Source organism: Peromyscus californicus, unplaced genomic scaffold (genome assembly GCF_007827085.1).
Source record: "Peromyscus californicus insignis strain IS unplaced genomic scaffold, ASM782708v3 Scaffold_11__1_contigs__length_118956290, whole genome shotgun sequence".
Classification (NCBI taxonomy): Eukaryota; Metazoa; Chordata; class Mammalia; order Rodentia; family Cricetidae; genus Peromyscus; species Peromyscus californicus.
Window position 1 is genome coordinate 27276444 of NW_026294402.1, and position 576716 is coordinate 27853159.

At 43.2% G+C, this 576716-nt stretch overlaps 4 protein-coding genes across 9 annotated transcripts; 2 read left to right on the forward strand and 2 right to left on the reverse strand.

Moving 5' to 3' along the window:
* Window positions 1-27966: 27966 nt before the first annotated feature.
* On the reverse strand, window positions 27967-97947 carry Barx2 (BARX homeobox 2). Its single transcript, XM_052727489.1, has 4 exons — window positions 96876-97947; window positions 41158-41467; window positions 36461-36545; window positions 27967-28962 (listed from the first exon to the last, which is right to left on the reverse strand). Exons 1-4 carry the CDS (start codon window positions 97060-97062, stop codon window positions 28696-28698), a joined length of 849 nt encoding a protein of 282 aa, XP_052583449.1. The 5' UTR covers window positions 97063-97947; the 3' UTR covers window positions 27967-28695.
* Window positions 97948-188992: 91045 nt separating this feature from the next.
* On the forward strand, window positions 188993-440427 carry Arhgap32 (Rho GTPase activating protein 32). 6 transcript variants are annotated; one of them, XM_052755933.1, is made up of 23 exons: window positions 188993-189214; window positions 297835-297943; window positions 317995-318086; window positions 318578-318619; window positions 318951-319035; window positions 339546-339632; window positions 351687-351824; window positions 356525-356617; window positions 358049-358171; window positions 361416-361493; window positions 379515-379596; window positions 413041-413190; window positions 421778-421880; window positions 422573-422717; window positions 423128-423210; window positions 423921-424028; window positions 424305-424450; window positions 425189-425384; window positions 427411-427556; window positions 429595-429666; window positions 430751-431629; window positions 432301-433289; window positions 434568-440427. In XM_052755933.1, the coding sequence occupies exons 1-23, from the start codon at window positions 189165-189167 to the stop codon at window positions 436815-436817; spliced, it is 6246 nt and encodes a 2081-aa protein (XP_052611893.1). In that variant the 5' UTR covers window positions 188993-189164; the 3' UTR covers window positions 436818-440427. The 6 variants fall into 6 exon arrangements, with proteins under 6 accessions (XP_052611893.1, XP_052611912.1, XP_052611884.1 ...); XM_052755924.1 differs by having other exon boundaries at window positions 188994-189214; window positions 434565-440427; XM_052755961.1 differs by lacking the exon at window positions 188993-189214 and adding an exon at window positions 202474-202574 and having other exon boundaries at window positions 434565-440427.
* Window positions 440428-489525: 49098 nt separating this feature from the next.
* On the reverse strand, window positions 489526-518454 carry Kcnj5 (potassium inwardly rectifying channel subfamily J member 5). The gene is given in 5 exon segments (XM_052755983.1): window positions 489526-492470; window positions 496671-496791; window positions 496793-497368; window positions 497370-497611; window positions 518222-518454. Coding segments are annotated over 4 exon segments (1260 nt in total). The 5' UTR covers window positions 497610-497611; window positions 518222-518454; the 3' UTR covers window positions 489526-492147.
* Window positions 518455-563672: 45218 nt separating this feature from the next.
* Kcnj1 (potassium inwardly rectifying channel subfamily J member 1) lies at window positions 563673-566929 on the forward strand. Its single transcript, XM_052727501.1, has 2 exons — window positions 563673-563708; window positions 565790-566929. Exons 1-2 carry the CDS (start codon window positions 563673-563675, stop codon window positions 566927-566929), a joined length of 1176 nt encoding a protein of 391 aa, XP_052583461.1.
* Window positions 566930-576716: the final 9787 nt, after the last annotated feature.

The following is a 576716-nucleotide window of genomic DNA, read 5'->3' on the forward strand; positions in this document are numbered from 1 at the left end:
ATGTTATCCTTGGACTTTTTTTTCTGGAATCTAGATGCAATCTTCAATAGCCATGTAAGTCTTGTATGTCTGCAAAACCAGCACTACATGGGCAATGCCTAGTTCTGCTCACAGATTGAGAAGTTGCCTAGCATCTTTGGGCCATGGAGGCAACAGCCTTTGAGTGTCTATGTGGACGAACCAGAAGTCATTTCCATAAGTGGATGTTCAAATGAGGTCTTGTACTGTACTGTAGGAAAGCTGCCAGTACCAAATGGAGCTGCCTTGAGAGACTACTCATGCTGCAGGGAACACAGGTGTATGGGTGTATGCACACATGTGTTCATGTGCATGTACATGAGAAGGCCTAAAGACAATGGTAGGTGCCTTTGTCACTCACTTTCTCCATTATTCTCTGAGGCAGGGTCCCTCAGGTGAACCCAGAGCTCACAGATATGACTAGTTTAGGTAGCCAGCTTGGTTCAGGGATTCCCTTACCTCTGCCTTCTGAGTGCTGACACTACAGATAACCTGCTTTACCAACCTGGCATTTACATGGTCCTCAGCTCCTCACACTTGTATGGCAAGCACTTTAACCTTGAGTCACCTCCCTGCTCATATATTCAAAGAGCTTAAAATAGCACCCCCAAAACTGTAAAAAGAACAAAAGGGGTAATGCTACCTTTGTTCAATACTTATTATAAAACTATAGAAATTAAGACAGTGAGGTGCTATTACAATGACAGAAAACAGATCAGAGAAACAGAATAGACAGTCTAGACATATAGACAGCAGACTTTTGACAAAAATCCAAAGGCACATAGTGGTCATAGGATAAATTTTATAGCAAACAGTTATTGGATAACTAAATATCAATATTCAAAAAGAGAAATACTAGATACCAAAAACTGAGATCACCTTTGTACCTTATACAAAATCTAATTCATGGGCAGATAGAAGGCAAAGTGACCTTATGATTCCTAGAAGAAAACAGAAAAATATCCTTCTGACCTTGAGTAAGACCAAAGTGGCTTAGATTTAATACGAAAGGCACAACCCATAAAATAATGAAGCTACAGTTTATCAAAAGACACTGGTGAAGAAATGAAAAAGACAAACCACATATCTGATCTCTAGTACAGGGAGAATGAGAAAACCTCTAAAATCTAAATGATAAGAAAACAGCTCAGGTGAAATGGACCAAGGGTTTGAATAAATGTTTCACAAAGTAAGATATACAGATAGCAGATAACCATCTGAAAAGAAGTTCAACACAACTCTTCATTAAGGAAATGCATATTAAAATCACGGTAGGAGTCCTCCAAAGACTCCAAATGTAGAGAGACACATTGTCCAGTTGGAGAACTCTGTCAATTCCCATCTACTTCAAGAAGAAGCTTCTCTGATGAGAGTTGAGCAATGGCTCTGATTTATAGGTATAACAGAATGTCATTAGGAGTCATTTTATTACTGTGTTCCTGTAACTGAATAACAGTATTAGGTTTCACCATAGGCCAATGACCTATCAGTTCTCAATTTCTTGGCCCTTTTAGTAGTAACAGATATGGCTTCCATCTCATGAAGTGGGCCTTAAATCTATAAAAACAAAAGAGTAGTTACTCCCATAACATGTGTGCCACTGATATACCAATATAGCTTGCAGACAGGTCACTGTTATAAGTCTCAGGGTTTGTATCTGGGTGATATTGATAATTACCTTCCTCCTCCAATAGCATGCAGAGTACCCTCGAGCACCATGAATGCTAATAATAAGGAAGGAAGCATCTAGGTAGGCACTAGTTCAGCTTCTCCTTGTTAGACGACATAAGTGTGGTCCTCAGCAATAGGGTCTTATCCATCATGTTGTAGAGAGTAACCAATAACCATGGCAATAATCTGTTTATTTGGAGTATTCTGTGGGACCCCTTTGGCTACTGACTCAATAAAATGCAATTCACTCTTGGCACTTAAGGTTTCACTTGCCTATTTGAGGCATTGTCTCCCTATTATTTAATGACTCTACTTAGATTCCTTTCACATATGTATGTATTTTAGAATGTTTCTAAAGTAGTAGGTTTCCATGTGGTTTTTCAAATGTCCATTAGCATTAGTTGCTCCTCCCCAAATTCCCTCATTTCTCTTTTCTCTCACCTCTTCCCATTTAACCCCCATATTCCAGTTTCCCCTTTATCTCTCCATAACACTATCTTCTATTTTCACTTCTTGAGAGACCCCCTTCTTTTCCCTAGTCCTTTACTAGATACCTAATCTTTGTAGTTATTCAGATTGTAGCATACATATCAAAAACATAAAAGCTAGCATATACATGTAAGAGAAAACATGCAATATTTGTCTTTTGGGGTATGGGTTACTGCTGTTGGATATCTTTCTGTACGTTGTGAATATGTGTTGCTCTCATTGGTTGATAAATAAAGCTGTTTGGCTAATGGTGAGGCAGAATAAGGTTAGGTGGTACATTCAAACTGAAGACAGAGATAAAGAAGGGTGGAGTCAGGGCAGATGGCAGCCCCCCACCCAAGGAACAACATGCTAACAGACCAGTAATGCCATGGCCATGTGGCAATACATAGATCAATAGAAGTGGGTTAATTTAAGATGAAAGAGCTAACTAGCAAGAAGCCTGAGCCATAGGTCATACAGTTTGTAATTAATATAAGCCTCTGTGTGTTTACTCAGGACCAAGCAGCTGTGAGACCGAGTGGCACACAAGAAAACTTACCACTACATCTGGCACTCAACATGGGGTAAGAATTTCCACCTAAAACCTGAGAAAGCTTTAAAAAAGAGTTCTAAAATGGAGCCAAGAGCAGCTTTCTAGTTCATGTCTCTAATGAAGGCTGAGGGACAGAGATACTGTGGCATTTGAACTTGACCTACAGCATGGTGGATTCCTGCCACAGTACACAGAGGCATCTCCAAGCTGAGCAGCACACAAAAGCAGATTTAGCTTTTGCTAATACACACAAAAAATAAATAAATAAAAGGTCTCTGGGGTACACACGGCTTGATGGAGCCATAGACCCACTGCTTCCTGGAGTTGGTGGTGAGCATGGCTTCCAGAGCTGGCAGTAAACATACCTCTGCCATGTTGGGAGCCCAAACAGTGTGGAGACAGCACATAGGGCTGCTGCTGCTTTCCTCCTAGTCACACTGCAGTTTAAAGCAATGGTCAGAAAATGATTAGATACACAATAAAACAGATTCAGATGGGAAAAGCTCTAAATGGGTTACACTGTGTTTAAAAATATATGTGGGCTTGGAACAGAGGAAAAAGAATATAGGCAGTTATATAAATAAATAGATGTTTTAAAAAATAAGGTCTTTAAAGAGACAATAAAAGTAATATAAAAGAAATGGCCACATGAAGATGGAAAATACACGAGAGCTTAAATTATGTATATTGTGTTTTTTTAAATTTTTTGACTGTTAATGAGCTAATTGCAAAAAGATATTTGATTGTAAAGGCTGATAAGTTAAACCAATATATATATTTTAAAGATATCTTGACTTCAAAATTTGGATCTAAGGATATGTTGCTTTGGAAAGGAGGCTCTATTTTTGTTTCCACAGGAAGCAAGAGGCCATGGATTTGTTCCAGGTTAAAATGGATCAGATTTGATCAAGTGAGACCTCTTGAACCCTGACAGATAATATCTAACTACAAAAGTTATAACCAGTCCTTTCAGGAGTTGACCATTATCTCAAATTTTCTCAAGATCCCCATAAGATTGCCAGCACCCCCAATCAGCAGGAAGTAATATAAAAAGCTATGCCCAAGTTCCCAAAATATTGTTAATAAATGTTTATTTTTACTTAAAGGGGGTTGATTATAAATGCAATCTCTTTCTAAAGAAGAAAAAGGGATATAGATATGATAGGATAAAAGGGTAGGTAATTGAATCTACTTTTAAAGAGCAACAACTTGTTTAAAATGTTTCACATTGCTATGGATTTTGGGTTATTGATACAAATTTAATTTTGTTATACTGTATATATATTTCTACTCTTGTTTAGGGTATTGTGTTTGTGCAACTCATTTAAAATTATAATGTATAACTAAGAAATACAGATTAATAATTAGTCACCTATGATAATCAAACTTGTAGTCATACTAGTTAAGTTTTCTAGATATACATAGATATATTTCACTTAGGTAGGTAATTTTCAGACACTTTAAAGACCTATAGAATATGGCATTTAAAATGTTTTAAAAACTTAGACTTTTCTGGACAGTGAGACATGTCTGTTCCTGGCAGCACCAATTTACTTCAAAGAGGAAGATGGGCATCAAAGACATTGCATATGGAGTTTATCTTCTTGGCAAAATTGGCCATTTGGGCAAGAAACTGTTCTTGTCTAGACTGCTTGACAGTATGTTGTATAAACTGGATATACAGAACCCATAGGAAAATGACCACTAAACTTTGCCTAAACAGAGCAAGATGGTCCTTCAGGTTCCTTCTCCACAGAAGATACTGCCAGACACTCTGCAGGACACAGAGAAAAGTGACTGATAAACTTTGCCAATAGGTGAGACAATCCTACAAATTTCCTGCTTCACAAAAAAATCTGTCAGAGACTCTAGGCTTGTAGGCTGAAGGTGGATACCCCAACATTGCAAAGGAACTTTGGGTGACTGTCCAGGCAGCCAGATGTCTCTGTCATTTCTAGAATTTTGGAAGTGCTTAGAATGCACTTCCTGTTGACTTAGGTAATATTATATCCTTCTGGGGTCTTTGATGGAGTTGAAGACTAGATAGTTATAATTGTAATTTTCCCTAATTATGATAAAAGGTAAATTAGATATGAAACTTTGGACTCACAAAAATAGGATAGATGATAGAGTATTTTCTTTAATTGTTACCAAATACAAATAGGCTAGATATTGTAATTGTAATTCTTGCTTGATAAATGTTTTTTTATATATAATTTTACTATGTTAAAGTTAAAACCTTCCATTTTGATTAGACAGAAAAGAGGAAGTGCTGTGGGATGTCTTTCTGTGCACTGTGAATATGTGCTGCTCTCATTGGTTGATAAATAAATAAGGCAGAATAAGGTTAGATGGTACAGTCAAACTGAAGATGGAGATGAAGAAGGGTGGAGTCAGAGCAGATGCCTGCCTGCCACCCAAGGAGCAACATGCCAGCAGACCGGTAACGCTGTGGCCATGTGGCAATACATAGATTAATAGAAATGGGTCAATTTAAGATGAAAGAGCTAGCTAGCAAGAAGCCTGAGCCATAGGTCATACATTTTGTAATTAATATAAGCCTCTGTGTGTTTACAAGTGGCTGTGGGACTAGGTGGGAGACAGGAAATTTCAGTGCCTCACTGAAAATGATTTTTTTATAGCTTTGTTCATTTACCTGTACATTTCATAATTTCATTATTCTTAACAGCTGGGTAATATTCCATTGTGTAAATGTAGCACATTTTCATTATTCATTCGTCATTTGATGAACATCTAGATTGTTTCCAATCCCTCAGATTGGAAGAAAAGAAGGCAGAAAGATTGAAAGGAACAGTGTCTTCTATAGACAATAGGACATATGAACTCACATTAACTATGGCACCATGTACAGCTTCAATCCAAATGGGATCCCAGCACTGAAAGTGAGAAGTGAGTATTTGGTGCCCCTATAACTAGAAAGCTGTGTTGTAACTGATACCTGCTGGCAAAGGGAAAAATCAGTTTTCTCTGATGGAGTGTCACTGGATATATCAGCCACACTGCAGGGCAGACCCTGTGCCTGGGAATAGTTAGCTGGTCAACACATTCATGCATTTGGGGGGACTTTTTGTTTTGTTTTGCCTGGGTATTTCTTGTCTTGTTTTTTGCTTGTTTGTTTTGATTTTCATTTTTGTGTTTTTGTGGGATTCTGTTTTATTTTTATTTCTTTGAAAGAAAGAGAGAAAAACAAAGTTCGATGAATAGTGAGGTAGAGAGGATCTGGAAGGAGCTGGGAGAAGGAAAAATGATCAAAATGCATTGTATGAAAAAATTTAATTAAAGAACAATAAAATAAAAATATTTATAAAGCAAGCTCACACTAAGTGGGCCAAGTGTGGTGTCATGTGCCTTTCTTTAATCCAAGCACTCTAAAGGCAGGCAGGTTGCTGCTACTTCAAAGCCTGCTTGGTGGACACAGAAAGTTCCAGGCTGGTCATGCTACACAGTGAGACCCTGTCTCAAAAGTAAAAGAGAATTAAAACCATGCTGAAGAAACAGTACAGACCTAAACATTCCAGGTAGAAAGAGTGAGCACCCTGTGTCAGTGAGGATACAGAGAGCAGGAACTCTCTGACACTGTTGGTGGGAATCAAAGCTAATGCGACCCCTTTGGAAAACAGCTTGGCAGTTTTGTAAGAAGTTAAACATAAAGTTACACAATTCCCAGCCATTTTTTTAGGAACTTACCTATGAGAAAAGAATGCAGGTAGTACACTAATATCCACATAAGCTTAGTTTATAATGGCATGAAAATGGGAACACCCCCAGTGTCCATCAACTGATAAATGGATAAATTAATTTGTTTTTTATATACTTTAGAATGTTACTTAGCAATAAAAATGATTTATATACACAACATGAATCTCAAAATAATTACACTGACTGAAAGAAGCCAGACAAAAAGTACATAGAGCATGATTCATTTCTATAAATCTTTAGAAAACCAACTAATCTATAATGACAGAAGGCAGATCCGTGGTTATTTGGGGATGACAGGCAGGGAGGAGTCAGAGGAGAGGATTAAAAAGGGGCATGAAGAAACCTTTTGGGGTGTTGGATATATTCACCATCTTGACTGTGGGGATGGCTTTTACATGTATATACATATATCAAAGCCTGTCAAATTATACACCTGCAATATTTAAAGTCTATTATATGTCAATTGTCTGTCAGTAAAGCTATTTAGAAATAATACTTCTGAAGTAGGCACAGAGATTAAAGAGGAGGGAATATATGTAAATTTCCTGAAGCTTAGATGAGAAAGGGGCATCCACTGCATGGGTGGAAGAAGTAGTTTTACAGAGAGGAAGAGCATCTTCTAGTAACAGGAGGGAAGAGAAAAAGGAGGCAGGCAGAGATAATGGCTTGTAGGTTTTGTAACAGGAAACTGAAGGAGTCCCGTCTATGTCTCTGTTCTTTTTTTTTTTTTAATGAAGAATTAGAAGCAATGTAACCTGCTGATCATGAGGTGAAGGATGAACTAGTCACTGCAGACAGAATGCCAAGTTTTCTCAAGCAGAAAAACAGTTTCCAGGAAGTGTCAGGGCGTGGCAGAGGAGGCTCACCACCAAGAGGTAACAGTGTCTGCTGCTCTTCATGGTGTTTCCTCCAGAGCAACCAGACTCCCTCTGTAGACAGTGACGGCAAAAAATATGAAAAGGGAAGACAGATCGGATACCAGCGGGGTGTAGAATCGAAGGTGAATTTGTAGCAAAAAGGACGAGGCTAATATTGTCTGATGATGTTTGGGGATGATTATAGAGTAAGTTAAATTTAAAATGGAGAGAATTAAAAGTTGTTATGAGACTGTCTGTTGCTGCTCTGTCCCTAACAACCAGAAAATGAAAGCAACCTAGACGTCCCTCAACAGAAGAACGGATAAAAAAGAAATGTGGTACCTTTATACAATGGAGTATTACTCAGCCACTTTAAAAAAAAAATGGCAACATAAAATTTGCAGGTAAATGGACAGAACTGAAAGAAGTCACTTTGAGTGAGATACCTCAGACCCAGAAAGACAAATATGGTATGTATTCACTTGTATGTGATAGCAGCTGTTAAGTCCAGGATGACCACGCTACAATCTGCAGAACCACAGAGGGTAGGTGTAGAGAAGAGACTAGAGGGAACAGATAGACGCTGCTAGGCAAGAGAAATAGAACAGATAGTTTTGGATGGATGGAGGACTAAAATGGGGGGATCCAATGGGGAGAGGGGAGAAAGAGAGAATATGGGGAGAGACAGACAGCTAACATTAAGGGCTATTTGTATGGAAACCTAATACAGTAGAGACTTCCTAACACACACACACACACACACACACACACACACACACACACACACACACGAAGGTGATCTTAATGAAATTGCCAAATAATGAGGGAGACAGAGTACCAGATAGCCATCTCTTGTCACCAAATGAAACTTCCAGTTTTGGATTATATCTAAATGAGTTTTTCCTAAAGGGGCCCCATGAGAATCCCCAAATAACCCAGGTTGTTGCCAAGATAGGAGGCTCCATTTTGCTGAAGACAACACCTACACAACTCCTTTACCACAGTGAAGTCGAGCTTGTGCCTACAAAGAGCCCTCACCTCTACATTCTAGCATCTTTGGTACAGGAAGGTATTCAGCACACTGCAAAGGAGAAATGTAAACACCGACCTAGCCACAAACCCTTTGATCTACAATGGTGTCCTGCCTGCATGTTATGCTAGGGCAGTGGTGGCACCAAGCTTGTGTGAGTAATTGATCAATATTTGATTTGGCTTAAGGCCCAGTCCATGAGATGGAACCCATACCCAATGCTGTTTGGGTGACCAAGAACCTAAGACTATATAGCCTTGGAATCTAGGGTAAAACCAAATACTACTGTTCTAAAAAAGAAAATGTAGAGATAAAATGACTCCTAATGACATTCTGCTGTACTCATAGATCCGGGCCTTGCTCAGCCATCATCAGAGAAGCTTTCTCACACAGCAGATGGGAATAAATACGGAGAAGCACAGCCAGACATTATGCAGAGAGTGAGAGAACTTGGAACACTCGACCCTACAGGGGATGTCTCCATCAAGTCCTTCCCCTCAGGGCTCAGGGTATCCCATGGAAGAGACAGCAGAAAGGATATAAGAGCCAGAGGGGATGGAGGACACCAACAAAACACAGCCCTCTAAATCAACATGATCAAAGCTCATTTGAACTTGCAGAAACAGGGGCAGCATGCACAGGACCTGCATGGGTCTGTACAAGGTCCTCTGCATATATATTATGGCTTCCAGTTGGAAATTCAGTCCCCAAATTTGGTGGTATGGAAGTGATAAAAAAACAAAAACACAAAAATCCTTTAAGGGGACAATCCATTATTAGGCCATTATGCTAACTGATCTGAAGCCTATGGATTTGGACCTCTGATTACTCTCTGGCTTCTTGTCTGGTTATCTTTCATTCCCTGCCACCCTCCAGGAGGTGACACAGCCAGAAGAGGCCTTTAAATGAGCCTGATATTTGTATTTCAGCTCCCAAAGCTGTAAACTTAAATTGCATTTCTTCATAAAAAAGAGCATGCAGTATTTTGTTACAGTAACAGAAAAGAAACAAGGACCGATGTCAAGGGTCACTTGCTCTGAGAGAGTGAAGTTATGAAAGTCCACATAAAATGCGTCATTAGAATGTGTGGATACTGCAGACTATCTCCGGAGCATGTTTTAACACATTCCTCAGTCTTTTGTAATATATATGTATATATATACATATATATATATATGGACAGACATTTTGATCTAGAAGTTTGATCAGAGTCTAGTTTGATTTCTGTTTTGCAGTTCTTCCTAAGTAGTGCTGTACACTTTTATTGGGACAGAGTTTGTCTGACTATCTCCCTGTGGCTCTAATATTCATGGGTGATTATCACTCACATCATTTCTCACTCAGCTTCCAGGGAACAGCTTTCTGCCACCAGTTATTTAGACACCCAGAAGCATCTTTCGTAGAAGATAAATGTCTCATGTTTTCTCTTTATTAGTTTTCAAAAGCATGAGTTGGTTTCCCATTATCCTTCTACAGGGGATGAATTCATTTTACATTTTAAATTCTGAACACATGGATTTGTGCATCTCTGATGGTACTTCAACTCATGGTTATAATTCTTACTGGTTCCACCTCACACCAGCCACTTTAGCAGATGAAAACATCTTGGATCCAGCTCCTGTGTCCCCCATTCCTTTGGTGTGACCTGGTAGTGTTCTACAACCCCACTGCTTTCTGGTCTAACAAGACATTCCAAACCAAACTTGCAGAAGTCCCGCCCTAGATCTGGGAGGAGTCACTTCTCTAAGACTCCTGGTTATTATTTGGAGGGAAGAGGATCATCTGAGCACGACTGGGTTAACCATTGGTGCTTGCATTTTTCAACAGGCAAAGCAATTGTTTGCAGAGATGAATGAATTCACACTGATACCAGCAGTCAATGGTTGAAGTTCATACATTCTTGGAAACAATGAATCTGATTCACAACTAAATTACAAAAGGGCTGGCAAGACGGTATGGAGGAGTCCATAGACAAAAAGAAACACAGGAGACATACTTTCTCTTAAGCTCAAGTGGATCCTTTATCCCAGGCCAATAGCAGCTACATTTCCCAAATCCATCTTCTGAAAATAGAGCTAGCTCCTTCTGAAAGCTGACTGTTCTGGCAAAATAAATGAAGAATGTCTGTGTCAGATTTACTAACTTTTACTCATTACTGTTATCAATACAAATATGATTCAAATATAAAAAGTGAGGCAGAGGAAAGAAGGCAACAACCAGAAACTCCTCTCAGGATGGGGGTGGGAGGGTGAGAATGGGGGGTAGGAAGGACCCAAAGCCACAACCACAAAGTAAGCCAGTCAGCCCAGCAGCACACTGGAAGTCCTGGCCAACAGGAGAAACCTTAAATCTAGGGGGAACAGTTGGTATGATCATGACTTCTTTTGCATGGCAGGCTAACATTAGACAAGAATGTCATTGCAGCCAGGCAGTGGTGGCACAAGCTTTAATCCCAGCACTCAGGAGGCAGAAGCAGGCAGCTCTCTGTGAGTTCGAGGCCAGCTTGGGCTACAGAGTGAGTTCCAGGAAAGGCTCCAAAACTACACAGAGAAACCCTGTCTCAAAAAACCAAACCAAAACAAAACAAAACAAACAACAACAACAAAAAGAATGACATTGCATTGTTCCCTATATTTCAGAGTGTCATCTTGAGAAGGGGCTTATTGTTTGAGACTGAGCTACCATGGGGACTTAAAAACAAGAAACAATTGGAAGTCAGAGAGCCTGGGGACACCTTGCCACAGTATATGGGTGAGGAATGTTAGGAGACACAGTTATGGAGTGAGGGAAGAGTTGAACCTGGATCTGCTGAGAAGCAGAAAGCTTGTGCTGGGGGGACCAGTGGCTCCATTCTCAGGGCTCCTCAGTGAGTCTATTGCCTGTAGATTCCTGAGAGGTTGAGAGCTAGGAGCTCTTAACTGCTGGGCTGCTCCAGAGCTGCCTCTGTCTTTGTGGTTTGCCTCTGGGCAGGACTTAGAGCTCTAAGACTGGGTATAAGGGATCACTAAGATTACTCCAGTCTCGTTGATGGGAGAAGGTACAGAGACTGGAAGACAGAGAGAAATTCAGCAAAGATTCTAGAGGAAAAGCAAAATGAAATCCTGGAAATATAAAGCTCAGTGACGGGGCTGGAGAGATAGCTCAGTGGTCAAGAGCACTGGATACTCTCCCTGAGGTCCTGGGTTCAATTCCCAGAACCCACATGGCAGCTCACAACTGTCTGTAACTCCAATTCCAGAGGATCTGACACCCTCACACAGACATACATGCAGGCAAAACACCAATGCGCATAAAATAATAATAATAATCATAATAAAGATTAAATTAAAAATAGCTTTTTTAAAAAGCTCAATTAATCAAATTTCAAAAATGGCTAAATCAGGCCAGATAGAAGAAAGAATACCAGAGACACAAAAGAAGGCTGAGGAGGAGTTATTGCTTTCAGATGACAATAAAGCAAGCAGGGAGAAAGGCCATCGTTATCACAACATTCAAGATGCTAGGACACGATTAACAGATCAAAGGTGTAAATCTGTAGTATAGGAGAGGGAGCCAAAACACAGGACAAAGGCCTAGAAAAGTGGAACTGTATCCAATGGAACTGTAGCAGAAATTTTTTGCAGACCTTGGTGAAGATTTGGACCTTTAAGTACAGGAAGCATTTAGGGTTCCCACAAAGAAATGATCATGTTATACTGTAGGTAAAACGACCACCCAAACATGAGCTGAACTCAGATGGCACTGAGGAACCCGCCAAACTGAACAGGGAAAAGCCCACGAAGCCGCAGCACTACACAAAGAACTACAGGCAGCTGAGGAAAGCAGGCAGTGTGAGAGGTGGTCCTCCCCACGGAAGAACACCCCAACTGACTGTCCAGTGCTAAATGGTCAACCCCGAAAACGTATACATATGTAAAATGATAGGGACTCAACCAATTGTATTTGGAATACGTATATGTGTTGCATAGTTTTATGTCAACTTGACACAAACTAAAGGCATTTGAGAGGAGGGAACCTCAGTTAAGAAAATGCTGTCATAAGATCAGGCTGTCCTTAATCATCAGAGAAATGCAAATCAAAATGACTCTGAGATACCACCTTACACCTGTCAGAATGGCTATGATCAAAAACACTAATGACAGTCAATGTTGGAGAGGATGCGGAGTAAAGGGAACACTCCTCTACTGTTGGTGGGAGTGCAAACTTGTACAACCACTGTGGAAATCAGTATGGAGGTTTCTCAGAAAATTGGGAGTCGATCTACCTAAAGACCCAGCCATACCACTCTTGGGCATATACCCAAGGAATGTTCAATCACACCACAAAGATACATGCTCAACTATGTTCTTAGCAGCACTATTTGTAATAGCCAGAACCTGGAAACAACCTAGATGCCCGTCAATTGAAGAATGGATAAAGAAAATGTGGTACATATACACAATGGAGTACTACTCAGCAGAGAAAAACAATGACAGCATGAAATTTGCAGGCAAATGGATGGAACTAGAAAAGATCATCCTGAGTGAGGTAACCCAAACCCAGAATGACAAACATGGTATGTACTCTCTCATAAGTGGATTCTAGATATAAAGCAAAGAACAATCAGACTGCAACCCATAGAACCAGGGAGGCTATATAGCAAGGGGGACCCTAGGATGACTGTGGCTTATAATAAGTTTTGGGTTTACTCAATTACTGGGCAAGCCTCAATGAAACATTTCACTATTAGGATAAGAATTTATACTGTATCAAGCTGATAATAGAAAAATAAATAAATAGATTAATTTTTTTTAAAAAGGAAGAACTCTGCCCCTTTCTCTCTCTCCCTCCCACTCCCACGAGGTGTGCACCCCTCGACCCCTCCCCTCTCTCTTTCTCTCTTCTTTCCTATCTTTGTCTCTCTATTATAACAAACTCTCCACGTGGATGCATCCAAAAAGAAAAAAAAAAAAGATCAGGCTGTAGGCAAGCTTGTAGGAAATTTTCTTAATTAGTGATAATGTGGTGATATTTTGTTTTACTCATTAATAAATAAAATTTTCCTGAAGATCAGAGGACAGAATAAGCCACTAGATTAAACCTAGAGGCCAGGCAGTGATGGCACACACCTTTAACCCTAGCACTCAGGAGGCAGAGATCTGGCTGAATCTCTGTGAGTTCAAAGCCACCTGGACTACATAAGATTGATTCAGTCTAGTTGAGAAACAGAGCCAGGCCCTGGTGGCACACACCTTTAGCTCCAGTACTTGGGAGTCACATGCCTTTGATCTCAACACATGAGATTTCATGCCTTTGCTACCAGTATTTGGGAAGTACACATGCCTTTAATCCCAGCACTAGGAAGGAAGTGAAATGGCTGGGCAGAGAAAGGCATATAAGGCGTGAGGAGACAGGAACTCGAGCTTATTCAATTGAGGACTAGGGGGCGTTCAGTCAGAAGATGCGATTCATGGAGTTGTTGAGGTGAGAAGTGACTATGGCTTGTTCCTTTGTTTCTCTGATCTTTCAGGATTTACCCCAATATCTGGCTCCAGTTTTTTATTATAAGACCATTTAGGGGGGCTGGAGAGATGGCTCAGTGGTTAATAGCACTACTGGCTGCTCTTCTAGGGGTCTTGAGTTCAATTCCCAGCAACCACATGGTGGCTTACAACCATCTATAGTGAGATCTGATGACCTCTTCTGGCATAAAGATGCACATGCAGATAGAGCACTCATACACATAAAATAAATAAATTAATCTTAAAAAAAAAAAGACCATTTAGGATTTATGCAACGGTGATTGATGGAGGAAAGTCCAGCCCATTGTGGGTGATGCTATCCCTGTGCTGGTGGTCCTTTCTATAAGAAAATTGACTGAGCAAGCCAGTAAACAGCACCCCTTCATGGCCTCTGTATCAGCTCCTGCCTCCAGGTTCCTGCTCTGCTTGAGTTCCTGTCCTGACTTCCTTTCATGATGAACAGCAATGTGGAAGTGAAAGTCAAATAAACCCTTTCCTCCCCAACTTGCTTTTGGTCATAGTGTTTCATCACAGCAATAGTAACCCTAACTAAGACATTATACAAATACATATATGTATGTAATAATAATTAATTAAAAAAGAGGTCATGAATCTGAAGGAGAGTGGGAGGGAAGGGTATATGGGAAGGTTTGGACTCTAAACTTTAGAGGGAAGAAAGAGAAAGGAGAAATGTTGTACTTCAATTTCAATCTCAAAAATAAAGAAAAATTAGTAAATAAATGCAATCTAAAAAATAAATGCTGTGGGGACACAACAGATAAAAACTGTGAGAGAGAAGGTCCAAGTCAAGGAAAATATATGAATAACAAAAGACCTCTTGGCAGAAACCCCAAAGGCAAGGAGACCATGAAATGATGAATTTTAAGCTCTAAAACTGAAATATTTCAAGCCCGTGGCAACCCAGATTATTATATTTAGAAAAGTTATCTTTCAGTGCCAAAGGAGAAATAATTTCCGTAATAAGAATAAACTAAAGCAATTTAGGAACAGTGACTAAGTGTTACAGGCGAAACTTAAAGACATATGCATATAGAAGAGGAAGAAAGATATATACAAATAAGAGCACTCAGAAAATAAGAACACTTACTAATTGTGTAGATAAGCAAACGAGAATGAGCAAATAGCCAGAATCTTTTCATTAAGGAATCTAGAAACATCCAAGATGAAGAGAGGAGAAATTAATACATGTTTTTTAAAAAATAAATAAATGTGAATGGCATTAACTATCCAATTAAAATATGCAGACTAGCTGGATGGATGGAAAAACAAGATCCAAATGTTCGTTGTCTTGAAGAAACTCATCCTCCCTGACAAAGGAGAAAAGACAGACACTGAAAAGATAGATGATATTCTAAATGAAATTCAGAGGTGAGCAAAGAAGCCATAGTAATACCTGAACAAACAGAAAGCAAACCAAAAGTAATTGAGGGGGCAAAGGTCATCACATATTAATAAGGAAGGTGTAAGTATTATGCATACATTGAATGTAGAGCCGGGCATGGTAGTCCACGATTTTAATCCCAGCAGGAGGCAGAGACATGCAGATCTCTGAGTTCCAGAATAGCCAGGGCTACACAGAGAAACCCAGTCTCAATGAACCAGATAAATAAATAAATAAATAAATAAATAAATAAATAAATAAATTCAATGAATATTGAGTAATGAAAGAAATATACCAATGAATATTGGTATACTAACTTCAGAAGACAAACACTGTTGAACATAATGGACAAAGAAGTCCAGAGATTAAAAAAAAACAAATAGCTTTATCAATAATAGATAGATCATTCAGATAAAAAAAAAGTTCAACAAGAAACTTCAAAGTTAAACTTATTCCACAGATTGGATAGACTTAACAAATATCTACAGATTATTTCACCCTACAGCGATGGTCCATGCTCTTTTCAGTAGCTCATGACACTTTGTCCAGTATAAATTGCATTTTATGTGATAATAAAATTCATTTAAAAAATGAAATAATCTCTTAAGAAATCATACAGACTAGAAATGGCAAAAGAAACAACATCAACACGTGAAAACTGAACAGTATGCTTTTTGATGAGTTGTACTGAAGAAGGCAAGAGAGGAATTGGAAAGTTTTTAGAATCAGGCTGGAGAAATGACTCAGTAAGTAAAAGCACTTGTCATACAAGCCTGACAACTGAGTTCAGATCCCCAGAACCCTTGTGAAAGCCATATGTGGTAGTTGTGTACATGTAATCCCAGCACTCCCTACTAGGAGTCGGGAGGTAGAGACCCGAGAACCTCAGGGAAAGCATTATTACCACGGTCCATGCCTTTCATAGGACTCAAAAAATTCTGAAATAACAGAATTGACTAATGATGGTATCTGATTAAAAAGTTTCTGCCTGGCAAAAGAAACAATAATCGGAAGGAAAAGACAGCCTATAGAAAGGGAGAAACACCGTCAGCAGCTGTCATACAGTAGAGTAATATCTAGAATATATAAACACAGAAAGCTAAGCACTAAAAACAATCTAATCAATGGATGGATAAAGGCACTTAAGGGCTTTTTAATTGTATTTATTTATTTTACATCCCAACCAGTTTCCCTTCCCCCTTCTCCTAGTCTGGCCCCTCTAGTTCCCCTCTACCCTCACCGTCCACTCCTCCCCCATGACTATTCAGAGAAGGGCAGGCCTCCCGTGGATATCAACAAAACACAGTATACCAAGTGAGTTGTTATCAGGAGAACAAGAGATTCCCAAAACACTGTAGCCTATTGTCATTGCCCTTGGTTGCTTCCCAGAACTTGAAGGTAAGACCTTATCATTGAAGACATCAAACACTTCAAACACAGGACTTGGAGTACTTGAACTAGACATGATCTGAAAGCCTCCTCCCTGAAGAATAGCTCTCACAGTATCAGAAGATCCTGTGCAAGCTGCCAAAAAAGAAAGCAATCCACAGACCTGACCAGCTGTAAAGCCCACAAACCACAGCAATGACTGGCCCAACAATATAGCCCCAATGGTGCAATAGTGCTACTATTATCCCAGGGGTTATCTATATTGTCTAATTAGATTTAAAGCCTGCTCAATAAGAGGAACTCCTGCCTGCTACTGTAAACCTAGCCAATGACCCATAGCTGGAGAGGTCACAAACCCTATAGGGGAACCTACTATTCCCATTTTCCTAAGCCAAGATCATTTCTAACTATATTCTAAATACCTATCCTTATACCCACAGATAAATGTAGCTCTCACGCCTCATCAAAGCAGCTTCTTTTTCAGCAGATAGAGGCTACTACAGAGATCTACAACCATTCAAATACAGAGAACACATAATGGCCATGGGGAACCTATACCCAATCAGCACTTCTACAACACACCCCCCTGCATTTAAAGCTCAGAGTACAACATAAAATAAGGGGCAGAGAGAATGTGAGGGCCAGAGGACCAGGATGACTGCTGCTAAACTGTGTCTTCTAGACACAGCAACACTATCATCGCCTAAACATGGCCTGCATAATGGAACACTAGGTGACATGTCAGTGCAGACATGTGCCTAGATGAAAGCCTACAGGCAATGGCTGCTGAGAAAGGAGGAAACAGTCTTCCATAGGGATGAGTATCCTGATATATTATCCAGTCCCAAATGGTCAGTCCTAAGCATATACACATGACAGCAATGATAAATGGGGGTCAGTAGAGTGTGTGTGTGTGTGTGTGTGTGTGTGTGTGTGTGTGTGTGTGTGTGCACGCATTTTTATGTAAATACGGTACTCATGTATGAAATTCTAAAAGAATAAAAAAAATCTGTTTTTTAAGAAAAGTAAATGAAAAAGAGGCTAAGGATGCAGCTCAGTTGGTAGAGTGCTCGTCTAGGATGCACAGAGAGCCTAGTTCAGTTCTCAGCATCACATAAACTGGGATGCTGGTCCATGTCTGTAATCCTAGAACTTGGGATGTGGAAACAAAAGCATTAGAAGTTCAAGTTATTTTCAGCCACATGGTAAATTCTAGACCAGCTTGGAAAGCATGAGACCCCTACTGAAAAACAGTAACAAGAAAAAATGAAGATGGTAGAGCAGTAGTTCATCAGTTAAGGACATTTGTTCTTGCAAAGGACAGTGCTTTGATTCCCAGCATCCACATGGCGGCTCACAGCCACGCATAATTGCAAATCCAGGGGATCTGATGCTCTCTTCTGACCTCTTCAGAGTGCACAGACATACCTGCAATCAAAACACTCATACACATGAAATAAATATCTATAAAAACTTCTAAAGAAGAAAAAACAGCCGGGCGGTGGTGGCGCACGCCTTTGATCCCAGCACTCGGGAGGCAGAGCCAGGCGGATCTCTGTGAGTTCAAGGCCAGCCTGGTCTACAGAGTGAGCTCCAGGAAAGGCCTAAGCTACACAGAGAAACCCTGTCTCGAAAAACCAAAAAAAGGAAAGAAAGAAAGGAAGGAAGGAAGGAAGGAAGGAAGGAAGGAAGGAAGGAAGGAAGGAAGGAAGGAAGGAAAGAAAGAAAGAAAGAAAGAAAGAAAGAAAGAAAGAAAGAAAGAAAGAAAGAGAAAGAAAGAAGAGAAGGAGGAGGAGGAGGAGGAGGAGGAGGAGGAGGAGGAGGAAAAACAGCAAATCAAAGATGCTGTGAACCGGACCCGTTATATACTGCTGATAAATGTAAACTGGTACAGTCACTGTGGAAATCAGTGTGGCGTTTCCTCAAAAGCTAAGCATAGGAGCTGGAGAGATGGCTCTGTGGTTAAGAGCCGTTCCTGCCAGTGTCCCAGTTTGCTGTCTGTTGCTATGGTAAACACCCAAACCAAAGCGACTTAGAGAGGAAAGGGCTTGCTTGGCTTATACATCCTGACCACAATCCATCAGTGAGGGAGTCAAGGTGTGAATTCAAGCAGAAGCGGAGGCAGGAACCATGAAGGAAGGCTGCATACTGGCTTGCTCTTTATGGCTTGCCCAGTTTGCTTTCTCACACAGTTCAGTACTCAGGATTAGCACTGTCCACAGTGGTGAGGCTAGAGTCTCCCACATCAGTCATTAATCTGGAAAATGCCCCCACAGGCCAGTCTGATGGAGGCAGTTCCCCAACTGAGATTCTCTCTGCCCAACTGACTCTAGTTTGTGTCAAATTGACCAATATCTAACCAACACATTGGACTAAGTTTGGTTCCCAGCTCACAATCACCTGTAACTCCAGTTCCAAGGGATCTGATGCCCTCTGGCTTCAAAGGGCACCTGCACACACAAGGTACACACAAACTGAGGCAGATATACATTCACATATATGTACTTACACATGCATTTTAGAAATAAATCTTTAAAGCTACTACTATACAGTCTCCAGCTGTAATACTCCTTGGTATACCCACAAAGGAATCAGTCAACATACAAGACCAGTAACACACACACACACACACACACACACACACACACACACACACACACACCACCACCACCACTGCCACCGTCATACCATACCTGCCACTGTAGCAATATTAACAATGCCAGAGCTGTGGAAGCAGCCTAGGTGTCCATTAACGGGTGAATGGGTAGATAAAATGTAATACATACATAATTAATTCAATATTATCCAGTGATAAAGAATAAAGTTCTGCCCTTTATGGGAAAATGGAAAGAACCAGAAGTCCCCAGAGTAAACCAAATAAACCAACTCAGAAAGACAATATTTTATGTTTTCTCGCATATACAGAGTCTAGATTTTTAAGGTTAAAAACCTGAAAATAGCCAGGCGGTGGTGGCGCACGCCTTTAATCCCAGCACTCGGGAGGCAGAGGCAGGCGGATCTCTGTGAGTTCGAGGCCAGCCTGGTCTACAGTGCGAGATCCAGGAAAGGCGCAAAGCTACACAGAGAAACCCTGTCTCGAAAAACCAAAAAAAAAAAAAAAAAAAAACCTGAAAATAAAAAAGTGAAGTGTTTGGGAAGAGAAGGGGGGCAGTGGAATAGGGAAAAGGGACAAGAGAGGATGGTGGGGAATGAACACTCTCTAAGGGCATCGTATTCATAGATGAGGCCACCATAATAAAATCCCCACATTGTGCCATTAATGTTCACTAATAAAAAGGACTAAAACCATTTTTTTCTAACTCACCTGAATTTAGCTCACAGAACCCTCATTACACTGTGAACATTATTTAGTACTCCTGATACCAAAATCAGGCTGCCTTTGGAGCACCATGCATTAGCTGTTGTTTTCCTTGGTGCTTGATGCTAAGTCTAAAACTGACCTGATTCTGGAAAGTCCCTTTGGCCACAGCTGCCTTCGTGTGCAGATGCCTTTCTAAAGAAACTCACACTCACCGAAGTCTTAGGCTCCTGTGACCACACAGCCGGGTTCCAGGGTCCAGACACACACAACTAACCTTGATAACCAAAGCCAGCATTTGCCATCCCAGAAAGTGGTCAGAACAGCCACCTCAAGCCTGAGAGGTGTCCTTGAGCATTCTCTGGGTTTGCATTAGGAGCAGCTGTTTTCATTGGATCTTACAGAGTGAGGAGTGAGGAGTCTGTACTGTATTTGCCTTGAAAACAACGTGCACGTGAAAAGAAAGCAGTGGCTGAAACAGAAACCAAAACGATGAAGAAGTGGACAGTCAGGGCAATGAAAAGGTGCCCTGGTGTGATTGGCGGTCAGAAACCAGGTGACCCTGGCAATGAAACAGGACATGGAGGCTGCTGGGACCTCAGAGGTCACTTCAAGGACATCCGGGGAAGAGTGGCCTCTGCATCTGTAGCTGTAACAAGGAACTCCATATTTTAGTGGTCCACAGGGACTACATCTTCCTCGTGTGTCCCGCCCTGGGGTAAATGGCCACATCCTTGAACACTGGAAGCAAGAAGTCCTGTTTCTTTGCTTCAGCTACGACTCCCCCTTCCGAGTTCATCCAGATGTCAGCACCTGCTTCCAAGGTTACTGCAAATGACAACCCACTTCAGTCCTCTTTAATTCTCTTGAGCCTCTGGACATATAACAGAAGAGGTGAGCAAGGACCCCGACTTGCCATGTTTATGGTGGGGCGGACAGACTGCACCCCAACCTATGAGGAATGGTGCCTTTATTTCAGCTGTGTGGGAACAGAGTCAAAGGATGCTTGCAGGCAGAGTGAGGGTTCACAAGGCCTGCTAGCTCCACGCTCCTTTGTCCTGGAATCAGTCATCTTATAAGCAAGCTGCCAAAGCCTCGTGCAGGGAAACAACAGAGCTCCAGCAATGTCAAGTAGCTGTACAAACTACCTAACCATATTGGGCCTCAGTTTTCTCATCTCTAAAATGGACATGGCAGTAATGCCTACATCCTTGGTCTGCTAAGGGAATTACGCTGACAAGGTAAACAAAGTCCCCATTGCAGAATCTAGTGTGTTGTCAGGATGCGTTAAAATGGACAGCCGATCTGGACATTGCCACTTTCCATCAAGCAAGTTATATGACTGAGGATCCAAGCGCTTGGGAAGAAAGGCCACCTGAAGGAGAGAAACCCTGAAGGAACCCAGGGAATCTGAATGAAAGGAGCTGGTTTCTAATCCCACAGGGATGAGGATTCGGCCTGGCATGTCTTGAGGTTCTTGGCAGGCATTTTTGAGCAGGTGCACAACCCGCCACTCATCCTGCCTCCAATTGTGTGTTCTCTAGCAGGCAAAACAAAGGAGTGAACTCTAGACCCCAGCATCCTGAGGGAACGATGACATGTCTTGATGAACAGGGTAAATCCAGACACCTCTGAGGGCCCTTGTTACATTCTTGAGCTGTAGGAGAGGCCTCTGCTTGGGTTTCGGGTGTTCTTGGCCTCCTCACTGACCTGGGGCACTATTTCCTCCTCCTCTCCCCCCGAGCCTCCCCCACCTTCTTAAAAAAAAATGTTTAAAGGGTTTTGTCGGTGAATGAACTTATTCATGAAGCAGGCATGATGACAGTTCGCAGAGTTAAATGGGCACTTTAACTGTGTGTCTAATAAATCCGCAACAAAAATAAACAGAAGGGAGGAGGGTTGGGGAAAGAAAGAAGTCAGGCAGGCTGGCAGGCATGAAAGGAGCCTGTCACACTGATTTACACAGACCCTTAGAGAGCAAGGTGTCCAGCCCCTCCGAGGCCCAGTGGACCTGCAGGCCAGTCCCAAGCAGCCAGGTAGAAGCCGACTCCAGAGCACACCTGGGTGGGGTGTGAATGGTGGGCAAGAAATAATGCATCCGTTGCCCATCTGAGAGACAAGAGCGAAATGCAAGGAGGCAAAACCAGACTAGTGCTGAACCACCTCGGGATCCACACCCAGATTACGAATGGTATTACCAGGCTCTTTCTGCCTACCCCAAATCATCCTCCACCCAGGATTTGAGAGACAAACCGGGATTAGAGACATTCGGGTGAATTTAACAAACACCTGTTGCTCCAGTGTTAATCAGCACTCCAGGTGTACAAGGGGCCTGCATAAGACCTTTACCCTTTCTCAGCCAGCCCAGCATGGTAAGGACATGCTTTGCGGTGTATCTGCCGTGAATCATCTTCCTTGCCCAGGAAGAACGCCATCACACAAGGAAAGAGAAAAATGTCTGTATAGTGAAAACATACCTGAGATTATAGATTTCTCTAGGATTTGAATCCATTTGAGGGCAAATCCACCCTTCTTTTTTTTCTTTGCCCATCACTTGCCCCCACTTAGTGTTATTTTAAGACTAGGCTCAAAAAAATGGATGTTAAAATGCTTGCTGGGTTGTGCCTATGGCTGCTAATGGCTCTCCGGAGCCCCAGGTGCCCGGGCTTCAGGTTCTGCAAGCTCTGGGATCCCTCTCAGATCACTGCCGTCTCCATCGGCCTTCACTCTGCGAAATGGAAAGTATGCCTCTGACTGTTGCTCATCCTGTGCTTTGGAACTCGGCTCCATCCTAAAGTCAAGGCTGTAGGCATGGCTCAGACAGTCTTCACCTTCTACCCAATTCTAGGGCTCATCTTCCCACTCCTCATCTTGTCTTCGTAGGCCAAACAGCCTCCTGACTCTCCACCAGCTCCCCAGTATCATTTTGTTCTAGACAGATTTTAATTTCTGTTTTAGATAAATACTCAGCAGGCATTGACTTTCCCCAAGCCACACACCACCCACACTGCACGGGTCTCTTGATCGAAAGCACTTTAAGGACATCTTCAAAGCCCTGACCAGACTCTTTCCAGAAGGAGATGGCACCAGCAGTGACCTTTGCCCTTTCCCATGAGGACCTTCAGCATGGATTCGTTGTCACCCTTCTTTCTGCATGGCTCACCCAGGGGAAGGTGGCCCAGCATTATTATCTTGGGTTCTGGGAGAATTTTAGCAGGCAGTGAAGCTCTTTTCTTTGACCTTCTTGACTCTGAAAACTACAGACAACCCCAAACTCCATGAACAGAGCTGCTATTCTGAGGATGAACAGGGACCAGGAGAAGTACTTTATGATGAGGGGCCTCGGACTTCATGACAGTAAGCAGTGCAAATTTCTGTAGAGATAATAATAATAATAACAACAACAATGATAACAATAACCATAGCTTAGCAGGAAGCCAGGAGAACACAGACAGCTGCAGGCCTTTGGAGACCTCAGCAGAGAAAGAGGAAGTGCCAGCACATAAACTGAGAAACAGCCTCAGGGGATTTATGCTCTAAAGAGGGGAGCAAAAAAGAATCCCTGTCCTCCCTGGGAAAATGGCAGGATGCAGCAGCACTTACAAAAGGCGCATTAAGAAGAAGAGGCCAAGGAGGAGTGAACAGGTCAGACTGGCGAGAAGGCGGGGTTAGTTACAGAGTACTCGTAGGAGATGACTTCACACTGAGGTGTGAGAAAAAGGAGTGGAGAAAGGACACTGTCTCTTGGGCACAGGGCACGCTGGGGTCCAGTGGCTCAGAGACAGAGTCATATGACTCCAGGAAGCAGGATGCCTCTGTGCCTGGAAAGAGTGCAGCAGGCACCGAACACAACCACGGAGAAAGCAGTGAGGATCTCGGGAGGGGTCAAGAAGGACCAGCCAGTGCAAGCTTTAGTCAGTGCGGGCAAGGAAACGCATAGAAACCCTGAGAGAGGAGTTCCTGTACACAGTGCGTTTCAGCTCTGCCCCTAACATCCATCTCTGGTTCCTTTCAAACACAGTAAGGAAGGACCTACAGACAATTTTGAGAGGATTAGGTCTTGACCTAGCCACAGATTTAGGCAGGAGCTAGATGAGTTTGGGGGTTTATGGCTCATCCTGTGGGACCCAATGCATTACTGAATCCTGCATGGTTTGGGTACCTCTTAGCAAATCTTTAAAGATAGCATGGGAGCCATCCGGCACACACAGTGACCCAGAGCACAGTCATGTGGTTAGACCAGCTCACTGACGGCCTACAGTGGGCTTTACAGCGGGTGTCTCTTTTCCACCAGAATGAATGCACCCGGTGGGAGCCGAGCCAGAGAAATCTCCTCAGGAACCTTCAGTGGGACAACAGCATGCCCATCACAGGCCCTTGTCTGGGAGGAAAGAAGCCAGGCTTATGACGAAGACTCTTCAGGGCCTGGGACCCTGGCTTGGTCCTCAGTATGGCTTGCAAGCCACTGCAGGACCCGGAAAATGGCATTGGTCTGTCTCTGACTAATGGGCTTGTGTGAAACTGAAAGAATCAGCCCATTTCACAGCCTATTGTGGGATAGTGTACACCGTGTGAAGGTCTGTTGCTGTGATTGGTGTAATAGAAAGCTGAATGGCCAGTAGCTAGGCAGGAGAGGATAGGGGGAGTTTCTGGGGAGAGAGAGGAAGAGGAGGAAGAATCTAGGTAGACAGATTTCGACAGCAGGCTCAGAGTAAGCTGGGTGTGATGTACTGAGGAGAGGTAACTAAGCCACATGGCAGAATGTAGATTAAAAATGTGGGTTAACTAAGTTATAAGAGTGAGTTGGAAATAAGCCTAAGCTAAAGATCTAGCTTTCATAATTAGAGATAGCTTTCATAAGAGACCCACCTGCCTCTGCCTTCTGAGGGCTGGGATTAAAGACGTGCGCCACCATTGCCCAGATCAAAATCAAAATCTCTTGGGTCAGTTGCTCCAAGCAGATTCTGAAAGTGCCTAAGCTCTTTCTCTTCCTCTGGAAAACTTCAAAAATTGGCCAGAAACTACCCTTACATTAAAATCTGAACCCTTGGTGACCATCGTCCTTATTTCAGAGAAGAGGGAGAATGCATTCACTTAGCAAGGCCTGTAAAAGGAGAAAGGAAGTTAAGAGGCACTAAGAAATGCTGGGGGAGTCACTCAGTAATTTGTTCCAGAATTGCTTAGAACAACCTACCTACTAGGACATTCCAGAGAGACTTGTGAAGCTGGTACCTGGATGTCTATCACAGGCCCTGAAAGAATCAGGGAAAAGGGAAAGACAGAGCTGGAAGAAGGGAAGGGCTTGGCTTACAAATGAGGCCTAAGCCCTTTCCTTTCCACTGCTGGGGAAAGAGACATCATGCCCGTGTTCATGTCAGTACTACTCACAATAGCGGAGGGAGATGGCCGTCAGTCCCAGGGTCCAACTGACAGATGGATAAAAAAACCTGGTACATAACTACCATGGAATACTTACTATTTAGCATGAAAATGAGGGACACAATAACTGGGTCTGAAGGTCATCATATTAGTGGAAAACAGCTATAGAAGACAACCCTGACATGTCCTTACTTGGTATATAGATGCTCAGGCAGTTGAGGGTATGATAGAAGTAGAGCGTAACCATGGTAATGACCAGATGCTAGGGATGGGGGACTAGGTCTGGAGAGATGCAGAGTAAAGGATACAAGATTTCATGGGGCTGAGGAGATGGCTCAGTGGTTAAGAGCACTGGCTGCTCTTCCAGGGGACCTGGGTTCAATTCCCAGCACCCACATGGCAGCTCACAACTGTCTTTAACTCCAGTTCTAGAAAATCCAACAAACTCACATAGAAATAAATGCAGGTCAAACACCAATGCACATAAAATAAAAATAATCATTTTTTGAAAGATTTCAGTTAGGATGAAAAGGTTCAAGAATTTATTGTTCAACATGGTGATTACGGGTTTTAGAGTATTAAGTAATTTAAAAGTTGCTGCCAGTAGATTTTCATATTCTAGTCACAAAATTATGGTATATGAGATGATGCAAATGCCAATTTGCCTAATGTAGCCATTTTACATTGTGTGCAGATTTTAAAGTATCAGGTACGCCTTAAGTATGTATAATCTATATCTGTCAATTAAAAAAATAATAATAAAGGCCCCGCCTGGCACATCTTTGATTCATCAGAAAAAGAGAAAAAGAAGCATTGCTCATCTGAGCTGGAGGATAAGCTAAGAGCTTGTAAGTGGAGGTACCCTTGGGCTGGGCCTTACCAAACACAAGGAACGATAATCCCAGGTCTTAAATTCACCAGTGAAATGTCTTCAACCCCTCCAGGCAAGAAACAAACCGAAGAGGATGGGCCAAGGCATAAGCTGGAATGAGAAGCACCTGGAACCCAGCATGTGAGAAAAGCAGCATGTATGTGCACCAACAGGTCGTAGTCAGAGCACAGTAGGGACATAGTAAGCCCCCGGGGCAAGAGACCGAAAGCCCTCATCCACATGCTTACTCTGGCCACTGTTCGTATTCTTTGGCTTGTTGTGACATCACCTGGTCGGCAGATTGTAAAATTGTACTGCGGGGTGGGTAGAGGTGAGGGAGACAGCTTTCCGCACACTTGCTACAAGCCACCTCACACAGGCAGCTGGGTGTGGTCTGCACAAACTGGTTCTCAGAGGCCAAGTCCTTGACTCCTTTGTCTGTTCACAGGAGTAAAAAGAAAGATGACCTTCTCTGCTCTGCTCAGTAGCAGCGGGGTAAGGTCCGCCGCGGCTGCATCAAAGCTGCTGCCATCTCACTGCTTGTCAATGGAGAGAAGCAGGCAGCCCAATGAGTGCACACAGGCAGGGTTTTCCCTGTTTGCCTCTGCAGTGTGTTATAGGACCAGTTCAGAAGTAGTAATCAGCTCTGCCTCCTAGTTGAGGCCTTGTTAACAGCTGGCTGGTATTCATTCTCCAAGCCTACTTGGCAGAGTTGACAGTAACCGATGACTGACTAGCCACTAGCTAGGTGGCGTTGAGTCCTGAAGGGCATCACAGGGAAACAACCCTAAAAGGGACCCTGAGAAATCAAGTTTCCCAGCCAGAGTGCCTGAGAGTCAGACAAACCCTCCTCGTGACATTTGGTGCCTGGCACTTCCCTGGTCTTACTTAAAGTGGGGCATCATTACTGCCTCTCGTTTGTTTTCCTCTGATGCTGGGAGTGGAGCCCCAGCCCCTGAGCATGGAAGAAAGTGCTTAACCGTTGGGCACCAGCCCCAGTCTGGGACATCGCTTTTAGATTCGACGTGACTTCACACGGCTGGGCAGTCTGTTCTTAAGTCTTCTTTTCTGAAAAGTTGAATACTCCGTACAGAAAAGCTGGGAGGACCAGCGAGAAACCAATACAAATGATTGTGTTTAATGGTTGGGGGTAGAAGCAAAGCTCATTTTTATAGTTCTGACCTTTTAAAGCATATCAGTTAGTTAGTTATTCAAAAGATAAAACAGGGCCAGCCTGCAAGACAGCCGAGCAGGTAAAGCCACTCGCCTCCAAGCCTATAACCTGTGTTCAGTCACCAGAATCCACATGGTAAGATAGAACTGATTCCCACAATTTGTCCTCTGGCTCCCACACATACTGTGGCATGAGCACCCCCCCACACACACACACAGAAAGAGAGAGAGAGAGAGAGAGAGAGAGAGAGAGAGAGAGAGAGAGAGAGAGAGAGAGAGAGATCTATTCAGGCATTCACACACACATGCAAATAAAATAAATATATTTTTAAAAGGCCACAACAACTTTTTTTTCTCACAACTTTTAAAGTTGAAGCCCCAGATGTACAGCTGCTGGCCATGGGGTTTCTTCGTGAGGGCAGCCCAGCTTCCCAGCTCCCTCACCTCGTGACCACAGCATCACTTCTGGGGCTCCTGTTCTTAGGCATTAGTAGTCTGGCCCAACCTTTTGCTTTGTAGATGGGGAAAGGAAGGTCCAGGGAACCTGGCTACCTCTCTTTCCATAGGACACTTCCCAAAATAAAAAGAAAGAAAGAAAACAGAACAAGACAATCCTCTTGAAAGATTTATTTTTAATTAAAAAATAAAAGTTATCTTAACGTATCTGCACTTGCAGCTCCAGGGATGGCAACTTAATGAAGCGGAAAAGCCAAGGCTCCTAAATTCTTTGTCATCTGACCATCTTATAAAGGTACAAAGGCACACATCTCCAAACCGACAAGCAGAGAGGTCCCTAGTAACTCGCAACTCCCTCCAACTCCTTTTTTGCCTGTCTTCAACAGTTTTCCCCACCCCACCCTCCAAAAAGAACCCCCAAAACATTCAATTCTCTTAAAACTACAGAAATAAGCGCTGGGTCAGCAAGGAGCCTGGGCAGGCTTCTCAAGCCCGCCCACCTACCTCTCCCCGCTTTGCTGACTGGCTGCCCGGAGGGAAGCAGGGAGAAGAGCAGCCCTCCCTGCAGGCCCCCCCAGCTAGCTTGTCACACTGACAGGCTGCTGTATCCAACCCCACAGCCATCACCCAGCCTGGGTAAACAGCTCCAAGGCGCTATCTCCCTTACTCAAGGGTATCTGTGGCTAACACAGCCTTGCAAGAAGGGCAAGTCCCAAGGCAAACAAGTCTTCATCAAATGCTCAAGATGAAAGTGGCGCTGGGAGGAGGGAGAGGGGTGGTGCTCCACCCACGTGACTAGGCTTTAGCGGTCTTCTCTCCTGAGTCTCCTTGCCTTCTCTCTCTTCCCTTATTCCCAGTCTCCCCCTCCCCCCAACGAACTTTAGTTTAGCTTAACGGTGGGGGTTCAGAAGAAGCTTCTGGCAACTCCTGGGGCTGGTGAGGTGGTTCTGCCACCTCCAGGGGGACATGGCATGCTTTGGGTTCCTGGGTATCACAGGGCTCCTCGTGTCCCTGCAAGGACTCCAGGTGCTCTTGGCTCTGGGCCTGGCTGTTCATCTTCTCTTCGGCTTCAATCTCCTCTGATGTGGGAATAGAGTTCTTCTTGGGACGCCCCTTAGGTTTTGTGGGTGCTTCCTGTCCACCTTTAAGAACCTATGTGGGAGAGAGAGAGAGAGAGAGAGAGAGAGAGAGAGAGAGAGAGAGAGAGAGAGAGAGAGAGCAAAGTTATTGAATCCAAGAAATCCCTCCATCCTGCACCCTCCTGGTCCTGGTCCACCCTCACACAGCATTGTGTAGTTTCCTTCCCAAGAGCAAAGCCAAAGGGTTTGGCCACATGTATTTTAAGGCCATCCCCTGAAGTCAGCTTCTTCCGTGTCCAGTGGACTTTGAGTCGGCATCATATACTTTGGCATTTAATACCCTGATCATAAACACAGAAAAAAAGTCACCTCCTTTGGAAAGGAAAGAAATTAAACCTCAAATGCCAATGTGATAACTATCAAAGTGATAGATTAAAAGGACGAAATCTGTAGCTAGCAAGCAAGAGAAGAAACACATTGTGTGAAAATGGAGCCTGATCATCTTTTTAAGACAACCTCACAATTCAACTTAAAAGCTCTAAAACATGAACCCCTTAAAAAAAAAAAAGAAATTCCTCAGAATAAATTCTCGACACTCACTCATGTCTTAAAAAAGGTTGATCTGCAACATAGTCAACCCAACATTGGTTATAAGAGCAAAAGTTAGAGTGGGTACCTTAAAAGTCAGATAATTACAGTAAATTCCAAAGAGAGATTCTTGATAACCAAAACAATTGTTACAGAGGAGAGTGTTTGCTTGGGAAAGATTAGGAATATATTTTTATAAAGAAACAAGTTACAATACAGCATAGTCTAACTTTGAGGTTAGAGGGCTGTATGCTACCTTGTTTGCAAGATCAAGATCATGGATAATGTTTCATCTTTTATATTATGTTATTTTCTAAGTTTTCACCAAGGACCATTTATAAGAATTTCTGTTATCAGTAGAAAAGGTGCTAAAAATAAATACATTCTACTGTCTTGTTAAAGAGGTAGTTGGCCATCACACAAAGAGTTGTAACCACAAAGGCTAAATTCCAACTCTGCCACTTCCCAGCTTTGTCTGTGGGAAGCTCTTTAAAGAACCCAAGCCTCTGTTTCCTAGTCTGTAAAATGGGACTCGAGAGTACCTTCTACCACAGGGTGACTGGGAACAACCCATTGTGTACATGAGAAGCCAGGATGGCTGCTGAATGGCAGCTCTCTTCTGCTCATAGCAGCCTCTCCTTGGCTGATGTCTTTTGGAAGCCTACCTGCCCTGATCTCCTGAGTCAATCAAATTCTCTCCCCGTGTGCCCTATGAGAACTTTCATAAGAACACCAGCTCTACATGCATATTTGCCAGCCCATCCCACTAGCTCCCTGTGCGCAGCAGGCATGTGACAACTATTATGGACAGAACCTTTCTCAATAAACACTTCAGAAAGTTGAAGAAAGATCAAAAAGCTCATCATGGTGACATATGCCTGTAATCCCAGAAGTTGGAAGGTGGAGGCAAGTTGGGAGGATTAGAGTTCAAGGTCATCTTTGATTATAATAAAGTTCAAGGCCAGCTGAGCTACATAAGACCCTATCTCAAAAAAAAAAAATAGAATTTAGGGGAATGGGAAGGTATATATGTACTGTATACATGTTGGTATAAAAGATTTATATACTTATCCCATTTTGTCATCCACTTTGTGATCTACCCAAGAACCTCCATGAGACCGATAGAAATCACTTTTTCAATGTTCATAGTTTGCTTTGGAAGGTAATAGGCAGCCCTCTCTCCACTATCTCCAATCCCCGATTCTTTGTAATTAATGTTCTGGGCAGCTAGTGTGAAGAGCTTTGCAAGGGCTTGAATTAAACGGAGAAAGAGTAGGAGATATTTTTTTGCTACTTTCTATATTAATTAGATTCATATCTCTGGGGCATACGACCTGAGATGAGCAAACCTGTCTGAAGGGAAGGTTTCTTTTCACTCAGTTTTAGTGGTTTTACTTCATGGTTGGCTGACTACTTTTGGACGTATGTTGAAGGCCGGCGACGACGACCATGTGAGGGCGTGTGGTCAAGCAGGCTGTTAATTTCATGTGATCAGGAAGCTAAGAGAAGGAGCTGGGGTCCCTGTGCCCACTCAAGAGCACTTCCCGGTGGCCTAACTCCCTTCCACTAGGCTCCACGTCTTAAAGCGTCCATCATTTCTCTGCCCCCAACAGCATTACAGGGTAGAGATCTACAGATGGAGCCTTCTACACACGGGGCTTTGGGGCCATGCTAGATCGGAACTACAGAACATCTCCAACGTATCACTGTCTTCTCATCATTTGCACAGAAGCTCCTTAGGGGCAAATCTCTCCTGACACTTCCGCTGTCAGGACCTTTCTATGTAGTCACTGGGCATTTATCAACCCTGTCTCTCTCTTCGAGGACAGAAGAGGACCTTCTTAGGCTGAACTTCAAGAATGAGTATAGCAACTCACCAAACTTTAACTTCTTATTAAAACAGCTTTGAGATATAATCTGCATGCATGCTTCATGTATTTAAACTGCCCAGTTCAACCATGTTTAGTTGTAATTGTCAACTTGGGCAACTATCATTGCAATACAGTTTTAGAGCATTTTTCCTCATCCCCAATAGAAACCTTATATCCATTAGCACCAAATCCCCATTCCCCACAACCTTTTTGCCCTGTGCCTTGGCAATCAGTAATCTTCCCTTTCTCCTTATAGATGAATCCATTCTGGACAGTTTGTATAAACCAGAATCCTAACATGTGGGCTTTGCTTACTTCGTTTGGCATAGTGTTTTTACGATCCACCTAGGTTGTAGCATGTACTAGAAAATAATATCCACTGTATGTCTGTATCGAAGTTTGATGACTCACTCATCAGCTGATGGACAACTGGGTTACTTCCACCTTTGGCTCTGTGAATAACGCTGTCATGAACATGGGTGAACAAATACCTCTGCAAGTTTCTGCTTTGACCTCTCTTTGGTCCATACCCAGAAGTGTAATTGCTGCATCGTATGGCAACTCTATGATTAATGTTCTGAGAACTTTTTCTAAAGTAGCTGCACCACTGTGCATCCCGACCAACAATGTGTGTGGATTTCAGTTTTCCACTTCCTCTCCAACGTTTGTCATTATGCCTCCCTGATCACAGCCGTCCTCGCCAGTGAGAAGTGGGGTCTCATTGTGCTTTTGATTTGCACTTCCCTAGTGGTTAACAAGGTTGAGCAGCTTTTGGTGTGCTTATTGGCTATTTTACATCTTTTCATAAAATCCAACTCAGTTTTTCTGTTCTTGATACTTTTTTTGTGTCATATATCGGAAGGCCTTGTTTAGTCCTAAATAAAGATATTTACTTATGTTTTCTTCTAAGGCTTTTATGGCTTACCTCTTATGTAGATTTGTGATCTGTTTTGAGTTAATTTTTGTGTATGAAGGCCAGGAAAACTATGTATTCTCAACAAACACCCCTTTTCCAATGCAATCCTTCTTGACTTACTTGAACCCAACTAGATAGCTCACACGAGACAGGAAGGAACCTTTAACAAGGGCTAGACATGAACAGAAATCACCTCTGGAGAGACGACACCCCGTCTTCCTTTTTGGGTAAGTCAGTATCTGATTTTGATGTCAGTGCTTTTGAAAGTGCCTGGCTGTGCCAAGACAGAATCTACATGTTGAAAGCAGCTCCATCGGGTATGAAAGAGGTTATACAAAACGCAGTTGCCCCATGCAGTAATCAAGTTAGAAAAGGGCAGGTCTAAGGAAGCCACCTAATTGGCAAAGGAAAGCCCAGCAATTAGAGAACACCACCCACACGGCTTGGATTTACCCCACCTGGCTGTTTTCCTACAGCATGAAAAAAAAAAGTCAAAACAATCAAACCATTTTCTAAATGGAATAAAACATTCCAGTGCAAGCAATAATTAGAAGACAGCTACCCTCCTGGCTGTTTTCCGAATCGACCTCTGGCCCCTGCCTCCCAGCACACCTGAGACATGCAATTATCCCACACCCAATCTGCACCAGGACTGCACACTCCCACGAACTCTGCAGCCTTCTCTGGGGGCTTGCTCCCTCACTAATTCCTAGAGACAGTTTGTTCCTTAGTTCAGAGAGGCCAGGCAACCCGCTGGACATGAGGTCACATGCTTCTCTGTCTCTCACAAATACATCTAGAACAGTGTGCTTTATTAGCTGTGTCTGTTGGCAGTCCCCCTCTGAACTCTAAATTGAAAAAGGAGAATGTCCTGTAGCTGAGGACGTCAAGATGGATCTTTTTGCTTTCTTGCTGAGGTACTAAGAAGGGGTTCAGGCAGTCACCTCAGAGAGAACAGGATGGCAGTGTAGAAGGGTAAATCTGCCTTCCTTCCTCTTCCAGACAAGAAATGGTTGACAGAAAGGGCTTTCAGGGGTCCTGAAAGTGAGCCAAGGGCAGAGCTACGCTTAAACAGAAGACCCCTAACCACTCAAATCTACCATTCTTACCAGCAATTTATTCTGCTTAATGTGCAGTGGACATGTGGGACATGCCACTGTTTTTTCTGTTTCCTAGTCATCTGCACTTACCCAACAAAATGCCAGGTTTATAGAGTTTTTGTTTCTCTCTCTCCTCTTCCCTCCAGCACAGTGGGACCACAGAATTGATGATGGTTTCAGTGATGCCAGAGGAAAAATGTCTGGGTTCTCGTGCATGAATCTCTCTCAGAGCATTACTGCTCACATTAGTTATTTGTCCCAGGCTGAAGACCCAGTGTCATACAAGGTCTCAAACTGTATCCCAGTGCCAAAGATCTGACCAGGAGACCAACAACCCAGGACTCCTCTCAACCAAAAGAGCAGCTTGAGGGGTCCTGGAAGCCTGTAGAATTCACTTTGACTTTACCTATTGTAGCCTCCAAAGGTTCAGATTATCTGGAAACATGGATTTTGTAGATAACAAACAATAATAATAATGCAGCTAATATCCCTTATCTGTATCTTGTGTGGCAAGTGCTGCCCTAGATATTTTATAGATGTTACCTCAGTTAATAGCACAACTCTGTGAAGTAGAGTGGGGTTTTATCAAGGAGACACATAGTAACCTGCCCAGGGTCATACAAGTGACTGTTGACTCTCTAGAGACAAAGCAAAAATTAGGAAAAAAAAAAAAAGCATGACAGTATAGAACACCCACATTCTGGCCTGAGATTAGATCCTCTTTCAGAAGAAAATTGAGTTTTAACACTGCAGACACTGATTAATGAGATGTTTTCAGCCTGATACAAATGCTGTGGATCCACAGAAAAGCGATGTAGGATAAGCACCCCATCTAATGTGCAAGATTAAATTTACTCAACCCGCTATAGGTTACAGATGCTGACCAGTCAAAACTCGTCAGAGATCCTATCTTGCTCTTGGCAGCCTCAGGAGTGAGTCTGAGAATCAAACACTAATCTTTTTCCAGTTCCAATTAGGTTACTAGCCTTGAGACATCTTTATTACCCAATTATCTTTTTCTTTCCTTCTCAGTACCTGAAGAGATAGCCTTGAAAGAGTTTTTAGCAGGAAAATAAGTGAAGCAATCCGGAGCTCAACAATGCCTGGCTGTTCTGAAGGAGTCGGGACTCAACACTCAGAGCTGAACGCCAAGCCCTTGTGGCTCCCGCCATTTTGAAGTTCCTAAGCACCCCAAAGCATTCTGCCTGCTGTCAGTTCCCCGACATCACGGACACATTTCCATTCATCCACTGAAAACAGCTTCACGGGGCCTCTTCCGCAAAGCCCCCCTTCTCTTCTGCTTCTGAAGCCTGTCAAACCTTCCCGTCACCTTGGCTACTTTGTGTAGCTTAGTTTTCAGGTCTGTGTCCCCGACGTGACTGAAAATATTTTTATAGTTTGTGTGTTTTGATTACTATTTCTAATTAGCACGCCAAGCATTAGATTTCACTAAGTATTTTCAAATATCATTTGCTTGTTATGACCTTCCCTCTTTCTTCCCCTTCTCGGCCTCCCCTCGTACTCCCCGCCTCTTCTTTCCTGTCCCTTCAACACCTTTTCCTCCCCTCACAGCCCTTTGAGTTTCCTGACTTTCACACTCACAGCCACCACATGGAAACACAAAGAATCGCAAAAACGGTTTTAAGAGGACAGATTCCGCTTGTCACTTTGTCTCTATTACCTGTTATAAATTACTTGCTCCATATGTTATCATTGCTAACATGAACTAACAGCTTTGTTCTCTTCTCTCCAGAAGGGACCTGAGTTTGGTTTGCCTAGAATGTTCTCCGAGGCTCAATCTGCAGTTACTTCCATTTTGATGTGTATGGTTGATAATCACCACCAACTACCCCACAACTGCGCCAGCAGCAGAGTGGTTCATGAAAAACAAGTGACGTCAGGGCCCAGGGCGCACGCGTTGTCCCACGGGGGACTGGGTGGTGCTGGCCCAGAGGACTGGTTGTCAGTTCGTTATTCAAATGACTCATGAGAAGATTGCTGATAACCAATTTAAACAATACTCTGCTACTCGGGAGACATTGATTTCCATGATGATGATTGATGAGGAAAGAGGTAGGTGGTGGAACTCAAAAGGAAAAGAACCAAAGGGACGGGCCCAAAACGGGCAGGGAGGGGCACGCAATGGGAATGCAGTCCAGCACCTCTCACTCCTAAACTCGGTTCCTTCAAAGAACGACACCCCCCCCCACCCCAGTTTCCACCCTAAGTTTCATGTGTGTAGAGCCTTATAGAACTTTTAAAATGACTCTACTTAATCTGAATTTCATTGTCCTTCAGTTTCAACATCTGTCTGCAGCTGTCTTCACTACCTCATCTGAACTCTTTGGGGGCTCATCAACTCAAATGAAATAATCCCCACTGAGTCTTTCTGCGCCCCCTTGCTGCTTCCTGGGCCTTCTTCCTCCAGCTCCACCACAAATTCCACTGGAAGCAAAGGTTACATTTTCTTTTCTTTCCCATGGTGCCTAGGACAGGTGAGGAACAGCAACGTTTGGATGTGAAGGGTGTCGCAGCATGGTCCCAGAGGTGGGACTTCAAGGAAGTGACCACATTATGAGGGCTCTGGCCCCTGGGAGGTGGGAACTGGTTGAAGGGAGCAAGCTTTGAAACAACCTGGCCTGTCCCTAGCTCTGACATGGGTCTCTGAAATCCGAATCCCTAGGAGACGGGCTTATCCTGCTACACAGGTGACTTTGACACCCACCAATTTTAAAGATCCCTGCATTCAGGGACATAGGCACAGAAATGTGTCTTTTTAATGATTTTTGCTACTGCTTAGAGGGGAACAGAGTTCTTTGGAAGCATTAGCAGGTGGGATTCAGAATAGCAGCTGGGAAGCTTGTAGGCTTCCTTCTTTGATTTCTAAGGAAACTGAAGAAGAAGAAAAAAAAGACTATCTCTCTGGTTAAGAGATGAGGTCAAGTTCAAACAGCCTCCCTCCCAGCCAGCACCTTGGAAGACTTTCCTGTCTTGATGCCCAAACTACCAATGGTCCTTCCTGCCTCCCCACAGCCCCACGGTGGGAATTCCTCCCATAAGGATGGGTGCAGGGTTACACTCCTTGCCCTTTCTTACCATCTTCTTCCATTTCATCCTGCGGTTCTGATACCAAGTCTTCACTTGCAGCTGAGTAAGTCCCAGAGACTGGGCCAAGTCCAACCTAGAAGGCATGAGACACAAAGGAAGCGTGAGGAAGAGAGGAGAGAGCAAGAGAGGTAAGGTCATGCTGGCACCGGGCACTTGCTTCTAAATCTCAGACTGTCACCATTAGACCAGTCCATCCCCAAGAGGAAGAACGTCTCCCTTCTAAGAACACTGTGCAGGAAACTGGAATGCTTAAAAATAGTGACCACACTTGAGAACACAGGCGAAAGTCCTTCTCCTGCATACATTCTCTGTCTGAAATGAACCTGGACATCTGAGCCTTCAATCTTCACCCTGATCCCCAAACACTGGAAATTAAAAAGTAAAGGTATAATTCACAAGAATTCCACTCATCAGTCCAGATCCACCGCCAGCAAGTCCCCCAGTTCCCATGGCCTCTCTTACTCAGCAGTCCCCCATTGGAGCATGTTGTCAGCTATCTTCAGAGCACATGTTACTTCAGCATCCCCCAGCTCAAGACCAAGTCTTTCACTTAATTCATGTTCACAAAAGTACCTACTATTGCATGCTAAATCCAGAAGCAGGGTTCATGCACAGCCATTTATATGTGGTTAGGTGCATGCATGTTGGTGTACGATGTGTGGACACCCAAAATTGATGTCTGGTATCCTCTTCCATCACACTCCACTTTATTTATTGAGACAGGATACCTTGCTGAACCCAGAGTTCTCTCATTGCCCCGGGTATCTCCTGTTTCTGCCTAAATGCTGGGATTACAGGGAGCAGCCACACCTGTCCAGCTTTCATGTGGGTTCTGGAGGTCTGAACTTCAGTCCTTATACTTGTGAAGCAAGTGACTCATCCACTAAGCCATCTCTTCAGTCCCAGGAATTGACTGTAGCTGCCCTAAATTATTATAATGATTGGAATGTAAAACCATAGCGAGTCCAATGAAGCATTAAATCCATCGTCCCTCCTACTTTCTGTGCTCATCATGTTTCTACTTTTCTCTATGGTCTTCTGAAAAGCCCTTAAGTCAAAGCCATTGTCATAAAGTGTACAATGGGAGGTGATTCCGACAACACAGCAACCATTTCCAGAGTGTGACAGCATCCCAGACACAGGTAAGCCCCGGTCCGGTGCTATCTTTTCATCATGCTGGTATAATTATTCCCATTTTACAGGTAGAAGATTTAAAGCTTAGAGAGAGATTAGAATTTCTCAACCATATAGCCGAATTCTTCCTGACACTTGATTTTCTCTTAAATAAAGTTTATTGGAACACAGACAAGTTTGTTTGCTTTCGTATTGCTCATGGCTACCTCTGTGACACATCAGCAGACTCCGGTAGCTGTGACCGACCACGTGTCCCCAAAGCCTGAACTGAACAGTCTTCTGTCTCTATTTTTGCTGAACCCTGGATCCTGGACTGAGAGTGAAATCCACCCATGGCTGACCTGCATGCCCCCTTCTGTGTGAGGACCACCTTTTGGGTGATGGCCCACCTCACAACACTTCTCTACAAAGCAGAACTGTCAAAGGGACACAGATGCCACAGCCTGAGGGTACAGCCATCACTCCAAATGGAGCACATGGGGGAAGGGGCAATTCGTCAGGTTTCTACCCTTAGTCCTAAAGGCTGCAGCCAGGGACCCGTGTGGTTACCTGGACCCCATGTGGAGGGACACGAGACCTGAGAAAACATGAGCTGACTGCCTGCAACCTCCCTGAAGCACCAAGCCTGCGGAGTGAGGCAGCGATGACTCGTCCATCAGCTTGAGCGACGACCACCACTACTCGAAGCTTCCCGGGTTTCTGAGAATTGCCACTTGCCGATCTAGGGCCCGCTATTTCTTGCAAGCCTGCAGAGGCTCAAACCTAAGCCACAGGGCAGTTCAGGTGCAATGCCTCAGCTGCAGCTTTCTCTACCTGAGGAGACCTGGCATTGGCAGGAACATTGAGCTCTGACCCTGGTATCAGCCAACTCTTAATGCTCACAGGCACAGTTGCCCAGGATTCCTAATCAGGGTATATTAATTAAGCCTCTAATAATAATTTTGAAAATAGAATCTGCCTTCAAAGGAATGTTGAGCCTGTCTCAAAGCTCCATTCACATGTACCTGGTCATCCCTGCAGAGGGACTACTGGCAGCTGAGCATTTTATAACCGACCAAAGCATTAAACTTCCAGTGCCAATAGCACTTAGCTCTTCCCATTAATGAAGCACTGTGCCCTAAGCAGTCATTCATATGACCCAGGGGGATCCCATGGTTCTGGTCCCAGGGTCATTCTAGGCTCTGGTGGACCTAAGGGTCCGCTCAGGCCCCTGCAGGGTTTCCCTGAGCCTGGTTCACCTGAGGCCATCAGGTGCATTAGTCAGTGGAAGGCTCGTGGTTCTGCCACAGCATTAGCAAATGCTGTTAGCTCACTTGGGAAAAATGCATCCTTGACTCACACTGGCTGCAGAAACGTCTCACTGTCATCAGCTTTCTCTCATTACCTGCCACCGTTACAAATTCTCACTTCCCTGCACATCCACTCAAATGGAGTCACCTAGGAAACCGGGGAAACAAACACGAAGGAGGCGGGCAGGCACTGTGGGAGGAGGGAGTGCTCATGGCTCTGGTCACGTAGGGAGGTAGGGAACATGGGGAGGGCGGGTTGAGGCGTCAGCCTCAATGCCAGCCAGATGGTGTCCTCCTCCCTAGGCAAGTGAATCAGTTCTGTGTGGGTCACCTGAGAGATGCCTGGGCAAGTATCAGGAGGCCCCAACAGATTTTTTTTTTAAGAACTAACATTTCTAATTTTTTAGAAGTCCTCTAGCGTCTGAGAAATAAGCCTAACTTTTATCTGTACTTTCTGAACGAAGCCTCTTAGATACCACAACCTTACAACTAACCATGATGGCTGCTCCACCTGGTTACACGATTCCATGAAGCTTAGTTACCTGCTTTCAGGGCATCACGTGTATTAATTCCCAATTCACAGACCTGTCTGCCCAAATGTGACCCCCACTGTGAAAGTTCAAAGCAAAGCTCACTTCTCCCCACCGATCCCAGCCTATTCCCGCCTTTCGGCTTCCGTGAATAGCATCCTTGTTTCCTAGTGGCCTGCCTCATTCAGGGACCACAGGACACTCAACTCCCACCCTTCTCCCTCATCCAGCATCAGTGCTGCCCATTCCATTTTCAAACATCCCCCCCTTCTCCTCTCACCTCTCTATTCCCAGTGTAACATCCTGCAGCTATCCCTTGATTCCCTCCTAACTGGCTTCTCTGCCCCATCACCTGCCAGCTGTGGTGCTACCAAAGCTCTGATTCTAAAATGTAAATCTGGCTCTTATGGGTCAGTGACTGCCTCAACAGCAAGACCTTGTTCTTCAGCCAGGCATCTGAGGTCTTTCTTACCCATTCACACGCTAAGTGGAAAGACTCGTGCTTGCGGTTCCTTCAACCTGCCCAGGGAGACAAGAGTCCATGCCTTTTGAGGGCATCCCCTCTATGTAGGATGCTCTGTCTCTTCTGGATCCAAAGCTCTTCTTAATGGCTTCCCTGCCACACTTAGCAATACCTTTGGGTTTCTATGGCAACATAAGGCACCGGTTCTGGCTCACTATGCTACAGTGATGGCAGTCATTCTGCCCCATGAAGTCCTTCAAAGCAGGGCTCCATTCACTGCTTTCTGGACCCCTGCCACCCTGCTCTGCCAGCACCCAAGAGACCCTCAGCAAGCAGCCGACTTGCGGAACCAGCAGACAAATTCTCCCTGAAGGAGTGATTTGCAGATTGCTCTTTCACTTCCATTTTGTTTTCTAAACAACTACTAAATAGCTTGAGGCATTCATTTGCATTTACCCCCCATTCTCTTTCATAGGACTGGGGTCAACCAAATATGGACAAAGCAATCAGCAAAAGAAAAAAAAGGATTTTTTTAAAAAGACCTGGAAAAGTCCCCCCAATAAACAGTCTCATCCCTGAACTCAGCCATCTTGGGTGAGATAAGGCAACACACCTCAGCATATTTTGTAGTTAAGATACTGAAGACAGAGGGTGGGGCATTAGGGCTCTACAGAAAGCAAGGGTTACAATATCCCCACATGAGTTGCAAAGGGGTCTAAAGAGGAGACTTCCCTCCCGTTCTGCAGGGATCTCGGCCAAGCGGCTCTGCTTCAATCCTGATCAGACACACTATAGTGTCAGAAACCTCCTCACCTGAATCAGTTCAGGCCTTTCCAAACCAAAGCCAGGCCAGCAAACTGAGTCTGCTAGGTGTTCAGGGTGGAAAGGAAGGGCTGAAATCACAGCTCCGGTGTCCAGGACTAGACCCACTGCATGAAATGTTGGGGACTTAACAAACCCAGCTAGCTTCCTGGCAGAGAGCCTGGGCAACTATTTGCCAGATGTTTCCCTGCTTGTTACACTGAAGAGGTTTATCTAACACATAGAGGAGACAGAGGAGAGCATACACTCAGGCTCTGGGCTGATGCATGAGATTCAGGTGGGCTGCCTCATCTAACCCAGCGTTGACAGGACTTGAGCAAAGGAATGGAATCTGAACCGAGAGTGTAACCCAACACTGAATGTGCCCTCCGTGAATCCACACCCCACAGAGAGCAAAACTCTTCTTCAGGGTGGTACCTACAGAAAGTGCCTTCCTTATGCCCTCACCTGTCTGGCGTAGACAGGTACTTCTGCTTCTGGAATTTCTTTTCCAGGCCCATGAGCTGCAGCTCCGTGAAGATGGTGCGACTCCGGCGTGGTTTCTTCTGCCGCTGCGTGGGTTGTTCTGTCTCAGACTCACTGCTGGCTAACGCCTCAGCGCCAGGGGTCTCGGCGGCGGCAGCGGCAGCAGCCTCGGTGACTGGATGGCGGGGTAACACTGGGGTGATTCCCGGGCCGGTGGGAACCAGGTGGGAGATGACTGTGGGCTGTCGGGTGATCACAGAGAGGAGAGGATATGCCCGTAAGGAAGGAGAGCCTGGAAAACAAAGAATCAAGTCACCACAGAGTGCAGGAGAGACCAGGGACGAGGAGTCCGAAGACAACCCCTTGCTAAGACCTGCGTGAATGCTGGGCCTCTTGCTGGTCAGAAGATTCAGGTGAGGCAAGCAAAATGAAGAGAAAAGCAACTCAAGACCCTGAGCCTCAGGGTGGGCCAACTATTTGGAACTTGCTCTGGCTTGGTGTGTAAGGCCATCTGTGCCCCACTTAACCAAGAAAGGTTCTTAGACGTCCTCTCTTTTAAATAACTCCCCTTCCCTCTGTGAATGCCTAAATTCTGGGTTCAGGGATATAGGTCAATGGAATCATGCAAATAAAAAGCAGTAGCTAAGAGGCTAAAAACATGAACATCTGAATTCCAATAACAGATCTGTAATATGCAAATTTCCTAAACAAGTAAACAAACTCCTATGGTCTTCACCAAAGGCCTGCTTATAAAAATCACAGACTCAAAAACCTCTGTGCCTTGAATCATAATGACGTTCAGAGCAGGAGGATGCTTAATGATTATCCCACTCAACTCCCTCATTTCAGGGCAAACTAGTCTAGAGAAGTTAAGTGACTTGCCTAAGACAACATAACCAGGAAAAGCAGATCGAGGGGTCAAACCACAATCTTCTGGCTCCAAGTCCAGGGCTCTTAGCATCAGGGTCATGAGTCACACGTTTATAAGGGGGAACCAACAGATGTTTGGTTCACATAAAAACTTGGCTCAATTATGACTGGTTACCAGTGGCACTGTTTAAGGAGGGTTCTCGGGCTGGGTTAGAACTTTCTGGGGTTGATTAACAATGTCTGCCATGGGCAGGTGGTGGGTGCAAGGGTTTAGGGACATATGTACTGGTTTTTCACTGCTTCTTAGGAATTTCAAAGCAAAACTGCTTTTGCAGCTTACAATCTAAGTCTATGCAGTGCACATAAAAGTGAACACTTTCCTTTCACTGTTTAATAGTATGAGGTTTAAAGTGTCCAGACTATCACCTTTGTATCTCACTCTGTCTCTCTGGTCTTAGTATTGACATCGAGACAATAAGAGTAGCGAGTTTCAGAGAACTCTTCAAATTCTGATATACTGATGCCACCAAAGTATCTCTCATCCTACATTTGACAGCTGATGAAAACAGAGAAGACTGGGGGCTGTCCTTTGAACCTCGGTGCATCCCTGCCAGTGGCCACAAGGCAGAACAAGTGAGAGTCAACCAACATTCACACTAGTCCTGGGCTGAAACCAACTACATCATAGCAGCCCCCAGGTGCTGCCGTGAACTGGCTCTCCTCTAGCTTGGCATCGCTCTTGTATTCATCCCTGTGTCTGTGTTCTGGACGCCAGGCCTAGTCATGAAAACAGATAACCACCCTTGTCCTTTGAGCATGCTCTAGTGAGGCCCAGCAGAAACCACAAAGTTGTTAAGTAACAATAAATCACCAAGTGCAACAACTTCCAGGAACCCTAAAGCCAACTCTAACACTTGAGGTTTTGTGTTGTGGATTCATTTTAAGAAACAATAAAAATCAGGGCTGGAGCAATGGCTCAGTGGTTAAGAATTCTGTTCTTCCCAAGGACCGAAGTTTGGTTCCCAGAACCTGTGATAGGCAGAACACATCTGTATGTAATTCTAGTTCCAGGGGATCCTAGGCCTCTGGTCTCCAAGGACACTGCAATCACTTACACACATCCGCATACTGACACATAAAGATAACAAAAGTTAATTTAAGGAAAAAAATTCATCTAGAAGTAGTACTTTATAGGCTGAAAACCAAGATCCTGGATGTGGACTTTTGATCTCTCAGCACACATGAGAATTGACACTACATAAGAAAGTCTACAAGCTTCTATGAAGACAAATGTTTCTCATCTCAAATCACTTTCTATACTTTCTTACAAACTTCATTCTTTGTGAAACGAGTTTCTGACCTAGGAATTTAAGAGTTTACCAGGTAGGAAATGGAAAAAATCTACTTATAAGTCTAGGTTTTTATTACTGCTCTCATTTGTAAAGGAGTTGAACCTTTTTCTTTCTTTCTTTTCTTTTTTTTTTTTTTTTTTTGCTAAAAGTGGTATAATATGTTGTATTGATAAAGATGTGGAGTAATAGGCATTCATATACTGTTGCTGGGAATATAAAAGAGGAAAAAGCATTTCACAGGCTCATCATCAACATCTACCAAGTCACTAGCAGAAAACTTCAGATGAGCTCTACTGTCCTTGTATACAGGGTTGTGCCTGCCAGCATATCCACTACAGTCCTGTTGACAGTAGTGGAAAGGGGGACATAATCCATAGACCTATTAAAGAGGACAATGAACTGGGTTTTATTTGTAGTATGAGCTATCTGTATAATCTGATAAACACATAGATGAATGGATAAACTAATTATCCAAATATATATTATTCAGTGAGAAAAATACAGTATAAGATTTGCGTCGTCAGAAAAGCTGTATGACCACTGTTACAAATGCATTCTTTTTTAGAAAACCATTACCTCATGAATAACAATAACAACCTCCAGGGGGAAGGGAAAGTAAAATAGAATAGAAAGGAATCTACTGGTATTGATCTCATCGAGGATGTAATCCTCCCAGAATATTCACTGAGCGTGGACTATGGGCCATAGCCGCTCTGGAAGCCAGGGTTACAGCTATGAATCAAGTGAAGTTTCACCTACATGGTGTTTGCATTTTGGTAGAGAAGGTAACAGAGTCACAGGTGGTGGCGAACTCTATGAAGAAAGATAGGGCAAAGCGAGAAGAAACAGAACAGGCGAGGGAAGGAGGTGCTTAGAAACGGAGTCAGGGAAGGCCTCTGAGGAAAGGTGGCCTTGCAGAGGACAAGTGCACCTCAGTGTGCTGGAGTCTGCAGAAGACACAGGGTTGAGCACCAAGGCACAGAACCAGCATGTGCAAACCCATTCAGTGGGACAAGCTTTGAGTCAAAGACTACTAAGTGGGCAGAAGTGAGAAGAACAGAAAAGTTCAGAGAGACCTGATGGTGTCAGGTCACATAGACTCCGAAGGATGAAAAGTCATCCGTGAGAGTCCAGCTGGGCAAGGAATCTGACCTATTCATTAATCTGGCCTAGTCATTAATGAGCTTTCTGGAGACTGTGGAGAGCAGGCTACAGAAGCTGCTAGGGAAGCTACAAAACCAGTGAGAAGTCCAGGCCAAATCCCAGGCCCTAGAGCAGCAGTTCTTAACCTGTGGGTCATGACCCCCTTGAGGGATTGAACGACCCTTTCACACGGGTCAAATATCAGATATCCTGCATATCAGATATTTACAGTATGATTCCTAACAGTAGCAAATTTACAGTTATGAAGTAGCAATGAAAATAATGTTATGGTTGGGGGCGGTCGTCACAATTTGAGGAACTGTATTAAAGGGTCGCAGTGTTAGGAAGGCTGAGAACCACCGCCCTAGAGGCATTTGTGGCCATGGTGCAGTCCGATTCTGCGTTTATTTCACAGATACTATGACAGGGTCTGGTGGACAGTTTTGGGTGACAGCCAGGTTTTCTGTCTCAGCAAATGGAGAAATAGCACAGAACTTCACCACAACGAAAAGCCTGCTCAAAGAGCAAGGACTGCCATGGTAGACAAGGAGCTGTTAGACATCTCTGAGATGTTGAGGAGGCAGGTGGGTAAACCAGTCTGGAGTTGAGGGAAGCACGAAGCTGGAGGAGTTTTGACTCACGAAGTGTATGAGGCATTTTGAGCCATGAACTGAATGAGATCACCCGGGGAGTAAGTAGAAGAAAGGAACAGAGATCCACGGACCGAGCCTGGGGCATACCAATGTCTGCGTTCACAAGGAGGCAGAGATGCCAGCCCCAGACAGCGAGGAAAGGACAGAGGAATGGAAAGGCAGCATCTCCTCGTGTTCCAACACCCAGATGACACGTCTGCTGCATGGACCCTCTGTCACGCTTGTGTTACTTCTGTCAATGTTAAAAAGGCAGAATTCAGTTAAATGAGCCTTAAGTTCCATTCTCATTCTAAAGTTTTGATTAATTTTCAGTCTTTCTTGAGCTTCTAAGGAGCTGGGCAAAGAGAATCAATGTTTTGTGACACTCTGGGAAAGCAAACCGGGAGTTCTGTTAGGCAAAAGGGACTCTCTCTTCATCACATCAAGGGTCTGCAGAAGTTTTTCTTTATGCTGGAAGATGTTTGAGTTCATATGCTAGGTTGAATCATGTTCTTTCCTTTAGAATAAATTTCACTAAATGTAGAAAAATAAGAGATTTTTCTATATGTGAAAAAGAAAACAGGCTTGGGTGGGAAAAAAAAAAACCCTATGCTTCCTAAATTATTTAAAAGTTTACTCAAAATAGATCATTGATCCCAAACACACAGAGAAAAATCTCATAGCTTTGGAGGAGTAGGCTGAGAATTCTTAGTAGTGGCACCAAAAATACAATGCATTTTTTAAACGGAAAAAAGAAAGACGATCTTCATCAAAATTAAATCTTTAATATACAGCATGTTTTTTCATATGTGGAATCTAGATTTAAATGTGTGTGTGTGTGTGTGTGTGTGTGTGTGTGTGTGTGTGTGTGTGTGTGTTGCAAGGGGGAGGGAGGGAAAGAGAAAGGAAAAAGTAGAGGCAAAAGAGGTCTTAAGAGATTTTGAGATGGGTAATGGAACATATTGAGACAAAAGTGGAGACTGGGGGGAGAGAAAGAGGACCACGAAGAGGGGCAGCAAGGGGGATAGAGGAGTGCAGTGGAGGAGCGAGATGACTAAAAATAAACTATAGTGACAGACATCTCACTACTGACATTTGCATTACTTTGTGTTCTAACTTTGGCCATGCGAAAGGTAATATTAAGGAAAGGAAAAGGCACGCCAGATTGGTGAGTGTGTGTGTGTGTGTGTGTGTGTGTGTGTGTGTGTGTGTGTGTGTGTGTCAGAGGGATATGTATCACAATTCATAAATGATTTGTATAGAGAGTATATTAAAGATTTCAATTTGATAAAAATGAGCAAAAGTAGGCAAGGTGTGGTGGTCCATATCTGTAATCCCAACACTAGGGAAGTTGAGGCAAGAGGACCGCAAATTAGAGGCCAGCCTGGGCTATATAGTGACAACTAGTCATACGTATTTTAAATATATTTTTAATGACACAGATTTGAAGTTTTATGTAAAAACACATCATCAAAGGTGATTAGGATGATTAGTCACTGTGAAATCAAACCTGAAATTCCACCATACAGGGTTAGAAATGTCCACAACTTTTTTTTTTCTTTTTTTTTTTTTTTTTTTCGAGACAGGGTTTCTCTGTGTAGCTTTGCGCCTTTCCTGGAACTCACTTGGTAGCCCAGGCTGGCCTCGAACTCACAGAGATCCGCCTGGCTCTGCCTCCCGAGTGCTGGGATTAAAGGCGTGCGCCACCACTGCCCGGCCCACAACTTTTTATAAGTTGATAGAATCAAGTGCTGACAAGGAAGAGTAGCAACTGGAATTCTTATGCCCCACTGAATGTCCAGTCTTCTTTGGAAATAAGGCTGGCAGTTTCTTACAAAGTTAAACACACAGATACTATATGACCCAACAAAGCAAGTTCCTAGGTGTTGATCCAAGTGAGAAGAGCGCACAAAACCTACAAGCTGATGCTTACGACAGCTTATTAGCAATTGCCAAACACTGGAAACAATCCAAGTGCTCCTCTGCTAGAGGGGGATAAATAAACCAGCATTCTCAATGAACACTCTATACTACCCAGAGAGGAAAAGAGAAAACTTGGGATGCACAGAGCACAGGGAAATCTCAAATGCATTGTTCTAAGTAAAGCACTAAATGCTGCATGATTTCATTTGCCTGATGTTCTGGACACAGCATAACTGTGTTAGGATCTGAAAAGTGCTGAAACTATTTTGTATCTTGATTCCAGCAGTAGTTATACAGCTTTTTGTTTTCATCAAAACTCATATCCATATAATACTGAAATTTTACTGGATGCAAACTAAAAGAAATGGAAAACAGCTCAGATTTTTTAAAGGCAACTTTAATTTTCACACATTTGTGTTCTCAGATGTCATGGATCTGTATGTAGGGTCCCCCCACCCTGGGTTCTGGAGATTGAGCCTGGGGCCTCACTTATGCTAGGCAAGCATACTGTCACTAATTAAATGTCTATCTTTTGATAAGTTTTTGTTTGGGCTAAAGAAATAGCTTGGCTGTTAAAGGCTAGGCTCACAACCAAAACTATAAATTTTTGTTTATTTGGTTGTTGTTGTTGCTATTGCTCTTGTTTTTTAAGATAGGGTCTCATATATCACAGGCAAGTTGTAAACTTTCTATGTAGCTGAAGATGACCTTGAACTCATCATCCTCTGCCTCCATCTCCCAAGTGTTCGGATTATGGGAGTACATCACCATACCTGGCTGTTATATCTATCTTAATCATTTTGTTTTTTATCACCAAATGAACACACATCATTTTTTAAAAAAAGGAATACAAAGCAATTCAGAGTGTATAAGGTAAAAGACACACCCTCACTGTTGTTAACGCCAAGTTTCTAAGATAAATGCAGAAATGCTGCTGTGTGCGTGCAAACACATGTGTACCAAATCTAGTGATATGTATGAACTCTGAAATGCATAGCTGTGAGATGTCAGTTCAGTGTAAACAATTCTAACACCATAATATTGGGCTATTCAATCGCTTAAAATGCCAGCTTTAAGATTTTGTAAACTGCCCCCCCCCAAAAAAAAAAGAAGCTGGGAATTTTTGTTCATCAGAATTCTGGGAGCCTGCAGGGGAATTCCTATAACCAGAATCCTGAGACTCTTGCTTCCTAGACAAGCTGCCAGACCGGGGAAGGAACTGCCCTTCCCAAGGAGACCTCTACACAGGAGTCACACAGAGAATACAAGACAGGAGATGAAAGAAGGAGGCTATGACAGGACAAGAGTGGGGGGACATGTTTTAGAGGGTGTTGGGAATCTGCAACTTTGATAAAAGTGGAGGTTATAAAGAGAATGATTCTGGAAAGGGTATTAACTAAGAGGTGTACTACCATAACATCCATGGAAAGCTTAGAAGGGTTTCCTACCCAAGGCTTTTTTTTTTCAAGACAGGGTCTCTTGCTATGTAGCCCAGGCTAGCTATAAACCCAAGGCCCTCCTGCTTTTTATCTCCCAAGTGCTGGGACTGAAAGTATGTAGCATGTATGGCTCCATGCAAAAAACAGATTTCTATTGTCTTCAAATGTAATTTTACACATACAGTGTACCACTTAGGGCCCTAGAGGTGGTTGGTTGATATTTTATATAAATACAGTCTGATTCTGAAGTCTGTTCTGCTGTATTAATTTCACTTTGACTACTGCTAGACATGGGAGCACACTCTTGACACTCTGGAAGCAGAGGCAGGTGGATCTCTGTGAGTTTAAGGCCAGCCCAGTGTACATAACAAGTCCTAAGCTAGCCAAGGCTACATAGAGAGGGCATGTCTCAAATAACAACAAATTCACTTTATTCCTAGGTTCCTTAAGATATTTTTTATAGATAGACCAAGTTCCCCTTTATTCTTTTCATAAATCTTGACTGTTGTCATTCATTACTTGTCTAATTGAACTCTTTTAAGAAACAACACACATGCACCCAAAAAAAATGAAGAAGCAAATACCAATAATACCTTAGTAAAATTTTGCTAACCTCAAGATTAATTTTGGAAAGGAGAACCTTTGATGATCTTACCCTCTAATGTAGATTTGTACAGTTTGCTCAATAAAAACTAAAACCAATGAAAACCTCTAAAATCCTCTCTCTCTCTCTCTCTCTCTCTCTCTCTCTCTCTCTCTCTCTCTCTCTCTCTCCTCATCTTCTGGTGGGGCGTAGTAACTTAGGGCACATCAGAATCACCAAAATCTATAATATCAAGTATCTTAACTGAATATGCTAATGCAAATTCAGTGACAAAAATTACATCCAGCTACCACCACCTAAGAGCACTTCTAAGGTTGAGAACATACACAGAGGGAGGACCACCATCATGAGAAATAGAGTTGCAGTGAGACTCAGGCTTCTGTGTATTTGCTATTTACCTCTAAAGTGTAGAAGCGCCTAGCATGACTGGGCATCAAAGTCCCGAGTCTCCTGAAGGGTAAATCCATACACACAGAAAAGTGAGGCAAAATATGCTCAAGTCAGATGCTCCTGTCTTTTCTTGTATGACCTGATTTTCATCAAAAACAGCTCTGCTCAGAGTTTCAGTTTGGCAAACCAGTTGCATCACCATTTCATATTCCCATCAAAGTGCCGAGATGGTCTAGTCACATGCCTACATTTTTACCTAAAAGTGTGTGTGGGGGGGAATTTACAAATGAATGCATAATTCTTAGAAATTATCACTAAGAATGTTGACTGAAGACAGCTGCCAGGCTAGCCTGGACCATTCACATGCACTTGTGAAACCCAGGCAGTTATCTGCCTGAGAGGGAGTGATGACTGTAATAAACTGGACACTCTATTTAAACAAACATATTTTTCGTTGACAGAAGGAGTGTAAACATGACCGCACTGGATACATTTTCTAATAGCTGTTTTTCTTCAGCTTAAATAGTGTTTTCCCATAGGAAGAATAGAGCATAACTGTGTGTATGCTATATCTAGAAATACTTCCCTTGCTGAATGTTTGACCTTTCTGAGACTCTGCCTTTGGATTTTAAAACCTACATATATTAGTGGTTGACTGATGCCTAAGAACATCCCAAGGGTTTGAAGAGATAGGCTAAATAGAGTAGTCACAACTCTGTATTCATGGATTCTGCACCCATGAGTTTAGCCAACCTCAGGTTGAAAATATTTTTTAAACAATTGAGTCTGTACTAAACATGCACACCTTTTTTTCATTATTCCCTAAACAATTAAGTATAACAACCATTTCCATAGTGTTTTCATTGTGTTGAGTATTAAAGTCATCAGGATAAGGCTTACTTTATTTGGAGAACATGTGCCCTTTTATACAAGGAATCTGTCCATCCATGTGTTTGCATATCCACAGAGGCAGGGTGACCTAGAATCAATGTCCGTAATTACTGAAGGATGACAGTACTTCCAGATTCCATACACTGTATGTGAGCTCACATGTATGTACATGCCAGAGCAGGCATGGACACCATCCAGAGATGCCAAGTCCTATTATATCTCACTTTTAGTCATGGCTGTACTTGAACCGTAGGGCAGAGACCCCAGACGATAATACCGTCTCCTACAAATCTCCTGTGGTCTTCTCTTCCATTTCTTCAACATACTAGTTCCCAAACTGCCTCTCCACACCCACATTTCTGGCTGACACAGCAAGGGTCAAAGGTCAGAATGAATAAGAATCTCTAAGCTGCTGATTGACTCATTTATGTTCCAGGAATGTGTGACCTATATATGTGTAGAATGCCTCAGAGCAACCCAAGCCACACACACAAAGAGGTAGATGCACTCAGTCAGCCTGAAAGAGACTTGGTGGAACAACTGGGTGGTAATAGCTGAGTTCCCTGGGGGATAGGAGGATCACATGATCACTCACATTGAATAATTCCAATAGGGCTTCATTTCTCACAACTGGGTGGTATATTTGAAGGAGTCTGGGGGAAAGGATCTCTGCTTCTGACTCTCAGAGTGATCTGGGGCAGATAGATGTCAAACATTCCTTTGTTTTAATGTCATCGTCTGTAAAGTCAAACACATGCCAGTTCTTCCCATGTGTGACTGTGAGAATTAAATGAATTAAAATATGGGAAGTGCTCAGTGGGCACCAGATTCCTCTTAGTCCCCTGTGTGTCGTCTTTGATTCACTTACTTGTGATTGAACCACAAAGGGAGTAGGCTTGACTTTCTTATCAAGAGAGCAGGCTTAAATTTGGCTTGGTGGTACAGGCCTGTAATCCCAGCTAGTCAGGAGACTGAGATGGGGGATTGCAGGTTCAAGGCCTGACTAGTCTGGGAAGTAGTCAGACAGCTGCTAACTGCCTCCGGTAGAGCACTTGCCTAGTACACATGAGATTCTGGATTCAAACCTCAGTGTCAAAAACAAGGAAAGAAAAGGCAAACCTACTTACGGACCACCGGCATAGCCCCTTGCCCTCTGTGTATTCAGATGCAATACAAAAACCAACAACCCAGAGTCAGCCAGTTTCTCTTTGTCCAGTGAAAGGCTTCAAAGGCCCTGGCAGCCATGTGCTGGTACTGACCACAACCAAAGAGCAAAGACATCAATGTAAGCTGGCCAGAAATTCTCCTAAAACCACCAGAAGTCCAGAAACAGTTGATTTTATAAATCTAAAAGGAAAAAAATAACAGAGTTTGAGATGTAGCTCAATGGCAAAACACCTGCTTAGCATTCAAGAAGCCCTGGATTCACCCAGCATCATACACACACACACACACACACACACACACACACACACACACCCCACATACATACTCACACACATACATACACACACAGTCACACACAGCATACACACATACTTACAAACACACACACACACACACACACACACACACCACATACATACTCACACACACACACACACACACACACACACACACACACACCCCACATACATACTCACACACATACATACACACACAGTCACACACAGCATACACACATACTTACAAACACACACACACACACACACACACACACACACACACACACACACACTTCATTGAACAGCCTGAGCATCCCCAGACATAGCCTTATCAAGGAAATGAGGAAGGAAAGATGGATTTCAGGACACAACAGACAAAATGAAAGTCCGTGTCTATGAAGTGCAGGAAAACAAGTACACAGTTGTTCAAATGACGAGTTTTGACGAGTGAGCTGAGGGTAAACCAGAACTGGGCATGAAGTTCAGTGGCTGTGCGTGTTGAATGAGGGGATATAAGGTGGGAAGAAAACACAAGGGGGTGCTGGATGGCCCTTTAACTCTGTGAGACGCTAGGTTTCCAGTCTAGCACAGTAAGTGAAGCAGGCTGTGCTCCCGGGTCACAGTGTGGCTGAAGAAAAGAGAAGCTTTTTTTGAGACGCCAACTCAAAAGCCAACAAAATGTCTTAGCTGTTAGCTCCCTCATTAAAAGGGGGTGTTGGCAATTTAATGAGGTAAGTGTAGATGAATTTGAAACATGGAAGAAATTTATTTAAAAATCCACATGAAATGGCCATGATGTCGAGTCTAGAATAACCATCTCTGTGGTTATAAAGCAAGCAATCAAGCAAGCAAACAAACCCTGAAGAAGATTCAGAAAGGTTCAAAACAAAAGGCAAGAGGAGAAGTCAAGGCAATGTGTAAAAATGAAGGGAGACCGGGAGGAAAGCAGAGACCAGAAAAACCCTGGGAGGCTGGTTGCATCACCCTCCTGATTCGTTATGCATACAAGCTCAGTCTTGTCACATTCGACCTGCAATTTTATCAGATCTGTAGATAGCCACAAAAGAGTAGGCTATGCTGGAAGCTGAGATCAATCAAGATGGCCAAGAGGATGGATTCCTGGACCTTTGTGTACTGCTAAAACACAGATTGCCTCACCCCACCAGCACTGCCAGTCTTCAGCAGTCCTCAGCTCCCTCTGCTAAGGACACATGGGCGATGGCCTGGCCTTCCTTCTCCCTTCAAGAGTCTCTGTACAGCCACACCTGCTCTCATCCACTCCTCACAAGCCAGCGCTGACAGAGCGCTGCCCAGAACAGCTGTTGTTTATTGCAGAGACCGAATTAATCACTCCTACCTTCATGTACCCACACCTTTTGTTTATGTCCTTGTTCACCCTTACTTAATTCAAACCTTAAGTTACAAGATAATTTATTACCCATCTGCTTCTCATCAACTTACAGATTTCTCTATCAGAAGACAAAATCAGAAAGATTATCTTCATAGAATTTGGACCCCCATTGAACCGATTTTTACCAGAGCCAAGAGATTAAGGTCAGGGAAAGTAGTTCTGACCCACTGGGCTCTGCGGCTTTGGTCAAATCATGTTTCACAGCTTCTATTTTCTCCTTTTAAAATGTCAATAGCACTTTTCTCCAAGCATATCATAGGGCAACATTGGATAATAAGTATGAGAATCAATGAATAATTATTCCAAAAATGGCTCTCTCTCTCTCTCTCTCTCTTTTTTTAAACACTCATTTATCAGGCCCAGCTGAAGCCTCCTATTTTACAGATGCCCATATTCCCTAGGAAATAACAACTCCACTTTCTTGTCCTTCAGCACCCCCCCATGCCTCCTGTTCAGTGGTTTCTAGTTAGGGTCTGGGGTTCGTGGGGGACAGCACCTGTACAGTAAGTAGAAGGAAGCCCTTAATTCAGCCAGCAACGGAGTATGCAGCAGGTGGACCCAAGCAAACACAAGGTGTGTGTATTGGGGTGGGGGGAGATTCTCCTGCAAGAGCAGATCTAATTGAGACTTGAAGGGTACAATTGGCGGAGATGCCAACACAGATAGCAAAACATCTAAGAAGGAAGAAGTCGAAATGTAAGACAAGCTCACACGAAAGCATACGAATCTGCCAACCAGCATTAAAAACTACAAAGGAGGAAGCACACAGGCACAGGTAGAGGAAACAGCAGAAAATGCACCTGTGCCTTATTCCAACACCCTCCGAAGAAGTTCTTGTGTTGAAACCGGTTCCACAGAGCGAAGGTGAGCGAGAAGTGCTTTGGAACATGAAGGCAAGTCACTAAGCCAACACACCCTCAAACAAACCCTTGTCTGGTAAGGGTCCAAAAAGAGAGTTGGGGATCAGAACAGTGCCCATGGTTGTGATGAAAGACACTGTGATATTTTGATGTCATACACCCAGTCCTATGATCTCTGTGGGTAGGTTTCCTCCTAAGTGTCTCATTGAAAGTTAGGCAGCTTGTGGTCAGGAGACAAAACAGTTGCAAAAACTTCTCCAGTGTGAGGTGAGGGAGAAAGGGAAGCCCTATGGAATGGTGGGGTCTTTTAAAAATTTTATTTTTATTTATATGTAGGCACATATATGCGGGTGACAACGGCAGCCAGAAGAGGGTGTAGGATCCCCTGGAGCTGGAGCTACAGAGAAGTTGTGAGCTGTCCAATGTACGTGCTGGGAACTGAACTTGGGTCCTCTGTGAGAGCCACAAGCATTCTTAACCACTGAGCCATCTCTCCAGATCCCACTGACAGGATCTCAGTGAAAAGAATGAAAGTATTCCTCTCTCTTTCTTTCTTACTCAAGCAAGGGTACCCCAATTGTGAAAACTGTGTGTCACATATAAATACTTACTCATGCTTGAGGCCTACTCTTGAAGGTGCATATCAAGCTGAGATAACAGCAATAAGATGTTACAACACCATAAAAAGCACATGCAGACCATGGTATCCAGACAGAACCAAAGACAGTTTCTCCCTTCAGCAAAATGGCTTTGGGCTTACCTACACTGAAGCAAACCTTATAGATTAAGATTCACTCTACTTGCAGCAAATCCATTCAGCTTGTTCAGCCTTCCAACCACAGTTAGGTCTCTCTGAAATTCCCTCATCTGTAAATAGGGAGGTAGATGATTTTATGGCCTTTTTGGTACCAAAATGCAGTGGTTTTATCTGTATGTCATTCTGAGAAACAAGAGTCTTTCTATATTTCTCAAACTGATTTGAAGTCTTTGCTTTATAATTCTACTTACTCTTATTATATTTCTCATAGGATATCAACTAAACAAACACTAGCTGACTTAAACAAGCATTCAAAGAGCATGAATATTAATACATGCAGATAAACGTCTCCAGTTCTACTTGGTTCACAGGAAGTGGGGTGATAGCTATTTACTTATCTGATATCCCCATAGGTGATCCTGATTAACTAGGAGGCAAATGACTCCATCTGCATAATTCTCAACTTGCACAATTAAGACTTTGAGGCTCTGTGATTTATAACTAATGACACACTGAAAACAAAACGTGAGGTTATTGTTTTCTAAGCCGGCCTTTGATGGATGAGGCAGCAAGCATTGAACACAGCCACACAGATAGTCCATGTCTGACTCAGGGACCAGAGCTCAGACCTTTGGAGGAGAGGACTGTTCATCTCACTAGATTGCCTTTGTAGACAGGGGCCACCAACTGCTGAGTACTGCTGCCCCTTATTCTGCTTCATGTAGTCTATGTATCAGAAGCTTGTGTGCTAGAGTATCAGAGCTAATAGTTGCATATATCGCCAGCCAGTATATAATGTTCTGCTTAGAAAGTTTCCCTTAAGATCAATACATATGTAGGAAGAGACTCGGAAAGAAAGGGTAAGCTTCTGATTGGCTGACAACACAGCAGTACTGAGTTGGCATTGCCTTGTTCGCTAAAAAATAACGGTGATAATCACAGTCTCTTGAAGACTCAATCTCTCTAAAAGAAAGGAAGCTCATTAAGCCATTCAACCAACTTGACATTTCTTAAATAAGACCCCTAATCTAAAGGCAATGGATATAGAACAAAAAGAAGGAAGAAAAGTTCACTGGGTCCCACCATGTGTATTTCATCTCCTCCTCCTCCTCACAACACCACCCAGTGACTAAGGCATGTGTCTGGGATTTGAACACAGCCTTTTCAAATTAGTAGACACTCTCTTCTAATTATATAATACCACCTTACAAAATTCCAGAACACAGCTCACCAGGCGCTCGCCTTTCTCACACTTACATTCCCTAAACACTCAGTGTGCCTTCAGACACTGTTAAGATCTCCTGCTTCTTCCAAAGTGTGCTCAGTAGCTATGCCAGATGTTAGCTTACATTGCTAAGAATGATCAGACCTTGTCTGAAGGCCTTCACTATTTTTCTGACATGGTACCCAATTCCCAAAAAAGAGAGACAGTTAAAGGATGCATTTTGTTTCTTCTAGATGACAGTTGTTCCACAATAGGCAATAATAGATTTCAGTGTAGAGAAACACAGAAATATGTGTCCCCTAAAACAGACGTGTGTATTCCCACATACAGAAAAGCTACCAAAAGTCCATGGGTTTCTAAAAGATAAAGGGGGCCCAATGTGGAGAGGTTCTTCTCTGAGGAGAACGATGGCACTCAGGTTCCAGTTCAGGTAAGAAAAGGACAAACAGTTGTGTTTCCCAGGGAACAGCTTGGGCTGAAATAATATAACATTCTAAAAATCCATCTAACACAGAAATAATGACCCCATTACCAAATCCAGAGAACTGAGCCAATACACACATGGGTGATGAACTCAGATTTGCAGCCAGATGCTCAGGTATTTCCTCATTTTTCCATGAGCTGTTTGCCCACTGACCATGTGAGAATGTATATTGCTTGAGGGTTCCTTTAAAAAGTCAAGTTTACTTCTTAAGCTGGTGAGGATATAATAAGTGCTTCAGGAACACAAGTACAAAAACTAACGTTAAAAGGGGTGTAACCCCTCCAAAGATTGGCCCTGGATTATAGGCTCAAAATTGTTCCCCCAACCGAAAAGGGTTAAGATTAATACACAGCAGTGGCTGGAGAGACGGCTCAGCAGTGTAGAGCACTGACTGCTCTTCCAGAGGACCTGGGTTCGATTCCCAACACCCACATGGTGGTCACAACCATCTGGAACTCTAGTTCCAGGGCATCGGACACCCTCTTCTAGCCTCTTTGGGCATCAAGCACACATGTGGTACACAAACACACATACAGGCAAAACACCCATACACATACAATAAAAATAAATAAATTTTTAAAAGGAAATAGATAAATAAATGACAGTGAAATTTTTTTACCATGACAAGTTCAAAGCATGCCTTTTAGGTAGGCATGCATATATACCTATAATATACCTATAATCCTGGCCCTCGGGCATTTAAGGCAGAAATACCACAAATTTAAGTCCAGACTGTCTATACAAGAGCCTGTCTTTTTTTTTTTTTCCCCCCCTTCGGAGCTGAGGACGAAACCCAGGGCCTTGCGCTTGCTGGTCAAGCGCTCTACCACCAAGCTAAATCCCCAATCCCAAGAGCCTGTCTTAATATAAATTTTGGATCTCTGTCTTCCTAGTAAGATGGATGTTAGAATAATTCTGAAATTCTGTTATAAAAGAGAAAATTATTAAAATGATAATTTGGTGAACGTACTTCAGAGGCATTATTGTACCTGTGGTACAGTTAAGGGGGTAAGTTTGATTAAGAAAAACCTAAAAAGGAAAGAGCAGCACAAATGTAAATCATTACTATCATCTGTCAGGGACCTGTTCCTGAGCACAGTCCTCCCCAGAATATCGCTCTTCTTGCTGTTGGCATCAGAGAACAAATTCCCTTCAAAAATGAAGATATATATTCTGAAATATATCCACAGGTCTCCAAAAATTACAGCATCTATTCATTTCTGCAATTTCATCCAGCATAGAAAAGAGGATTTTTGAAGGAAAAAAACCTCTTCACTGAGCCCCAAAAGGAGAGTTTAAGCACACGGCTGGCACTGTAGGGGTACGTGCCCTGAACTGAGCCGCCGTCCTGATTTAGGGACTAAATTCATAGGTGTTCCAGCTAGTGCTCCTGGCCTTGAGGACAGAGCCCACCTTCTCTCTCTCACTGTACATCTGAGAGCAGGGATGGAGAGTTAGTCCAAGGGGTGTCTTTCTCTGTCCTGGGGAGCAGATCTGAGAGGAAGTTGGGGCAGAGCGGGGTTTTCTTTTCACTGGACTTTGCCCATGTTTATATCCTGTGACTCAGCGAAGGACCAGTAGAGGCAGGAGTGCTGTACCATCCCTTAAAATGAAACAGACACTGGATAGATGCACTCCTAGAATACCCAACAAGTCTCCAACAAACAGCCTCAAATAGCAGCTGGGTTATATCACGCCGAAATCCAGACAGATACTGCCCATCCCTGAGGAGAGGAAGAACCAGTTGGTCTCTTACATTTTTATGCCTATAATGAAGTTAGTGAAGCCAGGTCCCAGTTGCCAACGTGTTAATTAAGCAGAAACTGCCACTGTCAACTTGTCAGCCCACTCACTCACCCGTTAGGGCTTCTATCTGGTCAGAGTTCAAAGCAGCCTCCACATATCAGCCCCAAGTGTTTTAGATAGACCACACAATTTCTTAATAGTATGAACTGATGAGGCACCATACAATTCTTGGTTTGAAAATCCTTGGGGCATTGCAGATGAAGGGAAGCGGCCAGAGATGCTAAGCTAAGTCACTTCTGAGAACTCTTGAGAAAGTTTCTGTAGGAAGAGCCGTCTTGTTAACTTCTCCATAGTCAGGCCTGGTCCTCCTCCTTCTCAGCATGGGAGTATCGGCTAGCCTTTCTTAACCATCCCACCTCCATCCCTAACCACACCCTCCTCTCTTGATAACCAGCCCCCACCCCCAAATGTCATCTGTGGGTAATAAAAAACCCAGGCTCAGAAATGTCAAAACCCTATAAGATGCAATGATGGGTCTCGATGGCCAGAGTAGAGAGACTGAAAAAGTCCATTCAGATGTATTCTGAGTCCCAGCCCCATCTAGGAAACGAACTGCAGGTTAGACATGAAGGTGCGGTATTTCCAGAGCTCATGTGAGAACAGCCCCACCCACCCAATCAATCTTTCCTGTAAGGGACAAAGACAAACAGGCAACCCGAGATTTATAAAGAAATCCTCACCTCTGAAACTAGATGAGTCTTTCTAGGGATGGACATGTGGAGACTAACAAAGAACGTAAAAGCCCAGCCCGTGTCAGACCCAATACAGAGACATGGAAACATTGCCATTTCTGAGACTTAAGCCACAACTAACTGAAGAAATGTCTAGGCTCATCCATGACTGCAGGATAAGACTTATCAAAGGATTTTAACATTTTTTTTCTTCTGGAGGAGAGGCACAAGGAAAAATCGGAGGGAAGGGAAGAGATTATTATGAAAAGAATCTTTTAAAATTAATTTAACAGACACATAAAATCATATGTATTTATGAGTGGACCATTTTATGTTTCCTTGCATATATATATATATATATGCATTACATATACATTGTATAATACTCAAATTAGAGTAAACCTGTCTATCTCCTCAAATAGTTATTATTTCCTTATGGTAAAAATATTCAAAATCCTTTCTTTCAGCCTCTTGAAATATATAAACCCCATCACTGCCTTTTGTCACCCTTTTGTACAAGGGCACAGCAGTTTTTACTCCTGTCTTAGTACTACTGCTAATCAACTTCTCCTCATTGCCCCCGCCCCCCACTCTCCCAGCCTTGGCTAAACACCATTCTATTCTCAATATTGTATAATCCACATATAAACAAAAGAACTGAAGTCCACTTGTCATCGAGGTCTGTACGGCAAGAGCAGGCAGATATCTGTATGTTCAAAGCCAGCCTCATCTACCCAGACTTCTGGGACATCTAGGGCTACATAGAGAGACCGTGTCTCAAAATACCAAAAATAAAGGAGGTGTGTGGGGGGGCATTTGTACTCTGTATTCACTGTAATTCTCTTCATGATATCTGGTAAATGGAAAGTGTCCATCAACTAGCTGGTGATTGGATAAAGAAAATGTAGACCATGTATATAATAGACTATTACTCAGCCATAAAAAGAGGGAAGAGCTGGGTAGTAGTGGCATAAGCCTTTAATCCCAGCATTTGGGAGGCAGAGGCAGGCGGATTTCTGAGTTCAAGGACAGGCTGGTCTACAGATCGAGTTCCAGGACAGCCAGGGATACACAGAGAAACCTTGTCTCAGGGAGGTGGGGCGGGGGAGGGATAGGTGGACAGAGGAACTAAGGTTATAGCTCAGTGGTAAAGTGTTTGCCTAACATGCATAAGGCTCAGGGTTTGATCCCCAGCAGCACAAAAAAAAAAAAAAAAAAAAAAAAAAAAGGAATACAACCCTGTTATTTGCAACAGGACAGATATAAAATAAAACAATTTGGTAAGTGTCTTGTCTAAATACATTGTATACACTAAAGGATGTGTTCATCTTCCGCTCACTAACAATTCAGGCCTGAAAAAGAACCACAAGTTTCCAGAACTCAGTGCTTTGGTAGTGTGAACAGGGTACCGAGCTTTGCCTGGGGATAAAGGAAAGAGATTGAAAATAGACAGGACAGACACTCTTGCTTCTCTTAGGTGTCAGGCCAGCTACAGGGGAAGCAAGCTTACTGCCTGAGACAGTTCAGAGGGCTTTTTCCCATGATTCCCTGCAGGCTTTGCTGGGGAGGGGGGAGGTGAAAGGGGGAGGAGGGGGAATCACCAAGAAGAGAGCAGCTGGCAGAGCCCACACAACAAAGTCAGAGAAGACGACATCAAAGAGGCTGGCCTATTAGGCAATAGGCATACACTTAAAACTCATCATTATCATCAATAGCACCATCAAACCGTCTATTAAGAACCTAATTATGGGGCCTATCTCAGGGAGTGAGCTGAGGAAGTTCCACAGCAGGGAAGCCACGGTTACTCATAAAGCTTCTAATGGGGAGGGGGACTTAGGGGTCATCTTCTGTTTAAAAAACTGACAACTAAGTAGAAACCAACGAAAGTTAAACAGATCAAAATTAAAAGAGTAGTAGGAAGTAAAGGTGTAAGTGAGCACCAGTTATCATGGGAGATGCTTGCTGCCTGGAGCCAAAAAGGACAATGAGCTCACTCATTGAATAATTGCTATCTCATTATTTGGGAGTGTTGTTGACAGGACTATTGTTCACTTTAATTATTTTTGGCCTAAACTCTTTAGCCCTTATGAAAATCATTAGTAAGAATGCATTTGAATTTCTCACACCTAGTTCAGGTAGCAGCTCCACATACCTTTGATAGGAGTAATCAAGGCCCAGGGTCTTTCTCAAGCTAACACATGACTACAATCACAAGAGAGGTATAAACACACCCTGATTCACTGCCTGGTTCTCCCCACTGAGGTCATTTGCATGCCATGCTAACACATTTAAAGGCACTGGTGAGATACAGAAATAGAGCACCATGGGAGCCCAGGAAAGGATGTGCAGATGTTTCTTTCCCTAGACTCCGAGAAGATGATGTTTGGTAGACAATGGTTTGGAGTTCCTCAAGAAAGAGGTGTATTTAACTTGTTAGCTATAATTAACAAAAAAAAAAAAAAAAAAGAAAACAAGGAAATAAGAAAACAATTTACTGTCCTGTTGAGAAATATTGTCAGAGTCCGGCATCAGAATCTGATTGTATTTAATTAACATAATCCCTTTATCTCAGAACTTCTTAGATAAGGCATATAAAATAGCTTAGTCACAGAGGCCAAAATTCAATTATACACAACACTGAGCTGAATCAAAGGTCATGTAGTCCTGATAAGCCTAGAACTAAGACAGAATTTACACCAGCTAGGAAAAGCTGTTTACCTTTTTCTTAAAAGTCTGTGAAGAATATCTAGTCTCAACTCTAAGACCTCCCTGCTTACTACAGTGTAGGAAGACACAGGAGTGTCAGCCTCACACGTGCTGTCTGAACCTTTTCTGCTCTTTCCTGCCCTTCCATTCCCACCTGCTCAGGTCTCTCCGCCTTCACGCTTTGACTACGGAGATCTCCTTTTAACTGACCTTTTTAACTGTCTCTGGGATTTCCTTTATTGTCTTTCAAAACAATGCTTTCCATCTCTTCCTACCCGCCTCAAAAACCTTCAAGTATTCCACAGTATCCAAAACATAAAACTGAGTTCTGGGGAATGGCAGTGGAAGCTCTTGACAAACTGTCAGCGTGGGAAATGGCTCAGTGGATAGAGTGCTCGCCACACAAGCGCGAGGATCTGAGTTCAGATCCCCAGCATCCACGGAAAAAGCCAGGCGTGGCGCATATCTGCAACTCCTGCACGGGGGGAGCTTAGCCAACTCCAGGTTCAGTGAGAGATCCGTCTCAAAAGCTAAGATGGAGGTATTTATTGGCACTAACGGGTCATCAAGTCATGGTTCAGAAAGCACATGATCCACACTGGCCTCTCCTCTGCCTACTCTGGTTCTGCCAATGGTGCTGACAGGCCCAGAATGAGAGCCACACAGCCCCACTTCAGAGTAAAACTCCAACTGATAAGCCTTGGCTTCTCCACCTGCAAAACAGAGATAATAACAATAACGCATGTCTCCTGGAAAGTAAGAGACGCCCTGTGTAAATGTTTAGAGCAGTGCTCACTGGGAAACGGAAATGCTCGTTGGTCCCTGCTTAAGTTACTAAGCTATTCTCTGGAGTTCTTTATGACAAAACTCAAATTAGATGTGCAACTAGGAACTTTTTCCAAACATAGCCGAACTATCTTCAAATTCTTTTTGCATTCAAATTCGCAAACATAATTTAGCATCAACTATCTCCATTTCTTCGAGCTTGTTATTCTTACTGTCCTCAATCTAAAATAGAAATTTCTTCAGAATATGGACTGTTGTCTCTGCTTCAGAACATATTTCAGACCAGGCACAAAACTAGCCCTCCGTTAGGAGGCATTATCCAACCATCCCAACTATAAAGACAGCTAGCTCCCTCTTCCAAGCTCATCCACATGAGTATATTTTTTTTCACTTTTAGAAGAATTTCTTTCCGTTTATTTCTTCTTGTGTATGAAGGAGTGTGTGCCACAGTGCGTGCGTGGAAGCCGGAGGATGACTTGCAGAGTCAGCTCTCCCTTTCCACCACGTGGGTCCCAGGGATCAAACCCAGGTCCTCAGGCTGGATGAGCAAGAACATCTACTAGCCAAGCCATCTTGTCAACTCCTATATTACATTTCATAAGCTGCCTATTTGTGATTTACAGACATCTCATACTATAACTTAGATCCTGAGTGTTAAGTTACGAGCTCCGACGGATCACTTCTTATCTTATTCTTTTCCGTAAGACTCTGCCTCTCCTACGGGTTTCATTATAGTTCTAAATCAAAATGACCCAAAGAACTTTTAACAAACAGTAATCCCCAGGCCTCACACCCAGGACTTCTGATTAACTGGCATGTGGTGGGTCCTATTGATTGCACTGTGCAGCTAGAGCTGAGAAGTGATTTCCCATCAAGCTCAAATCATACAATTCTTGTGGAGAGACTAATGCTAAGCTTGCGGACTGCAGTGAAGCTTCTTGGTCCCTGTCTTCATGTTAGTGAGCTTCCTCTCTCCAAACATACCTTTGTGTGGACTTCATCTCAGCTTTTTCTGTTCTCCCTGGTTCCATCGAACACACGGGCCCACACCTCAGTTACAGACTTGCTAACCAAGCAAGCTCCCCGAAAACTTCAGTGCTATATGCTGCCCATGACTCCTCATCCGTTTTATCCTCAGCTGCATCCCCTGCGCATGTCTCTAATACCCCCTCTCCATTCAGCATGCTATTGCTGTACTGAGAGCCTAGATCTGTCTAGCACAGATCGACTTCAAGCCTGTCCAAGAACTTACTTGGAAAGAATCTTGTAATAATTCAGACACGTTAGAATGCAGCCACACAGCTTATGTTGTGAAGATATTGTTGTTTCAACGTTCCAGGATCCATAAGGACTCTAGACTCCACAAAGCAAGGTGGAGCATAGAGCAGGCAGGTTCGCTGGGTGTCTGTGTGCAGAGCCTTAATATGAACCCTGCTGGGGTTCTGCTCTCCTGACCCATTAGACACATCTCAGGCCACCTTCCAACAGAAATCTATGGGAGCCTTCTCGGGGGGCGGGGGGGGGGACAGCCTTGGCAAAAGATCTACTAGCCCTGATAATTCTGTGTGTCCCCCAGTTGGACTGCCTTCCCCGTGCCTGGACACCCCACAGGGGAGCACACCTGGTGAGGGGGTGTGCACACAGCCATTCTTGTACACACAGCCTTCCCACTCAGTGGCTTCGAGTTCCATTCTGGTATAAAAAGACACAGCCCAAGTGATTAAACATTGAAGCAAGCCTTGAACATGAAAGTCAAAAATAAAATAGGGAGAAAAGGGAGATTGGTGCAATTAAAGACAATTCGGGGAAGTAGAAGAAAAACTGAAAACTCATTAACATCCTCAGAGAAATGAGAAGTTTCTCATATTCATGAAATAGAATGCTATTTTATTTATAGAAGGAACTATTAGAGGATAAGGACAAACTTTTAGAACACAAAAATATGATAGCTGGGGCCAGTGAGATGTCTCAGCAGGAAAAAGACACTTGCTGCCAAGCCTAACGCCCTAAGTTCACTCTCCAAACCCATACAGTAGAAGGAAAGAACCAATTCCCACAAATAAACCTCTGACCTTTTCTCATGTGCCATGGCTTATGCACATCTCCACATACACAACAGATAGAAGATAGATGATAGATAGATAGATAGATAGATAGATAGATAGATAGATAGATAGATGACAGTTAATGTTTTAATTTATGTCTAACAAACAACAACAACAACAAAACCCCAGTGTTTCCAAAGGTAGAGTTGAAAAAATAAAAATAACATAGGCAGTAAACTGGGCATGCTGGGTCATGCCTCTAACCCAAGCACTCAGGAGAAGGAAGCAGGAGGATCACAAGTTCAGGACCAGCCTAGACTAGCCAGCAGGACTCCATCTTAAGAATAAATGAATAGACAAATAAATAAGAAGTAAATTAAAAGCATATAACTATCAAATACACTAAGAAGAGTAAAGCAAAAAGCAAACACTGGAAAATCTCAACAGCAGTGTTGGGCACCATCTAAATATGTCATAGTCATCTGTAAACATGCTGCAGATCCATGTGTTGGGGCCTGGTCACCAGCTTGTGGCACTACTGAGACATGATGGAATCTTGAGGAAATGGGGTACTAGTGGAAGCTTTTGCATTCCAAGTTCTAGCCAATATACCAGACCCAGAAATGCTTCTCTGGCCCTCTTCCACTGTAAGTGAGAAATAAGGGTTTTCCTCTGTAGTCAGGGAAAAACCCATGTTGTGTGCATTTTCATCATAGCATTCAACACGATATTTTGGTTATTTCTGTTTGTCTTCCCTATTGGACTCAACTAGAACCTAGAAACATACTTTAGTCCATGGGTTATATCTTAGAATAACAGTACATAGGAAAAAGCTTAATAGTTCATAGATACCCATGGCTTGTCACATAAATGTATCTAATAAATAAATGCAACATGGAAAATGCCTTAGCGGCTGCCTGTAAAGTAAAGCTGAATGAAAGGTAAGATTTGGGATGATTATAGTCCAAGAAAGCCGTAAAATAGATGAGGCTTAGTCTCATCAAATGTGTCCTGTGAAGGTGCCTGGTGACTACACAGACAGAGAAGCTGGAGTCCTCCACACCAGCTGCACACAAGCAGAGGCTGCCATCCAGCATGGTGACCTGAGAATAAAGGCCCTACAGTATATAGAATACTAAATCAAGTGACATCTTGGTCTATATACTAACAGGCTCTAGGACTCAGAGAGTCTACAACAGAGAACATGTGAAAAACACGTTTGTGCAGAGAAAATCCAAGAACATACTTCCTGTAGATACTGTCAGATTTTTCATTAGATGCTCCCTCAGTGCTTTCCTGGTTTTTCTCTACAGAGTGTTATAATAAACACAACATGGAAAATGCCATAGCAGGTGCCTGTGGAGTATAGACGAATGGAGGGTAGAGTGTGGCTATAGTTCAAGACAGCCAAAACAAGCTGAGTCTTCATTAACAGCAGGGAAAACTCATGGCTACATTTTCAACCCAATTTTAATTAGAATATAATCTATTTATTCTTCAGCAATTTCATACTTAACCTATTTTTTAATGTCTATGAGTGTTTTGCCTGCAGGTACATATGTACACCACATGTGTGCCTAGTGCCCACAGAGCCCAGAAATGGGGGCCAGGTCCCCCTGGAACTGAAGTTACAGAGAGTGGTGAGCTTCCATGTGGGTGCTGAGAACCAAATTCAGGTCCTCTACAAGAGCAGCAAATGCTCTTAACCACTGAGCCATCTCTCCAGCCCCTTGACCTAATTTTTTTTTTCTTATTTACAAAATCTATAGCCCTAGTTCTTTAGCCTTTCATGTGCTCTCTTGGCCTATCATCATTTTTATCTCCATCCTTACCACCACGCCCTCTATTTTATACGGGTGCCAAAACTGAAGGTCAGTGTCCCAGCTGACTGTGAAAACAGGTTTTCCTCTGCTAAGACCATGAAAAGGGATAGTTCCAGGGGGATCAATGGTGAGGATGGTCAGCACAGCGTGAGAAGAACTGTGAGTCGGTCCTACACAGCCCCTCTCCTCTCACTGGTGAAATGTCTTGCAATGTCCTCACTCCTCGGCTTCCCTGGGGACGCTCACAGCAGGTGCCTCTCCCACAGTGGCTGTCACTGCAATGGAACTTGCAGACCCATCTCCCCCACTAGCCTGGCTAGGCTTTGTCTTCTATTCCAGAGGAAAGCGCAGTTCACCAGTTCAAACATGGTTTTGGAGTCAGACAGACCTGAATTTGAGCTCAGACTCAGGCACCAACAAGTTGGATAGCTCAGAAGGAATTGATGTCTTTGAGGCCTGATTTTCTAAAATGAAATGAGGAAAAAAGTTAAAGAAAGAAAAAACCTATTCCATGAGATTATCATGAGGATTAAATATTTATATGAGTCTTATTAATGAAGATCTCTTTGCATCTTCATTTAAGATTTATGGACACAGGTGATATTAGATGAATATGTGGTTGTCAGAGGTTAATACCATCCATTTACTTTTTTGGTTATTTTTCTGAGACAATGAGTTACTCTGTAGCCCAGGATTGACTGGATCTAACTATGTAGCACAGGCTGGCCTTCAGTTCATGACAGTTCCCTGCTTCAGGCTCTCGAATTCTGGGATTAAGTCAAGCAAGCAGAATCAGTAATGTTAAGTGTTCTAGATATTCATTAGAAAGAGTGAAACCACCCAGCAGTGGTGGCGCACGCCTTTCATCCCAGCACTTGGGAGGCAGAGACAGGTGGATCTCTGCGAGTTCAAGGCCAGCCTGATCTACAGAGCGAGATCCAGGACAGGCATCAAAACTACACAGAGAAACACTGTCTCGAAAAAACAAACAAACAAACAAACAAAAAAGAAAGAGTGAAGCCATCTGCCTGGAGTGTCCTGATAGAAGATGGCAAATAAGCTGGACTCTGAAAAGATTTTTGACCAGCAGACAAGGCATGAAAGCATTCCAGGCAGAAGGGGACCTCAGGGTGGAGGCTAAAATACAAAAATGTCCATAATAGGTTAGAGAGGAAAAGTCATGGAAGGTAAGTGGAGACTTGTGTTGAGATACAAAATCTAATTTCTAAGTTTTCAAATTGTGTGACCTTTTCCAAGTCACAGCTTCTTCTATGATCTCCCGAGGTCCCACAGGGAACGCCTGAACTTGTCATCCTATCATAAACATTATCCCAAATTTTTTTTCTTTTTTTTGGTTTTTCGAGACAGGGTTTCTCCATGTAGTTTTGGTGCCTAACCTGGATCTCGCTCTGTAGACCAGGCTGGCCTCGAACTCACAGAGATCCGCCTGGTTCTGCTTCCCGAGTGCTGGGATTAAAGGCGTGCGCCACCGCCGCCTAGTGCATTATCCCAAAATTTAATCCTTTCTATCATCATTCAGTGTGAGGGTGGATCACCCATTAGGATGCCAGATCTGGGAATAATGGCCTGGGCTAAATGTATTAGTGAAGAAGCAGATCACAAAAGAGAAAGAAAGTCGGCATGGCCTCTGGAGACTGGTGGGAGAGAAGAGAGAGGTTTCTCCAGAGCCTGGAGAAGGCTCTGTGTAAGGAAGCAAGTGGCAATCCCATTAAGTCAAAAGAAAGAGACTCTTGAGAGAGAGGGAAGAAGGGAGGGAGGGAAGGAGGGAGGGAGGGAGGGAGGGAGGGAGGGAGAAGGGAAAGGAAAGGAAAGTTTGGGCTCAGCTTTGCAAATTCCAACATCCAAGTTTATACTCACCACACCCAGAAAAGCACCTCATGCTTCTGCCCTGAGTGTTGGAAGCCTTTTGGCATATTAAAGAGGATCTCAATTTAGGGTATTCTGTCCCAACAAAACCAATATGAGTTGTAATAATGCAGGTAAAAAATGCAGTTAATACACATAACCTGGCTCTACTGTGCTCAGAGTGCATACAACTAGCTTACAGTTGTGCAAAACCATCTAAAGCCTATTTGTGATAAAAAGGTCAATTAAAGAAATCCTAAGTAGAACCCACTGGCAATCCTAGGCCTTATGTAGTTGTGACATCTCAGAAATGATCCACGGCCAAGAGAAATGGCCCAATGTTCTGAGACCTTAAACCCCTCAGATCATAAAAGGGCCTGGATTTCCCTGCATTAGAAAGAAATCTCCCCTAGATCAAGCTATGATCCCAGGGATGCAAAAGACAGACGGGGATGGAGAGCATCCATGCACAAATGTGTATACAACCCGCATACTCTCTGCATACTTCCAAACTGCACTGTTTATGCAGCTGTCCGCAAACCCAGCTTGTCTGTTTATTTTCGTCCTTAGAGGAAAGAGAGAAGAGAGTTCTGCCTGTTAAGCACAGGCACATCAAAGAGTCCCTAACCAGCTTGGGAGAGTGCTCCACTCCAGCCTTGCACATAAGCAAAGATCAAAATGAGGCTGCTTCGGCCCTGGCCTGGCTCCCCAGCAGCAGGCTTGTGGCGGCACCTGTTGGGACCCTCCTTTCACTGCTCACACCAGATGGACATACTTCCGCTCCCCTGGGAGTGAACCATGGAATAACATTGAAACTCTCAAAAGAAACAGCATTTCACACCAGGTTTGTCGAGGCCATATTCCTATCTCAGAGCACATAGCACCACACTGCTTTATGAACCCAAAGGGGTGGGGTTAAAAAGAAAAGGCCTGCAAAGGTCAACCGGCAAACTAAAGGTTATCCAGCCAGCCGTTTGTAGGCAGACTCGGGAAGGTGGCAAGCACTCGCTTTCTCTCTTGGGCCCAAAGGAAAGAGCTGGCACCTTCTGGGGCATTTTGCTCCCCCTTTCTACAATGTCATCCTCTTAATTGGTTCTAATCACCTCAAGCAAAACTGTAGGGTGACATTTATATCCATCACCATTTTGGTTGGCTCCGGAGACAAGCATGCCCTTGTGAGCTATGAATGGTGCATTGTTCATCTCATCAGCCTGTGCCATACCTACTGCCTTCTTCAAGCTGCCTAGGGTTTGCTTGGAGTTATGGAAATAGCCATAACAATCAACACCATAACCAAAAAAAAAGGCGGGGGGGCTTTGTGGCAGGTGTGACTTTGGGTCTCAATAGTTCTTTTCCTTTGGAAAATTTCAGGATGAGATACATAAGAATTGTGTCTTCCATCCAATCGCTATGTAGAACAGGTTAGGGCCCTGACCCTTGTTTCAAATTTGTCCTTACATCTGCTGACCTTTCCATGTAGGAAAAAGACAAGTTGAATTTTGACACAGACTTCATAGCCATGGAAATGACCAAGGACTCCATCAGCAAGAAGCAGGGTGACTGCTAGGCCACTGCTTTCTCAACCAGGTTCTGGTGATTCCACCTGCCATCTACAGCAGGAGACACCAGTTGGCAGCATGGTAACCGTAAAACGGCTGTGCAGTATGGAAGCAGGGTACAACACACTTAGTACAATCAGACTAGCAGGGAAACTCTCCTGGAGGGCTAATTGGGGACTGTGGCCAAAGGTGGTAGGACATACGTCCTATGCATATGAAATGGTCCAAGAGTATAGGCTGAGAAACCAGCGCTTCCTGTTGAGTAAACCTGAAATGACATCCACGGCAGATCCACCTTTCACACGAAACTTTCAAGGCGATCCAGCACAGGAACCCGCAATTTCCACCAGGAAAGCAAGCTTGCCACGCTGCCCTCCTGTACCCACCCATGTTCCACCCACCACTTCTTCTGTAGGGAAGAGGTAGAAGCCACTTCTAAGTAAATGATGATGACAGTTCCAACTAGGAAACCTAGAGGCCGAGCAAAGCAGGTCTGTATGACGGCAGAGCAGAGGGAAGGTGGCCTCCAGCTCCAGAACTACCTGGGGCATCTCCTTCCAAGGGTTTTTGAAGGCGAGGGCTGGTTTCTCCTCCAAAGATGCATTTGCACATCTTTGTGTTCACAGCAGTGCTCCTCTTCCTCTGAGCAGCTCCCTCGCAGCACTGCTGGGCCCTCAGCCTAATTCTCCTTCCCAGCATCTCGTCCCTTTGGTAGACCTTCTGCCCTCCGCTGTTTATTCTGGTTCTTCCTGATGAATTATGGTGACTTATATGTGCTAGGGATTTAATTAGCAATCTGTTGGCTGACAGGCCTATTTCTCATGTAGAGAACCTACTAGGAACCTGAGGGGGGTGGGAAGAGTTAAACATCCAGTTGACCATCTCACCACCAACATCTACTCAGTACGTACAAACTCAGTGAATTATTCCTTCAGCTTCCAAAACATTTCATTTCATAAAAGTGCTTTTCATAAATAGCTCATTTTTTTTTCATCATGAAATCTTATAAACAGAAGAATGCTTCCCTGAACTCTTTTTTTGGGGGGTGGAGGGAGCTGGGGAAGTTGTGACATTCCAATATAAGTGGCTGCCTAGTCATCCAGTGATTCTTGCATTCACTCACACATCATTCAAACAGCTGTTGGGCATCGTGTCTGCGGGTACTCATGTGGCACACCTGACAGTCTGCATACACACTTGCCCATTTGGTCACCATGGCAACCCTGTAGAGTGGGTATTAGCATGCCTTTTTTAGAAATGAAGAAACAAACGCTCAAAGTGGCTAAGTCATTTGACCACTTTATCACACTGAGAGCCACATGAGGGCTGTCCCTCTCGAACAACAAGCTGTTCTTAATGTACACCGACATTTCTCAATGCAACACAAGACAGAGCCAGGCCTCACCCCTGGGTAGCAGCAGTTACTTCATGTCAGCCCACACTACAGTGATTCATACTTGCTCACACACTTCTGTGTAAAGTCACCGGTCTTCTGCATGTTTGGTAATGTTTCATCAATAAACAATAACTTATATATTTTATTAAATGCTGATGATGCTCATTACAAACCTTTACATACAAGGAGTCCTGGGTAATTTGGGTCAAATACATCAAGCTTGCATTACTTACTATATATAAACTTCTGGCTAGAGTTAGTTGCTATTTCTTGTTCTGTCTCCACCTCCTGTATGCCAATCTATAATCAATACAACCACTTTTTCTTAACTACAGAAAGCCCATGGTCAAACTACTGAAGCCTGCAATAGTTTTAATATAAATAAAGGCATTTTTATTATCATCTTGAACTTGATCCCTTGGACATCCATCTTCCAAGTTCTTCATAAGGCCCAAACTCTCTATTTTCCTATGGACTAAGGAGGTTGCTCTGCTGTCATAATAAAAATGTGTTTCTTAACTTACATCCATCTCTAACGACTGCCCCTTTCTCCTGCTGTCACGGAGTTTCTTAAGACTCTATTGTCTCTACTTTCTCATTCCTAGTAAATTTTCAGTAATGCTTCTTTGTCCCAACCATTCCAATTAAATGGTATGTCAAGGTCATCAACAACTAGTTCTAGATTCCAGTAACACCTCCAAGCACGGAGGGTGAGTTTGCAGTCCCTACAAGCTGCTGGTGCTGCTCAACCCTGACCTGTAGTTTGGTAGTAGCCCCATCCGTCTTTATCCAGTGGGGCCCTGATATTTGACTGGTTTTCTTTTTATCCTCCAGTTGGGTTTGCTCAGGCTCCCAGCCTCTCCTTCCTGGTAAGTGCTAGAACTCAACCTGCCTCCTCGTCTCTTGCCTGCGTGTTGGTAGGAGCCTCCAAACGCCTCCAAATGGATTCTCCCATCATCACTCTTATCCTTGTCAAGGTCATCTTTCAAAAACATTTTTCTTAAATACAACTCCAGTCATATTTTTCCCTTTCTTAAGTCATTTTCATGTTTCTCCAGAGCCTTACAACATGGCTTGGGCCCCTCCTTTCCAATCGCACCCCTCAATATTTTCTCCTTATAAAACTTCAAATTCCATGGACTTACCTGGACTCCTAAATGTATGTGCTGCTTCAAGCCACTTCCCCTTTGGTGACATTTTCTCTTTTCTCAGAAGGTTTATTTCCTGCTTCACCTCATCATCTCATTCGCTTTGCTAATTCTTATCCATCCTTCAGTCATGTCTGGGTTGCTCATCCACAAAGCGTTCTAAAGCCTTTTCCTGCTCCCTTCTGGGCACTCTGGGCCAATCCACTTCCTCTGCACTTCGAGCATGCCTCCCTGCTTATTGCCTCCCAGGCAGAGCTTTCCTGGGTATCCGAGCTGACTTCTTACTTGCTTGTACCCCTCCCTCTATTAGTCAGAAAGCTCTGTAGGGGGTAATTCATCCTTCTAACTGCTTCTCCAACCCTGTGAAAAGGAAGCTCTTGATGAATGTTTCTGGAACTGACCTCACTTCTATTTCACCTCCACCAAATCAAAATGTTTATGAGAGGAATCCTAAGTATCTTTCTGGTGTAAGGTCTGTGGTTCTAACCAAAGAACCAGCTCTCTGTCTTCAAAGGAAAAGTAGCCAGCTGAGTCAAATTTGTCCTGTCAGCTCTCCCAGCTATTAGCCAGTGTGAGCTCTGATCAACCTGAATGTCTTCCTATGAGGAAAGTTCTCCAAATGATAACAAATCATGAAGTACACCTCCGGAAAGCCTACAGATCTGGGGAAAGATGCAGATGCAACACTGGTTGGCTACTGTGGACAGACATGAGCTGATGGACAAGGTTGTCGAGATGTTCTTTTAAACTACAGAGTAATGGTCATGCTTCTCTCTTTGACAATAACTCTGGGGCTGAATTACAAACCCACAATGGTAGCTTAGGTAGATAAAGTAGCGCACAGTGTTTTCTCTGAGCCACTGTGTTATGGAAGAACAAGTTCACAGCTCAACAGACCCCTGCTCTCACCTCATCACAGCCAGGTAGTTCCCTGTGCAAACAGTATAGTGTGATTATCCAAAGACAGCTACAGTGTCATTAGGAAACACAGTCTTATGGCATCACAACTGTATATGGAGTCAGTCATTAGCAGAAATGTCATTATGTAGCCCATTATTGTAGAGAATGGAACTTACACTCAGCTTTTACCAATGACTCTAAACTCTACTCTACACAAGGTGAACTAATACATATTCAAATGATGTGTGACTCAAAATAAAAATTACTCAAACACGAAACTCTCAAATTCCAATGGGAACAGCAATAATACAGAATTTTTTATTCATCAGCTGCAACAAGGATTCTGTTTTGTTTTGTTACATTTTTTGAAACAGTGTTTCTCTGTGTGGTCCTAGCTCTCCTGAAACTCACTTTGTAGACTTGGGTGGCCTCAAACTCAGAGATCTGCCTGCCTCTGCCTCCCGAGTGCTGGCCTTTAAGGCTTGTGCTACTACATCTAGCTTGCAACTACGATTCTAATGCTTTGTTATAAGCTGTGGATTTTTAAACTCTGAAATTTAAATCACAGAACATTTATTGAGACTGTTTGGAGCACCTAAAAACTCTTCTTTTGGATTTTCTGTTTCTTAGTTGATGTGTACATCAAGGACTTCTGCAATGAGGTTGATATCTCTGTACAAGAGGGGGGAAGAGTTCAAAGGAGAAACAACCTAGCCATGTCACTCTAGGGACTCATTACAATGTTATGAGTAAATGTCACAGGTCAAGTGAGCCCCTCTGTTCCTGGTAAAGAACAAAGCCAAAGTTTCATCGAAACATATAGATACTATTGTGACCCTTCAAGGCATCTATGGTCAAAAAGAAAAATAAATTGAAATTCATGAAGTAGCAGTAAGTAAGGATTTGAACATATGACTCACTGTGTCATCTTGTACCCACAAACATCAATACAAGTTTACAAACATACCATGGAAATACACATTTGCAACTATATTATCACTCAGACTCCACTTATATTTTTTATATGGGACATTTATGACACCGTGTAAGGACTAGTGATAAAAAATAAAAAGTTAATAGCCTAAAAGCTTTGAGATCCTCAACCACCACAGTGTTGGTTTATATTCGCTATCCCACTCAGGAAAAAGGGCACGCAGTTAGAAAGCTTCTGCCTCTCGTGGGGCACTCATTCTAACCAGTCGATTGTCCTGTAGGCTCAACTTCAAGCTAGCTACATTCCCTCACTGTTCCAAGTCCCAGTGGGATTTCAATGCCCCCTCAGCACATCCACCTCCCAACATGGGATCTGTCAGAAGGTGTTGACATGGTCTCTTCAGACCCACTCACCTGCATCTCCTGTGAGAGAACAGCGGGATTTAGATGCTGATGTTCCATTTTCACTTCTTGCACAGTGGGAGTCAGGAGCAAGGACATTTTTGTAAGCTTTAGTTGAATTAATAAAGGCCATTAGCTTTTCATTGTTTTAGTCAAGAAGTAAGATCACTCTATCTTTTTGGAGTTGGATTCAATTCAATGAGGTTTTTTTCATGTAGATATGGGTTGAGTGTCCCTTATCCAGAATGCTTGGGACCAGAGGTATTTCAGATTTAATATTTTCGTAGAATTTACCAATTGAGCATCTCTAACCCAAAAATCTAAAACATTTACAACCTATTACTATTATTATCATCATTACTGTTGTTATTATTATTATTATTAATGTGTATATTTGTGGTCTATGTGCCCGCATTACATGATGTGGGTGCTGTGGAGGCCAGAAGAGGGCCCTGGAGCTGGTGCAGCTGATGATACCCTGAGCTGAAGGCACCTGATGTGGGTGCTGGGAACTAAACCCAGGTCCTCCAGAAGAACAGTGTTCTTAACCTCCAAGCTATTCTCCAGCCCCATCACCACTCTACAATCTCAAAGCTCTTGGGTGTTTTGTTACTTCTTAAAACTTTGAGGTTTTGTGCCTTTTGGACTCAAGGTTTTCTGAGCAGAGAAGCCGCTCTGCACTGTAACTTCTTTATTAATGTCTTTGAAACTTGATTTTGAATAAATGTTTTTTAAAACCCTGCAATGCTTAGACAATTTCCTGCACGTTAAAAGAGGCAAATGAGCTCACTAATAATTTCATTTCCAAGTGGGTTAGCGCTCTTAAATGCTATGATTTTCCCAGGGAATTTTCCACTATCTGCCAAGCAAAGGCCAGACTCTCTCGTAAAAACGTGTTTAATTGCAGTTACGCACATTAGGTGCTGAGGGTTTTATGTTCCCTGTTTCTTGGTATATCATCTTATCTCTGAAGGCTTTAAAGGGTTCCATGATTATTCTTTATAGGACGCTAAGTAAGGTGACACCAACTATGCTGTCCTTCTCCCAGAAGTTTCATTGAAGAAGGAAAGAGTAGACTAGGGGCAGAGGCAGGAGATACAGTTCCAGGAGTAAGTGCCCCTGATGCGGATGCCACCAGCCTTTCTCCTAGGACATCCTGGGGCAAAGGTTCAAGAGTTCCGGTCTGAGACAGTCCTTGTCTACCGCCTTCAGTGTCCCCATCAAATTCCAGCATATTCTATTACTCTGATTTCTTTTTCATGTTTAAGCTGTTGTGAAGAGTTGCTATGCACGCTTAACAGCTGCCGCTTCACAGCTATCCCCCCACATCCACCCAAAGAGGCTACCCTTTAGTCTTGTAGATTAACTTGAAATGAACTATTATCCCTCAGGATGAAATACAATCAAAATGAACTTAGAGAATTTAAATACACACACACACACACACACACACACACACACACACACACACACAGCCAGCAGACACTTTAATGTCTATAAATAAGGCCTTAAATATTAAGGATTTTAAATTTGAAGCAGAACATTCCAGACAACAACTCCAGCTGCATATTTTAAGTACTTAGTCCAAAAGGAGAAAAAAAAAAGTTGGGAGCAGCAACATATGAAAAGTGCACATGTAGAGTCGGAGGACCCCAAGCCTGGCAAGGGTTCACGTGGACAGAAGAATCAGGGAAAGGTCAAGGAAGAGAAATTATGAATTGTTCATAGTAAGAAAGGAAAGGCCAAGAACCATCAGGCAAAGATAATTCTCAGCAGTTTACCAAAGCTCAAATCCACAGTAAGGACTGGGGACAGAGCCCTGAGAGAGGGTACCTGTCCAGCCAAGGCCAGCTCTTTCCTTGATCTCCAGTAAGATAAAACAAACAACAGCAAGAAAAGCAGAGTTTTTAATGTCTAGGTGCCAAAATACACCCTATGTGCTAGAGACAAAAGATTAAGAAGGTAGGCCTTTGCCCAAAGAAAGCTTAGCTTTCCTAGCAGGGAGGAGCCAATGAAAGCCATTAACATAGTGGACTGAGAAGCTGGTGACCCCAGAGCTCAAGCTGCAGAAGTATGCATCTAAAGTCAGTAGGGTCTCTGGGCTCTTGCCCACTCTGTTCTCTGGCTTTCTCATGCAAAATCTAAAGAAGTACATGTTGATTTTTTTAAAGTTATCTCAGAAGTGAAATGTTTTGTCCACAGCCGAGTCCGAGGTAGCCAGCTCCAAGCCTGGTTGCGTTCCTCTAACGTTCTCAATTAAATAGATTTTAAGCATGTGGAGACTTCTCCTCAAAGAGTAGAAAGGCAAAGCCCACCCCACTGGCAAATGTAGCATGCACCAGCTCCTGAGGGATTAAGGGACTACATTTCTTCCATGCTGAACCATGGCTATTTCAGGATGAGGACACAGGCAGAGGGTGGGGGGGTGGCCCCAGGGGTGTGACAGGGAGGGCTAGGGGATGTCAAGACTATGAAAAGCTTCACACCCAGCCCTAAATGGAGGCCCTCACTTCCCACTAACCCAGGCTAATCCAAATGTCCTCCTGAAGAGCTCCCTTGCAAAGCTGCTGTTTCCTTAAGAAGAAAAGCCTCAACCACACCCACCCCATCCCCTCACCCACCCCACTCCACCCCACCCGGCACAACACAGAGGATGGACAAACTGTCTGGAGAGGCCTGCGCCTCTGTTGACATAACAGTGCTCAGCGCTCGCCTGGAATACCATTGGTAGAGAGCAAGTTGTAAGACAATGGAACTATGGTCACCACCAGAAAGCAGAGAACCCTGCAGCTCAGCGCAGAGAAAACTTGGTGTGATATTCACACCTCTAAGACTCGGAGACTGTATTAGAGGCTTGGTGTCTTCAAATAATATTCAATATTCGGATGAAGTTGCATGGAGGCAAATACTTATATATGAAGAAGCCTGTGGCTTTCAAACTGAGAAAAAATGACAAACTGAGAAAAAATGACAAATTCCCAGAACTATTTTCAGGCACCACATTTAAAGGACACACAGCAGGACTCCCGGGGATCTTGATTAAATGACTTCATTACTCTGGACATTTCTTTTCTTCTCCAGTTAAAGCAGACTCATGGATAGGTCCTCTGCTCCAACTCGGTGCTTCTGCATAACTCTAGATTATTCCAGAATGGTTTTAGGGTCTACTTTTTTAACTGGAAAAAAATGTGGAAAAGTTAAATTTCTTTTCCAGTCTATTAATAAATGTGTGGTACAGAGATCATCTTTTGGATATTATATAGTAATATTGTTTGTTGTTCTGCATGGAAAAGCTTACTTAATGTTTAGTTTTCAGAAGAAAGTATTTCACATTCTATCACGATTTAATTTTTTTTTCTTTTTTTTTTTTTTTTTTTTGGAGCTGAGTATCGAACCCAGGGCCTTGCGCTTGCTAGGCACTCTGCCACTGAGCTAAATCCCCAACCCCCGACTATTTAATATTTTAAGTTTATTCATTTTATGAAATATAAACATCTTAACTATTAAATACACACCTTTTGGTGTTTTTTTTAATCAATGCTTTGATTTACTTTATAAAATTAAACAAGGCCGGGCGGTGGTGGCGCACGCCTTTAATCCCAGCACTCGGGAGGCAGAGCCAGGCGGATCTCTGTGAGTTCGAGGCCAGCCTGGACTACCAAGTGAGTTCCAGGAAAGGCGCAAAGCTACACAGAAAAACCCTGTCTCGAAAAACCAAAAAAAAAAAAAAAAAAAAAAAATTAAACAAGTCATTGTTCAATTCTAGAAAAAAATTAATCCATAAACCAACTAAAAATAAACTTATGTAACTGGTAAATCTGTGCCCCAAGTTAAAACTGTATCTTAGAGTATTCAGAATGAATATAATTGCCATTGGCAATTATAAACTGTAGAAAAAATTATTTTATTTAAATGACTCTTCAAGTTAACGAGCTGGGGGAGAATTTAACAAGAAGTTTCAAGTAACAATATGTACAATAACAAGAACAGGAGGGGCTGGGGATTTAGCTGAGTGGTAGAGCACTTGCCTAGCAAGCGCAAGGCCCTGGGTTCGGTCCTCAGCTCCGGAAAAAGAAAAAAAAAAAAGAACAGGAAACAGCCAGGAGGTGGCAGCGCACTTCTTTAATCCCAGCACTGGGGAGACAGAGGCAGGCAGATCTCTGTGATTTCGAGGCCAGCCTGGTCTACAGAGCAAGATCCAGGACAGGCACCAAAACTGCACAGAGAAACCCTGTCTCAAAAAACCAATTAAAAAAAAAAAAAAAAAGAACAGAAAATATTCCAAAAGTCCATCAATAAGATGAGGAAACAGAGTATGGTATTTTTGTGCTCTATACAGTGTAATGAAAATTCGTGAATTACTGCCACACACAAGAGCAAGGTGGAACCTTGGAAATACAACACTAGGTGAAAAGGTGAGTCACATAAAATATGCTCAGTTACACTGATGTGACACCCAAAAGTGAACGAAGCAAAGCAGCACATGACAGGAACACAAGTATGTCAAAACTACAGAGCAAAGCAGTCCTAGCAGAGAGCTGAGACATGGGTGGCCTCTAATGAGACCGGCATCAGGCCAAGATGCTCTTCTCCAAAGAGGCTGATGGTGTATTATTGCTCCTTTTATTGCCATTCTTGATGTTCTATCTGTATTTTATCAATAATTTTATATGCTTGTGCGTGCGTGCGTGTGTGTGTGTGTGTGTGTGTGTGTGTGTGTGTGTGTGCATGCATTCAGACTTGGGATTGATCCCAAGGCCTCGTGCATGGTAAGCACACACTCTACCACTGAACAACATGCTCAACCAAACTTTAAAGCAGAGCCACAGTGATTGAAAAGTGATATCTGCATCCCTGAACAGCACCTAACCGGCAAGGTCTAATGGGCAAGAGTGGAGCGGCATCTCTGTCACTCACTGGCTTTGCAAATTTGGCATAAAGCACCTTCCTAGAACTTCGGCCACGTGAGATGTGAATGGCTCTAGAACGAAAAGAGAAATAAAAAGATATCCTTTTTAGGGATAATTTGGTATATTCTAAATTTTACAAATCAAACCAGTAACAATTAAATTAAGAGCAGGAGGACCTCCAAAATAGCCCAGCAGGAGAGTGTGCCTGACAACCTGAGCTCAATTCCCAGCATCCACATGATAGGAGAAAACAAGCAAGCTATCCTCCGACCTTCACACCTTCACACACACACACACACACACACACACACACACACACACACACACACAATAAACAAATAAACAAACAAACAAACAAACAAATAAATAAATAAATAAATAAATAAATAAATAAATAAAAATTTTCCTCTCAAAAACAGAAAATTTTTAAATATATGTACTGCTGAGGATCCACTATTCTCTACACAGCATATACTTTTAGAAGTAATTTTTTCAGATAACCAAGATCTAAGTTGGGCAGCAGTACCCTCAGTGTGTTAAGGTTTGGATTTGTCTTCTGACCCTTTATCCATTCTGTTTGGCGGTGTGACTTGGCAGAAACCCGAGATTGACCTCAATGCAAGCAACCTCACCCCACCAGGAGAGTTATTTCATCTTCTCCATCCTGTTCCTTCCAGGTGAGGGAGATCTTGGGTGATCCCTTCTCTGTCAAATGAGATAAATTACCCTGTGTCCATGGTATGAATTACATAAATGAGCTCATGTAAAACATTTAGGGTGCCAAAGGTAGCATATGCAAGTGTTTGCTATGATGTTTGTTTGTCAACATTATTGTCTTATGAACTTCACCTAAGACTGAATAAGAAAATTTGTACTTAGTGGAATTCTACCCACCAAAATCAATAACTTATTCCTCTGAGATTAATTGACCTTATGGCACTCCAACTCCAGCTCCTGCTTAGCGGTAAGGGCTAAATCTAGAAGCTCCTCAGCCTAGAGTCTGGGTTAACCCTATAGTGCAGAAGCAGCTGTAGAGTCTGGGTTAACCCTGTAATGCAGATGCAGCTGTAGAGTCTGGGTTAACCCTATAGTGCAGAGGCAGCTGTAGGGTCTGAGTTAACCCTATAATGCAGAGGCAGCTGTAGGGTCTGGGTTAACACTATAATGCAGAGGCAGCTGTAGGGTCTGGGTTAAACCTATAGTGCAGAGGCAGCTGTAGAGTCTGGGTTAACACTATAGTGCAGAGGCAGCTGTAGGGTCTGGGTTAACCCTATAGTGCAGAGGCAGCTGTAGAGTCTGGGTTAACCCTATAGTGCAGAGGCAGTTGTAGAGTCTGGGTTAACCCTATAGTGCAGAGGCAGCTGTAGAGTCTGGGTTAACCCTATAGTGCAGAGGCAGCTGTAGAGTCTGGGTTAACCCTATAGTGCAGAGGCAGCTGTAGAGTCTGGGTTAACCCTATAGTGCAGAGGCAGCTGTAGGGTCTGGGTTAAACCTATAGTGCAGAGGCAGCTGTAGGGTCTGGGTTAACCCTATAGTGCAGAGGCAGCTGTAGAGTCTGGGTTAACCCTATAGTGCAGAGGCAGCTGTAGAGTCTGGGTTAACCCTATAGTGCAGAGGCAGCTGTAGGGTCTGAGTTAACACTATAGTGCAGAGGCAGCTGTAGGGTCTGGGTTAAACCTATAGTGCAGAGGCAGCTGTAGGGTCTGGGTTAACCCTATAGTGCAGAGGCAGCTGTAGGGTCTGGGTTAACACTATAGTGCAGAGGCAGCTGTAGGGTCTGGGTTAACCCTATAGTGCAGAGGCAGCTGTAGAGTCTGGGTTAACCCTATAGTGCAGAGGCAGCTGTAGAGTCTGGGTTAACCCTATAGTGCAGAGGCAGCTGAGGAAAACCAGCTTACTGTAACACACCCTGTTCCCTAAAGGGTTTTGCTCAAAGGCTGCCTCACCAGGTGTAAACATTCTAAATGGAAGCACGGGAGCCACAGAGGAGCTAGAGGATCACACTTTGTCCTTCCTGGAAGGATTTGTGAGCTCCTGACCCAGGCATCTGGGAACTCATAGGCATAGAGAGACATCCACTCCACAGCAGGACAGACAACCACAGTGAACTGCCTCATCCTGTGCTGTATTCTCCTTCCAGCCAGGGCTGTGGTAAATGACTACATAACTTTTTTTTGTACTTAATATTATATCTAGGGATGGGTGACATGTAAAACCCAATTAAGAAGCCTATGAACTGTCACCAAATCTCAGGCAGAAACTACCAGTCAAGTTGATACTCCAGACTGCCCTCACTTCGCACCCTCAGATTCCCTCCAGGAAAAACAGTGTAGGTTGAAACAGCAAAAAGGGAATCCTAAAATTATTTTGTTGAATTCCCACCACTCTCTTGTGGCTGAAACTCACTTTATTGGGAGTATTTTTGACCACTCTCTCCACACAGAATTATTTTGAGAAAAATTTGGGAAGTTATCCTCAGAGCCCGAGCCTGATCTCAATTTTGCGAGTCCTTGCAAAGATCCCCACTGCACACTCACCTTCAGCCCTTCACACGTCAAAGCATGACAGAAGCACCCGGGGCCTTGGTGGATGAAGAGAGTTATTTGTGCGGCTTGGGATGACATCAGATGCTGTGGATCAGTAACCGCCTTATTTCACAGCTAGGAACTCACCTTCTAACAGCCTCTGTCAAGGGTTGGCAACATTTTCTGGAAAATAAACACTTAAGGCTTTTGTGAGCCACACTGTCTCTGTCACATCTCCCTTCCTCTACGGATCATCGTAAGAGATGCACAATATAGAAACTGGAGTGCACGGTTAAGTTCCAGTGAAATTTTTATGTATGGGCACCAGTTGAATTTCATAAAATTTTCACAGATCATGAAATATTCTACTGATGTCTCTGTGAGCATTTATAGATATGAAAACTATTCTTAGCTCACAGTATCAAAAAATAGATAGTGGGCCAGATTTAGCCAGCCCCTACACCCACTTATCTACAGAACACAGTAATGTATATAATTACAAAGACCATTTAGCTTCCCATATGCTTATCGTGTTTTTATCCTTTCAGAACTAAGTTAATATTCCTTAATCAGTCATTCCTCCCTAACACAATGGGGAGGTGGGGGCTTGTTTTATCAATAATAGAATGTAAAACATTCAAACATTATAGTCAGGGAAGGTCCACAGTAATCAGGCATGGGAAGGGGGCTGGTTTATTTTGGTTTGGTTTGTGTGCAGTGCCACAGGGGGATCCCAGGGCTTCACAAATGCTAGCCAAGCACTCTGCCTCTGTGCTACATCCCCAGCCCAGGAAGAAAGGTGGTTTGGGCAGGATTTCCACCTTGATCCCTGCTTGGCCACTGTCTGTGTTCACCGAGTACACAGTTTTCTTGTGTGGCACTGCATGAATAACCGTGGCTGTGTTAAAACACAGTCTTAAGGATCTTTCATGATCCAGGATGATGACACTCTTTAACGCATCATTAATGTGTGTGATAATTAGGCTACATGTGTGGCTGGGCAGGCTATTGCCCCATCAGAAATCAGTGGCTGCTGCAAGTTAGCAGGAACGCCTCTGAGAGGAGCACGTATGCACAGGGCTGTCTCCAAATACAGTATTCCGGTCTTGTTTTGAACATTTGTTTTCCGCCTGAGGCCAGCAGGTGCTGAGCAAGCATCTCGGTCGGGACCCTGCTGCAGTCCACTGGCTCCTGTCCTCATGCCTGACTTTTCATTCCCCATTTAGTAGCATTCCTCTTTCACCCCCCACCCCATTCCTGTCTACTGTCCCCCCATGAGAACACCGCACACGCACACGCACACGCACACGCACACACTTTGTCTGAATACACAAGTCTCACAGAATATTTTCAACAAGCTGCTGAAGATCCGTAGGTTCAAGTGAATCCTGTCCTAGCTAGTCAAAACTCAAGACTATGGCTGAAGGTCCTCCAGAGACTTGACCACCCTCCTCACAAACACCACCCTACTTTGCCATGGTGGCACATCCACGTTCTCTTACCCTCTCACTTCCTCCTGCCTGGCCCCCACCACCATGAATGTGGAAGAGGACACTGGATCTTGTTTACAGGACTCAATATTTGAGCAGTTGGACAGATGCACTGCCCTGTGCATAGTGTTTCCTTTGTGCCACTGGATCCAGTCAGAACAGCTTGTCAGGGGACTTTTCTCACACTATAGGGAATCACCAAATGAAGTATCACCAGCAGATACTAAACTTTTTAAGATACTCGTGATCCTCTGAGACACAATTCCAGAAAGATCCATGTAGAACTCTTATTTAGGCAATCCCTCCACACAATGGCCATCCCCCATTACCACTCAGAAGATCACCAAAACATTCACCACCAATTCAAAATTATAAAATAGGGGCTTTGTGTAGAATGCACCCCAAATCACAGACTCAGAAATAAACCAGCAAAGAAAGACACCCTCAAATTGCTATTTTCTTCCATCCTATCCAATTAGCAAAAAATATCTCTGTCAAGTTCTTTCCTCCTCATTCAGTATTCTGAAATAAAAGAACATGAGCTCCTATTCTCCTCTAAAAGCCAATCCCTAAACTCTACTCTTATGGAAGAAAAGAAACCAAACTCCTTGAGGAGTTCTTCTCTTTCTCTAATACTGCTCTGGAGTCTCTAACACCCAGTGACGAAACATTTCCTATGGGTAATTAATCCTAAGCAACTCCCATTGAAAAGAAAGCAACAAAGCTCATTTTGTGAGGCTACAGTGTTGACCTGTTTGTGCCACTCATTTAAATTTATAAAACTCTGAGCTCCCATTGTAAAACAGAATGGTGGGAGGAATGAAACATACCTATTCAGGAAGACCTGAACTCAGACGCCTCACACAGACCACCCACGTTGCCCTGAAAGGCAGTCAGTGCAGTGACGCAATCCAGAAGGGTGCCTAGAGGAAAGTGGGTTTATTTTTGAGAGAGAGTTAATTTTGCTTGAGTTTAATTCATAAATAATGGTAATCTCTCCCTAAAGGGCTGCGCCTCAATCAACTGAGAAGACATTCTTATTATAAGATAATTATTTTTAATACAAGCTATCAATTACTGAGTGCTTTGTCTCCAGGAACATGCTTAATAGCTTTATAAACACTTACCTTATTTAACTTAAACAACGAGCCCTATTGTGTGGTCATTATTATCTTCATTTTATAGATGAGGAAATCAAGTGTCAGAGAGGTTAAGTGGCTTGCCTAAGGTCACACAGACAATAAAATACAAACCCAGGACTGTCTAACTAAAAGCCTGTACACAGTATGCCTCCACTAAATAGCTTCATGTATCTGTAAACACGGGACACCAATTACATCAATTTTATCCTTACGTAGTTAGCCACGATCCAGTGATTCCTAATGTGTGGTGCCAAGAAATATTTTAAAGACAAAGATTGTGCCAGGCGGTGGTGGCGCATGCCTTTAATCCCAGCACTTGGAAGGCAGAGGCAGGAGGATCTCTGTGAGTCTGAGGTCAGACTGGTCTACAGAGTGAGTTCCAGGACAGCCAGGGCTACACAGGGAAACCCGGTCTCGAAAAACAAAGATTGTGACCATTTTTTAATGATATCTTGTCATTTACAGCAAAATTAATGAAACCAGATAGCAGTATATTGAGTGAAGTAAGCCAGGCAAAGAAAGACAAATTATGCCTGCTGATTATAAACTAAAAATGTTGATCTCTGAGGAGCTAAAATGGGGTAGAAGATAGAGAGAAAACGGACAATGGGGATCAAAAAAATGGTTAGATGGAAGAGGAAGCATCTTTATTCTATAGCACAGTGGAGGGCAGCAGTTTATAACCATCTATGACATATGCTGTGGGTATTCTATAGCACAGTGAGGGCTGCAGTTTATAACCATCTATGACATATGCTGTGGGTAACTAGATGGAGCTCAAAACACAGAGAAGTGAGAAACGTTCAAGGACATGGAAATTACAGGTTTTCATCACTATATAGTGCATGATGTATTGAATTATCATACTATTCTCCACATGCGTGTGTCAATTAAAATGGAACTAAGTGGCGGCTGGATCTGAGTTGCTAAGTGTTCTCTATCCAGTTCATGACAATGAAGGACTGTAGATTCAACCTTTGATTCTTCTGTGAAAAGAAGTGAATCATAGCTCAGTGATGCCCAAGAGAGACTCAGCGAATGTCACCCAGGAACAGGTGAGTCACAGAAGCAGATGACAGCAGATCTGAAATGCCAGATAACTTCATTTCCCACCCAAAATCCCACTGCCTCATGGAACTTTTCTGGAATCACTGAAAACCTCGGCCACAGGGAAAATTTTGGACTTTGTTGTGTATATTATAAACACACACATACACTTATATATATATATATATATATATATATATATATATATATATATATATATATATATATATATATAAAATGAAGCCTGCATAAAAGGGGACAGATTTGAATTCTAGTTTGCATGCCTAATAATCACATGAAGTATGTAACTTTACATTGAAAGAGACGTGTGGCCTAATCTTAACTCGGCCATTTGCCCATCATTTTCCATAAACAGTGGTAATGGGGACTACTTCATACAGGGTCTCCATTTAGTTCAACTGCCCTTATGTCTACAAGCTCTTAGCACAGACCCTGGCACAAAACTGCCTCCCATAACATCCTAAAAAGCAAAACACCTTCTGTTTAGGCTCATTGTTCCGAGCATCAAAGGCAGAATATTCCAGTAGAAAAACACATAGCTAGCCCTCGGACAAGGTGATCTGTCACCCTATGATCTGAAAAGGCAATTCGGAAAATAAGCTTTCAGTAGACTCAGCTGTCTAATGCTCAGAGAGCACTAGTGAGTTACCATGATATCCAGGAAAAACAAAAGTAATGACACCCTCAAATAAAATCTCCTCAGGGGTGACATACTAATTTTTTCAATTAAAAAAATTTAATCATGAAAAAGAAGTAACTTAGATAAAATGGCTTTTCTCCCCTCAGTTTGCTAATGCATGCCCCATTCCCTGAATATCCTGAATATCCTACATCTTAACTCTCCTTGTCTCAAGTAGCTTACTTTTTTTGTTTGTTTGTTTGATAATTTGTTCTTTGAGACAGAGTAGCCTTGAGTAGGCTGCATCTTGTTGTGTAGACTGAGTTAGCCTAAAACTCATAGAGATCCACCTGCCTATGCTTCCTGAGTGCTAGGATTAAGGGCATTCACCACCATGCCTAGCTTAAGTAGTACCTTCTTAAAGATTTATTTTATTTTTATTTATATGTATTATGCGGGGTGGAGTGCCTAAGGAGGCCAGAAGAGGGCATTGGATCCCCTGGAGCTGGAGTTACAAGAAGTTATGAGCGGCTAGATGTGGGTACTGAACAAAACTACGATCCTCTGAAAGAGCAACGAACGAGTACTCTTAACCACTGAGCCACCTCTTCAGCCCCTGTCCCAGGTAATTTCAACATGAAGGTTTAAAAGCAGATCTCAGATGTGATGCCAATGAGCAGACTTTCATAGCTTGCAGAATGATGTCCCTAGCATTTTTCTCATAGCCATACACATGGCTGCCTGGAAGCTCTTTGGAATTCAGTCATCCTTACCCTTATCCAAAGATGACACGTTTCTGCACCCTCCATGGCTATATGAAAGTGCAGCTGGTACCAATCCCTGTGTATTCTGCTGATTTCCTTCCATACATACATATCTATCATAAAGCTTAATTTATTAACTACAGTAGGTAAGTAACAATAATAAAATAGAACAACTGTATTCATTAAAAATTCACTAATTTTATACATACTATATTTATGTAAGAGCAATGCCTCTACCAACAACTTATTGAACTGTTCTTACCCTTCTTGCCATCTTGTCGGATATTAACTGTATCTCTGCTCATACATTTATTTGGACATAAAGGCATAGTCTGGGGAATGGGGGGATGCTTTGGCAAATTCAACTGTACCAACGACTTCACATAAAGGAGGGCAAAGCTCACAAAGGGCTCTATTTTTGCCAAAATATCTAAAAACAGTGTTTCTAAATTAGACCTGCCATGCAATGATAATTAAAATGTCTGGACTGCTAAGAGAGCTAAATAAAGCATCTGCCACTAGAGTTGCCATTACAGAATAATGTAGTTGAGATTAGCACCTCCAAACAACAAGATGACCATTTATTACTGGTAACAGACATCTCTCTGGAGATCACCATGGTAACATTCATCCCTTCCAACAATCCCTAACACCACACACTGAACGGTTTTAAATTAAATCATGGTTACAAAACATAAAGAAAACTTAAGATGACATACCAATAGTCTTATCTCCATTGCCAAAGAAACTACAATTTAAGATTACATTTTTTGATATTTAATCACAACTATCATAGACAATTTTTGTAAATTAAAATACCAATACCAATGAGCTACTGGCCAAAAGCCAAGGGTAGCATATTACCATATCAGCAAATATTTATAAAAGTAGGATGTAAAGCAGAGGCAGTTTGTTATGACTTTAAGTGTTGTTAACAATAAGAAATCCCAATAACTCAGACTTACATAATTATCAATACATATTAGCAGGCAACAACATTTAAGAGCTAAGAGTTCTAATAATTTCTTCAGAATTTCAGAGTTTCTTTACTTGCATGCCAAAGCATTGATGGGGTATAACAGCTACCCTGGAGAGAAATAACATTTTCAACCAGGCTGGGAAGGTGGGCAAGACCCCAAATCCAGCTTCAGAAGCCGCAGTGGCTGTTTAGTATGAGCTGTTCATGTATCTAATTATAAAGCGACCTTTGCGTCCCCACTGTGAAACTGTCGACAAGCTCTGTATTTAAGAGCTTTTGTCTCAGGATGGAAAGCTATTGAGAAAGCCATCAAAGGTTCCACAAGATTAAGAGTTTCATGGATATGTGTGGTCCCATATCCTATCACTTTTCAATGTTTACATTATGAAAAGTTTCAACTATACACTGAAGTGCAAATATCATGGACATCTGTGTACCCACAACCAAGTGACAGATTTGTAATGCTTAGACTGAGTCACAGAAGGCCCTTTTAAATGGTAAACAATTACCTAGGAAAATAAAAATCTGTGGGTAGCTCTCTCCACGGCCACCCTCCCGCCGGCTAATATCCTGTGCTACCCTGAATGTTTTCAGTCACTCTATAAACAGTACTGGACTATACACACCAATCTACAGCTTGTTCATCCCCAGCATTTTTATTTCTAAAAATGATCCATGTTGACACAAGCACATTTAGTTCATTTATTTTAATTACTACATAAAGTTTATTGCATGATTACAGCACATGTTATTTTATTCCCTGAAAGGCCAGTTAGGTTGTTTGTTTGTTTTTAATTTTCCTTAATCTAAAAAACACAGAAATGAATATTCGCATCCATGTCCTAGTGCACATCTACCATGACTCCTCAAGGCACAACCTCTCAAGGCACTGTACTGCAGGGTACATATATCCGTGGCATTACCAGGAGCTGCCAACTGTTGTTGTTGTTGTTGTTGCTTTGCAGTAATCTAACCAAGACTGGCGTCCTGACTCAGCCCACACAAAGCCCCAGGTTTGATACCACCACCACCACAAAAAAAAAAAAAAAAAAAAAAAAATCTGATAATCCCCCCCAAAGTAATCAGACTAAATAACACCCTAATCATCAGCATCTGGGGTTTGAGAAGGTCCACTTCTTTAATCTCCATCCTCAACTGAGACTGCCAGATCCTCTGATTTGCCTACACGGTGGCTATAAGACAGCATCTCATTACATTTTCCTGACTACAGTGAGGCTGAGTATCCCTGCATTTTACTGGCCATCTAGACCATCAATGTGACTTAACTTCTCCAGGTCCTCACTAGCAAATGGGGATAATAGTGCCCCTTCTCAGGGATGTTTTAGAACTGATTACAAAGCATTTATTCCAGTGCTATAACATGTCAGTAGATTTAAAAAAAAAATCACTGGACCAGCTAGATGGCCTAGTAAGCAAAGGAGCTTGCCGCCAACTCTGACAACATTGAGTTCGATCGCTTGGATCGCTTGGATCCCCACAGTGGAAAGAGAACACTGACATACTCATGCTGTTATGGTTATGCATGTGAATAAGGAGGTTTGAAACATAAAATGCTTCTGCCATTTCTCCCAAGTTTGTAGTCCCCTCTGGATGATTACTGCAAGGCTCAGAAAGCAGACTCCTTGCAACCCCTCTTGCTCAATCAAGATAGCTCCCCAAGATAAGAAGCCCGTACTGTCTGTTTCTAGTGTCCATTCAGGAAAAGTGCAGCCAGCCACACAAGGTGTTATGTAAACTAGACCTCAGTCAATACACATGTGACTGGCACCTTGTTTGTGACAGGATCATTATCTTGAATCTCAGCAATTGTTTTGCCACAGAGTAAAGGGAACTCTGAAAAACCGGGTGGTAGAGGTTGACAGAAACTTGCCAAGCCCAAGTATTTCCTGGAGTGGAAATACAGCCAGGCCTTCATAAACTCCACTATTCCCAAGGCCGTTCCATGTCCCCCACAGGGTCACAATGATCTTGCATATGCAAAGAGAAAGGGCAATCATGCATTTATTGAAAAACTAAGTCATGTGTTATAAAAGCAATAATCAAAAGTGTATTGACTCTGTGCATGGTGGTGCACACCTTTAATCCCAGCACTCTGAGAGCAGAGGCAGGCAGATCTCTGTGAGTTTAAGGTCAGCCAGGTCTACAAACGGAGTTCTAGGCTAGCCAGGGCTACACAGTGAGACCCTGTCTCAAACAAACAGAGTATATTGAGCAGGCAGAGTGGCACCTATCTGTCTTCCCTCACTCAGGGGGGCTGAGACAGTAGCATTTCAGATTTGATGTGGGTTTGGACAGTGAATTAAAATCTGATATAGAATACATAGTGAAATCTAATGTTTAAAAAAAATAAATAAAAGGTGTGCTCTGCCTGGACTCATGACATATTTAATGCCCTATGATCAATTGCCTCTGGACTCACTTCACTTGCTTCTGACCTTTCCTTTGTGAACGGCTGTGCTTGTCTTTGCAACCTTAGCTGGCGGAGTCAGGAAACATACACAGCTGCATGCTAGCCCTACCGCGTAGTCCTGACATCAGCACCCGCTGGTGACTGGCAGGGCCTCCTCGGATGTGCTTTCATATCATCTAAAGTTCACGATTACTATCCCCTGCAATCAATTTCACCTGGCACGCAGACACCAGAAACTCCTCAGTAACTATGCTCAGAGGTTCTCTCTCCTCTCCAGAGCTGACTCGAGACTCAACTGTAGCCCAAATATAATTAGACCGCCCTCTGAAACTATCTAGGTGCAAGGCTTTCTTCCTCACAGGAGTGCCAAGTTTCCACTTTCCAGAACTTAAACTGCCATATAAAATGCTCTAGCAAGGATGAGTAATTAGACACTGGAATGGAAAATTAACTGTGTTTTTATTTAGAGCACTTATTTTAACAAGACTTTTTTTCTAACTATTATTAAATTGCAATAAAAATAAATTAAATTCTGAGAATTTACAAAGACATTCTGTTTTGAAAAAAAAATTGAACACTCTCCTGGAGAGTATTTATTTTATTAATGCCATGAAGTTTGTGTAAAGTTCAGATCAGAATCTCATTATTAATGAGTCCTAATGCTGTGGAGAGACACATTCGCAGCTCTCTGGCAGCTAACACAGCGGGCACTGATGTGTAGGCCCCCTGTAACTCCCTCAGCCCTCAGTCCTCTTTTTTTCCCTGTCCTGCTGCTTGTGGTAGACATGCATCCTTGCAGCAGAATGCTTTGTGAGCAGTCTATGAGCACCCGTGGCTTTTGCAAGTTCCTGGGTAGGAAGGAGGATGCTGGCTCATCCAGATGTGACCCCATCTCAAGAGACACACTGGAAACAGTTCTTCTACCCAACAGAAATGCCAAGCAAATACTTCCTAAGAGAAGATGCGCAAATCTCCTCTCACCCAAATCCTTGCAGCCCTTCAATCGTATCCCAGTTAAGTGCTGATAAACTAGTTCAACCATGAGCCACAAAATTTACTCCAGGACAGGACAAATGGCAGAAATGGGAGAGCTGTCTCCCCCGCTCCCCACAAGGTGACAAGCATGGGCCATCGGAGCTGCTCACTTGTCATTTGCTCCTCCTGCAGCCCTCCCAAGCTCAGAAGCTCCAAGCCATCCTCCGAAAGAGAAATAAACCCTCAAAATGCTTTGGATATGACATTTCATCCGCCGCTTATCCACCCCCCATGAATGATAAATGATGGGCAGTTCCAGGATCCAGGGAACTCCACTTAAGGTGCCTAGCATGAATCAGTGTTACCTGTTTATTGTCTGTGGACAGTGATTTCAGAAGCCACCTTTATTTGGTCTGTACAACAAAATGCTCTAAAATATGCTGTGGTAGAAGATGGAACCTGAGCAGCCTCAAGATTTCACAGAAATCCACTCTTTCTCTTTGTCTCTATTACCTTATTTTTTTTCCTTTCTAGTCTCGCTTTACGATTTAAACAACCATTTCAATCCTTACTGCTTCTCACATAGACTGCTGGAAAACCTACAGTGTGCTAAATTTAACGTTGCACTGTCTATTTGCATTATAAATTCAGTCTTCCATCTCAAAGAATAAATAGCCTCCATGCCCATATGTAACTGGCCTTATAAGTGAGTATATCTGTGTCTGTGTGTGTATTCCACGCAAATATAAATATTCATTTAATTAAATTATTGAATTCAATGATATAAAGGATTGTAGCAATGGAAGAGGCATTTTAACTCTGCACAAACTTTCCTTTCTTTTTCCCACCTGCCATTAGAAAGATCAGCGGCAGCCCAGACTCTGCTAGTAAACAGTTCATAAGCTCTTAAAGCCAGTTCCTAAGGAACCCCTCAGTGTCTCAATTGAATTTCTTTCAAGAGAAATTATAAAATTTAAGAGGGGGTAAATCAACAGCTCCTTTCCGAATCTATCCTGACCCTGAGCTAGTCCCCGTCACTGTATGTCCCTTAGTGTGTTCCCCCTTCAAATGGCAATAGGAGAAACCACTGTGAGTAATTGTTACTAAAGCCTGTTTGCCTCTGGCAGCATTGATAACGATCATTTTCCCAGACCCTGCTTTACGTGTCTCCATTAACATTCCAGGGCCCAATTCTCAAGTTCCCAATATGCTACAGGATTTGGTCTCCAACTAAAAGAGCTGAGGTTTGGGGAATCAGTGGAAGGAGCTTCATGAAGCAATTGCTGGTTCTCTAACACGGCCACAGAGTCCTGCACGTCTGGGCCTCAGTTAACTTTTCACCGGTGTGACAACCCAGTCTTTGTGATAAATGTGCCCAAGGACACCACCCCAAAGAACTTGTTTCTCATGGACCCACCAGAGGATAAAATGTTCTCAATGCCACCTCCTAAGATAATCACCCTGTCCCAAACGCCCCTTTTAATTGGTTGACTGTCCCCTGGGTGCGACCGCATGAGTTTATCCAGGGTGTGTAACCAAGATACAGAAATCTTCCTGATTTCTGAGAATCCTGACGAGGGCAATGGTGTAAAAAGTGGATTGGATATGTTGAAACACCAGTGTGATGCTGGTACTCTGAAAAAAAAAAAAAAAGATAGATAAATCTATCTTCTGCTTGGGGAGATTGACCTCTTGACCCATGCCAGCTCCAAAGTCATGGTCAGGCCTAAAGGATTGACTCTGAAGGTCACGAATAGATTCAGCAGAACCATCCTACCCAAGAAGTGGAAAGGAAGTAGACTAAAGATTGCACTAGGGTAACTGAAAGCCACAGGTTGTCGTGTCCAAATATCTGTGTTTTCCTCCCCAAGATGAGCAAGCGGAAATGTAAACTCCTTCTAAATAGCGACAATAAATTACAAGTAATTAATACTGTAGGTGTGTTTCTCTATAACCTCACAGGAAAACCCTTAGGGTGAGCTGTTACATGTTTGTGTTTGTGGAACTAGTTACCTGTTTTCCCTGAACGTTCCTCAAATTTAGAAACTCCAACCATCTCTAAAGATTTAAACACAGAGGCAAGGTTTTCAAAACTTCCAGTGCCAATGGCTTTACAATCTATCCACTGTGAGGGGCCAGTTTTATTCAAATGACTTTCTATCAAAAAGAGTTAATGACAATCCAAAACAGACAAATCATAAAGTGTACCTCTTTTGGGTAAACTTTGAATCACTGCCTCCACCCTAATATTTGAGAGATGATTACTGACTTCCCATTGACAATATATTTGACTCTGTATGAGGATTGCTGTTATCAGTTTTAAAGATAAGATGTACAGGTCACACACACACAATTAAGTCAAAAGTATTCTGACGGTGAGAACAACAAACTTCGTTTAAATTGAGTCTTTCTTTAGATTTTTTTTTCTTTTGTAATTTAATGATAAACTTTCTTTAGTTTGGCTTAAAGAGAAAAATTGTCCTCAGCATCTATTAAGGTAATTTAGGGGGAACTACTGGGAAACAAGATTTAGAGACCACTCTCAAAGAGTAAAATTATTGTGTTTTCAGTAAGGGGCCTGTTAAACAATACTTTTTGATGATTAGTATTCCATCAAGGGGAAAATGTTTAGTAATAAATTACTTCCAGGTGATTATCTGCCTAGTGAAAAAGATTTCCATTCCTCTGTTTACATAAATACACAATCATCTGCCTGAGGAGATTTGATATCATGCATTGCCACTTGGATTACTAAATCTAGCAACACGGACTGCTTAATTAGATAGAAGTCTTTTAAATGTGGCTTTTGTTCCGCCCCTGTACTGTGTGATTATTGTACATGCTGGTAAGTCAATTGTGAAGAATTTCTAGTCTTAGTTTTCAGTCTTTCGCATGACAAAGTTCTCTTCTGCTGCAGTTATGTAAGCTGGTGGACATGGGCAAACTAAAAGATGAGAAAATTCGGTGACTTTAATTCCAGTTAATATAAATTTCCACTTCCTCTGAATTTCTTGTACACTGCTCCTGCCACACATGCTAAAAATCTGTCTCTATACAGAAAAGTAAGTTGCTGTTTTGTTATAGATACCAGCAACTTATGGTTTCTATTTTTAATTGATTTTTAAAAGATCATACTTATTCTAGCTAAGATTTTTGAACCTGCATTTGATAGTTAAAAAGTGCAAAAGGGCTCTGAAAACATGAAGCCCCAGAGAAGTCACTAATGGACTTCCCATGATCTTACATGTAAGGCTTCCAGTGAAATCGTAAACCCATGGAAGGCTTAAGATCCGAAAGTATGAACTGCTGTAGCCAGTTTTTATGAGTTTAATTCCACTAGCAAATCCTACTTTCTATATTTTAAGTCTCAACTACAGCAAAATCAAGACGCATTTTGAAAGGAACAATCCAGAGGAAGAATGGGGAAATAGGCAGGAAAAGCACAGCCAAGAAGCCCTTCTGCTGCAGACAATCAAGGAACTTCTGGGAGCACAGGACTAGCCTGCGACAAGGACATCTGTCAACTCACTTTCAGCACTCACAAAACTGCCTTTGAATCATTACATTTTCTCTGTTTTATTTCCCACACAAGGTTCAATAAATCATGGAACTTACTCAGCCTAGACTAACTGCATGACGATTTTCTGGGCCTTTTTCTCCCTCTCTTTTTCCAGCAGGTTTTTTTTTTCTTTCATGACCCAATTCTGTGACTCCCACAAGCCATGAAAAGCTGCCTTAGAATTATGGCAGAGCCCCTGAAAGTCAGCAGGTACTAAACCACCCCTCGGTCCTCAGGAACTGTATTTTCCTCCCAGGAGTCTCTCTCCTGGGCAGTGACTGAACAGGGTGCACAGGGGTTTGCCACATACACAAATCTTCAATGGGATTTGCATTATTGTAGCAAATAGATGTTCTCAAAAGAAGATTCAGCCTACTTCTCCCAGTCCAGCCTATTCACAGACTACTCATCATGTGAGGCACCACATATAGCCGACACACAAAAGTAAAAATGTCAACATGATGGATAGCTCTTGTGTTGTTTCTAAAATCTCTTTTGTGTATCTTATTTATTTCCTTGTTTGTAAAATTCAGTATTACAAGGTTTGTTGTAGGATAACAGATCCAATTCTATCTTGCTGACAAGATGTGTAATCTTAATTTTATAGCCAAACAAATGTAGGAATATCTTGCTTTTGGAAGGTCCTTGCTGTATTTATAATAGACTTAGTGACAGGTTTAGCAGGGACTGTCATTCGAAGAAAGGGAGAAATAAGATTCCAAGTGTTATATATATTTAGCAGCTTTTCATCCCAACAGTTCCCATAAGAAGTCTTTGAGAACCACTGTTAGCATACACTTCAATTTTTCAAAATATGATTTCATGAACTTACTTCACGGCAGTCATACAACAAGCATAATGCCGAAGACCCCTCTCGTTTGGAAGCAATAAATGTTTGCTTTTAATGGAAAGCATGGTGAAGAATTTCTTTGAAAAAAAAATTGCCTCAACTTTTTTTTTTTTCTAGCTACTCCCACGGTTTTTGGAGCCTGAATCCCCACCCCGCCAAGAACGTTGAAAGCCGGGGCTTCTCTCCCTGCACTCAAAGTGTTTTAAAGTCTTTGGATTGGTTTCCTACATATCTACGTTTTCAATATTATTACTAAATTCTGTCTCTTTCCTATTGGTCTAGCTTTTGTGAAGAGGGGACACCAGGTCTGAGAGATAGTTTTACTGTTACTAGTGTTGGTTTTAGTCACTTAAAAGAAACAAGGGGTTGATCCTCTGCTTGTGTTGAAACGCAGCATAGTCCAAAACTACTTCCCCAGAGAGAGATCAATTTAAGTCAAGTTCGGTGAATTCAGGAGTTTGTTTTGAAGCCCAGGAAACCGATTTACTTGTAAAATTACAAAGAAGACATAAGAAGTTGGGCAATAAGGGGAAGACCACCAAACTCAAGTTGAAGCCGACAAACGCACTGCGTGAAACCACCTAGGCACTGAATCCGGTCAAGTGTTTTGAAGTTTCTCATTGGAACTCCATAGCGCCAGAAAGGAGGGAGTTTTCTCCAAGAAGCAGGACCGGGCGCTACGGAGGTGTCCCACTCCAAGGGCCGTTTGGTCTTAACCTATCTCCCATTAAGGGAGCAGTACCTGCCCAGGCCGGGTTGCAAACGCTTCGCTTTTGAAGGTCCGCCGCTCGCGAGTCTGTTCTACTTACAAGGACGCAGGAAAAGAATCCCTTGGTCCCTCTCGCTCTCGGTTTGAAAAGCAGGGGCGACCGCACAAGGGCGAAAGTACCACAGCCCACTATCTCCCAACGATTGTCTTACCGGTACAAGAGTGCAGGGGTTTGGGTCGCACCACCAACGACGGGCACACAGAGTAGAGGGAAAGTTTCTCAAAGTAGTCGCAGGTCTCCTTGGAGAGGATCTCATCGATCATGAAAGTCTTGTAGCGCCGCCTGGCTGCTTTGAGCTGGCCGGGTGAGCTCAACCTCAGTTCCGCGTGGCAGTGCATGGTGAGCCCGGACTGGAGCCTGACGACCTGAGTGCTGCGAGCGCCGGGTCGTGCGGGACCGCGGGGGCTGGTGCGCGCGGGCTGGGGCCTGAGCCCCGCTCTTCCGCAGCCAGAGGGGCGGCGGGGCCCAGGGAGGCACGCGGACCAGAGAGGGCACGGGCGCGCCTGCCTGCAGTGTCTACACCCACCCGCCGAGCAGCATCTTTGACTACAGCCTTTTTGGGACACCGCAGCTGTCAATCAGCGCGCACTTCCTGCAGGGCCAGGTGCGGAGCGCGAGCCGAGGGGCGTCGGCTGCTACCCCGCCCCTGCGTGTCCGTGCTGTCCGGGCGCTGACCTGCGCACCCAGGGTCTGGCTGCTCGTGCTCGCCGCCTCCCGCCGGTCCGAGTCGAGCGCTCCGCACGCCGGCTCTCTATTTTAAGACACTCGCTTCGGCTCTCCTCTCCCCCCTCCCCCAGGCTCCAGGTGTGTGTACTGGGGTGCGCGCGCGCGCGCGTGTGTGTGTGTGTGTGCACGCGCAGTACGGCCGGCGCGCGCCGTCTCCTCCTACGGCCCAGGCGTCCCGCCGCCGCTCTTCCGAGCTGCATCTTCCTCTGTCCCCGCTTAAAGCCTGTCCTGCCAGAGGGGGCACGGCTCCCAGTCCCCTGCGGGTAGCTATGAACGCGTCTCTTGCCACATAGCAGTGGAGTCCTCGTCCAGGCTCCCGAGGCTCCCGGCCCCAGAGCACTCGCTTCCCGATGACCACTGTGCCTAACTTGTCCCCGCCTGGGCGGTTTCCCAGGACCACGGCGTCCCCTTCTCAGCCCGCAGCTCCCAAGCCGGCACTGCACCGGTGCGCTCCCGGCGTGGGGCGTTTGCGCCGAGGTTGTAAACTTGATTGCCTCCGGATCCCAAACGACAAATGACCTTAGCGCAGTCCGTTACCCCAATAATAAACCGAGGGAATAATGTGTATTTGTGTGTGTTTAAATTCTGTTCATAAAACGGTTTTCTTTGCGGGAAAGGGCTAAAACAGCGGGATCGCGGCGTGTCCGAGGCCCCTCTACAGTCAGCCCAAATTCTGACTTTTCCTTGTGCCCAGTCCCGGTTTTCATTCCCAGGCATGACGGACTTCAGGTGTTTGGGGATGGTTTGCCTCTTTTTTTTTTTTCTTAGCGTCCTAATCACAGAGTCTGTCCTAATCAATGTCTGGACGAACTTTTGTTTTCAACCACAGTCCTTGGGTGAAAGAGACCGGGCCGGCACCTACGCGCCCGGGACAGCTCCTGCTGTCGGCGACGCGCCCTGCAGTGGAAAGCGACCTCCCGGTGCACTCCCGGCCCCAAGCTGTGTCCCTGAAGCGGTATACGCGAGCTGGGAGGGAAACCGACAGTGGGACACAGAATTTTGGACACGGACAACGGGTGATGCTTCCTCGATGCTCGCACCCTGAGGGTGACCACGAGAGTCTTCTGGGTGTTCTCAGGGGCTGCGCGCTCCGAGCATGGCTAGCTGCGGAAGCAAGTCAGGACGCGCACCCCGGCCGGTGGTTAAACTCGCGAAGGGACAAACTTGTTCAACTAATAATGAAGTACTTAGGGAAAATAGTCATGAATAGATCAAATCACAGCCAAGCGTTTGCTATGGCCCGCAGCCGGTACTGACGATCTTTATTTCCCACGAGTCTGCGTCTGCCCGATTTCCTCCTCGCCATTTGGAATTGCTTCTATTTCTTCTCCAGACAGAGGCAACCCGCCAGGACTGCAGCTAGGTACCCCTGTGGCAGCGCGTTCCTTGCTTTCATCCCTGGACCTGTGGCCTATCTGCTGTGAGGGATCGAGGACCTAGGACCTGTCCCTGATCAGCCTGAGCGCTGCCACCCTTCGCCGCGACCAGCTGCGCAAGGAGACGAGGCCAGAGACCGGGGCGCAACGCTCGCTACCAGGGCAATCCTGGGAAGCTCTCTTCGTCCCCCGGACAGTGCCACACTGTAGGCGGCCTCAGAGAAGCTTAATGCTTGGTGGGATCTGCGTCTAACCGAGGCAACAGAGAGGCGGGCTTACGGGGTTCGGAGCACCGCACCGGAGTGGCCGCAGGGCCGGAGCATGAGAGTGCGGCAGTGCTTAAGCCGGCAGGTTCCCCCGTGGGCGCACGGAAGGCGGGCGCTCTGGGTCACTCTGCCGGAACCAGTCTATGCACTGCGCTCCTTTCCTTCAACCTTTTGCTCGGCACTTTTCACTTCTCCCGCTAACTCTTCTTTCCCCCTCTCATTTCTCCTTTCCCCTAATTTGTGGTCGCATTTGGGGCCTCTCTTTTTAGTTCCCCTCTCCTTTTTCCTTGCTTCTGTTCTGTTCTCCCTCATAGCGCGTCCCTGTTTCTTTTTTATTTTTCCTTCCTTTCTCTCTTTTTTTTCTCCACCTTCTCTCTTCCCAAACTCGGGTCGGGGGTGGCATTTGTGTACCCCGTACCAGCGGAAGCTCATCAGAAGACACAGAGTTTCGAACCCTTATCCCAGATGGCAGGAATCAACCCTTGGACTGGCCTACGCCCCCCTGACAAGTCTCCCCTAGGCAGCCATCTTTCAGTCCTCTTATTCTCTGCTTCCACAGAGCTGCGGGCACAAAATTCACTTAGACCCTGCTGTAGATTTGGTTTGAAATCTAGTGAATTTTGGTAGCCAAAGAAGTAGAGCATCCCCCATCAATGCCTTCGATTTTTCTCTTTTTTCCCCACTTTTTACTAGGAAGGCCAGAAATCTCAGAGGGGTCTGTAGGAGCAAATCCCCGCTGGAGGGAGAAGTGAGTGGTTCTGGATCTTGGAATCTGGAGTCTTTGGAGCTCTGGTATTCATTTCCCAAACTGACCTTGGCTTTTCTTTTGCAAATGCTAATCCTGGTTTCTACTCCACGAGGTTGGCCTTTTATGAGCCTTGCCTTTGATTGGAATGCCCTGCCACCTCTCCCCTCCACCCTTCTCTAGCAGAAAACAGGAGACCCATCTCAAACATAACCTCCTTCTAAGAAGCCCTTTCTTGTCCCCAGGCCTGTCCTTTGCTGTTCCTGCCTCTATCCCCCCCCCCCCCCATTTCCTTCACTGTGTTGTCCTTTCCATGTCCATTCCACCCTCTGAACAATGAATTCCTGGTGGCCAATGCTTGTTCAACATTATTCATCTCCTACCATCAATGTCCACATACTTTACTCCCTGACACATGGTCCCTTCTCAGTAAAAGTGTCCTGAATAAAACGATTGTATGAGGCCTGGCGGTGGTGGCGCACGCCTTTAATCCCAGCACTCGGGAGGCAGAGCCAGGCGGATCTCTGTGAGTTCGAGGCCAGCCTGGACTACCAAGTGAGTTCCAGAAAAGGCGCAAAGCTACACAGAGAAAACCCTGTCTCGAAAAAAAAAAAAAAAAAAAAAAAAAAAAACGATTGTATGAAAGCTCTGGAAACAAAATTATATAATGTGTTTGATGGGACATCAACTCTTAATTAGTTGTACTAAATTTGTCTTTCTCGTTAAATGAATCTCTCCCCTTTCCTTGTTAATTTTGAGCTTTGAGCAAATGGCATGCAGCCCAATTTCTTTCTTTCTTTCTTTTTTTCTTCTTTCAAGCTCCTTCTTTCCAGTCCCTCTCTGCCACTCTTAGACTGTAAAGCATTTCCATGGGAGGAAGCACACCCCAGCTGTCAATCACAAAGTGGAACTTTGTTCAGAATAGTCAGGGGTTTTGTTTCCAAAGTTAATGAAGTGGCTGGAACAACAAACATCTGCCAGAGGGGCTCAAACCTTTTCCAGCTGCTGGAGACTGGCAGACACTCTTCGGAGTCTCCATCGCCATACCCAGGCAGTGTCTGCCTTTGCAGCCACAGAGGAACACACACAGAGAGGGACAGACTGTTTACACTGAGTGGTGAGCATACAAGGTGAGAAAAATTCACACCCTGGTTTCAGAGGATCACCCACACCCCTCCCCACTTTGGCCCCTAATTCCTGAGACAGCCCAGCCAGCATGAGAGAAGAGTACAAGGGTGAAAGTTGGACCGGATGATCTAAAAACCAAAGATTCCATTCCCCTTTAGATCTTACACCCAATATCTCTACTCATCAAGAACTCTCGAAATTTAATGAACTAATTCTTCTAATTCCAAATGTGACACTTAAATTACATGTAGGACCTAGCTTGGGTGTTATCACCTTAACTCTTAGTTAACCACCCCTTTACAATCTTGATTATAATGCAATCAGGTATAGTTATGACAAATACACCAGTTCATTCCCCAGCCATCATTTCTTCAAAGGGAACCGAGGGAGCAGAAAGCATTTCTTATAGTCTGGTCACGTGTATTTAATAATTTGTATTACAGCCACTAAGTTTTGAAATAGTCTCAGACATGTAAAAGCAAAATAGGGAAAGTCTTGTAAGTTAATATTCCCCTGGGCCCCAGATCCATGCCAAAACCTCTGGCTGTCTGTGCAGCCCGGCCCAGCAGCCTCAAATAACAAGTTAAAGGAGGTGTACGAGGAGGCCAGCTTATTTTTAATGATGATATTAATTTACAAAACTGCTCTGGTACACTGTAAGGCACCTTTTTAAGAGAGGCCACAAATGCAATCCACTTGACCAATGAGCTTAGAAAGGATGAACTAGAGCCATCGAGCCTTGCCAAAAAGCCAAATTCAAACCGGGGGCGAAAAAGTAAGACAATAGCTATGTCTATAAAGCCTTGAGCATTAATACAAAGATGAAAAGGTTCAGGAAATGATATCGGTAGTTCCAAATTTGAGAAGCTTAGTATACAGATGAAGATTCATAGATTCTCACACATACAGACATACATACACACACACACACACACACACACACACACACACACACGCGCGCGCGCGCGCGCGCACGAGCGTGCATGCACGCTTGAATGCTTTGTTTGTTTTTTTGAGATACTATTTTATGTATCCAGGCTTCCCTTGTACTTACTTTGCAGCCAAGGCTGGCCTTAAACTCCAGATCCTCCCATGTCCATCTCCCAAGTGCTGAGATTATAGGGCTACCTGGCTGTGTTTCTCCTTGTTAGCTGTACTATGCCGATATCATTTAGACATGTTTCAGCAAATGGCCTGTGTGCCTCAGTTATTCCAACTGGTGTAGCCAGGGAACTAAAACTTGTCATTGTGAAGTTTATCATAATATTGTGCGAAACACATGGGAAACCTGGAGCATCACTGACAATGCTGACCCCCCACCTCCCCGTTATCCCTTCGCTAAGGAGAAAGCTTCAACAAGAAAGCAGCAGCAGTTCAAGGCACACAGTGGAACTGCGTCTGGGGTAAGAAAAATAAACCTTTGAGTCAGGCCAATCTGGGTTCCGTCCCTAGCTCAACACTGAGCTTTTCTCTGTCCTCTGGTCTCCAACCACCTGTGTATACGGAGAGCAGATGCAAGGTTCAAGGAAGATCCGTGGGGCTCCACGTACCCAACCCTGACTCAAGAATTGCTAGTCTCCATAACACCTTCACGGTTTCAATAAAATAAATGGTTTTCACCACACAAAACTGTTCCTTGAAAGGCGTGAGGGACTGCCTTTCCTGCTTCATATGCCTACGGTTGGATTTTCTCAACGTTCTCAGCCCAGAATCGACCAAGATATTAAGAGTGGGAGGGCAGAAACAGAATGTAGCACAGCTTGTAAAATGCTTGCCTGGGTTCGATTCTCAGTACCACATTAAACCAGATATGACAGCATGTGCCTGTGATGCCTGCACTGAGGAGACAGAGACAGGAGAATCAGGGGTTTAAGCTCATTCTTGGTTACAAAGCAAGTTTAAGGTCAGCTTGCAATACATGAAGCCCTGTCTCTGTCTCATGCATATATATATATATAAATTTATATATATATATAAATATAAATATATATATAAATGAATTTGAGGGCAGGACTAAAGTAAAGAAACAGCCTTGGCTACCTGGGACCCCTAAAAGCATCTGGCCCTACCACAACAGACTAGGCACATCTGCAGGTTTACCCAGGACTTTACAGTTTCCTAACCAGTTTACCCAGCACTTTACAGGAGTCTGGATCACTTATGATTCTTACGTTTGATCATGCATCCACTAGGAGACATCTCATCCAAATCATTTCATAAAATATGTTTTTCTCTTCTTGCTCTCAAGTAGTTTTGAACTGGATTGTGTGTGTATTCTCTGTAGGCTTCCCCAACCCAGGGCAAGTAGCCAACCAAGAGAGATGGGTTTCTAAGAGAGCCAGCAGTCCCTGGGTCATTAGCATCGGCTGTTATGCTAATGAGTACAGAAGGCTCCGGGTCAGGCAGCCCAGGAAAAAAGACTTGTGGAGCCAGACTGCCTTCCGAGCACACGAAGAAAAACAACACTCATGGAGAGCATTGGGTGATTAAGGGAATCTGCTGGCAAGGTTGTTACTCTGCTATTACAGAACAATATTTACCAAGAACACTGGGTGCAATATGCCAATCAAAGAGTGTAATGGTCTCTGCACTCCAGGCCCTTAAGAAAGAGGAAGTTTGTACAGAGTCCTGGACACAGGTGCTAATCACCTACTTAGGTCTAAGTGCAGAGGGTGTGTGTGAGTAAGTGTGTGAGGCTGTGTGTGTGTGTGTGTGAGGCTCTGTATGCCCATATGGTCTTGTTCCATAAATTTTCTCTCTCACTCTCTCTCTCTCATCATTGTGGCTTTGTTTTTGTTTTAGTTTTTCTTCAATGAAGAGAGGAAAAAGAGGGGAAAAAAGACATTTTTAAATTGTATTTATTAACCAAATTCAAGAGAACTAGCCTCATACTACAGGAGGCAACACAAAAGCTAAGCATGCTCAGCAGCCCCAAGTTTCACACTGAAAGCACAGTTCTGTCCTATTCTCAAGCGGTCTTTGCCGCATGCAAAGAGATGTAAACTGTTTCTTTTTCTAAGATCTATTTATAAGGAATATTCTTTATCATATGTGGAGATGATAAAATAGCAAATGTACTCAAGGAAAAACAGAGAAACAAAAAGTATGAAAAATTCTGGCATAAAACAATATCATATGAAATAATCTAAAACTAAAAATGCTAAAATATCTTTCCTAGAAAATCAGTCAAAGGAATCTCTGTTGTTTTCTTTTCTTTTTTTAATCAGGGTTTTTTCCCTGTGGAGAAACATTTTACTTAACTTCCAACAGACAACCTCAGGACAATTTTTCCATTTCTCTGATGTTATGGATTTTCTTTCATTTCTTTCAATAGTTATAGATATGTACAGACCTAACACAGGCTGTAAATTACCGAAGTAAATGAATGAGATGGTGCCAATCTCTGTTCATTTCAATTATGTGAGCAGACCAACTTTTTTTTTTTTTAATTCAAAGTCATCATGGAACAGAGAATCAATCCCTGACCCCACTGCCAGCCCACATTCTGATACGTTTACTTAAATCAATTATTGAGTTACTTAGGTTATGTCTCCAGGAGCTGCCAAAACATCTGGTGGTTTCAATCAGGTCAATGAGAGATTGTGCCAAGTCAGGGGGAAAAAATTAGTCCGATTACTCATTTGTATAGGCAGAACAAGGGCTTGTTTTCCTTGCATACACAGTAAGTGGCTATAGCTCCATGGGCTTAGGTTTTCTCTTCGGAAACCAGAATACAATCCATAATTCCTGAAAGGGGTTGTGATTTTTATCAGTTAATGCTTGCAAAGTATTCTGACAGATCTTCAGTCCACGACGTAATGGGTGTGAAGCTGACTTAATCATTCTGTGAGACAATTCTGTGTTCATTTGAATTCTGTGTTCTGGAAGTTGGAACCAAGCCAACGGACCGAAGCTGTTTGGTATTCCCTGAATGCTGAAAAATAAAAGTAGCCGTGCTAGCAATCACAGAATGGTGTCCTCACTGTAACAGAACCCAATCGTGATTTTCATTGCCTAAAGCATGTCTAGCCACAGCTTTTCACGGGAACCTTCGTGCACAGAATGCTTCTCTATAAAATCTAGTATAACCTGGGATCAACAGAGAACTTTGATTTCTTCAGCCTCTCATATGACATCCTCAACTGATACCAGGAATTTCAAATCATTATCTTTATGAATCATAGGGCCACAGCCCCAAGAGAACAAGAGGGAAAGCCCCGAGAGCCTGGCATTCTGAGGACGTTGTCCTGATTTCCCTTCCCCATATGTTACTTGGGGAGGAAATACCCTACGATTTATAACATTCTGTTGAGTGATTTGGTTCAGAAATCTGCACGAGACTACAGATTCTCCCTTGAGGAAAAAAAACACACTAGAAAAAGAAAACATTTTCCTATTGATTTGCGACATTGGGGACAGATTACCTAGCTATGTCTAGTTTATAGCTTTCTTATCTGCATATAGTTTTAAACTGAAAAGGAAAGCCAGAGACGATTAGAAACGATTATTGTCATACCATACAATATAAACTTTGTGTGAAGGTCGGGGGTGACTCACTTTCCTACTGAATATTCCAGAGCACGTAATCATTTATGCTGGTGTGTGTGTAGAACTTGTTAGATGTCTATAGCTTAATGGTTCAGAGTTGATTGTTAATGAACTAGTTTTTTGTTTTGTTTTGTTTAAAATCTTCTAAAGGGGAGAATGTAGTTCTTTGCTTCAGGGACAATGAAATTTAAAAGAATTCATTTTCTCAGTAGGAGAAAGATTTTTTTATGGGAACAATATTTAGAATCTCAGTATGAGTAGAATCTTGCTTCATTTAAAAAATAATAAGGTTTGAAGAGATGACTCAGTAATTAGTAGCTCTGGGTGCTCTTCCAGAGGACCTGGGTTCCATACCCAGCACCCATGTGGTGACTCATAACCACCCATAACTCTCATTCAAGGGGATCCATCACTGTCTTCTTGCCTCTAAGGTCACTAGGCAAGCATATGGTGCACATCCATGCAAGTATAGCACCCATATACATAAAACAAATTTAAATAAATAAGTAAAAACAAATTTTACTCATTACTCAGACTAATGATGAAAGTCTGGAGTTCACACTACTTGAGCAGAGTGGGTGCTGGGATGGAGCCCGGCCAGCCCCGTGTGTGTATTCTACACTGAGTTATACAACCAGCTCCTGTGCTGTTTGTACCTTATGGGGAAAGTGAGCCCTGAAGAGAGTGGCTTGGAGAACAAAGGGGGAGCAGGGCATGAAAGAACACTGGATAGCTGAGAGCACATCCTTGGACACACTGCGACAACCAACTCCTAAAACCTCCGAGTTACTGACAAGCAAGAAGAAAATGCCAGACCTGCAGTTCCAACTCTAGAATGGCATACCTGCCTTCAGACACATGGCGGCTAGCAGCCTACAAGTGAGCTACTGCCCGAATGACAAGCTGAGAAGTCATTTACAAGGTCATAGTCTGGAGCACAGTTAGACACACATAAAAGAGGATAAGTGACTCACACGCTGTTTGTGGGCATGTGGCCTGGTATGACACTTCTGGAGGGCTGCTTGGCATCATGTCTAATTCAAAAGCGATCTAGCAATCCCAATCTAGCAACTGAAACCACAGCTGTGGTTCTCCAGTGTGATATGCACATAATGCTCTGGGTCCTGGAGTCCTCAACTTCTCCTAGAGTTTAGGAGAACCTGCCTGAGAACTGTCAACAAAGAAAGGTGTGAGAATTGACCTTTCTTTGTTTTTTGAGTTTTTTGGTTTGTTGTTGTTTGGGCTGTTTTTGCTTTGCTTTGGTTTTTTTTGGGGGGGGGGGGGGGGTGGGGGGGGGTGGGGAGGGGGTTTGTTTCTTGAGACAGGGTCTGTCTATGTCCTTTGAGCTTTGGCTGTCCCAGAACTCACTCTATAGACCAGACTGGCCTCAAACACATAGAGATCTGCCTGCCTCTGCGCTGGGATTAAAAGAAAGTGCGACCAAGCCAGGCAAGAATCGACATTTTTAAATAAACAGTCTGCTCTTGGTTTTACAATAAAAGTGGGAAGGTCGTGAGCAGGAAGATATATGTTAATTGTAAGATTCATTTAAATTGCAAAAATTAGAGACAATTCTGAGCCTCAGTATTCTTGTGTTTGATATATATATATATATATACACATATATATGCATATGTATATATACATACACACACAGATCTCTTGAAGCTCTTATGGGACTTAGAAAAGATACACATTTAAACAATGCCTGACATAAAGATGAACAACTCTTAATTATTAATACTGAATTTAAAAGTTCATTTTTTAAAAAAAGAAAAAGTCCATTTAAATAATATAATGTAAAGTACAATTTAATTTTTGAAATATTGTTCATGGACATGTATGTACATTCAGACATGTCCCAAAACATGTTCAAATAGAATTTCTTGCTGGTGGATATTTACAGGGTTTATCTGAAATTTCAAACAAATATTTCCACTAATTTACTTTATATTATCTACATAAAGTAAATATATATATTAAAATGTGCAATTGTCCCCAAAACTATAATAGGTTCAAAAAGTGTATACTTAATAGCTGGACATAGTAACACACACCTTTAATCCCAGCACTCTGGAGGCAGAGGTAGGTAGATCAATGTGAACTTGGGGCCAGCTTGGTCCACATAGTGAGTTCTAGGCCAGTCAGAACTACACAGTGAGACTTTGTCTAAAACATTAAAATAAATAAATAAATAAATAAATAAATAAATAAATAAATAAGCAAAAGTTATATACTGAAGTCTAACAATGTAAAGTGTACGTTAATAATATATTTGAATAACACATTTACAGAAGTATTTTGTGTGCATTGCTTCCTGGAAGCCTCGAGCAATCCTATGTATGGAAACCAATGTGTGTACTACTCCTGGTTCACACTGAGGAAAAGGAAGTCACATGCTTCCCTTAGGCTTTCCAACGACAGCTCAATTTTTAGAGCTGAATGCCAAATCTAGGTTGTTTGGTTTTGTTTGTTTGTTTGTTTGTTTGTTTGTTTGTTTGTTTTTGTCCAAGTTCAGAATACCATCTATTGGACAATGTTTTCTTATTGATCCCAGTTATGTTTACAAAAAAAATCAAATTTCCACTGTTCATTTGTCTGCCCCATGGTTTTGTTGTCTTTTTATGTCAAGCCATTGATAACACTGAAATTATTTGAATATTAAGAAGACTGACAGCAAAACATATTTATAGAAACTTAATCATCTCATGGGCCACGAAGCTTCAGTTATGAAGTAATCTAAATATAAATAGTTCCAATTGCCTTTTGGAATTAACAGAAATTTCATGAGCAAGGAAAATTAGTTGACTAAGTATGTGAAGTAAAAGCTGCCAACTGGATGGCTGTGAGCTCTCCTAAGCATTCTTGGGCCAGCAGTCCAGTGAGGAGCCTGGCGGAGATTCATCAGCAAGCAAATTTAGCTGTTGACTCTGCCTGGAACCCTCAGGAGCCTGAGGCAGAGACGACATCTCAGAGCTGCAGTTTGGTGGTTACTGCCCTCTATCAGAGGACAGGGATGGCCTCTGTGCGGTGGAATCACGGCTCCCTCTATTGGCAGGATATGGGAATGTCCCTGAAGACAGGGCCCCTGGGGGTACCAAGTCAGCTCTAAATTGTGTTCTCTAGGGACCCTTAGGGGGCTAACTTCAACACTCTGTAGAAAGCATCACTAACTACTATTCTTCCCCGATCCGGAAACAGCTTTAGATGTGACAAGGAAGACTCTTTGCTGATCTTATATTCATTTAGGTTATGGTAATCCCCACCATCAAGGACTTGAATATGCATCTAAAATAATTTACTTTGTAACAAAGGTATTGAAAGAAAGATATGGGAGCAGATCAGAACACAAGAAGAATGTCTACAGTACCCTACCCAATGACCTGGGCTGTGTCCTGATGCTACTGTGTGAGCCCAAGTCCAAGCTCCATTTGTGGACCTCAAGCAATACTAAAAGCCCACTCTGGCCTGAGGGAGTTAGCCTCAGAGACCTCATTAGTGCACTCAGCAAATCTCCAATGTGATCTACACTATGTACTTACGGTGTGTTTTAGTGTATGTGTGCCAACTCCAGGCCATATTTTAACACAACCAGCTTCTGAGGATTGCATTTAACATCACCCCGAACTTACAGATACACCTGGTCTCCTTTAACTAAGGCTGTAAACCTTCTGGGAAAAGGAGTAGAGAACATGGCTGAAATACAAAAATATAAGGCACAAAATGTTAATAACGAGATGCACATAAAAGAAAATAAACTGTAAACATCTCATCTGTCCTGCCATGGAGATGGCCCTAGAAATGACTGGCCTTAGAAATGACTAGGTCACTGTTGACTTGGCAGCAGTGACATTGGTGTTTTCACATGAAATGCCTATCTCCTTATTCTCCCCTTCTCTGCAATAGGGCATACCAAGCTAACCAGTCTGGCAAGGCGTGAATAGCAAGTTTGTATGTCTCTACAACCCTCAGCCCTGTGGAACCTTTCAGAGCAGAGCTCCAATTCATGTGGCTGGCTGAAACCAGCACAAACTACAAAGCACTGTGGATAATCATTAAGAAGCTGGCTTCGGTACTGCATTCCCGGTGACCGTTTAGCCAATCAGATATCAGAGCTTGGGAACAGGACATTGTTGCTTCTTGATAGTTAATACCACATTGTTCAATAGCAGCATGTTTCCTTTGCACTGCATTGCCTTCTCACAATCATGGCTATGTATTATAATTCTGTGTGGTAGAGAAAGTGCACATAAATTAAATATAGAGATAATTTATCTAATTATCTGTGGAGTGTCAGTTCTGTCTCAGAAGCCCTGGGGTGGCGGGCATTGTCAGAGGAACATGGGTAAAAAGCAGACAGTCCTTCCTCAGAGTAGCAGACAAATGAGTCAACAGGCAGCTACCTATGCCCAAAGGGTGTGTTTGGAACTAGCCCAGTCATAGCCCAGTCTTAGAAGAGATCACGGAAGAATTTCAGAAACAGAAAAGAAAACTTCCATCTAAGTTAAGGTCTCAAAGAAGATGATAAGTTTGCAAGAAGTAAAGGGGATGTGAAAATCATTCAAGGTCAACAGGAGAAGCATCCAAAGTCCAGAGGCAAGTGAAAGCGTCTGGTGGCCTGGAGGTGGCAAGTGTGGCTGGAATGTAGTTATAGAGAGGGCAAGGTCAGCAGAGGGCAGGGTGAGAGGATGGGCAAGACCATAACGCATCTTCTAACTGTCACTGATTTAACCTTATCCTGAAGACTTACAGGTGCCCTGTCACCTCCACGACAAGAGAGTGATGTAAACAGACATGTGTGGATGTGAGAAAAGCAAAGAGAGACGGGAAACCACTTACGAAGTTACAGTATGGAGGTCAGTGAGTAATAGCTATTTCCTGAAGTGATGGAGAGGAAGTGAAAGGAAAGATGGAAGCAGTTTGGGGACATTTGAACCTGTGAGACTTGAGGACTACTCTGGTGTGAGAAAAACCAAGTCTGGAATGGTTGCATTTGGCCATGCACAGTGACCCTTCCTGTGATCCTTCCTATAATCCCAGCCTTGGGAGGCTGTGGAATGATACTAAGGAGTTCAAGCCTAACTTAGACTCCGTAGCAACCTCAGGCAAGCCTAGGCCATTATATAGAAAGACATTTCCTCAAAATGAGAATGAGAGCAGGGTGTGGTGGTGCATGACTTTAATCCTAGCACTCCGGAGGCAGAAACAGGCAGATCTCTCTGAGTTAGAAGTCAGCACACTCTGCACAGGGACTTCCAGGCCAGCCAGGGCTACACAGGAAGACTCAGTCTCAGAAAGGAAAGAAGAGGAAAGGAGAGGAGAGGAGAGGAGAGGAGAGGAGGGGGAGGGGAGGGGAGGGGAGGGGAGGGGAGGGGAGGGGAGGGGAGAGGGGAGGGGAGGGGAGGGGAGGGGAGGGGGGGAGGGGAGGGGAGGGGAGGGGAGGGGAGGGAAAGATACATTCTACATGGATGAGTTAAGTGTTGTACTGACTGAAATAAGCCAGATACAAGTATATAAGTATTGTGTAATTAAATGTATAGGCCTGTCATTCATAGAGGCACATGTCTATAAATCTAGCATTTTTTTTTTTTTTTTTTGAGACAGGGTTTCTCTGTGTAGCTTTGTGCCTTTTCCTGGATCTCACTTGGTAGCCCAGGCTGGCCTCGAACTCACAGAGATCCACCGGTGGTGGCGCACGCCTTTAATCCCAGCACTCGGGAGGCAGAGCCAGGTGGAAATCTAGCATTTTTGAGGCTGAGGTTGGAGGACATGGCTTGAGGTCAGCCTGGGCTAATATCGTGACCCAGTTTCAAAGAAAGAAAAGGAGGAGGAGGAAGGGGAATGTTGGAGCCTACCGAGGTTTCCTAGTGGCTTTACCCAGCAGGACTGCATAAGAGGATGATTGGGCCACGGGCCTGAGTGCAGGTGTTTGGAAGGGTCTACACTTGGCTGTATCTAGCAAGGGGGGGTACTGTGGGATGGTCTGTATGTCAAATGTGTTGCTGATTGGTCAATAAATAAATCACTGATTGGCCATTGGCTAGGCAGGAAGTATAGGCGGGACAAGGAGTAGAATAGAGCTGGGAAGTGGAAGGCTGAGGAAGAGACACTGCCAGCCGCCATCAGGATAAGGAAGATGTAAAGTACCGGTAAGCCACAAGCCACAAGCCACGTGGCAAGGTATAGATTAATAGAAATGGATTAATTTAAGCTGTAAGAACAGTTAGCAAGAAGCCTGCCACGGCCATACAGTTTGTAACCAATATAAGTCTCTGTGTTTACTTGATCGGGTTTGAGCGGCTTGGGACTGGCGGGTGAGAGAGATTTGCCCTGACTGTGGGCCAGGCAGGAAAACTCTAGCAACAGGGGGGGGGGTCTTTTGCCCCTCCCCTTGGCGTTGTAATAAAAAGCCCTTTTGAATAAAGTTCAGACAGTGGATAAGGATCTAGGTCCATTCGAGGCTATCCTGTGTTTCTGTTCCCCCCGCCCCCATACTTCTAAGTCTCTTATCCCTCACTCCTCAAGAGTACTCTGGGGTAAGTAAATGTGGAAGTTGGTTTCCCACAGGGAAAGAGAGAAAGAAAGGAAGGAAAGAAGGAAAGAAAAAAAAGAATTTTATACCAAATACCAGAATAGATAAATTTATAAAGACATTAGGTAGAGTACCAGTTAATAAGACTTTTGGGGGAAATGTAAACAAACATGTGTTAACTCCAGGTAAGGTACCAACAACAGATGAACGAAATGATTCCCCCCACACACAACCCACCCATTAACACCTGTGGCAGGTGGGGGAGACGGTCCTGCCCACCACCAGCTGCAACATTTGGGAGAGCAGGCCCTGCACATCACCTGGGCAGCACAATAGAGCCAATCCTGTTGGTGGAGATGTGGGTGAGCCAGCCCCAAAGTTGTGAGCATGGGAAAGCTGTCCCTATTACTCATCTGTCATGTGGTGGCATGGGTGGGGGAGAGAGGAGAGATGCCCCCTATCCCCCTCCCATCCCCTTCACCCATCAACGCCTGAGGCAGGTGGGAGAGCTGCCCATCATCTGCTGCAGCACTCAGGAGAGTGGCCTCTACGCCATGCCTGGGCAACAGAGTAGAGCTGGTCCTGGAGGTGTGGGTGTGGGAGATCCGACTCTGAGGACAAGAAAGCTGGAGAACTGGCCCCACCCCTCTTTGCTCACTGCTGCTGCAAACAGTGAACTCCTCTGACAAGGCAATGCAGGAGATCTCTCTTTGGTGGGGTGAACAAGGGAGAGCTGGCAGGCTGACCAACCCTGCAACTACCCAGTCCCAGAACCAGGGTTATGGGTTGGCCAACGCCAGCCAAAGTAACAGAACCCATCTGTGTTCTGCTAGAGCACGTGAGCAAGGGATCGGTCCTGCAAACCCAAAGCTTCAAGATTCCCATAACACAGGGCAACAGCAGGGTAACCAAGAGGAGTTCTAATGAGGGCCCCAGCATCGAGAGTGTAGCGGAAACCAGAGCCCTCAAACCAGATCAACAACTCTTTGCAATGAACACTTGCAAGTAAAGATATATGGATAAAAGGGTATATACTGTGTGACTCACTGTGTCACACTACAGCTTCCATGACAAGATTCTTTTCCCTTTTTTTTTTCCTTTTTCCTCTTAAATTTTATCGGGGCGGGGGGCCTGCAAGGGCATAGGGTGACACACAGGGAGGGAAATTGAATGTGATCGAGATGCATGATGTGAAAGACATAAAGAAAAAGAAAATTAAGAAAGAAAAAAATTATTTCATGCAAGTCTAGGTGAGCCAATGAGTTTATTATAGTTACATATGGGGACATGAGAAACTGGTGACCCAAAGGCACTCCCGTCACTGAAAAGCCCAATCAGCATGGATGAGGACTCAGAAGTCTGCATCCCTGACAAACTTCCCAGCAGCTTCTCAGCAGAGGAGTCTCCTCTGAGTCTTGCAAGTTTTGTGAGCTTCTAGACATTGTGTCTGTGTTGGGGAGGTGGTGAATTTATTATTCATGTGTGTGCACCTGATGTTAACATTGTCGATTTGACAGGATCTGGAATCACCTGGGAGACAAGTCTCCAGGCATGCCTGTGAGGAAATATTTAGATTTCATTAGCCTCTGTGCATGCCTGTGAGGGCATATTTAGATTGTATCAACCTCTATGCATACCTGTGAGGGATTGTCTTGATTAGGTTAATTCAGGTAGGAAGACCCACCTTAAAGGTGAGAGCACCACTCCATGGCTTGGACTATATAAAGAGAAATCGCGCTGCACACAAACCTTCATTCTTCTCTGCATCCCAACTACAGATGCCATGTGACCAACCCCCCCCCCAAGTCCTGCTACCAGGACTTCCCCGCCAAAATAGATTGTAGCCTTTGAACCATGAGCCCAAATAAATCCTCTCTTAAGTGGTTTTTGTTGGGTGTTTTACCACAGCAACAGAAAAAGTAACTACCAACTCTCTGCTCAGTCACCTTCACTTGGGCCTTGTTCTAGCTGGATTTATATATTTCAGCTGTGTTCTTTCAGTGTTTACTCTTTTGTTTTTTTATTGAAAATAATGTTTTTAGACAATATACACTGAGTCAACTAAGTGTTGACAACTCTCGGAGGGAAGTTGAGGTGTTTTTCCTCCCGGGGCAGGGAACTGTGTTCTACTGTTAAACCCTCAGCCCATGAGCTCAGGGTGCTAGGTGAGAAGCCCAACTGAATATCAACTAAAAATTCAGCCACAGTCATCTCTAACTTCAATAACGACTCTGGAATAAAGTGACAAGGACAGCATGGCGTGGACTGAGGACATTAGTGTCTAAGGTTAGTGACAGAACGGATTAGACTAAGGGTAGGTGTGAGTCAGTCGGTCTCCTTCTCTCCCTCCCAATATCTCAGTCCAGGTTGTCTTCAAGCCCATTAATTATCTCATCTTGAGTTCATGATTCCCCTTTTCTCTACCTCCCAAGTGCTAGAATTACAGGCATACACTGCCACACCCAGGCCAGGGATTACTATTAGCCCAACTGAGAAAAAAATCCAGGAGGGAAAGTAGGAAGAGGAGGTTGGGATGCTGTTAAGACTCACAGAGTTTAAAGATAATCAAAGCCAGCCAGCAGTGGTGGTGCTGCTGCATGGCTTTAATCCCAGTGCTTGGGGAGGCAGAGGCAGGCAGATCTCTGAGTTTGAGGCCAGCCTGGTCTACAGAGGGAGTACCAGGACAGCCAGGGCTACACAGAGAATCCCTGCTGAGAGAGAGAGAGAGAGAGAGAGAGAGAGAGAGAGAGAGAGAGAGAGAGAGAGGTAGGAATGAGAGGGTAGTGGAATGGGTGTAGAAACATACAGAAGAAGCATAAACAATAATGAACAATATAAACTAATGCAAAGCCATGAAGAGGAATCAAATTTTTAAATAAACATAAAATAGATTTTGAAAATTATTAATAGTGGGCAGATAAGATGGCCAAGCAGGCAAAAGAGCCTGCTGAGTAAGCCTGGAACCTGCATAAAGGTAGGAAGAGAGAACAGGTTCCCCAAAGTTGTACACACACACACACACACACACACACACACACACACACACACACGACAGAGTAATAAATACATTTTAAGGTTTCTACCTTTTAAATTATAGCATTGCTCCCTTTGTGGAATGGGTTTTGAGTTATGCAGAAGCAGCAGGTGCAGTTGACTGCTCCAGTTCAAACCTGTAAAGCATTTGCTGGTGTACCAACTGCCGAGTCCCTTAAGTGTCCCAGTGGAGTGCAAACACCTTTTGAGTTGCGCTTCTGCCCAGTCACCAGTAGGTGTCAGCCCACCCCTTGTTTTTCTCCCGAGCCCTCAGCGTGAACTGTTGTGGGACATCTCCACCAGTTACTGGGGCACTCGCATTGGGTGTCTAAGTTTGGTTCTGATGTGGCCCCTCTGTTGGTCATATTTAGAGCTGGAAATGTTTGCCAGTGCTCCACTGTGTCTCTTGGTGTCTACTCTAGAGTTCTCCCAAGTTTCAAATCAAGCCCATTCACATGCGATGAATTCATGGCTCTGTCGCACATTTCTTCAGCACATTTCTCAGTCCCCATGTTCTCGGCTTACCCAGGCAGTGGACCATCAACGACAGGTTCATGTGTCACACGTCAGCTACCATCTCCCGTCACTTTGCTGGGTGTATCCAACCAGTTTCTTTTTCTTTCCTTTTTTAAAAACACTTTATTTGTGTGTGTGTGTGTGTGTGTGTGTGTGTGTGTGTGTGTGTGTGTGTGTGTATGTGTGTGTGTGTGTGTGTGTGCGCGCGCGCGCATATGTGTGTTTTGCCTGCAAGTGTGCCTGTGCACCACATTCATGTAGTGCCCCCAGAGGTCAGAAGAGGGTTTGGATCCTCTGGGCCTGGAGTCGCAGATGGTTGTGAACTGTCATATTGGTCCTGGGGATGGAAATCCGGTTCTCTGGAGGAGCAGCCGGTGCTCTCAACCAGCGATCTCGTTCCAGGCTCAACCGCAGTTTATTACCAGCCATGTCTTTACAAATACTGTCTCCCATTCTGTGGGTTGATTTTTTTTTCACTTTTTAAATTTTCTTTGAAGCACAAATACTTGCATTTTGTTGGGGCCTTTTTATTTTTTAGTTTTCTTTTCTAGATTACACTTATAGTGTGGTATTTAACAAGGCTTTGCCAAACATAAAATCAAAAGGACTAACTCCTAAAGTGTACTAGAAAGAGTCTTATCATTTTAGCTCTTAAATTTTTCCAAACGGCATGAGGAGAGAGTCCCTTTATCCTCTTCCCTATGGACACCCAGCTGTCCTAGAAGCATTGGATAAAAAGATGATTGTCTCAACCATGCTATCTTGGCACTGTTAGGATTTTTTTAAAAAAAAAAAAAAACCCTCACTCCAAAGGGATAAAAGATAGTTTATTGTAAGCCAAATTTGAGAGCACATGACCTGGGAACATGATTCAGGTTGCATCAAATGACATGCTGCACCTGGAAATGGTTCCGTGAACTTTTATAGTTACAGAACAAAACAGTCACCAATCAATACATTTATACAACACACTGGGAGGGGTGGTCAGGAAGGCCCTGAGGACAGAGCAGACTCCGGCGGTGGGCAGCCAGCAGGTGGCTATTCGGGGACTTCAGATGTTCCAAGATAATTTGGGCTCTGGATTCCAGCACATTCTCTTCACAACTAACTCTACACAGTCATGAAATTCTACTCAGTCCTCAGACTCTTCAATATAGGTGAGATTTTTTTTTTTCAGGGAACCTCAGTTCATAACAGCATTTTAAAAACAAATCAGCTGGCTTTCTGTGCGGATGTCGGTCCCACGAACGCGGTGAACGTTCGTTCCTAAGACCCGCCGGACATTCTGCAAGAAAATCCACAAGCACCAGTCGCACAAAGTGACACAGTACAAGACGGGCAAGAATTCTTCGTATGCCCAGGGGAAGCGGCCTTAGGACAGGAAACAGGGGCTAGGGTGGGCAGACTAAGCCTATTCTCCACAAAAAGGCTAAAACTACAGAGAAGATTGTGCTGAACTTGAGTGCGTTGGGCCTAACTGCAGGTCTAAGAATGCTGTTAGGAGATGCAAGCATTTTGAACGGGGAGGCGGTGAGAAGAGAAAAGGCGGCTGGTCGCCCTGAGCCAGGGCCCACCGAAGACAGCCACAGGCCCCAGCAGGCACCACTCTGATGAACAGGTATGCGGTGGAGAAATGGGAGAGAAGGAGAAGCAGCGTGGTTCCTGCACTGTGGAGAGAAGTGGAACTGAAGACACAAAGGAGGTGAAGAACAGGCCGGTCTGGATGGCCTGTGCTGCCGCTAGGGGCCATGATGACATCTGGGCCCTGCTGCAGCTGAGGGCCATGTGTGGGGACCGTAGTCCTACCGAAGCAAGGTCTGTGATGAAGTCCGTGGGTTGTGTTACCATGGCCATGGGACCATGGGAGAATTGGTCCTGTCCCTCATGACCTTTGCCTGATGGGTGGGGTTGGGTTGGGGGGTGTGGGGGGAAGGAGGGTTGAGGGGTGTTCCTGGTGTTGGTTCAGACTCAGCTACCACCCAGGCCCTCATCCAGGGCCACTCCAACACCTACCCCATCTATGACCTGCTAGAGCGTGTGAAGGCACCAGTCCTACGGAACCACAGCTGCAGGATCTCCATGACTTAGGGCAACCGCAGGATATCTGAGAGGAGTTTCGATTAGGATCCAGTATTGAGGGTGTACCAGAAGCCAGAGGCCTTAAACCAGACCAGCAACTCATTGCAATGAACATTTGCAAGTAAAGCTGTTTGGGCAAAAGGGTACACTGCATGACACGCCACAGCCCCCAGTGCCACTAAGACAAATGACGATGTGATGGAGAAGCAGGAAAGACAGGGGAGCTAAATGGTTTTTTTTTGTTTGTTTGTTTTTATTTTGCAGGGGTGGCGGTGGTGGGTGCAGGGAGGCTACAATGGTGGGGGGCGGGCATGGAAGGACTAGGGAATGAACGGGATTGGGGTGAAGATGTGAAATTCCCAAAGAATCAGTTTAAAAAAAATTATTTAAAAAAAAAAAGAAGAGAAAATGCCAAGTGATCCAGTTCTAAGCTGATTTTGTTATGAAGACAACAAAATGAATGAGCTATTTTACTCAAAAAAAGTCACCTGACCAAAAAGCTGAAGGTTTCATTCAGAACACCCAGATTATTATAATTGAGCCATATGTCTCTCTTTATGCCTGTATCCAACCTTTTTTTTTTTTTAGTTCCTGTAGGTTTGTAGTAAGCTTTAAGTCAGGTGGAGCCTCTCCCCCAATGGAGTGAGACACAGTAACTGCTCTGCATTAGGATTAAAAACTAAGAGAATGTCCTGCCCCAGGATGCTAGCTTGTCCAGTTTGGGTTGCCATGTACATCTCTGTAAAACTAAAAATTGCCTCGCTTGGTTACTTTCACTTTGTTCCCTTATATCTTCAACAATATAAGACGTATAAATAATAGATAAATAATAGCGTTTGTGTTATGAGATATTAAGAAGAGTAAATATTGTAAAGATTTTGATCTTCTAGAGAAATATTTAGTGCATTTTTGGTTGTGTGCAGGAGAAATGTATCACATTACATGGAAATATGTACTTTTAAATGTTATTATTATTTTTTTTTTAGTTTAAAGATGTGCAGGGGTACCAAGTTGACTTCAGGCAACCTGTGATAGTTAGTTTTATGAATCAACTTGGTTAGACAATTGTATTCGTTACTTTTGTTGCTATGATAAAATAGCACAATCAAAACAGCAACTTATGGAGGAAAGGGTGTGTTTTGGTTTAAGGTGGCCCTACAGCAGTCAGTCAGGGCCTGTGTTTATATCCATGACTCCTGTTACCACCGAAGGCTGTGTGGATGCCTGGGGTCTGGGCCGCCACCTGGGACCATATTGGCATCTGAGGGCCATGCTACCTCTGAGGCCATGCTGATCTGAGTGGCCTGTGCTGCCACCTGGGTCCACAGTGATGCCCAGACCCCAGTTGCTGCCAAGGGCCATGTCTGGATCCATGTTGTTGGATCTGTGTTGATCTCTGTGGATCATGTTACCACAGGGGGCCATAGGAACCATGCATGTTGAAATTTGAGGGCCGTGTTGAGCCAGCACTGCCCTTTGCTGTCCCTGGCTCTGCCCCTCTCTGGACACCACAGCTGAAGAGCTGACCCCACATGGGAGAGATTGCCCCATCCCTCACCATGGGCATGGAAGAGCTGGCCCTGATGGTATGGACATAGAAAAGCTGGCTCCGCTCCTGGCCTGAGAGGGAGTGGTCCCAGCAGTCCAGACTGACCAAATTAGCTACCATCCAGAGCCATATCCAGGGCTTTGAATTGGCACACCCTAACATTTACCCCATTTATGATCTTTAGGACTGCATGAAGGGACTGGCCCTGCAGAAACATAGCTTCAGGATCTCCATGACTCGGGGCAGCAGCAGGATGTCGGAGAGGAGTCTCGATAAAGGTCCAGAAGCTAGAGACCCTGAACTTGACCAACAATACATTATACAGCAAACATTTGCATGTAAAGCTGAGCAGACAAAAAGGGTATACTGCATGACACATTGCAGCTCCCAATGCCACTAAGATGAATGCAGAGGCAATGGAGAGATAGGAAAGACGGAGGAGTGAAGTGGGTTTTTTTCTTTGTTTTGTTTTTAATTGATATTTTATTTTCTTTAGGGGGGACACTCTTGAGGGGGGAGGGATGGATATCGAGGGACTGAGAAATGAGCAGGATGGGGTGCATGATGTGAAATTCTCAAAGAATCAATAAAACATTATGGTAAAAAAAATCTGTATTTTGCTGAACTAGAAAACCTAAAAGAAATGGATGATCAGATAAACTATTTAAACAGCCCTATAACCCCTAGTAAAATAGAAGAAGTAATTAAATGTCTTCCAACCAAAAAAAAAAAAGCCCAGGGCCAGAGAGTTTTATCTCAGAATTCTATCGGATTTTCAAAGAAGAATTAATCCCAATATTCCACAAATTATTCCACAAAATAGAAACAGAAAGAACATTGTCCAATTCTTTCACAAGACCACGGTTGCTCTGCTAATACCTAAACCACATAAAGATCCAACAAAAAAAGGGAATTATAGACCAATTTCCCTTATAAACATAAATGCAAAAATTGTCAATAAAATACTTGAAAACCAAATCCAAGAACACACCAAAAAGATCATCCACCGTGATCAAGTAGGCTTCATCTCAGAAATGTGGGAATGGTTCAACATCTATAAATCAATAAATGTAATTAATCCATTATATAAATAAACTGAAGGACAAAACTGTGTGATCATCTCATTAGATGCAGAAAAGACCTTTGACAAAATCCAACACCCTTCATAATAAAGGTCCTGTAGAGATTAGGGATACAAGAGACACACCTCAATATAATAAAGGCAATTTACGGCAAGCTCATAGCCAACATAAACTTAAAGAAACTCAAAGCATTTCTACTAAAATCAGGAACAAGAGAAGACTGTTCATTCTCTCCATACCTATCGAATATAGTACTTGAAATATTAACTAGAGCAATAAGACAAAGGAAGGAGATCAAGGGGATACAAATAGGAAGGAAGAAGTCAAAGTATCTTTACTTGCAGATATGATAGTATACATAAGTGACTCTAAAAATTCCATCAAGAAACTCCTACAAGAGATAAATACTTTCAGCAAAGTAGCAAAATACAAAATTATCACACAAAATGTATATATAAATGACAGACTGAGGAAAAAATCAGGAAAGTAATACCTTTCATAATAGCCTCAAAAATATAAAATATCTTGGGGTAGTTCTAAGTGAAAGTGAAAGACTTATCTGATAAAAACTTTAAGACATTGAAGAAAGAAATTGAAGAAGATATCAGAAGATGGAAAAGGGAAGAGGGATGGATCTTCCTAGGAAGGGGAAACGGAATAGATAGTTATGGATGGACAGGGGTGAGGACTGGAGTGGGGGAATCAAACAGGGAGGGAAGAAGAGGATGAAGAGGGTAATGTGAGAGAGACAGCTAAAACTAAGGGCCATTAGAGGAGTCACGTGGAAACCAATACAGTAGAAGCTTCGTATAATATATACATATATGAAGGCATCTAAATGAAATCACCAAAGAACAGCAAAGACAGCCTCAACTGGACATCTCATCACTAAATGAAGCTTCCAGTACTGGTAATGGGTTACATTTAATCTAGTTGTTGGCCAAAGGTGTCCTATGGAACTCCCCAGAAACCCAGGCTTCTCCACAAACAGATGCCAAGGCCCTACTGCTAAATGCTGTTGCAACAGCGGCACAAAGCTTGTGGGAATAACCAACCAACATCTGATTTGAGTTCAGGCAACTCCATGAGGTGGAACCCACACCCAACGTTGCTTGGGTGGCCCAGAACCTGAGACTGGATAGCCCAAGGACCTAGGGGAAAACCAAATATTACTGTTCTGCTAAAGGAATGTAGCAATAAGATGACTCCTACTGCCAACCTGCTATGTTCATAGATTCATGCACTGCTTAACCATTGTAAGAGACAATTCCTCCTGCAGCCGACAGGAACAAATACAGAGAGCCACAGCCAGATGATAGGCAGAGAATGAGAGACTTTGGAACACGCAGCCCTAAATGGGATGTCTCCATCAACTCTCTCCCCACAAGGCTCGGGGAATTCTGTGGAAGAGGAGGCAGAAAGAGTGTAAAAGCCTGAGGGGATGGAGACACCAAGGAAACAGTGTCTTCCAGACACAACAGAACTGGCACACATATAAACTCAGAATTGAGGCAGCGTGCACAGGACCTGCACAGGTCTTCGCCAAACGGGGTCTTAGAGCTAAAGGAAGCAGACATACACCCCCATCCCTAACCCAGAAGCTATCTCCCATTGATAACTACTTTCTAATGAAAAATTAATTTTCACCAAGGGAATTTCACTGTCCCAGCAGTAGACAGCCAACACAAAACAAACTCAACGGCATCTTTTGAGGTTCTTTGTCTCATAATGTTAAGTCATAAGTCTCAATGTTTGTTTGCTTTATTTTTTCCTACCTTACAGGTCCTTTGTGTCTATATTAACTGTTGCTACATGATTGCACATGTGCTGTCCAGTAGCCAAGCAAGAGGCTTAGTCATCCCTTATGTCCTACGTAATGTGCATGCAGTGTGATCACATAATCTATGCTCATGTGTGGCATACCTATGTGAGCCCATACGTGCATGTGTGGGGAAATCCATAAAAAGCAGGTCACAGACTCCTCCCTCCTCTTCCTCTCCTTCCTCTTCTCCCTCCTCTCTCTCCCAACACCATCTTCCACAGGCCTAAGCACATTCTCCTATGGTCCTTCTCTTAATAAACTCTTTTTTTTTGCTTTTTCCGAGACAGAGTTTCTTCATGTAGTTTTGGTGCCTGTCCTGGATCTTGCTTTGTAGACCAGTCTGGCCTCAAATGCACAGAGATCGGTCTGGCTCTGCCTCCCAAGTGCTGGGATTAAAGGTGTGCACCACCACCGCCCAGCTTCTTAATAAACTCTTATAGTGGGTTTTGTTGTACCTCGTGACTTTTCTCGCACAGTAAACAGTGCCATTTAATGAATAACATTGCACCGCATAAAACTAACATTAAGGCTTCCAGTTCAGGGTTTTAATGGGATTCCTGAGTGTGTGTGTGTGTGTGTGTGTGTGTGTGTGTGTGTGTGTGTGTGTATGTGTGTGTATGTGTATCTGCATCTGTTGGTTTTATGTGGTGCTTTTACCCTGCAAGAAAAGTCACGAGGCCTGACAAAACCCACTAAAAGACTTTTATTACAAGAAGGGAGGGACAGAGGAGAATGTGATCAGGCCTCTGGAAGACATGTGCAGGGGGTGAGGAGGAGAGGAAGAAGGGGGAGGGGTCTGTGATCAGCTTTTTATGAACTACCCCACACATGTGCATATGGGCCCACCACACATGTGCATAGATTACATGATCACACTGCACACAAAATACATGACCAAGTAGTACACAGATTACATAGGACGTACAGCCTGGAAATGACTAAGTGTCTCACCAGGGCATGCATGATCATGGAGGCATGACTAGAATTCTTATCATCCCATACTCTTTATTCTTAGAAAAGATGGCAGATGAGTGGGTATGGGGGCATTGTGTCTCCTGAAAACTGCTTCCAGCTAACTTGGTGGGTGTTGGTTGAGTCTTGGGAGGTAGGGAAGGAGGCTTCTGAGGTGGCCAGACATCCTGGGATGGTGGATTGTCATCTGCTGCTCTGGAGCCGTCCATCATCTTTCTTGGGTTGGGACTCTGGCTGCTTGTGTCTGAGAGGGTGCTGGTGAGACAGAGAAAAGCTTAGAAAAAAAAGAATTATATATATATTATATATATATAATTATATATATATATTTTCCTTTAGGGGGTCCCAGGGTGAGGAAGGGGGTCCAGGGACTAGGAAAGTTTGGGTTATACTTATGTGAAGCAGGTCCGACCTGTCCAGATGGATTCAAGTTAGTCTTTGGAGCTCAGAAGGATTTTTAAACATACTAAGAAGCAGCCATGGGAAATTTAAAATCTTGGGCTGGTGACCATAATATTGTAGTGTTTAGTACTCTGCTATATTGGTTAGTGTGTGTGTGTGTGTGTGTGAGAGAGAGAGAGAGAGAGAGAGAGAGAGAGAGAGAGAGAGAGAGAGAGAGAGAGAGAGAGAGAGAAGGAGATTTGGATCGTGCTCCTCAGGGCAGCTCGAGAATGAGTGAGAGGAATAGGAAGGTGGGAGCCAGAGTTGAGTTGGGCAGGAGCAGCCCGCCCTGTACTGGAGAGCAGAGTGGAGGTCAGATAAGCAGAGATTCTTTGGAGTCAGAGATTCCTCAGGTTCAGGAATGCACGTGGGCAGGAGAGAGAGAATCAGAAAGGGAGGGCTCAGAGCTTAGGTAAAAAGCTTGGGGATAAGGTAACTGTTCATTTGCCCTTTTGCTGACAGAAGTCAGATAATTACCGTGAAATATCGGGGTCCAAGCAGCCATTACCTGGCTATTTTTATTGGTATCCCAGGGACGTTTCAGGTATTTTTCAGAAGAGGAGTGGGGCTAAGAGGAGGAAGCTTATGTCCCATGACTGCAGCTGAAGAGAAGGAAAAAAAAAAAAAAAACGGGATCCAAGACCCCAGTCTTAGACATCCCTGAGGTTAGGGAAGGATCTGTGAATCGGCACAAGTTACCCCACCCTTCATCAAGACAGCGGTAAGGGCCGGGGGCACAGGCAGCCCGAGGACCCCTTTCCCTGGGGATCCGACAGTAAGAAATATATATCAGGCTACAGTCATGGGAAATGGCGCGGGACTGGAAAGGAAAAATTCACCAATCTGAGCAGCCGGTGTTGAGGGGAGTGGTCTGGCGGCTGGGCAAATGAAAAAAGCCGGTAGCCGGCAGAGGGAGCAAAACCTCAGCACAGGTTCCCGGGCACCGAGTACTGGGAGAGCCTGCTTCGTCTCGGCACCACGGTTGGTTTTATGTGGTGCTGTTACCCTGCAAGAAAAGTCACGAGGCCCGACAAAACCCGCTATAAGAGTTTTATTACGAGAAGGGAGGGACAGAGGAGAATGTGATCAGGCCTCTGGAAGACATGTGCCGGGAGGCAGGGGGAGGAGAGGAAGAAGGGGGAGGAGTCTGTGATCAGCTTTTTATGGACTACCCCACACATGTGCATATGGGCCCACCACACATGTGCATAGATTACATGATCACGCTGCGAGCAAATTACGTGACCAAGTAGTACACAGATTACATAGGACATACAATCTGGAAACGACTGGGCAAAAATGACTAAGTGTCTCGCCAGGGCATCTGCTATCATGGGGGCCTGGCTAAAATTTCTATCAGCATCTATATGTGTTTCTTGTGCTTTTTTCTTTGGCTCATTTGTTTGGTTGTTTTCTCATATTCCAATTATTTGTATTATTGATCTATCTTATTATTTTATAATTATTCCTTAGATTACATGTATTTATTTATTTATGGTTTTTGAGACAGGGTTTCTCTGTGTAGCCCTGGCTGTCCTGGATCTCGCTCTGCAGATCAGGCTACCCTCGAACTCACAGAGATCCACCTGTCTCTGCCTCCTGAGTGCTGGGATTAAAGGCATGCTCCACCACCGCCAGGCAGCTTTCGTTTTCTAAGGAGAGACAGAAAGGGGTGGATACAGATGGGGAGGGAGGTGAGAGACTCTAACAGGACCGAGAACAATACACGGTGCACGTTAGCAGGAGACCCAGACAGGAACAAGGCACCGTGAAAGTTCAGGGTTCTGTTTGCAGTTAAGACAGTGAAGAGTAAGTTTCTGTCTATCCTGTTTGGCTGACCCATCTGCACCGGATGTGCTCGATCACATGTAGACAGGAGGTACTCGGGCAGACAGTACATCAGGATTGGATGTAGTGGGGGAGGTACATAGGCAGGAAATAGGTCAGGATATATGCTTGCCCCTGATTGGACCTGATGGAAAATGTTGTGAATTATGGGTTTTGCCTTTTTAAGCCCTTGCAAAATGTGGGAATCCGGGTAAGGACCTAGCCAGAGTCCATCCATTTGGCCAATATTTGATTAAAGCTTGCTTCAAATTTGGCTTAAGATTGTGGTAGTGGTCTTATTCTTGACCAATGGGATTAACTGTGGGAGGGAGGAACTGGGAGGAGTGGGGGCAGGGGAAATCGTAATTAGAATATATTGTGTGAAAAAACTACTTTCGATATAAGAAAAAAAAACCATGATTGGGCAGGCAGCGATACACGAAGGAGGCCAACAGTGAGGAGCACTTGGAAGGAAGCGTGAAGCAAAGAAAGTATTAGCTCTGAGTTTGGGCCCCATGGATGTATTTCATCACAGGTCATGAGGAGCAGCCCTGCCCAGCTCTCCTTTGAAACTCATGCAAACTATTATTAGAGAAAGAACTCTTTTAAGTTTCCTAGAAATAGTCCTAAGGGCAAATGGCAAATGAAGAAACAGCAAATCAAGAGAATCTCTGCCAAAGCAAGAGTCTGTGGTTTAAACACAACCTGTTCCTCGTAATCACCCTAAGAGGAGCGGGGATCATTCTAAAGCCCCTCCTTTTGGTTATCAGAAGCGCGAAACAATGGATTGGAAGAAACTGGAATTTCCCCAGGAATTTCCTGGGAGAAGCAAAAGGCAGATGCAGCCAGAAGAGTAATTTGTCTCCCTGAAAGAGAGTTCACAGTTCTGTCAGTGCGTCAGACTGCCTGTAGGAGAGACTGGACCCAAGACAACGATGAATCAGTGGTGGGCAGAGCTAGGCCTTGACCAAGTCTGCTTAGCTATGCATAACATATCTAGTGCCCTCTACTTAAACCTGAGCCTTATGTTAGGACTCCAAAGATGGATGGGGGGGGGCAGGGGGCGGTGGACCCCTTTTTCTCTTCTCAATGTGGCCACAGTGAATAAGTCTCCTCTCTCTGCTTCTCACCATTATTTGTTTCTTTAATTGGCCTATTGAGAATGGGAAGACAAGCCTAGCTTGTTAGCTGCCAGGGCCCATGCTCTGACTGCTCTGACGCTAACAACCCTGGCAACAAGCCCTCTCTCATCACACCATAACAACTCCACCACAGCTACACAGCTAGTGTACAAGAGTCCCTCCTTCTCCACCCCCAGTAGGAAGACTTTCTTCTCTGGAGGATCAGGATATCAGAGTCTCCCATCCTGTGTCCATGACTTCTTCCTTTCTTTTTTTTTTTCTTGCCACCACGTGCACTTTATTCACTCCACTGTGGACAGATGTATGTAGATAACATGTGTAGAGTAATATGTAGAGTAAATATGTAGATAGATATGTAGAGATAATATATAGAGATAATATGTAGAGTAAAAGCTCAAAGCTTCAGTCTAGGGGGAGGGCCAACTGTGGACTGTGGAGCACAGGGCAGGACTAGAATCCAGGATGTGGCATTCTCTGTAAAAAGGCTTGAAAGGCTGCCACAGAGGTGGTGGGAACAATAATGATGCAGACAATGACCACTGGATTTGGAAGATGAGGGAGCTGATATTCAGGCGTTTGACAGTGGAGGCGTAGGCCTGGGCTCCAATCCCATCACCCACTGTCTTCCTGTCCCTGGACTTCACAGAGTGGGCATAAATAATGAAGCTCCAGCAGCAGCAGGTGTTCAAGAAGAGTGCACTGAACCAGACTACATGATCAGGCACAGAGACCTCTCTAGGCATGTTGATCATGGTGGTTCTCACAACAGCTGAGTTGTGGGGTTCCCCCAGTTCAATCACTGCATACTCCTCTTTGATTGTCTCCTAGTTTGGGGGAAGTCTGGCATTGGTGGCCAACAAGGCTTGGGAATTATGGCTCGTGGTATTGACTCAGAAACAATCATCCCATCTCCATGACTTCTTGTTAGGGCCAAGTCCTGTGGAAACACACCAAAGAGATGGCTCCCTTCTGCTGCTCAGTCTACTTACAAAAGGGAGGTCCAACCTTGGGCTTGGCATGTGGAAAAGACTGGAGCCCTGTCGCTTTCGAAATGGCCAATGCAGTAGTGGATCTGTGCCAGAAGAGGCACAATGGGTGGGCCCTTGGAAGCTGCCCTTCCCCCTCCACTGAGCACTCTAGGGCATCTGTGTCCTTTACAGTGAAGCTTGCTGTCCTTATTCTCACCCAGAAGCACCAGACTGGCTGAGAGGATTCGCCTGGAAGGAAAAAAAAAAAAAGAGCTTGGGGAAGTAGGTGCTAAATAGGAGCCGTGGATGACAGGCGCAGGAGATCAAGGTCCAAGCTAAGCTGCACACTGGCTGCTTTGTGGGACAGGAGCTCAGACTACAACAGCATTTTTTCTTGGGAAAATGCCGAGTGCTGACCTCAGAAACCATTTCTATAGAGGAGGCATGATTTTATTACACTTGTCGGTAGAGCGATTTATGTACCCGGAAATTCTTGAAAACAGATAAGCAATCACCTGGTATTTGTGGTCAGAAGGAAGAAAGCCCTGCAGAACCACAGACTACCCAGGATGACTGTTTGTTAGGCAACAGAAGCTGGGCCTCCCGGAGGAGCAACATCAGATTCTTACTACTGTGAGGTGAAGAGGGGGAGATGTTATCATTGATCCAGAGTTCCCAAACAGGAAAGTTGCTGAGGAAAGAGGAGGGGAAGGAAGGTAAAAGCTTTGAGACATTAGATATTTTTAATATTTATTTTTATTTTTAATTATATATTGGGATGGTATGGACAAGAGTGCAGGTGCCCCTGGAACTAGAGTTATAGGTGGTCATAAACCACCCGATGTGGATGCTTAGACTTGAACTTGGGTCCTTGGCAAGAGCAGTGTGGGAAAAGAAAATTCTTAGTGTCCTATAAAGAAGCACAGGAATAGAGTCAAAGTAATTCTACATAATGAGCTACATAGTGAGACCTTGTCTCAAAATAATGATGATGATGATGATGATGATGATGATGATGATGATGATGAAAAAAAACAGCTTAATGTATCATTTTCTCTGGTGCTTAATTGTCATGTCCCTTAAGTGTCCAAAATCCACTATTAACACTGGCAGTAAAAGGCCACATTGAGCGACTGACTTGGAAACGAAATTTAGAACGGTTAAGGGCTCTGAAAGTAGAAGATCAGTCGGTGACGGCTGTTGTCCATCAGTCAGGCTTGCCCATTCCACAACAGCTCTGGTCTTGAAGATCAAGAAGGAATTGGTAGCAGTCATTAAGAGATTGGCTTTATTAAAGACATCAAGACTAACAAAACCTTGAGAATATCCTGTGTCCAAAACAGAGAATTTTGTAATGACAAGTGTAAATTCATGTCGATAATAGCCTTAAAGATGAGTAAGTTAAACAATCCAAAAAAAAAAATAAATAAAAAAATAAAAAATAAAAAAAAAAAAAAAAAAAAAAAAAAAAAAAAACCAGGCCGGGCGGTGGTGGCGCACGCCTTTAATCCCAGCACTCGGGAGGCAGAGCCAGGTGGATCTCTGTGAGTTCGAGGCCAGCCTGGGCTACCAAGTGAGTCCCAGGAAAGGCGCAAAGCTACACAGAGAAACCCTGTCTCAAAAAAAAAAAAAAAAAAAAAAAAAAAAAAAAAAAAAAAAAAACAATCCAATGAAGAGACAGAGATTCTAATTACTGAGATTCTAATACTATTCAGATTGACCTATAGGTCACTGTAATCCCCATTTGAGAATCCACTGATTTTTCTGTGAAACTTAATAAGCTTCTTTTAAAACTCTTATGGAACTGTAAGGCACCCAAAATTAAGAAAGTCATTCTTGAAAAGGAAGAACAAAGTGATAGGACTCAAGTTTCCCAACTTCAAATCTTACAGCAAGAGACTGAGGATGACTTAGTCAGCGAAATGCCATGTGAGTGGAAAGACTTGAGCTCCAACCCCCTGCACCCACTTTTAAAAGACAAGTTTAGTCTCCTGTGTCTGACACACGAGCAATGTGGGTGTAGAGACAGGCAAATCCCTGGAACTAGAAGGCCAACCAGTCTAGAAAATCGGTGAATTCCAGGAGGAAAATGCTGTCTCAATAAACATAAGGTAGAAAATGATAGAAGAGGAGATACCTGACATTGACCTCTGATCTACACACAGGTGCGTGCACACGCATGTACATACACACACACACACACACACACACACACACACACACACACACACACACACACACACACACGAAATGTTGTGAGGTATCAATAAAGATTTTATCAGCCAGATGGTGACTGCACTTGTTCCGGACACAAGTGCAGTTCCCAGCCTTTCTCAGGGTGGACTTTTAACCACATCTTGGGTTGACAACCCTCCATTAGCAAGAACAGCCAGAAGCAGAACTACAGAAGCCAAAAAGCAAGATCACTACATTTGGGACTCTGATAGATTAGGTCTTTCATCTCCTCTTGGCAGGTGTTGCTGCCTATGTGCTGGGTTCCAAGGCGTGAGTGGTATTTCCAACATGGCATCAACTGTGCTAAGGTCTGGGGGCCTGTTACAAAATAAAAATAAATACAGTACTAAGAACTATAATACCATTCAAGTTATTTATTGATTATTTATTTATTTTTGGCTTCTTGAGATAGAGTCCCCATTGGCTTACCTGGAATTTTCTTTGTAGCCCATGCTGGCCTTGAACTCATGATCCTTCTGCCTCAGTCTGTGGGGTGCTGGAATTGTAGGCATATACCACTAGGCTCAGCTGAAAATTGTTTTTTAAAGTATTAAAATTGTATTGGCCTTAGTATAAAGACTTATTTCTTCCACTTAAAATTTGGGGTGTGTGTGTGTTTACTTTAAAATAAGTGAAATAATTCCAAGAGCTTCTGGAAACGTGGTGAGATCCAAGTGCTGGGCCTTTTGAGTCCAACTTATTAAGTTGGCCCTGGTCTTTCTACCTTTGTTTCCCTAGTCCCCAGTCTGTCCACAACGGATACTCAAATGCTTCTTTTTGATGAAATTAAAGTTCTAGACCTACCTATTCAAAAAACAAAGTAGTTTAAGAATCAAATGAGAAGCCAGGAAGTGGTGGCCCACACCATAATCCTAGTACTTGGGAAGCAGAGGCAGGCAGTTCTCTGAGTTGAAGGCCAGCCTGACCTACAGAATGAGTTCCAAGACAGCCATGGCTACACAGAGAAACCCTGTCTCAAAAAGAAAAAAAAAAGAAAGAAAGAAAAGAAAAAGAAAAAGAATCAAATATCAAATGAAAAAGGAGTTTCAGAAGCAATTTATAAACTGAGAGTTCTAACTGGGTATGGTGGTATAGAGGCAGGTGGATTTTTGTAAGTTCAAGGCCAGCCTGGTCCACATAACAAGTTCCAGGACAGCCAGTGTGACAGAGAGAACTTGTCTCAAAAAGAACAACAACAACAACAACAGAAATACCTGAGCGTCTAGACAAATAAAAGGAATCTGGGGGTAAGGAAAGAATGTTCACTGGGGGGCTGGAACTAGCATTTCTTCCACAGAAGGAAGGGCAACCCGCTGAGGATATCATTAAATGGGGAAGCAGAGAAAAACTTTGTCTTCCTCAGCATTTGACAGAGGCTCAAGCCTGTGGAGTGCTCACCCGTTAGAGCTGGACAGCTGTCAGGAGACTCAGCAGGGAGGACAGACAAACCTATGTGAAGACATGGGGCAGCATCAGACTGCAGAAGCTGATCCACAGGCCCAGCTCCACCAGATGGCAGTGTGTCGACGGGGAGCCTGACGGGAGGACTGGGAGCCCGATTCTATGACCCTCGGCTGGTGCTGGAACAGAGGATTGTCTCTTAGATTGCTGCTGACAGTGTTTCTTCTCATTGTCTAATGAGGATTTTTTTTTCTTAACAAGTGAGTCCATTACTATATTCTTTTCTCACAGTAAAAACTGTGATTGGACCTGGGAGTTATGACATAGGAACAAATTTGTAACAGGGACAGGCACTGTGCACCCATTAAGTCATCAGCACTGTTAGTGTCAACTACAAACATCGCTGGATTGACCTTCCAAATTGTCTGAGTGATGCTGTAAATTGTACAGACAGCCTAGGCTAATAGTCATTCCAAGAATATTCTCTCTGAGGATGAGAGCCTTGTTATGCCAAAGGTCATACTCACCAGGCGGGCAGTTTCCATCCTTCCCCGCCGCAGCCAAGGACATGCAGAGAACTTCTGCACAGCCCCATCATGCTTGCTGATGTAAGCTGCCAAACAGCTCCTGGAGCATGAGTCTTGCTGTTAGGACACTGGTCTCACTGTGTTAGGGCTGCCATAGCAACCTGCAGCAGACTGAGTGACTTACACAGCTCAAACTGATTCCTCACAGTTCGGAAGGCTGCAAGTCCAAGTTGGTAGGACTGGCTTCTGAGATCTCTCTTTGGCATATGGAGGCCGTGTTCTCCCTTGGTTTTCAGACAGCCTGCCTTCTGTGCTTATCAGTTCTGCCATTTCTTCTTCATGTGTGGCCATCAGGCTAGGTTAGAAGCTACTCTAATACCTCATGCCTCCAAATCTGGTTGGATCCCACGGTGCCAGGGCTTAGGGCTTCAGCACACAACCCTTGGAGGGTCACAGCTGAGCCTGTAACAGTAATGCTCAAATTCTTACTCTAACGCTGCCACTGACCGAGTGGGCAATGCGCTGATGTTAATTAACTAAACAAGTCACTCTCAAGGCCGCAGAATGCCTGGCTATAAAACTGAGGTAGCTACCTGTAATTCCTATGGTCTCGGTCTGTGGTTACTTCAGTCTGAATTGTAAGTCTGAAGTTTGCAAAATGAAGAGCAGCTACAAAGGACAATTGTCTACTTGCATGGACATCAGTGTGTGTCTGCACACCCGCGCCTTCATGGACTCACATCTGTAAAAATGCCTTCATTAGTTCAGCAAGGCCACACTCCGAGCAAAACATAGTAAGAATGTATGTTGGGTAATTTTTCAATATTTGAAGGAAACAAATACACTTAAGGGTCCCAGAAGTAATCAGTCTTCTGTAAGTTTTCCAGTTGCCCCATCCTCTTTATTTTCTTAGACTTAATTTCTGTGTGTTTTATTTACATGTATGTATGCACACTACATGCATACCTGGTGCCTGAAAAGGTCAGAAGGAATTCAGTCACCTGGAACTGGAGTTACAGAAGGTTGTGAGCCACCACATGGGTGCTGGAGATCAAACCAAGATCCTCTACAAGAGCAACAAGTACTCTTAACCACTGAGCCATCTCTCCAGCCCCCATCTCATTTTCTGTCATGAGTCCTTGCTCCTGTATCCACCCCTTCTGTAGTTCTGCAGGGTGATCACAGCCACCAGTGCTCAACTGTAATGTTACCTCCTCCTTTAAAACCGTCTTCACATTCCCAGAGAATATGTCTGCTTTCCATTCTATCCATAAAACCCGATATATATTTCTGTAGTAACAAATATAGAGTATCCTTCATCTGAAATGCTTGTGACAAGAATTGTTTCAGAGCTTTTCTTTATTTTAGAGAAGATGCATAGATGTAATGGGAAATCTCAGGCATGAGACTCACATCTAAACCCCAAATCCATCCATCCATGCTTCTTACACACTGTTATAGTTTGAACAAGGAATGTTCCAGAGTCATACATTAAAGGTTTGCTCTCTAATGCATCCATGTTCAGAGGTGAGGCTTTGGAGAAGTGATGGCTCATGAGGGTTCTGATTTTTTTTATTTGTGTTTATTTCTTCACAACTTCATACATATATAATATATTTTTATCATAATTCCCCAACTCTCTCATTTTTTCCCCTTCCTCCTTGCAATAGACTCCATTTCTGCTTTCATGACTTTTTATATATATGTGTAGCCCACTACATTTAAGTAAGATTGCCTGCATGAGCATGAGTGAAGGGTTGTTTGAACAAGGACAACTTACCAGTGGACTAAGGAATACTGTAGAATAATCCTTTTGTACACTGTGAAGATTTGTCGATGTGATTGATTTAATAAAGAAGCTGACTGGCCAATAGCTGAACAAGATAAAGTTAGAAAGGAGAGCCAAGCTAAGAGAATGATGGGGAAAAATGGGTGGAGTCTGGAGTCACAAGCAGGTGTATGTGTGGGGGAGAGAGGGAGAGAGGGGAGGGGAAGTAAGATGAGCATGTCATACTGAGAAAAGGCACTAACCCATGTGGCAAAGCACAGATAAGAAATATGTGTTAATTTAAATATCAGAGTTAGCTAGTAACAAGCCTGAGCTTTGGCCAAGCATTTATAATTAATATAAGCCCCAGTGTGTTTATTTGAGAGCAGTTGTATGACAGGAAAACTCCACCTAAAGAGGAATAGGACTCCCTCTCTTTCATCAACTGTTAGTTATTTTTCTATTGCTGTGAAGAGACACCATTATCAAGGCAACTTATAAAAAAAGCATTTAATCCAGAGGGTTAGTCCATGATCCTCGTAGTGGGAAGGCTGGTAGCAGGCATGGCACTGGAGCAGTAGCTAAGAGCTTACATCTGATCCACAAGTGAGGGAGAGAGGGATGAATGGACAGAAAGACAGACAGACAGAGACAGAAGGGAGAGGGCTAATTTGAAATGGCATGGGCTTTTGAAACCTCAAAGTCCACTCCCAGTAAGACACCTCCCCCAACAAGGCCACACCTCCCAATCCTTGCCACACAGTTCCACTAACTGGGAGCCAAGTGTTCAAACATATGAGCCTCTGTGGACCACTCTCATTCAAACCACCACAGCAACCTTTATGTGCCTATATCTTCTCAGCAAAGGGTGGGACCTCTGAGCTCCTCTCCCATCCGTGATGGAATGTCAATGAACCCAGTCTTGTGCAGGTAGCCAATGCCTCTCTGGGTTTGTAGGTGAAACAGTCATGTCATGTCCAGAAGGCAGCATTTCACAGGACTTCTTCCCAACCTACCTCTAGCTCTTATAGTCTTGCCACCCCACTTTCTACAACATTCCCTGAGCCTCTGAAGGAGTAATATAAATATCCTGTGTCTTAGTTAGGTTTTCTATTGCTGGGACAAAACACCACGACCAAAAAGCAAATTGGGGAGGAAAGGATTTATTAGGCTTACACATCTATATTGTAGTTCATTATTGAAGGAAGCCAGGACAGGAACTCAAACAGGGCAGGAACCTGGAGGCAGGAGCTGATGCAGAGGGCTGCTGCTTACTAGCTTGCTCATCATGGCTTCCCCACAGAACCTAGTATATAAACTAAGAGTTTTGGCACCATATGCATATAGTGAGGACATGACTACCTCAAGGTATTGTTGAGGGGAAGGTTTTTTTTACAGATGTAAGAGAGAGTCCAGAGTGGAGATAGAAAGTAGTAAACTGAACATGGTCAACAGACTGGATTTGGCTATGAGAGGAGTGGCAGGGAGCAAGAGAGGAAGACAAAGGAGTATGAGCAAAAGAGACCAAGAGAGAGAAGCAAGAGAGGGGACCAAAAGAAGAAGACACAGAGTGTACATGGTCAAAATGGTAGGGTTAAATAGAAATGAGAAGCTGGGGGGAGGGAAGCCCATAAGCTGGAGAAATTTAGGATAGGAGGTGGGGTGAGCAGAGCTGAGAAGAGCCTCAGGTACTGATTGAGTCTGGAGGCTAGCATGGTATGCTAATAGGCACCACAGACAGCCATTTGTCTGGAATTTCTTTCCAACCAGACACCTAGGACCCCCAGCCCAGGGATGGCACCACCCACAATGGGCTGAGCCCTCCCCCATCAATCACTAATTAAGAAAATGCTCTACAGCTGTATCTTACGGAGGCATTTTCTCAGTTGAGATTCCCTCCTTTCAGATGACTCTACCTTGTGTCAAGCTGACATAAAACTAGCCAGTACAGCCTGTTTAGAGCTGAGTACTCAGCAATTTCTTATTCTTAGCAGAGGATTCTGAATTTGTCCATGAATTAACCTATGAAGGGAGGGTTCCTAATTTGATGGGCTATTAGGAGGTGATGGAGACTGAGGAAGCAAGCCCAAGTCATCCCTTGGGCTACATCTTGCCCTTGCTCTACCACATGGGACCTTCATGCCCCATCCGTGTTCTGCCTCACCACAGGCTCAGAAGCAAAGAGTGCTGAAACTATGAACCAGAAGAAACCTCTCCTCCGTCGGGTTTTTTGTTACAGTCCTAAAAAGCTGACTAACACACATGTATACCTTATCCCCACAGGTGGGAAGTAATTTTGTGCAGTCTTTTTAGTTTACCTGTGTTTTAACTATAACCTATCAAATGAAGTCGGGTGGAATTTCCCCACTGTGGTATCAACTTAATAGTACAAAACTTTCAGGTATTGGACTTTTTTTTTTTTTAGGTTTCAGACTAAAGTATTCAACATTCAGTCCCAGTCAGTGACATTAACTACCTTGGTCTCTGCAGTTGTTCTTCTGAAATGTCCCGTGTTTGTTCCTTAGCAGGACTCTGGTAGCCTCTATCCTCAAAGTTGAGGCCAGTTCAGTGTATCCAATCCAGACCTGGCTTCAATAATGATGGACTATCGGTTTTCCTGGAGGCCTGAATGCTCTCTGTCTGTTCCAGTGCTAGCCTGCTGTTATTTAGAATACGCAAAGAACACCAGGCATAGTGGCACAGGCCTTTAGTCCCAGAACTAAGGAGGCAGAGGCAGGTGGCTCTAGTGAGCTCGAGACCAGCCTGGTCTACATAGAGAGCTCCAGGATATCCAAGGCTACATAGAGAGACCCTGTCATTAAAAAAACAAAAACCAAATAAACAAAATCTATACAAAGGAAGTTACTATAAAGGTAGGGCAATACTCACAAAGACCCCTTCTCCAGAGACTGCCAGGAGGTAGATGACTGGCCCTGTATTTATCAGCAGCCATTCAGTATCTCAAACGAAAACCACAACAGCCTCCTTCTGTCCTCTGCCTGTACTCCCCTGTCCTGGGCATATATCAGATAGATTGACCTGGTTGGCTAGAGATCTGAGTCATGCCTACATCCAAAGCAGGCTACCAAACAGTCACATTATCTTTTCCTAGAGCATCTTCCAAGCCAGCACTCCCCACCTGATGGATGACATGTCAAAAAGAGAGAAAGAGAGGCAGTGTGGACACCCATTCTAGATAACTACATCTGCACTACTTAGGAAAGCCAGCCTGGGAGTTCCGAAAGAGACACAGAGGACTGCCTTTTGGCGTCGAGGACAGTTTGCCCAAACTTCAGTGACCAAAGTCCAGGAACTGGAAGTAGAGCATTCTGTTAGGAATTAATAGCTGGCCAGCAGCTAACTAGCTGTATGACTACAAGAAAATCAGTTAAGTAGTTCTTTCCGGTAATAAACAAACGTTAAACTCTACCACCTCCAAGATGCCCCTTAGCCATAGAAACCCAGTTCTACCAATCCACTCCAAGCAAGTGTGGAGTTTCCGGGCAAATTATTTCTGGAAAAGAGGGTGGAAAGAGACAGAGAGACAGAGACAGAGACTTTTCAGGGGAAAAGTATTAGGTAAAGAATTGAAATCTTTTCAAACTGGCTGAAAAGAAAGCAGATTCACAATCCATCATCCCACCAACTGACCGAGGGAAGAGACACAGATGTGAAAACATGTATTTATTTCTACATCAGCTTTTTTTGCTAGTGAAACTTTTCATCTATTTCAATTAAATAAAGAAATGAATCTGCTCCATAGGCTGCCAGAATAATGATATGACTGGAACTATCATTTTGTTCCACTTTAATCAGACATTTTGCAGAAGAGCAAGGATAGAACATTTTAATGCAAAACTCATAGAATAGGAGCACATTGATATGAAATTTAAATGGGATAAATTTTCTTTGATGGCTAAACTTAGTAACTTGAGTCTTATGGCTGGGGGAGTCACATATGTAAATTAACTTGAGCCTGAGACTAGTTTAGATGCTGTCAAATTTCAGGCTGTTTAACCGTTGGGCTTTGGGTTAGTTGAGGGCATGTTGTGAGCTGGGAAGGTCTTCTGCACTCTTTCTGCTTCTCAACTTTGCCCATGCCTTTCTTCCCAACCCCGTCTTTAGTGACAGCTCTCCTGATTGTATCCCTTGACTTCCCGAGTTCCCATTTTCCCACCTGTCATAATTCTCAAATTAGTTTCCTTTTCCCCAAAACATGTCATTTTCTAGCTAACATTTCTCTACATTGTTTTCATGAAAGCAGGGCTGCCATGGCCTCCACTTACTCAGATCCTGAGAATCAGCCTTCCATGACAGTGTCCTCCTAAATAATCGAAGTGTCGTTAGATTGACGCGTGCAGCGAAGGGGCCACCAGTCCTGGGCTGACTGCACTGAAACTTGTAGGGCAGTCCCTAGAGCTTACCTGTAAGTGATTGTTAATAAATACGAGTGGCTTCTGGGGAAAACACCGGCATAATTATAAATAAGTGTTGGGAAGGTTGTTGCTGTATGCAGTGAGATAAGCCTGTAGTCCAGGCATGTTTGAATTTGAGTCCAGGTCTGGGCAATAGGATGAGATCCAGTAACCAAAATGATAGCAACAATGATACTGAGGAAGAGGAAGAGAAGGAGGAGGAGAAGATGACTGAAGAAAGGTCAACTGGGTAGTCAGCACTATGAAAATTTGGGGAGGCATTAGAGGATTTGGTTTAGTAATAGAGCACTTGTCTAGCATGTGCAAGGCCCTGGGTTCAAGTCATAAAGCCATTAAAGATGGTTTATAAATGAAACTTTTGTTAAAAGAAAGAGAAAACAGAAAAGTTAGAGAAAATGGAGTATAGAAGATGGATAGAATGTAAACAAAGCCAACCACGTTCTGAGAGATGGGGGAATAGCTTTGGCAAGCTGTGCTGTGCAGCAAGGTGGCCACAGTCCATCCAGATGCGTCGAGTCTGGACATCGAGTCTCAAATCGCTCCAGGAGTAGATTTCAAAAGTATGTCAAGTACAGGAACCCAATTTTCTTGATATAAACATTCCATAATGCATACATCTATTAGACCATCTCATCTGTGCCTCATTAGCATATACTGTTATTATTTGTTAGTTTTAATGTTTTGATTGAAAAAGGAAAACTCATTATTTCAGAAAAAGTTCAAGCCATTTGTGATGTTTAGTACAGAAGAAAGCGGAAACCAGGTATCCCACGGGAATACATGGCTGTCTTATTGTTTTACCCCAGGAGGTGATGGAAGAGGAATCACGACAGGTTACAGAAAGGCAGATTTCAACTCCACGCATTGTGGTTTGGTGAAGCGTCCCCTGCAAAAGCTCACATACTGAAGGTTTCATCTCCAGCTGTGGTACTATTGAGAAGTGGTTAGATCCTGAGACTCTGACCTAATCCATGAGTCAGTCTACTGAGCCTTCATAATTCAATGACATTATTGGAGGCATAAAAACTTAAGGGGGTAGAGCCTACCTGGAGGAAGCAGATGGCTGGATGCCTTTAAAAGTGTGTCCCCAGCTCCTTCCTCTGTGTCTTTCTGCTTCCTGATTGCATTGAAGTGAGCAGCTCTGTAGTAGAATATTTTAAGGGGTGTTATTTTTGTTTGTGTGGCATTTGTTTAACTCTGTGAAGCTGTGTTACTGTGCCTGTGTAAAACACCTGATGGTCTAATAAAGAACTGGCCAGTAGCAAGGCAGGAGAAAGAATAGGCAGGGCTGGCAGGCAGAGGGGATATATAGAAGGAGAAAACTGGAAGGAAAGATCTAAGCTTGAGGAGCCAGAGAAGGAGGAGGATTCCAGGGGCCAGCCACCCAGCTGCACAGCAAGCCACGGAGTAAGAATAAGATTTACAGAAGTAAGAGAATGGGAAAAACCCAGAGGAAAAGGGTAGTCAGGATAATTTAAGTTAAGGAAAGCTGGCTAGAAACTAAGCCAAGCTAAGGCTAGGCATTGATAATTAAAAATAAGCTTCTGTGTGTGATTTATTTGGGAGCTGGGTGGCAGCCCCCCTACCCTTACCCCCTACCCCCGCCAAAAGAGTAAAAAACCAGTAACAACACAGCTCTGCCTCACCATGCCCTCACCACCATGATGCCTGACCTCACCACAAATCTGAAACAATAGAACCAGTCGACCACATGCAACCTTTGAAACCGTGAGACAAACTAAATCATTTTCTCCTTTAAAAATTGTTTGTGGCCTCCTGCCTCGCAAGGTGCGTGACGGAAGCCAGCCAGGCTGCGTCACTATGATGAACAAATATGTGCTGGAGATGTGGGAAAGATAGAAAAACGGAGACGTAGGACTACTGTGGTCTGTGGTGCCACCAGAGGCCATGTTGGTATCTCTGGTCCATGCTGCTGCTCCATGCTGTAATGAAGCCTGAGATCCATGTGGACATACTCAGTTTGTGCTTGAAGACTTGGTGATGTCCTTGGGCTTTGCTGCCTTGGGGAGAGCATGTTGATGTGAGTAGTCTATGCAGTCACCTGAGGCCATGTTGAGGCCTATGGTCCATGCTGCCAGTGAGGCCCATGAGTGGGTCTGTGGTCCTGATACAACCAGGGACCATGTTGATGTCTTTAGCCCATGTCACCACCCAAGGCCATGCAGATATTTGTGGTTGGTGCTGCCACCTGAAGCCATGTTGATAAAGTGAGTGGCCCATGCAGCTACCTGGGGCCATGCTGATGTCCCTAGTCTGTGCTGCTGCTGGGAGCCATGTGTGAGTCAGTGGTCCTGGATGTCCCCAGTGGTTAGGTTGATGTCCGTGGTCCACGTTACCACCTAAGACCATGCAGATGTCTGTGGTCTATGCTGTGGCCTGAATCCATGTTGATGTCCATGAGTCATGCTGCTGTAGAGGGCCAGGTTGAGTGAGTGGCCAGTGCAGCCATCTGGGGCCATGTTGATACTGAAGTCTGTGCTGCCATTGAGGGTCATGTCTGAGTTGGCAATGCAGTTGGGTTGATATGACCAGGTTGATGTCTGTGACCCACATTACCATGGAGGGCCATGAGGATTTCCATGGTCTGTGTTGCAGCCTGAATCCATGTTGATGTCCATAGGCCCCACTGCCTCTGGGGGTCATAGAGATGTGACTGACCTGTACTGCCACCTGAGGGTATGATGATCTCCATGATCGGGGCGGCCTCTGAGGACCTTGTCTGCGTCTTTGGTCCTGCTGTAGTCAGGGACCATGTTCACGGTCTGTGCTGTGGAAGCCCTTGGTCCATGTTCCTGCTGACTACGAAGAGCAAGGAAGCTACTTTGGCAGTGGTATCAATGACCGCAAACAGACAGTTGAGAAAGAGGGACACAGAAGGCTTCTGTGACAACTCCTATCTCCACTCCAAACATCTCCCCCCAAAAAAAAAAATTTAAAAAAGCAACAACCTAAACAGGAAACCATCAAGGAGAACTCTTTAAAGTGCCATAAGGTTGCTGAAGTGTGGCCCCCCACAAGTGATGGCTTCTGGCAGGGGTGCAGGAAGGGAAGGAATTAGTTCTATTTAAGGGACAGGGCCACTGAGAGTTTGACCTTGCTCCAGTGAGTATATAGATAACACAAAGTGAACTGCTTGCTTTTTAAAAAAATGGTTTGTGTCAGCTGGTTGTCTCAGCAATGAAAAGCTGTCTAGCAGAGCAAAGAAAAAGATTCTAAAATACAGAAGTTTCTGTTCATGAGATGGACTAGTCCATGAGTCAAGAGCCTGCATTTGACTAAACATGATCAAATAGAAACATGATCAAATTGGTGACATGGGCTAAAGACATCAACATGGTCCCTGGTTGTATCAGGACCACAGACCCACTCAAATGTCATCTGAAGAAAGCATTTTTCAAGGGGGAGATTTGTCAACAATCATTCATTGAACACTATTCTTCTTCCTCTTCTTCCTCCTCCTCTGTTGTGGACTATTATTTGAAGATGTGTTACATTTGTTTATGCTGTGGAGCATTTGTTTAATGATGCAAAGATGTGTTGCATTCTTTTATCTTGCATTTGTTTAGCTCTGTGAAGGTGTGTTACTTTACCCTTCTAAAACACCTGATTGGGTCTAATAAAGAGCTGAACAGCCAATAGCAACGCAGGGGAAAGGATAGGTGGGGCTGGCAGGCAGAGAGAATAAATAGGGGGAGAGATCTGGGAAGAAGAGATGGAGGAGCGAAAGAAGGCGAAGAGGAGGAACTGAGGGGCCAGCCACCCAGCTACACAGCCAGCCATGCAGTAAGAAGTAAAGGAAGGGATACGGAAATAGAGAAATATAAAAGCCATGAGGCGCCGGGCGGTGGTGGCGCACGCCTTTAATCCCAGCACTCGGGAGGCAGAGCCAGGCGGATCTCTGTGAGTTCGAGGCCAGCCTGGGCTACCAAGTGAGTCCCAGGAAAGGCGCAAAGCTACACAGAGAAACCCTGTCTCAAAAAACCAAAAAAAAAAAAAAAAAAAAGCCATGAGGCAAGAGGTAGACAGGATAATTTAAGAAAAGCTAGCAAGAAACAAGCCAAGAATAAGAAAGAACAAGCCTCCCTGTGATTTATTTGGGAGCTGGGGGGGCGGGCCCCCAAAGAGCAAAGAGCCAAAAGAGTAAAAGATTAAAAAAAGAAAAACAACCAACCACACTCCTCCTTCTTTGTTTTTTGGGGAAAAAAGATTTATTTATTTCTATTTTATGTGTGTGAGTGGTTTGCCTGCCTCTGTGTGTGTGTGTGTGTGTGTGTGTGTGTGTGTGTGTGTGTGTGTGTGTGTGTGTGTTTAACATAATTTCTTTATTGATTCGTTGGGAATTTCACATCAAGCACCCCAATTCTGCTCACCTCCCAGTCCCCCCATATCTTCCCCTCACCCCTGTAGTACCTCCCAAAAGAAAAATTAAAAAAAAAATCAAACCAAACTAAAACAAGCTAGCAAACAAACAAACAAAAACAAAACAAACAAAAAACCTCTTCACTGCTCCCTCCATCTTTCCCACCTCTCCAACACCTGTCATTGATCCTGATGGCATTGGGAGCTTCAGTGTGACACACAATATACCCTTTTGTCCCATCAGCTTTACTAGCAAATGTTCATTGCAATGAGTCACTGGTCTGGTTCAAGGCCTCTGGTTTCTGGTACACCGTCATCACTGAATCCTCACTGAAACTTCTCTCAGACACCCTGCAGCCACCCTGAGTCCCGGAGATCCTGCGGGTATCGTTCCACAGGACCAGTCCCTTTACGAGCTCCAGCAGGTCCTAGATGGGGTAGATGTTAGGGTGGGCCAACCCAAGGCCTTGCTGTAGGCCTGGCTGGTAGCTGAGCTGGTCAGTCAGGACCACTGGAGCTGCCCCCCCCCCCACAAAGGTAAGGGGGAAGAACCAACTCCCTTACGTCTATGTCATCGTGGTCAGTCCTCTCCCGCTGTGGTGAGGGATAGAGCCATCCCTCCAGAGTTCAGGGGCCAGCTCTCTTGATGCTATATCCAGTGAGGGACAGGGACAGTGAAGGGCAGAGCTGGCTCAGCATGGCCCTCTGATTTCATCTTGAATGGTTCCTCTGGGCCCCTGAGGTGACACAGGCCACAGACATCAACACAGATCCCAACTGCAGCAGTACCACAGACCCAGACATGGCCCTCGGCAGTAGCTCAGGCCCGGATGACATCCTGGCTCTGTGGAGAAGCACCAGTCACTCAGATCAAAATAGCTCTGGCAGTGGTACAGTCCCTGAATATCAACAAGGTCACCAGTTGTGGCCCCAACCTCAGACTTCCAAGTGACCTTTGGTGGCAGCATGGGCCTCAGACTTCAACACAGACCCTAGCTGCAGTAGGACTACAAACCCAGATGTGGTCCTCAGCAGCAGCTGGATCTGGATGTCACCATTACCCCAGGTGGTGGTACAAGCCACACAGATCAGCACAGCCCCAGCAGCAATATGGCCCTTGGACACTAACACAGCCCCAGACCTCAGGCATCTGTATGGCCTTCGATGGTAACAGGAACCTCAGACATCAGCACAGACCCTGGCTGCAGTAGGACCACAGACCCAGACTTCTCTCAGACACCCTGCAGCCACCCTGAGTCCCGGAGATCCTGCGGGTATCGTTCCACAGGACCAGTCCCTGTGGGTGCAGGGTGCAGCTCTGGCTCCGAGGTCACTATGGCAACGAGTAGCAGCGCAGGCCACTAAGATCTGTATGGCCCTGGCTACAGCATGGCCCTTGGACACCACCATGGATTCAGGTGACTAATCTAACCCCAGGCATTCACACAGCCTTTGGTGGAAACAGGAGCCTCGGACATCAACCCAGACCCTGGCTGCTATAGGGCCAGGGACCCAGACATGGCCCTCAACAACAGCCCAGACCCGGGTGACACCATGACCCGGGGTGGCAGCACAGGCCACTCAGATCTGTATGTCCCCAGCTGCCTGCATGTAAATTATCATGTATGTGAATTGAACATTTTCTTTTTTTTAAAAAAAAAAAAAAAGTATGTGTGTTTGGGTGAATGTGTATAGCATATGTGTATGGGCATGTGAATGCATCGAGGCCATAACAGTATGTCAGGTATCGGGCTTTATCATTTTCTACCTTATTCCCTTGAGGTAGGGCCCCTCCTGAACCTGCAGCTAGGCTAGCAAGCAAGTCCCAGTGATCCTCCTGTCTCTGCCCACCACAGCACTGGGGTTATAGGCACGAGTCCAGCCACAGCTGGCTAAGGCTGGAGGATTTGCGTTCAGCCCTTCGTACTGACTCAGCAAGTGCTCTTAACTCGAGCCATGTTCCCAGCCCCACCAGGGAACAGTTTCTGCAGTTGATCTCCAGCCTGGGTTCCAGAGACCTAAAGATGATATGGGGTGCTCTTAGTCAAATAGGAAACAACAGGTAATGATAGCATAGGGAGATTCTTTCACTAGCTCACCACTCAACAAAACTGACCAAACTTGGTTTTTATTTGTGTGTGTGTGGGAGGGGGGGGGCATGAGTGTGCCGCATAGTGCATGTGTCAGAGGACTTTCAAGAGTGACTTCTCTCTTTCCACCTTGGGATTCCAGGGATCCAACACTGGCCATCAGACTTATGCGACAAGCACTTTTACCAGCTGAGCTACTTCACTGGCCCCAAACTTGCTTTATAGGTACTCAAAATTTTCAGCACCAACCTCATCAGTCTAAATTTCCAAATTTAGGTCTCTGTCTCCCGGGGAAGAGCCGCCTTCTTATCTAACCAAGAACTGGAGGTTGTGTTTGTTTGTCCTGAGGCAGTCTTTTAATTTAGCCCACTGACTGAGGTCAGTGTTCAGTGTCTCAGTGCTGGGAATATAGGCGTGCATCATCACACCTGGCTTGAAAGGAGGAGCTTAAGTTAGAAGATAATGGCAGCCTCTTAGCAGAGTCAGATTTGAGTGACCCGACAGACTGTTTTTAAAAACCTTGGTGCTGCCATGGGAGTCCTCTAGATGGAGAAACAGACCTATGTGCACTAAGCTAGTATTAGACCATATCCAAAGCAAGTACGGTCACTTCTCCCTGTGTGTGACTCCAAGGCGCCTCTCCTTTCCGAACCTGTGTCAGGTAGCTGAGCAAAGAGGCACTAATGGCCCCGTTCTGCTAAGGCAGGCCGTAGGAGAAGATAGTGAACAGGCCATGTTTGAAAGGTCCAAGACTAAGGCATCTGACCATAGCGGAGCCAAAGCCAAGCCCTGATGTTGCTGCTGTGTGCTCAGTCACTTGGGGCTCCTCAGTGACACGAGGTAAGAGAAGTAGGGTTTCAGAGGGCTCCTTAGTGATTTTGCTTATACAACCAAGTGTCTTGATAAGACTCAAAGAATTAGGACAACTTGTGCTATGTACTATGGGTTCATGTCACTCAATGGTTAACACTGGTCCATTGCTTCTGGCTCTGTGTGCACTGCTCTTATTGGCATTTACTCACAGTGACAACTCAAACACGAGCCTAGAAGGTCAACACTGCTTCTGCTTCCCTTTTCATCCCAGCCCTGTCTCTTGGGGCCAGGATGCTGATCCAGTACAGATGGGATTCCTTTGGCAGAAGTGACCCTGAGGCTCTGAGAGTGTCCTAAGGGGGAAATTTCATTTTGCTGTTTGCAGCGCAAACAGGATGCCACATCCTTCAAGCACAACAGAATAATGAACCTCCCGGAAATGCCAAGAAGTCCTTGAGGAGCTGAAACAGCCTTGATTCCGGAAAAAGGGAAAAAAACTATAATAATGATATTACCCCAAAGAAACTACTTAGAGAACTCAGTTTTTTTTGTTTGTTTTGTTTTTTTGCTTGTATTTTTTTTTAACCTGAAAGTAAAGCACTGTGAAAGAGACACAACCAAAAAGGAGGTCCCTTGAAAGAGTGGATGTTGCAACATTGTATCCAGATGGCTCTTTCTAGCATAGGCTAACCTACTAGGGAAGGAAATGGGTAGGAGGTAACATTCACACCAGGCAAACAAAGGGAAATGTGCATTTAATTTTAAACAGTGTTCTTGGGCTCCCTATGGTTGGAAGCACCAGACAAGAGAGGGGAGAAAAATAACAAAATTGTTTGGTGTTTGCCACTGTGAGAGAATTCTCTCGGCAGTCGCCACAGACAGTTCCCGTGTGTTTACCTGAGGTCAGTAGATTCCAAAGGGGGTCCAAGCCAGCACTGATTCTCAGAGGAGTCGTCTGTATTACAGATGCAAGGCAGAGATGTCATTTGATCAAACGATTACAGAAATACCTGGCTTATCATAATTTTCAATGCTGCTATACTGCAGGGTATCTAGGTACACTGTAACATTCCAAAAAGGGGGCAGTATGGGGTAGCTCCCAAATTTAGATGAAAAGGTATTTTTCATAGAATGCTCCATGGACCTAGCCTTCTAGCAGCGCTGTCTAGGAGCTTTCTTTAACTCTGTGTCTAATTTATCATCGATCAGGCAATCTTACTTGAGTTGATGTTTCCCCACTCAGCTGACCTCCGGCACTAGTCTCAAGCTCAAACAGTTCAACCATATTCCTTGTAATACTCAGTTGACTTTCCCAAGCTTATCTTTTCTGCTGACTCTGAGATACCACAACATCTGGGCCAATCTTCCTCCACTCTTTCTTGGAATAAAGACAAGTAGTTGTTGAGTGCCAGCCAAAGGCAAGACTATCCTGAGCACTTACTCAGGAGTCCCTCAGCATCCATGGAGAGTTGGTTCCAGAGCCTTGGGGGCACCAAAATCCCCAGATGTTTAAGTCCTATGCATAAGATGCCTTAGGATTTGCATATAACCCTCGTATAACCTCCTGTGTAGTTTAAATTCTCTCTGGGTTATATATAACTTGGCTGCTATAAATCAAGTTGCTTTATGGTATTATTTAGGGAATAATGACAAGGAGAAACAAACTCAGTACAGATGCAGTGTTTCATTTACTTATTCAGTTATTCATTCATTTATTTAAGACAGAGTCTATAACCCGGAAGAGCCTTGAACTCTCTATGTAGCCAAAGATGACATTGAACTTCAGATCCTCCTGCCTCTGCCTGTCAGCTGCTAAGATGATAGTCGTGTTCTACTACAACTGCTCTATGTGACGACACCGGGAATTAAATCAGGGCCTCATACATGTTCAGCAAACATTCTACCAGCTCAGCTACATATAGCCCAGGCTGGCCTACATTTGTAGTGCATCTGGGATAGCCTTGAACTCCTGATCCTTCTGTTTCCTTTATCCAAGTTCTCAGACAAGCAGAGTATGTCACCAGAACTAAAAAAAATATATATATATATATTTTAACCATGGTTGCTTGAGTCTATGGCTGTGGAAGCTGTGGATTTGAAGGGCCAGTTTATTTGTTCATTCAACTTCCCCCAAAACTTCACCAAATAGATGCATTCTTTTACTCTTTTTAAATGTACATGGATACTTTGCCCCCATGTATGTGTGTGCACCACCTGTATATCTGCTGCCCATGAGGCTTAAAAAGGGTACGTTAGATCCCCCAGAACTGGAGCTACAGACTCTTGAGAGCTGCCATGTGGGTTCTGAGACTGGAACCCATGTCCTCCGGAAGAGCAGCCAGTGCACTTAACCACTGAGCCGTCTGTCCAGACTCTCTTTTAAGTGTTTACAAATAGAAAAACAGACAGAGTTTGGTGACTTGCCCAAGGACCCATGGCTTATTAGCAGCAGCATCACAGAATGGACACAGACATTGAGCTATGGAGCTGTAACCCATTCCCGACGCTACAGATGGCCCACGAGTTCCCTATTTTTGTTTCCACTCCCCAGGCTTTGCTCATGACACATCTGCAACCTCCTCTTGGGCATCTCCATTCTTCTGAAAATAGGCAGTGAGCCTTGATCCAAGGAGAACCTCAGTGAGTCCCGATAGAAAGCTTGGTCCTGAAGGCATAGGGAGCCACTGGTGCCGTTAGGAAGATGTCTGACAGGTGTGTGTTGTGCAGTTGAAATCTCTCGCCTAGAGAGAATACAGAACTGGTTGGTCAAAGTCTGACAGTCAAGAGTAGGAAATAATTATGAAGACTAACTAAGAATTCATTTAATTCCTACAAAAGCCCAGAAGGTTGATGTACTGCTGTCCTACCAATGAAAAAACCTAAGGCTCTGACCCAAAGTTACCCAGCTAGAAAGTAGGTCAGGCCAGGTTTGGGGTCGAAATTTGTTTATTGTTGAAATGATGCCATATTATTTCCAAAGTTCTCCTGAGTGTTTTTATACTCTCTGTAAACTTTCTTGAGAAGTAGTCCGTAACTGTTTTCAACAGAAAGGAGACAGGCTGGATGCTGTGAACCATGAGCAGGGTGCTGCCCTTCTCACACACCTTTGAGCCCTTCTGGTGAGTCCTCATGGGGTCTTGAACTTGGGCAGAAGTAAAGAGATGCTGGCAGCAAGTCAGCTTGAGAACGACTCAGGCAGGAGACTCCTCAGGCTGGTGCAGAATGAGATGTGAGAGGCAAAGTTGAAAGAGAAGCCAGAGTAAATCCTAGGGTTCCGTCTGGAAACTGGGGTGTCTCCCCCAGCTTCTGTTGCCTCCTGTAACCTCTTCTCTGGGTTGCCGGTTCCCAGTTCTGCAGCTTAATCTCTAGGTCTCAAAGTGACACTGTCCTCAGAGACACCATCCCTTGGGCTGGTAATCTACTTGGGAAACAGTCTTCAGGCCTCTTTCAACTGTCCCTCCCTTCCTGCTGGGAATGGAACATAGGGCTTCCAGCATGCTAGGCAAGCTCTCTACACTGAACAATATCCCTGGCACCATTAAACAAAACAAAACAAAACAAAAAACCCTTATAGGTCTTATACACACACTCAGGGCTCTGCACTGCCTTTGCCAGGACAGATGGGTTCCACGTCACTGTATCAAACATCTTTAGCCACATCAAATCCCACTTATATTATCCCTCACTTCATAGATAAAGGCCTGAGTCTCAGAGTGATGACCATCCTGCCCCAAAGTCATACAGAGAATAATTAGAACGGTCATTCAAGGTTATTACTTAGTGGAATCCTGGTGGTTTAGAGTGTCAGCAATCACAAATACAGTGACATTCTCAGAATCCAAAACTAGGGCATTTAGTCTGACAACCCCTAGTGCATTCCCAGAGACAGAGAGAGGGTGATCTGAATTGGTACTGCCCCAGAAAAAAAAAAGGATTTGTGGTCCTGACGGCAAGAAATCACTCAGTCCAATCTGCTCATTCATAGTTGAGGCCCCTGAAGCCAGGAGAGACTCAGTGACTTGACAGAGGAGGAGGAGGTGGTGGGCAGAAATGTTTTCTGTTTTCTCAAGTCTCAAGGTTGAGTCAACAGGCGTGGGTGGGCAGAGGACAAAAAGGGACCATTGTTCGAGGAGCACTCTCTCGGATGGACTGGGCTGACCCACAGTGCCTGCTGTAATCCAGAATGGGTGCGGCTCTCCCCTACACACCAGAGAGCACATCGGAAGCCCGATGAAGCTGAGGGTCTCAGTTCTTGCAGATCGAGGCAGAGGCAGTTAGGCAAAGAAGGCCTTTGGACAACCACATGGAATTTGGGGATTTTTTTTGTTTTTGTTTTTTGGTTTGGTTTGGTTTTTCAGAGTGTGTCATTCCATGCGAAGTAGCTGATATTTCCTAAGGTTTTCTTCTTTTCTCTCCAGAAACAGGATATTAAACTGACAAGATGCAAAGCTAATAACCTCTCTGGCATATCAAATCCTAGTATAAGTCGGGGCAAGCAGTCAAACTGACAGGAATTTAACAAAGATCTACATAAGCCCTGCGACGAGCTAGGCAGTATAAATATTTATTAGTGAATCCTCAATTTGCTTCTAACCCCTACTGCATGTACCGTTTGACCTCACTCTATATTTAGTAAGAAAAGACACTAGGAAGAGTCAGCTCAAGGGCTCCTGGTAGGTGGGGTCCACTCTCAGCTAGCTGCCTTTGCCTGCAGACTATTAATCTCCAAATCAACACGATTCCACATTAAAAAAGTGCATCTCATAGGATCCTTTTAACAGGGCTGCTATCTGAATTGGGGCTCTGGGTAGCAGATGGAATCCTTCCAACGGTCAGCCTAACCTCTCCTCTATGCAAATGCACAACCTCGATGCTGATAGAGAAATTGCTTCCTGGGAAACCAATTTCCTCCCTATTGTCCTATGTGCTGCTAGGCGACACGGCTGTGTGGGGTGGGCTCCTGGCTTGCCTGTTCCACTAAGGGGCGGATGCTGCACAGGCAGTGTTGCTGAGCCCGAGGTTTGGAAGATAGGTCTGAATGGGTGTTGTGTTCCTCTTCCCTGGTTTAGACATTTTTTCCCTGCTGCTTATTTTCCATTTGTGGAGCTGTTATGCAGCCTGCAAGGGCCTGGAGCTAGTGTTCTCAAAGCCTTGCACTGCCCACATTACACCCACTATTAACCAGGGCTCAACAATTATTTCATTCATTACTTCGTTCATTCATTTCCTTTAAGTTTGTTTCCAAAGCAGCGTAACACGCCAGTCGAGCTCATTCTCTATTCCACTGGCGGAGAGTCTGGGTAGAAGGTGAATGGCCCGACTGCAATGTGCTCCCAACACACTGTTCAAGTGTGAGCACTTTTCTCTGTTCACTGTCTGCCTCAACCTTCAATCCAGCCTTGAATGAGAGCGACTGACAGTGAACTCGAGAAGAGCTAATAAAAACCTGATCTCCCCGATAGCATCTTCTTTAATTATTTAGAGAGAGGGACAGGCTGTTTAAAAACACTTCCTGTTCTAGTTCTTGGGTTGAAACTCTCAGACCAGTGACAGGTTGTAGAGTGGGGAGTAGCAAGGGGTTGACACTGTGGAGAAGGTGCAACCGAAAAGATGCTTTAGAGTCGTGGTTCTCCATCTTCCTCATGCGGCGACCCTTTAATACAATTCCTCGTGTTGTGGTGACCCCCCCCAACCACGAAATTACTTCTTTGCTACTGTAATTTTGCCTCTGTTATTAAGAGTAACATAAATAATATCTGTGTTTTTTCATTGGTCTTAGGTGACCCCTGTGAAAGGGTCATTCAACTCCAGAGGCAAGAACCCCTGCTTTAGACGTAGAAAGGAAGGTGGGGCTGAAGACCTATCATTTGGAGAAATGCTATATTTACATTCCTTCGGCCACCAAAAATATTAGCAAATATTCTACATGCTACAGAGCAGAAAAGAGAGGACTGAGGAACAGTCATGTCTAACTCCTGTGGGACGAGGTGGAGCCTGGGAATACAGAGTGAGTGTGAGAGTGTGTCGGGTCAAAGGCCTGTCACTAGTTGTGTGACCTAAGACACGTCTTCAATTTATCTAATCCTGGGCATCTTCATCCACATAATATCAACTACCTGATAGAGGTGATTTGAAGATGAAATGGGGGAATACAGGGAAACCTGAAAGAGCTTGCCAAAGTCTTGATCCATGGTGAAATATACCAGGAGAGAATCAGACCACTGCCATAATTTTGAATCAAATTTGAAGCAAGCTTTAATTAAAATCTGGTCAAGATGATGGACTCTGACCACGTCCATTCCCTGAAAAAGGCCCCAAGTTACATTTTACAAAGGCTTAAACAGGCAAACCCATAAGGCCACTGTATCAGGGGTAAACTTACATCCTGACAAATTTCCTTCCTACATACCTCCCACCTACATGTGATCAAGCACATCCAGCACAGATGGTCAAACAAATTTGTTTAGGGGAGTGAAAACACAAACAATAGCCTCCAGCATTTCGGGAAATATCTGTCCGTGGGCAAGGGGCTTATAGGTTAGAGGCATTTTTGTTTCATGGATCTCCTAGGCACAGTAATTAAAACATAAAACAAACTTTGGCGTAGTTGGTTTCGTTTTGGCTTTTTTTTTTTAAAACTCTTTGTGGACCTGCCACCCAGCTCCCAAATAAATACATGGAGACTTATTCTCACTTATGAATGCCCGGCCTTAGCTTGGCTTGTTTCTAGCCAGCTTTTCTTAAATTAAATTAACCAGTTTCTCTTCTTCTATGTTTGCCTCTGGGCTTTTACCTTTCTCTGTTCCATACACCTTTCTTTCCTTTTTACTCTGTGGCTGCATGTGTGGCCCCTGATGTCTTTCTCTCCTTCTCTTTTTTTTCACTCCTCCTGCTTCTCTCGTCTCTTATTTATTCTCTCTGCCTTCCAGCCCCACCTATTCTCCCTTCTGCCTAGCTATTATTGACTGTTCAGCTCATTATTAGACTAATCAAGTTTTTTTTTTTTTTTTGGTTTTTCGAGACAGGGTTTCTCTGTGTAGCTTTGCGCCTCTCCTGGAACTCACTTGGTAGCCCAGGCTGGCCTCGAACTCACAGAGATCCGCCTGGCTCTGCCTCCCGAGTGCTGGGATTAAAGGCGTGCGCCACCACCGCCCGGCCTTTAATCAAGTATTTTAAACAGGCAAAGTAACACATCTTTACAGAGTTAAACAAAAGCAACATAAGAGAATGCAATACATCTTTGCATCATTAAACAAATATTCCACAGCATAAACAAATGTGACACATCTTCAACTAATATTTCCCAACACTTAGGCTCTCACAATTGTGTGTGTGTGTGTGTGTGTGTGTGTGTGTGTAAATTTACAAATGAATAGTGCAATCAATTAACAGAAGAAAGGCAACCAAACATCTGACATTGTTTCTGGTAGATTTCTTGCTTTTTTAGGCTTTATACCCCAGAACATACTCTTGCATCCCTCATACAAGTTTAATAACCATGTACTTAATTAGGACTAGATACAATATTCAGGGAAATTCCAGGCATTTTAATGAAAAGTCACAGAAAGAAACCCCAGAAGTAGGGCAGCAGGCAGGAGACATGGAAGGTAGAAGCTGCACTATGATGTCTGCTCACAGGTTTCCCTGGTCTGTGTGGGATTGGCCAACCAGCTCCTTTCCTGGAAGAGAAAACACTCAGCAGAGAGACGAGAGGGCTGATGAAGAGGAGCCTGCCTCAGTCTGCCGATGATGCTAACAAACTATCAACAGTTGGGCAGTTTATGGACAGTGGAAATACATTCTCCCAGGTGGAGGCTGGGAACTTTGCGACCAATGAGCCAGCGGGGTCAGGTGTTCGGTTAGGGGCAGTGTCTGCTTTTAAGATGGAGCCTTGTTACTCCACCCTCCAGAGGGGACCAAAGCTGTCTTCCTATGACAAGAGGGAAGGAAGGACACAGGGAGCTTAAGCTAGTTCCCTCTAGCCCTTTCATTCAGTATTAATCCTGTCTAGAAGGTCACAGCACCTGTGATCTAATTTCCTCAAAAAGGCCCCACCTCTTTTAATGCTGCTCCACTGGGGAACAAGTTTCAACATGACTTTGGGAAGGGACACAGGCATTGAAACTGTAGCAAGGTACAACCTGCCACATTAACAAGGGAGGGAAACAATAGAAACAATAGCCACCTCTGGAGAAACCACCCTGAACTCTTTCATAGTCCTGGTGAATGCATTAAAACTTACTTCGACAATTGAATGGAAAAAAAAAAAAGAAATAAAAAGGAAAGGAAAGGACATGACTGTTCCTAGGTATGGCGGAGGGGAAAGTTTATTACAGATAAAAGGGAGAGTGTAGGCAGAGGCAGGGGCATCTGGGAGAATTCAGAGCAGACATGACCAGACTGAGCTGGGCCATGTGGAGAGACAGGGAGAGGAAGAGAGAGGGGAGAGAGGGGAACCAGGTGCAGCAGCCAAGAGACTAAAAGTATAAAAGGGGTGGGTAACCAAAATGTCTGGATTATATAGGGAAGAGCCTGTTGGGGAAGGGCAGCCCAGGCCCTGGACTGGAGAGTTCAGGGAAGAAGGCAGGAATGCCAGCTATACCCTGAAACACGGAGGGACTGAGGGATGCTGGGAGAACCTGGAGGCCAAATCCACTTTGATGTGTTAAATAGGCACCTCAGCTGTTTGTCCCGGGTTTGAAACTTAACAACAATATTTATGAAGAACCTACCTGGGCAAAGCCCTGGAAAATACTGGGATGAATACTTTTCTTAATATTCATACAGAGTTTGCTGTGTCCTAGGCACCTTCCTAAGGCCCTTATAAATAGCAGCTTGGTTAGACTTCAAAACAACTCAAGGAAATGGATATTTTATTAGCCCCATTTTTTTTAACCAGGAGGAAACTGAGGCATGATGGTAAGAACCACATTTTACGAAGAGTCTATGATGTGGGCAGGGTTTTGGTAGTTCTTAATGTAGTCCTTAGTACCCTGTAAAATAAGATTCTTGTGATTATTATTTGTACTTTATAGAGAAAGAAGCTAAGTCCAGAGAATCCAGAGAACTCAAGTAGCCTACTTCCAGTTACATGTGCACTACGTGGCTGAATTCCGCTATACCAAACCATCTCCAGGGTTTCCAGGGCTCTCCCTCAGGGAGTTTTGATGAACATGTGATAATGTAACTGGTCCATCAGGAATGGATACATTCTAAAGAGACACTCAGTGTGCCCCTCTTGAACTATCAGACTGTTGAATTATAATTTCCCCAGTAATCTAACCTGGAGACATCAAGACATGGAACTTACCTCAAGGAAAAAGATTTATAATTTTCTAGATGACCTTGCAGGACAGACCTGCAGCTGAGACAATGGTGGGCAGGGACCACACCTTGCCCCACTGTTTAGTTATACCTGTCTCTTGCTTTCTAGTTAAACATTACCTGTACCCTTGTAGGCAAACTTGTAGGAGTTGCTGGGTCTCATTGTCCCACTTCTCCATATGGCCATATTGAATAAATCTCTTTTTTTCTGCCTTTTACTATTAGTTTAACTCCTTTGATTGGCTTATTGAGGAGGACTGGGACCTGGCTTCTTGGGGGGAGATGCTGTGACCCAGAAGTGCAAGGATTTTCTCTATCCTGTTCCTCCTCTTTCCCTACCCTGTCACCTTGTAAGATTAAGTGCCCATCTTGGTAGGGGTGAAGTAGAAAAAACAAAACAAAACAAACAAACTCCTGGTCAAGAGAATAGACTTTCTGGCCTGGCTGGAGACCCACCATTCCAACTGGGCTGGTTCAATCTCTTTGCTAAGATACTACTAGGCAAGTGGGATCACTTTAAGCCATGCTAAAGAGATAGGAATAGTTTTTTCAAAACAAAACAAAAAACACATTTTATTTATCAGATTTATTCATTTTACTTTTTGTGTGAGTGTTTAGCCTGAATGCTGGTGCAGGCAATGCATGTTTGAATGTGCACCATATATATGTTTGGTAATCACAGAGGTCAAAAGAGGGCACTGGATCTCCGGAACTAGAGTTATGGATGGTTGGGAACCACCATGCGGGTGCTAGGAACTGAGCCCAGGTCCTCTATAAAAGCAACAAGTGTTCTGAACCTCTAAGCCATCTCTCTAGCCTCAGAATAATTAGTTCTTTAATGAGATAGCATGCTTTTCCTTCCCAGCATCCTCACCCTAGTACAAGAGCTTATGGGCAGCAGCCATGTAAGGGTTGCAAATCTTCTGCATGCTCTTTCTTTTCCTTCTCTCTCTTTTCTAAGCAAGCTTTCCCTGACACTTTTGGCTCCCCCCTCCCCAACATTCTGGACTGCTGGTCCACCATGTGTGTGACCTCCATGTAGCTAGAGTTTTCCTGCCTGGCCCACAGTCAGGACAAATCTCTGACACCCGCCAGTCCCACAGCCATTCAGACCCGACCAAGTAAACACAGAGACTTATATTGGTTACAAACTGTATGGCCGTGGCAGGCTTCTTGCTAACTGTTCTTACAGCTTAAATTAATCCATTTCCATTAATCTATACCTTGCCACATGGCTCGTGGCTTACCGGTACTTTACATCTTCCTTGTCCTGATGGCGGCTGGCAGTGTCTCTCTCACCCAGCTTCCTGTTCTCTCAATTCTCCTCTCTGTTAGTCCCGCCTATACTTCCTGCCTGGCCACTGACCAATCAGTGATTTATTCATTGACCAATCAGCAACACACTTGACATACAGACCATCCCACAGCACCTCCATGCCAACTTCAATGGTCAGACCTTCCCTTCCCTCCTCCAGGAAGTGATGAAGTTCACACTTTGCTTGCCTTGGTTTTTGTTTACTTGGTTTTGTTTTGGTTTTTTGAGACAGGGTTTCTCTGTATAGCTCTGGCTGTCCTGGAACTCACTCTGTAGACCAGGGTGGCCTAGAACTCATAGAGATCTGTCTGCCTCTGGGTGCTGACATTAAAGGCATGCACCACCATGCCTGACTAAAAATTGTTTCATTTTTAATTATGTGCCTGTGTGTGGATCTGTGCATGTGAATGGTGGTGTCAATGGAGAACAGTGGTGTCAGACCCCCTGGAGTCTGGTTGTGAGCCCCCCGAACTCAGGTCACCTGAAAGAATGCTCTTAACCACTGAACCATCTCTTCAGTCCCTTCTTTTAATAAAATTGTCCTTGAACTTCTGTTTGAGTCTATTCTTAAGTCATTTTATTTATTTATTTTAAATTAACATTTATGTTACAAACTGACCACAGTTTCCCCTTTCTCCTCTCTTCCCATTTCCCCCCCCCCCCCCCGACACTCCCATCTACCACCTTCCCCATCCACCCACTCCTCCTCAGTCTCCATTTAGAAAGGGGCATGCCTCCCATGGGTTTGAACATAGCATGGCACATCAAGTTGAGTTAGGACCGAGCTCCTCCCCCTGTATTAAGGCTGGTGATCCAGCATGAGGCATAGGTCCCAGCATGAGGCAAGGTATTCCAGCATGGGGAACAGGTTCCCATAAGCCAGCTAAGCACCAGGGACACGTCCTGATCTCACTGCTAAAAGCCTTATGAACAGACCAAGTTACACAACTGTCACACACATGAAGAGGGCCTAGGTCGGTCTAATGCAGGCTCCCTGACTGTTGGTCCAGAGTCCATGTGCTCCCACGAGCTCTGGTCAGTTGTCTCTGTGGGTTCCTCCATCGTGACCTTGAGCCCTCCTAGCTCGTACAATCCCTCCTCCCTTTCTTCAGGAGGACTCCCAGAGCTCGGCCCAGTGCTTGGCTGTGGATCTCTGCATCTGCTTCCATCAGTTACTGGATAAAGGCTCTGTAATGCCAATTAGGATAGTCACCAATCTGATTACAATAGGTGGCCAGTTCAGGCACCCTCTCCACTATTGCTAGGGGTCTTAGCTGGGGTCCTCCTTGTGGATTCCTGGGGTTTCCCTGGCACCAGGTTTCTCCCTAACTCCCAAATGAGCCCCCCATCAAGATATCTCTTTCATTACTCTCCCTCTCCGTCCTGCCCACATCTGCTCAACTGGATCCCTCAAGTTCCCTTCCCCCAACTTCCTCATCCCATCCCCAGTTTCCCCAAGCGATCTCTTCTATTTCCCCTTCCCAGGGAAATCCGTGCAAGTCATTTTATTAACGAGGCTAAGAACCCCAAAAGGGGACGTCAATTTCCCCTGTATCAGTTAAGGGTGCAACAGAAGAATCAGATTTATAGGGAAACTGTAGCCACTCTTGCTCCCTGCCTCAGCAAGGCTGTGGGTCCTAGAGGTTTAAGGATAGATATTTCATTCCACTGTTCTGAACTCTGCTCCCATCCTTACTCCCTAGCCTACCCCCACCACATCTAGTCTGCCCTATTGGACTGAAAAGTTTAAATGCCCCTATAGTGAGTAACTCTGCTGACGATCACAATGATGACATAGTAAGTCAGATCACACTGAATTAGTAAGCCCAGGTTTAATCTGAGCAGAGCATTCCTGGGTGGTCCCAGGGGAAGAGGAGAAGCCATGAGGGGAAACCACCCAAGCGGAAGTCTTGGACCAGACCTTAAATACCCTCTGGGGTGCAGCTGCTGTGTGGCAGGCTTTCTCAGGGGCAGAGTTTGGAGAGGGCAGCTCCAGGAGATAGCCCCAACACTGTATATCTCTCCCAGTCTCTGGGAGAGGATCTCAGTGGGCCAAGAGAGATAAGAAGGAGGTGGCCTACAGAGTGGGGAGCCAGAGGACCCCAAGAAGATGCCTAGAGGTCATTCCCTGGGAAGAATTACCAAGACAGAGAAAGACCAGGGCTCGTACAAAAGCCTGACTATCAGTGGGGATTTTAGAGTTTGAGTCAGGGAAATCTCCAAAGTTCCGGGACAGAAGAAATGGACTTAAAGAACACCTTTAGTGGCTACTTCTGCCTCCCCCAACCCCTTCCACCTCTGTGCCGCAACCAGAAGTTCTGGGTTTGGGAATTTAGAGTCTTTGAAGTCATCTTGCTCTTTGTCCTCTACTTCCTGAATGGGTCAGCCTTCCTAGGGCAGGGCCTGCATTCCTCACACCACCCTTTCAAAAGGGACCAGAGAAACCTGGTCTAGCCAGTTGGTGCTGGCAAGGAACCCGGGCAGCCAGCACTGACACAGTGTGTTGGTTAGCTGTAAAAGCTAAGAGCCAATGAGAGAATGCCTACAGATCACATCAGACCTCCTGTTTGCTCTCTCTTCCCCACCCGAGACCCTTGCGTTGTTCGGGAAGGAGCTGAGGAGCACCCCCTCTCAGGCAGTGTGTGGTAAGGACTAACTCAGCCACTGGGAGAACAGACAGCATGGAGAGGCAGGTGCATAGGAAGCAGGGAGTAACCACTCTGGGACAATTGCCTGGAATAAATACAATTGTCTGTCACAGGCTTTTCTGTGCCAGCCAAGCCTGCTGAGCTGACCGTGTTTAAAGGGCCAATTGTGGACTTAGAGGCAAGCTGATATCATTACTGCAGTAACTGATCGCAGCAAGGAACCTAAGGTTCCTCATGAGCTACAAAGACAGAAGGCCGGGGGAGATGGGACAAGAAAGACCCAGGCTGCAGACTGGACCGACCGGTGCTAGGCGATGGTTTGTTACTGTCAGGGGCTAACTGCCTAACTACCAGGGTCGTATCCAGTGGTTCATTTTAAAAACAAACCAACAAAATTGACCAGAGACATTACAGCATCTTCCCAGATGTCTGGGGCCAACCACAACGTGCACCTGCCCGCCTTTGCCGCTCATCTATGATACGTGTGACCTGAAGAGAGCAGACACCTCTGCCTGGCTTGTCCCTCTGACCCCACTAATGTTTATCCTCTCTCAAAGGCTGGCTTTTCTGTACCGCAGGAAACTCACATCCGTCTATTATCTTCACTACTCTGAAATCCCAAACTGTGAAGACAGAAAGATTTAGTTGTATTAGCTGCCACATCACCCTCATTTCACCTAGTGACGTAATCTTCCTCCTACTTCTTGGGGGACGATTTACAATCTCTTTCTCCCCCTCTCCTTTTAGATACTGTTAGGAAACTCTCATTGAATTAGAGGTCTATGGAAGAGGGTACTCGTACGCCTGCCCTAGAGAGAGCCCATCCAGAGCAGAACAGGACAAACAGATGAGTCTCCTAGGAAACTCCCCCGCCTTACTCGCGTGAGACTTTTGTTTGCTTGAGACAGATCTTGAACACTCTCTCTGTGTAGCCAAGGGTGACTTCCAACCTCTGACCCTTCAGCCTCTACTCCGCAAGTGCAGTGATTGCAGAAGGATACAAAGTTATGGCAGTGCTGGGGACTGAACCTCTGTCCCCTGCGTATTAGGTGAATACTCTCCCAGCTGTGCTACATCTAAAGCCTCCCTCCCTCCCTCTCTAATAATCCCTCAGGGCCAATCAAGGCGATCTTCCCCCACACCTTGGTGCTGGAGGTCACACCCAGGAAACTTGGTAGGTAAGAGTTCTATCGGGTGATCTGTGGCCCAGTGTAAGGGTCGATTTTTACTTCTTACAACAAGAAGGGAGGTGTTAGATCTGAAACAATGGAGGTAATTTGGAAATAAGAGAAAGTAGACAGACATCCCCAGAAGCAGAAAGGCTCCATTCTCTCTGAGGAAGTAAAACTGTCTGTACATGATATGGGGGGTCTTAGAGTTTTCTAGGAGGGAAAGAAAAGGGGAAACTTTGGGGGATGGACGAGTCCATTGGCAGGTCAGTTCTCCTGCAGTCTCAGAGGTTCGATACCAGAGGGTTTGGGGTGTGGAGCTGCTAATAAGAAGCCTCCACAGTGTCACCAGACAAATCAGACTCCTTGTCCAGAGCTTCTCAGTCCACCCGAGGCTTGTAAGTCATTAACCCTTCCGAGGGGGGCGGGGCAGAAAGGGAGGTGGAGACGGAAGGAGAAATGGAAGGAAAGGGGACTTAGGTTTTGGCTTCAACCCCCCACCAAAGCCCCTGACTCTAATGGGTCAGCCTTGTCGGTACCAGCTGAGTTCCTACTTCATATTTCTGCAGCTCACGGCAAGGATTGGCAAGTCATTGGTTGTACCACCTCACTACCCTGGTGAATGAAAAAAAAAAAAGGAATGAAAAGGAAAGGAAAGGACATGACTGCTCCTAGGTATAGTGGAGGAGAAAGTTTATTACAGATAAAAGGGAGAGCATAGGCAGAGGCAGGGGTATCTGGGAGAGCCCAGAGTGGACATGACCAGACTGAGCTGAGCCATGTGGAGAGAGGAGGGGGAGGGGAAGGAGAAGAGAGAGGGACCAGGATTAGCAGACAAGAGACCAAAAGTACAAAAGGGGCAGGTAACCAAAATGTCTGGATTATGTAGGGAAGAGCCTGTGAGGTAAGGGCAGCCCAGTGCCTGGGCTGGAGAGTTCAGGGTAGAGGTTGGGGTAACCACCAGCCATACCCTGAAACAGGAAGGGACTGAGGGATGCTGGGAGAACCTGGGGGCCAGGTCCACATTGATATATTAAATACGCACCTCTTGGGTTTGAAAGTTAACAGCCTGCTAATTTTAGCCTTTCTTCCTTTTGTTTTTCTTTTTGGGGACAATACCTGACCTATCCCAGGCTGGCCTTGAACTCTCTACGTAGCCCACCTTGAGCTTCAGCTCCTCCTGCCACCACCCTGCTGAGTTTACAGGTAAGCACCACACCTTACAAATAAGAATGGATTTTTTTTTTCTTTCTGCTTTTAGATTTTGTCTTACTTTTAAAAAATGTGTCTGTGTGTGGTGCCCAAGGAGGTCAGGAAGAGGGCATGAGATGTCCCGAAGCTGGAATTACAGGCCATGGTGAACTGCCCAGCATGGTTGCAGGAAACTGAACTCAGGGCCTCTGGAAGACCAGCAACCCTTCTTAGCTGCTGAGTCGTCTCTCCAGGCCCTGACTTTTCCTTTTTAAACTGAGAATTGAACCTAGACTGTGCAAGTGCTACATCGCTGACTCTGACTGTATCTCTCAACAAAGCCTAGTTACATATTAGCCAGAAACAGGAATTAAGTAAGCCAAAGAAAAGAAAGGGAAGGATCCTGCTGCTGCCCCAGTAGAGCCGGACGTCCCTGTCCCAACTTCCCAGGGAAAACAGACTTCTTTTTGCTTGTATATTTATTGGGAAGTGTGTAGAACTGGCCATGTTCTCTGTACACAGTGTCCATAGCACAGAGTCAAGACCAATCTGTTTCTGATTTATTTGTGCACAGGGTCCACCTGCCCAGCTTAACACATAAGAAAATTAACAAACATCTCAAACTTGAAGGCTTCCTGCTACTCCCTGGGTTCCTGTAATTCGGTTTTACCCTTCTCTGCTGTGACATTCCTTGGCTGTGCTTCAAAGTCAGGTTAGCTCTGTCTAACCTGAAAGCCAGCGGCACCAGGAGGAAGTAAGCGTCTTCATTTTCTTGTGTCCCTGCTTACCAAATCAGGGACTGCCAGACCATATGCGCTGAGATGCTCCAGAAAAAGCGGACTCTGACCTTTTGAGGGATTCTGACAGAAACAGCCTCCAGGGGAAGGCACATGCTCGTTATTATTATGGTGAACGTATTGGGGAAAAAAAAGCCAAACCAAATACGATGTCTGATACCTAAAAAGGGTTCTTGGAAAAATTTGGGCTGCCAGCAGAATACTCAGCCAACCAGAGTTTTTCTGATGACATCAAACTCCACAAACGAGTTTTATTGGTAGGAAAGCCCTTAGGTATTGTGGAGTTTCCACTGTAGCACAAGGAAAATTGTCTGTGGCTTCGTTTAAGGTTCTACTGAATTCTACTGTGCCAGTATTTTCAACCAAGCTGAGCTGTTTGGGGCACTTGTTAAAAGCTGACGAATTATGGAACTTTCTTTTCTCCGGCTCTCCAAAGCGGTCGATTCCAAGTCTACAGTTTTGTTGTCCTGGAGCTGAGTGTTTCTTGCGCTGAGGCCCTAGGACCCTTGCATCAGGTCACCACAGAGGTAGGAAGCGAGGCCACCGCGGGTCAGGAATCTTTGGTGGGGAAGGAAGCGAAGCCGGCTACACGCCTGCCTTTCCATCCGATGCATTCAGTTTGCAGGCACGTTCTAAGTCCGCTATGCCCTGAGATGCTGCGCTAAAAATAGTTCCAAGCTTACTTCCCTCCTTTCCAGCCTGTAGTCCCCCAGACAGAGGCCCTGCTGTCTGCCAGTCTGCGCTGGAATTAGCACATGGTGTCAGGGCTCTGCTGCATCCCTGCTGGTGGAGGCTGCGGCCTTTGCCGATCGACTGTCTCCACTCCTGTGTCCTTTGGTTACCTGTGTCCAGGAGGCCGACCACACCCATCCTTAACTACCGATGTAAAGGATGTCATGGGCTGACTCACTCTCTCTGTGTTATTTCAGACAGCAGGCTGTTCCTGCCCCCAGCACCTCTCCACAGAGCAGCTTTTCCTTCTCTGGAATCTGCCCCACCCTCCCGTGGATCCAGGAAACCTCAGCTCCGAAACTCTCATCCCTGCAGTCAATTCCGTTCTCTCAGCGGCTGTCTTTGCCACCCTCTACCCAGCTATGGACTCTCTCGAGCTGTGTTCATGATTCTTGGACAGGTTTATGTATTTCCGAGTTTCTGAATGTATATGTTCCCCTCCCCCTCATCTAGACATACTAGACACATCACTCCCTGAACCTAAAATCAACCAACCCCGGGAATCAAAGTGGGTTAATATATTTATGGTGTAGAAATTTTGTGGGATTAATGACAGAGAGGAATTTGGGAAAGATTGGTTAAACCTAAATCCTAGAATGTAAATGTTTAAATGTTTTATATATACACACACGTATATAAGTATATACAGTCTCCCACCCCCATTTTTCTTAGTACCTAATTCCTAGGAAGATGGGAACATATACCGTTTTCTGATCAGAAGTCTGCAGGTGAGGTAGGTTGGTTTGTTTTTCAGACAAGCTCTCCTGGTGTTGCCCAGGCTGGCCCTAAATCCCAGGCTCAGGTAATACTCCTAGTTTAATCCCCAGAGTAGCTGAGACTACCAAATGTACCTGGCTCCAAATAGGCAGTTTGGGCATAAATTACAGTGTGTCTTAGGGTTACTATTGCTGTGATGAAACACCATGACTAAAGCAACTTGGGGAGGAGAGGGTTTATTTGCCTCACACTTCCCTATCACTGTCCACCATCGAAGGAAATCAGGACCGGAATTCCAACAGGGCAGGAACCTGGAGGCAGGAGCTGATGCAGAGGCCGTGGAGGGATACTGCTTACTGGCTTGTTCATGGCTTCCTCAACCTGCTTTCTTATAGAACCCAGGACCACCAGCCCAGGGGTGGCACCACTCTCAATGGGCTGGGCCCTCCCCCATCAATCACTAATTAAGAAAATGCCCTACAGCAGGATCCTATGGAAGCATTTCCTTAGTTGAGATTCCCTCCTTTCAGATAACTTTAGCTTGTGGCAAGTTGACATAAAACCAGCCAAGACACAGTGTAATAAGATAAAACCATTTAACAATCCGGCACTGGCTTCCTAAGGGCCTCCGAGCAGGAAGAGGGTTGGAATGTGCACTATTCTCAATGGCACACTCAGGTTCAAGGCACAAGAATTTTCAAGGGACATACTGAGATGTTCTCACTTGCCGTGACAAAGGGCCTTTCTTCACTTACTTCAGGGCCTGTTCTTGCTTTCAGGGGACATTCCACCACTTGGTTCCTATGGAGGTGTTAACAATTAAGGTACATCATAAGGAGGGAACTAATAAGAACACAAGGGTCAGCTTGACTTGTTTTACTGAAAACAGCCTCCCAAAGGTAGGAACGTCTCTGCAGGCCCCAAGAAGCTTTAGATGGAGGAACAGAAAGGAATGGGAGGACTGTGGTGTAAATTCAGTGATAAGGCATTTGCTTAGTATGCACAAGACCCAACACTATAAATTAGTGAAAGAAAAAAGAGAGGAAAGGAAAGGAGGGAAGGAGGAGAGAGAGATAGAGAAAGGAAGGAACATAAGAAGGAAGGAAGGAAGGAAAGAAGGAAGGAAGGCAGGAAGGAAGAGAGCAAAGGGGTAGGCAAGACCTGCCTCATGGCCCCTTCCCTTCGGGCCCTTACTAGCATCATCTTTTAATGCACCCCCGAGGCCAAAACACTGTCTGAAGGACTCAGGTTTTTAAAGTAGGGGTTGTATCCCCATATAAAGCCATACATCCAGATACGGGGGGGTGTGTGAAAAAATTGCCAATGGCAAAATGTTTCTGAACATGCAACAGTAAAGATTTATTTAAAATCAAGCAAAATAAAATAAAGTCAAGCATGTAACAAATCTGAGTTGTTTCTGGCAGTGTTCACCCATTTGGCATAGAGTAAGCTCACTGAAGCCTTGCTGTGCACGTACAACATGCATGCTTCTGTACTGTGTACACTGTCACACCGTGAACCAGTGAACACTCCTGAAACACCTTGGTGTAGCTTGAGTTTTCCTGCCTGGCCCACAGTCAGGACAAATCTCTCTCACCTGCCAGTCCCACAGCCACTCAGACCCAACCAAGCAAACACAGAGACTTATATTGGTTACAAACTGTATGGCCGTGGCAGGCTTCTTGCTAACTGTTCTTACAGCTTAAATTAATCCATTTCCATTAATCTATACCTTGCCACATGGCTCATGGCTTACCGGCATCTTCACATGCTGTTTGTCATCGTGGTGGCTGGCAGTGTCTCTCTGACTCAGCCTTCCACTTCCCAGCTCTATTCTCCTCCTTGTCCCGCCTATACTTCCTGCCTGGCCACGGGCCAATCAGTGATTTATTTATTGACCAATCAGAGCAACACATTTGCCATACAGAACATCCCACAGCACCTTGGCTCAGATTACAGGCAACTGCAACAATTTTGAAGTGTTTTCACTGCACATACATGGTTTTCTACTCTTATGGAAATGTCATTCCTTCTCCTGGTCAGCTTTTGTTATGTCTCAGTCTTCAGACTATGGTATCTTGTGCAGACAGGTCCCCTCACTTAGACAGCTAAAATGGAGAATGAGACACCTTCAATGCTGACTCGTCTTTGCTCAGTCTCCTTACCCTTTCTTACAGCAAAGTCCGTTGTTGGCTGACGATTGGTATTTGTTTGGTTTTGCTGGTGGGAATTCGGCTCAAGGCCTTATGGATGAGCTGTATGTCCCTCCCACTGTTGACTATTCTAAAGTCTGTAGCAAGCACCCAATCATATATTCTGTTACATATGTACACTCTATAAAAATTAATCCGAAAGCCTGGTGTGGTGGCACACACCTTTAATCCCAGTACTCAGGAGGCAGAGACAGACAGATCTCTGAGTTTGAGGTCACTATGGTCTATAAAGTGAGTTCCAGGACATCCAGGGCTGCACAGAGAAACCCTGTCTCCAAAACCAAAAACAATCAAACAGATAAAGAACTCTAAATTGAATTAGGTACCTCTTATGCTGAACTTTGTGATTTGGGGTTGAGAAAACATAATCACCACAAGTATGTATGGTACAGACAGTCCTCACTAAATTTCCCATGTGCTCCCTTCTAAATTAGGCGAGGAGTGCAAGCTAGTTCTGCCTAGTAAACTATGAAGAGAATCATCTCCGTCTTTCTTCCATGGCAGAACTGGTTTTTTGTTTGTTCTGAGATAGGGTCTATTTCAGAGGTTCTCCACCTGTGGGTCACAACCCCCTTGGGGGTCAAACGACCCTTTCACAGGAGTCCCATATCAGATATCCTGCAAATCAGATATTTACATTATGGTTCATAACAATAGCAAAGTTACAGTTATAAAGTAGCAACAAAAATAATTTTATGGTTGGGAGTCATCACAACACAAGGGACTGTATTAAATAAAGGGTTGAAGCATTAAGAATGTTGAGAACCACTGCTTTATATTGTAGCCCTGGCTGTCCTAGAACTTACTATGTAGACCAGGCTGACTTCAAACTCACAGAGATTTGCCTTCCTCTACCTCATGATTGCTGGGGTTAAAGATGTGCACCATATCACCGGGCTGGTAGTCTTGACAACTCTCAAGATGGAATCATGAGCTACTATATGAAAGGACATCCTGGCTTAGTGGAATGTTAATAGGACAGCTGGAGTTAAGGTAGGCCCTTTAAGTGAATAAGAAAATACTTTTCATATTTGTCTTAGTTAAGGTTTTTCTTCTTCTTCTTCTTCTTCTTCTTCTTCTTCTTCTTCTTCTTCTTCTTCTTCTTCTTCTTCTTCTTCCTCTTCCTCTTCCTCCTCTTCCTCCTCCTCCTCCTCCTCCTCCTCTTCTTTTTCTTCTTCTTCAAGACAGGGTTTCTCTGTGTAGTTTTGGTGCCTGTCCTGGATCTCGCTCTGTAGATCAGGCTGGCCTCGAACTCACAGAGATCTGTCTGCCTCTGCCTCCCGAGTGCTGGGATTAAAGGCGTGCACCACCACTGCCTGGTTTCTTTTTCTTTTCTTTTTCTTTTTTGAATGTCTGTAAAACAACGCTATGTCATGTTTATTTTTCCATTTATTTATTTATTTATTTATTTATTTATTTATTTAATGCCGAATGCCATTTATTGAAGGAGGGAGGAGGTCTTAAATACAGGCTTACAGCACAATGGGAGAACCCCAGAGGGCAGAAGTTCACTACCAATGTTTTACAATCTTTCATCTAAGCTGTTAATGCCCATTATGCAGGATACACAGACAAGGAACTCTGCTTAAGCATTCAGGAGGGTGGAACTCGGCGGGGAATTAGCATAGGGAGGACATCAAGTTAGGGTTTCTATTGCTGTGATAAAACACCATGACCAAAAGCAACCTGGGAAGGAGAGTTAATTTAGCTTAGACTTCCACAGCACAGTCCATTCCCGAGGGAAGACATGGCAGGAACTCAAACAGGACAGGAACCTGGAGGCAAGAGCTGATGTGGAGGCCAAGGAGGAGTGCTACCTCCTTGCTTGCTCCCCCTGGCTTGCTCAGCTTGCGTTCTTATAGCATTCAGGACCACAGTCTCAGTGGTGCCCCCACCCACAGTGAGCTGGGTCCTCCCATACAATCATCAACCAAGAAAATGCACTACAGTCCCATCTGGTGGGGGCATTTCCTCAACTGAGGCTCTCCTCCCAAATGATTCTGGCTTGTGTCAAGTTGTCATAAATTTAGCCAGCACAATATTTTCCCCTGTGGTATTAAGGCTTGTTATATCTGCATAATTCGACACTGTTCTCTCTGATCAATACCACATAGAAACATTAATCAAGTATGGAGTTTATTCCTATTTCTACCACTGCCCAAGAATTGCTTTCTAAAAAGCACGGACTTGGGCTAGGGCAATAACTCAGTCAGTAAAGTGTGCTGTGCAAGCATGAAGACCTGATTTCAATACCCCAGAATCCACATGAAAAGCAATGCATGGTGCCATGGATTTCTATTTCCAAGACTGGGTAGGTAGAGACATGGCTCCCTGTGTTTGCTGGCCAGCCAGCCAAGCCTACTTGGTTAGCTCCAGGCCACTTAGAGACCAGTGAGTTTGAGGTCAGCCTGGTCTACAGAGCAAGTTCCATGACAGCCAAGGTTACACAGAGAAACCCTGTCTTGAAACCTCTCCCCTGCCAAAAAAAAAAAAAAAAAAAAACAAGGTGAATGTCCTCTGGGAAAAAATACCTAAGGTTGTTTTCTGGTCTCTGCACACACAAGCACTTGCATACACATGTGTATACATATACATTCATGCACATGCACACCCACATAATCCTCAAAATTTATACAAATTATATACATTTGTTATAGAAAATCATGAATACCTGTTGCGTGCAACTCTGTTTTATTTGCATGTGAACTCAGGGGGGGCCTAGCGTCTATAGTATGTGTGGATGGGGGTGGCTAGGGGAGAAAACCTCCACCTATGTGGTCACAGGAAATCCCCCATCCCTTCTGGATATGGCCTCTTGGTGGCTGGGGTTGGGGGGAGAGTTGGAGCACCCACACCCCTGCAAAGAACCCCTCATCTATACTCCGTAAAGAAGCTCAATAAACTCATTGGTTCCCCCAGGGTACACTTTGGCAGTATTGTGCTTTGGTTTGCCCTTGGGACCTTAGGAGAAAGGGTAGATGTTGCTTATATCTCCCCCTGGAAAGTAATTTTAACAATAAATCCACATAAAAACACATTCATATTTACGTATTGTTTTGGAAGCTACTTGACAAGATATCCTGTTTTTTTTCCCCAAAGCAGTAGAAATTATTCTTGAACACAATTCTCCATCATTGCATAACACTGCGTTATAATTGTCCCATAATTTATCTGCTGCCGGACAATCTCCTATCTCCTTCCACCTAAATTCCTTCCATAACATTTCGGCTCCTTTTGTACATATTTTATCACTTACTTCCTCTCCCACTCAAAGAATGACTCTTAGCCGTGTACATTCACAGAATGCAAATGAGACAGTTCAAAAATAATAGAAGCAGATATGAAATTCACAATGTGGGATATTTTGGGGTGAGGAAGGAAGAAGCAAAGTTTATGCAACGTATCCACTGTTATAATTATTATTGTCATCATTACCCTTATTTGTCACCATGTTTTGATTTTTATTCTCAGAGTTGTAGACCTGATGGGAGGAACGAAGTGAGATGGCAGGATATGGAAAGAACCAAAAAGCTATTCTGGTTTGTATAGGTGTGTTGCCAAGAAACAAAGCAACATCAAGCTCAAATGAGTAATGGTTTAAGTAAGAAAGAAACTCATTTTACTTTTGCATCAAAGTCTGATGTAGGCACCTATGCTATCCATGGCATTATAGTTTGAATCTGAAATGTCCCCGCAGCCTTGTGTTTTGAATGCTTGCTCCCTACCTGGGACCTAGCTGGTGGAAGTAGGTCACTAGGGGTGGGCCTTTGAAAGATAGAGCCTAAACCCTGGTCTGGCCTTGCCTCTTCCTCTTGGTCTGCCATGGTGTAAGGAGCTGCCATGAGCTCCACCAAGCCTTCCTAACCATAATAGTCTGAATCCTCTGGAACTCTGGGTCCTTACGTTGTTTCTCATGGAGGCAATGACTCAAAAGTAACTAAGGCACATCAGAGATCCACTCTTCTACTTAACTCCTTGAGAAATTTCCCATTCTTGGAGTTATCTGCTGTGGGATGTCTTTCTGCATGCTGTGAATATGTGTTGCTCTGATTGGTTGATAAATAAAGCTGCATTGGCCTATGGCAGGGCAGGATGGAGCCAGGCTGGAAAATCCAAGAGAGATAGTGGGAGAAGAAAGGACAGTGGGGCAGATGTTAGCGTGCTAGCCGCTGCCAGGAGAAGCAAGATGTAAAACTACCAGTAAGCCACAAGCCACATGGCAAAATATAGATCTCTAGAAATGGGTAAATGTAAGATGTAAGAGCTAGTTAGCGAGAAGCCTGACCCATTAGGCCATAAGTTTTATAAGTAATATAAGCCTCTGTGTGTTTACATGGGACTAAGCAGCTTCAGAATGCAAGTGGGAGAGATTTGTCCACAGGCCAGGCAGGCAAGACACAGGAAAACTTCTGGCTACAGTTGTCTTGCAAGATCTAAAAGGTTACTTCAATATCAACATCCCATCGAGAGGTGAGGCTGTAAGTAAAACATTACCCCTTCCCAATTCATTTTTGGGGTTAGTTGAACACCCCATGTCTACTTATCACCTGGCCTTGTATTGAAGCAAGTGAGAAAAATGTTTATTCTGAGTGCCCCTGTGCCGCTATGCCCCTGTGCCCAGACAAAAACCTAGGATGCAGTTGCCATAGAAGCAAGCAAGGATGGATATCAATGGGCACTAACTATCTGCCCTAAGAACCACCAGGTTTTTAACTGAAATGTTTTATCATTTTCAGAAGTAAATACTCCAGTCACGCTCCTGATGGCAGAGACCCAGCAGTAGAAACAGCAGCGGTGAGGCATCATCAAACTCTGGCAAGGGATAGACAGGCTAAGTAAATATATGTTCAGTGTCTTAATTCCTGTTGTGTTTCTGAAATCGGCCAACTCCTGTGGAATGGACATGTGCTAGAGGAGAGGAGAACTGATAACTCCCAGAGCATCTTAATGAGCACTTGGCTTCATCAGAAGGCTGCTACCTGATACGTGGGAAGCTGAGCTTGGCAGATTCCCGGGGTATCGAGGTACAATCCCTAAGTGAGAAGAATGGCTGCATGTGTAGGTGAAGCCAGTCTCCTTGGTGCTCCTGAGGCTTTGCTCTGGTTGCTCCACCCATCTAGAACCCATGGTCCCTGCTCTTTGTGAAAAAATGCTGCTTCTCTCTCATCCCTTAAGGTGCTGCTTAAATCATTGCTTCTCAGGGTGTCTGTTTCTGTTCCTTTAGTTCCGTGATCCGTTTGTTTACTCATCAAATATTGGTAGAGTCTACCATGTACCAGACACCACAGTGGGCATTGCCGAGGAGGAAATTGGGTAGATAAGGAGAAACTAGACATGTCTGTACACTTAAATAGAACTGGTTGGTGGAGCATTCTCCTAGCGTGCTGGGGTGTCTGACTAAACAAAGGGCAGAGAGCGTCCAGAGGGCAAATGGCTGATGTTTCAGTTAGCAAGTGTGTATAGAGTTCGTACTGTGTACACTGAGTCTAAATGGCTCTTCTAAGTTTTATGACAATCCTCTGAACACATACTTATCATCACCCTATGTTACAGAAGATGAGATTGAAGCTGTAGGAAGTCACGTGGCCAAGGTCACAGAGCTAGTAAGTAGTGACGATAAGTGGAATCCGGGAAGACTGGCTCTAACTAGTGTGCACATTGTATAACTGTCTGTGCCACTGTGTACTCCCAGTGTTTAATAGGGTTCCTGGAATGTAGTTGGTGTTCTATAGATGTATGTTCAGAGGCAGGCTAGCTGCTATGCAGGGTCAGCTCTTCTCTCTAAGCCACACTCTAAAAAGATGAAAAGAGGTTGGCCTGACAGATTTCTAAAAGTCTTTAAAACTCTGAACTATAGAATCTAAACTTTCCATCTATTCACACAGTAATATTCTAGCTTAGGTCTGGGGGAGATCTGGAAGGACCATCTGGTAGGAGTCTAGACTTCAGACAGACTCTATCTGCAGTAGATGAATGAGAATTGCTTTGGTTTATCAAATCCTCAGTGCTGTCTCACCTTTGTGAACCCTGGGAGTAGCTGGTTCAGATGCTGCCAATCTGTAGCAGGAGTGATAGGCTATCAGAAGGTGGGACAGTAAAGGGCTTCCCTCTTGGATAGAAATGGTTTTGTAGCAAAGAATGTTTGGATCACTCTTCCCTTTCATTTTAAGAGGCCGCAGATCAGTCTTAACTGACCATGCCCTTACAATAGAAAGACAGTACGATATCTTCCAGACCACCATTCTTTGTAAATTGGGCTGCAAACAATACCCCATTCCTGATAGCTTTCTCTAAATGACTCTTTCAGATTATACTGGGACATGACGCTGTTGCTCAAGGCCTGACAGTACAAAGCACCAGACCTTTGATCAGAGGCCAGCACAGTCCCCAGGATCTGACTGAATGCCAGTTCAGGTTATTACACTTTGGCTGGTCTTCCCTTCCCTACCGCGTCAGTTGGCTCCACTGGTGTTCTCCCAGCACATGCTGCTTGGTAATCTGTGAATTGGCAGGACTGGTTTCTCTGGCAAGTGATGGTCAGGAAAGGGCATGCATTGAGTTTGGCTAGCACTGACCATAAAGGTAATCAGCTTCCTAAACTGTAACCAGCACATGGATAATTTTCTGTGCAGAGCTGAAGTCAACAGGAGAGGAGCATGTACCCCTGCATTTGAGGATTAAATGTACCATGGAAGTTTTTAACTGTTTTTTTTTTAACTCTGAAAGTCCACGATTTTGATTTTTCTTTCATTTTGCCATGACAGCAACTGAACGCAAAGACTGTGAGAGAATGAACTTTATGGTGTGAGGGGGTCATTGTACCAGCTACAGAGTATTGTTAACCATCCAACATCTGAATATATGCTAGTTGGATATTTAGTTATAATCTATAATGATTTGAATGAGAACTGCCCCCCAGAGACACAGGCATTTGAACACCCCATCCCCAGCTGGTGGCACTGTATGGGTAGGCCTAGGTGGTGCAATCTTGCTGAAGGAAGTATATTGATGGGGAAGGATTTGAGAGCATAGAGCCTCCCTTGCTTCTAGTTCGAGTTCATTGCTTCATGTTTATGATCCAGGATGTGAGTTTCCAGCGTCCTCCAGCCACCATGCCTGCTCCTTGCTGCCATGCCTCCATCATGATGGGTTTTCCATCCTTCTGGAACAATAAGCCAAGATAAACTCTTCTATAAGTTACCTTGGCCAAAGTGTTTTATCACTGCAACTGAAGAGCACTCCAAATCTTGTTTAACTTTCTTGAAATCCCAGTGAGATTTTTATTATGGTAACTGTAGTTGTACTTTCTCATTAGGACTCCTGGCCCACAAATAACAACACGGAGACTTACTATTAAATATAAAAATAAAGCTTGGCTTCAGCTTAGGCTTATTCTCAACTAGCTCTTATAACTTAAATTAATCCATTTATATTAATCTATGTTTGGCCATGTGGCATTACTTCATCTCCATACTGCCTATCCTGCTTCCTCTGTGTGTGGCTGGCAAATTCCTGTGCACCTAGATTTTTTTTCCTCTACCTTTCTTTTCTCGGAAATCCCACCTACCCTCTCCTGCCTAGCTATTGGACATTCAGCTTTTTATTACACCAATCACATCAACGTATCTTCACACAATGTATAAATATTCCACAACATCTCCCCCTTTTTGTCTAAATGAAAAGGGAAGGTTTTAACACTAACACAGTAAAACTATATACAATAAGAACAATCACTGGGTAAGAACTACATTCACAATTTGTATTTGGCAAATACAAATTTGTATTTGCATTTGGCAAATTCAGAGAAAATACTGTATTATCTATCCTATCTTGGTGAGTCCAAAGTTTTGTACCTAATTCACTTTTTATCCTAACTAAAGAAAACTGTAACTATAACTATGTCTTTAACCTTATCAAAGAACTGAGAAGGATATATTACCTGAGTAAACAGGAAATGCAGAATAAGAAACTTCCAAAACTATAGAAATAACAGAAACAGGTGGCTGCTTGGACAGTCACCCAAGGTTCTGCTGCAGCGTTGGAGCCTCCATCATCCACCTACATATCTGTAGGCTACATACATAGCCTAGAATATCTGACAGATTTTTCTGTGAACCTGGAATTTTGAAGGACTGTCCTTCCTTGTCTTGGCAAACTTTTGCAGTCATCTTGTTTTATGTCCTGCTTGTCCAGTTGGATAGCATACTGTCAGCAGTTGAGGCAAAGGCAATTTCTTGCCTAAATAGCTAGCTTTGCCACATTGAAAGCAAACTCCATATTTTGATTCTCATCATCCTTTTTTGAAGTAAACTGATACTACCAGGAACAGATGTATCTTGCTGTCATGAAAAGCCTAATGTTATTAAAACATCTTACATGCCATATTCCATAGGTCTCTGAAGTGTTTGAAGACCATCTGACTATCTAAAATAGATCTCGCCGGGCGGTGGTGGCGCATGCCTTTAATCCCAGCACTCGGGAGGCAGAGGCAGGTGGATATTTGTGAGTTCGAGGCCAGCCTGGTCTACAGAGCGAGATCCAGGAAAAGGCGCAAAGCTACACAGAGAAACCCTGTCTCAAAAAACCAAAAAAAAAAAAAAAATAATAAAATAAATAAAAAATAAAAAAAATAAAATAGATCTCTGTTTGACCTTGAAAACATACCTACATGACTACAAATTTGATTGCTATAAATGACTAACTACTATCCTAATTTCTTATTATCCTAAACAGTTTGTTAATAATACTCTTTAAGAACTAGAACTTTACATTTAAAACGAGCTGCATAGGTATGAGTAGGAACATATATGCAGTATGTTAAAACAAAAATAGCCTTAAATTTATATCAATATACAAGAATCCATACCAATGTAAAACATTTATGTAAGTAAATGCAAAAACTCTGGGTTTGGTGTCCCAGGTTTCAGCACCAAAATGTTAGTAAATTGATGGCTGAAACTGCAAGGAGACAGTTCAGCCCTAGAGGGTGAGGTATCCTGGACACCTGGAGCTACTCAGAACAAGAGCTCTGCCCTGAAGGTGTCCCGGACACCTAGAGCTGTTTAGGACAGCTGTGATGGCTGAACTGTCTGATGGCTGAACTGGAGACAGTTCAGCCTAGAGGGCGAGGTATCCTGGACACCTCCAGCTACTTAGAACAAGAGCTCTGCCCTGAAGGTGTCCTGGACACCTGGAGCTGTTTACCTCAGCTCTGATGGCTGGGACTGCAAAGAAACAGCCCAAACTTAGAAAGGAAATTTTTCTGACTTCTCGGGAGAGTCGGGCCTGGAACTGCTTCAGCAAGGAAGGGTATCCTGACTCTTTGGGAAAGTCAGGATATACCTGGTGTGATGGGGGATGGTCTCCCCACAGGACACAGCAATCCTGCTCTTCTTCTGGAGAGCCACAATCTCCGGCTCAGTGTTATCAGCTCTCTCTTGCCCAGTCCACTATGGGACATCTTAGCAAGGTTCTTCTTTTCAGCACCCCCTTGCTCAGTCCACTATGGGACGTCTTAGCAAGGTTCTTCTGTGCACCAGTGGATGAAGGTCTTCACCCAAAACTCTTTTGAGAAAGAGGTTTATTTGGGAAGGAGGAGTCCAGGAGAGTACCTGCCTCTACCAGGGTGGAGAGAACAGCTCTCAACTGACTGGGCAGGGTGGTTTATATAGGATGTCTAGGGGGCGGAGTCAACTGTGATTGGTTAGGTTTTTTTCTGCCCAGGGATTGGCCAGTTTTGTGGGCAAGGGGCAGAGATGGCCCTGATTTCAGGGCCAAACTGTGTTTCTTTCACTGGCCTTTTTTGGCTTTTTGACACTGCCCCAAAAGCCAGGGCACATTTCTTTCACTGACTTTGATTCTAGGGGCCAAGAGTGTTATTTTGGTACTAGTTTTAGAGTCAGGGCATATTTCCTGGGTTCTGGGTTTGGGGATAAAGTGTTCATTTTTCTGGCTCAGGTCCCAAACACAGGGTGTGTTTCTTTCCCTGGTCCTGGGACCTAGGGCCAGGATTCTGCTGTCCTGCTCTGTTATGGGTTGATTTCACAAGTCAGTTGGACAGGGGCAGAGATGGCTCTGATATGAGCTAAACTGTGTTTCTCTCACTGGCCTTATCTGGGCCATCCTTCCCTAATTCTGGGCTCCAGGGTCAGGGTGGGTTTCTTTAGTCAGCCCCTTTTCCCTACAATTTAAGGTTAATAGTTGTTTTTAGTTTAAAAGTAGATTCAATAATCTACCCTCTTATCCTACCATTTATATATCTCCCTTTTCTTTTCAGAAAGAGATCCTTGAATCCAACCTCCTTTGTTTAGTTTTTTCCTTTTTTTTTTGACCATGACCAGTAACAACTTGCAACTAACCCCCTCTAAACAATGACAAACATTCATAACCCTTCAAATGACCAGAAACCATCCACCCCACCTCTTGAGAATGTAGGTATCATTCTCTCTAGATTGCTTCCTGTTGTCTGGGGGCAATGGAATCTTTTAGGGGACATTGAGAAAATTGGGATAATGGTGAAGTCCTGGGAGAGCTAGCTGTATTATATTTCATTGAGTCTCTGTGTGATGGGAAAGTGGACTGTTTATATGAAGTCCTGGCTGGAGTAGTCTGTGAGGCTGGACCATCTCAGCTAGCAGCTTTAAAGGATGTAGAATTTTGAGGAAACTGCAACAGAGGCATTCTGAGAGGCTACATGACCTGGACTACTTGTCTTCATTGGTGTTTGGTCCTTTTTTCCTTCTGAAAACACACAAACTTTTAAAGGTAACATACATATCTGCATTAACACAAGTATAGAATGTGTGGTATGCACAAGTCAGCTAAAGATGATTTTCTGTTCTACGTTTGAGCAGGTAAAAGGCATCTGTCAACTTTATAAGTCCATTTGGATGATATAATCAAACTTCTATCCATGCCATGTCAAAGGATGGCATGTAATAATAAATCATGAGGACTCTGTGGCCAACAAGATTTATTATGTCTTATCCAGTTTCAGAGCTGTTCCCATGTTGAGGGATCAGCATACATGTCACTTGTCTTGTAGTTTTCTTGATTTCTTTCTTTATGTTTGTAGCCAAGATTTTCAGGAGGCCTTCCCTAATTAAATCTGATCTTTATTAATTTTGAAGAAATCCATAACTTTTTGTTTTCTGTGGAAACAAAGGCATAACCTCTCCCCCAATGCAACATATTTTCTGACTTCCATTTAAAGTTAAGACATCCTTAAAATATATATGATGGTTAAATTCAGTAGTTTTTCCCACAATCCAATCTCTCAGCTGCTGCCATTTTTTGTTGTTGTTGTTGTTCATTGGCATTTAAAAAATTTGAAGTCAACAAAGTACCATAAAGGATTCTGAAGCCCCATGTGTTTCTCATCTTTACGTGGCCTATTCTTTTTACTTTATTTTTTTCTTTAAAGACTTTACTATTTTAAAACTATTTAATTTTTTTCTATGACTGTCTATACTCATTTTCTTTTTTTTCCTTCAGCACCTAAGCATACCCAAACATATTATATCTGTTTAGAGGGTTTCTCGGTCTGGACCTGACTTTTTTTGCGTGTCAGCAGCCTCCTCTGACCATGTGAGCCAAACCTGAAATGGCTTGGCTACCACTGCATGGCTCTGGAGGCTAGCTCTGCCCCTCTTGGTTCCCTGAGAACCTAGCCTCATACTGGTGGTAGCAGCTTTGGGAAGTTGCTGAGTCTGAGATGCGGCAGGCATTTTTTACCTAGCATACTGGCTGCTCTGCTGTACAGAAGGGCCTTTTAAAGGAGCCGTGTGTTTCTGTACTCTACAAACAGCAAACAGCAAGCCTACCTGGGAGACCTCGGCCACCAGAAAGTTACGTCTGACTCTGTGTTCAGAAATTCTTTTTTTTTTTTTCTTTTTTTCTTTTTCAGGGCCTACCTATGTGGATTTACATGCTGGATGTTGGGCACCAAATGTAGCAGTACTTTCTTGTCAAGATGACCAGCCCACAAATAATGACACAGAAACTTATTATTAATTATAAAAGCTTGGCCTTAGCTTAAGTGTAGTTGGAATTTCTTTTCTGCCTCCAGCTCCAAATAATGACACAGAGACTTCTTATTAACTATGAAAGCTCAGCCTTAGCCTTAGTTTAGGTTTGTCCCACTAACTCTTATAACTTCAATTAACCCTCTGGGAGCCCAGCTGGGAGAACAGTTCCAACATTTTACCTCAGGGTACTCTTGAGGAGTAAAGGAAAAGAGATTTAAATAGAAAGATAGAGAGGAAAGAAATAGAAACACAGGATAGCCTCAGGAGGGCCTGGATCCTTCCTTATCCATCGGCCCCTCCTGTCTCTTCTAAAGGGCTATTTACAGGAATGCCAAGGGGTGGAGCAAAAGACCTCCCCCTAGCTCAGCCAAGTGTAGACCCTTCCAATCACCTAGAAACCATGCCCATGGTCAAGCAATCCTCTAATGTAGCTCTGCTGGGTAAAGCAAGCTCAGATCTCACTAGGAAACCTTTGTGGGCCTCGACATAACCCATATTTTTACTAATCTATGTTCTACCACATGAGTTTTACCTCTCTCCCATTTTGTGTGTCTGACTCATTCTGTGTTTCTAAGGTGTCTCCTCCTTGCCTTGATGATCTCATCTTCCTCTCTCTGCCCAGAAGTCCCACCTATCTCTCCTGCCTACCAATTGGCTGTATAGCTTTTTATTACACCAATCACAGCAACACATCTTCACACAGTGTACGGATATTCCATAACAGATAAACATATGTTCAAGTGCTGGTCATACACTTAAAGATGTAAGAGAACTAAGGGTGCATCTTTTCCCAGTGACTCTCTTTTGGGGGAGGGGAGTAAGGCTAGGGGCAATCTAAGCACAAAGAATGAATTTACAGTACATTAATCATTAGAATAGGAAGACCTCTTTCTTGCCTAATGAGTCAGTTTCTTCCTGTATCCAAAACCCAACATCATTCATTCCTTCACAGAATTTTTTTTTTATTTTTTTTATGTTTTTTGAAGCATGGCTTTACGTGTTTCAGGCTGGCTCAAACTAAAATGTAGCTGAGGATGAGCTTGAACTTCTGGTCCTTTGTTTGTATTACAGGTGTGTGCACCATTCCTGGTTACGCTGTGCTGAGGAGGGCTTCATCCAGGGTGGGCTCTACCAACTGAGCTACAGTCTTAGCCCTCTTCACTGAACTTTTATGAATTTATTTTATGACTATATGTTCTTAATTTACATAAATTGTTCTCTATCTTTCTCTATCTCTGTTTTTTTCTGTCTGTCTCTGTCTATCTATCTGTCTGTCTGTCTCTCTCTCCCTCTAGACTTAATCTAAGGCCTTTTGAATGCTAGGCACAGAAAGCACTTTGCCACTGAACCACCTATCCCTACTTTTCTCCTCCTCCTCCTCCTCCTCCTCCTCCTCCACTTTTTTGGAGATAGGGTCTTGCTGCCACACATATACGTATGTGTGTGTGTCTTTATACATATATGTATGTGTGTATGTTATTATTGTGTGTTCAAATGCCGTCCATATGCCCTATCTATATATTTGGGAGTGCTGAGTCAGAGTGCTGGCTGAGTTCTGACAGATATCTTGCCAAGTGGTTGTACTTGTTTACACTGTACCAGCAATACCCTTCATATTCTTGATATTATTTATCTAAATCTTAGTTGATTTGATTTACTGACTTTAAAATATGTTTGTATAGTTGGACAGTCAATTAATTTACAAAGCAAAAGGTAGGTACCCTCTAGAACACCTCTTCCCTTCCCTGTTCCATGTGCCGTGGTCCCTTCAGATTAGTCCATACTGGAGGACATTTTTATCTGAACCTTCTCCCGGAACTACTTCCTTCCTTCCACATTAAGTTTGCCTCACACCTCAACAGGATATTGTTCCCCTTGTCTCCTCTTAGCCCAAATGCTTCCCATTTTGTGATGTCTAATTTAAGTTTTGTGCCCTCCATCAATCCCTGTCTAAATACACTAGCTTATGCCAATCTCTTCTCATTCTTACTATCTATCTCACATCTGGGGAACTTCTTTACACTTGATTAACTCTCCTTGACGAGCATGTTTCTCTGAAAGAGAGATCAGGCAAATGGAAGTTGTGAGCTGGGTCAGCCTCATACTTCCAGGAGGTCAGTACTTTGGATCACAGCCTTTGTTTGACTCCTAGTCTCTTAGCTTCTGTGGGGGAATTAGATCCGGGGACTAGGCAGGCTCACCTATGAACTGAAGCCAGTCTTCCACAGGGTTACAGAAGATGTTGCTAGAAGAAATGTACACCGAGTATTACAACTGCAAAGTATCTCTCGGGCATGCACATTCTCTCTCTCACTAGTTAGGTGTCTTCGTTGACTGAGAGTTTGAGGAGCTAACCAGTAGGAACCAGATCCCAGGAGGATCTCTGGAACTCTCTGCTGAGCTTTGCCTGTTCCCTGTAGGGCTGTCATTATTGATCTTGCAGTAACCACCTGCTCAGTTACTGAACAACATCGAACCCAATGTACCTCCTTCCATCTCTTTCCCATCTACTCAAATTAAATTAATTCAGACAAATACCCATTTCCATCCCTGTTACACAGTATTATTTTGATATTGTGAATTTTCACATAAAAATCCTACATTGTATCAGAAATCAAAACTCTGTTTTTCTTCATTTTTTGGGGGGGGGGGTTGGTGAGGGTTTTTTGTTTGTTTGTTTGTTTTTTTGTTTGTTTGTTTTTTTGAGACAGGGTTTCTTTGTGTAACAGCCTTGGCTGTCCTGGAATTCACAAAGATCTGCCTGTCTCTGCCTTTTATGTGCTGGGATTAAAGGTGTGCACCACCATGCCTGGCCTCAAAATTCATTTAAAAAAATTAATTATTTTATGTGAATGGGTGTTCTGCCTGCATGTATGTCTGTGTACCTCATGCATGCCTGATGCCTTAGGAGATCAGAAGAAAGCATTGGATTCCCTGGACTAGAGTTACAGATGGTTGTGAGCCTTCATGTGGGTGCTGGAAACTAAACCTAGGTCCTCCGGAAAAGCAGCCAGTACTCTTAACTGCTGAACCATCTTTCCAGCCCCAACATTAATTTTTTAAAGCCAAGTCTCATGTAACTCATGCTGACCTTAAACTTGCTGAACAGCAAAGGATGGCTTTGAATTCCCCAGTCTCTTTCCTCCGACCTCCAAAGTGCAGGGATTACAGGCGTGTGCCACCACACCTGATCTTTGTGTTATAATTGGAGCACTGATATACTTTGGGATGGCAGAGCCTAGCTATAAAACTGTATTTCTCAACATGTTTGGAAGTTGGCGATTGATATGACAGTTATAGCCATTAAAACCAAAGACGTGGCTTCTGTGTAAGACTTTCCGGAATGTTCTTTAAGGGCAGATGAATAACGCTTTTGTTCTTTCTACTCCTTCCTCCCTAGAATGTGAGCACACTATGCAAGAGTGGGAGTGAAATAGATACTGTTTTGATATCTTAAGGATGCAGAGATGGTGCACTCTATGGATCGCTGAATGGAGACATAAAACAGAGTCAGATAAGCACATGGAACGACCTTCGCTACCCTGGACTATCTTCTTCTAGATGCTTTGTAATGAATGAGGGGGAGGGGACCCTATAAATTAGTTTAAGCACTCTTTTTTTTCTTTTCTTTCTTTCTTTCTTTCTTTTTGTCTGTTTGTTTTGAGTCAGGGTTTCTCTGTATAGTCCTGGCTATCTCGGAACTCACTCTGTTGACCAGGTTGGCCTCGAACTCAGAGATCTGCCTGCCTCTGTCTTGGGAATGCTGTGATTAAAGGCATGTGCCACCACCGCCCGACAGTGCAAGCACTCTTCTTGCACGTTGTCCATTGCACATAGGCAAACTTAAATTTTGCTTGATGATTGCTTTACTGCACTTCTCTAGGAATCTTGTCCTGGTTCAGAAGCAAGTTGATAGGAAAATCAGCTGACTGGGAGAGTCAAACAGTTTACAAGGTCAGAGTTCTGGTCAACCACGGAGCCTGGGCCCCCTGCCTGTCTTCTACCTGGTGAATTTATCGTTTAGAGGTATGTTGTAAACAGACCTTTCCTTGCCTGTTTAGATCGTCTCATGATAAAGCCAGAAAGTGCCACACACACACTTTCCTCATCTCCTGTGCGGCAAGAGATTGACCATGGGACCTGAGGGGCAGTGGAAAGACAAAGAAAAAGGGACACATGGAAACAAGTGCTGAGTCATCTTGGGCCCGGGATGCGGAAGACCATGTCAGAACTGAGGCGGGCAGCTCCTAGCCTTGGCATACTTCTGAGTCACGTCACCAGTCTGGATTCTAGCTGCCTTTGAACACGTCCTATTGTTTATGACACTTCTTTTAAAGTTAATTAACCCCCAAACATTTACATTTTTTTTACATGAAGACATTAGAAAAAAATCCTTTCTTCTGGCTTGTTTATAGACTATGAGTGAAATTCTGTTCTTGACACAAGGGTGTCAGAAGAAGGCTGGTCTCCCACTTTAGCTTCCTAAGTCTCTCTCTCTCTCTCTTTCTTTTTTTCCAAACTCTTAGTTCCTTACCCAAGGAGAACTCTGGGCAGCCTGCTTGGCCAGTTGTTCAGGCATGCCCAGACGGGTCTGAGGCTGTGAGCCGGCTCACAGCCTCAGACTTTACACTGAGATGCCTGCTCTACCGGCCTCAGGCCATCCTCCTTGAGTGTTGCGAATGTCAGTACAGTAGCCAAGTGTGGTGTGCTGCCATTTTCAGGATGTAAAATAGTTTTCATGCTCAGTGAAAAGTACTAGTGAGGAAAAAAAAAGTTCTTTGTTTAAAACGAAAGCAATTAACATTGGGCTGGGAGTATACCTCGTGGGACAATACTTGCCTAGCATGTGCAAGCCTCTGGAATGAATCCTCAGAATAGGGTGAGGGATTACTTTTATGTTTAAAAAATCCACAAAAATGCATGAAGTAGAACATGGATCTAAACTTCCATCAGCAATTAAAGTGCTTCTCAATAGTTTAGGAGCTTATTTAGGAACATTTAAGAGGAGATACCAAAGGAAATATTGACTTGCTGCAAATAAGCATTCTATTTAAGCTTATACCTTAGTGCATTCCAGGTGAGATACAGTCAGCTCTCTGGGCCTGCAGGACTTGCATCCACATACAGTCAACTGCAGGCTGAAAACATTTGGGAAGGAAGACGTTATACTGAATGCCTACAAGTCATTTTCCTCATTCCTTAAGTAGAACAGAGTAACAGCTATCTGCAAAGCAGTGATCTTATATTAGGTATTATAAGTAATCTAGAGATGATTTAGCACACTTAGGGGGAGATGTTTAGGTTATATGAACTTGAATGTCCATGGATTTGGGGATGAGCATACCTAAAGCCAATCTCCCACACACTCTGAAAGATGACTGTATTTAGCTCTAGTTCATTTGAAATTCATTTGTGTGGTAGATCAAGTGTGGACCACAGGACAAATAAGATTAAATACCTGATATTACAGCCCAAACCTTCCAGGTGCATGTATGTTTTAATTGTGTTCTAACCTCACTCACTGCATGGCAGAAATACTGGTCAATTCAAAGCAGCTTAGGGTCTATCTGGCTTGCACAAAGCATTTGCAGGAGGAGGGAAAATTTTCAATCCTGTTCTGGTGGTCTCAGATTAAAAACCACAGCTTAAGAAAGACTCAGTATTTTCTCTTTCACAGAGATTTGGGGACGATAAAGATACATGACTGGGGTTTGTTTTTGTTGTTGTGTCCTGAAAAAGTTACAAAATGCCCCAGAGGAAATCTCTGTCTTGTTATGATGAAGGAAAATAAACCTATACATTTGAGTGTCGCAACCACACCTTGTTACCAAGGATGTTAAACTTCCCTAACGAAGTGGCATTCCAAGGGAAAAGACTGCTGAACAGAATATGGGTGTTTTGTTTTGTTGTGTTTTTTTTTTGTTTTTTTAGTAGAGATTAGCTAATCTAGTCAGGAAATTTAGTTAGGGTAGAAACAAGCCCTGCTCTTAATAAGAAGTCTTTGTACAGCTGTTGCTAGAGACCTTTGACCCTGTTTGGACCTTGTTTTGTCTTTTGTCTTTGTGGTACTAGAGGCTAAAACCAAGGCACTATGCTTGCTAGGTGAGGACTCCACTCCACCTCCTACCTTTTGATTCTATGCTGTTAGCAAGAACTCTATAGAGGCGGGGGTGGGGTAAGTACTGTTAATCCCACCGGTGGAGAATAAGACCACTACCCCAATTTAAAGCCAAATTTGAAGCAAGCTTTAATTAAATACTAGCCAGGTAGATGGGCTCTGGCCACGTCCACCCCGGATTTCCAGAAAATGGCCCCGAGTCATGGTTTGCAGGGGCTTAAAAAGGCAAACCCCACAGTTCATTGCACGTCCTATCAGGTCCAATCAGGGGCAAGCATACATCCTGATACATTTCCTGCCCATGTACCTCCCGCTCACATGTGATCAAGCACATCAGGGACAGAGGGGTCAACCAAACTTGTTTAGGGGAGTGAGAACACGTGGCTTGCTATCTCTCATAAATAATAGCTTCCAGCATTTTAGAACTATATGTCCTTGGGCTTATAGATCAGAGACATTTTTGTTTCGTGGATCTCTTAGGTATAGTAATTAAAACTTAAAACATAACTTTGGCTCTCACAATAGCTAGTACCCTTGACTTGACCTGACCAACCGGGCACTTCCATTACTAAACAAAATCAGGCTGGGGCTATAGCTCAGTCATAGAACATTTGCCTACTTGTGTTGGAGTTCACACCCCAGCACTTGAAAACAAAACCCCAGGACTATGGGAGAAAGAAGAGCTAAAACATCATTTACCTTGTGTGGTGGCGCTCAGAGGGTAGGGGCGCTCAGAGGGAGGGTTGCTCAGAGGGTAGGGGCACTCAGAGGGTAGAGGCGCTCAGAGGGAGGGGTGCTCAGAGGGTAACATATCATATTTATTGAAGAACAACAGTCATAGAAACAGAACAGAAATCTGATCATCCAAACCATCTTTCTCCCCCTTTTCAAAGAGGGTCCCAATATGTGGCCCTGAACTCAAGATCCCCCTGCCTCAGTCTCCTAAGTGATGCAGTTACAGGTGTGTACCAGTATACCTGGCTAGTAATATCAATTTTTTAAAGTTTTCTTTTATGTGTATGCATGTTTTAACTGAATAACTATATTGCACCATGTGTATCCTTGCCCATGTGTGGACAGAAGAGGACATCAGATCCTCTTGGGATGGTTATGGATGGTTGCAAACCACTGTGTGGAGGATGGGAACCAAATCTACAACCTCTGAAAGAGTAGCAAGTGTCCTTAACTCTTGAGTTGTCTCTCCAGCCTCTAGTGATTCCATCTTATTTTTTTTAAATACATTTTAATTTTTATTGTATTTTATGTGTATGGGTGCTTTGCCTGGATGTATGTCTGTGCACCATGTGCCTGTCTGGTGCTCATAGAAGCCAGAAAAGGGTATTGGATGCCCTGGAACAGAATTACCGGTGGTTAGTTGTGATCCGCCAAATGGGTGCTGGGAATTGAGCTCACGTGTCAGCCCCCACTATCTTACCTTTTGCACAGGAGGAAACACATCCAAAGCAATACATTTTTGTTATTGTTTGGTTTTGGTAGATTCTGGATGAAACTGTCTTTCTTTCTAAATGTTCAGCTTTGCTTTTATCAGTATAGCATTTGACCAAAAGACTATGATGTGTATGAGTTTACTCACCGTCTTAGTTACTGTTCTAGCTGTGAAGAGACACGATGGCCAAGGCAACTCATAAAAGAAAGCATTTAGTTGCAGGCTTGCTTACGGTTTCAGAGTGTGGGTCCATGACCATTATGGTGAGTGCAAGGCAGGCAGGCTTGGTGTTGGAACAGTAGGGGTGACCTCACATCTGATCCACAAGTTGCAGGCAGAGAGACAGACTGGGCCTGACAGAAGCTTTTGAAACCTCAAAGCCCACCCCCTCCCCCAGTGACACACCTCCTCCAACAAGGCCACACCTCCCGATCCTTCAAAAACAGTCCTACAAACTACAGACCAACCATTCAAATATATGAGCTTATGGGGGCCATTCTCATCCGAACCATCAGACTTACCCAAAATGTTATATATTTCCCAAAATAGAAGTGTCACTTAAGTGACAAAAGGCATTAGCAACATCTTGGTGGTGGTAAGAAATGTCCTTCGCTCACTACTTTTTGCTCAGGGTTCAGACCAGTAGTGCCGAATGACGAAGGACTAGGCTCAGAATGACAGAGGACCGGGCACAGTAGTGGCTAAGGTTCTTGATGATTAGAATTATTAGAAATGGTGGGACTGAGTGCAGGGGAAGGGAAAAGAAGAGAGAGAGAGTTAGTTCTTGGGCAAGCACACATTGCCCAAGTTGAAAAAGGACAGCCAATAAGAATGAGTATTCTGAAGTCACTGAGCATGCCTCCTGCTGTTTGTTATAGGCCTTGCTTAGATAGGTAAGGCAAATTGCCTTTTCTCTGTTCTTATTTCATTTAGTTACCCTCATGTTTGTTTTTTTTTTTTCCTAATAAAATTTAGAATTTTGGGGAAAATTATTTAAATCCTAGAAAAACACAAAAGTGGATAATACTTCTTATCCATGTCATATGGGAACAAAGGGTGCCTTGGGATGGTAGGGACATGTATTGCTGTTTACTGTTGGTTAAAGATATGGACACTGAAGCTACTTGCTGTGTTGGCTACTTTTCTTGTTGCTCTGACAACAGCAACGTCAAGAAGGGAAGCTTTATTTTAGGCCACAGCTTGAGTGTACACTTTGTCTTTGTCATGGATGTTGGGATGGTGTGGCGGTCAGAGCAGGAGGCAGCGGGTCGCATTGTGTCATAGTCAGGGACAGAGAGGTGAATGCTGGTTCTCAGCCAGCTTTTTCTTTTCAATCAGTCTGCAGCCATAGCCCATGGATAGTGCTGACTCTTCTGACTCAGTTAAACACCTCTGGAAAAACCCTCACCAACTTTGGTTGGGATGTGGACTGTCCCCCATAGGCTCGTATATGTGAACCCTTGGTCATCAACTGGTGGTACTGTTTCCAAAGGTTGTGGAACTGTTAGGAGGTGGAGACTCACTGAAGGAAGTGGGTCATTGGGGGCGGGCCTTGAGACTTCAATAGCCTGGTCCCACTTCCTGTTTGTTCTCTGCTTCCTGAGTGTGGATGCACCGTGACCAGCCCGCACCCTGCTCCTACCACCAAACCTTCCCTACCTGATGCCATATTGTCCTTGCCGTGGACTCCATCCTTCCAGAGCTATAAGCCAAAATAAACTCTCCCTAAGTTGCTTTTGTCAGAGTATTTTGTCCCAGCAATGAGAAAGTTGACAAGGCAGCAGCACACTCAGAGACTTGTGTCCTATTTGATTCTAAATGGTACCAAGTTGACAACCAAGATTAACTGTCACACTTGTCAAGTTGTAGATTTTTGTATGGTAAAGGTGCAAATAATTTTGGTCCCATAAAACAGATCATCTCAAAGATTTATAACGTGTTGGATGTTAACCAGTTTTGATAAACTCAAACTTGGTAACCTTAACATTTCTTTGAGATTATGTGTAGCAATGATTCTTTTTAAATGCCCTGTCCAAATCTGTCATGATATCGCACTGATTTCCTCTTTAGTTAATGACAGAAATCAAATTATGTGACATGTGCTTATTCAGTATCTGCTGGATATATGATATTATCTCACTGAAAATTATTCTTTTATAAACCATTATCATTTTATACATCATTCTAATATTATTAGAATTTTTAGAAATTTGTGATATTTATGTAATTGTTGAGAGAATTCTTCTGGAATTACTAGCCAGATTTAGATTCTGTGCTTCTTTCCTTAGAAGTTTAGGATTCCCTTCATCTAGATGTTATATATTTTCTGTCCATCTTATTCTTTGGTAGTTTATGTTTTAGCTATTGATAATGAGAATTGTTTTAATTTTTATTTTCTAGATTTTTTTGTTTTTAGAATATAAGATTAATTAAGATTTACTGATTCTACTTTTATGTGCCTGTATGCATGTCAGTGCACGACATGTGTGCCTGGTGCCCACAGAGCTAAGAAGAGGGGGTTGGGCTGGGCACGGTGGTGCACACCTTTAATCCCAGCACTTGAGAGGCAGAGGCAGGTGGATCTCCGAGTTCAGGGCAGCCTGGTCTACAGAGGGAGTTCCAGGACAGCCAAAGCTACACAGAGAGACCCTGTCTTGAAAAACAGAAACAAAAACAAAAAAAGAAGTAGAGGAGGAGGAAAAGGAAGAAGGAAGAAGAGGAGGAGAAAAGGAGAGGAGAGGAAAAGGAAGAAGGAAGAAGAGGAGGAGGAGAAGAAGATGAGGAAAAGGAAGAAGGAAGAAGAGGAGGAGAAGAAGGAGAGGAGGAGATGGGATCTCCTTGACCTAAAGTTGTGGGTGGTTGTGAGGCATCATATGGGTACTGGGAACTGAGCCCAGGCCCTCTGCAAGAGCAACAAGAGCTTTTAATCACTGAGCCATCTCCCCAACTTTGATGTTTTTAGTGTTGTGTTTATCTTTTAACTGATCAAATTAGTGAGTTCTCATACTTTTTAAATTTGTTTTTTTATTTGTTTTTATTTTATATGTTTGAATGTTTTTCCCTGCGTACATATGCATGCCTGTTGGATCCCCTGGAACTCTAGTTACTGATGGTTGTGAACCACTGTGTGGAGATGGGGACTTGAACCCTAGTCCTCAGCAAGAGTAAAAAGTACTCTTAACGGCTGAGCCATCTCCCTAGTCCCCTCGTATTATTTCTTATGGTTAATTTTTCCCTCAGATATGTAGTAATATTATAATTAAGTGATGATAATCTTGTAGCCCCTTTGCCAATATGAATAATTCTCATTCTCATAAGGCCCTCTCAGAATAGTGTTGAATACTAGTGTGAGCACCTTTGCATTGTATAATATCCCCATACTTAATGTGAAGGAAGAGCTGGGAGTATACACCCTTGGCCAGCCTAACACCTTCAAAAGGGTGCCTAGAAAAAGTATATTTTAGTAAATTAGATACATAGGAAAAATATCCTTGGACTGCTCAACCTTCATTTCCAAACTGGCATCCTTTTCCTGCTAGTATATCTGAGGCCTCCATTCTCTTGTGTTGAAGACAGGAAGTGTGCTCCATTTGCTACTAACGTTCCCATTCAGGTACCATTATACTAATGGTTTCCATATATAGTGACTGTAATGTTCTTTGAATTCACCCAGCATTTCAAAATAAAAATAAAAATAAAACTTGCTGTTTGGATAGATAAAGGATGTTTTTAAAGCTAGAAGTGATCTTGGGAAAAGTGCTTGGGACAGGATGCCCAGTTCCTGCTCTTTGGACCACACTGCCCTGTGCAGGTGACAGGAGGGGCCAGACTCATAGCATTCCTATTTCTGCCAAATGGCCCTGGTCACTGTGCTAGCTTTGCCAAGGGCAGGCCCCACGATAGGCTGTGTGGACTGAACGCTGAATACAGAATCCTTCTCTGTGCTTCTTGCCTGGGCAGCAGGCTTGTCTGCCCCAGATCACACTTGAATAGATGAAAAGAATCCGTGTTTTTTTTTTTTTTTTTTGCCTTGGCCTGAGGCCTGCAGTGGAGGCCACAAAGGCGCTTACAGACAAACTTAAGTGGAAAGGCAGCAGAGAAAGCAGAGAGAAGACTCAGGGAGCTGGGAGAGGGCACAAACGTGAGCGTTTCCCAGCTGATGAAGATTATCGGTGGGTGGCACCGTGACCTGCTCATTCTCATTTGGAGAAATGACAGTTGCAAAGCAACCTGTTCTAGCCTCCTGTGGCTTCCCTGAAGAGACATCTCACAATCTCTTTAAGGAAACCTGTCAGCTCTAAAGAGAGGCACCTTTGGAAAGGAAAAGACCTCATAAGCAAGATGGAGTTCTCCCCTGAAGCTGGAGCCATGCATTCAAGAGTTTATCAAAAGTAAGAGAAATATGCATTATGTGTGCCAGTGATGTTGGGGACCAAACGTGATTTCTATCATTGGGCTTTGTCCAGTGGGTAATTGTGAGGACTGGCCCTGTCTTTGGGAATATTGAAAGGGCAAGTCCTTATTGTCTTGCTCAGGCGATAGCCAATAAGATGGGAATCTCTTGTCTGAGCATTGATCATGTCTACTGCAGGTTACCTGAGTCCTAGCAACAATAAGGAAGGTCTGTCTGTAGCCCTGAGTTGGGGCTGAGCAGTGAGTGGGATCTGTGAGGCTTATGCTGATGAGGAAGCGTGATTCTGTTAGGCACTGGATGAGTTAACTTTTGGCTGGTTCTGAATGACAGGAAACATGTTTGGGGAGGAAAATAAATAGATTATCAGGATAATCAAAAGCTATCAAGTCTATGATTTTGATGGTGAATCTTCTTCTAGTCTTATTTCTAGTTTCCTTTCCACTTGTTGCCAATCTTTGCTGATGAGCAGAGTAGTGTTTTGAAGTGCCTGGCTTGGGTACCTGAGAACTATGTCAATACCAGCTGTGATGGATGTTAACGTGCAGAGCCCTGGTCACCCCAGAGTGACTAAATCAGAAGACCTGGAGGAAGGAGGAATGTACATATCTAATTCTGCCAAATTTGAGAAGGTCTGGCCTCTGATGGCCTAGAGACCTGAGTTTAAAGCAGAGTGCTGATGGTTGTGTGTGATGTTAGGGAAATCATCCAACCTTTGTCTCATGTCTCTAGGCTACAAAGCAGGTATAATTGTACTTAATTGAATCTATTGTTGGAAATGCTAAGTGACATACTTATAATTAATGTGAATAGCTTAGCATGGAGCAAAGTAAGGGTTTCACATATGGGAGTGCTTATCTGAACAAATACATGAACCATTTTTTATGCCCCATGCCCAGCTCTTTGCATTAATGCTCTGCTCTGCTCTGCTCTGTGTCTATCTCTGTGCTTAGGACTCCCGGTAGCTGCATATCAAGTTGGTTTACATTTTATCTACATCCTGCCATACAAGTAAAAAGCTATGTGCCTTGAGCCCTTTTCCCAAGTACTTGTCTGGGACAACTCTCCCTGTTGATCTTGTCCCTGATGCTCCTTGTCTTGTTCTTCTTGTCACTCTGCCTGCTGGCTCTGTTTTCTGGCTTCCATTTCTGCTGCCTAGCTCAATGCGGTGGCTTCCAGGCTCCCTGTGCTGGCTCATGGTCCCTGTCTCTCTTTAAACTGTGTGTTATCTTTATTTTGGCGTTATTTACCATGTTCTGCAAAATACTGCCCTCCATCCTCCCTTTTCCTGTGGACCTCCCAGGGGTACAATGAGGTCCCTCCATCCTTTGTCAGGAAGAGGTTCCAAACTCTCTGTGAACAGACCCAGCTGGAGTAATGGAAAACAAGTGAATATTTGTTCAAAGTCACTACCCTGTTGGTTAAAGCTTTTGGTCCGTATTCCATTTTACAAACATCTTCATGTTTGCTTTTAAAATCATTTTCATTCATTAGCCTTTGAAGATTGGAAAGTAGGTTTTTGTGATTTTTTTTTTTAAAGAAAGCATGCTCAGAAAGGTTTGCAAGAGCAATTAAAGTAGCATGATGTGCATACATGTGGTACAGAGTCATACATCCAGGCAAAACATCATACACATTAAATAAATAAATAAATAAATAAATAAATAAATAAATAAATAAATAAATAAATAAGGGATCATGATAGACATGACAGCTTCCAAGTCAAGGAGCTGGCTATGAATTGCTAAGCTTGAAATTCTAACTATGTGTGAGTGGGTGGTGCCTCCCCCCATTCTCATGCTTACTTTGAACAAATGAGTCCTCTCCCCAAGAAAGCAGTACAGAAGGGAAGCATCCTTGGCACAGTTGCTTCTCCTTAAGGGTTGAGTGAACATATAGGCTATAGAAAAAGGTAGCCTGAAGTAATAATGTAAAGGAATTCATCCTTATGTCTTTGCAATGGAAGGAGTCAGAATATATTATCATCCTTGGTATTCAGGTATGCGGTGGAGGAATGGAAGTTGTTTATCACTTTCCCAAAGCAGCTACCTGGATCTCTGGTGGAAACCAAACTTGCGCTTGCTACATGTCTGGTAGCCCTCGACATTGCAGACTCCTTTCCCTGGAGTTAGAAGAAGTCATTCATATTCTCTCTCTCTTAATCGCCCCCTTCTGTCTCCCTCCCTCTCTCTCAGTTGCACTGAAACAGAAACTTCATGTCTCCTGGACTCAGCTTTTCACAGACAGCTAGTACACTGTGATAACACAGCTCAGACACACATTTCCATGGGTTGAAGAAGGTCCTGGATTGACAGCTTAGAAGAACTCTGTGCCTCTTCGTGGGTTACAATGCACCAGCCCTGAATTCTAGGACCCCTTCTTACAGTTACATTGCTTAGAAGCTATAAAAAAAAATTACGTGCATGCAAGTATGTGGTGGGGTATGTGCATATGAGTGGTCGTTGTGGGCCAGAGGAGTTGGATCCCCCCGGAGCTGGAGTTGTGAGCCACCTGATATGGGTGCTGAGAATCAAACCCAGGTCATGTGGAAGTACAGTTAAATGCTCTTAACAATTGAGTCATCTCTCCAGTCCAGAGAATTTTTTTAAACTGATGTCTCCATAAGGCTAATTCAATGACCCTGCAGTAAATAACTATGAACTAAATAGATTTATGTTTTAGAAATCCAAACAAAAACATGAATGAAATATATGAAACTCAAGAATAAAATTAATAACTATGTAGACCAGGTCTTGAGAGAATATGCTAAGGACTGAATTTGTTTCTTATAATAAACTAGATCTAGTGAGTAATTAGTTTCAGGCAGCATTAACTCTGTTCCCAGCTGCTTGAGGATTTTATTCAGTTACAAAACTATAGCATTTCTACTGGAGCATGCATGAACTTCGGGGCTTCTCTTACTGGATCAGGCAAGGCCTGAGCATAAAATCCATTTTAAAACTCATCTTAGGACTTGCCATGTGAAAGTGGGAAGTGTCAGAGAGGCAGAGACGGTTTTAAGAAACAGGCTTCCCAGCTCAAGCTTAATGGCGTAACGGTATTTGCAATCCCAACACTCAAGAGGCTGAAGTGGAGGAGTTTGACTTCGGGGCCAGCCTGGGCTACATACTGAGACTGTTAAAAAAAAAAAAAAAGGAGAAAGAAAGAGAAGAAAAAAGTCTTTTCTGGGATGTTTTGCTTTTACTCTTTTTTTTTTTTTTTCAAGATAGGGTTTCTCTGTGTAGTTTTGGTGCCTGTCCTGGAACTCACTCTGTAGCCCAGGCTGTTCTCAAACTCACAGAGATCTGCCTGGCTCTGATTTGTGTTTACACACATACTTGCCATGGCATGAATATAGAGGACAGCTCTACTGTGTCCATTCTCTGGATGTGGGTGTCCATTCTCCCTCTACCATGTGGGCACAGGGAATTAAACTCAGGCCATCTGTCTTGAAGGAAGTCCCCTAACCTACTGTATATTATTGGCCCTTGCAAAATTTTTTAATATGTCTATTTATCCAAAGTTGCATACTAAAATATTAACAGTGAGTATGTCTAAATTATGGTTCTGGATTTTTCCATGTTACTATCATTTCTAATTTTATATCAATAAGCTTGTATTGTTTTATTTCTTTTAAAATCTTTACTGTTTTTGCAAACATAGACTACTAGATATAATGTCTCTGGACAAACATTTCTTTTCACTTAAACACAAAAGGCCTTCCTCATTTTCAGCATCTAAAGTAAGATTCAGGAGCAGCTTAGTAAGTCATCAATCATTCATGTGTCCCCTGCACCAGGTGTCGACTCCAGGCATCTGGTCTGATTAAAGCTGTGTCTCTTCATTAAGAAGACCGAGGAAATTTCCACAATGCCAGGCTACCAGGCCGGGTCTCCGACGGCGACGGCAGTGGGCTACTGTAGTTCACTTGATGGCCCCGGATGCATGTAGAAAATCAAGCTGTCCTTTGAGGTAGGACAGTTCTGGTGGCCGCTCTCGGGCCTCTTCATTGGTTTCCTGCTGTTGCTGGCCACTGGGGCCATCTCTAGCACTTTAAAATTAGTTACTGACACAGATTCCTAAAAGCATGGTCTGACATAGAAGAGCTACTTCTGAGAAACAATCTCAGTGCATTCCGAAGACCAAGGTTTAGAGGTTATGCACCAGCGGACGAGGGTTTATGTAATAGTTTGTCTTTGTTCCCTGAGCCACATGTGACCTTTCTGCTCCTTCCTGCCGACATCATCCCCAACAGAAAAAAAAAAAAATACAAGCTCTTTTGCCTCCTGTCCCTCCTGTGCTCCTGAGCCCTAGTAGAGAATAACAGCAGCTGTGCGACTTTTACATAACGTAAACACTTTATTTACTTTCGTGTTTAATTTCTGCCGCTGCCCAATGTTTGCACAGCTGTTGGATGTCTGTATGCCCATAGATTAGCCCTTGCTGTTTTCATCTCCCTTCAACTGCAAGCATTGCGAAGCGGCGGCACTCCCTGTTTGCCTTCCTCTGCCCAGCCTTTAGCGTGGTCCCTACTGTACAGGTGAGAACTTAATTAGGAAGGCTGTGTCTCAGGGAGCTTTCCTCATCTCCCTGAAGCTAGCTTTCTCCCTTGGTAAAAAGAAAAGACAAAATCCCCGACCTGCTCTGGGAAAACAGGGTGATTGTTTCCCTGTTGAAGGACACCATTGAAATATCACAGTGATACCGAGGAAGCCTCTGTCTGGTCTAAGAAACTACTGGGGGCGGGGGAGGGAGGCCAGAGAGATTATGGGAGCTAGTGTAAAGGCAAGGCTAGTGATTATGTGATGGGTTGAATAGAAAAACGACTCTCTTACTCTGGCTTACTTGCCCATCAAAAGAGAATAAGAAGTGCTGGGCACAGCGGCACATACTCGAAATCTCAGCACTTTGAAAGCTGAGGCAGGAGGATCATGAGTTCCAGGCTATCCTGAACTGCATAATGAGATTCTGTTTCAAAATCCCAACCCAAACAAACCAATAAGCATCCTTTCTCTCCCTCTCTCTTCAATGGAAAAAAAAATCTCAGTAAAGACTAAATGTTTGAAATGACCATTAGTTGGAATGTTTAATCTCTGTAGAAGAGCCTCATTTGAGTCACTGTACCTGGGTGTGGAAGTATTGGCTTTGATATCTTTAGTGGGCATGGGAGGAGGAAGCGAGGCCAAGCACAGCAGGTGCCTTCCTGGAAAGCAGTGATGGGAATGGAAGTGCAAGGAGTTTCATTACCCTTTGTGACAGATGTGAGGAAACAGTGGAAAGTGGGTGTTCTCGTGGGGGAGGGGATCTGCTCTCGCATGTGTAAGACTGTTTGGTGTGCTGAGCCGCTTTCTCTTACCACGCTTGAGAAAACTAGCTTGTGTAGAGAAAGGGTCTATTTTGGCTTACAGTTTCAGAGGTTCTAGTCCCTCATCAATTGTTCCTATTAATTTGGACCTGAGTTGGCACATGACCACTTTTAATGCCTGGTGGAATAAACTGCTTCACTTCCGGCCAAGAAAAGAAGGAGGGGACTGAGTTCTTACTCTCACAAGGGCTCCCCTTCAGTGACCTGAAGACCGCCCGCTGGGTGCCACCTTTTTTTAAATTAACATATATTCATTGTATACAATGATGGGTTTCATCATGACAGTTATTACACACGTACATTATGTACTTCATTCATATTCATATCCCATTTCCTTCCTCTGTCCCCTCTCCCATTGGCCTTCCTTTCTCAAAGAGCCCCCCTTGTATTTCCATGTTACACCCCATTACCCACCCCCACATTCTGTATGTGAGAGAAACATGATACTTGTGTTTTCTGATCTGATGTTATTTCCTTAAAATGAACTTTAGCTCCATCCATTTTTCTGCAAATGAGATAATTTCATTCTTCTATATGAATGAATAATGCCCCATTGGATACATATACCACATCTTCTTTTAAAAATACTTTTATTATTTATGCATGTGTGTCTGCACATGCTATAAAAAGTTGTTTTCATATATTTATTGACCATTTGTACTTCATCATTATTATATTTTTTTGAGATTGTAATTACATCATCCCCCCTTTCCTCCTTCCAATCTCTCCCAGGTATTCCCCCTTGCATTCTTTCAAATTCATGACTTTTTCTTTAATTGTCATTACATGTATATGTGTCTAAGTGTATGCGTGTATGTATATATATATATATATATATATTCCTAAAAATATAAATGCACATAATGTTCCTTGTATGTATGTTTTCAGAGCTGACCACTTGGATAACCAATTGGTGTGCTCTTCCCCGAGGAAGACTCTTTCCCCTGCTCTCAGCATCCTTTAGTTCCCTGGAGTTGTTTGTGTGGATTGAGACCTCATGAGCTTCTCTCCATCGACTTCAGCTTGTCTATTGGTCTTGTCTTATTTACATCATCTTTTGAGGACATTGACTGACTGAGCTACCTCCTCAGCTCCAATAGCGCTCTTTATTATCATATAGACTTTATGAATCTCTCTTTGCTTAAACTTCTCTCAAAGTCAACAGTGTCTCATACTTGAGTAAACACTAAGTCTTCTACTGAACACCCCGGAGAGGCATTCCGAAGCAACTAAATTATAATTTTCTCACCTGCTGAACACTATCTCTCTGTTGTACCATTTTACAAACTATCCCATTGCCCCAAGCAAGGAGGTTGTTGCTTTTTATTTTTGAAATCCATCAAAGACTACAGAGAAACAGTTTTTAAACTAGAGCATGACCTGAGGAAGGAGTGAGCTGGTGAGTTTGCCTGTGTTTCCAGCTCTGCTGGAGACTGGCCTTTTATATCACTCAGAGGAGTAATGCTGTTTGTTTTCAGCATGAAATACATAGAGGAAAAATTGAGTGGGGAACAGGGGACTAATATTTTGATAGGGTAGTTTTATTGTTTTTTTGATGTATTATGACCCCTAGCCCCAGTATATCCAGGGATCATCTGTACTTAAAGTTAAACACAAAATAACTTCCTAAGCCAAGTACAAGTATTTTTTAAAAATGCCATATAGGATTATCTAGTACAGTTCCACTCAAGTTGCTGGGATACCGCCTATCTTCTGCATTCAGTTTTAGAAGCATAGGTGACCTCTCAGCCAACATGTATTTTGAATGTGGCAGGAAAACCCAGATGCTTTAGACTGTCTGAAATGAATTCGGTTCTGGAAACTGGAAGTCATAAAAGACATGATCGTGGGAGGGGAATTGCTGGGAGCACCCTGGGAAAGCTGCAGCCTGGGGTTGAGTGACCTCTCTTTGATCTTTCGCTTTCCCAAGTCACTTTCCCATGCATTCCCTCCACACGGGCTTCAGTTCTCCAGATCTAATAAAAGGCTTTGGGCTTGGAAGTATCACCATGTGTCTGAGTGGAGTGCTGATTCAGGTGAGCTGAGCTTGGAGGGAGGAGTGGAGCATTCAGTGTGTTTACAGTGAAAGGTGTGTGTGTGTGTGTGTGTGTGTGTGTGTGTGTGTGTGTGTGTGTGTAAGTGTGCATGTGTGTGCTTTCTCATAGTGTCATCTTACCACTGGCACAGCCACCAAAGGGAGTTGTAGATTTTCCCAAGTCACCTCAATTAAGTATGCCCTCTAAAGCAGCATGTTTGCTGGGGTACACAGCTTCAAAAATGCTCTGCACTACACTCCCCTCCAAGATATTTTGGTGCCTCTCAAGGATCTCATATCCAAAAATGTGATAGTTGCCTCTTTGTCCGTTAAACTTTGCACAAAGCTCCACTTAATTGTGCTGGGTAAGAAACAGAATCAACACTTTTTATACAAATGTCTACATTTCAGTGCTATTCCTTTAATTTTCTGGCTCACCTTGACATCTAACTACAAAATGAATTATGTGTTGTTTTTCTGATTCCACAGACTACAGGATCTGACTAGGTGGTATACTTGTGTATAGGTTGCTTCTTCTTGTTTCTTAAGCTGGTTTTCATTGCTCTAATGGAATACTTGATGCTGGGTAATTTGTAAAGAAAACAAGTTTATATAGCTCATAATTTGGGGCTAACAGGGTGTGTTAGCTCTGGCAAGCCACTGACCCCCCCCCCCCCCCCCCCCCCCCCCCCCCCCCCCCCCCCCCGCCCCATGGGTTATATCATGACAGGTGGCACTATGGATGGAATATATGTGACAGGGAGAGATCACATGGTGAGAGAGGATACCAGAGACCAAAGAGGAATCAAGTTTACTCTCTTATAATAACTTGCTCTTGAGAGAGCAAGGTCCTAGAAGAATGACCGTAGTCCCTTCCAAAGGCCAGGGCCTCCAGTGGCCTAACCAACTTCCACTGGCTCTCACCTTTTAATTGTTCTAACAGCCAGGCATGGTGGTACATGGCTGTAATCCAAGGCCTGAGGCAAGAGGATGACCTAAACTCACAAGTTTGAGACAAGTCAGGACATTACAGAAAATGTCTCTTAACATTGCCACACTGGGGGTAAGGGGTGGAGGATAGAGAGGGGGTAAGCTTTTAGTATATGGATCACATTGCTATCTCTGAAAACTTTTTCCTGATACTTTATAAAGGCCCAGGGACTTAGAAATGCTGATTTAAAAAAAGTGTTTAAATCAGCCATCCATATATATATATATATATATTATAATACACATATAATAAAGAACACACACATATATGTTCTTTATTCTTTTTTATTTATGTTTATGGGTGTTTTGCTTGTCTGCATGTCAGTGTACCATGTGCATGCCTGGTGCCTGGGGAGGCCAGAAGAAGGCATAGGATGCCCTGAAACTGGAGATAAATATGGCTGGAGGCTGTGTATGGGTGCTAGTAATCAAATATAGCTCCTCTGGAAGAGCAGCCCGTGTTCTTACCTGCTGAGACCTCTCTCCAGCCCTCTTTCTTATTCTTTAAATACAAGACAAAACCCAGCAGGAACTACAAGAGTCATTGTTTCCAAATTTTCTTTCTCTCAAAGCATTTTCATAGTAATTGAATTCTTCTACCATTATGATGGTCAACTCAAGAAGAGAGCTTGCAGGCCTGTTTCCCAGATGGAGACAGAGATACTGACTTACACAATTTTTTTGTGGTAGCACAGGACACAAAATGAAAAATCACCACATTTCTTTTTCAGTATAGTGACTATTTCATTTGGAATGAGAAAGCAGTGCATATAATTTGACTTGAATTTTTCTGTGCTTTTATATTTCAACAAATAAAATCTAACTGTGGCTCTGGAATTGGTTCAGGGTTTGAGAACCCTTACTGTAAAAGCAAGAAGACTTTCCTTGAAATCCCCAGAACCTATGTTAAAAAGCTAGGCATGGGCTGGGGAGATGGCTCGCAGTTGAAAGAGCTGGTAGGTAGTACAGGCAAAAGGACTAGACTTCAGATCTCCAGAGCCCTTATAAATGCCAGGAAGGCATGATGGTCCCCTCGAAATTCTAATCTCAGAAAGTGGAGGCAGAAGGATCAGAGGCTAGCCTGAGCTCGATGATAAGTTTACATGTGAGTTACACAGAGAGACCCTGTCTTAAGGAATGTTCTATTTCAGATACATCAAGGTTGAAATATCCAAGCATAGATGTCTGGGAGTCAGCTGGATGTATAAGTCTGGAGCCCTGGGAGAGGTCAGAGTCAATGCATGGAGTTCTATTTAAAGCCTGAAGCTGGAGATTGCCCAGGATGGGAGTGCGGGAAGAGAGTAGGAAGAGGCCAAGGTCAGAGCTCTGAAGTCAACACTTAGACTACTAGAGGACAGCAGCGATGACAAAGGAACGATCCAAAAGCAAACACGAAGACAGGTGCAGCTGGCGTCGAGGTTTAGGAAAGAAAGAAAAACCCGTGTAGAAGTAAGATTTCCACATTGGTGAGGAAGTCCAAGCTATAAATTATTGTGGCAGAGGCTAATAAACTGGAAGTGATAGGGCAAGAAGATGAAAAGCTTATCACTTCAAATATACCCAGATTTGTCAAACCCCAGACAAGAGGACTCCACATGTTCCTTAAAATGTTGCCCAATAGCTAGGAGGATATTACATCAGATTGCGAATCTTGTTTTGCTTTTGTTTTTTCAAGACAGACGTTCTCAAGACAGTGTAACCTTGGCTGTCCTGGAACTTGCTCTGTAGACCAGGCTGGCTTTGAATTCAGAGATCTGCCTGCCTCTACCTCCTGAGTTCTGGGATAAAAGGCATGGGCTACCATTGCCTGGCTGAGAGCAAATCTTTTGAAAAAAGTTCCTTTGCTGCTCGCCCCCTTTTAGAATGGGGATGTAATATGGAGCTGGCCTCCTGGCCAGAAAAATAAATAAGCAAGGCAATGTCAATTGTCAGTTTGGGAAAATTCTCTATTAAACTTGGCCTGCTCTTAGCAACTCGCTTGTCTCAAGCCAGCTGTTGAGCATTCAATTTTGGGATTCACATAAGCTCCTTTCTCTCCCTTGCTCAATTCCCAGGCCCTTTCTAAAACTCAAGGTTAGGTAAGTGTTGCAGTCATCTGTGAGGCTGCTCTTTTGGCTGCCTTCACTCGTCTGCACTGTGACTCTGCTTCACAGCCTAGAGGGGACTGCAATGCAACAGATCTGAGATGCAGGGAGTGAGCCCAGATGCCACCTCCTGGAAGATGACAGTGCCAAGGCTGAGAAAGGAGGCCAGCCCCAGGCATCCAACAGCTTCAGAGAGGGGGAGTATACACTCCTTTTTCTCCCCCTCACCTTGTAAATATTGAAGTAAGTCACAAATAGATAACAAATCTTATCATTTAGCTCCATTTTATAGTTGGATGGATTTTTTTCCTTTTTTTATTTTTAGGGAATGTTGCAATTTTTGTGGTTTATATATTGAGTCACCGAGGGTGTTATGAAGACAGAGGTAATTGATTATAAACATCTAAAGCACCAAGGTCAGATGGCTACATAACTGCCCAGTGATCAAAGCCTCGGGCTTATATGCAGGTTTAGCAATGATAAACGCTGACAAGGAGGACATTTGGATGATTCTATCCAGGGTGAGGGAGTGTGGCTCCCAACAGATAAAGGAGGATCAGAATCCTTGAACTTGCCTATACATCTTTGGTGTTTGGAAAACACCTGGCATCCATTATTTCTTTGAACTAGATAAAATACAAATAAAGGCATAGTTACCAAAACATTTGAGAGGATTTAAAGCAAAAATGTATGTATCGTTCAATGTATGCGTAAACCCTAACTCTTTTATATATCACCCCACCCCAATGCTGGATCATAAACTAGCCAAAATTCAGTATTTCAGGGTCTTATGCAAAACTTTAGCATGTGAAGGCTTTCTGAATAGAATGCAGACTCCGTGGGGGGATGGGATCTGAGCTGAGAGTAGCCGAGATACTATGGCCTGGGGCAAAACTTGCCTCCTGTGGTGACCTAGTTCTTCCACTTTGACTTCCTTGGGTATCACAGGATGTTTTCATTTGATGCTCACCAAATCCCGGGACCAACACGAGTTACCAGATTCGTGCTTGTGCCTCTGGCAGACATTGCTCTCTGTGACCAAAAGGGCCAGTTGTGATTTGGTAAAAAGAAAGAATTTCCAATTACAGAAGGTTTCCAGAGTTCCTCATTTACCTTAGGACCCGAGTGCTTGTGCTTCTTCCAATTGCTGAGATGCAATTACCAAACATGGCTTCTTGATGGTTCCCATCTCAGTTTGTGCTTCTGCAATTGCCATCCCACTGCTTTCCCGAGTCTACGCTAGAAAACATGTAGGATCTTTATCCTGAAGAGACGGTGGTTTTACTGACACTGTCAGGGAAAAGGAATTACTGTACATGTTCACTCTCTAATTTCTCTCCAGGATGTGGTGAGATCCTGGTTCGCTGTGTGCCCTTGAAATTCAGCTAATTGCGGTCAAGGCCATGTTTTACATTCAATGACTCCCACTGAAATGACTAAATGCTGAGTGGACCCAATCACTGCAGTGACATTAGATGATGCAGTATTTGGCATTAATAGGCTTGAACGTAAAAGCAAGTTACGTAGGTTAACTGCTCCCCTTGCCCTCAACATTAAGAGACGGAACAAGCCCGAAGGACTAAAAGGTATATAAAAGAAAAAAAAGGGGGGTGGGGGGAGGATGGCGGTGGAGGAGAATCAGTGGACTCTCCAGCTATCTTCCCTGCATTCTGTCATACTGATGGTCTTTGCAGGTGGAAGCACTGCACAGTCTTTGGAGGCGGAACAAAAGAACCGGGGCGGGGAGGGGGGGCGGGGATCAAGGGCAATGGCATCCAGTCAGAGGGTTCCCAGGGAGTCCCTCCATTGCCTCCAGATTTGTCGTCTTAACCACGCGCCTTCAAGTGTCCTACTCTTTCACCCTTTCTTGCCCTTCCTCTCCTCAGCTACACCACTTTCAATTTGCTGGTCCAGAACTCTGGAGGAAGGAGCCACCTGAGGGAACTTTTAAGCACCCTACACCTCAATTCCAAAATAAAAGCGGCGCGAGTTCAACCTAGCCCCAATCAGCAAGAGAGCAAGGGTCGAGGATCTCCTGACTGGCTGCAACGCCCCCTCCCCTTCCCGGTGCACTGACAGGATTCTGGGGTCAGCAGGGGGGAGGAGAGAAGCCTCTGCCGTAGTCTCGGAGGATGCCTTTTCCTGCTGCGGCTTTGCAATCTTTGCACCTTAGCAGGACACAAGGACCGAGAGGACGGCCCAAGTGCAAGCGCCCGGGGCGGCAGCTCGGCTCCCAGCTCCCCCCACCGCGACCACAAGCGGCCCCCCAGCCGCGTCCATCCCCCACCCCAACCCCCCCAGTGCACATGCTTTCCCGGGACAACAGCAGGCGAGGCCTCGCGAAGCGCGAGGCGGCCGTGCGCGCGCTCCTTGCGCCCTCCTCGCGCGTGCTCGTGCCCGCGGCGGCGGCGGCGGCGGCGGCGGCGCGCCTCTTCTCCCGCTGCGCGCGTCGCGGGTGCAGAGGAGGCGGAGCGCTGGAGGCGGAGGCCGAGCGGGCGCGGACCAGCGGGGCGGGGGCGGCCCGAGGCGTGCGGGCGAGGGGGCTCTGCAGCGCGCAGCGGCGGCCCGGGGGTCGAGGCGGCCTCGGGAGGGGAGCGCGCCGCGCGCCAGAGGTGCCGACCCGAGGCCGCGGCCCGCAGCCGGCGCCCCCGCGCCTGACGGGGCGGCGAGGCGGGATGAGGCGCTGGCGCGGGGGGCGCCCGGCCGAGCCCCCGCGGCGGCCCTGGGCGGCCCGGCGCTAAGCGCGGCGGCGGCGGCGGCGGCGGCGGCGGACGAGGACGGCGGGCCCAGCCCGCGGAGGGCAGACACGGAGCGGAGAGCGGCGCGCAGCGACGCCGCGGCGGCGCGGCGGGGGCCGCGGGGTTCGGTAAGGCGCGGGCGGGCAGGCGGGCGGGCGGGCTGGCCGGGGGCGCCGCTGACGTGGGCCGCGCGGCGGGCAGGGCTGCGGGGCCTCCTGGCTTGGCCGGCACCGGTGCTTCTGGACGTGCACGTTGCGATCGGATGCTCTTGGGGGCATCTCGGGTCTCTCCCGCCCCCCCAGGGCGACGGCACAGCGTGCCCCGCCACCTCCCGCTCTCATCCCACGGCAAACCGGGCATTCCGACGGCCTCCGGGCCTGCTGCGGCGCTTCCCGCCCGAGGCCGAGGCCGGCAACCGCGCGCCTCCCCGGGGACCCGGAGGCTGCCAGAGGAGCCCCGGTGCGCGTGGGGGCAGCGGAGCCAGCGGTCCTCGGCTCCCTGGGACTCCGGTGGAGTTTCCCTTCTCATCCTAATTGGTTGAAGTTGATGCTACAGTTCGACGGTAGTGGTCCTGCCTCCCTTTTCCCCTTGACTTCCCCCGCCACCCCAACGTACTGCGTTTCCCATTTTGTTGACAAGAGTAAATATTTATGTTAAAGGTTTCGTGCACAGCGCACAGGACACTGTAGGGAGAAAGTCACCCGATTTCTTAGCTTTAGTCTGGACCATTTAGAATCTCACCTGCGACTGAGGCTTAGAGAAGGTGGCTGGGAGGAAGAGGCCATCTCAGGATGCTTGGGATGGTCTCATAGTTATCCTTTAGGAAATAGAATTCGGATAATTATAATCTTGATCGTATGCAGAATTACAGTCAAGCTGTAAACTGCTCGAGGCACTGCATGATGCTACATGGATAGCTGGGCCGTGGCATTGTTGTAAGCATCCCTTTTATTTTCCATTCTTTCAGAGTTTTATTTGGCACAGATTGAGACCTTCTAAGTGCGTCTGAATGGGCAGAACTTTTCTGATACGGTGATTGCTTCTGTAAACATTGCCTTTATTTGTGTGCTTCTTTTGGAAAAAGAAAAGGCTAACGGTGCCTGTAGTAACTGGCTCTTAGAGTCCACAAACTGCTAGTTTGATTCAGTGACTGGATTTGTTGGAATATTTTTGAGTAATGATGTTTGTGGTTCATGAATGCATTTTTTTCATTACTGAGTGAATTGAAGTCAGAGTCCACATTTGTTCCTTGGCCTTGAGTGGGAAGGCAGTAGAAGCAGCAGTTTGCCACAGCACATCCGCAGAGTTTTTCAAGAGCCCTACTGTATATTCTTTTTCATGGGGTTGTTTGTGAAGATGAGGTGTGATGACGATGTGATTTCCATTTGCAGGAATGTCTGGAGTCTGATTCATCCTAAAGTTGGACATGGCGGTGATGCTCTTCAGAGCAAGTAATCTGTAACGGTGTGAGGTTGGAACTGTGCTTAAGCCAGTTAATCTCTTCTTCCCGTGGTCTGTGCAGCAGTCCCTGGAATAAAGCAGCACTTTGGACAGAGGCTTGTCCAGCTGTAGCTATGGTGGCAGCCCAGATTGCTTATGATCCTGCCTGTGGAGATGGGGGCAGGGTGACGCCGTGGGGGACAAAAGATGTATGTGGGACAGAGAGGAAGTGTTAGTTGAAGAACCTTGGTCAGTTATATAACAGTTTTGTTTCCGAGGGAGAGGCTAAGAACCAGCAAGGCAGGCTCAGCTGTCATTAGAGCCTTTGATGTCGGTTTGAATTCCAGTAGTAGTTATGGTCCTTTTATTTCCTTCTCCCAACCCCACATTATTTTTCAATCACCAGAAGCTTAGCCACAGTTGGACCCAGACTTCAATGGCAATACACTCATTTCTACCTCTTTCTTTTTCACTGTCTCTTTCGCTCTTATACTGAAGATGGCTTTATTGTTGCTTTTTCCTCTCTGGATGACTTTTTTCTTCATTTCCTAAGACAAGGTCTCAGGGATTCTAGGTTGTCCTCAAACTTGATATGTAAGCTGTGGATGACCATCAAATTTTGATTTTCCTGTTTCTACTTCCCAAGTCCTGGAGTTAAAAGGCATATCACTAGACCCCGTTTATATGGCGCTTCATGAATGCTAGGCCAGCACTGTTCCAGTTTAGCTGCATCTTCAACCTCCATTGGATGATTTTTCCAAACCGACTGGGCATATTATCTACATAGTATATATAGACTCACTGTTGCCTATAGATGAATTTAATAAATGTCAGGAACTAGCAGATGTTTTCTTCCTAAGACTGTAGCAAAAGGAAAATGAGATGAACTAAACATAGTATCTTTAAAGGCTAAGACTAACATCCTTGGGAAATTGTAAGGATTTAACCAAGAAACATGTTATTTGATATCCATGGAAGTAGTCAAGATGCAAATGGACTTGAAGAGAGGTCATGGCATTGGTTTTGCTACTTAGTATCTGTCCTAGTTACTTTTCTGTTGCTGTGATAAAACACTGGTCAAAACCGACTTGGAGAGGGAAGGCTGTGAAGTCCATAATGGAGGGACTCGAGGAGGGCAGGAACAGGGAAGCAGGGACTGAAGCAGAGATGAGAGTGGGAAGGATGCTGCTTCCTGGCTTGTTCGCCCTGGCTTGTTCATCTTCTTTCTTTTTTCCTTTTCTTTCTTTTATTCATCTTCTTTCTTATAAAACCCAGGACTACGTTACGTGCCCAGTGGTGGCATTGCATGTAGTGGGATAGACCCTCTCTCCTCCGTTCTTAGTTAGGAAAATGGCTTCGCAGACATGCCTGCAGGCGCTTGGATGGAGGAGGCAGTTCTTCAGTGGAAGTTCTCTCTTCTCAATTGATTCTCGCTTGTGTCAAGTTGACAAAATAAAACCGAGCAGCACAGTAGCTTAGTGGCATTGTACCCTACTTGGGCTAAATTGGCATTTCAGGACCTGTTTTTATTTATATCTAAAACAGGTGTAGGAAAGCTTGTATTATCCTTTTATGTAGCTGTGAAGCTATCCTTTTATGTAGCTGTGAAGCGTCAGGTGATAGAAAGTATGTGGAAATGCTTTGTAAAAACAGTTCTAAGCTTTTGTGGTACTTATTTTTGAGGCGATTCCTATGCAATAAGTACATTTTTGGACTTTTGAGAATTTTTAGTTATTCTCAGAAAAGTTAAGTTTATGGAGACTTTGGGCTTCTTTAGAGTATATGCAAGAATGTTTCAGGTAAGCATTTGTAAGTCATAAAGATATCTTACAGGACTAGATATGTAATGGTAGAGTGCTTGCCTGGCATGTTGAAGGCCCAGGCTTTGATCCCTAGCACTCTAAGAAACTAATTTTGTGTTTGTCTGCATTTATGTGTGTGGATATGTTCATGATGGTGTACGGGTGTGTATGGCGGACAGAGGTCAGCCTCAGGTATCATTCCACAGGAACCATTTTATCTTATTTCTTGAGACAGGGTCTCTAATTGTCCTGGAGCTTACCAGATAGACTAGACTGACAAGTTGGTGAATCCAGGGATCCGTCTGCCTGTCTCCACCTTCCCAGCACTGGTATTGTACATGTACGCCATCATACTAGGCTTTTTTTTTTTTTAAGTGTTTCTGGGGATTTGCACTTAGGTCCTCATGCTTACATGGTAAGTACTTTATTGATGGAGCCCTCTCTCCAGCCTCTTTGCATTATTTAGGCTGGGATTGGCACAGTGCAGACAACAAGCCTGAATGACTTAGGAGCTAAGAGTAATTTAACATTTTTAAATGGTTGAAAAATTAAAAAAGAAAAAATACTGGGAGCTGGGGGTATCACTCAGTGGTTCAAGCTCCAGTAAGACCCTTAGTACCATAAGAAAACATTTTATTGGCTGTGGTCACATTCTTTTATTTTACGTACTGTTGATGGCCAGCTTGGCATTCAGCAGTAGAGCTGAGTATTTCTGGAGGCAGTTGCATCCGGCAAACCCTAAAATCTTTATCACCAAGTCCGTTGCAGAAAAAGTTTGTCAACCCCTGATTTAGGACTTGACATTTTTTGCTGTAATTAGCATAGGTGTTGCTTCCTGTCACAGCCTCACAAAGTCCTGACTTGTGGATAAGCACTGAATTTTACTTTTACCAGATAGACCTGTATCCATTGTGATATTAAAAACCTCTGGTCCTGCCAGAGCTCGTGTCTTGGTGATGTGGGTGCCTCCATGGGAAATTGTCCAGTTACTGTCTACCTACCATAGGAAGCTGTCCTGGGATTAAATGAGAGGTGCTTGTCACGTCTTGACCTGATACTGAGTAAAGAGTAAACAGTAAGCACTAAGTAAGTGAACGTGGTGGCTGTAAATTCTAGTCTAAAATATTGTCATAGTTTTGAGCTCAGATTATAGAGTTTTTTTTCTCTTTGAGTGTTATGCTACTTGGAATTTTGTGGAGTTTTCTCTTTTACTGAAACTAATTAGTTTAGTTAACAACTAATGATAAATAATTTGAACTATGTTCTTTATATTGTTATATATTTATTAAATACTTATTAATATATATAAGATAAGTAAGAGAAAGGGGGAAGATACATCTGTTTTTTCAGAGGTCCTGCTTCTTGATAACTTCCTAGCAATACCCCCAGGTGAATTTAAATACCACTTCTATTTTGGTATTGGCTTTTTTTTTTTAAAGAAAGATGTGTGAGAAAGACCTGTTTTAATTAGGCCAGGGTAGATAACTGTCCCTGTGTGTATGCTGTATTCCAACTCTTAGGATTTGCAGCAACATTTTTGTAACCTTCCCTTTGGAATTAAAATAATAAAAGTTATTTATTTTTACTGTTTAGAGACTTTGATATTAAACTGCTTTCTCAAGTATTTGGCTAAATTATTTTACAGTTCAGAAATAGGATGTGCGTCTCAAATGCTGTTTTGTTTAGCATTCATCCCAATGGAAGAGTGAGCAAAGAGAAGAAGGCCATTGTTCTGACAGAGTTAAACAAAATAGAATTGGGGTCACTGTGGCTCTTGCAGTCCTGGAAATTGGGTGGTTGCCTGGCCTTGTATGAGGCTTCGATGAAGTGAGATGAACCAGGGGAGGTCGAGGAGGTGGTTAAGTTCCTACACTGCCCTTGGTAGAACAGTGGGTTAGAGGTGGAGGGGGGTCTCCCATAGTTGGTCAGCACTCTGCACCTGCAAAACTAGTGGGGACAGTCGTAGCATTTGAAAAATGGAGAGGCCTACGGTGAGGTGTTGTTCTCTCTTCAGATAAAACCCCAACAAGACCAGAGATTTCTTAACCTGACAGATGAAGGTTGAACAGAAATATCCCCTGAGGGACTAAAGTGTGGGATCTGATAAAGTAATTACAGTTTCACAGTATAGCTGGACAAGGGCTCTTCCTTGGTATTTAAAGGAACGCACTGTGGGATAGGCAGAATTAAGTGAGAAATAGGGCGTTTGGTTCACCTGAAAGACATGAACCAGGATATTCAAAGTGAATGTAACATTGTGTTTTCAGAAATAACTCAATTATTTGGCTTATGGCCACCCTTTAGATAGCTTTTCTTCCTTTTCCATTTTTATTTATATGTATGTGTATGCCACATATGTGGGTGCCCCAGAGGTCAGAAGAGGGCATTGCATCCCCTGTAGCTGAAGACAGAGGTTATGACGCGCCTGATGAGGGTGCTGGGATCTTTTAAGAGGTTCTCTGGACTGTGAACTCTTAACGACTAGGGCATCTCTCCAGCCTGCTAGCTTTGCTTAAATGCTGTATCACATTAATCTTGGCTCTTGTAGAGATGGTATACATTGAAAATAAAGGTGCATTGTCATGTTAAACTAGACTCTGTAAGCATATGCTGGGTGATAACTGCAGTAGTAGTCCATCGTTGTCTGAAATAGGAAGATCTCTCTTTTCTGTGGCCCAGCCTTCATCCTGGGTAGGTCATCTGACTATGCCCCTGCGCCTCTCTTCATTGCAAAAGTGGACGATCAGAGAACTCTGCCGATGAACATTTTCAGTGGTTTTAAAGAAGGTGTCATGTAAGTTCATTAATTACCCAGAGTATGAAACACTGAATCACTGGCACCCCTCCCCGCCAGTGAAGCAAGTTTTACAGGGAAAGAAGTTTGGAACCCAAAGCTGGGGAACCTAGGCATTTATTTTGACCCTGCTGTCAGCGGTTTGTGACCTTGAGTACATGGTTTGTCTCTCAGATTGGTTTTCTTCAGATACAAAATGAGAGGTCAGATTGGAAGTCCCTGAGGTCCTTTTTTGGTCTAAAATTCTTTTTCATCTCCCCTCCTCCCCCGTGTGTGTGGGGTGCTTGAAGGTTGAGCTGTGTTCTCAGTTTCTGTGTCTCACCTTTATTTTATCCTGCACTTGCCCATTTTCTGTTGACCTCTCCAAGGGGGAACCTGACCAGTTGTATCTTGCTGTGTCTGCAGTCCTTCACATTCAGTAGGTAGCAGTCTTCACCCCAGAATGAGGGAAACAAGTAGCTTTCAGGTACACCTACAGATTTTGTGTGATGCTACTCCAGTGGAAAATAGAGAGGAAATGTGTCTTGGAGTCTCTGCCCTAGGGAGCTATGTTAGGAGGAGTATTCAGAAACACAAGGAAGAAGACAGTGGAATGAGGCTGTTTTGTGGCCTGCATTATTGAAGCTGTGTTAACTCCGCTCCCCCATTCTGAAATTTGGTTACTTTCTTCTTGGCTGAGAAGTAGCAGCTCTGAATGAATTTATTAATACCTAAATGAAAACTGCTCAGTCCAGACCATATTAGATGGAAGTTGCTTTTTAAATTTTTTTTTTTATGTATTTACTTATTGTCTTAATTAGGGTTTCTATTGCTGTGAAGAGACACTATGACCGTGGCAACTCTTATAAAGGAAAACATTTAATTGGGGCTGGCTTACAGTTTCAGAGGTTTAGTCCATTACTGTCATGGTGGGAAGCATGGTGGCATGCAGGAAGACATGTTGCTGGAGAAGGAGCTGAGAGTTCTACATCTGGATCCACAGGCAGCGGGAAGAGAGTGAGACACACTAGGCCTGGCTTGAGCTTCTGAGACCTCAAAACCCACCCCCAGTGACATAATTCCTCCAATACCTACTCTAACAAGGCCATGCCTCTCAATAGTGCCAGTCCAATGAGCGAATGGCGCCATTTTCATTCAAACTACCGCAGTTATTTACTCTTGTGTGGTATTTGTGACCACCTGTTTGTATCCAGGGGCCAGAGGAGGACTTCTATTCCTTAAGACAGGGTCTCTCACTGACCCTGAAACTTGTCATTTTGGCCAGCCTGGTTAGCCAGCAAACTTGAAGAATCTGCCCATCTTTGTTCATTAAAGTTGGGGTTTCAGGCATGAGTCCACGAGTGCTGGGGATTTGAACTCTGGTCTTTATGTGTACACCACACGTGTTCTTACCTAAGGAGTTATCTCCCCAGCTCTAGAAGTTACCTGTTTTACATATTTTAATTTACTAGAAGTACATGGAAGGGACAGCCTTTTTCTGAAGAGGAGACTCGACAAGAGACCACAGGGACCCTGTTCCTGACACAGTTTAAAGTACAGGTCTTCTTACCTTCTCAGCTTTCATCTGCAGTTACTTCTTTCTTAATTTTCCAGTCTTTTTTTCCTGGCCCATCTCTTTTAGGCACACATGGGTATGCTGCCGGCAAGTCTGGTAACTAATGGTTTTCTAGATGCCATTCCTTCAGCTTCCCTCAGGTTTTATCTTGACATGTGTCTGCCCAGCTCGTGACTACATTTCCTAGTCTCTTTCTGATTGCTAGGCATGGGCATGTGACTCAGTTCTGGTTAAATGGATGTGAACAGAGGTGGTGTGTGTGATATTTAGGTCACGGCCTTAGAGAGGAAGCTAATTGCCTTCCACTTCCTCTTCTTCCTTTTTGAGAATGAGAATGTATCATGTTAACACAGTGCTGGGACATACTATTCAACCTTGTAGCTGAGAGCTTTGCCTTTGAGGGCAGTGGATAAATAATATAGGTCCCTGATAATTTTTGCAGTAGTGTCATGGCCCAGCTTGGGACTGCTCATTTTCTCTAGGTGGATAGTATAAGAGGAGTAACATTTTCCTTTCCAGTCATTGTTATCTTCATTGAATAAGTCACCTGCTTTAAACCACCTTTGCTTTTACCTTAGCCTTTCTTCTGCTGCCCAATTGCTTTGTTCTTTTTGAAGCAGAAATTTTGAAGAGTTGTTTACATTTGTTGATTCTCTTTTTTCACTTGATTTTCTTTAGCTTCATTTATTCATGATCTTGTTCCACCATCCCACTGATAATTTTTTTTTTTTGATACATTTTAGTCTGGTGATGTAGATCAGTCAGTTGGTTGAGTGCCTGCCCAGTATATATATAAAAAGCTCTGGGTTAGATCCCCAGTGCTAAACAACCTGGGCATAAGTGGCACATACCTCTGATCCCAGTGTTCATGAGGTGGAGGAAGGAGGATCTGGAGTTAGAGTTCATCCTTGGCTTCATAGCTAGTTTGAAGGCAGGCTGGTACATACAGGATCCTGGATATGTATGTATGTATGTATGTATGTATGTATGTATCCCCCCCCCCCCATTTTTTGCTAGATACGGTGTCAAACATCTATGGTCATAACATCCAGAAGACAGAGACATTATTGTCACAAGTTCGAGCCCTGCTTGTCTAATGATTTCCAGGCCAACCATGGCCACAAAGAGAGATTCTATTTCAACAAAATAGAGAGAAAGGATTTTTGTTCATTTATTTGTTTTTCAATTGTTGGGATAGAAGCCAGACCACCCACATAAAAGGCTGGAACTCTACCACAGGGCTACATCTCCAGACCCTGGAACTGGGATCCTGTGCTCACCTGCATCCTGACAGGTTAGCTTCTGCATCTCGCTGACATTTCACTCTGGCTACTGTCCAGCAGCCATGTTTTAGGTTTATATGGCCTTTTCTGTCATCTTATTCCTGCTTGAGAATTTGGAATGCCTCTGGCTCTCAAGTGACTCACCTGTTTTTATGGTTTAGAGGTCACTTGAATCACATTTCTGGTCCCTCCCCCCCTTGTCTTAGGGTTTCTATTGCTGTAAAGAGACACCATGACCATGCAGCTCTTACAAAGGAAAGCATTTAATTGGGGCTGGCTTACAGGTTCATAGGGTTAGTCCGTTATGATCATGGGAGCAGGCAGACATGGTGCTAAAGAAGGAGCTGAGAGTTCTACATCTGGATCAGCAGGCAGCAGGAAGAGAGAGAGACACTGGGCCTGGCTTGAGCATTTGAAACCTCAAAACCCACCCCTGGTGACACACTTCCTCCAACAAGGCCACCACTCCTAATGACACTCCCTGTGAGCTTCTGGGGGCCATTTTCATTCAAACCACCACACCCCTTAAGTGCTCGATTCATCTTAGTTCGTGTCTCTTTCTGGGTTTCTGGTGGATACCTCTGAGGACAGCGTGGATAGAACAAGACTGTCTTCCTTTGCTTTACTTCTTCCTCTCCCTTCATATCTTCCCTGTCTCAGTAAATGGCATTATCATCCATGTACTATGAAGATCAAAACCCCTGGAGTCACCTTTGACCTTTTCTCTTTATCTCACATTAAGGCTCACAAAGCTCAACTGTCACAGTACAGTCTGGTCCTGACTCCATCTTAATTTCTTTCACTGTTTACAATATAGGCTAAGCAACTTTCTCTGCTGGAAACCTGCCTACAGTTTCTCTGCCTCTGCTCTGGGCTCTGTCCTTCTTACATTCCTCACACAGGGGCCAAAGTAATAGTAAATGTTAGTCAGATCTTAACATTCTCCTATTGAGTGGTTCCAGTACACTAGGCAAATCATAAAACTTGAACATAGAAGCAAAACCTTTAGCCTGACCTGTGTCAGTGGTTATCTATCCAGGAATCCGTAGGAGACATTAAGTAGTGTTTAGGGATAGACTGGGAATTGAGACTGGCATCTAGCGTATTGAGGTCTGGATCTGCTAAGCATCCTACAGTATACAAAACAGTTTCAACAGTAATCTCTAGTCTAGCATGTCTGAGCACATCCTCTGATCCGCAACTTCTTCCTCAATTGTCTCTTGGTCATTATATTGAAGTCACAGTGGTTTTCCTCCTTCTTTTAAAAAGACTTTATTTAATTTGTCAATCCATCCATCAGTCTATTTAGTGAAGCTGGGCATAGGATCTAAGGATTATATTTGCCAGGCAAGCACTCTACCCCTGAGCCATGTAGACAGATTTTTAGGTTCATAGCAAAGCAGAGTAAATGGTCACAAATGTCCCATACAAATTTTCCGATTCCCCCCGTCTCCCAGTCCTATTATTAACAGCTCCAGTGTGGTACATTTATTACAATTGGTGAACTTATACCAACACATCATCCAAAAGTCCAGGGGTTATTGGTATACAAATAGTAATGAATGATGTATTCACCATTGTACCATACAGAATAGTATCATGACTGTAAAAGCCCTCTGTGTCTGCATGTTTATCTGCATATTTATCTCTCCTTAATAGCTGCATGTCTTTTTACTGTTCTCATAGTTTTGACTTTTTCAAAATGTCAAATAGTTAAAATCATGTACTGTGTAACCTCACCCCCTTTTCTTTCAATGGGAGAGTATTTGTGTGTATGCTCACATGGTTATATCTGTTGTATGCTCATGTGTATGTGCATGGGTGTGTGTACCTGTGCACATGTGTAGATGGCAGAGGAGAGTGTTGGGTATCTTCTATTATTCTCCACCTTATTCCTTTGAGACAGGGTCTCACTGAATCTGGAGCTGAGCTGGCAGCCGAGAAACTTCAACAATACTCAGTACTCCTGTCTATGCCTCCCAGAGCACTGAGGTTGTTGGCCTGTGTGTGGCCGTCCGTGCCCAACATCCATCCATCCGTCCATCCATCCACCCACCCACCCACCCACTCACCCACCCCCACACACACCCATCCATCCATCTATCTATCTATTGAAAAATGTGGAGCCTGGGATACAAACTCAGATCCTTACACTTGTGTAGTAAATGCCCTTAACCATTGAGCCATCTCTCTAGCTCTAAGGTAGTCTTTTCTTTCTTTCTTTTTTAAAAAATTTATTTTATGTGCATTGGTGTTTTGTCTGCATATAAGTCTGTGTGAGGGTGTTGGATCCTGGAGTTACAGACAAATGTGAGCTGCCATGTGAGTGCTGGAAATTGAACCTGGGTCCTCTGAATGAGCAGCCAGTACACTTAACCACAGAGCCATCTCTCCAGCCTAATGTAGCCTTTTCATATTGGTTTCTTTTACTTAGTAATGTATTTAAGGTTCTTACATGTATTTTTGTGGCTTGATAGCTCATTTCTTTTTAGCAATGAATAATACTCCATTGTTTGGATGCACCACAATTCATTTATGCATTCCTTTGCTAAAGGATAATTTGGTTGTTTCCAAGATTTAGCAATTGTGAATAAAGCTGCTATAAACACTCATGTGCAGGTTTTATGTAGATCTATTTTCAACTCTTTTTGAGCAGTGCCACAGAGCACAGTTGTTAGGATCGTCTGGTAAGAGGTTTAGTTTATGTTTAGTTCTGCAAGACACTGTCTAACTCCCTTCACAAGTGGCCTTACTAGTTTACATTTCCACTAGCAGTGAATGAGGATCCCTGTTGTGTACCTGTGTCAGCATTTGGTGGTGTCATCCTCATTGATTTTTGCTGTTGTAATAGGTGGATGATACTCATTTTTCCTACCCCAGTAAAGTAAACACACATACTTTCTTTGGTATGCTTGCTTGCTGTTCCCTTTGATTAAAATGTGCTGTTTTTAAGAGCTAGGGTCATGGGCCCCTAGGTTCAATCCATAGAACAAAAACCAAAACAAACCAAAACAAAAAACAACAACAAAACCCCCACCAGATCTATGTATGTCTGCCTTCTTTTCCACCAGAGAGGCCATTGTAATATATAGCAACCACCTCCATTTCATATTCTTCCATCTCATCTCATTTTATCTTTTTCATATTATTTTTATTTGATTATGGATTTAGTTTATAATCATATTCTCCATAAGCTCAAAGAGCAAGGGCTTGTTTTCTGTTGAGGGAGGGTAGAATTTAAAACATCCTTTCACTTTGTAGTCCAGGCTAGCCTGGATTTCCTTACATAGCCCAGGCTAATCTTGTGATCCTTCAGTGTCCTCCTCTAAAGTGCAGGGAGATGACAGGTATGAACCATCATGCCTGGTGTAGGGTTTCCTCAGATCAGTGTGTTTGTGTGTGTGTGTGTGTGTGTGTGTGCACATGGAGGTCAGAGGTCCAGGACTGATGTCTTTTCTACCACTCCCCACCATATTTTTTGAGACAGGGTTTTTCACTGAACTTGGAGCTCAGATAGGCTCACACTGTCATGTTTAGCTTTTTTATTGTGTGTTGAGGCTCCAATCTTAGGTCCTTGAGTCTGCATAGCAGATACTTTATTTGCTAAGCAATTTTTCCAGTCCACCAGACCAGATTTTTTTTTAATTTTTATTTATAAAAAAGAATTTATTTATTTTTATTTATGTGTGTGTTGTCTGCATGTCTGTGTGTGCACCGCTTACATGCCCGGTGCGTGCAGAGGTCAGAAGAGGGCAGGAGATCCCCTGGAACTGGAGTTAAGAATGCTTGTGAGCCACCATGTGGGTTCTGGGAATCAAATCTGGGTCCTTTGGAAGAGCAACAAGTGTTCTTAACTGGTGAGCCATCCTCCCAGTCTCCCTCCCCCACAGTTTTTTAAAAAAGTTAAAACCAAACCAACCAAACCAACCCTCATTCTATTATGTTAGAGCACAGCTCCCTGCATTTCCACTATTACACAGGTCTGTAGTTTTCATGGGATAGCTCTTTAGCTGCCCTGTGGAAGATGGCTGTTCTAGTCTGTCGTCTCAGTAGTCTTTCCCTTTCCAGGCTAAATGTATTTTTTTCTTCAGTCATTCCTCATATAACAATGTTTTTAGACGTGTTTCTAAGCCCATACCTAACATTTCGGGGGAAGTCGTCTTGCTGAATGTCTAACTAAAATCTGAAGTAATAAATCAAGCTAACAGAGAGTGGAGCCCCATTGCCTGCCTTACAGTGACTTGGATCAGGGTTAGAGATTCAGATTGCCGAGTTCCGCTTGAGAGCATGATGAAGTGTGGGGAACTCGCCTCCGAGCTGACATCCCTTTTCTCTGGCCTCCTGGGCCAGGACATGGGCACAGTGTGGGCACTGCAGCCCAGACTCACGTAGCAGCACTTTTGTCAGCCCTTGGCATAGGGCTGCACATACTGGTGCCCCGAGAACCAGCTCATGAAGAGGCCTGGGCAAACACGGGCAGTAGGAGTGGAGTTCTGGGGTCTTAATCAAGGGGAAGGCATGTAGGTTGCATGTGGACACATTCTGTAGGTCCTAAGAACTGCTGGCCCCGTAGCAGTGTAGCCAGAGGAAGGGCTGGTACATTTTTGCTGTTGTTTTTTCAAGACAGGATTTCTCTGTGTAGCCCTGACTGTTCTGGAACTCACTCTGTAGACCAGGCTGGCCTTGAACTCAGAGATCTGCATGCCTCTCCCTCCCAAGTGCTGGCATTAAGGGATGTGCTACCACTCTCAGCATGCTACAGGGCATTTTAAAGCCTGGGGTCCAGGACAAGAGTCCTAGTCGATTAAGTCCAAGGTGGTGTTGATCTGTCCTACTCAACTGTGGACTTTATCTTGTTTGCAAGAGTCATTTACTAGGGACTGCCCCCAATTGGACCTGGTGCTTTACTTAAGGGTGTTCTAATGGTGGGCCAAGCAATGTGCTGAGTGTACACAGATGGGTCAGAAATGATGACTCCCCAGTCTTCAGTGAGGACTGGCAGGGGCAGACTAGCAAGAACTAGGTTGATCATATTTGGACTCCAGTGGCATGACCTATTTACCCCAGGGTGCCTGCACCAGTACTGTCGTTTCTGTTATGTTTCATAAGGTGTTAAAGGCTAGGAAACCTCCCTTCGGGCTGATATGTGACTGTACAAGTCTCATGGTACCAGGTATCTTATGTACAACCTTAAAGGCATTCTAAATGAATCTTTTTTTTGTGTGTGTGTGTGACACTTGACAATGTTCGAGCTGTCAAAGTGGTTTTTTTTTTTCCCTTCTTCTCCTTATTAATGAGGAAATAAATCCAGGTTAAGTACTTGTCTAGCAACACATTCTCACGCAAGTAGGCCAGCTGAAACTAGAACTCCATTCCTTCGACTCTTTTTTTGGTATATTCTCTCTACTAACCCAAATTGTGTTCCTTACACTGTTTCCCCCCACAAATCACCTCCAGATTTAGGGCATTCTGCCAGTTCTTTTCCTCTTGCTTCTCCTCCTCCTCTTTTTTTTTCTTTTTTCTTTTTTTTTAGAACATTGCTATCCTAATTTTCATTATATAGTCTCTTTATTTTTTGACTCGAATATAAAGCATATTTAATATATAATAAATGATTGTTTAATGAGATTTGACAGTTGATCTAACATCTTGAAACTTGATTCTATATGTTATCTCTATATTGATTGCTCTCCTCCTTAGGTTGGTTTTATATTTGGTTATTACATTCATATTTGCCTGAAATAGTCATTTTTTAAAAACTTTTTATTGATTCTTTGTGGATTTCACATTATGCATCCTGATCCCATTCATCTCCCCGTCCCTTCGTATCTATCCTCTGCCCTTGCAACCCGTTCCCCCCACCCAATACAGTAAAATAAATTTTAAAGAAAAATCTTGTTGTGGAAGCTGTAGTGTGACAGACACAGTGACTCACACAGAATATCCTTTAGTTCATGCATCTTTACTTGGAAGTATTCATTGCAATGAGTCATTGGTCTGGTTCAAGGCCTCTTGGCTTCTGCTATACTGTTGATACTAGGCCCTTACTGGGACTCCTCTTGGATATGCTGTTGTTATCCTGTGTCATGGAGATCTGCAGCTTTGGATCTGCAGGACTGGCCCCTTCACATGCTCCAGCTGATCATAGATGGGGTGGATGTTGGCGTGGGCCAACTCATAGCCCTGGTTCTGGGTCCGAGTGGTAGCTGGGTTGGTCAGCCCTCCAGATCTCCTGCATCCTCAACATCAGAGTGAGCTCTCCAGCACTGCCCTGGTTAACTCACCCAATGCAGTAGGCAGCAAGGGGCAGGGCCAGTTCTCCTGCTCTCACACCCTCAGGGCCAGCTCACCCATACCCACACCACCAGGGTCAGCTCTATTGTGCTGCCCAGGTGAGATTCAGGGCCTGCTCTCTCGAGTGCTGCAGCTGGTGAGGAACACGTCTAGCTTTCCCACTCTCATGACCCCAGGGCTAGCTGGCCTGATGCAGGTGGTGAGGGGCAAGAGGTGGTGGGGGGCATCTCTCCTTGAAATGGTCATTCTAAAGTATTTGTAAGAGATTAAAATACATTAAGGTGGGAAAACATGCAATATATTTTCATTAAACTAGTTAGAAAGTGAATTTATTTTTCCTTTTCACTGAGTGTATACTTAATTAATCCTTACAGATGTCCTTTTATTCAGACCTTACAACAATCTTGGTGGCAGTGTCATTCAAAGAAACATGGTAACTTATTTTGGCTTGTTCTGCTAGGGAGAGGGTAGATTCAGAATATAGGTCTGGGGCCAGCCACTTGAAGTGTCAGTTTTCCTCAGCACTACTTTGCAAACTATGTGATTTTGTAAATACTGAATTTGGCCTGGGAAAGGAATGTTTTCCAGATCTGTTATATTTGGAGCAATTAGTTCTCTAATATGCTCATGAGCAGAAGAACCTCCCTGCTTACCTGTCAGAACTATCTGGAAAGAAATGTCAGTCGTGCCAAGGTTCAGAAACTCTGTTGAGAATTTTGAGCAGTCAGCACGTCTCTGCCTCTGCCCACCTCCCCTTTCATTGCTTGGACAAGGTGATGGCAGTGGAATGTTAGTAGCTTCAACTTTCTTAGGGTGCTAGGGTTAAAACCAAGAGTCTTCCATGTATGTTAGGCAGGTACTCTACCACTGAACTACATCTTTAGTAGTGAAAGACCAGAGACAGTGTTAAAGCTTTGTAAGCAGTGAATGTTAGGCCTTTTGTGTGTTTTAATGCTTACTTTTTTATAATTTTAATAGGAGAAGTTGATTTGAAGTGTGTAGCTGAGCTGGTCTTTGTAGATTGACTTGGTAATCTTCTATGAGAAGAGATTTAACTGGAGCACAGGCAGCTTACCCAAAAAACCTCCTTCCCCCGCCAGCATCTATTAACTGCCAGTAGCTCCTCATTAGGGATGGAGCCCACGAGCCCCTTCCACACCCATGTTAGAATGTGGATTGGCTGGATCTTGTGCCTTGTGATTGCAAAGTAACCACAGCTGCTGTGAATTCATGAGCACAGTAGCTGTGCGTGTGCACAGCACAACGTTACATAACACTCTTTCCCATCCTTTGCCCCTCTTCAGCAATGTTCCTAGAGCCTTGGAGAGCAGGGGAGGGGACGGTGATATAGATGGGTTTAGGACTGAGCACTCAAGTGTCACTTAGCACTTTGACTAGTTAAGAGTCTCTGTGATAGCTGCTGCCCTATGAGAAGAAAAGTTTCTCTGACCAAGACTGAGAACAGCAGGAATCTATGAATGTATGAACGTAAGTATTTAGGAGACAACTGACTACATGTCCATTTAGCAAAACAACCGTAATAGGTTCCCTTTAGGTCTTACAACCTCCCTAGCTTCTGACCAGGTTTACAGTAACAGGCATGATTTCCCTCCTATGGAGCCAGCCTCGAATCCAATTAGAAATTGATTGGCTATCCCCATAACAACCATGCCGCTACTTTCCTAGTGGGGGTCATGCCTGGCAGGTTGGTATCATGGCACACAGGGTCCACAGCTGGGTACAACCATTGATGATCTCCCTCCGCCCCAGTCCTGCATAACAGCTTCTAGCACATGAGAGCTAGCTAGCAGGAAACTTGCAGATCATTTCCAGCTGGATTTCTCTGTATCTTGGAACTCAAGTGTGTAGCGGTTTCACAACAGGCTTTTACCATCTGGTTTAGTGAATAACCCAGAGCAGAGGCAACAGCCTATGTTATTTTCGGGTTTCTAGGGGCTTCCCTGACCAGCAGCTCATAAGGAGGTACCCTGCAGCTGATAGTGGTTCAACATTGAATTTTTTAAAGAATTATTTTTTTTTTTTTGGTTTTTCGAGACAGGGTTTCTCTGTGTAGCTTTGCGCCTTTCCTGGGACTCACTTGGTAGCCCAGGCTGGCCTCGAACTCACAGAGATCCGCCTGGCTCTGCCTCCCGAGTGCTGGGATTAAAGGCGTGCGCCACCACCGCCCGGCAAGAATTATTTTATGTGTATGGGCGTTTTGCCTGTATGTTTGTCTGTATACCATGAGCATGCCTGGTCCCTGCAGAGGGCATTGGATCCCTTGGAACTGAAGTTACACTTGAGAGCTACCATGTGGGTGCTGGGAATGTAATCAAGGTCCTCGAAAGAACAGCTGTTGAGCCATCTTTCTAGCCCCCTAGTTCAGATTTTGTTTTTGTTTTGTTTTGTTTTGTTTTGGAGACAGGGTTTCTATACATACCACCCTGACTGTCCTGGAACACTCTCTGTAGACCATGCTGCCTTCAGACTTAGAGATCTGCCTGCCTCTGCCTCCTGAGCTGGGATTAAAGGCATGGACCACCACTGCCCAGCAATATTTTTAATAGGAGTTTTCTCTTTTAGACTGTTTCTGAGTTGAAGGCATGACCAGAGCATCCCATTTGTTTTCAGTACTTTCTCCAGGCTTAATAGTGATCAGATAACCACATCTACCTCCTTAAACTTGAGTTTCATTTTGATTATTATTATTATTATTTTGAGACAGTGTTTCTCCATGTAGTTTTGGTGCCTGTCCTAGATCTTGCTCTGTAGTCCAGGCTGGCCTCGAACTCACAGAGATCCGCCTGACTCTGCCTCCTGAGTGCTGTGTTTAAAGGTGTACGCCACTGCTGCCCGGCACTATTGATAATTATTATTGAGAGACTAGGAACCCTTCCAGGTCCCTCTTAGGTGTTACTTGGTTTAGTCCTCACAATGACTCTGTGAAGTAGTTCCCTACCATGTGTTCGATGCCCACAGTCTAACATTTCCTGTCCAGCATGTTGAGGTGCACTGTGGTAGTGTTGAGTGTCTTCACAATATAACACAACTTAGCTGAGGTGTTTCCTCCCTTTTTCCTTGACTTTACTTACAAACATGGGAACTAGGAGATGCCTGTGTAACTGTGAAAAAGACTTCTGTAGCATATTAATTGCCTGCTAAATAATCGAGAATATTTAAGATTGTATTATTAATATTCTGGAAGTCATTTAGTGAGACATTTAAATTGAAAAATCGCCTTGATTAAGAGAACCAGTTCTTACTTCAGCTGTTTGCTCTGAGGAGGAAGCAATTTTCATGTATTTATTTGCTCAACGGTATTTCCTGAAAACTATCTGATGTTTTTCCTAGTTGCTGAGCCTGGGAGAGAGTTGGAGGGGAAAGAAAACTCTTCTTTTTTATTGGCTTTCTTCTTTCAGCATTTCTGTGTAAGCAAACGAGGACCAGGCTTCTTCTGTGGAGAAGCAATGTCTTGTAACTGGAGCTTTGCTTTTGCAGGGCTGCCTCCTCAGAGATGGGAAGCAAAGTCTGAACTGGAGCAGAATTTCAGGAAATCCTTCTTATTACTTTTAGCTGCTTCAGTGACACAAAATCATTAGGATGTTCCTACTGCTCTGGGACTGTGGACTTTAGTAGAAGCAGAAAACACCCTGATAGGTGGCTTTATGAAGGGACGGTAGTTGCAAATACTTCTTGGTTACTGATTGTCCTGTCTCCCCTCCCAGGGGGTCTGTAGCCTTAGATGTCTTGGAAATCTCTCTGTACACCAGGCTGGTTGGACTTGAACTCAGATACCTGCCTGTCTCTGTCTCCCGAGTGTTGGGATTAAAGAAGTGTGCCAACATGCCTGGCCCTTGGTTACTGAATTTTATGCCGTAAAATCTTGGATAACTTTCCCTTTTTACTTTTAGTTTTTAAAATTTTTCCAGACAGGGTTTCTCTGTGTAGTTCTGGTTGTCCTGGATTTCACTCTGTAGACCAGGCTGGCCTCGAACTCAGAGATATACCTGGCTCTGCCTCCCGAGCGCTGGGATTAAAGGCGTGCTACCCGGCTAAAAAATTCCTAAAAAAATATTTAACGTGATTGAATTTCAGCAGTATTTCTGTGGCCTTTGCTGTTGTGACCTTTGTGTCCTTCTTCTGGAGCTTCCCGCTGTCCTTCTCTTCACCTTACTCTCATTAAAATACAAAATACAGAAGAGTGGGCTCATTTTCTCAGCGGACTGCAGTGTTTCCCTCATTGCCAATTTTGAATAATATTTTCATCCTTGGAGCCTGTTTGCTGTGCTTAGGAGCTGTGGAGAGTTTTCTGTGGCTGAGAGGTCCTAACTTTGTGTTTGCAAAGCCTTTTCCCCCTTCAGTGCCATGGTTCAGTCCTGTGGTGTTCCTGCAGAAGTTTGCAGTGTGGCTGCTAAAAAAAAAAAAGGTGCTTCAAAGATGCTCAGGTAACCTTTTCTTTGATTAATCACTGCCTAATTTTTGGGAGTAATTTTTAGATTAATTATCCAGCTATAATAAAGTAAAGTAGATTTTGGAGTTCCTATTAGCATGTGAAAGTAATAGGAATTTACTTTAAAAAAAGCAGTGCTTAAAAATATGCAGCTTAGTCATTTAAGCATTTCTTATTAAAGTATATAAAGAAAGCCAACATTACTTTTATCCTAAATAATATACTTATCAGTTATAAAAGTTGATTTTTTTAGACTTTTATTTATTGCAAAATAAACTTACTAACTTTAAGATTTCCCCTCTCTCTCCCTCCCTCCCTCCTTCCTTCCTTTTCTCCTCTTCCTGCTCCTCCTCCTCCCCCTTTTTTTTTTTGAATTTTTTTCTTTCAGAGTCTCACTGTATCGCTCTGGCTGTCCTGGAACTGACTATGTATACCAGGCTGGCTTCGAACTCACAGAAATCCGCCTGCCTCTGCCTCTGCCTCACTAGTGCTGGGATTAAAGGCATGGTCTACTTTAATTTAAGATTGAAACTTGAACTTTAAAATTCCTTATGTAGCTACATTCATTATTACATTTTAAGAAATAACTTTTAAGATTTATATATCATAGTATAAAGGTCCATAACACATTTCTTTACTTTTTATCATGTATAGTTTAGATGAAGATCAAATGGATAGGAAAAACTCACAGAAATGAAGCTAATAAAAGCTGTCAAAACAATGCTATATGAAGCATGATAATTATCAGAAGAAGTCATAAAGCCGTTTGTGCCAATGACTGTATTTGACTAGAATTATTATCACTTTATACCCAGGTAAATGAAAGACTCCCTATCACAGCAGAGGCTTGATGACTGAGAGTTGAAGTGTCCACGCGGTCACAGGTTTCAGATGCAGCTCCGGCTGCAGTTGCTGTAACCCATTTCACTGAAGGGATGGGGACAACAGTTGGTTTGTAACGACCGCAGAACCGAGTACAAAGAAGCCAGTGACCTCTGGACTTCTGTGGCAGTGCATGTGAAGGAGGAATTGTTTGAGGCTGAGAAAAACTGCCAGTAGACTTAGGATAGTCTCTCTCCTTGTTTGCTGTAGAATTGTTGAATGATCCTACTTCAGAAAAACAGAAAAGCCAAGAAAATCTCATTGGAAGAAATTACTGCTGGTCTCAGAAAAATCTTGGGTCTGGACAGCAAAATATAATCAAAAAATTCATATTGCAAAGTGATAGTCATTAAAAACAGCGTCTCTCCCTGCAAAACTGGCAACATTAATAGTGCCGTTTTACATACTCAAAAGGGTGGTGCCTGCCTGTGGCTTCTTCCTCAGCAGCTCTTGGTATGCTCCTGTTTCAAGCTCTCTCCCAGCTTCAGCGGTTGAGAAGTTCTGAATCTGGGTCACACTAATTCCTTGGCTTGCTGTTACATTGTTTAGACGTTGGGCATTATTCTGAGAGTAAAACCTATGAATATTTTTCAGATGAGCGAGTTGTTCACAGTGGTTGCAGTACTTACTTTGTTCTCCTTTTTTCCTTCCAAGGTGATTAATAAAAATCTAGTAACATTTCTCTATGCAAGGATAGTGTAAATGCAGTAATATGTCTTTTGTGGATATTATATCAAATATGTCTGCAAGTGATGGGGCAACTCAGCCTCTGGTATACTGCTCTTGGTTGTATTAGTTATGTGCTAGTATATACTATATGTACTAGTGATAAAGTTTAGGCCACTATTACAAGCCTTTATTTAAAATATGTTGTCCTTTGAAACAATTTAGGGAAGATTTCTGTTTTGATTCATGCCATCTTGTAGCTGCCTTTCCCATGATTAGTGAAAAGAGATGTTTGTATTTGAAATTAATGTCCTCATTTATCATTAGATGCTACATCTTCTTTGATGTGGTTCCTCTCCTATTAATGATGCATCTGTGCATGTATTTTTAAATATTTTTTACGTAATTTTCTTCCTTTTTTCTTTATTTTATGTCTGAGTGCTCTATCTGTATGTACGACTTTACGCCAGAAGAGGGCATCAGACTCCAGTAGAGATGGTTGTGAGTCACCATGTAGTTGCTGGGAATTGAACTCAGGACCTCTGGAAGAGCAGCCAGTGCTCTTAACCGCTGAGCCATCTCTCCAGCCCCTAGGTAGTTTTCTTTATAACCAGTAGTGAGTATCAGACCTTAATGTACTGGTTAGGATATGGTTCAGACATCTGGGATCATATTGCATAACTGGAATCATGTGATTGAGTCTGTGACATCATTGGCAGCTTTGTCTTAGATAAGGAGTTAGAGGGGTAAGGAGGGAAAAATTAGTATGGTAGTTATGGTAAGAGAGGGATCAATATTTTAATAATGTTTTGAAACATACTGTTACATACTTCTTTTTTTTGTTTTTGTTTTTGTTTTTTTTGAGACAGGGTTTCTCTGTGTAATAGTCCTGGCTTTCCTGGAACTCACTTTGTAGACCAGGCTGGCCTTGAACTCACAAAGATCTGCCTGCCTCTGCCTCCCAAGTGTTGGGATTAAAGACATGTGCCGTCATCGCCTGATCTGTTATTTTTTTCTGTCAATCAAAAGTTTAACATAAAATTTAAACTAGTTGATAGAGAGTTTTATTGACTACATTCATGAAACATCATTTGGCAACTTAGCCTCAAGTATTGATTTATTAGCTATTCTTATGAAATGTAACAATTTATAAAAAAAAATCTTAAGACTCTTTATGCCTGTTTTAAAGACCCAAGAGAAGATGATATTCAGGAGTCAGTTATCTTAGACCCCTTCCTCAGGAATTAGATATGAGTGATGGGAACTATGGAGGAAAGAGTGGGAATAAGGGGGCTGATGAGGATAAACAAGTGTGTAAGGTACACAGTCCTGCCAATAGCAGCCTTTCAAACTCATTCTAAAGGTGATGGATGAGAGATTGGATTTAGGGGTAGGATCTTCAGACATCATTTTTTTTTTGTTTTTTTTTTTTTAAATCTGGTGAAAGGGACCATTCTTAAATGGCTCTAGATTAAAAAAAAAAAAAACTAAACTCAAAAGATTTGGGTTAATTTGTGTATCTTTACTTCAGTATTATTTTTGATTTATTTAAATTAGAAGTAGTCCTATGATATTCGTAAGTCTGGGTTTTGATGTTGTAAAGGGATGTTTCTTGTCCCGACCGTCTGGTCCCAAATAACCAACACAGAGGCTTAATATTACTTATAAATGCTTGGTCAATGGCTCAGGCTTGTTACTAGCTAACTCTTACACTTAACCCATATTTCTAGTTATGCTTTGCCACGTGGCTCATGACTTGTTACCTCATTTTCTACATGTCCTGCTTGCCAGGCAGCTGGCTGGCTGGCTGGCTGGTTGGGTGGCATCTTCTGCTCAGCATGTGCAAAGCCCTGGATTTGAAAGAAAATGAACATAAAGTATATCAAATTACAATTGTAGACAGAAATACTGATTTTGAGTTGTCCATTTAATTAAAATGGATGGATTATGCAAGGGGAAGTAAAGAAGAGTACTGAAGACTGTGGGAAGCACTGGCTGGTTGTAGAGTTATTTGCACATGCTACGTTTGTTTGTGTTCTTATATCTACATATCAGCAGACAGTGCCACAGTATAGCAGGTTCTCTGAAGTACAGTTCAGCATCCATTGATTCAATCAACTGTGGGGGTCAGAGTTTTCAACGAAAACCATTGCATCTGAGCTGAACAAGTATGAACTTTTTCTTGTCAGTATTCCCTAAACAATACAGTCTAACAACTATTCACATAGTTTATTTTATTTTATTTTTGAGTCAGGGTCTCTTTATGTAGCCCTGGCTGTTCTGGAACTCTCTATGTAGACCAGGCTAGCCTTGAACTCACAGAGATCTACCTGCCTCTGCTTCCCAAGTGCTGGGATTAAAGGTGTGTGCAGCTATGCCTAGCAGCTAATTGCATATTATTATTTATATTGTTTTGGGACATCTAAAATAGAAGATATAAGTATAGAGAGAGTTGAGCAAAATATTCCCATTTTACATAAGGATTTGTGCACACATGTATTTTGGAATTTATGGGAGTCCTCAAACCAATCCCTTGTGTCTACTGAGAGGCAGCTATATTGGATTTTACAAAAATGGACAATGATAAATTAATGTGAGTAACATAAATTTTGGGTCAAAAAAGCTCAGCCTGAAAACTTAGTGTTTATGTTGAAATATATTGTCACAAATTAATATTCTCTTCAGTATTAAGAATTTCTGTTTTTTTTCTTTTTAGATTTATTTTATTTGTATGAGTGTTTTGCCTGTATCTATGGGTGTGCATGACTGGTGCCTGAAGAAGTCAGAAGAGGTTATCAGGTCTTCTAGAACTATACTTATAGATGGTTTTGAACTACTATGTGGGTGCTGGGAACCAAACTTGGCTCCTCTACAAGAGAAACAAGTGCTCTCAATTGCTGAGCCATCTCTCCAGCCCCCGTGCCCTTAAAAATTATTTATTTTGTGTGACTATTTTGCCACAATGTGTGTCTGTGTGTCATGTATGTGCCTGATGCCCTTGGAGATCAGAAGAGGGCATTGGAATTCCTGGAACTGGAGTTATAGATGACTGAAACACCACATGGGTGCTGGGAATTGCACCCTGGTCCTCTGGAAGAGCAGCTAGTGTTCTTAACTGCTGAGTTGTTTCTCCAGTGCTTAGTTACATTGTTTTTTGGTCCACCTTTGTCTTATTGCATTAAGAAATACTGTAGAAAATGTATTCAACTCTTTGGTAAGTATTTGGTTAAAAGATCTGAAATCTGACATTCTGGACACTGGTCCGTCTGCCTTAGCCCTTCAGTTATGGGGCTGGTGCTGTTACAGTTTACTCTTGTTGGAAGTAGTACAAAAAAAAAAAGGCTTTGGAAAAAAAAGTTGCCAGAATTATTTCACAGAAAACTTGCAGGGCTGTGAGTCAGGACTTGTCAGTTGTTAGAGAAATATGCTCAGTTGGCAAACACGTTAGGCTCGCATCTCAGCAGTGGCAGTCATCCCTGGGTGCCTTTCTCACCCCACGCCTCCTCCCGTTGTCACCCTATGTATTGGAGAGCTTTGTTTCCAGTTGAGATAGCCACGTGGCAGTCCTTGGTCAGTGAGATGGAGGTGGGAATTGTGAATGAAGCCACATTTTTTTTTCTGGGAAAGGCCCACTCCCACCCCCCTTTTTTTGAGACAGGGTTTCTTTTCCCTTTAGTCCAAGCTAGCCTGTAAACGTTACAGTCATCTTGCTGCTGCCCCGCTGTACTGGGATTACAGATATGTACTGCCACACTTGGTGGGAATGACACTCCCCCGGCCCCCCTCCCTCAAGCCCATTTCTTGTTCCTTCTGCCTAGATATCACACATGATGCCAAGCTATAACAGTATTCTGCAAACACCAAGGAAAGGCCAAGCAATTTAGCCTTTATACAGGCTCAGAATGAATATGTGTATATGGTTATTTTTCATGGTGTAGGAGCTGAACTTGGGGTTGAGTGTATACACGACAGCTCTATGCTATTGAGGCCCGACCCTTTTTGACATAGTATTCTTGAACTGCAAGGCCAAGTGTCAGTAAGTGCCTCCCTCCGAACGTGCATTTCATGGGAATAATAAACCTTTACAATTATCAAAAGATTTTTAAATTAGTGTGTGGATGTGGGTATGGGTACATTTGTGCACACTCGCACACACGCTGTGTCTGTATGTGTGCACTTGTGCCACTGTGCTTATGTGGAGGCCAGAGAACAACTCGATGTCACCAGTGCTCATTTTACCTTCACGTGGGTTCAGGAGATAAAAGTCTCCAGGCTTGGGAGGTAAGCTCCTTTACCTTCTGTAAGACGTAGATGGTTCTGATCCATTCTCAATATGATGTACGCTTAGAGTTCATTTAAGTCACAGGTAAGTGGGAGGCTCTAGGGTGGTCTCTCCCCTAGCTGGTGACTGTAACTGCTTGTCTCAGAACTCTGAAGGTTGGAAAGTTATAGGCAGTCTGCTGTGTGACTGAGCTCACCATCAGAAAAGGGGGCATGCCAGGCCCGTAGTATTCTTCAGGTAAGGCTTTGTGTTCTAAACCAATGAAATGAGGAACTTAAGAAGGGGTCTATGTTAGATTGTGAATCTCTATAAAAGTCCTGGCCTATGAGAAGAAGAGAGCAGGAATTTCTTGTAGTCAGAGACTTAAAACCACTGTCTTGTACCAATCAGCACATCGGCCATTTTTTGCCTTTTCTCTATCCTGGTGTCCATTTCTGCAGAATGGTGTATTAAAAATGTTTCGTTTTCATTATGTTGAGCTGATTATTACACAGAGAGGATCAGTTTTATTTCCCACACCTCTGAGCCATCTTGCCTGCCTGGCCCTAAGGGAAGAGTGCCCTTTACCTTGTGAAGCCATTGTAATTTGGACTTCCTCTTACATGTTTCTACTCGTTGTCTCTCACAGAGAAATTAGTTTCTGTGCCCCTGGTGACATATTTCAGGAGATTTGGAGACTTCTGATTTTAATTTGCAAGGGATTTTTATTCTGGAATTTTTGGAATTGCTTCTTTTAGACTTGATTGACTGAGCTGGATATCCAGCCAGATGGATGCTGGCTACTTGCTGGAGAGTTGAGAAATGCAAGGGACATTCAAAATAGTCTGTGGTATTTCCCACTATCGTTTCATCTTGAAGTCTCTGGCTTCATCTACTTACATAACCCATAGAAACTACAGCACTCCCTTCAAACTGGAGAGAATTTCGGCAACGACAGCACAATTAGGGTCAGTCTGGACTGGTAGATTGGAGCTTGTGATCTAGATCCTCTTTTATGCCCATGTTCACTGTTCATTTTCCTATGTGTTAGTGGATTCTAAGTCCATCCATGATAAATGCATAGCTCCATGGCTGCAGCCTGAGCATGTATGTGCATTAGCATCTGATGAGGATCAGAGTAAACACCCCTGTTGCCTTGGTGGATTTCAGGTATCAATTTTAAACAGTAGGGATTTGTTCTTGCCTGTATCAGAACTGTAGACTGGAGTTGTACAGAGCATACATTTGTGTGTGTGTGTGTGTCTGCCTCCTTTGGTTCAGCATCTATATTATTATATGTAATTATACACTATCCTCACTGCTGTATAGCATTCCATTATGTAAATATACCCTAACTGTTGGTGGGCACTTTGGTTGTTTCCTGCTTTAATTATTGTGAATACAGCTGTTAAGAATATTCTAGTCCACATGTGTTGGTAATCGTATGGTTGGTTAATATATGTAAGCATTGCCTTGTGTATGCTTGAGAATAGACTAGCAAGATGAGAGGGTGTCAGCAGCACACGGGTTCTCAATTCTTGTTCTGTTCTTACTAGCACTTGTTTTGAAGCTAGTCATTCTGTTTTGTGAAGTGCCTCCTGTTCATTTTTTTTTTTTGGAGACAGGGTTTCTCTGTGTAGCTTTGCGCCTTTCCTGGAACTCATGCTGTAGCCCAGGCTGGCCTCGAACTCACAGAGATCTGCCTGTCTCTGCCTCCTGAGTGCTGGGATTAAAGGCGTGTGCCACCACCACCCGGGTGCCTGTTCATGTATTTTGCTTACTCTTCTGTTGGGCTGTCTTTTCTCATTGTTGTTGTTGTTGTTGTTTTTTTTTTAATATAGCAGGTTATAATTCTTGTCAGATATTTATATTGTAAATTATCTTTTCTTACTCTGAGTTACAGGCATACATTACCACATCTGTTTTATATAGTACCACAGATAGAACCCAGGGCTTCCTGCATGCTAGGCAACCTCTCCACTAACTGAGCTACATCCTCAGCCTATTTTAAGTATTCTTTGCAGAGTAGGTCCAATGTATGTGTAGTCTGATGGCCACGTTTTCCTTCCTGGTGACTGCTTCTTGCATACTTCCTTACTGTCTGGCTACTCCGCTGTCACACAAATGACCTGCCCATTCTCTCCCAGAGGACTACTGCACCTTTGCATTTCACCTGCATCCTTCTGTAACCTCTTTCACTGTAGGATGTGAGGTGTTACAGGGCATTTTCCCCACATGGATGCTTAGCTGAGTCATCACCATTTATTAGAAAGATGATTGTTTTTGTTGTAAATCAGGTAACCACATATTTGTGGGATGCTTGTCAACTCTGTTTTATTGTGATCTATCTATTGGCCAGATTTTTCTCCATTTGCAAAAACCACACTGTTCAATTATTATAGCTTTATGGCAGCTTTCCTCACTCTTACTATTCAGTTCTCTAGTTTTGTTCTTTTAAAAAATGGTCTCAACTAATCTTGGGAATTGCCACCTGGCTAGGCAGAGGTATATTTATTTTACATGCCTTTAAATTGCACTATATATGTATATACCCCTCAGCCAGCTATCTGGCATACTGGCATTAATCTACTTAGCCTAGAAGAACCTAGTCAGCATATCTAACCTTTTAATGGATTTACAAGTTTTTTGAGTGAAGTGGAAATATTTTGTGGTTCATAGATTATACAAACATTTAAAAATCAGTGCTCACTTTTGGCATCAATCACTGTAGTATTCAGTAATCATTCTTAGTTCAAATGTGTATATTTAATTGCACTGATACTTGATTTTCTCATTTGTAAGTAATCAGCTGTTTTATATACCATTATGACCAGCTCTGTAGATGTGGTGTTTGGGAATTAGTTTGTTTCAGAAACATGAAATGGGAATAGTGACTGAGTCCATCTGCAAGTGTGAGTCATCTTAACATGACATTTAAAGGCAGCAATCTTTGTTAGTAACAGTCTGATTTTGTCAATCTGAAGATGTTTCTTTTTAATAACCTGCCTTCTTTTCCCTTCCATTTCATGTTAATTCATCTGGCAGAAATTGCAAGGTTTTAAAGTAAAATAACCGGTTATACTTTACTTACAAAATTAATCATTTGTAACTTTTGTTATTTTATTTTAAAATAAAAGATAATTTTATAAAGTTTTTAAATAGAAAAGCTTGCAAATAACCAGACCTAAAATATATACATCTCAGTAAACTTTTCTACATTATGAAGCTGTGGAGTTTCATATTGGATTTTACATTTTCATTGTCCAATACATTTTATTCACCATCAAGAATAAAAAATCCATGACAGAATTAGAAGTAGAAAAACCAATTTGTATTTGTCTTAGTTAGGTAGGGTTGCTCTTGCTGTGTTGAAATACATGACCAAAAGTAACTTGGGGAGGAAATGGTTTACTTGGCTTGGATCCTGAGTTACAGTTCACTAAGGGAAGCCAAAGCATAAACTCAGATTGGTGGGAACCTGGAAGCAGGAGCTGATGCAGAGGCCTTGGAGGAGTACTGTTTACTGGTTTGCTCCCCATGACTTACTCAGCCTGCTTTCTTATAGAACCCAGGACCACCAGCCCAGAGGTGACACCACCCACAATGGACTGGGCCTCCTTTGTTAATAACTAATTAAGAAAATGCCCTATAGTCTTGCCTACAGCCTGATCTCATAGAGACATTTTTTCACTTGAGGTTCTCTTCTCGCAAATGATTCTAGCCTGTGTCAAGTTGACATAAAACTAGCCAGCACATGTCATATCCTCTTTCATAACTCATATCTATTATGTGCATTCAGCCCTTCCCCATCCTCTAATAGTTCTTGTTTTCTTTGGCGAATGGTGAATACCTCCTATAGGTAGGAGGAAGACATGTAAATCCCTGGGTAAAGGGAGTGTGTGCTCTACAGCTCTGTGAAATGAGACAGTCTTGGGAAATTGACATATATGGCTGCTATAAAATAGATGAACAAATAAATAGAGATCTGTATGCATAGGAGCTACATGAGTGATTTTCGTTCCTCCCCATTTGGTTACCGAGTGCAGAGTTCTAAAAGCAAAGTGCATGCTTGGTTCAGAAATTGGAATTAATCTTGAACAGATACAATATAACATAATTATGTTCTACTTCAGTTAGATGAAAACTCAGAGTTGCTGTGATACTTGGCAGTCTATTTACACAACTATAGGGTGGCAGGGTTTCTTTTGTGTTCACAGATCAGGTATATGTTTTGCCTAAAGAGTTCAATGACATCATTTGCTGTGTAGGTATTTACTGAGTACATGCTAATTTTCAAACACTGTGTAAACACTAGAATAGAAAAGTGAGTAAAACGGATATGATTCAGATAGAACTTTCCAGTTAGAGTTGGGCAGAGGAGGATCATCGAATGTCTTGTATTTGGTGACTTTGCTTGCTGGTAACAATATAATTTGTTATTTGTCTTTGTGTAAGGGAGACACATTCTGGGACCCACAGTGCATGCTTGAGACATTGAACTATATTTATACTGTTTTTTTTCCTAAGCTTACATACCTATAATAAGGTTTAATTTATAAGATTTAGTGAGACATTAATAACAATAATAAACAGAACAATTAATATACTATATAAAAGCTACAAGAAAATGGATCTCTTCCCCTCTCAATGCAACTTGTTGTACTGTACTCTCCCTTTTTGTGGTGATATGAGAGAATACAGTATGCTATGTGCTCATCAGCCTCTGGGTCATCTTATGGTTACCAGATCAACTATCACAGGTTACTGTGTAAGTAATTCTTACGTAGTAGCCTGTCATTACAGCACAGCTCCTGCATTATTCACATCACTTCATCTCGTCATATCTCCTTAAATCATGGACCAAAACAAACCCTTCCTCCTTCTGTCGGGATTTGTCATAGCATGTGAAAGGAAATAATACAATTCTGTTTGTATTCTTATGCTGTGGGATGGTCTGTATGTCAAATGTGTTGCTGATTGGTCAATAAATAAATCACTGATTTGGCCAGTGGCCAGGCAGGAAGTATAGGCAGGGCTAACAGAGAGGAGAATTGAGAGAACAGGAAGCTGGGTGAGGGAGACACTGCCAGCCGCCATCAGGATAAGGAAGATGTAAAGTACCGGTAAGCCACAAGCCACGTGGCAAGGTATAGATTAATAGAAATGGATTAATTTAAGCTGTAAGAACAGTTCGCAAGAAGCCTGCCACGGCCATACAGTTTGTAACCAATATAAGTCTCTGTGTTTACTTGGTCGGGTTTGAGCAGCTGTGGGACTGGCAGGTGAGAGAGATTTGTCCTGACTGTGGGCCAGGCAGGAAAACTCAAGCTACATTCTTATATATCGTTATTGTAGGAGGGGGAATGGATACTTACTTGGCAGTCCAGTCCTCCAGAGCACACCTGGGCTTATTTTATTTATATAGTTCTATGTTTACATCTTATAAACCACTGTCAATTTGTCAACTTCTCTCCATTTCTATTGCCTCTGCTTTATTTTTAATTAAAATAAAAAATTAGATGGGTGGTGGTGGTGCACACCTTTGATCCCAGCACTCGGGAGGTAGAGGCAGGCAGATATCTGAGTTACAGGCCAGCCTGGTCTACAGAGTGAGTTGCAGGACAGCCAGGGCTACACAGAGAAGTCCTCAAACAAAAATGCCTATGGGTGTTTTACCTGCATGTATGTCTGTGCACTACGGGTGTGTTTGGTGCCTATGGAGGTCAGAAAAGGGCGTTGGATTCCTTGGAACTGGAGTTAGAGACTGTCATGAACCACCGTGGGTGCTGAGGTTGAACCTGGTCCTCTGAAGATCAGCAAGTTCTCTTAACCACTGAGCCATTCTCTAGCTCCACTGCCTTAGTCCTGGTGGGTAGTCTCTCTCCTCTAGTGATTGTAGCAGCTTCTTGCTGTTCTTTGCTCAAACCTCAACTGTAGTGTATTCTAATTCCTGTGTTTTGTTTGGAATCACCCAGGAGATCCTCCTTGCCTTAGTTTTCTCAGAAGAGGGGAGTTCAGATATACTTCATGCTGCCAGCTTCCTGCTTTGAAGCCAGATAATTTTACTCAGGCGCATGTGTAGGAATTCTGGGAGCTCCCTAAGTGATATTCCTTGGTTGTGTTTACAGCTTGGCTAGAAAGGGCCTGGAAAGTGCTGGCTGGGGAGAGGGATTAGCATTTTGGAAGGCTTTCGTGTTTTTAACCACAACTGGAGTTCTTTTAGGCTTAATGATTATTTACCTCAGTATACGCTCAAAAATCAGTCATGCTGCTTTGTGATAATGTATAGTTTTGTTTCAGTGTATTGAAACAATGATTGTATGCAAATACAGTTGAACCTGTTCTTATACAGTTGGGTTTCAAATGCTGGTTCTGCACTTTGTAGCTAATAGTTTTATAAGCTATTGGCTTGTTCCTCTGACATTCCTGCAATAGTTGGCTTACCTTATGTGTTTATTTAGTTAACGGACAGAGTTGATTTCTTTCCTTCTCTCCCCTTTCTGCCTCTTCCCTACTCCTTCTCTTCCTTTTGCTGTGTTACCCAGGCTTGCTCTGAACTGCTGTGCTCAGGTGACCTTGCCAGACTCTGAGTGACTAACACTATGACTAGTGTTGTACTGGGGAGAAATTCCTAATTTCTAATGGTGATCAGTAGTTTTCTCAATGTGGTTGGTACCCCATGTCAAGGGAAGAAGTTGACAGTTAAATTATTGAGTGAAAACAGTATGTTTACTACGATGGGGGCTCTTGTGATATAGGTGTAGTTAGAAACGACACTGTCTACCTAACTCTTCTTACTGTAGTAGCCAAATACCCGACAGAAACAACTTAAGGGAGGAGATTTACTTTGGGTTCAGTCCATTGTGGTGGGAAGGTTTGGCAGAGTAGCTCATAACGTGGAAGCCAGCAAGAAGCAGACAGAGTACGGGACTGGCCAGAGCAAGATAGAGTCACAGGGTTGTCTCCACTGACCACTTTCCTCTCACTAGGCCCTAATCTTCACTGTCTCTCAATAATGTCTGTCACATTAGGAAGCCATTGATGGCTTGACCCATTACCAGAGCCTTTAGAATCTAGTCACTTCCCCAAAGCCCATCAGCTGGCAATCAAGTGTTCACCAGAGGAACTCATGGAAGACATTTTGTGTTTGAACCACAAGACTTTTGTAACTAGTTAAGAGGCAGCTAGCTAACTGTTGTTGCCTCCTAAGACAGTTAAAAACAACAACAACAGCAACCCCCCCCAACCCCCCAAAACAACAACAACAAAAGCCTTGCTTGGAAACCCTGCCTGGTTTGAGCTAGTGACCCTCCTAAACCACCTTTTTTTTTTTTTGGTTTTTTTCGAGACAGGATTTCTCTGTGTAGCTTTGCACCTTTCCTGGAACTCGCCTTGGAGACCAGGCTGGCCTCGAACTCACAGAGATCCGCCTGGCTCTGCCTCCCGAGTGCTGGGATTAAAGGCGTGCGCCACCACCGCCCGGCCTAAACCACCTTTTTGAGACTAGGTCTCAGTGGATTGTTTTGGTATTTTTCTGTTTCTATATTTCAAGGTGATAAAACATACCGTGGATATAAAGTAAACATTAGTTTAGAATTGATGTTTCCTTTTGTTTGATGGTGATAACATAAATTTGAGACCCTTCATGGAGGCTTATTTTGGTAATGACACTTTGCTATTGTTTTTAACCTTCACTATTTTCTGTCTTATTTCTTTGCTAATGCTTTGATATAAATATAATCCAACTTTTATCGATGCCTTTTTGTATGATCATTAGGCAGATTTCAGTTAAAGTTGTCATTTAAAAGTAGTTTCACTTAAATATTAATTATAAGCACATTAGATGTTATTTTCTGTGTTTTCATTAAAACACTTTTGTATTATTTGTGTAGGCTGCTGTGATGGCTAATCTTGATTTCAACTTGACACCTGGGAAGAGGGAACCTCAGTTGAAGAATTGACTCCATGGATTGATTGGCATATCTGTGGAGAATTTGTTTGATTGCTAATTGATGTGGTGATCTCAGCCCATTTGCCTGTGCTGTGATCCTAGACCACGGGCCCCAGCCACATCAGAAAGGTAGCTGACTTGTGAGCCTGGGAGGAAGCCAGCCACCATCTTTTCTCTATGGTTTCTGCTTTGAGTTGCTTTCCCTGTCTCTTTCAATAAAGCATTATGACCTGGAAGTGAAATAAACCCTTTCTCCTTCATGTTGCTTTTGGTCACGGTGCTTGTCTCAGCAACAGAAAGCAAACAAGGACAGTGCTGCCTTTCTGCTGTTGTTGATCTGTGTGTCAGTGCACAGAGACCGGAGAAGTGTCCTGTTCTGTCACTGTCCACCTTATTCCCTTGAGAGAGGATCTCTTACTGACCCTGGAGCTATGCTTGTGGCCAGTGAGCTCCAGTGATCCTCCTGTTTCTATGCTTCACAATTCTGGGGTTACAGATACAGGTATACATGGCCTCATGTGGCCGCAGCTGCTCCCCTCCCCCCCAACAAACAAACGTAGGTACATAGTGGGTGCTTGGGGTTTAAACTTAGGTCCTCATGCTTGCTGGGTCCTTCTCCTCATGCTTAAGTACTTCACCTGCTGAGCCTTCTTCTGTAGCCCTTCCTGTGCTTTTTACATTCAGATGTACATGTCCTTCTTAGTAAAACCATCCAAAGAGTTTGTGATGTCGTTGGTGGAAATGAGTCACTTAGCAGAGTTGTAGAGTTGTACTCCGAAGACCAGGTTGTTGGAGCACATTTCACTGAGCGACAGATTGCTGAGAAAAGTAGTCTATACCTTTGCCAACTTTGTTATCTTATCACCATCATCTTTGGAGTTTCTTAGTGCTGCTTCCTCAAGATGGGATCACTTTACTTTGTTGTCTTCTGTTTTAGAATTACTTTAACCAATACATAAGAAATCACAACTCACTAATTTAAATTATTGGATATTCTCTGATCTAAGCAAAGTTCAAAGTTGAGTTTTTGCATTCATTGTAATATTTTAACATCTAGTACTTTGTATAAGTAACTTTTTGTTACTTATATATTTATATATATATTTTTTAAAAGCAAAAATAAGCTGGATGTGTTGGTGTAAGCCTTAATCCCAGCACTTGGGAGGCAGAGCAGTGGCAGGCAGATCTCTGTGAGTTCTAGGCCAACCTATTCATGTAGTGAGTTCCAGGACAGCCAGAGCTATATAGTTAGACCCTGTCTCAAAAAACAAAACAAATCAACCAAACAAAGACAAAAATAATGCAGTAGTAAAATTTATACCTGTAGTTGGTTGTTTTTTACTTTTTGGCTCTTTGCTCTTTTGGAGGTCCGCCACCCAGCTCCCAAATAAATCACACTCAGAGGCTTATTCTTTCTTATGAATGGCTTATTTCTAGCCGGCTTTTCTTAACTTAAATTATCCCATCTACCTTTTGCCTCTGGGCTTTTATCTTTAACCTATATACCTTTCTTTACTTTTTACTCCGTGGCTTGCTGTGTAGCTGAGTGGCTGGCCCCTGGAGTCCTCCTCTTTCTCTTATTCCTAAATCTTTTCTTCACAGATTTCTCCTTCTGTTTATTCTATCTGCTTGCTAGCCCCACCTATCATTTATCCTGCCTTGCTATTGGCCCTTCAGCTCTTTATTAGACCAATCAGGTGTTTTAGACAGGCACAGTAACACAGCTTCACAGAGTTAAACAAATGCAACATAAAAGAATGCAACACATCTTTGCATCATTAAAACAAATGTTTCACAGTATAAACAAATGTAACACATCTTAAAATAATATTCTACAACATATACCTGCTTGTTAAAAAGAATGTTTTTTTTAGAAATATGTATCAAGAACCATGAAATGTTACTTTTGACCTAGTAGTTAGATTTTTAAGATCTTTTTCTCTTATTATCATTTTGTGTGTCTGCCCAATATGTGTATGTATATGTGCCATGATACATACATATAGGCCAGAGGACATATGTAGAGTCAGTTCTTTCCACCTTTGTGTGGGGTCTGGAGATTGAACTTGTATCCCCAGACTTGCAGGATAGGCATCTTTGCTTGCTGCACCATTTCCCCAGCACCCTAGGATCCCATCTTAACAATGTTACATGAAAGACACAGAAGGATTTAACCAAAATACTCAAGGTAGTCTTGGATTCAATGGGGAATATTTGCCAAATCAAAATTTCTGACAGAAATAATCATAGCTTATTCATATTAACAAATTTTATATGGTCATTATAAAGTTAATTCATAAAGATTAATAACAAGGAAATCTGATGCTTAAAACTGAAACATGAAGAACTCCACAAAAAGATGAATTCTCTAAGTAATCAGCAGTTGATAACAAAGTCATGGAGCTGGATTTGCAGCTTGGGTGAAGAGAACTTACCTAGTACACACAAGGCTCTGGGGTCATTCCAGTTCTGCACTGCCATCCAAAACCAAAACAGAAGTCAGACTTGCAAGTACAGACCTGTAATGATTAAAATGAAAAAGAATAATATATGTATGCACCCAAATTACATGCACATACACGTGTTCACACACATATACCAACACACATGTACACAAATGAAAATAAAATTAACTCTAAGAGAAAGCAACATTAAGTGAATATAAAACATTAAGTGAATTGTATTTATAGTCAGAATTAGGGATGTACATGCATAGAAAAAATGACTGTCACACTGTTAATACCAGTGAGTTTAGAGAGGAGGGGAAAGTATACTTTTAAGTTTTAATTAAATTTTGAGCAGGTGCATTTATAAATCATTTATAATTAAAGATAAGGAATAGAACTAGTAGCACTTGGAAAGGGATGCAGGAGGGTCAGAGTTTAGCTATCCTTGACTGCATAAGCCTGGGCTGCGTAATCCTTTGTGTCTTAAAAAGTGGGGAGAGCTAGGAGATGGCTCAGCCAGTAAGGATCTTTCCATGCAAGCCTGGCCTGGAACCCATGGAAGGACGGAAGGAGAGAACCAACTTCATGAAGCTGTTCTCTGATCCCTCTACATGTGTGCTGTGGCATAGCCATCCCAGTCATGCATACTCACAATATAAAGAAAAAGGGGAAGATGATAGAAGCGGGGATATAGAAGAGCGGGTCAAAGAATAGGCCTGGGAGACCTGGGTGCAAGGTGGGTGTTCCTGTAGTCTTAGCTACTTGGGAGGCTTAGGGAGATCAGAAGCTTGACACCAGTGCGGGTAATTTAGGGAGACCCTGATACCCCTAAGAGAAAGGTTTGGTATGCAGTCCTTGCCTAGCATGTTAAGTGTTCAGCACTGTGTTTAAAAAGGTAAAGAATAAAACTATTTCCAGCAACTTGAGATTCCATTTTCTAAAGACAAATCCTGAGATATAAGCAGTGGTTATATCTAGAAGTCAGAAGAATGGGCAGTTGTAGATTTTTTTGTACATTTCATGTGATTTTTTGACAATGAAGAAACATTAATTTTGTAACCTGAAATGTTAGTAAGATATAATGCTGGGACTAGATAGCAGGTTCTCACCCATGCAAGCGTGTGCTTTGCTGCTGACTGCTACACTCCATCCTGGGTAAGGTAAGGGCACTTTCTGGAGTTAAAGATGGCTTCATTCAGACTCTGGCTGAGACTGTCACGAGCTGCATGATTCTAGAGAGATGGCTTTGCTTTTCTTCAGGGTTTTCTTTGACGGCTAAGTAAGATGTGACATAGGTAACTAGTTAACTTTCTTCCTTCTTGCCTCTGTATTTAATGCTATAATAGTTAATATAACTCGCTCTGTAGACCAGGCTGGCCTCGACCTCACAGAGATCTGCCTGACTGCCTCCTGAGTGCTGGGATTAAAGGCGTGTGCCACTGGCACCTGGCACCACAGAACTTTTAAGATTTATTTATTAATTGTTTTGTGTATGGACGTTTGCCTACATGAATGTCTGAACACCACATGCGTGCCCACTGCCTGTGGAGGCCAGAATAGGGTGTGATCCCTTGGAGCTGGAGTTACTGGTGTGGGTGCTGGGAAGAAAACCTTATCCACTGTAAGAGTAAGAGCTCCCACCTGCTGAACCATCTCTCCAACCTCCAAACATCAGGAATATTTTAACAGAAACTCAGAGGTAGTAAGAACCTGGCCAGCTGAGGTATAAATCAGTTTCAGAAATACATCTGCTATAGAATAGGAATGAGGATGTTCATCAGAGCAAAGAAAAATGGTTTGTGGGAAGAGGAGGAGGAATCAGAATGTGTTATTAGTAACAAGGTGCCTATTCTAAACTACATTCTCTCCTGGCTCAATGTGATGAATTTTTGTGTGCTGTGATTTTGGTAAAGTGCTGTCTTTACTCATCAAGCCTGCTAGTACTAAGACAAAAGTATTCAGGGTTTGAAGCTAGTAATCTTGTAGTAGTCACTCAACATCTAAACTGAGATGCCTTTGTTAATTCCAGAGGTTGTATTTCTGTGGCATAATTAGAGAAAATAGCAGCATAAAGTTCTCCAGCACTGAGTGATCCCATCATCTTACTGTGTCTAGTTGAAGTGCAATCGTGATAGAGAAGTTTATCTTCTTCCGCCGTTTTGCAAAGTTGTTGCCACAGGTTTAATGAAGAACACTGACACCAAACAGCCTGTTAAGTGCAAAGCAGGGATCTAGCTCTGGCTGTCTTGGATTTCAAAGTGCTGGTGTTGCTGCCTCTAGGTGTTTTCATAAAAGAGTTTTAAAATAAAGGGCCCAGAGTCTTAGTGGGTATCAGATGTTTCTTCTATTCCATTTGCTTCCTTATTTAGTCATGTTTCTTGAATGAGTATATTGGCTCCCGTTTATTGCTATCTTTTTTGGTAGTCATTCTCTTGAGTTGTAGCCCTCCAAGAATGCACATATTGAAAATGGCTTGGATAGGTTTTCATGTGGTAGAGAATGTGGCTACGTTGGGAGGCGGCTTCCTGGTGACTGAGTCAGCAGCCATGTTCCAGCTCATCGTGGCAGCTGTGATTCTGCAGCGGCAACTGTGCTTTTTAGTATCATTTATGGGTGGAGATGGTGATTTTAACACCAGTTCAGTGCCTTTCAAAACTGTAAGCTATCTTGAGATCGACCCTTCTGAGCTTCATGTGGTGATTTTTCCCTCTCTTTTTTTTTTTTTTTTTTTTTTTGGTTTTTCGAGACAGGGTTTCTCTGTGTAGCTTTGCGCCTTTCCTGGAACTCACTCTGTAGCCCAGGCTGGCCTCGAACTCACAGAGATCCGCCTGACTCTGCCTCCCGAGTGCTGGGATTAAAGGCGTGCGCCACCACTGCCCGGCGATTTTTCCCTCTCTTAAAGCCTTAAAAAAAAAAGTCTGTCTGTGTACTGTCTTTTTGGTGACACTTACCTTTGTAGCCTGCTGTAGGTTTTCTTTGTCTCAGCACTGCCTTTTAGGATGGCACAAAAGCTACCCGTGCAATAGAAACCGGGTTTCTCACAATTCTGTATTTATTTATGAGATGGGACTCGGGCTGGTTTGACCTGGCAGTTCTCCTGCCTTCGTCTGTGAGTACAGGGGTTACAGGAAAGCAGTATAATCTTGACTTTGATTTGGATCTTTCCCCAAGCCAGGTATCCCTATGGAACTGTCTCCCGTCAGTCACTCCATCTGAGTGGGCTCCCCAGAGTGCTGTGCTGCCAGTGCTGTGGGGGGTTGGGGGGGTGTTTTCAGTATCTGCTGTCTGTGCAGTGCCCATCCAGGTGTGTGCTTGATATACTCAATACTTGAATATGAGTTTGCCCAACTGTAAGCTACTGTATGTGCTCTGAGAATGTTTATAGTAGACAGGCATAAGCCATAATCTTCTGTATATTAAGTGTGTTAGGAGCATTTTCGATTGATGATATTTTCTATTTATTGTGGGTTTATCAGGATATAATCCTATCCTAGGTCAAAACTGTTGTGTTGTTGCTGGACTCATAGCTTATCTACAAAATTAGTGATATTTTTGAAGACTTCTAGAGTGATTCTGTTTTGAATGCATTCTTACATCTAATAAAAACTTATCATCCTTCCTATCTAATTAAGTGCATTACTGTCATCCTTGCACAGCATCATTTGTTATAAGAACTAATTTAAGTGGCATTGTATTTGCTAGATAACCAAGTCAAAGAGGAAGTGGACTCTAAGCTCCATGAAGGCCAAGACCATGTCTGTTTTATTCAGTAGATACTGGTTTTTTTTTTTTTTTTGTTTTTTTTTAGTGCAGTATCTGGTATACAGTATGCTCACATTGAAACCGAGTACTCAGGAATATAGCCACGCACAATTATAGTAGGAAAAACCAGGTTTCATTTAATGACAGCCTGAGTCACTGACAGTACTGATAGGAGTAGTGCTAGGTGTTTGTGGAGGTTGGATACAAGGAGAGGGAAGATTCAACTAGATCTTTGAAAGTATCTAAGAAGCTAATAATAACTATTTTCAAATACCTACTCTATGCATGTTATAAGCATGTATTTAACCTGTTAACAAGTACCAACAATACCACCAAAAAAATAAGTAATTGTAATGACAGTGTTCTTGTTACAAAGTCTTGCTTAGAAAGGTATCTGTAGTCGGTCAGATGTTAGAATGGCTTTCACTATGATTTTGGTGAAAAGTAAGTTTAAAATACTCAGATATACTGTAGTCAAATTAATCAGAGCCAAGTCATGAATTAAAACACTGGGGGTTTCATCCCTCAGACGTCATTGTTGTGAAACTGCTGTGTGGTAGATATTATGAGATGATAAGTGATCATATAATGCAGGTCTAACCTAACTAGATAGACCACAACAGGTAAGCCTTCAGATCTTACTTTTCATGGGCTCCTGAGGCTTGATCACTGGTCCCTAAGTGTCCTAAGACACTGAAGATGAAGACCGTGATGGAAGGATGAAAGTCCATTGATCCAGGTTCCTTTTAGGACCTTTAGAGTTTGGGGTGTTATTACCTTTAGTCCCCTCCACCCAGTTTTGCTATTAGGGGGTTTTGTTTTTCTTCAGAAAATATGTTGATTAGAATACAAAGGTTATAAATTTGTATTATATTAAAAATGACTTTCTAGGGGTTGGGGATGTAGCTCAGTGGTAGAGCGCTGGCAGGCCCTGGGTTTGGTCCTCAGCTGTGAAAAAAAAAAGACTTCTAAAAGATGGATAGAAAATTGCTTTTTTTTCTGTTTGTCTTCTCTCTCTCTCTCTCTCTCTCTCTCTCTCTCTCTCTCTCTCTCTCTCTTCTTTCTTGAGGCAAGGTCTCATGTATCTAGTGTGGTCTCAAAGTGGCTGTGTTGCCAAGGATTACCTTGAACTTCTGATTCTCCATCTCCACCACACCTAATGTATGCCATGCTAGGGATCCAACCTAGGTTTTTGTGCATACTAGGCCAGCTCTCTACCAGCTGAGCTACATCTCCCAGGTCCCTCCTCCAATTTTTGTAGTTTATAAACTACAGTCTTTTTCTTCTACAATTCTTTTTCTACAATCTTAATTAAATTTGTAAGGGAAATAAACTGATTTTTAGAGAGATAAACTTCTTTGAAGGCAGGTGAATAAAATCTGGTATGCTTTTTGCAAGGAAATATTGCCAGAGTAGTTGTGTCTTCTCCTTTGATGTATACATGTTACTTATGATGTCCCTTTAAAATTCTGAAAGAAGTCTTATAGGCTACTTTGAAGTCATAAAACAGGAAGTATGAATATTTGAAAAGATAAACTTGTGAATGAACTTAATCAGTTTAAATTCTTATGACTGTTGGCAGCTTGCCTTGAATGATGAATTTAACTGGATCTGCACATCATTTCTATGTTTTAATGGTCAAACGCTTGGTATTTAACCAAGGTACATTTATATGGGAGTGCAGTATTTTTCTACTCAGTTCCGAGAATCATGGGATAGTTTTTTTTTTTTAATTGGTCTCTTTAATCATTTAACATTCACTGTTAATCATTTGCTAGATGCAAAGCCCCTTGGGCCTGTAGGAGAATGATGAATAAGACTCAGCCCTCCAGCTGTGGTAAACAAGGTCCTACTGGGTGAAAAGGGGGTGCTCCATGTAGGAGATGCTGCCTTTGAGCTGGAAGTGGCTTCAGTTCACCTTTAGCCCTCACAGAACACCGAAGTTTGGATGTACTTCTCTTACAGGACTCACTTTGGGGGCTTTGTTCAAGGTAGAGATAAGATGGAGAGGCAGCCAATAGGCAGGAAGATAAGTGTCTTAAAGTCAAATACAGTAGTAAGATCGATTCCTTGAAACACTGGTTTGAATGCTTATAGAGCATTTGTAATGCCTACAGATGGTTGGGTGAGAAATTGTTTGAGCAGGTTACACGTCAAAAGTGTAATCTCAATATCAATTGTTTCTAGTGATCTAAGGGAGAACATGAGTCTGGTGAGCTGTGAATACCCGGTTTTGACTTAATGGGAGGCATAGTGTCAGAAGTTAATGAATATCTGAGCATAGATTGTGTTGATTTCCTTTTATCTGTATCTATTACAAAAATAACTTCCAATAAATTCACTATGTCTATTGTTTTTTACAACATTATAATAATATCCAAACAGGCCATGAGGTGATGAGTTGAGCAGTTTAGGGTCAGGAATGAAGCCTGTTCTTCTTGGTCTGGTTGAACCAGGAGAGTGGAAAGTAATGGCACTTTAGCTCTGGGCAGGAAAACCTTTCCTCGGGCACTTTGTTGCTGAGTTCTTTAAGACTCCTTCTAGACAACACAAAAATAAGTATGAAGAACTATCAAAGCGTCTGTACTATTGGAATGTCACAATTTTTAGAAGAGAATGAAATAGCCTAAGGAACTAACACTATCTACAAAGATGCTACTTATAGAGTCATTTACAAATGGGCTATTGTTAAACTTGAATAATTACCTCTCTGCTTTAGTTTTCTTATTTATAAAATGGAGGTTTTATAGGTTGATCGTCTCTACTCTAAAATGTTCCAAAACCTGAAACTTTCTGAGTGTTACAATAATGTTCCAAGTGGAAAATTCCACACCTGATGTCATGTGATGGGCTGTAATCAAAATGCAGGTTCCTCAAGAGTATTGTATAAAATTACCTTTATGATATGTGTAAAAGTATTTATGAAACATGAATAAATTTTTAAAAATTAAGACTTGTATCCTATTCCTAAGAAACACTTTATCATGCATTTGAAAATATAAGTAAGAATAAAATGTGAAATCTGAGATGTTTTTGGTAATTTCAAATAAATATTTAATTGGCTATACCTTCTTCATACAGCTGCTCTGAGGAACAAATGGAATATTATATATATTGTGCCCAGGATAGTGCCTGGAATATGTAAGGTGTTCAGATTTGGCTGTTACTGCAGGCATATTTCATTATTTTTGGTGCATATAGCCCTTTTCTAGATATTTCATTCAGATCTTGTACTGGACACTGTATTAGGGGCAATAAGAGATAAGTTAAGATGTACAGATGCTGTTGTCCTCTGTGGCCAGTACTGACAGCCATTGTCAGCCCCTCCTTTTCTTTTTCTTTTAAGATTTAGTTTTAAATTTTCAATTATGTGAATGTGTATGTCTGTATGTGTCTGTGCACACATGTGTGGATGTTCATGGAGGCCTTGGATCCCCTGGAATAGGAGTTACAGGAGGTTGTGACCCACTTGACATGGGTACTAGGAACTGAAGTCCATCCTCTGCAAAAGTAATATGCACTGAGCTGTCCCTCTAGCTCCTCCACCATGTTCTTTGGCATTACAATTATAGTGAGCTCTGTTTTCCAAGCTGTTTGCAGACAAAATTCAAAGGATAGCAAAAAACATCTGTTCTGAGCCCCAGAGAGAAAAGACTTGGTTGTAAGGGTTCCTCCGGTCTCAGAGTTATTCCAGGGTTCATGTGTTGACTTCACATGCCGGAGTGGCTCTGGTGGCACATTTGTCCATAGTGAAAGGCTTGATGGTTGAAAACACAACTTATTTAATCTGGTATTTAATGGTTGTATTGTGGTCGTTATCTGCAGCAAGTGTGCTATCACTTGACTAGGTATCTTACACTTCTCTGCTCTAGCTGTGATGAGATCTGTGCGGACATGGGCAGTTAATAGAGCTAGTAGGTGAGAAAATGGAATTAAGTATTTATAAGAATGAAAGGACACTGTCTTAATTTGGATTTCTATTTCTATTTCTGTGATTTAAAAAAGAACACAAAAGCAGCTTGGAGAGGAAAGAGTTTATTTCACTTACACTTTCATGTCACAGTTTATCATCAAGGAAGTCATGGAAGGAACTCAAGGCAGAAACCTGGAGGCAGGAGCTGATGCAGAGACTACCAAGGAATACTGCTGCTGTCTCACTCCTTGTGTCTTGCTCAGTTTGTTTTCTTATACACCCCAGGACCACTTGCCCGAGGGTAGCATCACCCCTAATGTTCTGGGCCCTTCCACATCAGCCATTAATCAAGAAAATAACAGGCTTGCCTACAGGTCAGTCTTATAGAGGCGTTTTCTCAGTTGAGGTTCCCTCATTGCAGATGATTCTAGATTGTGTCAAGCTGACAAAAACTAGCCAGCACAGACAGTTAGCCAGCACATTGCTTTACAGTGAACTGCGGGCATTTTGCACATCATCATTGGGATTTGTTCAAGCTTAAATGCAAATATTGGAACTTTCTGATAGTTTGCTTTTTCAGCAGCACACTGATGAAGGCTCTTGCAACAGAAAAACTGTTAACAGGGAGGACTGTACGGAGACACCATTGTTTGTTTAGAGGAAGAGGTAATGAGAATCGACCAAAAGGGAGCTGGAGATATAGCAGTAGTGGAACATGTGCCTAGCTTGCAGGATATCCTGACAGGGTTCTTCAACTCTACAAGCAAACAGAAACACAAAACAACTCATAAAAACAGCCAAAATCCCCAAAGAACTAATAGTGCTTATCTGTGTGTGTTATTTGTGTGAAAATGATTTATTGTTTTGTTTATAGCTAGGGATATAAATATGGTAAATCTTGAGTGTTGTCTGTAGAGGCATTGAGACTGAGCCTTTGTAAGTAGAATCATTTTCTCATTTATATATGTATATGTACATATATTATATGTATATATGTATATATATGTATATGTATTTTACACCTGGAAAAACACTAGCTGATGATAGGTTGGCAAGTTGCAAATGTCCACTGAGGCTTTTCCTTTTTTTTCCCTCTTTTTAATTCTTTAACCTTTGTTTTTCTTTTATATGTATGTCCACGCACCATTTACATATAGTGATCACAGAGGCCAGAGAAGGTGTCAGATCCCCTGGGACTGGAGTTACAGACAGTCTTGAGCTGCCATGCGGGTACTGGGAATCACATGTGGGTGGGTCCTCCGCAAGAGCAGCCAGTGCTCTTTCACTGCTGAACCATTTCTCCAGCTCCACTGAGACATTCCTAGTGCCAAATGTGGTTATGTGGATCTAAATTTCTTTGAAATTCCTTATTCATCATCAAAATCTCCATAAATTTGATACTGTATATGCCTTATTATATTTAATATTGTGGAGTTATAGCAAGTGATTAAAATTGACCTTCCAGGGAGACATTCCATTTTGTGTTCCTTTGCATACTTACCAAGTTCCTCCGTTTGACTAGTAATATCAATATGGCCAGTTTTGTTGTTGTTGTTGTTTGGTTTGGTTTTGGTTTTGAAGACAGGGTTTCTCTATGTAGCCCTGGCTGTCCTAGAACTCGCTCTATAGACCAGGCTGGCCTTGAACTCACAGAGATTCACCTACTTCTGCCTCACGAGTGCTAGGATTAAAGGTGTGTACCACCATAGTCCGGCAAGATGGTCAGTTTTTAATTGAAATATCATACTTTGAAATGGAACCACAAATATCATTTCAGTTAAAAATTATTTGTCTCTCTGTGTGTGAATGTGGTTGGCAGTGGTGATGGTTGTTCTCTGTCTCTCTCTGTCTCTCTGTCTCTCTGTCTCTGTCTCTGTCTCTCTCTCTCTCTCTCTCTCTCTCTCTCTCTCTGTGTGTGTGTGTGTGTGTGTGTGTGTGTGTGTGTGTGTGTGTGTGTACATGCATATGCCATGGTACATGTGTGGAGGTTAGGGGCCAGCTTTCAGGAGTTGGTTATTTACCTCCAGCTTGTGGAAACATGACCTCTCGTTTCTGCTGTATTGGTTACTCCACGCTAGCTGTATTGTGTACTCTACAATAGCTGGATGGCAGGCTTCTAGCTGATTCTTGCCTCCATCTCATTGTAGGAGTGCTGGCATTACAGATGCACGCCACCACACTCAAGTCTTTCACGAGCTTCGGAGTTTGATGCTAGGCTGTCAGGCTTGGGTGACAAGCACCTTTATTCACTGTCATCTTCCCTACACCCCATTTTATTTTTAATATGTTATTGTAGTACGTGGTTAGAGGTGCACAGGAAATTATAGATGATCTGGGAGGTAAATACTATCTGGTGGTCATCTAACACCGAGGGAAAACCCCTTACTGTTTCTTATCAACGGGCAAGGAAAAGCCAGTAACTCAGTGCTGGAAGGCACAGGCAGGTGGGATTCCATGAGTTTAAGGCCAGCCTGGTCTATATGACAAATTCCAGGACAGCCAGGACTACCCGGTAAGATATGGTCTCCCAACCAACCAAACAAACAAAAAAGGAAGGCCAACTTTTTTCCAGTTAAAAAAATATGAGCTGTCTTACTTGTGATTTAAGAGGTGGAAATGGAATGTTACAGGTTGGTTGTACAGTTTTGGTGAGAGTGAAATAAGTAAAATTTTTATATTGGTAAGAAATGTAACATCCAAAATATGATGAATTATTACTCATTTGATAAACTCTAATTTACAGTTCTTAAAAAGCCCAGATGCAATCTGTTGGATGATTAGCGTACATTTCTTCTGTGCTGACAGCGTTTTTTTCCATCCAGGTTTTAAGTGGATAAAATGAAGATGATAAGAATAACTACCTCTTTTTTTTTTTTTTTTTTAAAAAAAAGAACACTGTTTATTGGCTTGCTCCTCACAGCTTGCTCAGCCTGCTTTCTTTTTTTTTTTTTTTTTAAGATTTATTTATTTATTATGTACACAGAAGAGGGCACCAGATCTCATTACAGATGGTTGTGAGCCACCATGTGGTTCCTGGACCTCTAGAAGAACAGCCACTGCTCTTAACCTCTGAGCCATCTCTCCAGCCTGAATAACTACCTCTTAATAGTTACTTTTTTGGAAAAAAAATACCACATTGAGTCATTAACACAAGCCAGGCAGAGGTAGTGTACAGTACACCTTTAATCCCAACACTCGGGAAGCAGAAGCAGGGCTACAGAATGAGTTCTAGGACAGCCAGGGTTACACAGAGAAACCCTGTCTTGAAAAACAAACAAAAAACAAAAATAAAAACAAAACAAATCAAAAGTCATTAACACTCTTCAGAATGCATGATTTTCATTATAATCCTTTATTCTTTTAAAATTATTTGTGAATAGTACTAAGCATATAGTCCAGAATTCATGAGAAATTGCAGTGTTTCTAGTATCCACCCCATACATATATCCTCTGGAGTTACTTGTCAGCATTTGCAAGTGTATCTCTAGTTATTATACATGCTTCTTTTAAATAGGAGCAGTAGAATATTTTATAGACTTTGGAAGAGAAATGCGCTTTGAATTTTTAATTTTTGTTCTGTGCCTTGAAATTTTTTTATGATCCATAATTCACTCTCAGAATGTAAAAGTGCTTCTGTCATCTTTCTCTAGGATTGCTTGAGAGTCTGTTGAATGGAGATGTCCCACCCAGCCTGTCTCTGTTGCCCCCACCCCCCCATTTCTCTCCTGGCAGTGCTTGAGTAGGTGCAGTACAGTCTTGACTCTGTATGGTACTTTAGTGTTGAAAATACATTGTCTCTTTCGCTCAGAATGACCTGTAGAGCTATTGAAAGGAATGAAGACAAGTATTGGGAGCTAAATGAAGAAGGTATTCTTTGGTATTTCCTAATGGTTAGAGATAAGAGGGATGGCAAGTGGCTGGAGTGGGAATGCTTTCCTTAGGGCGGCTGTTCAAGTCCTTAGGTAGAGAGGGGCACTCAAACTCACCTGGCTGGAAAGGTGGCTGGGTTGAAAAACTGGAGCATGAGTGCAGAGGTCCTTCAGGCGTGATCAAGGGTTGCCGCATGACTGGAGAGCCTTCCAGACTGCAGGCCTGTGGTCCAGGCAAAAGAGAGAAAGGTAGGTCGATGGAGCACCATACTGCCACGGGGAGATTTAAGTAGGTGGATTCAGAAAGAAACTCTTCGTTCGTGACAGGAGGGAGAGTCTAAGCTGAAGCTGTTGCTGTTCAGATGGAGGGTGCTGGAAGTTGGGGCTGTAGGAATAGCTGTGGAGAGGAGACACATTCAGAAAGTATTGTAGGTAGAGAGCTTCAGGATGTACTGATGAGATAGTTGGGGATTTGAGGAAGAGGTGAGAGTTTCATTTTCGAAACATGGCTCTGTAAATGTAAAAAGCAGACCTTAATTTATGACCAATTTGCGCAGTAATTTCCGAAGTGTTGGCCAATGGTCACTTGCCTATGTGAGGTAGTGTTCTGCAGTGCTGTGCCAAATATGAGAGCTGGCCCTGGGTTATGTGTTGTAAACTCTCCACTACTGAACCTTAATTTATGCCCAGAAACCCTGGTTCTCCCACAGTCTTTTTTTAAAAAACAAAAAAAAAAACAAAAAAAAACAAGTTTTATTTTGTGTGTATGAGCATTTTGTCTGTGGATCATGTGCATGCAGTGCCTGTGGAGGCCAGAAGAGGGCGTCAGTCCTCTGGAACTGGGGTTACAGCTGGCTGTGAGCTTCCCTGGGGGTTCTGGGTTCTTAGTAAGATCAGTCAGTGCCCTAAACTCTGAGCCACCTCTCCAACCCCCAGTTTGTCTTCTTGTTGTCTGTCCCTGGCTCCCAGCTGGGAACATCTGCCCTTGTCTCACAAACTGGTTTTTGTTCTTTGATTTGCCTTCTCTTTCCTCTGCTGCTCTCAGGGATGCACAGGTGCTGCTGCCTCAGCAGGGCCAGGGCCAGGCCAGAGATCCTGAACTGGACACCTAACTAAGATGGACCCTGGAGAGAAGTAAACCCCCAAGTTATTCTTTGACAGCCACTCGAAAGCCATGGCATATTCACGTGTACACACACACACACACACACACACACACACACACACACACACACTCTCATGCTGTGGTATGTGTGCACATATGCACACAGTAAATAAAATAAATAAATAAGTAAATGTTATGAAAATTTTAATGCAATGACTGCATTTTACCAGATTAGTTTTCATAGATCACATCATGCTATACTGACTCCCTCAAGTCTGATTTCCTTTGCCCAAAGTCTGCTTCAGTACCACCATCAGTTCTCGTGTCTTCTTGTTGTATCATACCCAGGGACAGAACGTGCTTTTCTCTTAGGGAAGAACTGCTCCATTGCGCTGTCTCTCACTCATGTATTGTGAAACTATGCATGTTATCCTGTTATTTTGCCTGCTCCTAAAGTCCATCAGATAACAGCAAAAAAAAAAAAAAAAAAAATACAAACTTGCTTTTGCTTCCAGAGATTAAAGTTTCAGAATAGATGACTCATAGCAGCTAAGGGTGGGCCCTCAGGTGGTACTTCAGTGAATGTGGGAGGAAATTCTAGGGCAGGTGATGTCCATGACAGATGCTGTGTTAAGTACCTACTTGAATTGCTGCAGGAAATGTTTGAGAAGGTGAGACAACAAATGTTTAGACGGTTGGGTTGTTTTCATATTGTTTGTCTTGCAGGACAGAGGTCTGAAATCAAGATGTCAGGTGTGCCACACTCCCTCCAAAGAGTAGAGGGCTTTTTGAGTCTACCAGCACCTGCTGGTTACAGATGTTTGTTGGCTTGTGTATGTGACTCTAATTGTTGGCTTTAAGTTCTCATGGCCTTTGTCTGTGACTTCTCCAATATTTTTTATAAAGGACACTTGTCTTTGGATTTAGAGTCTGCTGAATCCAAGATAATTTCATTTTAAGATTCTTACATTTATAAAAGATCCTTTTTTTTCCAAATATAAAAGATTCACTGGGACTGGGAATTCAGACTTGGACATGATATAGAGGCTGGCATTCAGCTCATTAAACTGATCAAAACTTGTGAAGTCCTCATTGGAAAAACAAGGGAATGGTAGAATGGGAGTTCAAAGACAGGGACAGTTATGTACTACATGTGCTTGGTTTCTAAAACCCCGTTATCCTGTCAGGGACTCTGCTGTGGGATGTCTTTCTGTATGCTGTGAATATGTATTGCTCTGATTGGCTGATAAATAAAGCTGCATTGGCCTATGGCAAAGCAGCTTAGAGGCAGGTGGGAAATCCAAGCATATATATGGAGAGAAGAAAGGAGAGGAGAGAGAGACGCCAGCCACTGCTGAAGGAGCAGCAAGATGCCAGCAGAGTGGTAATGCCACGGCCACGTGGCAGTACTTAGATTAATAGAAATGGGCCAAGTTAAGTTGTAAGAGCTAGCTAGCAAGAATCCTGCCATTGGCCATACAACTGGTAATTAATATTAAGCCTCTGAATGATTATTTTATAAGCGGCTGAGGGACCACAGTTCCTGGCGGGACAGGAGGAACATGGGACCTCAGGCCGGGTGGGACCTGAGAAAGCTTACGGCTACAGTACTCCTTTTGATAGAGTTCATATTCCGAGTAGTTTTCCTCAGCCCAAATTGGAGGTCTTAGAAAACACTCTTAATAGTTTTGTTAAAAATCAGTTGCCTATAGGTATATAGGTCATGTTTTGTATTCTGCACATCAATACATGAAGCTATAATTCAACATATTTTTGTAGTTGTTTTTTTATTTTTTTAAACTCTTTGGAGGCCCACCACCCAGCTCCCAAATAAATACACAGAGACCTATTCTTATTGAATGCCCAGACTTAAGCTTGGCTTGTTTTTAGCTAGCCTTTCTAACTTAAATTAATCCATTTCTTTGGTGTTTTACCTCTGGGCTTTTTACTTTTCTCTGTCTATATATCTTTCTTCCTTTCTTACTCTGTGGCTGGTTGTGTGGCTGGGTGCCTGGCCCCTGGCATCCTCCTCTCCTCTTTTTCTTGCTCCTAGCTCTTTCCTTTCAAGCCTAGGTTTCTCCTCCTATTTATTCTCTCTACCTGGCAGTTCTGCCTGTCCCTCTCCTGCCTACCTATTGGCTCTTTATTAAACCAATCTGATGTTTTAGACAAGCAAAGTAACACAGCTTTATAGAGTTAAATGCAACATAAAAAATGCAACACATCTTTACATCATCAAACAAATATTCCACAGCATAAACAAGTGCAACACATCTTTGCATCATTAAACTAATATTCCACAGCATAAACAAGTGCAACACAACGTATTTTCATGGTTTGAATATTCTGTACTCACTTGGCATCCCATTTAAAGACATTTAGGTGGTTTCAATTTTGCTGTAGACTGCTGTTTTGAGGCCTCTTGCGTATGTTTCCTTGTGCGTGTATGCTTACCTTCTCTGAGATATCCTAAATTTGAATTGCTGAGTTGAAGGGTGTGTACAATCACTGTTAGTAAATTTTAGACAGTTATTCTTAATAATTTAGTTGTATCAATTTGTAGTCAAACTAGTACATATTAGAAAGTTTGTCATGTATACTTACTCCTGGTTGGTTATACCAGGAATCTTCTTATTATAGAAAATTTCAAATATATACAAAAGAAAAGACAATACAATGAACTCCACTGTGCCTGTTCCCTAGTTTCACTATATAACCAATTTTATTTTAACCAAAGCTAGACCACAGTGCTGGGTGTGGTGGCAAGCACATGTGATTCCAGCTGCCATACTGTTGGTGTCTCATACATTCTTTTTCTGAGAGTAACTTTCTTTTCTTTTGGTTTGGACTGCGAGGGATTGAACCTGCAGAGTTGTGTCACGGGTCAGGCAAGTCTTTGTGTCGGGCCACACAAGGGCACTCCACCAGCTCTCCACAGTGTAACTTTTAATATCATTTATAACAATTGCTTTCCTTGAAATGACAAATTCGATTCATTTATTTTTAAGAAACTACTAAATATTGTTTGAGTGGTCGTAATTTGTTTTGGTTTCTCAAGTGAAAGTGGTATTCCATGAAAATGGAGCTAGTTCATCTTCTGCCTTAGTCAGAGCTGTTCTTTGAGACAACCCTCTGCTGTATACTCAGGTGTAAAGTGCTTTGTACATGCTCTCATTCATCCCACAGAGACGTGGATATATCTAACGGGAGAATAAGGCAAATACTTTTTCTGCTGCCTTTAGAGTAGTAGCGGAAAGTACATTTTTTTTTTTGGTTTTTCGAGACAGGGTTTCTCTGTGTAGCTTTGCGCCTCTCCTGGAACTCTCTTGGTAGCCCAGGCTGGCCTCGAACTCACAGAGATCCGCCTGGCTCTGCCTCCCGAGTGCTGGGATTAAAGGCGTGCGCCACCACCGCCCGGCGGAAAGTACATTCTTTGTTGTGAGAAACTGTAGGTACGTGCTCCTGGAGAAGATAGTGGAGCAGCACTCTGGGTTGGTACCTGCCTTTGTTCATTTCCACCTGTTTGCATTTGTATTATGAGTACAGATGGCAACACAGTGACCAAGGCAGCAATTTAGTAGGAAAGTAGAAGACTGCTGAGAGTGTCTGAGACCTCAACTCCAGTAACAGATACGCTGCGTCTGTACTGGCATGTCTCTGCTCAGTTCCTCAGCCGTTATAGCAGGTTGACAGTTGTAGCCCATTGTGACTGACTAATGAGAGTCAAGCGCCTTTTTTTTTTTTTTTTTTAAATAATGAATGGTCTTACTAACATTTGGATAATAGCCTCTTTGAAAATGACATCACTAGGTGTTGGAAATGTTCAGCTCCATCCTGGGACCCTTGTCATTTGTGTGGGTTAGATGGCTGAAGAGCAGTTTTGTGGCACATAGTGTACTACTTCTGTAGCTGTTTCATGTTTTATTCACAGTTGATAATTTTTGAGTTGGTGGAGATAGAAGACATATTGGAGAAATGTGAGTTGTTCATCTTGATCAGGACCCAGACTAACCCAAGTTTAAAATGTGTAGTTATATGCACGTGGTTTACTAGTAACACCGTACACGAGAATTTGACTATGCAGAGGTGTCCAAGTGCTTTCCACTTACTTTTAACTACTTGCTTGTTGGTGTATTTAACAGAAATACATTTTAGTAGTGAGGTTTTATCTGTAGTCAGAAAACAATTGTAAGTCACACATTTAATAGTTATAAAGAATCAGTCAGAGTTCCGAGCACAAAACAATAGTAACATCACAATGGGAAGTATTTGAAGAAGAGCCAGTAATGTCCTATTGCGAGCATGAAAATTACTGTTTTTTTTTAATACTGGATTGTGTGTTATATTTTAGGCTCATTTTCAGTAGATTTTTATATTTTGTGACTCAATTGAACTGATTTGAAAAATGGTATTTGATAAAGATCCCAATGAAATCCTTTAGCTCAAAGTTATTTTAACCTTATTTTTATTTATTTATTTATTTATTTATTTTGGCATAAAATAAAATAATTTTAATGTGAAATTCATATTATAATCAATAAATCCAATGACCAGTACAAACTCAGGTTTAACTATGATCAATAGATAATAGAGATAATAATATGGTGATTCTAATATTTATTTATTTTTTTAATCTTTTTTATTTTATAATTTAATTTAATTTTACATATCAGCCACAGATTCCCTTGTTCTCCCCCCTCCCGCCCCCCCTTAACCTTACTTTTAACATGTTTTACCATCAGAAAGCACACACTATGAAATGTCCCCCTATTATATACTTGTTGAGAAGTAATGCTGTGGAAAGATCTATTTAAATTTACAGACAAAATGTGTACAATGAACTGTTAATTGCTGTCATGCCATATTTTAACAAAAATGCCTTGCAAGGTATTTTGTAACAAAAAGGAAGTAAATCAAGTAAATTTATTCATACAGTTTTATACATTGTATGGTTTTGCTTGTTATTAGAAGCCACAGTGAGAGACAGTAGGAGAGAGTTAAAGGTTCCTGTCTCATTCAGACATAGCTGCAACTGCTCTTTTAGTAGTAACATTTGAATCATTTCCTCAGATTATATAGGCTATTAATTTGGGAAAATTAACTTATTTTTGTATGTTTTATAAATTAACTTGGATTGGATATGCAATATCATGTTAAATTTTCTTAGCTCTGTTGAAATAATTTGTTTACTAAAGAGCTACTTATGTCCCCATTCTTTCACAGCAGCTAGCTATATAGTTCATTTAGCATCTTAAAAACATTTTTGTTGGGGCTGGAAAGGTGGCTCAGCAGTTAAGAGCACTGACTGCTCTCCTAAAGGACCCAAGTTCAGTTCCTAGCACCCACAGGCTGCTAACAACTGTCTGTAATTTAAGATCTGACACTCTCACACAGACTTAACCTGCAGGCAGAATACTAATGCATGTAAAATAAAATAAAAACAACAATAACATTCAACAAAGAAACAAACAAATACAAAACCAGACCATGAAAGTAGCATGGGGGCCATAGGGAAGAGGGAACAGGAGGGCGATGGGGGATGAAGTGAGAAAAATATGTACATGTATGAAATTGACAAAGAATAAGAGGTATTTTTGATGTTTGGTATGTGGCTAGATTACCGAAGGGCATCTGTTAATATTCACAGTGTCTATCCTAGCAAAGCAGATACAGATCAAATCTTCAAGTAACCTAAATTTTAAAGAGTTGACAATTTTAGAGAGTTCAGATACACAGTTTATTTTCTGGTGTCCGAGTATGCCGTCTTCAGCCTTCCTGCCAGGCTGCCTTTATGTACTACTAGTTCTCTACAAACTCCAACCTTAGCACGCTAGCAGAACTGTTTTCTGTTGGTAGTGGGGTACTTTACAATACTGCAAATGTAGACATTGTATTCATTAGTTTATTGGTATTTTGAAGTAGTTGAGTCAACTATATATTATATGGAAACTTTCCTTTCAAGGTTTAATAATTAAATTACTGTAAGCATAATTTAGAATAATTTAAAAGTAACATTTTATATATATCTGTTTTCTAGTCATTTACGTATGATTAATGCTTTAATTATACATAGTTTGCATTTTATTTATAGCAAGGGTTTCCTCAGGTTTCCAGGTTCTGTAAGTACACCCTTTAAATAAGTATGTAAAGTTAGTAAGGTACTGAAACCTGAAGTTGTGGGTAATGCAAATAAGATTTAAGCTAGAAAAACCCGGTATGAATAAATAACAAAATTTGGCAAAACCAAATTTATTAGTATGATTGTAGTCTTTAAAAATATACTTTAGAGAGGCCAGGTGATGGTGGTGCATGCCTTTAATACCAGCACTCAGGAGGCAGAGGCAGGCAGATCTCTGTGAATTCAAGGCTAGCCTGGTCTACAGAGTGAGTTCCAGGACAGCCAAAGTTCCACAGAGAAACCCTGTCTTGAGACACACACGTGCATGCATACAGTATATTAAAACATACTGTAGAGGGACCAGGGAAATGGCTTAGGAAAGTGCTTGTAGACAAGTTCTGAGACTTGAATTCAGACCTCCAGCACCCATGTAAAAAGCTGGTAGGGTGGCATATAGTTGTCATTACTGGGGAAGCAGATACAAGAGGATCCCTGAGGGCTCACTAGCCAGCCAGTATAGCCTAATCATTGAGCTCTAGGTTTGATAAGGGAACCTGTCTAAAAAATATGATAGAGATGGCAGCCATTGAGGAAGAGTGGTCTGGTCTCCCCCACCCCCAATCTCTCTCTTTTATGTACCGCTTTCACACAGGAAAAAAATAGTTTAGATTTTCATGAATCCTGAAACTAGTCTAGACAATGCAGCTTCATATAAAGAATATGGTATTAAATGTAAACTTCTCTGTTTCCTGGTTCTTTGTCCTAAGGTAAATGATCTCTCTTTACTTTTGTGTGAATGGGCATGGCCAAATGTTCCTGTATGGGTAGCAGTGGCAATTAAGTAAATTACATGTCTTGTTTAATAGTTTAAAGCCAGTATTAAAGACTTGTCAATAGTGTTAATCTTTTTGTTGTGTGCCTTTCTTCTTCTTTTCTTAAAGATAAGGCTACACTATGAATCCTAGGTTGTAAGCCTCCTTCCTTCATCAGTGCTGGGATTACAATTATGTGCCACTACACCTGGCACTGTTAAAAGCACACACACACACACACACACACACACACACACACACACACACACACACACAGAGAGAGAGAGAGAGAGAGAGAGAGAGAGAGAGAGAGAGAGAGAGAGAGAGAGAATAAGTTTGTGTGTGTGTTTGTGTTTGAGATAGCATCCTGGTTTTTTAAATTTTTTTTTATTTAATTTTTTAAAATTTTACGTATCAACTACTTTTCCCCTTCCCTCCCTTTCTCCCATTCCTCTCTCCCACATCCCACCCTCTATTCACTCCTCATAGAGGGTAAAGCCTCCTTTGGCTAGTCAACACAGGCTGGCATGCCAAGTTGGGGCAGGATTAAGCCCCTCCCCCTGCATCAAGGCTGAGTAGGGCATTGCATCATAGGGAATGGGCTCTAATAAGCCAGTTCCTGTACCCGGGATAGGTCCTGGTCCCATTGCCAGGGGCTCCACAAACATCAAGCTATACAACTGTCAACCCCCTTCAGAAGTCCTAGTTCGTTCCCATGCAGGCTCCCCATCTGTCAGTCCAGAGTCTGTGAGCTCCCACTAGCTTGGGTCAGCTGTCTCTTTTTCCCATCTTGATCTCAGCATCCCGTTTTATACCCAGATGACTCGGAGCTCACTATGTGTAATTTTGTCTTTTAAAGTTTTCCTATGTTCTGTGTTGAGGTAGTCATTCCAGCTGTCTTTTTTGTGCTAGAATGTCTTTTCTGTCTTTCACTTACAACTTGTTTGTATCTTTATATAGTCATGTGTTGCTTAATGGTGGGAACGGGTTCAGAGAAATGTTTTGTTAGACACTAGGTCACTATATAATGTCCTGTGGGACCACTGTGATAAATATGATTTGTTCTTGACAGAGTAACCTTACACAGTACTTGACTATATTTAAAATATCTCTTGTAAATGACACGTATGTTGCCAGTGGAATGCTTATTGGAAAATTTAATCCATGTATGTTGAATGTAGTTACTGATAAGATAGGATGTATACTTGCCATTTGTCTTCTGTGTTTCATATCTTTTTTATATCTTTATTTCTCCATCTAGTTATCTTTCCTACATTTAGTCTTAGCGTAAAGGCCCAGGTACAACTTTTCTGCTCGATATTTTCTGGTATATACCATTTAAAATTTTCTTTTCTCATTAAAAAAAACTTAGTGCTTGAGAATTTTATAAATTTTATAAATATTTTTGTCCATATTCATCTCTTACTCCATCCCTTCCAATTCTTCCCACGCCCCACCCCCACTTTGCCCCCCCAGCTCCATGTGTTCTTTTTAAACCCTCTGAGCCTACACAGTGCTGCCAGTACATTCATGGATGTAGTGCCACCCCCTGGAGCGTGGGCAGCCATCTGGGGCGTGGCCATCCGGAGGCCACATCCTTGAAGAAAACTGACTCCCCCAGCAGTCATCCACTGCCAACAGCTCCTCAGCTGGGGACTCTGGGGGACCCTCTCCATCCATGTCAGGACTTTGGATTGATCTTGTGCAGGTCTTGTGAATGCAGCCATAGCCACTGTGGTGAGTGTGTGTGTGTGCAACAGCCCTAGCACGTCTTGAGAAACACCGTTTATTTTTATTTATTTAATTTTTAGTTATTTTGTGGCTACCCTAGTGTCTTTGTTAGTGCTTCTATTTCTTTTTTTTTTTAAGTGCTTCTATTTCTATGATAAAATATCATAATCAAAATTAGCTTGGGGAGGAAAGGGTTTATTTCATCTCACTGGTTGTAGTCCATTATCCAGAGAAGTCAGGGCAGAAACCTGGAGGCAGGAACTGACTGATATAGAGGCCATGCAGGAATTCGGCTTGCTGGCTTGCACAGCCTGTTTTGTCATACCATCCAGGACCATGGGCCCAGGGGTAGTACCACTCACTGGGTGGGGCCCTCTCACATCAATCATTAATTAAGAAAAAGCCTTGAAGGCTTGCTTATAGGCCAGTATGGTGGGGACATTTTCTCAGTTTAGAGTCTTTCTTTCCAAATGACTCTAGCCTGTGTCAAGTTGACAGAAAAACTAGCCAGCACACCTAGGGAGTATGATTGTTAATGAATGGATTAATACTAACTTAATTTCAATGATATGCATAGTCTTTGTTCCTATGTGACATCTTTTCTATCTCTTTCTCTGTACTATTATTTAATACAAAGTACTCTTTATATACTATGTGCTGTTAAGACAGTTTCAAAATTATTGCTTTATTCAGTTGATTTTTAAATGAGAAGAAACAAAAGAAAAAACAGATGTAAACAGAATTTGTTTGTACTCTCTTGGTTCTCATGGGGTAGGTTACTAACTACAAATTCTGTCATCTAGTTTTTGGTAATTTTCAGCTATTAATCTTATGTCAAGGGTTCTTTGTATATGGTAAGTTGCTCCTTTTACAGTTAAAATGTCGTGAAACTTAAGGTGTATTTGTATTTTAAGTTGGAGGAAGTTTCCTATGTCTTGTAGTGCAGCAGGGCATATCACTTGGAATTAAATAATCAAAGTTAACATCTGGCCTTTTCTCTTAGTAATAGCCTGCTCCCGGGAAGATTGTTTCATCTGTCTCACTTGCATGCTGAAGAAAAGATTAAGATATCAACTTTCATGTAGTTACTTGTTGGTAGAACTTGACCAAGTATAGACGAATTTCTAAATGGTCTTATTAAATAAAAAACACGGAGACAAATATAGGGGTGAAAGCCTTAGAGAGATTAGGGAAATAGGGAGAGCCACCAGCCAACCTTACCTCACCAACTCTGCAGCTTCCAAATGTGAGTTACTTCCTGTCTACCCATGCCTTTATATGCCTTGCTTTTCTGCCCTCTCATTGGCTCTTAGCCCAGCTACCGCACTTCCTTGTCACTGTCTGTCTGTACAGACCTCTAGGTCTCTGTGGTTGGTACTAGGATCAAAGATGCGTGTCGCCACGCTTAGCTCTGTTTCCTAGTATGGCCTTGAACACACAGAGATCCTGCCTGCTAAGTATCGGATTAAGGTCGTGCGCTGCCTGACTTTGTTTACTTAAAATGACTGGCCTTTCCCCCCTGATCTCCAGGCAAGCTTTATTTATCAAAGCACAAATAAAATATCACCACAACCAAGTAAATTGTCCAGTTATATAAAGTGCCATTTGAGGATTCTACTACTCTTGTTTTACTTTACATGTCTTATTTTCTCTTGATAGTAGCAAGGGAGAATATGCTGGTGATTAGCTGAAGTCCATAAGAAAGACTTCAACTACTTAAAGTAATTGGTTGGTGCTAAGGGTAGCTGTGTGCTCCACACAGGATCCTTTCCTTACCCCCTGCCACTCAATAAACCCTAGAAGTAGCCATCATTGTCAGTATTCCAGAAGTCATTGGATCTGCATTGCCCATCAATTGGATTCTTTGGTACTGAGCTCAGCATAAAGAGGTCAGTGATGCTATGGAGATAAGGAAAGGAATAGGAGACATCAGTGTCTGCCTCACAGTAGGAAACATGTCTAGAAGAAACAGGAAGAGTGGATGATCCCTCTGTGCACTCACAGTTGGCATCAGCTGTAGGCTGAGACACTCCTGTATGTACGCCCCTTGTTCTTAGCCTTCCAGAGTCACCACTGCAGGATGAATGTTGGAGAACCATGAACGTGAACACAGAAGCAACAGTTTCAAAGCCATTGGTTTAAATAGGGTTTTAGGAGGGGGCAAATTCCTTCTTCATGTAGAGTTCTCATTCACTGTCTGACCACCTCTCCCCTTGGAAAGTGTCTCATTGTAGCTCAAGCTGGCCTCCTGACTCGGCCTCCTGAGCCCAGGGAATAGAGGAACACACCACCAAGCTCAGCTTCTTATGTCTGATATTCAAGTTTGGGATTCATTTTTGACACTGACGGTATTGCTGTACTTAGTTAAAAGTTTCTGTGATGGTTCAATTAGAAAAAATTCAGTCTCTGAAATAAGAATTCGTGGTTTTACACAGCTTTTTTTCCCTTGTGTGTGTGTGTGTGTGTGTGTGTGTGTGTGTGTGTGTGTGTGTGTGTGTTGACACACTGTGAATTTTCAGTTTTCTTTATATCATGTTAAAGAAATTATGCAGTTTCTAGATCTTATCCCTTTTATTTTTATTTGTTGTATGCCTTCTCTCCATGATAATCAGGATGCATAGAATCTTCTGACTGCCTGGTCTTGTCCCCATGGTCTCATGTTAAGCACCAGCTAGGTCATGTAGCTGCCCTCTACTTGCCTTTGGAGAACCCGATTTACGTGATGAGTCTCAATGTCTAAGAACCACCCTGGGTGATTCTCCTGTGTTCTTCAGCCTCGAGAACCATCACAGTAGCAGCTCAGTTTTACTTGTGAGATAATTACCTTCGCAGATTCTCCACAGAGCCAGGCTTAGACTTCAACCTGTAAAGCCACCATTCAGCTGGAAGTTGTCAGCCTGCAGATTTCCGAGTCAAGAGCCCTGCTATTTCAGTGGTCCTGTGGGAGCAGGGAAGTCTGGCATTAAGCCAGACTGGAGTCTAGAATCTGGGGAGCTCTTGTTGAGAAAAATCTGACTAAGGCAGGTAAAATTTAAATCAGTCTCCCCTAGTTTCCTAGTTACCAATTGGCACTTTTTTAAAAATCTATGTTATTGATCATTTTAAAAACAGAGTTGCTGGAGAAACAGATACAATTTTGCCATTTCTATTGAAAGCAAAGTGGTTGGGTAGGAAAGATTGGGGGTGGGTGTAATTATAGTTCTCTTAGAATTCAGTTTTTATTTGGTATCTGTAATAGGCTTATTTGGGGCCAGAGAGTAACTTTGCATCTTCTTAATTGGTGCTTTTACCATATACCTACTTCTGTTGTCTCCTTGTGCTTGCCTTTGGAAACGACACACTCTGTCTGAGCTCTCTGACCTTAACACAGACTTTTACTCTGATGGATGGCTCATGAGGTGAACTTCTCTGACCTTAAAAGGTATTGGGAGGAATTTTTGGACTTCCCTGTTCAGAAAGCCATGCCATTTTCAGCAGTAAACCCATGCTAAAAGTGAGGGCTCTGTTTTGTTCAGAGGTGAAAGTGACCCATTGGTTTTTGTTGTACTGTTTTGAGACTAATATACTCTGCCTTCTCTTTTGCTCACCAAGCTTATTCGTGTGTTTTATTGTCCATATCCATCATGCTCCTCTCAACTCCTGATCCCATGCCACACACAGTCCCTTTCTTTTGCTTTAAAACTCAATCCCAGTGTTTGTTATCTGTTTTGCTTTGTCTATTCTGTGTTCTCCTGGGCAGAGCAGATGGTGAGTAAACATTCTAGAGGGGCTTAAGCTCCTTATCTCAGGTAATAATACTCTGGTTTTCAAAGTTCATACAGTTCCAGAGCTGTTCCAAATACTGGAAGAACATATTCATTGTTACATGATCTGGTCTAGCAAGTCCAGTTTTCTTAGGCAGTTTATGCAAATACTTTATCTGTGGAACCTTCCCTTTCCTAGTATCTAATTCCTTGGGATTGTTTTCCCATGAGCTTGAGGGTGAATAGATTTAACTGAACACAGGATTGTCAGGATTTATTTTTTCTTTGGCAGAGAGTTATCGAGATAGCCTAAAAGACTAAGTTATGCAGAATGAAGGTGAATATTGTATGTGTTAATGGTTAATACAAATGTTAATAATTTTTGGGTTTTAGGTTTTTATTTGTACACAGATTCTGTTTATATCATTCTTCACTTCAGGAGTCTGAATATTAATTATTATGTGGTCAAAAGGAGAGCTGTGGCTTGATTTGTTAAAGCTTGAGGCTAGGAGTCTTACTGCTTATTTGCATAAATAATATGCTAATGTTATTACATTATTAAAAATTGGAAAAATTTTGAAAGTTGCTGGAGAAATGATTATTTCTAGGCCAGAAGAGTGTTGCCAGCAAGCCTGAGAGCTGGTCTGAGAATATGGTTTCTGCTGGTGCGTGACTAATTTTCTGCTTTGCTGTGCTTTGTATGAAGCATAGATGGCAGAAGAGTTCTGAGGGACAGCCAGAACGTAGGCGCAAGCCCTTCTCTTTGGTAGTTGTGTGGAGAGGTGTTCTGGAGGTAGTACAGAAATGTGCCTTAGCCTTACCTCAGTCAGAACAAGAGCCCTTGGAAAGGATATGCTCAGCAAATCCTGTAGGAACATCATGGAAAAGGATTCGAAAGTAATTTTTCTGTGTACATTCCGGTGCACACATAGCTGAAGCTTGTATCTATTTCTGGTGAGATAAAGTATAGCTTTCAAAATGAAGCTTTTTCTCTTTTAAAAATAATCCTCCAGCTAGAAGAGGAAAAGAAAGAATTTAAATTCAGCCATAAAGTTCTTGAGAGAGAAATCTGAGTTAGAGTGCAATTTTATGTTCATCCCCCACCCCCAAGCTCTGTGTGTGTGTGTGTGTGTGTGTGTGTGTGTGTGTGTGTGTGTGTGTAAATGTACTTTTCCAGTGTCACCCAGCAGTTAGTTGATGGGGTTAAGAGGTTGTCTCTCTTTGTTCCTGTTCTGAACAGCCACACGAAGTTACGAGCTTCTTGAGGAGTTGACCAAGGCCTGGGGTCTGCATGAAACTCTTCCTTTCTGATTGCTTCTCACTGCAGATGGTTTTCACCAGCATTCCCTACTAACCATTAGACATGCATATGTAAAAATCAGCTCTCTGCAGACCCTAGCTTGCAGTACTCACCCTGTGTTAGCTTCTAGGCTGACAATAGAACCCCGACCCTGTTGTACATTGTCTGGCTTCCTAGGCATCCCATAAAAAATCCAGGAGGCAGTTTGCATAACCCTTGTAACTGTTATGCATGACCGTAAAACCAGCACCATGTGGGTAATCCCATGTTAGTTCCAGTGGCAGCTGAGCTACCCTGGGACCATAGTAATGGCAGCCTTTGAATGCCCAAGTGGATGAGCACCATGAAAGCAACACTGAGGAGACATCCCCGTTAGTGGCCCCGTGTCAGCAGGGTGGCCTGAACAGTTACTTGTTCATACTCTCAAGACTCCAAATGTGGTCTGGCCAATTCCTAGTTTTTCTAAAGGCATCTTTTGAATGGATGAAGAGATAACAGGTTTTATTGTTAATTAAAAATTTTCATTTATTTTACATTCTGACTGCAGTTTCCCCTCCCTCCTCTCCTCCTGATCCGTTCTCCCTACCTCCCCTCTACCCTCCCCCGCATCCACTCCTCCTCAGTCTCCATTCAGAAAGGGGCAGGCTCCCATGGACTTGAGATAACAGTTTTTTTTTTGTTTTGTTTTGTTTTGTTTTTCGAGACAGGGTTTCTCTGTGTAGCTTTGCACCTTTCCTGGAACTCGCTTTGGAGACCAGGCTGGCCTCGAACTCACAGAGATCCGCCTGGCTCTGCCTCCCGAGTGCTGGGATTAAAGGCGTGCGCCACCACCGCCCGGCTGAGATAACAGTTTTTAAAAAGTTTATTTTTATAAATGTGATTGGGTATAGTTATGCCTGCATGGATGTTTGTGCACTACAAACATGCAGTGCCCGTGGAGGTCACAAGAGGGCACTGGATACCCTGGAACTGGAGTTAAAGATGGTGGTCAGCTGCCATGAGGATGCTGGACATGAACCCTGGTCCTCTGAAAGAGTACCAAGTCTTGTTAGGGCTGAGCCATCTCTCCAGCCCTGTTCACTGTTTTAAGTGTTATTTATCTCTTAAGAAATAGTGGCTGCTTCAGTCTGGCTCCACACAGGCTTATCTGATCAAACTGCAGGTGTTTCTGCTCTGCTGTTTTTTCTTCCTAATTATTCCTGTAATTCTGTTCCAAAAGTGCTAGCAATATCTTTGCCATGGCCTGAATATTGTGCTACCTTGAACTTTCCTAGCCCATCACCTTTAAAGTCATTCAGAGTCTCAAAATATGTTAAAAATATAGGCAAACTTTTTGTCAGACTATAACATGAATGTCTCTAGTCTAATTCTGACTGGAGTTGGACTTTGGGAAATAGACTCCCTTTCTGGAGTAAGTAGACGTATGTGTTACATTTCCCCAGGAAAAGCCTGTCATGCAACAATACTATATGCATGTATGAATATCACATAAAGTATTTGAAAAGTAGAGAGTCGTTTTTGAGGAACAATTTATTAAGCACGTACTATGTTGTGACTACAATGTCAAATCTATTAGGCATGTTGTCACTCTTAACTCATGTTCTTCTTCTCAGGTTGGTGCTGGTATTCCAGTTTTCCACAAGGAATGGAGGCTTAAGTTAAAATTCCTGCCCAAGAACCCAGAGTGATAAGCAAGGCTCAGATTGACCTCTAGTCTAACTACCTCAGCTCCTTTGTAAAGCTGACTTAAGTGACACGCACACGTCTACCCTCCCCACATCTGGAGAGTTGTAACAACTTATAATTAAAATATTGAAAACTATTTTGAATTATGAGTATGTTTATATGTATGGACATGTGCACAAATGGTGTCCATAGGAACTGTTGAAATATCCTGGAGCTGGAATTACAGTCAGTTGTGAGCTGCCCAGCATGGATGCTGGAAACCAAACTCGAGTCCTCTACAAGAGTCCTAAGTGCTCTAACTGCATAGCCATCGGTTCTACCTCCTAGAGTACCTGTGTGTATCTGTCTGTCTATCATCTATCTTTTTTTTTTTTTTTTTTTTTTTTTTTGGTTTTTCAAGACAGGATTTCTCTGTGTAACTTTGCGCCTCTCCTGGAACTCACTTGGTAGCCCAGGCTGGCCTCGAACTCACAGAGATCCGCCTGGCTCTGCCTCCCGAGTGCTGGGATTAAAGGCGTGCGCCACCACCGCCCGGCTCATCTATCTTTTTTATAGATAGGTTCTTACTCTGGATCAGACTGGCTCCCAGCTTGTGGTGCTCCTCCTGCCTTTCCCTCCCAAGTACTGGTATTGCAACCCTTATATATTAGTTAAAAGTTTTCAAATATCAGAAATGCAGAATGGTGTTGGATTGGCCATCTCTTGTGAGCATGTATTTCTAAGAAAGGTGAGAAGACATGTCAGAAGCACTTTTTATGTGGTTCATGATATATAAGTTCCAAAGCTTATGTGTACATAGTTGTAAAAGAAGGTCGTTCTAGAAAGTACTTAGAGAAGGGAGATACATTTTATACCGCACTTATAAAAATCGTCAGTACTCAGCATTGGGTTTAGAATAGCTTTATATTTACCTAAAACTTTCAGAGAGTCAGGAGAATTCCCACTTTCCCCACATCTACTGTGACCTCATGATAATTAATATGGATATCTCAGAGAGAATATGAGGAGAATCGGAGAGGGAAATAGGGGTAGATATGATTGTATTTCATTGCACATGTGTATGATATTCTCAAAAATATATTTTTTTCAAAGTTTGCTTTTATAAAGTGAAAGAAACATCATTCCTAAGTGAAGAGTACCAAACTATTTAGCCATTTCTCCCACTGTATTTCAGTACTGTTCAGTTCAAGGACAAAAGGGCTGTTCACCCAGTTCCAAGAGACTTGAATGAATGGATAAAATAAATACTAGGTGAAGCTTTCAGTTAGTTGTCAAGTATGAAAGAAAATCCTATCAATGCAAGACCAGAAATCACCCGGGAAGCTTCTTTCTCACCGTAGAACTCCAGTTATCGCAAAGAAGTTGTTTTCTTTTGACTTTTTTTTTTTTTTTTTTTTAATTCTTGAGTCTTTGAGAGCAAATTGTAATTTAAGCTGTGTCAATGTCCTCAGTGCTTTTAGCACTCACGGGGCTTTACACTTCTCCACTAACCTTTCCTATTTAAATGCTTTTCTGAGTCTACCACAGCTAGAGTCTGCAGTACAACTGGAATGTTCTGGATGGCAAGTGGAGTTAGTTAAGCAGCTTATTAAAAAAAAATGCTATTTGGTCCTTCATAGTTTAACATGAGATACACACACACACACACACACACACACACACACACACACACACACGTTTGTGATATATGTATGTGTGTTTGTGATCCAGAAAGCAGTAATACTCTAATTGGGGAACAAAAATGTACTTAATTTACATATAAAGAAACAAATCTTATTTGTGTTATAAAATTAATTTTTATCTCACTTTATATTTTGACCTGGATTTCACATAGTTATCCACAAAACGTCTCAGATTTTATTCCACAAAATTTATAGTTCATTAAACTGAACTTCAAATGAAATATAATTGTAGGATCTATATTTTTTTTTTTGTGTGTGTGTGTAACGAAATATTTCTAGTCCTTTGGTCACTTTACTTGAAATGACAATGATATCAATGACAGGGTAATCAAGAAATGTCCTCAAGCTGAAAATGGGTAAAAATCATTGCTTCTTCAGCTAAATCAGAAATATTCTACAGGGACTTTTTTTAACTGGCGCCAAGTCTGTGGTTTACCGGCTATAGGTACATCCAGCCTCCTGTTTGTGAAGGCAGGTGATAACATATAGTCATGTGCTGAAGCTGCCTGCACCCCACGGCAGATGCACCCACAGTTAACAGGGCGGCACTAGAGAGTGACTGGGCAGCAGTGCGAGGTGCACACCTCAACCTGCACTGCAGGACATGTGCCCTCCCTGCCAGAGAGACAAACACACACCAACCCAGCACAAATCCTCTGATCCACGGTGATGTCCTGCCTGTCAGATCTGCTAGTGCACTGGTGGCACAGAGCTTGTGGGAGTAACCAACCAGTGTCTGATTTGACTAAGGCCCACTCCCATTCTCGACACTGCTTGGCCTGAGGACCTAAGGGAAAACCAAATATTACTGTTCTAAAAATTAAAAAAAGTAGCAATAAAGTGACTCCATAGATCAGCCATCATCAGAGGAGCTTCCTCCTGTAGTAGATGGGAACAGACATGGAGACCCACAGCAGACAATATGTAGAGAATGAAGAGACCTTGGACACTCAGTCCTAAATGGGATGTCTCCACCAAATCCCTCCCCTCAGGGCCCAGGGAACCCCGTCTGTGGAAGAGGAGGTGGAAAGAGTGTAAGAGCCAGAGGGAATGGAGGACACTGAGAAAACAAGGCCCTGTAAATCAACAGGATCGATGCACATAGGAACTCACAGAGACTGTGGCAGCATATACAGTGCTTGTACGGGTCTACATCAGATGGGCTCCTAGAGCTGAAAGGAGGAGTGGACACAGCCCCCACCCCTAACCCAGACGCTAACTCCAGTTGATAGCCACTTGCAAGTGAAAAGTTAGTTTTCGCTAAGGGAATTTTACGGGAAACAAAACACTCTTAAGGGTAGGCCCCATGCCTAACAGTTGATGGCCAACAGGAAGTGAGCTCAACACATCATTGGAGGTTCCTTGTCTTATAATGTCATGTCAGGGTTTGTTTTTTTAATCATACACACACACACACACACACACACACACACACACACGTTTCTCCTTTTACCCTATAGGTCTTTTATGTTTCTTATGGCTTCCAGTTTAATGTTTTCATGAGATTCCTGAGTGCAAATAAGTGGGTCTCTGTGTCTGTAGCTGTCTGTTGTGCTTTTTCTTGGGCTCTTTTCCTTCTGTTTGTTCTATTTCGATGTATTAGTTTTTATTTTATTATGTTCCTTAGAATCCTGCTTGCTTTCTATTGAGAGACAGAAAGGTGATGGATCTGGGTGGGAGAGAGATGGGGAGGAACTGGGAGGTAGGTGTAGAGGATGAGGAATCCATTATCAGGATATGTTATGTGAGAACAAAAGCTATTTTCAATAAAAGGAAAAAATATTCCCTTAAAAAAAGAAAGTGTACCAAAGCTCGACTGAATTAAATAAATCATGTTACTAAAATATAAATATTAGACTATAATTCTGAAAGTGCTTTGTGTAATTGAATCAAAATTTCATGTTGTAGGAAACATTTTTAATGTGCATCATTTTCATAACGTTACATAAATGATTGGGTTAATTTATGAGCTAGAAAAGTGTGATGGTGGAAGAGATCATGCTTGGCTCCCAAGTGGTATGGAGGACGGTGTAGTGGGTGAGTGATCTCCGCAGTCACTCCGGTTCTCCCTGTGAGTCCTTGCACAGGCGAACTTCTTTCTGCCCATTTTTCCTGTGTAGCTGAAGATGGTCTAGAGTATTTAGAGCAGTACTTTTAAAAGCATTGCCAGATACTTTGGTCTGGGAAAATAACTTGAAATTTTCTCAGTGGAAGAGACATTTTAAGTATTTCTTCCAGGTGACTTAAGAGATGTATGAATACCCCTTGTGAATTTATGTGACCTTGGCCATGCATCCGGTTTTTGAGATGTAGTCCAGGGATAGTATAATTTCCCTTATTGGGTCACTAGATCTTTGGGGAATAAGAATTAAAATGAAGTATATGATTATGGACCACAGAATTGTAAGATAGAAAGCAGAAATGCATGAACTTGAGTTAGTTTTTTAGCTGACTTCAGACTAGATGATCTTTATGCAAATATCTGAATCTCAGTTCCAGTGTGTGCTAATTATTGTGAATGGTCTTTGGGTTTCTCTGATCTTTTGTTCTTTAAAGCAGGAAAGAGTTACTGCCTGGTTCTTTACTATCACAGACATCTGCACGAGATAGTCCATTGGGCAAATGCCTTCCTTCCTTTCTTTTCTTTCTCGTTTTCAAATTTGACATGAAATTTTGCTTGAACTTCTGGTTCAAGTGAGCCCCCAGCCTCACCCTCTTCTTCAGTGCTTGGCACTTCAGTGTGCCACTATGCCAGCTTTGCTGTTTCCAGTTCAGAGAGGGGAGTCTAGCAGAGATGTCAGAACAGTGTGAGGATTACTCCACAGATTGATGGATAGTTTAAGTTCTATGATGTTGACTATCCTGTCACCTAGGTTTCATCTCAAGAATGCTTTGTAGAATGTTGATATCCTTACTTATGGTCCCAGATATTCTGGTTAAAGATTTGTGTTTGTTTTACACGTGACTTTGCAAAGTTATAAGTGGTAACTGTTTTCTAAAATTACTGTGTTTGATAAACTATATAGTCGTCTTACACCAAATTGATTTTGTGCTCTTAAGTTTTATGATTTTAAAATTTGCCCTTAGAGAAGAAAAAAATCTTAGTTTTCCTTTGCTATCACTTACATTGTGTGTGTGTGTGTGTGTGTGTGTGTGTGTGTGTGTGTGTGTGTGTGTGTGTGTTGGAATCTGTGTTTCTGTGACAATGTGCACGTCACATGTTGTGGAGGCCAGAGGTTGGTGCTGAATGTCTTCCTCAATTACTTTCACTTAGTTTTTGAGACAGGCTTTCTCCTTGAATCTGGGATCACAGATTTGGCTCGAGCAGCTTTGTATCTTTGCCTCTTCAGTGCTTGGATTACAGATGCGCACACCGCTGTGCCCGGCTTTTTACATGGTTTCTAGGGATCTGAACTCAGATAGACACACTTGCACACACATCAGGCATTTTACTGACTTAGCCATCTTCTCATCTTCCTGCCACTTTTTAAAAGAATTACCCCACCCCCTGCATAGTCTTATTACATGTCCCAGGCAGGCACGAAACGCCAGTCTTCCTGCTGTAGCTCCCAGAGTACTGGAATTACAGGTGTGTGCTAGCATTTTCAGTACTTTTCATAGCTTCATTTTGTGTTTTTTGGGATAATAAAACCAGTGTTGCAGTTTTGAAAAACCTGTGATTTTATGTATTTATTTAGTTTTAAACTTATTTTTATGTGTATGGGTGTTTTGCTTGAATACATCATGTCTGTGAACCACATGGCTGGTGCCCACAGAGGCCAGAAGAGGATGTCAGATCCCCTAAGACTGGAGTTATAGATGGTTGTGTGCTGCCATGGGGTGTTGGGAATTGAACCATGGTCCTCTAATCTATGAATCATCCCTTTAGCTCCCAAATCTGTGGTTTTGACCAGTGGATAGTTTTTGCTTGTAGCTTTCTGAACCACTTCTGACCTAAGAACTTAGGCTTCATGCACATATATGTAACAAGGGTCCCTGCTAGATAACTAGACAGATACTGCCTGCTCTGTGAGCATGCATAGGTTTTTCTTCTCCATTTGCTTGCCTGCCTCTCCCTCTGTGTGTGTGTGTGTCTGCGCGCGCATGTGCGCGCGCCTACACTCTCACATTGCCACTCAGCAGCTCTCTTCCCTAGTCTCTACTTAATGCTACTGATTTCAACAAAATTAAGTTAGAATTAAAATAATTTTCACCTGAAGGCTTGAATTCTCAATAGACTTGATACTCTCAAAACAAACAAACTTGTTTTTAAGTGGCTTTGAACCATGGTTACTGAGGAGAGTATGCCTGTTTTTGTATTTAGACCATGAATTTCTCTGCTAATACAGTGGGATTGTTAGGAAACATGGTAACTTGTTCAACTTAGGTAACAGTGCTGTGACTGTACTTTCTTAATGAGTATCATTTCTTGAAATGTGTTGTTACACCTGTTTTATTATTACCTTCTTTAATATTAAGTGGGATAATGAATTCAATTTTGAATACCTTTTGTTCTTTTGAAACTTTGGTTCTCTAAATTTCATATTTTAGATGCAAATTTCCCACCCTTCTCTTGGCTTCATTTCTTTTTGTCATCTGTCAATTTCGTCTGAAGTGTGAGTGCTTTGAAAATAGTAAGCTCCTGTATGAATTTACGCTAATATTTTATCAGTCATGCTAACACTGAGAATTTAAATTTGGAAGCGCCAGAGTAGATAGGAGTCATGGCAGACTGTGTAAGTGAGAGAGCCAGCACTCTGGGGAGATGTCCTTTCTCCTGTTCATCGAAGAACTCTGGTTTGCTTTTGATGGCTGCAGAATTTATTGCTGTGTTAACTTCTATATCACAGTATCAGTTTTCTTGCTGGAGAGTAGGGCAGGGAAAAATGTAATCCAGGTGGGCCTGCACGGGATGGGAAGGTCATGGGTATTTCTGTCTTACTGCCTTAAATTTCCAACACTATGAGTCCTTATTTTCTCAGATAATTCAGACCACATGTTATAGTAAACTATCATTGGTTTCTTGATTCCCAGTAGCCATCTAATCTCTAAATTTAGCACACTAAATTTCTTCATATAACAGGTCAGTTCATCCTAGCTGTTAAATGTTTTCCTAAGAATGATTAAGAATTTTCAAAGAATTAGCCTAAGAGTGATTCCAAGTTTCTATCTTATACTGTAAGGGTATTCTATAGTTTGCATTGATTCTCTGTTGTTCTTAAACAGTGGGAACTAAACAGACAATGGTACCAAACATGGATTTTTTTCATATGTGTACAAGTATTGTCATTGTCTTTAGCCGACTGTGTGGGAGGACAGACATGTTGTAGGTAGCAGTAAAAATAAAAGCCCATTTAGGTTATCAACTACATGGCATTTGAGACATTTTAATGTCATACGCCTTGAAGAACTGCCCATTATACTTGGTAAAGCAGTGTGAGAACAGGTTATCTATGGACCTTTGGTCACACTATGTGTGTGCATGTGAAGAGTGTGTGTGTGTGTGTGTGTGTGTGTGTGTGTGTGTGTGTGTTATCCACCTGTGTGTCTTGTTTCTTTGAGTAATATTTATTTTTAGAAGACTAGTAGATAGCTAGAAGACATTAAGATAGTATTCTTTGTAGAGAATTTACGATTTCATGCCACACAAGAGGCCCAGATGTTCAGTTCTCATCATTTTGTCTCCCTAAAAGGGTGAATGAAACAAAATATAGGAATAGAGAAATGGAGGAGGTGGGGAAGCTTTATTGAAAAGGGACTTAAGAGACCTGCTGACCATCATAATGTGGGTGGACTGTTTCTGATTTAAACAGATGAACTGATAAAAATGGAAAAACGGTTAATGACAGTTGGAAGCTATTTACTGATTGGTATTTCAAGAAAGGAATTATCACTTCTCTAAAAAAATATTATTTAAAAAGGTTTTAGAGTTCAAGCATTAGCACCTGAGTTCAATTTTGAGTACCCACTTAAAACAAACAAACAAACAAACAAAAAACAAACAAAACCTAGCGAGGTCGCATGAGTTTATGACCCAGCTCTAGTGAGGCAGCAGCAGATATGTCCCTAGGACGCGCTGGCATCCAGCGTAGCCTACTGGGCAAGCTCCAGGCCAGAGAGAACCCATCTCAAATAGCAAGGTACGCGGGGTGTGTGTGTGTGTGTGTGTGTGTGTGTGTGTGTGTGTGTGTGTGTGTGTGTGTGGTGGTGGTGGTGGTGGTGGTGGTGGTGGAGAACGCCTTTAATCCCAGCACTCGGGAGGCAGAGCCAGGTGGATCTCTGTGAGTTCAAGGCCAGCCTGGTCTACAGAGCGAGATCCAGGACAGGCACCAAAACTACACAGAGAAACCCTGTCTGGGGGGAGGGGGCACGAGGAACCAAGGCAATTCACACCTGAAGAATGACATGTTTTAAAGACATGTTGAGTTATATAAGGATTAAATGATATCTAGGATTTGCTTATATACTACCCATTGAGACCACTGAGGTAGGAAAGTCTGGAAGTGGAGATTTCCCAGTTAAGTAATTATTTTAAAATTTTATTACATATACTTTGTGTGTGTGTGTGTGTGTGTGTGTGTGTGTGTGTGAGAGAGAGAGAGAGAGAGAGAGAGAGAGAGAGAGAGAGAGAGAGGAGAGAGAGAAACTGAGACTGAGACTTAATAGGAATCAGTTTCTCTCCTACTATGTGAGTCCTGGGGATTGAACTCTGTGTCAGGCCTGGCAGCAAGCACCTTTACACACTGAGCCATCTTACTGGCCCTTAGGTATTTCTTACTGTTATTATTGTGTGTATATGTGCTTGTGCACGCTACAGTACACATGCCACGGTATGCATGTGGAGGTTAGGGAAACTTTGTGGAGCTGATTCTCTTCCTCTGCCTTTACGTGGGTCTGGGATTGAACTGAGCTTTGCACAGGTAGTGCCTTTATCCACGGAGCCATCTTGTTGGCCCATAGTCAGTTATTAAGGCTGGGCAATAGATAGCTGTTGGCTTGTCATTCTCTTACACTTGGTTGATACTCTGACAATTTCCATAATAAAAGGATAAAATATTTAGACTGAATGACATCTGAGTACATACTAAGGATTAGAGAGTGTAGTAATTGCTCTGAAGGATAATATCAGATTAGGGTGCAGCATGTGAAAACAAAGTGGTAAGTTAGTTTAGGGAGAATTTTGATTCTTGTTCTAAAGGGATTACCATTAGATTGACTGGCCGCAGTGAAGTGCTCGTGTTCAGTAACATTATTTTATTTAGTAATGAGTGGTGCGACCGTTAGGCCGTGCTGAGGAAAAGCTGAAGAGTGTTTCCCTCAAGTGAAAAGGTAAAAGAGCATGACCTAAGGAGAGGAGAAACAATGAGCTGATATCACCAAATTCAATCTAAGTATTTTACTTATTGTGGAAAATTTCAAAGTATTGGAAAGTATAAAAGAATGACAAAGTGAGGCCCATCTCAGCTTTAATAATTTTCTGTGTACATAAGTCCTGTGTGACTTGGCTGCAGTTTCCAGTATTCACTGGTGTCTTGCGATGTGCCCCTGGGAATAAGGGGGAGTGCTGTACTTCCTCTGTAGCCCTTGCTGGGAATGTGGTGATGGCAGATGAGCTTCCTGTGTAATGGTTTAATTGCTGACTTTCAAGTGTTACCTATTTTTGCATCTGGGACAAAATAACTGACAGATGCCCCTTAAGGGAGGAGAAATTTTATTCTAGCTCATGGCTTCAGCCCGGCACAGGGGGCGGTGGGGTGGCAGAGTCGCACACTTCATGGTGGCAGGAATGCTTGGCAGAGGCTGTGCATTGCATGGCAGACCAGAAACTAAAGGAAGAACCCTGAGGCCAGGCACAGTGATTAAAAGTGACTGGCTTCTGACAACCAGGCCCCACGTCCTAAAGGTTCTACACCCTCCCCAAAGTGACAGCAGCAAGGAACCATTCCAGATTCCACCCACAACACTTCCCAATTATGAAAGAGACTCAAATAATAAGAAAACAGCCTAGTAACTTAGTTGGGACTCATTTCCACTTGTTTATTAGATCACTTACTGTCTTGTAAAATAATGGTAGACATTTCAGTTTTCAAAATCAGAGATTTACAGGTTGAATATGTAGAGATTTCCAGATTGAAATGCTTTCTTAGTTTTAAAACAATCATAAGCATGAAAAGATTTTGTGGTTTCAGTGATAATGGCTGTTATTTATTGAGGTTCTTGCCTGTACTATGTCATGCAGTGGTTTTATTACACACATTGCTTTGTACCCATATATTAAATGTACCTGGTTATTTTTTCCATGTTGAGATTACCAAACTGCAACTAAATTTAACTCAACAAAATCACACCATTTGTAAATTTCATGGTTAAATATTGGGGTCAGGTGTATTTGGATTAGCCCCCTGATTCTGTATATAGCGTTTTGAAACTGAACCTTTTTTTTTTTTTTGGAGACAGGGTTTCTTTGTGTAGCCTTGGCTGCTCATAGAGATCCACATGCCTCTACCTCCCGAGTGCTGTGATTAAAGGCATGCACCACCACTGCCTGGCTCTGAACATATTTTTTTTTAAGCATATATTTCCACAATGGGATGCTTCAGTGTTAAGGTGGCCATTTTAAAGAAAAGGAATTTAACTAACATGCAGTTAAAGTTAGATATTACATTTAATGGTACAAAGTATGTACCATTGATTCTTATGTTTTCTAGTCAGGTGGACCTTTTTCTGTTTTGTTTAAAGTATCCAGAGAAGGTAATTTTAATTCTTTAATTTTGATATTGTGAAATGAATTTGCTGTGCTCTTCTTAACCTGGTTTGTTCTGTACATATACAACTTTGGATTGAAGCATATATCTGTGTCTATGGGCCGTGAACCATGACTAATCTACAGTAAGGAAGGGAACTGTTATTCTTTGAGAGTTAATTATTTTAGAGCAAGGAACGCCTCCAAAGATTCAGAGGTGAGTATGGTGATACATATCTTTGATTCCAGCCACTTGGGAGACAGAGGCAGGAGTTTAAGGTCAGCATGGTCTTCATACAGAGTTTCAGGTCAGCCAGGACCACGTAGTCAGACACTATCTCAATAACTTCACCCTATATCAAAGAAAATTAAAGATAGATAATGTTACATTTAGAATGTATGCTTAGCCAATATAAAAAGACAGGTGATGTTTGTACATTTTGTATTACGCTTTGTACATTGGAAGAAAACCTTCAGTCATTGGAAATAGAAGAATTGTTGTGTAAGTTTTCCTTGTGTTACAGTTATTTGATACATGAATATTACTTACCCCACATATTATCCTCATTTAGAATTAAAAGTTTTCTGAGGTGTGAGGTTAATATCTTTATATTTGTAAAGCATTCTGTGGCTTGATGCTCAGCTAGGAGACCTGTATTGATTGTGTACCATGCATTATACTCAACAGTTTTTTTGTAAACAACAGTCCTGTTTTTGTGTTGAGACAAAAGGAAGGTTGAAATGAGAGAGTTCAGGGTTCTGCTGTTGCTGCCTTGCTGTCTGAGATTCTCAGTGTGCTCAACCTAGTTATCTACCAGTTTCTGCTGTGTTCAGCTGCGAAATGTGTATATGAGGGGGAAGATGTAGAATATGGTCAGTGGTACCACCCTTCACACACTCCCTGAAAGATAAAATACCAAAACCAAGCTATGAAACTAGGGAGGTTCAGGCTAATAGGCTGAAAGTGGACAAAGGTAGAAACTGCAGATTGTTTTCATTTAATGACATAAATGATGTCATTAATGGCATAAATGACATTAAATGACCATATGGTGGATAGGTATTGGAGTTGCACCCATGGCCTCATGCATGCTGACCCTACATTCACAGCTCTCTTTTTATTTTTAGATAGGCTCCCACTAAATTGGTTGGCCATGAATTTCTTCTATAGCCCAGGTAAGCCTTGAACTTTAGATTCTCCTGCCTTAGCCTCCTGAGTAGGTCAGAGTTATAATATTTGAAAAGCTTCTTTCTCCCCTGCCTTTATCTCCCCACTTGCTTCCCCCCTTCCTCCTGCTCTCCTTTCCCTCTCTTCCTCTTTCTTTCCCCCTCCCTCCCTCCCTGAATCTCTTTGTGTAGCCCAGGCTGGCCAGGAACTTGATCTCTTACTGCCTTAGACTCATGAATACATGAAAAGCATTTTCAGTGCAAATTTGTGATCTAAATAGCCCTGGCCAGGGGAGTATGCTAAGCTTTAGTGTCTTTACTTGCAATACAGCAATAGTGTTGCTTTTTTTTTTTAACCACATTTTTTGGGGGAATATTTTCACTATTGACAATTTTATATATGTTTATAATGTATTTTGGTCATTTGCACACTCCATTACCTTCTCGCCTTCCCCCTTCCACTCCTGCTGAACCACCCTTCTTCCCAACAAATCCCATCCTGTCTTCATTTTTTTTTTTTTTTTTTTTTTTTAGTTTATGCTTTTCCCCCAATGAGTTTACTTAGAGGTTCTTGAATGAAGCATGGCCAACTTTCAAGTAGCTAGATCACTGAAGAAAATGGCTCTCCTTCCTCTAATGACCATTAACTTCCAGTAACTACTCCAGGAGGTGTGAGACCTCATGGGTCCCTCCCGTCCATGGTTGAATCAGCATGGGCCCTATCTTGGACTCACAGCCACTGTGAGTTCACGAATGTAACAGCCGTGCCATGTTCTGAAGACTGTTTCATAGCGCTCCTCCACATCTTCCGGCTCTTATATTTTTTTTTTATCCCCTTTCTTTGATGTTCCATGAGCCTTGGAGGGGTGATATAGATGCTCTGTTTAAGACTGGGCACTCAATAGTTACTTATTCTTAGAAGCTTGACTAGTTATGATTCTCTATTTCAACTGACTCCTATTGTGAGGAGAAGCTTCTCTGGCCAAGGCTGAGAGCAATACTGATCTATGTGTATAAACATAAATATCCTAAAGCAGTTCAATACCATGTCCATTTAGCAATACGACAGCAGAGGTTTCTGTAGCTTCCACAGCCATGGACTTTTGACACACACACAGTACCAGACACAACTTCCTTCCTGTGGAGTAGGCCTCAGATTCAGGCAGGGAAGGCTGGTGACTCCCGTGACAGCCACACCACTGTTGCAGCAGTAGTGGTGGTGTTGTGGTAGTGCTGTTGCCAGGCAGCTTGGTAGGGCTGGAGCTGCCTGGTTTCTGCCTCTTCAACTGACTGTTAAGAGTTATGCAGAGGACTTAACTCTGCTGTAGGCTTCGTGTTTGCTGCTCTTAGGACTTTACCACTACTCTTTGAAAAATAAGTCACTTCAAAGCCACATTTCTAAGCCAAGTGTGGTTGTACATGCCTGTAATCACAAGGCAGGAGGATTGCCATGAATTTGAGGTCAGTATGGGTTTCATTCTGAGTACTAGGCCAGCCTGGGCTACATAGAAAGACCCCTTTTTAAATATCATTCCCACCATTCTGTTTAAGAAGTCCTAACTTAGGAATTTTTTCACAGTTCTTTATTATGAATGTATGCATGCACATATGCCAAGGCTTGTGTGGAGGTCACAGGACACGTTGTAAAAGTTGGTTCTCTGTTCCTACCATGTAGGTTTGGTGAAACTTAATTCAGGTCTTCAGGTTTGTGCTTATAACCTCTGAGTCATTTAGGAGGCCCCCACTGGGCTTTTTAAATCACTGGTGGGAATGATTCTCAAGCTAACTGCCAACAACTCTTGTGAATTAGTGCAGGACTTGCTGTCTACCAAAACTAACTGAGAGTAAAGCTTGCTTGTTCAGGGTTTAAACAAATCAACCAAAGAGCTGATAATACAGCAGAGTGGTAGATCATGTATGCATGAGGACTTAGATTCACCTCCTGGTACTACAGAACAGCAAACAAAACCAGTGAGGAGAACATGGCATCAGAGGTGTGGTCTTCAGCAGGATGGAGTTACTGTCCGCTAGTCTCAGTTATCCACTTGTTTTCCTCCCCATTCCTCTGGTAGGTATTTCTTTGTTCTACTAGATCTTTATTGACTGCCAAAACAGGAACAGAGGATGGAAACATGAGTTGATGTTGAAGTTGGAAAAAAAAATCTGATACTAGGTCAAAACTGTTGAATGTCCTAGGAAGTCTACCTGGCGCCTGTGGGATGAAGACTGTCCCTGAAGCAGGCCTTCTGAGGATGGGGTTCTTAAATTGTAGAAGGCCCCAAACAGGCCGTTTCCAGAGTGGTTTTATGGAGGACAACTGCTTATGTGTAAAACTTGTGCACAGTTTACTTGATCGTGTTTAAAGGATGTGCAGAAGCAAGGAAGGCCAGCTGTGGCACTGAACAAGCAAAAGAAGGATTAAAGAAAAAGGGACTGGGCGAGTGGCAATTGTTTAGAAATAGAGAGGACCGAGATTCTATATGAAATAACCCTATAAAAACACAATTTCCTCTTGAGGGACATCAAAGATTAGTATTTTGCAAGGGAAACATAATATATAATGTAACGTATAGCACAATATAGTGAAAACCTGATCCTCTTTTATTTTTCTTGGAGGCAGGGCTGCTCTGTTGATGCCCTTCAGTGGGAGTTCTGAGCATCTGCACGGGTGTCTTTCTCTGAAGCTGAGTGCTGGCACCTGTATATGCTGTGCTACACTTGGCTTCTGTTTTCTTTGCCTTCATAGTGTTTCTGTTCGTTTGTCCCCATCATGAGCATTAGGCTGCTTTGTCTTCTCACCTATGTAGCATTCCATTCTGTGGTTTTTCAGTGAAATGTTCTCTTTAGCTATATAAAGTGTACTACAGTGGGCGTTCCTGTTTATCTCTGAGTTTTACCTGTAACATTACTGGGCTGAGGAGGTTCCTATTTTGTATTTTGGGAGATTTTGCCAAGTCTTCCTGCATAGAGGTTGTACCTGTTTAAACTCCCACCTGCATGCATATTGATTTTCCCATATCATCTTTCAGTTTGTTAAGATCTTTACATTTTTTTGAAATTAGAATATAATTATATCATTTTCTCCTCCTTCTTTCCTCCAGTCCATCCTATGTGCTCCATTGCTCTTTGAAATTCATGACCTTTTTTCTTTAACTGTTATGTATATACTATACACATGTTCCTAAATATGTAAATGCAACCTGCTCAGTCTCTATACTATTACTTGTATATAGATGATCCCAGGGCTGATCACATGGTATTAGATAACCAGTTTGGGAGCTTTCCCGATGGAAGACAAGTTCTCCCACTCCCAGCATTGTTAGTTGTTCTGTAGTTCTTTGTCGAGGGTTGAGTCCCAGTGAGATAGCTCCCTTCCTATAGCAGGAATCTTAAAGAGTCTTATTAATAAAATCAAACCCGAGGCCAGGTATTGGGGTCAATGCTGGAAGATCAGAGAGACAGAACAAGCCACAGCTATCTCACCTTGCCAATTCCTCAGCTGGTCCTGTTTCCTCAGACTGGAAGCTTCTGTGTCCTCATCCCAGTGGCTGTCAGCTGAACTGCTGCTAGAAGCCTGAATGCTTAACCAGCCAAAATGCTGCTAACCAGCCAAATGCTTCTAGTTTTTGGTCCTCAACACCTTATAAACCTTTCTGCTTTCTACCACCACTCCCTGGGATTGAAAGCTGCTTTCTGGGATTAAAGGCGTGAGTCACCATGCCTGGCTGTTTCCAATGCGGCCTTGAACTCACAGAGATCCAGAGGGATTTCTGTCTCTGGAATGCTAGGATTAAAGGCGTGTGCTACCACTGCCTAACCTCTATGTTTAATATTGTGGCTTTTCTGTTCTCTGACCCCAGATAAGTTTATTAGGATACACAATATTTTGGGGAACACAATACCACCACACCTTCCATGTTAGGATGTCTCAGTGTTATCTTGTTTAGGTCTCATATAGGCAGCCATGTTGATGAAACTTCATGGGTCTAGCTTCTCTGACATTTTTAGAAGACACAATCTCACAGCAGACTTCTCATTCCTCTTGCTCTTACTGTCTTTTGCCCCTCCCCCTTCCATTATGATCTCTGAGCCTTAGGTGCAGGAGTTGTGTTGTAGACGTGTCCTATCCATTAGGCCTGAGCACTGTATGGTCCCTTGTTGTATGTTCTAATTGGTTGTGGTTTTCTATATTGGTCTGTGTTGTAGACTTTTTTTTTCTTTTGGTGATGGGTGAGACCTATATTTACCTGTGAGGATGAGGATAAATCATCTAGTCTAACTAACTAGACGGTAGTTAGGAGTTATTCTGGTTTAGTAAAGTTCTGGTTGTATGTTTCCCTCCAAGATCCATGACTTCATTAGCCCCAGGTAGTTTAGTTAGGTTTCCAGTACCAAGCATGATTTCTTTCTTGTGGAGTAGGTCTTAAGTCCAATTAGAGAGCTGTCTCTTACTGCTAAGGTATGTGTGCCACACTATTGCATCCTTAGGGATAGTGTACGTTGCTGGTCATTGTGGTTTTATAGACATTGTAGCTCAGTAGGCTTAATGATTGTTTCTCTCCTTTGGAAGCTTGCATGATACCTTCTGGTATTAAATCTAGTCCTCAGGGAGAATTTCAGGTTCAGCTCTAATTCTCCAGGTCTGTGTCCAAAACAGATGGTGGCTTCAGCGATAGGGACTTACCTTCCACTTATAGAGGCAACCAAGGGCGGCATCATAAGCTTACAGTGTTTGGGAGTCTCCTGGATTCCCCTGACCCACTTGAAAAGGGGCAGGGGTTCCTCATGCCTGGTGTTGGAAATTTGTTAGTTAATGCCCTGCCTGCCCAGGCTACAGTTTCACTGTAGAACCATGGGTGTCCTGGAACTCATACTGATGCCTGCCTCTGCCTTGGTTTGAATGGTGCGCACCACCATACCTGGCTTATTAAAAACATTTAAAATCCTTGCTTATGTTCAAAAATTTTAAAAAAGATCTCTTTGTGGGCCCTCCTCCCTTGTTCCTGTGTTACATTAAGTACTGTTTCATGTGTAATAGGTTTTATTGTGAGTTTTGCTGGTTATTATGCTTTTTACTAGTTTATCTTCTGGGCTGTTGGATCTTAGAGATTTGCATCAACTGATTAGATATTTAAAAAATTAACCAGATGTGATATGCTTCATTCCTTTCTCTTTTTACATTGTTACATTGTGACTGTTCATATTTGGTGTTATTGTTATAGAAGACGTAAACACTTTCCTGTGTGTGTGTGTGTGTGTGTGTGTGTGTGTGCGTGCGCGCGCTCATGCATGTGCACATTTGTGTGCAGATATGGTTATTTGTATGTGCATGTGTGGAGGCCAGAATTTGATAGTATGATGTCCAGCTCTGTCACTCCCCACCTAATTTTCTGAGACAGAATCTTCTCACTGAACTTGTTTGAAGTTTGGGCTAAACTGAGAATGTATCTTTTCTACTCCTAGTGCTAGGTCACAGACACGTGCAGCCATATTCAGCTTTAAAATTTTTAAAGAAATTGAAAACAATTTGTTTATGTGCATGGTGTTTTGCCTGCATGTATGTTGGTATAACGTGTGTAACTTGGTGCCTGAGGAGGCCAGAAGAGGGCAGAAGAGATGGTTGTGGGTATCCATGTGGGTGCTGGGAATGGAACGTGGGTCTTCTGTAAGAGCAATCAGTACTTTCAACTGCTCAGTCATCTCTTCAGCCCCCATGGATGGCTTTGTATGTGGCTTCTAGGAAACCTAATCTTAGGTCTTCATATTTATGTAGAAGGCATTTATCCACTGAGTCATGGCAAGCTGGATATAAACATTTTTATAATAAGATTGATCTGTGTCTTATGATTTTTATGGCTTTATAAAAATATAGTGAGAATTCTATAAAATTATACTCAGGACACTTCTACTGTAAGATGGTTGGTTGAAAGGAGTTTTCCCATAATGTTCTGTAATTTACTTTTTAGGTTTAAATATCTGTTTGGGGGCCATTTATTTCAATGTACAGAACAAGGAAGAAATTTAATTCACATCCTCAGAATCTTTGTGATAAGAAATTGTTGCAGTGATAACCATTTTTGAAGAGATTCTAGACATCTGAATTTACTAGGATTTGTCTTAGATAGAAACTTGAATATTTTGCAAGATGTTTTTATGTAAAGTGTTAGGGAATTTTTCCAAATCCCTGTCAGAAACAATTCATTTTCTAAACCTGTTTCCAGGTTTGCCAACAATTTATGGTTTCTAGCAGGAGACTAAACCTCCATCAGTTGTCAAAGCTGCAGCATTAAAATCAGTGAGTATTCTAGAAGTTGCAGGGAGGGAAAGGTGTTGTCTAAGCTAAGTCACCCAGAAGTTCATTTTCCGAACTTTGAAGTGAGAAAGCTCAAGGGTGGTTTTGTCCTTTTCTTTTTTGGAATCTGTTTGGACCTGGTATAAAAGTCAGGGCTCCATGTTTGCAGCAGGAGACAAGTACCCCCCACTACAGGATGCGGCTGTGGTTGGTAACAGCATGACTGTTTTCTAAGAAGCCTTTGGGTTTACAATGTTACTGATCCTATACTTGGACTTACTTCCTGTAAGCTGTTTTACTGCCAGCACGGACCTTTCCAGTGTAAATGTAAACATATCTTCATTTCATATAATAATTGTTAGTGCCTTTCAACTTCTGACACCTCTTTTTTTTCTTAGATGGGCCCTGGACAGGCTGATTTTTTTCCATGTCACTCTGGTCACTTGAGCAAATGTACACCTGGCAGTTATCGCTGAGAGGAAGGAAAGATGTGTAACATTAGAAGGCAGGAAGCTGGGCAGGTCCCTAGACATTGCATGTTTCTGTATTAATTGTGACCCTCCCTAACTGTGAGGTGTGTAACTGTGCCTTGCATGTGTCTAGCACAGGACAGTGTGTAGTTACCCTTTCTAGTTTTCTGTTTGTCATTTAAAAGGCTGAGATACAAACAGAAGCCTGCTTTTTGAAAATACCTATTACCTGGAAATGAGATAAGAAAAATAGTTATTAAAAGTGGATAATTACTGAAAGATCACTCTGATTTGGACTCTGGTTTTTATTATGTAGGTCATAGAGCCTAAGGCTGTGGGAGGGTCTAAGGTATGACAGGTGCACAGTCATATACAGTGAGTGTGCTGCCTGGGATTTCCTGTCTGTACTCCCAGCTGCAATGAAACCAGCATCATCACTTAGCAGTGCAGCAGCTCACAACTTGAGTGAGCATCAGTAGAGCTAACCCACCTGAACACTGTTGCTCCGCATCCCATGCCTTGAGGATCTCGAGACGAGATGGAGACAGAAAGTGAGAGTAGCTCTTTGGGGGACGACAGTGTGTTTTGGCTGGATTCTGAAGTGATAACCCAGCTGACTGATGATGAAGATGAAGAAAGGGAAGAGAATTTCAGGTAATTAAGGAGTTTTCCTCTTCTCAATCCTTTGGTCATCTGTTCTCTCCTCTTCTGTCTGCTCTGTTTCAATCCTTTTTTCTCTCTGGGGTAGGTTTGGGGTGGAAGAGGGCAGCTTTTCAGTTGGCTGTAGCATTTTTCATTCCACAACTTGCCCTGAGCTTGTAAAATGTATTTTCAATTACTTGTTCCAACACCAGGAAGAGAAGGTGTTAGACAGGTTTTTGTAGTAGCATTTCAGGAATTTCAAGTAGAGACTCATAATGAACTCTACCCCTTTCTGTGTCTGATTTGTATCTTAATAGATTTGATCTGAATTTGCATCTAATGGATATTTCACCGTTTCCCTGGGACGTGTTCTGAAGTGGTGTGTGTATGTGTGTGTGTGTGTGTGTGTGTGTGTGTGTGTGTGTGTGTGTGTGTGTGTGTGCGCATGTGTGTGTGCGTGCAGCTGCCTGCATTTATGAATATATATGAAATCTTTTGATTAAATTCACATCAGTTATTTTGTGACTTTGATCCTCATTTTTTACCCACTTACCTACTCCCTTGTCTTTCTGGGCTTTGGAATTTCTGGTAGAAACTTAATACTTGGAAGTTTTTATAGGATGCCTTCTGGTTGAGAGATCTGTGGCCTCTGTTAAAGAGGTTTTGCCTGCTGGAAGAAACTGCCAGTATTTAATTCCAGTGCATTGTTACAGAATTTAGGAAGCCCTTTTTGTTTCATCCAGGGTGAGGGACTTAACACATTTATAGACATTAAAAAAAATCACTTGATGCAATTTGAAGTTTGAACTACATACACCTACTACTACCCACATGGGCAATTAGATATCTTTGAAATTTTACCTATGAGTCTTTAGGTGGGTGAACATATCCATTCATCAGATACTGTCTTTATGTTTAAGACTCAAAACAAGTAGTTGTCCTCTCTTTCTCTCTTTGTGTGCTTTCCTCTCTAGTTAAAGGATTTTTTTAAAAATAGAACTTATTTTTAAGTCTTAGTTAAGGAAAGGAGTGATTGACCAATAGGAGCTCTTAATAGATCACATTGAATTTTTTACTCACGGGTTAAAACAAATAAGTATATTTAAAAATGTTGAGATTATGAAAATGAGCTTTTATTATCATATCATTCTTTTTTGTTTCATTTTTTTGTCCCATAATTTCATTTAGTCTTCGAGATTTGCATAAGCCTCATCTCTCTCAAGCTGTGCTGATGTTACACATATCCACTGGTTTTTATTATGGTTTATATATCTCCTACCAGTATATGTTTGGTTTGGTTTGTATTAAAACTGACCTGATTAAAATTGTGTTAGTTACTTTGTGGTGTTTGTCAAAGAACTTGTGCCTGACTCTGTTGATATTTTATAGTATGTTAAGTACTGTAGCCCTAGATTTATTTGTTAAGCAGTGGGAACCCCCCTCAGATTTCCTTTTGACATTTAAAAGTAAATCTGTAAGGCTGAGCCCTTATCTTGGGGAGTACTGACAACATAGTCATTCTGAGAAACTGAGCTACTTGTAGGTATTGTTTTTAGGAAACCATGAAACCGTAGGGAGTTTGTCCTTGTTTACAGTTGTATATCCTATCTGAATATCACTGTAAATCTTCCAAACCGAATATGCCTTTGGGATTTTATTTACAAATTCCAGAAAGAGATGTGGGTAAGGCCCCATTTCACACAGTGTTTCTCACCCTATTCATCAGTAAGGCATGAGGAAACAAGGCAGTGCAGGCTTTCACAACATCCACAGCATGTCCCTGCTGAAACGCCGAGCTGAAAAATGTACGTGGGTGTGGAAGGTGAAGGGTTGGAGGAGATGAGCGGCAGCTATAACTCAGGAGAACCGAGTAATAGAATCTGTGCTCTAGGAGAGTTGTTTTAAAACCAGTTTTATAATTAAGTGTACACCAGAGTTTTAACTTGTTTCTTTAAAACCTGTGCTAATTCACCTAAATCCAAACCATTGTCTTGCTTACATCCCCATCTCTGTCTCTCTGTCTCTGTCTCTTTCTGCCTGTGTCCTAAATGAGATGAGGGCAAAAGGTTGTATGTTATTAGTTTCTCATGAATAGCATCTAAGTTAGCTTTTAAATATACTCTAAAAGAATGGCACCATGCCACTAGAGGTGTCCTGGATGAGAGAGCTAACGTTGTTACCAGGTATCTGGAATGTGGGTTCCTGGAGGCTCCAGCCACTGTCTGCTTTAGGAAAGATATTGTAGTCTGAGAGACGAGCAGTAGCCTAAATCTGTGCACTTGTTAGAAGGAAATGGAACTTTTTCTGGTAGTACTGTAGGAATTTTTCACTCTCCATCGGGAGGTCCGAGGACCACAGACTCAGATCTCTGCTCCTCTGACTTCTCATTTGTACTGTGGAGTTAATATTGTGTGCTCTATCTACCTTGTCCCCTTGGGCAGCGCTTCTTAGACTATTTAGAGCCCCTTAGCGCCCTTTTAGAATAGAATAGTCGTCAGTGATCATTAAAAGGAACTTCCTGTGAGTGGGAAGGGAATTACAACCTAGAAAAGGAGGGTCATCAAGGTTGAATCTTGTCAGGGAAGAGAAACTTTTTTTAGGAGTTGTTACATGAAGTATATTTGGCAAAATATGGTAATACAGTATATCTATTAACTCTATAGCAAGTCTATAAAATGGGTCTTTTATAACAGTTTTTTTCCAGATGGGGATTTATGTCTTAGATCAACTTTGCCCACATTACCATGATACAGGAATGAGTTGGGCCCAAGTGTAATGACTGGAAGACTTTCATTGTAGGAAAGGTTTGTGATCTCTCTGGTCTATTCTGCTACTCTCTACTTAAGCAGTGACTTCTCAGAGGCACCACAGTTCTGCAATTCCTTTGAAGTGTGTCTCTGCATCAGTGATGTGTAGCTATGCAGCTAACACTAGAGTGGAGTTGTGAACCCACTCTTTTGAGCCCCTCAAGCACCTTTACTTGTATTTATATTCAAGACTGTTGATTTTAAGTGAGAAGAGAAACATCTTACTCCACTTAGCAGAATAATGTGGTGAACACACCTTACTAGGCAGGCAGGGGAGGGTGCTCTCTATTGGTCTTAAGCATTCTGGAACTTGTATCTCATGTGCTTGACTGGCTTGTGGATGCTTTATCCCATCTCTACCTTGCTTGGAATGATGCTGCACTGTTCAGTAGGACTGGATAATGGTGCTTCATTTCTTCTATGTGATTACTTTTCTTTTGCATTAGAGTGATTTATTTTAATGCCTAGAAGATACTTCACAATTCCCCGTTTTTATTATTCTTGACTTTTTTTGACTTCTGAAGTTCTTGATTTCGAGATTACCAACCCGTTTTTATGAACTGGGAAGGATGGAGAGAAAATACTAACACTTAACCTTTAGTATAATTACAGCTCTACACTCATGTCCATTGTATGACACATAACTTTTCATAGGCATCTCATTTTAATATTTCATCCAAAATGCCAAAATTTGTAAATTTTTCCAGAAAGAGTTATTATGTTGCTTTGGAGTTCAATTTGGTCCTCAAAATATTCGTTTAATATTAAATACAGCTTTTACTGAGCATATTCTTATCAGTGTTAGAATAATAATCATGAGAGTCTGGTGTTAAGTATTCCTAATCTCAGAAAATTGTATGCAATGTTGGAGCTCAGCCATTATTCCGTGGAGCTCAGCCATTATTCTGTTTTTATGATTTGTGAAATAAATTTGTCCTAACCTCAAGACATGCTAGTGCAAGACTTTCTTGGTATTTGAGTAATTCAGCCCTTTGGGTTGGTGCCCAAGGTGAACCTTTCATAAGAAAGGCTATGCTTGTCTGCATAAGGTTTTTAATGTTCAGAAAGGTCTTAGAGCATAAAAACTGTTTAAACAAATTCTTGATTTATTAAGTTTATGTAAAATTAAAAACATGGGCTAGGATGAGGGTCAGTGTTAGAATGCTTGCCTAATATGCCTAGGTTTATTCCCAGAATACACACACACACACACACACACACACACACACACACACTCACGAGGGGGGGGGGGGGTAAAGAAAAGCTAAGATTTTCCCTAACCATTGCATTCTCTGAACTCAAAGTTTCTCAGTTAGTTACACTTTCACACTTATCAAAGCTCTGACATACCTAAACTTTTACTCATAAATGTAACACAGTCAACCTTTAAAAAAAATTAGAGCACACCTGTTACCACAGCACTCAAGGGGACCTCTGTGAGTTTAAGGGCTGGTCTCCATAGCGAGGTCCGCTCTAGCTGTGGTACCGCAGACTGTGCTTCAGAAGAAGACGACCTGAACAGGAACGATGACCCTTCCTGGACGCTTCGGAGGTTCTGCTGCTTGTTTGCTTTCCTTGACAGTCCTTCGTTCTCTTTGCTGTGTTCTCATTCAGTTATAATTATTTGAAATAAAGTGATTTCTTCTACCCAAGTGTTCTGCTTTCTCTGTCTTGGCTCTCTTTTCTTCTCTTTTCCTACTTGGTAAGGAAAAGGAAAGCTCCGTAGGCGACTTTTGCCCTCTGTGCTTTCGGTCTCATCCCTACCTTAGCTGAGACTTTGGTTTACCCATCAGAATGATCCCACTTGCTATTAGTCTTTTTGAAATTGGTCAGTCTGGCCTGCTGATGTCAGCCGTACCTTCTGTCCAGGATTCATTTCTCTTTGTTGAACTTACTGAGATGTCACAAACTGGGGAGAGACATTTGTTTCTTCGTGCGTGTGTGTGTGTGTGTGTGTGTGTGTGTGTGTGTGTGTGTGTGTATACACACACACACATTGTCTTAGAATACAAGGCGCAGTGCCAAGGGTGTTCTTCTCCCGCCCCAGTCCCCTAAGGCCCTTGATAGGAAACTTCTCTGAAGGGCTTGGTGCTCAGATGATGACTTTCTAGGGATATGAATGGCTGCCATGCTGTCTTCAAACTGGAAAGTGGGTCTTCCAGGAAAACTGGTCCGCTGTATCTAGAGTGATTGATGTGGCGACACATTCCAGTTTTCTTCTTTGTAAAATACCTAATCATAGTATATCAAACTGTCAAATACCAGTAAGTTTGAAGATATAATGGAAGAAAAAAGTAATAAATTTTAAAAAGATGCCCCAAATCAACCTAATCAGTTTCTTTAACCTGTTTAAAAATGACAACAAAAGCAACAGCATAATATAAGATTTTACCGAAGAACATAAAAGAAGTCAGCAAAAAAATTAATAATATACTTTGTTCAGAATTAAACTGTATAATACCATAAAGATGTTAATTCAATCTAATTGTGCATTCAGTATAATAAAGTGCTAAAAAATAGGTTGATAAATGCTGAAGTAAATTGATTTGGGCTAATTAATTTAGCCATATAGTGATTTAGGAAAGAGAAAACAGTGGATGATTTGGGGAACGGAATATTATGGAATAACTCCTCAGTGTGAACTGTGTGGTGCTAAGTTGTAAAGAAAAGTCATAGGGTGAGAAGCCTAGAGACACCCACACATCCACAGAGGGATTTAGAGATGGTAGAGAGGGCTCCCCCAGCCAGTGGGGCACATAATACTTTTCAGTAGCGGGTGATACTGGACTGGAAACTTTTGTTGCTAAAACTGTAATGACTATTAAAATAAAATATCAGACATTTTCAGTTGGAAGTGAACAAGCTGACATCAACTAGCTTTAGAAAATCTGGATGTCACTTTCAACAATGTAGCTAACCCCATTAGTGTTAGAAGTTTTGTTTTTACATTTTCTTAAGAATTTTTGGTATTTTAGATTTATTTAAGCATATATTAATCTATGTAAACTAACCACAACAGGGATCCTGCATATTTTAAAACACGATGCATTTTTAGTTTATGTGTATAGGTGTTTTGCCTGGAAGTATGTCTGAACTATATGTTGTATGCAGTGCCTGTGGAGGTCAGATATCCTGGAACTTGAGTTACAGATTGTTATCTGCCACGTGGGTGCTGGGAACTGAACCTGAATCATCTGGAAGGAACAGCATGTGCTCTAACTGTTGAGCCACCTCCCCAGCCCCAAGTTCCTGTATTTAGAGCCTTTGCAGTCATAGTTCTTCATGTCTTCTGAAGGCAGGATAGTAATATATCATACTCTAGGGTGTCAGGTTGTAGCTCTTTGTAGTTGTAGGTGTGCAGAATATACAGAAGCCTCATAGCTGCAGATTTACTACTGAATGACTTCAGCCGCAGTTGAAGGAGCGGAGATGATCAGATGTGCTGGGTAGGCTGTCCCTCAGAGCTGTCTTTATCAGGGGAAGTGAAGCATATTCTTGTCCATATAGACAAAAATTTACTACAAATCCAGTTAGGATTTGTACTCTGACAGAGAGTACTTGTCCTGTCCCTCATATTCTCTTATCTACAAAACATCAGAAAATGCTGAGACCCTAAGACAGGCTTTTGGTCCCTGTTAGCACCAGTAGGGAATAACTTGCCGGTTCAACTGTAGCAGAACCAGGGCCAGACTTGATAAAGGACAATAAATGAACAAATGATTGGGAAAATGAAAAGAGAAAGAAAAAACGCTGCTGCCGCTTTGAATTGACTCACAGGACCAAGAAGCAGTATCTGGCTGGAGTGTCTCTGAGGTGCTCGTCTAGACACTGTAATGCGGTACTCATCTTCAGAAGGGCGTCTGCCTGGACTACTGCCGTGTGTGTGTGTGTGTGTGCATCTTCAGAAGTTAGAAGCAGGATCAGGTACAAATAGAGTGTGTGTTAAAGATGTGAAGAGTTTTTCTCAGGAGAAGCAGCAAGGCAGTTCGGCTGACAACCTTTCTGTTTGAGAGATCGTTTTCATTTTCTACTATATACAGGTTCAAGACTGAAGATATTTTACAGAAACAAAAAAAAAATAGCTTTAGGTTCTTTAGATTTCATAGTTGAAAATTCTTAGCAGGGGGATGTTCAGTAAGAGGTGGGGCTGCACTCAAATGTGGAGAGCAAAATTCGTTCATAATTTAAATGCAGAGAACAGGAGTCAGTGTAATAAATAGATATCAAGTTTTTATGAAGCCTATTCATTATTAAGAGATACAGTATATGTAAACACAGTTATGTCTAGTGAATTAATGTTTGCTGTCTTTCAGTGAGCCTTTATTTTATACTTTTATTCTGATATAACATTCATATTGTGAAGTCTGCAGCTTGGTCACCACACACATACACGTGCGTGCGCGCGCGCGCGCGCACACACACACACACACACACACACACACACACACACACACACACGTGCATACACATACACACACATTTAAACACAACCCAATCAAGATAACTTTTCTAGTATTTCACAATTTTCTTGTCCCTCTTCTATTCTTACTTGGGTCATTGTAGATGAATTTTGTTGTTTCTTGAACTTCAGCTGAATAGAATTATGTATCATGTGATGGATGGTGGCTTCTGTTGCTGAACAGTTGTGAAATTTATTCATTTGGTGCAAGTGGCAGTGGTAATTTTCACTTTGTAGTAGCCTGTTTTATGAAATATAGTAAAACATATGCGTGTTGGTTACATTTGGAGCATAAATAATTGTAAACAGCTGGGTGGTAGTGGTGCAGCATGCGGGAGGCAGAGCCAGGCGGATCTCTGTGAGTTCGAGGCCAGCCTGGTCTATAGAGCGAGATCCAGGACAGGCACCAAAACTATACAGAGAAACCCTGTCTTGGAAAAAACAAAAACAAAAACAAAAAAATTATAAACATGTAGTGCTGTGTATAAATATACTTGATTTTTACATACTGACCATATAACCAGGAATCTTGCTTAATTATTTTATAATTCTAAATTATAGAGACTTTCATATTATTAGTCAAACAGTTACAGTATTTTATTTCTTTTTCCAATTTTATGTTGTTTTCTTTTTGTAACTTGGAAAACAAAAGCAGCAACAACTGAGTAGGGCCTCAAATAATGTTACCAGAGACATCTTCTGTTTCTCCTAATTCACCTTTAAGAATTATGTTAGCTGTGTTCTTTAAAATAGCTCCCTTTGAAATTTATGATAGGCACCAAATATTAACTGTTAGAACCATATATGATTCCCGCCTTTTGTAGTACAGTCAGTTTTAGAGGTAGATCTTAGATTTGAAGCCAGTTTAATTTTGGAAGGACACACACACACACACACACACACACACACACACACACACACACACCTCTCTGAGCCCCCCCCCCCCCACTAGTTCGTTTTGGAGCGGTTTATGGTGTCACACTTCATTTTCTTTCCTAGTGATGTCTTGTCAGCTTTTGTGTAGTTGGATCGGCTTTAAGACTTGGCTCGTTGAATGGGTTGAGAGGTGTTCTTTTTATAATCCGGAGGAATGTATGTATACAAGGGTGTTGTTATTTATTCCTGCAGTGCTTGAAATAATGCACCAATGAATACACATGAGCCCAGAGTTTGCTTACAGATTTAGCTACCTATACAGCTATAAGACTATAATTTTTTGGTTTCTTTTTTTAGTATTGATGAATTATATGCTTCAGGGAATTGAAATTTTCATTTAAATTAGACTCTAACTGCATTGAAATAAAATTGTTTACAGTGTCCTCAGAATCCTTGTATTACCCATTTGTATTCCAGTTATGGTTGGCTCACTTTCATTATTCAGTGTGTTCTCTCATTTTTCACCCCCTCATCTATCTTCTTTTCTAGGTTCCTAGGTATTCAGGAAGAGTCAGCCTTTTGCTCACTTTTCTTTTTGTATATGTGGTTTATTTTCATCCCCTCTTTCTGAGTCTGATATATCAGCCCATACTTGCTTTGTAGGTGAGGGTGACCTTGTGCTTCTGATCCTTCTGAAAGTATCTGGCAATGCTGCGTAAGGGAGGAAGAGCTTGGTTTGGCTCCTGGTTGAAGGGCACGTAGTCACTGGAGGCAGAGAAGTCAGGGCAGCAGGAGCTCCAGTGGCTGTCACATTGGGTGTGCAGCCAGGAAGCAGAGTGCTGAGGGCCTGCGCTCCGCTCACCTTCTCCTTTTTAGCAAGTACAAGACCTCAGTCCACAGAATGAAACTGCCCATTTGTGAGATGTGTCTTCACAACTCAATTAACCCAGTTTAGAAACTCCCTCATAGAAATGCCCAGAGGTTTTTTTCTGTTTTTAAACGTATATAATATAATATATGTGTGCATAATCTGTGTGCGTATGCACATGCATGCGTATACACCTACACACACATCTTATAAAGCATTGCTGCTACTACTGGCCTTTTGAGTATCTCACTGTGTGGTCCTGGCTGGCCTCAAAGTCACCTTGTATCCCAGAGTGGCCTTGACTTCCAGTTCTGGGATTACAGTTGTGTATACCTCACCCATCAGGCTGTCACATCTTTTCTTTTTTCCATTGTTTCTTTAGTTCTCAAATCTGTACCCTTATTTTCCTTTTGGTAAATTTAGTTTTGTTCTGAAATGGCTTTTCTTACCTGCTTTTTTCGATACTTTGAAAGATAGAAGATTCTAGTAACAGTGTTTTTTTCCCTTATTACAATGATTCATGCTTTTGCTTTCTCTTTTTTCTTGTTATTTTTGCTTCTTTGAAGTCAATTTGTCCTTTGTACTGACTTTGAGTTTCTTGTAGGATTTTATATTTAGTGGTTTGGTTATGATAAACCTAGTTTGCTTTTAAAAATTCTGCTTGAAGGTTGGAGAGATGGCCCAGCACCTAAGAGCACTGGTTGCTCTTCCAGAGGACTCTGGTTCAAGACCCAGCATCCATATGACAGCTCACAACAGTCTGTAACACCAAATCCCAGGGGATTTAATGCCTTTTGTGGCTTCCACAGGCACTGCATGCACATGGTGTGCACTCATGCATACAGGCAAAACACTCCCACACATAAAATAAAAATAAATAAAAATCCCAAAATAAGATTTGTCAAAATTCCTTGAGTTGGTAGCTTGATGGTTTTTATTAGTTTTAAAAGTTTTTCAGACATTATTTTTAAAATGCTGGTTTTGTTCCTTTCTCATCATTTACTCTTTTAAATCATCAATTTAGAAATGTGAGAGTATATATTATTTGGCATTTTTCCAGACAGAGTTTCTCTGTGTAGCCTTAGCTGCCCTTGGCTATCCTGGAATTCACAGAGATTCGCCTGCATTTGCCGCCCTAGTGCTGGGATTAAAGTCATGTGACACCACCCCCCCAGCTTATTTGACATTCATTTTGTGTGTGTTACATTTTCTTCTCCTTTTTTTTGTACTTCAAGGTTGATGATTGTTTTCTAGTTAACTGTTTAGTCAGGGTCATTGTTAAACACATCTAGTGAATTTCTTTTTAAAAAATTTTAAACAATATTCTGGATATCAGCCCTCTGTCAGATGTGGGGTTGGTGAAGGCCTTTTCCCATTTTGTAGGCTGCCGCTTTGCCTTGTTGACCGTATCCTTTGCTCTACAAAAGCTTCTCAGTTTCAAGAGGTCCTATTGATTGTTTCTCTCAGTGTCTGTGCTACTGGTGTTATATTTAGGAAGTGATCTCCGGTGCCAATGCGTTCAAGACTACTTCCTACTTTCTCTTCTGTCAGGTTCAGAATAACTGGATTTATGTTGAGGTCTTTGATCCATTTGGACTTAAGTTTTGTGCACAGTGACAGGGGACTGGACCTGCCTTGACTCAATCTACCAGGCTGAGCTGAATCCCCAGGGGAATCCTTGCCCTGGAGGAGATGGGAATGGGGGGTGGATTGGGGGGAGGGGGAACGGGATTAGGGAGGATGGGAAATCTGTGGCTGATATGTAAAATTAAATTAAATTATAAAATTAAAAAAAATAAAAAAATTTTAAACAACTTTTTTGGTTTCCATTTTACATTTGTTTTCTTATTGCTCTCACACACATGCTCTCCATGGTAATGTGTGGAGGTCAGAGAACAATGTTCAGGAGTTGGTTCTCTCCTTCCACCATGATTCTGGGGATTGAAATCAGTTATTGGGCATGGCAGCGAGCACCTTTACCTACTGAACCATCTCTGCAGCCCACATCTAATGAATATGTAATTACAGACATATTTCTTAGTCTTAGAATGAGCATTAGTGTCTCAGTACTCTAGTCCCCTGTTGAAATCTTCACTTTTATCTATTTTTCTTTCATTTCATTGAGCATATGAGTCATAAATATTTTAAGCAACTTAATAAAAAATTAAACAAATGCTTCTTACCAGCTAGAGTATCTGTCTTTCCCTTGCTCGGCCCCAGGCAAGTAGCTGCCTGTGATCTAGTTCATCTTGGAAAAGCCCATGCTTCTCATTTCTCTAGAGTTTACCCTAGTTGCCTGCCCTAGTCTTTTTATCGGATGCATTCTAGGAAAGTTTTAACTTTGTAGATTATCTGCCTTAGCAAGCTCTTATAATTTTAATTACATTTATTGATTTATTATCTGTGTGTATGTACATATGCGCGTGGGCACACATGCTGTAGCACGTGCATGGAGGTTATGTCCTTCCACCATGTGAGTCTGGGAGCTAGAACTAAGTCATTGGGCTTGATGGTAAGTACTCTTACCCAGGAAGTCATCTTAATGGTCCTTTATCTGCCATTTCCTGTTGGGCAGAACTGATGCTGCTTACAGATTCCTTTATCTGGGGCAGACTCTACAGATGGAGTATACTGCCGCTTTCTTTTTGATAATTTAAAAATCTAAATTAGATAAGAGTTTACCTTGACTTTTTCTTTCTTTCTTTCTTTTTTTTCAGTTTGCCTCCTAATTTTTTTTATTGGATATCATGTGATATAGAAGGGGAATTTTGAATAAATCTTGTTTTTGTTATGTTTTACTTTTTTCTAAACTGAGTTAGTATTTTCCCTTGCACTTTGACCCTGTGGAGCTTGGTTATAGCCGTCGTGTTACTTCTTGTTCTCTTGGGCTCAGTTCTAAGACATGGCTTTCTTCGAGTCTCAGTTGAGAGAGTAGAGCACCTAGCAGTGCCATCTTGTCCCTTGGCTCTTCAGCTCTCCGCTGGTTTCCTTTCTTTGAGTTTGAATGGCTTTGTTGGCATCTTTGAGTACATAGCTGTTAATTTAGTGATTTGAGGGGACTTTCCACGGGGACTTGTGGGTTAGTGGTCTTTTGTGTGTGAACATGGTATTACCTAGAGTCTGAGCAGCAGCTCCGGTCCTCGTGCGTGTGCAGTAAGCAGTTAACCCCGTTATGCACGTGTGCAAATGCTTAGCATAGTTCTATAGACACTGATTCAGAGTCAGTGATTGCTGTAACAGATTGTTTCCAAGGTTCACGTTATACTGAGTAGATGTAAGCAGGCCTTGTATAATCATTACTATAGTTATTTTCTGGAGTAGGAAGCAGGTGTTTGGTATATCAGGGTAGATTGCTGGAAGCCAGTGTAGAAATTAAGAATCACCACTAGCCACTCAAGTTCTTTGAGTTAATCTTAAAATCGGAAGATACCTTTTCTGTCTTTTGGATTGTGTCCATTGAAACAGTTTTTGTTGAAATGCACATTGGTAACAAAAGTCTCTCATGTTTCTCTCTCTAGGAAGATGAAGTCCTCAATACAGTCTGAAGAGGATGATTTTGTTCCAGAGCTACATAGAAATGTTCACCCCCGAGAGAGGCCCGATTGGGAAGAAACACTTAGTGCGATGGTAAATCAGTTTCATACATATGTGTATAGTATATGTAAGTAAAGGTGACTGAAGGATTATTCACAGGAAACAGTACAATATGTTTCGTTGCTTTGTATGTTTATTGAGTAGATATTTCCAGGTACTGTTTTAGATGCTGTAGGTAGAGAGGTAGAATACAATGTGAAATAACCATTGCTGGCTGTATGAGAAGGCTGCAGATGGGCTTTGTGAGAAGGTGAGATATGAGCAGACACTGACGAATGTAAAGGAGCAATAGTGTGTTTATCTGGGAACACATTAGGTAATGGAAGAACAAGTTAAATAAAGGCTATGTCATAGAATTAAAAGGAAAGCCAGAAGAAACACAGATAATGTGGCTCAAATTAAATGGGCTGGTGGAAGAATATGGGACAAGTCAGAAGTGTTTTGAGGGTGGAGAATAGATCATGTGCTGTCATGTGATCTATTGACAAGGGCTTGGACTTTGTATGCTGAGTAAGGTTGGAAACCACAGAAGGCCTTATGGCTGAGTAGTGACAGGATGTGTCTTGACTTTTAAAGGGAGTCTAGATTGCTAGTAAGTATTAAGAGGCAAAAGAGGAAGTCAGGAGACCAGTGCAGGGGTGCTCCAGTAAGCCAGGACACCAGTGAGGGAGTGCTCCATTAAACCAGGAGACCAGTAGAGTGCTCCAGTAAGCCAGGAGACACATACGTGTGTGTGTGTGTGTGTGTGTGTGTGTGTGTGTGTGTGTGTGTGTGTGTGTGTGTGTTACTACAATAAGCCAGAAGTAGTGATGTTCTGACCCAGGATAGTAAGAAATACAGTGAGAACTCGTTAGAGTCTAGATATAGTTTTATAGATTAAAAGGAATGATTTTTACTGATGACTGAGCAAAGAGTGTGAGCTAGAGATGTCAAGGATGACTTCATGCTTTTGAACTCATTAACCTGAAAAATAGAGTTTACTGAGTTGCTGGGAAACCAGTTTTATTTGAGAAATAAGTACAAAAATCATCACTGTAATTTTCCCAAAAGCTTGTTTCAGCTACTCATTTTATTTATATTAAAAAAATTGTAATTTGGGTTTATCAGTAAAAGTAATGTAATTTTTATGAGCTATAATAACTGTTTTCAATTGTAGTTCAAAGTTAATATTCCCTGTCATAAAAATGTAGTGTAAACGTTCATCTATCAATGTTGCTCTATGAGACTCACAAATTTCAGTTTGTAAAAGTCTCGTCATTCAGATAGGTTTGCAGGTATTGATATCAGGTTGTATGCATAGTCTTTTTAACTGGGGATTGGAAACCTAAGGCTTTGTGCATGCCAGGCAAATGCTCTACCAATGAACTGTATCCTGAGCTCCAAGCATATGATCTTAATTGACCAAATTTTGCTACTTGCATTTATAGAGTTAACAGATTTTCTTATTTATATTTGCCTTTTAGTACCTCATTGTGTTTCATATTAACTACTTCTCATTGAGACATAGTTGGAAGTACCTCACTACACAGTTAAATGACATTGATAATATGGAACTCACTTTGCACATGCATTTTGGTCTGAGCAACACTGCCCTGAGCCTGTAGTTTGAATTTGAAAATTGTTTTATTGCAAACTTGCACAGTAAAGAAAATCTCCCTTCTTAAGATTGATAGCTTGGGAAGTATATATACAGTAGCATGTGGCTCCATGTGGCTCTAGGACTACCAGCCATTCAAATGACTTTATAAACTATGCTTTGCTTTGTAATTTTAGGTTAAGTTGCTTTCAAAATAGCAATTCTGTCACAAAACTAAGTTACCAAAGCATTTTAGTGTTCAGTAATAGAAGCTGAAATATGTCCAACCATGCCTTTTTCTGTTAGGCACATATTTCTGTCCAAATCAGTTGTAATCTAATCCTAGTAAATTCTACTCTGGGTTGTACTAAATCAATGCTTATTTAAGTTATTTGTGAGCATTCTGTCCTGTAGATGTGCCATGCATATCTCTTATGGGGGCCAAGGCTTCTTCTCCTCCAATCTCAGTAGAATCTGAGCCTTATTGGTTACACTTAGCCATTCATCAAGAGCAGAGGAACATTATTTGTTTAGTTTTTTTTCAGACGAACTACTGATATTGTCTCAACTCTTCGAACAACTCTTTTCCCTAAATGGAATTAAGCCAGTTTGTATTTTCTGGGTGGATGTCTTGGGCTGCTACAGTCAATCATAATTGAGTTGTCTCCATCAATAATCAGCTTTCCTTGTTCAGCTAACAGATATGCTACTTAGAAAAGCTACTTAAGTTACAATTTTGTAATTTTGTGAAGAAAATCTAGATGGTGATATATCTATTCTACAGGGTGTTTTATTTTTGATTTTTCAGAGACTTGTCCTCCTGTAAGTTGAAAATGTAGAGTGCATAGCTTAATAATATTGATTTGTTTTTAGATCACCATGTAATATTTTGCTGTCTAATTTGATTAAAAATAATTGTCCCTATTCTGTTCCTTTACTGTATGACACTCAAAATTCACTTGTCTTAGTTTTAAAATTTTATTTATTATTATTATTACTCTTTCTCTCTCTGTCTGTGTGTGTACACACTTGCAGTTGTGCCATATATATAATATATAATATATATGTGCCATATATATATATATATTACACATGCCAAAGATGTGTGTGGAAGTCAGAATCTAACTGTGGAAGCTAGTTCTTTCCTTCTACCTTTGTATGGGTTACAGGGATCAAACTAAGGCTGTCAGGTAGGTTTTCATTGTTGGCAGCAAGTGCCTTTACCTGCTGAACTGTTTGCCAGTCCCTGTTACGAGATTTTTATGTGACTTTTTTGTTTCTTCTGTAATTAGACTGAATGGCTATTGAGCATGAACTTTGTAGATGACAGTGCCATATTGTAATGTCAGAAGGCTGGACCAGCCTGTCAGATGAGGGCTTTCCCAAGCCTTCTGGAGATAAGTTATTCTTTCATTCTCAGTGTGCTACGTATTCCTATGCTGTAGTAGTGATCTCAGTGTGACTGTAATCACTTGTGGACATATCTGTCCTTCTACTATGCTTTTGAGGGAGGGTAGGATCATATTTGTTTTAAAAGAGGATATAATCATGACTTTTCCAAAAAATACAGGTTGAACACATCAAGATATATTTAGCTCAGTTAAGGAATCCTTTAAGGGTTATATTAGTTAGAGGAACAGAACTGCTAGAACAGATACATAATAAAAAGGGATTTCTTTATCAGCAGGGCATACACAGTTCTGTCGAGGTAGTGCAGTGTGCTGTCTTCACACTGGAGAGGCTGAGAACTGATGGTTTCTCAGTTCACCAGGCTGAGTGCTGTACTTGCCAGTCCCAGTGTGGCCTGGAAGGTTTGGGAGATTTCTAGAGAGTCACTGGTCTCCTGTCCAAGTTGGAAATTCAGATGTTGGTAAAGAATGGCAGTGGTAGTAGCAGTGAGGGGAGAGATGAACTCCTGAACTGATTAGATGAACTTGACAGTGAGACTTGAATGCTAGTATGCAAAAAGCAAGTTTGTCTCTTGGACCCCCTTACATCTGGGCCACCATTGGAGGGTTCCACCCACATTTGGAGTGGGTTTTCCACATCAGTTAATCTAATCAAGAAAACACCTCACAGGTATGCCCAGAGGTTTGCCTTTCAGTTGATTTTAGATCTCATCAAATTGACATATTAACTATCAGATGTTAAACTGCTCCAGAAATCCAAACCATCTTCATCCACAGACCCATGACTCTAAAACACATGCAACTGGATGCAAGTTATTCCATCCCAGTGGATACGATTTGTATCTCTTTTGACCTGAGACTATTTGAAGTGTTCTCAGCTTTCTGTAAATTAACTTCCATCTTTACCAAGTTTAAAATAGTAATAAATAAATAAATAAATAAATAAATCCAGTACCATTACTAATTCAAGTAATTTCTGGAAGGCACCAGCATTCCTTTGAAAAGGTATTTAGCCAGGCAGTGGTGGCGCACGCCTTTAATCCCAGCACTCGGGAGGCAGAGACAGGTGGATCTCTGTGAGTTCGAGGCTAGCCTGGTCTACAGAGTGAGATCCAGGACAGGCACCAAAACTGCGTAGAGAAATCCTGTCTCAAAAAACCAAAAAAAAAGAAAAGAAAAGATATATAGTAATTTGTTTGCCCATTATTGTCTTTAATAATTCTTCCTTATAGTTTTATAACTTCCAATAAATCCACATTTAATTTGTGAATAGAAAGGCAGCATTATTTTTTGTAGTGCTTCTTTCTCTCTGTATTGTGTACATGCAATATGCACACAAATTACTGAATTCTGTCTGTAGAATGCTAACTAATTTATCTAAGTACACATGGGAATCTTTTTTTTTTTTTTTAGACAGGGCTTCTTTGTCTCGCCCAGGCTGTCCAAGAACTTGATCTGTAGACCAGCCTGGTCTTGACCTCAGAGATCTGCTGCCTCTGCCTCGAATGTGCTGGGATTAACGGTGCACACCACCACACCCATCTTGAAATTACTTTTTATATCACATGTATCAGCTCTTTGTTATAATCTTATTTTGTACTCTTAATTTTGTCATGTTCCTTGAGGGCATGGTATAATCTTTCCATTAAAAACATCACATTCAATAAATCAAATTCCTGAATTACAAAAGTATACAGGGAATGTGGGGAGTGTAGTTTAGTTGGTCTAGCATGTATCAAGCCCCAAGCTTGATTACCAAGACCACATAAAACCAGGTGTAGAGATTCACACTTGTAGTCCCAGAATTCTCAAGGTGGAGGCAAAAGGATCAGAAGTTCAAGGTCCTTTCAGCTGTGTAGCAAGTTAGAGGCCAGCCTGAAGTACACAAGACCCAGTGTCAAAAAAGAAATCTGGGCCTGGAGAGCTGGCTCAGTGGTTAAGAGCACTTGTTCTTCCAGAGGATCTGAGTTGGGTCCCAGCATCCACATAGTGGTTCAAAACCATCTGTAACTCCAGTTCCAGGGGATCTTAAACCTCCTTGAACCTCAGAGGGCACCAGGGATGTACATTGTGCATAGGAATACTAAAGGCAAGACACTCCTACACCCAAGAATAAAGAAATCTAAAAATGTAAAACAAAAAGAAAAACAAAGTATAGGTATGAAGTTTGAGCCAGTATTTTACTAACCTTTCTCTAGAAATTCATGTTAATTTTACATATTGACTGAAAATGAAATTTGCACTGTTTTCTCTCAATAACTACTCAAATAAAATATCAGTTTTAGAAAAATTTATTAAGAGAAACTTTTCTAAATTTCCCCCTAAAAACAGTTCTACCTAATTAGTTTTTGAGTTAATGAAAAAAATTAATGGGCTTAAATGTTGATTTGTATGGTACAATGAAAAAGTTACCTTTTCATTGACATTTAATGAGATCCAATAATTTATGAACTGTTAAATTTAAAGGATTTTATATAGAGACAATTTTAAAATCAAAGTAATAATAGTAACCCCCTAAATTAGTGCTCTGCCTCCTATATGATTAGCTGCTCTCCACAGATTGCTAACAAAAATCATTGTTTTAAAGATTCCAATCCGAGGCTGGGGTGGTAACTCTCCTGGTGAAAAGTACTTGCCACACAATCATGAGGATCTGTGTTTGGATTCATGCATCCACATAAAAATCTGGGTGCAATCAAGCTTGTTTGTAATCCCAGTTGCTGAGGCCTGTGCAGCTGGGTCCTGGAGACCTGACTGGGAGCACAGGAAAGCAGGCCGTCTGGATTCAGAGAGCTGTATGCTTCAGGTGGATGTGCACCAGTAGACCTGATACTCAGCATTGTATCATAGTGTGGTAACCAGTGAGTGGTTGGGTCAGCTAATCTTGGTAGGGGCTCTGCAGGGGAGCATTGTCATCCTGGAAGAGGAAGACGCTGCAGTGGAGCTAAAAGGTCAGCCTTTCCTGTACAGTCATCCTCTGACCAGAGGAAGGCCTTTCTTGGAGTCTAACGCATAGGCGTTCTTGACCTGGGCATGCTCATATCAACAGTACACATTCACCCAGAACTTCATCTGCTCTCCATACCCAGCACATGGGAGGCAGAAAAAGGAGGATCCCTGTGGTTTGATGGATGGGTGAGCTGTGGGTGCAGTGAGAGATCTTGTCTCAAAGAAGATAAGGTGGAGAGCAGCTGAGGAAGACCTCTGATGTTATTTATCCTCTGGCCTCTACACGTGCATACAGGTGTACCTGCACACGTGCGCACATACACATGCATGCAATCCTTCTCACAAAATGAAAGCCCTAATCTAGACACAGTGCCTGTGGTCTCAGCGAGGAGACTGAGTTGGGAAGTTTGCTTGAGTCTAGGATTTGGGGATTAGCCAAAGGATTTGGGGATCAGCCTAGGCAACATAGTAAGACCCTACCCTCACTTCTTTTTTTTTTTTTTTTTTGGTTTTTCGAGACAGGGTTTCTCTGTGTAGCTTTGCGCCTTTCCTGGAACTCACTTGGTAGTCCAGGCTGGCCTCGAACTCACAGAGATCCGCCTGGCTCTGCCTCCCGAGTGCTGGGATTAAAGGCGTGCGCCACCACCGCCCGGCTGACCCTCACTTCTTAAAACAGGACAAAACCAGTGAACTAACCAAAAAGAAAGATAATAAATATAGAACTTTTATAAATTACTAAAAAATTAACGTTGAGTTTTTTTTTTTTTTTTTTTTTTTTTTTTTTTTTTTAGTAATTGCATAGTAGAGTCTTTTAAACACTAACATAAAACAGTTGTATGTGTGTGGTGGAGTTTTGTGGGTTTTTTGGCCAGTTTTGAACTGAAACCACCCTGGCCATCACACTTGTGATCCTCCATTCATTCTGGTGCTGTCACGTTAGGATTGTTATTCATTTTATGTTCAGTATTAGAAATACCCAAGCCAAACACCGTGTGACATGTGTATGTGTGTAAACATTTGTATTTTAAAAACATCGATGCCCTTGGGAATTGAATGCTGCTGAGATTTAATAGTGCAGCTTGCGGCATGCCAAACAGCAGCGTGAGTTGATGGGCGTGCTGTTTTAATGGTTTGTGTTGGGAACATTTTTTCACTTCATTTTACTTTTCAGTCATTAAAATTAGGATGTGGTTAGCACTTGACTAAAAGCACATCAGTTCATGTTGAAGCAAATAAAATTATTGATAACAAAATAAATGGCCAGTCTATAAATACCTCTGTTAACAGCTATAGCACACTGAAAACAAGATAAAATTTCATTTTTCTAGAATATCACAGTTTTAAAATTAAGGAGAACAGTCAGTGTTTAGTATTGCCAACCCTGCATGTGTGAGCTGCTTCCCCTCCATCACTTAAAGACACACAGCACACACTCCCACAGGCTTACTCAGCTATTCATAGAGGTTCCACCTTCAAGCCTGCTTCCTTCCCACTGTAAATGTTGACATCCACAACCCCATGCTTTTCTCTATGCTTGTGTTACCTCCTAGTTCTTCACTGTTATTACAGTGCACCTGACCTTTTTGTCCCTGTCTCTGACCCCTGAGAGCATTCATTCCTTGTGGAGGCCCACGAAGGTTTCCTAGTGAGATCTGAGCTTGCTTCACCCAGCAGAGCTGCACTGGAGGATTGCTTGACCACATGCATGGTTTCTAGGTGATGGGAAGGGTCTACACTTGGCTGAGCTAGGGGGAGGCCTTTTGCTCCATCCCTTGGCATTCCTATAAATAGCCCTTTAGAAGAGAAAGAAGAGGCCAGTGGATAAGGATCCAGGCCCTCCCGAGGCTATCCTGTGTTTCTATCTGATTCTCTCCCCTCTATCCTTCTATCTAAATCTCTTATCCCTCACTCCTTAAGAGTACCCTGAGATAAAATGAGAGCCAGTCTCCCAGCTGGCCTCCCACAATTCCTCCACTTAAAATCTTTGGAACATCATGAACAACAGATTTTTCATATATATCATCTTTGGGACTCCTTGCAAGAACCTTTCCTTTTCCAGTTTTATGGTTTATGTTGACAAATTGACTTTATTTTATCATCCGTGTCCAAACCTTGTATTGTTATGGATCGGATAATTTAAAGTCCTTCCCCTACTTGATTCACTTTGACTCCTACACAGTTTCAAGTGTGCTGAGCTGTAGTTCACATTTTGGACTAAAACAATCTACACCATCACACATGTTCCTCCATCATTTTGTTGCCATTACTCTAGGATTATGATATTTATTTTATGTTTAGTATTAGAAATACCAAAAGTGAGTTCTAGAAGACAAATACATATGCTGCCTGTGTGCCCCTGCCCCCGTGTGTGTGTGTGTGTGTGTGTGTGTGTGTGTGTGTGTGTGCATCCCTGTGTGAGCCTGCCCCTGTGTGTGTGTCTGCCCCTGTGTTTGTGCATCTGTATTCATCTTTGCTAAAACTGTAACCCTGCACTCCCCTCTGTGAGAGTGTGTTAGTGTGTGAGTGTGTGTGTGTGTGTGTGTGTGTGTGTGTGTGTGTGTGTGTGTGTGTGTGTTTTGGTTTTTCCAGATAGGGTTTCTTTGTGTAGCCCTAGCTGTCTTGGAACCAGCTCTGTAGACCAGGTTGGCCTTGAACTCATGGAGATCTGCCTGCCTCTGCTTCCCCAGTGCTCCAATTAAAGATATGCGCCACCACTGCCTGGCTTCCCCTGTTTCTTAGTCTGCTCTAATTTTCTCTATATTACTTACAAGTACTGAAAATTTATGTGATTATTTTTTTTTCCCGTTGCGATGTCAGCTGTGTGAGTAGAGCCTTCAGTTGTGGCTAGTTACTGCTTTCTTTCTTGTGCCAGGCATAATAAGTTTTCTAAATATTTGTCCAGTAAATGGAATGGTCATTATTTATACAAACAAAATGGCCTTTTCCCTTAAAACACCGAACTTTCTTTCTCCTTTATCTCACTTTTGAACATTGTGCAGGTTAGTTTTTGTCAGCACGACACAATAAACTAGAGTCTGTCTGTGGGAAGTCCCTCTGGAAGAGGAAACCTCAGTTGATGAGCTGACGGCCTGTGGGTGTATCTGTGGGGCATTTTCTTAATTGCTCATTGACATGTGAGGACCCAGCTCACTGTGGCTGGTGCTGTCCCCAGGCAGGTGTGCCTGGGCTGTTTCAGAAAGGACAAGCCTGAGGAAACAAGCCAGCAAGCCACGTTCCTCCAGGTTCCTGCTTTTGAGCTTCTGCTTGGGCTTCTTTCGGTGATAAACTGTAACCTGTAAGAAGAAATAAACCCTCTCCTTCCCAAGTTGGTTTTGTGACACACAGCAAAACAGAACAGGCATTAATATAATTTTCTTCTTCACTGTTTTCTGTTTTTTCCTCTCTTTCCTTTTTAAACAAAAGTGAGACTTACTGGTACTTTTTTCAGGCTATCCCAAGCAGCTCTTTGTACTTGGGCTCTTTTCAGTTGTATGGTTTCCCTTTCCTAGGAGAGCAGACTTGGATAGAAGAGCTGGATTATGCCTTTAGAGTAATTTTGATGAAAAGGTGATTTCAGCGTGTGTGTGTGTGTGTGTGTGTGTGTGTGTGTAATGTAGAATATATAATTTGTTGTGGAATTGATCACTGTTATTTTTTAGTAGCATTGAAGAAAAATAATTTACCTTAACAGAGTATCTAACAGAGTATCTTGGGCTGGGAAGATGGCTTAGTGGGAAAATTGCTTCCAGCTCAAACATGAGGTAAGATACCCAGGGTTCATTCACTTTAATGCCTGGTGTGATGCCTGTAACTCCTGCACTAACATCACTAACGCGGCTAAAGACAGGCAAAACAGGTGGAGAGCAATTTCAGATGTCACCTCAGCTTAACCTTTGGCCCCCACATATATGCACACACAGGTGAGAGCATTATAATCCCCCCACATACTTGTGTGCACACATCTCCACCCAGATAAAAGTACCTGTAGAGGTGATAGTATATTGTTCTTACATTTTCCTACAACGTTTTATAAAATGCATGATAAAATTATATGTATTATTGGGACCAAGTATAAACTGAAGAGGCAGAATTATTTTAAACAACTAGGGCAGTGGAGTGGTGTAAAAAGAGATGGAGAAGATGAAGCTCAGTTATAGAAAAGCATAAGTTTGCTAATATGTAAATGTGCTAATTTAGGTTGATTAACCAGCTGTTGCCTAGCAGAGGAGTTGTGATAATTATCCTAATGGTGCTTGCTAATAATTTTTCCAAATTGTTTTAAACGTTGCCTTTGAATAATTTCCCCTGCTGTTAATTGGTTCTCTGAGATGTTTCTAGTAGAAGTGAACCTTAAGGCAGCTCTTAAGGCAAAGCAGCTTGTTTCACCAACGTTTCTGGGTATTGTGGTTACTGTTTTGCTCTGATCTTCTCATCCTTTTGTTTTTAGTCAGAAATAGATAATTGAACTGAAGCAGCAAATATTTTACTCACGCTGTTTGTGTGGCTTAGAAATCATTCAGGGACTTAAATCTGCTTGCAGCCTTCTTTGATTCCTGTTTCTGGTTTTCAGTACTTGTCTGTTTATGATGCTAGGTAACTTAATTGGCTGGTGTGTTGCTGGGCCCAGTCTGTGGTGTCCAGACATTAAAAAATTAAAATGCCTGTTACCATTATTTATCTCACAGATTCCCAGCTCTTGCCTCCCTCTCTCGCCTCCTCCTCCCTCCCTTCCTGTCTGAACAGGGTCTTCCTGACAGCCTCACTATCCTGGAACTCACTGTGTACACCAGTCTGACCTCCAACTCAGAGATCCTCCTGCCTCTCCTTCCTAAATGCCGGGATTAAAGGTGTGTAATACTGTCCGGCTAGATTTTCTTGTTAATGAACTTGTTAGTTCTTGATAGTAAATATGCTAGTTGTTATCAGATGTGAGGTAGCTCAGTAATGCTAAACAGACTTTTAGGAGAGAACTATAGGCAGCATTCAGAGACTTAGTGTGTCTTTTATATAATTGTGACTGGGTGTTTTTGAGACTTTCACATGAACTCATGGTACTCAGACTTAAAGTCTGTTTCTTTCCTTTAGACTATATGGGGATCATTTTCCTGGAGGATGTAAAATTATGAAGTCTCTTAAATAAGTGAAGAAAATTGTTATTGTTGTGCTGTTTGTTTTTTAAAATATGTATATTTTGTGTCCAAGTTGTTCTGAAAATATCCAGAAAGGTTCCAAATTAATCTTTTTGTGACATATTTATCCTTTAAAGGTGCATTATTTTAATGATGGTGTCACTTATACTCTAGGTTTAATATGTTTATTCTTCTAAAGTATTGGAATGATTGTTAGATTTTTTTTCCCTTATTATGTCTTATTCCTTTGTCAGAAATGGGACAATATTTTCAAAGGCATCTTTAAACACATGTCATTTCAGAGATACCTTACATAGGTTCCTGTTGTCTTTTCTTGATAGCATAAATTTTATATTAAAATCTCATTCACCTAGTTGATTATATAGATACATGTAATACTTTATGGGATTTTTGGGGAGGGATTCTTTTTCTTTTTGGGACAGTGAATTAGTTACTTTGTTGCTGTGATAACCAAAAGCATCTTATAGAAGAACGAGTTGGTTTTCTCTATGGTTCTGGAGAGTGAGTCCATAATGACAAGGAAGGCATGGTGGCAGGCAGCTACAACAGGAAGCTGGCTGATCACATTTTATCACATCTGGGGGGTCTGTGGGGAGTTCAGCTCCGACCTGCTCCCACCTTTTGAAGGGTTCTTAGGTAGAGGAGAGAGGAATGGGGAAATATCAGATAGAAAGAGAGACCTGGCCCATGAGAAGAAGGATGGAAACACAAGATAGCTTTGGGAGGGCCCTGGATCAATACCCAGTCGCCTAGTCCTTTATTCAAAAGGGCTTTTTATAACATGCCAAGGGGAAAGGCAAAAGACCTCTCCCTTGCAAGATCAAAGCACTCCGTGCAGCCAAGTGTAGACCCTCCCAAACACCTGGTAAACACTCTCGTGACCAAATCATCCATTAGGCAGCTGAGTAAAGCAAGCTCAGATTCTCTGACCCTGAGTAATTTGGGCTTCCATATACATTCAAGTCGGAAACTGAGAGTGAAATGGAGGTGGGACAAGCCTGCCCTAAGTGACCTATTTCCTCTAGCAGTGCCCTGCCCCCAAAAGGTTCTACAGCCTCCCTACACTGATCCACCAATCTGGGGCCACATGTTTAAATGCCTGAGTGTATGGGGTTATTACTCATTCAAATCACTACAGGCTCTCTATCTTATGATCCTTGTGGCTCAGCTTCCTAAATCCTGGGAACAGAATAAGCATGTGCCCCTGTCTTAGTTAGGATTACTATTGCTGTGATGAAACATCATGACCAAAGCAACTTGGAGAGGAGAGGGTTTATTTCACTCACAGTTCCATATAATAGTTCATCACCAAAGGAAGTCAGGACAGGAACTCAAGCAGGGCAGGAACCAAATCCAGGAGCTGATGTAGAGGCCATGGAGGGGTGCTGCTTACTGTTTGCTCATCCTGGCTTGCTCAGTTTCCTTTCTTATGGAACCCAGGACCACCAGCCCAGGGATGGCACCACCCACAGTGGGCTGAGCCCTCCCCATTCATCACTAATTAGATACGGCTTGCCTGCAGCCCAATCTTATGGGAGGCATTTTCTCAGTCAGGGTTCCTTATCTCCGATGACTGCAGCTTGTTCAGGTTGACACAGAATTAGCCAGCGTATTCCCTGTGGCTGGTTAGATGGGCGCAGCTCTGTCACAGAGACAACTCTTAGGATTTTGTTTACTGTTTTCAGCAGTTCAAGATGTAAAGGATTTCCTCCTTTATCACTCTATTTTAGGCAGAATTTTTTAAAAATCATTATCTAGAAATAATATTTATGACATTAGTTTAAAAGTGGCTGTGCTTTCCTTCAAGTGCTAAATACAAGAAATAAAGCTGATGCAAAACACTGAATCTTAAGAGAGTAAAAGTGGAACATGGCAACATGTGACCAGATTTTTAAACTTATTTTCAGATAGTTTTATCACAAGCTTAGGGGCTGAAAATAGTAGGCATTCATTATTTCTCATTCTGGATGTTGGGCAGGTGGAATGTTTTCTGCTTTGGGTCTCATAACACAGAAAGCAGTACCCACTGCACTGAGCTGTCTTCTGGAGATGCTGTGGAGCAGTCAGCTTCCTGCCTCATCCAGGTGGTGGGCAGAAGGTAGTTCCTTGTGGTCCTAGGTCTGAGGTCCATGTTTCCTTTCTGGCTGTCAGAGATGATCCTATCTCTGCTCTTTTAAGTGACCCGAATTACTTTTACATGGCCCTTTCAGCCTTCAAAGCTAGCAGTAGTCTTCTTTGACTTTCTTTTCTGTTACCAACTTGAGAAAATCTGCTTTGGGATTGCTGTCCCAGATACAGCTGGTGTTTTAAGACTGACTGACCTGAGCCTTTAATTTCAGCTGCAGAGTCACTTCACTGAAGGACCCAGATACATGAAGTAATGAGAAGTAGGTAGAGGGCTTGTTTTAAAATTTACCTACAGCAGTGTTAGGTGTTTTCTGTGGCTTTTATACATCATAATGTATTTGCCATATGTGTTAATATTAGTTAATGAAAACAGAGATAGTGCAAAAATTTTGAATCTGTCAATATTCATGAAACCAGTGGCTTAGGGTAATTTATGTAGTCTGTATATTGCTATTGTTAACACAAAAACAGTACTCGGGGGCCAGACAGATGGCTCAGCAGTGCTCTTCCAGAGGACCCAAGTTTGACTCCCAGCACCAGATGGTGGCTTACAACTGTCTATAATTCCAGTTTCTGGGGATCCTAGGCCTCTGGCCTCCTGGGGTGCTGTATTCACCTGCACATACCTCCACATAGGCACAGACATACATATACATAATCAAAGATAATAAGAGTAAATCTCTAATCATAAAAAAGAATTTAAAAAGTATTAAACATATTTAATGATTATATAATATCTCATAAAGTAGAATATAGTCCTTTAGTTAATAGGGTCCTAAATTTATTTCATATTTTTTTACTTTAGTAAATAACTTTATGATGAGTTTTTCTTTTTCTTTTTCTTCTTAAAATAGAGAATTTCTGACTAAAGGGTATGTATATCCCCAAATTACTTGCCAATTTAATTAAAATACTGTGACTAACACTGCAAATTGCTGTTATTTCTTGGCCTCAGTTTCTTTGTGGCAGTGGGGCATCTGGGTCAGATTTCTTCCAGTTCTGTGATATGTGAAGCACATTGCATGTACTACATGTTTCTCCATTGTCTTTGTTCAAAAGTTTGGAGGGACCAGGGGGGTTAGATATGATAAAAAAAAAAAAGCATTGTGTTCATGTATAAAATTCTCAAAGAATAAAAATTTTAAAGTCTGTAATCCTTGTTAGTGTTCTGATACATGTCAACATGGAGTTTCCTGCATTTTGAAGAAGATTCACACCCAGAGGTATGCAGAAGACTCGAGGTTGTACTTGGGCAGTAACTGTAGAAGTAGCTGGCTTTCATGTCTGTTTCAGAATGTAGTACATTGCATTACTGCTGAATGATGTTACAGCTAACCATGCAACATTGCCAACCACTTTATTTGCATATGTGGCCACCAAAATTGGTTATTTGAACTACTCTTCTGTCATCTGCACCAGTGTGGTGATGGTAGAATAATTTTAGGGGGGCTAGGGAGCAGTAAAAACAGAGAGGACAAAACATGTCTTCCTGTTTTTTCATGTTTTCCAAATCAAAATATGTTTCAGTCGGATGGGTCAATTGTTCCTTATTGTTTTATTGGCCCAGACTGTAGCGCAGCAAATGCTTGCCTTGTTGTAGATATGTATTTCTAAAGATTACTGGCTTTTTACTGGAAGGAAATCCCTTTGGCTTATATTAAGCTTTGGGTAGACTTTGGCCTCAGTTCTTGTTACAATGAGTTCTTGTCAAACAAAGCAGCTCCCCACCCCATGCTTACACAGTAGAACTTTGAACATGAATTTAGGACTTTAAATTTGATTCTCAGTTTGTCTTTGCAGCTCATTGAAATTGTTCACCTTTAGCATTTAGTGCCACTTTCCCTTTCAGTTGTCTTCTGTCTGTACGTTTGATAAACATGGCATATGTTTTTATATATCTTTATAAAAGTGTCAGAAAGGAATGAAGGCCCTGTGACAACAACCGCCTCCTTCCTGTTACACATTTTCTTGCAGTAATTGACACTTACTTACATTCAGTATTTAGCAGTGCTCAGTTCAGCTGTGTTCACGGAGAACTCAGTTCAACCCCTCATCAGCAGGTCCTTCACCAGGACTTCGGTTCTAGGACTCTGGACAGCCTGGCCGTGACCGAGGTTCTTTGTGCCTTCACATTTGTCAGCCCGACGTCAGAGCTGTGTGTAACATCTGCACACCATTGTCATGTCCACAGCAGGAAGAACTACGGATTTCCACTCAGATTCCTGTCTTATACTTCTGTTTCTTACACTGAAGACCTTAGTTCTTTAGTGACTTGAGTCGTTACTTGTTTGCTCTACTCTTCCATTTCTATTTCAAAATTTAATTTTATTTATTGTTACTGTGTGTATGCTTGTGTGTGATGCATATGTATGTGCCATGGCATGCATATGGAGGTCCCAGGACAACTTTCAGGAGCTGGTTTTCTCCTTCCACCCTGGATTTTAGGGAGGGAACTCAGGGGGTCAGGCTTGTGCAGTCAGGACTTTGACCTGCTGAGCCATCTCACTGGCCCATCTTCTATGTGTTTTTTTTTTTTTTTTTTTTTTTTTTAAGATTTATTTATTTATTATGTATACAGTATTCTGCCTACATGCATGCTTGCAGGCCAGAAGAGGGCACCAGATCTCATTACGGATGGTTGTGAGCCACGATGTGGTTGTGAGCCACCATGTGGTTGCTGGGAATTGAACTCAGGACCTCTGGAAGAACAGCCAGTCCTCTTAACTGCTGAGCCATCTCTCCAGCCCCCCATCTTCTATCTTTAATAGTTTCAAAATAAGAATGTCAGTTTTATAGAAAACAATTTGTTTCACTTGTAGGAAATATCCTTGTAGGGATATATTGTTTTGCTTTATTGCTATTTGAAGTAATCCCTCTCTGGGCTTAGCCACTCACATATAATTAGGATCATTTGTTTTATTTCATTCTCTATTTTTAGAGAGTGCTGCTTTTTCCCATTTTAATTTATTTTTACTGATATTTAAGTCATTTATGTGGCCTCAAAATCTCAAAATAGGGACAATCTGTCTTTTTCCCTTTTTCTGTCTTCCCCATTGGTAAACATTCAAATTATCTTTTGCTTACTCTTCTATTTTTTAAGCAAAACCCACATGCATATTCATATTTACTGTTTTTAAGGTAGCCTGGTGAAGACTATTTCACAGCAGTAGGGCGGAATCTTCCTGATTGCTTTAGAGTCATGATTATTCCCTTGCATGGACAGTTTTACTCCTGCCAATGTAAGATGAAAACGGAAAAAGGAAGTCAGCTCTGTCTTGGTAAGATGTGAGAGGGCAGAGATGAGTGTCTTTGGTCTGCAGACCTCAGCCATAATCACTGCCAGACACACTCATCATGAGAACATGTTGGGTTTTATTTGATCAGTCGTGTATATCAAGTCTATACTCTAGTGTTTTCCCTATTCATTTTAATTATAATTAAGAATGAAAGACAATGCATAGATTTAAAAATATTATATCACTCTTGTACTTCTGAAGCAAAGTCAATTTAGTTATGTATTTTTATTAATAAATTGAATTTGTTTTGCTGTTTTGTGACTGGCCTACATTTTTTCTATTATGCTGTTGTCTGCCCTTTCACCATTTAGTTTTTATTTACCTTTTAATGAAAGCCTTATTTACATATGTAGAGGTAACAAGTTTTGTTTTGTTTTATTTGTTTTGTTTTTTGAGACAGAGTTTCTTTGTGTAGGCTTGGCAGTTCTAGAACTAGCTCTTTAGGTCAGGATGGTCTGGAACTCCCAGAAATCCACCTGCTTCTGCTTAAAGGTGTGCACCTTCCCCCCTGCCCTCCCCTCCCCCACAAATTGTATGTGTATGTATTGATGAAATACTTATTTTTTTCATGTATGAACAAGATCAAGATTTGAACATAGACTGTTATATAAATTTCAGAAACCTCTTGGATGCTCTCAGTCAACTTTTTCTAACAGTTGTATCTGTTCCTCTTGTCCATGAAATCCTGCAACGTGGATATGCTTTTTGTACCTGCATTTCTTTGTGTATATGATAGAATCCCACACGATCCTTTCTGTTTCTGTGCTGCTTATTTGTCTCTAGCATGCTTCACATCCTTACTGCTGTCAAATCTTGTCTTTAGTGCTGTCCTCATTGAAGCCATGTCTCAGCCTTTTGTTACATTGTTTTAAGCTGGCCTTTTAAAGTTTGTCCTACATCGTGAATACAAGTTGTTAGGTCTATAGTTCAACCCCCACCCCCCACCCCCCGAAATGGCAGTACTGATGACATTGTCCTAAACAGAAGGACTTTGGCCAGGTAAACAGAAGGGTTGCTACTGGGTAAACAGAGGCTTTCCTGGGTCTCAGCACCAAATGTAAGAAAGGGCTCAGTGACATCACTTAACCAGACCATTGCATGGGTAGGAAGAAAGGGTTATTGGGTGTTAAATTGCTGAGACTATCTCTCAGGGGGCAGAGAGAAGAGCAAAATGGTAAAACAGCAGGAAGATTTTGTATGACAGTTAGCATGGCAGGTCTTTGAGCTGATACAGGCTGTTCAGATTGAACAGGAACTAGATGAAGCTGGCTCGAGGTAGTTGACCTTTGGGGCAGGTTAAGGGAGGCTCCAAGTAAACAGAAACCTGCCCTTATTTTTTATTTTTTAAAAAATGTAGGCCCCCAGTGACACACTTCCTTCAACAAGGCCATACCTCCTAATTCTTCTAATCCTATCAAAGAGTTCTACTCCCTGGTGACTGATCATAAAAATATATGAACCTTTGGGGGCCATTCTTATCCAAACCACCATTGGCCATTCATCATATTTCTAAGAATACAGTAAAAAAAATCTATTTCCCAATTAATTGCCATTTGGACCTACTCAGCCATTTTATAAGTCTCTTGTACTATTGGAATTAGTATTTAGAAAGTTATTTTATGATCCTAGGTGTATCTTTCCAGTTGTCAACATTCATCAGTTATTCCAATGGTAAAATATCAAAATAAAATATCAAAATAAAAATATTAAAAAAGAAAATGGGGGAATCACGTACTAGACAAGTTGGCAAACTTTTTCTTTCCTTTTCTTGGAGGGGGTGGTGTTGGTTTTTCGAAACAGAGTTTCTCTGTGTAACAGCCCTGACTGTCCTGGATCTCACTCTATAGACCAGGCTGACCTCGAACTCACAGAGATCTGCCTGCCTCTGCCTCCCAAGTGCTGGGATTAAAGGTGTGGGCCACTACTGCCCGCTCAGCAAACTCTTTCTTAAAGGGTCATCTGGTGTATAATTTTAGACCCGTGGTCACAGTGTCTACCCCACTCTGACCAAACATGGCCACATTCCAGTAGAGGTTACTGCAAAAGCAAGTGAGCTGCAAGTCGAGTTCTGCAACACTTGACCGACAGCCTGGTGCCCAGTGAAACCATTCCTCACCCAGCTTTTGTGAGACGTTCTCCAAATGATTGCATCATCCTTCTAGAAGGTTTAGGGGTTTTGTTTATTTGTTTGTTTTGTTAGCTTAGACACATTGGCTTTGCAGTCTGCGTTTTTACTTCGCTGAGTATATTCATTGATTCCATGGTTTTCGTATTCTATCCATAATAGACTAGAGAAGAAAGTGGCAAAGAAAGATACTTCACAGTGACCAGAAACATCAAAAGGTGGAGTCAGGAGGTAACGGCACTGTAGACAGCAATGGCGGGAGAATGATCCCAGACAGTACATTTTTCACGTGTGCTGAAACCTGAGATAAAAGCAGTATAACATCACACCTGATGTGTGAGCTGTATTTCCTCACACACATGCACTCTCTCTCACACACAATTAAAAAATACACAAAGAATACAGTACAGATTCTTTCTTGCTTCGAAGACCTTGAAAAGAATCAAGGAACATCTAAGAAGAATTACCATGAAATAGCAGGTCTTAATAATAGTTAACATTGCTAAGGAGAAAAAAAAACATTGAAAAATTAGTTCTGCTTATGCTAATATATGAAGAATCCATTCTTATAAGTTTACTCAGTTACCTCATATAGTTGAAACATTTTTAACATAATCCAAACTATATTGACTAGTGTTTTCAAAAGAAAAAAGTAATCTAGTTAAGGTTGTGATTCTTGAGCTAGGAAGCTGAGGCAGGAGGATTGTGAGTCTGAGTCCAGCCTGGGCTGCCTGGATTGTGAAAGGTGAATCTCCCCTCAGCACATCTTGAGAGTATCTTATACTGCTGAACCAGGTGGCATGCTCTCTTTCTCTGTTCACAGTATTACCTTGTATTAAGCATCAATGTTCTGATCTAGGCTATAAGAATGAATTTACATGTGATGGATACTTGGGCTTTAATTTTACTGTTTTCAGACTGTTAGGAACCTCTTGATTCTAGTTGTTTTTAATTAGACCACTGAATTTCAAATCCTCTCTGTAACCTGTGGTGTACTGAGGGACACAGTGGCAGTATCACATACCGCCTTCAGAGTTTGAAGTGAGAAATGCCTGCTGTTCCATTGCTCACAATACCATTTTTAACTTTTGTTGATATTTGTAATGTAACCAGGATTATTTAATTCCAATAACCCCTAGGAGAGATTTTAGTTTATACTGAGAATCCTAATAACGGATTATAAAATTTTATGACAAAACATAAAAATTCTTATTTTTATATTCCCTTATGTGGTAAACTCAGCTATTTAAATTTAATATTTTTGTTAGCTTATTTTGAATAGCTAAAAGTCAAGTAAGTTTACAATTTAAAGGAAAATTATTAAATCAAAACATGTTTCTTTAAATATAGGTTCAGTAGAAACAGTAAAAATTTATCTGTAGCCTATTTTTATAAAAGAGGTCTCACTATTAACAGAATCACCATGGCTTTCCTTTGTCTTTATTTTCTAAGGCAAGAGGAGCAGATGTCCCTGAGATCCCTGGAGATCTTACTCTTAAAGCATGTGGCAGTACAGCGAGTATGAAGGTTAAGCATGTGAAGAAGTAAGTATGGCCAGGAGTGGGCTCCAAGTGAGTTCTTTATTTCTTGGAAATGTTTTATTTAGGTCTTCCTGTGCATGTAACAGTTTATACTGTTAAGCCCTACATTGTAATTCAACAGTGAACTGAAGAATAGGTCTTTATACAGCCCACTTTCTTAAAAATACACTGTATTTTCCATCCTTCTACATTGTTGCCTATTAAGTTTCATTTGTCTAACAGGAACATCTAGACCTGCCTCTGTACCTCTAATGCATAATCTCATTTATTAAGGAAAATCAGCTTTATCGGTTGAATTATGGAATCCTAGGCTTGCCTTTAAGAAGCCTGAAAGAGATACCTAGAGTTGAAAGTTACATGGAATACCTGAGTTTTCCCACACAGTTTTAATAGGAAATTCAGCTTCTCCCTTGGTAAAGGAGGGCTAAACAGGGAAATAAGTTTCAAGTGTAAGTCTAGGGAAGATAAGGATAAAATGTTCATTCTGTACCCAGGTCCAGCACTCCCGGACTGATGGGCTGTGACAACATCCACAGGTAAAGTCTGGTGTGCTTTGTGTTATGAATCCTGCTTCTCTATAGAAGCAGGCAGTTTATGGTTAGTTTGCCAAGGGTCTGGCTTTTCTATGACCATCGACTTGGGGCAAGGTTAAGAGACTCAATGTCTCATTTTTGGTTCCTATCTACACACTCAATGCAGTATTCATCTGGTTCCATGTGTTTCTGAAAAGGTTGTGTGAATGTTTGTGGCTCACATGCATGTGCTTATTAAGTATTTTTGCTTGCATGAGCTCTGAAATCCATGGTATTTATACTAATTTTGAGTAGTCAAATATCTTTGTTTCATATTTACTTTCATGTATTTTAGGTTACCCTTCACCAAGGGACACTTTCCAAAGATGGCTGAATGTGCACATTTTCACTATGAGAACGTAGAATTTGGCAGTATACAGGTATAATTGAAACATTTCCTACATTCTGAATTGAGATATAGTTGATATTTTATTATTTGTGATATTTTGATACTTACTGGTTGATGTAAAATCTTTTATTCTTTTCTACTGATCAGTACTTGATGCCAAGATGACACATATTTTTAATCACCATACTAACATGTATCAGTTAGGGAATTCTCCCCCACCCTCACCCAATGTTATGAGTCATGTTCATATATCCATGAGTTTGTAAAGTTTAGCTTTGCCTTCTGGAATTATGTAGCCTTGCTAATAACACTACCTTGTTTGAATCACTAACTTTGAGTTTTGAAATCTAGAAGATTGCAGTGCTCCCACTTAATTCTTTGTCAAGTGTCTTGGTTATTATTGGCCTCAGCATTCTCACTTGGCATCAATGAAATACTTTGCTCTTGTGATAAGTCACCAGCAGCTTAATGTGAAAAATGGAAACTTTAAAGGGGGCAGATTGTGATTATTTTAAAAAGCTGTGTTTTCCCAGGGCAACAAAAGCTGTCCTTCATTTGTTTTTAATGATAGTCAAATAGAAAAAGAGCTTGATTTCTACATACTACATAGAGAAGTTCTCTACCTGCCAATCTAGCTCTGCCTTGTCCAGAAGGAAGTCTCCCAGGCATGATTGATATGTGCCACAGTTAGCTACTTTTTCTAATTGTTTCTTAAAGCCTGTTTAGATGGGTTTGATCTATAGGATTTATGAAAGCTCAGGATATTCTATTTCAAATAATTGACAGTTGAAATGCAACAGAGATTTCTAACATTTGACTGTAAGACACCAAAGTGTATTTTGTTTGCTTAATATACTTGTGTCTTTGAGATTTCAGCTATAATAATATCTTAGTTACTTTTCTGTTGCTGTGAAGAGACCATAATGAAGACAACTCATAAAAGACATCATTTAATTTGGAGCTCATAGTTCCAAAGGGTAGTTGAGTCCATGCCCATCCTGGTGGGGAGCATGGCAGCAGGCAGGCAAGCATGGCACTGGAGCAGAAGCCAAGAACTTACATGCTGAGTCAATAACCAGGAAAGGGGCGGGGGGTGGAGGGAGGGGGATAAAGAGAGAGAGAGAGAGAGAGACAGAGACAGAGACAGAGACAGAGAGACAGAGACAGTATGAGCTTTTGAAACTTAAAAGCACACCCTCAGTGACACTTCCTCCAACAAGGCCACATCCCCCCAATCCTTCCCAAACAGTTCTACCAACTGCAGAACAAGCATTCAAACATATGAGCTTATGGGGACCATTCTCATTATAACCACAATGATAATTTTTACTACAGAAAAGCTGTTCAAGAATCCACTACTAAATATATTTTTCATTTTGTGACTATTACATATTTGAGTGATTTGTTTGCATACCCTTACAATGAGGCAAATTATTTCTTGGTAAACTTACTTTGTTTGTAGGTTTTATTTTGTTTTTGTCTTTACAAGGTTGAGAGCCCTCTTTTGCAAGTAATAAACATTGTGAAGACATCTCATATACATCAGGAAGAGAAATAGTAATCTAGAGATTATAGCCAAATTGAGAAGAGTGTTTAAATTGTTGGCATCATATAACAGGCCAGAAGTCTTTTAGGACTTTGATTTAAAATAAAAACAAAGCTATTATTGATAAGCATGATAGAATGGAATTACAGGCTTTAGTTAGCGTAATTAGGGTACCTAGTAGTACCCTTCTACTAGGAAGTTAGGAACTTCGTGATCTTGAGCAAGCAGGTACACTTCTTTGTGTTTCATTTCCTTTATTGCTGAGGTATATAAGATATTATAGTACTAAACTTTCCATGTTTTGTTTTATGATTGAAGGCTGAATACTGTGTATATGGAAGAGATGTGGATTAGGGATAGCACTCAACTAGGTTTGACTTTTCTGAAAGAGTGTTAGAGACTTCAAATCTCTAGGAGGACTGTGTCACAGAGGGACATTTCAGCAAGCCTTCCTGCTGCTGAACAGAGACAGTCTTCATTTGAGAAGAGCTGTACTACTTTCACTTGCTTGTTCCACTGGCTCTTAGGCTTCTGCTCCCTCCCTAGAGGGTACAACACCAACTCACTGTGTCCCCTCCACATCTAAAGCTCATGAGTGAGTTTTCTGGACTACCTTGTAGTTTCAGATGTGTGAGAATGGGGGCAATTTTTAGAAAACCAGCTCCATTCACCTTATGAGTTAATTCCAGAATCTTCTATTATCTGTTGTCCATACTCCATTTGGATGAATTCCTCTCGAGAAATCCATTTCTTGTCAGTGTTGTCTGGCTTTGTTTTCTGTCTTTGGAGCTGGGTCTCTCCAGCTTCCCTTCAGGTTCTGCTTCTGATGTGGTTGAGCCTAAGTCATGTTTAGAAGGGAAACATCAGTTTCCATGAGCTGAGTTGTAGTTGTATAGTAAAAGAAGTATAGTAGCCACCTGGCTTGACTACCTGTTGGTGATTTTTGACTTGCTTTTTGTGCTCTAGCTTGTATATGGGTTTATTATCTGGTTGAATACCATTTATAGGAAAACTAAACATAATAATACCGCTCTTCAAACAATTCTGTTTCATACAAACAGTTAAAAATAAAGTTTGTCTCAGTTAATACTCTTTATCACTTTATAAGTGTATTGCTTTTTACAGTAGATAAACCCTAGTACATTTGATCCTAAACATATTTTGGGAAAACGAATCTCCTATATGTAACTTAATTTCTGTATGTGATTGAAAATACGTTCTGAGGAGCAAACAAGAAACCTTGTTCAAATGTGCCTAGAAGAAGCCACCAGTCTTGTTTGGCAGCTCTGTTATATGTCAGTAGGCTAGTCACACTGTCAATGGCTGACTCAGGCATTACCTTCTAATACAGATCAACTCTGGAACACCTCTTCAGTCATTTACCTTCTTGGTTTAAAGTTTGATCTTAGGAATTTCTCTTGGACTTACAGATTTCTTTACGTTTATATTTCTCCTCAGCTCTTAAAATCTTGTAATTGTAATTGGCTGTCATTCTCTAGGATGATAGAAGATGTCCATGTTTATTGGCCATTTCTGCTGTCGTGGGGCCTTCCCCTAAGTGTGGTTTGTTTACCCAGTGAGGCCCTGTTAGAGAAAACTAATTTTGACTTTGCAAACATTTGACAGTTGGAAATGGCTTTTGGATTAGGCATGAAGAATTGTGTCCACTTCCCCTCTCAGTGCTGGGATCCCATCTGGTGTGGCCATGCACAGTCTGTGCCGTAGTATCATTGAGTTCAGATATGTGTCAGCCCTGGTGTGTTTGGAAGGCACTGTTTCTTGTGTCTCCATCTCCACTGGCTCTTACACTCTTTCTTTCTCTTCTTCCCCAGTATTCCCTGAACTCTGAGGGGAGGGGTTGATGAAGACATCCCATTTAGGGCTGAGTGTTCCAAGTTTTCTCACTCTCTGATCTCTTTATCAGTTCTCATCTACTGCAGGAGAACTTCTCTGACGATGGCTGAGTCAGACACTGATCTATTGGTATAGCAGAATATCGTTAAGCGTCATTTTATTTCTATGTTCTTTAGCAGAACAATGGTATTTGGTTTTCCTCTAGGTCCATGGCTTATCTAGTCTCAGGTTCTTGGCCACCCAAGCAAAGTCAGGCATAGGTTCCCATTTCATGGAATGGACCTTAAAACCAGTCAGATTGTGGTTGGTCACTCCCACAAATTTTTTGTGCCACCTTTGCATCAATATAACATATAGGTGGGTCACCATTGTTTTGCCATAGATCCATAGCAAAAGGACAAAGCCACCATAGACTAAAAACTTAGGAAATGGTGAGCCAAAGTCTGGTCTTCTAAGTCACATTCCTTAGGTGTTTCATCACAATGGTGAAAAGTTGACTTGTACACATTTAAGATGGATTATAAAAAGTACAAATGCAAGTTAAAATTCCTTCTGTTCTCTATCCCTGTTAATTAGTATGTATCTATTTGAATCTTTAAAATATTTACAGAATATGTGGTAAAGTTTATAGATACAGCCCTCTTAACAGCTAGCCATCTAGCTGTATCATTTTATAAATAGGTGTGGGTTCTGCTATATACTCTGCCTTGAAACATGCTTTTTTATGTGAAAGTATGGATCTTGGAGCTAATTTTATTATTCTCAAAAGTTTGGAATTCCCTCTTTTCACAGCTCTGTGTGTAATATTTACTTTGTATTATTGTGATAAAATACAATGACCAAGGCAACTTACAGAAGAGGGTGTTTGCTTGGGCTTGTGGTTCCAGAAGGATAAGGATCTATTACAGCTGACATGGTAGCAGAGCAACTGAGAGCCCACATCTGGAACTACAGAGGCTAGGCAGGCAGAATGAATTGAGATGGGCAGAATCTATATCCTTTAAGACCACAGCTCCTAAACTTATCCAAACATCTCCACCAGTAAGTGATCAAGTAGTCACATACTTGAGCCTATGAGGGCCATTCTCATACAACTCTAACACGCTACTTTATCTTATTTTTAAAAAGCATTTACTTCTTTTTGGTTTATGTGTATGAGTGTTTTGTCTACATGTACGTATATGCACTATGTGTGTGCCTTGTGCCCATAAAGATGAGAGGTGTTGGATCCCCAGAACTGGCGTTAAAGATGTTGTGAGCCAACACATGGGTGCTGGTAATTTAACAGTTCCTCTGCAAGAGCAGCAGGTGCTCTTAACTGCCACCCAGTCTCTCAGCCTACTTTTTAAAAATTGTACATAATTTATTTAATTAGCTTCCTGTTAATAAATATTCTGTGTTTTATTGATCTGACTGTGTCCACTAAATGAAATCCTATGAAAGGATTCACTAGGTCATGGAGTATGTACATTTAAAATATTGACATTTATTGTTAAATTGTTATTTTTTTTCTTTTTTTTTTTTTTTTTTTTTTTTTGGTTTTTCGAGACAGGGTTTCTCTGTGTAGCTTTGCGCCTCTCTGGAACTCACTTGGTAGCCCAGGCTGGCCTCGAACTCACAGAGATCCACCTGGCTCTGCCTCCCGAGTGCTGGGATTAAAGGCATGCTCCACCACCGCCCGGCTATTTTTTTTCTTTTTTAAGTGTAGTAATCTCCATAATCCACAGGAGTGAATCCCAAGCCCTCTAGTGGATGACTACAATAGCATGTATTTCTGAATGTACTGTTTTTTCTTATGAAAAATTTTAATTTAAAAATGAAGTGTAGTAAGAAGTCAGCAATAGTAAAATGTCAACAGTAACTAATAATAAAATAGAGTAATTGCAGCAACATATTTAATAAAATTGCTAGTATCTTCATTTGTATTTTAGAGCCATTAGTACATAAAATAAAGGTATTTCAATATGAGCCCTGCAATACCATGACAATTAATCTGATAACTGAGATGATTACTGAACACCAAGTGGCTATATCCTAGATAGTATGAGTATGCTACGTGATGGATGCCTCATGTCCAGTATGGCTGGGACAGCATGGGGTTTATCACTCTAGTCAAAATTACATGCAGCTGAAAGCTCCAGCTGCTGATGTCTGTTATTTTCCATTTAATATCTTTGGACTTTGGAAGGCATGGGTGCCTGAAACTACAGAAAGCTAAACCACAAGCAAGACCCCGGGGGTGCAGGTGTGGCAGGTGTGTGTGTGTGTGTGTGTGTGTGTGTGTGTGTGTGTGTGTGTGTGTGTGTTACTCTATGCCATTTTGTTCTGAGGCCAGTGAGAGTGTGCTTTCCTCAACATTTATGACAGCGGCAGGCAATGTTAATCTTTTTATATTTTGTTCCTAAAACAGGTTAACTCAAGGCAGTGCGTTAATGAGTGATGTGTTACCTACTCACAGCTCGCTGTTCTTTCTCTTTCTGTGCACTGTATCTTAGAATACTTTGATGATTCTTTTTTCTTCTTTTTGTTATCATTCTTGTTGATTTCTTTGTCTTAACTGTGGTCTAGCACAAGACTAGACAAACCAACAAATTATAGTCAGGAAATAGATACATGTGTACCTACATTTTTTCCCCCTGAGACAGGGTTTCTCTGTGTAGCTTTGGAGCCTGTCCTAGAACTCACTCTGTAGACCAGGCTGGCCTCGAACTCACAGAGATATGCCTGTCTCTGCCTCCCGAGTGCTGGGATTAAAGGCGTGTGCCACCACTGCTCAGTGCATACCTACATTTTTAATGTCTAGTAAAGATTAATATTTTTGGATTCATGGAGGAAAACGGATTGATGGGCTGTCCAGTATGTGTTGGTCAATAGATCATCCATTTGGGAAATATTGCTTGGTTAGTATCTTCCAAGGCTCTTCTAAATTGTGTTCTGTTGTCCCAGTTTAGAGAGGTGGACATTTGAGTGATGAAAGGACACCTACCAGTGCTTACACTGGTAATAAAGCCAGTATCTGAAGCCAGGCCAATCAGCACTTGTACTAAAATGTGATTTTAATTGTATGTTAATAAATAAAGTTGTCTGGGGGTCAGAGCTATTAGAGCCATAGCAAGTGCGTGGCGGCGGTTGCGCACGCCTTTAATCCCAATGCTTGGCAGGCAGAGGCAGGTGGATCTCTGTGAGTTCGAGGCCAGCCTGGGCCACAGTGCAAGTTCTGGGACAGCCAGGACTACACAGAGAAACCCTGTCTCAGGAAAAAATAAAAAGGAGGAGGCAAGTCACAGTTAAAACCTTCCTTTTTAAGAAAACAAAAGGGGAAGTGCTGTGGGATGGTCTGTATGTCAAATGTGTTGCTGATTGGTCAATGAATAAATCACTGATTGGTCAGTGGCCAGGCAGGAAGTATAGGCGGGACTAACAGAGAGGAAAATTGAGAGAACAGGAAGCTGGGTGGGAGAGACACTACCAGCCGCCATCAGGATAAGGAAGATGTAAAGTACCGGTAAGCCACAAGCCACGTGGCAAGGTATAGATTAATAGAAATAGATTAATTTAAGCTGTAAGAACAGTTAGCAAGAAGCCTGCCACGGCCATACAGTTTGTAACCAATATAAGTCTCTGTGTTTACTTGATCGGGTTTGAGCGGCTTGGTGAGAGAGATTTGTCCTGACTGTGGGCCAGGCAGGAAAACTCTAGCAACAGTTGTGCCAGGTTGTTACTTTAGCCCACTTCCATTCAGTGTGAATAGCTGTGTTTAAAAATTAGTAGAAATACAGAGTTTCTCCTGTTCTAGAAATAAATTGTACCGATATCCTTACATTCCTGGAACATCTTCTGTTTTACATCTGTTTAAAAACAAATTTCTTTTATCACTTTACTAATATTTCATAAATTGGTCTCTCTGCCTAAATGTGGGAGGATTTTTTTTATTTGTCCTTTTCAATAAGTACTCCAGAATAGTTTGCATTAATTAGAGCTGTCTGCTGTTTGAAGGTTTCTTGAATTTTCCTGTTAAAACCTTTGTGCCTGGTTCCCAGTAAAGGGTTTAATTTTTAATTATAATTTCAAGTTAACATTTAAGATCGGTCTAATTTGTTTTTGTCTTTTTAAAAGGTTAGCTTTTATGTTTTATATTAAGAAAAGTATCTTTTGCCTTTCAGATTTGTAGGCTATAAACTGTGTAAAATATTCTAAAAATTAAGTCTGACCAGAAAGCCAGGTTTTAGTTTTCTTGATCAAACTGTCTTATGTCATTTTTCAAATTATTGGTTTTTAATTACTTTTTCTATTTAATTTTTTTCTTTTTGATTGGAAAGTTTATTTTTTGTTTTTCTGGACAATAGTTGAGGGAAGCATACTTGCTAGTACTTATCTATCAAGAACTGTTTGTCTTAAACTGCTCTTTCCTCTATATTTTCCATTAATATTATGCAACTGATGTCTTTTCTTGAGAGAGAACATTGCTATAGGAATTGTTAATAGTTCATTTTACATCCAACCAGTCAGTGCTCGGATGCATTGTTGGGTATTTAACCCAGGGTTTTACTTATGCTCAACTTGTGTTCCACCTGGTAGGCAATGTTTCTGTACACTGATTTTCAGTAAGTACATTACATTTTTTTTTTGTATTTTCCTTTAAATAGTACTTTGGTGACCACAAACTATGGTTGTTGATGCACCAATGTATTATATTTTAAGGATATGAAAACAAAAGATAATTGCTGTTTTTGTTAGACAACCTGGTGGTCTGCCACTCCTGAGAGCTCACCATACTAGTGCTGAAATTTGTGCTTAGCATAGTATAGTATACTACAGCCCAGAACTCCTGGGCTACAGGTGTGTACCATGCTGCTCCCAGCAACTTCTATTTTTCCAAATTGTAGTGTCTCGTGAACAAAAATAATGATTTTTCCAACTTTCACAAGCTAGTTTTTTTAGTGAGGGGAAAAAGTCTCCTGCAACATTTGTAGAAACAGGGAATTGTACTTTTATCAATCTGAAACCCTACTCTCTTCCTCTGTGCTGTGTCATACCGCCATCTAGTGTTAGGATGGCATGTGGACACGTTGATTAGAGGAGTCTGTCGGTTAGTCTTTTATCCAACATTTATACATACTGTATAAATGTAATCTCAGTGCAAGGTGGCAGGTCAGGTTTAGTCAGAAAAAAGGCACAGGAAAGGTGCAGGTTTAACCCCGAGTTCTGAGGTGTTTAAGGAGGAGCGCTGTGCAGGCAGCTGGGGAGTGCAGGCAGCTGGGGAGTGAAGGCAGCTGGGGAGTGCAGGCAGCTGGGGAGTGCAGTCGTGCTCTCCTCCCTCACGGTCTTGCTTGCATACAGGAAATGGAGGGAGAGGCAGCCAAGTGGGACGTGAAAACAGTGAGGAGGAGTACAGCACAGTTTTGAAGCCTTCTGGACTTCTATTTGATTATTTTGAGACGAGGTTTTACTCTGGAGTCCAGGCTGGTGTAGAACTTACCATGTAGCCTACACTGGCCTTTTCTTTTGACTCTGCCTCTAAAATGCTTGGATTTTAGACTAACACACCTGGTTCTGGAATTCCCTTCTTTTCAAGTGCAGGGGCTTAAGTGCAGGGGGACTCCCTAACACTGAGCTATATCCCCAGCCTTGCACTTTCATTTTATATAAGGTAATTTGAATTATTTTCAACTGTTTGCACGTGGTCTCGTTAATTCTTCATAACAGTTTCAGTAAAGGAATTTGAGATAAGCATTGCTTAAGAACTTACTGTGTGGCATAGCCATTCTGAATGTTTCTTTACAACTAGAAAAGAGTAAGCAGGCAGAACTAATACTTTAGTTAAAAAAAGAATGAACCATAGTTTTAAAATGCCCTAGTTGAAAGTTAAAAAGTACATGAGCTATGATGTTATCTCCATTATCTGAAGTAAGTTCTTTAACATCTCTGGCCCTCAGCTTTCTAATTTGTTAAAGAAAAATAAAAAATATCTATCCCATTTATGTCATAGAATACTGTGAGAATTAAGATGAGAGTTAAATAATAAACTAGATTATCTAGTATTCTTTGAAGTATTTTAGAAAGAAATTCCAAATTTTATTTATTTTGTGTGTGCAGGCTTGTGTGCTCCCATGCATATACCTTGGCACATGTGGGGCAGCCTGTGGGAGTTGGTTCCTCTCTTGACCATGTGGGTCCTGGAGATTGAATCCAGGTCATCAGAGGTGGTAGCAAGTGCCTTGACCTGCTGAGCTGTCTCCATGGCCAGTAATTCTGTTTTGTAATGTGTTTTCTGAGAGAGTCTTACTGTGGAGTCCAGGCTGGTCTTCACATGATTTTCCACTAGAGGCATGTGTCACCATACCTGTCTTGAAAGGCAGAAGTGCAGTGCAGTCAAATAGTCATCTGAACATTGAGGAATGTCACCCTTGCTTTGATGACGAAGATGACGATGTCAGTCAGGTAGTAGGAGTGACTTTCCAATATGCTTTCTCTAGAGAGGCTTCCCACCCTTAATTTAAGTTTTCCTCAAACCAAAGAAGTGGAAAATGCAGCTCCAGTCTTATGCATGTTCTGTAGCAATATTCCATCTGAGAGAAAATCATTGTTATTTGAGGGGATAATTGAAATAAAAGTTCAGACTGAGTTATCAGTGCTGCTGTTATCCAAGACCTGGATTTTTAACTGTATGAGTTTATCCTATTGGTAGAAGTCTTTGGCTTATGGAAAATATATATTTTAGAGTCATGATTGTGCGTGAAGCTTGCTTATCAAATTAAATATGCTTGAAAACTGGTATGTTGATTCTGAAACTGAAAAGTGCGAGACAAGTCTGTACCAGTGTCTCTCAACCTGTGGGTCTCAACCCAGCCCTTTCACAGGGGTCATCTGAGACCATCAGGAAACCCAGATATTTACAGTATGATTCATAACAGTAGCAAAAATTGCAGCTATGAAGCAGCAACAGAAGCAATTTTATGGTTGGGGTCAGCACAACATGAGGAACTGTGTTACAGGGACTCAGCATTAGGAAGGCTGAGAACCAGCAGTCTACGATGTCTATGTGTGTAAGTGGTGGCACAGGGGAGGTTAGAGGACAGCTTCTAGAAGTCAGTTCTGAGCATCACAGTGATCGAACTCATGCCCTCAGGCTTGGCAGCAGATGTCTTTACCCATTGACCCATCCTGCCGGCCCAAGAACCACGACTCTATGAGCTACCATGTTGGCTTGCCACAGTTACAGACCCAAGCCTTGTCCCTACGCAAACAGTAGCACAGAGACAGGCTGTTTCTGATCATAACATGACTCATGTTGCTGTGATGGGTGCAGTGATATGATGGGAAACAAAACCTTGTGTTTGGGGTTTCGTAGCCCAAAAGAGATACAGTTATGAAACTTGGAGTTTAGTTTACCATACTTATGCTTCTACCCAGTATTCCCCTTTGCCATGGAGAGAAGAAGACCTTGCCCTGGAATTTGTGCAGCCTCTTTGGGGAAAAGAAACAAAGAGCTCCATTCACAAACATCCTGGAATGTGAAGATAGGGCTTAGGGTGAGAGGCAAGGCTCTGTCTCAGGACAGTTTGACTGCTCAGTTTTCCCCTTTAACCCAGTGCTAGTGATCTTCACTCAGAAAGCCCCAATGATGCAAAAATGTGCAAGTAGTTGTGAAGCATTGCTTCCTAACAAGTGTGTGCTCTGTGAGTCACAGTCAGATGGGGCATGATCCTGCTGTGTTCCTTGAGGGGTTTTGTTCATTTTACATCTGTGTAATGACCATCATACTGAGCTGAGTGTGATTGTAGTGTTTAGACGTGAATAAATCAGTTGCTTCATCCATACTCATCTGAGGAGACAGCGCTCTGCTGACTCTTACTTAGTAGTACACTAAAATGCATGTCTATCTCTAGTTTTTCTGTAATAAATTTGAAGGCTAACTAGTTACTGATACTTGACCCATAGACCAAAAGCTTATCTGCTTGTTAATGAAATATGATCCCATAGGTGTTTTTCTACCAGTTCTCTAAAGTAGGTAGTTGAATTAGTACTTTTAGAGTTGGGTATTAGGGGATGAAGTATTATGTGGGTGGATCATTTAATATTTCACAGCAGAACTTGTTCTCACATCTCTATCTCCTGTAGGCTTCTGACATGAAAGGAAGCTTGTTTACAGTCTATAGATACAGCACAGTGAATTTGCCACCATTATCCAACTGTAAAAGATGAATGAAAGAAGAACTCTCTGTGCTCTTTGCCATCTGTTGATTAAGCTTTCAAGAATGACTGTGCTGTGGGTGGAGTGTTGTGTTTTACTCAGCTTTCTGCTATTGCCTTTCATGCTCCCTGTGAGAAAGGACTTTTCTGAACACTTGAGGCTTGCTGAGTGAAGTTGTATTTTTAAAAATTCTAACAACACTAATGATGGTTGGTTTCCATGGTGATAAAAAACTAAAGCCAATACAAGAAACATCACTCCAAAGATAGATTTGGAATGAATTTAGAAATATGAGCTCTGAAAGTTGTGCTAGCTATTTCTAATAAAGGACTGATATACTGTTAATTTGAAGGGAGTGAAAATTATTTAAATTACTGAGTTTTGTCAAATTTCTGTGGGTAAATTTAGCTTATTGTTTCATAGTTTGGTTTAGGTATTGCATACAACTCATGCATTGTTCAGACCTGGGTGTAGGATGTCTTAAAACTCATAGTTCATTTCCAGATAGCTTTCTTGGATACCTTGTATCATCACCTAGAGAGTACCTCTGACAAAAAAAGTCTTTGGGAAAGCAAACAATATTAACAGTAAGCGTTTAAGAAGAAAAAGAATAAATGTGTAGGTATTCCGATGTCTACGAGGTGATTTCCCCAAGTGGTCAAAAATGGATAGACTGTACCTTTATTAGAGACTGGAAGGAATTTGGATATTGAAAGACAGAACTAGAGAACATCCAGAGAGGAAATCTGAAAAGATAAAGTACCTGCTAGGGAAGGTGAAACACACATTTAGAAGATACTTTTCCTAAAAATCATTAGCTCCTTACTTGGGCCTACAAAGCTGAAGGGCATAGAGATAAGTAATTCTCCTAAACCTGCAGCCACTTTGGGTTCCAGTCACGTATCTGTGAACATAAGGCTAAGTCTTTAGAATGCAACTAGGAGTTGGACTGGTCTAGTAAAGTGGAAGTTGCAGGTCCTCCCCCAGGATCCATGACCTCACTAGTACCTGGAGGTTGGCTTGGGTCCCAGTACCAGGCATGATTTTCCTCCTGTTGAGTTGGTTTTTAATCCAATTAGAAAACGTGTGGGTTTCTGTCAGGATGTGAGTGCACTGTTGTAACTTCAGGAGTATCTTGCCCTGCTGGCGATTTTTGTGGTTCATAGGCATCACACTGGGTAGGGCTGTTCATTGCTTTCTTCCCTCGCCCCGTACACAGCACCTGTTGGTTAGTTTTCGTTCTGACCGTTTGGTCCTATCTGCGGCTATTTTTCATAAATATAATTTCTTCTCACTCCTTTCTTCCTAGTTCTTCTTGGGATGGATGATTTTTATTTCTTAGTCTCTTTTTCCTACTTTTTTTTAACTTTAAAAAATTATACTCTTTTTTTTTTCTGGTTTGGAAAATGCCTTTTTAAGAATTTAACTTGAGTACCTAATTTAAAGTAGGAAATGTGCTAGTGTCTGGCCTGCTTCTGTCGTACAGCCCCACTGTTGAGGTTTAACTGATACTCCTTCCCATCTTCCATAGTCTGTGCTGTCCAGGGGAGCCAGTCCACTCTTTGGTCTACTGTAGGTAGTCATTATTATTTCTGTGCAGTTAAAACGGCTTAGCAAGTGCAAACTCTGTGGCTTAATGCCTTCCTCAGTGTTTCTGCTTTCTGACGTGCTTTATTCTCTCAGCAAGGCTTTATTGATGGAAGTTTGGGTTTTGATCATCAGAAAACAATTCTTTTGACTCATGTTTTTGCATGGTAGTTGAGGTATGAATAAAATCTTGGTAAATTTATTTTAGAGCTTGAAGATATTCTTAATCTGCACCATCTGTCCCTGTTCACAAGTTAGATGTTCTGTATTTTCTTAGATGTTTGTGTTTCTAGTATTCTTATCTCCTTCCTGCAGTTCTAGGTTTTTGTATGGAAATATTTCACTTTAGAACAAAGAATTTATTTTAGCTTTTCTTCTTGAACTGCTCTGTTAGAAACAGATCCCCCAGGTTTTGTAATTTGTGAGCGTATTGATATTACTTACATTTCTGAAGGTTACGTTCGTGGACTATATTAACAGTTTTTCATTCATCACTTTAAATTTTTTTTTTTTTTTTTACTTTTTGGGATTATATGTAATCACATAATTTCCCCCTTCCCTTTCCTCTTTCCAAACCCTCCCATATCACCCTCTACCTCATACACACCTTCAGATTCATGAATACACATTCTATTCAGCAGAACATGAAGTGCTCTAAAATAGACCATATCCTGGGACATACACAAAAATTTTTTCTTCACTTTTTAAAAGATCTTTTTCTTTGGCTTTTTCCCTCACTTGTTTTGGGTGAAAATTCAGCTGTTATTCTTTTTTATCCATTTAAAAATACATATTGATTAAAAGATTGTTTTTCTCTTTATCTTGATAATTATACACATGCATATGATATACCTTGAATGGGTTTATTTATCATATTTGGGACTTATTAAGTTCCTTGTATTTGAGGGTTATGCCTTTTATGAATTTTGGAAGGTTTTTATCAAACATTTCTGCCCCCTTCTTAGACTCTCTCAGCATCCACTTTATAGTGATCTCTCTGAAATACTCGGAGATCTAAACTGTACTGATCCTTATCTTCATTTTTTTCCTTTTGGGATTTTGTTTATAAACTCCATATTGTCTTGCTTTCAAGTTCACAGTGACTAGTTTGCTATCAATATCTGACAATAATTTTTCATTTCCTTGGAGGTTTTTAAAGTTTCAATCATTTGGAATTCCCATGTGTTCTACTACTATCTTCAAAAACTTGTTTATTTTAAGATTGTCCTTCAGGTTCACCTTGTACCTGTATATCAGAGATTTCATACTTCTTAAGGCTGGATAATACTATGTTCTGCTTATCCATTCACCTGCCGATCTATGCTTATATGGCTTCTGGTTTCTATTTGTTTTGTTGTTTTTGTTTGGCTGTTCTTTGAGAGCTTGCCTTCGTTTGGGGAAGTATATACACAGAATGGAGTTGCTGAGTCATGTCCTAATTATATTTCCATTTGAAGATAACCATACTGCCTTCACAGGGGCCGACCCATTTTATATTCCTACTTTTGCACAAGAGTTCCAATTTTCCTTTGTCTATATTATCATTTGTTTTGTTTTGGATAATTGCCGTCTTAGTAGATGTGAAATGGTATCTCATTTGTGATTTAGATTTTCAGGTGTTATAATTGTAGTTTAGATTTCTCTAATGATTAGTAGTGTTGAGTATCATTTGATGTGCTTATTGACCATTTGTGTATTTTATTTAGGGAACTGTTTCTTTATATCTTTTTTGCTCATTGTGAATGAGTTTATTTTTGTTATTGCCAATGATAAGTTATAGAACTTATCTACATACTGTTGATATTGTTAGATATGATGGATTACATACACGTAGTTTGTATTGTTTTGATCCATGTTTTTTTAAAAAAAAGATTTAGTGTGTGTGTGTGTCTGAGTGTGTGTCTTTTTCTGGGTATGTGCATCTGAGTACAGGTACCTACAGAGGCAAGAGGTTTTGGATCCTCTGGAGCTAGAGTTACAGGAGGTTGTGAGCTGCCTGACATGGGTGCTTGGAACTGAACTCCGGTCCACTAGAAGAGAAGCAGTGTTCTTAATGACTGAGCCATCTCTCCAGTTCCAAAAGCATATTGTAGGAAAGGAAGAGACAACCAACATTTTGTTTTGTTTTGAGGCAAGGTCTCATCATATATCCCTAGTTGGTCTGGAACTTTTTGTGTTGACCAGTCTGGCCTCAAACTCAGACTGCTGGGGTTAAAGGTACTACCATGCTTGGCTTGATGAAAATTTTAATAATTCTTATGACATAAAAATTTGTGTTACATATTTTGTTTCTTATATCATTGTGTATCATTCCCAAGAAATGATTCCCAAATCAAATTTTGTGAAACATTTTTGCTCTACACTTTCTTCAAAATTTTTCATACATTTTAGATTTTATTTCAGACCTTTGATTAATTTGAGTTAACTTTTGTACATAGTAGTTAGGTAATAATCTACCCTCACTCTTTTGCATATGGGTATCCTGTTTTCCCAGCACCATTTGTTGAGAACACTGTCTTTTCTCTATTGAATGGTCTTGGTGCCCTTGTCAAAATCATTTAATCACATATATCAGAAGTTGTTTCTGGGCTTACTATCCTAGTTCACTGTTTTATAATGCTTTCCTGTATGCCAGTAATACACTGCTTTGATTATTGCAGATTTCTGGTAAGTTTTGAACTCATGAATGGTGAGTTGCTCTGATTTTAAAGATTACTTTGACCAAACACTGTCATTGGAGATTGATAGGGATTGTGTTGACTCTGTATATTGTTTTGAGGAGGTAGTATTGAGAGAGAGCTTTATAATATTAAATTGTCTAATATATAAACATAAAATATTTCCCTCTGTATCTTTCTTGTTTCATTAATGTTTTATATTTATATCAGTATCAATAGCGTCAAAATTTCCTATAACAGCTTCATTTTTGTTGTCACAAATCTAAAAGTATAATTTTCGCCACAAATCTTAATAATTCTTTTAAATGCATTAGCCTCTTAAATTATGTAGGAAGCAAAATATAGAATTATTAACCAAGGTTAAAAGATCACTAGCTTTCATTATGACATTTTTTGTTATTGCTTTTGTCTTGTTTTGTTTACTTTTCTGGTCCTGATGTGGAATTCTGAGCTTCGCATGTGCCCAATGTGCACTTTTTTACTGAGCTGTATTTTCAACCCAGTAATTAGGTTTTTTAAATTTTTGTTTACACTGATTTTTTAAAGGATGAATTTCTTAAATATGTACACAAGTGGAACCATAACCAGTTATTACAGTTGTACTGGCTTATGTAATTGTGCATTCTTTTACTTTTATTGTTATTCTTACTCTTCCATGTTTTTGTGTTAGTATGTGCTATTCTTTTATTTTACTCTGTATGACAGCCTTGAGCATTACCTGTAGGACAAATCTAGAAAGAGAATACATCTCAGCTTTTCTGTATCTACAAACATTATAATTTGGGGTGTTCTTTTTAAATTACTGGGATCATCATCCATGTGCACCATTGTACTTTATTCCCATTTTTTTCCCTCTCCCAGTCTCCTTCCTCATCCCTCCTCTGCTCCAGCTGGTTCCCTTCTTCCTGCAGTTGTTGTCTATGTTTACTTTACTGTTACTTATATGCCATTACACTTTCTGTTTCTCATCTCCATCAATACCTCAGCCTTCCCTCACACAGTCCCTGCTTTCCTGACCAACATACATAGTGCGCGTGCGCACACACACACATGGGTAAGTTTAAATTAAGTTGTGTGTATGAGCTAAAACAGAATATTTGCTTTTGTGAGATTGGCTTATTTCACTTAACATAGTAATTTCAAGTTTCTAATTTCATGTAAATGTCTTGATTTTAGTTTTTATTTATCTATTTTTTAATGGCTGCATAAATTCTACTGTGTACATGTGCCACATTTTCTTCATTTATCAATCAGCATCAAGGTTTCATTTTCTTGCTATTGTAAATAGTAAAGCTATAAATAAGGATGTACAAGTTTTTGTTGTATTTTGATTTAGAGTTCTTCAGACCAATACACAAGAGTAGTGTAACTAGATCATGTGGCAGTTCGTTCTATTTTAAGTTTTTTGAGGAGCCTCCATACTGATTTCTGTAGTGTTGCATTTTAAATTGACTTTTCTACAGGGTGAGAAGAACTCCATGGCGGGGGGGGGGGGGGGGGGGGGGGGGGGGGATATATGACATGTTAGATCAACTTTTTCAGAACTGGAGACAAATTATATACGTGTATGGATAAAGAGTCTGTCAGTGTGTGTTGTGTCTTATACCCCCTGGAACTGTCCTCGAGTGGCCATTTGGATGCACTGACCTCTGGCACCCAAAGGTTCTGATGAGGAGTGCTTGATGGTCACTTAAGGACTCCTTGTCTGTAGCCCAGTGGAGTTTCTGGATGCTTGAAGATTCTTTATCTTATGGAAGCTTGACTCGTGTGTGTGGCATGTGGGCCTCTAAGTTCATATTATTGAGGTTCATTGTCATCTTGATATTCATGTCATTCATCAAATCTGGGAAGTTTTTGGTATTTGTTTCCTGAAATTCTTTTTTCCTGAATTTCTTTTTTGTTTTCCTTTTTTTTTTTTTTTTTTTGACTCCCATACACATAGATTCATACATTTGATGGTTTCCTGTGCTCCACTAGGTTGGTACTTTTCTTCAGTCCTTTAGTCTTGTTCTTTCCTATTCTTCTGATTCAATCATTTTCATAATTCTGTTTTCCAGTTCATTGACTCTTTTTCTGCCTGCTCTGATCTGCCTTTGGCTCCTTCGAATAAAATTTCCATTTCAGTTATACTTTTTAGCTATGTAATTTGATTTTGCTTTCTCTTTAGTTCAGAACAGCTCCTTATTAATGTTTTATTTCATTTATAGAGTGTTTTCTTGACTTCCTTCACATCTTGCTCTGATTCTCTGATCGTCATTAAGGCGTATCTGCCATGAGTTCTTTTTCAAGGGCAGTTTTGCTGATAATTTACTTCCCTTGCTCCTTCCTTTCATGTTTTTCATATATTAGTGTGTTATCAAAAGGAGCACAGCTGATAGAAGGAATGTACATATTAAAGGGGCATTTATTGGATTGGCTTACAGGATGTGATCTGGGTGGTCCAATAGTGTCTGTCTCATACTTGGAGAAGCCAAGAACCTAGTAGTTGTTCATCCCATGAGGGTGGATGCCTCAGCTGTCTCAATCTGGTGCTAAAGGCTTGGAAGATTCTGGGAGAGTTGCTGGTCTTCAGTCTGCATTGGCATTCCAAAGAAGTCAGTTCTGTTATTGGAGAAGGAGTGCTATAGCATTAGTGTGGATGAATTTGTCAGCAAGAGTGGGGGCAAGCAGGCAAAAAGCAAAGCTACCTTTCTCATATCCTTTTATCTGGGTTGCCACCAGAAGGTGCTGCTCACATTTAGTGTGTGTCTTCCTGCTTCAGACAGTCTGGTTAAGAAAGTCCCTCTCAGGGTGCCCAGCAGCTTGATTTTTAGTTGATTCCATATGCAGTTAAATTGACAACTAAGATTCACCACCACAGGTAGAGAGCTTGTTCTTTGCAGCAGTTTTAATTAGTTCCTTTAAATATTCGATGGTATAATCTACACAGAGGTTACTTTTAGAGAAATGTGAAGATTGGTGAGATACGGTCTCTGTTCTTTACTGCCCAGCTTCAGTCCTCTGAGTGTAGCATGCATACCTTCATTGTCTGCCTTCACAGCTCTTTGCTCATCTCTTCTGCTTCCAGAGCTTTCCTGCTTTTTGCAACTCACTAAGCTCCTCCATTCCCACCTTCCCAAGCCTGGGGACTAGCTGCATTATACTCTGTAACAGACTGGGCTGTCTTCCTTGGCCCTTTTCAGCTTCTCGGTGGGTGCCATGTCAGTCTTAGCTGTTGAGTGTCATGATCTCCTCAGAGGGATGTTTCTCAGCCCTGTTTGTCTTTCAACACTGTGCACCTAGGCCATAGAGATCCTTGCTTGAAGAGGCTCCCTACTTTGCATAGTTCCTCCTCATTCTGCTGCTTCTCCTAAGTCTTTAATGTGTTGATTCCATGTCATTGGTTCATATTTGTGGGAAGCAGTTGATGGTTAGACATCAGTCATTTCTGCTGCTCTGCCTTGTAATTACAGTTTGTCACTTGAGTCTGTAGTCTCCCAGGATTTGGCTGACTTCTCTGTCTAGGGAAGAGTCTTGATGCTCTGGAACCTCTACCAGGCATCCAGGCCCATATTTGTCTCCTGACTTAACAAAAGTCTTGTCTCTTTCAGGAAATTATTTAGGCTTCTTTTCATTCTTAAGTCTTTAATTTTTTAAAACTGCAATTGTGCCGTGAAACTAGGTTATTCATGTTACCATGTGAACTTCTTAATATCTGAAGATTTTTAATAACTTCCTGTGACATTGTTCACATAGAGAATGTATTTTCATAAGCAGAGCATTTTTTTACAGCATTAACTACAATGACATGTGGCATTTGTGGAGGATTTCTTTAGTGCCATGTGACTTGAGAATAGGTATTATATCTTTCACTAAGTAGAGAGATTAGTATTACACAGTCACTTATTGTTACTTTTGAACACAGGGTCCTGCTTTAGGGAATAGTTGTAATTTCACTTCCAAATTGGAGTCAGGAATGCCACGTGAATGTGTGAAGCAAATAGAGTACAGCAAAAATAACAAAACAGGCAGCATGATGGGTAGTGATACTTGGCCTAGATGTTGGCATATGAAAGAGTAATCAGATCTGTAGCACACTGCTTTGGATATATACCTCATCGAAGGACAATTTGTTCTCAGCTGTTGCCCATGCTCACGTGTGGGCCTAATATTGCTGATTTTCTGTTTTTTTCAATAGAAGCCATAAATCTGTTTTTCATATGAGACCTTATAGCTTCTGTATGCTGCCAGCTTATTGATATAAAAATAAAATAGAAGCCAATGTTCAGACCCAGATGGTAAGTCTGAAATTAAACATGGCTATAGGCTAAACCATTCTCTGGGCAGCCAGTTTGCTTTCCCTACGATAGCCTGGGCTATTTTTAAACTTGTCATGGCATCTCGCAGTTTACAGTTGAATGCTTTTGTGCATAATAAATAAATAAAGGGAACGAAGACCTGATTATGTAACAGTAAATTGCTTATGCTTTCGTGCAGTTGTGCTAGTTAGATAAAAGGCACAAAGGGAATTCATGAAAATATATTTTTTGAAATTCTGAATTCTTAGTTCACCTGCTAAGCTATAGACTTCTATCAGGCACATCCTACATAAATTTGATGTGAGGGTCCAGGTATTATTGCCTGCTTAGTGTATTCTCATTTGTGAGTCATGACTTTCTTGTTCCTTTTCTCCTGTGACACAGCTTTCACTATCAGAAGAGCAGAATGAAGTAATGAAAAATGGCTGTGAATCTAAAGAGCTGGTCTACCTCGTGCAGATTGCCTGTCAGGTAATTCTGGAGATGCATCCTCTACGTAGAGTTAATTGTCTAGAGTGATTATTAAATTGCTTACTACAATGTATTCCTCACATTGCCTAAAGGCTTATAATCTACAGAAAGAAATGAGATTAATTGAAATGTGATTGGGCTGCGAGTAACTATTGCAAGAAAACAAATTGGTATCTTTTTAAAAAGAAAAAGTGTCATCATATAATGCACCATTGAGGTTACAGTTGTGTGCCTTCTTAGTAATTTGTAGAAGTTTCTGGCACTTTGGAGTATTGAGTAACAGTGAATGTTAACACTGTACTTGTTAGTTTTTTGTATCACCATTTCTAAACACCAGAGTTAAGCTATGAGTTCAACAGGATCAGTTTTAATATGCAAGTTTAAGTAAAAGTATTTATTACAAAAGCAATGAAATGTATTGACTAAAAAAGTGAGTTGTTGATCATTTTGTCGTGAGAGAAGAGGCCATTTGTCTCGACCTCAGGTTCTTCTAGTAGTGGTTCAGTCTGGGGGTCTCGTATCAGATAGTCTTGCATATCAGATATTTACAGTTTGTAACAGTAGAGAAGTTACAGTCATAAAGTAGCAGCGAAATCATTTTATAGTTGGAGGTCTCCACAACATGAGAAACTGTTTAAAGGGTCACACCATTAGGAAGGTTGCGAACCACTGCACAATGGTGTAACAAAATGTATGCATAGTTTTGTAGCTTACTGCTTCTTGACTGTTCATATTAGAACATGAGGGTATTCATCATAGCTGGCTCATAATGAGATTTAAAATATGCCATTTGAAATCAGAAATTTCTTCATCTAGTAAACATTGAGCATAAGCATATTTTAGATTCACTTATTCTATACTCACAGAGCTTTCTGCCTGTTAATGAATTGGTTATTGGAAAGCAAATGTTGGGAGGAAGACTATTCTGCATGTAATTTTTAGTTTTGGGAAGAAAGTAAGAGAATTTCTATATTTTTAAAAACATAGTAATCATGTTCATGAAGTTAAAAGTTAATAAGTCTAAAAAATTCTGTTGTTTATATTATATGAGAAATATGTAAATTCTTAGTTTTGGTTTTAAACAAAAATTTTTAAAATTAAGTACTTTTATTTTTAGATGTTAAAACATAGTATTGGAAATAGAATTCAGCTTCTATATAATCAAGATGTGGTTTGTTGCATGTCACCACAGCTTCTTGGAGAAACTACAAAGTTCTAAGTTCCATGTAACATTTCATAAAATGCTTTTGTTTAGAGAGCTACTTTCTTATTTCAAGGCTTTGGTAACAAACAAGACATGAACATTTGCATTTGATCTTTTAGGGAATAGAAGCAAATAGCACTTAGTGATACATAAACTAAAGGGTTTGGAACCTCCCATCTTTCCTTAGAGTGGATAAACAACAGAAGAGTAGCTTGTACATTTGAGACTGGGTCCAAGATGTCATTTGCCCAAGTCTTGTTCATGACTATATACTTTTAAAATTTACTACACATAAACACACACACACTTATGCACACATGCATGTACACATACACCCCTCTTTAATCTTGGTGATTTGGTGAGCCAAAATTTGGTGGTGAGACAGAATGTGAATAACTAGCATCAGGTGATTGATGAGACCTGATTAAGAAAGGAAAAAACAAAATCAGAAAAGTCTCAGATAGGCCCTTGCTGATTTGAGGGTTGGCCATATTAAGAAAAATGGTAAGTTGATTTTTAAATGCAAATATTAAATACTGTTCTAACAAACCAGTACTACTAATATATGAATAGAAATCTTGCGTTCTTTATCCATAAAACATGGTTAGTATGTCTGGAATCAAGTTTTCAGTTCCCCTGCAGCCTAACACATCTTAGCATCTCTTCTTATTATCAACCACACTTTAAATGCATAATTGTTGCATGATTGCACTTCTGTGTATTGCTGACCTAGATGTTAGATAGTTTCCTCATTGTAAATGTCCTATCAAACTGCGTAAAACATTTTGGATAAGTTGTTAATAGTATTTATTATACCAGACTGATAATTTATTACATGATAATGATGCCATTCGTCTCTTCTGTGCCTCGCTGTATGTAATTACTGAAGCATCCCATGGCTTAGTTCAGTAGTCTCATCACATATGCCAGCCGTAAGCTATTTTAAATGAGAATTTAAAAAATAATCGACAGCCTCACTACTGAACCCTTTAATTTTGCAAACAAGGAAACTGAGGTTCACAGTAGTAAAGTAGCTGTCCTAAGCTATACGGAGTCCTAGCAGCCGGAGCTGCACCGAATTCAGCTCTCTGACTGCCATTTCACCTCTCCTTCCTTGAAATGTTCAGTCAAGAATAGACTGGAGAAACTGAGAAGTCTCTAGCAAGATGAGATCATCATTTCACACTGCAATGGTTAGTTTTAATTGTCAACTTGACACCGTCTAGACTCACCGGGCGAGAGAGTCTCAATGAGGGATTGTCTAGATCAGCTTGCCCTGTGGGCGTGTGTGTTGGGAATTGATTAGGTAAATTGATGTAGGAAAGACCCAGGCCACCGTGGGGGTAGCACTGTTCGTTCCTTTGGTTCCTGGACTGTGTCAAAGTGGAAAAGGTAGGCATCATTCATTTGTTCTCTCACTACTCTTTACTATGGATATGGCATAGCCCGCTGTTGTAAGTGCTTGCTACCTTGATGCCCCTGTAACCTGTAACCTGGGGTTGTGAGCTAAAAAAGCTGTTTCTGTCCTAAATTGCTTTTTGTTAAGAGTATTTTACCACAGTGACAGGAAACAGACTCACACTGATGTATTCTGTTTCAAGAACATTCATGCATTTTATACCTCTGCTAACTTTTACATTTTAACAACATGTACTTAAAGTTCTTAAAATAAGTAATTTTATATGTGTATGAGTGTTTTGCCTGCATGTATATATGTGAATCACAGGTATGTGTGGTGACCTTGGAGGTCAGAAGAGGGCATTGGATCCCCTGTAACTGGCTGCTTGCTGCCATATGGATGCTGGAATCTGAACCCAGGTCCTTTGAAAGAGTAGCCAATGTTAGTCACAGAGCCATCTCTCCAGCCCCAAGTTCTTTTTATTTATCTAAAATTCTTGATCTGTCATCTTACATTCTGTCTTGTTTTATTAGCTTAGAAGGTAACAAATTAAATGGACAAGTCTTTTTCTTTTCTGTAGGTTGTGACACTAATTTCTTTGGGTATCGTCTTTGAACCCTTGAAATGTATCTTTGTCTGCTCTTTACAGTTTTTATTTATTTTAAACTTATGAGTCTAGCAATGTAAACTGTGTCTTCTATACAGAATGAACCAAAATCCATTGGCATTTCTTGATGGATTATGTGCCTATAGTTATATCACATATATTATGTCATTTCATTCATACAACAGCTCTGTGAGATAGATGGTCTGGTTTCTGTCTTGTAAGTAATGCAACCAAGACTTGGGGGTAATAGTATGCTCCACAATTTAATAAAATCAAAGAGGTACCAAGATTTAAACCCAAGTGTAGTTTGGTTGACTCTTTTGTTTTGGCAACTTCTTTATCATTTTCTGGTGTGGTTTGTACTATAAACATATCCCAAATGTTAATAAATTTCAGCATTTAATTTCAGCATTTAAATGATTGGCCGTCTAGTTTCTTGGAACAGCATTAGATGGCAGGTGTTTTGTAACCCTTTCTTTTTTTTTTTTTTTTTAAATAAGATTGAAACATTTTGCCCTGCTGAGAAGCCCCTAAAGCAGGAAGATAAACAACTCAAAATAGCTACAGGAAGGCCCTAAAACTGACCAGATTCACTAGACCCATCCCTGTCAGAGTAAACAATAAAAGTCAGAGCCCATCTCAGATGATAAAGAGTTAAGCTGGGGGATGGCACAAAAACCTCTCAAAAGAGCAAAAGCTGTAAAGAAGACACTGAGACCCAACGGACTGTGTAGAAGAGGTTTAGACTACTGAGACATCTGGAAAGGACACCCTCCAACCTGTTAATCTGCCTGTAGGCTGTGCAATGTGCTCTAGGTTCCCAACTTTGTGACTGTCACCCATGCTGGAGTGGGCCGTGATCATGTATCTGGTAATGCAGACAGAGTCAAAATGACTCTTTGAGTCATTTCTTCTCCTTTAAGTAATCTCTCACCCATATTCCAGTTCACTAAGCTGGACTTTGGTGGTATATGTATATATCTGTCATGGGAGCTTGATTTGGGGGTGAATAGACATGTATTGTGTCTCCTCAGAAAAAGTTTTGTCACACAACAAACAGCAGGCATATTTTCCACCCCTTTTTCATGTATATGCAAACACACAACCACACAGGTTAAATTCTAGAGCCCTCAAGGGAGATAGTGTTAGGGTCCTGGAGAAGTCCCACAAAAGACCACCACCTACATATGCAATCAACAAGAGCGTTTTTTATTCTAGTATGGAATAAAACACAAAGGCAAGATGGCAAAGACCCCCCCCCCCCCACTCAGGGAAATGAGAGCTCCTTTTAAGTCTAACTAAGGGGAGTGTCGAAGGAAGTTAGCTCATCTTAGATATGATTGGCTTATGCGAGTGGCAATCATGTTAGTAACTTCTAATTGGCTAGGGTTAGTTGGGGGTTTATCAGGGCTACAGTTTTCCATATTTGCGCAGGCCTGGACAAGTCCCCAACTTTGTCCTTATTTGGTTTATTACTTTGAGCTGTTGATTGTGGCTCAGGCCTGGTATGTCCCAGGTCTCCTTGTCCTTGCTGTCAAGGGGTGTTGGAGATTGATTGTCCTTTGTTCGTGGCTCTTCCTCAGAAACTGCTTGCTTGGTTCCAAAAAGCAGGGACTGAGGCCTAGTTCTTAACTAAGTTATTAGGGCAGGCTGTCATGATATTTGCCTGGCCCTCTCAATAGCCCAGGCCAACTGGGTGCAAGAGCGTAGCTTTCTTGATACAAAAATATTAACATGGTCTATCATGGACCCAAAGCAAGTACAACAGACAACAGATATCAGTCAAACAAATCTAATGATCTGATAAGGTGTGTGTCTGCTGAGAATTAACCATGGGAAAAGTACTTGCAAATGCCTTGAAGACCAGGCCATTGATCCTCCTCTGAGTGCTCATCTCCTCTTATTAACATCATCTAAAGTTCTCAGATCTTCCGTTCTACTCTCTTCATTCTGTTCTGTCCTTTGGGAATAGATACATCAGCCACCTTGGAAGAAGAAACACTGTCTTCTTTGCTGTGGGTGGGGCATCTGAAAAGGATGCTTCTTTTTTTTCCTTTGCATATTTCTTGCATTTTTTAAGAAAAAAAATTATTTTAAAATTTGTGAAAATGAATAAGAACCCTCGGGAGTTAAATGGAAATTATTATACAGAAGAAAACTTTACTGTCTTCCATGGCAGAAATTGAATAAGTTTTAGAAGGTCGAAATTCAATAAACTCAGACATCAACTATAGATAGTTCCACTACATGGAATGAAGCATTATGTCAGTGTCATTTAGTGTTAAAAGCATTTGTTTTTTGACTGCTACATTCTTTAGCAAATCAGCACCATTTTTTAAAAATAAATTTGTTTATTTATTTCACATCCTGGCTGCAGTTTCCCTCCCTCCTTTCCTCCCAGGCCTTCCCCCCTGTGCCCCCCCCCCCCCCATTCACTCCCCTTCCATTTCTGTTCAGTAAAGGGCAGGTCTCCCATGAGTGTCAACAAAACATGGCATATCAAGTTGCAGTAAGACTAAGCACCTCCCCATGTATTAAGGCTGGGCAAGGTGACCCACTATGAGGAGTAGGGTCCCAAAAGCCAGTAAAAGAGTTGGAGACAGCCCCTGTTACCTCTCTCAGGAGTCCCACAAGAGGACCAAGCTACACAACTGTAACATATGTGCAGAGTGCCTAGGTCAGTCCCATGCAGGCTCCCTGGTTGTCAGTTTAGTTTCTGTGAACCCCTATGAGCCCAGCTAAGTTGATTCTGTGAGTTTTCTTGTGGTGTCCCAGACACCTACAATCCCTCTGGCTGCTACAATCCTTTCTCCCTGTCTCCTGCAGGATTCCCTGAACTCTGCCTACTGTTTGGCTGTGGATCTGCATCAGTTTACATCAGTTGCTAGATGAAGCCTCTCTGATGACAATTAGGTTAGGCACCAATCTGGTCATGGAGATGGCCAGTTCTGGCTACATATCCGGTATTGCTAGGAGTCTTAGCAGGGGTCATCCTCGTAGATTCCTGGGACATTACTTGTGCCAGATTTTTACCTGACCCTGAAGTGCCCCCTCTTTCCAGTAGTCTCTTTTCAGTACTATCACCCTCTGACCCCCCACAACCTGATTGCCCATGTTTCCATCCCCACCCGCCTGCCCTCAGTCCACTCATAAAATCTCTTCTATTTCCCCTTTTCAGGGAGATCCAGGCATCCCACCACCCCCTATGAATCCTCCTTGTTATTTAGTCTCTGGGCCTGTGGATTGTAGCATAGTCATCCTTTATTTTACTGCTAATATTTACTTATGAGGGAGTACCTGCAGAGTTTGTCTTTCTGGGTCTGGGTTACCTCACTCAGGATGATTTTTTTTCTAGTTCCATCTATTTGCCTTCAAATTCCCTGGTGTCCTTGTTTTTAACAGCTGAGTATTACTCCATTGTTAATGTAACACATTTTCTGTATCAGTTCCTCAGATGAGGGACATCTACGTTGTTTCTAGGTTCTGGTGATTGCAAATAAAGCTGCTATGAACAGAGTTGAGCAAGTGTCCTTGTGGTATGGCTGAGCATCCTTTGGGTCTATGCCCAAGAGTGGTATAGCTGGGTCTTGTGGTGTATTGATTCCCACTTTTCTGATAAACTGCCACACTGACTTCCAAAGTGGCTGTATCTATCACCCTGCACAAAACTCAAGTCCAAGTGGATCAAAGACCTCAACATAAATCCAGATACACTGAACCTGATAGAAGAGAAAGTGGGAAATAATCTCTAAGGCATTGGCACAGGATAACTTCTTGAACAGAACACCAACAGCTTAGGCACTAAGAATGACCATAAATGGGATGTCATGAAATGGAAAAGTTTCTGTAAGGCAAAGGACACCATCAAGGACAAAACAGCAACCTACAGAATGGGGAAAGATCTTCACCAACCTCCTATCCAAAAGAGGGCTGATTTCTAAAATATATAAAGAATTCAAGAAACTAGATATCAACAAACCAAATAATCTAATTAAAAAATGGGATACAGATCCAAACAGAATTCTCAACAGAAGAATCTCAAATGGCCGAGAAACACTTAAGATGTCAACATCCTTAGCCACTAGGAAAATGCAAATAAAAATAACCCTGAGATTCATTCCATCTTACATTTGTCAGAATGGCTAGGATCAAAAACGCGAGTGACAGCTCATGCTGGAGAGGATTCAGAGCAAGGGGAACACTCCAACATTGCTGGTGGGAGTGCACATTTGTACAGCCACTTCTGAAGTCAGTGTGGCAGTCTCTCAGGATCAGCTTTTAAAGTGACAGATTTAATCATATTTATCCTAACATGTCAGCTGAAAATCTTTTTGATCTCTTCTAAATTATAGTTTCCTTGGTAGAAGGATAATTGTTTAATAAAATAAGCAATATTTTATTCTAATGATACGAATGATCCTTTTTTTAAACTTATTTTGATTTATGTGTGTGAGTGTGTACTGACATGAATTTATATGTGTCACATGCACACAGGTGCACACAGAGGCCAGAGGGTGTGGGATCTCCTGAAACTGGAGTTACAAGCAGTTCACAACTGTAATGTGGGTGCCGGGAACCAACTTCCAGTCATGTGGAGGAGCAGTAAGCACTCTTAACTGCGGAGCCATCTCTCCAGCCCCAGACATTAATAATCCTTATTGAAAGACCCTAACTACACTTTCACTGTAACTAAAATTCATTCAGATTTATTAGTTTATCTTTTCTGAAGAGAAAATATAAACATTACAGTAATCTCAGGGTCTTTTTTTGTCATGGTAATGGAGCAGACAGCTGGTTTCAAGGGAATGCCTCCCTGCCTCAAAATATCTCCTGTACTCTGGTGTTCTCATGCTTGACATTCCACTGCAGAAATGCATTCCTTGTTATTAAATAACTCCTCTCAACTCAGTCCACTTAGCAAACACTGTTACTACCACAGTCGATAAAGTATTAACATAGAGAGCATCTGTGTGTGAGCAAACCACACAGGCAGATTGCAGGGCTTCTTATTGAAACTTGGTACAGTTTAGATGAGATGGAGGTGTTATCATTCTGTTGCACAGATGAGTGAGCTGTTGCTCACAGGTGCTGAGAATTGTATCAGGTTCTGCATTCGAACATAGTCCAGCCTAAGAGTTAGGTTGTGTTTCTTTCTTTTTACTGAATTTCATAATTGATAGCAACTCATTTTTCAGATTAACTTTTCTCAAACAAAAGAATTTCAAAAACATGGGCAATGACTGTTCTCAGAAAGGATAGCAAATATTTCCTTGTTTTTTCAGACTTGTTAAGAATTTCTAATTTTTTACATCATTGAATAGTAGTGATTACTTGCCATTGATAAGATAAAAATTAGTAGAAAACTAAAATTGTTAAAAGTATAATGAAGGATTTTGCATTGTTCCTTTACAATATTATTAAACTAAAGTATTCCAATTATTATTTTATTTATACTTCTCAGAAAATGTTTTATTTATACTTCTCGGATTACAAATATAAGAAACAAAAGCTTAAAGTTCTTGTTTCATGTCTGCTCATCATATAAGATCTGTAGTTTAAGAATTTTTGCCCAGTAAACTTGAACACATTCAGGTGATTTTCAAATTATGTGTTACATACTGTTCTGGTGTCATAAGCAATTTCTCACATGCTTATTTATTCCTTTTTTAAAAATTTATTTCTTATCTGTATCTTTTTGGTGAGGCATTTATTAGTTCTTTTTATGCTTTTTAAATTAGGCTCTTTTTCTGTTTTTAGGAATTCTCTGTGTATTTTGGATAACAAGCTCTTGTCTAGTTTTGCAAGTAAGCTAATGTTGGCCTTGAGGGCTGATTTAGGAAGTGTCCTCTCTCCTTTTGTTTCCTGGAACAGCGTCTAGATATGAGGTATAATTTCTGCCTTAGGTATTTGGTAAAATTTATTGGTGAACTCATTAGTGCTTGTTGCTGTTTTTGAAATATATTAAATATTGATTCACTAGCTTACATATCTATACTCTTAATCAAATTGTGTATTTCTTTGTGTGTGGGTTTGATAGGCTCGGTCGGAGTTGCTCATATTTTCCTTTGCTGTCTGTCATCTCTAGCTCCATCTCTACTTTATTTCTTGTGTTAGTAGTTTGTTTCCTTTCTCCCCATCCACCTCTCCTCTTCAGTTAAACTGACTAGAAGCTCATTAACTTTATTGATGTTTTCAAAGAATTGGCTTTGTTTTACTAACCTCTGGTTTTCAGTTGTAGACATGTATTCTTAACGGCCTGAAAGCAAACAGTATATGGTCTCTATCTTTTAAACAGTATAGTGTATTTAATGGACTGAGAGCAAACATGTGGTCTCTGTCCCTTTAAACTTACTTTAGTGTGTTATATACCCCAGAATGTGGCATTAAGTGTTTGGTGAATCTGAGAAACACATGTAATCTGCCTGTTAGTCATCTACACGGTCAGTTGTATTCTGGTGATTGAGTCAGCTGCTTCTTAGAGCTGTCCACCTGGAATGCAGATACAGTTAAACTTTCTAACTGCAATAGTAGATCAGTCTGTTTTCTCCTTGTGTTTTCTCCTTTTATTTTTATTTATTTTGTGTGTGTGTGTGTGTGTGTGTGTGTGTGTGTGTGTGTGTGTGTGTGTGTGTGTGTGAGAGAGAGAGAGAGAGAGAGAGAGAGAGAGAGAGAGAGAGAGAGAGAGAGAGAGAGAGAGAGAGAGAGAGAGAGTTTTACCTGTTGTGTATGTATCAAAGAGAGCATCTGATCCTCTGGAATTAGAAAGATAAGACAGTTGGGACCTGTCATGTGGGTGGGTCCCAGGTCCTCTGGAAGAGCAGCCAGTGCTCTTAACCTGCTGAGTCATCTCCCCAAAGTATGCTTTAGAAATCTTTTTTTTTCTTTTTCTTTTTTTTTTTTTTTGGTTTTTCGAGACAGGGTTTCTCTGTGTAATGGCTCTACCTGACTGTCCTGGAACTCTTTTGTAGACCAGGCTGGCCTCAAACTCACAGAGATCCACCTGCCTCTGCCTCCCAAGTGCTGGGAGTAAAGGTGTGCGCCACCATGCCCTGCTTTAGAATTCTTTTTAAAGATATAGTTTAGATATCTGTGTAGGAAAAACATCCCAAGGGGACCAGACTAGCCTTATTTTTATAATTCTATTCTTAGTTTGTTTTCCACTTTTAGTGCTTACCACTTTAAAAAAATATCTTTTTTGTGTGTGTATGAATGTCTTGTGTGCATGTATATCTGTTTTGTCACCTGTGTGCCTGATATACCTGTGGAGGACAGAAGAAGGCATTGTAGCCCTTGGAACAAGAATTCCAGGTGGTTGTGAGCCACCATGTGGGTGCTGGGAATCGAACCTTGGCCCTCCTCAAGAGTCAGTGTTCTTAACCACTGAGTCATCTCTCCAGCCCCCTTCTGTCTATCTACAACTTTACCTTGTTTACCAGTACCTCCTGATTTCTTGCTGCACACCCATCTTCAGCCTCTGATAACTGCCATTCAGCCATCTATAACATCCTTGTTATAAATGCCTTTCTTTTAAGGCTGAATACTACTCCATTTTGTGTGTGTGTGTGTGTGTGTGTGTGTGTGTGTGTGTGTAATATGTAATGGACTGTGTAGTGGGATATATAATGGAATAATACTCTTTATCCATATGCAGCATTTAGGTTGTTTTCTTGATTTGGTGTTTAAAGGAGTATAGGTATTTCTTTGACATATGATGTCAATTACTTAAGGTATATGCCCAGTATTGGGATAGGATAATTTTTTTTTAAGTTGAGGAGCTTCCATACTGTTTTCATAGCAGCTGGACTAATTTATATTCCTACCAGTAGCATGCACAGATTTCCTTTCCTCGTGTCTTCTCCAGTGTTTGTCTCCTTTATCCCACTTAGTGTGATAAGCGTTCTAACCTGAGTGAGGGGATGCCTTTTTGTAGATTTGTTTTGCATTTCACTCACAGTTAATGATACTGATAATTTTTTCATGTACCCATTGGTTATTTGTATAACTTCTTTTGAGAATTGTTTATTTAGGGCTACTGCCCATTTTTAATCAGATTATTATTACTCTGTAATTAAGTTGAATTCTTTGTATCTTCTGAATTTAATGCCCTGTCAGAAGTGTAGTTTAGTAGTTTTGATTTTGAGTTTATTTTCTAGGATTAATGTTGGTGATAATATAGCAGGATTTCTAGTTTTCAAGTCCTTTTGTTTTTGATATCCAACATAATGGTAACATACATTCTGATTGGGTGCTTCAAACTACTAGGCATTAATGAGAACTATTAGGCTAGGCTGAGAAGGGAGGGGGAAGCAGGGGCTACAGGGGAGGTGTGGTCAGATTACCCTTCCACATTTGGGAGAGGGTACTAACCAGCCCATATGCACATCCACATTGACTCTCCCAAATGCTCCTCTCTGCTTTTCTTTCTCTTGTTCTTTAAGGAGCCCCTGCTTCCTTTACTGTACTAACTAACCAATAAATGAATTTTATTTTTCTTTGATTTTGGGAAATATCCTGTTGCCTTAAGTTATTCATTGGTTCTTTCTGTAGATTGAGAGTCACATGCTGTCTTACCCCAGCAGTTAGTTCAGTGAGTAGCAGAAGACTCTGGAAATAGTAGGGAGAGGACTAATGGAGGGCTCGATCTTATTTGTATAAGTATTGACCTTTCGTTATAATGTGATTCACTGGAGTGTTTGGAGCAGAACTTATCATCATTAAGTCAATAGAAACTTCTTATTAGGAAACACACAATTTCATGAATAAGATACCATTAGAGAATAAAGGCCTAATCTTTAACATTTTGAAGAAGAATGAATTTATTGGAATTTTGTTCTTTACCCATAGGGCAAAAGTTGGATTGTTAAAAGAAGTTATGAAGATTTTCGAGTACTTGATAAACATCTTCATCTCTGCATTTATGACCGTCGATTCTCCCAGCTCTCAGAGCTTCCCCGATCTGACATGCTGAAGGACAGTCCTGAGGTAACCCATGTAGAACCCTGCAGAAATACTAATACCTAGGGATTAGCCGAAGTTTTTGTCAGTGTGGAATACTAGAGCACCTCGGATCATTCCTGGGATTGCTTACTTTAGAAGAGAGACTTATGGGGATGTTCAGAAATAAGCAAGTCTCATTTGCTTGGGTGGGAAAACCTCATGATGATGTTGCTAGCCAGTATGTATTAGCAGACCGTTCTTCCAGTGAGCGTGGAAATACGAAAGCCAAGGTGTGAAAGAGTTCACTACTAGTGAGAGGCACATTGGAGCCGTGCTGCTGGGTCGTCATGGCAGGTTGCGTCTGTCTGTGCACTCATTTTCACTTCAGCAACATTTCTGAAAACATGAAACAATTGTAACCATTGTATAAAGAAGAAATTTTTTATCACGCCAATAATAAAAAGTACAATTGGAATAAAATTTGTGAGTAATATTTGAAAGTAAGTGAGGTACATTTAATGGAAAAACAAAATACAGTCACAACTCTTGTATAGGATGATTGTAGACTAGGATGAGTGGGAATCTTACCCACAAACACAGAGTAAACAGAGTAGCCAAGGACATTGCAGAAGGCCTTTGCAAGTAAGACTATCACTTCTGGGGGAGAATACATCCATGAAAAATGAGAGCATACTATTGTAAAATAAAATAATCAAATCTTCGAAATAAAGTATCATGTGCATCAATAATAGCAGATCTAAGTAACTGAGCTACATACATAAAGGAGACAGCTACAGAGAATTAATGAGCTGGGGTACCACATCGTAAGTATATAGCCCCTGGAAGGGTCAGGAAGTTAAGAAGTTGTGAGAAGACATTTGGAATTGTAGAGAATAGGTACAGGGTAGTCCTTAATCATAGGAGATATAGGAGGAGAGGGGATGTAAGGTAATAATTAAAAATTAATCTAAAAATCTTAGAGCTAAAGAAAGCAATGTTTTCCATTCTGGGAGGCTCCATTAAATGTTACTGAGTGAGTGAAAAGCCTCATATATGTCTTAATTATTGTTCTGTTGCTGTGACAAAATACCCTAAGAAAAGCAACCTGAGGAAGAAAGGATTTGCTTCGGCTTCCCCTTTCAAAGAGATACAGTTTGTCATGTCAAGGAAGACATGGCAGCTGGCAGGGAAGTCATGGAGCCAGGAGCAGGAGGCTGGCTGGTCACATTCCATGCAGATAGTGAACAGGAAGTAGATGTGGGTTATAAAGCCTCAAGGCTTGCCCCAGTGACCCATTTCATCCAGCAGACTCCACCTCCTGAAGGTTCTACAACCTTCCAGACAGCACCACCATCTGGGAAGCCAGTTTTGAAACACACTAGAATATGGGAGACAGTTTACATTCAAGCAGCAACATTCTGCCATTGGCCCTGTTTCACAGCCATCTCTCAATGCAAAATGCATTTGGTCCTACTTCAAAAGTCCCCATAGTCTTTGACAGTACCAACACTTCAAATGCCCATTTTTCCCCCCTGAGACTTAAGTGTGATGCCCTGCAAAATCAAAAATTGAATTGACATAATTCTAACATATAATGGCAGAGTAAACATTCCTATTCCAATGGGGACGAATGGGACAGAGCAAAGAAAGACCAAAGTGAGACTAAGATCCATCAGGGAAAATACCAAATCCTGTAGCTCAGTATCTAGCATCTGGGACTGGTATCGGGGGTTAGTTACAAAGGACTTAGGCAGCCCCACCCCTCCAGCTCTGCTGCCTACAGCAGGTATAGCCTTTCTCTAGGACTGGCTCTACTTCACGAATGCAGCTTTCTTCAGTGGACATCACATGATTTGGCCTCTCAGCAAGCCTCACTTGCATAGCTTCATACAGTGGCCTTTGGGTGCCTCCCTGCAGGGGATCTGACCTTTCCACTTGTTGTTTGGCTTCATGGCTCTCAGGAACTGTGGAGCCAGACTTTGAATTCCTCAGTCTTACATCTTCTATGCCTGCAAAACTAGTACCACATAGATGACTCTTGACAAATTCTGCTGCCTCCGCAGGTGGAACTTGGCCCTCTTGGGGTAGTTTTGTTTTTGACAGCATTATCTAAACTTCTAAAAAATTCTTTGAGAATTTTATGCATGGATGCAGTGGAATAAATACATCCCTTTATTTCCCTTCCACTTTCCCCACACCCTTCAGACCGCTTTTGATGACCCACCAAGTCTAGTTGGTGGTGTACATGAGTGTGTGCCATCCATTGCAGCATTGGAAACTTACAGTGGCCACACTCTCCATGCAGAATGATTCCCTCCCCTTCACCTCAATCTGTCAATTGCAATTGCTCCTCAGTAAGGAGTTGGGGCCTCGCCATTGTCTCCCCCATCTATGCTGGAATTTTGGTAGTTTGATCTTGTGTAGGTCTTGTGCAAGTAACACAGCTAGTGTGATGAGTGCAGTAACCATGCCCTGTCTAGAAGACAGTGTTTCCATGGCACTCCTCCTTTCTTGTAGCATTTAAACTCTGTTTCCTCTTCTGTACTGTTCTCTGAGCCTTCAAGGACATGGGGGAGAGGTGCTTGATAAAGATATCTCCCTAAGTGCTGAACAATCTGCTGCTTCTTAACACTTGACCACTGTCTCCATGACTGCTGCCAGGCTGGGGAGCAGCTTCCCTAGCCAGTGTTAAGAGCACTGCTCCCCATCTATGGGTGTTCATATAAATATTTAGAAGGCAGTTTGACAGACATCATGACCATTTGGCAAAATAACAATAACACGTAATATCTTAGGGTCTGTGGCTTTCTAAGCCATGTGTGGGCTTTTGACACAGGGTTTTTGTCCCAGACATGAAATTCCCTCCTGTGAAGAAGACATCAAATCCAATCAGAAAGTGCTTATCTATCCCTTAGCAGTTGAATCCCTGTTGAACTAGTGGGTACCTCTTACCTGGCGTGTAGGTATTACAGCATACAAAACCCAGCTCAGAGTAAGAGCACTAATGTCTTCGCTCTGTTAATCTCACACTTCAATCCAAGTCTACACAGTACTTTCCAGCACTATGAAAGTTAGCCGCCAAGGAGAGGGGGAGGTTCCTGGTGGGTTTGAGGTTTGTTTATGCATGTTGGACCCCAGTTTAACGACTTCTGTGTGCTGACTGTGGGGAAGAACTTCTGGGCAGTTGCTTTCCACAGGTAGGAAACTCCTTTGGCATCTTCAGCTTAGGCTCTTTGCTTTCAAAGAAATCTGCATTTTCACGTTTGTAACTTTGGTGAGTGGGTTCCTGCCTTTCAGGATACTTTCCTCCTGTACAGAATAGGAGGTTTCTGTTTAATGGCGCAAATTCCTTTATCAGTTACAGGTCTTTGTCATTTACATTCCCCTTGTTTACAGCTTTAAGCTTGCTTGCGGAGCCTTCCTCAGGAAACCATATTATTTAATTTCTCTGTGTTCTGCCTCTTATTCTCTGACGTTGAAGATTTGAATGAGATCAGGGAGCAATAATCACAACATAGCCTCCAGTGTCTGCCTTCATAGTTCCTAGGCCCATCCAAGTACGCCATTGCTTTTGAACTCAGCCTCCAGTTCTTGAGACACAGGCAGAATGCACCTGTACTCTGCCAGAATATAACCCACATGACCTCTAGTCTAGTTCTCATAGACTCCTCTCTGAAACCTCCTGGGCTGGGCCTGCACAGTGTACCTTTTTTTTTTTTTTTTCTTTTTGTGCATTCTGAACTTTTGAACTCTTACCACAATGACTGGTTCAGTTCTGTTTGCAGCATTTTAGGTCTTCCTACCCCAAATTTCCAAACTCTTCCACCACATTCCTCTTAGAAACTAGTTCCAAAGTACTAAAATCAAGACGGTCAGATTTAGCATGGCCAGAACTCCACTTTTGGTATGAATTTCTGTCTCTATTCTTTTTTTGTTACTGTGACAAAATATCCTCACCAAAACAACAACACACGCACATACCAAGAACAAAACAAAACAACCAACCCAGAAACTTTATCTTATTTCCAGAGAGGTTCAGTCCACTGTGGTGGAAATGTAAGGTCAGGAGGGAAGGTAGGGGCAGGAGCAGGAGCTTAACTGTTCCCATGGCCTCTACCAGGAAGTGGAGGGTGAGCAGGCTAGAAAGACTTGGGTTCTGTCATGGGTCTGCCTCGGGCTGTCATGTCCCAGAACAGTGAGCTGTACTGTGGTGTAGGATCACATGAATACGGCTGCTCCTGTACAGTGTATGCATGGGAGATTACAGCCTTGGGAAGTCAAGAGAAACATGGGGAAAGTTAGACAGACAAGCCACAGATGTGTATTTTAATAAATACCTTTTGTGTTTTCAATATAAAAATAGAAAAACAAAGTCATAAGATTAGAACCCGTGCAGTGTGGCCCTTGATGATAAGATGGTAAATAGACAGTGGCTGAATTATTCTGTAAAAAATGCCGTCGTTTCAGTGATAGTCTTCTGTAACTTAGTGAAGAATTCTCTATAGCTATTATGTTTTAGGTGTTTGAGATAGGGTATCACTGTGCAGCCCTGGCTGGCCTCACAGAAATCCCCCTGCCTCTGTTTCCTGGGTGCTGGGATTAAAGGTGTGTGCCACCATGCTCACCCAATGTAATTATTAAAAGCCTAAAGCTCTGTGGGTTTTTTTTTTCTTCTGAAAATAACCAATTTGCAAAAAGCAGAGAGTTGCTCTTTCCTCTGAGTTACAGTGAGTCTTTTTTTTTAGTCGGTTACTCAGATGCTTATGGCTTACCTGTCACGCCTCTCAACTATTGCTGGCAACAAGATCAACTGTGGGCCTGCCCTTACCTGGATGGAGGTATCTGTCTAATCATCTCTGATGAAAGTTTATTCTAAAATGATTTACTTAAGGAATTTATTAGTAACATGATAATTGATGAGTTTCACAAATAAAGAAATTAAGTATGTTCTCATCTTCCAGGAGAACTGATAACTGATAATTTTAATTTTAATGTGTATGCATGTCTGCATGTGTGCTGTTTGTGTGCCTGGTGCCCCAAATGGCCAGAAGAGGGCTTCAGATGCCCTCCAACTGAAGTTACAAATGGTATGAACCACCATATGGGTGCTGGGAGTTCATCTACAAGAACAGCCAGTGCTCTTAAATGCTGAGCCATCTCTCTGGCATGATATCTGATATTCTAATATTAAATCTTTCTCTTTAATTAAAAATAATTTTAATATATTTTATAAATCTATTTATAAAAGATTTAATACAGATTTTAGATAAAATTTAATAACTTTTATAGATCTGCTTATAAAAGACCTATCTTGTTATATAGCATTATGTTAATATATACAATTAGTAAGCTATTTGTTTTTCATTTGTTATTGAAAATATATTTATTTATGAACAAACAGCCTTTTAGCAGTCCCAACTTAAGAGTGTCTTAAGATATTTACTGTTAATTTGTATATGTAGAGTTATATATATTCTCTCCTCCCAATAAAAATTGAGATACTACAAGGAAAGAGGGATGTGGAACCCCGACCCAGACCTGCTTACACCTAAACCATAACTTTGCCTTTGTTGTTGAGTGATATTGGAAAAATAATTTATTTTTTCTTAACTTAAATAACTTTCTCCAGTTTTTCATTTTTACCTTTAAGTGAAGGTACTGATAGTATATTTGGGGATTATGAGAATTAAGTAAAATCCTACACATTAAATGCAAAAAACAGTTACTGACATATATTAGCTACCTAATAAGTGATAGGGTTTTCAAGATGTTTGTTACGTTTGTGGGGTGGTGCATACACATGGTGCAGAGCCTGTGTGGAAATCAGAAGACAGCTTGCAGAAGTTGCTTCTCTCCTCCCATCTTGTGGGTCCAAAGGGCTCAGACTTAATCTGCTCAGCTCAGGCTTATTGGCGAGTGTGTTGACCTGCTGAGCTGTCTTGCTGGCCCTCATTTATGTTTTTGTTTTTGTTTTTTCTTTTTTTTTGTTTTTTTCTTTTTTTTTTTTTTTGTTTTTTTTTTTGGTTTTTCGAGACAGGGTTTCTCTGTGTAGCTTTGCGCCTTTCCTGGAACTCACTTGGTAGCCCAGGCTGGCCTCGAACTCACAGAGATCCGCCTGGCTCTGCCTCCCGAGTGCTGGGATTAAAGGCGTGTTTTTTCTTTTTTTAAAAGACTTTTGGGGCTTATTGTCTCTTTAAATTAAATCTTCATGTATGGTTAGACAAGTCCTATGTCTTTAAACATTCCATGGTGCTTGATTTTTCTTGTAGATTGACAATAAGGGAAACCATCTTCTAGTTCATGAGGAGTCGTCCATCAACACTCCTGCTGTTGGTGCTGCCCATGTTATCAAACGGTACACTGCTCGGGCCCCTGATGAACTGACCTTAGAGGTAAATGATTAGAATGTGGTAATTATTCTCTGGTCCTTGCTGCCTTTATAGCCTGTCTCTGGCTGTTTTAAGAATTCACTTAATTAAAAACAATAATAAAGACATGAGATTTTTCTGTAGTCTCTTATCTTTCAGCCTGGAAAGCTATCTAATTTTGTGTAAAAGACTGTATTCATCCTTCAGCTTTTAGTGTCAGTGTCTCCATTCTACCAGAAAGTCATCCTTGGTCTTACTGCATGGCAAGTGCATCCTCCAAGGCAGGGTTGGATGCCATTCAGAATGGCTCTCATCACTCTGACATGCAGTCATGGTTGCCTTGTTCATCTTGGCAAACATAGTATCCAGTATTTATTGGGAATCGGAGTTATCAAAGGAGAGGCTAAAAGTAAAATGAGTGTTTCTTGCTGTCATATATAAAAGGAGGGAGGGGGTTTAAGTTTTTCCCTGAAAATATGCATTGGCTGATAAGAGACAAAATAAATGCTAGTAGTTTTTTATTTACCAATGAGCCAGTAACATCTTTTTTTTTTTTCCGGTTTTTTGAGACAGGGTTTCTTTGTGTACTTTTGGTGCCTGACCTGGTTCTCGCTCTGTAGACCGGGCTGGCCTCGAACTCAGAGATCCGCCTGCCTCTGCCTCCCGAGTGCTGGGATTAAAGGCATGCACCACCACCGCCGGGCCGTGTAATATTGCAGCTCTGTTCACAGTAACCAAGATATGTCATTAGCCTAGTTGTCCATCAGCAGATGAATGGAGAAAGAAAATATATATGTGCACAATTAAGTTTTATTAAGCTATGAAGGAGAACAATATTATGTCATTTTCAGGTTAATGGAGGGAACTGGAAATTATCATTTTAAATGAAATAAGCTAGACTTAGAAAGACAAATATCACGTTTTTTTTTCATATATGGACTATAGAATTAAATCTGCCTTTCATCTATCAAATACGAAAGTGGGGGTTGTCTATTTGGGAAGAAGGAAACTAGCAGGGGATAGTGTAAGAGGGAGTAACAGAAGATGAATGTGATCAGAGGGCATGGTATACTTGTAGGGAAATAATGAAGGCCTTTATTTGGACATCAGACATGTGCTAATAAAATTGAAAAAAGAAGTAGAACATCTAAATCAAATTGTTTATCACAAGAACAGAAAGTTTGATCATGTTGAGGTCTGAAACCTGTCTCTCTGGTTTTCATTTTTATTCTCTGCATTTATGATAGTTCTTGGTGTATAATAAATAATCAGTTAATGTGTGTTGACTGAGCAAATAAAAGAAAGAACAGTGCAAAAATTTTACAGTATAGAGTAAGAACTGTTCTCATACTAAACTGTTAGGCTTTGCATATCAAAAATGCAAGTATTGAAAGATGCCGTGACTGTTCACAAACAGACTTTGAAGACTGATTATTTGTGCCCTGAGGAATTAGTGTGAACGTAAAAAGACAGGTTCCTGGACTCTGACTGTGGTAGTAACAGTCTCGCGGACTTAGCCCTGTTGTCATGGCTGTCAACATTTTTCTTTTCTTAATTTTACTTTGGAATTAATCTGTACTGAAAAATTATATTTTGTCATAAAATAAATTTGTTAATAAATTAATTTTAATGCCGAGCATTATGGCACATGCCCTTGGTCCCAGCACTCGAGGGGCAGACAGGCAGCTGAGTTTGAGGCCAGCCTGTCTATGTAGTGAATTCCAGGACAGCCAGGGCTACTTAATGAGACCTTCTTTTGATAATAAATAGAAATTAATTTGAATGTTTCATTACCAAGTATTATATCATTAAACATTTAAAAAACAGGAAAATTAACCATAGTTTTACCATTTCAATACTTACTATGTATTTTCTTTTTAAGTGTAATACTTTTTAAGGGTTTATATTTATTTCAAAGATTGTCACATATGTATGCAGAGAATTGTGATCATATGCATCCCCATTTCTTCCCTTCACCTCCTCCTCAGTTCCCCCAACACTTCCCCTTTCTAGTCTCATGTTCTCTTCTTTCCGAGTGACCTGTTAACTCCAATTAGTGCTGCCCATATGTGCCTTTTTGATGAAAGAATATAGCTTCTATTAAATAGACAATTGAAAAGTTTTTTGTTTATGATTTCATTTGTATAAACTTACACATTGCCTTTTACAGTAAAGAAGTTTGATTCTTTAGTGGAGTATTAGTATCATCTAATGATGTATGATATGGAGTTAGAGAGCTTTACGTTTACTAAGAACTCATCTCAAGCTTCTTTCTATGTGATTAAATAAGATATGTCAGGTACTCAGTGTTGTATTACTGTATTATATAATTATATTATATATATATAATATAACAGTACATAATATAATTATATACTGTAATACAAGCATGTATTACAAGCTTGTATTACATGGTAATCAGTATTAATAGATACTCTTATTCCAAATATGTCTATTTAATGCTGTCTTTTAGACATGACTTTGATCACTGATAGTAACAGTAGGAACAAAGTTCTAAAGCTCCTTAACTGATGTCTCCATAAAATGAAAGTCAGAAATAAATTGATATACATACCCCAAGCATCCTGGCTTTGCTATTTAGGACTAGCGGATATGTGGTTTGCTTCTGGGATCACATGGCTGGCTGCTTCCAGCAGCATCACAAAACAGGAACCAACAAAGTTAATATTGAATGCCTGTCGTGTGCACCTTGGTATAGCAAAACCATCCTAAGTTGGCAGCTGTATTCTAGCAGTAGTGATGGTGCTGTAGTAATGCCACACTTTAAAAATGGATCATACTGGGGCTGAAGAGATACCATGGCAGTTAAGAACTCTTGTTGTTATTGCAAGGACCCAGGTTTGGTTTCTAGAACCCCAACTGTCCATAATTCTAGTTCCAAAGAATCTGATGCCCTCTTTTGATCAGGTACCAGACACACACAGGGTTCACATACATGCATACAAACAAAACACTATGCAGAAAAATAAATCTTTAAAAAAAATATGATGCCAAAATCTTGTTTTTTGAAAGTACTGCTTGTCTGTCAGCTGGATCAGTTTTGTGCTATTTAACTTTCAGTAGAATACTCCTCAGTAAAAGGTAAGGCTGTTAAAATTATTTTTAAAAGTCCGTATGTTTTCCCAGAATTTATTAAAGCATAAAATAGTATTTTGCTCTCTTATACAATTCATATCTTAACTATAGATATAGCAATTGGTTTAAAATTGATCAAAAAATGTTTTACTTAAAATTTTAATTTTCGTAGGTGGGAGACATCGTTTCTGTTATTGACATGCCTCCCAAAGTATTAAGTACATGGTGGAGAGGCAAGCATGGATTTCAGGTAAGCAACAAAAACACTGGATATGAGAAAGCTCAAAGAACACTTCTGTATGTTCCATTCGTGTAGCTGTTTACAAGATGTTCCAGGAGACGTCATTAGAGATGTTGTTCAAAGATGTGGGTGATGATGTGTTAGCCTTGATTCCTGCGTCTAGTTGTGCTGTGCTGGCTTTCCTGTCCTCTCCTCCCCTCCCCTTCCATCCCTGAACTGGCTCGAGCCAAGAGTGCAGGCAGTCTCAGGCCTGAAGACTACTTCCCAGGTGGCCAGAGACTGGAGTCTGCTGTGTTTCTAATTGGTTTTAAATAACGATGCACATATGTTTTCTGTTAGAATTTTCTCTGTTTGATCAATTTTTTTCTATAAGAATGAGTCATTACAGTGTGTTGATGGCAGAACAGTAGAACTGGAAGATGTCTCACTTATCTTTTCCACATATGCTTCAGCACTTTGAGATTTGACAGTGGCATCTTTAGCAGTCCATATCTTTAACCAGTTGGCCACTTCATCACAATGACATCTTTTAAATAACCTTATACGAATATTTATATGATTTTATATTATCTGTTAAAACTACACAGAGTAGCCTCTGAAAATGTCTTAAAATTATATTTTTTTTTTTTTTTGTTTTGTTTTTTTTGTTTTTCGAGACAGGGTTTCTCTGTGTAGCTTTGCGCCTTTCCTGGAACTCACTTGGTAGTCCAGGCTGGCCTCGAACTCACAGAGATCCGCCTGGCTCTGCCTCCCGAGTGCTGGGATTAAAGGCGTGCGCCACCACCGCCCGGCCTTAAAATTATATTCTTAATCTGTACCTATGGTGGGGTTTTTTGGGGGGACGGGGGGAGTTGTTGCTGGTAGTTGTGGCTTCCCTATAAGACTGTTACAAAAACACTATATAAAGTATATAACAGAGTTAGAAATTTATGAACTGTTATGTAACTATTTTAAGCTTCGCCTATTTAAGAATTCTGATTAACTTTTTATGAAATGTGCATATTTAAAAGATACTAATACAGTTAAAACAGCGCAGTATGGTAGTTAATTGTAAGCTCTGGTGCCAATCTACTTGACTTTTGTCCTGCTCTATCTTGGCCATATTTTTTTGATGGAGATCACAGGACTTTATTTTACTCATAAATCTATCCTAGAGGTCAGTTGTGTGAAGACAGAAATGTTAATTGCTTGCATCAGGCTTAATGTATATGCTATTTTGCTCAATACGTACTAGTACTAATGTTAAAACTTAAATGTTTTTATTTGAAATTTTTAGTTTTATCATTTTCTTTAGAGCACAGACAGCAATTTAATTTCCTAAGATCAGAACATTATCATTGTCATGTGGCTTCACACCTTCTCTCTGTAACTGGACTCTTCTTTCTTCTAATTTATTCAGAGTTCTGAGAAGGAATTCTTTTGATGAAACGTAAACCTGAGTAGGAGACTAGGGTATTGTTTTTCATTAAGGGGTCCATCCTTGGCCCAGTGAGATGGCTTATGGGATAAAAGCATTTACTGACAAGCTTAACAGGCTGAGTCCAGTCTCTGGGGTCTACATAGTGAGGGAGAGAACCAACTCCCCAAAGTTGACCTGTCTTCCATCCATGTTCCCTGGCTTGCATGTGTGTACCTGTGTGAGTGTGGTACAACTAAATAAATGCTAAAAAAGAAGTGAGCAGAACCAAATTGGCTTTAAAGTGAGTAGTGGTTTGGTCTTGGCATTACTGACAGCTTTCCTCTGTGTAGCCTTAGAGATACGTTACTTGTTCCCTTTGGACTTAAGTTTCTTACTAAAATTAGAAGTTCTGCTTAAATTTTCATATTCTCTTTCAAGAACATGTTAATTTTATTACTGTAATAATAGTAATGGTTTCCCCTCATTTATATAGGAAATACTTGTTGAGTAGTGCAGGCATAGATTTATTCTCCTAATTTTTAAATTAAGACCTACACAGATTAGTTTGTCAGATTTTTTTCTTTTCAAAGTCAGCGTAGGGGACTGACTAGATGGCTCAGTAGTTAAGAGCATATACTGCTTGTATAGAGGCCCAAGTTCACTTCCTATTACCCACGTCTGGTGGCTTTCAACCACCCATAACTCCAGCTCTAGTGGATCTGGTGCTCTTTTTAGACTCTGTGGGACCTGTATTCACACATTCAAATATAGTCCCCTTTATATACAATATTTTTTTAAAAAGTCCCCCTTATATACAATATTTTATAAAAATATACAAAATTAGTGTATGTTAACTAGTTTAAAACTAGTTTATTACCAGAATATATTATATAACATAAAATTCCTTATTTGTTTTGAGGCAGGGTCTCTCTACTTAGGGAATTAGCCCTGGCTGTCCTGGCACTTACTCTATAGACCAGGCTGGCCTCAAACTCATAGAGATTCGCCTGATTCTGTCTCCCAAGTCCTGGGATTAAATGTGTGTTACCATACTGGGCAAAAGTAATTTTTTTTTTGATGCAGGGAGATTTGTATTCAACAATAAAATCCTGTTTATATGGATTTTTCATTTTCCTTGGCCTCAGGAAAGCAGCTGAGTCTGTAAATGACATTGAAATCTCCTCTAAGAACAGCAGTTGATGAGATACCTATAAAATCAAAAGCAAATCTTCAAATGTCACTGTCAGAACTTTTTAAAGGGAGCCCAGTATTTTAAGAGCAGGCTCCACTCAGCTCATTATCCCTTGCACCTACACCAGTCATTTGGAAGAGTGCATATGGCCAATTGCATGGAGAAGTGTGAGTGGGAAAATGTGTTGGACATCTTTGAGGGAGGTGTTACTTAGCATTTCTTAGGCAGTGTTTTTTTTTTTTTTAATTAAAAAAATCTTCAGGTAATTATTTCCTCCCACTCTTATAGAGAGAAGATAGTTTTTGTGAGGTTCAATAGTTCAATAGAGAGCTTGGGTGCTGAATCAGTGAAGGATGGTTGGAGTTTTTGTATCCCATTGCCTGAAGGGCACCAAGTATAGTTTCTAGGTTTACTCTCCACTTGTATGAACTTTGTGCTTCAGTTTTTATGCTCTAGAAAGAAACATTTTTCCTTTTCAGCCAGCGAGGCTTGCAGTCAATGTAGGCCGGCAGCATCCTGGAGCATACCCATGAACTGGTGCATTGCTGACATTGTGTGCTGGCTTTATGTAAAGATGAATGCATTGTATGCTGGGAAAATTTCTCTCTGCCAAGCTCGTTCGCCCTGCTCTTGTTAGATATTTTTGAATTCTGAGTTGTGGGGGCCTCAGCAGAGCTAGCAACTACTCCAGGCTACTTGTGGGCCTTATTTTATATAGTTAAATGTACAGTAGCAAAACCTACCTCAATTTTGTAATCTCTAAAAGCCTTTAACAGTTGATGGCTCTTATAGGAAGGCATTCTTTGTAAGAGCATTTTTATGTGACCCTTTTTAGAATTCAGAATGCCAGTACATCAGAGAAATTTAAATTTCTCTAATGTAAATTATGTTGGAGGTCCTTTTATTTCATACATTGTGGTATATATAGGTGATACAAATTCAGAAGTTAAACAGTGGAGTGTGTGTGTGTGTGTGTGTGTGTGTGTGTGTGTGTGTGTGTGTGTGTTTTGTTATTGGGCATGACTATTTCTAAGGTTCATTCATTGCTTTATTTGTGTATTATTTGTTATGCTTGTTTTCTAGGGCTTTCACAACAAAATGCTATAGACTGCTTGGCTTAAATGGCAGAAATTTATTTTCAGAAGGTCTAGAAGTTAGAAGTCCGTGACTAAACAGTTGTTAGACTTTATTTCCTCTGAGGCTTGTCTGAGAGCCCTTTTGTATACATATTTGACAGGGATTAGAGTCTTCTATAAGTTCCCAGGCCAAAGGCAGCCAGAACTTTGGTATTGGCCATGCCTGATAAGAGATTGAGGTCCTTGTGAAGAATTCCCTGGAGAGACTGTTGGGTAGGTATCCTGACTTACTCCTGGAATCAGGTGCACCTGAGAAGGGCCAGTGTCAGGCTCACAGGTTAGCATCAGGCCCTCGGTACTGTGTCCTTGTGGCATTAGGCACTCTGCTCCAAGCACAGAGGACAAACAGGCTTAGTACCCTCTTCTGTGTTTCTCAGCTAGAATCTGTGGAGATCTTGCAGGGATTTCTGAAGCAGTGAAGTCTTCAGTAGGACTCAGGTGACCTGTGGAAGTCTTTGTCAGAGGGACTGGGCAGACTGGCAGTGCATGAACACTATATCATGCCATAGAGGAGGAGCCATATGCAGTGACAGTCTGCTTGATAGAGGTGCACAGGAAGTAACGGGCTTGGCTTGGCTTAGGGTGGCTGTGACTCGGGTCTTTATAGGAATCTGGGTGACCATGTGTAGATGACACAGGAGAAGGGAAGAGAGGAATGAAGACATAGGCTGCTGCTTCCCATTCTGCAGACAGTCTGCTAGGATGCCATCCTCTGAACACTGCGGTGGACCTCTGAAATGTCCATGCGTGCAGCTCTGCTTGGCTGATGAGCTTTGTCTTTTTGTCAAGGTCCCACTTGTGTCTTGGCTCTTTCTGACCACATGACATGACATGACTGATCCCTATATGGAGATCTTCCCTTGTGATTACTGTGAAGTAGCTGTACAGTTGCTGTGTGATGAAATTGTTTTATTATCATTTCTAAAAACAAATAGACTTAATTTTTAGTAAAGTTTTGGACTTCAGGCTAAAGTGAGCAAGTAGTTCACAGAGTTTCACAGAATCATTACCCTATAATCTTTCCATTACTTATGTCGTGGTTTATAGTGCATTGACTGTGTGGCAGGCACAGACCTTTGCCACCCCTCAGCTGTTGGCAGAGTTCACCTGCAGTACACAATGCACATTCTTTCTAGAAAATGGTCTGAGGTGATGTACAGGTTGGACACAGATAAGAAAAGTGCAGTCTCAGTTCCTGTCCCACAGCTACTGAAGACCAGTTTTTAGCTTGGTTTATAACTAATGAACCAATATTGATATACTATTTTAGCTGTAGCCCAGTCTGTAAATTAGGCTGTAGAGTGTTGTGTATATCCTGTGGGTTTTGACAGAGCGTATGTATTGGATATGCCATAGTTTATGTTTCCATTCACCCACTGAAGGACACCTTGCTGCTCCTGTGTTCTGGCAAAGATGAGTAAAGCTGCTGCTATGTCCACTTGTATGTTTTGTGTAGATTTCATGCTTCTAAGTCCTTTGGATAAATACCAAGGTGTGCGGTTATGGGATCACATAGTAAGAATACATTCAGCTTTTAAAGAAAAGTTCTAATTGTCTTCCAGAGTGGCTGTCCCACTTCACACTTCCACCAGCTGTACGGGTTCTTGCTGCTAAGCTTCCTTGTTCCTGTGTGGCAGCAGTCAGGTTTGAGGGCTTATCCATCACACCAGTGTTTAGTGATATTGCATGGCTGTCTTAACACTTGAGGTCATCCTGCTCTTCTGCTGCCAGTTGCCCTTTCTCCACCACCTTGGCCTCTGATGCTTCAGCCTTAGTGTATGTAAGAACCATGAGACAAACATCTTAAAACACTGAATCTGCCTCAGTATTGTGGGGTGGGACGCCAGACCACCTCCGACGTGTTTTGTCTCTGTGCCTACTAGGTGAGCTCAGATAGTCAGCTGGTAGTTGGTTAAGACCAACAATTTGCTGCATTATGTTCAACACATTATCTTAGCCCAGACCATAATTTAGCTGTGGAAACAGAAGGGTAAGTTCATCCATGTGTTTAATTTATACCAGGACTCTTTTTTCTTTAAACTTCTGGGAGTAGGAAGTGTGAAATTATATTAACTACAATGATTTGAAATTCTGAAATGTGTAGGTTTTGTCTCCTAAGGAATATATTGAATCTTTTATCTTTGTTGTTTAAGGTTTTCATCATATTACATACTTCAGGTGGAAAAGAAGCCTTCACTGTTCTAAAATAACTGGCATCACTCTCAGATTTGTGTAACTAGGTGTAGACCACTTGGGATTGTGGAGTAAGGCCTTAGCATGTTTTTTCCTTAGGTAAAAGGCATTATTATAGTGGTAACATCTTTGATCATTATTAGTTTAAGTGCAGTGTTCTCAGAGGGTTTTTGTCTTGGAAATGGTCTCTACTTGCATCAGAATGGCCCAAGACATGTGTTAAAACTGGGTGTTGGTATCAGCATCTCAGGGCAGGGAGCAGGAGGTTGAGTTTTATAGCAAGTTCCACAGATGATTTTCATGGCACATATGAAGCCCACTGATTCAGCCTCCTATTGTTAACCCTGTGCACAGATAGAGGGAATCAGTACAGTTCAACAGTTCTTCTGTCTTCCCAACTCACAGGGAATCTTCCTTACATACATTGGCAATGTGGTTAATCTAGAAGAGAAATCTCATTTGGAGGTGACAGCGATTTGTATACTTGTGTTCTTTTAGTTCTCCACAGGATGGTCATGGATCACCTGTTTAGTTTTTCAGTTATTCCAGAACACTATGTGAGTGTTTCTGTGCACAAAAATTAAAGCAATTCTTAAATACCAATACTGTCTTTACCCAGGAGTTCAATGTGCTTCTTTGTAACCGATTGTCATAAAAAAATGTAGGTACTTGGAAATCTTGCCCCTCTAAAAAAGCTACACTTTTTTATAACTCAAAATAAAATAGAGCAAAATGTTTCTTTTCTAAATAAGTAATGAGAAATCATATTAATATACAATGAATTTCGTCTAGAACATCACATATTTTCAAGAGCAGAAGGAATATATGTTATAATAGAAGTCATTTCATAAGTGCCTTTGTAAGCTATTCTAAGTGCTTTTCATTAACCTTTAATTCTCACAACTTTAGGTAAGAGTCCTTTTATTGCATTTGCATGTAGAAAAAAACCCTAAAACAGTCTACTGTCCAGTGCAGAACCCACATAGAAACAGGCGTTCTAGGTAAAGAACAGATCACAGTAGCAATTAATGAACAGGAGTAACCTCTGTTTGTCTGCTTGCAAGAATCCTAGATTTCTGTAGTAGATGACAGTGGGCCATCTGATTCTAAACCGGTCATTTAAGAGGTAGAAGGCTGGAGACGGGGCTGGAGATGGGGTTAGGAGCTTCGGCTGTTCTTCCAGAGGACCCGGGTTCAATTCCCAGCACTCACACGGCAGCTCACAACTGTCTGTAGCTCCAGTTCCAGGGGATCTGATACCCTCACACAGACATGCATACAGGCAAAACACCACTGCACATAAAATAAAATTAAAGAAGTCTGGAGACAAGAGTAGGGAGATGGCTTGGAGATCAAAGTGCTTCATATATAAGCAAGAGTACCAGAGTTCAGATTCCCAGAAGACAGTAAGTGTTGGCTGGGTGTAGAGGCTAACTTGTAATTCTAGTCTTAGAAGGTAGAAGTGGGTTCTCCAGGGAAAGATGGCTAGTAAGACATACTATGGGCTCTGGTTTTGATTGAGAGACCTTGCCTCAAGAAGAATAAGGTGGAAAAGCTATTAAGATCCCCAATATTGGGGACTGGATAGATGGCTCAGTGGTTAACAGCACTGACTGCTTTTCCTGAGGACTCAGGTTCAGTTCCCAGCACCCACCTGCAGCTCACACTGTAACTCCAGTTCCAGGGGACCCGACACCCGTGGCAAAACACCAATGCACATTAAAAAATTAATCCCCAATATCAACCTTGTTTCCAAATGCATGTGTATACCTGTATTTGTGTACATGTGCACCCTCACATATGTGTGTACCCACACACATGGAAACAGGCACACACATGCAGGCACAGCACACACATACAGAGAGAAAAAAGTCTAGACACAGAAATTTAGATAAATTGTTTTATTTTATAGAAACAGTAAATACAAAATACAGTCATGACCAGAATACTACAAATACAGAACTGAGTTCTAACTTTGCACCACTCCTCCTTAGATCATAGAAATGTGTAAATTTTATGTATTTTCATTCATTGCTGATGTTTAAATGTTTCAGGTTGATGCCATTGTTGTCACTGATGCCCAGCAATGAATTTGCTATTGCATAGCTTTTTATTACTTTATGCCATCAGAATATATCCTACCAAGTGATGGCTGACACTTCCAATTTCACTGAAGCCATTGATAAGACAGTTATGGGCAGTAGTTATTAAGCTCTTCAAACTCTATGTTCTCCCCCTCTTTGAACTGTCTTCTAAGACTTTCTTATGACTCTGAAATAAAAGTTACAAATGATACCTCTACCTACATGTGTATTTAATTTCAAAAACAGCTGAAACTTTTACACACACCAGACCTAAAAAGCAAAATAATTTCTGTCTTTTAAAATATACAACATTTAGATACAACTACTTAGGATAAGTACATGAGAACTCTCCTACTTTAAGGGGAGTCCACAGACTGAACAGCATTTATTAAGCTTAACAAGGCCCATTGATAATAGCATCAAAAATATGCAGTCATAAAGCTATCTCTGAAAAGAAATGTGAAAATTATGCATACTGCAGAACCTTGCTGGTTGAAATGAAAGACAACCCAAGTGTGTTGGCAGGCTGTGTTCTTAAGTTATTCTTCCTTCCAAAATTGATTCTAGGTAAAAATCTCCACAAATCTCTTTTGTAGAAATTGATGAGAGGATTAAACATTTTACATGGAAATGCAGAGGATTTAGGATAGAAAAACCAGGCCTGATTTGTAAAACAACCAATATAGAGAGCTAGCACAAAGGGAAGGTCTGCTATAGAACTTCTGGATCAAGAGCTTATGGTATTGATGCAAATCAAAACAGCTTAGTGGAACAGAATAGAGTCTAGAAATAGACCCACACATACATGGACGAGTGATTCCAACAACCATCAGAAGTCAGTACAGTGAAGGAACGTTTTATTTTTGCCTCCAAGATAAACTTTAGTTCATATGTTGCATCAAGTGTGAAAATTGACTCAAAATGGATCACATACCCAAAAGTAAAGGATAAATTATAAAACTCCTCAAATAAAGATAAGAGAAAATGTCTGTGGCTTTGGATTAGGCAAAGATTTCTTAAATATAACATATGAACAATTCATAAAATAAATTTAATTTTATCAAATTGTAAAAAGCACCATAAAAAAGAATAGAAAGATAAGCAAAGACTAGGAGCAAGTATTTGCAGTAATTATATCTGATAAAGAACTTGTATACAGGACATATGAATGAATTCCAAAATTCACTAAGAAGTGGAACTTGGTTTCAAAGATGGGCAAGGGTTACAACATATGCATAACCAAAAGGATTTTAATGGCAAACATATAGAGATTTCCAATACCAATAATCCCTCGTGCAGGCTAAAACAGTGAGGCATAGCCACATAACTTAAGTGGCAAGGCTGAAGAATTAGAAATTTTGTACAGTGCTGGTTAGAATGTAGGGTTCTGTGCCAGTTTGGCTTATAGTTTGTTGGATTTTTAGGTGAATTATATACCTATTTATATCTTATTCATTCCATTGTTAATGAATTACCCAAGACAAAAGAATGTTTATGCAGAAGCTTGAACATGGGTGGTTATAGCAGCTTTATATATAATAGTCAAAGACTATAAATGATTATCTGTGAACTACAGATTCATGAATAGGCATATGGTAGCATCCATACAATGACCTGTTACTTAGGAATAAAAAGGAATTAATCATGTATACATGTAGCTACACAAATGATTTTCAAAATAATGCTGTGTGGAAGAAGACAGATAATGCAACTTATTTCATAGGGCTTCATTCATATGCAGTCCTAGGAAATTCAAAGTAATGTACAGCGGTATATAGGTGATCAGGAGCTGCCTGGCAGCAGGGGAAGAGGGTGAGATGTAAGGAAGGAAGAGTTACAAAGGAACGTTGGAGTTGGTGAATGTGTTTATTAGCTGCGTTGACTGTGGTCTCAGAACTTATTAAAATATACTTTTAATCATGTGCAGTTCATTGTTTACCAATTGAACTCAAGAAAGGTAAAAGAAAAATTATGCTCAGCCCACTTGACAATTTCTGTCTTCTACATCCATTTACTCTTCTTCATTTTACATATCATAAGCTTTTTATTACCTTTTTATTGTTCTATTCTTACAGATTTCCAGTGAAATTCTGCTTCTTATATCACACATCCCTTCTACTTTGAAAGACACATTGCTACTATATTTCTTCCTAAAACAGACCTTTTGTCCCTCTGGTGTTTAGAATTTGCTGGTTTTATATTCTGCAGAATGAACTTCAAATTCCTTGCTTGCTATGACAAAATGACCACTCGTGACTCTGACCACACATTCTCGTTCATTCCCTGTTTCTGTCTTTTATTCCAGTGCTCTCTCTTTTAAAAAGATTTAATTTTTTGTTATGTGTATGAATGTTTTGCCTGCATATATGTAAGTGAATTGTGTGTGTGTCCGGTTCTGGTAGAAGCCAGAAGAAAAATATTGGATCCCACAGAATGCAGTTGCAGGCATTTGTGAGCTGCCCTGTGAGTGCTGGGAATGCCAGTGCTCTTAACTGCTCTAGTTTATAAACTTACTCATTGACCATATTTATCCATTAACCCATCCACTCCAACTTAAACATGTTACTCCTTCCTGTAGCTAGAGAGCTTTTCTCTCTGTGTCCCACCAAGTCCTGCCAGTCCTGGAGCCCACTTATAAAATAAACACACAGACGCTTGCATTATTTAAACTGCTTGGCCGTTAGCTCAGGCCTATCATTGTCTAGCTCTTACTCTTATATTTAGCCAATTTCTATTAATCTATACTTTGCCACGTGGCTTGTGGCTTACCGGTACTTTACATCTTCCTTGTCCTGGCGGTGGCTCCAGGCAGTCTCTTCCTCACTCAGCCTTCCACTTCCCAGAATTCTCTCCTTGTCCCACCTGTACTTCCTGCCTGGCCACTGGCCAATCAGTGTTTTATTTATTGATCAATCAGAGCAACAGATTTGACATACAGACCATCCCACAGCACTTTCCTGCTCTTGTGTCTTTTCTAAGTGATAAAGGAAAGTATAGGTTTAAGGCAGTTGTAATTTATTTTGTCTTATTTGGCTTTTCCTTGAATTAACTTAGAAAAGAAACAGAATCTCCTCAGGTGTTTGCCTTACAAGAGACACCTCTGCCCCACACTCTGTATTGTGAGTGATGCCATTCCATTGTCCTTTCATTTCCCGTCAGCCACTTCTTGTATTTACTGTCCCTATCCAATCTAGATTCTAGGCTCAGCATTACATTGAAGGTGTGAAAAATACTTTCCTCCCAGTCCTCACAAATGTGTAGTTGGACCAGACTCTTAGAACAAAAGGCAAATTAACATGAAAGAACCGAATTTTATTAACATGTAGTGCGTGCAACATGAGAGCCTCAGGGAACAGTAACTGCAAGCAGTGGCCTGGAGTCTCGGTTGCCTTCAGCAGGGGAACAGTTGATTTTGGAGAAATGACAATGTAAGGGAAAGCAATCCTTGTTTTCCAGAGGTGGAGAGCTAGTGAGGTGAGTGTAGGAGAGATGAACTGGAGGAGCCAGCTTGGCTCCAAGCGCCCCCTGGTGCCAATGCAGGGTTGTACAGAGGGTGGATGAGGTTGCTCATCCTCTAGGGTGGAGGGAGAACGCAGACCTTTTATTAATGTAATAGATTTCTGTCCTGCCTCAGGCCAGGCCTTCTTAAACTGTTTCCCCTCATAACTACTCCCACTGGAGAACCAGTGAACAGCCTTGGGTATACAGATATTAAAAATAGAAATACAAATCAAACACTTAATAAATCATAAAGAAATCTATTTTAAAAAAATTTTTGGTATACATATGGTTTTATTACTTATTGACGTTATGCTTGTTTAGCTTTAAACACAAATTAAACCTTGACTACATATTTTATAATGTGTGATGGTACAACATCATCGATATTTTTCATATTGATTACTATTTTGATTTTGTAATCATCAATGCTAAGATTAACACTTTGCATAAATACCTACTATAACATATTAGAAGTATGTTTAGGGACAATTCAGAAATCGTTGGAAATTCTCTCCTAATTTCTGGACAGATTTTATTTCATGATTTTTTTTTTTTTTTTTTTAAAGATTTATTTATTGTGTATACAGTATTCTGCCTGCATGTAACCCTGCAGGCCAGAAGAGGGCGCCAGATCTCATTACAGATGGTTGTGAGCCTCCATATGGTTGCTGGGAATTGAACTCAGGACCTTTGGAAGAGCAAGCAGTGCTCTTAACCTCTGAGCCATCTCTCCAGCCCTATTTCATGATTTTTATTAAGCAAGACTCAAACAGCAGGTTGTTTGTTTTTGAGACAGGGTCTCTCTTCAGAGCCCTAGCTGTTCTGGAACTCACTATATAGACCAGGCTGTCCTCTAATACAGAGATCTATCTGCTTGCCTCTGTGTTCTGGGATTAAAAGTGTGTGCCACCACACTGCCAATCAACAGTTTTTACAATCACATGTGGTCCAAAGATGCTCTAATTCAATAGTTACTGAAGAATGATGGCAAGAAAATATTGAAAGTCTTTGTTTTCAACCATTATTGTTTCTGTAAGAGCAGAAAATTTGCATATACAGTAAAGTCACTGTAACTCCTAACATCCAGTAGTCTCACATCTAAGCCAAGGCCATTTCAGGCAGTGTTCATGGGCACTGCATGGTATGGTGGCATGTGCAATACAAGTGTGAGTGGTGTGTGCTCAGAGCCCACACCAAAGCTACACAGACAGCTTGGGTACATTCATGTTTGATTTTTATTTACTTTTGGTGATTTTGTGTACAGAAATGTTTTACTAGTGCCAAATGTTTATGATCCCCACTTGTGCAACCTTTGTTTTAAGAAGCTGAGCGTTAGGCAATCAGAGGGAAGACGGGGCTGCCCTGTATTTCAGTTGTCTTCAGCTCAGTGTTCTTTGTGTTCTGAGGAGGTAGACTCTAGTTGTCTTCGACAGTCATCTATCGTAAGTGTACTCCTAAACCCTGCATCTGTGACAGCACTTGTGGCCTCTGGCTGAATGCAGAAACAAGTATACGCGTCTTCTTAGTCCTCATAGCTAGGCTTCATCGCTATCAGACTGCTGTCCTCTTGACATCTCTCTTGACCGACTTGGCACAGCACTTTGCAAGTTCTGGCTTTGTATTTTTTTTTCTGTTGCCTTGACCACGGAGTGCTCTACCATTTGACCTCTACATTTTGGGGAGACTTGCCTTCTCATTCTCTTTGCTCTGGGTTTTAAATAGCATGTTTCTGTCAACTCCCAGATTGACATCCCAATCTCTGACCTTATCTCTGAATCTCAAACTCATCTGTCAGGGTGTAAAGCTTTTTTTTTTTTTTCTGATGGAAATTAGGGAGTGGACATTTCAGAAGACAGTGCAGTGTGCTTTTGTGGGAGATGAAGAGTGTAGGGAGAGAGAGAGACTCAGGTAGAAATGCATAAAGAGCCAGGCGGTGGTGGCGCACGCCTTTAATCCCAGCACTCGGGAGGCAGAACCAGGTGGATCTCTGTGAGTTCGAGGCCAGCCTGGGCTACCAAGTGAGTTCCAGGAAAGGTGCAAAGCTACACGGAGAAACCCTGTCTCGGGGGGAAAAAAAGAAAAAAGAAATGCGTAAAGAACCCATGCAGGAACTGCTCACAACCAGTCAGTGCAAACAGAAACAAGACGAAGGAAGTGAGGACTGACATTCCAGCTTTCAGACCCTTGGCTGTAAGAGCCTTTGCCTGTTTTGTTTTGTTCTGTTCTGTTTGTCTCTTTCTCTTTATTTTTGAAAAGTACTGTTTTCTACTTCTAACAGCTCACTGGGAACAGAGAATTAGATCTAGTTTTAAAATCTTAGACTAATTGACAGCATAACCTACTTGACATTAGACTTATTGACATCATGCGCTTGTATGAGATGGTGTTGGAAAGGGCCTGGAGGTCAGACTGGGATCGGTCTAAAACAGAGTAGAATGGTTGTGGAAAGGGGAAAATAATTTGCATTTCTATGAGGTTGTACTAGTTTGAATATCCTCAGTTATGTGGTTTTCTTCAGAAATAGGATGTGCAGATATAGAAAAGGTTTAGTTTACTTTGGGGTGTTGCTAAATTTGGTTTGGTACAAGACTAATATGCAAGGAAGCTGAGGGCATTGGTTTAAATGTTCACATGGTCAACAAGGTGTCCATACTGATTAGGAAAAAAGTTGAGACATAGTTACCCAAGGGGGGGACAATAGGCATGAAAAGGTTAGAAGTCCTCGAATTTCAGCATCAGTTGTGGAATATAAACACTAAAGATTTAGGGGGCAGGAAGTTTTGATCAGTAAATGAAATAGTGGAGTTTTCGCTTTCTGAGGCTAAATAACTTCCATAGAAAAATTTGTGGTGAGACTGAGCAGTAGCAGATCTTTGCTAAGCTTAGCTTTGCTCATCTGATAACCCCTGAGTTTCCCTAGCCATAAATTAAACTGAAAAAGTTTGTGAAAGTCATGATCTGCATGCTGCTCTCACGTTGAAATTCCTTTTTAGCTTTTGGCTGAGTGCTTCAGAGACAGTATTAGGAGAAAGCCTCCTTGTTGCACAGGGATTCTTTTCTATTCCTACTTGTACCAAAGCTCCAGGCTATTTATATCTCATTTCTTTTTTACCTAACATTTTCTTTAATTTGCATCAAAATATTTTTAGTATGCTCATTGTTGAAGCTAAACCGGACTCTCTAATTAACTTACATGTTCTCAAGATAGGCCACAGCCTGGCCCATCACAACTCTCTGTGTTTTTAGAAGAGTCTGAGGCTGAGCTAACTTGCCAACCTGCTGGAATAGATTCTAAAGCTACCAGTGGTGCACAGGTGCAGGCCCCAACAGATAGCTACAGATTAGGGGTGAACTGGAGTCACTTGTAACTCTCTGAGTTAGTGTAGTTACTAGGTGGAACCATTGCTAAAAATTGAAGGATGTAAGTTTACAATACATGAATTGTACTAAAATGCAGTGTTTTGTGACTGGTCTATTATATTCCATTATTCCTGATCTTGACATTCTATTCTTCTCATGGGTTTGTATGATACAAATATTATATCACCAAGTGCTACTCTGCATCACTTTTCAATCTTCTGCCCCATTGGCACTTTAGAACCAACTATGGTGGGGTGCTTATGCCACAAACACTAGCGAATGCCATAAATCAAAAGCCATTTTCTTCATTGGGGTCTGTTAATAAACACCAGCACATTCCCAGGTTTAATACCTTCTCTGACATCTCACTTCATTGAAGATACTTAGAGGGAAACTACTGAAGTAATGTTCCTCACCCCTTCTGTGAGCCCCTCCTTACTCTGTCCCAGCGTTTCCTCAAAATCAGTCTTTTCTCTCTTCCAATGTCTTCTTTGTTGTCTCTCTGCCATCTTCTCCCAAAGCTGAATCTCATTTGACCCCGGATGATTGATAGGACTGCTTCTCTTATTCCCAACACTGATGCAGAAAGAATAAGATAAAAAACTAGATGTCACAGCAAGTAGGTCCTATTGCCAGAGCTCTAGACATGTGCACTACTTAACACTTGGAGTGGTTTAGAATCCTTCGTATGTGCTGGAGTAGTTAACATTCATCTGATAAGTATCAGTGTTCATTAACTATTTCAGGTTAGTTACATCAGTGAATAATACTTTCAACAGAATACAATTTCATTTGTTTATGATGGATCATTTATAATAGGAACATAGAATCTGCTTGCTTTCTACAAATATATACAATTGTCTGTCAAGATCCCTTCACCATTAGGAATGCTTTTGACTTTAAGGAAAAGAATTCATGAGAAAAGGTAGATGATGTCTGCATTTGAGTCAACAGCTTAATGATGGTAGGCAAAGGCCTCTGAGATTCTCTAGGACTTTCGTTGTGGTCAGGTGATGGCTGAGGTGCCTGTAAGCACAAGGAGAGACAGGAGAATAGCATGACATTGCATTCCCATATACCTTAATAGTACATTGAGACAATCTTAAAAGATAAAAATAGAATATGTGATGACATGGACCCCTGAAAGAAACTCATCAAGCTTTGAGCAGTTTTTGTAGGGAAGTGATGGGGAACTTGTTATTTGCTGAGTTTCAGATAACACCTGAGTTCAAGAACTAGGCTAGGGATGGATGGATATATATCTGCCTGCCTCTGCCTCCCGAGTGCTGGGATTAAAGGCATACACTACCACCCCCTGCAAGGCTAGGTATTTTTACTTAAACTCTTGAAGTGTGAGTGGTGAGATTGCTCATTCACAAGTTGGAAAACTAAGCTGTTTACTCAGTGCCCAGAGCCTGGAATGTGGGTGAACTGCTTTTCCCATCTGGTCTTAATGGCAAATTTCAGGTGTTTATGAATTGAACTGAATTAAGCTGTTATGGGAGGAATAACATTTGAGAGTAACTTAGCTTATGTACACACAGAGAAGAGATGGTATAATGTCCTATTCATCTGGTGGAGGAGCGAGAGCCCTGAAGTCTTCAGTAGCCAGCATACTGGGATAATAACATAGCATTTGACAAGTGATTACTACATACAATCGAGTTAAACTAATCTGTTTAATCCCCGTATACACCCGTATGAGATAAGTATTATTATTATTGTGTTTGGAGAGGGTAACTGAATTACAGAGAGGCCAAGTTGCTTATCTAACCTAACAAGTAGCAAATTCAGGATTGGCCTAGTCCTCTTGGCTTTTGAGGCTGCCCTGTTAGCCAGAGTGCCATATATCCTCTTGCAGAATACGTAATTTTTTTTAAAAAATGAGGATTTTTCAAGTTGATTTTTACTCAGTCCAACCAATCTTGGAAGGATTTTACTTGCTTGGAGAAATAGGAAGTTGAATATGTATGTTAAAAGAATTTTACTACTAAAACATTTTTAATGCATCATTTTGTAAGACATGGCTTTAATAATCCCTAATTCACAGTTTTTAGACAAAACCCATACTCTATTAACAACTCCTTTTCAACTTTCTATGTGATTATGTCTTTGTAATTTTAAGAAGTATCATAGAGTATTGATCCAGAAATTGAAATAAGAATGTAGCAGATGAGTCTGTGAAAGTAACCCCACACAGATGGAAACTATACAGCTCAGAACATCGTGAGTCATACTCTTGGAAGGCAGTCCCATTCTTCCCCAATCTGTCAACAAAGGGAGATGCAGGGTGATGGAGTTTTCATGTTTCGTCTTTTAACATCTGCTGCATGGTGTCCTATTTATATCCCTATCTGAGGAAACATCTATAAATATTGGTAAAGATTTTTCTTTATACATTTTCTCTAGGGTGTTTATCTCTGTAGTCATTTTCTTGGTCACATCATACCTCTGAGTGCCTGGAACTCAGTATTTTTCAGATACACCTTGTTGGGATTTCACTTAAGGCCCTGCAGGCAGCTCGGATGTAAGGGCAGTATGGTGTGCTCTGCAAAGCCACTGTCTGTTGCACTGGATGGAAGGGCCTTTCTCTTTTTCCTGTTCCCTCTTTCCTGCACTGTGATTCCTTAGCAGCAGTGGGTACTGTCATTTTAAGTGAATCTTTATTTCAGGATCCTATCTTCATTGTGTTAGTTTTAAATGAAACCTGCAGGAGAGTGAAGAAGATAGAAAACAATTTGAATGATGGCTTGGTGTTAGTCTTTTTTTTTTAAATCAACCTAACTGTTGACTGTAGAGGTATCAATACAACTAGGTTAAGATTTCAGCAAAGTAAATTATTAACTAGTTATAATTTTACCTATTCGATGTTTGGCTTGTAGTCTGATTAGATACTTTGGTTGGTATGAAAGAATTTTAGGAAATTTAAAACTGTAACAAAGCAGACCTAGATATTTGAACAGAAAACCACATGTAGTTTCATATGTTCATAGCAACAGACTGTTTTATTATTTGCTTGTGTAACTGTCATCTGGTATTCAGAGACCTGGACTATTAGAATCATTTGGGAGGGGCTGTGGAGACCATTATTGGAACTGAGTTGGCAGTGTTCACACACTGGTCTATTTGCTGGTTTGGAATCCTTTCTTTGTTGCTTTTCTTTAGGTGGGACTCTTCCCTGGTCATTGTGTCGAGTTAATTAACCAGAAAGTTCCCCAGTCAGTGACCAACTCAGTGCCAAAACCAGGTGAGTGCACCTTCTCCATCATGTGATTGTGGCCAGCTGGTTGCAGATAACATATGGTGTATTTCAAGAAAGTGTTTTGCTTGCTTTGCTGTTCTTTGCATTTATTGATACAATACATGTTTTATGTGGTTTTGATTTTTAAATGCCTTTTTTGTAGAGCAATTCACCAAGAATTATGTGCATTCCCTTTTTTTTTGCAATTTTAATGAACTGTGGGTTGTGCAAGCGTCATTATTTGCTCTTCTAATTACATAGTAGGAGGCTAGGTACTGATGGATAAGGTGAGTACAAGTTAGAGAAGTGACATTGGAAGCCACCTGTGGTGACTTTTGTTTATAGTCCCATTATGTGGGAGTTAGAGGCAGGACAATCAGGAGTTCAAGACTAGACTCAACTATGTTGTGAATTTGAGTTCAGCCTAATTATATGAGACCCCTTTTCAAGCCATACACACACACACACACACACACACACACACACACACACACACACACACACAGTGGAGGAAAGAAACAGACAGAATGACAGACTTACCTAATCTGGGTGGTATGATTAGTTGAAAGTTAAAAGTTGCAAAGAACATGTATTTTATCTGTACATATGGGCATAAAAAACTGTTTTAAACAGCATTTCTAGTTTTTTCTAGTATATAAGTATGTGTAATAGCTTATAAGGAAGCAAAGCAATATTACAGAGGATTTAAGTAATAAAGAGAATGGGAAATTTTTAAATTTATTCAAGTGGTTTCATCCGGACAAGATTCTGCTGAAATCCTAGTGCAAGGATGCTTGATTTGATAAGCATTTTATTTTTATTTTTTTAAGAAATAGTCCTACTGTGTAGGGCAGTTTGCCTGCAATCTTCCTGACTCTGCCTCCTGAGGATTAGAGGTGTAAACTACATGCCTTGACATAAAATTTTAAAAAGAAAAATAAGAACAATGTAGTGAAATGTACTTTTCCTGGTTATCTTACATTTCTTCTGCTCTTTCCCTCCATCCTAATGAGAGAAGAAGAAATTTCTGGGCCCCCAAATTCATTGGAACTGTTTTTCCTCAAGTACTCTTGGATTTAGAACCCATACTTGAGAAGCAGGAAAAGCAAAGGTTATTCTTTTCTGTTAAGTGTTCTCCCACGTCTTCTCAGCATGCATCAGGCAATGTTTGTGTCGAGCATGCGAGAAAAGCTCAGTGGGACAGCCTTCCAGTGTCTCTCTTCACAGGTTAGGGGGCATTGTTTCAGTTTCTCTCATAGGCATTTATTTTAGGGAGACTAACTATATTTCTCACTAAAGAAAATTGTTCAAAATAGTGTTGTCTGCAATTTTACTTAAGCCAGGATTCTCTTGTCATTTTCAAGCAATTTTGTCTATTTGGGGTGTTTGATTGATAAATGTTTATTAGTAACTTTGGTGATTATAGGTTTCTTTTACAGTATGGCATTAGTTATGTAAAAGACATTTTCATTTTTAAATATAATTTACATACCATGAAGTTAACTCTTTTAAAATACATAATTCAGGGCTGGCAAAATGGCTCAGCAGGTAAAGATGCTTGTCACTCAAGCCCTGCAACCTGAATTTATCCCTAGAACTCACATGAAAATGGAAGGAGCAAAACTGACTCCACAAAGATGTCCTGTGACCTCCATACTCATACTCTGGTACACAAACCTAGACAGACAGTACACACATATACACAAACAAAACTTTTATATTATATGTATAAAATAAAATATATAATTCATAGTCTTCAGTGTCCTCACACTTGTAAAGCCAATATAGAACGTTTTTATTACCCCCAAAAGAAATCCTGAGTGAATTAGCAGGCATTGAAAACCCTCTTCTGCCTTACTCCTCTGACCCAGTCTACTCTTTCTATTTGGACATTTTATCTTTTGTAGCTGGTTTCCTGCACTGTGCATAATGTTTTCAAGGCTTCCCGTGCTCTAATGTAGCTATAACTTAATGATATTTGCCTATTCATGTGGAGTAGTTTGTATTTCTGGCTGTTCTAAACAATCACATGCAAGTTTTTGACATATTTTCATCTTTCTGGTACAAAGGGGTTTTTTAATTAATGTAAAAATAATGGGCTTCCTAATGACACATATACCCTACTATACATTGCTCATATTTGCCCACAGCTACCTTTACCTATTCCTACTCTCCCTTCTCAATGGTCCCCCCCCAAATAGATGTCTGCTTTCCTGATATCTAGATTGTGCATATGAAAGAGATCAGACAATATTCTGTCCTTTTAGATTTCACATGACAAAATGCATGTGTAGATTGGGTTTTCTTCTTGCCTGTTACCCTCTCTTGTTCTTCCCTATCTTCAGGTATTTTCCTCCCTCACTCATAGTTACTTCCCCACTCCATATCACAGTGTACATATGTCAATCTGGATTGGACTTGTGAGAGGAGATATGATAGTTGTCTTTCTGAGCTTCCTTTTTTTTGCTTTACACAATGACTCCAGTTTCAGTTTCGTCCATTTTCCTGTAATGTATGTGATGGCTAATCTCAGTTGTCAACTTGACACACCTGGGAGCAATCTCCTTTACGGCTGATGTGTGTATGTACCACATTAAAAAAAATACTCATCTGTTGATGGACATCTAGCCTGGTCCCATATTCTGGCTGTTGTGAATACTACAACAGTAAAGATGAATGTGCAAGTGTTTGTGATTTGCTGACATAACTTCCTCTGGGTATGTGTCCAAGGGTGGTGTGTTAATTATTTTTCTCATTGTTCTGTCAAAATGCCTGACGAAAGCAACTTAAGAATGAGGGCCTTGTGTTGACATATGATTGGAAGGAACACAATAGGAAAAGCCTGGCAATGGGAATATGAGACAGTTGGCCACATTATGTCCTCAGTGTCTTAGTTTGGGTTCCTACTGCTGTGATAAAACACCGTGACCAAAGCAACTTGGGGAAGAAAGAGTGACTGGGCTTATACTTCTGCATCATTGTCATCATTGAAGGACGTCAGGACAGGCACTCAAGCAGGGCTTGAACCTGGTGACAGGCGCTGATGCAGAGGCCATGGAGGGATGCTGCTTACTGGGTTGTTCCTCGTGACTTGCTCACCTTGCTTGCTTATAGAACCCAGGGCCACCACTCCGGGGATGGTACCACCCTCAATGGCCTGAGCTCTCTCTTTCATCAGTCACTAATTAAGAAAATGACCTCCTTGTTTACATTTTGTTTACAGCCCATCTTCTGGAGACATTTATTTAATTGAGGTTTCCTCCTCTTAGGTGACTTTAGCTTATGTCAAGTTGACATAGAACTAGTCAGCACAGTCAGGAAGTAGGGAGATGAATACTGCTGGCTCCTTCCTCCTTTCCCCTTCTTATTCAGTCTGGGAATTCAGTCTATGAGACAGTACAATCCACATTCAGAGTAAGTTTTTCTCTGTTAAGTCTCTCTAGAAACATCCCCACAAATATGCCCTTATGCATATTTCTATATTTGAATCACCTAGGTGATTATATGTTTATTGGCCATTTGTATTTTTAAGAACTGTCTGTTCAGTTAACTTGCCAGTTTATTGATTGATTGATTTGTGGGAAAATCTTTATAGACTCTAGATATTAACCTCTTCTGAGATGTTCAGTTGACCAAGATTTTATCCCATTTGTATACCATCTCTTCACACTGCTAATTGCTTTCTGTGCAGGGGTTTTTTTAGTTTCATGCACCTGCAGTTTGTCAGTTCTCGAAGTTATTTCCTGAACTATTAGAGGCTTTTTCAGAAAGTCCTTTCATATGTCTATATCTTGAAGTGGTTTTGTATGTTCTCCTCTAGCAGTTTCAGAATTTCAAATCTTATATTAAGTTTCAGGACATGTATTAAATTTTGGTAAATTTTGAACTAATTTTTGTACAGTATGAGAGAGGGGGATCTGGTTTCATTCTTCTACATGTGGTTATCTACTTTCCTCAAATGATTTCTTGAATCCTATGCATGCATCTGACACCTTTGAAAAACATTAAGTGGCTGAAGTTACATGGTTTATTTCTAGACATTCCATTCTACTCTGAACTCTTGAGGGGGTACACAGAGATAGACAGAGAGGGCAGGGGCAGAGAGAGAGACAGAGAGAGAGACAGAGAGAGAGAGAGACACTCAGTAGCATGCCATGTTGTTTGGGCGCTGTAGTATAATTTCAGATTAGTTCTTTTGATGCTATTACCATTGCTTTTCCTGCTTAGGGTCACTGTCGCTCTTCAGGGATCTTATGCTTCCATATAAATTTTAGGGCTCTTTTTTTTTCAGTTCTGTAAAGAACGTTGTTGGAATATTACTGGGGATTACATGAACTGTGTAGATAACTTTTGGTAATATAGCCATTTTCACCATGTTAATTCTTCCAATCAAGAATCATGGGAAGTTTTTCCATCTTCTAGTGTTCTTTTTCTTTTTTTTTTTCTTTTGTTTCTTAAAGTTCGCCTCTTTGCTTAGGTTTATTCTTAGGTAGTTACTTTATTTTTTAAGCTATGTTAAATTCTCCCCCCCCCCCCACCCCGCCCCGTCCCCCTTTCTCCTCATGTTCCTTGTTGGTGTGTAGAAAGGCTACTGATTTTTGTGTGTTGAATACGTATCTTTCTACCTGGTTAAAAGTGTTTAATAGATCGAAGAGTCTTCTGGAGGTTTCTTTAGGGTCTCCTAAGTTGTCTGCAAATAGGAAAAACTGACCCTTTTCCTTTTTTATATATATTTTGTATCCTTTTGGTACATTTCTCATGTTCCTCTGTTCTAGTTAAGACTTTAGGTACTCCACTGAATTAGAGTGACTGGTTACCTTTGTCTTGTTCCGGGTTGTACAGGCCATGCTGTCAGTTACCCTCTTACTGTGACATTGGCTATAGGTTTCTCATATGTAGTCTTTACTATGTTAAGATATCTTCCTTCTATTCTTTACTTTTTCCAAGAATTTTCATTATTTCATGAACTTTATCAAAGACATTTTTTTTTGCATTTAATGAGATTAGCCAAATTTTTGTCCTTAAGTCTATTTATATATTGGGTTTTTTGTTTGTTTGTTAAACCATCTGTGCTAGGTAGTTTTTTTTTGTTTTGTTTTTTGTCAGTATGATACAAGCTAGAGTCATCTGAGAAGAAGGAACCTTAATTGAGAAAAATGCCTTTCTATCACATTGGCCTGTGGGTAATTCATTAATATTGATGTGGGAGGATCCAGCCGCCTGTGGGCAGGTGGTCCTTGGTTATATAAACCGGGAAGCTTAGTGATCTATGGAGAGTGTGGTGGTTTGAAAGAAAATGCCCCCCCAAAAGAAGTGGCACTGTTAGGACATGTGGCTTTTTTGGAGGAAGGGTGTTACTGTAGAGGCAGGCGTTGAGGTCTCATCTATGCTCAAGCCATGTACAATGAGGCAGTTCACTTCCTGTTGCCTGCTAGATGTAGAACTCTCAGTTCCTCTCCAGCATCATGTCTGCCTGCATGCTGCCATGTCCTGCCATGAAGATAATAGACTAACCTCTAAAACTGTAAGCTACCTCATTAAATGTTTTTCTGTATAAGAGTTGCTGTGGTTGTGGTGTCTCTTTACAGCAATAGAAACCCTAACAAAGACAGAGAGCAAGCCAATAAGCAGCATTCCTTCATTACCTCTGCTGCAGTTCCTTCCTTGAGGTTTCTGCCTTGAATCCCTGCCCTGACTTTTCCTTAGTGATGGATCATGACCTGGGAGTTATAAGTTAAAAAAAAACCCTTTCCTCTCCAGGTTGCTTTTGATCATGTGTTTTATCACAGAAATAGAAAGCAAGTTAGGATACTACCCTTGCATCATGAAGCAAAACTAACATGGTCATGATGTTTGATCTTGATGCGCTCTGTATTTGTTTAAATGTTTCAATGAGAGTTTTTATGTGTATATTTATTGTTGGAATTGGTCTGTTAATTTTCTCTGTTGTGTCTTTATCTAGTTTTAATATCAAGGTAACACTCAGATTCATAAAAGGGTTTGGCAGTGTTCCTTCTTTTTTATTTATGGAACAATTTGAGAAGGACTAATGTTAACTCTTCTTTTGAAGTCTGGTAGAAGTCAGTGGTGAATCTTTTCAGTTCCTCGATTGATGGGGAGGGACTCTTTACCACTACTTCATTCAATATCATTGCTTGTTGTGGATCTTCTTACATTGTTCATGTCTCTTAATTTTGCTCGGTCATATGTGTCATGAAGAATTTTTTCATTTATATTTTCTAGTTATTTCAGAATATGTTTTCAAATTATTTTCTAATGATCTGAATTTCATTGGAATTTATTGTCCCTCTTTTTTTATGTCTTATAGAGGAGTCTTCTGTCTCTTCCTTTTGTTTAGATTGGATAAGGGTTCATCAGTTTTTGTTTTTTGTTTTCAAAGACACAGCTCTTTAGTTCGGTTTCTATTTATTTTGCTCTCTTAGTCTCCATTTCATTAATTTTTCCCTGAAGTTCTCTCTGCAGGTTTTGGATTTGGCTTGGTCTTGATTTCCCTATGACTTTAAAGAGCATCATTAAGTTATTTATTTGAGCTCTATGAGCTATGAACTTTGATTTTTCAAACTGTCTTTGCTGCATCCCAGAGATCCATTTTCATTTAGCAATATTTTTATTTCTTCCTTGATTTCTTTAGTGTCCATCTAGTCATTCAAGAATATGTTGTTCAGTATCCCAAGTCCTTATGTGGCTTGAGAATACACACACACACACACATACACACACACACACACACACACACACACTATATTTATATATATATATATATATATAAAGTTAATTTTAGTTGTATTCCACTATAATCAGATAAGATAAAGAGAAATCTCAGCTCATTTATATTTGCTAATATTGGTCTCATGGCCTAAAATGTGGTCTGCTTTAGAGATTGTTACCTGAACCTCTGAGAAGACTGTAATTTTTGAACAGAATATTCTGTGTTATATCCGTTTAATGTGTGGTGCAGTTTAACTCTGAATTGTATTTGTTGATTTTCACTCTGGTTAATCTAATTATTCGTAAGAGTTGGGTACTGAAATCTCCTATTGTTTTGTCTTAGAGCATCTCTGTCCTACTATACCTATCAGTATTTGTTGATGACATTGGGAGCACCGACATTTAGTACACATGGTAACAGATGCTATCTTTGTGTTCCCTTTGTCAATATCTAGTGGCCTTTAATATCTTCTGCTACTTGGGGTTTTAATGTACTTCACATGTCAGATTACCTCTGTTGCCTTGATCTCTGCTGTGATTAGCTCGATACACATGCTTGCAGCCTTTCACTTGCAGTCTGTGGTATCTTTGCCATTGGGTTTCTTGGAGACATTTCACAGTTGGATCTTCTCAAAATCCCATAGCTAGCGACTGCCTTTCAAATAGAGAGTTAAGTCCGTTTGTGGTTAGAGCTATTGCTGAGTCCTGTAATTTTTGGCTACTTTTTCTGTTTGGCTGGATTGTCGTTTCTTTTTAATTATTTACTACAGGGTTGGCTTGTTGGTCATAAATTCTTTAGTTTATGCTTCTCTTGAGATGTCCATATTTCTCAGCCAATTTAAAAGCCTAACTTTGCTAGATACAGCCGTGTTTAGTGACTATTGACTCCGGAGGCTCAGTTCCTAGTACCACTGGGAGAGGAGGAGAGGGATCTTGTAACAGCAGCAGGATACCAAATAGGATAAGGAAGTACATGGAAGGCAATTGGCGAGTGCGGCAGCAAGGTGATTGAGCAATAGAAGTTTCTTTTTTTGTTTTGCTTTTTTTGTTGTTGGTGTTTTGTTGTTTGTTTTTTTTTTTTTTTTTTTTTTTTTTGAGACAGGGTTTCTCTGTGTAGCTTTGGAGCCTGTCCTGGAACTCGCTCTGCAGACCAGACTGGCCTTGAACTCACAGAGATCCGCCTGCCTCTGCCTCCTGAGTGCTGAGATTAAAGTCATGCGCCACCACCGCCCATCGCAACTGAAGGTTCTTGCCGCCAAGACTGAGGATGGGAGGAAAGAACTGACTCTCATGGGTTGTTCTCTGATCTCCATGCTACAGGCTGCACTTACGATTGCATATGTGTACACACACACAGGTGAATGTTAATACATACATACAAAGAGGCGGGGAGATGGCTCAGTTGGTAAAGTACTGCTGGCTTCATAAGCACAAGGACCTTAAGTGAAAGAGTGTGCATGCTTGCCATCCCAAATCAGGAGGCACAGACCGACAGGACAGTCCCCGGGCTCCCTGCCTGTCGGTTTAGTGAAATCCAGGAGGTGCAGGTTCAGTGGCAGACCTTCTCTCAAAAAATAAGGTACTCTATATTGACCTCTGGCTGCCTGCACACTCTAGTACAGAAAATGCCCACGGTAATGTCGAGTGTGCTGTGAAGATTTCATTACTGCGCAAGTGGTTGTGCAGTGATGAAAATAGGTATAAACAGAATTCAGTACATATAAAAAGAGGAAGAAAAATAATGTAAAGACAAAATATTACTAAAACTATAGAAACAAAAAAGGAAATGCATGAGACCAAAGATGAGGGACAAAGGATGAACAACGTTTTTAAAAAGATGCATTGTTGGAGCAGCTGCTTGGTCTTCAGGGGAGAAGATATTGGAAGGGTTTACGTTTCCTACACTCTATGCTGGTGCTGTGCCTGTGTCACGTGTCACTTCATAGTAGTTTCCCTTTCTGTAGCAGGGTCCACATGTAGCTTTGCAGCTGACAGGTCAAAATCTCCCACTTTTTCAGCCCAGATTCCTCAGGTTGCACACGCCGGGGTGGGGGATATAGTAAGGGGCTGTCTCCAGAGTGTGTTGTGAGTGCAGGAAGCAAACATTGTACAGTCTGGCCTGTCCGTGTACTTTCAGACCTGTTAAGCATCAAGTACCCGTTTGAAGCAGTGTTGCTGTAGATGTCACTTAGTCTCCTGGGCTTGTTCTACGGGTAGGCCTGCCAGCCATCACCAGCGCTGCCTAGCTTTCCTTTGGGCATAGTTGCTGATTCCCTCCATAACACAGAGGGCCACGTGGTGGGAGCCATGTGCTGCTTGCTTCTTTTTGATGAGTCGTCTTTGTTTTTTTCTGCACCTCTGAGCTGTCTTAGCTCTCCCTATGTGATTGCCAGTGTTTTCCAAACTTTTCTCTTTTTGGAATATTAAAAAAAAGAGTCTATTTTTAATTCGTGTGTGTGTGTGTGTGTGTGTGTGTGTGTGTGTGTGTGTACGCGCGCGCATGCGCGCGCGCATAAACGCAGATAACCCCAGAGTGTGTCAGATTCCCCAGATCTGGAGTTACAGACCATTGTGAGCCCCTTGATGAGGGTTCTAAGAACCAACATGGATCCTCTGCAAGACAAGTATGTACTCTCAATCTCTGTGCTGTCTCTCCAGTTCCTAGAATCTATTCTTTGTTATTTTGATTGATGCGTCTCATTTTTCACATCACCCAGAGGCTTCCAGTTGTCCTCTTACTCAGAAACCTCAGTTCTAATAGCATTTTAATGGTTTCTGTGGGATTTCCTATATTAAAAATAGTATGTACAAGTACTAGTTCTGTTCCAGTTTGGATGCTGCTTTTATTTATTAATTTTCTTGATGGTTTTCTTTGGTGAGACTCACCAGCACAAAACTGAATAGAAGTCAAAAGCACATATACCCTTTTTATGCACAATCTAGGGGAATGCATTCAGTCTCTGGCCATTGAGGGAGATGTTATCTGTGTGCAGTTTCATAGGTGTTCATTACCAGACTAAGGAACTTCCCCTCTAGTTCTGGTTTGTTGAATGTTGTAAAAATAGTGTCAGAGTTTTTTTGAAAGCCAATTTGCTAAGGTCTTTGTGGATTTTCATGAGCATAACAAAAATACTGTAATTTTTTTCAGCATTGTTTTATCTGTCTTCCTGTTGGAAGCTAAAATTTTTCTAGTCATTACATCCCAATGTTAGTAGCTTCAATCAGAGGTGTCCTATAACCTCAGTTTTTAAAACCTAGTTTAACTTTGGTATCACAATTATTTGTATTAATTGCATATTTTGTCATGTTTTTCAAGGAAAAGTAATGGTTCTTGTAATAATAAACCCTGAAGCCTTTACCACTGAGAAAGTTAATCACTTATAGAAAGGTTTATATTTGTAGAATTGCAAGTCACTGTTAATTTAAATCATTAGTAGAAAAACAAGTATGCCTTCAACAGCTAATGGTTGACCTTCTGAAAACAACTCGGAGTTGGCTTAAGGAAACGTGCATTCCTAATACAGATTGAAAGAGATGATGCAAATTCAATCAGCCCTGGGCTTGTTTCACACTTTAAAACTGTCTTTGCCTACAGTATAAACAACTTGAATGTTCTATTTATTTTTAACATTGCCATCTGTCACTGGTAGATGCCAAATCGGAAAGATGCAGCTATAGTTTGAGTCTGAAAACTTAGAGCTCCCTATACTATTATACAACAAGGGCAATAGGAAATTTTTTCCTTTTAAAGCTTTTTTTTTTAGTGTTCTTACTGTGTTCAATAATTTGTGTAGATGAAAATGAAGCTGAGTTTTTGTTTCCTGACCAAGACAGCAAATACCCATAGTGCATAAGGGGAAAAAAAATAAAAAGAGAGAACAAAAAGGAAAGAATAGCAGTGAATAATAGGGTATAGTTTGATAGAAGAAGCTACAGTTGTGCTACAAGGGAAGGAAATACATTGTCTTTGGGTTTGTGCTGCTGGGTGTTCATGGAGGAACTACTGGTATCTTTTTCCCGTTTGGAAATGTGCTCAGCTGTCGTCTCCTCTCTTCCTACCCACATTACTTACATCCCATGACACTGTCTCAGCAGTCTTGGACTCTCTTCTGTTGCCTGTGTTCTCTCATTTCTTTCTGTGGATAGTTTCTATCGACTGTCTTCAACTTCGGTGATTCTGCCTTCTGCTCTGCAGTTTTCTCTTAAGCTTATGTAATACATTCTTAAATTTTCATGTCATCATTTCATTACTAGGATCAACACCTGATCTTTTAAAAATAATTTCCTTGATGACAGTCTACATCTGTCACATTATCTCACCTTATCTGTGAGAGAGGGAGTAGGAGGAAGGGGAGAGGAAGAGGAGTCAGAGAACCAGTGAGAAAGCAGGTGAAAAAAAGCCAAGTTTGCTTTTTTTGTGTTCCTTCAGATTGTCTTTTAATGACTCCAGCTTCCCAATGTTAAAAACAATCACTGGACCAAAAGGTCCCAAGCAGCCTTATCTTCCAGTCCACATAAATATACATATATATCACACAAACATTTCAACCACCCAGCACACAATATGAAATAGTCCTCTAAGGAACATAAATATTACTATATGAGAATGTGAAACTAGCCAGGCGGTGGTGGCGCACACCTTTAATCCCAGTACTAAGGAGGCAGAGGCAGGATGATCTCTTGAGTTTGAGGCCAGCCTGGTCTACAGAGCCAGTTCCAGGACAGCCAGAGATACACAGAGAAACAAGCAGAATGTGAAATTAAACTGTACTTTTGAGGTATGAACTTCTAAACACAAAAGACTAGGGACTTGGATAAATCTCTCTGACCATTATTAAAATAGCTGGACAGAAATTTTTTAAAAGCCAGTTTTAATACTGTGGCCATTTAGCACATTTAGCGGAGTGATAGTATTGGTTTCTCTCCTAGAGCCTATGACCCACGTAGCCACGTGTTCCTAATAAGTTACCACTATGCCCATAGATATGAGCATCTGCTAGCCTTCCTCAGAGAAGCTTCTCCTTGGAGTAGGTGGCAGTTAACACAGACCCAACTGACCAATGTGCAGAGAACAAAAGATTGTAGAGTGTCCAGCCCCAGATCGTACATGTCATTTCTCATGCTAAGACCCAGGGATCTGCAGAAGAGGGGCTGAAAGATTGTAAGAGCCAGAGGTGGTAGATGACTTCAAGGAACAGTGTTTTCCAGACGCAACAGCACACGTGAAATGTAACGTTTGTGACAACATACACAAGACCTGTGCAAGTTTCAGCCAGACAAAATCCCATCCTAGAGAACAGGAAGGTAGATGGGTAGTTCCTCTACTAGCTGAGAAGATACTAGCATTTGATGGCTGTTGTAAGAGGGAGAATCGTTTTTTGTTGTTTTAAAATCTGGTACAACGGAGCAGGCCCAAATCCCAAAACCAGCTGGGCCACACAAACTGGATCAGCTGGGCAAAGAAGTAATTATTATTTTTTTTTCCCAAAGGAATCTCACAGTGAGGTGTGATGGGATGGGCGGGTTGAGAGGAGGGTGGAAAGGGGAGGTTGCATTCTATGTGGGGATCTGATTTTCTGAACTCTACAGGCATCAGAAATACAAGTGGTACACAAACATACAAAGGGAAAATACCTGTATACATATAATAAATCAATCTTTAAATATATATGAAATTCTCCAATAATTAATAATTTTTTAGAAAATGTAAAAAGGAAATATAAAAAAAAATTTGAAGCAATAGAGAGTTAAAACAATAAACAGTCAGAGTTAAGCTAAAGTAGAAAGAGATCTGTCTGTCTGCATATCTGTCTGTCATCTGTTGGTTTTTCTCTGTGCTGGAGCTTAGGGCAGGTCTCAGGTATGCTAGGCAAGCCCCTGCTCTCAGCTGTGCTCAAGTTCCTGTTCATCAGTTCATGTGATTTAATCTCCCAGTCAGAAACAAGATCTATGTAAGTGATATAATTTTTTGGTTTAAAACTTTTCCAGTACATCACAAATTACTTTTATTGCATGTATTTAATGTGACTGTGTGTGTACACACGTGTGTTCATGTCATGATACATATGTGGGGGTCAGAGGACGGCTTGCATGAGTTAGTTCTCTCTTTCTATCACATGAGTCCCAGGGATGGAACTCAGATCTTCAGGCCTAGAAGCAAGAGCAGTTACCTGGTGAATCATCTCTCCGGCCCTAATTATAGTATTTATAACACGACGGTGGGAGAAGGAGCCTCTTCAGATGGTCACATAAATAGGCTTGCATGATGTATTTTTGTTCTCTGCTTGGAAATAGCCAGTTTTGTTTCCCTCTGGTAGCAGATACAGAAATAATTGAGCTTTCACTTTGGGGAAGAATTTTATAGGTAAAACATGAGATCTTTTGATTTATTTAACAAGTAATTTAATCTGACACCTTATCAGCCTGAATTAGTAGCATAGTTTTGAAATTAAGAATAAAACCTAAAATTCTTCATAGTTTTTTGTTTGTTTCTTTGTTGTTTGGAGTAATGCTGTGGGTGGAGTCTGGGGCCTTGGCTGCATGCTGGTCAAGGGCCATGTCCCAGAGCAGCATGCCCAGCCTGCAGTGTTGAATTTGTTTGTTTTTAATTGTTAGTTCTTTAAGAGTTTCATAAACACATTTTTATTATACCCACCCCTCTCCCTCCTACAGTGTTCTTTTGAGGCAAAACTTCCTTGTAATGGTCTTCTGAGAAAGTGGTCTTCTAATGTCTTGCTTTCTTTCTCATTTTATTTGTGAAGTTGCTGATTCTGTTACTTTATTTCCTTTTTCTCACTCACTCCTCCCTTCTTCTCTCCTTCTCTCCTTCCCTCTTTCCCTCCCTCCCTTTCTTTGTTCTTTGATTTTCCAGCTTCTTTATTGCCATGTTCCCTTCAGTGTCACTTCGATTGAAATGACCACATTTTTCCTTATCCTATTTGGAATGCTGTCTTAAATGTTCTTCTGCTGAACATAAACGTACATGAGGCTGGTACTTTAAGAATCGGTTTGGGCTCAGTGGTCCAAAGCAGTTGCTGCTCTTCCAGAAGGCTCGGGTTCAATTCCTAGTAACCACATGTTTTTTCCCAATCCTGTGTAACTCCTCTTCCAGGGGTATCCGATGCTTTCTTCTGTCCTTTGTGGGCACCAGCCATACAAAGAGTATGTATGCATACATGTAGGCAAAATACTCCTAACAGGAATAAAATTAAAATGATAATCATTTTTAATAGGAAGAATTAGGTGATAAAATCAGTATCTTTGATGGAGGAGTCAGGGGAGAGTTAGAATGCCTGAGTCAGTTTTCTCTCTGAATACATTGTAAAGATTGTTAAGATAATATTTTCTTATGCTTCATCAGGAAGAAAACCCTAGATGAGAACTTGTGATGGCTTTTCCCTTTCTTTCACCTTTCTCCCATTTTATGCAATTTTGCATCCTTTGTGCCTGATACATACTTGAAAACAGTTTTTGACTTCTAATTATGAACAAGAGCTGTTTCCATTAGAGGCATCAAAAATGTTTCCTAATATCTCACATCCCCTTAAAACTGTGTTAGGAATAGGCCCCTAGCCACACTTGTCTATCCGAATTAATCTTTGCCATTTTAAGAAATCATTTCAAGTATTAGTTTCATTCAGATTTTTTTTATTATCTTGTGTGGTGAGAGATCTGACCCTGGTCCTCATTCCAGCTAGGCCAAGTGCCTTGCCATTGAGAAACAATAACACCTCAGTCCCCTGATCAGTAAGTAATTGGGTGCATAATACATGCTGTAGCTGAAATAGAATACGACAGATGGAATTTCAATCTTGGGGGAATTGAGAGGGAGCCATGAGAGGGGGCGGTGGTGAATAAATCAGTGAACTACATGGTATAGTAGGTAAGTTCTGTGGAGAAAAATACAGCTGAGTGGGGTTCAGAGGCTGAGCATCTAGTTCATATGGGGTTGAGGTTTCAGGAGAGTAGTGTTCAGGGAAGGGACTGTTAGAGCATCACTTATGAGCAAAGACTTGAAGGGAATATTAAGACACAAAGCTGTGTAGATCCTAACCTGTGAACATGCCATCAGGAAGGCCAAGGGAGAGAGGATGGAGGGTTTAGGTCAGAAGGGGAGAGGATGCCATTACATGCTCTGGGCCTAGGTGCTGCTGTGGGGTTTTCACTGTTACTTAGGAAAGTAAAGAAGATTATAAGCAGAACAGTTGTGTGATCTAATGTACTTTGCTAAAAGGATAATTTTGGTGGCTGACTTAGGGGTAAAAGAAAAGAGACTCACAGTGGCTATTGAGGTGACCAGGCAGGAGGTTGATGGTAGCTTTGGCCGGTATGTGGAGCATGGGAGTGTTAAAAAGTGTTTTGATTCAAAGAATTTGCAGACACACTGTGAAAGTTTTGAATTATTCCAGTAATTTTTATACTGGAACGTTAAGAATATAGCCCGTTGTCTCCCCAGTGAATTCTCTTGTGCCTCCTACACACACCAAGGCACATCCTATTCCATTTGTCACAGATAGATAGTTCTAAACATTTTTGTTAGCTATGAGGGGGAAAGGACAAGTGACTTCCCCTCTGCCGTAGTGGTCAATAGTTGACACAATGCAGTGCGGCGGTTTTTCAGTTAGAGGGACTTCAGATTTCTCATTTTGAAATAATGTCTTAGAAGAAGTTGCAGAAATAGCACAGAGAGGTCCCTGTACTTGTCACTCCTCCTCCGAGTTGCCACATCTTACATAACTAGCTATGTAGTGCATAATCAAAAGCAGGAAACTGACATTATCCCAGTACAGTTAACCAGAGTGTAGACTTCACACCCAGATCTGCCAGTTTTTGCATACACTTTCTTGTCTATTTACACTGGGCACAGATAACAGTCTTTGTTTTTGTTGGTTTTTTGTTTTGTTTTTTTTTTTCGAGACAGAGTTTCTCTGTGTAGTTTTGGCGCCTGTCCTGGATCTTGCTCTGTAGACCAGGCTGGCCTCGAACTCACTGAGATCCACCTGCCTCGGCCTCCCGAGTGCTGGGATTAAGGCTTTTCTACATAATATGTTTTTCTTCTTTTCCCTCCTTTATTCTTTGTGTTTGTATGGAGGGCGTGTATGTGTCTAGACTTTTGTGTGGGTGTGTGTGTGCACACCCTTGCATGCATGTGGAGGACAGAGGTTGAAGTGGAATGTCTTTCTCAATCACTCTTATTTTTTGAGACAGAGTTTCTCACTGAACTTGGAGCTAACCAGTTCAGCAAGACTGTTTGGCCAGTGAGCACCAGGTATCTGCCTGTCTCTTCCTCCCTGGTGTCGGTGTCGGGATTATAGACATCTTCCACCACACCGGGCCTTCTGTCTGGGTGCTGGGGATCTGAGTATTCATGCCTGTGTGAAGACACCCCACCAGCTGAGTCCCAGCAGCCACCTTTGTCCTTTTTCCCTTCTTTCTCTCCTCTTACCCTTGCCCTCCTCTGCTTGGGTTTCTATTGAGCAAAGAAAGGATGGGGGCCAGGGGGAGGTGTGTTTAATTTGAAATTGAAGAAGAATGGGTTTGCCTTCCCTGTCATGAATACATTTTCGGAGCCTTACATCCTGTTCAACAAAACCCTCAAGTCCACAGCTGTTCCACTAGTGGGAAATTAACTTGCTTTGTTCCTGCCACACTGGGGATTCTCTGTGTCCTTTTGTATTTTCAAATCAAATTAATGCATTGCTTTCTTTACTGTGGCTTGCCATTTAGCAACAATTTTATATTCAGAGCTATGTTCAGAAAAGGAGGAGAGAGTAAGTGTAACTGACAGTCTCGCATGGTGAATGTAAATCCTCTGTGAGCATTGTCTCTGCCACCTCATAGCTGTGCAGCCTTGGCATGTTGCTCAGCCTCTCTGCCTATCTGTAAGATCAGACAACAGTATCTGTCAGCTTTATTCAGTTAGGATGAAGACGTTAGTAAGTTCCTAGAATTGTGTCTGGTACAATATAATGATTTTGTTGAAGAAAACAATATCTGATGGTGAACTCTACACTGGAATTAGTAAAACCTCAATTGGAACAGAAAGATATGTCAGTGTTTTCCCATTTAGTAAAAAAAAAAAAAAAATCCAGCTCAGTGGTGATAATGTGGGGTAAGTGAAGATTCTTTTCAGTGTGTAGTGTTTATGTAGCTAGCTAACGATCATGTTTTAATAGTCACAAGCTGGGGCTGGTTGAATGCTCCTCTGGTAGAGGTTGCTGAGGACTGCTTCATTTGCTGGTGAATGTTTCTAGTAGAGGACAGGAAGTACTTGGACAGGTGACGTGAGCCTCACCCCTGGGCAATGAAAGTTCCTTTGGGAAGCTCTGGATTTTCCATTCTGAGCAAACTTTTTTCCCTGATGAATGCATAACTGTCATTCTCAGAATTTTTCATACAGAGCCTGTGTAAATGGATGCATTTTAGAACTTGTCAGTAGCATACAGTGGTAACTTAGTATCAGCAAAGATACTGAAAGATTTGTTCACTTTTATGACTCAGCCTTTCGCTAGCAATCCTGCCTACTTGATTACTTACTTTTCTTGCTCTTCTTTGGCCTGACATGCCTCCTTTTGTCAGATACACTGCCCCCACCCACTTAGCAAATACAAGTAACCAAATAGTAAGGAACTGGCAAGGCATGAAGGGCACAGTTAAATGGCAGTTTCCTAGGGCTGCTCTCTGAACAGGAAGTGCTCACCTGTGGGAGGCTGATGGGTGGAGCCTGCTGGTGAAGCCTGTTCTGCAAGTGTGAGCTTAAGTTGGGGCGTGCCTGTGGTGTGGCCAAGCTGCACCGGCTGAGAGTGGAGGATTAAACTACTGATGCAGAGCTCTCACAAAAGCTGGCTCAAACAGGCCTGAAATCTGGGCCAAGTGCTTCTGAGAGGGGGGCGTGAAAACAGCTGGCACCTCCAAGTGTGGTGGAGACCTGACCAAGAGTGCTCGCGTGCTGGATAAGATCTGAGCTGGTGTGGTTATGCTGTATTCTTAAGCTGCTGCACTGAATGCACAGCTCCCACTCCTGCCGACTCTACTGCTAAATACAGTCACGGAGTAGTTCTAAATACTGATCCTAAAACTTGCACCACAGCAAGAGGTAAGGAGATTTCAATCCGTCATTCAATATTTCATTCAAACTTCTTTCGCACTAATTCCTTGGAGCTATTTTTAGATCATATTTGAGCACATGTTACCTTGGTTCTTAAGTGAGTTGTGATTCAGTATTTATCTGGAAATGGAATAATAACATTAATATTTGTCTTGTTTGTAGAGCTGTGATGACTTCTTAAAGTAAAATTTTACCTGCACAGGTATTATTTTCCCAGAGAGTTTTAGTAAACATTTATTTTTCTGCTGTTTCTGGTCAGCTTAGTTGGTAATGCCTTCTAGATTAATGGGTTAATGTAATAGAGGTTTTCATTATTAGATGTGTGTGTGTGTGTGTGTGTGTGTGTGTGTGTGTGTGTGTGTGTGTGTGTGTGTATGTTAATGTTTCTTGTGGGCTAATACTATTTCAGTGCTTGATCGATGGAAAATGAGCAGCGCTGATTTCCTGAAGACTTGAGCAGGCTCTGGAAAGACTGCTTTGGTTAGCATAAGGCATTCAGCCCCTTCTGTCCCTTTCCTGCCAGCAGTCTGCCCCTTGCAGCACTGCCCTCCAGAAGGACAGCTGTCTGCCTCCTGGAGGACTGTGCATTCCCAGAGAAGGCATGGCTAGGCTGTGCTCATGTGCTGCTTGGTAATGAAGCGTTTTCATTACGCTATTTCATAAGCATGATACGGAGATAAGTATTTTTTCTAAATCACAAAGCAGCCCAGTTATTTTTTCTTTTCAAAATTGACCTACCGTTGCTTAAATTGTAATCAGTATTGTAATTTTCAAAATATTAGGTGCAGAGTTTCAGAATTTAGAGTTCTTTCTCACAGTCAACTTTGCATCTGTCGCTCAGTCAAAAGATCTGAAAGTACAACTTTATCTCCTTCTAAGTACTGGATAATACTGTTTTGTATTTAGTAGAAGAGAGCAGAAATCTAAAATTAGGTAGAAAATTGCAGGAGTGAAAAGTAGAAACCATCCTGAATTTGTCTGTACTCTCCCTTTAGCTCGGGTCTCCCATGGAGTTATGTGGCCAAATTGGACAAAACAAGGTCTGAAAAGCTGAGGCAGATTCTTGGTCAGTCATGGACCAAGGAAAGATTACCGAAGTTTTCAGAAAAAGGGAAAGAGAAATTGTAATGGGAAAATGACACAGGGCCTTTGGCATCTGTCATTTCTTGTGAGCCAAGTGGTGGCTGTTAGGATTGTCCTTGCATTGTATCATAAAGGAAGTAAGCTTTCAATAGGTAAATTGCTAAAACCTCGGAATTTTGAAGTAAGGATAGGCTGGATCCTAATCCCTGGGTCTGACTTCAAAGAGCAGCTTTTGCCTTATGTAAGTTCCAGGCTTTCAAAATGTCTATACTTTTAGAACCCATCCCTTTCACTTTTTGCTCTAAAGCCTCCACAACTCCCCCAGACCACTTATGAGAATACTAATGCTCCACACCAACCTGCATAGCTTAATAGACTCCACAGTGCAGTAAAATAGGAAGATTTTTGAATGTTTGAATCGAATCAAAGAAGAAAACATAGTATCCAGGAAAGAGAATTTTCATGCCATTGAATTTAAGCTTCCAAAATTTTTGTTTCCTAGAAGTTCATATAGTATTACCTTTGATATGCATGACTTCCTAAAATTATACTTTAATTTTTATGAGAATGTACATGTTAATACATTTCTTCCTGAAATCATACTTGCCAAATAGTAGTAAGTCATCTTGTAAAAATAAGAACCCAAATATTATTAAACCTCTTAGCAGGTTTAAAAAAACCTGTGTATTATATCTCATTCTGATATTAAAATACATTCAGCATCAAGAAATTTACATCCACCTCATGTTTCCTCCTACTTGCTCTTGGTAAAATGCAAATCTTCCTTTTGTTCCACTTTTAGAAATGAAATTAGTCATAGTCTTTTATATAACTGAGTTGGTAAAGTCACCAAGTTATTAGAAAAAAAGAACACACTTTGCTTTTGCAAAGAGTTGAGGAACAAAAACACTCATATATATTTTAGTTTGTTATTGAAATTTAAAAATAAAACACAAGTGTCTGCGAGCTGAAAAAACATACAGCTTACTTATGTCAACCTAAAGTCACATAATCTAGATTTGTGCCTCTGACATTTCTAGTAAGAGTCATAGCTTCCTGGAAAAAATCAAACAAGCAGAGGAGATACTGAGAGCCTTATCTCATGTCATGACATTTGCCCAAGGAGCATGGTTGTTAAAAGCTCCATGCTGTAACTCTGTGTGTTTTGTGTCCTCTGGGAAGCACAGCAGCCTGATGCTGCTGCTTTAGTGTCAGGTATCCATGTGTTTTAGACACACCATGCGAGTGCACTGTGGTAGGTGTGGGGAAGCTGGTTGCCTGTTTCTGCTTAGCTTTTTCCATGTCAGCTGTTCTTCTTTCTTCTGTCTCCGAAAGATTCTCTTTTCAGATTTACTGCAGACCTGTTTTCCAGAGCCTTTAATGTCATTCATTTGCTTTCAGGTCAGCCTTGGCTTTGAAATGTCTCCTCATCTCCCTCATCTGCAAATGAGGGCCTGTTATGTAACTGTCAGTAGAGTTCTCTCTCTCTCTCTCTCCAGAGAGTTATTACTGCCAGTGTGCCATTTTAAATCCAGCCTGCAGGACTGGACAGGCATTCCTCGGATACCTGGTTCCCTCCCTCTGAGGTTGGAATGTCAGACGTCACTGTGAGGGCTAGCTGTGCAGGCTCTGGGTAGTTTCTCTCTGGCAGCCTCTTTCTTGCAGCTGTCACCTGCATCAGTCACAGAATTAGTTTGTTCTTACTTTCATGGTTATTAATGATACAGATTGAGCAGGAGTGATTCTGTGCTTTTTCTTCCACAATAACATCAAGAGCATTTTAAAAGCTGAAGCTCAGCTTACCTAAAGAACTTTTGAATATATGTCTGGAGAATCGAGGTGCGAGGTCTGAGACTGGACAACTGTTATAATCCTGATTTCAAAAACAGAAGCTAATTACAGAAGACACTGGGATTTTGGCTTTTGAGCATCATTCTGCAGAAGACCAGAATTTTGTACGTAAAATTATTGTATTTTTTCTTTTGCTACAGTAACTTCCTTCTTGAAACATAGGCCCAAAGTTAATCTTTATAATGTATATGGAATTGGCTAACAAAAATCATAATATAAATGTCATTTTACAGTTGTCTTAGAACTTGGAAGCAAATAAACCAAAATAATCAATAAAATTTCATATAGCATAACTATAGGCATAATTTTATGCCTAAGTCCTAGAAAAGAATGTTATATAAATTAGTTATATAAAGACTCTTCCCTCTAATTTTAAGCATCCATGGAACAGAATAATTAAAAAAGAACTAAACTTAATATACTAGACATTAAACAAGAACCTTAATAGTGACTTTTTAAAATTAAGTTCTTAGGCTACCCTTTACCCAGATGAAACATATTTTACATAGACTTGAGGTTTTCTATGCTGTTTGATGGTTTTCCCAAAGAATTTTATGTTTGTGGGTATTTTTACTGAAATTGAGATTTGTGCTGCCTAGTGAAACATTTTATTACACCATTAAACTAAGGTCTTACTTATACTGACAGATTTCCTTGTTTGTAATACAACAAAAATCGTCGTCATCAAAACTATATCTTCATTCTCTTGGCCCAGTACTTCTTCACTAGCCTAGCCAACAAAGGGCTCACCTTCATCAGACCATGGGTCGAACATACCTGATCTGAAGTGCTTAGAACTCAAAACAGTTTGCATCAAAATGATGTCACGGGTGAAAAATTCTACACCAGACCTCATGTGACAAATTGTAGTCAAAATGTAAGCACACTATAACATTACATAAAGTCACCCATAGACCACTGTATATAAGGCACATGTAGAATATACATGAATTTTATGTTTAGGCTTGGTCCCCTCTCCTGTTTTTCCGTAGATATATGGAGAGATATATATTTAGGTAAATAGACAGACAGATAGATAGATGTGTCTAAATCTGAAAATATCTAAAATCTAAAGCATTTCTGCTACCAAGCATTCTAGATAAGTGTTACTCAACCTGCATTTCTCTTAGTATTGAAAAGCTGTAAAAGCTTTAAATTCTTAGGTCGTTGGCTCAAGTATGTGTTTTAAAATATTCAAATAGGCCGGGCGGTGGTGGCGTACGCCTTTAATCCCAGCACTCGGGAGGCAGAGCCAGGCGGATCTCTGTGAGTTCGAGGCCAGCCTGGGCTACCAAGTGAGTTCCAGGAAAGGCGCAAAACTACACAGAGAAACCCTGTCTCGAAAAACAAAAACAAAACAAAACAAAATATTCAAATAGAATGACTAACTTTTTTGTTGTTTTGTTTTTTTAACTGCATACAAACTATGTAGGTAAAGAATAGTACCAGATAAACTGAAGAGGCTTGAAATATAGATGCTAGGTTGTCTTGATAATATATTGCTGGATACGTAAAAAGAAGAAAGGCAGGAATACCAGTGTGCCCGTAACCCTTAACATAGCATGTAATGGGGAGGCAATCATTTTATTTAATATTTCTGTTTGAACATAAACTTCTAAGAGTGTAATAGTGTTTAGATACGTGTAACTCATTTAGAATGCAATGTTAATACAAACTGAAATTAAATTCATTAATATCTCTAAGGTCTTGGCACATAATAAGCATTCAGTGAACATTAGTTATCCTGAAATTATTTTATAACTGGTTAAGGATTTCTTTTCCTTTGTATTATCTTTGTAGGACCCGAACAGAGCTGTGCAAAGTATCAGAGAAAGGATAGCTGTCTCACTAAATAGACCAGAGCATTTATAGAGATAAGAATAGGGTCAGGGGTAGAATATCTTGGGCATGTCCTTATTCCTTAATAAAAGCTTAACTTGGTATTTAATATGCAAGAAAGTCCTTTACTGTGTTTTATAGAATGTTCCTGAAATTGACCTTGTAACCCCAGCACATTGGAGCTCAGGCAGGAGGATCTGGAGTTTAAAAGCATGCTGGACTGAAGGGCAAGATCCTACCCCCTAAAACCCTCACAAACTCATATCTAATTTTAGTAAGTGGCTAAATGATGACACAAAGGAGTGGGTTACAACATTATCCATCCTAAGAACTTCATGTGACAACTTTCTAATGGTATAAGAGAAAAATGTTTTCAGAAATTCTATATTTCAGTTACTAGAAGCTTTTTTTTTAGTTCAGTTCCTTTAATATTTGAGTTGCATGTTAGAAAGTGTTCTTTAGAGATTTGTAGAACTATATTCAAGTGACTTCCAGCATAATTTTTGAGTCCATTTATTTGCAAGTGGAAGTTTCATTTGTATCAATATTTCCTCCCCACACCCTATTTAAGTGCTAAGCTCACTCAAACTATTACTTCTTTGTTTTCCAAAGGTCCTTTAAGGTTATACAGCAATACATGCCAAAAATACGGTAATTTTCACATCTCTTGCCTGTATCCCTTTGAACTATTTAAGACTATATCTGAAAATCCTAGTCTGTTCTGATAGTGCATTAGCAACCTCATGTTTAGAAGTCATTGTCTAGGCTGTCACACTAGAATCCCTCCGTATATGTCTTTCTTTACTAAAAACCAGTCCTCGTGTTTATTTTCACTTCTAATATTTGTTCCAGTTCTGCAGAAGGACTTGCCATGGCTTGCAGCTTCCATTGTGAAATTCTGACTCCTCTTCATCAAATCTCTTTACCTGAAAAGGATATGAAAAGTCATACAAGACTTTCAAAGGGGGTTTGAATTTAACTCACCACTTTCAAAATTTTAAAATTAAAAAAAAAAAGGACAACTAAAAGATCATCTTAGTAGATATAAAAATCACCTGATAAAGGTCATCACCAGTTTACTTTATACTTTTTATCAATTAGGAACAGGGAATCTCTTTACATTTGTGGTTTCTACCCAAAAGACCCGAAGTTATTCTTAATGGTGAAATACAAGAAACAATCAGATTAAAGCCGGGAACAATATACACATTTAAAAACATTATTTCTTTTATTTTTTGAGATTATAATATCATATCATTTCCCCCTTCCCTTTCCTCCCTCCAAGCCCTACCACGTACCGCTCCTTGCACTCTTTCAAGTTCATGGTCTCTTTTTTCATTTTTCTTCCACAGTACAGTGATCCTTGCCTTGGGTGCAGGAGTCGTACTGGAGATGTATCGGTTGGGTCTGAGCTCCACAGCTCTGTATTTTGATTGTTTGTGGTTTTCTCTAATGGTTGTGATCTGTTGCAAAGTTTCCCTGGTGCGGGGTGAGCACTAGGCTTATCTGGGAGTATAAGGATAAACATTTAGAATGTAGGTAGGGATTGTGCTGGTTCAGTGAAGTGGCGGTTGTAGAGTCTCCTCTAAGATCCATGACTTCACTAGCCCTGGTTAGATGTCTGGGTTTCCAGTACCAGGCATGTCTTCAGTCCAATAGAGACCGTTGTTTACAGCCAGGGTGTGTGTGTGCCAGTACTGTACCCTGAGGAGTAGCATGCCATGCTGGTTGTTGTTGGGCTTCATTGGCGTCATAGCTGGTAGAACTGTGAACTGTGGGTTGCCTCCCTCCTTTGGAAGCTTGCATGGTACCTTCTGGTCCCATGAAAGCTGGTCTTCATGAGGAAGCATTCAGGTCAGTTCCAGCTCAGAGGCCTCTGGGCCTACATTTGAAGTGCATAGTGTCTGCAGCAACAGGACTTGTGTTCTGCCTCTGTGGGGCAACCAGGGGCAACAGCTGTAGTACAGAATATTTTGGAGTCTCTTTAACAACCCTAACCAGCAATTCAAAAGAGGGCTTCCCTTGCCAGGGGTCTGCGTTTTTGTTAGATGTGTTTGGCTTTTGGAGGGAGCATTGTCAACCCAAATGAGAGAATTTCCTTGAAACTATGTATGCATATTTATATAGAGACTTACAAGCATTTTTTTTTTTTTAGGTAGGCACCTACTAATATGATTCCTAGTGACTTTTCAGACATACTTACTATTTATCCTTCTTTCTCTTTCTTGTATTTAAGGTAAACATTTTTTTAAAGATCCAATTAAACTAGACAGAAACAAATAAAAGGACTGGAATGGAAGAATTAAATCTAGATTATTTATATGTCAGTCTGGAAGGGTCTACAGTCACATTATTATAATAACAGAAACTGGAGCTAGAGAGTTGGCTTGGCAGATAAGAGTTGGTATTGCTCTTTCACAGGGCCTGAGTTTGATTCCCTGCACCTGCCTCATCAGCTCAAAGCCACCTGCACCTCTAGTTCTAGGGGCATCTGGTTCCCTCTTCTGGCCTCCACGAGAACTGCATACACATGATATACATAGAGACACACACACATGTACATAGATTAAAGAAAAAATAAATGAATCAGTAAAAAAATAATGGGGGTCAGCATGGTTATTGAGTAAAAGCAATAATGTTTGTTAAGTTTTCTGTCCATCAGTGAGTGCTTCAGACTTTTAAATTGTTCATTTATACCAAAAACCCATTACATAGTTACTATTTTCAATGTTTTTATAGATAAGAATTATAGTTAGCGTATCCCCAGTCACATAGCTAGCAGTTACAGGGTAAATATGGAACCTTAGGAACCTCACTATTGCAGACTATGTTAATTTTCTACATAGTGGTAATGAGATTGTTAGAGGGTGTAATTTAGGAAAAAGGTAGTATGTACAGTAGCATTTCTAACACTAGTTATAACAGAAAATAGGTAAGACCTTCATAGAAAAAGTAATGGAAGGATGTAAAAGAATCTTCAATAAAGGGAGAGAAACACTGTGTTCATAGCTGAGGAGACTCAATGTTGTAGTTCAACAAGTTTAAATTCCTTCAAAATAATCTATAATTAGATGTGGTTTCGATGACCTTTCCAAAGGTTTTCATCCTGCAGCTTGACAAGTTGATTCTAAATTATAGGACTGAAAATGGAGGGCCGTTTTGAGAGTTCAGAATAAGTGGAAGGACTCATCTTCATTAAGTACTAGAAAAAAAGTAAAGTAAGGTACTGATGGGGAGTGGACTTCCACAAATCAGTGTACATCTTTCACAAAAACAATTAATTTTACAGTTTAGTAGATTACAAAGAAGTATTTAGTTAAAGGTGATAGAATAATTGACAGTACATATGAAAGAGAGCTATAAAAATGTAAAGTGCTGAATTTTTATATGGGAAATCGTGCAATATGTTTATGACTTGGGGTAAAGAAAAATCCCATAAAGTATAGATGCCATATCTAAAGACATGCTTTAATTTGTACAATAAAAAGAAAGCTATAAACATGGTAAAGATTTTATGAGTGACATATTCAACTGACAGATTTTTTCAGATTATATAAGAAATTAATGCCCAGCAGTAAGAGAAATACAGTCAAACAAAAAGTAAAAATTATTCTATTAAAGAGGAAAATGAGCAACCAGTAAAGCTAAATGCTCACTAAACCAACAATCATGAGTACATTAAAGTCAAGTACAGTATCGTGTTCATGAGGTTGATAAAAGAAATAAACAAAATAGGACATAGGTGTGAAGGATGGGCTCTGATACATTCTGTGGGAGTGTGATATTAGTAAATTATCTAGAGACTGTCATTCTAGGGACAACTGTGGTAAAGTTTAAGTAGGAGGCTTTCAAACTTTTAGGTTTTATTGGTGAACTTCAGTGAAGCCGGACAGCAGAGTTCTCTGGTGTCCAATGATTCTGAGCATGGCTGCCAGAGGAAGCCTCTCACCGTGTCACAGAGGCACTTACTAAGTTGTTACTTAGTGCAACATTGACTAAAATAAGAAAAACTCTAGCTGCCAGTAGCACACTGCAAGTAGAAATGGTTGCATATACTTAAAAGGGGAAGATTAATACAGTGAAAAATTAATATACTGAACCACAAGTACCAGGAATAAATCTCTAACTATATAACGATGTAACGTTTGATGTCATGATTTCATTCCTAAAATTCTAAACCACAACATGCTCATCTGAATTGTTTGTGATGACATACACATGTAGTCTCAGTTCAAAGCACAGGTGAGGATGGAACATACCAAGTCTGAAGGTTTTCTGTGTAGAGAAAATAGGATTTAAGGAGAGTCTACTGCTTCAACAATCTATAGCGCTTTGTTCCCTAGTTTAAAATGGGAAAAAAATGTATGTGGGCAAGTAAAAGGGCAAAATGTTAACCTTAAAAAACCTAGATGATGGATACGTGAAATTGGATACTTTGTTTAACTCAGTGGTTCTCAACCTTCCTAATGCTGCAGCCCTTTAATACAGTTCCTCTTTTTAATACAGTTCTTCATGTTGTAGTGACCCCTCAACCTTAAAATTATTTTCATTGCTACTTCATAACTGTAATTTTGCTGTTATGAATCGCAATGTAAATATCTGATGTGCAGAAATCTGATGTGCAACCCCTGTTTGGTGGAGTAGGAAGAGGAGTTGGAGCGTAGGGGAAGAAGGAGGAATTGTCTCCTCCGTCCACTCCTCCTCCTCCCCATTGGTTCCAGTTCATATTACCCAACTAAAAGAGCTTTAATAGAGTTGTCGTACAATATGGGAACAATACCCAAACTTGACTCCACATGCTAGCAAATAAAAGCCCCAGTTCCAGGAAGGGTTACTTTTCCTTGGGTTGTTAGCCAAAGGGGTCCCATAGATCCCACACTAAGCATTACAAGCTATTGGCAATACTCTTGGCTGCCTTCCAGCACTTGATTATAAGAAAAAATTGCATAAAACACCACATACTTCAAATACAGAACACCCCCAGTGGGACACAAATATCACATTCCTCCCATAAAGTTGAGGATCATGGAAAAGGAGTGGAAAGTTTGTAAGAGCCAGAGTTGGTGGGTAACTTCAAGGAAACGGTGTCTTCTGGACACAACAGGTGGTTGCACATGGGAGCTTACGGCACTGTAACAGCAGACACAAGCTCTTCACAGCTCAACAGACAAAAGCCTGCTGCAGAGCACAGTGGGGAGCAGGGCGAGTAGGAAATCCGCCCCTGGCCGAGGGCCATTGGCATTTGATAACTGGTGGAAGAGGGAGAGTCAGTAGTCTTTAACAATGTGACCCTGGTAGGTTGAACACAGACTAAGGCAGGCCTTAAAATTTACCTTTTATGTTTTCTTTTAAAAAACAGAGCCAGGCGGATCTCTGTGAGTTCGAGGCCAGCCTGGACTACCAAGTGAGTTCCAGGAAAGGCGCAAAGCTACACAGAGAAACCCTGTCTCGAAAAACCAAAAAAAAAAAAAAAAAAAAAAAAAAACAGAATTTTGTATTAGCCCATTAAGGCAGCTTAGTAGTGGTCTAGATAAAAACCCTTACTATGTGTTCCATGGTGTATATAAATAGTGCTGTATTTGAATAATTTGAATAAAAATTAAAATTGTTTTATATTTATGTAATGGAAAAATATGTAAAGGACACAGTCAAGACTTGGGATGCTAAGTAGAAAGAGGTTGTTCTACTGCACCATAAATATCGTGTAGTAGTTGCCCGTGCTTGTATTCCCATTGTTGAATTTCTGCCAGATGGTTATCTAATCTGTGTTTGAGAACAAAGCATAGGTAGGCTTTCCAGTACAATGTGTAAAATACCACTGAATTTTAAGAATTACATGCTTTATATAGACTTAACAAGTTTATTATATCTTCATTTTTGTAGGGAAATCTCCACATGGTGTTTTTACCCAAAATATTACCTGCTTGACGTTCTGAGTTTGTTATAAATGTTGTAAATGATGAATGTTCAAATAAACTTAATGCTGGGGCCATTTACTAGATACAAACCAGCTTCTTTCACACCCTCAGAAACTGAGCCAAGCCTAGTCTTGTACTAAGTTAGTCTAAAAGGTATGTGAGAACCGATTTAGAGACCTCTAGTGAAGTGTGAGAACTCAAGTCTACTTTGAGACTGTTTGGCAATTGTTGTCATGTAATTAAAGACCTCAGTGTCCAACCTCCATATCAGGGTTCACCATGCTCTACAGAAGTGGCTGTCTTTAGTATCTCCCCATAAACTGGTAATTGGTATCATAAAGATTTACGTTGGCAAGACTAAGTCATACTGCTAAAACGTGTAATTACCAGGAAGACCAGTCTGGTAGGTTTGCCTGTTTTGTAAAAAGATTGCAGATAGAAAATCTGTCCTGGCTAAATAATGTGGAAGAATTTAGTATTGTGACCCATGTTTCATTTTATTCTGGGATAGGAAATTTGGGTATAGAATGTGATTTGCTTTAGTGGTATCATTTTATATTTTACTTCTTACACTTTTTATTATTTGATTGTCTCTAATCTAGCATGTTTTGTGGACCTTGACCCTTCCAGCCTCCCTTCTATAGCATTACTGTTTCTCCATAGGAATGGGTTTGTCAGCACTTAACCATCTACAGCCAAACTTTGCAGTCCTCAGCAGAAGTGTAGAATAGAATTGAGAGTACTTTGTTTTTGCCCCTCAAGGGAGTATACTGGCAACATTGGACAGGGAGGGAGACATTTCTTATGTCAAAGTGAGTTCCTTTTGACCATATTAGTATGTGAGAAATGGGGAAGAAGGTTTAAGTGAGAAAACTAATATGAATGAACAATTTGGAATTGTTGCTAGAGTACAGTTAATTTGAGCATTTTTATTTTGTTTAACTAATTTCTAATCCAGTGTGATTGATCTTTATTACCATGAATATCTATTATTTTAGGCCTTAGGCTGAGATGTAAATAGTCATCCTTCCAGCTCCCACTCCCAGGACTAGATGTCATGTGATATGTAATGGTTCTGGAAAGGTGACAGGAGCAAGGAGGGTGTGCACACAGGCAGCTTCCCTGCACCCTCCAGTACAGATGGGGCTGAGAGTTGCTAGTCTCTGCTAGTCTCTGCTGTCTTCATTTTACTTGCAGCTTTAATCAGTTAGGCCTTGTGTCACTGTTTTAGAAAAAAATAAATGTGCACACTCATCACCCTCCCCAGGGAAGAAAGCCACTTTAGCAAACCAAGAAGCACAGTTAAAACCACCTTACTGCCCTAGAAAGACCAGTTGAACACTGGATATTCTCTAAATGATGGGGTTTACTGTGTTGCGAGTTTGGTTAAAGGATCATAATTGTACATTTATCTCATTATTATCAATTAGTTGTGATTTCTATTGTAATTAATTCCCATTGATAATTCTAGGTATGATGTTTCTAAGTAATACGGAAAAAAAAAAAAGAATATTTGACCCTTTCTGCTATTGAGGAGTTCATTTGAATACATACAAATATGCATAATAAAAATAAAACTTAGCCGGGCGGTGGTGAAGCACGCCTTTAATCCCAGCACTCGGGAGGCAGAGGCAGGCAGATCTCTGTGAGTTCGAGGCCAGCCTGGTCTACAGAGCGAGATCCAGGACAGGCACCAAAACTGCACAGAGAAACCCTGTCTCGAAAAACCAAAAAAAAAAAATGAAAAATAAAAAAAAAATCTTAGTGGGCTGGAGAGATGACTCAGAGGTTAAGAGCACTCTGGCTGCTCCTCTAGAGGACCTGGCTCAGTTCCCAGCACCCACATGACAGCTCACAACTGTCCAGATGGATGCAGTTCCAGGGGATCCATCGCACCAGGCATGCATGCAGTCATATACCCATACACATACACATAAAACAAATAAATCCTTAAAAAAAGAGATCTACTTTAAAAAAATAAATCTTAAAAGATTCTTTATATATATATATTCATGTGTATGTGTGTGAATTTGTTAGTGTTTGTGAGAGATACATGCATTCGTCATTGTTTTTGTATGATAAACTTCTATAGCTTACTTTTCAAACTCAATTTATCTTAGAGATTATACTGTATCAGTAGATAGGTTTTTAAAAAAAATTTAAAAATTGGCTGGGTGTGGCAATGCATGCAGTTAATCCTAGCACTTGGGAGGCAGAGGTAGATGAATCTCTGAGTTCAAGGCTAGCCTGGTTTACACAGCAAGTTTTAGGCCAGCCAGGGCTACATCGTGAGACCTTGTCTCAAAAAGAAAAAGGGGGAAAAAAAACCAGCCAAAGGAGCAAAGCAATGCACATCAATAATTGTGTGTGAATGTAAAATGATTTATTCAACCAACTCCTTCTTGGTGCATTTTTGGCTTTCTCATATACATACTGGGTGTTTTTTTTTTTTTTTTTTTAAGTATTCACTTGTTTCCAATTGTGTAAGCTGGTCGGTGTGTTCCCACGGTGTAAACCCATACTGTGCTGTGGCCTGTCACTTGTAACCGCACTGGATACTTGCCGCCCCACTAGCTCTCGCATCTTCTGGCTCTGACACATATCCCTGGAACAGTTCTCCCTGACCATCCTGTCTCCTGGAGTTCCTCTGCTCCCGAGTCATGTTTACTTTGTCCTACCTGTTTCCTTATCAGCCACTAAAAACATCTGCCATTCTCTTGCTCTCTTCATTTAGGGAGTGTCATACAGTTACTAAGAGCTTGGGTGTTAGCAAATGGACTAGTTTTGAACTCTAATTATTTAACCCTAGCATGTTGACTTACCATCTTTGTGCCTCGGTGTCCTCATCTAAAATTGGAGATAAAAGTTGACCATATGGCTCATTGTAAAAGCACTTGCTTCAAAAGCCTATTAACTCAATTTATGTAAAACATTTTTAAAAAGCCAGAGGTTGTGGTGCATGTCTGGAATTTGGAATCCAGTATTCCTATAGACAGAGACTGGAGAATCACTTGGAACCTCATGGACTATCTAGCCTGGAGTGTAAATTATGGCAGCAACAGTAAGAAAGACCTGCCTCAACAAGGAGAGAACTGACTCCCAAAAGTTGCCCTCTGTCTTCCACATGCTTTGTACATGCGCATAGACACAATTAAATGTAATTTGTACAGACACGTACGCACAATAGCAAGTGTAAATTAATTAATAAAATTACTAGCAGCTAGGGGAAATAAATACACACTAGCCTATTATAGTTTGTGTCACAGGCTCTAAAGTTAACCAATATACTGTAAATTTCTGACCACATACTAGGGAAATTAAGAGCATGGCATTTAATTTTGCAGCAAAGAATTTCAGATAGGAAAGTTTTTAATTTTTGCAGGTTTAGCACATTTAAGGTAACACCAAAATTATATTGATGATTCTACGTTAAAAAAAAAAAGAATTGTTTTGAGTCAAGGCTCACTGTGTAGCACTGGCTGGTCTGGAACTCTCTGTATAGAGCTGGCCTCAAAGTCATTGATCCACCTGCAGGAAGTGTGTGCATCATGACTGCCTTGTAAGTAAATTTTAAACCTTTGATGACCACAGCAGAGTCTCCATTGAACCTGTACAATGTAGAGTGACTGTTTGCTCCAGATTGCCCTGGGCTTTTCCTTGGCGTAGCAAAGGAAGTCTGTCTCAAGAAAGCTTAGTTAGCACACTTGCAGCCTGTGGGAAAGATGCTTCCATCTGCAAATAGTGTTCCCCATGAGAAGGAACAAATGGATGATCAGTGTCTGATCTGGTCTAGAGTGGTCCATCCGGGCCCTGAGTTGCTGTGGAGGCACAGAGCTCTCTCAGTAGTCTCATCTGTTCTGAAGATGATGATTTGGATTTGCTGAAGAATCTATAGTAGGATGAATGAGACTCCAGCAATCGTGTGTACAGAGTGGGGATTAAGGCCTTGGGAAAGAGGCTTTCATCCAGCCCCTGATCTCTGAGCTTACGGTATTTGTTTGCATGTGTTGTCTTTTAGAGTAGCTCTCCCTGAAGGCTGCATTTCTTAGCCAACACCACTACTCCAGGGACTTGTTTGTTTTCAATGCTTTCACTGTTGTCTTTCTGATGTAATAATCGATGGAAATATTTTCTCCAGATACTAATTTCCTCATTTCTTGCCTCGATCTTCAAAGAAGTTAAGTTGATGTGTTTAGGTAATGTGGTATTTTTATTGCCATTAGGTTGATCGCCGTGTTTTATGTCATCATAGGGTGTTCCTCTTGGTAAAAGAAGAAGGAAGACAGTTTCTTCCTCCAGTTGTATCCCATGACTTAAAAATGCTGTGGAAATTTCTCACTGTTAAGAAAAATATTTTAGTCAGGCTTATTAATGCAGGCCTATCTTAACTAATTGGGAAATTAAGGCAAGAAGATCTTAAGTTCGAGGCCTGCCTGTGCTACAGACCAAGTTCAAAGCTGTCTACACAATACCACCTTACCATCTCAGTGTAAAAAGTGTAAAGGCAGAGTGCTTGATGAGCATGCCTGAGCCTGGGCTCCCTCTCCAAGACTGAAAAAGAAAAAAGAACTGACTGGATGGGAACCTACCTTTGTACTCCTTCGAGCCTTTCTAACTATGAAGATTTCCAAAGCAAGACAATGGATCCAAACTCAGTTCCTTCTTGCATGTTCTGACATGCTGGCTGGTTTGCCAGGCAGGCTTGATGTAAAGGTCACAGAGTCCAGTCCAGTCCATCAGATAGGACCCCAGGCTAGGGAGAACAAAGTGCATCAACAGCCAGACAGCTGGCTGCAGTTATAAAGTGTGTTTATAACAGGTTATCTGGAAGGTAACGATCAAGGTTGGTTTCTTTTCGTGCTAACCGAAATGTCACCCCTGGCCACAGCTAAGATATTCACTGTTTTCTTTTTGTTCTTTTAGTGTCTAAAAAGCACGGCAAGCTCATTACTTTCTTACGAACATTCATGAAGTCTCGCCCAACAAAGCAGAAGCTGAAGCAGCGGGGAATCTTGAAAGAAAGAGTGTTTGGTTGTGACCTAGGGGAGCACCTTCTGAATTCTGGATTTGAAGGTAATATTAAACTTTATGAGCTGACGGCGTTAGTGCCTGACGTGTTTGGATTGGTTTGCTGTCACCAGTCACTGGGCAGATGTAGTGACTGGTGTGTGCCGTGGTTCAGTTCAGCACCTGGCAGCTCACCTCCATTCTGGGTGGAAGAACTTAGTTAGGGAGGGCTTTGCAGAAGCGTTCTTGGTGGGATGATAGCTGGTACAAAGGACACTGTTACACTGTGGGCTTTGTTACATCCGTCCAGGTAACTTCTTCTGTCAGCCTCCCTGTTCATGTCCTCAAACACTTGTTTCCAGTGACCGGTGTTGTTTTTGGGACTGTAAAATACTAAAACCAGCCTCCTAGATTTTGTACCTAAAATTTACATTCCTTATTCCTAAATTCTGGGTGAATCACTTAGTGGTTGGATGAATGGTTGGAGGGAAGTAAAGGAGTTTGAAGCTTTGTTGGCTGAAATTTTAATTAGAACAGAAATCTTTTTTAGTATCTAGATTATTTGTATTTCATTTAATAAATGTGTAGAATTTTTAAAGATTTGAGACTTTATCTAGATTGTTTACAAAGTGTATATCTATAGTTATTCCATGAATTATATTTTATACACACATAGACTGTTTTAAAGTCTAAAAGAATGAAATGTATACTTTAAATTATAAAACAACTACAACAATCACGAAGAAAAATATTCAAATTTTTATATAAAACTGTGAGAGAAGATGAGAAATACAATACATATAGAATAAAAAGATGTACCTATGTTTATATATAATTGTGTTTCCTTATATTCACTCTGCTTTTATTTAGACGTTATAAACAAATGACAACTATAAACTATAGTTGTGTGCACATAATGCTGTATTGGGAACTGATAGGATATATATATGAATGACAGCAATCCTGTAAGATTGTAATGTAGCTAAAAAATTCCTGTCACCTGGTGAGATTGTAGACTTCCAAAACCTCAGTACAGGCTGGAGTTCGCAGGGCCTGACTTTAGTCTCGAGCACCACTGCCTCCCAACAGAAAGTCCAAGCCAGCACAGCACTGTGTATTTATGTGACATTGGCACTGGTCATTGTATAAAACATAAACTATAAAATTATAATGACATACCTAATGTTTTTGTTATTCAAGTCAGGGTCTTTCTATGTAGCCCAGGCTGCATTTGTAGGCTTATGCATAAGGCACTCCTTATGTAGTCCAGGATGGCCGTGAAGATCCCCCTGCCTTTGCTCCTGAATGCTGGGATTATAGATGTGACCTAGCCGACTTGGCTATGTACATAAGTCCTGATAAGGACAATGAATGATAATGTTACTACTTTATGTAGTAACTATACTATTTAAGTACATTTTCATTATAGAAAATGTTTCATTGTGACAGTTTTACATATTATAAATTACACTTGTTATTTTAGAGTACATTCCTTGTATTTAAAAGTTACTGTGGAACAATATGGTGTGCTGTGATAGCAGCAGCCTAACACACATCTTGTATTTACTATGTCTCTTGACTGGATTATTTCCTCTTGTATTTCATTTCACCTCATTTTGCGGCCCCTAAGTGTACAAAAGCCACCGTTAGTGTTGTCAGGAAGAGACCACGGTGCTTCCCCTAGACACAGTGTTCAAAGTGATTAAGAACTGTGCAGGTGGAAGGCCAGTCAGTGATGTTATTCCCTGCTGTCAGGACCCCCGTTCTCTCAGAGCTCTGATGGTGAAGGAAGAAGGATTGGTGGCGGTTAAGAGTTCTGCTTTATTGGAGACTCAACTGATCCAAGTACTGGAAATAAGTGACTATTGGATGCTCAGTTTTAAGTAGGAAATCTGCACAACCTCCCCCAAGGCTCAGGGAGGAGGCATAAAGAATGCAGGAGCCAGAGGATCAGCAGTGCTATGACACAGTCCCCTCTGGGCATGCCATGGCTATTGCACCCATGGACTCACAACAGCGGTGACTATTTATGCAAGATATCATTAGCACTCTGTCTCGATGGGGAAGGATCCCATAAGGCCCCATCCCTCCCTGGGGAGCTGTAGGCAGTCACCGGAGAGAGAGTGTCATAGTTTTAGTGGTATATACACTAGTAAGTTACCATTACTCAAAGTACTACCATCCAGTGGGACACACACACACACACACACACACACACACACACACACACACACACACACATCTCTGTTCCCTGAGCATATGAAAGTAGTCAAGGAATGGTTGAGAAGAAGGGATTTGGTGAGAGAAGGAAAGTGTAGGGGGAGAGGGGTGAGAGAATATAATTTTAACAGAACACTCACATTATTAGGAACAAGGAGACTAACAAAGTTGACAGTCTGGGGCTTGGGAGATGACCAAGAGTTCATTTGCTGACTTGTGCTCAGACGCATGGAGTTCTGGTCAAATTGAAACACTCTTTACTGCCAGAACCTACCTAGCTTGGGCATCACCAAAGCATGTTCTAAATGGCATCTAGAAGATGAGTAAGAGGAGTCCTCCTCCTTCAGAAAATTTGTCAAGGGTAGGAAGGTTGGGAAAATCTGCATGGCTGAGGTAGAGCTGGCAAACACCTTAACCCTAGGTGTGGGTGAGGGCGGTACTCAGTCACAGGGATGTTCTTGAGGAATGGATGGCCGTGGAGGAACTGGAACTGGATCAGGAGTGCACAGATGAAGAAGCAGCAAGAGGAAAGGAAGCTGTGGGAGAAAAAGAGCCCCCAAATTCATGATGAGGCTATGGCAGCAGCTTTCATAGACCTCAGCAAGCTCAGTTTACCCAGTGCCAGAAAGGTGTCTGTAAAGAAGGACCGTACGCTCTTCCTGTTGGCGGATCTATGGTAGAAGAGAAGTAAGCCAAGTTGCCTACTGTGGGTACCTGGAGATGGACAGCTCTCCAGGAGCAGCTGTGGCAGGGCCTCAGAGTGATCCCAGAAAGCATTGTCGGCTCCCAGTAGGACAAGATGGGGAAGTGGAGACTATGGTACTGAAGATCCTGACCCTGAGTTAGACTGGGCTAACATGTTTATGTCTTTATTTCTAAAAAGAAAGTTGAAAAAGTGAAATCATTAGAAAAAAATTAGGAGATTAAGGGAGAAAACTATAGTACATTGTGGTTTTAGCTGTGATTACAAAAGAGTCAAAACATAAAAAATAAACTTGTAAAATAAAAAGTTATAGTAGCTAGGATTAATTTATTAAAGAAAAATATTTGTATGAGTTTAGTGCAGCCTGTACAACCGTTTTCTAGTTAGAGATGCACAGCACTGCCCTGGGCCCAGCACGTATACCGGCACATAAATATATACCGGCTCTTCCAGCACGTATATTAGTCCTGAAGGCCCTGTTCTAAGTGCACGCAACAGGGGTGCTGCATTTTTATTTTATACTGTACTTTTCTCTATAATCATTATGTTTGGATATGTTTACAGATACAGATATTTACTCATCGGGCTATGATTAACCACTGTATTCAGAACAGTAATGTGCTGTCCAAGTTTGTGCCCTTGGAACGGTGGGCAAGATCATACAACCTGAGTATAAAGTAACAATCATCAGGTGTGTGTGAGTACACACTGATGTTGGCACAGTGAAATCTAAGGATGGTTGTCTGAGCATATGTCCTTGTCATTAAACAAATCAAGACTTTAGGGTCTTTACCCTAAACATGTACAACTGTCATACATTTTTTTTTTCTGAGAAGCTCTTATCTGAGTAATACTTTGCTAAACGACTCATTCTCTGAATTGTATTCACAATGAGTGATCAGATTTACAGAGATAATCCTGTTACACTTTCTACTTTTCAGCACCTCCCTGTTGGAGCGAATCACAAACCTGACCAGTTTCTCTTGCATGGTGCTGTAAGAAATCATGTAAAAGCCTGACAAGCCAGTTTTCTGTTTATTCTTTATTTTCTTGTCCCTAGTGCCAGGGTTGACTCGGGATAATTTGACAGAACTTAAACTCCCATAGTTCTACAAAATGTGAGTTCACTAAAGATTACAGATATTTACAGGCTCTTTAAAAATCTGCCAGCAGTATTTTCTGTGCAGGTATTCTACTATTTTTATCCCTTACTTGAACATCCTTAACCCTAGAGTCAGGTTATTTTCTTGTTCTTATGTCTCTTACCATTGTACATCCTTGCTTGGGTGGGATCATTAATAAGAGCCAGCCTTCACCAGGCTGTTCCAGAATGCCTGAGTTTCCAGCATCAACTCAGATGGTTTCAGTGGAACCATATAAGTTTTGACTTTCCCTCCCTCCCTCCCTCCCTCCCTCCCTCCCTCCCTCCCTCCCTGGTAAGTGGATCCTTCTTTCCCTCCCTTCATGATTAGTGGAAGACAGCTGCCAACCTAACATTTTGTTTTGACAAATAGAAGTTTTCACTATAGTATTTATAAATTCTCTGATTCTAAAATCTGGTCAGGTGGAATGAAGTTTTTCAGGTATCTAAGATTTTTTTTTTCCATGAAGGCTTCTTTTATTTCTTGTACATATTTAAAATTGGATGTCTTTAAAAGTTTGAAAGGAAATTGCTAATAAGAATAGTGAGAACTGCCGGGCAGTGGTGGTGCACGCCTTTAATCCCAGCACTCGGGAGGCAGAGGCAGGCAGATCTCTGTGAGTTCAAGGCTAGTTTGGTCTACAAAGTGAGTTCCAGGAAAGGCGCAAAGCTACACAGAGAAACCCTGTCTCGAAAAACAAAAAAAAAAACAAAAAAACAAACAAACAAACAAAAAAAAGAATAGTGGGAACTTTGTAGGAAATAGGTGAAATTATATTTGATATAAAACCGAAGTATTAGGTATTAGGGCTGGATATGTAGCCCAGTTGGTGGAGGGCTTGTCCAGTAGGCGCAGAGCCCTAGGTCTCATCCCTAGTACTTTGTGAGTCAACACGGTGGTGCACACCTGTAGTCCCAGCCCTTGGGAGACAAAGGCAAGAGGAAGGCAAAAAGTTCAAAGTCATCCTTGGCTGTAAAAGGAATTCTAGGCCAGCCTTGGCTACATGAGACCCTGGGAAAAGAAGAAAAAAAATACATGAAAGGTATTTTAAAATCTAAAGAGAGGAAATTCACACATCACTGTGTTTGAAATTACTTGTCTCCTTTAGCAAAGGCCTTATTTTAAACCATTATACATATATGAGGCTCTTATGGCTAGAGCATAGTAGGAGAAAAAACCAGATGAAATCACTCCTGAGTTTAGTTCTTCGAGTCAGTGTATTTTCCTAACTCGAAATCATGGTGCTTGTTCTGAGTGCCCCATACTGTTGTGACAGTATCCCAAAGCCGTGTCCCGGAAGATCAGCTCTGGTTTTCATCCTCGTCTGCAAGGCCTGAATGGTGCCCACAGATAAAATAGACTTCATAAGTACTGCTTGGTCAGTGTGAGAGTGAGTGAACAAAGAGGACAGACATGAAACCAACATGTCGAGTAAAGCCGAGGATCAGCTTCTGTTGTCGTCTTTACCCTAATTCTTGCAGCAGTAACTCCGGACTTCCTGAATTCTAATTGAAGGATCTCCTTATTCTCTTGTTGTAAGATCATGCCAAAAGCTGAAAGGGTTAAGTAAATCAGAATTGTATTTAGAATATTTGTGGATAATTCTTGAAGTGATCCTATTTTAGAGGCATCGCTTTGAAGGTTTCTATAGTTATGTTTCAACTAGGTCATTGTTTTGTGGGAAGTTGGCTGGTTTGTTAGAGGTTAGTTGGGGGGTAGCTTGTAAAGTTTTTCTACTTATTTGGAAAAATATGAACATATATTAACTTACTATCACACAATATAAGTGTCTAGTGAAAGTTACCTATGCTTTTTGGTAGCTTATTTTTATGAAAATAAAATAATGTATGACTGGAAAGAACCTAATAAATAAAGAAATAAAGTCCTCTCCTGCAAGGATTTCTTCCAAGGCCAATCCTTAAGTACACAGGTGACCTGGCATGCGTGATAAGGAGCTGTGTGCTTACGTGTGAATGCTTTGGCCAGAGGTCGGTATTGGATGTATTTCTCATTTGTTTTAACCTTATTTTTTGAAACAGTCAGTCTCTCACTGGGCCTCACTGATTAGGCTAGACTGGCCAGCTATTAAGTTTCGGGTTCCCCATCTCCTCCCTACTGTTAGGATCACAAGTGTGGACCGTTGCACCCCAAAGTTATGCAGTTGGGGGTGAAACTCCATCCTCATGCTTGTGTAGTAGCACTTTGAGCACTGAGCCACATCCTCAGCCCTGTGGAAAGCTTCTTTAATGAAGAACAAGGAGCTGGTGGGGGGAGGGGGCTCAGTGAGGGAACCACAGGTGTGAGGAGCCAGGACCCACCTAAAAGCCAGATGAGTAATATGAGCATCTGGAACCCAAGTGCTGCCACAGAGATGGCAGGTAGTTACAGGAGAGTCCCTGGAGCCTGTAGATGAGCCAGTCTGGCATACGTAGTAACAAAACAATAAGAATGTATGTATACACACACACACACACACACACACACACACACACACACACACACACACACACTCACACACTCTCACACACTCACACTAATGCTCTGTTTTCTTTTATAAGGTGTTCATATTCATTATTCCAGTAATCTGTAAATATATTTCCTTTGGAATAGGTGACAAATTTGTAACCCTAAATTTTTCTCCACTTCTAGAAACTGACTGAAGACACTGAGGTTATTGATAAACAATATAGAAAGATGACTTTGTATTTAGCACACCAGATTGATTATTTCTAAGAAACCCATAAAAATCTTGAACAGTTTTTCATGTTTTCTTCTCTGCTACAAAAGCATCTCTTTTTTTGTTACTAGAGTTCCTGAGTGTTTTAGAGGCAGAACTACACAGCTGAAAATGAACATAACCCTGTATGAAACCAAAGTCCTCCCCCTGTTAAATAACTGGCTCTGAGAACATGAGCAAGTTAGTCACTTGCTGATTTTGTACCCATGTCAGGATGGTACCTCTGAATGCTGAATGCCCAGTGATTGAGGAAGCTTGGTTTGGTTTTTCACCTTGAGTTTACTTTACAGTTATGAAGGGGTAATGGTGTACAATCAAGAGGCACTTGGAAATGATGCTGATCTGACCACATGGGCAGAGTGCTGCAGCTTCCTTGCCTTGTGGGTATTCGGTGAAGCTTAAGAGTGACCACTGAGCCACTAAACAACAGCATAGAGTTCTCTATACGGTGAAACTGGTTAGGGAGAGGATTATCAAACACAGGAAACAAGGTGAAGAGGATAAATTACAAAGGGCCTGATGCACCTGGCAGTATACTGCAGTCATTTGAAGTGTTGATGCTGTGCTTACACTACCTGCGTTAGAATTTCACTTCCATCACAGCCCTCCACGCCTCTGGGAGAACCTGATGTCTGAAGATGTAGTTCCCTCACTGTAAAGTGTGGTGGTGAGAGCACTTTGCCCATACAGTTTCTTTGAGAATTAAACAAGTATGCATTGTAGGATTGATGAGGTTGCTTATCAGGTCAAGACACTTGCCATAAAGCCTGATAACCTGAGTTTGATCCCTGGGATCCACATGATGGAAAGAGAGAACTAGTTCCCTCAAGTTGTCCTGTGACTTCCATATACGTCTCATGGTGTGTTTGTGCATGCACATGTTGGAGAACACACAAAGGAAGGAAGGAGAGAGAGAGAGATAGAATGTTTTGAAGTGTCTACACTGTAAGGACTAGTCCTTGATATACAAAGTGCTCAATGCTATTTGCCACTGCTTTTTGATTTTTAATCACAAGGGCTTTCAGATTTTAGATGTAAAATATTATAGCTGATAGTATTTGAAAGATGATTGCATGACTCTAGCCAGAGGAAAAGCAAGGTACCATTACAGTTTTTTTTAAAAAAAAAAAAAAAAAAAAAGACATATTAATGTACAGTAAGTGAAATTCAGTAGCTCAGCCTGTCTTACTAGCACATCCAACCTGCTTCATTTACCATGGGGTGTTTTTCCCTTAGTATAGTATTTCTTTACAGAAATGTCCCCTTAATTATTGCTTGTCAAAGATTTTAACTGGTGTTATCGAATGACCAGTTAAGAAGTATGTGTGCTGATTAATTTGCATTACAAAATAAAGAATGCTAATTCTTAGCCATTGTAAAAATTTAAATGGTTATAGAAGTTTATCACATAAGTTTCAAACTTTTTTCTAGTCCATATGCCTGAAGTAGCTATCCCTTCACATTGACTGAGAGGTAAAAGAAACCTAATTAGGAGTGTTACAGTAATTACGTTGTTGGGACAAGTGCTTAACTTGGTAAATCATTTGCTGTGGGTAGCATTTGAGTGAACCTCTGTCTGTTTATTTAGTCTGTATTTGTGAGGGGATTAAACACTTAATCTAAATGAGTCTGTGGTTGGAGACTGTCTGAACCATGTATAAACAGAGCTAGGCTTGGTGTGGCCAGGTTTAGGTATGAGATTTAATAAACAGATCCTCTTCTTTTTTATAATAGACTAATTAATTTGCTCTTCGGTTTATGAATTTTATTTTGCTTATGAAAACTAAGATGATTTGGGTGTCCTTTGGTTACACTGAATAACCACAATTATCTGTCTTTAAAATTCTTTAGTGCCCCAGGTTCTTCAAAGCTGCACAGCATTCATCGAGAGATATGGCATTGTGGATGGCATATATCGTCTCTCTGGAGTTGCCTCCAATATCCAGAGACTTCGGTAAAACTCTATGACATTTTCTTTTTTCTTATTTAATTCAGCAAATTAAAATTATTTTGAAAAAAAAGTAACATTGATAACCATAGTTACCAGTAATGTGGTTGAGATAAACTAGGAAAGAATATCCATATTATTCTCATCTAAATGACATTTCATCATCTGTAGTGTCCCAGAACTGTGCATACTAACTTCCTCAGTACTTCAGTACTATTTTATCTCTTTAAAATGTTGAAAGAAGGCCGGTGAGTTGGCTCAGCAGGTCAAGGCACTTGTTGCCAGACACTGTGACCTGAGTTCCAAGCTGGAGCCTGCATGGTGGAAGGAGAGACTGCATTCCCAAATTGTCTTCTGTACGCATGTACCTTAGCATGGGTGTCAAAATCAAAATGTAATATATGAACTACAATGATTTGAAGAAAGTAGCAAGTCTCTGAGGTAAAGAGAACCTTTGGGGTAGAGGTTATTTCTCTTTATTATTAAAGTTGTGTCCTTAATTTCCACATGGATAGCTGACAAAAGATAATCTCTTGCTATTGTTAGAGTCCAAATACTGGTTTGTTACATGTAATAATTGGAAGAAAACAGCAGCTCTGAAATAGAGGTTAACATTTTGGGTACTTGCGTTCTGTTCTGTGGTGTGTATTTTCTTTGCTTCATTAAAGTAATCCTGTCTTGTCTCCTGTCTGGGTTAGTCATGAATTTGATTCTGAGCATGTCCCCGACCTGACGAAAGAACCTTACGTTCAAGACATCCATTCTGTGGGCTCCCTCTGTAAGCTGTACTTCCGAGAGCTCCCAAACCCTCTGCTTACCTACCAGCTGTATGAGAAATTCTCTGTGAGTACTGGATGGGATACATCATCTCAAAGTCTCTGTGTAGTTTTATTCAAAATGAGTTTTGGTTTAATCTCCTGTGAGAATTAATTTTGTGCTTTAAAAAAAAAGCCCACAAAACAAAAGTTAAAAACCCCTTTGAACAAATAGTAGCAGTCAGGTGAACTGGGTCTGAAGTTTTCACAGTGGTGTCCTTTCATTTCTGGCTTTCAGCCACTAACTTAGCACGCGTGCCATTGTGTACCCTCAGACTTTGTAACAGTGGCAACGGAGTGCCAGCGTGTGGGAGCGGTGTGCTTCTTGATGCTGTGTTTTTACCTTGATTTGTAGATCAGTCTCAGAGTGAGATTGAGTCGGGAACTCTCATTTGGACAAGCAAAACTAACTGGGTTGTTGGGTTGTGTCTGTTACAGGATGCCGTTTCAGCAGCAACAGATGAAGAGCGATTGATAAAAATCCATGATGTCATCCAGCAGCTCCCCCCACCACACTACAGGTAAGTCGTGACCTGGCCGATGGATACTAGCTGCCCGCGAAGTGCATATTGGGCACAACTGGATCTCTGGCAGCTCATAGACAAATTACTGTTTCTAATAATAGGAACTATAGTTCTGTCTCTTGGCCACTGTCTTACTGGTTTTAGTCTCTGTATAGTTAGGGATGCAGAGATGCTGTAGATGGCTGATAGGTAGTGTACATGGGATGTGTGTGTAGGGGTGTGTGTGTGTGTCTGTGTGTGTGTGTGTCTAGTTTAACTTAATAAGTTGATCATGTTTTATTTCCCAAAGTACTCTGTTCGGTTATGTAATCTCAGTATGCATAGACTTGTTTACATAACTAAGATGAACAAGGACATTACAGCTGAGTGGTCCTCACTGTGAACGCATGTCAGCTGCCCAGGTACTGTTCCTGGTGTTCCTGGAACTGCTCAGGCCACCTTTAGTTTGTAATGCCTTGTTTTTATGCTTTTAGATGTTTAGACCCTTGTCTTTTAGTTCTCTGTTAAAAGTATACTAGCATAACTTCAAAGTATCATTTGGTGTGGAAATTTCATTTGAATGATGTTTAAACTTAGTAAGTAACCAAAGAAGTATGTGTGTGCACACACACTGTTTTCTATTCTGCTGTCAGAAAGTTACAGGCCAGTGATCTCCACGCTGCCATATAGTATCTGTTTCAGTTAGCATGTTGTATTTCATTTTCCAGAACACTGGAGTTCCTGATGAGACACTTGTCTCTTCTAGCGGACTATTGTTCCATCACCAATATGCATGCAAAAAACCTTGCCATTGTCTGGGCACCAAACCTGCTGAGGTAATCTATATTTTATTATGAACTTCAGAGAATGCATTTTCTTGAATTAAAAAAAAAAAGAAGCTTTGTATCATTGTTATCAAAAAAAATTTAACAAGGAAAGCAAACTGTTATTTTATTACCGTCTCCCTAAAGCAGCCTGTAGGCATTAGCTAAGGGACTGTAATGTAAAAGTATGGTTTCTTCCACTGGTGTCTCTGTAACTTCTGTGCTGAAGAGTTGTGGGTTAGGAGACCTCCCTTCGCAGTGCTGATGGGACTGTTATTGCCCCCACAGATCAAAGCAGATAGAGTCGGCCTGCTTCAGTGGGACAGCAGCTTTCATGGAAGTGAGAATTCAGTCTGTGGTTGTTGAGTTCATCCTCAATCATGTAGATGTGCTCTTCAGCGGCAAAATCAGCGCTGTCATGCAGGAAGGGGCAGGTATGACTCGGATGGGTTTTCCTCATCACAGGGACAAGAGTCTAACGGAATGGAGAACTTTGCAATTATTGTGTCATCTAATGCTGTGTGGCAGTGGTAGACGACAGCTGACTGCAGTCTGTTACAAACTCAACAAATTGACAATTACTCGTGTGTATGTAAGGAATACTATATATCGGACTGTTACAAATTCATTATGCATCAAAGCTGTCTTGCCTCAGGGCTGGGGAGATGGTTCAGCAGTTAAGAGCACTGACTCTTCTTCAAGAGTAACCCACACCATGGCTCATAACCATCTGCAACTCCAGTTCAAGGGGATCCAACACCCCCTGGAGGCTTTCATGGGTACTGCATGCCACGAAGTACATGGTCACATACAGGCAAAACGCCTATACAGAAAAGATAATTAAAAAGATTTTAAACATTGAAAAAAATCACCCTCCTTATTAGTATGTATAAAGGTATGATATTTAGCAGAAAAATAAAAAAAATCCTTCTAAAACTAAAAATGTTGAGTGATCACCTTTACCTGGTACCTTTTAAGAAGGGAAAATAGATGATTATAGAATTTCACTGTGCTCTGGAATGTCACCTTCTGTTTTTTATTAAATATAAAACACTGTGATATTTGTCATTGAGAGACCTTGAAGAGAAGTTGAAACGCTGTCACTCAGTGGAGATTGAAGGTGGACAGAGTGATACACACAAACACTGACATTATTCCTTTTCCTTCCGAAGCCTCTCTGTCGCGGCCCAAGTCCCTGCTGGTCTCTTCTCCGTCTACCAAGCTGCTGACATTGGAGGAAGCCCAGGCAAGAACACAGGCTCAGGTCAATTCTCCCATCGTGACTGAAAATAAGTACATCGAAGTAGGAGAGGGGCCTGCTGCTCTTCAAGGGAAGTTTCATACCATAATTGAGTTCCCACTTGAAAGGTAAAATACACTAAGTCTTATTTTAAAATATGGATTCATAGCTATAGATAATAGTTTGCTTTAAATTTCCTATTATTATATTAAAATCTGGGGCAGTTCTAGAAAACCATTTACTTGGATATAAATGATACCAAACCCTTTCTAAGGACTGATAAAAATTATTCTTGCAAAACTTTATAACATAATGTGATTTTTTTTTAAAAAAGTTAGTTGTACACAGGAAATTGTTAAAAAAGTGATGCACATTCATTGTGTGGCATTGGCTTTTTTTCTCTGAGAAATGTTATTTAGGAATTTAAAAATAAGTTGTGCTGACACAACTTATTCAGAAAGTAGTGAATGGGCAGGGACTTCTCTGACACTGGTTCCTTATCCAGCTCCAACAGACTCCTGTCTACCGTTAGAGTCCCTGGTAACTGAGACGTAAGGCCCTCCCGCCCAGCTCAGACGAGCCTGGTCAAGAATGGGGGCAGAGCCCCTGTGCAGTTCTCATGAGTGCAGGAGGGGTCCCCCCCACCCAGGAGCTGTGAACTCCACCCAGCACAAAGTTACAGACTTGCCTGAGGCTTTTGTTTTGTCCTTAGTTTTCAGTTGTGTCCCTCTGAGCTGACCCTCACTGCTCACTTCCCTAGGAAAATGCTAATCACAGGGTGTGAACCCCTTGCTAGGTCTGTAGGAAGATGAATGTGCAGGGCATTTTTTATGTGTCTGCTACCCTTCTGGCTTCTGCTCATGACTGTAAGGATCTTTTTCCCTAGATGAGGTAACACTAATAAAACCTCAGAATTTGTTCTTTTCATTGTTGTGTGTTCCTCCACCTTCCTTTTCTTTCTGTGACTAAAAAGCAAGAAGCTGGTACATAGTGTTACTTTATCGTTCTTGAGTTAATCTTGAGCACCTTGCTTTCATGTTTTAGTCCTGATTTACTCAACAGTGTCTTTACTGGGTAGCAATTCACAAAGTAGGCATTAGGATGTAGACATCTTTGGGTCTCATGAAATCCTCGTTTCCTCACACAATTTCACAGTATTAAGGAAGTGAGTTTAACTTCTTAGGCTTTTATTAAATCAGCCTCTTGTGTAGTTGTTTGATTTTAAAGGGCATTCTGACTGTACATAGGTAGTGGGCACACTGCCTGGCATTCCGCATCTGTCAGATTCTTAAACCTCCTCCCTTCTGCCCTTGTTCTCTCTACTCATGGCAGCTTTTCTATACTGTTTTCTTCGTAGGGTTTAATATCACTGTCTTATTTTCACTTTTTTTTCAGATTGTGAGGTACAAGTGACCTTGGTGAAGCTGTTGCTCATGTTACTGTCCACATGTTTAGCTTCCATGTTATTCAGGACTGCACTGTACAGTGCACCACAGGGAAGGGAGAAGACTTATTTACTGTTCCCATTGGGCGTCTCCAGGCTGTTGTGTCCTTTCTACCGTGTGTAGCAGGAATCTTAGAGAGTCTTATTAATAAAATCAAACCTGAGCCAGGTATTGGGGTGAACTGGAAGATCAGAGAATCAGAACAAGCCACAGCTAACCTCACCTGGCCAACTTCTCAGCTGGTCTTGTTTCCTCAGACTGGAAGCCTCTATGTCCTCATCCCAATGGCTCTCAGCTGAACTGTGCTCGAAAGCCTGAATGCTTAACCAGCCAAATGCCTGCTAGTTTCTGGTCCTCACGTCTTATAAACCTTTCTGCTTTCTACCACCACTCCCTGGGATTAAAGGCTCGCTTTCTGGGATTAAAGGCTTGAGTCACCATGCCTAGCCGTTTCCAATGTGGCCTTGAACTCACAGAGATCCAGAGGGATTTCTGTCTCTGGAATGCTAGGATTAAAGGTGTGAGTGCCACCATTTTCTGGCCTCTATGTCTATCTAGTGGCTGTTCTGTCTCTGACCCCAGATAAGTTTATTAGGGTGCACAATATTTTGGGGAACACAATAGCACAACCGTGTGTCCATTTCTTGTTCTATAGGAAAAACAGAGCCTCAGTTATGTTAATACTGACAAATTGTTTTCTGTGTTGCAGAAAGAGGCCTCAGAATAAGATGAAAAAGTCTCCTGTGGGCAGCTGGCGATCCTTTTTCAATCTGGGGAAGTCATCTTCTGTCTCTAAACGCAAGCTGCAGCGTAATGAGAGCGAGCCCTCGGAGATGAAGGCCATGGCTTTGAAAGGTGAGCACTCTGCCACCCTGTCGTGCTGCAGCAGACCGCCTGTGGGCTCTGGGCACCTGCTGCTGTCCTCGTGGCTGCCTTCTCTGGGTGTTCCTTCCCCATACCATCACGACACACCTCACTGTAAAGTATGCACCGTTGTTTGGCACAGGTGAATTGTCTTCGGGTCTGATTATCACCAGCTCGTAAGAGAATATAAATTATGTACAGAAGAACTCAGTTTCTTAAGGAAATTGTACAGATTTTACACACACATTAAAAATTAATAGTGCATTTATGACATTGCTTATAGCATAGCTTATATGCTGCAGGTAATATGCAAATACTGCTGTTATGTTCTTGTTTTGATATTCAGTTTTACAGTTTTAAAATTTACAAACCTTTTCAGCATACTTTTCAGATTTATAACTATAGGAACCAATGACATTCTCTCTCTCCTAGGTAACTCGCTGATGGGAGTATTGTGTTCCATCAGATAGATCTATTACTATTGAGTAAAATACTCTTTAAAATAGTTTTAAAAACTTGTGCTCTAATAAGAACACCTTCTTAATCTAGAAAGAATAGTAGCATTTTTCTGCTTAGGTCCTGTTAGAAGTAATGTTCAGTTCATTTACATCATTCAGTTTGCAATCATGTATTACCCATATGTTAGATATTTTGATAGCAAACTGTGCAGAAAGAAAACTAAAGTAGTGCCCTGCCTTAAGAGTCTAATTAGGAATCTGTACGAAAATGACTTTCAGTGTGCAGGCACAGCTGAAGTAGAACTCTGTTGGGCATCTTTGGCAGGCATTGCCAGTTCTTACGGGGGTGAGCTGGTAGTCAGGAATGCTAACTTTAAAAAAATAATTAATGTCACAATATGTATGGATGTCTTGCTTGTATTTGTGTATGCACTCTATGTGCCTGGTGCTCAGGGAGACCAGAAGAGGGCGCTGGATTCCCTGGAACTGAAGTTACAGTTGGCTGTGAGCTCCCTGCCGTGTGGGTTAGGAATCAAACCCAGGTCTGCTGAAGAGAATCAGTGCTCTTAACCACTGAACCAGCTCTCCAGCCCCAAGAAAGAGAACTTTCGGCTTGGGCGATGAGGAGGTGCAGTTCACCTGATCTTTAAGGGCAGTAGGAATCCTGTTTCAGGAGGTGAAAGTGGGGTGGGAAGAGCAACAGGCTGAAGAAAAAGGATGTTTTAAGGAGTGCAAGAGATGTTGTTGTCAAGAGAAATGAGCAGGGAGAGCGGCAGAACTTAAAGCACGTGCAGTTTGGAGTGCTTGCTACCAGCAGGTCAGCAGACATGGGAGGTTAGCAGGGAAGATTAATGCATACAGTTGAAATAACTGAGTTCCCTGAGGCTGCCAGTGTCAAGAATTATAAAGTGAGACTAAAGCACAAAAGTGTGTGGAGACTCAGAGTCTGGCAGGTGTCAGCTCGACTGTGGTCACTCCTAAGTTCTCCAGGGAAGAGTCCCTCCTACCTCATCTATCCCTTCATGGCTCCTGATATCTCTTACCTTTAGGTAGCATCACTCCAACCTCTGCCTACATCTTCGTAGGGCCTTTTTCTCATTGTCTTGTATTTTCACAAGGGCAACATCATTGAGGATGGGGCCACTGTAAGATGTCATCAGAGGGCCGGAGGAATGGCTCAGTGGTCGAAAGCTCTTCTAAAGGATTAGTTCCTAGCACCTGTAATAAGCTTCAAGGGATCCATCACCCTCTTCTGACCTCCTACAACACTGGCATACAGATGCATACACTCACATGGACTCACATGTATAAAAATAAAGCTTTTAAATACATCACCCAAGGTTATCAAGTACCTCTGTGTGCAAGTTCATAGGCTTTGGAAAAGGGTTTGTTTTCACATGGGAAACAGAATAATGTAGCACTTTACGTAATAAGGTGGTAAACTGAATATGACTGTCAAAATGGATAGTTAATCACACTTAGAAATACAAACTTAAGAAAAACACCAAGCCCTTTAGCTGCATAATCCTTAATAATCACAGATTTGACATGATTTGGTTTTGATTATTTAGGTGGCAGAGCAGAAGGAACCCTCCGCTCAGCTAAAAGTGAGGAGTCTCTTACTTCTCTCCATGCAGTTGATGGTAAGACTAAAGTGTTCTGTGATGGGTGGCATAAAAGAACGTGTACATAGCAATGTTGTGAACGTATGCTAAGTAAGAAGACTATGAAATACCACTTCCAGTAGTATTGGTATTGATTAAATTTGGTTCAGTTAAAACATGAATATTTTAATATGGTGAGATATTTCGGCATGAATGCTATTTATATCAAATGGCTGAAATGTTTGAAAGCAAACATTTATATTTGTCAATGCTTAAAAGCAATGTCACTAATTCCTTCAGATTTGGTATATGGGAACAGCTTTGAACCAACCTCATTTGGTAATTGATGGTGAGTGATCTCCATTACTCATTAGCAGTTGGACATGACAACTTAAAATGAGTTTGCCTCCAAAGGGGACCAGGATCTCCTGGCAGATATTGGAAGGAGATGTGGTTACAGCCTAAGTTGAAACTCAGAATCAAACTTTATGAAAGCAAGTGTCGTGCTGTGCTGTGCTGCTTGGGTTTGCTTCAGAAGTGAAAAGCCTGTTCTCATTAGAAATAAAGTAGTATTTTAAGTGTGTGAATGGAGTGCTTTACAAAATACATGTAAATACTTCTTTATTAGGAAGAAATTTTTTTCTTTAAAAAGAAATTTGGGTACCATAAGGATATTTTCCCCACAATAAACAACCTTTCTTTTACTGTTTTATACCCAAAGTGCTATTTTAAGTGATGACTTCTACTTATAAGTCATATATGAAGCCAGTGATAAAATAAGACACAAAGAAAGTGAAAAACTTTCACTTTCACTTTCAGCATCACGCCGAGAGTCAATGGTGGATCAGTAATGCAATCCAAGAGTCCCTTGCCTTTCTCTTATCCAAACTATGGATCAATGCATTCTTTGCTGCTTATAGCACATGTTCCTGTTAATTTGGAAGTTCTCTTACCATAAATGTGACTGATGTCTGTACACCCAGAGACAGTTTGTGGGAAGAAAATTAAAAGTTGCATTTTCCTTATCCTGTGCAATGTTACTGCTGTACTAAATAGGTGACTAATCATGGTGTTGTGTGTCCTGTGACATTCATGCTTTGACATTGTTGTCCATTTTTACTAGGTGATTCCAAGTTGTTCCGACCTAGAAGACCCAGATCGAGCAGTGATGCGCTCTCTGCCTCTTTCAATGGAGAAATGCTGGGGAACCGCTGCAATTCCTATGATAATCTGCCCCACGACAATGAGAGTGAAGAGGAAGTGGGGCTGCTCCACATTCCAGCTCTTGTGTCTCCTCATTCTGCTGAGGACGTTGACTTGAGTCCACCAGACATTGGAGTGGCCAGTCTGGATTTTGATCCGATGTCATTTCAATGTAGTCCTCCGAAAGCTGAGTCAGAGTGTCTGGAGAGTGGTGCTTCCTTTCTGGATTCATTAGGGTTTGCCAGGGATAAACCGAGCACCAGTAAGAAGGATGTAGAAGCAGGTGGTAGCCAGTCGCAGACTCCAGGCAGCACTGCCAGTTCTGAACCTGTGTCTCCAGTCCAGGAGAAACTGAGTCCGTTCTTCACCCTGGACTTGAGTCCAACTGAGGACAAGTCTTCTAAGCCATCTTCGTTTACGGAAAAGGTCGTTTATGCTTTCTCTCCGAAGATCGGACGGAAGCTTAGCAAATCTCCTTCCATAAACATATCGGAGCCCATTTCAGTGACTCTTCCAGCTCGGGTGTCCGAAGTCATCGGCACCGTCTCCAGCACTGTAGCTCAGAATGCGTCACCTCCATCCTGGGACAAAAGTGTGGACGAAAGAGATGTCTTAAGTAGATCCCCCACCCAGATAGGAAAGATGAAAGGAAGTGAGAGAGAGGCACAGGAAGGGTGTGGACCTGAAGTGCAGCCCCTGGAGCAGGGGGCAGCTGAAGAAGTAGAGTTGCCAGGGAAGGAGGAGCTGCCTGACCCGAGCAGTCAGAGCAAGGCTGTACCTGCTGGACAGAGTCAGACAGGTACCGTGTGTTCTCCTCCATTCCTTCTCTAAGTTAAGAGGGGTCTTCCGTCCTGTGTGCCATCTGTGCCTTTTAAGAGAAAGCCTTCTCCACAGCTAGGCTAGAATCAAAGAGAATGTTTTTCTGAATGGTGCTGAGGGTTCAACGCCCTAAACTAAAGCGAGTCAAACAGAACTCCCCAAGGGGCCCATGGTCCTGCTTCAGACTTCACAAAAGACCCCTTACCTCTCTGGACAGTCAGAATTCATGGATAATTTTTGCACAACTTTGTAGCTCTTGATTCTCTTTTCTCTTCTAATACATATCATATTATAGCCTTACAAGTTAAGCCGCCAGTCTACATCACCAATGTAGAAACTGTTCTCACAGTCTGTAAGCACTGGAAGCTTGTACCCTAAGTGGCCTTTTCTAAGTCAGGTGGGGGCCTGCTTCCCCTCCACCCCAGGTGTAGCAGTTCAAGAGGAGTTTGCAGCCGTTAGTCATTGTATTAGTTTTCCTTTTGAACCCTGTGTGTTCTCGCCAGCATTTGCATGTGGGATAGAAGATCACCGAGTGCCATTTTGAAATATGGAAGGCACCTGTTTTGAGTGATCACATGGGGAGTTGGCTTTCCGTGTAGGGTAACGTAAGCTACCTTTTCATTCTAATTTTTTTTCCCAATTTCCCACTAGGAGCAGTTACCCATGACCCCCCTCAAGATCCCGTTCCTGTCAGTTCAGTCTCTCTTATCCCACCACCACCGCCTCCGAAAAATGTCGCCCGAATGTTGGCACTAGCGTTAGCTGAGTCCGCACAGCAAGCCTCCTCAACTCAGACACTGAAGAGACCAGGGACCACTTCCCAGGCCGGGTGTCCTAGTTATGGAGACATGGCAGTGGTTACAGCTGAAGAGAAACTGCCTAGTTCTTACTCTAGCATTACTCTAGATAAAACCTGTTTCCAAACGGACCGACCAGCAGAGCAGTTCCACCTGCAGCTCAATGGACTCGGAAATTGTGACCAGCCTCTCCCAGAGACAGCAGCTGTGGGAGACCCCACCCATTCCAACACAGCTGACTCTGGGGAGCAGCTCCACCAAGTAGACTTAATAGGGAATCCGCTCCAACGAAACCAGTTGTCTGGGGACCCAGAAAAGGCTAGCAGCACGTCAGCTCCCTTAACAGACTCCGAGAAGTCTGATGATCATGGAAGTTTCCCCGAAGACCAGGCTGGGAAGACCAGCAAGCCCACTGTCTCCTTTGTGGAGCAGGACCAGGCTCCACTCCATTTCTCCAGTGGAGGTCAGCCCCCCTCTTCTCTTGGTACCAGTGTGGATAAACCCCATCATTCCTCAGAACTTACAGACAAATTTCCCATGCCTTCTACTCTGCCTAGGGACAAAAGCCACCCTCTTTCTGGGTCCCCTGAAGAGAATACCAGCACAGCCTCTGTAGCTTTTATGATGGCAACTCCAGCAAGAGGCGAAACAAGCACCAGCGACTCCAGCAGGGTCATGGCTGAACAGCCAACTGCTGCTGACTTTGTGGCTGCCACCCTTCAGCGCGCTCACAGAACTAACCGTCCCCTCCCCCCACCTCCTTCCCAGAGGCCTGCAGAGCAACCACCAGTCTTGGGGCAGGTACAAGAAGCACCAAGTGTAGGATTGAATAATTGCCACAAGGTAAGACAGAGAGGAGGTCAGAAAGCGGTAGGTTTTTCCCAAAGGTATGTTGTTTTCAGTGTGATGTGTTACCTTGGAGTGAGATAGGTTTCAGTCAAGGGCAGGTTCCCATGAGATACCTGCTGTTTGAAGTCCGACAGCTCTGCCTTTACCTGGTTACCGGCTCTGCAGTAAAGACAGAGCCGTTTCTGGTGACTCCATCTTAACCCTCCTTGTAGCTTTCCCTTCCTGAAGTGTGGAGTTCCTTCCCAGTGAGATCCTGGCTGAGTGAACAAAGGGAGCCCCAGATGTCAGGCCTGAGATGGTGGTTCCTTTTCCACCTCCATCACTGACTGACTGTGACTGAGCGAGTCACGTAACCACCTGTGGCAGCCCTTCACATCTGTACATCCCAAGTACTGCATTCTCAGTGTGGCTGTAGGAGTCTTCTTCCGGGCTCCCCGGAAGTATAAGGAATGATGATACCCTGGAACTTTTGTGTGTTTTGTTTGTTTGTTATTTTCAACCGTAACCAGTAACCAGCTATGTCTGCAGTTAAATACCTGCTTTGGTGAGGGAATGTTAGATACAGAAGGCCAAGGTCTTTATTTTTTTAATTTTTCCTTTAAAAAACAAAAAACCACAAAAGTACTACAGGTTTTGTGATCACCTTAAACCAAAAGGAGTTAAAATTCTAGTCCTTCCTGGAGGATGTTGTTTGTAGCACCTGCTTCTCAGGGGCATTTGGTGTGTGGACCCACAAACAAGATGGGCAGAAAGAAGAGGCAGTGAACTCTGGCTTGCTGCCACCCCAGACGAGCACTTTATAGCTCTCCCCTGTACTGGGAGGTTTAAAACTGCTCTCTGAGTGGAACTGACTCACTCTGAAACTCCTTCTAGCCGATAAAAATCAGCTGTTTTCATTTTTAAAAATCTTCTGGTCTTGAGACTGAGCTTAGACCAATAGGCAGGATGTTTATTTTTAAGCCTAGCTCTGTTGTTCATCTAATCCCGTGTTTGGGTCCACACATTAGATTCCACTGCAGGCATCCTCTCCTCACATTGAAAGCCTTGCATGAGTTAGAAACCACTGCACATTTCCCTACAGGTAGTACTGTACCGTGTAGCCATACCGATGCTCTTCCTAGCCATGGGGTCAGGTCCAGTGTGACTGCAGAGCTTAGGAAAGTTCGAGCTGCCACCCAGATAGCCTGGGTTTGCATATTAAAAGCATTCGGTTCCGTGGTGGGGGGTGGGCATGTTAAACAGCAGACTCTCAACATCACTGTCTTTCAGCAGGTCCAAGGAGTAGCTCCAACTCCAGAGAGGCCACCTGAGCCTCAAACCATGAGTGATCCTGCATCCATCTTTATCTGCGATGGCAGTGCAGCTGCCCAGTGTCCCATGGCTGCTTCTGCTCCCCAACCAGGACTGCCCGAGAAGGTGCGGGAAGGCACCAGGGCCCCACTCCTCCACCTGCGTGCTGAGTCTTTTCCTGGCCATTCCTGTGGCTTTGCTGCTCCAATTCCCCCAACAAGGACAGTGGAAAGCAAGATGGCTGCTGCCATGCATGCCACCACTGCAGATGCCAACAGCAGTTCAAATTACCACTCCTTTGTCCCATCATCAGCCTCAATGGAGGATGGATTGCCTCTGCCGCTCCCCATCTCACAGCCGAAGCACGCTTCTCAGAAGATAGCCTATTCCTCCTTTGCTAGACCTGATGTCACCACTGAGCCCTTCGGTCCAGAAAACTGTTTGCATTTCAATATGACTCCAAACTGCCAGTTCCGTCCCCAGAGCGTACCTCCACACCACAATAAGGTAGAGCCACACCAGGTGTATGGTGCCCGATCAGAGCCACCAGCCTCCATGGGTCCTCGTTATAACACCTATGTGGCACCTGGAAGAAACATGTCTGGACACCACTCCAAACCGTGCAGCGGAGTTGAATATGTCTCTTCTCTGGGCTCTTCAGTTAGGAATGCTTGTTGCCCTGAAGACATTCTACCTTACCCCACCATCCGGAGGGTACAGTCCCTCCATGCACCCCCACCTTCCATGATCCGCTCTGTTCCCATTTCACGGACAGAAGTTCCCCCAGATGATGAACCAGTCTACTGCCCAAGGCCCGTCTACCAGTATAAGCCATATCAGTCCTCCCAGGCCCGCTCAGATTATCATGTAACTCAGCTTCAGCCTTACTTTGAGAATGGACGGGTCCACTACCGTTACAGTCCATACTCCAGCTCCTCAGGCTCCTATTACAGTCCCGACGGAGCCTTGTGTGATGTTGATGCCTACGGCACAGTCCAGCTGAGGCCTCTCCACCGCCTGTCCAATCGTGAGTATGCGTTCTACAATCCAAGGCTACAAGGAAAGAACTTGTACAGTTATGCTGGTTTGCCTCCACGCCCACGGGCCAACATGACTGGCTATTTCTCTGGTAATGACCATAATGTAGTCAACATGCCCCCCACTGCTGATGTAAAGCACACCTACGCCTCATGGGACCTTGAGGACATGGAAAAGTACCGCATGCAGTCCATCCGGAGAGAGAGTCGAGCCCGACAAAAGGTGAAAGGGCCCGTCATGTCACAGTACGACAACATGACGCCAGCTGTGCAAGACGACTTGGGCGGGATCTATGTCATCCATCTGCGCAGTAAATCAGATCCTGGGAAAACTGGACTTCTCTCTGTGGCTGAGGGGAAAGAAAGGCGGCACCCAGCCAAGGCTGTCAGTCCTGAGGGGGATGACCGTTTCTACAGGAAGCATCCAGAGCCTGAATTCGACAGAGCCCACCATCATGGGGGGTATGGCAGCACACAGGTAGAAAAGCCATCCCTCCCACAGAAGCAAAGCAGCCTTAGGAACAGAAAGCTTCACGATATGGGCTGTAGCCTCCCAGAGCACAGGGCGCATCAGGAAGCAAGCCATAGGCAATTATGTGAATCAAAAAATGGACCACCTTATCCCCAGGGAGCTGGCCAGTTAGATTACGGGCCCAAAGGGATGCCAGACACTTGTGAGCCAGGCAGCTACCATAACTCTGGAGGAAAATATGTCACATCAGGGCAGGAGTCGCTAAGAATGAACCACAAGGAGGTGAGGCTCTCCAAAGATCTCGACCGGCCTCGAGCCAGGCACCCACCTGCCCCTGAGAAACACTCCAGAGACAGCTACAAGGAGGAGGAACACTTCACTCAGTCTATGGTCCCACCCCCCAAACCAGAGAGGAGTCACAGCCTAAAACTCCATCATACCCCGAACCTGGAGAGGGACCCCAGCGCGATATACCAGTATCCGACACACAGCAAGCGCCAGAGCAATGTGACTGTTGTGTCCCAGTATGATAACCTGGAGGATTACCACTCCCTGCCCCAGCACCAGCGAGGAGGCTTTGGAGGGGGAGGCATGGGAGCCTATGTGCCCTCTGGCTTTGCCCATCCACAGAGCAGGACATACGCCACAGCCTTGGGTCAGGGGGCCTTCCTGCCCACAGAGTTGTCCTTGCCACACGCTGACACACAGATCCATGCAGAATGAGCCCCGGGAGCAATAGAGTTGAAGCAGCCTCTGCTGGACAGTGGACTGTTCTATTTTTTTTCAATAACCAAAAAGATTTAAGGGAAAAAAATGCTACAAAACCCCTGACCACATGAAAGAAGCATAATAAAAGTAAACAAGTCCCACCTTCCCCCTCCCACTCATTACCGCCTCATCCATCTATAGGCTGTGTTGTTTGTCTTTAAAGGGATCTGGATGGTTGTAAAGTGCTGTGCCGAAAGCCTAGTCAAGAAGTTCTCACACAGACCCTACTCGCTGTACAGGGCTGATCTGTAAGACTAAGGACTGCCTTTAACTCATTGAATTTAACTGGGACCTTTCTTAGCACTTGCTACCTAGTTCAGAGCAGTTTGCCTCTATTTCCTGGTGGGCTCTGCATTTCCTGTTGTGTTCCCACGCCCCAGTAGGGGGCCATGCAGCCTGCCCAGGTGGATTCTCCACTCTGTTCTGCTTTCATTATCCCTGTCTGTGAAGGAGCCCAGTGTGCTAAATTAGAGAGAAAATCTCCCTGATCCTTCAGCTGTGTCGTTGAGACTGCTAGCAGCATGGTTATTAAAGAGTAAAGGAATGTAAGCATTTAGCAGCACATCATTGTGAAATAGCAAGTCCACGCTGAACCATATTCTTAGTCTGTCAGTGTGTACGCTCCTATCACTACAGAAGCATGAGGGACTGCTTTTAAAGTTCAAGTTCAAGGAACTTTCTTTGAAAGAAAATAAAGTTCTTATTGTCAGTGAACTCTGTCAATGTCAGAAAACATCACTAGCGCTTTCAGTGTGCTGCCCACCTGCACATCCCACAAGATTCAGAAAGTTGTAGTGCCGATAAAATAGTCACCCTGCTGGTTCTAAATCCAAAACATTCTCAGTAAGAAAAGACCAGCATGGTTTAGCTGGATAAATACAGTTTCTTAGGGATATGAATGTACATATTACTCTATTTCTAACCTACAGTCCAGGTTCCCTGGGAATTTGTAAAGCCCCTACAAATCACCTCTTAGGAAACTCCATTGTTCGTTGACCTGAGGACACAGTCCCGTCTCAGCAGCTGGCGTTCTGGGAGCCACGTGGTCTGGCCCACTTCTATTGTGTGGTCACAGTCTTGTTACATTTGTCATCTACACCAGCATTTCAGAATAGTTCTTTCTAACTCTCTAGACGTGGTAAACATGTGAAATACCTGGGACTTTCTTTTGGAAGTTGCATTCCTTGTTGGGCTTGGGACCGGGTACCTCTTTAGCCCAGCTTCCCTCTGTTTCCTAGGCCCATCCCACCCCAGACAGCCAAGACTGGTAAGGCAGTCCCATGTTTAGAATGAGTTAGATTGGCATTTCATTCCATAAGTCATAATACTACTTGAGTTTTGTACATTTGTATCTTTTCATACTCTGTAGGCAACACCACCAGAGATTTCATTCCATTTACTAGATGGTGGCTGCTCCGGCCTTTTTAGGATGGGATTATCTTTTATTTAGAGCAAAGGAAGAAATCTTTTAAAATCATGCTGCTGTTACTGCTGTGAAATTGTGAAAGGTTAGATTTGCAGCAGTCTTTGTAATTGAGTCACATAATTGCATTTTAAGGCTTTATATTTAGAAGTAAAGTTTTAAGAACATGTTTCTATTTGGAGATAGTCTGTAAGGCGTTCTTTGTTTCCCAGATTGACCAGAGGGATCCAGTGACATCTGAAGTAGATACCTAGACCTACACACAAAGGTCTGGGGGAACTCAGGCATCTGCATCCAAAGTGCAGACCCAGCAGACATATAGAATGTCCCGAAACCCAATGGGTGCCTCAGCCTGGCACACAGATGTGTTGGCAGACACCGTTTCCTTTTTCAGCCCATGTCATCTTTTTTGTCACAGAGGCAACTTACTGCCTCTTGAAGACCACACCAGCCCTGAATGTCATCCTTAGCAGCACAGATGGAGGGAGAGGCCAGTGTGACAGTGAGACAGGTGGCATCAGTAGCTGCAGGCCTGTCCTGCAGGGAGATGCTGGAAGGTCCAGACCAACTGAGATTTGTAGATTTGTTTGTCACACACATTGTTTACTCCTGCAACGAAAGTCGCTTTTATAAATACTAGGGTTAATTCCTTAGAGCAATTTCTTTATTAATAACATGCTATGGGTTTGGAAATGTCAGGAAAATATTTTAAATATAGAATAATAATTCAGATTCTTGGTATAAGTGTGAAAACAAACTTTAGATAAAGTCTAAAGTTACTTACTGTATGTAGCAACAGCCTTAACTTTGGGTTCAGCTATTTGAACAACTTTGCCCACATGTTTCTCTAACACTGTGGGGGCAGAAATTGGATGGCAAATCACTGTGAGCCAGGTTACCTCAGTGTCGTCCGCCTTGTGTGTGACTTCACAAACACAGGAACTGAATGTTATTTTCAAGTGTTAGCGTGGAGCGTTCTGGTCAAGGAGGTGGGGCTGCCTTACACATTAAACAGAATCTCATCCCACTGGTACTTTTGCAGCCATGTCTCCAGATTTTATCTTTTTGGCAAAATTCCACAGTTTGGTTAGACTGAAGTAGATGTTCCTAGATAGCAGGCTAGGAGCTCAGCTAAAAGCTCCAGGGGCTTCATGTTCTTACTAATAAATCTAATCTGAGCCTTATTTCTTACTGAATTCAGTTTCCTTTTAAACATACACTCATGTATTTTAAACGCTCGGTTTGGAGAAGTCCCTGGGACAGTCCCCAGGGCAGGGCCTGCACATTTCTTATAATGGTAAAACATTTTGTAAGAGGGAGGGTCAGGTTAGAGAAATACTCCAAGACTAATTCTGTGCAGAGGAGGGACCACGAAGGTGAGCAGAGGTAGAGAGCCAGTTGTCAGTTTGGAAGCAGTGGTGAGTGCATGGAGGAGGGTCCTGTAAAGTCCATTTCTCTGCTCCAGTCCTGCTGGTCACCCATTCAGTATGTTGGCGACGTGTCACCTGAGCAGAGAGTGCGGGAAAGTAATAAAGAAAGCTGAAGTATTTCAGAAAGTCACTTCCAAATGGTTAGAGGCATGTGATTGTCAGTACTGTGTATTATGGAAATGTCAAGAATGATGTATTTTAATGTGTGCAAGATAATGTTGGTGTGCACAGAGGGTCTTTTTCCTTATCTGATTAGTACTGTTAATGTTCAAAGAATTAAAAATGATTGTTTTACAGTTTAGATTCTGAGATAGCAAAACCTGATTTTCAACCATGACCTGCATGAGAGAAGCATCCTAGGAAGTCTTAGATCATACTTTTGAGTTCTTTAATTTATATAGTGTTTTTTATGTTTTAATATTTTTGTGAACTGGTGTAAATTGTTAATGCATATAAGCTTGTGTATTTTTGTAAATAGTTTTGTGATTTACTTCTTGCCCCCTGTGTAAATATTTACAGTCTCATTTCTTCCAAACTTATTTGAAACTGAGTTGTGGGTTTGGGGTTTTGTTTGTTTCCTTGTTTGGTGTGGGTGGGGGGTGGTGGGGAGAAGGGGTTTTTGTACTTGAGATGGAGATATCTTGTGGTTTAAAGCAAATGTCCCACTGAAAGCAGTTCCAATATCAACAGAATTATTTCAGGTTAAAACAGAGTTTTTGCGTATGTGTCTCCTTTCTGACTTACTATCAATTATGATGAAATTGTTGGGGTAGTTTATTGGGGTGTTTGGACGAGGTGTTTGTGTCACACTGCCTGTTAGGTTAGATGGTGTGTCAGTTGAGCTGCAGTGCGTTTCTGGCCAAGCTCCTCTTAGCTTAAACACGCATCTCTAGAGCACAGGCCTTCTGTCTGTTTTCAGAGGCTAAGCAGCTAGTGCCCTGGAGCTTCCCTGAGGGATCTGCTGTCTGCTGCTGCCTGGCACCCAGTATGCAGTCCCCAGAAAGGTGAACTGGCTTCTCAGAGTCCTCCAGAAGAGGAGTTGGAATGAAAAACACATACTTTCCCGTTCTCACAAAGCATCTTGGACATCCTGTTTTCAGAGTGAGAAAACCAGAGAACACCCATCCCCTAGGCTCAGCTACTGTGGTAAGCCTGCATACGGCACACCCAGTGGAAGCAGTGTTTCAGTGAAATGCCTTGCTGTAAGTGTGAGTAGTGCAGCCCCCTGGCAGGCCGGTATTTCTGTGTCAGCAAGACTTGGGGAGAATGGGACCTTATCAGTCAACTATCAGATACTGCTCTTCCTCCTGTCGGCTGTAAGTTACAAATCATTCTTGAGCATATTAGGGCCATGGCCCCCTTTTCCAGCATTTAGGGAGTTTCTTACATGGTCTGAGTGCCCCTGGTATCCACTCATCTTGTATATGCCAGAACTCCAGACTTAGCAGCAAGATTACATCTCCAGCAAACTCTCCAGACCTGATTAGTGTTTCCATGGAAACAGATCAGATGAGGTGACAGAAAAGCCACTTAGGAGAGTCACATTGAGTGTTTCTAGTCTCTGTCATTCCAGCTATTTCATTACCAGATTTCCTTGCTCTTGATGAAAATACAGGACTTACCTTGCCAAATGTGTATTTATCAGGACTTGATGGCAGATAGCATTGTCACTGTTTGACATTTTCGTCACTTAAGTTGCTCTAGAAAGGGCACATTTTACCACAACAGTGGAACCTTGGATGTGTGCAGACACTAAGATTAAGACCCTTGCCCATGCTTTCCACTTTGGGAGAACATACTTTTTAAAAAGAATGAGACAATTTTCTTTTTTAAAGTTTCACGTGAGTTTAATTTCATAATGCACTTGGAATACACAAGATAGATTTCCCAGTCCCTCCCAGGGGAATAGATTTCAGATATGAGAAGGGAAGGAGGCTATGGCATGCACATGATAAACCGTGAAGTGTCTGTCCTTTCTTAGGGACTCAGTATTATAGTCATCCCTGCCTTTCTCTTTTGGGATTGCATATCGTCAATGTTTAAGTCAGAGCCTTAATTTTTTATTTTAGATATCTTTAAATTATTTATATTTGTTCTCTGTGTTCTGTGTGTGTATGTAAGCGTGCGTGTGTGTGCATGCCAAGGCGCAGGTATGAAAGTCAGATGCCAACTTAGGAGAGTCAATTCTTTGCTTCCATCCTGTGAATTCCAGGAATCAAACTCAAACCATCAGACTTGGCAACAAACTCTTATGCACTGAGCTGTCTGGCCATCCCTATATTAGATATTTTAAAATATTTCCAGAGCATATTTTAAACTACAGACTATGATGCTGGTATACTTCAAAACTAATTATTGCACTGTGATGCAGTGATAACCTTGGGGCACGAGAAGCAAGCTGGGATCCGAAGTGTCTTTCAGATGCCTGTATCAGTGAGAGGCTAGGTCATCAGCCTGTGGCACTCACTGTCGAAAGGTAGTGGATGAAGTCTGGAAGAGGCGGGGCCAAGAGGGAAGAAGTTTGTTGTATGGAGGACATGTGGTTAGACACACTGCATTTCCCCTGTCAGTAGATTTTCTGCCAGTAGAAAAATCATAGCTAGAGGCTGGAGGCTGCCTGAGTCAACAGTCAGATCCTTAGAGTTCACTGTTCAGACAGCCTGACTAAACTGTTGAGTTCCAGGTATGGTCTGAAAGGTGAATTGTGATCCAGGAAAACAGCCAACACCGACCTCTAGCTTACACACACACACACACACACACACACACACACACACACACACACACCTCTGCATGCACACATGAACACAAAAGTTCTAGTCCACAGAGGACATTTGACAGCCACAGTTACGAGCAAGGGTATTGCGCTGATGTACTGGTTCAGGTGTGGTTCATTCAACTGTTTTACACACACCAATTTTTGGAAAAGAAATCTTGAAGTTGCTCAGCTAGTAGTCCTCAAAATGTGGAATCCCTAATAAACACCTAGAGAGCTGACTAGCAGGTTAATTGCGTAGGTCTGGAGTCAGCCTCAGGAACCTGCCTCTCAGTGGGTTCTGGCGTCAAGGCTGAGTGCTAATGAAGGCAGCTCGGTTCACAGGCTGTTGCTCACTGCAGGAACTTGTGTCTACTTCATGGAACTTTATCACATTCTTGGCTCACGCCTTGGTTTCCCATGGTTTTAGGAATACTGAGTGCTAGAGTTTGGATCAGAAATGTACTCTAAAGGCCTGTGTGTACTTGGTTTCCAGCCTGTTGAATTAGTAGTCAGTGGTGGGACCTTTAAAAAGTAGGGGACGGGGGAGGGGAGGAGGGGAAACTGTAGCCAGTATGTAAAATAAATGAAAAAAAAGTTATTTAAATAAAGTCTATAAACAAGACGTGAGGTCTTGTGGAAGGACGTTCGTGAAGAACGTACTTGTAAGGCTTTAATGCGTTTCAGTTGTATTCATTTACAACTTACTTTGAGTCCGTCATAAAGAAAGAAACTGGTGTGCTGTGGGAGTGTAAAAGTAAAATGCTTGCTGCACAAATGCAAGGACCTGAGTTTGGATCACTGGCACCCGGGTAAAAGCTGTGCATGCAGCGAGCACCTGTAATCCTTACAGTGGGAGGACACGGGAAGACAGTGGGCCATTGCCTGGTTCACAGTTTAACCAATTATAAACTCCAGGATCAGTGGGAGACCTTGTCCCAAAAGTAAGGTGGAGAGTAACTAAGGTCAATCCAGTGTTGATTTCTGGCCACCACACACACCCACATAGACAGGTATATGCACACACATGTACACACACAATTAAAAATGAAGAGCCAGGTATGATGGTACAAGCCTTTAACCCAGATGATAAAGAGGCAGAAACAGGTAAATCTCTATGAGTTCAAGGCCAGGTTGGTCTACATAGTGAACTCCAGGCCAGTCAGACCTATATAGTGAGACCCTGTCTCTAAGTAAAATAACTGCTGTTATTTTTGCTTGGTTAATAAACTTTGTAAGGAAAGTGTTCTGGTAATTAAATGTGGAAGGCCTAATTTAGTAGTTAAGATGAGACATCGCAGTGAGTCTTAGAACATATCTGATAGTGAATACCATTGCTTACTACAGGGTCTTAGTAAATACCTGAAATACTTTTTTTTTTTTAGCTTTCCAGGGAAATCTTTATTTCCTTAGTATTGATGATGTGACTCCTGAACAGTGCCCATGTTCTGTGTCAGAGCTGAGCTGTGTTCCATGGTCCGATAACCTGTTCACTGAGAGAAACTGTCTCGGGGACCTCAGAACTGTGCCCCTTTGCCAAGGGCACTGCTTTCTTCAGGCATCTTCTTGTTGTACTTCATTTTCGCTCCAGTTGCTCATAGGCTGGCTCCCTCTCACCACAGGATGGAAGAACTCTGAATTGCTGGAGAAAAATAGATGAGCTGCTTTATAAAACATGCTATAAAGAGATGGCTTTGCCATCCTCTCCATTCTAAGTTAATAAAATCTGGTGAATAATAAGGGTCTTCCCCATTACCCTTAAATATAGATACATTCTTCTAGATTTAACAAGGATTAACACAAAATGTTTGTCCAAAAAACAACATGCAGTGATAGTATTGAGAGTAGCTAATAGCACTAACAGTTGATTGATTGGCTACCATGTACAAGGCTATCCTAATTATTTTGCATATATTAGTATTAACTCATTGGTCTTTCTGACCCAAGAGTTATGTGAGCTAGAGTTCTTCAGCACTGTGAGCTGAGGCTCAGCACAGATGGTGTATAATACACCTGAGTCCATCCCACTGACATTCAATGGGAGCCAAGCCCAGCTGTTGGAGTCCAGAGCCTGCGGCTTTTATACGTTTCACTTCTGATCCAAAGTGTGTTTTCGAAGATCAGAAAGTCCTGATAGAGGGGGTAGCTGGATGCCTGAGACTGATGGCAATTACAGGGAACACTGATGCCCAAGTCTGGATAAGCACTGGAAGCAGAATTCTTTTTTTTTTTTTTTTTTTTTTTTTTTGGTTTTTCGAGACAGGGTTTCTCTGTGTAGCTTTGCGCCTTTCCTGGCTCTCTCTCTGTAGACCAGGCTGGCCTCGAACTCACAAAGATCCACCTGCCTCTGCCTCCCAAGTGCTGGGATTAAAGGCGTGCGCCACCACCGCCCGGCCTGGAAGCAGAATTCTTAAACCAGGGTTTAAGGGAGCTGGATGCTGGAGAATATGGTGTGAGTCATTAAAATGCAGCTCAGGGCTGGGGAGATAGCTCAGTGGTAAAGTGCTTGCCATGCAAATATGAGAACTTAAGTTTGAGTCCTTAGAACCCGTATAGTGCACATCTGGAATCCCAGAGCTTCTATGGTATAGAAGAATACCCAGAAGGCCAGGGGCCAGCTAGTCCGGTATATGCAACTGCAAACAACACAGTCCCTGTCGTAAACAAGGTGGAAGTCGAAAATCAGCACCTGAGATTGTCCTCTGACTGCCACAAGCATGAGGTGTTAGAATTGTGAGCACACAAATGCATGAATGCATACCAGAAGCACAGTGAGGTAGTCATTCTTATGCTTGTTCATTGGGAATGTGCACTAAGAGCTTGCTTCATCACAGGGGAGGCACAAGGTCAGAGCACTGGAACATGAGCTTGGAGCAGCACATGGCACTGCCACCTCTCATCCCATTCTACTCAACACATTCTCCCACTGACCTCTGTAACTGGAAACACAACATCATGCAGAACAATGCTTTGACATCCTGCTGGCAGAGAACAATGATTAAAACCCAAGACAGGCTGCAGGAGTAATAAGGATTTGAGCCAAAGACACTGACAGCATCATAGGTTAGGGATAGTAGTGTATTTGGCCACTGTAGCTCTTGGTGATTTCATTTGATTGATTGATTGATTGATTGATTGATTGATTGATTGTCTCTTGCTAAAAAGCTTTTGCTCTGGCTCAAACCCAGTTTCTGAGGGCTGGAGAGATGGCTCTGCAGTTAAGAATCCTGGCTGCTCTTCCAGTGGACCTGTGTTCAGATCCTAGCACTCGTACAGCCGCTCACAACAAACTTCCCTAACAGGTACAAGGGCATCCAACAGTCTCTGGCTCCCTCGAGCACTTCATACAAATGTGGTACAAGTGTATGTACAGGTGAAACATCTTTTTTAAAAACATTTTTTTTTCATGTGTGTGGATGTTAGCTGTGTTTCCGACCATAGATTGGATGAAAGGGGAGCCTTTGGAAATGAAGAGGGTGTCTTGCTCCAGCCCTGGAAAAATGGAGGAAAAACCAATCTTTCCTGCGGGTCAGTCTGAGAGCCAAGTCTGACCACCTTCCCCCTGACCTGTCTCTGCAGTCTCACGGGCCCTTTGCTCTTGCGCAAGCATGTCAAGTTTTCTTCCGCTTAGCCTTTGCCCTGGCTCACCCCTAGAGGCTCAGATTGCTCTTTCACTTCATCTTTGTTCAAAGTTCACCACCTTAGAGATGGCTTCCTCAGTCACCCTGTCTAATGTGCTCTACTACACTCTCAAGCCCCTTACCTGGCTATTACCTCATTTTATGTACTATCTTATTCGTCTGGGATGTGGACTCTTCCGAGGGAGGGATTCTGTCTCCTGTTTCTTTTACTATTCCATGCTGATGCCTCTGCATGGGAGAATGAATGGGCCCCTTGCAATGCATTAGGAAGAAGATGCTCAGAACCCTTCACACTGGCAGCTGGAACACAGCAGATCCTTTTTGATAGAAAGAATGAATCTCATTGTTTTGTTTTGTTTTCCCATGTCATCAGCACATTGGGACTAATGGTGTTGGTGGTTCCAGAAGGGAGGACAAGGCTGAGATTATCTGCAGTCTTACCTCCAGAGTCACCAAACGCTGGTAGAGCTACTCATAAAGCCTAATGACGTTGGGAAGAGAAGTTGCTTGGAGGTGAGAAAGACCTCCCAATACACTCCCTACACATCATCTCTGCATGTAGATACTGAAGATCAAGCTCTTTTCTTCAGGCGTAGCAACTGTGAGGAGAAAAACCAAGGCTTAGATACTTTTAGCAAACCTAAAACCCATGCACCAAGAAATAATAACATTTAGGAAAAATAAGAATTAACCAGCTCCTGCCTGATCTACTTTGTGCTGTTTGTTTGTGTTTGTTTGTTTGAGACAAGGGTTCTCTGTGTAGCCCTTGGAACACACTCTGTAGACCAGGCTAGCCTCGAACTCAGAGATCCACCTGCCTCTGCCTCCCATGGGCCACCACTGCCCAGCCTGGTTGATTTACTTTAACAGAACTCAATGAATTTCAGAAGGAATGCCATTGGTGCTACACAGACCCTTATGACATGAACTTCCTGGGACCCCAAGACCTCTTGTTCTCTGATCCCAAGACCCACAAGGAATTTCTGAAAGCAGTTGTCCTGACCAGGTTTCGTAGTTATCTGGATCCTGCTAGCAAGCCCATTACTTGCTTGCAAGCTCCTCTTGATGCTGCTTAATTTTACTGTAATTATGGTGGGAAGTTATTCTCTTCTATCAATATTTATAACTATTAGGAGGCTGAAAGATATATAGCTCTTTGACTTTTATGACCCTTCTGAAAAGCTAAACAAACGAGGAGTAGCTTCTGTGAGGCCAGGAAAAAGCTTCCAGTGTTGGGCTCAAAATATTTTACTAGACTAACCACAAATGAGTGACCCAGGACAGTCACTGATGCCGTCACTACCATTTAAAGGTTATCTTGGCTCCCTGGGATGATTCCCATTTAATCTTAGAGAATGTGACTGACTATAGTCCAGAAGTTTTCCTATCACCCACCCTCATATCTCCTCAATTCTTAGCAACACACCCAGCTCCTCTGTGTCCCCCACCACAGGAAAAAAACAGGAGACCTGAGAAGGTGGGATAAGCATAAGAGCTGTTCACGGTGTGTATACAGCTCGCAGAACAAAAGGATTCTGCCTGCTTGTGAGGGACCCTAAGTGGTAGAAGCAATCAGAAGTGACTGTTCAAACTGGGGCTGCTGCTCGGTGGCCCCGCGCTTACCAGGAGCATACATGGGCCACAGAAGTAGCTGCGCATCTGGCAAGGGTATGGTAGGAGAGATTTGGGTAAATAAAGCAACTTTTTGTTTTTGTTTTTGTTTTGTTTTGTTTTTTTGGTTTTTTGAGACAGGGTTTCTCTATGTAGTTTTGGTGCCTGTCGTAGATCTCGCTCTGTAGACCATGCTGGCCTCGAACTCACAGAGATCTACCTGGCACTGCCTCCCGAGTGCTGGGATTAAAAGCATGCACCACCACCACCCGGCTGAAGCAAGCTTTTAATGTCTCTCTCACATCTTATGTGGACTCCTAGACGTATAGCAGTGTCTCCTGAAGGTTGTTTGGGAGCTAACTCCCTGCTGCATGGTAAATGTACTGTGCCCCTCCTGGAGAATTCTTCCTCCTTAGTTCAGCCCCCGACACACACACTAAATCCATGCTCTTCAGTCTGGCCCATAGGATCTGCCTCTGGTTCATCTCCTCTTTCAAATTCCTGCTACAAGCCATGGGAGGCTGCCCCTTCACAGAGAACTGATGCCACCAGAGAGCCTTCATGGATTGCCCAATTTAGGTTGTCCATTTGATCCCATAGCCTTCTTAATTCTCTAAATACCGATTCTCAGAAATTATTTACTGAGTTACTGATTGTGTCTATTTCTTTGTAAGCTCCCTGGGAGCTTGACACAAAGTAAAATGCCCTTGGTCACATACAAGCAGCCTGTTCAAATGCGCATACAGCATAGGGAGTAGTACTTTTAGGAGCCCACTAGAGGGTGCTGTCAGCATACTTTTTATTCAGAAGGGGCCTGATTACTGGACTCCTGTAGCTTATGATTGAACAGGTGATTCAACGGCTGATTTTCTGGGTCCTTATCTTGACTCCACTTTTACAAGAGGAGTTTTTAAAAGCAATGGCCCTGCAGGAAATACGGGGAGATGAGAAGTGATTGCTGATAAGCACTGTTTTGGAACTAGCCCTAAAACTGCAGTGAGGGACCCTTTGAGTTCCAAGGACCGGTCCATGTATTTAAGTTCCTAAGTGTCCTTTATTGCTACATTTTATAAAATTGCATAAAACATCCAGACTTCAGCTTCTCTGATTTTATATGCTCTTTCAGACAGGGCTCTTAAAGCCTCAGCAACATTTGCAAACCTGGATGCACACCAGAATCCTTGCAGGGATTGTTAAAAGGCTAATGTCTGCACTTGCTCTCCTGAACTTCATGGACCACAGATGCTGCATTACTAATAGGGCCTCCCAGGGAATTCTTTCCCCCCATAACTTAGGAGCCGTTTTCCTGGAGAAAATCTCCCCCCCCCCCCAAGGCTCCCTTTTAATATCTGCTAGGCCTGGACTTTACAAGCCTACGTTTTGTACAGCATTACCCAAACTTCGTTTCAAAGAACTTTATTAACCCTGCGAGTGTCCCCAGTCCTCCAGAAGATGGCATGATCATAAGTTAAACAAGTTTGCTCATCCTATTGGGTCACAGAACACTGGGTCCATAGGCTGTTTTCCCAAAATACATTTCTGGGAAGGCTTTATAGTCACAAAGAACCTAGACTAGATGTCAGGAAACTTTGCTTTTCGCCACACTCCTTATTCATAATCATGTGACTAATTATACTATTCAACTCCACATTAAACTTGAGGGAGCTGACCCCATGACAAAAACTCACCCCTTTCTACAGCTTCCATGATTGTTTCTGTAAAGAGGAAAGCTGACCTGCAGCCATGATGCCTCAGAGCCACCCAGGAACAAAGGAAGGGACCTGTGAGAAAAGGCTCGGAAAAAGGTAGGATGTTGCCTCAGTCTGTTCCATTACTGTAATGCAACACCAGAGACTCGGTGCTTTAGGAAGAACAGAAATTTATTTGCTATCTTGGGAAAGTAGGAGTGTGCCATGAGGGCTCAGCCCATGTTGGAAAGCAGAAAAGTAGATGGGTGCGTCCTGAAGAGAAGAAATGAAAGAGAGAGCCTTGCTTTATAACAACCCACCTTGTCTGGAATCCAGTCCCCTGAGGAACTGAGCCATCTCCCAGAGATCTCAGTGATCCCTCGGGAGGGTAGTTTTTCCTGCTCCTCTTGGCAGGCTCCGCCGCCTCCATGTGTACACCGGGCACCAGGCCTCAACTTGAATTTTGTTTAGGTAATCTGTACTCAAACCATAGACCATTTAAGTGAAAGGTGTGTCCAGTGGATGTGAAAATTGGACTATTAGCTCCATAGAACTAGGCATTTCCAAACAGGGACAGCATCCATGAGCAACACAATTTCCCTGTAACATAGATAATTTGTTTTAAAAGTCAAATCAGATCACAAGTCTCATAGTAAAACAGCAGCACCCATTCATTAACCCGGCGTCTGCTGCCTGGGGTGGGCTTTTTTATTCTGGGCACTGTTCCTGGTGTTTACAACCCATTTCTAAACACTGCTGGTTCTGAACTTTCCCATTTAGATATTTGGTGAGTCTCTGGTAAGTGACATGAAACTGATACTCCGCTGGCACCAAGTCAGGGCCCAGCCATACACAGTCACTGTGTTGCCCAGCTTCTGTCCCTCTAACGGATTTCTGGAGCCAATCAATTTATGGAGAGGACAGTTGTGTTTTAGCGCACAGGATCAGATCTCCATCTGCATCAGTTCAGGACTGATTTGCTCTGTTGCTCTGAACCTGTAGAGAGGGAGGGGGCACATCACAGTGAGGGTCTGTGATGGGGGGCATCGGCCTCCACCTGATGGCTGAGCTAAAGCTGGGAAAGTGAGAAACAGGAGTCTCACGGTTTAATTCCCTACAGCCTCCCCAAAGCACCAAACGAGGGGCCCAGCCTGTAACACGTGGACCTTGGGTCCGGGACACTGCAGATCCAAAGTGTCACACACCCCTACACCCCTACACACACACACACACACACACACACACACACACACACACACACACACACACACACCACGCAGCCCAACATCTGACTTTCCCATCTCTGTTTTCCTCTTCATGGCACTGTACAAACCCTTTAATCAGCGTTCCAGGTTTCCTGTGTGCCTATTGCCTCGCCCTCAGCAACACTATGCAACGGCACACTTCCTGTCAGTATTATCCATTCTCATTTCTTCTTGCTCCTCTCTTCAGCGGCCACTGATGGAGAGCTGGAGAGCCCTGCCTGCCTGTCCCGTGGCTCGGATCCAGCCTGAAGCCCTCCAGGCTTGCTTCACTGAGACCTGTAGTGGCAGGCTGCAAGCTTGGCAGGCTGCAAGCCCTTGCTTCCTTGACATGTTCTCCCCTGTGTCGGGTCACCCCCTCTTTCTAGTGGAAAAGGTGCTGAGGAAGTAAAGCTGCAGCCGTGTGTGTCTGAAGATATTTTTTCCGACTCTTACACTTCTGGAAAGTTTGGCTTCCTTTAGAATTCGAAGTGAAAGCCAGTTTCCCTCAGAGTTCTGATGGCACTGCCTTTGTCTCCCAAGGCAGATGTTAAGTCTGATGCTGTCTGGTTTCCTGATCCTTGTGTAAAACTTCTCTGGGAGGATGCCCGACTCCTTTCTTCATGGAGCTGTGAATGTTGATGCTGCTGCTTCATGCTGTGAGTTACTCTGCACTCATCTGCAGCCACCCGGTGGTCCTTCCAGTCTGCAACCTTGGCTTTCCAGTTCTGGGGGCGGGATCATTCTTCATTTGGTGTTTTCTTCTCAATGAAAAAGGAACCTCTATCAACACCTATCATTTGAACTTGGTAACTGTTGGCTTGATTCTCACTCTTTCCTCTCCAATCATTCTCCTTTGACATTTTGATTATTTTCTCATAAAAAAAAAATCCATGCACCTTGTCTTTTCTTCTTTATTTTTTGAATGTCTAAGGGTTACTTCTCATCCTTTGAATGTTCCTTTCTTTTTTTTTCTAGTTGTTTTATTGAAGACTGGCTGGCTGGCATGGAGCTAAACAATCCTCCTGCATCCCCTCCTCATGCTAAGATGACAAGTCCCACCTCACCCAGAACTTGTTCCTTTCTTTATGTTTCCATGTCTTTCTGTTTGCCATGGACTCCAGCAGAACTTTCTGCTGAGCATAAGACGGTCTCAGTGTTACTAGTTCTGTTTTGTTCCTTTCCCTTTTGTTCCTTTCCCTCTGTGTGTTTTATTGACTGAGTTTACTTTACAGGTGGGAGCGTTGTGCCTGCATGTATGTCTGTGCACCATGTGGGCGCCCGGGGCCCACTGGGATCAGAAGTGGGGCTCAGAGACCATGGAACTGGAGATAGAAGGCTGCTGGGAACCAAACCCAGGCCTTCTGCAGGAACGACAAGCACTTTTAACTACTGAGCCACCTAGCCAGTCCCTTTACCTACGTCTGTTTTCCCCCCTGGTCTTTATGCTAGACCTTTCCTCACACACCTGTCATGGTTGGTCATTTAAATTTGAATAAAATGTTTGTGTGCACACAGAAGCACACATGTGTATGCGGTGATATTTTATTTGTGCTCTAACAAATAAAGCTTGCCTGGGGATCAGAGGAAAAAGCCAGGCACTAGATTAAATAAAGAGGTCAGGCAGTGGTAGCGCACGCCTTTAATCCTAGCATTCAGGAGGCAAAGATTCATCGGATCTCTGTGAGTTCAAGGCCACACTGGGAACAGATCCAGACGTGGTGGCACACACCTTTAATTCCCAGCACTAGTTAACCATGGAGGTCTGGAAGTCTATACAAACAAACAGGAAGTGATAGAACTGGGCAGAAAGAGGAAGTGATGTAGCCAGGCAGAGAGAGGAGGTAAGATGGCAGGGCACAGAAAGGTATATAGGTGTGAGTATACAGGAAGTAGCTCTCTTTTGGGCTGAGGATTTTCTAGTGGTAAGAACGTGTAGTTGGCTTGTTCTATTCCTCTGATCTCTCAGCTTTCACCCCAATATCTGGCTCGGCGCTTTTCTTTTTTTTATTAATAAGACCATTTAGCAATTTGTGTTGCACATGTGCTGACTGGAAGGCGTGATAAAAGCAAGATTAAGTAGCTAATGAGTATTGTGGTAGTGAGAACAGTGTTCCTCCAAAGACGTGTCTACTGTAGTCCCCGGAACCTTCTAAGTATGTAGGTTATGGGACAGAGGGAAAGTCAAGTTGCAAGGCACTCCATCCAAAACAGGGAGCTTATCTGTGGGTTCAGTGTCTAGTCAGGGGTGTCATTCAAAGTGGAGGAGGGGGCAGAAGAGGAGTGGAAGAAGGGGCATGAAGTGGCAGCTGGTCCTAGAGAAATGATGGAGAAGGACTCATCTCACTGGCTTGAAGAACGGAGGAAGGTTGCATGCACTCATCTCACTGGCTTGAAGAACGGAGGAAGGTTGCATGCACCAGGAATGTGAGCAGCACCTGGAAACTGGAAAGGCAAGAAAGTCAGTTGTCTCTTAGACGGCCCGGAACCAACGCGCGTGCTGACAGCTTGATTCTACCCCAGTGGGATTCACTCAGGCTGCACTTGTGAGGTCGGGACTGCAAGACAAGGAACAAGGGATCTTCCACCCGCTGTGTGTGCTGCAGCAGCCATGGGGCAAGTGCATGGGTGGGATGGGGACCACCAGTGTGACGGGGAAGACAGTGCAGAAGGTCACAGGAGCCAGAAAGAGTGCTCAGAGACCCGAGGTGGGACAGGAACAGATTCTCTGAACTTCGCCTAGAGCCATGGTAGATCTGTTCTGCTCTGCCCAGGTGGGTGGCTGGCTGCCTCTCAGCAGCAGAGAAGGCAGTTGCCTGGAGAGAAATAAGGAAGACCTATTCCAATCCTGAGACACCTGGCTGCCTCCTCCAATAACTTCCACGGCTGGCCTCAATCTTGCTGTAGCTTACAGGTGAAGAAAGAAACCTTTGGGATCCACATCCTGCAGTTCCCTTGTCTGTTACTTAGTTTGGAATGTGGAGACTGAGTCACAAGACTCTGCTCTGGCCGGGTGGGGCACATGCCTTTAATCCTAGCATGCAGGTGGCAGATTCAGGCAAATCTCTGAGTTCGAGGCCAGCCTGGTCTACAGAGTGAGTTCCAGGACAGCCAGGGCTACACAGAGAAAACCTGTTTTAGAAAGCCAAAAAAAAAAAAAAAAAGACTGCTCTGTTACCAGCAGACTTCCTTCACTCTTTAAGGTTTGGCCTGGGGAACAGAGTGTGGGACTTTCCCATCATGAATCATGCTTATTGGTGATGCTATGTAAATATGTGCATAACATATTTTATCTTTTAAAACTGTTTTCCACCTAAAAAGCCAAATCACTGTAGGAAAATTTTAAACTTCTTTAAAACATGAGGTAAAAGTTACTGGATGCTCTGAGCTTATTAATCAGTTACAGAAAGAGCATTGATAACAGCTGCTGTTCTCTATGTTTATTTGTAAGAATCCACGGCACCAACTCCACGCCCACCACCAGGCGTTAGTCATTTTTTTCAGTTTCACATTGTTTGTTTGTTTGTTTATTTCTGTGTTTATATGCACATAAGGGGGGGGCATGTCATAGCACATGTGTGGAGGTCAGAGGACAACTTACAGGAGACCATTCTCTTCTTCCACCTTGTGGACTCTGAGAATTGTGTTCAAGTTGTCAGCCTTGGCGGCAAATGCCCTTATCCACTGAGCCATCTCACTGGTTCTCATAGTTTTATTTAAAAACAAAAAACAAAAATCTTTTGTGATATGAAATAGAGCACGTTGGAAAAGTGCCAAGTAAGGTTTGTTCCAAAGTGAAAAGCCAGGTGGCCCCCATTGAGGGGAACAGAAGCGTGGTCAGTACCCAGAAGGCCTTGAACTTGGAGTTTCGTTTGTCTTTCTTCTTTTCATAGGTGGTTTGTATAATCACATTGTGGTGGCAGCAGATGCAGATGCACAGCTCCCATGCTGTTCCAGAGTAGCCAGAACAGTTGATTCTCAGACATGTCCACTGGGCACAGCCCTTGGCTGTGCACTGGAAGGAGCGTTAGAAAAAGCCAGTGTGTTGCAAGAGTCAGAGTTTGTTAAACACAGAAAGGTACTCGGGAGAGCATAGGGCACCCCTGCGGCATGTGCTTCTCAAATAAGGGCTACAGTTAGGTGTGCTGGTGGCGGTATGGTTAGTTTTCATTGTCAACTTGACATAATCTCAAATCACCTGGGAAGAGTCATTCAGTGAGGAATGGTCAAGGTTGAGTTGGTTTGTAGACATGTCTATGAGAGATTTTAAAATCATGTTAGTTGAGGTGAGATGACCTATCCTGGATGTGGATGGTGCAGTTGCCTGGGCTTTGGGTCCTGAGCTGAGTAAGAGCAGAAGAATAAGCTGATTGCAAGGTAATCATGCATGGCTATGTTTTCTCTGCCCTTGCCTGTGGATGTGACTGGCTGCTTCTGGTTCCTGCTGCCTTGACGTCCCCACAATGGTGGACTGTAAGAATTGTTAATAAAGTAAATCCTTCTTGCCCTAGGTTGCTCTGGTCATGGTATTTTATCTCCCCAACAGGAAACAAAGCTAAGACCGCAGCAGGCATGTACACCATTCTGATGACTCTCAAGTTATCTCTCAAAAAGTTGCCAATGTAGGATGGCTCTGAAAGTGCCTTGGATGGGAATATAATCTGATAAGCGAATACCAAGAGGCTAGGTTTGCACACAGGGACTGGAACATGTCCTGTTACTATAAATAGGGTTTCTGGTGTGATACCTCAAATGCGGTAAGATAATCACTGAGAAAGAAGGACTTTGATAATTAGGCCTTAAGCATGATTCATTATTATTTTAATGTTCTTATTTGACACATCTCTATTTTTTTAAAAAGAAATTTCTCTATAACTTCACAACAATTGTTAATTTTTAAAACATTTTTTTATTTTCTTTTATGTGTATGAATATTTTACCTGCATGTATGTCTGTGTACCATGTACATGCTGATACCCACAGAGGTCAGAAAAGGACTTTGGATCCCCCGTAACTGGAATTACACATGGTGGTGAGCTACCCACCATGGATTCTGGAATTGAACCCTTCCAGTCCTCTGCAAGAGCAACCAGTGTTCCTAACCACTGAGCCCTCTCTCCAGCTCCATGGTTGAGATTCTTGGTTTTCAGCCAGGGAGAGGCTTGGCTGTTGGTGTTCTCATCCGGACCAGGACTTCCCCGGTTCTTGGCATCTTCTTCAAAGAACTGAAAAAGTGCACACAACTGCTAAAAGCGGCGAGTTCGGTTTATAGAAAGGCTGCTTTAGCTGCAGGGGCCCAGAGCCCTGGTTATTGCCTGGGCCTCCATTTATTGGGCCCAGGAAGAGGAGGGGGTGGTTGCCAAGGGTTATGTCAGTCTTTCTTTGCACACATCCTTCCCCATCCATCCTATTTTAATCATATATAGCATTCCCAATTATGAATAGGCATAAGATGGTAAGTAGGAGTTTCCCCCAAAAGTCCACTTACAGGACACAGTTTACCTTACTCTGCATGCACCCCAAACCAGTCAGGTTGGCTTGGCCCCACGTCTCCTGTTCCTGGACATGTTTGGAGACATGTTTGTATGGAAATGGGGCATTGACATAGGCTGTCAAGGAAGAGTAATTAAGTCTCTTATTTGAAGCAAGTTATAAATGCAACTCAACACAGGTGAGGAGGCTGCAGGTGCATTGCTAGGAAAGGGGTGTGTGTAATCAAGGCAGATGTGGGTCCCAGGCTGCAGGTGCATTGCTAGGAAAGGGGTGTGTGTAGTTTAAGCCAAGTAAGTTCCAGATTGCTAATGTATCTCTCGGCTTGCTTATCACAGCTGTGACTGCAGTCCTGAGTGAGGAGCTCCTCTCTCTTCCCATGTCCCCAGAGTTTTTCCTATCACATTGCCCTGCCTCCATATGAAATGAACAGGACCCTTTTATTCATTTAATGCACTGAATTTTCTCCCAGTCTGTGGCTGATCATTTCTTTCCTTAATGTTCTCTGCCTATTTGTTTGTTTCAGAACAAAGCCTTAAATTTAATGTGTGTTTTACCAGTACTTCTTAATGCCTAGCTGGGAGTAGTGGAACCTCCTGTGTGTATGGTTTGATATTTCCTAGCTGTGCTGTAGGCTCCCGGCCATTCTCTCTCTCCACATGCTCTGTCTACTTCATCAGCATGTAGTTTGCTCCTATGGACAGTATTCTTCTTCTTCTTTTCTTTTTTTTTTTTCAGGACAGGGTTTCTCTGAGTAGCTTTGGTACCCGTCCTGGATCTCGCTCCGTAGACCAGGCTGGCCTTGAACTCACAGAGATCCGCCTGGCTCTGCCTCCCAAGTGCTGGGATTCAAGGCGTGCACCACCACCACCACCTGGCCCAATGCACAGTCTTACACAGCCTTTTAGTGATCCCACCAAAGAAAACGGGTTCATCAGCCCACTCTGTCTCACGCCTAAAGTGAGCTTCATATTCAGCCCTAGGTACAGCAAGCCTTGCATACAGCCTCTCAGCTCTTCAGCCAGCTCCTTCAGAACTGATCCTGTCCTCAGAGAGAAATGCGTGCAACTAACTGGAAGGACTTGGCTGGGCCTCTGGCCCCTCTTGGATCTTCCCTAGAAATCTGTCAAGCTTTGGTACCCCGGGCTGGTGAGATGGCACCATGGGGGAAGTGCTGGCTGCACAAGTTCGAGGACCCCCAAAGTCCAGCCAGACACGGCAGGGCTCCCCTGCAGTCTCAGGGCTCCGGTGCAGGATGGGAGAATCCCAGAAAATCCCATTGAGCCTGCTGGACAGTGGCAACAGTAAGCCTTGCTTCACGTAAGGTGGAAGGCAAGGACCCTCACCCAAGGCTGCCTTCTGACCTCCATGTGCATACCACATCATGTCTCCCACACAAATACCCTCATCATATGCACACAAAAGAGAAAGAATAAATTCTAAACAGAGATGTTCTTACCTCATTAACAATAGATAACGAAGCCTTTAAGAGACATTTTTTTTGTAATTTTATGTGTATTAATATTTTGCCATGGAAAGTTTCAGGTCTGGAGTTACAGACAGTTGTGAGCTGCCATGTGGGTGCTGAGACTTGAACCCGGGTCCTCTGGAAGAGCAGCCAGTGCTCTTAACTACTGAGCCATGTCTCCAGCCCCAAGAGACATCTTAAAATGTGTCCTCTGCTTGGGGGCTATTTTCAATGACTAAGTTGCCCACCGTCAGGAATGCCATCCTGCTAGGATTCTCAACAGAAGAACTCTGGCCACTTTGAGCTCGAGCATTTACCCTTCCCACTCAATGCAAAGCATTATGTGGTGGGCAAGAGCTTGTGTTTACATTCAGGTGCAAGAGAGAGAAGACGCATGGGTGATTGGGATGCTGGCAGGAGAGTACGAGGTTCTGGGGTGACTTTGGACTGTAACCGCCCTCCAGGCGCCCTCAAAGATTTGCTCAGATTTTTTTTAAAGAAGTTCTTTTTTTTATATATATATATACATTAGCAGAAAGAAATGCTGTTGATTCTGTGGGGATTTCAAAAGAAATTATGCCTACATTTCTCTGGACGTTAGAAAAAATGTATTTAAATATTCTGAAAGAGAGATAAACATCAAGCCCTAAAATATACTTTAGGTTTAGATTCACAAACTCAGACAATTTTGGGAAATAACTGGCAATATTTTTGTGAGCTAAAAGCGGCTGTCTGAGCTCCCCTCCATTATCTGACTCATTCATTAAAAACGCGTCACTGGCCTTTCACTGGTTTCCTGCACAGTAACTCCAAATACTGGGAGCGTGCACTTCCTCACCTCTGAAATGTATAATCTAGTTAAAACCAGAGAGGTAAAAGCCATCTAAAGTGATAAATATGCATAATGCTCTTTAATGACATGTACATATATTACAGGGTCCAAATCACCTGCTATCAAGGAAGAACATTCATGAATCATTCTGTCTTACTGATAGTTTATTTACCATAAGCTCTCATGTTAGTTCAGAGGTGTTAGCTATATTTGACTTCCTCTGAGAAAGTCAGAAGTACCTGTATAATCTAAACTGTTCCACTTATTAATAACCAGTGGGTCCTGTGACATGAGCAGGATAAAATAAGACATGAGAGCAAGCCCAGGAGCCAGCTGGTTGGGACGATTAGATGGGGACCTTGGTAATATTATTTGACCTCCAACCCCTATGTTTACTCTTCTATCAAACAAGGCTATCAATGCCTATTTTATAACATGGTTGTGCGCAGCCGGTGGGCCCACATAGTAATGCACTTAGTGTGAGCTCTGGCACACTGGAAAGTTCCATGTAAATTCCTATTTTTTTTCAAGGCACAGTCACAGTTAAACATTTATTGGGGGAAGTAAAATGCTGTATAAATGGGGAAATACTTGTGAATTATTACCGACAATATACACATAAACAGGGAAAGGGGAAAAATTCATTTATTCTCAGCTGAGAGACATTTACAATAGATATCCTTTCTGGCCTGATTCAAATGTGAAAGAAAGAAGCAGTTTGTCTTTCCAAGTGGCCTTTTGGTTTTCCTCATACTCTCACCTGAAAAGGTCAGGTAGTACCATTTCTTACTGGAGGCAATGTGGCTGGAAGAATTTTACTTTGTCAACATGCAGGGACTTGGGCCCTTGCATAGGGTCAAATTAGATCCTTGTCATTTGAACTAGCACTAGCTAATCTCTACCTAACTCAACCCTCTCCTCACCTCCCATCTAGGGCTTTGAATTTTTTAATTTACTTTTAAAGATTTGTTAATTTTTATTTATTTATGTGTATGCATGTTGTGCCTTTGTGAGTTTATGTGCATTATGTGCATTCAAGTGGTGGGGTGGGAAAGGCCAAAAGATTGTCTGCAACTGGAGTTCTAGGTGGTGGTGAACCACATGGTGTTGGCACTAGGAACCAAACCCAGGTCCTCTGGATGAGCAGTGATTGCTCTTAGCTGCTGAGTTAACTGCTGAGCCATCTCTCAAGTTCCCAAAACTTTTATCATCATCATCATCATCATCATCATCATCATCATCATCATGCATGTATGAGTGCAGACACACTCGTGCATGCATGCATGGCACATGTGTGGAAGTCAGAGGACAACTTTCAGAGGTCAGTTCTCTCCTTCCGTTGTGGAATCAGGAGATCAGACTCAGGTCATCAAGTCTGTGTGCAGGAAGCATTTTTACTCCCTGAGCCATTGCGCTGGCCCCAAACTAGGGCTTTTCTCTCTGGTTACTTCATATCTCATTGAGATTATTGACTAAATTCATTAAGTAGCTTGGGCTCATACTTCACAGTCATGTTGATCAGGGTGTACTCACCTGAGCATTCTGTCATCTTAAAATATGGATTCTCTAAAATGGAGACAAAAACATGCACGTAAATGTTCACACATAATTAGCACCATTCAGCGGACAAGGCTCCTTTCCTCCGCCTGCCCCTTTGATGTTGATGTTCCAGAAGATTCTGCTGTCAGTCTTCTTTCTCTGCTCTCATATTCTTCCTGGAAAATTCCCACACATTTGGATCCATGTCTAGAACTTACATTAGGCTCCAAACCTGTCGACTTCCCCTCACGCCTCCTGAGTCTGGATAGCCAAAATGGCCAAGTCTGTTAATGCTTTTCCTCCTTCTGAATGCTCTAATTGTTCCTTATTTACTCAGTCATTCAAACCCCAAATTGTTGGGTTGACTTCCTCACACACCTATCCCACTAATGACTTAGTTCATAGCCTTGTCATTTCTCAGCTGGAGTCTTTTAATAATCTCTTTTCTATCCTTACCATTTAAATCAAATGCACCTAAAGCGGCCAACCATGTCAATGGTGCCAGTGTCCTAACTGAAAGTGTGTGTGCACACCGATCTCCTCAAATGTCAACATGCAGATTCCTAGGCTCACCAACAGAGACTGACTGATTTGGGATGGAACTCTAGAACCAACATTTGAAATACACGAGTCATACTGAGGCAGGTGGTCAGGGTCTAAGAAGTACGTCTACCGGATAATTCAGTGCCCCCAGACAGCTTAGATGATAATTAGTTTCTGGACTTTATCTTTCTCTCCAACTTTGTCACTGTTTACCCTCTCCTTCTGTCCCTAAATTCAGCATTCAAGGTCAGTGGCTAGAATGGCGTCAGGCTAATGACTCAGGAATGTTTGCAGTTTGAGTCATCCATTTTTCCTTTGATGGTCTACTCGAAGGAGCACTACTCCTTATGCTATGACAGACAATAGTGTGAAAAGTGACATTTATGGATAGCTGAGATGATGCCAAGTGCTTTTGAGTTTTGTGGTTCAGACAGATGCTGAAATGCTGTGTGGATTAGCAAAGGACAATGGACAGGAAGCTAGGTACCTCACCTGGGTCAACAGGTGGAACAGGCCAAGTCCACAAAACGGACATAGCCCCAGGGGCTGGAGATGTGAGACTAGATGAAGATGGCCAATTCTATGAGGCAGAGGCCTCTCTGGGGGGACATACTACACAGAGTACAGAACCTAGAGAAGTACCCTTTCTAGCAATGTGTGCTTGACCATTTTCTGCTTTGGAGAACATCACAGGAGTGTTGGGAGAGGCTGCTGTTCCTGCCTCTTACTCCCCTGGGGAGAAGGCTCTTAACTTCCCCAACATTTGTTCCCTGGTCACTGGATAAGCAATGGCATTGGAACCATCCTGAACAGAGCTCTTTACTCCATGCCATCCAGATTCCTTGCAATACACAGAGGAAGACACATTTAAACAAAAATTATTCTTAGCAAAATGTATATTGTTGACTCGGGAATAAGACCAGGAAATATGAGGTAAGCCTTTCAAAGAATGCAATTGAATTTTTAATTTGTATTATTGTGTATGTAAATGTGTATATGCATGGTGTGTGTGTGTGTGTGTGTGTGTGTGTGTGTGTGTGTGTGTGTGTGTGCCATACTGTAGGTGGGGGTCATGGGATACTATGGAATCAATGCTCCCCTTCCCGCTTTGCATGAGTTCTGGGGATTGGATGAAGGTCATCAGGAGTGGGTGGCAAGAGCCTTTACCTGCTGAGTCATCTTCCTAGCACAAAATGAATTTTTAATAAAACAAATGAGACTGTTACTCAGAGTAGGGTGTCCTAGGAAGTTTAATAAGAGTGCTGGAGTTTCTAAGCAGTGACTGACCATCACATTAGGTCTTCATTTATTAAGAACGGAAGCTGATTTTCTCTCAATTCTGGAGCCAAATAGTTCAAGGAATGTGCTGGTAGTTTCAGTGTGCGATAGGAGCCCAGTCTCTGCTTCCAAGATGGCTCATTGAACCCCATGGGAGAGGAACAATCCATCCATCCATGATTCCTTGTGTGACCTAATCACAAGATCTAAAGAGCACCGTCTCCTGATGCTAGCACATCAGAAACTCTGAGTTCTGGACGGGACACAGTCAAACTAAAGCATCATTCAAGGCTATTTCTGCTGAGGACTGCATCAGAGATGAGTCCAAAAGTGTTTAACTCTCCCTCATCATGACTGAGGAGAGATGCTTGCCATCTCTCCTTCCAACATCAGTTCAGTGTCTTAAATAAGACTGAGGTCACTGTGTCATCTAAGTGGGCTCCCCTCCAGGAAGCTATGGAGTTCCATCATGACAAACCAGAGGTGACTACTCTATCTCTTGTTTGGCTTCTAGATGTTTGGAGTAGCCACCCAAGGTACTGTAAACAAGGGTGCAGCAGACAGGGCCAGAACAATGAAGAAATCTGGCATAGAGGGAGACCTCTTGCTGCAATTGGGCCTTGGATAACACCTGCTTCGAAACACATATAGTTTGAGGTTCTTTATGAAGTCAGGCAGGACCCCTCCTACATGCATTTTTTTTTTTAGGAGGAGGATAAAGAGTGTTTCTATCTGAAAACTGACTTTTATGCTAGAGTGTGAGTCGGAAACACCACCCATGGCAGCCAACAGTAGGCAGAAATAGCCCAGATCTTCAAAGACAAACCTGTCTTTTCATTGCCTGGAGGCATCATGTTTCTGGAAAGTTCACCCAAGTTTTCTGGGCCATAGTCCTTCAAGGTGTAGCATGAGCTACTTAGGGCTGGAAAATGAGTGCCCTGCACTCATTTGGCAGGCTGAGGAGACCCCCTCAGCATCACCCCTCAGCTCAGTCGTTGTATGACTACTGCTGACTTAATGCTCATCAAAAAGTTCAAGACTGAAGAATTGTGTTTCCAGCCCTTGGAAAAGGGAGATGGAAGCATCAGAATTGCTCTGCTTTCCACCCTGTAGATGGCCATTGTGGTAGTTTGAATGAAAATGGCCCCCATAGGCTTATATTGAGTGGCACTAAAGGGGGTGTGGCCTTTTTGGATAAGTGTAGCCTTACTGGAGGAAATGTGTCACTGGAGGTGGCCTTTGAGGTTTCAGATGCTCAAACCAGGCCCAGTGTCACTCTCTCTTCCTGTTGCCTGCTGATCGGGATGTAGAACTCTCAGCTCCTTCTTCAGTACCATGTCTGTCTGCTCCTTGCCATGCTTCCAACGACGATGATAATGGACTAAACCTCTGAACTGTAAATTGGCCCCAATGTTTTTCTTTATAAGAATTGCCATGGCCATGGTGTCTATTCATAGCAATAGAAACTGTAACTAACTAAGACAGTTATGAGCCAAATGGGGACTAGTGCATTGATCCTGTAAGGAGACAGCCAAGTACACCTCAGCTGTGAGCTGCCTGTACAATTGTTCTGGGACATCTTCTCAAAAAAACTTTTTTTTACATTGGTGAACGTGTGTTTGTGTGTGTATGTGTATGCCTGCCACAGTGCACATGTGAAGGTCAGAGGGTGTTATGCCCAGATCGTGGAGACCCCCAAAAGACCACCACGGAGACAGAATCCCATATGTAAAAGCAAAGAGCCTTTATTATAATCTACAAGCTCCGAGCTTGGTCTCTCTGTCTGTTCGATGCAGTGGTGAGAGCAGAGGGCCTTGAGCTCAGGCGGGGAAGAGTTTTTATCATAGCCACCTTATCTAATGGTTGGAATGTTTGGGGTGCCAGGTACTTCACCTTAGATGTAGGCTTTTCCTGGGTCTGAGTGTTGCCTCTCAGTAAGTCTGTCACAGAAGCTGTGTCTGGGCCTCTAAGCCTGTCACGGCAGCTGTGTGATCCAGCTGTTTTGGGGCCCCTCTACAAGGGCACGTTGCAGAAGTCAGTTCTCTCCCACTGCCTAGGTATTGAACTCAAGTCATCAGGATGACAACAAGTGCCCTTACCCACTGACGTGCACTGCTGGCCCTGGGATGGTTCTTCGGGGTCTTGCTGGGGCTTGCTGAGGTTCTTTCCCAGAAGCAGGTGGGGAAAGAGGCCTTTGGCCTCCAGCCTGCACCGAGCCCTTGCTCCACTTGTCTCTGCACAAGCTTACTCTTTGATGGAGGAGAAAGAACATATGAATGGAGGAAGGACGGTAAGAAATGATACATGAACAGTATTCAGCCGAGCTACAGGCACATGCTAGTGTCCACCAAGATGAATGAATTGTCGAATGTCTGAGAGGAGGGCTAAAAATGATGGCCTCCCTGTACTTTTTGGCCTGAGCTGTGATCCTATTAGCTTGAGCCTCCTGCCTGTAATGTACACCCCCTGTGGCTTCTGTCCACTTCCCCGGGGGACAAAGGGAACTCCTAAAGGTTCTTTCCTCTCAGTGCCTCTGTCTGGAGAGTGGCTTCCTCATGCCACTCTGTGGGTGATCTCTGTGGGTGATCCAGGTGCTGTGGGGGAGCCTCTGGAAGTATTGCACACAGAGTCTCACTCACCATCTAGAATGAAGTTCTGCAACACTGGTGAGCTGCTACTCTCTCTGGGAAAGGTTGTGGGAATTCTGGAACAAAATCCTTCTCCAGAGAGAACAGGCACAGGGAATTAATTACTAAGCAGTCCCCATGGTGAAAATGTCTACAGGAGCCTGGAGTATAGAGGGCATGGGAGACATGGACCGAGAGCTGTGACATCCAGGACAGCAGAGATGATGGATGGCAGCACTGTGATTCAGAACAAGGAAACCTCTGAGGCAGAAACAGGGGAGATGGGGTGCTGAAGAGGGCCTCCATTATCCTTGGCTCTGTCTGGCCTATCATAGATGTGTTCCTATTTGTGGGTTTGGTGATGGAATTGCTGTTAGCGTTGTCCTCGCCAGTGTTTGTTGGCCTCCATCAAGTTCCCAGAAGAGGGGCCCTCAACCCCCACCATTTTCACACTACCTCTTTCCGAAGATGACGCAGAGTGCTAGGGTCCTTCCTATTCCAGAGGGACATTGGAAATGGGGGTGTGCCGATGGCTACCTGGTGACTTTGGAGGGTGTGTGCATCCCTGTGAGGGGACAGCCCAGAGCTCCCAAGGTAGGGGCATGCCTATGTGACATGTCTGTTTGTTATTCAGACCCTCCCATCTTTCTCGTTCTGCTTCCCAAGCCCCTGGAGATATGACTGATGTCCATGGAAGAATCTGCAGGTGACCATGAGTGGGGAGGCAAATGAGTTAATGGGATCTGTTTCTCTGTGGGGTCCTGTGTTCCACTGCAGAGGCTTTGGGTTCTGGGGCTGGGGAAAAGACTTCTTCATTCAAATGTGTGCATACCAGTGTTCTGGTCACCTTTTCCCAGGTTCCAGAGGCTACACCATCCCCATAGCCTCCCATCAACCCAGGCCACACTTGTGCAAACAGCTCTTTTGTCAAGTCTCCTCATCACCCTGTTGGAAGGCCGTTTCCAGCAGGACAACAGCTAATAACAAGGTCAGCTTCCTCCAGGATTCTCTGGGATGGGACACATCTTAGGTTGACTCCCTCTTGAGAGTATTGGCTTTATCATTTTGGATGACAGTCTTGTCCCTGTAGTTCCCAGCTGTGAGTCTGGGCATGCCTCATCATTCTCAAAGCCTCGTTAGGATTTCTACTTGCAAATGAGATGCTGGTGATACCTACATTGTAGTTTCTTATATAGATTAACAGAGGGACAGGTACTTGATGCTAGCAAAGACTTGGCTCAGTGACCCTGACCTGTGGCTTCTGTTCCCTTCACCCCACCTCCACTAACTTCCTTCTGCCACAGGGAGGGGGGCAGGCTTCCTGTGCGCAGTCTTCCTCATAGCCCAGCCCTGTGAATGATAATTAACCATTAACACATTTGGAAGCTGTGTAGTTCACATTGTATAGTTGTGAACAGAGAAGGATTGTTACCTTCCCTAATGTCCCATGGCTAAAGACAATCCTGATCCCAATCTACCGTCCAGCTTCCTTTCCCCAAATTCAGTTCCAGTGCCTCTTGTTTGAGTACTTAGAAATCGAACTTCCTTTTAACACTCTTTGTTTAGTGTGTGCTCGCTCCTCTGTGTGTGTGTGTGTGTGTGTGTGTGTGTGTGTGTGTGTGTGTGTGTGTACGCGCGCGCGCGCGCAGTGAGCTGTGCCATGGTGCCCATGTGGAGGTCAGAGGACAGCTTGCCGGAATCGGTTCCTCCTTCCACCACAAAGGTTGCAGGGGTTGAACTCGGGGTGTGAAGGCTGGTGGCAGACACCCTTTACTCCCTGAACCATCTCGAAGGCTCTGGCTTGAGTTTTGAAACACATCTCCTGAGGCGGGTGGATTATAGTCCAGCCCTATTATTTCAAGCTGGACAGACAGACCTTCCCTTCCGTGATATAAGTCACATTGAATTAGGAACTCAGGGAGCTAGTACACAATCATTATCACCCCCCACCCCCCTCACCCGTGTAGCCGTCACATGACCACCACCTGTTTATTCCCTTGGTCAGTCTCTCCCCCTTTCTTTCCCTCTCCCTGTGTGTGTGTGTGTGTGTGTGTGTGTGTGTGTGTGTGTGTGTGTAGGTCAGAGGTCAACCTTTGTTGCCATTTCTTTTTTTTTTTTTTTTTTTTTTTTGGTTTTTCGAGACAGGGTTTCTCTGTGTAGCTTTGCGCCTTTCCTGGAACTCGCTTTGGAGACCAGGCTGGCCTCGAACTCACAGAGATTCGCCTGGCTCTGCCTCCCGAGTGCTGGGATTAAAGGCGTGCGCCACCACCGCCCGGCTTGTTGCCATTTCTTAGGTGGTGTCCACCTTGTTTGTTTGAGACAAGATCCCACAAACGTGTCTGGACTCATTGATTTGGCTAGACCGGCTGGTCAGAGAGTCCCTGGGACCCACCTCTACCCGCCCCCCCTTTCCTCCAAGCACTGGGATTACAAGGGAACATCCTGATCCTGATATTTCCCCCTGTGGATTTGAAGATCAAATTCAGACCCTTGTGTCTGCACGGCGAGCTCTTCACTGAGCGGGCCTCGCGGCGCCTATTTTTGTTTATAAACTTAAGGGATGGTCCTAACAACAAAAGCAAGCGATCTTTCCCCCTTTTCCTTTTCTGCTGACAGTCTCCTGCAGCTCTGAGCCTTAGATGGGCTCAAGTTCCAGGAATGGAGTTCAAAGGGCTGAGACTGGGAGAATGGCAGAGTTCCTGTGATGCTCCAGGTGGGTTGTGTTCTGCCAGGCCAGAGATTACAAGTTGGATCCTATTTACAATCAAGACTAGAAGGAGTAGATGTGCCTGGTGTCAGCTACTCAGGAAGGATTCTCCTCATATCAAGGCTGACAAAGTTCTGAACCTGGATTCCCAAGCTCACCATGATCTGAAGGCATTTGTTTCAAGCTCCAGGGAGTGGATGGAGCATTGATCAACAGGCCTGATTAAAACAGCTTTGAGGGAATGGGTAATCCTCCTCCTCAGAATTCTGGGTGTCTGGAAGAACAGAAGAATCTTAGCTAGAGAAATAGCCAGGGTTATAGAAGAGAAAGTGTGCTAAGAAGAGCTAAGGGGGCAGCTGTGCAGGCCTAGGAACAGCAGCATGGAGGGGAGCATGTGGTAGGGGACAGGCATGGGCCATGGGTTCACTTGGGGCAGGCAGTTGCCACCTGCTCTGCATCCTGAGGAGACAGCTTTTGTTCAGATGGTCTTCCAGGCAGCAGTCCCTGACTCCCGGAAGTCATTTCCTGAAGCCGATAATGAAGATGACTCACTTGGAACCTTGGTGGCTCTCGGGGAGGGCGGAGGAGGGTGAGACACAACATGGGGATTGTCCATTCCGGAACCAGATGCCAGGCCAGGCCAGAAGGCAGCAGGGAAGCAGGAGCCTGCTTCTGCAAGGCACACACTCCTTCTCTCAATGCTCACACAGCGGGAAGGTGTGCTGGGGTTCAGGACCACTGGGGTGATGGAGCTCTTTGTCTACCATCCTTGGTGCTGGGATCCAGGACCACAGAGTGACTACTACTGTCCTTGGTGCTGATAACCTTGAGAGGCTGCTGCTCTTCCTGTCCCAGTTTGGTTTCCATGGGAACTGGATGGCAACGTGATCACTTTGCTGAGGTGAAATGCCCCAGGATGTCTTGAGTGCTATCACCAGAGAGGAGACGGTCTAAAAGATTGCCCTGCAGGGCATTTCCTCAGAGCCCTGCCACTTCCTCTCAAGTTACAGGAGTCCAGATTTAGCCTGGGGGAGGGGCGGGTGATATAGGCACTTTCTCCTTGTTCCTTGAATCTTCACTATTCACCGGCTGCCTGTTCCTGGTGTGTGATAATTGCTTATTGAGTGAACTCATGGGTGAGGGCTGGGCTCTGATAAAACATAAGTAACCCGATGCTCTCTCAATACATCCAGTTAGTAGCATAGATCTCTTTGTGTTCTGGCTTCTCACTGCATTTGCCATTTGATGAAGTGACATCATGGCTCAGCCCTAAACTGCTATAGATGTATTTCATTTTAATTTCTCAAAAAAAAATGCAAATGATACATTTGAGAATAGACACAGCCAGGCTGGCTGACTGACAGCCACTGAACTTTCGAGAATGGGCCATGGACTGTTGAGCAGAGCACTGGAAAATGGACAGACTTGGAATACGCAGTTCCTATATTCCTTCTGAGTTCATGGAGAAACCCCAGGCTCTGGGTTCAAATTCTGACCCTGTTCTTAGGCAGCTTTGAGCACCCGTGTGGGTACCAGGTCTGCATAAATCACAATTCTCATTCATAAAGTAGGGTGACAATAGGTTTTGTCTCGAGGCTGTGCTGTGTGCACTAAATGAGCCGACATACACAAAGTGCTGAGGCTGGCACCTGAGCGAAGGAAGGCCTGCCTGTTCTACCGTCGCTGTTCTCATATTTTATTCATCATGAGGTCTAGTCTTCCTATTTTTACATCTGTGAAACTTCAGGACTTTTTTTTCTATCTTGTGTATACACAGAATAACGCTGTGCCCCAGCAGACTGTGCTGTCGAGCCCCTGGAATCCATCATGTTGTTATCGTTCTCCCCAAAGGCTAGAACTATGGCTGGATAGTAACAGGGACTCCATGCTTGTTAGAAGGAGGTAATTCTTCCTGTTCCAAGTAAGATCCAAAACATGCTGTCTCTGGGCCTGTGACTCCTCAGGCTCCACGCCATGCTGGTCATCAGTGGGCGCCTGGTCCTGATCAGAGTGGAAGTACAAGCTAGGAAAAGACCCTGCTGTCAGACAGGCTGTGGTCTTGTTTCTTTGGGTGTTAGACTAGGTTGGTGATCAGATTTTCTCATTCTGTATTCACCCAGCCATTTGAATTTTGCCCGAGTATTCATCAGAATTCTCCAGAAAAACAGAACTGGTAGAATGTGCATATATAGAAATTACAGAGCTGGCCTAGAAGATTCTGGAAGCTAGCAAGTCCAAACCATTGGAAATAGGCTGGTGACCCAGCAAGGAGCTGATGACGCAGTTCCTGTCCGACAGTCTGCTGGAGAATCCTAGAAGACTCAGGAGAAGTCAGAGCTCTGTTCTCTTTAGGTCTTTCCCTGGCTAGATGAGGCTCACCTGCATGAGGGAAGGTGATGTGTTTTACTCAACATTTACTGACTTAGGCGCCCACCTCATCTGACAATCGCCTTCACAGACCCCAGGTTCTTTGCATGCCTAAACCCTGACCACAGAGCCCAGCTTTCCCTTGCCAGAAGAGTCCGGAACAGTTCTTGATCACACATCTCAGCTCCTGGTCCCAGACAAGCTGACATAAAACCACCACAGCATCTTAGGGAACATTTCCAAAGGGAAGATGTCACCTTAGCTGAAGACCAGCCTTGCCTGAGGAGACAGACTACTCCTGGCATTTGCTAAAAGGACACTGGCGTCTTCCACTATCCCCTACAACCATTCCGCACCATAAGTAGCAAAAGGAAAAGAAACGGAGGCCAGAGTTCACATGACTAACCAGTAGAGAGCCCTGGGAAAGCAGTCAATGCATGATTCATAGCTGGGCTTACCTGTCTCTGACTCCTGCTCTTGATGGACAATAATTACTGTTGCTGCTCTTGTTTTATCATCATATCTAGCACGCATGCTTAACTGTGATGCAGGCATTGTTCTAAGTCCCTTAGAAACATCAGCTCTCTTGGTTAACTCCACAGCCTCTCTCCCCTGCCCTGTGCCAATGCTGAGACAGATGTGGTAAGTCATTTGAAGATGCAGTTCCTGTCATCAACCTTGCCTGGGCCCAGAGCCCCCCAGGAGGGCTCCAAACAGTGCTGTGCTCTCTCTCCCACCCTCCAATCTTCTTCCCTGACATTTTTACTGAGCAGGTGGTGAATGCTTGCTCTAGGTGGACATGCCTGTTCTGCTGTGCCACTCATACTTCATCTGTTCTCGGTGCCTTCTAATGGTTTCTGAGATTACTGCCCATCTTTGTTGACACAGGTTTGATGAGCAGAGGAGGGAGGACAGGAAGCAGGGATGCTGGCAACAGCCCAAGCTTTCCCTCCCCTGCCATCCTGCACCCTGCTTTGTGCCGAGGTTTCTTAGTTACCCAACATTCATCCCTCTGTCCCCAGAGTAAGAATTGTGGATCTCATTAGCAGCTGTCTGTCTGTCTGTCTGTCTGTCTCTGAGCATGTGCCAGGACCAAGTGCTGATAGACTTGCACAGAAGGAGGTGCCACAGTGATGATCAGGGCAGTTGGTGGTGGGTGAAGCTTTCAGTGGACGAACCAGGCCATCGTTTGGTAGCAGCGTGCAGTGGAACACACCCACCCGATGTAGTCATCAGCGTTTGAAATGCATGTTCATTTATCTTTTTGTTGTTGTTGTTGTTGTTGTTCTGCTATAAAAACTTCACGAAACTGATGCTACATTAGGACATGGAAATTGGGATCACCTGAATCTGTCTTCCCGTGCTGTAGGCAATCATATTTGGCTCCAGGACAAACTCTCCAAGATAAATTGGTATTTCTTGCATTAACGAGGTGTCACCACAGGCTTCAAAGAATGGGACCAAGCAGTGATGGATGGAACGCTCCCAAACTGTGAGCTAACTAACGCAAGCCACTCTTCTTCACAAGGTGCTTTACTATGGGTGTTTGTAGAGTAACGGAAGGCTCACAGACACACCAACCGTTCAGGCACAAATCCAGGGAGATCATCCTGGTTCTAGCCTCTTCTGACTCCTTTCCTGCTCCCCATCTCTACCTCTTACCTCTCCCTGGAAGCTGCTTCCTTCTGCATTTGCTGGTTGTTTCTGTCCTCCCCCACCCCCCCAAGCTATGAGCATCTCCTTCCTAGGCTGACACTTCTGCCCCCTTATTGACTGCCCAATAGTCACATTGTCCTTCCTTATGTCACTCTGCACTGTGACTAAGTGGCCTGTTTCAGGGCTGCAAGTCTTATTTAAAAGCAGACAGGAGCCCTCTCTCTGCAGACCTGCTTCAGCCACAGAAGCTCCAGCATCCCCTGGCAGCCTGGAATGCCTCTGGAGACCAGACCCATCCTGTGAGGCCTCTCTTCTCTTCCTGGGTCTCGGCCAAGTCTTTCACTCCAGGAGCACTTTCTCTGCCCTGGCCTTGGCACAAGCTGCCTCCTATATCTGAGGCTTTTTTTTTCCTCCATGCCCCTTTCTCAATTTATCCCTGCTTCTCTTCAGAGCTCACATCCAGTGTCATTTCCTTTCAGAACTGTTCAGGGACTACTCGGCCAGGATTAGCCTACTCTGTCATATATTCCCTCTGCCACACTGTTCAGAGGGGACCTCCAAATGCTAACTCAGAGCTAATTGCAGAATGACTTTTTGGGTGTTGTCCCAGCCCGGAAATAAGAATGTCAACCCTTGTGCTGTCTCCACTGTGCCCGAGGCTCATGTACTCTCTGGGACTCGCTGCTGGCAGCATCGCCCTCAAACCCAGAAACCCGATCCTTGCAGTCTCTCACATGATAATGCTGGGTGGCCGGAAAGACCCTCGGCTCTGCTTGTCAGTCTTTTCCACTTGGCTGAAAGGGGCTCTAGATGGTCCACCCAAAGCAGCTAGTGTCAATCATGAGGGTCTGGGGAAAATTCACACTTAGTTTTGAAAATTCACGTGACATTTACATTATAGTCTATAGTAGCACCGTCTAAAAAATAAAGATTATATATGTCACCACGAAACTCTAACAGGAAAGTCAGGGCTCACTGCATTGCCCTGCTGCTGGGGGCTGGCACTGGCCATGTACCATGGGGGACTGAACAGTGAGATGAGAAGTAGTGCGGCGTGGCAGATGCTGTGGATGGCCTAGCTCAGGCTCTTCAGTTTGCACAGTTGCCGTGGGCAGGCATTTCCATTCCTCGCTGGCCTTTTGTTGGTTTGGTTTCCAAATTTGTTTTAGAGAGAGTCTTGATATGTAGTCCAGGTTTCCTTTGCAGCCACAGTCTTCCTGCCTCAGGCTCCTGAGTTTTGAATGAAGGAGATGCACCGCCATTCTAGGAAATTCCCTGCTGCTAACAAGTCCTGCCTTGAGCCCCTGCCCCTGTTTGCTTGCCGGCCTAAGGGCTTCTTCTTCAGCTTCAGCAAGAGCCCCTTCGGTGTGCAGACTCCCCGCTTTAAGAGTCGATGGGAATTTGGGGTGGGGGGGGGACAGCTCAGTCAGTAAAGTGCAGACATGAGGGCTGGACTTCAGATCTCCAGCCACCACGGACAAAGCAGCACATGGTGACAGGAGCCACTAGTTCTAGTGCTAGACAGGCAGAGATAGGAGGATCCCTGGAGCTGGCTGGGTCCACTGAATCACTGAACTCTGGGCTGACGGAGAGACACTGTCTTTAAGAAAAAAATGGAGGGTGAATGATAGAAGGACACACCCAATATCAAACTCTGGCCTCAACATGTATGTACACACATTCAGTGCACACACACACACACACACACACACACACACACTATAATTGGACTCTAAAGCCTTCAGGGCAACTGTCAACCTGTCAACCAGTATGGGAAACTAATTGGTGACAAAGACCCTCATTGCCTTTGGTTGGCTAAGTCTACGCCTAGTCTAAATGGACGCTTGGTAGGATCCCCAGTGCGTCTGATCTCGGTGGTCCATAGTGATTTGAAATGGAGTATAAATAACGAGGATCCCAGCGATCAGGCATGGAGGCATGGAGGCATGGCAGTGGCTGTGGAGATGCCAGCTGTGTTCTCGGAAGTGGAGAACCACACACTCAAGCCCACCAACTAGGAACCTAGGGCCTGTCTTAGTTAAGGTTTCTATTGCTGTGATGAAACACCATGACCAAAATCGATGTTGGGGAAGAACGGGTTTATTTAATTTTACAGTTTATAGTTCATAATCCAGGGAAGTCAGGGCAGGAACTCGAGGTAGGAACCTAGAGGCAACAGCTAATGCAGAGGCCATGGAGGAGTGCTGCTCACTGCCTTGCTTCTAGCTCCCAGGACCGACCAGCCCAGGGGTGGTACCTCCCACAGTGAGCTGGGCCCTCTCACATCAAGTATCCTTCAAGAAATGGTCCCTCAGGCTTGCTGGCAGGCCAATCAGGTAGGGACATTTTCTCAACTGAGGTTCTCTCTTTCCAAGTAATTCTAGTTTGTGGCAAGTTGACATAAAACCATCCAGCACAGGATGTGACTTGAAGCCAGCAGGTCTCTGTGCAGTGTTCAGAGGTCCTTCTCCTGCTGTGCTGGAATGAAGTCCAAGGTTAGTTTGATCTCTGCTGTCTGAAAGACCAAATGCATAGGCTCGTAAGTTTTTCATGCTAAAGTTAACGAGAGACTAGGAGTTAAACAGACTGCCTGGTAGGCAGACCGACAGGGAGGGGTCCAGGGTCAGATAATAACGGTGGCAAAGTTCCAAGATGGCTGCCGCCTTCCTCACCATCCTGGCTTGAGACAAAAGCCTGGCAGCATAAAACAAAGGCCTTGTAGGCTTTTGTCTCCCACCAGCAGGCCACCTGCTGATGGACTGGCTCAACAAGTTCAAGGCCAGATCAGGACATGTCACACATAGTCGTTAGCCAATCAGTCATCCTCTCTTTCTTCAAACTGACCAACCCTAAATTAGGGGAGGAAACTTCTCCAGAGACTTAAATAAACCAACCAACAACAACCAAAAAAAACAAAAACAAAAACAAAAAAACAAAACAAAAACCCAAAACCCCGCCTTCAAGAAGAGAATGGGATTTTCAGTTTTGGAGTCCCCGCTCTGCTTTGCAGAGGGTCGTTTTCTCTGGGTGTTTGCTGCATATTGGAGGTGTTTCCTCACCTCCAATAAACACCTTTCAGCTGTTGATCCTGTCTGCGGAGGCACTCAAGGCGATTCTGCTGCTGTCTGTTGTACTGCCGTTTTCTGCCTTTGAATTCTTTAACTGCCAGAGAAAAGGAACCAGATCGAGACCTCTAGGCTGTGTCATAAGGACCTTGATAGGAAAAGCTAGCACCCCAAAGCATGGAATGACTCATCAGCTAGATCCTCCAGGAAGAATATAGCACACAGGGACACAGTGGACACGTGCCGAGGAGAACGCCTGTGAATGAAGCGGTCATGAGCTAAGCAAAAGTGGGTGGATGGAGACTTCCTCGGGTCACTATTGACATCAGCTGTCTATGGGAGGTGAGGGAGGAGGAGAAAGGGCCAGACAGGAGGATCCTCAGATGGTAGGGAGCTTAGAAACTCAGCGAGACAAGTGGAGATCTCTAGTCCAAGACAGCTCATAGAGGAGCCCACCATGTCCAGTCATGGCTGCTGCTGTCTACTAAGCAAGCAGACTTGGTCTGAAAGTGTCTGCACCTGGAGGCTGTGAGCTAACTTCATTGCTTGGCGATATTGGTGTCACAGAAGAAGAGCTTATCTCTAGTTTGCAGGGGGGTTAAATACATAGCGATAGGTCATCGGGCTCCAGGACACACGCTTCATCACCAACCTGTGCAGCCTTGGGGAAGTGATGCTCTGTCAGACGTGCCCAGCAATGGGACTGGCCACTTGTTGGTGACAGAAATGAAGGTGTACTTGACGTCTCGGCTCTGCCTGGGACAGTGCCAACACTCAAGAATCTTGATATCCCCCCCCCCCGCTAAGACCATGTCTCCATCTAGAGCTCTTGCTGTCCTGGAATTCACTATGTAGGCCAGGCTGGCCTCGAACTCACAGAGATCTGCCTGCCTTTGCCTTCCAAAGCTGGGATCGGGCCACTACAACCCGATAAGAATCCTGACTCTTGATGGTGATAAGAACTCAGGGCCCACATCAGTCCTCCGAGGTTGGGATCTTCCAGACCAGGTTGGTCACCTTCATTCAGTGTGTTCTTCAAGTGACTCATGTTGCGGGATATTTGATTATACGGTGACACCTAAGACTGTGTTAATAAAATCAACCGTGGATCAGTGGGTGGAGCCAGCAACTAATTGGCGGGAATTAGCCATGGTGAGTACAGAAGAGTCAGGAAGACCAATAGAGAGGCACACAGGAAGGAGGAGGGAGGGACTTGGAGTTTCTAGGTTTTTTTGGTTTGGGCAGCTGTAGAGATGCTCTCTTGCCGGGTCTCTGGCCAAAACTGAAGGTCAGCTGGCTGCTTCTCCACCTCTCAGAGCTAGCAGGTTTACACCCCTGACTCCTGAGTCTTTATTGGTAAGTAGAACAAAGATTTAGTTTAAAACTAACTACATTTGGAGGCAGCAGCAGAGCAGTGCTGACCGGACAGGAAATCCTGTGGCCTGAGTGGCAGGGCACTGACTGCGGGCCCCAGAGGGCTGCAGACGGTAGTTAAAAGATCAGTAGATTCAGGTGCAGCCGCTAAGCCAACGGAAAAACAACACTCTCATGCATACAGAATGTGGTTATAGCTATGTGAGGAGGCTCAGAAGGCCAGCACTAACAGGCTATTGATGGATTATCTAGTTACAGCCTCCTATTTTCAGAGGCAAAGCAGCTGAGTGCCTGAGGTGTAATGGGATCCCTCCAGACTGATTGTTCTCATTACCAGATGTTTGCTTTGAATCTGAAGTGTTCCCAGCAAACTTGTGTATCAGAACATTTGATGCCCAGCCAGTGGCACTGTTTTGGGAGGTGGTGAAAATGTTGGGCTGTAGAACTCAGCTGGCAGACATAAGCCACAAGGAGTGAGCCTTGAGGATTATACCTGGTCTCACTTCCAGCCTGTTTTCTGCTTCGTGACCTGCTAAGATGTGAGAAGGAGAAGCTGCTGGCTCCTGCCACTCCAGGTAGCCACTTACCATGCCCACTCCACTACAGTGGGCCGTACTCCCCAAAGCCATGAGCTGAAAGAAGCGTCTTCCCTTAAGCTCCTTCTGTCTGGCATTTTGTTGTAGTGATGAGGGACATGATTAATACTCTGCCACAAAGGAGCCTTGGCGTCAACACAACACGCTTGGGTATTAGTTTTACCTATTAATTCCCCATCATAGGGACAGCAAAGAACCTAAGCCACCATGACTACTCCCACCAAAGCTGTGTGCTGGAGTAGGTCCCAGATTTAGTGAAAACACAACATACCTAGTTCCATCTGAATTTCAGATATGAAAAATGCAAAAACAAACAAACAAACAAAAAATCTTAGTGTAAGTACCTTCCAAATATTACATGGATATACTCACATTATATAATTAAGTAAACTTAAATTAACTGGGAATCCTATAATTTTACTTGCTAAATGTGAAGTTAATACCCCACCCCCCAACAAAGTGTTTGGCTCAATCCTTGCTGTGCTGGTCTTGATACTGGCCTTGGAAAAAGTCCCGGTCAACTTGGGATAATCTTATAGATACCGTAGACTGGGCAGCTTAAGCAATAATTTATTTCTCATTGTTCTGGAAGGTGGGAGGTTCAAGGTCAAGGTGCCAGTGGATCCTGAGTATGGTTAGGACCAGGTCCTAGTTTGCAGATGGCGTTTTTGAAAACATCCTCATAAAGTAGAGGGAATGGAGCTTCTATCTGTCATTCTTAATGAGGATGCTAATCTCAAGGTGAGGACCTCACCTCATGGTGTCGTGAGACACTGTCTCCCAATAACCTTATCTCCAAATACTATTAACATTAGCACCCGCTGTGAATTGGTGTGTGTGTGTGTGTGTGTGTGTGTGTGTGTGTGTGTATTTTGTATGTATGTGTGTGAACATTTTGTGTGTATGTGTGTGAACATCATCTGTTGTACATCAGAAGGCAGAACCAAATAATGAAACATGTAACTGGAAGGGGAGGGAGAGAGGAAGAGAAAATGAAACATTATAGGGAAGCAAACACCAGGAAGAAGCCCAGTAGAGAGGCTAAAACAGGGCCGAGAGACCACAGCCTCTCTTGGTCACTGCTGTCACTCTGGCATGGCCCTGGGCAGGGTGGGGAGGAGAAGGGATGCAGGTGTTGGTAGTGGGGGTCTAGATAGTCAGTCCACAACCTCATATTCACACGCAGTCTTGCTTACCCTCTTCCTGGGCAGAGCTGTGCAGGTTTGCTGGTTTTCTGCACAGCGGGTTCCGTAACGGAGATCTAACACCAGCTGTTCAGTGTGCATGTCTGCAGGGCTCGTGACAGTCTGGGGCTGAGGTCATCATTTCGTTCAATAAGCATGGCAAGCGATTTTCTGGGGGCTAGTCTGCTGTAGATTAATTTATTATAGCCTTCTATTGTGGTTCATGTCCACGTGTCTCCCTTATGTCTGAAAAACGTGTTTGGCATGCAAAATAGCCATCTAATTTGTGAGTGAATGGTTCCACTGGCTGCCCATGTGAGGGTCCAGCGCCCTTTCTTTTCAAACAAAAATGTTTTTATGGGGATCCGAGGACAACCTGTGCGAGTTGCTTCTCTCCTTCTACCATGTGGGGCCCAGTGACTAAACTCGGGTCCCCAGACTGGATGGCAAGTGCCTTTACCCACTGAGCCATCTTGCAAGGCCTCAAGTCCTTTCCAAAGGCCTCTGTTGGTCCTGTTACCATGAACTCTGAAAACCTCCCCTGTGTCTCACAAACTAGAGGGGAAGGTCGGAGGAGGGGAGGGGTTGCTACTTACTCTTCCATAAGGATTCTTGTCTGTCCCGAGTGCAAGAGAGCTGATAGCTAGGCAGCTCAGCTTCAACGTCCTGCACACGGTGTATGCAAAGCGAGATGGGCTTTAGTCAATGCCTTCCATACTCCCTTGAACAAGGACATGGCATGGCACTGGGCACAGAACTAATCACAACACAGTACATGCTTAGTAACTGACTGCAGAGTGAGTGAATGCTGAAAAGATGGCAACGATGGTTTAAATAGGAAATGCCACCCTCCCCGACTTGTTATTAATAAAGGCTTGCAGCTGGTTGCATATTTTGGAAGGTTCTGGATAGTTTAGAAGGAAGGGCCCAGCAGGAAACCACAGGTTACTGGGGGCTTGTCCTTGGGGCATGTGTCTTGTTTTTTAAGCTGATTTTTTTTTAAGCTAACTGTCTCAGGGATGGGGAGTCTGAGAAACACAGCCAGGTACAGTGTAAAGAGAAAGAAGCACCATGGCAGAGCCACAGGGCCTCTCTCAGGGGTACATGGAACAGCTTCCAACAGTGGAAAGATGTCTGACTCTGAACCCAAGATGTTCTCGGACAGCCATTCTGAGATAAATGATGAAGTAAAAGAGGACAAGGAAGGATAGGAAGAGGGAGAGCAGACAGGAGAGCATGAACATCATTAAGTTGCCGGCCAGTGACGGAGGTGGAGAGACACGCTGCCCCTTTGTGTCCATGGTCTCTGAGGTAAAGAGAGCGAAGCCTGTATTTACAGACCATCAAAAGAGACCCTTCCTTCCCAAGAGGCTCTGTGAGTTCTTTGGCATTCCAAGAGGTAGTTCTCACTGGTCCACAGTAGAGAAAGACACTCAGAAGCCAAATTCAGTCCTGAAGGACTGAAAGAGTCTTTCTCCGTCTGAGATAGAGTGAACACATGTGCAGAGGAGACCCTGCTAGGGAGTAGGTGCGAAGCTAGACAAGCCGTGCTAAAGGTAGTTGTGGGGTGTTGCTGCCTGCGCCTGGGGCTCTATTTATACCTCGTAGGGGAAATTGGTGAGCAAGGCAAGGATGATTGCAGTCATCTCAAAGGTCAGCGAGGCCAAAGGAGCCACAGAATTGTGAAGTAATGGCTGCTGTGAGTCCCAGAGGAGAGTGTGACTTGCCATCTCTGTTGCAGGGTTGAGAATTTTGCCATCTGTCAACACCTCTGTGAAGCATGGTTGAATGTTTTACTTAAGCACAACTGCCTTAGCTTTCCTAAGCAGGGAAAGGGTGGGGTAGTGTCGGGTTTCGAGGACAGAAAGAATGCTCTCATGAGACAAAGCTTACTCTTTAGCAGATGAAATAAACAAAATGGAACTATTTGGGACGTCAACTATAACCAGAAGTGCTTCTGAATAGACTTCTCAATAAGCCCTTCTGGGCATAGTCAATATAAATTAGGAGAATGGGGCAGATCTGGGGCAGTGATGTAGGAATCCAGTTTTATACCAACTCCTATTTTTCAAAGTTTTCTGCTTGTGGTTAGTTTCCTAAATTTTCCTCTGAGATCTCATATTGCAAAGGAGCCAGTCACTCCGTTTGATACACCCTCTGCCCACCAGCACTTTTCTGAGGATTCCGCTGTTTTCTCTCTAGATGAAATGGAAATGCAAATCTGTAAGGAGAATATGGAAATGTACTCTTTTAAGCTAGTGACATGTCAGCTTCACAATAGAAACCAAAGAGGTGACAGGGAGTTTAAAGGGATGCTTCAGAAATGAAAATAAGGCTTTTAAATGGGCAGTGGAAATGGAAAGGAATCGCAGAGCTACCATGTAAAAAGAGCTAATTAGGAGAAGTCAGAACAGCTCAGATGTGACTCACAGAGAGAAGCAGGGCTATTTGCAGAAGGGAAGAGTGGGTATCGGATTCAAGCCTGGGGGATCGGGGTGGGTTCACTGGGGAGCCCATGACCAAGATGTGCCTGGGAAGTGGAGCTGAATGGGAGCTTTGAAAGGTGATGGTCTACTTAGGAGGGCAGAACTACCTGAAGTCATGTGCCCTTGGATGCTTACTCCTGACCATACTTCCAAGGGCTCCCTGCTCAGTGTCTTTTGGAATCACAGAGGGCTTAGCAACAGCAGTTCTCTTGGTGGTGCCTAGAGGTCTTTCCATCTGAACGTCTTGGAGAGCTCTAGAAGGTGATGTATGGCATGCAGAATTCCTCTTCTGTTTACTCCACAGACCCATTTTCTCTCTAGCTGATGTCATCCCTGCAGGAGCTCTCTTAGGGCCATACCTCAGCTGCGTAGGGACATCTAGACCTGTACGCTACTTTCTTCTAGGACAATCTCCTCTGGGAATTCAATTTCAATCCCACTTATACCCTGATGACTCCCGATCCCAGGACTCCCATTTATGTAGATCTGGACAGATGTTTGCAAATGCCTGCTTTAATCTGAAACTGAACTCATACGCTCCCCTACCTCAAATAGATTCTATTCCAGGGCAGCTAAACTAGGTAATCTGGGAGCGCAGGTACATGGGTGTGTCGCCGTCACTCTCCTCCACCCCACACCTGACAATTCTGCAAATTATTCTTCATACACTTTCTAAAATCCACGTCCATCTTCTCAGCTCTGATGCCCTTAGTTCAGCTCACCGTCACTGTTTGCCATTTCCAGTCCATCTTCATGCTTAAGCGGGCTAGTCACTGGAGAACCGTGATCTCTCGGAGGAGTCCATTGCTCTGAAGGTGACAGTCAAAACTGGCTCCTAGTAACCTAGGTGCTGTCTTCCAGCTATTCTCAGCACTTTCTCTTCAGTCCCACTGGGTGCTCTAGCCACCCCTCCCTGTGCATTGAACACCTAGGCAAGGGACATCTTTGTTGTAGAATATTATTTTAAGCTGTGTTGCATTTGTTTAATGATACAAAGACGTGTTGCACTCTCTCTCTCTTTTTTTTTCTTTTTTTCTTTTTTTTTTTTTTTTGGTTTTTTGAGATAGGGTTTCTCTGTGAAATAGTCCTGGCTGTCCTGGAACTCCCTCGAGGCTGGCCTTGAACTCACAGAGATCCACCTGCCTCTGCCTCTCGAGTGCTGGGTGCACCACCACCACCTGGCATGCATTGTATTCTTTTATGTTGCATTTGTTTAACTCTGTGAAGCTGTGTTACTTTGCCTGTCTAACACACCTGATGGTCTAATAAAGAGTTAAACAGCCAATATCAGGGCAGGAAAAAGGATAGGTGGGGTTGGCAGATGGAGAAAATAAATAGAAGGAGAAATCTGGGAGAAGAAGAAAGAACAAGAGAAATCAAGGAGCGAGATAAGACGGGGCCTGCTACCCAGCCACCCAGCCACCCAGCCAGCCATGGAGTAAGAGTGAAAGTAAGATATACAGAAGTAAGAAAAGGAAAAGGCCCAGAGGCAAAATGTAGATGGGATAATTTGAAGTTAAGAAAAGCTGTCAAGAAACAAGCTAAGCTACTGCCGGGCATTTATGATTAAGAATAAGCCTCCATGTGTGATTTATTTGGGAGCTGGGTAGTAGGCCCCTCAAAAGAGCAAAAACAACCAACAACACATCTTTCTCTATGTTCTCCCCTGTACATCATCCCCACCCATCAGCTTTGCTCATCCTTCAGATCTCAGTTCAAACGCTGCTTCTGTGGCTCAGGTAAGACCACTGCTACACACACTTCATATATGTGAGCTGTATAAGTGTGCACTGTTACACACACTTCATATATTCATTGCCATAGGACTGTATGCGTGCATGCACTACTACAGACACTTCATATATTCATTGCTATAGGACTGTATGCATGTGTGCGCATGTGTACACTTTGACTCATTGGATGGGCCAAAGGAGGGCCTAACACTGATGAGCTCATTGGCTTTATCCCTGACTCCTCTATGGGGCTATCAGGTTACTTTGGATTCTGGTTAGATCTCCCATCCTGATCACAGAGCTTGGTCCTCATATCCTTACTCCCTGGCCTGGGAACAGTAGGAAGGACTGTTCAGTGAATGATAAATAAATGAAGACTGAACTTCCCAGTTTGTAGAAATCCCATCCCTGGGCTAGGAGCTTCCAGCTGAGAAATGTCTCCTGCTGTTTGCGTTGGACCACCATGTGGTCAAGTAGAGGGAGAGAGACTGGAATCAGGAGCAGCCAGGATGGCCGGTGTCTCCCTCTAGATTTGTAGACAAATGGTCATGGTTTCTTTTGTTCTTTTTAAACTCGGAACATGGAAACATCCTGGGAACTGTGTCCAAGGATGTAAGGTCAGAAAGAGAGACACAGAGACCTGTTGATGCCTATGCTTCACCCAGGAGAAACTCAGAACCCCCGCCCGCAGGAGATGGGCTAACTCTCCATAGATGGTGGCTCTGTCTTTGAAAGCACCTTTGACAGGACACCCTGGTCAAAGCTGTTCACCAGGGTCACCATGAGAACCGTGCCACAGCATGCTCTACATGGACTTGTATGATATTTTGTTTGTGGTCTGACAAATAAAGCTTGCCTGGAGATCAGAGGCTGGAGCTAGCCACTAGTTAACCATAGAGGCCAGGTTGTGGTGGCACACAGCTTTAATCCCAGAACTTGGGAGGAGGAAGCAGGAAGATCAGGAGTTCAAGGCCACCCTAGGCTACAGGAGATTGAATCAGTCTAAAAGAGAAATAGAGCCAGGGGGTGGTAGCTCACACCTTTGACCTCAGCACTTGAGATCTCATGCCTTTGATCCCAACCCTTGAGAGGCTCACACCTTTCATCACAGCACAATTGGGAGGTGGAGACAGGATCTCGCCCCTCCTCCCTTGACTCCCATTCAGTCTGAAGATTCATAGAGACAGACAGGATGCCCACCATTTGGTCTGAGGATTCATAGAGACAGGATACCCACTGTTTGGTCTGAGGATTCCTAGAGGTAAGAAGTCTCTCTAGTGGCTGGCTGCTCTGCTTCTCTGACCTTTCAACTTTCACCCTAATATCTGACTCCAGGTTTTTTATTGTTAAGACTAATTAGGATAATGCTTCAATGGCAGACTTGGAGCAGGTGGAGGACTTGTCTGAATGTGGTCTTGCCTTTTGGTGGTGAGTGTGAACATCCTTAATATTGGTTCCCTGGCAAATTGCTGATTGAGTTTAGAGGAAAAAACCCTAAGTGCTAGGTCTTTTTTAAAAATAATTTGTCATGAGTACATTTATGCATTTTATAGACAATTGTCTTTATAAAAAATGTCTTAAGTGAAAACAAAACAGTCAATGAAATGCATCAGAGCAGTCAGCATGTAGCCCTCTGTGGGGCTTAGCAGAAGCTCCCAACAGAAAGAAATGGAGTCTTCCTCCATTTTGTTTCCCCAGGTCCTCTCAGGATGCCCGGAACCCAGAGAAGTTCAATGAACGTCTACGGGATGTACAGTAAGTAGATGTTTTGTTAGTCTGGGCAAGATGGACAGCTAGGAAAAGCATCAGAGACAACCTCATTTTACTAGTGAGGAACCAGTCCCCAAGCCCCTTCCTGCACTGAAAATAATTTGTTCGTGTGTGTGTGTGTGTGTGTGTGTGTGTGTGTGTGTGTGTATGTGCGCGCAACTATCTATTCATGGAAATGTGGAGCCCAGAGGTCAGTTTGGGTGTCTTTGTCTATTTCTTTCCACTTTATTTTTTGAAACAGGGTCTTTCACTGAAGCCGAAGCTCACCATCTGGCTATACCAGCTGGCCAGTGACCCCCTGGGACCCTCCTGACCCTGTCTCAGTTGCTGGGATTGCAAGTAGCTGTCACATGTGCAGCCTTCTGCGTGGGTACCTGGGCTCTGAATCAGGTCCTCACGCTTACACTCAAGCACTTTACCCACTGAATTGTCTCCTCAGCCCCTTGTTCACAGTGGTTTCTGGTTTCATTCTTGTTTTCTTAAATAAGTACTTTTATTCAGGTAGGGTAACGCCCACCTGAGATCCCAGCCTGCTGGAGACAGGCATCACACACATATATTCCATATCAGAGTAGAATCACATTGGGCCACGCTTTGATAAACTCTCCTTGGAGTGACATCCAAGCCCTCCCCAGTCAGGCATGGGCTGGGTGTCCCCGCTCTTGGGTCTTCACTCAGTTCTACAGATCTTCCCTGTGTCCTCTCTTGTATATTACTAAAAGACCAGCCTTGCTGGGCGGTGGTGGCGCACGCCTTTAATCCCAGCACTCGGGAGGCAGAGCCAGGCTAATCTCTGTGAGTTCGAGGCCAGCCTGGGCTACCAAGTGAGTTCCAGGAAAGGCTCAAAGCTACACAGAGAAACCCTGTCTCGAAAAACCAAAAAAAAAAAAAAAAAAAGACCAGCCTTAATAATGTTCTTCCCAGGGACCCAGAAGAGAAACTCCAAATGGTGAGAATTATTTTTGGGAAATGAATCTAAGTACACCATGCTCTTAGTCCGTCTGCTTTATCCCTCTGGGATAAAATCCTATCTACACAGCTTCAGTTCTGTTCTCGTGCCTAGCTCCTTTCTTGCCTGATTTCTCTCTACCTTTATCTGCTGTCCCTTCTAAGTTCTATCTTAATTCTCTCATCTTCATTCTGCCTCATCTAGGTCCTTCTCATCTCATTCTTACCCAGCTAGTACTTCCCTGTCTGGCTCTTCCTCATCTCACCCTCCCGTTCTCTCTGGTCAAAATCCTCCTTCTACTTCTCAGTTCTTCTCTCTTAAGTTCTCTAGGGTATTCAAACAAAAGCTCAAACAATAGTGATCCTCTGCCAGAGCAAGGTCACCAGGCTTGAATTCTTATGGGGTCATAAAGACAGGTAAGAATTTTCCTCAGGCAGTGACCATCAGACTTTCTTTTACAACCTGAAAATTGAGTGGTTAAAGGAGGAGGTCAATTGAGAGCTAATGATGGCTAGTATATCAAGAAGGGGATCTATGTGTTCAGTCTACATTCCTAGAAGTGGTTAGGTAAGAAGTTAGGGGTCTATAATGTTAGTAATAGAAAAGGAAGGTCTCAGATTGCACAAGAAATAAAGCTGTCCTTCTGACCTAGGGAACAGGCGTCATTTCCACAAGGGTGTTACCTTAGTTCAGGAGATCAGTTGGCCTTGGATATTTGATAGGTATTTTAGATAAATACACTGTTAGGAGTTCTTGGAAGCACACAAGAAAATCATTTTAGGAACCAGCTAAAATATATACAAAAGCTGAATTGTCATCAAGACTTCTTAAGCCGTGGCTTGACCTTTGGAAAAGTCCTTGACTTTTCCAAGTAGTAGTTTTTGTGATAGTAGCTGGGTTCTATTACATTTTCCTGTGGCTTGTGGCAGTTCTCCACCTCAGGACTTTACATACACTCCACCTCCCTGCCCCTTTGTCCTTCTGCCCCAAATGACTGGAACTGTCTACTTTGTTTGGTCAGCTCATGTGTCCTTTAGTCTAGTCTCAGTAACCAGGGCAAGCCCATCAGAGTCAACCCTGGGTCAGCATTCCACTTTGTTCCATTCTCTTATTTGTGTGACTTTTATGTTCTGAAAACAAATTCCATGGAGACAATATCTCATTATCTTTGTTAGGGTTTGAATGTTTATTTCACCCCCAAGTTTGTATGTTGAAACCTAATCCCCAAGGTAATAATATTAGAAAGTAGACTTTAGAAGAGGATTATGAGGGTGGAGCCCTCATGAATGGGATTTTCTTAATTATATGGGAGGCCCGTGGGAGAGTAAGCCTGCCCCTTCTGCGGTATGAGAATGCATAGAAGTCGTTCATGAGGAATGGGCCCTTACTAGGTAGCAAATGTGCTCATGCTCATCTTGATGTATCAGCTTGCAGACTGTTAGCAATACATCCCCATTGTTTCTGCATTATCCAGTCTGATGCATTGGTGTTATAGCAGCTAGAATAGGCTAAGACATACTTGATCACTACTGAATCCACAATGTCTTTTCCCACTTCTGGAACATAGTGGGTCTCCAGTAAATATGATGGTATGTGTAGGAAAGCTGAAGTAATGAGAATTCAGAGGCCCTTTGGACATTTTGTTTTGTTTTGTGACAGGGTTTCTCTGTGTAGTTTTGCACCTTTCCTGGAACTCACTTGGTAGCCCAGGCTGGCCTCGAACTCACAGAGATCCACCTGGCTCTGCCTCCCGAGTGCTGGGATTAAAGACGAGCGCCACCACCGCCCACCTCCGCCCAGCCCCTCTGGACATTTTGTGATCGAGCCCTCTGCTTTCTTGTTTCTCCTCTCTCTCTCTCTCTCTCTCTCTCTCTCTCTCTCTCTCTCTCTCTCTCTCTCTCTTTCTCTCGATGCTAAGAATTAGGCCCACATCCTTGCATGATATCTTTCACTGAGATATATCCCAGCCTGGACTTCTGTTTCCTGATGCACGGTTTTTCAGCCTTCACCATGAGACTGGTGTTGGTGTAGCTAGCAAAGGCCTACCAGGCCCAGAGGGAATGACCAGAATGAATAGATGCTGGATTGATGCCCAGGTTTTCTTGCTGTGGGGATTCTGGGAGACATATAGACAAGGGCATCCTTATACATAGAGAGGTGGTTAGGGCCCCCACAAGATAGGTTGTCTTCATGGGGAGAATTCTAGCCTGAGAGGAGGGAGGGGAAGACCCTTTCAGTGCAGCCATGACAGCCCTATGGCTCTTCCTACCCTCTTGAGCACAGTCAATTCGATGAACATGCTTCCCTCTTTCCAGTTGTCTCCGTGGACCAGACCCAGTGAGCTCCACTCTGTGAGGACAACAGATGGCCCGTGAATTCCTGAATGGCTGCAGCTGCTCACTGCTCCAGGTGGGGAGCACAGCCAGGAGAGCCCGGAAGTTTCAGATCACACAGGGCTGGCCGCAGTCTCTTCCATGAACGTGCTGATTTCAGAGGTGATTCAGAATGTGACAGCAGCATTTAGCAGGTGCACTCAGGGGGATGCTAAATGCACAGACAGATGTACCAGCTACTTTCTTTCCACGCAGTCTCACCCTGAATGACCCTGGTCCTCTGTGCTTACACTTTTACCGTTTGAGAAGAATGGCGTTCAGTGTGCTGGCTCACACACTGAGTTCTCACCGATTTCTCCCCTGTGGTTTAGAAAGCTTGCCTCCAGCACACGGAAGCCAAGGTTATTTGAATAGCAGCTTTTGAATAAAAGCAAATAGTCCCTTAGAGGGGAAAAAAAAAACCCAAAACCTCAGCTAACATTTCTATTTCCAAAACTCTTGCCTAGACATTTGTGTACCACAAACAGGTTGACCCAGCTTGTTGTTGGACTCTACTAGGGTCTAAAGAGGTACCTGTTATTTGTACCTAGGGTGGATTTTCTGGGGGTCTGCTACCAGATTCATGTAGCTACTGCTCCTTCCTCAATTCACAGCCCAGGCTTGAGTGGCAAGCATGCCCATTAGGGATTCCTTTTCCCATAGCCTTGCTTTAGACATCTGCACAGGATTCATCGTGGTGCCCACAGGCAGGGGTGTCCCCAGTGAGAAGCTGCTGGCCTTCCCGGAGCTTCCTGGCCCGTGGCTGTGTCTGTGTTTTCTACCATCATTGATTGGGACAGTCCTTGTGCTCCCTGTTAAGGGGGCGGGGGTGGGGGGGTCTTTCTGGCTGCTAACTGCTAATGGGAGGAGTCTGTGTCTGTGTGTCTGCTGTCTGCCGGCACATCTGTTGACTTCCTTCCCTCTCGTTACCCTGGGGTTGGGTACTAGGTCAGACAAGGGATGTGGTAGCTGCACTGTCCCAGCTCGGCTTCTCATTCCACCTCTCGAGATGAATCAGTGTCCTGGCTCACTGTGTTATCTTTACAGTGGAGTCTGAGTGAGGAATATCTAGTTAGCCACCATGTCAGTGTGAGATTTTGACATTGCCAGTTGATGACCAGAACAGGAGCCCACCTCCTGTCAACTCCCTTGCCCATGACATGCTCCGTGGAGCTTACGTCTCATTTGAGGGCTTGCTTGCTATTCGTGACTCCTATGGCCTCCCTGTCTTCCCCCAGGGTTCCCTGATAACAGTCATTCCTTAGGCCTTGCCTGCAGACTGACAGCCCAGGGACTCCCTGAAGTGGGTGTTTTCAAAATTAGTCCAAGGAAGAAGGAACTTTAAAGGCACTCATGACTTAAGGTAGGTTCTGAAAATCTAACATTAAATAAAAGGTGAAAGTTGTCTGTGGACAGACGAGCAGTGTGAATCCCTGGCAGTCTGTCTTTGCTGCCACCTTGAAGTGCGCGCTTTCCCTGTGGAGACTGAACCCTGTTACTGAGGCAGTGGTCTCTCTAGGCCTGCCCCTCCCACCCCAACACCATCCTAAATGCCAAATACTGATTCTGGCAGGTTTAGATTAACAAAAAACAAAAGTGAGTTTGTTCCAAGTGGGAATGTACCTGGATTCCAGGAATTTAGGAATGATCTATTTTAAATGAGGAAGAGCTGTCGAAGGCCAGGCTGTCTTGTTGGGTGACCTTTTGGTAGTGTCATGATATTCTTTTTCATAACATTGAAATCATACCCCCAGGAGGGCAAATTTGACACAATAGTTTAGGATACTGCTGGAGAACCCAAGCCTGGTGGTTAAGTAGACTCTCAGGAGAACCCGTTCTTTCCCACAGAATCTCTTCTTCCAAGGCTTGTTAGCTCTCTGGGAATCAGAGAAAGGTGTTCCCTAATTATCCTGCTACAGGATGAAGGGAACGCTGCTCTACAGCACAGCATGGAAGTCTGAGAGCATCACTGTGAGGGCTGGGCCTCTGCCTGTGCCTGCAGCCTGGGCGCTGATCCCTAAGGGTGTCTGTGCAGGATGATGGCCCCACCGTGTTTGCCTGAGAGGTGTCATGCCTCTCCTCTGTGGTAACAACGAGCTTCAGATACCTTCACTGCAGTGGTTGGAGAATCAAGTCCAGGGATCTGTGAGGGGCATCTCACCGCAGTCCCACACACGATAAGTGCAAAGATATATCTTAGAAGTCAACATGTAACCCCAGGGTGAGCTGTTTCTGCTTCTGTGGACCTTGCTCCACAGGAGTCACATGGCTGAGGCCAGCTGGAAGTCAGGCCATGGGATAAGAGGTGTGAATGAAGGTTCCCAGTTGCTATAGATAAGCAGGCACATGTTTCCCGATAGCCAGGGGCTCTTCCCCATCAATGCTAACCGCTTCAGCTAGGATCTCAAAGCCACCAAGTGAAATGGGGCAAGTGGGTTCCTTGATTGTATAGGAGGCCAGTGGGAGCTGTATCTGAAGCAGAGAGGCCTGGGAACAGGATCTTGTGGTTATGTTGGCAGAACCTAGCAGGTGTCAGATAGGTGGGGAGGAAGAAAACTGGCAAGAACTTGTCTTTGGGAAATTTCTGCCAGCACATGGAGCAAGGGATTTTTCCAGAGAGGAAAGACATGGTAGTTAAGGTGGGAAGTCAGCTTCCTAAACTCAAGGAGCAGAGATCTTTGGGAATTATTGTTGACCTCTTCTTCAGCCCTGCCTCAGTTCTTTGGGGGCCATCAGGTTTGGAATGAGCTCAGAGTCATACAATAAGCACCATGACTAATGTGGTTCATATGTAGGAGTAGTGACCCACGGACATATTGGCCAGCATCAGACTTGGCATTAAATTATAAACCCATGTTTTAAATTTATTAGTCAAGAACTTCCAGAAAATGATTTGAAGAATTTGATGAACTTTAGTGAAATCAACTGTCTGTGGAGATGGAGATGTCCTTGAGATGTGAAGGGCAGTCCCCTCACATTTAGGTCACCATGATAGAAACCTGAATGAGGTTAGTATCTACCTAATTCCAGTACATATCAGCTCTGGCTTGAGGGGATCTTTAGGAGTGTACCCACTCTTTGATACCTTCTATAGCTTCTCATTGGCACAGCAGTGCCCTGACTCCCCCAGACCACTGGTCTCTCCTAGCCAGTTGGGGGGTGTTTCAGAAACACAAATAAGGCAAGTGTGCAACAGGAACCAGCCCACCGCCGAGCCCTGAGACAGTCATTCCCTGCTGCCTCTTATCCTTACCTGCTCGACTCACTATGGGTCCTAACCAAGACAGGATTCCCCTGCCAAGGAGAAGAGCTGGTCCTGCCTGTGAAGGCCTGGGGTGTGGAAAGCCAGGCCAAGTGCCCATCTCTCGTGACAGTTGCTGCATTTCCTGTTACCCCAGACATCCAGGCGTAACAGCAGGCTCCCTCCTTAGATTCCTGATTGCAGCTTACCTACTGGGTGCTGCGAACCTGCTGGGTTTTTTTCCTGAGTGGGGATGGCATCTCATTTCCCATGCCCTGCTAGACCTGCTTCACCATAGAAAGATGCTTGAGACCATAACTGGTACCTTATCACTGTGGGACCCCCCCCCCCCCACCATACCACACTACACTCACACCCACACCCACACACACTCACTCACAGACATGTGCATACAGCACACATACACATCACACATATGTACACATACCACAAATCACATACCACACACATATACACAAACACACATACACACACACCCCCCTCACTGCCTAAACCACTTCTCAAGATTTAGTTCAGGTGCCAAGTAAAGGATCCCCTCTTCTATGTGGGGGCCACTAATAAGTGTAACTGTTCATCTCAGGCCACTTTCTCCTCATCAGCCCAGGGACCTGGGAACCCAGTCTGCGGGGGGGGGGGGGGGGGGGGGGGGGGGGTTAGGCCTGAGGTCCAGAAGCTGTTCCCTTGGCTACCTTGGTTTCTCCCTGTAGATCCCAGGGAAAATGCTCCAGGACCTGGCAGGAAAGTGCTTCTCTTTTCAAAGGCTGGTTGAGAACTACGGACACTCGGGGTGTGGGGGTGTGGTAGAGGTGTGGGGGAGCGTGTCAACATCTCTCCAAGACTGGGCTCAGCTTATCTTTCTTACTTAAGATTCTTTGACCTGATCATCAGTCCTCCAGGCTGGAAGAGAAAAGGTTCCAAGGCTGTTGACCTCAAGGCCCTTCTCTGCTTCCTAGTTCTCCTACCGACTTTCTCACCTCCTGTTCACAGGGCCTACCTTCTGGGTCCTGCCACCATGTTGGAGCTGTTGTGTAGGAGGGAGGTCCAGAGGCCTCTCGGTACCAATCTAAGACTCTGGTCCACCCTTGGCCATCTGTCACTTCTGTTTCATAGTCCACTTTCCTCCTGGGAGCCCCCAAGCAACAACTGAGGCAGATGTTTTCTTGTTTGTTAGTCTCTCTTGCATTTTGGAGACAGGGCTATATAGCCCAGGCTGGCCTCAGCTTCACAATTCTGCCTCTGCCTGCCAAGTGCTAGGATGCATCAGTCCACCAGGCTCCTATATTAAATGCATCACTCCACCAAATTCCTATATTAACACATTCCTCGCTTCCTTTCCCCGCTGCTGCCCTGTGTTGGTACCAATTAGTTCATCTGGCTCTCTGAAATTCACGTGTTCAGGACCACTTCACAGGTTCTTTGAAGTTCTTGGACCACAAAGTCCTACCAAAAGCACAACTGCTGGGATTCCTTTTTGAAGTGCAAGGCACGGTATGACTAGGAGTCCCAGGCAGTTGTGAGGACAGCATTCATTGTGTATGCTCCTAGGTCCATTGTCAGTGTCCCAGGGTCATGCTAATGAACTCAATTACCCTGTAAGCCGTAGTGTCCACACAACATAGAAGAGGAAAACACACACGCACTAGGAAGTAACAGAGGTGAACAAGGGGCCTTGCAAAGAAGTTATTAGTAAGTGGCTGTGGCCTCAGACTAAAAGGTGTTGTCCCTGACTTGGGTAACTTTGGCCTGGGAGGAGACCTCTGTGAACTCATCCCTAGCTGTGGGCCTGAGCGTCCATGGACAGATTGCGCTCCCTCAATCTACAGGCCTCGGTGGTAAGAATCAGGGGTGATGTTGTCAGTCCCTAGAGGAGCCAAAATCCGGGAGGGAAGTGAACAGGTGCCGGTAATCAGAGAGAGGGTAGATGGAACCCTAGAACTCTCTCTGGGAACCCCACCCTGGCTACAGCCTTAGCTAATGCGCCCACTCACTGAGGCCTAGAAAGCACTGCCTATGAAGGCTAGGCAAGGCCACTTGCTCAGAGGCCCCGAAGAGGAGACGTGAGGGCTCAATCCACTGTTCCTCTCCATAGAGCTCCTGTGCTCCTGGGGCCCCACAAAGCTTGCTCAACTAATTGGCCTCTCTGGCCGCCCAGGCTCCTCGGTGTCTGGTAAGAAGAGGCTCTGGGTAGAACGCAGACTTCACATTGAGCCCCTGGTTGCCCGGGACACACTCAGTCCATTGGGTTCATCCCCTTCATCCTGCTCAGCCTCAGCATCTCTCCCAGCCTCAGCACACCCCCCAAGCAAAGGAGGGCTGGGAAGGTACTGCAGGAGCCGCCCATTCCACTTCATTTCTGCCAGCTCCTTGGCACAGCAGCTGGGTGTGTTGGTCTCATAGGTGTCGTGGAAGGTGTTGTAGTCCACCTCATAAAAGCCTTTTTCCAAGGTGAGGACTGGTGTGAATCGGTGACCCCAGAGCACCTCTGTGTCCATGTAAGAGCTTCGTGCTTGGCAAGTCATGCCTAGGGAAGCAGAAACCACATGCATTAAGATGCAACCATTTATTGATCCATCCATCTGTCCATCCATCCATCCATCCATCCATCCATCCATCCACCCACTCACCTCCACATCCATCTATCCATCTAGTCATCTATTCATGTAACTATCCATTCATTATCTGTCTGTCCATCTACTCAATCACACCCATCTCCAGCCATTAAATCATCTATTCATCTGTGGTGCCTTCAATGAGAATGGCCCCCATAAGCTCATATATTTGAATGTTTGGCTTGTTTGGTAGTCTGTTTAGAAAGGATTGGGAGGTGTGGCTTTGTTGGAAGGTTGTGTTTCTGGGGCTTGGAATTGAGGTTTCAAAAGCCTGTATCAGGCACCAGTCTTTCTCTCTGTTTGTCTCTCTCTGTCTCTCCCTCTCTCTCTCTGTCTTTCTGTCTCTGTCTCTCTGTCTCTCTGTCTCTCTGTCTCCCCACCCTTGCCTGCTGCCTGTGGATAAGATGTGAGTTCTCAGCTCCAGCTCCAGCACCATGCCTGCCTGCCTGCTGCCGCCGTGCTCCCTGCCATGATGGAAATGGACTAACCCTCTGAAGCTGCAAGCAAGCAATCCAATGAAATGCTTTCTTTTATGAGTTGCCTTGGTCATGGTGTTTCTTCACAGCAAGAGAAGAGTAACTAAGACACCATCCATTCCTCCAATTATCCATCTATCCAACCGTCTGTTCATCCAATCATTTTTTTTCAAGCGCCTCTTGAACATCTACTTTGTGCCAAGGATCTGGAAGGTGAAGCTGACTATAAGATGGTCCTTGTGGAGGAGCTCAAACCACAATAGGGAAGAAAAAGACAAGTGCCCTGGCGAGATTCTGGAGTACATTTCTAGATGCTAAAGGGGGACACGAGACACTTGGAGACAAGGACACAGTTCTTGAGAGCAGCGTTTAGAAGGCTGAGACTGGGAAGGAGGCAGGACAAGGCTTTGAACAAGGTTAAGTTCAGAGTGACGAATCAGGGAGCTACTGACAGACATTCAGAACATCGGGAAATGGTACTGAGTGAACATACAAACAGAAGCCTGCACACTCATGAACACATACATGCTGACATACATGTACATGTATCCATACACAAACATGCACAGGAAGGAGAAGCAAACTAACGCCCAGCCTGGCTTCTGATTTAGGATGCTCCGAAGCCTCTCGTCCCCCCCGCCACGGCTGTGTTATTTTTAGGTGTTGCTTTCTCTCCAGAGAGGGAGGGCAGTTTTGTTTATGGATGAGGAAGCCTCTGTGCTTAGGGTCACAGAAAAGCAAATTTTTGTTTAATCTCTGCTCAAGGAAGTACTAGCTTGTGCTCTCTGGGCACTGAAGGAGAGCCTTCTCCAGCTCCCACTCCAGCCCTTGTCAACAACCAGTCTGGGCTCCCCAAAGCATCCCATACATGGTGGGCTTATATAGCCCACTCTTTGCGTTCAGGGGGATGCCTGCCCCAGCCAGGTCAGCCCAGTAGAGGTAGAACACCCGAACTGGATACTGACCAGTCTAGCCCAGGCCCAGTGCCTGCAGGCTCCCAGGGACTCTGAAAAGACCCTGGCACAGGACTCCCGTAAGAGTGCCTGCAGAAGTCCTGTGGGACTCTCCGCCTCGTTCTTCCTGTTCATCCTTTAGGGAAATGGTCCTGGTTATGCTGTAGCCAGGATGCTGACTGCTTGCACCTGTTACCTTTCAAGGCACAGATCAGCTCTGTGCTGCACCTGTGGCACTCCATGTGGTCCTTTCGTGTTCCCACCAGCACATGAGATTGACTCTCCTCATTTGCAGACAAGTCAAGCAACGTGCCCAGACTCACATCGGAAGGGTGTGGAAGAACTATGCTGCTCAACTCAAGCTAGGCCCGAGTTCAGGCCAAGGCTGGGTTCCCTGAGCATAACAATGAAACAATGCATGCCATTTGTGAGTAGGTGGTCTTGGGCTCCCTCATGGTTCCACAGACAGAGAACAAAGATTAGCTAGCATAGGTTTTGGGTGAAGAAGCCAAGCAGTTAGGACAGGACAGTATAGGCCAGGGCTTTCAGGGAAATATGAAAGGAGCCCGCAAATGGGATCAGCACCCACTCCCTCTGCTGGGTGGTCTGTGGGTGCTCCCCTGCTGCACACTGTGGCAGTGAGAACATCAAGATGAGACTTGTCTCTGCCCGATCCCTCCTCCAGGACCTCAGAGAGGAGCTCCTTCCCCAGAAAGTGATCCTGTGTTCTATCGTGACCCTGTTACCAAGGACACAGTGACCCTAGAGTCCCCATCTACACGAATGCGCTTCCTGCTTCCTGACTGGCCTCAGCCCCAGGGGCTCCTCCAGCTGCCACCATATGCTTCCTGGCTAGGCTCCGGCCCCCCAGCAGATGGCCAGGCAGCCTTAGGCATAGTCTCTAGGGCCCACCATCGTCCTGCCTGACTCTGACTTGGAAATGGGAAGGCTTGTGGAGGTGCTGTCTGAGTCTCCCAGCCAGTAGCCAGATTCTCAAGGGCTGATAGGTATATTTGGTCACCTTTAACAAGCCTCTAACATCTTAGGGACCAGTGTGGTGTGCAGAAAAGGCTGGAGACTTGTAAATGAAAGCCCCAAGTATGAACACTTAATGTCTGCCTGGCACTTTTGAGGTTCAGCATCCATATCTGTAAAGGGGGTGAGAAGCACATAAACACTATTTGTAAGGTTTTGAAGAAGATGCGTTATTCTGAGCATGGGGGAGTTTTGAACAAATCGTCACTAGGGTTAGCCTGCTGCTCAGTCTAATGGTGAATTAAAGAGAAGGAAGGTCACGGAAGATAGTCACAGCATTTGACCAGTGGCCCCCTCCTTCCCAAGAAGCAGGAGGTCCAACCATGAGGCTGGTATCTGTGGTTCTGAACTAGAGCTCAGGTCCTCTTAGACCTTGGACTCACTGAGTTACCTCAGAGAGATCTGCCACAGAAGAAGGAAAGCTAGGGGACAGGTTGCTCCTGAGGGAGGGTGGCTGGGATAGCATCTCTCCCAGGTCTGGAGTGTAGGTGCTCTTTAAAAATGGGTTGTGCTGGGATACCCATGAACTTAGGAAAGGCTGCATGCTGGGTACTATCTACCCTGCTTAATCTTTACAGTCAACACAAACCAGAATCACCTGGGAAGAGGCACTCTCAATTGTCTCCATCAGATCAGCCTGTGGGAATGTCTCGGGGGTGTATTTTGATTGATTATTGCCATCGGAGGATCCAGCCCACCATGGGTGATACTATCCCTAGGCAGGTGGGCCTGTGCTGTATATAAGAAAGCAAGTTAAGCAAGCAAGAGGGAGCAAGCCAGTAAGCAGCCTTCCTTCATGGTTTCTGCTTTAATTTCCTCCCTGCTGGAGGTCCTGTCCTGAGTTCCCTCCATGATGGACCGTGACCTATAAGATGAGTAAACCTTTTCCTTTCCAAGTTGCTTTAGGTCGTATTCTAGGTGATACTCTATTTTCTATCACAGAAACCGAAAACAACACCATCCTCTCCTAATGATGAGGCCCACAACATGTATAGCAGTGGTTCTCAACCTGTAGGTGGTGACCCTACAGGAGTCACACATCAGATATCCTGCATATCAGATGTTTGCATTTTGATTCATAAGAGCAGCAAGCATACAGGTGTGAAGTAGCAACAAAATACTTTATGGTTGGGGTCACCACAACATGGGGAACTGCGTTAAAGGGTCACAGTGTTGGGAAGGTTGAGGACCACTGGTAGGGCCGTGACGTCTCACTCTAAAATACCATCTCTTTTAGTCAGCCAGGCTTCCCAGTCACCCCATACCTGTCTTAGGACTGGAAGCACTTTGACCTGTTGGTGTAAGGGCTGGCTCTGGGGTCCTGCTTGGTGGTGCTTGCTCACATCTGTGCTTCTGTTTCTAAACCCCGAATTCTCCCTGTGGAGGTGTGGAAGGACCCCAGGGCTGTAATATGTTTAAAGTCTAGAATCACGCCTAGGAATTGGAGAGCTCAGCCCATGTTAGCTATTGTTAGTGTTCTATCTTGGGTAATTGCCCCTCGGGTCACGCTGGGGATGGAACAGGGTGTCCTCACTGTCATTTGGTTAATTCTTACACACAAATGCGTACATTCTAGAGCCACAGTGGTCTAAGCTCCAGGGAACAGGAAGAGGATGAGGTAGCTGAGGAGGGCAAAACATCTTCTTACCTGTTGCTTCTACCATTCCTTCTAAGATGACAACAACTTCAAACTCTTCCTGTTCCAGCTGAGCACGCGACATCTCCCAGAAAGGGCTCTTCTCATTGATCTCATGGGAGATGATGAGCGGGGGACACCAGGAAGAGACGGTCATCACCGGTGTCAAAGCCCACATTAATGTCCGTCTGGTTCAAGGGGATGAATTCCCCTTCTTTGGTCTGCCGGGATTTGATTAGCTTGGCACGGATGGAGGCCTCCACGATGTGGGAGTTTCGGAGGTCACCTACCCGGAACATGAGGCACAGCTTCTCATCCCGCATGGAGATGACAGCGTTGTTGGAAAACATGAGGGTCTCTGCTCTCTTCTTTGGCTGGCTGATTTTCACAAACATGCAACCCACCATGAAGGCATTAACGATAGAGCCCAGAATGGCCTGCACCAGGAGGAGTATGATCCCCTCCGGGCACTTCTCAGTGATGACTCTGAAGCCATAGCCAATGGTTGTTTCTGTCTCAATGGAGAACAGGAAAGCAGACACAAAGCCACTGAGGTTTTCAACACAAGGAATCCACTCTTGGTCACCCACATGGTCCAGATCACCTCGGACATAAGCAATGAGCCACCAGATGAAGCCAAAGAACAGCCATGTGATAGTGTAGACCATAGTGAAGACCAGAAGGTTGAAGCGCCATTTGAGGTCCACCAGGGGTGGTGAAGAGGTCACTTAGGTAGCGGTAGGTTTCCTGAACGTTGCCGTGATGCACGTTACACTTCCCGCTCTTTTCCATGTAGCGCTGACGCGGCTTTTTGCCTTCTGCCAGCAGGCGAGTGCGGTCTGTGGCGATCGGTGTGTAATCCCGTGCCTGCTTGGGAATCTTCTTGTGGTCCTGGAAAGTGACTCCTATCTCCATGTCTTTGCTCATGGCGTTCCTGGAATTGCCAGCCATAGCTGAGACACAATGGATTAAAACGATAACATCATTAGTGGTGTGCCCTGTTCTGATTAGTACAGACCTGGGACTGGAGGCTGTTCCCTTCTGGGGATTTCTTTGTATCCCTGGTGACACTGAAGAACATAGTCTATGACCCATGCTCAGGAGTTTGTTGAATGAATAAAACTGGGGGGGCAATTACACATGAAGTGTTTAAGATATTTGAAGAAACCTGAGAGCAATTTGAAACATAATAATTGCCACAGTTTATTAAATGCTTGTTATGTTTCATGGATTGTCACTTAGGATTAATGTAATAGCCTGTTGGAGTTAGTGACTGCAACCCCCATTATATACTGTGTATAGAGTGCATTTCTTTCTTTTAAAAAAGATTTAGTTTTAAAAAATATGTTTGCATGTTTTGCCTGTGTGTGTATGTGCACTGTGTGCATGCCTGGTGGCTATGGAGCCAGAAAAGGCATCAGATCCTCTGGGAATGGAGTTACAGACAGTTGTGAGCTGCCACGTGAGTGGTGGAACTGAACTCAGGCCCTCTGCAAGAGCAGCAAGTGCTCTTAACCGCTGAGCCGTTTCTCCATCCCCTCGTGTGGATGTCTCATATTTTGTTAGGATACAAGGTCCTCACGTGCAGGTTTTGTGTCTATTTGTTCCTTGCTGCATTCCAAACACAAAAACAGGATGGATCACCTGATACACACTGGTTCAAAAGCACTGCTGCATGAAGAATGGAAAGATTAAGAAACCAGAAGAGAGTGTGAAGGCTGCTGTCTGGATTCCTACTCACCTGGCCCCAAGCCTGTGCTGTTCTTTAAAGGCCCCTGCCTCCCTTCTTCTTTTTCCTTGGGGAGCCTTTAGCAGCTGATGGAAAGGGAAAGGCAGCATATGTCTGCTCCACTGAGTGGTCACTCCTGCTGTCTGTATGGGGAGTCTGGGCCGGCCGTCTGAGCACTTATTAAAATGACAAACCACTGTGTAGATGCACCCTTGAAAAAATCTGATCTAGTTAGTCCTGGAGAAATTGAGATGGATGAGATGTTCGTGCCCCGAGGCTTTCAAAAGGACTGCTTTTAGAGGGCATGGCACACTTCAAAGAGACACGTGGACACCTGGAAGATTCCATCTGTTGCCTTCCTGACATTCTGCTCAAGCTCATTTAAAATGCTTTGAGACTCTGATAAAGATAGGAAAGACTGTGGACTCCTCTGACTATTGAGAACAGCTTACTCAGGGGGAGAGGTTGAGCTAAGAAATGTTCCTCCATTTGCTTGTTTAATCCTATCACAAGTGATTAGATGGTTATATATAATCTGTCCATTTTCCTTTTGTTGTTGCTAAGGTTTTTGCTTGCTTATACTTGGTTTTTTCAGACAGTCTCCGATTGGTAGGGAAGCTACTGTGTAGCTCAGACTGACCTCGAACCCTGGTCCTTCTGTTGAGGCTGTGGTGCTGATGTTGCTGGGGGCGTGCCACTGTGCTGAGCTCATCTTCCCATTGTTCAGTCGAGGAAATGATGCTTGAAGCAGCATGTGGCCGGTTTGGGTTCGGAATTTGATTTTATCTTGCTGTACCCCAGAGGCTTAACCCTGACGACTTGGTGATGTCCTATGGCTCAAGCTTTGGCTAACAGACTGCTATTTCAAGAATCTTCTTTGAGCTCTAACCCTGGCATATGTCATCGTAGGTCATTCTTCATAAACCAACTTTCCTGGGTTTCACAAGAACACCCTTTCCCAATGTATAATTCTCCTCGGCTTCCATTTTCTTTGTTATACTGGCTGAGAAACAAAGTGTCTTGACCACTCTGTGTTATCCGGTCTAGTAAAATTGTTCTCTTGCAGGCTTGAATCTAAGCACACACTGTGGATTGTTCACCTGGGGTTTGGTATGTCTGTCTGTCTTTGGAATCTAGTTGGAGGCAGTCTCTTGTGGGAAGTTCCCTAACACTAGTTTTTGGGACTTTATGGAACTCCTGGGAACCATTCTGATAAGTGGTCATGAAACTGTTAGGTAGCCAGTCAGAAATTAGCAGGCCTGGCAGACATGAGGACTGGATCCGTTCTTTATAATCAGCATCCTGTGAAGCCCGGGACTCTAGTTATGGGTTGGAGGAAAGGGACCTGAGTCAAATCTGGTTCTTCCATGGGACATCCTGAACTGCCTGAGGACATTTGTTTATAACTATTTAAAGCTGGTTCCAGGTCAGCAGTATGCATTCCATACATACCAATGCCAACTCCTGTAAGTTTCAGCCAAATTGGCCGTCAATCATCTGGACAGGAAAATACCCCTTGGGGAAGCTGTTGTCCTTCAGCTGTCAACCTGACACAATCTAGTGTCACCTGAGGACAGAGTCTCAAGAGATTGCCTACATCAGATTGGCTTGTGGCCATGTCTGTGAGAGATTGTCTTAACTGATGATTGATATGGCAGAGCATAGCCCACTGTGAGCAGCACTATCCCTAGGCAGGTGGGTCTGAGCTGTAGAAGAAAGCTAGATGAACACGAGCCAGGGAGCAAGTCAGAGAGTGAGCTAGCAATCAGAATTCTTTTGCTTCAGGTTCCTGCCCTGAGTTCCCGTCCTGACTTCCCTCAATGATGGAAGGTGACCTGGGAGTTAGAAACCAAATGAACCCTTTCCCCTCACAGGTTACTCTTGGTCAGGGCTTTTTTTGTTTTTATTTTTTGTTTATTCGTTTGTTTTTTTTTGAGACAGGGTTTTCTCTGTGTAGCTTTGCCGCCTTTCCTAGATCTCGCTCTGTAGACCAGACTGGCCTCGAACTCACAGAGATCCGTCTGCCTCTGCCTCCCGAGTGCTGGGATTAAAGGCGTGTGCTACCACCACCCCAGCCTTGGTCAGGGTACTTTATCAATGCAAAAGAGATGAAGCCAGAGCAGCTGTCTACTTCAGGGCCACTAGAAAGAGTGTGGTCTAGCTAAAATGTAAATCGACACAAGTTCTCTGTGGTCATGGCTCATTCTCACCCCTTGAGGGTGTCCCGTGTTACTCTAATAAACTAATAGTCTTCTAACTATATCTCTATGTCTTATCTGAATTCTTTTGACAGAGATCACAAGACTAGAGATGAGTGGGGACAAGAGCAAAATACCAGTGACATAGACCACTGAACCACCTTCCCATTGGCCAATCAAGGTAATTTTGGCCATCTTGAGAAATCTTAGGACTCTCGCGCCTTTTTCCTTTGCTACCTGGGTGGCTGCAGCAATTTCAAGGTGACCTTTAAAATGTCATATTGAAGAGTCATCCATTTGAAGGGCCATTTGTCTCCGACATCCATTGGCCATTTCCCTCTCTGCACACAGCCACCTGCTCCCTGCTTTCACATGTGGTAGTTACAAAGATAAATGAAATAAAAAGGGAAATGCTTGGGCCATCTTTATAGACTATGGGATTTTGTTCTGCCCCTTGGGTGAGTCTTTGTACCCAAAACCTGACCAGAGATTCCTAGAGCTGGTGAACTAGGCTGGTAACCCTGAAGCCCCTGCACTCCTGGGGACTGGGTTGTGGCCATCCACACTGGCTTCCAGCTGAGTGTTTTAATGAGCTCTCCCAGCCACACATGCTGAGCAGGGCTAAGGCAGGGCCATGAGAATGAGTCCCTGTTCAGGGCACTTGAGAAAGTGTGTTCTGCCCTTGGCTCTGCTGATTTTCTGTACTGTTTCCTTCCTATTTTTAAATACACTTTATGCCTTCTTATAGGAGAGGGCCCTGTGATGTCTTAGAAGGAAGATTTTTTTTTTTTTTTTTAGGACACCTCTACCCAGGTCTGAAAAAGTTGTGCGCTAGGAGAAGGAGAAATAGGCTGCATATTTCTGATTTAAGAGCTATGCATATGCCTAAAATACTCCTTGTATCACCCAGTGTGTGATGACTAAGTTCTGTACTCAGCTTGGTGGGGTTAAGAATCCCGTAGGTCATTAATGAGACACAACTTTGGGCTTGTCTGTGAGGGTGTCTTCAGAGAGGTAAACCGGAAGAGGGAAGACTCACCCTGAATGTGGGCAGCAGTGCCCATGGCCTGGAGCTCCAGGTTGAGTCATAAAGGAGAAGAAGAAAGCACATGAGCCACAGAAGTCCCACCCCTTTCCCTGATTCCTGGTCTGCCCAGATGTGAGCTAGCTCTCACTGCCTGTGCTTCCAGCTGCTTGGGCAGCATGCCTTCTCCACTGTGATGGGCTATCCTTTCAAGCCCTGAGACAAACTAACCTCTCCTTCAAGCTGCTTCCTGTCACGTGTTCGATCTCAGCTACCAGTACGCAGGGTAGGACTTGGGGTTGAGTTCAATATGCAGTGAACTTACTCTGTGGGCCACAGAAAAACAGTTCTATCTGTATCGGCCTCAGTTTCCTATGCTGTATATCTCAGCTACTATTCTCTGTCCTTCTAGCCTGGGGGCCACATGGGGAACCCTACAAAGGATACATGATACAAATATAAATAAAATGTGGTCCCACGCCACATAAAGTGCTATGACTAATGACAGACTGCATATATAAATAACACTGGTCCCCCAGGACAATGTCAAGTAGTAATACAGCCTGTACTCAGCCATCTAAATTTGTATAAACAAGCTCTACAAAATCACCTAATGGTGCATTTTCTTCAGACTGTACCCCTGTCATTAAGCTGGGTGCTATATATATTTATAATCTCGCATTCCTTGAATTTAAATGCAGTGTGGTACTCAATTTTCCCAAATTTTAAACATACAGAGAGAAGAAACATCTAAAAATCAAGCACATAAAAACCTCAGTGGTGTTTGCAGTGAGGGTATTAAGCTCCTTGATCATGGGATCATTACTACCCAGATTTCTTTAAAAGTTAAGAGCAGGCTCATCTCGGAAAATCCTGGCCTCCAATGCCCATGTGCCCATCAACTCAAACAGATTTTCAGGGACAATATAAGTAGACTTTTAAAATCATGGTCTAGTTCAACTAATTATGCATCCATCCAGCGGGTATGAATTGAGAAACTGCTATAGTCCGACCCCTGAACTGGGCACTGGACACAGAGCAGTGGAGAAGGCAAAACGCAGGCCCAGCCTACCTGTACTTTACATCTTAGCACTGTCTCTTGTACCCCAAGTGTGTGCAGAACTGTGTATAGCAGAGAGGCAGGAAGAAAGGCACAAGCCTGCCAGAGTCAAGCTGAGCATCCCAGCTGCTCTCTTCAAGGCTCCAACTGGAGCAAACCCTATTACATCTGGGCACCCTGTTACTGCTCTTATCTTCTGGCTGCCCCTTTGCCTGCGCATGGGAAGAATTACTAGAGCATGATGAAAGGTCTCTGCAAAGACAGCTTCAAGGGCAGCAAAGAGGGTTCGTTCCTTTGATACCAAACACAAGTGGACAGACTCAAAAGAAGCCACATCAAGGGAGCTGGATTTGAGATGGCATATGGATACAACTGACAATTCATTAACTAGACTTTGGTGCACAGGATCCCCCCCAGACACCCAGCACAGTGGCAGAAATCTCTGGAACGTAGGGAGGTCTAGGATGCTAGGGGTCCAGGAATCCCTGGATGGCAGTCTGATAAGAGCAATACTCAGTCTTGGTGGCACCTCCTGGACAGAGCACTGGACTGGGCATCTTATCTTAGATTAAGTTTCCCAATTATGGAAACGGGAATCCACAAGCCTCTTCCTGGGTTACTCCTTTCTTTCTCTCCCATGTGCCAGCTGCATACTCTGAAATTTGGGGCATGTGATGAAGGGACAATTGAGGGAGGGGCACAGAGGAGGACATGCACATGTCCCTATGGAGCTATCTGGGATATTCCGGGATAAATCTGATGAGTGTGCTAGATATTTAGATGAGGTTTGACAGCATTGGAGACCATTGATGGAGGCAAGGAAAGCATCAGCTTTGCCTCAGTTTAAGATTTAAAATACCAGAAGAAAGGATAGATGTTCAGAGCTTTACTGAAGCCCATTAATGGAATATAACTTCCTTCTAGTTAAAAAAAAAAAAATCTGAAGTCCACCAGTAATCTAGATCTGCAGTAAAGATTAGAACATTACATACTATTAGCTCCTCCTTTAAGAGTTAATGTTGAAGCTGGGTGTGGTAGCACATGCCTTTAATCCCAGCTCTTGGGAAGCAGAGGAAGGCAGCTTTCTGTGAGTTTTAGGACAACCTGGTCTACATAGTGAGTTACATGACTGCAGGACTATGTAAAGTGACCCTGTCTCAAAAATCAAAACACAAGCCAACAACAAAAAAGTTAATGTTGAGTCATTGGCCAAAGGAGCTCCATAGATTGCTCTCCCAAATTCACAGACTATTAGTTACTTTCCATAGCCTGGTGGTAAGGCCTATTGCTGAAGATAACACTTATGTCAAACATGAAGAAACCGAGCTGGTGCCCAACTAGAAGCCTCACCCCTACTGACTAGCATTCATGCTGCTGGAAGGTACTTTGCATGCTACCAGAGAAGACAAGCAATCATCAGTATCACTCAGTTACAAACCCTGCAACCAGCAACAGAGATCTGCCTGCAACATAGGCAATAGTGGTACAAATGTTATGGGGAGTGACCAACCACTTTTTAAAAATTAGATTAATAAATAAAAAAGTGGATTTAATGCCCACTGTATGAGAGAAAATCATACTTGACACTGCTAAAGAGGCCAAGAACCTGAGACTAGATAGATCATGGGCCTGGGGGTAAAACCTGCTACCATTATTCTGTTAAAGGAATATAGCAATAAAATGACTCCTAATGACATATTGCTGTACTCATAGATCAAAGCATCACTCAACCCTTATTAGAGAAGCTTCTTCTTACAGTAGATGGGAATTAAGACTGAGACTCACAACTGGGTAATGTGCATGCAGAGAGTTAAAGGCATAAGAAACCGTATCTATATCCTACACAGAGAAGGCACATTTAACCAGGAAGAATTCTGAGATGCCCCCATGATCCCTATCCCTAAACACACTCTGTGAAATCCCAGGACTTAGGTACTCTGCTCCCATGGTTGGTGCAGTTCGAAGGTGATGCCAGCCTGGTCTACTGATAGCCACCCTCTGAGGGACTTTCCTGGAGCAGGAGTCAGTAGGTTTCTTCTTTTCTTTAAAGATGGAAGGGTCTACACAGCAAGTAAAAATGGCTGCCTCAGGGGACAGACAGTAGCTGGTGATGGCTGGTTGAGGCGAGCCACAGTCCTCCAAGGGCAAAGACTGGATTTCTCACGTCCCCAGGAGCAGGGTAGAGGAGCTCAGGTTCCATATGAGAACTGAGCAGGGTCGTGATCACACAGTGGCTATACCTCTGATGCTAAGTGGAGGCTGTTTTGTGATATTAGTCAGGTCTGTGGCCATCTCCTGTGGTGGAAATGGAAACAGTGCAGACCTGGATGCTCAGTAGAGGATCTGCCAGGTGCCAGATCTCCTTAGTTCCCAGACAGTGCTCCACTAGTCAAGGAAGGTAAGCCAACGGGGTTGAGAGCCTCCTGAGCCTGTGGCTCCGTCTCCTCCACTTTGAGGGGAATTTTTGTCTTTGTTTTACAAAAGGGGAAAACAGGAACGTCTAAATCTTCCCGAGGGTGCATGGTGTGTTGTTTTATACTCCCCCACCCCACACACACTGTTTGTAGATTTGAATTTCTCTATTTTTCATACCATGATTAGGAACTCCTCCTCGGCTTATCTTCCCCAGAAGTCATATGTGGGGAACTCTCTAAGAACACTTCCTTTTTGCTGGCCTACCCTAGGCAGAGCTGGAACAGGGGCTGTGAGCAGTTCCTCTGGGGCTGGCCTGCACAGTTCTTAACAGCTTCCTTACTGCTCCTGGGATGCTGCCCCAGATCAGGGCAGCAAAAGTGTAGAAAGGTTTTGGGGAGGAAGAGGCCCCCATGCGCAGTGGGACCAGGAAAGCCTTGCGGGGAGAGCAGCTCTGAGCTGTGAGTAGGCATTAGAATGGGATCCCTGAGCAGGGCATTTGAGGGCCCCGAGACCTGAGGCTTCAGGATGTAATGGTGACCCAGGAACCCTGAGACCTGAGGCTCTCAGGCTGGCCTTGCAGAACATGAGTGACTGAAGTTTTTATCGCCCTCCCAGCAGTTTAGGAAAGCATCCCTTCTGGGACAGAACACTCCATGTTCTTCTCACCACTTTTCTGCCCTCTAGTCCACGGGTGGCCATCCAGCTGTCAGGGGAAAAGCCCCAGATACTTATGGACTTCCTCAGCTGGACATAGAAATTATGGCTAGGCTGCCATAGGCCAGGGCTTGGCTGGGGAAGGGGAGGAAGAGAGGTGCTGTCCCAGGAAGAGTGGGAACAGCTGGCCTCGGGGCTCTGGGTGGGGGAGAATTGGTATGATTCAGTAATGGGCAAGGCCCAATCTCCTCACCTTGTGGGTCTCTTTCTCAGGGAGGGGCCAGTGTATGCCCTCCCTCCCCCAAGAGCCTGTGTGCAAACCACCCTAAAAAGTTGGCTTTTCCCTAGGGGCCAATCTTGATTTCCCACCGCTTCAAAAGTATCATTCTTAAAGTGAAAACCCTTTTTAGAGCACTCTGAGGCTTAGTTGGCACAGAGACCAGCAGAAATAAATCTTTAAAAACCCATCAGGGAGTTCCTGAGAAACCTCATCGTATTTGGTCTACCAGCTTAGGTGGGATCTAATCTTGAATTCTTCGCTGGCACAACCTAGGTCAGTCTGGGTCACAGCACATAAGGCACTAAGTGTGAAAGCTCGAGGGAATGAGAAGCAAGGCTTTAACCAACCAGCCAGCCAATTAGTCAGTTAATGAATTCCCACTGAACACTTGTGTTTGGCTGGGCCCTGGGGATAGAGGAACCTAGGAGCTCGCCATACTAGCGTTATTGTGACTTCCATTCATGGAACTATTGTTGAAATGCAAGTTCTGACTTACCGAGTCTGGGGTTCCTTGAATCTCCATGTTTCCCAAGGTGTCCCAGCGACATCACTGCTCATGGCCCTCAGTACCTTCCTGGGTGGCAGGGCTGCCCCACCCTGAGTTCACAGGGCAACCAACTCTGTGGTTCTAGGAGGCTCTAGTGGGCGAATGAAGACCACAGGTCTATTCCCTGACTTCAGCCAGCTCATGGGATGGCAGGGAACATAGAGAATGATATGAAATCCAAGGCACACTTCTTAACTGGGTGTGGCTGAGGAGGTTGGGGAGGGTCAGTCGAGGCTGCCTACAGAGGGGGGCAGAGCAGCAAAACCTTGTCCTGAGGACAGGGACCGAGCAGGAATAATGCCAAGCCAATCTCGGCGCTGGGCGTCTATGCCCTGCATCCTCTCACACACAGCTAGGAAGTCCCTTGTAATAGCTTGATTTTGCAAATCACAAAAGCACGGCCGGTTAGTAGCTTGCTTAAGCCTGCAGTGCCTGAGTGGCAGGGCCAGGTTCCTCTTGACTTCACATGCTCTGAGTGCAGGCTGCTCCCCATCAGCTCTCAATGTCTGGCCAAGTTGCTCCATGCTTCTGTGGCTGCAAGAAACCTGACCCAGCTTGCAGCCAGACTGACAGACACCTGATCTGTGCCAGGAAGCTGATTAACATTGACTGCTGTGTTCCCAGGCTGCCAGGAACATGGCTGCTTCTCTGCTCTCACTGGGGCTTTCTCCCTGTGCTCTCCTACTTCCCTCCTGATACCCCTGAGCCATAAGGCAGCATGCTCCCAAGTGTCCCTCATTGTTCCAAGGAGATGGAGACCCCCTGTGGTCCAGGGAACATCAACCCTTTTGGCAGAATCACAATGCTGCCCTCCTTCCGTCTCAGAAGCATCTGCTTGGAGTGGACACGGGAAGGCCCAGTGGGGACTGTAGCAAGCCCTGTCCACCCGCACTTCCTGAAGGACTGTGCCAGGATGGCACGGTGTGGGGTTGATGCTGTGGATCCACTACTTTTCTTCTAGAAAGTCTAGAGAAAGATTTGGAGATGGAGATGGGCGTGGTGGCACATGGCTATAACCCCAGCACTGGGGTGACTGAAACAGGAGGATTGCAAATGTGTGAGTAGCCTTGGCTACATAAGAAGTTTCAGAGCCTACTAGGTTACACAATGAGCCTTTGTCTCAGTATTAAAAGAAAGCAAGGGGGGGGGGATCAAAATTCCATTTTGTATGATGATAATGGATTCAATTTTGGAGACACTGTTCAAGGTAAAGAAAAAGGCGTCTGTGAACCTAGCTCAGCATCTGTTATGTTTCTGGGCTGCTGAGGGGAAGAGGACCTCCTCCCTGAATGAGGTAGACTGTACTTTGCGTTATGGTGATCCTGGCACTAAGGGTCCAGATAAAGCCACACTTTTCCTACAAGCTTTTCTCTTCTCATTAACTCACAAGCACTGTCAGTCCTCAGGACAGAGGGAGGCAGGGCCTTCAATCTGGGCACACTCCCCAACAGAGAGGGGTCCAGGGCTGTCTCCTCTGTTCCCACAAGCCCTGGCTACTTCCTACAGCCTTGTCCCCCCAGCCCCTCTGTCATGCAGATGGCTTGCCAGGGCACCCTGCACCCCACAGAGCACACCTTCTCCTCATGAGCAAGCACCCCCTTCTAGAGGGCTGCCGAGAGCAGGGCACTGGGCCACGGGCCATGGTCCTCCATTGCACTAATGGCGGTGGGGAGATTCTCAATGGGCAGAGAGTTCTGACCGCAGATGCAAGTCCTTCAGGGAGGCTGTAAGGACAAGGGAGTAGAGCAGGTCACCTCTCTGCTGCCTTCTGTCTCAGATGCAATGGATGCCCATCACCAGCTGTCAGTCATGGCGGCATAGCAGGACTGTGGAGCTCTGCCACGTAAGTAGAGCTGAATGCGGGTGCCAGTGCTTACACCCAGGCTGTTGCTAATTCTCAGGGGACTCTCAAGGGCTTGGGGAATGCATGGTTCTTTTAACTCGGCCCTAAGCAGAAGGCCCTAGAAAGAGGCTCTCCCATAGCCACAGTAATAAGATCTCTTGTGGCTTTAGGGGGGAGTGACGAGCATAGGCCATGCTCCAGGAGCAGGGCAAGGGGCACTTAGTGGAGTGTAGAGCCAGGGACAATGTGACTCTAGGAATAGATGGTGTCAGAAGGGACACTTCATCACTTCGGGGCTGTATCTCTGCACGATGCTCTGGTGGCTGGGCTGTGGGCTGAGAAGAGCTCCACCAAAGGGAGCTGTAAGCGAAGCCAGGGCTGGGTGAGGGCTCCTCTCCATCAGCCTTGCGCAGACTCCATTCCTGGGGATCTGTCACAAACTCGCTGGTTCCTTTGCTCAGGATGCCCCTGGCCTGCATCCTAGCTGCCTCTGCTCCTCAGAGGAGAGTCCTGAAAACGGCCCTTCCGCACAGGTCCAATTACTGTTAAGTCAAGCAGGGGAGGAAGACAGAGGCCTGAAGTTGCAGCTGAGTCACTCAGCTGTACCACATTTGCATTCATGTATCAAGGCCAGAGCAATATGCACAGAAACGGGTCTGTGCTGTGCTCCCACAGCTTCAGACTCTGCTAGTTTGATTTTAAGCGTATGTTCAGTGCATCTCTTGAAGCAGGTTATAGTGATTTCTTTGTAGAAAAGCTCTGAAAGCGACGTGGTGTGTGTGTGTGTGTGTATGTGTGTATGCGCCCACGCGCGCACGCACACACGCACTGACAACTCTGAACTGGGGCCTTTACCTTTGTTAACTTGACAATATTATGTAGTAAATATTATGCACCCATTGTGCAGATAGAGACTGTGATTCAGAGCAGGACGGGAACTTGCCCAAGGCCACATGACAAGAAGAAGCAGAGCCAGCACCAGGCCCACGCTATCCAAGCTTCTACTTGTCCATCAGAATCCAATGGTCTTGGCTATGGATTATAATCCTGCCTTTCCTGGCCACACCTGTTCCCTGGACCACATTTACCCAATCGATCTCCACCCTTTCTTTGTCTCTTTCTCATAAGGAATGAAAACTGCCCATGGGAATCATCATGCTGAAGAAACTATTTGCCATCTGAGCCTGCCAAATTCCAGTGTAAGGTCCCGGGCCCCCTTCACTTGAATTGGTATTAAGGGCAGGTGTGGTGTGAAATACTACTGGCCCAACTACTGTACAGAATTATGATCATGGGATAGCAATGGTGTCTGCAGTTCTGTTGGGGTCTTCCAAAGCTCTTTCTCTGGCTCATGAGACTCCCATAGCATTAGTCCCAATTTAGAGTTGCAAAGTAGAGGTACCCGAGAAAGCACCGGTCCTGCCCCTCATTCCTAGGAAGCTGCCAACAGCACCGCTGAGGCTGTAATAGGGACATGGAGTGATTTCACAGCAGGCCTCACAGGTGGCCCTGACTTCTAGCTGCACAAAAAAGGGACCAGCTGGCTCCAGCGGTGCACCAGAAGGTGAGCTTGGGGCCCTTGGAAACTCAAGCTGCCCAGATGAAGGCGGTGATTGGCTGCTGGCTCAAACAGCACCCTTGGCGGATTCTCTATCACCTGTCTAAGGAAGTCATAAAGCCTCCTGCATAGGCTACTGGGGTCTGGGGAGAAATAAGTGCCCAATTAGAGGAGCTGTGGACCAATCCCCTGGCTATCTTGTCATTAAAGAAGTAAAAACACTGAGAGTTGTGACTGAGATAAAAGCAGAGAGGGGACTAGACAGTGTTTGTGGGCTTTCTAGGGACACGGTCATCTTGTCTGAGACCAGAAGAGAGAAACCTAGCATTCTGCTTAGGGACTTCACTTGGAGAAAATACAGAGACTGTTAGAAAAACGATTTGAGTACACCTGTGGAGAGGACTGCTAACTTCCTTAAACTGGAATGTTTCATGGCTCACCCCGAAGAGCTGCGGGGGGGGGGGGGGGGGGGGGGGGGAGGGGCTCACAGCTGTTCACTTTGATACTTGGCTGTGGTATACTTGTACAGTGCACAGGTACCCTTCCAGTCCTCTGCAGAAGATGTATGAAAAATCACGAATAAAAAGGCATGAAAATCAAATTAATTCCTTTTCCATTTTCCCCACATTTGTATCTGTCTATTTTTTTCTATTCAAGCCTGCCATCTCTATGAAAGCAACTACCGTAATTCTAATACATTTCGTCACTGTATCCCCGCACTGTATGAATTCTGCATTAGATAATGAAGAGGATTAATAATTAAGTCAAAATGAAAAACTACTTGTTTCCTCTCCAAGGCCTGGGGGACAGATTTCCTGGGCTGGTGCCAATTTGTCAGGGATGATTAGAGAGTGTCTCACAGAAGTGCAGAGACGACAACATCAAGAATGCACATGAGGAGACTATCCAGATGTTTATGTAAAGGTGAAAGGGTGGGGGTGATGGGGGAGATGAGAACCAGGGTACAGTAGGTATGGCCCCCAGAATTACAGCTGAAACCTACTGGGTACGGGAGGGCGGGACACACTCATTCGGAACACTTTGTGTGTACTGTTTATTTAGTCCCTTCAGAAAAGACATGGAGTTGGTAGTACTTTCCCCGTGTCTGGTCCAAGAAACAGGCACAGGGTGTGGGAACTGCATTCAAAGCACCAAGTTGTTCTAAGTTTAAAACCCAGGCTGGCCACCTCACCATCAGGAACACAAGGGAGAGAGAATGGCCCTGTACACAGGGAGGCACCACCTTCAATCCCAGCACTTGGGAGGCAGAGGCAGGTGGATCTCTGTGAGTTCGAGGCCAGCCTGGGCTACAGAGCGAGTTCTAGGACAGCCAGGACTGCACAGAGAAACCCTGTCTCAAAAAACAAAACAAAACAAAACCCCAAACCCCAAAACAAACATGCAAACAAACAAAAAAGAGTTGAGAAGCAAAGCATGAGAAGGAAGAACTACGAAAGACCTGTCAAGGGGTCGTGGGTCAAGGGTCAAGGGTCATGTGTCATGTGTCACTGCGTACTTCCTGTGAGACTCCTGCCGTCTGCCATCTTTTCTATGCCATTTCAAGATGGGTGCTGTCTGACCCGTTTTCCAGGAAGTGAACTGAGAAACCAAATGCCTCTCGGGGGCACACAGTGAACCGCCGGCAGAGGGGAGAGCACTGTCAACGATACGGAGGAAACCAAAGGAGAGCTAAATGAACGGAGGAGAGCACCAGGTCTGTGGATTGAAAGAATAAATGTGATAAAGAGGGCACTTCCCCAAACGGACACGAAGTTCATCCCAAGTGTTTTCTTTCACATATAGATAAGATTTTGCTAAGATCTATTAGAGAGACAGTTTAGCTTAGATAAAATACCTTTGAAAAAAAAACAAGAATAAAACAGAAAGGATCAATCCACCCAGTTTCAAGACTTACGACACAGCTACAGTAAATAAGAATGTGGTGTGAGATGGAGACACACATAGAGCAAAGGAACAAAAAGCCAAAGAGACCTTCACAAAGATGCTTAACGTTCTTGGCTCACTTATTTTCAACAAAAGTGCAAAAGAAATTCAAACCTTTTCAACAAATGAGGAAGGGCAATCTGACATCCATGGAGGGGGGCAGGGGTGCACTGAAGTCTCTGGCTTTATAAAAACAAGAAAGAAAGAAAGAAAGAAAGAAAGAAAGAAAGAAAGAAAGAAAGAAAGGAAGGAAGGAAGGAAGGAAGGAAGGAAGGAAGGAAGGAAGGAAGGAAGGAAGGAAGAAAGAAAAGAAAGGAAGGAAGAAAGGAAGGAAGGAAGGAAGAGAAAGAAAGAGAGAAAGAGAGAGAGAGAGAGAAACCCTCAATATGGATCTTAGTTGTAAGAGTAGGAAAGAGCATATGGAAAATGCTTCAGGATCTAGGGCAGCCAGGCAGAGTTTTTACACTTGACATCAAAAGCAGAATCCATAAAACACAAAGCTGACACTGTTCATCTAAACTGAAAACATCTGCTTTGGAAAAAGACTTTCTAAGGAGCTGAGCGGACAGATGACCCAGGAGGAGAGTCACTTGCAGAGTGTATATTTGACAGAGGACTAATGCACACACTACATAAAGAACTCCCAAACCGAACAGAGAATCAGAGAGGAAGGCAGCTAGAAAACAGGCCGAAGACATCGCGTGACAAATGCAGAGCGCGAATGAGCACCCTGGAAGGTGCTAGCTCATTGTCCACGGGAAAAATGCAAGCACACCACAGTAAGCTACTGTACACACCTGTCAGAAAGGCTGAAGTACGGGGGTGACAGCAAGTATCAGCAAGGATGCAGAGAAGCTGGGCCGCTCGTCACGGCTGGTAGGAATATAAAATGATAGAGTCACCATGGAAAACAGTTTACTTTTTTTTTAAAAAAAGATCTATTTTGTTATTCATTGATGTGTGTGTGTGCATATGAATTACAGGTGGTTATGAATTACAGGTGGTTGTGAGCTACCAGATATGGGTGCTGAGAACCAAACTTCAGCCTACCCAAAGAGAAATATAAGTTTTGGGTTTTTTGTGGGTTTTTTGTTTGTTTGTTTGTTTGTTTGTTTGGTTGGTTTTTTGAGACAAGGTTTTTCTGTGTAGTGCTAGCTGTCCTGGAATTCACTCTGTAGACCAGACTGGCCTTGAACTCACAGAGATCCGCCTGCTTCTGCCTCCTGAGTGCTAGGATTAAAGGCGTGCGCCACCACCTCCCAGCCAATATGAGTTCTTAACCACTGAGCTGTCTATCCTTCTCCTTGACTTTTGAAAAATTTTAACTAAACCTACCACTACCATATGACCCAGAAGTTATATTTCTGGGCATTTATTGTGGAGAATTGAAAACTTATGTTCATATAAAGTCAGTTCATCAATATTAATAGAAGCATTGTATAATAGTTCCGAACTGGGACAAACTCGGATGTCTTTTAATGGGTGGGTGGTTAAATAAACTGTCATATTTTCATATAATGGACTCTCACCAACAACATCCACATACATACATATATACATACAAACATACATATACACAGAAGAATACAATTTCCAGGTAAATGTTTTGAGAGGAAACAGTCAAACCCAAAAGTGTCATCCTATTTCTATTATATTCTTGATATTAAAAAAAAAAAAAGATTGAAATAGAGGGCAGAAGAGTGCCTGCCAGGGCCGAGGAGAGGGCAGGGTGGTTCCGAACCTGTGTGGTGAGAATGAGGCCACACTCAGCAGGTCCATATGTAGGTAGGCATAGTTTTATTGGCGACCATTTGGCCAGTTTTGCCAGATGTTACTGTTGAGAGACAGTGGGTGAAGATATGGAGCAGTGCTCTGATGGTCATCTCTTACACTGCGCACGAGTCTACAATGATCTAAAGAGTAAGCAAAAAATTAACAAAGGGAATGAGAGCGTGATGGATGTAGTGGAAAAAAGGAGAAAAGAAAGGAAAAAAAGCTACTGGGTTATGAAAGCCCGAAGGGCAGGTGTAGTCAGAGAAGAGTAAGGAAGCAGTCAGAGCAGACAGGATGAAAGATCCAGGTTGAGGAGGGAGGGAGGGAGGGAGGGAAGGCGGGGAGAGGGGGAGGGAGGGGGAAACAAAATGGTGTTGGTGTGAGTGTTTATGAGAAGTGGAGGGAGAGCCATACTTGAGTCGGTGCTGGACCCCGAGCCCAGCCAGCCCCAGGCTCCAATTCTCAGCCCCTGCTCTTCCATCCTGTTCCCTTACTGTCCTGTGTCTACAGGCCACTCGCCAAGCCATTCACCTGCCACCAGAAGATCTATTTTTGCCAGGCCCCATAGAAGCCTTCCCTGCATCCCTTAGTTGAGGCTGTCCTTGTAGGGACTCTCTGCCTGTGTCTCCTTGTCACTTCCCAGCTCGGCTCTAATTTATACCCTCTCCCAGGGTAGGGCAGGCAAGTGTGTAAATGAGCCCACCTTCTGTCTCAAATGCTTGCACAGGACAGGGGCTTCACTCGTATTTTGAAGGGATGTGAGTGATTTTTTTTAGTTCGTGTAATGAAGATTGGTTTACAAAACAACCAAGCCCATCTGACCAGGGTAGGAAAGACCTTGGCGTGGTCAGTGGGGTTTCTGTGGCTGCTGTGAAAGTCAGCTGGTTGTCATGACAGCCTTCCTATGAAAGGACCCTAGGGATGCCCATGGCTTCTGTTTCACTAAAGACAGCCACCTTCTTGGCACAGAGGCAGTACCACATGCAGTTGCTTTTCTGACCCATTTCCCACCAAGTTCAAATATCAAATTCTGAGAGACCAGAGCTGGTGTCAAGATGGACGAGGGACAGAATCTTAGAACAGAGGCTTGGCCCCAGATCTCATCTTTGAGTCCTCTGTTCTTGCTTTCCCCCTTTCTTCTGAGCAGAAGAGGTGATGGAAGATAATTGCACCCTGGTCTCCCTGCTTGTGAGAGTGGGAGCCTGGAATGTGAGAGAAGCCGAGAGAGAGAGGTAGCATTCCCAGCCTCAAGAGCCAAGTCAGGGCCATGAAGAGGTGCCCACCAAACCCAACCCAACTCCTTCCCCTTCATCATCTCGCCCAGACTCTGGTCAGCCTATGGGTTTGTCGTTGGTGACCAGGAAGTGCTGTTGCTATCTGCTAACTGGTCAGATTAACCCTGACCTTTGCTCCCCCCAGCCTGCTCTGGTCCCAAATGACAGCAGAACTTAACATTTAAGTTCCAGCCAGGATCTCCAGGGTCGTGTGTTGAAGGTTTGCTTCTGACATTTAGTTTTAACACAGCTCTTGGCAAAGGTTGCTGTTACCCTGGACTCTGTTGACAAGAATAGCTCCCTTATCAGAAAGTCGAGGTAGGAGGAACTAGACACCCAGGATAGCCACCCAGTCCCTTCCGTTGGGTTCCTCTCCTCACTTTAAAAACAATTTCAGAGAAAGCCACTTCCTAAGCTGCTTTGAAGAAAAAAATACATTTAGGTAATATTGTTCAAATTTCTCCCTGTAATTCTTTGTATCTGAACTCTCATTCTCCTGTCTCTAGAGGGGAAGAAGAGGAAGAAAGAAAGAAGGAAAATGTTCTCTATAGCCGACAAATGTCTCAGCAGACAGTGGACGATGGGCCCCTTCAGAAACACTGCCTCTCAGTGACCAGTTCACACAGTGAAAAGCTTAATCTAAAAATGGGCCCACTGAGCCACCCATGGATTCCTGCCCCCACTCAACTTCTTTCCGTTGTCCTCCACTCCCTGCCTAAAAGTCTGGTCAGTTTAGGCTTGGAAAATACAGGCAAGCTTTAGCTAATGTCCTTAATGGAAAATAACCCTGCTTTGATTACATTCAAAAGACTCCAAAAATTATCTATTCCTGACGTATGCTAGGAAATCAACTGACTGCTGAACCGATTTTAAATAACATTCAGAAGTGGATGGAGTGTTCAAGTATATGAACTTCCAGCATACGTTCCAGTGGCTTGGCCCCGGAAGGCATGCAGAATCCCTAGCACCTTAAAAGTGAGTGGAAACTGAAGACTGGGCCCCCTGCTGTGGGGTAAACTTCATCACAGATGTCTACAGCAGCCTTAGAAGGCTCCTCAACTGATGGACTAGAAACCCAGTTACACAGTTGCAGAGCACCAGAGGAAGTAAGGCCAATGAGATATAGTCACAGGGACGCATTGATGTGTCTATGGGACCTACAGAGAGATGTTCTGCATGCCCAGGACTCAGAAGGCAGCCTCAGGGGAATCTTTGCTGGGGAATCCTGCTGAGACCTGACTTTATACAGAGTAAGTATTTCAGCTTCAGGACAGCTCTGGACAGAGGCAGACAGCTCTGGGCAGAGGGGATGACTAGCCCAGTCCATCTCCTGCCCTCCCTCCCGTCTTCCCTCCTCCCACAGCTGACCTGCTTGCTAGATGGAGCATAGAACGCACTCATTTTATGCTTAAAACAGACATGCTCCTAAGCAAGAAATGCTGTTTCTGAGTTGCCAGCAGTTGGTAGCTGTCTTGGGGAGGCAATGCCAGAGTGTTGGGCCCTTTTTCTGTTGGGAAGCTAGGTAGTAAGTCTGGGGAAGATGGCTGGGTGTTGTTGGAGGATGAAATTATTTCTGCGACAGTTCCTCCAGTGGTGACCTGATTCAGTTGTGCTCCCAAGCACACCCTGAGCCCTAGAACTCCCTATGGAAGCAGACCCTTGCCCTGTAAGACCTGTTCAGTAGTCTACGATCCCAAGGAGTCTAGCCAACCCTTTTATGTTGGAACCTAATTCAATCCTCTTCTAAATCCCACAGCATCATTCTGTTCTGTTCACCTACCTCAGCCTAGGAAACCCCGGGATGGGATTTAAGACTACATTCACCTAAACCGGGCACCCCGGGTCATGCCTCTAATCCCAGAACTCCAGAGGCAGAGGTGAGCTGGTCTCTGAATTCAAGGCCAGCCTGGTCTACGCAGTGAGCAGCAGCTATATAGTGGTACCGCATCTCTCAGAACAAAATAACGATGGAGGCAGAGGAGACTGTGTCTAAGCAAAGGCATGGACGGAGACGATTAGGAGTGCCCTTGAGGGCCCGAGTTCCTTTTGCTTTAGTTCCTTCGAGAAACAGGAAAACCAAGCTCCGCCTTACAGGACCTGTGTCCAGGTTAACTCATAAGACCCTGTCTCAGCTCAGCACCCCTGTCCCATAAATAGTAGCTGCTTTCCCCCACTTTCCCACGGGGGGGGGGACGTGCTCTGTGAACTAGGCAGCTTGCTTATGTCCAAGAATGGGTGTGTACGATTTGGAGACAGATACAGATGAGAATCTCCTGTCATACGCAGTGTACTACAAGCAAGTTACTCATCCGCCCTGGGCTACCGTTTCTAACCTGTAGGATAGGAATGGTAGTCCCTGCTTAACTGAGAGGAGTCAAAGCGTTCTTCGTAAACATGCATATTCCCGCGGGTCATCTTGTATTTGAAAGGGTCTCCGTTTCTTAGTACGGACACTGGGCAGGCTAGAGCTTCCACTCGCTCTCGGGGGTATCCTGTGGAATTTTGAGGAGCCAGCACTAATCCAAGTCTGTTCCACGGCCCCAAGAACAGAAGAGCCCCACTCCCAGTGGCCTGCCCTTGCATTTGAGGGAAGCCCTGACAGAACCAGGGGCTACAGGGCAGATCTTCAGGGAGAGACATTCATCCAAAAAAAATAAAAACAAAAAGTACTATGGCAGTGTGCTCACGCTCCTCCAGCTTCTATCTTCAACCATTTTTTTTTTTTAATAATGGCAAAGGTGTTTTAAAAAGAAAGAAAGCATGTAGGTAGCGGCCAGCGCAGAGGGGAGGGCTAGCACCACGAGAGAGGCTTCCCAATTTGATCAGAAAGCAAGCAGCCGAAGCCAGCCGAGAGTCTAAGGTTCAGGGGGTCGCCTCACCGGGCCATCTCGGCCCCTACTTGAAGGCAGAGCTGCTAATGGGAGCAAGGTTCTCTTTATCTCCTCCCACAGCCTGGCCGGGCAAGCCTAAGATGGAAGGTTTCGGGCGCCCAGGTATCCGGGTCTGGCGCCGGGAGCGGGGGCGTTTACAGTCCTCGGGAGGCTGGACTCCTCATCGCGGGGCGGGCGGCGAGCGGCTAAGGCCAGCTCCGGTTTGCTGAACTTTGGACCTCGGGATCTTGTTCCCATCCCGTCTCAACCTAGCAGGCTCTGGGGTGCGGGGTGGGTGTGAGCCTGCTTTCAGAACCAAAGGACCCCCGGCGCCAGTCCGGCTTGGGGAGTCGCTGGGCTGGGGAGGGATGCAAGGGAAAAGGAGACAACTTACTTGTAGAGGAGGGAGCGTCTCTGAACCCCTGGGGCTAACTTCTGGCCGTCCTTCCTAGGCGGTGCAGGTGGCGCTCAGGGCTCTCCCGGGGATTCCCTAGCCTCAGGCATTGCCGACCTCCTGGCAGCTGCCCTGAGCTACTCTCGAGTCGCGAGTCCTGCGGGCAGAAGCGTCTAAACCTCCCGCCCCTTCACGGGTCTGCCTCGCCCTTCTAGCTAGAGAGAGCAGCAGGAAGCTCACTGCTGTCCCTCTCCTCCCCGCCCTTCTCTCTTCTCCCGCCCCATCCCCTCCCGTCCCCCTGGGTTCTCCTCCCTCTGTCCCCCTACAATTGAATCTCTAGATAAGAACGCGATTTAAAGGGCCACAGGCAAAGGAGAACAACAAGGAAAGGCAGTAATGGGGGAGATGCATGCACAATGGGACAGGTAGTGGAGATGGGTGGGGGCTGTTGGTGCCCGGGGTCGCAGTCACTTGGCAAGGGGTCGGGTGCTGGAGGCTGATCGGAGCGAGCTAGCAGCCTCCACCTTACTCTCTTGTCCCCTGGTTCGCCACCTTCCTCCTGGACCTCCTTGGTGATGCTCCTTTGCATCTAGCCACTCGGATGTGAGGGTCCGAGACCTGCACCGGTGGATGTGAGTGTGTGAGAGCCTCCCTTGTATATGTGAAAAGGCTCGCGTGTACCTGTGTGTGTGTGATCGCGCGCGTGTGTTTCCCCCCTTGTACGTGTGTAAGCGCCCCCGCGACTGTGTGAGCACCAGCGTGCCTACGTTTAGAGGGTGTGGAGGAGCAGACAGGAGAAACTCTTAGGGCGGAAAAATGCAGGCTCAGAGCCTTGCAGGGACTGCGCAGTCACTCTGGGGCGCATTGAAGGGGGTGTTGACAGAACTTCCGTGCCTTTCCAGAGAGCCAATGCCGCAGGTGGGGACCTTCCTAGGGAAGTCAGGAGTCATAGTCCTGGCGCCACCTCAAGCTATATCCTGATGCTGATGAGTTTGGCTCCTGTAGCTGGACCGTCTTCTGACGGTCTGAACCTCTGGCTGGAGGTGAAAGTCTAGAGAAGAGAGAAGGGAAATGGGTCTGTTTTGGGGGCATTCTCCTTAGGCCCCTTCTCCTAAGCAACTTATAGCTAGGTTGGAATGACAGGGAAGTGGCCTTTCATGGAACGACACGTGAGACCCCGAACTGTCTCCGGGTAAGATGGTTGGCCTTAACTCTCACTGCCCCACTTCCCTGTCTCTTCCCAAAGGCTTTTTATATAAAATATTAAAAATACAATGTCATTTCTGAAATGAAGTCCTACGTACATTGTTGTATTAATAAGTATACTAAACAGAAAGCTGTACAATAATGGTATTAATGGCACACTCCTGAATCCCCGTGTTTCACTAAACACAAACCCACCCACCTTCCGGTCCTCTTCTTGAACATTATTCTGTATCCACGTTCTCTGCATCTGATCAGATCTCCCGATTTTATTTCATTTTCTGTTCGACATTCTCCATATATATCCTCCATTGGCTGCCGCTCTGGAGGCTGAACATCCTTCCGGGATCCATTGTTTATCTCTATGCAGCCCAGATCCTTCTTGCTGTCTGAAACTCCCACTCCCCCTCTTGTGTGGACTCCTGGCCTTGAGCAAAGAGAACTCTATTCTTCGATTCCTGTGAACCATAGGAAAGACAGAAATGTCACTCTACACAGGGAGGGCTGCTGTCTGGGGAGAGGCAGCAGGTGACTGTCTGCTGGTGCCTTCAGGGGAGCCTATCAAACTCAGTGGAGTTAACTCTAGCCCCTCTCTGTCTGTTACCCAGCCTTTGGGGTTCAACACCCCAAATACTAGACTTAGAGTAAGCTGTCTTTGGCTCCTAAGGCGAACACAGCCTGACTGTGCTTGTGTATGCCCAGGCCCTGGCTCCTGTGTTTAGGAGACTATGTATCACATGAATGGTGGCCATGACAAGGAATCTGGCTTATTGAATGACAAGAAGAAATATGCCCATCACTGGGCCTGATGTGCAACTATAAAGTCTTGCCGGAGAGCAGCACCAAGGAGCCACCGTCCTAGCCTGCCCAGGAACAGAGCTAAGTGCCGCCAGGCCAGCACCTGCCCCTGGTTACTCACTGTGGCCTACTCTGTTACCCAAGAAATCTGTCTGTCTGTCCCTCAAGGGACTTTGTCTTTGTGCTCATCTCATTGTCCCTAGTTAGGGTCACTATTGCTATGATGTGACACTGTGACCAAAAGCAAGTTGGAAAAGGATGGGGTTTATTTGGCTTAAGCTTTCACGTCATAGTCCATCACCAAAGGTTGTCAGGACAGGAACTCAAACAGGGCAGGAACTGGAGGCAAGAGCTGATGAGGAAGCCATGGAGGAGTGCTGCTTACTGGCTTGCTCATCTTGCTCATCATGGCTTGCTTAGCCTTTCTTTCTTTCTTTCTTTCTTTCTTTCTTTCTTTCTTTCTTTCTTTCTTTCTTTCTTTCTTTCTTTCTTTCTTTCTTTCTTTCTTTCTTTCTTTCTTTCTTTCTTTCTTTCTTTCTTAAGATTTATGCCGGGCGGTGGTGGCGCACGCCTTTAATCCCAGCACTCGGGAGGCAGAGCCAGGCGGATCTCTGTGAGTTCGAGGCCAGCCTGGGCTACCAAGTGAGTCCCAGGAAAGGCGCAAAGCTACACAGAGAAACCCTGTCTCGAAAAACCAAAAAAAAAAAAAAAAAAAAAAAAAAAGATTTATTTATTATGTATACAATGTTCTGTCTGCATGCATGCCTGCAGGCCAGAAGAGGGCGCCAGATCTCATTACAGATAGTCATGAGCCACCATGTGGGTGCTGGGAATTGAACTCAGGACCTCTGGAAGAACAGTCGGTGCTCTTAACCTCTGAGCCATCTCTCCAGCCCTTAGCCTTTCTTACTTATAGAACCCAGGACCACCAGTACAGGATGGCACCACTCACAACAGGCCGGGCCCTCTCTCATCAATCACTAAATAAGAAAACGTCCTACAGTCAGATCTTATGGAGGAATTTTCTCAATTGAGGTTCCCTCCTTTCAGATGACTCTAGCTTATGTCAAGTTCACCCAAAACTAGCCAGAATGACCATTATGTGCTGGTTCAACACTCCATAGGAGTGTTTAACTCTTTGATTTCCTAGTTATCATGAGAAGCTGTGTTGCCCTGAGATCCAGCTAATGCGCACTTGAAGCATTTGCTGAGCCTTGGCTCCATGTTCCATCCTGTAGCAGCAGTGGCCTTTGGGTTAGTGTAGAGAACACGGTGTTCTTTGGATTAGTATAGAGAACATGGTGTTCTGTCTGCCTCTTGACGGAACATGGCAGAATTTGTAACAAAACAGGATGGTCTGGGCAGTACTTCTTTGACAATATTCTCTCAATGCTGGGAACGTAAACCAGAGACAGGAAAATCCATGTCCGGTTTTTAGCCTGGGCCTGAAAAATGAGAAGTGGTGGGTGGGATTCTAGTCCTGACTAGTGTTCACAAATTTGCAGACTTAGGGTGTTCTGGACTTTTCTGCCCAGATGGCATCTGAGGACAGGGGGCAGCACTACTTAGAGAGCTTGCAAGGTGCTAAGTGTGTCTTTCATTGTCTGGAAATTAAAGAGAGGCACAAGAAAGTAGCAGAACTCGTGTGTGTTATCACGGTTAATTAGTGTGCAGACCACCTCCTCTGTGTCTCCTCTGTACCTCTCTTCCCCTCTTTCATGAGCAGGAGCTGAATTCACAGTTAATGTTTTCCTCTTTAGAATATGACACTTACAGGAAATTAGTTTTTCTCCTATTTATAGAAATTGCATTTGCATTTATGAGGCTGGTAATGTCTCATAAATATTTCCTGCCAGATAAAATATTAATTAAAAGAATTTGTTGAGTTATACTCTGAAATCCTAGCTAAATCTCTTCTAAGACAAATATTTTAAGTACTTTTTTCTCATGCTAGGAGAATCTCTCATACATTACTGTGTATGTTAACGAGCTCTCCAGGAACAGAGGAACAATAGATATCAATCAATGAACTATTTCCAAATATTTAACCAACAGTCAGATGACATCCTTGCAATTTGCTACTGAACCCTCTCTAGTAGTACCTGCTTTTCCCTCAAGAATTAGCAACCTGAATTTGGTTTTTCTGTTCTTAACATTTCTTTATACTAAAATTGCATGTGCACACACACACACACACACACACACACACACACAGACAGGCAGACACACACACACACACACACACACACACACACACACACACACACACACACACAGAGCGCGAGCTTTCCAATCAGTGAATACTGACCAGTCCCTCCTCATTCACTGTTACACTTTCTCTGGTTTCAGTTACCAGCAGTCAGCTGTGGTCTGAATAAATCAAATGGAAAATTTCAGAAATACTCAATTTATAAGTTTTAAACTGCATGCCATTCTGAGGAGCATGGTGAAATCTTACACCACCTCACTCTGTCCCCTCAAGGCACAGGGTGTCTACACTGTATGAGAGACCACTCCCTGGGCATGAACTTGGTAACAAACGTTAGTGTCAAGTTGTTCCTGCCTTCCTTAATAACATCTCTGAAGCAGCAGTGTAGTAACATAGGCCGCACAGACCCCAGAGCTGTAAAATGATTCCTTTCAGTGAAACCAACCGTGACAGTTCCCAACTTTAGAAGGAAGAGTTTTCATTCGCCCAAGGTTGCTACAGTTTTAACAGTGAAACTGAAACTTCTGTCTGTGGAGTTTCAAAGACAGGGAAAAGAAATTGGTGCTAGCTTTGTTGTGGCACCAGGCGGTTGAACTGCATGGTCTGCGCTTGGTTTGGTTGGAGAGGCCTTCCATATGTGGAGGGGAGCAGCAAGTGTTCAGGTCTTGGCTGGGGATCTGGAGACAGGCGGAGGTTAGGGGATTGTGAGTCATTTCACATGCAGCAGCAGGCCTGCAGTGTTTGAGACACTTGGATAGATACTGGAGGAGAAGGTAACAAGCATAATGGACTTGGACCAAAATCACCTCCTATAAAATCGGGAAGGTCAGCAGGTGTACCGAGAAAGTCAGACTCACAACGTGGCTTTTAATTCCTCCTGGATACTTGGCTGATGGTGTGGAACTGATAAGAATGTTAATGAAGCCCAGAGAGAGCTCCAGCAATCAACTGGAGCCGACTCCCGGCTGCCAGGCTACGGCAGAGAACAAGCCTGGAAAGGAGACCCGGATTTTCACAGGAGGATGGATAGGAGCAGAAACGGCCAGGTGAGCTCCCTGGGTTCAGGGACTGGGAGTGTGTGGTGTCAGGAGGGAGGTGCTACAGGAATTTGGGGAGAGGACTGATGTGGCAGATTGTAATTAGCTGAGTGCCTACTATGCTCTCAAGTCAGCTGGGTGCTTCCTGTAAGCCACTGTCTGTCATTTCCTCAACAGCCTTTGAGGAGCAGACTCAAGGGAGAAAGTGTCCTTCCCGCTGGTGCGTGTAACCCCTGCGCTACCACCCGTTCACCATGTGGGAGCGAGGGGCTGAGGATCAAAAACAGAGACAAGTCAGTGGGTCATTCGTCTCAGTAGAATGCCCAATGCCCTTAACTGAAGGAGGGAGGAAACCTTAAATACAGGCTTACAGCAGCACAAAGGGAGAACCCCGGAGGGCAGAAGTTCGCTACAGATGTTTTACATTCTCGAATCCTAGCTCTTTACACCAAATGCAGGATACACAAACAAGGAACCTCAGGTAAGCTGTTCAGGAGGAAGGGAACCTGTGGGCATTAGCATAGGGAGGACATCTGATCAAGGTCAGCAAGTAAGGCAACAGCAGCCCAGGGAACGGGGGTCAGGGCCCAACAGGTGAGGTCATCAGCCGTGTCTCAGAGCTCTTAGCAGAAGCCACTTTCCTTGGATTCTAGAACAGTATTTCTAATTGTGACGGACTGACCTGTGTCCCTACCAAATACTTAAGCTGAAATCCTAGCCCTCAGTACCTTGGTGAGTGGCTGTGTTTGGAGACAGGGCCTTTAAAGAATTAATTAAATCAGTATGAGGATACTGTGGTGAGCTCTAATCCAATTTGGCTTATGTTCTTGTAGAGAGAGGACATGTGGACACACACAGAGACCAGGAATTGTTAGGCACAGAAGAAAGTCCGTAGGAGGACACAAGGAGACAGTTGTATACACGCTGGGGTGGGGGGTGAGGGGTGGGGGGTGGGGAGAGGGCTCCTGAGAAACCAGGCCTTGACATTGGTCTCATAGCTTCTGGAACTGTGAGAGAGAAAATTCTCTTAAGTGTCTAGCCTTTGGCCCGGTATTTGGTTATGGACGTCTGGTAACCAATACACTGACCCCTGGGAGGGCCTGTGCCTTAGGGTTTCTATCGCTGTGATAAAACCAGGACCAGGAAGCAACTTGGGGAGGGAAGGGTTTATTTTATCTTACAGCATGTAAGTCCATCCCTGAGGGAAGCCGGGGGAGGAGCCTGGAGGCAGGAACTGAAGCAGAAACCACAGAATGACTTGCTGACTTGCTCCCCATGGCTTGATCAACCTGCTTTCTTATAGGACCCAGGACCACAAGACTGGAGGCGGCACTACCCACAGTGGGCCTAGCCCTCCCACGTAAATCATCAATCTAGAAAAAGTACCACAGGCTTGCCCACGGCCTATCTGATGGAGACATTTTCTCAGTTGATGTTCCCTTTCCCAAATGACTCCAGCTTGTGTCAGGTTGACGTAAAATTAGCCAGCACGGCCTGTGTCCCAGGCTATGGGTTTGGAACTTAACTCTTCAGGCTGGAAGTCAGTGCTTTAGATTTCTGGACTGGGGAGAATTATGAAAGTCACTGTGAAGGGTTCCGCAGGGGCGATTCTTCTATTTCTTCTTTTCCATGAATAATTGCAGAGGACCTCCTTTGTGACTTCTGTGATTATAGGAGACACGAAGTCTGGCTTCTCCCTGAACACTGCTTGCTCCTGGGGCTAACAGCACCTGGTGCACACTGGTCAGCCAGCAAACACTGTCCCATGGAAGAATGGATGTGGACCAGGTTCTAGAAATGAAAGGAATGGCAAGGCAACTCAGAGCTGGACTTCGTGGAGCTTAGACTGTGGGGAGGACCAAAACTGTACAATTTGTTCTGGAAAGAGTCGCTTCAGGAGGGATAGACATTACCTGGAGGCGCCACCCTATAGAACTCGGCAAAGAATGTTATCTGTACTTTTTCTGTTTGAGATAGCACATGTGTCCACTGCATATGTCAAATGTGCCCCTGAATACAAAATAGAGTTTAATTATGAGTTAACTTTGATTCAAACAGGCTTTGAGGTGGTAACCATACTGTATGGTCTAGGGTTTGGAGGCCTGGAGAACACTGCCGGGTTGGAACGGGTGCTGTCACTTCTTTCCTAGCTTTATTGGTTAAAAAAAAAAAGAAAACAAAACAAAAATAAGAACATAACCCCTCAACTCTGTCTTGGGGAAAACTACAAATGCCTGGTCCTGTTTCCACAAGGTGCCAATGGCGCCATCTCGTGGTTGAAAAAGATTCTACATTAAGTGGAACTGTTTCCTTGGTTCATTTTCATCTGTAGTTTGCTTTTTACTAAAGTGATATGTGCGTGCATTTGAAGCATGACACTGCTGCAGTTTGACATGATAAAATAATTTTGTTCTCTTCTTCCTCCATCACACAGCTTGCAGAAGCCACCCTTCCGCTTCTCTGGACACTGCTGTCTATCCCAAGTGACGTTCCCGCGGTAATAATTCTACCCACAGTTAATGCTTCTAAATGGACACCACTGGGGACGGAGACTGGCTTTCCTTCCGTCCCGTCATCCCCACCTCGTGCTTGGCCTCTTCCCATTTCTTACCCAGAAGTGGAGCTAGGCCACCATGCTAGCTGGACAGCTTGGGTGTTACAATCCTAGTCATAGCTGATCCATATAGCAAATCTTTCCCAGCTGCTTTTGCTCTGTGACTCCGCTGTGTCTCTCCGCACTGTTGTCTTTCCAGGGGCCTCGTTGTGATTTTCTGCACGATCATGTTACTGGCAGTGTCTTTTCTGTTCGCAGTTTTCTTCTCTTTGTCGAACTGTTTTCTAAAACACGCGTTTTCATGTCTGGTTCTCCTCAAATATCTGGTAACCTAGCAAGAAAAAAACATGGCCCACAGTGAGGACTTGGTACCTGTCCGGCTCCCTGGAGGATTCTCTGGCTGAGTCATCTCACTGCAGGAACTCGAAGCCTACAAGCTGCTTTTGAGGTAGTTAAACTCCCTGGGCACACTTTCATCTCTTGTGCGGAGGGTGGAACCCTGACCACCAGAACCCTGACCACAGAACCCTAACAACAGAACCTTGACTACCAGAACCCTGACCACAAAACCCTGACCACAGAACCCTGACCACAGAACCCTGACCACAGAACCCTGGCCACAGAACCCTGACCACTAGAACCCTGACTATCAGAACCCTGACCACAAGAATCCTGACCACCAGGACTGTGACCACCAGAATCCTGTGCACCAGAACCCTGACCACCAGAACACAGACCACCAGAACCCTGACTACAGAACCCTAATATGGAGTGTGGATATAATCACCTAATCATCTTTGGGGTAAAAAAGCCATCCTGAATGGTGCTTTGTGTCTCTCAGTTCAGGACCTGGTATTGTCTGCACTTTAGAGATGTAATCATCAGCTTTCTCAAAAGGCTAGAGGCCTTTTTGTTTGGGTGGGGTCAAGGAGGGGATCTGGAGGCTTCCTGATGATCTCTATGTGGACCCTCAGTCCACCAACTTCTTTTACCCAGCTTCTCTCCCTCATCTATCACAGGAAGTGCCACAGATATCTATATCTTTCAGGATCTGAAGTGCCAGTTGTGTTTTTTTCCTGAATGATTAAAAGTGTTTGCATCTGAGATATCCTCAAAGGACCATGCATTAAAACTGTGTCCCCCAGCTTGGTGCTATTGGGAAGTGGTGCACTCTTTTAGACATGGAACCTATTGAGGAGTCTTCAGGTCACCGGATACCTACCCTTGGAACAGACAGTTGGACTCTGGCTCTTTCTTCCTCTCTCTTCTGCCTCCTAGCCATGAGGTGGACAGCTTTCTTTTCCATATGCTTCCATGAGGATGTGTCCACCAAGACATGCTGCCTCGCCATAGGCCAACCAGACTGGGACCTACAGAACTGTGAGCCCAGGCTGTTTGTTTTTACTCTTTTGCGGGGCCTGCCACCCAGCTCCCAAATAAATCACACATGGAGGCTTATTATTTCTTATGAATGCCCGGCCTTAGCTTGGCTTGTTTCTTGCCAGCTTTCCTTAACTTAAATGATCCCATCTGTCTTTTGCCTCTGGGCTTTTCCCGTTCTCTTACTTCTGTAAATCTTACTCTTACTCTGTGGCTTGCTGTGTAGCTGGGTGCCTGGCCCCTGGAGTCCTCCTCCTCTGCTACTCCTTTTTCCCTTCCAGATTTCTCCTTCTGTATATTCTCTCTCTCTCTTCCAGCCCGGCCTATTCTTTCTCCTGCCTCGATATTGACTGCTCAGTTCTTTATTAGCCCGTCAGGTGTTCTAGACAGGCACAGTAATACAGCTTCACAGAGTTAAACAAATGCAAACAAAAGTAACATAGCTTAAAATAATATTCCCCAACAAGCTCAGACACACCTTTCTTTTTTATGTGTTTATGAACTCAGGCGCTTGTTATAGTACTTGAAAGACTGACACATGGCGTAGGGTAGAATGCAGGTGCTTTCTGGATTTTGGAAACACCAGAGTTGCCATTCCCAGATGTTCGTACTCTTGAAGTTTTATGCCTTTTCCAGAGCTGCCTTGTACTGGGCTGACAGAGGAGAGCCGAAGTATAAGCATTTCCATACCTTACCATCTTCATACTGGTAGCTTGTTCATTGGAATCATTCACTCTGTAACTACTTGTTGGCCCTTATCTCAGAAATGGAGCTGGATTTAGACGTGTGCTGAATAAAGCTGTGTTCTCTGCCCCACAGGAGATCTTTAAACATGTGGCAGGTGAATAAATTGTTAGGTAAATATATTTAGAGCAAAAATGCAGCTAATTGAGAGGATTGGGAATCTCCATGGAGGTGAGATAGGCTGTTTTCCAGGATATTCCAACAAGTGACATGGTGTTGAGGGTCCCTTGCAGGTCCAGACACCGGCTTTCCTGCACAGCCACCTCCCCTCAAGAACACCCATCTCACTAATTGCCATCAAGCTTCCTGCTGCCTAGATGGGAAGGCTAATTCCTTAACTCATAGTCAGTGAGCACCCTAATCATGGTAGGAACGAAAATACACAGGACAGCTCCGTCCACACATGGCTCTCCGCAGGAGTGAGCTGCCTGGAGAATCAGTCCTGCTGGCTGAACCTGGAATCTGTCACGGTGGCTAGACTGAGTGCTTTTGGTTTGGGCGATTGAGCAAGGAGGAAGGCAGTGCTCAGTGGGAGGTAAAGCTGGAGCTGTTGAATGAGGCTGCCTTTTCCTGGAAAGAGCCTAGTAGAGCAGTGGGTTCCTGTTTGCTCTGCTCTGCCCCGCTCTTCCCTCCCCTCCTCTCCCTCCCCCCCCCAATGTAAAAGCTCAACATGAAGACACAAAAGGGTTGGACTTTTTCTAAAGTTTTTTTTTTTTTCTTTTTTCCTGAGACAGGGTTCATCACTACACGGCCCTGGCTATCCTGAAACTTGCTTTGTAGACCATGCTGGCCTCACAGAGATCCGCCTGCTTCTGCCTCTGCACCACCATGCCCTGCTTAAAGGGAAGTTCTTAAGACTGCTTTTACCCAAATCCCCACCCTCGGCTGCAATGGCCTGCTTGAGACTCTGGCCCGGGCTGATTGGATTGTGAGAGAGGATACTGTTGCTTCGTGGAGTGAGAGTTCTCTGCCTCTGTTGTGGATTGGAGAATTATAAGAAGGCGGAGGTCATGAGAGAGAGTCACAGAAAGAGACCCTCCTGCCTTCCTCCTGTCGGCAGATCCCCTCCTCCTGTCGGCAGATCCCCTCCCCTTGGACCTGGCAACCACCAGTGCTGCTTCAAGGAAGAGACCAAGAGCTAGGGGTGTTGGTGAGAGAGGGTCTGGGGAGATATCTTCCTCCTCTGCTAAGAGTGTCTCTGCAAGGCCAGGGAGGCACATTCTGGTGCCCATTCCTTCTGTACATGGAGCCAGGGAGGGTAAGGCCCTGTGTGGGCTGCACAAGGGAGAAGTGTTGGTGGTAGTAGGATTGGATATGCCCTAGATCACTCTCCTGTTCCATGATATCAGTGCAGCTGGAGGGACGGGGCAGACCTGACTGAGGGCCATGGGGCCATGGGGCCATGGGACCACGGGGCCATGCTGCCAGGCTCAGTCCTCATCTCTCTCTGCCATCGCTTTTCCTTCCTCAGCTGGTCACATGCTGACACTGCCATGCTGTGTGAGGGCCAGCCCGAGGAAAGCTACTGTAATGATTGCCTTAGAAGTTCTGCCGAGATCCTGTGACCGCAAAGCTCCCATGGCCTGGGGCCCCTGCCTAAACCAGGCCCCGTTTGTCTTCTCCAGGCTCCACAGAGCATCCCATCACCCCAAACCCCCATTTCCCAGCTCCAACTATCCCCCAGAGGCACTGGGACAGATTTTTCTGCCTCAGTGCTACAGGGGAGGACCAAGGGTGGCCTCCACTGTGCACGGCCCAGAAGACTCAAGGCGAAGCTGAGGACTTCAGTTCCTGGCTGTGCTTGGCGTTAGTGTTCCGAGTAATAAGAGAAAGTGATGGCAAGCCGTGGTTAGCTGTCACTAGGCGTTTCTACGCAGTCGCATAAGGCATGCACAGTTTGCCCACTTTGGAACAGAAGGTGAGACTCAGGAAAGTTATTTAATTACCCCAAGGTCAGATAGCTATGGCGTGCCAAAGTCAGATCTCAAGGCCAGGATTTAGACTCAGTGTTTTTCCTATCACCCAAGCTCCCTGAGGCTCATCTGGGGCCCTTATTCTAACACATTTCCCACCCTTGACATCAAATCCTCATGACCTAACCCTCAGGGCCTATAGGCCCAGAAAGCCAGTGCTGGGGGAAGGGTGGACTGGGAGGCCATGTTCTCTGTATGAGAACATGGAGAAGGACCTGGACTTTGTGGCTGGTCCTGTGGACCAAGACTGTCCCATGACATGGGAGTAGGCATCCAGGAGTAATCTAGTGCTGTACGGGATAGGTCACAGGAACAGAGGAGAGCTGTTCACATCAGCTAAGCGGCCAGAAGGATGTTGCCTGCAAGGTTGCTGGACTGGCCAGAGTGCCTGTGCTTATTATGCAAATGTCAGTGATGTCCAGTGCCAGGGCTGGGTGCTGGAATCAGAAAACAGACCCCGGTGAACAGGCTAGCCTGGGCACAGGGTCCTGCCAAAGCAGCCTATGCACCTGCCAGCTCCTGCTGCATCTCCTGGAACTTCAGTGAGCCCATGGGGTGAACAGCTGGAAATGTCCTTTGTCTTATCTTCTGATAGTAAGGAGACATATGCCAGGTAACTGAGAATCTGAAACAAGTGTAGAGATTAGAAGGGAAAGACTGAGCAAGAGGCCACAGTCCAGCGATCCCACCATGCAAAATGAAGACTTGTTCTTGAGCCTGTTTGGGAACTTTCCAAAATCCTTCCCTGGGATTCTGTCGCATCCTGGACCTCTTTCCTAACTGAAGGCATTTGAATAGAGGCCTCAGCAATGAGGCCACTCAGGTTGTTCCTTAGCCCAATTCCCTCTGATATGTGTCTCAGTTACAGGAAGCTCACCTGGTAATTCTCCAGCAAACAGAACCCCCATGTAGAAAGCACTTCCTCTGCCATTTGCCATAGATTGCACAGAGCCACTGGCCATCTCTATTCAAACAATTCATGGAAAATAGTTTTTAAAATAGCAACCATACTAAATACAAGGCTCCTCCTACTTGCCACTAATCCCCTAACAGCACATCCTAACAAATATTTCCATTGTACTTACATTATGTTAGGTATTCTAAGTCATCTAGAGATAATTTAGAGTCTTGGAGAAGTGTATAGCTCATACACAAATACCACCATTTTGCACACAGAGATATTGGTGTTTGTGGGAGGTTCTGAAACCACTTCTCATCGAAGAGCAAGGAACAGGAATCTAGAGACCACGTGTGTCAAGGCAGCCCCTATGGTACAATGGGCTCAGTGACTAGAGTGTCATCGCTCGGGCCAGCGTGTCAGGAAAAACAGAAATTGCAAGATTCCTGCCTTGATCTTCAGTGTATGCAAGACCTTTGCAAGATGTATGCTGGTGACTTTTGAAAGCAGTTTTCTTAGGTAGTGGCACTTGTAGATGACAGTCATCCTCTGTTGGTGAATGCAGACTTAGAGAAGGAAGCTGTCGCCTTGAACTAGCCAGTAGGTTATGCAAGAGATGGCTGAGAGGTACATGGATTTTGTAACATCTGTAAGCAAAGCACCTCTAGCTCCATGTATATCACCCAATGAGTGTGTGTTGTGTGTGTGTGTGTGTGTGTGTGTGTGTGTGTGTGTGTGTGTGTGTGTGTTGGGGGGTGCTAATAGGAACATGATATCCAGAACAGAGGAGATGATAGCCCTGTCCTGCTGGGGCTAGCTGTAGTGAGCCCCAAGGACCAGATTTTAAAGAAGACTCTAGGCAGGCTAGAGTGTTTGGGAGTCTGGGGGAGAAAATGTAGGAAATGTGGGCAAGCCAGAGGTGACTGGTAACTTCTAAATGTGTGAAATTGGTGAATCTGAACCTTGTTTGCATTGTAAGGAGGCACCTGCCTCTTGGGGTGAGCGTAGGGAGGTCCAGAGCTCCCCAAAATCCTGATATGTTATCCAGCAGTCAAAATTACTGCAGTGGTCAAGGTCACAGATTCTGTGTGAAGTCAGTCAGTACTACCATTCCTTTCGGAAAGAGCTTGCAATCCTTCTCAAGTGAATCCTACTAAACCTGTTTCTTAATTGCTGTGATGATGATTTAGAAATCACTCTCTGCTTCCTTTCCAGGGAGAAGACACCAACAGCAGAGTAACTTCAGGGTGTTTGGGAACTTCAGGATAGAAAGCAGCTGGTCATCTTCACTTAAGGACCTCACCTCCATGTCTCAATGCTGCCTTTCTCATGAGTAAAGCTTCCCAGAGCAGCTGGACGAGAACCCAGGAGTCCTAATGCCACTTTATCCAACTCTAATGAGAATGATTTCCCTCAACCAGCAAGCATCCAAAAGTCCTTGGAGTTGTCAAGTGCACAGCCCCTGGGCTAGCTCACTCTGAGGAGATGGCCATCACCCCCAGTCATGGTCATTACACACAGTCCGAACAAGGAGGATAGTTAGCAGTGAGGTCCTACTCAAGGGACAGGAGCTGGGAGATACCGTTAGGATAGATGAACAATTGCTTGAGGGGACTGACCATAGTCCACCCAGACTCAAGCATATCTGAGACAGAAGGCCTCCAGAGCTCTGCTGATGGGCAGATTTTTTTTTTTTTTTTTTGCAAAGTCTGGTCCAGGGGAAGGAGGCCAGCCAGTCTGCAGCAAGCTGGAACCAGTGTTTTCTAACTGGTGTGAGTCACTGGGCTCTGCAAATAGCATGTTGTGTACATGACAGCATGGCTTACTGGATGCACCCACTGTCCAGGAGGAGAATTTCGAATCTGTCAAAAACATACTGGAGATGCCAGAATAGGAAATGTATCTGTAAATATAAAATTCTGGTAATAACATGACAAAACTCAAGATGGGAAATAAAGACTAAGGAGAAGTGAGCATCTGTGCTTTTGCATTCTGAGTACTTGTCACCCTCTAGAGAGACACAACACTCAGAAGTCAAAATCCCAATGACAAGACATCGTGTCCTTCAGCCATCTTGTCCCCACTTAACTCTAGCCTGCCCACCCACCATCATCCTGTCTCTAAAGGAGTGGTTTTTCCTGTGAGGACTCTGACACTGCCCAGCAGTCACTCACTCATCACTTCTCCCTCTTCCAAGTCCATCTGCCATAATTCTCCTTTCTTACTGTGCCATGCCAACATGACTGGGTGAGAATCCTTCCCAACATTCCCAGCTGGAAGCAACCTCTCTTCTGTGCATCCCTGTCACTTCCTGGGCATTGATGCTTTTCTGTGCTCATCATTGTCTTAGCCTCACAAAACGTTGCACTCCAGAAAGACAGGGGCCATGTTTTATCGTCTTGTGATCCTCTAAGTCATTAGGATGGTGCCTTTTATTTAGTGGGTCCCTTAACAAGCTTTGGACACAATCATGAAAAATCCTCCATTTAAGTCTCTCTCTCTCTCTCTCTCTCTCTCTCTCTCTCTCTCTCTCTCTCTCTCTCTCTGTGTATATATGTGTATGCTTTGTTACATTTCTCATATATGGCTTTCTTAGAACCTTTTAGCTTGAAACAGAGATAACATTGCTCTTTACTTAGTCTCACCTCGATGGGCTCTTTAGTTCTCTATAGCAAACATATTCTTCCTGCCTGACAAAGGCCATAAGAAAATCAAGCCTTGGGCTGGAGAGATGGCTCAGAGGTTAAGAGCACTGACTGCTCTTCCAGAGGTCCTGAGTTCAATTCCCAGCAACCACATGGTGGCTCCCAACCATCTGTAATGAGATCTGGTGCCCTCTTCTGGCCTGCAGGCATACATGCAGACAGAACACTGTATACATAATAAATAAATAAATCTTTAAAAAAAAAGAAAATCAAGCCTCAAAGATAAAAGAACCTGTCTGCAATAGCAACCTGCCAGGCAAGATGTCTACCTGCACAATAGTGGCACAACTGTTATAGGGGTAACCAACTGCTTTCTCATGGATTTAAATCCTACTGCACACAAAAAATTCATGCCTTGTACAAAAAATTCATGCCTTGTGCTGTAAATCTGTCAAAAAAATAATGGTGGAAAAGGTGTCAGGCCCTAGGGAACTTACTACTGTTGTGTAGTTTAATAGTCACAGTGCCAAGCTGCCTTCTAAATATTTATGTTTATGCCCATAAACAAATGTTATTTGCAGCCTTAATCAGAGAAGCTTTTCTTTGCAAATAATGGTAGTGAATGCAGAGACCCATGGCTTCTTAAGTTGCCAAGAGCAAGAGATTGTTGAGTGCTTAGCAGTAAGCAAAACATTTATGTCACCATCTCCAAAGTTCCGAGATCGTTGCAGAAAAGAGGGCAGAAAGAATACAAAGAACCAGAAGACAGGGAGAAGGGCTGTGAAATCCTGTCTTCTGGTCATGACAGAGCCAATGTAGTCATGACCTCAAAGCAGCCACAGCTGCAATGGGCTTACACAGACTGGGATTATCAAGTCATTCATGGGTTGGAGAAGGGTCCATTAGGTCCCTTCATGATCAAGTATTGTCTACTGATGGATTCAAAGGAGGGGCAGTAGGTCTTCAGCTGTATATCCACTGAGGAGCCTACCAGGTTCCAGTGGATAGTTCCAAACACATGGTCACAGAGACAATCCTAGTTAGACTTAGTAGGTGTCAAAAATAAATAAATAAATAAATAAATAAATAAATAAATAAATAAATAAGGAAGGAGAGAAGGATAGAAAGAAACAAAGAAACAAACAAACAAAGAAAGGTATGAATGTTTAAAAGACAATCATAGGAAGGGGGTCAGTAGGGGAAGGAGGAAGATTAGAGAGGATGGGGATTACAGTAATCAGAAGGGACCTGATGTAGTATGGAATTGTGAAGGAACAAATATATTTTAAAAGATAAAAATTCAGTGAAGCCCCTTTGTTCTGCCCCTTCAGAAGCAGAGAGGCCCATGGGTGGTGGATTTTTCCAATGGCAGCATCTTCTTTGCCACCCTTCTTAAATCAAAGAAGAACACTCACCTGTAGATGGCAGAGATCAGGATTCCTTAAATGAAAATGAGAGACAGATTGTAGTTTTGTAGCTAGACAAAAAGACTTCAACTTGGTCTCACTGTATTTGAAATACTTGTTGAGGTTGGGCCTACCCAGATTGGGCCCATCAAATCACTCATAGATTGTAGGTTTGCAGCTACATAAGAAGACCAGCTTATAAGCTTGCTTTGTGAGATGTTGGAGACTGTGGTATATAGTCATGTACCAATACACCTCACCGGTGCACACTGGGCACTGTTTGGCTCTTTCTGTCTATCAGACAAATGTGAGTGCCATGCATGTTTTCTACCAGGAAAAAAGGTTTTGTCTCTCAGTGACAGACTTAAGGAAAGGGAAATACTACCCACCAGGAGAAGACTCACAGTCATGCAATCTCAATACTGAGAGTCAGGCTGGAACTGAGTTTCTGAAAAGGGCCCTGCCCTTGGGCAAATGTCTGGAGGAGCTATGACTGTTGTCAGCCATGCATGGAGGACTTAGCCGCCTTCCTTCCACCAAAAGTACATGCTGGGTAAAAATACCTCAAGTCACCCAGAGTGAGTCACAGCACCATTTCCACAGGCAGAAGGATGGCAGCAATTTCCAGGGCCCTGGGAACTGTGGTTCAAGGGAGGTCAGAGGCTCCATCTGAAAGGAACAGAGCCCACTGCCTCTGTACTTGCTCTAGCATGCCGAATTTCACTGTAAACTCTTCGATGATAAAAATGGACTGTGTGGACTGGGGATCTAGCTGAGTTAGTAGAGTGCTTGCCTGGCATGTGCAAGGTCCTGAGTTCACAGTACCTCAAAAAAGAAAGGAGCTGTTCCTTTTTGGTCTATTCTTGACATACTAATATGTCAATATAGACAAGGTTTTGGAAAGATCTCAGTGTCTCACTGCAGATCCGGTCCTTCTGTCCTGCCCATATAGTTATATCAGACTTCTTAGTAGATCAATACTTAACTTTTGAATGATTATAACTCTAAATCTAGCTCACACTGCCTTTTTTTTGCATCCTTTTATCTAGTTTCCTGTTCTTTTTTTTTTTTGTCTCCCCCCCTCCCCAGGCAGGTTTTCTCTGTGTAGTTTTGGTGCCTGTCCTGGATCTTGCTCTGTAGACCAGGCTGGCCTTGAACTCATAGAGATCTACCTGCCTTTGCCTCCCGAGTGCTGGGATTAAAGGCATGTGCCACCACCACCCAGTTTTCTTTCTTTCTTTCTTTCTTTTTTTTTTTAGTTTCCTGTTCTTTTTTTTTAATACTTTATTTATTTTATGTGCACATTTATCTGTGAGGGTGTTGGATCCTTCAGAACTGGAGTTATAAACAGTTGTGAGCTGCCATGTGGTTGCTGGGAATTGATCTGGGTCCTCTGGAAGAGTAGCTAGTGCTCCTAACCACAGAGCCATCTCTCCAGCCCTAGTTTCCTGTTCTTGTTTCTTAATTAATACTATTACCTGCTTTGTCTGTGTTAGTAAGTGCATAATGAATTTGTTTTCTTTCATTTATAGATATTTGCATTTAATAGCATCAATAATTTTCTCATTCTTTACTTACCTAGTTCTCTATATATCTATCATTAATTCATCTTGAAAATCATCAGAACCATAAAACTCCTTTTAACATCAATATCGACAGCTCCATATACCCCATTTTCCCTGAGAGACAGGCATCCCTATGTACTGGCTATCCTCATAGTCAGCCAGGCAGGTGTTCTCTGAGGCAGCTCTTCACCATCACCCAAGCAAGGCTCCTCACTTCTCACCTGTGCTGGGCTCCTGTGCCTGGGTCCACTTTTATCCCATTTTCTGGTTGTCTTCTGTCTCTTTGGTGGATGCATCCTCCAGTCATCTCAGAGGGAATGGTCTGGAGCACTACCATTTGAACCCTGTGCATCTGCAATATTCTTCAACCCAGGTGCAATTCAGTTGAGGGATCAGAGTATGTGAGAACTGCTTTCTTCTCCTTGTAATTTTGATGTAGACCTCCTCTGCTGGGTTTTTGTTGTTGTTGTTGTTTTTGGTGGGCTTCTGTCCAGTGTGGCTACTGGGAGTTCTGGTGATTTCTCCTGAACATGTTTGTTCAAAAAGTATCTTTTGTTTTATTTTTAATGTTTTTAAAATGGCTTCATAAGTCAAGCTGGGGACATAGAACCTTCACCCCTACTGACTATTGTTCATGGTACTGGAAGGTATTCCGTACAATGCCTGTCTTAGGGTTACTATTGCTGTGATGATACCATGACCAAAGCAACTTGGGGAGGATCTTATGGAGGCATTTTCTCAATTGGGGTTCCCTCCCTTCCAATAACTCCAGCTGTGTCGAGTTGGCATAAGACTAGTCAGCACAATACCAGAAGAGAGATGTAACCACCAACCCAGCCACAACCCCTGTGATCTACAGTGCTGACTTGTCTGCATGATATTATGCTGGTGCGATAGAGGTAAAAATGTAGTGGGAGTAACCAACCACTCTCTGCTGGATTTAAGAGTCACTCTGTGAGAAGGAACCCATGCCTGACGCTGCACAGGTGGCTAAGAATCTGAGACTGGGTAGGCCATGGGCCTGGGGAAAACCAAATACTATTGTTCTGGTAAAGGAACATAATGATAAAATGACTCCTAATGACATTTGGCTGTATCCATAGATCAGTGTCTCACTCGGCCATCATCAGAGACGCTTCCTTTTGCCGTAGTTGGGAACTAACACAGAGACCCACAACTCAACAATGTGTGGAGAGGGAAAGAATTTGGGGTGTCTTCATCAAACTCATCCCCCCAGGGCTCAGGGAGCTATGTGGAAGAGCAGGCAGCAGCTTGCATATGAAAACTAGTTTTCTCCAGCATAATCTCATTAGGTGTATTAATCACACTTCATGGTCGGCCCTGTGCCTAGAAGTAGATGACCAACACAGAATGAACTCAAAGCTATTTTTGCAGACTTTTTGTCTCATATGGCTTTGTTTGGGCTTTTTTTCCCTTTTCTTACTGGTCTTTTGCTTGTACATTATGGTATCTCATTTTGTGTTTTTATGGGTTTTTGTCTTTATGTGTGTGTGTCTGTGTGTTCTTTGTGTCTTTTTTTCTTTGTTTGGGTTTTTGCTTGGTTGTTTTATATAGAAAGAGAGAAAGAAAAGTTGCAGAGTTGGGTGGGGAGGAGGTGGGGGAGGGAAAACTATGTTCAGAAAATATTGTCTAACATTTTTTTTTTCAATTAAAAAAAACCGCACATCTCTCACCAAGAATCACATATTAAAGAAAAAAAGAAAGATGTTGGGCCATGGTGGCATATGAGGCAATCAGATCTCTGTGAGTTCAAGACCAGCTTGATCTAAAAAATGAGTTCCAGCACAACCAGGACTGTCACACCGAGAAAACCTGTCTCGAAAAACAAAACAGAACAAGACAAAGCAAATAACAGCAGCAATAACAAAATATTAAAAAAGAAAATAAAGCAAAAGAAAAAAGAAAAGAAGGAAGAAAGGAAGAAAAAAAGAGAAAATGCTTTCATAAAATTACCTTGCTGTAAGTGTTAGAACTCCCTGGTTCTGGTTTCTGAGTGGACCCTTTCTGTTTAGAGCTCTTGTACTTTAACTCTGTGTGGTGATTTGAATGAGAATGACCTTCATGGGCTTATATACATGAATGCTTGGTCCCTAGTTGATGGAACAGTTTGGGAAGGACTAGAGGGTGTAGTGTTGCTAGAGTTTTTCTGCCTGGCCCACAGTCAGGACAAATCTCTCTCACCCGCCAGTCCCAAGCCGCTCAAACCCGATCAAGTAAACACAGACACTTATATTGGTTTCAAACTGTATGGCCGTGGCAGGCTTCTTGCTAACTGTTCTTACAGCTTAAATTAATCCATTTCTATTAATCTATACCTTGCCACGTGGCTTGTGGCTTACCGGTACTTTACATCTTCCTTGTCCTGATGGCGGCTGGCAGTGTCTCCCCGACTCAGCTTCCTGTCCTCTCTATTCTCCTCTCCGTTAGTCCCGCCTATACTTCCTGCCTGGCCACTGCCAATCAGTGATTTATTCATTGACCAATCAGCAACACATTTGACATACAGACCATCCCACAGCAGTGTAGCCTTGTTGGAGGTGTGTCACTGGGCATGAGGCTTCAGGAGGTGCCACCATTCCCAGTCAGTTTTTTCTGCCTTGTACTTGTGGCTCAAGGTATGAGCTCCCAGCTACTGCTGCAGCACCATGTCTGCCTGCCTGCTGCCATGCTCCTCATTATGATGGTCATGGACTCTACCCCTCAGGAACTGTAAGCTCCAAATAAATGCTTCCTTTTATGTTTCCTTGGTCATGGGGTAACTAAGTAACTAAGACACATTTCTCCTATTTGTTTCCCAATTCTTCCTAGAACTTCTAGGGACTGTCTGGGTTCTCTGTGAAGTAGATGTTATGGTGATACATAACTTTAATCTCGACATTTGGGAGGCAGAGGTAGGTGAGTTTCTGTGAATTCAAGGCAACTCTACATTGAGTGTTCTAGGCCAGCCAAGTCTGCATAGTGAGATTCTAAAAAACCAAACCAGAACTAGGCCAACAAAAATCAGATAGCAGAAAGATTTTGTTCAGGGCCATGCCTATGAGAAAATATGAGGAGGAGTCTGGAAACCCCGAGGGATGAGGTGGCCAGCTTGACATCCTCTGTGAAGGAGCGAAGGAAGATAGGTTGGAGAGGGTAACACCTACGGTCTGCCATTCTTGACCCAAATTTCCTTGTTTGAATCTCAGTCCTTCTAGGAACTGGCCTACCTTGATGCCCCTGCATCACATAATGGCTGAGAACAGGACAATGGTCTTGGAGTGGAAGCTGTGATGGGATTTTTATGTGCATCTGCAGGTGGCCATGTACAGTGTCATGGCTGCCACATTTTGTCATCACGCAGATGCCAAAACTCCTGCATCGAACCTGTTCTTTTCTATCCTGAGTTTCTATCTAAGCCATGTTTTACATCTTTTTCCTGCTGTAGGAATTTATGTTTCCAGGTGCATCTCTCCCCACCCCTGTTTCCTGCACTTGTACTTATCTGTAGTGTCATCTCGGTTTATTTTGCCCTTTGCTTTGTCTCTCTTTATTCTGGCTTTTGTACACATGTTTGTTAGCGTCTCTTTCATGTTAGAGCCTTTCCTCAGATGTCTGATGACCCTTGGCTGCTCAGCATTGAAGAGAATGGCACTTATTGAAATAGTGAGGAAGAGGTTGCATTTGATCCTGCCAGGTGGAGGGACCTCAAGATGTCAGCGTAGAGACAGGGTATTTTTCCTCAGCCCATAGCTTCCTTATTAGGACTTCTTCTAATGGCTGGGATCCAGCACTTGAGCCCAGAGTAGGGGAAGGAGGTGTGGGCCTCTTATTAGGAAATCCAGATTTGACCAAAGTACCAAGTCTATACTGTAGAGTGCCTTGTGCCCACCCTGAGCTGTGACTAAAGAAGCTACATTTTCTAGAGTGAACCTCAAATCATGGGCTGGGAAATCTGTTTCCTCTAAGTCCTTTCTTCTTCTTCTTCTTCTTCTTCTTCTTCTTCTTCTTCTTCTTCTTCTCCCTCTCCCTTCTTCTCCCCCTCCCCCTCCCTCTCCCCCTTCCCCTCCTCTTCCTCCTCCTCCTCCTCCTCCTCCTCCTTCTTCAGCAGGGTCTCTCTAAGTAGCTGTGGCCCTCTTGGATCTTTCTATGTAGATGAGGCTGGCCTTGAACTCATAGAGAGCCACCTCTCTCTACTTCCCAAGTGCTGGGATTAAAGGTGTGTGCCACCATTCCCAGCCCTAGAAGGACTTTCACCAGTATTCCTGTGGATAGCTCCTGATATCAGCCCTGTTCAGAGGTATCTGGCCATCCTTGCTCCTCTGCTTTGGGCTTGGGGAACTTGTGCTTGCCCTCCGATGGTCCCAAGCTTGGCTTTGGCAGTGGTGTTCTCTCTAGTCATTTTCCAGCTTCTTAAACTTTATAAAATCTCTTGACTACGTGTATTCTCTTTTCTGGCTCTTCCTTGCTTTTTACCTTTGGGATTCTTTACTCCAATTGTCTTTAAAACAACAGCACTCATTTAATCTATTGTATTTTTATATTAAGATTCTTCCAGATTTCTTCCCTGATTATCCAAAAGGTGAGTTCAGGGTTCTGCATAGAATATTTACGGAACCATAAAGTCTACAGCTACAAGTGGTTTTTAATGAATTAGATCAGAGGAGGGACAGACTCTGTCTCCTCACTGGGGAACATGTGTCTGCTCCACAGATAATTCCTTCCACGATTCAGCTGTTGGGAGTGATTCCTCACCACTGGTAGGCCTACATTTGAATTGCAGCTTATTCACAAACTGAATGTACCCAGAAGCAAGTACCTCTCTGTTTATGTATTAATAAAAGTCAAGGGTCCCCAAACGATGAACCGTGATGCTGTGTGCAGAGTCCTTGAACAGTCCAGTGAACAGTGAACAGCCTTGTTTGACCAAGCAGAAGTCCCCTTGACTGTCTTGCTGGGCTTGGCTGTCTTCCATGCGCCTCCTATTCCTCCAGCCCAGTTTTTGGTTCTGGTTTGCAAGGTCATCTCTGCTTTCCCTGCCTGTTCCCACCTCCAGGGGTCTTGCCCCTGGAAATCTGTTGCTGTCCCCATTTGTTGTAGGAGTAGAATGGTCTGGTTTTTCCTGAAGCACATAGACACCCCTAAAAATGACTTCTCCAAACAACTTCTGTTGGGATATTCAGTGGCAATAGAACAATATTTTTTAAATATTCTAAATTTACTAACTTTGATCGCATTCAGGTGCTTGGGTGAGGTGATGCATAAGAATTCCTTCACTGTCAGCAAAGCCAGCACCATTAGATACACAGAAGGATAGAAGATGGGGTGGCAGGGGTGGGGGGTTGGGGGGCGGGAAGTAGACTCTTCACTCTGCCTCAAGTGCTATAGAATAGAGACCTAGGCTTTTCCCCTGACTGTAGAAAGAGGTAAAGCAGCAGATGGGTGTTGGAGCTGGAGCAGACAGTGGGGTAGGAGGAAGGATGGACAGAACAGCCACCTGGGTTTCACAGAAGGCGCAGCATCAGGTCAGCCGGCTTCACTTACTCATTAGCACCAAGATTTGTGGAACTGAGAGAATGCATCAGCCCTGCCCTCCTCTGTTGCTTAGCGACGGGTTTCTTTTTCATTCCCTGCAGGTGCAAAGGGGCCCAGTTTTGAAGGTAGAGGACAAGAGGGCGGTGGACAAAGTTAAGGTCACTACCTGGTCAGCATAATAATGAGACAACCTGGTGCTGTTGTGCAAGAGGCACCTGCCTCTCAAATAAATGAGGCAGTTAAGAAAACATTTCTTTTCCTCATTTGGGGTTTATTCTTCACATTTGCTAAGCACTGTTTATCTTTGAGCTCTAAGTGTTTGTATACATGTTTGTCTTGCCACAGTCATCTGCTGGCTGTCTGGGAGGATGAAAAGGCAGAGCCACAGTTCACAGGGGCAGGCAGGCAGAATGTGAGCTCGTGAAAGTGCTGCTTGGGATGATGGCTTGTGAGAGCTCCTTCCCTACCATGTTCTGTGGGACCCCAATGTCTCTCTGGTCAAGCTCTGAGATGGTTCCCATCTTGTCTGAACAACCCACAGTGCCTTTCCAAATCCTCCAAGAAACAGACCATAAGATGAGATTAGTGGTGGGATGGATTTATTAGGGGATTTGGCCAGGTGAGAGAAAATTGGGAGGAAGCCAGCAGTAATCAAGGACTGGGTCAAGGCTGACTGAATGAAGAAGAGGGGAAAGGCAGGTTGGTGGCAGTGTCCTTGACCACCGTAGAGACTGAAGGAGATTCATATGGCCAGGAAGGGGTTCTCTTTAGCATCCTGCTCTACTGCGTCAATGGCATGGGCCCGAGCATGGCTCTCCTTTCATTTGGAGGGCTTCAGGGCTTGTTCTCTGGGGACTCTATTCCTAGGTTAGACTGGGAGGAGGTTAGACTGCTTGGGATTGGGTTGGGAGTCAACCTGGGCTTTTGGAATATTTCATTTGTTGGGGAGATATAAAAAATCAGAAGAGAGCCACACAATGAGGGATGGAGCAAGGAGAAGGAATGAACGTAAGAACAGGGCCATGCAGCTGGGAATTAGAGTGTCCATGGGAAAGCTTGTATGGAAGGCAAGGTCACACTTAGCGAAAGCTTTGAGTTTCTGCTCTTGTTCTTCCCTGTGTCATATGATTGCTCCCTGGGAAAAGTCTCCTATGAACTTGACATGGGAAATGCTGCCAAAAGGGATTTACTTAAAGCTGTGTCTTCTTGGATTTCTATAACAGAATACATGAGACTGGGTTATTCACAGATAGCAGACATTCGTTCCTACAGTTCTAAAGGCTGGAAAGCCCAAGATTGGGGCAATGGTAGATTCTGCATCTTCTGAATCACCAGTTTGCCTGTTCAAGATGGCACCTTCAACACTGTGCCTTCACAGTGTAGAAGGCAGAAAGGCAGGGAGTAGATGGATGTTGTGTCCTACAGCAGAAGAGAATGTTCCCACTCCATCAAGCCCTTCTACGAAGGTCAGGAAAGCTCCCTTAAGGGCCTTGCCCTCACGACTTAACCATCCCCTTTAAGACAATCACGTTGTCAATTCCGTTTCAACATGTAGGATCACAGAAACCTACTGCGTTCTTTTCCCCTCTCTGCAACACCCAGCCGGTGTCCTTCACCCACGCAATTCTGCATCACTCTCCATTTCATCCTTGTTGCAAACATTGTTGTGTGTCAGTTCTACTCTGGAAGGTAGTTTCTGCACGATTTTTCCTGGGGGCGACATGGACAGAAGTCTACTCAACCCTGAAAAGACACTGACAGACAGAAGAAAACAGTTTTACTCGAATCGAACTCGATGACTCAGTGGAGTCACCGGGGTTATTTACAGGAGGCTAAATGAAGCTTACTTAGAGAAGTACGAGTGACTCGGGGAGCTGCATTACCAAAATGTCTGCTCCAGCATGACTGACAGCTCATGAAAGCCGCATCCCTGAAGGGTCTCCTCCTCTTCACTCGTAGTTGTTTTCTGTCTGCCAAGTTCTGAGGAGGGGCCTTCTGAGACTTGTAATTTTCTTGTGAGCTTTGCGAGCCTCTGTTCTCTTCCTAAGTGGAATGTGTCTTTTCTTTCCTTTTTTTCCTCTTAAGACGGGGTCTCTTTGTGTAGCCTTGGCTATCCTGGAACTTGCTCTGTGGACCAGGCTGGCCTCCAACTCACAGAGATCTGCTGCCTCTGCCTCCCAGGTACTAGGATGAAAGGTGTGCGCCACCACCGCCCACCCGGTGGAGTGTGGAAGAAATGGCTGTACGGAAGCTATGGTGCCAGAACCATTGGCACAGCACCTCCAGCTGAGGGGCTTCTTGGACCTTCTGCTTCCTTCACTGCTTCCACTCCCGAGTTGTGCCTGGATCTCCGTGTTGCCAGAGTGAAACTGTGTTTAGACGGCCATTATTTCTGCTGCACCGTGACAGCTTTTCCATGCTTCTGGTGGTGACTAGTGGTGACGTGGGTGTTCAGAGAGGGCACTGCATGCTAAACGGGCACCTAGAAGAACAACTCAGAAGGAATCCAGGATCTGATGTAGGGGTGACTATAGAGGATGGAAGACACTTATTATACCAATGCATTTCCTACATGATCTCACTCACTTCACAGTACAGGCTTCTGAGGGCAGGCAAGAAGCTTTGCCTCAGGGAGAAGTTGGTGGATCAGGGTCTCACCCCTGCCTGGCTCCTCAAGAGTCCATGCAAGAAAGGCCAACATGGCTGTATAACTATAGTGATGAAGACGGACCATTAGAAGGGCAGGTTGGCCTAACCTTTTAGGATAGCTGAGTGAGTCACCAGGCAAGTGTCACTTTGGAGGGGCTCCTTGAGGACCCCAAATTCCCTCTTTATAGCACCCTGGTCCTTGTGTACTCGCTTATGTGATGTGGACACTGTCACACAAGAAGGCCTTCCTTCTGGTTCCAAGCCCTGGCTCCCAAAACCAGTCTCTCTTAATTATCTTGGCAGCTCAACACCTTTGGTGTATCTCACTCATTTAATGCCACGCCTACTCTTGTTGGATCCGGTTATAAAGTAAACCATGTTCTTTGAGAACTGCTGCATATAGATGAGTCAGTAGCCGGTCTCAGCTGACCCACAGACATAAAAACCAAGGCACTGAGTACCTTCCCCTGGGACATCCAAACTCCAATCAAAGGTGCAAGGGACTTGCTCACATCAGCCACCTGGCTGCTTTCTTGGGGACCAAGAAAATGAATGTTTGTCTCCATATTTACCCCAGCGGTCCATGAGGTAAGAAGAGAACCTTCTCATTGTCTCTTTGTAGAAAAAAATAGCTAATTCTCATGGAAATTTACCCTCTTTGCCCCTAGCAGTAATCCAGCCAGATTTGCCCCTCCACGTCCAGAGGATAAGAGTGTGGTTTTAAATCACTTGTCCTCTTTGATCTGCTGCTTACAGATGGATTAGTAGTGGGATTACGCATCCTGCCTTCCCTGGGCCACTCCACAGCTCTGCGGCTGGAAGGCTGCCTCTGATTGCATCACTCTTGGGTACAAGGGCTTCTTCCCTCAGATGAAGCAGAGATGAGCACAGGGCCTCTGCATCTGGGGGCATCCTTTCAGCAGCACCTTTGCTTAGTAGTAGCACCCCCTTCAGACATTCTCTGTCTTGCAGGCAGAGGAGAAAGGGGCTATTGAGGTCTAGGGTAGAGAAGGCAAGTTCAAGTTATATGACATTTTGCTTCAGGCAAGCGCTTTTGCTGCATTTTCCTACATAACACTTTGTGGGATTTTGTGCCCTTATTTTAAGTGCAGGCATTTAGATCTTGCATTATTATTCCAGCTCCCTAAATATTGCTCTGACAAATGTTCTGGAGAGTGGTATTGAGGACCAAATGGTTCCCTATACTCTGGCAGGCATGGGTTCCTTCTCCAAGTTTCTCTCTCTGGGGGTTCTGTTCATAAGTACTCTAAAGAAGGTGGTCTTTTGTAATCAACATTTAGGAAGGGCAATCTACAATTCTTGGAGCAGAACACAGTGAGTGTGGGAGGAAGCGATGGCAGACAGAGGCTCCTTAGATACTCCTGTGCTGGAGGAGAGGCCCAGTACTGAGGTTCTGGGGTTTCTCATCGGCCCTTCACTGAGTTCGCTTTGTCCGATGCTCTAGTTTGTACGAATGTGTTCCCACACAGTCAATCAGCTGTGTGAGTGTAGCTCCTCAAGTCACAACGGGACAGGATTATCTGGGAAAATATCAGTCCTTTCACGCTCTTTTCCCTATTCTCTCTCCTTTGGCACTCGACTCATGGAGATGGATTTCCTCTGAACAAGGAAGAGACCAAGTTCTCTCAGGCCTCAGACCAAACTTGTAAAGCAGGGGGCACAGGTTGCTCATGACACAGTCTTCCTCCTTTGTGCTGTGGGTGGTTTGGGGTTTGCTCGGACTGATTCTTAAGAGCAATCCCAACATACGGTGCTTCCGATGCCCACACATGCTCTGCTCTGGGGAGCTGAGAATCAGAACCCCCCATGCATGTCTCTTTCCTTTCTCTGCCAGGTGTTTTTCAGTACTAGGTTACAAATCTATGTGATTTCCCGAAGATCCAGCTGTGACTCATGTGTTTTGCCTTTTCTCTGCCCCCGGGTTTCTATGGACAGGTGGCTCCCCAACTTTTCTTACAGAACTTTCTCCGGGATGACTATGTGCTCCAGCATTTTGACCCTCCCTGAACCCACATTTGACTTCTCTCCCTCTATCGTCAAACATGCCTTCAGTGATGCTTGTCTTTTCTTCGTTCTTGTGCTCATTAATATTAATATCATGCCTGCTGTCTTTTAAATCTTCATATGTGTTTCCGTAAGTGTACAAAAAGCAAACTTAGAATGTTCTGGGGATTGTGCTAGGGTCCTGGGACAACGCTGCATGGCAATATGACACATGCTTGTAATTGGCAGCATTGCTGTGGGGACATGCCACTTGCAGCCTAGGTTACGTGTGTGGAGCGTGTGGCAGAAATACCCTGGTGGTCTGGGGCTTCTGTACAGCAGGGCAGTCATGGAATCCTGGCTGAGCACACATGCAGTGCACTGTACATTGTCAAGAGAAGACTTCAAAACAGCACGATCCTAAAAGCCTTAGATAGATAGGATGGTGCCTGATGGGGGCAAGAGAAAGAACATTCTGGAATAAGGAAATACTGTTCACAAAAACATAAAGGCATGACGCATGCAGGGAACTCTAGGCCAGTGTAGCAGTGCTGGGGGTGAGAGTGAATGGGTGACAAGAGAGACCACAGGGTACGCGGGACAAAAGGCCTCACAGGAGGCGATGCAGGGCTCAGCATGTCTGGAAGGCCATGGGATGCCGAGTAAGAGCTTAGTTTAAGGTGGAAAGGAGGCTTTTCAGTGCAAAGTGGGCTGGAAAACCAGGCAGGAGGTCACTAAGAGGCAGAATCCTTGAGGTCTAACTGCTGGTGGGCTTTTGTGGGGGAGGGGGATGCAGAGAAGAATGAAGTAAAGCCTGAGACCTGGCAAGGTCCCCCAAGGTCACCTGATGAGCGAGCAGGCTTTGAATGGCAATGAGCATTTTCCTGACACTTAACCTTCATCCCTCCATCTGGGCTGCAGCTTCAGAGAGTTGGAGTGTGGGACATGTTGGGCAGTGTTCCTGCTCTGCAGGGGCCTCTGTCTAGTCCACTTCACTGAAATGCGGGATTGTCTGGGGGAAAGGTGCAGTGAGTGTTTCTTTACCCTTGGGTGCTTGGGCCTTAAGTGAGGCATTGTATTGGACCTAGAGTCAGTTTGGTTTCTGAGTACTAAACCCTCGGTGGCTCTGTAGGGCACAGGAATGACTTAATGTGGCAATGTAAGGTTGAGACAATGCCAGGAGTCACAGCATAGTCAAATGCTAAAGGCTTTTTGTTCCTACAGTTACCCTCCCTTGCCTGAGTCACCGCAGGCAAGCGTTCCAGGGTGTCATTTCTCCCAAGAACGATGCTTCTTGGGTCCCCTCAGCAGTGAGGTAAAATGAAGTTGAGCCAATGTTTCCTGAGGTTTTCCTGCTTGGCTTCATGGAGCTTGGTGGTGTTTGTAGGGTTTGCTGTGTGTGGGGATGAGGATGTTGAGCCTGCTACCTCAGTTCCTCACTGACCTTTGGAGTCACAGAGATCAAGATCTGAGACCCATGACATCCTTCAGAGTCCCCTGTTTGGGAACACTGGGCCAAGCCCTGGTGTGTACAGAGCTGGGATTCATATCTGAGTTCCATGGGACCCCAGGACCCCCATTCATCCCTTCTCCTCTCCCTTTTCAGGTGGGGTCGTAGACTTTGAAATGCCTGGTGAGGCCCCATGGTACAGAATGTCTGTAGATTCAGTGTTCTTGGCTCTAAGTCCTGACCCACTTTAGGCCAGCCACTGTAAAGCCGACTACCTCAGGACCTTGGTCCCTAGAGCTGAACTGACCCTCAAGGTCCCGACAGCAACCCCAAATGATCCCAGCTTAGCTTTTGTACCGTCCAAGAAAGGGCAAACCCAGACCTTCAAAGGAAGGTCGATAGTCCTTTCCTGCTTCTCCTCAACCCTCACATCAAGGCCTGGATCTGTCTTTCCAAATGAGATCATCCCCTCCTGATGGGTGGGGAAAAGGCAGGGCAGACTGTGGTGACGCAGGCGAAAGTCACAAGTGAAGAGAGGATCTCCTCCATCTACGCTTTCTCCTGGCACATGTGTGATTCACGAATGTTAGCTCTGCTCTGAAAGGGTCGAGAATGGCTTTCTGGGTAGTGTCCTTTGAAAGCGGAAAAGCAGGGTGTGGACACTGGAAAAACAAAACTGAATACGAACAAGCAACATCTTCAAAGGAAACAAGCAGAGGGAACAATCGGCGTGGAAGACTCTTGGAAAAGTCAACAGTATTCGCAAGTTGACTTAGGGCACAGGAGTCCTGGCGCGCATTCCAGGCTACAGCTTTGCAAAGCCTGAGCCCTCTTTACTGTGGTTACTGTCCCGTCCTCACATTGCCTTGTTAGGATCTTCCAGCACATTCGAAGAGGAGCAATGCTGATCCACAGAACTCCAGGAGCTTTGTAAAGAAGTAGCACAAATGAGCTGGAGGGATGGCTTAGTGGTAAGAGCACGTACTCTACGCTTTTGTAGAGATGAGTTTAGTTGGCTCATGACTGCCTGTAACTTCAGTCCTAGGGGTATTTTGCTGCCTCTGGCCTCCAGAGGCACCTGGACTCGTGTAGACAGACCTACACACAGACAGTCACACATATACGCAGGCGCAAGTAATTAAAAATAAAATAAATCTTAGAAACAGCAGCAAGAACCCTAGATCACGCAAGTAAGTGACAGGCAACCTCAGAAGAACCGACAACCCCAAAATGCTGCGCTTCATTTGATTGTTCCTCAGAACTCCTGTAAGGGCTCTAGCTGCAGCCTGCCACAAACAGCTCCAAAGCATTGCCTTAAATCTTTGAGCCCAGCTTATCCACTGCATCAAAGAAGAGACTGAAGGTTCACAGTATGGTGAACTTGCTCACAGGCTTCAAGAAAGACAGAATCTGAGTTCTCCCAGCAAAGCGTTAGATCAGTAAGTTCTTCACTCAGAAGATCATATTACCTTCCTCACTGCCCCAGGAAGGATGGAGTCCATCAAGGCACGCCTGTCTGCCCTGTCCTGTGTTCTGCATGTAGGATGCTTGCAAACCCTGCACACTACTTAGATTCATGGGGACCACCTCTGCTTCTGAGAGAAGATTCAAGTTCAGTTCTCTTAGATACAGACCTTCCACTTAGAATTTTCCAAATACGTCTTTCTCTCCCTCTCCTCCAATTGCACAAACACTGTGTTTTTGGCTCAGATTCAGGAATTGTGTTTACCGGTGTATATCAGTATACCACCATATCTCCAGGGAGATGATTTACATGTGCACCGAAAACTATTTGAAAGCAACAGGTTAATAAGGTGTTTTTCTGCAGAATTAGGGCAAGCAAAGCTCTCTCAGGTGACTGCCCCTAAGGGAAGTCTCGTGGTTCGCTGCCCTTGATTAAATTCTTAGGAGTTTTCTGGCTCTTTCCAGATCAGTCATTTGTCCTTGAAGAGTGAACTTGGCAAATGTGAGTGACTGCTATTAGTGTCTCATGGAAAAAATGTGCATAAAATTTGGACCCATGGAGTCGAGTTCAAAGATGAGATATTCAGAAAGATTAGAGGATCTGGCCTTGTGCTTTTAGGCACAGTCAACCTTTTATTATGATGTTATTAGGGGGTTGAGCTACCAATAGTGATGCATGGAGTATAGAGTTTGAATTGTGTTTAGAGATAAGGTACAGGCAATGTCACAGGATCATGCTAAAAGACCCCCAGGAAGCCCTGCTGGCCTGTGCAAAGTGTGAAGACAGTTCTGTTCTGCAGGACTTTGTGTCTCATTGGAAACACAAATCGGGTGTCAGGCACGAGGGCTCCAATGCTAGGTAGCCAGCTAGATCTTCATATGCTTGGAAGACATTGAGGGTGGACCCATCCCCCCTGTTTCCCTGGTAACACTTGAAATAGAAGCATCACAATTATCCTCTAAAGATTCAAACTACCGTATGAAAAGCTGGAGTTTCAAGGTTTTGTTGAAGCTTACGAACAAAACTGACTGCTGGTTCAAAGAATGGAATCTGAGCTCTAACCTCTACCTAGGGTTCAGGTGTGACATTCCAATCTTTCCTCAAAACATTACGTGCTTTTGTCTCTTTCCTGTCAATCACTTAGAAAAGCCCACCCCCACAGGAAGCTGCCCAGGCTACTTTCTAATGTAAATCTGAGCAGTGGCCCCTTCAGTTATGGCCCACTCTCTCCCTTGGGGGAGCTTGCTTCACTTGATTAAACTCTGTTTTCTCCACCATCACCTGAAATAAAGTCTGTGTGCTATACACTGCACTTGGGTCTCTTTCAAATCCATCTCATGAAGAATGTAAGGATGGGGAGCCAGATGGAGCAGAATGAAACCCTAGGGACATCTCTTGGAGTTTCTACTCAGTTACATTGGATTTTCCTCATCTCCTGTGGTAAGGCCTGGACTCCCCTCTCTTGAGTAGAGGCCATGGAACTCTTCCCGTTTACAGCTCCCTTCTACGAGTGCACTTCTGGCCTGGCGACAGGCTCTTTCCTATTTTTCTGACGATCTAACATACCCCGGGTCATTAGTTCTGGTTCCAAATGTACCTCATCTCATACTGTCTCCATGCTAATCTAACTCAGGTGTCTTTTATCAAAAAGCAGAGTCAATACTGTACCTATTCAATGTTTTGTGGCTGTTTCTATTACCAGCTGATAAAGTCAGTGTGTTTTCTGTAACATAATACCAGACTTCCACGGTGGGGTCCTCTGGTTTTGGAACATTTAGACCTAATATTACTTACTATATTTTACTAGGTTCTAAAGGGAACGTAAAAGATAATAAAGATATGATTTCCTCTTTCAGATATGGCTCTAATTTCCCTTCTTTAAATATCAGGATTGATCTAGAAGAAAGGAGGCCTATATTTTTGCACAGTGTGCAAAACTTTTACGTTCCCTGTAGACCAACTGGGCCTTGAACTCACAGAGATTTGCCTGCCTCTGCCTCTCGAGTGCTGACATGAAAGGCATGGCTTTGTTCTTTTTTAAACTTTTAAACTCTTGGTAAGTTTACAAACGTTAAAAATGAGCAGGTCTTTGGTAATGGAAACAGATACTCGTGTGTGACTTCAATACGTGTGAAATGTCTGTGCCACAAATGTCAAGCCCCTGCATGTCATCAAATGTAAGCTTAGCTTAAGAAGATGAAGGAATGCTCAAAAGTGCATCCAACGTGTCTGGGAGAACTGATGCTCCTGCCTGCCATGTCCTCCTCAGCATTTCCTGAATTCAAAACATGTGGTTTTCCTACTGTCCTAGATATTTTGCTGGGTAGCTAGTTAGCTGAGCAACCAGAACAGCTCCCCCACCCCGGTCTCTGTGTTAGAGAGACCACTGAGGTCTTGTGGGTGGTGCTGGGTACAAATAGTGACAGCACCCAAAACCTTGCACACAAAGCACCCCAGTCCACTGGCTGTCATTGACTGCTACTCCCTCAAGAAGCGTTTGTAAACAGTGGACACTGCCTCAGTCTTAATGCTGATCACACCTTGGGCCTCACAACCTTCAGGAGCCAATTGAGTTCCAGCTGAGCACAGCTGTCAATTTCTTCACTATTCCTAGAGGTCTTCTTGCTTCTGGGGGGAGCCTTAACCAGGTGGGACATGTCAGAGCTTAGTCTGCTGCTGCTAAATGCCTGAATGAGGAATCATGAAACATTGGTACAGGCTGGAGGGGATGAGGGAGGGAGAGAGAGGATGCACAACAGCTTAGTGGTCCCCTCCTCTCCCTTCCCTTATGGGTTAGATGGGGGAAAGGAGCCCTGGGAATCTCCAGGCAGGCTGCTTGGTCATGCCTCAGAGAATAGCAGAGCTGGATGGAATTCAAGCCAGACTTGGACATAGTCACTTGTTTCAAGGCCAGAGCCCAAAGGGAGCCTGCACTTGCTCAGCAGGTGGACTGAGGTAGTTTTCCTCAAGGGAATTAGGGCTCAGCTTGCCATAAGCTGTCTTTCAGTTTTCCCCCCAAACCATCACACATTCATGTCACTGGGGGACCTAGGTTTGACCAGGTGTCATTAACTAGGTCATTATGATTTGTGTTAATCCAGATGAAGATTCTGGTTTTGTTTTGTTTGTTTGTTTGTTCGTTTTTTGTTTTTTGGTTTTTTTTTTTTTTGTTTTGTTTTTTTTTGGTTTTTCGAGACAGGGTTTCTATGTGTAGCTTTGTGCCTTTCCTGGGGCTCACTTGGTAGCCCAGGCTGGCCTCGAACTCACAGAGATCCGCCTGGCTCTGCCTCCCGAGTGCTGGGATTAAAGGCATGCGCCACCACCACCCGGCTGTTTGTTCGTTTTTGAGATTGGGTCTCTTTATGTAGTCCTGGCGGTCCTAGAACTCACTAATGTAGATCAGGCTGTCCTTGAACTCCCAGAGTTCCTCCTGCCTCTACATCCTGAGTGCTGGGATTAAAGGCATGTGCCACCATGCCCCGCCCAAGGATTCTCTTTTTAAAGGTTGAAAACTGAACACAGAGTGGTGACCCAGTGCTTTACTGCTGACTCTTGATCTTGACACTCCTCAGGAAGTAGGCAAGGACATCAGCCCCACTTTTGTTCAAGGGGCCAAACTCTATTGGACTGATTCCCTCATCTTCTGACTAGATCCCAAGCCTGGACTCCATGCCATCTTTTTGCCGGTCCTTACTCTCTGGAGCAGCAAGGTCCCATTCTCTAGTCCTTTTCTCTCCTGGGGTCTCTGCCTGGGGGTGGGCAGCAGAGGAGGGGATGGAGTGATGAAACTAGGTGACACTTCAGATTTCTGTTCTTATCTTTTTAATTTTGTAAAAATTATTCTATTATTTTGTGTGTATGAGTGTTTTGCTTATGCACATGTGCCTCGGAGACCAGAAGAAGGTGATGGATGCCCAGGGACTGGAATTACAGATGGTTCTGAGCTTCCACATGGGTGCTGGAGATCAAAATTGGGTCCTCTGGAAGAGCAATCAGGCTCTTAACTGCTGAGCCATCTCTCTAGTCTCAAGGAAGAGTTTTAAGTGGTCCTGTGGACTCTGGGGTTGTCTTTGAGTTGGCATTGACTCTGGCTTCCATGGGAATGGAAGATTAATGATGCTGACTCCAGAATACAAGAGCTGTGGGCAAAGAAGAAAATGCTAGGCACAGTAGAAGTCCTAAAGGACGAAGAACAAAAGACAAAGAGAAAGAACCAGAGATGATGATGTATATGGCAGGGTCTGACATGTGGTGCGGTGGCCAGGCCAAGGTCCTGAGAACATCCTCCCATCTACTATGGGCTGTTCAGGGCCCCATGAAGCTTGCCTGGTATACTAGTGGGAGTTGAAGCCCCAGCTAACAGCCCTGGAGGTGTTGGGGAGTAGCACCCTGGAGTTGAAATTCTAGATCATAATCCATCCAGTGTAGCCTGATGGGGACCCAGGACTCTACTTCTTCTGTTGCACCTGACACCTCTTCCCCTCATGGTTGGGAGAACACAGATAAGAGAGCAAATGCATCTAGCCAGGAAGCATAGACAGGATGGTGCCCAGAACAACACTTTCTGTGTTCTGGGATCAAGTAACCAATGGGTGGAGGTGACGGTGGTGAGTCAGGGTCACCAGAGGTTCCATCAGGTGTCTGTAGGAACGGAAGCTAGGTGAGAGTGGGAGGAAGTTTGTTGCATCCCTACTATGTTGCAGGCATTTTAGCATGCACTTTCCGCTTTAGCAGGATATAACTCCCGTTATACAATCCCATCATCAGAAGTGTCCTTCGGTAATTTTTTTAAAAAATAGTACATTTACAGCCACAATCAATATCAAAACCATTTTTTCCACCTCTAAAGAACTATTAGCAGTCATTCCAGTATCTGGGCAGCCACTTGTCTAATTTTCTTCTGTATAGATGTGACTATTCCAAACATCTCTGGCAAAGGACCGTAGACTATCTGGCCTCCTCAGTGTAGTGTAATTCCGTCAAGTTTCGGTCATGGTGAAGCTTACATCAGACTATCATTCCTTCCTAGGGATAAACAATATTCCATTCTACAGGCATGCCACTTCTTATTTACTGATGAGTGAAGTCATGTAGGGTTGCTTCCTCTTTTAAGCTATAATGAACAAAGCTGCTATAAACATCTGGGGCAAGCGTTTGTGCAGGACATGGCTGTATTTACTTTAATCTTTCTTATAACAAAGCCAGCTTGCACAAATTTACAGCCTAATGAGGTCTGAAGCCGAGGAGCCTTTCTCCATTCATTTTGATTGGGATAGAAGGACAAGGACAAACAGGAGGGAAGGAAGCAGAGTTTCCTTCACCCTTTCTGGGTCATTGTACCCGGAGAGGGAGGAAAGGCATGGGTGAATGTGCGTCAGCTAGAGCTTGCTGTAGGCTCCACTGCTCTCTCAGGGGCTGGAGCTGCGGCGGGCTGTTTGCCAACCCTGGTTTGGACCTGAATCCTGGAAGGATGTCCTCTGTGCTTGTCTTTCTCATTTCCATGGCAGACACAAGAGTAGGTCATGTTTTTTCATACAAGGATGAATGAAATGTTTTGTAGTTCTGGAGGGAATGGGTGGGTAGGTTCTGTAATGGTGTCCCCATCCTAAGAGAACCACACTCTGTGTGGGTTCTGCCTGTCACAAGGAGGAGACCATTCCAACTACCCAAAAGCAGACCCCTGAAGATGGGAACTGGGCATGTGCAGAGGATGGCTGGTGCACAGAACTACAGAGTTACAGGGACTACCAGCTCCGCTTCCTTCTGGCCTCAGGGCGTTCTCAGAAAGCACCTTAATGTGGAAAGGTAGATGACGTGCCTTCCCATTAATGTAACTCTGATGGCTTGGCAGAGCTCAAGCCCAAATGGCTAATAATTGACCTTTGAAGGTTCCCTGGGGCACAGTAATAGAAGCTGCAGAGAGACTGGTCTCCAGCTATTCCATGGACTATCTCAAGCTCTGTCCTTCTCTTTACCCTTCAGGAAGCCCCATGCAGTGCTCCCCTGACATGGGTCACAGGAGCCCAGAGTAAAAAGGCTGCACAGACAATGGTGTCCCTGGGTCTGTTCCTCCTGTTCCTTCTATTCCTTCAGGAGTGGCAGGATATTGTAAGGTAAGTTTAAGCTCCATTGCTTCCAATCCCCAGGGCTGTTGATGCTCCATCTGTCTGTCTGTAAGGTACATCTGAATGTCCCCATTTTACAGCTGAGGAAGCTGACCCACTAAGTGGTTATATAGCCAACACCCAGTGTTCAAGCAAATAAATGACGACCTTTAGATTCCAATCCTCAAACCTACTTGTCACATTCTGCTCTGGTGACTTGATGGGACCAGGGCAGGAAAATATACATCAGTTAGAATGTGGGACAGGAAGGCATCCCACACACCCCTCCAAACACAGGGGCTGATACCGAAGGCCTCCAACATTATATGTTCATCAAGCTGAGCTGAGACAGCCATTGCCTGTGGATGTAGGACATAGAAACTGGTTTCCATGTTCCTCCTCTCAAGCCTTAGTAGACTGCTATCAATCTCAGTAACGCCAAAGCTGGGAATTGTGTATACCTTCTTTAAAGCAGAGCAGACAGTCTTGTTGCAGACAGTGTTTGGGGCTCTCGTTCACATGGAATTCATTTATTTCTGGGCTGAAAGGAGTGAGTTGATGTAATAGCAACCCAAACCACAGAGAACTAGAAGGGTCAGGCTAATAACAGGGTTTGTGTGCACATAATAAATACGAGTTTTTATAAACATTTAAATTCTTTCATGAAATTGCCCTGCCATTTGAGGTGGGTGGCTTGACATGTGAAATTTAAGAATAGTGTCATTCTAGATGTGTCCAGTTGCCAGAATAACAGTCTCCACCCCAACACGCACTGTTATGAGATACACGAGTGCTTGGTGATTATTTGATTTGCAAAAAATTGTTCTTTACTCTATAAAAATAATCCACTCTAGGATCCCATTAAACATCTAATATCCTCCTGTGTGTGTAATATGACTTCGCCACAGTTTCTGCCCCTACGCTGCCTGCTGAGAACGTACACTGGTTTCAGTGTAAGGTTATACACCCAGACACCTCCAGTGTAGATGTTCTCTGTGCCATAGAAATAAGAATCGAAAGGCCATTAGACCAGGAAAGCCTCTGGATCATGGTGTTAATTGAAATTTCAATTCTAAATTTATTGGGAACCAGAATTTATTGGTAGAACAGGTACTCTCAGGAAGGCCTGGACCGAGACCAAGTCTGAGAACTTGAGTCAAAGTTGATTTCATGAGAGGTAGAGCAGGTCCTTCTGGCTCTCTCACTATGTGGAAGAGTCTGGCCTGGTCTATCTGCCGGGGATTGTACCCAGGATTCTGGAGGGAGCTGTCCCATGTCTTCAGACAGTGGCCTTGTGTGTTGGGCAGTCCTGGGTCTCTTCCTCACCATCAGAATGAACTGCTGCCTGAAGAAGGCACAGAAAGCCTGTAGACATCTACTGGCATCTCCAGATGCAGGCCATTGTTTGTCCAGCTGCAGGCCATTGTCTGTGCTGGCTCAAGCCATCTAACCTGTAGAAGGAAGCAGAGCTTGCTTGCTTTTCTTTTCTTTCTTTCTTTCTTTCTTTCTTTCTTTCTTTCTTTCTTTCTTTCTTTCTTTCTTTCTTTCTTTCTTTCTTTCTTTCAGAGACAAGAGTTTCTCTGTGTAGCCCTGGCTGTCCTGAAACTCTCTGTAGCCCAGGCTGGCTAACCTCAAACTCACAGAGATCTGCCTGCTTCTCCCTCCTGAGTGCTGGGATTAAAGAGGTGTGACACCCACCACCCGGCAAAGCAGAGCTTTGGATGGTATCACATCTTCACCTGCACTCACAGTTACCTCTTAGTTCCACCAACGTTTTGACCATTTCTGAGCTGCTGTCCAGGACATTGAATGGCACATCTAGTCACACCAGTGACCCTCAGATTCAATCCAATGTGCCCTGCGCCCTCTCCATTGACTACCCCCTCATATCCTTCCAGTCTCCTCTTGGTGCCTTTGCATAGGCTCTTCCTCTACCCCAAAACTTCTTCTCTCCCCACAAATCAGACCTCTCGTCTTGCTCTCTTACTAGCTCCAACCATTTGTGTGATTCCTCACACAGAGTGAGGAAACGTGCGCCAAGCTGCCCCTCCCGCACACGGTGAGCAGGTGTTGAAAGCATGTTTGCCTTCTCTCGCTATTTACAGCAGTTCTGAGTGTGCTAGGGGGCTTGAACACAAAGCTTCTTCTAAGCTTTTTGCTTGTTTTTCTGCTTTGTGACCTTGAACGACTTGCATAACATCTCTGGACCTCAGTTCTCAGGCTCTATTATGAACTATTATGAAGTCCAAATGCAGCTGATACAAGTAAGGGACTTTGCCGGGCGGTGGTGGCGCACGCCTTTAATCCCAGCACTCGGGAGGCAGAGCCAGGCGGATCTCTGTGAGTTCGAGGCCAGCCTGGGCTACCAAGTGAGTTCCAGGAAAGGCGCAAAGCTACACAGAGAAACCCTGTCTCGAAAAACCAAAAAAAAACAAAAAACAAAAAACAAAAAACAAACAAACAAACAAACAAACAAAAAAAAAAACAAGTAAGGGACTTCTGTGTCTGTGCTTGGCTTTTAGGGTCCCAAGATGTCACTAAGTAGTACCTCTCTTGTGCTCCAGGGGGTGCTGTACACACAGCATGCAGCAGGGTCTCCTGGGGCAATCTGCTGGTTAGAGAAGCCTCCCGCCCCCGCCCCCCCCCCTTTTTTGGTTACTCTTCCCATATTCTCACTTTTTAAGGCTGGGGGAGGGGTTGGGGGATTTTATCTTCATGCATTTTAGGACAAGAGTCTCCATTTTTAGCTTTCTTCCCCTGTCGACTCAGGCTCAGTCTACTCACAGGCAATAAGGCAAATCTTTCCCTTTGTAGAGCGCTGTGCTCTTGGGCCTAGATGGGAAGATTGCTAAGAAAATTCCTGGCGGAGTCTTGGGAGCTTCTACTGTGTGCTTGCCAGTTTCATGTCCCCCAACCCTCTAGAGGGGGAGGTCTATTCTCTGCTACCATCTTCATAGACCCTGGGGAAGTGCTCCTCTTAAAAACTCCGGACAAAGCAGAGACCAAGTGTCCTGCTTCGCAAGGTTGTGCATGCCACCATGTCCAAAGGACCTTAAGACACAGCTGCACCAGGAAATCTGCTGGGAAGCCACACAGGAGAAGTTCCCAGCATCCAAACCACTGCCGTCTACCACAGCAAGCACGTCCTGCCACCAAGGACTGGTAATACCTCACAGACATCTTCCCTGAGTGCAGCTTTGTCTGTTTCCAGCCTGGCTCGTGAAAAGGAATGACAGAGTTCCCAGAGCCTCCCACTGGGGCCAGAAGCAGAGATCTTTGGTGATTGTCTCAGGATGCACAGTGACCCCATCAAGAAGTCAGCTAGACAGCATCTGAAACCTGAACTTGCAGGCTTTAAATCGTGGCAATGGCCTTTTGTGTACCATTTAGTAGCTTCCATGATTCTCCACGTCTTCATAGCAAAGCATATCTGTACAGAGTGGTGAATGCACACATGACTTCTGCAAGCACGCAGCCAATAGTGTCAGTTTTCACCATTTGTACCTCACAGTTTAGTCACTGAGCTCCAGGTATCTGCCAGTCTCTGCCCTAAAATCTTCTGGTTGTTGAGTTACTCAATTGGCTTTTTTACATGGGTGCAAGGGACTTGAACTCAGGTCCTTATGCTGACATAGCAAGCACTCTTACTCCTCAGACCTAGGGTGGACAGAGCGCTTTTGTCGACGATGTTTGAGACACTGTTTGCCCACCCAAACCTGACTGTGGGTACCAGGCAAGAGACTGCCTTTTCAGAGAACAAGTGTATGTATCAGTGATGCTGGTCACACTCTAGTTAGTTGCTATGGCAGCAAGATCAGCATCGTGCCTAGGTACCAGGCCTCTGAGCAGCCTTGCTAAGAAAAGGCTCTGCCTTTGTTATTGACAAATCCTTCATGAATCATCTTTGCTTTTCCTAGGCCTACTCCTCCTATTAGGAAGTGGGCCCTGAGGCCAGCAGCATTCATAGCTGCAGCATGTGGCCAGAACCTTTCCCTCCCTGTTAGGAGCCTTTTCTCCTTTGGTGCAGTTACAGTTTGACCATGTGGCAGTCCATGGTGGTAAGAGTCAGTGGCACTTGGCTAAACTGCTGTGCTGGTTTCCATTTGGGAACCATCAATAAATATTGCCACTGTTTGTCATAAGCTCTAGGGACATTGTGTATTCTGCTCCAATGACATTTGGAAGGATAACATCAGAGCCATCTCACAGAGGCGGAAACTGAGGCTCAGAAGAGCAGGGTGACTTGCTCAGCTCACCTGATCACTGAGTGGCACAGCTGATGTTCAAGTTCAGGCCTGTGGACACAAGCTGGAACACTTCTCCTTTGCCAAGCTGCTTCTGGCCGTTGTCTGTTCTGGGTACATTCTTGGCCCAAGTCTCCTATCTTCCTATAACTTCCCAGGCAAAACACACCAAGTCATTCAGATAATGGGACTGCAGCACCCCCAGAGCACTGTGTGCCTGTGAAGGCACTGATACCACTAGACCATGTGGTTCCCTCTAGCTTGTTCCCAAACTCCCTTCTGGCAGGAGAGAGGGATCCTGGAAGGCCTATGCTGCATTCACACCCCAGACAGACTACTCCAGTTTCCTGGTGGAGAGATCATGAAGCACACTTACTCCTCAACAGTGACATATTTTCCCATGCATTACCCAGTCTAGCCTGGCAAAGGCATGGGCCTCAGATGCCTAGTCACACACCTGGGATGTAAGGCTGGGGAGGACTGAGGCCAACTGATCTCTCCGAGTTCTACCCTAAATTAACTAGATGCTCACTTATGCCAAGGACGTCAGAGGTTAAGTTCTGACATGCCCAAACAAAGGCCTCCCACTCCATGGACTCTAGACAGATGAGAGGCAGCTCAGAAAGTCATGTGATTTGAGGGTCCACGGGCTCTGTAGATTTGCAGATCCACCTGGGAGGCTGTTCTCAGCCATCCTGAGATGATTTCCACAGAAAAGAGGAAGTCCTCTACGGAAGCAATTACATGTTTGTTTTTTGGGCTCTTTTTAGCAAAGATGTGCTCAAGAGGCCATGCTTGACACAGAGCCTCATGGGTACCATTTTAGTTCAGTGCATGACAATCACTGAGTGACTTCTCTGGGAACAGCTGCAAAGCAAGGGCCATTTCTTCTTTGTTCCTATAATGGCACCTGGTACTTAGAAGGTGGTCAATAGGTGGAACACGTGCTTATTGATTAAGACAGCTGAGGGGATGCCCGAGTCCCGGGGATGCATTACTGTGGAAGATCCGGAGACGTTTGTTGATGTCAATTGATTCTTGATCTGAGACAAGGCAGACCAATTTCATAGCAACTTGAAGTTCTTTTGCATTAGAGTTACCAGGGGACTATGGAAAAATCACTTGACATCTGCTTTTGGACCACCTAGTTCACATTTCCTACTCCAAGATAAAAAATTGACTCCAGAAATACCCTAGAGTTAGCTGAGCTTGTATAGGAGCTGTGAAGAGTCTAGTTAAAAGGCGCAATAGCCCTTGTAATTTGAACTCAGGAGATACAAGCATTGACCCTTGTCTCTCTTACACAGCAGCCACTGAGCAGCCAGCCAGGGCTGGGAAAGGGGCAGAGTGATAAGTGCTCTAAGAATCTCCCGCTCCAACACAGAGGGTTATTGGGCGGATGCCCCCAAAACAACCTCTGCATGCAGGTTCTTATGAGCAAGAAGAGCCGGTTTCGCTGGAGTGGATGCTGCATGCAAATGAGTATGTTTTTACAGCGACGACGAGCTGGCTCTGGAGGAAGATGCATTTGCTTTCAAGGACCCTTAGGCAGAAGTGTTTCAGGCTGACTTAGAAGCGTGGATTGTCTCTGTAGCTCCGATAGGATGAGTGGTCATTTCAGAACCAGCTCACCCTGTGGGTCTGCAGCAAAACCAGAAATGGTTACCCAGGACTGGGTGATTGGCCCCTGCCTGACTTTCCAGCCCTAGGCTGCAGCAACCCCTTTAGCACGCTAGTATGTGTTACCCTCGATCTTTTTCTTCTCCCATGCCCTTGCTTTTCTTCTGTTGCTCCTGCCTAGGCCATACACACACACACACACACACACACACACACACACAGTTAAATGCAGGGTAGTCACTGTTACACATCTTACAAGGGATTTCTAAAAAAAAAAAAAAAAAAAAAAAGCTCTCCTGGAGGAGGAGCTGATGGTGACTGAGCAGTATGGGTAACCATTGGTTCTCAACATTTACAAACACATCCATCTATTTATTTGTCACAACTCAGCAGTTGTTTGTGGAGTTCTTGCTACCTGTGGCTCTAACACATCTTCGGGGGTGGTGTCTGTGTCACTGTTCTGTTCTCAATAGGCGTTCCCTAGAGGGTACTTGCTGTTTCATATCACAGTGACAGCCCTCTCTGTCTGTCTGCTCATGGACTCATCCGTTCCTCTCCCTTAGGCCACCTGGGAGATGCATGTTGACAAGGACCATCAGCCATTATTTCTGTGATGTCTAGCACAGTGGCTGATACATAGTGTCAGCATCTCCCTATGGACTAATGATAGATGAATACGTTTAATATATACAGAAAGGTGTTTGCAGTTGGTCAAAATGCATCCTCAGAGGGTGAATCCACAGTTAATGGAAAATCTTGTAGAAAAGTCGTACTTCTAGGGTTACATAAACCATAATGAGTTCCAACATACTCAGCTCACCTCCCCATCTGACTGTGAGCCCCTTGAGAACAGGAAGAGTTCTGTTTGTCTTTCAGATCCTAAGGAATAAGCAGACAGCCAATGAACAGGAAGTGTCGGGGAAAGTCTTGCTTTCTCCAAACATCCTATTTACAGAACAAGAATGCTAGGGCATAAAGAGCAAGTGGCAATAATGCAATCCACTTGTTTTTCCAGCCACCAAGGATACCTGGGTAAATATTAGCTAATGTGCAGCCCTTTGCTTGCTATTAAGATTTACTGATTTCAATAGAAAGCAACCTAAAAGCTGGGGCGCATTATATAACCTGAGACACCGGCACTAATCTCTAATTGCCTAGTCGCTCATAAATGCACATCGGCTCTGTCTGTGGCTAGATTAAATGGCAAAGTGGGATCTGCATGACAGCAGATCTACCGTGTGACTGATAGGTTTGGTTAGTGGATGGATTTACTTGCTTCCTTAGTTCTCCTCATTCTTTCAACAAACAAATCAAGATCATCGCTAATCCAGTATGTGTAAAGTGCACCTCCAGTAAAGTCCAGTTTTTCCTGATGAAACCCCACAACAATATCTCAGTTTCTTACGTAACAGTGGCTGTTGTATAGAGATTAATGTGGTGTCTTGTTTCTTCCTGGTGTGATCTTACTCTTGTCTTGCAAACATGTCCCCATCTATGCCTGTCTCTCCATCCACCTGTATCTTTGACCACTTGGAAAGGTTACTATTTGGTATGTTTCAGAAAATTGACTGGGAGATTGATGATAACTAATTGTTTCTAGCCAAAAGTTATTTGGCACGACTTAGGAGAACAGCAGGAGAGCCATAGAGCGTAGCAAAGGAGAGGGGGGCCATGCTGGGATCCAATCCACGTCTGCTGCCCAGGACCTCAGCTGCTGGTTTGTCATGTCTTAGCATGACGGTATTCAAGTCATGTGAGGTTTGAAGTATATATATATATATATATATATACACCTAGCTCCAGGCTTGGTCTGAATACAATCATTTGTGTTGGTTTAAACCACACGACTTCACTCATTAACTGTTGAAAGCTAATCCAAATATGCATCATCCAGAAGCTTAAGAATCATTAATGTGGCTCTAAAAGAAGCCAGACAGCCCCCAACAACACCACTGCCTTGCTTTGCCCACCATGGATGCTTCAGATCGGAGTGTGTTCAGAGTGCTGGTAAGTGCAGACAGTCTGGGGGAAGCACTGTGGGCCGCTGGCTGCTCCTGTTTTACCACCTGTAAGGCCAGAGAGTGGATGTTTTATTTGGTTGGCACAGTCATGGAAAACCCAAATGTATTGGGGATATGTCTTCGCTTTATAGACATACCCTTCCCCTTCAAAGTGAAGCACATTTTCGAAAGGTTGGGGAACGGTGGAGGGGACGAAAAGCTTGGAAGGTGATTTTTCAGAAGTCATCATGAATGATAATGTGTGGCGAAGATGTGGGTTCCACGGGTAATGCGGGTCTTAGAACTGGTAATAATTGAGAGCCAATCTGTGAGGAAGTATGAGCTTCCACAAACCTGAACAGGAACATCTGTCACCAGAAAGTATGGGCCAGGCTACACCTAGGTGAATGGGCATTGGGAGGGAGTAACCGGAGAAGAAGCTTTTGCCCTGTGTGTGCCCCACCTGGGGCCATCCTCTAGTCTGATTCTCGGGAACTTGGGGTGGATGAGGGATGGATAGAGCGCTCTGAGTGTGTGCATAGCTTATGTGGCTCTCTTGGTAACTCTTTATTGTTCTTATTTTTAGAGCCTGGCCTTTATATTTCCCAACAGCGCTATGGCTGTGTAGTATTTCCACTGCTTCTACTGTGTGGCCACTTGTATTTCACCTGGGTTAAGGCTGGGAGTGAGACACTGAGGAATATCGCTTTTGTTTAAAATGTGTCTTTAGGCTGGTTTCGCTTCCTAGTTCTGATGAGCAAACACATTTTTTCAAGGGGGATTTTGAGATCTATTTTAAAAAAATTTTGCATTTAATAAAATAATACCACAAAGACAGTGCTAACCACAATGGGCACACCTTGATTTTTTTTGGGGTGGGGGAAGAGGAAGAGGTATTCTAGGCTTAAGACCCTTGAGTTTCACTGCTGTTGGCTGTTTAGGGGAAATCCCCATCTCTGTTTGGCTGGAAATCTCTCTCTCTCTCTCTCTCTCTCTCTCTCTCTCTCTCTCTCTCTCTCTCTCCTTCCTCCCTCCCCCTCCCCCCAACACCTGCCCTTGATAAGAAACCAGTGAGCAGACAGTTGTTCTTAAGGGCCTCAGCTAGTCACTGCATTACCCCACTTATGCTGATGGAGAGAGTGCTAAGCACTCAGTCTGAACTGGCAGGTGAGATTGAGGAATGAGTTAAACATGCTTCTAGCTTCATAGAACATACATGCAGGTCAGGTGAAGTCAGTGTTCATCAGCTTGGAGCCCAGTGGAGGGGAGTGGAATGTCAATGGCCACCCTCACTCTATTTCTGTGGGAAACTTTGGCAGAGTCTGTGAGATCACCTGAAGTCAAAAGGAATTTAACCAGTCCTGTCTTCAAGTGTTCCTGGGAAGCACAACTTTAGGATAGAGTATTTGACAAATGAGCCCAAGCATGACTGGAGGTGTCCCAGAAGGAAGGCAGTGAGCTGGAGGGCCACTTCTATCTGGACATGGGTTAGGAGTATGACTTTGGAGAAGTCATCTAAATTTTTTCCATCTTAGTTCCTTCATTTAATAAAGGAAGGAACCGAAATGGGTCAGGATGTCTCTTGATGTATTGGTAGAGCAGACAAGACAATTTAGGGGACATATTGATATTTTGATGAGTTTCCTTTTTTCAGTTACTTATTTTATATATCACAAAAATATGAATAGTGCTCTGGGCTTATGATTTCACAAAAATTGTTGTATAGCAACAGATTAAATTTCAACACAGAAGAGATGATTACTTGCTCAATAATATCCAATAAGTAAAAGTGCAGATGATAATGGGTCACCCCATTTTTAAGGCCCTGTGGGACTGACTGAGGTCAGGAAATACTTGAACATATTAGCAATTAGTAACTTTCCACTTGGTGTCTCCTCCACATTCTATGTGACATAACGGCTGTGGATGATTTACAGTGGCACCCCGAACAAACTAGTGGCTTTGTGCAAATGGTTAGCAAGCCTGATGATATGAATGTTTTTATCAGAGATGGCCGAGTCTGTACGTGAGTCACCTAGATCAGCACTGCTACACTATAATCTCATCTGCCCTCTGCTGTGTTTTCAGACCAGGGCACTGACGGAAAGGATGTTCAAACATCTTCGGAAATGGTTTGTCACTCACGTTTTTGGGCGGTCTCGGCAACGAGCAAGGCTGGTCTCCAAAGATGGAAGGTGTAACATAGAGTTTGGCAATGTAGATGCGCAGTCACGGTTTATATTCTTTGTGGACATCTGGACAACTGTGCTTGATCTCAAATGGAGGTACAAAATGACCGTGTTCATCACCGCTTTCTTGGGGAGCTGGTTCCTGTTCGGTCTCCTGTGGTATGTGGTAGCCTATGTTCATAAGGACCTCCCAGAGTTCTACCCTCCTGACAATCGTACCCCTTGTGTGGAGAACATTAATGGCATGACCTCAGCTTTTCTATTTTCTCTGGAGACTCAAGTGACCATAGGCTATGGATTCAGGTTTGTGACGGAACAATGTGCCACTGCCATTTTCCTGCTTATCTTCCAGTCCATTCTTGGAGTGATCATCAATTCGTTCATGTGCGGTGCCATCTTAGCCAAGATCTCTAGACCCAAGAAACGTGCTAAGACCATTACATTCAGCAAGAATGCAGTGATCAGCAAGCGTGGTGGGAAGCTTTGCCTCCTCATCCGAGTGGCTAATCTTAGGAAGAGCCTTCTGATTGGCAGTCACATATATGGCAAGCTTCTGAAGACTACCATCACTCCTGAAGGAGAGACCATTATTTTGGACCAGACCAATATCAACTTCGTAGTCGATGCTGGCAATGAGAATTTATTCTTTATCTCCCCGCTGACAATCTACCATGTCATTGACCACAACAGTCCTTTCTTCCACATGGCCGCAGAAACGCTTCCCCAGCAGGACTTTGAATTAGTCGTCTTTTTAGATGGCACCGTGGAATCCACCAGTGCCACCTGTCAGGTCCGCACGTCCTACGTCCCAGAGGAGGTGCTTTGGGGCTACCGTTTTGTCCCCATAGTATCCAAGACCAAGGAAGGGAAGTACCGAGTGGATTTCCATAACTTCGGTAAGACGGTGGAAGTGGAGACCCCTCACTGTGCCATGTGCCTTTATAACGAGAAGGATGCCAGAGCCAGGATGAAGAGAGGCTATGACAACCCTAACTTTGTCTTGTCAGAGGTCGATGAAACAGATGACACCCAAATGTAGCAGTGGCTCTTTCACCTACAAAAAGCCTTCTGTGAACGAATGGCCCGCTGTGTTCTGAAGCAACCAAGAGTTGGGGGTGTAAAAGCAGGATGAGAAACTGCAAAGTCTGCCAGCATAGTCACCCCTGAACCCCATGGCTATGACTCTACAGCACTCATAGCTCTACAAGGCCGCAGTAGAAAGCATATGATGGACAAATGTGTCGGAAGCTGGCATGTGGAAGCCATAGGAACCCACTTGGAATCTTCACTATGATTGTGTGAACTCATGCAGTATTGATGGGAACAAAATCATCCAAGGTCACATGGACGAGCAATGGAGATACTTCTAGAAGACTCCTGGAAGAAGTTAGGAGCTTTATATAGCTTCGGGAACCAGCCATATTTCCCATTTGATTCTATGGATTAGAAAGATGCCACTTTCATCTTAAAATAGACTTTTATTAATGGAAAAATCTGTCCCCTGAGTTGGGGGAAGTGAGCCAACCAATCACTGACAATATGAGATTGTCATACAAAGACTCTTACCTTGTCAAGCTCTTGTGTTTGAAGCCTTCATCTGAGTCCGGGTCACATGTTTCAGAAGGGTAAAGTGTCATCCAGTGACCCTGCACCTCTCTGACCCCAAGGTAAAGAGGAACAAGCTTTGTGACTTACCCAGATTCTGGGGCTCATGTAGAATTTGGCCTGAGCGATCTCCTGTGGTACATTAAACCGAGGCCAAGTCCATTCTCTGGACGCTAGATGAACGTCCTCCTGCGAAGGAGAACGTTGGAGTTGACCATGTTGGTTATGAGACTGGAGAGATGACTCAGTTTGTAAGATGCTTGCTGTTCACATATGAAGACCTAGGTTTGGATCTCCAATGACCACACAGAAAGCCTGACTTGGTAGCATGGCCCCATAGTCCTGGGGAGGTGGACATGGGAGGAGGATGTCTGGAGCTTGCAGGCCGGCTGAATGGGTGAGGTCCAGATTCAATGGGGCCGTTTAAACAAAGAATGTGAGGGGGCTGCAGAGAAGGCTCAGTGGCGAAAGGACCGTGCCTGCTCTTCCTGAGAACCCAGGCTTGATTCCTGGCACCCAGCATGGTGTCTCACAACTGTCTGCAACTCTAGTTTCAGGGCATCTGATGCTCTTTTCTGGCCTCCATGAGCACCGGGTGCACAGACGTACATGTAAGCAAAACACCATACACATACAATTTAAAAAAATGAGGTGGAGAATGACTGAGGAAGAAACATTATGTCAACATGAACTTCTGACCTACTGATCTACACACACACACACACACACACACACACACACACACACACACACACACACACACAGAGAGAGAGAGAGAGAGAGAGAGAGAGAGAGAGAGAGAGAGAGAGAGAGAGAGAGAGAGAGATCTGTGGTGATATCTCCTTTAATATTCAATGGATGGGTTATGGGGCTACAGTTCTGTTAAAGAGTTTTTATTCCTTGCTTTTTCAAGAGGTACTGAGGACTGTGAAAGCAATCAGTCCGGAAGGGGGTGCATTGCTAACACTGAACAGTTCTTGTGTTTCTCTGCCCAGTGCTTGAACTGAAACTCTAGGTACGAAGGAGGAGGGATTGAGACGCGACCTCACAGTCAGGATGTTGCTGCTCTCTTGTCCCTGAGGGCCATCCCTACGTCTGCCAAAGGGAGCAATTTAGCAGGAGAATTTACGTCGAAGGGAGGTTCTAATGTGAATGTCTTGTCTGTCCATTTCCCTGCCTGTATTATTTTGAATGCATCTTGAAAAAGAAAGTGGAGTTCAAAGCTGTTCAAAAATCAGAATATTTTTTCAGTATGTGATTAATAAATTTCTGAAACTGTGTGAGCAAAAAGTGTCACCTATGCATTAACTAGGACAGGATGATTGAGGACAATCTTCTTGCCAAGATAGACTTTCTCCTGGAGGGGGTGGGACAGGCAGGAAGGAGGCAAACTGTGAGCATTTGCTGTCTAGACTTCCTAGTAGGAAATGAGCTAGGCAGCAGACACGCCCCTTCTGGTCCAGCTACAGCACATCTCTCCAGCATGAATCTTGGCACAGAGAAAGACAGTCACAAACCCTTGTTAATAGGGATAGCTTTGTTTTTCTAGGTTAGGGGTTGAGCTTGGACAGATCCACACACACAAACTTTGTCATGGTCCTGACCAGTGGAAACGGATGGGGTTAAGGTTGCACACCTTGTCAGTGACCACAATGGGGAATACATCTGGCCCACACTGAAGGCTGCCCTGTGCTTGTAAATCTTTGAATCCACAACATGATTTGCTGACCAAACTAAAAGAAATTAGATATCACAAACCCAAGGGAGCTGGAATTCTCTGCTGGCCCATGGACAGAAGACCTTACCACTCTGCAGCTCCATGTAAACCAGCAGGAATGGTATTCATTAAGGTCGTACACTCAGAGCACACTGCTTTCTTTTCTTCTGCTCCCTGGTAGTGTGCTTGGGGACCGCTGGAAGTGTTTAGGAGCAAGCCATCCCTCTGAATGGGAAGGAAGTTGAGCAATGTGACTCTTCCCGATTGGTATGTTTCTGCGTTGCTTCTAAACTCTGCACTTGGAGTCTCCTTTCTAATAATACAAAATCACTAGACCCTTCACATACATCCCATAAAGCTCTTAGGAAGTAGGGACCTTGGGCAGGCAACTCTTGAGAGTTCTCAGGGGTGCTTGGAACTCAAAACCAGAATTAAAAACCTTGGGACTGGAGAAAGAGTGGTAACAAGGGCACAAAGATCAGTGAGGAAAGAAAACGAATGAGAAGCCGAAGGCATTGGAAGGCCTCCTGGGTTGTAGGTGAACGCCAAAGTGGAAGGACTGCTCTCTGTTCCAGCACAGAAAGCCCTTTCCCAGTAGGACCTACCTGAGCACCTTGGAACTGCTATTGCTTATTACTATGTGGTCTTACTATATTTACTGTTTATCCATTTCAAAAGAAGTGCTATATTTCTTTAAGAAAAACTACACCCTATGGTACACTGTTATAGTCAAACTTTTCCTTGGTGCTGATCCCTCTTGGCTTGCCTGATTTAATCTCTGTTGCTATAGGGATATCGACATGGAGAGTTGGATCCCATTTGAACCTTTCTAGTCAATATTTAGAGTGAAGATTTGGGAGGTTAAAGGGCAGAAGGAAAAGATCCCCCTCTCCTCCAGTCATAATGAGATGCTCAGAGTGTCATCTCTACCACTAAGGATATTAAGAATAAACTTGCTGGGTTCTCGGCAGGAAGGCTTGGGTTGCATCCTTTACGGAGGTTTTTCTTAAACTCAAAAATGAGTCTTCAATAATGCTTCTGTGACTGGTATGGAGACTCATCCCTTTTCTAGAACAAACAATAGGAAAAGTTCTAAAGGCAAGGATGTGAATGAACCCTAGGCCCCGCCCCTGGGCCGTTGCTGTCTGCCATTACAGGAAGTGTGTGTCAATCAAAGCCTGACAGGGGAGATAGAACATTTTATTTTGGAAGCCAGAAGTTTAAGAACAATGACTGGAATTTCCTCTTTCTGTCCAGCAAGGGCTGCATGTCACTGTGGAGATAAAAGTCCAGGGGTAAGGAATAAAGGTTATCGGGAACTGCGCAACACAGAGTCATGTGGGGGGCATTCAGGAGGAGGGCTCTGGGAGGAAATCTATTTCAATGGCTGTCATTAAGTTTCCATTAAAAGAACATTCGGTTAGGAATTCAAAAATAATTTAATCTCTCCAGCCAGATGCACACAGCTGGACTCTTGGAGAGGAGCCCTGCAGGAGGGGATTTGTACACACACTGGGCTAGGAACGAGCATGTGCCTCCAACCAGCCTACCTTTGAAAGCTCAGGACCTTCTAGACACAAGCACCCTTTAGGCAGCAAGAAACCCAGCATAGGGACAATTACCAAATACTTACTTGCCTTAGGTTCTGCTTTAAGTGTTAAACACATCTCCTCCTTTTAACTTTCACAACAACCTTGTTGTGAATAGTGAGGACTATTATTATGCTTATGTTTCACGTGAGGCAGTTGAAATAAGGATCTTGCCCAGTATCAATAGCTAACAAAGAGAAGTGAGAGTCAGACCCAGTCCATCTACCTGGACAGCCCATAAGTTTATTAATTCATCCCCTCTGAATTCTGAGCTAGATCTACTGCCCTCTGAGAAAACTCACAGGGCCATCAGGTATGGACCTGGGGCCCACAGTGGGTGCATGACCTTTGCCTGGTTGCACACTGTGGGAGAAGTGACTCCAGGCTAGCATATGTGAAAGCCCCTGACCAGGCTTAACCTGTATTCCTAGTTTATGGTTTGTTTTTTTCTGGGGATCTAGGTACTACGCTGAGTGGAACTTCAGAACTACTGAAGGTGTCCTGTAGATTGGTCTAGCTTGCCAGTGCATATTGTGCAACCAATTGCAGATATATATAATATATATACACACACATATATTTAACACTTATGTGCACCAAATACATACCACACTGCAAGTGCTAGGCCTTATGCTTATGCTATAGACACATATAATTAAAAACTATGTAACATTTTATTCCATTCTCCAAGGCAGAGACAGATACTATTCCCATTCTAACCAATAGAGAAAAGAAGTTTTGGTTAGGTTTAGAGATCAGGGTCTATGTTCTCCATTACTTCTGTATTTCTAGCACTAATATAGTCCAGTATACCATCAATATTTTTTTTAATGAATTAAGGGTTAGCATGGCTAAGTGAATTTGGTCTCTTACTCATCAACAAATTTTTGTTCAAACTATACCATCTATTAAGGGGAGGGGCCTTGACAAACAGCTTAACTCATGAACCTCAGGGTCCTTAGTTCTTTTTTTTTTTTGAAAGAACTTTTGAAATAGTGTTGGGGAAGGGTTGAAGAAAATAATAGATGAAAATTTCCTTTGTAGAAAGAACAGTGATTAACCTGTCAACATGGGGCAAGAATGATAGAGTTGAACTCCAAGGGCTGTAGGAAGGAACACTGGTCATGGCGCAGACCTCACACTGATACTACACAGGAATGGGAATCAGGACACTGGGCCCTGACTTTTTATTTTAAACCTTCAGATGCTTAGTTGGAGCTCATTGTGAGTCAGGAACTGGGATGCCATAATGGGAAAGCTGGGATCTTGCTCATGTTGACCAAGGGTCCAGGGCTTAGCCAGCCTTGGAAGGCCATTGGTGAATTGCAGAATTTTTTAATACTGGCTAAAAATTTTTTTGTCACATTCAATATGCAACAGTTAAAAAAATGATGCAGGTCATATGTTAACAGTAATCTGACCGAAGACCTTCTATATTATCTACCCTCCATCCTTCGAAGAATACAAAGTCAGTAAGTTGCCTTAAGGTCACTTTTTTTTCCCCACAATGTTATTCTTCAACAGCTTGACCTATTGAATTTCTTACTTTTCTTGTTGAATTCAATAATTGGTGTTTGCATTTGTCTGGTTTTTTTTTTCTGCACTGGGACTCAAATACTGAACTACATCCCAGCCCTGACTGTTTTCTTTGAATGATTATATAAGGAATTCATATGATTCTGATGTCACAGAACAGGACTTAGAAACACATTTGCACCCTCCTGCCCTGTGCTCTGTCCCCTGCTTCTGTGAAGCTAACCATTACTAATATTTTTAACCTGCTGTCCTTCATTTTCAGAAAGTCTTATTTGTAACTGATAAACAATAATTGTATACATTTATGGGGAACAATGTGGTATTTTGATGCCTGTGAATACTGTGGAATGATCAAATCAAGCTACACATTGAACAGTCATCATCTCCAATATTTATCATTTCTTTCTTTTTTTTCTTTTCTACCCTCCCTTCTCCCCCTCCTTTTTTTTTTTTTTTTTTTTTACAGAGTCTATGTATTCCTGGCTATCCTGCAACTTACTATGTAGATCAGGCTGGCCTTGGATTCACAGAGATCTGTGTGCCTCTGCCTCTGAGTTCTGGGGTTAAGGCATTTGCCATCACAACCAGCTCAGTATTATGATGTATTTGTGATGAGAACCTTTACAATTCTCTGTTTTAAATATCTTGTAATGTGCAGCGTGCCAATCCTGGCAGTCACCATGCTGGGAAGTAGGTCACTACGTGGTTTCCTGTTGGGAAATATAAGCAATACATATGCTTTTACACGCCACTTCTTTCACAGTGGGCAGCATTATAAGAACCCTGTCCTTCAGTAGACTTTGTCACTTAACAGTACTTTCTTAAGATCACTATATAGAGATACTTGCTGAGAGTACCAACATCTGTGGGACCTCCCTCTGATGTTTCTTCATGCCACTTTCCAGTAGCTGCTAGAACCTGGCCCTGCTGTTGTGGACCTAAGAGACTGTGAATGTGGCTGCCTGTGTCTCCGAAAGCCTGTTCCTTTTGCAGGGTGTCTGCAAGGCTTACTCTACCCACCCACTCTAAGATGAAGTTGGGCTCTTAGAATTAGTGTTCTGAGTTCACCATTGTGAAATAACCTGTCTGGGACTAGCAGCCTTTCAACTTTCAAATCTGGACAGGTTAGAAAGTTAGGACAGGGATCTCCACTCCTGTAGAGAGGCATGGCCTGGGAGAGGGGGATTCAATTTCCATGGTACTTTTGGTAACTACCTTTTGATTAGGTCCATAAAGTGTTTAGGGCGTCCACTACTGTAAAATTTCATGCATGAGTACATTATAATTAAAATCAATGAAACTGATGAAATGAATAAATGTTAAAAATGAAGTATAAGAAAATGCTGAGTGAGCATTTCTCCCTGGGAAGAAGAAATGGAATAGATTCTGAGGGTGGACTGGGGGTTGGTAGAGACAGGAGGGGAAGGGATCAGGTGATGGTGGGGGGATGGAGGGAGAAAGTGTGGGGAGAGACAGTTGGAATTGGGGGTCATTTCGGGGAGGTACAGTGTGGAAACCTAGCGCAGTAGAAACTTCCTGGTATCTAAGAGGGTGACCGTAGTGAAGACTCCTAGTAATGGAGGATATGGAGTCTGAACTGGCCATCTCTTGTAGCCAGACAAGTCTTCCGGTGCTGGGTTATACTCGATTGAGTTGTTGACCAAGAAGTTCTTGTGGAGATCCCTAAACAACTCAGGCTGATGCTAGGACAGAAGGTCACTTTCTGAAAACTGACAGCAGGCCCCATTGCTAAGAACAACTTCCACACAACTCACTGAACGTAGAGAGGTTGAGCTGGGGCAGGCATGGAACCTTTACCCCCTACAGTCTAGTCTCTTCAGTGAGAGAAGGTATGGAAGGAGGAACCTGGACACCAACCCTGCCACAGAACCCTCCACCTATAATCTGTCCTGCCTGCAAGATGTGCTGGGGCAATGGTGGCCCAGAACTTGTGGGAGGGCCAACCAATGTCTGGGTTAATTGGAGGCCCAGGCCATGGGAAGGAGCCCATGCCCTACACTGCCTGGATGGCCAGGAAGCAGAGACTGAATAGCCCAGAGACCTAGGGTAGAACCAAACACAACTGGAAACAAAAGAAAACACTCCAAAAAACAATGAAATGATCCTTAATGCTGTTCTGCTACACTCATAGACTAGTGCCTTGTAGCAGATGGGAGCGGGTGCAGAGACCCACAGGCCAGACATTATGTGGAGAGAGTATAAATTGGAGGTCTCCATTGGGTCCCTCCCCTTGGAGATGGGAAACCCTGAGGAAGGGAGGGAGGAAAGACTGTAGGAGTCAGAGGGGATGGAGGACACCAGGAGGACGTGGCTCACTGTATCAACTAGGCAGGGCACACGTGGACTCAGAGAGACTGCAGGGGTCTGCACCAGGTTCTTTGCACATATGCTATGGCTGTTAGCCTGGTGTTCTTGTGAGGCTCCCAACAGCGGGAGCAGGTGTGTCTCTGACCCTTTGGCCTGCTCTTGAGATTCTTCCTCCTGTTGGGTTGTGTGTCCAGCCTCGGCATGAGGGCTTTTGCCTTGTTATATTGTATCTTGTTTTGTCCTGTCCTCCCCACCCCCAAAATGCTGAGTGAGGTGGAGGAAATACAGGCTTCTGGGCAGCTTATCTGGACTTGCTAGGAGGGGTAAAACTTGAATTAAGGAAAGGTGAGATGTAGTCGAAAGTTTTTCTGTGTCCTGCCTGGTCTGCAGCCGCACAGACCCAAATAAACACACAGAAGCTTACAGTAATTAAAACTGCTTGGCCGTTAGCTCAGGCTTACTACTGGCTAGCTCTTACACTTAAACTCAGTCCATTTTTGTCAGTCTATATGTCACCACGTTTTCTGTGGCTTTACCTGTGTGCCATTCCATGCTGCTTCCTGGACGGCAGCCTGGCATCTCCTGACTCAGCCTTACTCTTCCCAGAATTCTCCTTGTCTACTTATCCCACCTATAAATCCTGCCTGGCTACTGGCCAATCAGCGTTTTATTAAACCAGTGTACAAAAGCATTATCCCATAGCAGTGAGGGATAGAGTTGCATCACCAGGTGGGCACATGCCTCGGACTAACAGAACTGACGTGAGGTTCTGGGAAAGGATGGACAGGTTTGCATGATAGGGCAAGTTCTGCCATTCTAGTTTTTCAGGAGGAAAAATGTAAGGCTCGGAGGCTATTATCACCTGGATGCCAAAGCTTCAGAGAAGGCAGTAGGAGTTGGAGCCTAGGGCTTCCGCCTTCTGGAGTTCCAGGCACTTACATACCTGACTTTCTTGGGGTTACTTCACAAATTTCATGCATGGGATCATTGCTTCTCAAGGGAAACTCACCTGGAAGGGGATAGCAAGAAGAGGAGAGGAAAGCAAGTCTGGGGAATGGAGATGTATCACACCCTTGAACTGTTTCCTCGGGTCCCAGAGGCAAGAGGCATCTACTCACACATTCAAGGAGCCTGGAATCTCACCCCACGGGAGGTGCTGGTCTGTGTAGCTACAGTGCTGTCTGTCTTCCTCATGCGGGGCTGTATTTAGATGACCTGAAAGTTGCACTCTGAGAAACACATTTATTCCCGTGTGCTCTCTGATACCCACATCATTAGCCAGGTGCCTCCAGAACCTGTGATAGTGTTGAAGGACATACTGTAATAGGGTCGGGGGGAAGACAGGAAATAGTTTGTGAAACTTGGGAGCTTTGTTGTTTTGTTTTGTTTTTCGAGACAGGGTTTCTCTGTGTAGTTTTGGCGCCTTTCCTGGAGCTCACTCTGTAGCCCAGGCTGGCCTCGAACTCACAGAAATCTGATTGCATCTGCCTCTGCCTCTGACTGCGTGCTGGTATTAAAGGCATGGGCCACCACTGCCCTGCTGAAACTCAGGAGCTTTGAAGGAAGCACCCCAAAGCATATACCCCACACCATGCTCCTGACCCCCTTGACCTGAGCCCTCTTCCATGCCTTAAATTTCATCTCCTTTGCTTTGTTCCAATGCTCACCTCCCTCCCATGGCTGCTTCATTGCTGCTCTTGGCACCAGAAACCCAGAAGCTCAGCAGTGAACAAGAGCTGAACATACCCTCATCTTACGGTGTTAATTTACAGATGGGGAAACCAAGGACCCCAGCGAAAGCTTTTCTGCTGACTGGCCCCACGATCCAGACGTTGCCCAGGTGCCTGGGGAGTAAGGACAGGAAATATTATTGAGCCAAGTGGAGGGGAAGGGAAAAGGAAGGAAGGGAGCCCACCAGGAGGCAAGCATAAGCAAGTTGGCACTCTCCGTGAAGTGTGCTCAATGGCCAGCAGGTGGTGCTATGTACTTCCAGATCCCAAATGTAAGCCTGTCCTGGTTGACGTTGTAGCCATACCCAGAAAGCTCTTTCA

What these genes read in the sequence shown, in the direction of transcription:
- Arhgap32 (XM_052755924.1), top strand. Translation starts at nt 189,165, where the DNA reads ATGGAGTTCTCCCCTGAAGCTGGAGCCATGCATTCAAGAGTTTATCAA. An exon ending in CTGCCCTTACCTGGATGGAG is followed by an intron (nt 356,618 to 358,048) that starts GTATCTGTCTAA and finishes TTTTTCTTGTAG; the next exon opens with ATTGACAATAAGGGAAACCA. An exon ending in ATTGAGTTCCCACTTGAAAG is followed by an intron (nt 425,385 to 427,410) that starts GTAAAATACACT and finishes TCTGTGTTGCAG; the next exon opens with AAAGAGGCCTCAGAATAAGA.
- Barx2 (XM_052727489.1), bottom strand. Translation starts at nt 97,062, where the DNA reads ATGCACTGCCACGCGGAACTGAGGTTGAGCTCACCCGGCCAGCTCAAA. An exon ending in TACCTGTCTACGCCAGACAG is followed by an intron (nt 36,546 to 41,157) that starts GTGAGGGCATAA and finishes CATGCCTTCTAG; the next exon opens with GTTGGACTTGGCCCAGTCTC. An exon ending in GGATGAAATGGAAGAAGATG is followed by an intron (nt 28,963 to 36,460) that starts GTAAGAAAGGGC and finishes TCTCCCACATAG; the next exon opens with GTTCTTAAAGGTGGACAGGA.
- Kcnj1 (XM_052727501.1), top strand. Translation starts at nt 563,673, where the DNA reads ATGGATGCTTCAGATCGGAGTGTGTTCAGAGTGCTG. An exon ending in GGAGTGTGTTCAGAGTGCTG is followed by an intron (nt 563,709 to 565,789) that starts GTAAGTGCAGAC and finishes CTGTGTTTTCAG; the next exon opens with ACCAGGGCACTGACGGAAAG.